The sequence below is a fragment of the Emydura macquarii genome, unplaced genomic scaffold (assembly GCF_026122565.2).
Source record: "Emydura macquarii macquarii isolate MOO-44397 ecotype Brisbane River unplaced genomic scaffold, CSIRO-AGI_Emac_v2 contig_2699, whole genome shotgun sequence".
Lineage (NCBI taxonomy): Eukaryota > Metazoa > Chordata > Testudines > Chelidae > Emydura > Emydura macquarii.
In genome coordinates, this window is record NW_027132836.1 from 1,444,108 (window position 1) to 1,852,356 (window position 408,249).

The following is a 408,249-nucleotide window of genomic DNA, read 5'->3' on the forward strand; positions in this document are numbered from 1 at the left end:
AGAGTTTTTCTTCAGTACATTTAGTGCTGGAGACCATTCTGTCACCAGAGAGGTTGAGTACAAGCTGCAATGGACGCTCCATCACACTGCCCCACCAACGTGGCTCACAGCCGCACCTCTTGGCCTGTGAAGCAAGGTTCAGTCCTTGATTTAAGCACTAGCCATCAGTGCAGAGTGTTTTTTGAATGCAGCTGGTCCCCCATTATACTGCAAGATACAACAAACTAAAGTTGTACCATGGAAACACTTCTGGTGTCAGTCTTTATTTTACCTGAATATACATTTATACAGGCCATAATAAAAAGGCTATTATGCAACAGTTCAGTGAGTTATTACCTAGTTTCAAGAATAATGCATGCAGTTACAAAGGAGAGGTAGAAACACTGTATTAAAGACCTAAAAATACAAACATTATATAAATAAACACTTTCAAATTAACTGTTGGAATTTCATACAGATAAATAAGGTTAAAAGTACATTACTTTGTCAAAGCAAAGAAAAAACACATGGTTATCAGTACACTAAAACAATATTGATGCATGAGAACTGTACAACTTTGTCAAATAGTTCAGACCACGGTATCTAAAAGAGGATTAAAATGGTTTTGTCCTGGAGAATGGTTTATTCAAGTATTCGAGCAGTTGAGTAACCCAAAAAAAAATAAAAAATCCAAAAGTAAAATATAGAAACCATTTCCAGAGAAGTTGATCTGCCTAAATACTTTGTGAATTGATGTTCTGATGATCTGAAGGGATGCTTGAAATGATAAATGCCTATGAGGCTATGTGACGCTTCCCACCTCTCCCTAAAAATGCACACACAAATACCCTGATTTTTCACGCATTGTATGTAGAAATTCCACATCACTAAATCAGCATCTCAATTCCCAACCGTATTTCTAGTTTCTCACAGCTCCTAACAGAGCCTCTCCATTTACAGTATTTCTTTTAATACTGTCCAAGAAACAGAATACAAAGAGCTGTTATTACACTCACAGAGATTGCAGGCAATAATGCACATACTTGCATGCACAACAAAAGATGCAACCAAACCTATATAGAAAGCAAACAACCAACAACTCAACATTTCCGTTACTGAGAAAGTCTGTAGCTGCAGTTACTCAAGTAGTAGACAAAGGTATAAAATGGAAAGATTCACATGAATACAAGTTTTTACAAGTTTGTCTGAAAGTTTTCTAGAAGCTACATTTGAAATTCTGAAAAGGATTTTATATACACTGAAATAAAACTTTTCCATTGTGCCTTTTCTCTTGTTTTTTTTTTTAAATTAATAGTTCTTCAAAAATGAATGTACAGTTGCTCTAGTAAATTAGTGCAATACAAAGTGTTTTGGAAGAAGAGCATCAAGTTGTATCCACATCAGCTGATAACATTGTTTGGGGGTTTTGAACAGACGAAGCAAAATTTTTTCCATTGACCTCTTCCTCCCCTTCTTTAAAAGGTGCCTATTTCCCACACTTCCTCTAATCATTGATGAGCTGTCTTTACAAGATGTGAGCTCAGATCCAAACGAGCTTAGCTACAAAAGCTTCAAACTGCATGTTTATGCATTTGGAATTTCACATCTTCATTCAACAGTCTGATACTGGCAATGAAAAAACAGTCTTCCACAAACCTTTGAGTGGAATCTCCCTACGGAAACACAGCTTTGTATACCTTGTGAAGAAGGAGCCATTCTGAATAGTCCTTAGTAAGGAAAATAAAACTGATCATTGTAGTTAAAAGTACATGTAAAAAGTTCAGTCAGATGCGTGAAGACAGATTTCTTTTAAATTCTGCCACTAGGAGGATAAAAGGAGGAGTGACTGTCTCAGTAAGGCAGATTTTCTGTAATTGTTGTACTTTTGGATTTTTTCCTCTTTGAATTTACTGCTGTTTCTTTGGTAGTCACCACAGAAATTTAAAAATTGTTTGCCACAGGGGAGTGGGACAATGACAACAATTAAGAAGCTGTAGGGAAAAAAAAAAAAAAAAAAGTACAACGTCACTGAAGTGGTCCCTCACACCGCCTGGTCCTTGGGATACCGCTACTGTTCATAGACAGCCACTGTGGTATAGCAAAGTGCAGACAGCCGTCGTTCAATACTAGATTTATCTGAAAAGAAGACAAATGTTAAAGTGCAGTGAAGGTCTGAATACGTCAAGTGCAAATTCATTTCAATGCAGAAAGAATAAAATCATTGCATCAAGACAGACATGGCTCTTCAGGTTATGAAGCAACATCATCAGCTTAAGGACAAGCACTTGAAAGCCATCCAAACTGGCTTCTCTCTAGCGCACGCTGTTTTTAGAGGCTATGCTTAATAATGAAAATACACATTTACATTAATTTAAAATCTTACACTCTAGGTGCCTACCCCATAAGTTAAATACATAAGGCAGGTAGTAAATCAGCCAAAAAAAGTTCATTTGCATTCAGAGGATTTTATTAAGAAAGTTAAACACAAATCTCAGCACAGTGATTTTTACCCACTGTTTGTGTTTAGGCTTGTTTCAGGAGTCCTGCATTTATCCTTTGGATTTACCTTTTTAATGGAACTGATTGATTACAAATCTCCTTTGCCCTTCGTTTTCCCAGTTTTCCACTTTTGAAACATAGATTTGTTCCTCTGACTTCTTTTGTTTTAAATTCTTGTTTTAGTCATCAGTAATAGCCTTCTCTACAAGTGCGACACTGCCCAGTGGCTTTGGGCCTCGACATGTAGCAGCACTGGTCTTGTGAAAAGGCTTTGTATGGATTGCCATGGATTGGCAAACACTAGGGTGGAAATCCTAGCTCTACTGAATTCTATGGCAAAGCTCCCTTTGACTTCAACTGGGCCAGGATTTCACCCGAGACATTAGACTCTTTATCCTGTTCTCCACAGCCAGATGTTGCTCTTTTTATAATAAAGAAAAACTCTGCATTTTGAAGAGAGGTAGAGGATAAAGTTTTTACCATCAGTAATGCTCTCCAAAATTTTCCAGTACTACCAAGATGTTCAAAATACACATTCTCCAAAACGACTTACACTTGTGGACGTTTTCTATATCTGCAGGGTCCTGCAATACCTTAGTCAGTCCTTCCAGCAGCATGGCTGCTTTGCGGTATCGATCTGTAATATCGTCCGTCTGCTGAAACATATCGTCTAGTGCTGCTGACTGAACCTGCAGGCATTCGTTAGCATCAGCTACATGGATTGTTCTAAGCAAATACTGTTCTAAACGTGTCTCAGAGAACTGACTGATAAATGAACGGCACTCTGTAGAGGTTAAATGAAAGTATTTCTGTACCTTAAATAAGCTGGTCTGGTTTTATCATTTTTAATATAATCTTATGGAGAAGTTATAGGAAAGTAAGCTTCTGTGTGGCATTAGGAGAACAGAGTCCTGCACACAAAGACTGTGAAATACTTTACAACCCTTTACTATTAAACATGGTACAGTATATACATACATGTAAAACTGCAACTGTTCACATATACACTCTTGTTATCAAGTTTACTTCATTTGTGAGAGACACAAGCAAATTCATATGTGGCTACCCAGTCATGAAAGTTAAGTACAGTGCTACTTGCCAAGATCTCATGTCTAACTCCACCACTTATCCAATTCCATTTAACTAGAACTTTTTCTTATCTGAAATGTAGATAAGTCTTCTAATGTGACACACTTGCTACACCTTGTTCCCTGGTTTTATACAAATATTTGTGTACTCAAAGCTTGTCAGATACACCAATACTATTCCCCCATGTTTCTTTATTAACATTTATATTTTGTATAGACATGCTGACACACTCCTCCAACATAGGAGTCCCCAACTCTAAACAACTCCCTAAACTAAAACCAGCTGATTGGGAAACTATTTGTTATGTTTCTATGCTTCAGTAAACTTTAGTGTGTGAAAGTCCCGCACACAGAGTCCCATCATCGAGTGCGTAGCTTAGTAGAATATTTCTTAATGTCTATATACAAAACCTGCTGTTTGGAAAAACCTCTGAGCAACTGTACCAGCAAGGAACTTTAGAAATCATCTGGGGGAAGATTACATCAGCCTTTACGCAAACAGAGTGAAGGATAAACATGCAGTGCTGTGTGCTAGATGAGAGGAATAGTGCACATCATCAAGTGTTGCTGCTTTTACTCACCTCAATACCCTAAGCTCAGGTGAAAGGAATGACTTACCATTTCCACAGCACAGCTGTAGATCAGCTTCTCTGCAGTTACACTGTTGATTTCATCTATAAATCTTTGCTTGTCAGAGAAGAAACGATTCAGCTTTTCTGTTAGCTTCTTGCACATGGCGATGCAGAATTTATATCGCTCATTCAGACTTTTGACAACTGGAAAAGGTCAATGTTAAGGGGTTAAGACATTTCAATTAAACTTTTCAGGGTTACTTTCTAAATGAAGTGAGTCTATTTATCTTTGTAGTTTTATTTTACCATCTACTGTGTCATTTTTGCTGTAGGAAGAGCATATCAAATCATTTTCACTTCATATCAATAATCACCCATTGCCTAACCACTAACAACATCTTTTGGTCATAGTAATTAAGCAATTCTGTGTCTGCAGTTCTCGCTCTCCAGAAGTATAAGCAAGCACGGTCACTTGCACTTCTGGAAAGAGCTAAGACACCTCTTTGCCCAGCTGATTAAGTCAGGGTTTCCTTAGTGACTAGTACAGCTTCAGGCAGAAAAGGAGTGTGGTGTCTGGTCATAGTGAGATCCTGAATGTTTCAACTTAAGTCTTTTCAATGATGGGCCAAATGAATGTCAATAATTCGCAAACAAAGGAAATGAAACTACCAGTGTCCTAAAGCAATGGCTGCATATACCTTGTTTAACAGCAGTGGATGGGTTCAGTTTCCCCGATTTGATCTGTGCTTTGGCCAGATGCAGAGAAGATGCTAGCAGCTGTGCTGCTTTCATATACAACACCAGCTGCTCTACTTGTCTGGGGAAAAAAGGAATTTTAGCATTTTTGATTTTTTTTTTTAAACAGATGTCTTCTTTTTCAAGTAAAGATATTCAACCCACAGCCAGACACTCAGATATTAACCAGACACTACTCCCAAGGCTCTGCTCCCCACACTATGTGCTGGCAGGAAATAACTGTCAGGGAGTGAGGAAACAGGTGTACAAAAATGAAAAACCACCCATCATCTTGTGCAGCACTGACTGTGAGCGAAGCCATCTCCCCGGCCAGAAGGAGAGACTGCATATATAAACATCGCTGTAATGTACAAAATAGAACAAATCCAATTTGTTGTTTGTAGATTAATTACATGAGGCCAATGTCCTTCCAGAAAGCCCCTGCTTGGACTTTTACCTTGAATGTCATTACATCCCCTGCCCAAGAGTTACTTTCAGAATTCCAAAATTTGTGACCATCACACACAGTAGTTCTTTTTCTGCAGGAAGGGAGAAATGACTGAGATTTCCATCTTCATCACCAGTATTTTCACTTTATTTCTCCTCACTTCTAAAGGTTTCACATCAGGACGGACCTGTTTCTCTGACAGAGGCTTAGCTGTGACTCCCTTTGGAACGCAGTGACGCTGCTCCTGGTGAGCCAGAGATGGTTACTGATGGAGTCATGCAAACAGCTGCCCTTCCTCCTGGAGGGAAAGGTGTGTGTGTGTTCGTTCAGTCCCAAGCATAATGCTGCTCCAAGCAGGCAGGTGCCAACCTCCACTCATCTGACAGCTCAGAGAAAAACCAAAACCCCAAAACACTTCCCCTCTTTCAGGATTCCTAGTTATTTCTCTGCCAGCTCATCTCTGTCTTTCCTCTGCCCTGTTTATTGGCCTTCTTACTCTTCAGTTGTTAAAAAATGTTCATACTGCCACCAACCATTCCATAAAGCAAAAAGGTCACTTCTGACAAAGTCAGAACAAGGAATGTCATATGCAGACCTTCAATTTATTATTTGACTGACCACATGAATTTATCTGAAATTTAGTAATTCTCTAGCAACTATTTAGTCAAATACCTACCCCCATTCTTTGCTTAGCTGGCTTATCTGATCAACAACTACACTCTCCTGAATCTGATACACTGACACTGCAGAGGCGCACAGTTCTGGGTTTCCTCCCCGTACTGCTGTCAGGTCCAGTACACATTCTGTAAATGTCAGCATCATATTCAGATGACGCAGTGTATCTGTGTGTTCTCTCTGTCAGAAGGAAAGGAGAAGACAATTTCATCGCAACAGGCCATGTGGCAAATACATGTCAGCTATCTGGGGAACAGACAGCATATCGCTAACACTATGCATGAACACACACAGTATTAATGCCAACAGCAGGAACTCAAGAACCACCAAGAATGAATTATCTCACTTTTAAAAAAATCTAAACATATTGCAGATGTACGCTAAAACCTTGTAACAAAGGCTGAAAGGAGTAAGAACGCTGAGCTGTACGTTTGTTGAAACCTATCTGTAGAGTGACTAAAGAACTCACAAGTGGCATATGTTATTTATTATTATTTTATCAGCAACCACAAGTTTGGTAGGCAGTTGTAGGAGAAGCCAAAAGGAGTGTTCAGCTTTTATTATATAACATATTTGGTATCTACAATAGAAGTGATCTAACGTTTCAATACTTAACACCTGCGTTACTCCAATTTAAATTCAGATCTAGAATCATTAGGTTCATTATGGTTAAAATGGCTGCCGGCACACGTTACAATTTAAATAAACTACTTCCATTTGGGCGCACAATCTTGTATACCAAGTCCTCTCCTACTGCTGATCCACATGGGTAAGATACAGGGACAGTGAGAGCTCACGGGATGCCACCGGAAAGGCAACGCTTTCCAAGACGAGGGCCCCTTTCTTGGAGTGAACCCATTCCAGGGGGCCTTGCCCTTCATAAAGAAAAGAGATCTCTCTCCAGGGCTCCCACCAGCTCCTCCAGGATTGGTTGTGTTTTGGAAATCAAAACTTTTAAGTTTTGATTTCCAAAATTTGCAAATCAAAACTTAGAAGTGATGCTGTAATCTCTGCAGTAACAATATAATTCTAATATTATACTTCTAACCTACATCTGTGGCAGGCATAATTAAGGTGCTATCAAAGTTCAAAACACAGAATTAAATAGTCTTGTAAGTGCACAAGCACTTTTGAACAGGATGTAAATGCTAATCATGACAGAACAGTATCCCTGCTCGGAGACGTTTACATTGCAAGGATGCTACCGTGATAAAAAATGGTTTTTAAATGTCACTCTATTATACAATTTTAAAAAGAGACGTTCTCCTGCAGCCCCACAAGCAGGGGTTTGTACTGACTGCTGGCTCTGGAGAAGCAGTAAGCCAAGCCAGGGGGTGCAGAGTCTCTATCAGTACCCATCTACATTCATTTGGCACTGAAATAGTGTCCTATCGGTTGAAAGCTTTGTTAAACCAAAGGAGACATGCTCATTTTGTCACCTATCAAAATACAGGAGATACCAGGAGTAACTCTCAGCTAGAAAAGGACAAAGACTGATAGGCAGAGTTTTTCAAGCTTTAAAAAGGGATATCATCCAGTTAAGAGGAGACTATTTAAGGCACTATTCAGGCAGATCCTCACCCTTATTTCTATCATTTCTAAGTAATCTTTTATTGGCATCAAACATGACAAAACGTTACATTAATTTTTCTGTACCTCCATTAAAGTTTCCTCAGGCAGGTCAGGAGCTTCAAAAGTGATAAAACCCTCTAAGCTAGGAGGTGAAGTACCATAAGGCATGTATTTTAGGCTTGGAGCTGCCTCTGCTCCAGGAGGAGAAGAACCCAAATAAATACCGGGAGGCGAGCCCATATATACACGGCCACTAGTCGAGCAGAGAGACCCTCCAGAACTGTTTGATCCAACTAGAGGAAAAATAAAACACATTCAGTCCACACTGGTCCATCTGGCAGCTCTGGGCTAACGTTGATAGTAAAAGATAAATCAGAAGTCACCACAAATTCACCTGGGGGAGTTTCTCACTATGCTTTACATTATCTGTCTGGCACCTACGCAGCATTCCATATTGGGCAGTGAACATTTGTAAAACGGGCATTGTGAAAAGAAAAAGCGATCGGCTGACCAGGATTCTGACTGCAGGTTCCTGGCCAAATTGAACAGAGTCAAGTCCACAAAAACACCCTTATGCAGATATGCTGGACGCCCACACTTCAAGTGTGGAAAGGCATTTAGCCTGTTGGCTTCTAGATTTCCCGGCATACACACTGAAATCCAGTGTGCCTGCAAACCGGGTGCATTCTTCCTTGCATACCGTAAATCACCAAAGGCTAAAAGCAGGTTTAAACATCTAATTTTTTTATATCTTGGAACAAACCACTGTGTGAGTGGCATCTGAAACAACATTGGAGCTCATCGCAGAGATGACTGTTGTGTAGATTGTCACAAACATACACTGCAGAGTGTTGAACTAGCAGCTCCCTCCCCTCTCAAGGAGAGAAAAGTCAGAAGGCTTAGATTACATTCATCTCTAGTCTTGATGATTGTTTAACACTTGCTACAGCATTGTCCTGAGGCCCAACTGTTCTATGCACCTTAAAAACACAGACCAAGAACCAGTTCCAAAGAGCCTACAGATGTAAGCATTCCACTTGCCAGCGCTACATTGTTTTCAGTGGTACATTACCTGAAGTTGTTCTAGTTCTGAGGACCATGTGGCTGCAAGTAGGAGGGGTGGCGCTATTTGGAGGGGAACCCACAGTAAACATTACTGCCCTAGAACTTGCTCCAGGTCCCATGGACGGAGGTGCCACTGCAATTCCACAGGCCCCTGCTGGAGCTGGAATAAAAGGTTTACATGGTACGTTAGTCCTTATCGAATAATATACAACTCTCTGAAACGGAGCCAGACTCGGGACTAGACCAGGGAAAAATGAGCACACCTGAGGAGTCTGACAGCAAATACCACCACGTCCCACAAGTAATGCCGGCCCACTCGGCTGAACACAAAGAGAACTCAGATGCACCCCTCGCTTTTCATATCCCCTCCCAAGTTCCATTTGAAACTAAAATTGCTCTGAGCTCTACCCTCTTTTCCTAGGGGAGGAGAACTGGAGACTACTTTTGAACACCTGGAGACAGTGTTTTGACCCTATGCCAGTAGATGCTATAGAAAATAAGACAGGCAGGGCAGGAGGCAAATCAAATCAGGCCTCCATGGATAGGCCCTTAGTTTAAAATAACCCTTGGGAACTCTAGCCATAATGTTGGTACAGCATCCTCTGTTGGCTGCTTCATGGAAAGGCACAATCACTGGCCTTAGAAGATAAGACAAGCCAGCATGATGGGAGCTAACCTCCATAGGAAAACAAGTTCGAATGAGAAGATAGAGTTGCAATAGAGGTAGTGAAAAAAAACCCGAATCAGCATACACAGTTCTGATATTTCTCATTAGGGCAGTTCTGTGATGCTACCATTTATAGACAGTGCCCCAGCTATACAGGTGCTTTATAGAGATAGTCAACATACACATGAAGAAATTTTCCAAACCATTTACATTTGTGCCAACGTATTATCGGAGCCAACATTAGTGTTGGTGACACAGCAACCTCTGTAGCTAGTAAGCACGCCCATAAAAACTAATGCTGATGGAATGGGAACTTGGCTGTAAAGATAAATCTTGATTGTTTTGGTATGATTTAAAGGACAGTAATATCTGAATTAATCTATTCTTTACCTGTATCCATTGGTCGCTCAGCATTGAGGCTGTCTGTGCTGCCCTGATATAACTGGCCACCGAGGGTCGTCTTCGCTTGCTGATCTGACAACTTTCCAGTACTGACAGATCTACACAGAAAAGCAAATGACAATGGAAAAAATTCAAATATATCCTCCTCTGCACCTCACCACTGAGGCTGGCTTTCTGGTAGATGATACTATAGAGAATTCTTGAAATCGGATGTGTAACAACACAATAGAAGTTTTACTGCATACTAGACTTACTGAAATAAAACTGATTACTACTGTGTAATGCCCCCAGAGGTTAAGAAGGTATTTCAAGTGTAGCCATATTAAGCTTATCAGAATTCTGATAAAGAAGTAAAAACTGGAAGAAAGCTAATGATGGGGACAAGAACTCCAAATTCAGATGACCAAAACAAATAAAAGGAAACTTAACAGCAATACAGTGAAGCAGTCCAGGAAGTCAACACTATTTTTATATATCGGACAGGAGGTTTCTGTGATACACACTAAACCTCAACGTCTCCATAGCAAAAGATATCACAAAACAAACCAGAGGCTATAAATTGCATGCTACGACACTCGGGTCTCAAAACAGCGTGGCAATTCCACAGACAAGTTACAGCTGCACAGTGTCTGCAGCTGGTAAACAGATATGATTTCTACCTGCCAAATGTAGCCTTGCTGTGTTGTTCTACTGCCTGGTTTTCACTTCCTTGTGTTGAGTGGAAGTGGGTGAAGTCCCTTGGGTCAGTCATGTCTTTAGACTGCAACGGGACATCCACCGACCCCTGACGACTAACCAAGGCCAGCAAGTTTGAGGATGCTTGAGTCTTAGGTATCTTGAAAGGAGCAGCTGCCTAAAAAGGCAATGAATCTGGTCAGCATGCAAGCGAGCACGCTCAGATACTGAAATAGCTGTAGGTAAGCATTATATTGCAACCATGTTTTTCAGACAGAATTAAGTGCAACAAACCTTAGTGGGAGAGCCAATAATTGTTGGTAATGGAGTTTTAAACAGCCAGTCTGAGCTCCTAGGTGACGATCCCATATGTTTTGTAGGGGATGTTCCCAGGCTGACTGGCCTACTTGGCTGTGGTGAGTGGCTATACCCGTACCCTGCATATGATGGGCATACAGGGTCTGAATGTTGCTTTCTAAGCTTCTGTTTGTTCTGGTAGATATCTGTCAGAGTAGGAGCACTCTGCAGTTTGGCTCCCATCAAGAGGGACTGTGGTGACTGAGACTGTGGTATTGGAGAACCTGGGGAGAGACAGCAAGAAGAAAGTGTGATTCTGCTAGCAGTGGCTTCAAAATATCCCTGCAAAAAATGGAGCATTAAGTGACTCTGAAATTAATCTGAAAGGACAGAGTTTTACATTGTTGTGAGATATGTTCATCAGCTGGCCGGAGCAGTGGATTTAGAATGCCAACTAACTGGACTAAAGGCTAGACATACATCGAGGGTGAAGCACAACATAGTCAATCGCCCAAAGGGACAGGATTTCAAGGTGACAGTTGTACTGGCTACTTCAGAAGCTCTGGGGAGATGAGCCATAATAAATGAAATGGTCAGTTCTGGCAGGTACAGCCCAACACGGGCTTAAGTCTCAATTAAAGCAGCCAAGAGCCCGGGTTAAAGAAAGAGTTATGGAATGACACTATTGCATGCAGTACCTGAAGGGAACATTTTTTAGGACAATAACACTGAGAAGTTATTTAAAGTAATGACAGTAAGCAAAGGAAAGCTTTTTAAACATAACTAAAAGTGGAAATGGGTAAGAAAAAAAAAAAAGCACAGGAAGTGAGGAAGGGAACCACCCTTCTGACTTTTTCCTATTCTGATAGCCTTTTGATCATAAGTCACAAGTGTCTTGAAAGGTTTTTTTTTGTTTTTAAGTTTTATGATTGGAGACTGTTAAAGGCAACTCATCTCATGACTTCTGCAATGAACGCAGATACTCACAGAACAGGGCAATGCAAAGACATTATTTGGATCATTTGTTTTCTAACCTCTACCAAAGGGAATATTTCTTAAAAGCCCTCCGTGTCCAAAACAAGTTCACTCCTTGGCATGAATGTCAGATTTTTCTGGTGCAAACCCAAAGGAACTTTAGGACCCAGTTAGTTAAATAATGAGCTTGGGATAAAGAGTATTCCATCAAAGTTCCACACAAACAGACATGTCCTGTCCCTTCCTAAGGGAGTTATTTTCTGTGTGCACAGCTAAGTTCCAGATGAATCATTAAAATGTGATGCTGTAAATTCTAAGTGTTCCTAATAGGAATGCAACTCGTTAAGAACATAAGAATGGCCATACTGGGTCAGACCAGTGGTTCATCTAGCCAAGCATCCTGTCTTCCAACAGTGGCCAATGCCAGGTGCTTCAGAGGGAATGAACAGAACAGGTAATCATCGAGTGACCCATCCCGTCGGCCACTCCCAGCTTCCGGCAAACAGTTTGTTAATATCAAGCTTCGAACTCAAAATGGCCAATTATCAATGCCATTGGTTACATAGCTTGAAATCTGAGGGCATCCTCTTCTCTTATGTTTGCAAGATCCTTCAGGTGAGGTATCCTATCAAGTGAGGATTGTATGTAATGCTGAAGTCACATGATCACACAGCCCTGCAGATAACATGCACTACTTCATAATCTTAAACAACTCTGACAGTCAAGTGCTGACAATTTCACTTATCTTTAAGTCAAGTTGGAGAACTTTGAAAATAGACCGCAGTGGTTAATTTCTTTGCTGATTTTTCATGCTACACTGTATAGTAACATGGCAATCTCTCTGTTTCTTAAGAGGCAGCCAAAACAACGTTTTTGAGCTCAGGTTCTGTTTCATAAACCAGAGGTTCCAAAACCACTCATCTTAAATGTCCTTCCAGTTCATTCAATGAAGTGCCTGTAACTATTTAGCCAAGTCTTTCAATTATCTCCTGAGACCTATATTTACTATTGTTAAAGTGAATGTGACCTACCTAACCTTGATTTGATTCCATTCCATTAAGCAATGACTGTTTTGGACATAACCTGCTTGCCCATAATTCCAGAGTACTCATGTCAGTTTCTCCCTCTGAAGTCTCAGCCAGCAGTTTTGATTATTTGAAATCCCTTCACTTTTCTGCTTGAGAGCTTAGAAACTCGTCTGTCATTTCAGAAATCCAAGTCTCAAAGAGCCATTGGCTGAGGTTTTGAAATCAAATGTTTAGATTCTTTTGTAAATTGCTTTCTCTCCTTTGTTTGCAGAAACAATTGTTTAATTACTACATGTTCTACATTAAGGAGAACATTTTTAATTCCTTGGAAATGGTGGCGGCAGCTATCATTTCACTTAATCTCTGGGCAGCCATGATGTCCATGGCTTTTGAATCTGAATACCCATTTAAATGCTTAAGATAGATAACCAAAGTTTACGGTATTTTACAATTAAAAACACCATAATCTTTTAATACTAGGAAATGTAAAAGTCAAATATGAAAAGGACATAAGAAGATTAATAAGAGATACAAGAATTTAAACAAATCAAGAGGCCATGAAAAGAGAAGAACTGAGTTGTGGCAGGCTATATGTTTAAGTGGATTTGTTGCTGGTGCTAAATTAGCAACCCTATAAACAGGTACATGTACAATGAGAGTGCAAGCTTCTTTATAAAAAGTGGCTTAATTATATTCTGGATGGATCATCTTTTGAGGCAAGAGGATATTTCAGTTTGCAGACTCAGGCATTCCTTGACCTCTCTGGAGACTGTGGAACCACAGTGGACATGGAACTTATTTCACACAGGCCAAACAGTTGCCAGATATTAAAAATGTTTGGCTACTCCCTATATTTGTCCTCCAAGTGAGCGGTTTTGGGACACAAGTTTCAAGTAAACAAAAAAGTTACTTAAATTTCAATAGCACATCTTAACATTTTAACTACAGCATGGTAGATTTAAATTAACTCTCAGGAAAAACTTCCTAACTGTAAGACCAATAGGACAAGGGAACAGACTGCCCAGGGAGGTTGTGAAAATGCCTTCATTGGATGTTTTAAAAAAAGAGGCTGGATAGCCATCTGTCTTGGATGGTTTAGACACAACAAATCCTGCACCTTGGCATAGGGTTAGACTAGATGACCTTTGCGGTCCCTATGGTTTTGTGATTTTATTTTAGATACTTCAGATGGTAAGTGTCCCTTGAGCAGGAGAGAAACGGAACTAACACTGGTTGCAAAGTCACTACTGAAACCTCAGTGAGAAACGGTGCAATGTATTCTTCTGAGCAATCCTTCAGTATCCCTTTTGATGCTACTGGAAGGACCCATCTTAAATGGTGTCAAATGAAGCAACATCAAGCCCTATCTCCTCCTTCCTGAGTTGCTGCCTGCATGCCCTAATGATCTCTGATGAACTGAGCTTACTGAATGGCTAGCAATGCTAATGTCAGACACACACGGTCTGTTCTCTGAGGCAGTGAGGATGGAAATGTTGAACACAGACACTTCTGGCTGCCATTTCTGAATATCAGCATGACATGCTAGTCTAGCACAACAACATTCTGAGAAGTACTTTACTGCTACTGATTTTATTCCAAGTTCATTTCTATCCTTGGTCAATAACCTACAGGGGACAGAATTAACAGCTCTTCTTTAGTATTGTGAACTACAGGGATGAGTCAATTTCTTATGGTCTCATGGACAGACCACAGTGACCTATGTACCTTTCTCAAATACTACGAACTTACCACATAAACTTCGGTAAAAGCCTCTTAGCCTTTCTGTGCCTCCACGACCCCATCCATAAATTGGGGATAATACCCAACTTGTCCAGTGCTTTGAGGTTTATGGTGAAATGGCACTTGGCCTTCTGCACTAATACCACTTACCTGAGGCATTTCTAGTCCTCGATTCATGCCCTTGAGGCTGACCACAGCAACAGTGCCCAAGCTGTTCAGGTATGGTTCCAACTACGCAAATTAAAAGCAAGAATATAAGTTTACATTTTCTACCTTATTTACGCAGGAAGGAAAACAGTATGAGAACAATCGATTGCAGGCTTCCTTTAAACATGCTTTCTTCAAACAACCACTTAACATGAGCCATTTCTGCAAATGAATCCTTACCAAATATTCTCATGTCAAAGTTACCATTCCTGATGTACCTCCTCTCATAATCGAATGATTTGTGAGCTTACCTAATGGCGAAGGGGAATACGGTCTCGAAGACCCTGTGGACAGCCTGCGTCCAACACCTTGCGCAGTGTCTGCTGGTAGGGGTGAGCAGGAGCCCATCTTCAGAAAGCCCATGGGGCTGGTATTTGACCGTCTCACTACCGCAGATCTAAAAATACCAAACCCAAAACAAGCATATGAAATTGAAGTTTATCCAAAAACGGTTTTAACGAGCCTTAAGCTGAGCCCTCCGCACCAAAAATAAGCAGCATTTTATATCCTTTGGTCATAAAGGGGAATCACAACTTTTGCTGCTGCTGTAATATAGTACAAATTCGAAGTCATTTAGCACAAATGTTCCCAACTTTTAGACAACTCGTTTTACCAGTTCAGACACTAGTTGTAATAGCCTGAGCAATTAAGCCCACAATGGAGCATGGACCCGTGTGAACTCCTATCGCTGCATGCACAATTGAGCGGGAAAGCAGGCAACAGAAACAGACGCCAACACAAATGCTGATCATTAAGGCAAGAAATAGGAGCTTAGAATATACCCATCAGAAGAGTTTGAAGTGCTGTACCTGGTGTGCGGATCAGCTGTTGGGAACAAGTCATTAAAAACAAAGTTTGGCCCTTGCCAAACAGCAGCAGTATAGCCTCAAAGTCAGAAATCATGGGAAGTCCAGATAACTCGGATTTTTTGTTTTTAAAAAGAAAATTAGGTTCCAAGTAATCTGTCTCTTGAACCTAAGGTTCCTGGCTGCAGTGGGTACAGAAATGGGCTGGGAGAGTGGAGATCTCGCTCCCATGTTGCAAATAATCCTTAAGCATGTGGTGGGGTTAAATCAATCAACAAGAAGCAGAGAACTCTGCTGTCAGAGGACCAGAAAGGAAGAAGCTGAGAAGGGAGGGGCCAGAGACCTGTCTTGCTGTAGGACTACGAGAGCAGCATTTACCTTATTCAAAGAAAAGTGGTGTAGTAAACCTTTTAAAAGGAGGCAGTTTCTGCCCCACTCCCAAGGCTCTATAGAATACAGGACAAAGAGTGAAGTCTGGGAGTGGGCCAGGAAGTAGCAAATCTAGGATGCAAGAAGAACTTTTTAATAATATGACGTGCCAATTAACAACTCACATACCATAATCTGTCCCTTGATGTTCTAATAAAACAATGCATGCATTCATCCTATCATTAGTGTGTGAAATATGAACAGAAGAACTTATTACTGACATTTCAGTGCATGACATAATGCTATAGAATATACAAAGAAGGACAAGAGAGCAAGAATTCATCCTTTTACTTCCTTGGGCAACATTTTAGAGTACAAAAACCAAGTATATTCTAGGGTTTCTCTACTTCTCTTTTACTGAAAAACTCACTATATACCCAGCCATCTAACAGCAGATTCTGAGGATCTAATATGCTGTGCTCATTCTAAAGTCTGTTTTGAATTATACATTTAAACTGTTCGTATAATCCATCTTACATGAAAGTAACTCTGGCAGTAATTTACTATGCAAGAAAGCAGGCCATCTTTCAGTGTATAAACACAAACGAAGGCCAAGAGAAAAAAGAAGGAATGACTCACCTCGGAGATCCATGGGGGTTTGACACAGGGCTGGCAGTAGATGTGAGATTCTGTTCTATACGCTGATAATTCCGTAACTGAGTGGGAACTGGAATAGGTGCTGTTTCGCTGCGTGGGGACACTGAAGGCTGACATTGTCTGAAGTTGGAAGGTATTGAGAGAGGAAATGACTGCTGGTAATTGGGTCTCTCACTAATTTGTACCATTGTCCATATTTTAAAGAAAATCCCAGAAATAGGCAAATAAACTCCGGTTTTACAGAGCGTGTAAGCAACACAGTCTGCAGTTTATCCAAGCCTGGCTCAAACACTTACAAAGCAAGATCGAGACCTGTTTGCCACTAATGAGCTTTTCTTATACTGGCCTTTAGACTGAGTGCAGAGAACTGCAACGCTAACTGGAAGAATCAATCATGCAACACAAAGTCTACAGACCGATCAGCAGAACTCCATTCCTCCCAGGCAGACTCCTCTGTTTGCTACCTTTCAAAACAAAGTCGTTCTAGGAAAACCCACTGTGTAAAGAACAGGAAGTTCAAGAGCAAAATTGACTGGAATGTTTACAAAAGCTTCTGAGGCACAATCGGAGATTTCCCAAGAGACACTGTGAATTCATACAAAGAAAACATGTTACGTAACCAACTCCTACTTGCACAAAATGACCAGAACACCACACCTGAACTCTAAACCATTTCATCAAGCTGCAGATGAGTTTTATGTTCTTCAGCTAACAAGTGTCAGTGACTTTACTTCTCTCTCAGAGTTAGTTTTGATAAGTGGATCAACTTCTCCAGGCTAAGAATTTAACCAGCTATCACCATTTTCAGATAAAAACATAACATAAGCACAGTTTCAAATTAAAGGATTTCTCCGAGGAAGACCAAGGTTTCCTCTCTGGTCCCTCATACACACTACCAATCTCAGAGAGAAACAAACATTATCAGGAGGACTGCAATCAAACCATTTTTAAAAGCATTTGTGTGATTGATATTTAATTTCAGTTGTTTTCTAATTTGTAATAGATTTGTTTTTATTAAAAATTGATTCATAGTTTTTCTTCTATCCAGTACAAGGGTAACTTCTGAATGCACGATATAATACCTGCTAAAGTTTGTTTCGTCTTTTTAAAATAAAACCCTGTGAGATGTGTCTGTTTGTCCTCTTTAAAGTCTTCTTTTCTGTCCAAGTTGCTGTCTGTCTTCTGCCCCCCATGTCTCTTTCATGTGTCCCCTCTTCCTCTAGCATAACTATTGTGGAAAACATGGCAGCCTGTATTAGGTATTCTGCTTCAGCAGACAAGCTACCTAAATGCACCAAATTCTGTGTAGCAGCCGTCTTGAAGATTGTCCTCCATTCCCAAAACAGCGAATGCTTTCATGCTGATGGAGCGAGCACAGGTGTTCTAAACTAATGAATCTCACAATTCACTGAATTTTACTACCAGCAAACCAAACCACAGTACAGGAGAGAAACATAGGGTTATTCAGCTGTTAGGGAAATTGATACATATATGCTGAAGGTAACAGTATTTTTCTAGAATGTATGTCCTTTAGCTAACCCTGTTGCCAAAGCAATACTCCCACTCTTTTCCAATCTTGGCTTCTCACCTTTTATAAACTGAAATTCCTTAGCTAGTTTTATATAATCCAGTAACTGAAAACCTGGCAGATTACCACACATACTGGTACTAGTTCTCTTCAGTAACGGCTCATAACATTTCTTTCCAGAAGCCAGCTACAGGTGACTGGATGACAAACTCCACACAGATACCACAGGAGAAAAGACCACCATGGTGTAATCCCCCCCAAAAGCAGAGTGAAAGTGAAAATTCTTCCAACCATGGCCTTATCCCAGGGGTACTTTTTTCATGATGATGTCAGCTTCAGGCTACCTCACCCCCAAGGGGGAAGAAGAGAACGCCTGCTGAAAATCTTGTTAGTGGGAGCAAGAGGGGCATATTCTGGGTAAGAATTTTAGAGAAAGTCGTGAGAAGTGAAAGAATGCAACAGCGAGAAGCAAAAGGAAGGGGGAAGTAGCAAGTAGAGGAACAGAATCAAAGGCAATCTGGAAGGAGGGAAGGACATCCATGCACGCCTGTGTGGAAGCTAACTCAGATCAGACAGCAAGGGTCCACCTGAACTAATCAAACTCAAAAGAACCTAGAACTATTTTCATGGTCCAGATGAACCTTCTGTTCCCTTCCTCCACAGTTTATTCCACCTCCCATGTTCTGGTCTCATGAGACGCTCCTCCCAGGAGCTGCAGAAAACTGCTGGAAGAAAGACTCAGTGATGGAGCTGAGGAGCAGCCAGTCTGGATGACAGAAAGCTGAGAGCCACGGGCAAGCAGAAGTGCCGAGTCATCAATTATTCAGAAAGAAATTCATCCTCTCTAGAGAAGGAAACAGCAGACAGAAATTGACAAAAAGCAACACGTTTTCCTACCCACCTTGCTAAAGCTGAAGGAAATGAATGAGCAGTCACCGCAGCCTTTGGCTGTCTTTGGTTCTATCGAAATCTGTTTTCTTGATTTTATTTTGGAACAGCTGCATTCCTTACATTGCCATTCTACTATATGAAATACTGCTTCCTTATAACAGCACTGATTTCCCATTCACCAAACCACTGAAAGATCTCATGACTTGCTTTACTCTAACTCAGTGAGGCAAAATGAATGAATCAAACTTGTGAAAATACCTCTGACATAGCATGGTCTACAACTCCCCTGGGGATGGTGCTTCCTTAATGATAGAGAACAGTGCATCTTCTTGCTGCTATCCAGTGACTAGCTACTGTTGTTAATTCAGGAGTCGTTCTGAGCAGATAATACTCTGTCAACAGTTTTCTGGCAGTCTCATCAGGCTGCAGAACTTATGCTCCCATTTATAAAAGTTTTGCAACAATAAAGATACTCTGAACCTCGCCTGATGCCACGGTGAAACTGCCAAAAGACAGCAATGAAATCACAGCTTTTAGAGCCACATGCTGAAAGGAAAAACCTAAAGCTTCTGTGCAAAGAAGGCAGACCTTACATCTACAATCTGTACAAAGGCATCTAGTGTGGGGGAAGGGGTAAATGCCGAGAAGTGGATGCTCCAAGTCTGAATTCCCAGTGCAGGAGGAGCAGTTATTACTGTATCTGTAGCAGTAGCAGAGGGTGGCTATGCAGACACTTCATGTCATGCTGCTGGGTTGGGAGAAGTTATTTCCCCACCCGACCGCACTCCCTCTTAGTTATACGCAAAGCTCATTTACTTGGCTTTGTACAGCAATCCTTCATTTGGCCCTAAAAGAAGTGAGTAGTCCCTTTTTCATCTCATGAGTGTTAGCGATGAAGCAGAAAAGTCATTTAAAGGCAACACTCTGATCTATTTCCCTGCTCATAATTTTATTGAAGAAACATACAGCTATTCTTGGACAGCAGTGGAAGCTCCACCCGAAGTCCAACCCCCTTGGTACGATGATTCATGCAGTTATGCAGTTTAGCAAAATTAATTTAACCAGTTAATCAGAAAAAATCCATTTCTCCACATGGCTTAATTATACTTGGTGAAAAATTGTAATTTACTTTGAAAGACTATTTCCCAGCTTGAAAAAATTGTCTCATAGGTTTAACTGTATAAAACCAAAATATCTTAACCATCAGTAATACATATACACTAATTTTACAACAAACTGCATCCAAAGCAACTCAATATTCTTAAACCAGTTTGGCTGTTAAGTCACCTGATACCAGGTCACCCACAGTAACCAGACCTAGTCATTCAAAATTTGATCAAGCAATAATTAAAAACCTGTAGTTGGAAAACCAAACACTGGTTCCTAGCCAGCACAAATAAGTGGCTCTCTGAAATTACCAATGTAAAAATGCAGCTAAATTGCTTTTCATAACATCAGCTAACATTACCTTTGACTTTAATTTACAGCATAAAGAGGCTTTTAAAATATATTTATAGTATTTTGCATACAAGGCAACTCAGACCCAGAAGGCCATCAACTATTTTGATTATCTGCTCTTAATAAGTATAAGCCTGCCTTTTATATTTAACAGCCCATGTCAGCAGATTTTGCAGACTGCTTTGTGATCAGCACAAAGTGATAAACTTCTCTTCTTATGACAAGCATTTCCAAACAAAAAATGCAGTATCATCTTCCTGTAACATTAGCATAAGCCAAGGAAACAGTCAAAATCTGCAGTCACTATCTGGATAATCATCCCCTTTTTCCCTTGATTCAAAAATAGGATTATGGAATGCATTATTTCATCAAATGACAAATTAAAAAATCTTCTGTTTAGGTACTATATGAACAATAGCAGCCTGGGTACGTACTGTTTTCCAAATTGCACCAAGTTAAAAAAAAAAATGAATTGCCATTTGTCATAATCATCTGACAAGTTCTATCTGGAACTTTGTCTTCAGTTACAGTCAGAGGAAAGTGTTTTGAACATTTAAGTCAGGTATACTGCAATGTACAGAAAAAGGTATTGTAAACCATTGTCTCTTTGCAGATAGCTAATCAGCACACTGATTTCCAAAGTACTGAAGGATGTTTTATTTTGGTGGATCATAACAATTAAACTCTAATGTGCTCTAATATTTTGAAAAGCCAATGTGCCATCAGTGCACCAGAGACGCAAGGTTGGTGAGGAAACATCTTTTACTGGACAAACTTCTCGGGTGAAAGAGACAAGCTTTCAAGCGAGAGACAACTCTTTCTCTCAGGTCTGTATAGCTCAAAAGCGTGTCCTTTTCACCAGCAAAACTTAGTCCAATAAAAGATACGACTTCACCCACCTTGTGTGACTCATATGCTGGGACCAACACTGGTATCATTTGGAAAACGTAGTACATACCTAGGCTGCTATTGTTCATTAGGTACCTAAACAGAAGAGAAGTTTATCAAGTGTACCAGTTTATCAACATTTAACTGCAACACCCTCCTTGCTTACTTCTCAACAGCTGCTTTTAATATCCTGAATCCCTAGCTTGAGATCAGTGTGGTATCCTACGTAACGCTAATCAGACGTGTAGACCCCATCTCTGGAGGGCTGTGCCTGGACACCTAATGATGTTGCTGAAGTTCAGAATTAATTAAAAAGCCAAACACACATTTTCTGTCTTTCTTTCTCCAAGGAACTTATTTGGGTGCATCAGAGCCAGAAGTTAAGTGAACAACCTTCTACCACTAAAACACAGTTAATGGCAAATACTAAAGAAAGGTCTGGGCCTAAATAAGTTTCCAGCAGGCAACAGCAGTAAAAATCACCCTATAGAGAAATGATTAACAAGATGAAAGAGCGACTCACATAACATACCTGTTAGCTGAACCAGAAGAACTACTGCGAGAGGCGCTAGAGGATGGTTTCTGTAAAGTTCCTGAGCTTCCAGAAGTGGTTAATGGTGACTGCCTGTTAAAACAAGAAGCGACACACACTGTCACAGGGTATGAAGAACTATCTGTAGAAAAAAAACCATTTCATTATCTGTGGAACTTGCTGATCTCAAGCAATTTAAATATTCATACTTTGTTCTACTTGGCATATTCATCTTCCAGTGGATAGTCCACGCTTAGCAATGTAAAATTAGAGCAGTCACTGTTGAAATCCAACAACTCTAAAGCTGTGTTACAGTATCAATTTTAGAACATGCAACTTCTTTCCATAAAACCCAGCACACATACCCTCCGCACATCAAGAAGTCGCTCGAAGCCCGTCTGCCAGCTGCTCCCAATGGCATATCATCTACAGAAAAAGGCAGAGAACACACTGAAACCTACATAATTTATTCAAGTCCTGAAGATGCATCTTCAATATTCTTGCTTATATGTAATCCTTTTAATGTCTGTTATAATACTTTACATATATGCAGGCTAAGAAACTTTATGGCCATATTAGCAGCAAGAATATGAACTGCTTCACAGATGATTTGCTAGAAGATATCCCAAATCTAAACCAAACTTAAGTTGTTGCAGAGAAAAATGATTTTGTAACAGACAGTTGTTTTTGAAAAGTAATATCAGAAAGATTTTATTCCCAAATTATCCTCACTTTTAAGGAAAAGTATAACTAGTTACAATTGATTTCAGATTTCAGAGCCATTGGCTATTATCTTTGAAAGCTCATGGCAACAGGGGGAGGTCCCTGAGGACTGGAAAAAAGCAAATATAGTGCCCATCTTCAAAAAAGGGAGGAAAGAGGATCCAGGGAACTACAGACCGGTCAGCCTCACCTCAATTCCTGGAAAAATCATGAAGCAGGTCCTTAAGGAATCCATTTTAAGGCACTTGGAAGAGAGGAAGGTGATCAGGAACAGTCAACACGGATTCACCAAGGGAAAGTCCTGCCTGACCAACCTGATTGCTTTCTATGATGAGGTGACTGGCTCTGTGGATGTAGGGAAGGCGGTGGACGTGATATACCTTGACTTTAGCAAAGCTTTTGATACTGTCTCTCACAGTATTCTTATCAGCAAGTTAAAGAAGTATGGGTTGGATGAATGGACTATAAAATTGATAGAGAACTGGCTAAAGCATAGGGCTCAACGAGTAGTGATCAATGGCTCCATGTCTAGCTGGCAACCGGTCACAAGCGGAGTTCCCCAGGGGTCGGTCCTGGGGCCGGTTTTGTTCAACATCTTTATTAATGATCTGGAGGATGGGGTAGATTGCACCCTCAGCAAGTTTGTGGACGACACTAAGCTGGGGGGAGTGGTAGATACCCTGCAAGGTAGGGATAGGATACAGAGTGACCTAAACAGAGTGACCTAAACAAACTGGAGGATTGGGCCAAAAGAAATCTAATGAGGTTCAACAAAGATAAGTGCAGAGTCCTCCACTTAGGAAGGAAGAATCCCATGCACAGCTATAGACTGGGGACCAACGAACTGGGCAGCAGCTCTGCAGAAAGGGACCTGGGGGGTAACGGTGGATAAAAAGCTGGATATGACTCAGCAGTGTGCCCTGATTGTCAAGAAGGCTAATGGCATATTGGGCTGCATTAGGAGGGGCATTGCTAGCAGGTCACAGGAAGTGATTATTCCCCTCTATTCGGCATTGGTGAGGCCGCATTTAGAATATTGTGTCCAGTTTGGGCCCCCCACTACAAAAAGGATGTGGACAAGTTGGAGAGAGTGCAGCGGAGGGCAACCAAAATGATTAGGGGGCTGGAGCACAGGACTTATGAGGAGAGGCTGAGGGAACTGGGCTTGTTTAGTCTGCAAAAGAGAAGAGTGAGGGGGGATTTGATAGCGGCCTTTAACTACCTGAAAGGGGGTTCCAGGGAGGATGGGGCTAGGCTGTTCTCGGTGGCGGCAGATGACAGAACAAGGAGCAACGGTCTCAAGTTGCAGGGCGGGAGGTCTAGGTTGGACATTAGGAAAAAGTTTTTTACTAGGAGGGTGGTGAAGCACTGGAATAGGTTACCTAGGGAGGTGGTGGAATCTCCATCCTTAGAGGTTTTTAAGCTGAGGCTTGACAAAGCCCTGGTTGGGATGATATAGCTGAGGTTAGTCCTGCTTTGAGCAGGGGGTTGGACTAGATGACCTCCTGAGGTCCCTTCCAACTCTAATATTCTATGATTCTATGATTCTATATTATATCAGCACTGCAAAACCCACACCACTGATCTGCAGAAACTCCCTGGAACACAAAACAACTTAACTAAGCCAAAGATGCTGCACAACATTTTTTTAAAAACAGAGACATTTGCAGTGGTATGGATAAAGCTGATGATAAAAACAAAACAAACACATCCATGGCTTATACTGCCATTATGAAAAGTTTAACAAAAATGAAAACCCTGAATACCACGAAACACAATGTAAAACATAAGCTTTGTGTGACACTAGGACTGTGAAACCTTGTCCCTCATTGTTTCCTAGCTTGAGACAGTAAGTTGATGTAGACAGCAGAAGGGCAAGAAACTGAACCCTACAAGATTGACTGGTCTACAGGTCACATATTACACAACACCCACCCTCAACTTCCAGGACACCTAATGATTCTATGTGTGTCCCTTATTCATGATGGGCTTGTTTTTCTAATGTCAATAAATCAGAATTCTCTATGAATTAAAGGACCCCGATTTCAACCACATGCCATTAGGACCATTAGGCACTCTGATAAGCGGCACAGAGTAAAAGCTAGGATGCTGGAGTATGTACACAGAAACTAACCCTTCTCTGGTGCCACCTCTAATCCTCACACTTTTATAATCGATGAAATACACTTTGCATTAAGCAGGAGGATATTCTTTGGGAAAAAAGCACTATATCACAAAACCGGTTCCCAATATAAATTAAGATAGGTTTGGAGAAAATAAGAGCAACCAACAATAGCATACAAAATATTTTCAAAGAGTCTGGGAAGTGATCTTAAGCATTAAAATAAAGAAGATTCTTACATGAGTGATCTGAAGAGATGTTGTGTGGAACCAGAACAAAATCATCTGTGTCACAAGAAGAGTTCTTGCTACTGGTGCTGGCAGAATCTTTGGACACCTGAAGATAGTTAGGAGGACCCAACGGTGGGGAAGACAAGTTGTCTTCTTGAATATGCTGCATGTCTGGCAGGGACTTAAGAAAAAGGGAAAATCATAAGCCCAAATGGTTCACGAGGTAGGATCTCCCTTTAGATAGCAAACCTCCAGTACAATAATGGTGAATGCTACTCTCCGCATAGCTGGCTGGCAAGAATGTAGGGAGCAAAAGAAAAGGTGAAAATATATGCATTTAAATTGTAAAAACTCTCCAATTTTAAAAATACTAATTTTCATTTCAACTGGGAGAGCCTTATCAGATGGTAAGGAACCTTATTACTAAATATGTATGTAAAGAAAACTTTTTTTGAAAGTGATACTGACGTGACTTAGGTGTCGTTTCAGTTGGACAATTTCCTATTCAGATAGGTAACAGGTACTGACTCTGAAGTTATTCATTCAGTCATGATTCCAGGAAGAGACAATGGCCTTTACTCCAAAAAGGGCTAGAGAACTGATGGTCATCAGTCTCTGCCGGCACAAGGAACCTAGTACCAGAACGAGGCAATGCAAGGATTACCAGGGAGCTCATTCACTGGAATTCACACCAGCAGAACTAATGACTTGGCTTGGTCTTATTAAAAAAGCATGGTGAGTGGGAGAGGATTGAAAACTTCACAAAATTGCTGCACTAAAAGACAGCAATACTGCTTGCTCTGCTTTCTTTAAAAGGAACTGTTTAGACTAGCAAAGAGCTGAAATTAAAAATAATTTGAGAGAAGATGTGACCATTTCTGCCCAGATACAACAGCAAACAGTTTTTGACAGAGGTTATTCTGCAAGCAAAATAGAGAACTTACGGGAGGAGAAGCAAAACGACAAGGAGAACTACCACAGGAGCTCCCAGAGACTGAGCCTGCATGTGTGGGCACGGGCACAGGACAGGCTAGAGGAGGAAGAGAGGATTGAGATTTGATTAGATGAATTTGCACACAAATGAACTGACCCAATGCAATGATTTCTTCACTGCTTGTTTTAATTTACACACACCTCCAGAGCCTGCAAATACTCTGCCTGTCCTTGAAAAATGCACTCATACGATCTATTTAGCACCAGATGAAATGCCTAAGCAATGGGTAAATGGCAACTACATTTCTATCAAGCATGACATTAAAAGATTTCACAGTTTTTTTAAACTAACAGTGGAGCATGACTGCTGATCTCTGGAAGATGTTTCAGAAAGAATACGATACTCAATAAAATCATTTTTCTAATATGCCTCACTTATGAGAATAAGTGGAAAAAGGCACCTACTTACACTTTTTAACTGTTGAAACCTGATCAAGGAAAGGGTGGTTGAAGAATGCTTCTGCAAAAACAAAAAGTGACCATAAATGTGCATCAACTTACAAACTATATTAGAATCTGCATTATAGCGTACAAGGCAATAAGTGGTTGCCTTCCGCAGAATCAATACTTCCCATTCAGAGGCTGAAGAGCTTATAAAAGATTAAAGCCATCCAGGTTATGTGTTGCTATTACACTTGGAAGGAAACACAGTCAATAGCTTTAAAGAAGTGGCTTGCACTGAGAATCAGAGTATGTTTAAGAGACATTTTATTAAGTGATTTTAGGGTCATAAATAACTGATTTGTACAAATGGGTTATGTTTGCACAGTTGCAAACAGATGAAGCTCTTTATATCCAGCATCCATACAGTAATTCAGTTTCGGGTTGCTCATCACAGGATGGGAGGCTCCCCATACCTTTTGTTCTCCCTCTCCTGCAAACCTTTGTTTGTGGCCAAGGACTGAACTACTTTTGAACCCATCTGTGCCACTCCACAGCTGCATAAGGCATTCGCCCTTTCACTCCCAAAGGGACAGAGCATGCTCCTCTGCAGCTGCTCTCACAGTTTAAAACAGAATTGACTTAATTTTTCTCATCAATTTGTTCAATGAACTGGAGCAATTCACAAGTTACTGCTTTAACAACAGAAATATTTGCCTTTGTCATTAGTAACTGGGTACACCGAGATACGTTTAATTGCTTTGGCACATCCCGTTGGGTAGCACTTTGCATGGTGTATTTTATACTTCCAAAAGAAACAGTCAGCTAATTAGACAGGGAAATAAATGAACTATACAAAACAGTCCTAGATCTTTGTGAGCTCACACTTTGCTTAGAATAACTGAGGAGGAAAAAACAACAATGCTGTTTACTAGACTTAAGCAAGTGACAAAACCACTGAGATCTCAGGGCTGCAGAGCCTCCCTTTCTGCAACAGTACTTTCTTCAAAAGCATGATATAAGGAAGTGAGCACAGTTGCAACACGCTGGCAATTTAACCATTAACTACTTTATCTGAGGATGAGGTGTTCTTGAGACTGGGTACAACACCTGCTGTTCCAATCGGCTCTGTTCTGATAGGATTTGTTCCAAATGCTAGTTACATTTTAGCAAAACACAAGCAATTCAAATGATCAACATTCATTTACTCATCTTTCCTGCCATAGTTAATGCAGCCCCTTTACAGGCCTTTCTTGCCTGTCAGTGAGCTGAGGAAGACCCCACCCCCACAGCAAAGGAAGACTGCTCCCACCATTTTTCGGCCCTCACAAAAATCCAAGTCAAAGGCAAGGAATTAGGTGACAGCTAAGTTATATGTTCACTTTGGCTAGTTCTGTCTGCATGTCATTAAGCAATTCAATAACTTATCTGTATCAGAATATCTGATTGGGAAAATTTATGACTGTGCTATAGGCGAGTTGTGCATTGTTACTTATTGGTATCATAAAAATCAGCATTCACGATGTGTTGACTTCTCTCTCAATCCATGTACATTTACAAATCAACTTCTTCTGAAACAGTCCATATAGTATGTGGTATATTATCCAAATTCATGTTTGCTAAGGACCTGATTTTGCAAAACCTCCTACTAGGTGTAGCACTTAATATGAATACCATCACTGATTTCAACAAGACTAGTCACAGTAGTAAAAGCTGCAGGATCAGGTACTTAGCTATTCTGTTACTGATTTTTTGGTCTGTATAAGGCAAAATGCTTTTTAGTTTGCGATGTCCTGCCAGAAGCCCAATAACAGAACACAGCAAGAATTACAAATATTCTTATATGAAGAAAGCCTTAAGAATCTAGTGAAGAATTCCAAAGTCTATTGTGAATATTCTCCTCCACCACCTCCTCCTCATTACACAAACACTGGAATGACACAGGCCAAATTGTGATTCAACTTGTATATTTGCATTAATGACACATAATACCAGGCTTGTGTGTGCAGTTAAGTTGTGATGATCCCAGTTTCACAAGCAGAATCCACAAAGCTATGTTTATCATTTAGGGAGCCAGCAGCACAGAAAGCATTCAGATTTCACAAGCTCACAGCTAGCTCTATTACATTTCTGACTGGATTATTTTCTGCTACTCCTATGCTTTCACAGTCACTGGTAATTCTCTACTAGCACTAATTCCTATCATTAGAAAAACACAGAAATCTGCGGACAAATCATCCAACGCATGACACTTGGAAACTCATTCTCTGCCAAATACGAAAAAAACTGGTGTTATATCAATCCTTCATGCCCCTTCTATGTATATATGCGGATAATATATGTTTGAGCTCAAACCAGACAGGATCTATACCATTGTTAAAACAGATGTGCAACATATACATGCTTTACAAGGTAAAGCAAAGGGAGGATCCAATTTTGTGGAAGCTGTATTTCTCTAATCAAAGTGGCACGGAAAATGTTGTCAGCAAATCTAAAGCAAAAAAAAAAAAAAAAGAATCACTGTAACATAAAATTTAAGGTATCTCACAATGAAGGCAGCTGCATCCATTCGAAAACAGTGTGCAAACCAAAGCAGACAGAAAAGCACAGCTCCTCTGCACACAGCTACCATGTGTCAGCTGGTCAGCGAGAGATATAAATCCGGCCTGGCAGAACAAGGGTTTAGTTGGAAACATTCCCCAACAATTATAGATGACAACTAGACATTAGAAAAGAAATGCTATAAATAGTACACCAGCTCGCTGTTTCAATGCTCCTTCCCTTTTTTAATCATTAACATTTAAATGCTTGCCAATTGTATAAGGTTTGTTCATGTGTTTAGAGAGATTATTTATGAAATTCCATTTCTTAGAACTAATCAAGGATTACGTAAGCAGAGCATCCGTGGTTGTTTACCACGTAATAAAATACGACTGGCTGCTCCACACCAACTGTGCTTGGGCACATACCCAACACTCAGGCAAGCAGCAACAAGCAGTTTAAAAACAGGAGTTGCCTACTCTCAGATGTTTGTTTTCTATCTACTGCCACTTTTCCCTGGACTGCTACAAATTAAAGAGAGAAAAAGACAACAATTGGCAGTGATCAAAGATGCCGATCTATATGTAATAACTGGCCTTAAAAAACAACCCTTACAAAGTCATCCTTATAGATTTGTTTTCATATAAGTATGAAGACATTCCTGCTGGATGACTGTGATGTTAACTATCTAATGATTTGTGGACAATTATCCTGTGTTCTCTGAGATGACTGAAGGGAAAAAAAAGTTTCACCTGTGTCTACACCCAATTGAATTAGATGATTTGAAAATTATTCTGAATCTGTACCTAAACAACAAGGTTAACAGAGAAAGTAAAGAGCGCATGGAAATTTTTACAAAAAAGTTACATACCAAAGTCCATTCTATCTTTTTGGTTTCTCTGTAGTAAACCCAACAGCAGATCAGCCAGATATGCTGATGTTTCCCTAGGAATACTGTATATAAAGAGAAATAAATATTCATCAATTTCTATTAATATTGCATTCCTACCCAGGAAACCAACACCAAGGCATAATCCTGCATCTTCACAACAAATGTTTGGTTACCGCTAGAGGACACACATTTGGACTCAGTGGGGGCAGTGAAAGGATGGTACAATATGCACGATAGGCATTATGTTACTTTCAAGTAACACAGCAATATTAAATGTCATTTCCTAATGGGGTCCAGGCATTACAAGGAAAGTAAAGTGGGGTGGCTAACCCAATATAATTGTCAAGAGGGAAACTGTGGCCCCAGAACCAAGGTTGTAAGAATACAGCTAGCCTGCAGTTAAAGCCAGGCACAAAGGGAATTCATACTCGATAAGCCTGGAGTAACCAACCAAGACTTCTAATCTCAATTTATCAAGGTAAACCCCTCATCCCGCCCAAAAGTATTTCTTCTGATTATTCACATTCTGAGTGGAGCTTTCAGCTCCACAACCAGACTTGTGAAGAGACTTCCTTTGCAAATATAGATTTGGGAGAGGATCTCCCTTTAGAGGTCTTTGGGTGAGAACTATACAATTGGGCCATGTTTTTCAGAAATGACTAGTGATTTTGGACACCTCAGCTTGAAAGCCCAATTTGAGACACTCCAAAGGGAGTGGTGCTCCAAACTTTCTGAAAAACAGGTCCCTTTAATGTGTCTTCAGGAGGCACTCAAGAACAGAGGCACCCAAAAATCACTCGTTGCTTCTGAAAATCTTTGCCTTGATCTCTGGAATGGTGTCAAATATACACCAGTTGCTAATAAGCACCTTACTGCAGGTTAGCAGAAGTGGTGAGACACCCTTTGATTTCACATTTTGTTGCCACAGTACAGACGATAAAATCAAATGAAAAACAAAATAAAGCCAAGATGAAGAACTTTATAATGTGGTAGGCTCTGAAACAGTTCCAAAACCAGCACATATTCTATGTTTGTCTCCATGATTTACACAGCAAACCTGTTTTAAAAACAAAACAAAACAAAAAACCCCCAAAATCCCACTTTCTAACTGTCAGCCCTACAAACTGAAGCTGGGACCTGGGAGTCCAGCTGCGTGCTCTTTCTGGTTTCTTCATCAGTAAAAGACTTTGCAAATGGAACTTAATTAACATTTCTGCTGACAGACTAGGCACAGAAGAATCTAATTCACTTGCCTACAGCTGTATTGGCTCTGCAGGACTAATAGAAGTAGTAAAAACATATTTGTCACTGAAGTCAGTAGATATGATTTGATAGGCACATACAGCAGATGTGTTGGGCGAGGTGGTTTCTTTTTTATATAATCACTATTGGAAATCATAACTGTACTTTAAAAGAGATGCAAGCATCCAAATCACTTGATTTCCATAGATATAAAATTACTATAACAAAATCTACATACCTAGGAATCAGATTCCGGTTTTTTTCATAAAACATTCTCAAGTCTTGAGGACTATTGGCCTGTCAAATAAAAATGTGGGATTTGTTTAAAACCTCAGTTCAGCAGTGAGAATAGCCTTCACCATTGATGCATATGCATGCGCACACAAAAAAGGAGACTTGCCAATTCAAGTGGACATGTGGAAAGAGGCTTACAATGTTATGTGGGAGATCGGAGCTCAGAACTGACTTTACTGAGCGTTCTCGGGCACGCTCATGCCAGACCACATATTCTAATCTCAGAAGGGCTGAGTGTGAGCCACCCTTCTCTTCTGAGTGTCCACAGCCACCTGGCTCTTGAAGCAATATCAACAGCAGATGAGAGAACATTATGCAGCTTCATCCCTCTGGCTGGCTGGCAATGCCATAGCTGATTCTATCAACTGAGAGGGAGTGGAAATAAGTCCTACCTGAAAAGGTGGCTTCCCAACAAGACACTGATAAATCAGAGTTCCTATACTCCACAGGTCTGCCTTAGCATCATAGTGTTGCGACATAATAACCTCAGGAGCCTGGAAAATACAGGGAAGTTACAGAAGGGATTATGAAAAACTGGCAGCCACAATGGTACAAATTAAATAGTTAATATTTATCTCACTGCCGCAGGATCAGCCCACACATCACACTGCAGTAAACTGGACATTCTATTACTGCAAGAAGGTCAATATTTTGAGAAGATAAAATTTAGCATTTTAGTCTGTACTGTTGTCTGACTTCAGACAGCGGATTGTTTACTTTTTACACTCTGAACATCTGCATTCTTGGAAAAAAAAAAAAAGTAAGTCTTGGTGGTATAAATATAGGAAAAGGAGGCAATTTGTATGCATGGATTGATTAATGATTAATACCTTGTTCTTATACAGTGCTTTTTATCAGCAAATTTCAAAATGCTTTACCAAGAAAGCAGTAAGTCTCATCACCCCCACTGTATAGATGGGGAAACTGAGGCACATACAGGTGAAATAACTTGTCCAAGGTTACCCCACAGGCTAGCGGGAGAGCCAAAAATTGAACTCAGGTCTCTTAAGTCCCAGTCTAATACTTTATCCACTAGGCCACACTGCCTCAGAAAGACAAAAGGCAATTAAAGTGAGACTGCTATGTGGAGTCATAAATGTGGAGAGAGAATAAATACATTTTCATTCCAACCATTGAAATAATTTTTTGTATAATCTCACTCTTCTTCTAACGTTTGCATTCTAGCCATTTTCCCTCTCTTTCACTCTATGACCCTTCGTACTTCACAGAAACTGGGAATCAGGCAGTGCTGTATGTAAGAAGACAGTGCCAGCAAGGACACAGGCAACCAGCATTCATGCTTACAGATTCAAGTTTCTAGTGCATCAAGAAGTATGCAAGAACCAACATGTCTCCTGAGCCATATCATCAACACAGACATCGTCTACCAGGATCTCTCTTCACCGCAGTGCTAAAGAAATGCTCAGTTTTTCCCTCTAATTTTAATTATCATGACCTCCAGGCCTCAATTCAGCATAAGCTGAAGAGATGGTGGAAAGGTAAACTGTGCTCCCCATAACATCCTCCTCATTAAACAGCATGCACTTGCCCGTCTCCTGATGACAAACCTTATTTCTTTGATAACAGAGTGTGTTTCAAATACAGGATGTAGCTTAAAATACTGTCACTCACCATATACATAGGGGATCCACACAAAGTGGCAGCCATCATGTTACTATGCAGGTAACGAGCAAAACCAAAATCAGCTGTTTAAAGAAACACATGTGTCACTGAAAAGAAAAATAATGCTTAAACCTATGCAGTTTATAATGCATTTATCTTTTGTTATCTGTCGTAATCATCAGTTAGAATGAAAAATAAGTGCAGTATTATCATAAAATGCCAGCTTAGTGGAGTAGCAGAAAGCTGTGTTATAAACTGGAAGAGAAGCAAACAAGAACAATGCACGGGCCTCCATAACAGAAAGCCAAGAAATAGCAACAGCATCATTTGTACAAATTGCTACTCAGCCAACTCTCCAGCTGCAGAGTCCGCTGTCTGGCGTCAGCAGGAAAGGATTAATGTCAGTAGCTAAATATAAATGGTTCATTAAGAGCAGTGAATACACAATCTGCTTCATTAAAATCACATCAGGTAAAAGTCTGGGAATTTAAATTTCAGATGCCTGAACCTTTCTGCACAAACAAGAGGATTGGGGAATTGTCAAATATAGCAGCAAGGGAAGGAATTTTGCCTTTTCTATACTGATTAGAAGACAAGAATGAGTTTGTTGGAATGGGTCATATTCTAAACAGATATCTCATTTTCAATAACAGAATGCATCAAAAAAGAAATGAATAAACAACAAAATATCTGATTCAATGGACACTCTCTGCCCTAATTTGTCAAGATACAACATTTTCAGAAATGTGATCAGGTCAGTAGTATACAGAACAGCTCATCCCCCATGTCAATTACAATGCCAAACCCCTTCCTGCCAAGAATGGGCTAAAATCTACACCTAGAACCTTTTCTTTAAAAGTCTTGGGAGTCCTCCCACCAAAAGCACACCCTGAATTATGATCAAACTGCTGATTCACACACATTCTGAAATGGGCTAAAAGTTAAGCAAGTTTTTAAAACTACAGCAAACCAAAGATTCATGTTTTCTCAATTAAAATAGTTTAACATCAGAACCATTAATCAGCATGATTTATAACTATTTCCTCATGATACCTGTTTGATCAAATGTAATCAAAAAGTTCATTATAATTCAAGTTTCTTAATACTGGGGACCCATCTGCCAGCACAGATTTCTATCTTCCAGTTTGTGCGCGATTTGCAGCAATTTAATAAACAAACTCCTAAGGCAGAAACTTTCATTATACTGCACTATAAAGTCACAACTGAGTGGATTTCAGTGTATTTGAAATTCATCTTTTAAAGAAAAAGGAATTTACCTATTTTGATACGTATGCCACTGACGCTTGACTTCCTACGACTTGTGTAAGACAACAAGATGTTCTGTGGTTTAAGATCCCTATGAATGATTCCCTTACTATGTAGGATACGCATAGCAGCTGCAATCTGCTGGAGGAAAACTCGGATGGTGTCTTCACTAAGTGTTCCTTTAGCTGAAAATACATATATTTATACATATGAGAAAGTAACCACCACCTGCATTTACCTGGAACAAAACGGAATAAATGTAACACCACTAAACGGTAGTGAAAGTCTGAAAGAAAGCCAAACAAGTCACATTCCTGCATTAAATGCATAACAATCCTATTTTAAAGCTTTTCTACAAGTGCATAATCCCCACTTACACATTCAATATGCATTTCCACAGCTCTAGTATTAGTGATATTTTTGAGTTATCTGTATTTACAGTCGTCTGCTCAGCTTTGGGGCATTTTGATTGTAAAGCTTGTCATCGTCACAGCGGAATGCTGTTCTGAGCCATCTAAAAGCTACAGAACTACAGGAGGCAAGCAACAGGGAAACAATTTACTAAACATTTACTTAGAATTGCACAAATTCAAAAGGTGTGCAAGACCGGGCTGTCAATATTAAACCCTAAATCTGGTGTCTCTCTTAATTAAGCTACATTCCATCCAGTAGCTAAATGATGATGGAAAGAACATTCATATATGCCAGCTATACTTCAAAGAAAATAAACTAAAACGTTTGTGTGTAGGTCTTAGGAAGATGCTAGATGACTTGTGCAGAGACATACCAAGCAGTATGAGGAAATATGTAGCTTTTAAAAAAATACCTAAAATGATGGTGTGATCCAACTCTCCTTGAAGTCAACCAGAGTCTTTACAGTGATTTCAATAGGAACTACATACACCCTTTGTATACATAGGTGCAGTAACAACAGCTGTTAGCAAACACCACCCATTCCACACAAAAAGATATAAAGAATATGGTAAGGACAAAAAAATGTAACCTTCATTTCTGCCCAAAGAGAAGGTTTTTAAAAAAATGAATTTATGTCATGATTCCGCAATTTGCGTCATCACTCTGGGCAGAGGAATGCTGGAGGGTGAAATCTCTCCCTATTGAGCCAAAGGCGCCTCTTTTCACAAAGCCTCATTATCCAAGTAATTCAGCAAATTTCTAGAGGCAAATCCTAGAAAACAGAGTGGGAAGAATCAAAATAAGGTCAGCAGCCCCACAGACTCAGATTTAGAACATAATCTGACAAAAATCTGCACCATGTTACCAGAGCGTTAGATTAGAACTTTTCTTCTTTCAACTCTACAAACAATGGAATGTTTTAAATTCAGTTGTTTCAGAGTAAGGACAAAGGCATGATTTTGACCAGCTGTGCATGGACAGAACTCTCAGATCAATCACTTATTTTGGTAGTTAGCATTAAAAGAAACATTTACAATGGCTAAAGGAGATAACTTTTATACAAATGCAAAACCTGAAGCTGCAGAGAGAAATAAGAATTTGGTTTCCAAATTCTTGGGATTGGTATGTTATAACAACAAATACAGTAGCTGGAATACTTCTTTCATTAGATTTAAGAACAGCTACTGAACATAAGAACAGCCAGCCAGAATGGGTCAAGAGGAATGTCCATCTAGCTCAGTATTCTGTCTTCCGACAGTGGCCAATGTCAGGTGCTTCAGAGGGGATGAAAAGAACAGACAGTCATTGAGTGATCCATCTGTTGTTGTCCACTCTGGCAATCAGAGACAAAAGACATCCAGAGCATGAGGTTGCATTCCTGACCATCATGGCTAATAGCCATTGATGGACCTATCCTCCATGAATTTATAGAATTCTTTTTTGAACCGTTATAGTTTTGGCCATCACAACATCCTCTGGCAACGAGTTTCACAGGTTGATTGTGTACTCTGTGAAGAAGTACTTCCTTTTTGTTTGTTTTAAACCTACTGACTATTCATTTCATTGGGAAATCTCACTGAAAAGACTGCACAGTAGAAGCAGGTGGTGGCAGTGTAGCTTTATAACACAAAGTGTAGCAACTGACAGGAATTCATAGGGTGCATACAAAGCGCTGCTAAGCAAAAAATCATGACCTCCTGGTCTAACATTCAATAGTAGATTTCACCATATTAAAGCACTTTGTCCTAATTCAGCCATATAGGAGCTCAAATCTCTGATTTCTGTGTGCTTGGGAATCACAAAACAAGCTTAAATATTCTGGAATGTAACCAGAAAAAGTAATTTGCATTGCCCGGATATACAGGATTGTAATGGTTTTCCCATTGTTTTCTGTTCTGGGGAGTCTTGGGTGCTAAGAAATAGACCAGAAAGGAAAGAAAGTCACCAAAACATAGCCTCATTAAATCCTTCTCTCCAGATGTGAGCTCCTCCTTACACTTGGAAACTGAATTAACTAACAAATGGGGTGCATCATACCTAGAGTTTATTTAAAACAGAAATCACATAAGATGTTCAACATTAGCTGTTTTACTGTAATAGTGAGATTTGGAGTGTGGGACATTTAATGACCACATTTAGCGTCTATCTATACTGTTATGAAATTACATTAGAGGTATTACAAAAATACGCATATAAAATATCTACATCACAAGCAAAAAATACTGATGGAGTTTACGACTGCAGAAGACAATGTTTAGCATGACAGTGTACTAACAGAGAAACATGGTAATCAATTACCTTGTAAGTAGTCTGCCAAGTCTCCGCCATTGCAATACTGTTGAAAAGAAAGGGAAGTCCTGTACTCAAAATGTATGTGTCTGAATGTTCACTCTATTCATTAGATGTTGATTTTCATTTGTTATAGATTTTTTCTTTTCCAGCTGTTTGACTTCAATATTATTTTTTAAATTATTCATCATTATTAATTCTGGTGTGTAACGGAAACATTCCATTAAGAACTATGGTACTGTGAACAGAAACACTGCATAATTTATATAACACATACAATTATTGGTGTCTTTAACAGTAGGCACAAAATTAACGATCCAGCTTTCAGATTTATAAAGTTCAGCTGGTGAAGGTTATATTGCAGCTATGTCTGCTTAGTCAATCCATTCTTATAGCACTTTTGTAAATGAAGACTAATTCAATTTCAAATCCATTTAAATAGAAACATTCACTGACACATACCTCCATTACCAAGAAGACAGAGTTGGGCATTTCCTGAAAGAAAAGCACAATAAATCTCATTTAGTGAGATGTCAAGATAGGACCTTCAAAAAAACAAACAAACAAACAAAAAAAAAAAACCCCAACCCTACTCCAACTAAATATAGTATTAGATTTTCAATTAACTGAATGACATTACTCAAAATCAATAAATTTTAGTGTAATAACTGATGTAAGTCTTCATAAAACAGTCATTAAAGATTTTACTTTTTAAAGCATGTTTTATTAGTTCTCATGAGGATTGCCAGACAAATCAATGACGAGTGACTCTCTACCCATACAAAAAGCACAGCAAAAGGAGCAACAGTATGTCATTCACATATTGTCCCTTAACCTTCATACCTATTCAGTCCTTGACTTTTCAGACAACACTACATTAACAAAGGGCCAATCAGATGTCCCGTCTCCCCACATATTCATGTACTTCTTCAACTAGACACCAGTCAAACTAATCAGTGATTAGATGACATCTGTTGATTTTTAACATCCTGAACTAGTGGCCAAGTCAAAAGGCTGCCTAAGATTTTCCAGAGCCAACCAATCCCCTGTAAGAGGGATTTCAAAGGAAGGTTCCCTGCTCCTTGGCCAGACAAGCTTTTGTCCTACCACTTGAAAATCTGAAGGTCAATCAAGAATCACACATCAGTTTGCCAAATGCCTCGAATAAACTGGATACCCAAATGTACTATCAGATTTGCAGGGTACTCAATTCAGGCTCCTTGTATACTTCTGGAAATTATCCCTCCATGATTCACTGGCTGAGGCATGCTCCGGAATTGGATTTAAGCATCTCACTGCAAGGCTGCAATTTGATATGGCAGCCCTAGTGAGATTTTTCCAAAGTTCTGACTTCTTCCAACTCATCTGGAACTGGGACACCCAGTCTGGTCACTGGGTAAGAGTTATTCAAAGGCTGATTAGCTAACCCTCAACTGTAAACTGCACATATACTTCATTAGGTTGACTGCAATCTTTCTCACTTTGAAGTGTGGACATATGAATAGGGTTCTATGCACCGAAGATTCTTTTTTAATGTAAGAGAAAGTCTGCCCATCTGCACCAACAGTCAACACAATTTGTATGTATTGCAAACAGTGTGCTGCAGCACTCAGATTTCTATACTGACTCATTTTAAATGTTCAACATGTGCCTGATAGTGCCACTGATGGCACTGATATACAGTAAAAACGCAGTCCTTGCTTCCGAGTTTGCACTCTACCTGGGTAACAGTAGACAGGATGTAGGGAGAGTCAGAGGGAGCTGGGAGGAGGTATCGAGTGAGAGGGAGAAAAATCACACACAAAATAAAGTTATGGTTCTTTTTAAGTGGCACAGTATTTATTCCCTATATAATGGAACTAAAGTTAACAAAAGAGTGGGTGTGGTTTGAAAGCTTGTTGGAACAGTTGGTTTTTGAGGGAGTGTTTGAAGGAGAGGAAAGTAGCACACCACACAGGATAAGTGTCATTCCACATTTGGAAGCAGAATTACGTGCAGTTTGCCTGTGCATATACTAGCGCCAAAAGAAGTCAGAAGGGGCACTATATAGCAAAACAGCAGCTGTGAAATTAGTCACTCTTTTCTGTGCTTCTATTAAAATCTTAACACATTTTGAATCTGACCATACTGTCAAGAACTTCTCTGAAACTACCAAGTGATTTTTCAGGGGTTTACTGACAACTGGTAAACATCTGATTGTGCACTGAACTTTCAGCAAAGAAAAATATTTAAAAATTGTACTTTGCTGTGCTATGCCGGAGCCTGATTCAGTGGGAGCCTTCCCAGTGACTTCAGTGAGCTCTGGATCAGACCAAGAGCCAGGGAGCTGCCTTGCCTAGAGTGAGATCATCAAAATGTACAGTACATAACCTCTTCTGGGTTAGAACATCTAAATTCTACAAGCATTAGACCAATGAGAAAAAAATAAGATCCTCAACTATGTATGGTTTTTAATTACTGTGATTTATAATTGCTGATTTGAAACTGCCAAGTACTAAACACACCACATTTTCACCACTGAAAGACAAGAAAGTTTGGGGTGAAGTGATCAATGCTGAAAATCTGTATTTCTGTGTCTGAGACCTAAATACAGCTTTTCCTCAAAGACCCCAGATGTTTCAGCTGGTATCAGGAACTACAGATCTGGAAAAGGAAAGCTTACATAAAAGCACTGACCATATCAAATGACTGTCAAGCAGTATTAGGGTATTAATTCCTGGAGTTCGTTTTTAAAGAGGTTCCTAATTTCCATTCACTTGCAAAAACAAGATACATTTAAGATGAACTAGGTTTTTTAACATTTGTTCGACACAGAGCTAGGCCAATTCATTTTTTGAAAGTGTTTCCTTTAGCCACCAACTTTAGCTGTGAATAAAGGCAGTCAAGGGGCTCTTTCTCCAGCTCAGAACATTTATAGTATTACAGATTTGTTTGCATCTTGAAGCAAGTTTCAATTAAAGCAAGTTTCTTGGAAAGTTAATCGAGTCTGCTGGAACTAAGGGCTAACTCCCACCAATAAACAAGCAATACTGAAGCAGGAGTAGATCAAATTACAGCAACACCCTTTTTGGTTTGTGTTCTTAGAGCATCTGGGTCCTCTACCAACCACAAATTTTTTAACCAGGAGGGCAATACCCTAAATCAAAGACATACGTACTTTCTCTTGGTCTAGTTAGATGACTGAAAATATTTCATGACAATACAAGCTGTCTTTTTCTTCGATAGCAGTTCTTGCTGTGTGTCGATTTAATAAAGTCCTCCAACTAAGCCATTCATATTTTCTTCTAGCAGTCTCCAGGAAACACCATATAATATTTAGAATTTTCAAAGCACAATGCTTAAATTGCAAGCTAGCTGCATGAATTGAAGTACTTATGCATTCCAGTTGATTTCTGTCATTCTGCTGGATGAAGAATGGGCAAGTACTCAAAGAAAGAAGAATGAAAGCCAGGAGACCTAGCTTCTATTTCTGGCTCTCACAGACTTGGTCTGCAACCTTTAACACATCTCTTTCCCCCCACCTTTCCCCAACCATAAAAGTGGATCAATGTTATCTCACAAAGGTGTGAGGAGAATTAATTCATGGTCTGTAAAGTGCTTTGTATTCTTTGGGTGGAAGACACTAAAGAAGGGAAAGTTCTAACAAACTGTGGCACTGGCAGTAATTACTTTTTTGTGTTTTAACAGGCATGTAATGTACCTGATTTTCCCTAAGACCTCAACAGATTTCAGTCATCAACTTGAGAGTTTAAGGCAACTGAGGAGCCTGCCATCACATCATACTGCACTTCAACTCCTGAAATGCTATTTCCCTTTTACATAGCGAGCTTGTCACGTTCCGATATCTGCTCTCCACTGGCAAGCAGAATGCTTGGTGCACGATATTCCTCCCACAGAGCAAAAACACGAAGAATCAGAAACAAAGATTTCCACAGCAGCTCAAACTATGCAGTTTATTTCGTACAAAAACAGCAACTCATGACAAAAGCCAACAATCAGCTACGTCAGTTATTTGTTCACCACAGAACTAAAGAGCAAATTTTCCAGAAACTGTATCCTTTCAACTGAAATTGCTCCCTTCAGAAATAAGGAAGCCCTTTAGTTGTCCCATGATAGTGACTGTTCCTACTTCAAATAAGCAACTGGAATCTAAAAAGTGGCTAGTTTAATATCACTTAAAAATCAAAGTAAACCCTGCAATGACATTTATGTGGACACTCCCCTCAGACAGTGCACAGCCCAGCTTGGTGGCGTAGTGACGGTGCCACACGCTAGTTCAATGCACAGCACGGAGCTGGTTTGGTATAAAACAAGAATAGTTTATTAACAAAGCACATAGGTTTCAGTGACTGCAAATACGAGCGAAAGAGAAGAATGGTTACAAACAAACAAAATACGTTTAGTCTAGTGACAAACTTAATTCTAGCATGTTACAGCTCTGCCTAAGCAATTTCCTTGCTTACATCAAGTTATCAGCATCCCTAGTCCTCCAGACTAGAGGATCCAAACTTTCATCGGTTCAAACGGTGCTGTCTCTATCTTCCTCTCAATGATGGATATTAAAATGGTTTTTTGCCTCTGCTTGTATCTTCCCAAAGTTCATGGACCCGTTTCAAGAGGCAGGAAAGTTTCCTGGGGGTGCAGTCTCCATTGAGATTGTTAAGTAGTCATATTCCCCACTTGTTTGCCTGATAGCTTTGTTTACCTTACTTGTAAATACGCTTTTCACTGTTTTTGGTGTCACCTTGCTGAATTTACTTTAGAGACACATTCAAACCCACAATACAACATTATTTTGTCTAGGGCAGACTGGGCTTAGGCACTAAATGCCAAACACATATGTTCTTCATATACAGCCCATACATACATCACACAGTAACCAGTTTGCATACGACACCTTACACAACACCTTTTAGATACAGATTATGACAACAGCAAGTTGGGACAAAGAGTGTGTCAGACCTGATGAAAGCTATGGTACGAGGTGCCCTCTGCCAGTTGGCACTGAAGGCTCTCCTAGATCACAGTATTATCTTTGTGTGACAATATTGTTTATTATTACCGCACAATCATGTGTTACCTTTAATGATGCTTTCCCCAGTGTATTTAACCTCTAACCATTCCACATAATCTAATACTTGCCCTACACACTGCTGTTTGTTTTACATCACACGAAGGCTCTAATCCTTCATGTGCAACATGTTGCTCACACTGGTGACATGTGATCTTCCAAGTTTATTCTTAACTTGTATCTCTACTGTAGATATAAGTTTGGATGAGGTGCTACAGCACAATAGTTGGATTTAAGATGGGAAAAATACACCAAAAATTGTCATTTACAGGTACACCTGTGTTTTTTCCTATTGTTGTTTAAACAAAGTAAAACTAGGTTAAACTAGAACTTTTTCCATAAACCAAGGCAGTTGTTAGCTTTTTCTTGACCAGTATTCCTAGAAAAGGTTTTTGATGTGTTTTGACAGCCAAATAAGATAGCTAGTAAGGATCATTACTTCGGACTAACTTTATTAATCCTAGGTGGGTAGCCTTAATCTAGGACAGATGAATCCTTTCCACTAATCAGATGAGTTGATTAAATGTTTCACAAGGAGATTTTTGCCATCTGGTCAAAAGTCATATCTAGTTCATGTCCTATAAGTAACACTTCGCACAGTGTTGGCATTATGTCGACAAATCATACAAAATACTGAGTTTACCTCGAACCCATATATCTTTCAACATTCCTCCAACACAAATTCCCTAATACAAAACAGCTGAATTGGTTCACATCACCACATAAATTCACTATACATTTCTTTAGTATACATCTTGTATCAACCATATTTTTGGACAGCATGAAGAATATAAACTCCATGTTGGGATACATGCAGAAACCTTTTGACTTATTTTGCTGAGGAGGAGAACTATTCACATCCTCCATCATTCCCTCAATTTGTGGTCTTTGGGTTGACTTGCTAAACAGAGCATAAGGCAAAGGATTCAAAAACAAAAAGTATAGCAACCCTAATGGGTTCCAGACCTAACATTCAAAAATAAAAGCGTCCTTTTAAAAACTGATAAAAGCTTTCAAAACTTTAAAAACAGATCACAAAATCATTACAACTGCAACTGTTCCAGCCTACACTTCTACTGGCTTTAAAAACAAATAACATGCACAACAAATTTATATTCTGCTCAAGTCACATGAAAATCCATTCAAGCATTTTTTTCTTTGCATGCTTGGCTTCACTGTCTCTAGTCCCTCTTTGCCTATGATGCTTCTGAATCAACTGATTCAGGGTTTTCTCAGCAAGGACAAGTGAAAGATAGAAAATGCTAACAAAACATTCCGGCTCTTCTGAAAGCTAAATACATACATTAAGGAAAGGAATATTAGGCATTAAATCCATCAAAACTCATTGCTTTTTAACCCTTGATATTCAGGAGGCATCTCAGGATGAGCAAGTGGATGAAATCCCAGCCCAAATAAAGGGTACGGCACAGAACAAAATATTTCTGTTTAGAACACATTCCTTTTTAAAAGCCAAGTGTAAGTCAGATGTCCAAGATCAACTGCTGTGGCCATCAAGAATCTATAGCTCTAGTTATACAGTCTATATTTCTTTTGGCTCATGAGATTGTTCTCTGTAATGAATTAACATCTGCAGAGAATAATCTTAAAGGGTTGCCAATTATTTGAACATCCTGGAAGAACAATTTCAGTAAGGGCCCTGTGAACACTCCCCCGCCTCCTAGAAATGGCAGCAAATCAAATGGATACTCTCTTGCTCTATGTCTATTAGTTCCATTTAAACACATGTTTATGACCTGAGTCCCAAGTGTACGTATGTCAGCATGACAACTCATGTACCTATCACCATCTGATTAACCAATCAGAAAATTAACTTGCAGTATATTAGCTATAATTTCTTGGCCAAGGATGCTCCTCATCTCTCTGTGTCACTGAGGTATTTGGCAAAAGTACTAATGATTTAGTTAATGGGAGTTCGCTCAACATAATATTTAGTTATTTCTCATTGTATTGCAGTCAGAGGTTAAATTTTTTCCTGAATGCACACCACAGCAACAATTCTCCATATAGGCCTGAACATTTGCTTAGTCCTGACTAAATGTTAAGTCTCAGACGAAATGTCAGTTGACATCTGACTGTAGGATCAAATAGCATGCATGCTGCCAATTATTCATATAAAAGAGCAATCAGCCATGGGAAATGTGCTACAATAGCAATGTCAGTCACTTTCTGGTATGTAAAATGCTGTATTTAACTAACAGTTATGGTAGGTATTAAACTGAATAGTCAATCTTAGAACGGCCTGCTACATAATAATACAAAATAAAGGCAAAATTATGTTACTGTCACACCAAATGTCTGCCTTACACAAATTGGTCTGTTGCACCTACGCACTTGTAAGTGTCTTGGAACAGGGCCATGACACACAAACTGTCATATCTAGGCACAGCAGGGTAAGTTAAGGACAACATATTAGCCTTGCTTCAACAGGATCAAATAAACTTTTTAAAGGTTGCCCCAATCCTTCAATTCCTTCTCATAACCCAACAATTTTTGGAACAAATTTTATCTCATTCTTCAAGGGCCAGCATTATGACAGCCAACCTTCCAGCTACTACTAAGTGCTATGTGATTTAGAAATTCAGATTCTTGAGTGCATTTTCTTTCGGTCATGATTTTTAAAAAACAAAACAAAAAAACCCCAAGACTTTTTAGACTTCTGCACCCTTCATCTCAGAGGCTGATTATATTTTCCACCACAGAGATGCATTCTCAACAATAGGGAAGTCAAGGAAATAGAATATTTGGGGCCTATCCGCCACGAATGTCTTACTAAAGAAGTAAGAATTTAATTATTTAAACAGTGCCAAAAAGTATGTGAGATGTCTCCCAGTATAGAAGAGAAAAGATCTTTACCTTAAGAAACTTACCAACTAGTACTGGACACAACATGCCATGTAACAAGAGAGTAAAGAGATGTAATGTAAGGCATGACAGATTATTCAGTCGTCCAGTGAGGTTAGTGCGTAACATGCTGGAGCAAAAATAACTGATTTGTTCAGAAATGAATACAAAGCATCAACTTCCTCGTGACACCAGAGAATAGTTGGACTTTGGGAGTGATTTCAACAAAGAGGAGAGATGGTGGTTTTGTGGACCAGCTCAGAAAGGGCTTTCAATGTTCAATGGCTGTGCTGGGACTACAGAGCAGGAACAGGTGTGGCTGAGTTTAGAGGCCTTAGACAAGAACCTGAGAAAAATAAGACCCCGGAGCATCTCAACTTCAGTAGATGCTCCAAGTAGAATGCTGAGCTCAAAATACCGAGACAAGCACTACAGCACATGCCAAAGTGCCAAATCAAAAACCAAGCGCACACACACGAGGTGGTGATACAGAAATGCAGTCTCAGACCAGGATCTCGTTCTCTAACCATGGTCTAGAAGGAATGATTGAAATGTTCAAATGTTTGTATTTATATTTAAGCAGGGGGTGATCCATGATGGCCAGAGGTTGTCTGGCTTGTGCTCTATCTTGCTACCACTGCCCTGAAGGATGAGGAGAAGAGGTAAAGGTATTCTGCCCATCTTGCACCAGTAAGCTAAACCCCAGAAAAGAAAATCCTGCATAGGTAGTATTTTAAAAGAAAGTTATTTCTCTAATAACGGATCAGAAATTGGGGATCTCTGATCTACCATTCAAGCAGCAAATTCCAGTCTCCATATGATGGAGACATTCATTCATCACACTATATCATTGCTTCCAAGATGTATGTCCTACTTTTATTCTGATGTCTGATATTTTAAGTAACTTTCTGTATTTGCCAAGACAGGAGCAGTCTGACACTATATAAAGGATCATTTCCATTCAACACATGCACTTGGGATCATCAACTTTAAAAAAGCATAAATTCACAGCCTAAATATAGCTCATTCTAAATTGCTATTTTCCTTTACTTTTTTGTGTACAGATAACTAATATTTTACACTTAAGTGGCATCTTTTATCCCAGGATCTTAAGGCACTTTACAAAAGGTGGATTTAAAGTGCTAGGGGAGGGGGTTGTTTGTTTTGTTTTTTTAAATTAACCTGGCAAGATCTGAGTTCAGGATTCTCTGTTTCTCCCTGTAAGAGTGAACAACATCCCAGACACCTAAAACAGAGAAAGAAGATGCATTTCTGACGCTGTTCAGGAGTTTGGGAGTCATCCGCTCTTCAGTGACAAAAAGAATGCGGACTCAAGCACTAGAAGGCAAATACCAGAAATTATTTTTAAATATTTTATTTTAATACACATCTTCACATGTTAAAAACTACCCATCTATCTCATGAGCGATTTTGGACACTACAGAGCTCTGTGTTTGTTTTTAAAGTTTTAAGTTCATCGTTAAATTAACCTTTCAGAGTCCTGGGATCTCAAACTCACTCTTCCAACTGGGTAACTCTAGCTTGCAGGTAAAGGCAAGTATTTTTTAAAAATGTCTTCAGTAATAAAAATAAGAAACACCAGCTTAAACTACTGCTTTGGGCATGTAACCTTCCCTGCTGGTCCTTAATGGACTGATACAGGGACAGGTATCTGTGGCCGTATCAGTTTTAGGTGTATTTATTATAGCATTCCAATACGATTCTGAGGAACTACTCACCCTACCCCTCTGCTCTAGATACTAGCTCCATGAAAAGCTATCCTACATTTTCTCTTACACTATGGCTTGCTATAGGTATCTTGGCTCCCAAGACAGCATAAATAGCAAGTATGTCTCTGCTTATATGAAATGCTTAACTACAGCTCAAACCTGTCAATGCTGCATGTAGCCACCTTATGGAAATCAATGGCAATTATTGGGCTGGCATCAGTACAACACAATATTATGGCCAAGCAATGCATACACATTAATGGCTTACCAATTCATTTGGGAACGTTTCCAGACGAATGGGCATTTTAGTACTGTAACCGAGTGAAGGCTACACGTGGTAAGTGATGGATCAAACCTCTGAATTCAGAGAGAGTTGAACAGAGCAATGTATGAAGCTTCCAAATGCCCATATGCTAACAGCAGGATTGTTCACAATCAAGGTCCCTTTAGATTTAATTAAAAGCTTTAATGGAGTACACTTCCCAATACTGGCTGTGGGACAGCAGACAGGCAATGCAATTCCAAATAAAGTGGATCTGGACAGAGATCAGGGGAGAGGTAATTTGTGATAGAAACTACCTTAACTGAAATGCATCAATCATGAGATTATTTCAAAGTAAAACAGGAGTTCAGTGATTCATTTTAAAGTATCTACTACCCCTGTAATTCACAGTCTTGATGATATATTCCAAAGTAGAATGTAAACAAATATATAGCTATAACTGCATTGTGCAGATACGTCACTTATCCCTAAGTGGTACCAAAATTATTTTGCATTAAAATACATTTATATTTTTCCTCACATGGTTTTTAGTTACTTCTAACCAGCTTTTCACTCTGAAGACTTAGTAAAACAAAGTCAGTTCTTGGATTATTTAGTAAACTGCTCTGTCAAACATCGCTGTTTAAAACATGAGCATTTTCTGGTTCAAACTGCCTAAGGTTAATGAAAGCTACAGACTGACAGATCTATAAAAATAAAACAGACTTCCAGTCACACTGGGAACCCCCCCTACTGTGATACAGACTTCATTGGCTTCACCATTCAGGGACAAAGACTGTCGTTTCTGTGGTTTGATGACTGCTTTATTTCAAAAGTCTAATCTACAGTATTAGATTCCCAAAATGTTTGATGTTATGGGAAACAAAAAGTGCAATACATGCTAGAACATGAAACGCTAACACAAATGGGTAGGTGCAACAATGTCTGAATGCCTAGCACAGTGCCCTTTCCAGCTGGGCTATAAATGAATGATGTATATCTCACAAACGTAGCACTTTACAGGAATTCAAAGTCCTATATGTCTGACTGTCATACTCTTTAGCACATATTTCACCAAGTGATTTCCTCAATAGAAGTAACATCAGCATGCCAAGTTTTACATTTTGCTATGCACGTGTCTGAAATATATCCAAGGTCTGACATGCAGTTTTCCCTTCTTACTTATAGCTGCGCCTTTTAATTACATGCAAGGTTGAATGACAAGCAGAAACACCCCCTTCTCAAATTGGGAATATACGCCTGATCGTATGAGAAGTCTCATGACTAACATTTATTATACTGGCATCTTTCCAACTCTGACAGACCAGGAAAGTATGAGAGTCATGTTTCCAAATAACCTTTAGGTAAAGAAATGGCCTCCATAAACAAATATAGGGTACTATTCTCCCCTCATTGAACACTGGTGGGAGTTTTGCGCATGAATCAGAAAAATTAGAGCTGCTGGAGTTTATAATGGGAAGATGCACAACGATGAGATCAGCGGAACATGTCAAACCCAGACAAACATGCCTTAAAGGTGAACTGCAAAGCTTTTATTTAAGAAAAGTAAAGGCGTGTGAGCCTAAACTAATATATTAGCAGAACATGAGTAGACTTCAAAGTTATAAATACGTTTTATGCAACAGGTTTAAAAGTCAGCTCCCCACTTACTTACTTCCCAAGAGCCAAACACTCAGGATTTAGAATTTCTCAGATGCTGAGAGCCTGCCATTCCCACTCAACACCCCTCAGCATTAGGCCTTAACCACCTCAAGAAGCAGGACAGAGAATGCAGAAAAATGATCAATCCTCTGTCTAAGGCGGTCTTGAGGTTATCGAGTACTGTAAGAGAAATCCACAATCCTGAATTTAGGAAATGGAGGGGAAAAAGTAAGTCCACACCTCGCAGTGTGTAGTTTGGAAGGGGACAGGAGGAGGAGTGTCCCTACACCACCACCTTGCACCAAAAATGTACAGAGTACGTTCTTCACAATAAAACCATTAGCTTCCCTAACATACATCCACAGACAGAAGGATCTAGTCTACCCTGGAGAGATACCGATTACTTTGCAGTTTGAAAATCTTCTAAGATGCTTGTCTGCACATGGGAAGTAGCCAATGTTGAGATATGCAGAAAGGTCTATTTTATGCTGATTTCATTCTATTTTGACTGTGCAGTGCCCTAAGGATTCTTTACAATAATTTTATTCATAAATATTTCACTGTATTTAAGATGAGTCTTGAGCCCAGGAGATTAATGTATAGCTCCTATTCAAGTAGAAAGAATAACTGCATAATTTCATACATAGCCATACCCAACACTTGCAAGCCTCAGGATACAGCATCTCTCTCTAAGCAGAATTCATATTGACAAGCACCCCTCACAATATGCTGGACTAAACCATTTCAACCTTTACAGGCAGATTCCTGTACAAACAAGAAAGGGGGGAAATAGGGTCATTGTGGTTTAGGGTTGAAGTGGTTTAATGCACTTTTTCCTATTCCAAGAGGCCCAGTCACACACCTGTGTTGTACACGTCATTGTACATCTGTGTTCCACTAGCTACACCAGGAACATGTAAATGTCACATCACTATGTCTTCAACTGCTTTCAGTCTTACCCCACTGACACAGGGCTAAAGAGCATATTTCCACACCACAGGATCTCAAAGCCACTGACCCACTTCTACAGTTAGGATTCTAAATGATGTTAACTCCTTCAGGTCACCTCCCTCAATAACTGAAAATCATTCTTTCGAGTCCACAACTGTTAGAAAAATACCCTAACTAGTGAACACATTCATTCTCTGCCAGCTGCCACTTCCCAGTTAATGTTTTCCTTAGCCCCATCTTCTAATTAGGAAAGAAGAATAGCTGTTGCCAATAATGTAACTTTGGCTAGTCACCTATAAGTGCCAGCTGATGCTCTCCCTCTAGAGACTGGACCAGACTATACAAACAGCCTCTGCGGAGAGTCACAAACTTCCACTTGCTCTTGGAACCCTGCAGTATTTACAAGCCTTTGTATTTTGAGTTCTACAGCCTTTCACATCTATTAAACTGTACCTACTTGTATTAAACTGTACCTATTTGCTAACAAACACCCTTTTAAAAAGTGATCAACTTTTTCACCAGCATGACCTGATGTATTCCAAAAAAAGCACAGAAATCAATGTCAACATATCCATACCGTATATTTTAATAGATTTTACAGCAGAAGAGATTGTTTACCTGGACATCATAGAGTGCCACAATATTATCATGCTGAAGTTCCTATAAAACAAAATAATTACATCGTGAAAATACAGTCTGGCATAATGAACAGCTAAAGAATGACTTACTCTGCTAGGAAGAATTCATGGGATAGGTAAATTTGTTTAAGAGTGTTTGTTTCCAGAATTTCCATGTCTTGTTATAAGTACTGCATCATAAAATACCTGAATTTATACCAAAACTTATCTGAATTTACTTTGTAGTCTCCCACAACATCTTGCTTAGGCAAAAATAAATTGATTAGAGTACTAGTCTCATCCCAACGACCTCCCTTTTTTAAAGTGATTGAAAGACAAGTTAAATGATACTAAGCAAAACTTCCATGACTGTTCAAAGTAGTTAAGCTTCATTGGTAGCTTGTTTTAAAGAGGACGCCACAGGAACTAAATAAACAGAGCAGCAACAATGCACCTGACACTGGAGTTTCCAGGTAGCAATGTCTCACATGTTAGAAAATCTCAGAATAAAACAGTACAGACAATGCCTATCAAACAGCAGGAGAGATGACAGGGAGGGAAGCTTGCATAATAGTGGGTCAGGATCACCAAGGGCATTTTCTAAAGAACATGGCCTTAAGGAGGGTTTTCACATAATACAGTACTGGCAAAATCAATGAGGTTTCTATTACATTTCCTCTACTGAACATATGCTATGCATTTTGAGTTGTTAACATTTACTTAGGACTGAGAAGACTGTTCTGAGAATCAAATCCCAGCACAAAAATTCTAATTTTCAAGTAACCACCCTGCCTTTGAGCAAAGAATGTGAAGAATTCAAGTAATCTTACCAAAGAAAAAAAACCAGATAACATGTTCTCTCCTCTTTTCTCCCCCATTATCCGCAATAAATGTAGTGTCAGGGAAAGGTGCCAAATTAACAGCCATGCTGTATGAAATCCTCTATCCGTACAGTAGGTACAGAACAGAAGCTCCCCCCATCAGCCCACTATATACTGAAAACCTGTTCTGGGAACTTTTTCTGGAGAGAAAAGAAAAATTCGGTCCCTTTTCTTGGCCCATTCATTTCTTGACCTCTGCTGCAACTAACAAGGCCATGAAAACTAGGACTAGATGACTGTTATATGGCCATAATCTAATAAGAACTGGACTGAAATTCCCATTTCTTTTAAAAAAAAGCACTGGGAGAAGGCTTTAAAAAAATCACCGCAAATTAACATACCTTTAAGATTTTTATTTCTTTCCCAAGCAGGATTTGTGATTTTGACAAATTCTTTTTATTAATGCTTTTTATGGCTACTTCCCAATCAGTTTTCTGCAAAGGAAAAGAGGGTTTTTTAAAAACAAAAAGATGTTTACTTTCCCCATTAGCAACTGGCTAAAGTTAGCCCAATTAAACAATAAAAGGATCCCTAATCAGTCCCTTTTGTGATTATTTTTGTGGTTTTCAAACAAAGCCATCAAAATCTCTAGTAGTTTTTCATTCAGGGACACTTTACACAGCTACCAAAACCATTATAAGCTGCAATGGTGAACTGTTTTGAGAGAGACAAAATTCCTGTTAAAAATAATTACATTAATACCTTAGATTGTTAAGGATTGTGTACATCCAATTTGGTTTTCACTATTTGTGCTGTTTGTTTGCTTCTTTCTTTTCATCTTAGCTTGAACAGTTAAGATCAACAGTGTCAGTTTCACTTTTATTTATTCACTTTGACCTTCAGGCTCTTACTGCTGCACTGTCTGCATTTCACACAACCTGGGGGAATGTTTGTTTAAAAACAAATTATGCATATGTGTTTATAATGTTGTGGAAGCATTTCTACTGGCCTTAGATTTTCTCAGAACTTGTTTTTAGAAAAAAATCTAAATCTTGGGCCTGTTTTGAGTTGAGAGTGTCCATGAAGAACAAAGCTGATGTGAAGTGTTGCTTGAGAGCACAGAGATTTCTTTGGAAACCAGAATTGTGCCAGGCTCTCCCTCTGCCCCCTCCCCAACACACACAGGATAAAATCTTGGGATGAAAAGTGTGAAGATGTAATGCAACTAAAACTATCTAGGGTAATGGGGAAACAACGCTGGGAAAGGAGACACCTTTGAATGTAAGAAATATTCAGCTAATCCAAAAGGAGCCGATTTTCCATTAGGGCTCCAGTTATCAAGGCAGATCAACACCGGCGACTCCAGCAACACCAATAACCAGTCTCCTGGACAGATAAACCCACGGCAGCCGCTGCATTGGGAGCCACCAAATGGCAGCAAAACAACACCACCAGGGGAAACCAGCTGGATTGGGAGCTTTATCAAAGCTGGCAATTTATTCCAAAGCTTCGTGCGAGGGCAGCGCTGCACTGGGGCGGGCGGCCCGATTCCCAGGCGGGCGGCCGGAGGCCGGAGCTGGTCCGGAACAGGTGGGAGCCCCGAGCACGGGCAGGGCGGGTGGAAAAGCAGCGCAGTCACCCACGTGAAACGCAGGCAGGCGGCCCGGCCCCGCCGGCAAGCAAAACACGCCGGTGCAAACCTTCCTGCCTCCGAGGCGCCCCCCATAGCGCCCCCCCCCCAGCCCTTGGCGCCCCCCATAGCAAAGCCCCCCCAGCCCTTGGCGCCTGGGAACGGGGATGCGCCGGCGGTCAGGTCCCCCCCGGCCGGGGCGCGCAGCCGCTCCCGGGGGAGGGACACCCCAGCTCGGGTTACCTTGCGGTGGCGGCCTTTGAAGACCACGGCGAAGGCCCCGTGCCCGATGAGGTCCTTCTTGCTGTACTCGAAGTCCCCCACCGCCTCCATCCTCCCGCCGGCCGGGGCCGGGGCCGGGCCGGGCCGGGCGGCGAAGGGCGAGGGCCGGGCTCGGCTCACTGCGGCCCCCGGCGGGGCGCCCGTCGCGCTCTGGCCTGGCTGCCCCCGGGGCAGGGGGCAGCGGCGCTCATGCTGCTAGGGGAGGCGCGGCCCCCCCCGGGCCTGGCGAGCGGGGGGCAGCGGGCGGGCGTCTCCCAGGCGACGGGCGCTGCCTGTCATGGGGAGGGGGCGGGTGGCGCCTGCGGGCGGAGGGAGCGGAAAGGTTCCTGGCGGGGGGGCGGGCGGGGGGGGGGGGTCACTGTTCCCTGCTGCGGCCGCGCCTCATGCCCGCTCAGACCGGAGCCCCCCCGGCCCGGGGAGCTGCCAAGGCCCCGATCCCGGCAGCGCTCGGCGAGGGGCTGGGGGAAGGGTGGGTCCGGCCCCCCGGGCCGTCGCACTGAAGCGGGGGGGCGGGAGGGTGAGGGGAAGGGGGGGGGGAGCTCGTCTCCGGCCGCCGCTGTCTCCCGCTGCCGGCCCCGCACGCTGTCAGCGCCGCCGCTCCCCGACTGTCGGGGCCGCCGCGCCACCTCCCGCCTTTTATAGGCCGCGTCGCGCAAATCCCGGCGCTCGGCTCCCTCCGCCACCGGCCAAGGAGTCCGCTCGGCCCCTCTCCCCCGCCGAACCGGCCCCCCACCTCCCCGCCCCATCCGGGTTACCCGACCCCGATTAGCCCAGGACCCCTATCTCCCCTTCCCCTGCCAGCGGCATTACCTGAACCCCCCCACTCACATTCCCTCCCGCAGGGGTACCTGACACCCCCCTTTCCCCACCTCGGATCATCCTGCCTAGCTCCACCCCCGTACCCCAACACCCCTCACTCCCCCGCCCCTGCAGGATCAGCAGCCAGCGGGGGGGGGGGGGGAGGTAGGGGGGGAGGGGGGGACCCCTTATCCCCAGCTCAGCTCCTCCTGTCCGCACTGGCTGTCCCCTTTCTGCGAACCCCCCTAAACTGACCAGTTGCCCCAGCCCACACACAGCCCTACCCTGCCCAGACGCAGGCTGACTGCTAGTGACACAGGACACCTGCCCCTCCCTTCAGCCAGGGAGAGACCCCCACGCCCAAGGGAGAAGAGAGACCCACTGCCATGATTGTCTAGACAGCCCCATCCCCGTGCAGGGCCCTTGTCCAAACCTCTTCAGCTCTAAGCACTTGTCTGCCAAGGTCACCTCCATATCTCACCACACCCCCCGTCAACCCCACGAACCAGCCAGGTCCCAGACTGTTCAACTGCCCTCCATACACTTGTACCCCACTTTAGTTCTAGCCCCACTCCCCTTGGTGTGAATCCCATATGAGGGTAGTGCCCAGCAGAGCCCCCCGTCAGGTCCCCACTGTGCACCTGTAACAAAAAACGGTCCCTGCCCCAGGGAATTTAATGTGTCCCCTCACTCCACACTTACTCAGCTCCCTTGGATCAAATGCATAGTTATGTCCCCCTCCCTGTGGAGTGATAAGATGATGTGAATGCTTTTTGTATTCCTCCTCTCGGATGGTGAATCACCTATGAAGTCAGTTGTTCATGCTCACTTTGCCCCAGTCCCCCGCACTCTCGGTGCTGGAAGGGTTGGGTCTCACACACTGCAAGAGAAATCTGACTTGTTTGAAGACAAAATGTAATGCGGTCATTAATTTTAACAACATTTCCACTGGGCTCAGGTTTATGGAAAAAAAGTTTACAAGATACCTACGGTTGGAGCCCGAAACGGAGGTGACACTGCCACTCCTCAGTGACCTGAAATGCTTTTCAAGACCTTGCTCCTGCAATCCAACCCCTGCCAGCAGATTCTTGTTACTTCATGAAGTATTCCTGAAGTCAGTGGGATTCCACCCAAACACAAGGATCCAATTACAGCTAAAGTGGCCCTACATTAATGTCAACCTCCCAACTCCCAGGTGACTTCCGTCTCTCCTGCCATGCTCTCCAACAATATTTTCTGTTACCACCCAACACATTGCAGATAAATGGGGCTGCACTGTACTATGAGTTTTTGCATTCCTGTTATTAACTCTAGGCTTTTCTGTGCTAGGTAATTTACCTGATGCTCCATTATTAACCACACCTCAGTTCACAGCTAGCAGAGGATTTAAGACATGGAGCAGTAATGGGGGAAACACACAAACACAGCTAATATTTATAAATATAATAAACCATGGACAAAGCTTTTAAATTACCTATGGCCAAACTCTACAAGCCTGTATCCTGAACATTTTTAGATCAGCTTTGGGACTGGTTACTTCAACAAAGCCAAACATCAAGAAACACATGCCAGTCACAAGAAGCCTTTACCCTTCACCTCCAGGGCCTTACATAATCTTGATCTCACTTCCACCTCCTCCCATTTCTCTTTGCCCCTTCATCTCTTTCTATCCGCCTCCTGTGCTCTTGGACCAGCATCTCTACACCCCTGTGCCAAGTACTTTCCCTTCACTTCAAATCCCTCCTTAAAGCCCACTTCTTCCACTGATCTCCTTGTCCTCTCTCTACACAGTCAGCAATTATGAATGATTAACCCCATCACTGCTGCACACCTTTGCAGTGCCAGCCTTCCAGCAGACAGCTGACATACCCAGAACGGGAGGCACCACCTGCGTTTTGCTTTTGGCAGCACACAAGTCGTTATAAACATCACGAGGTGCACACAGCAAACAGCTGTTGATGCTGCCAGTTAGGGTCAGTGCCCCAGGTCCCACACAGATCAGTGCACATCTCCCATGTGATGCGTGGCTCCATCACATCAGCATGTGCAAACAGTGACTGAGTAATCTGACATCTTGGCACATATATCCCACCAAGACATTCAGGGAAATATGACAACCTCCCTAGTTTGATCGGGGTGCGGTTTTTTGCTGCTCTCCATAACCTTAACTTAGTGCACAGCACTTATTACCTTTGTTTTCATCCCTGTCAAAACCACTGGAGTTAAATTTTTTTCCAAAGACCTGAGCAGACAAAAGATATGCAGAAATAAACATAATTTAAAGGGACACTGTCAGCCTTATGTAGGACAACTTTAGGCTTTCCAGATAAGTAATGTGGGTGGGTTATAGAACATCAATATGAATAGTTTTGTGTCCACCAGGACTAATGGATCCTTTTTTTAATTTAAAAACTTTTTTTTCCTGTAGTACCATGACACCTCAGCTGGATCAGAACGTGAAACTGATCAGACTAATTTCAGTGAGGCAGCAGAGTAAAGGTAAAAAGTAAACCAACAGATTAATGCTTAAAAAATAAATTAGATAGATAGAAAAGATTCAGTTTAATCATAACCTATGGGGTTGGCAGTAACCCAAAGGCTTTGAGGTTTAATATATATTGACAGAGCCCATTTAAAATCAAATCAGGAGAAAAACAAAATAAACGACAAATCTTAACAAGCCAGACATTCAGATTCAGGAAATCGTTTTCTTGAGAAGTGACTGTGTTCTCATGTGCAGGCATGAGTCTGTCTCTTCATGCCAGCATATGCCCTACACCCAAAACCTCTACTTCACACAGCCTGCTTTGAAGAAAGACAACACAAAGGGGCCGTAAGCAGTATTTGTTGAGACAGACACTTCACGAATTTCTAAGCCAGAAATTATCCCATATGGGTCAAAAATCATACATTCATTTCCCTTGAGAGCACCAAGTGATCACACTGCTTTAGTAGCAGTTTGTCTTGCTTTTGTTGTCTGCTTTGGTCTTTAATGTAAATGTACTGCAGTTGTGACTGAGAACTGGACAATATTCTATCTGTTCCTTATTAATCGTATCTGGACTTGCACTCTTCTTTAACTTCATTGCAAGTAAAAGTTAAATCCAGGTTTACCTGCCTCTCAGGCAGTGTTGGGCTGCATCAACTTAAACCCCCAAATGCTGGTTAGAAAAATTTGACAAATATTAACACCTCTTTTGAATTGGACAAGTGACACCGCCCCGGCGCCCCATCCAGCAGAGGAAATATATTAGATAAACTCAGTAAGGGGCCAATTCTGCACCACTGAAGCCAAGAGGAGTTTTGCCATCGACTTCGAAAGGCACAGGAGCAGCTTTTAGAAACAATCTCAGCCCTACAGACAACCCCCAACAAGTAAGGAAGGGACATGAGAGCAGCCCCAGACACCATCCTTCCCAGTGCACTTTGCTCCTGAGCCAGGCAATATGCACAGAGCAGGAAGGGGTCACGGAGTCAAGTGCGCCCACTTCTCTGCAATTCAGTGAACTGAGACCTGAAAACTCAACACAATGTCTGCCCCAGTTTTGATTTCACACCTTCTCCCTCCTGCCCCTGGTTCAGAACAAGCAGCCAAGCAGAAGTGGGCTCCTCAGACTACTGCGGGTTGGGGTATAGCCAATAGAGTGAACAATGTGTCAGGGGAAAGTTTACCAGCCCATGTGCAAAACCATCTTGGCACCCCTCACCCTAATAAAGAAGGCGGCCAAGGATCTCTTACTTACCCATTAAACAGTTCTTTGCCCCAAGGCAAAATGGGCGAGTTGAATTTTGCAAGATAACTGTGATGGATTTCCTCCTCCTCTCTCTCTGGAGGTCAGGAGAGGACATGCTTTTCTAGTCCCCAGTAAAAGCGTTAGCCCTTGCAGGCTCCACTTGCAAAAAGGATTAGCACACCCCCCGTCTTGCCCCTTCACTCTCCCCTCCAGAGAGAGCAGGCTGCTGTGGTTTCAAAAGAAACCAGGTGGAATCAGAGCTCGTGGGGGGTCCGGGTGTACTAATGGTTGCCGACAAAGTCATCTGGATCCAGAAGAGCAAGTTCTTTTCTTTGCATTAAATCTGAATTACAATCTCCCTTCTCAGACATGAATTAGGGAGAGCTAGTCAGGTGTGTAGGAGGCAGAACACCATCATCCACGCTGAGCGGGTTAGTTGCCAGCCCTGGGCATATTGACAGGACCAGCTGAGAACCGGCAGGTTCTCTTCACTGCTTTTATCTCCTCCATCTGCAAATGAAAGGGACAGCGGGTGTCATCAGCACAGCACCAGCCCCGGCTTTCACACAGTCAGCCGCAGACAGCAGAGCGGCACAGCAAGGCACTTTTCACTAGATTCATAAGGTAAGCAAGGTTAACTGGCCACTGGATCACAGGGGAATCCCTGTACGCACAGGTCTGTGGGGGGAGAACAAGGCTGGAAAGAGAGGCTCTGAGACTGATTACTCTGCTGCCCCTTCACCAACACCAGCCAACTGCTAGAGCAGCAATGACAGCTGGTACAGAGAACAGGGGCTACATTCTGCCGTCCCATTGACTTCAGTGCACGTCTATCCCTCCACCTTGGGGAGGGCAAAAGAGCTCCTCACTGGGGCATCTAGGCACAAGGTGCAATCAGTCTGGAATTTGGACCAGCAGCACAGTTTCTGCAAGGGAAAAGTCTCTTTCAAAGGGTAGGGAAAAAAACAAGAGGCCTTTCCTGATAGCAGGTTCTTGGTGTTCTGCCTAGGTCCACTTTCCCTTTGTGCCAGGAGAGGCTTGGTCTGGGGCGAGACCACGGCAAGCAAAGGTCCCCAGGCACAAGGGAGCCGGGTGTATCAGAGCTGAACGGAATGCAAGCGCTGCAAAGAGGCAGGAGGGAGCCAGGGCCAGCAGAGCAGGAGAAGGCTAGGCTAGGAAGGAGGTTCAGTCATTTAGAGGGTTTTAGGAAAACAGCAGCAGCCATAAATCTGGAGAAGCATTCACCTTTTCTGTGGAGGTGACTGGCTGGCCAAGATCAAGGTACGGGACTAGCAGATTAGACTCTCCGATTGTAAGGTCAGGAGGGACCATTACGATCACTTGGTCTAATTCCTTTTTTCTCAGACACTGGAGTCCAGGCTGGGTTCTACTGGTATCATTACACAAAGAGCCAAATGGCTTCCCTAAGCAGGATTACCTGGTAACCTGGAGACGTGACTGTATTTAGATTGTAACCTCTGTGGGGCCGGGGCTGTCCCTCACTACGTGTACGTGCAGCGCCTTGCATAATCGTGCCCCCCTCTCGGTTGGGGCTCCTGGGCGCTACTATCAGACTAATCTTCACAATAGCAGCCCAGCTTGTCGGGTGAGGCGAGGAGGTGACCGTGGGCCCAGTTGTTCCGTACACAGAACATGCCCCGTTAGTGCCTTTCTTTGCAGGTGAAAGTTAATCTGCACAGAGCACACGGAAGCCGCTCTCTGCCTCTTGGGGGACAGGCCCCAGGAGATACTTACATCCTTAAACACTTATCTTTCCCTCCGCTTGCTACTCTCTGTCCATCTGGGCTCCAATCCACTGCAAACACCTACCAACAAAGAGAGAGGAGTTAGTCACTGAAGTGGATCTCCTTTAGGGTCACGCAATCACAGAGGAAAGGAAGAACCTCAAGCCCCAGGGGAAGAGGAGACACTCCCCAATTTTTCAGAGACACCAGTGGTGGCCACAGCATTTGAGAGTCTTCTGCCCTCTCCAGGGCAAGTCAGCACGAGCCCCTTGATGCCCGGGCATCCTACCTCGTCCGCGTGGCCAGGGAGATCGATGGCCAATTTCCTCGTCTTGGCGTCCCAGACCTTCAGCGTGCTGTCGCTGCTCCCGCTCACCAGCAGGCGGCTGTCAGCTGACCAGGCGATCTGGTAAACAGCGGAGACGTGTCCTCTCAGGGAGGCGAGGTATCTGATAGAGAGGGGAAGGGGCAAAGATGCGCTGTTAGACACATGCGCATGCTCTGAAACAGCAAGTTCCTTTCAAACGGGTTCTCAGCTCGGGTCTTTTCTCACCGCTGAGCATCGCGGCATTCCCTCTCCACTCGGAGCACATTTATGAAGGGTTAATAAATGGCTAATCAGCTGTTACATGGAGTCCACCCAGATCCTTCTAACCATCTAGAACTCCTTGGCTTGACGGGCTTCCAACCCGCTAAAGTACGCACCGCAACGTACCGCTCTGTGACAGCGCTGATGGAAGTATCACCAGCCACGTACAGAGGTAACCTAACTGCAAGCTGTGCCCATGGTCTCAGGTCTGGGGACACCGTCTGCAGACATTCAGCACGCCCCTCTTTATCTGTCCTTTCAATGGCTGCGAAGATGTTATTTCAACCAAGAGGCGGCCAGCCTCAGCTCCATGCACCATGCCAATAACTGCCCCATCTTGCAAGTTTGAGAAAAAACAGCCTAAAGAAACCATTCCCCAGAGTGTGTCCCATTTAGTGAGGGCCACTTTGTCGCTTGCAACAAACGCAGGTCTTCAGAAGAGCCGCTGAGCCTGCTGGGTCTGCCCAGTAACATCCCACTGTCATGAATCGAGGCATCTGCAGTAGGCCCAATCCCTCGGTAATGGAACAGTAGGACAGCAGCTGTGGTGCAGAGCGTTCGCGCTAGCCAACCTGTTCAGGTCCAGGGGCATTGCTCTTGGGTAACAGCAGAGCCATGCACCAGCGTCAGAACAATCCCTAACACAGGGGTAAACTGAGCCCCAGAGAAATAAAGGGACTTGCCCAAGGTCACCGTTAGTCAGTGGCTGAGCAGGGAACCAGCAGTCCAGAGTCCAAGTGCCTTACTCTAACCACTAGGTACACTACCTCAGAAGCAAAGGGTGTGTGTGTGTGGCTGTGTAAGGCTGCAGAGGGAAAGGTCCTGGCTTAAACATGGCAGGGAGACAGGTGAATTTCCTTCCCTGCGTTACTGCGTGGACTGAACCGCAAACATCCCATCTGTAACAGAACGGAAGAACCTACTTTCCTGTCCTGCCATCCCAGAGTTTGATGGACTTGTCAAAGGATGCGCTGGCTATTATCCGGGTGTCTGGGGAGAAGAGCACTTGGTTGATCAACGCCTGGTGGCCTGTCATTCTCTCCAGGGCCTTCTTGTCCTCTGCTGGGACCCACAGAAACAGTGTGAAGTCATCTGATCCAGACACTAGCTTTTCCGGTCCCTGCCCCTGCGATAAACAAACAATCGACACATCTCAGCGTTGAGCCTCAGCTCTCACAGACCGCGCCTCTCAAAGCAAACCTGACCAAAACTGGAATAAATCTCTAGCCCGTCACATAGATTTATTTATTCATTTTTTGGTCAGCAACAATATTAGGAAGCATGGAGGTGGGGGGCAAGGGGAGATTTCCTGACGGAGACTTACCCTGACTTGGTCGTACCTGTGCTGCGCCTTCTGTTTAAGTTCTGCCACTGTGAGCAGGAGAGAAGAGAGATCAGCGATTGGGAGGAGAAAGGAAACATGTAACATCTCTAAGGTCTGGATCTAAGACATCTTCTCCCTCCAGATTTGTGACTTGAGAAGGATTTGGACAGGGAAAGTTTTAGTGACTTAAAACAATGTCCTCTTAAGAGAGTTACACTTTTAACAATAAAATGCAGCGACTGGGTAGCATTCACAACCTGGGGCGCTCAGGTTTTATTTTCTAGACAGAGAAGTGGATGAGCTGGGAATAGAACCCAGGACTTCAGACTCCTAGCACTGTGCTCTACCCACTGGGCTATGCTACCTCCTCCCCCTGCTCCTCTGCAGTCCACAATGTACTTAATGCTCTTACAGGTGCCGCTCACGTCCTGTGGGTTGACCGAGGCCTCGGCGGGTTCAAAGGCCCCTGTGCGAAGCACGTAGTCGGTGCTGAGCGCCATGGTGTTCACCCAGTGCGCGTGGCCCTGCAGGGTGCGGCAGAGAATTCCCTGAAAGCAAAAAAAACCCGCCTGCTTAGACAGGGACTCATGGGGAGACAGGGGCAGCGCAAGAATTAGACCACGGGACATCCCGGCTCCACCTTCAATCAGCTACGGGCAGTGTGAGGGTCAGACCATGGGATGTCACAGCCCCACCTTCAATCAGCTGTGGCTGGCACCAAACTGAGAACACAGGAACTCCTGCTCTCAACCCCACCTTCAAGCCATTAAGGCCACGCTGTCTCTCAGCGTCATTCCTGACAGACAGGACCCAAGACGCGAAGACCAGAGTGGCCAGATAAGTTACGTTACCAAGCCCCACAGCCCCTGTGGAAAACACACGCCCCCCTCTCCCCAGCAAGCAATGTCCAGAGTGCCAGACCCATTTCTGCTGGGCTGTCATTTATCCAGGGGCATTCCCGTTTCAAAGCAGCTCCAAGGATCCCCACCCTGCACAACCACCACATTCCTTTGGCCAAGGAGCAGACGAGATTCCAATTGGGAACTATCGCCGCAGTTCTCTAAATCAGCCAGAGGGTGGTGCTGCCTCTGCCCAGAAAGGAAGAGAGCACCTGTGTCTAAAGCCATGAAGCAATGCACGGCCAGGATGGGTGGCCACTTGGTTATTTCCAGCTTTTAGGAACAACAATTAAGGTTTGACGCATCATTTTATTTAAGCAAGCTCCCTGTGTTTAAGCAAGGCGTCAAACTGGCGTCAAAGCCCACACCACACACCAGGCTGGCGCACTTACATCCTGGCCTCTCCAGACCTTGATGGTTCTGTCCTGGGAGGACGAGTAGAGTAGGCCGTCTCCACCCCACTTCACGCACGTGACCGACTGCGTGTGCCCGGTGAGGATCTTATCGCACCGGCCCGTGACGGTGTCCCAGATGCGGATGCTGCAGTCCTTGGAGGCGCTTGCCAAGTAGCGGCACTCTGGGTTGCTGGTAGGAAGGAAAACGGAAGCCAGTGAAGGCGTGGGACAGCAGAGCTGGCGTCCTCTTCTTTCCCTGCATCGACCCTGCCTGCATCAGCTCTGCAGCTGGAGAGGAGCGAAGGGCATCCTGACAGGAAGCTCACACCAGAGAACTCCCTCCTTTGACCGCCGATCTCCAGCTAAGAAGGGAAATGACGCTGCCCATTTAAATCTCCCTGGCAGCTGGAGAGGGCACTGATTAGCAGGGTGCAGCATTCAGCCTGGGGGGAGGCATGGCCGGGCACGCAGGCAGCGGACAACTGCGCGGAGAGGGACGGACGTACTCCTAGCTCTCAAGGGAAGAGCTACCCCAAACAGCTTGGCCCACTCATGCCAACCCTGCCCGATGGCTGGTTAACAGCTGGCCCCGCAGCACGGCGACTGCCCGCACCCATCAAGGAGAGGCCTGGTCGAGCCTGGAACGCAGGGCCGGGAATGCTGCTCCGCCCTCTCTGCGGGACGGAGCAAGGAGCCCAGCTGGCTGGAGACACAGAACCAGAGTTCTCCAGAGCCCAGGCAGGATCGGTTACCTCCTCCCCATCCCCCCCGCCTCCTTTTGTAGCCAGTTTTCATTAATCCAGCTCATCGTTTCCAAATGGCCAGAATTTCCTACCGGGGGATTCAATGGGCCGGGCTCTGCTCCGCAGGGTCTATTTTTAATTTTCGGAATATCTTCGCTCACCCTCCACAGCCCCACGCCCTCACCTCTCTCGGAGCGAGGGGACGGAGGTCGTGCAGTTAATCAGCCGGCAGGAGGAATAAACCAGACGGCGGAGGCGGCCGGGGGCACTGGCAGGGCTGCATCAGGCACAGACACCACGCGGCCCGCCGCTTTCCCCTTCGAACTCCTGCCGAGGCAGAGCACGTCCGGCTGCTGGTTACGCTCCGGGGAACCGATACAGGAGACAGGCTCAGCCTGAGCCACCCTGAGCCGCCTTTCACTGGGGGACTCTGCTTAGCAGCAGCGGCGGGGGGCTAGTGACCGGCACACAAGACTGGGAGCCGGGGACAACCAGGTGCTGATCCCAGCTCAAACAACAACTGTCCGTGCGGCTCTGGGGAACGCCACTCCTAGGAAGGAAACTGAGGCACAAGATAGCCGCGCCAAGCCCACAGCGCAGGTTGGTGGCAGAGCTGGGACTAGAACCCCGGTCTCCTGGCTCCTAACCCGGTGCCCAATTCACTGACACCCACTGGCTGCTTTTCAGCCTCATTCGATACACCCCGACTCTGCCCATCGCAATGGGAGCCTGGTGCGGCAGGCAGGGCCGTCACTAGGGCAGGGCTCGGTCCTCTCCCCACAGGCAAAGCAAGGAGCCTGGCCACAAGGCCACTTACATGTGGAGGGGTTCCCAGCACAGCCACGTGATCCATTTGGAGTGTCCGGTGAGCACCCTGCCGATCGGACTCCCCGTGTCCGGGTCCCAGAGAAATATCTGTACAACAGAGGAAGCGAGGGGGGTCTGGAGCTGGGCTGCCAACCGCGCAGCACGGAGAGCTGCCTGCAGGAGGCAGCGCAGGACTCACGCACCAAGCAACCAGCCGGAGCTGCTCAAAGGATCTCTGAAAACCCGCGTCAACCAATCCCAGCAGCCTCCGAGCCCCTTGTGGGAACGCCTGGGCAAGCAGCTAAAGCACAGGCGCGTTCCACAGGCAGAGACGCAACGGCCATTCCCGCTAGGCCGCAGGGATTCCTGCTCTCCAGTTCAACGGCCGGGTCTGAACAAACCCCCCAGCCACGTTACTCCTTCCGTGGCTGTTAGAGAAGGAGAGCGCCATCAACCAGGAGGCTGGGCTGGCCCCGTCCCTACAGCCTGTCCCCTGGTGCTTTGCCCAATTTAGTTTCTGTCCATCAATGGGGCCTCGCGGGCTCCCCCAGAGAGGAAGGAAGATCTTCACGGGGGCAGATCCCCCCGGCCTGGCCCCACACAGAGGAACCCGGCCCCTAGATGAACCAAAGCCCACACGTACCTGACTGTTTTTGCACCCTGAGGCCAGCTTCCTGCCATCAGGAGACCAGGCGATGCTGAGGACCCAGTGCCTGTGACCTGCCGACGGGGAAGAGAGAGGGCAAGGGTGAGCTGAGCTCTCCGTGCTGCGAGTGTCCCTGTCCCTGAAGGGCAGCTGCGGCCGTGGGGAGGGCAGGACGACTCCTCTGCACTCATCCCTGCCAGCCTGACATCAGCCACTCTGTCGTGTCACCGTGAGCAGCTGCTCTTCCCCCCGAGCCGCGGCCCAGGCACTGAGAGCGCACTTCCGGGGAGGCGCTACCCAAGGGCAGGGCACAACCGGGCCCAGGAATCGCGGCCTCGAGACACCCAGGGCAGCACGGGCAGCACTTGGTCTGCGACATGCTCCTCACACCCAGCCAGCACCAGGCCCAAGGTCCCGACCCTGTACCCAGCGCGGTCTGGAAAGGGACTGGACTGCACGGACGGGGGGACAGAGACGGGGAGGCAAGTCGCTGCAATGAGCCCAGCCCAGCTGCCTCCCCCCAGAGGCCTGGGTAGGGGGGAGAAGCGGCTGGGGCGATCCAGTGAACTCATCAGCCCCGCATCAGAGCCCCGCTAGCCTCTGGAGTCCGAGCGACGCAGGGAACCAAAGGGCCACGCTCTGCTGCCAGGCAAGGCTAACGGAAGGGGTGGGCACAGACCCAGAACACGCCCCAGGAGCCCCCTCCCCCCGGCAGGAACACACCCGGCCTCTCCCCCGCTGCACCCACCTTTGGCCGTGAAGTGCGGGGTCTCCGTGCTGAGGTCCCAGAAGCGCACGGTGGCGTCGCCGGAGCCACTGGCCAGGTACCTGAGATGGTGAGGAACAGGCTCAGGGCGGCAAAAGATGCCAGACTCCTTCCCCCCTCCCCACGCCATACCATCTTCCCATCACCAGGGGGTTATAACGTTCCCCGGCCATTCGGTGCTGCCCCGCCTCCCCCGCTCGGCAGTCCCCGTCCCTTACTTCCCGGTGGGGCTGAAGGCTACGGAGATGACAGCCTCGGTGTGCCCCTCCAAAGAGCTGGTGCAGCGCGTCACCGCCCGCACTCTGAACACGGCCTGGGGCTGGTAGATGATGTCCAGGATTCTCTCCGTCTCCACCACCAGCCCGGCCAGGCTCTTCTCCAGCGACGTGACGATTTCCGCATCGTGGATGTAGAAGGCCAAGGGCAGAGGCTCCTCCTGTACGACAAGAGGCAATAGCCAAGGGCAGATGTAGGCAGGACGGGCTCGGACAGATTCTATTTCCCCCTGCACAGGGGGACGGTTTGGGGCCCCATGTGCTTTCTTACACCTTCCCCATGCAGCACCAGGCTGGGGAGATGCACTGGCTCAGAATCAAAGCAGTGGTTGACAAATCTGCCCCAGTCCTCCTCTGTGCTAATCCCTGGGCATTCAGGGAGCCATGGGAACACAGTCCCTGGCAGGACAGGCCCATGGAGGGCTACGAATGGCGTTTACTGTGGGGCATAGCCAGCAGGAGCAGAGCCCTGGGCGTGGCAGCAGAGATCCCATTGCTGATTTCTCACTTTCCTGCGCCAGGCTAAGTGGGGGGGCCCTTGCCCTGGTCTGGATTCTGCTGGGTGAAGATGCCTGGGGGCCGTGGTCCAGCAGGAGTGGTTCTAGCCCCCCATCACGCTCAGCACTGCTGAGAGAGGCTCCACGCCCCCGACAAGGCTGGGGGAGCAGGCCCCTGGATGCCGGCTGGCTGCTTCTCTCTCCGGTGGGTTTGCCGCCCGCCGCCCCATCCCGGGAACGCGGCAGGCAGCGGGGGGCGCAGAGGGGCCCGTGTGTAAGTACCTTCTGGAGGAGAGCATTGCAGACCAGCTGCAGCTTCTCGGGCGTGATGTCCACGGGCACGTCGAAGGGGGAGCCCAGGATCTCGCCAGCCTCGTCTTTGAACTGGATCAGCAGCCTCTGCACGTCCCCTTCGGTCACTGCGACCTGCAAGAGAGCGCCTGCGTCAGGGGGGGTCAGCCCCACAGCTAGGGGGCGCCTCAAAACTCAAACCCACCCTCTGGGGCGACTGTCCCCATTTTACAGGTGGGGAAACAGACACAAATGCCCTGGGTCACCTGGCACAGCGCCCCCTAAGCACAGCACAGCACCCAGCTGCACCGGGGAACCCGCCCGGTTCGGCCCCAGACCCGACCCAGAGACTCTCGGGGGGGCAGCAGAGAGGAGCCCCACGTGCTCCCAGCACAGCTGGCGGGGGGGGAGGGGGGGCTGGCTCCAGCCAAGCCCGCGCTCCTTCAGCCCAACCCCCCTGGCCGCAGAGTCTCTCCCCAGCACCACGGGGCCCGGCTCCGCAGGGGCAGGGGCAGGGAGCCCGGGAGCAGCTGCTGGTCCAGGCCGCCCCCGAGGCAGGAAGGAAGGAGGGGCAGGGCCCGCGGGGGCTGTTCTGGCTCCTTTTGCAGCCCCCGGAGGGTCAGCGAGCAGCTCTCGCTGGAAGGGTTTGGGGGTTTTTTAGGGACACCCCCAGGGCCCCAGCACTCCCCCCCCACTCACCTGCACCGCCCCAGCCATGCCTCTCCTGCGGCCGCAGCCCGGCCAGCCCCAGCCCCACGTGGAGCGAGGAAATGGGTTTGCTGAGCTCATCGCCCTGCGCCGCGCTGCCGGGAAGGCCTGCTGCCACCTGCTGGAGAAGGGCGGCGGTAGCAATAGAGCCTGGCGCCCAGGGACCGGCAGCGGGGGATGCAGCCCGCCTCCCCTGCCAGGACTCTGAGCCCCCGGCCCGACCCCCAAGTTTCACCGCCCTTAAAAAACTACTTGCTTACAAAATGAGTCAGGGACAGAGAGCTGTCACAGCACACCACTGCCTGCGGCTTAGTTTTACCATAGAACACAAGAAATCAACTGGAAGACAAACATGGTACATGCATTTCCCTGTACAGTACACAGAGCAGTCCGTGCAAACCAGTCATTGTCATGTGAAACGTGAGTTTGTACTGACTTCACCAGGGCTTTTTATGTAGTTAGCTGTAAAACCTGGCAAATATCCAGATGAGTGGATGTACCCTTGGGGTACACAGATGGCTGCCAGGGGGTACACGTACTCCTGCTTGAGAACCACTGACGTGGACACAGGTCTGGGTCAAGCTTACAGAAACTAAACAAAGTCCCTGGGCAGATTTCTGCCAGAGCAACCTGCAGGTGAGGGGGAGAGAAAATAACCAGCCTTTACCACCCAGAATCTGGTGAAAAGGTGTCAGGGAAAGAGGGAACGTTTTAGAAAAGAATTGGAGCATTTTAGTTATTTCACTCTAGACTGGAAAACAAGGGCACATAAATGAGGGCACAGGAGCCTATCTGGGTTCTGGCAGGGGGGAAGCATCTACTGTTATTCATCAAAAACAACGAGAGTCCTGTAGCACTTTAAAGACTAACAAATTTAATTTCTGCAGCCATAAGCTTTCGTGGGCTGTAACCCACTTCATCAGATGTAAGGAATAGAAATCAGAGAGGAGGTATATATATATATATACACATCTAAGGGTGAGGAACACCAATAGGGAAGTTAGGTATGAGCAAAGTCCATTCAGTTAGAGTAGTTGAGGCTTATTTACAACCATTGATTAGGAGGTGAGAATGTGTGAACAGTGCCAATTACTTCTTGTAATGAGAGAACCCTTCCAAGTCCCTGTTCAGACTCAGTTTGAATGTCTTGAATTTGCATGAGTTCCAGTTCTGCAGTTTCTCTTTTAAGTCTGTTTTTGAAGGTTTTTTTTGTAGAAGTATGGCAACTTTCAAGTCAGCTACAGAGTGTCCTGGGAGATAGAAGTGCTCTCCTACTGGTTTCTGGATGTTACCATTTTTTATGTCTGATTTGTGTCCATTTATTCTTTTGCGTAGTCACAATCCAGTTTGGCCAATGTACATGGCAGAGGGGCATTGCTGGCACATGATGCTTAAAAGGATCCGGTTAAGTTAACAGGCATTAAACCACTCCACAAGTGGCCTCATCTGTGTTGCCAAGATCACCTTAACTTCTTCAGACTAGTGGTTGTAAAAATGTAATGTACTTTTTTTCTTTTATTCTTTTTTTTGTTTTGTTTTGTTTTTTACAGTCACTCTGCTTGTTTGCTTCTTGCGTCTCTTAGCTAGACAGGGAAGAGAGGTGCCTCAGTTTCACTTTGTGCTCACTCTGTCATGATTTCGACCAATGCTGCAATGGTTGGGTTACGAACTTTGTCAAGGATGAGGTCATTGTAAACATACAGACAAAACCTATTTCTTTTTGTAATTGAAAGGAAACCTGTTTCTTTCTCTCTCAGACTCGGTCTCGTAGGATTTGTAGATCTGAGACGTGGTTTTTACGAAACCTATGTAGGGCCTAGCTCAACTTGACAGCAGCCCTCAAAAAGAGCCGGAGCTCTTCCTCAATCAGCGATTCACAGATATTAAGCCCAGAAGAGGCCATTGTGGTCATGCAGTCCGATCTCCTGCAGAACGGAGGCTAAAGAACGCACCCAGGAATTTCTGCATCAAGTCCATAATTTCTGAGAGAGCTAAAGCATTTCTTTTAGAAAGACATGCAGTCATGACCCCACAACGTCCCTCATCCTGCAACTAGCTGTGTGCAGGCAGAACCCTGAGTCCAGCTGGGCCCTCATGAGTCTGTTCCAATGGAACCTGTTACAGGATCAGGGCCTTACACTGGAGATTCCACCCTCTTCCATAAAGCACCATGCTGATTGCAATCACTGGTTGCACTCCCCAGCAGAGAGCTGCAAAAAATATTGGTACATTCTGATATTCTAGTTCCAGATCATTCTGACAGGTCTTAAAAAAAGAGGAACCATCCAAAACATCTGGGAAGAAGCAGAGGGTCAGCATTGAGAAAATAATAATACCTTATGCTTATATAGCATTTTTCATCTATTGATCTCAAAGCACTTCACAAAGGAGATCAGTATCTTTTCCCTCGCTGCTCACAACAAAATGCATCAGATCCTTTTTTCAAACTCATAACAATCAAATTATTGTCAGTCCTTTCCAAAGCTATTTCTGTCGTCATCCCTGCCTTTTCTTTTCATTGATTTTATAACTTAAGATACTGGGAACATTTTCAAAAGCACCAAAATGACTTTTTCAAAAGGGACTTAGCATTTAAGTCAATGGGATTTAGGCTCCTGAGTGCCTAAATCACATGCAATTTTGAAAATTTTTGCACTGTCAAGATTTCACACAAACCCCCCCATTGCAAACATGTAGGACTTCAGAAAGTGAAGGGAGTGAGCATAATGTGAGCAGGCATTGGTGGAGTTCCCCCTACCATCTCCACCAGTGCCCCTCAAACCGTGTTATTTCAGTCCCGGGCTCCCCGCTACATTCAGTCCTGCAGCCCCCACCTCGTCACTCCAGCCCTGGCTCCTTTCTGGCAGAAAAGACTACCATTTTGATGACTCAGTTCCGAGTTTTGCGAAGCAGAGCGTCTGAAGGGACAGAACTTAAAGTCTTCAGAGGCAGAAGCCAGTGCATGAACCCAATCTACCTAAGGGTGCTAATTATTATTATTTAGCCCTATAACCCTCTAGATCAGAGATTCTCAGCCTTTTTCATAGCACACTCTACAACTTACTCGAGAGATTATCTCATGGACACTTCCTCTCCCACTCATGATGCCAACAAGAGCTGGTGCTCCCATGGAAAAGCAAGGTTGTTTTTTCATGTAGTTTTCATTCCCTTCAATGTCACGGAGCAGGTGGAAATAAGGAGGAAACAACATTCTGTGGCCAGTCACCTCTCCGTCAATCCCCAGCAACTTCTCCAAAGATCACAGATTTAAAACACCTGGCCAAGACTTCTCATTCTTAGAGGCTCTGTACTGTACTCAAATGTCCAGCAGGTGGGACCCTTTACTCACATACTGCTCAGAAAAGTTACAAACCAGGGTAGAACTTGCTTGGATTTCCATCCCTCTGCCCCCACACCTTTGCACTAACCCGTGTTGCATGATACAGCTTTCTGGTCCCTTTTTGATTCTATGTGGGAAGGAGGTGGATTTCTCTGTTTCATATTGTGAGGACACCTACTTGCTAGAAGTTTCCAGGTGTATAAAACTATTCAGGGATAACTGTCCAGATACTTAAATGGCCCTAGCACCACAATATTGGAGCAGCTCACAGTTTTTACTGTACTTATTCTCACACCGCCCCGTGAGGTAGGGAAATGCTATTGTTCACATTAGACAGACAGGAACTGAGAGGCTAAGTGACTTTCCCAAGTTCCAACAAGGTGTGTGTGGCAGAACAGGAACTGAAGCCAGATCTCCCACAGTCCAGTCTAGTGTCCTAACCAGTAGGCCATCCTTCTCTTATGCATTTTCTTGAGAACATGGGTTCAATGCCATGAGCTTGATTTTGGGCTGGGTTTATCCCCACCAGTTAGGCTTGTCAGCAAAAGCAGCAGCATTTGTGGAAAAGGCAGCAGACATAGACTCCAGCCATGCACCACCCCGACTGCGGCTGTCTCAACCATCTTTGCAACTCTTTGCTTAATGACAGAAAGAAGGTCACTCCCTCATGGTGTCTCCCCACCCAGACACACTGGAGCAAGGTCCCTGACTGATGCAGCATTTTTCAGTGCAAGCTGCAAGTTCTGCAGCAGCTTCATTCAATTTTTTTTTAAATGGAGACTCTAAAAATAATTAAATACGAAAATGAACACTGCAATCAGAGCCAGAGCCCTGCCATTATTCATTCCCATCTAAAAATTCAATTCATTTTGCATCATGCCCATAGTATCAGCTTTCAATAGGCAGCAGATTTGTGCAGAGATAACTCAGTGGCGGAAGGGGAGCGTAGGGCTTCTAGCAGCCAGGGGGGCAATTTGAGATTGTGGGATAAGCACCTTAACTGCCGCTGCTGCTAACAGGATGAACAGAGAAATGGTTAACTCTGACAGCTAAGCTAGCTTGGTTCCGTTTCAGAACCAACCCCCCATTAACATGGAGTTCACACGCCTCAGAGCTGTTACTTCAGGCTGACTGCAGCACTTTAGAATTGCTTCACAGAGAAAAGGGACCGCGTTGTCACATCTGAAATTCAGGGGCAGAGGGAGGCAACATTTTCCGGAGCTGAGGACACGAGCCTGCATTCTGCATTTTGACTACTTTAGTTTTGATTTATGCCGCAAGAAGGCAGTAGCTGTCCTCCATGTCAAACCTGTGGTGGAGGAGTGCAGAGTTAAAAGGCTGGAGGGTGAGGAACCACACCTTGCTACCCTCCATGATGTAGCAGATAGGTGGCTGGAAAAAATTAAAAAAAAAATCTAGATATTGACTTTGTGATGCAAAGAGAAGCAGCTTTTGGGGAGCATTAATCAGACTAAGAGGCTACAGAAGCCAGCACCCAGCAAGAGGAATTACTCCTTAGCTTAATTTGGTTTCATCATAGTTTAGAGGTGGCATTTTCTAAAATTGTGTAACAAAGACAAAGTCCAATCCTATTTTCTAGAGCATCTCCTCGTAATACAGATACTGATACAATATGCAGCGAAACTGATCTGTAGGGAGATTTAATGGACCTGCAGTTCAGGGACTCTTACTATAAAGAACAAAATGGGTTGGATGCCGATAACTTTCCCTTCCAGCACAGCCTAACTGGAATACACCCACAGAAATGGAGGCTCATTCTGCAACCTTAAAAGTCAGCAGGTAACAAAAGTTAGGAATGCTTTATGGAGAAAAGGATTCATTTGCGCACACCCTGAATGAGACAACAGCCACCACTGCTTCCCTGCTCACTGAGCACAGCCTAATTCTTGAACAGTGCTTAGTGTTCACCGACTGCTGGAGCTAAGTAGTTTAGACAGAAATAGTCATATTACCTATAAGTATTAATTTGACTGGGACTAGACAAGAGCACTGGACTAAAGGATAACAGCCCTCAGAGCTTTAGCCTTGCTCCTGAAGGCAGGTAGAGAAGACTTGATGCCATGTGTACGTGTAGATCGGGGTCTTTATTTCCGTGCTATTCCTCCTTGATGTATTTAGCTGAACCTGCTCAGTTTACATTTCATCCTAAGCTGAATAAATGGCTAATGGTGGGAGGGAGCAGTTTGGATTCAGTGATAATTCCTGGCTTTCCCAGCTGGAAGAGATTAAATGCTGATGCAGCTATGTTAGCCAGATACAAAACTCAGTGTTATTGTCTGTCTTTCAGTCCCCAACCACGTCTTTGAAGAAGCTTTTTCTCCTTCCCTGCCATTTTCCGTGACTGTGCAGTGAAGTCAAAATCCTGTGCTTGTGACAAGTTGCATTTAACGCTATGATTTAAGTATGGAACCCTTCAAAAGCCAGGCTGGGAAGGAAAACTTGTTTAAACAAATCACTCCAATGATAAAACCACAAGGCTCTCATTGCTAGTTTTCTACCATCATAGAACTTCAGCAGAGTGAACTGTACCACTGGTCTTTATTCTGATGCACGGCAGCAGACAGCACAGATAGCTGAGTTTTCAGTGACTTACTGCTGTGTCCCCAGTAAACATTCTGTGGTATGTTCCATTGGCTTGCAGTAACAGTACACAGCTTCTGCACACACAGTGTAACTACAAATGTCACATGTCATCTGAAACTTCCACTGAAACTTATCAGTAGGATGTAACATGCATCAAAGACGCTTTACCACTATAATGGTAAAACTGTGTAACTGAGAACCTATGAAGACTTTCCCCAACAAAGTCATACGTATGTGAAATCACAACCGACACGGGCATGAGGTGGCCACAGACTTGCAGTCAAATCTCATATCACAATAGCAAAGGATCAATCATCTGAATTTTTTAAGTCGATGCATAGCCATGTAGTACAGATTTGTCAGCGTTTTGAGTGTAGCTGCATTTTTCTAGCAGTCATGCATGGTCAGAAGCATTGTATTACAGAAGGTAAGAGGAGAGAGAGACTTCAGAAAGCCTGATTTATTGGAGCTGTGCTCAATTTTCACACTGTATCCAGGACATTGCAGAAGTTATTGGCTCCCTACTCTGTGCCGTTGGATGGATGGAGGGATGTTGGGTACTATTCCAAGGCAGCCCCAGAACTCTCAGAGTTACAACTTAAGTCCTTCTCTACTCTTCTAAATCCTTGTTTTCCAAACCAATGATCCCCTAAGGAGCGTCAAAGGCACTTGTTCTACGCTTTTCTAGATTGATGCTTCATTTCTCTTAAAAGGCCGAGTTGATCATATTTAAAATCTTCATTTTGCTAAGCTGCTATGAATAATTTTCACCTGAAAAAAATGTAAAGTAGTCAATATATTTCCATTAAGGGCATTGTAAGTCTGGCCAACCATAACTAACCAGACAGAGACATTTCAGGATTTTTTTTTCATAAAAGCAAAGAGGAGACCCATGGATAAGAGATACGTAGGAAAAATCAAATGCCATCAAAACAGAAAATTGACACAAATTTTAATATTTATATATTTTAAATCAAAACACAATTAAATATAATATGTTTTAAGTACATGAATACTTGGGCATGAGAGAAATAAGAAGTGGTACATAGTACCAAAAACCTATACACAGCCTTTTTGCTTCTTCTTAGACAATACAGTGTGCCTCTATACAGTCATATATTGCAACAGAATAACATTTGCTAGTCAATCAAGACTTTCCGAACATTGGAGATGATTGAGAATTTTTATAAAGTGATTTTTTGCGCAATCTTGAGAAAACAAAGCAATCAGAATAAAATAAACCCAAACCAGAAATGTTTCACAATAAAAATACAGCAATAATATAATGGAGTGACAACTTGAGTGCTTCAGATGCTCTGGAGATCGAGAGAGTGGAAGTGTGGTTAGATGCTGTGGCTTTTGATTTAAAACAAAAGCTAGATAAGTTGCAAACATTGAAAATAATGGAGGGGAAATAAAGGCAAAATGCCATAGAACTGAATGATATTTTTCCTTAAAAACAAACATCTGGGAACAGACACTGTTTCGGTTTGAGGACAGTATACTGTGGAGAATGGCAACAACTCATAATGGCAGTTGTATGCAAGTGTAACAGCTTGACTAAGGACAGGAAGGGTTACACTGTCCAGTCTTCAATGCTGGCCATTTTATGCTTCTTTCAAAATTAATGCAGTTATGAAGGAAGTAAAATTTATTTATCTTACAGTTGAATACTCATCTAGTTCAAGTAAGGAAAAATGTTACGGTTATAGCTCTTTTGATCACCCTCTGCCAACGTATTCCTCATCTCAGATTCACCTCCTCAATAGGCAAGGTCAAGGTAGTTGCCCTGTGGCCTTTACAGTTGTGTGTTTAAAAATTAATAGTAGTAGTAGAAGTAGAAACTACAGCAAAACCTTTCCCTTCCCCGGTGTGGCCCATGTCCCATTCCAGATATTGTGATTAACAGTCCTTCCGAGTGGGGTAAAATATTTGTGAAGCTGATCACAGTCTCCCAGGGACATGTTCATGAATTGCTTCTTCATCTCTTTAAAACCTTCATTATTGTGAATACCACGTGCAATAGGAAAAAAACATTGATTTGCACTTTGTGGAGGAGATATATAGGATTGCTCCCTTTCCTCCTTCCTTATAGATGAGGGAATATTAGCTGTCTGAAGTAACAGTGCTTTGTTTTCATTGGCTGTGTTAAAGGAGAATCCACCAAAAGGGAAAAAGTTCACTTATCTTCAAAAGCAGAAAACCAGATTTCCTTGTTCTGGCAACTCTAAAATCATAGCTGGAAAAGGAAACATAGCATTAAAGTTCATTCTAGACAGCGTGGCTGAAAAATGTACTGATCAATCGTTTAGTACAAGGACAGACATTTGTGGCGTTTGCAAATGTTTGCACCACGTTGGCTGAAAAGAGTTTCTGATGAGGAAGAAACTTCCTATTACAACAACTATACTTGGTTAATTTGAGTCCCTACAGTCTGCAGCCACCAATTTCGAAAGGTTCTTGTTTTTAAAATGTAAAAGTGTATTCCAAATCACCTTTTCATCTACTCAGATTGAAATTAGATTGTTTACAGCCAAACTTAAGTAGAGGAACTGTTGTATAAGTCACTCATATAACTGCCTTCAGACACAGGAAGACTGTCACAAACTAGAGGTATAAACTTAGGGTTTGATTAGACATTTAAGTCCTTGGTGATGGTGGTATATAGGTGCAGGTATATTTCGTAGCTTATCCTTGACCTTCAGAAATTTTGATTTCCAATATCAAGAGATTAATTAAGAGGAACACAGCAGGTGACTAAATTATTTAATAAAAAACCTGTTGTACTAGAGGAATAACCTGGAACCTTGTGTGATAGCAGAAAACCAGAAATGTTTTTAAAAAAAAATTATTAAAAACACTTAAACAATGCTAAATCAAAGCCAAATCAACTGAGCTTCCCTATTTCTTCATACCAGAAATGTACCACAATGATAAATTTGGTACGACCAACAAGCAACAGCATTCAAGCTTTTAAATGTTTTATTGGTACATTAAGCAAGTATTTTAGCATTTATCAACTTGAAATAGCAAGTATGAACTTAACTAAAGCATTCCAATATTGATCCCCCATCATAACAAGACAGTCTCTTTAATTAAGATTGTTTACAAAGATCGCAAAGGAACAACCACCAATATGAGAAGACTTCTACAATTATGCAACTGTGGACAGTTGCTTTCTATCAAAGGCATCTATAAAGCATCTATTATCTTGGTATCTCAGTGAAGAAACTCTTCCATAAACAAGCAGTCACATAGTCTTAAAACCTTATCTTAACTTTCTGATTTTATGTTAATGAGAACGCTCAAGAAATCTCGAATAGTGCGCGCACACACATACACACACACACGTTATCAAACTCACTAGGAAAAGTGTGCAAAACCTCCGTTCTTCCCACAGTTTTGCCTAAGTCAGACTGGAAAAAAATAAGATAGTTAAGGCTTCAGTATTTACCTTTGTAACTTTTTCCAAAAGCTGGTCATGCTGTGCTTGCTGCATAACATCGTTGACTATCATCTTTGCTATCCTCCAAGCCATCTCTTCTTGGGCCTATAACAAAGCAAACTGTTTTCTGAGCGTAAGTAGTCTGAAATTGTTAATTCTTAGAGTTACACAAAAGCGCTCTTGCTACAATCACATTTTAAACCTTGAAGAACAGCAGTATTGACATATGCTTTCTAAACATGGCTAATCATCCCATCTCAGTGATGGGGAGTCTTAGATTTACAGTACTTTATAGGGAATTGATCAATCTCTAGGACCAGAAGCTAGCCCTCAGCCTAGACGCAGTGGTCATTATAGAGCATCACTACAGAACTACCACCACCACCTGTTTAAAAATGGAGGTTACTTATCTGCAACAGGAGGTTCTTTGAGATGTGTAGTCCCTATCTCTATTCCACACCTGGGTACGCATGTGCACCATGTGCCCAAGCCAGGATTATGTTTTGTTTTTATTTTATTTTATTTATTTTTTACAAGCAGTGTCCATTGGCCTAAACACGCGCCTCAGCTCCCTGTGCGCCAAACTAAGGGCATAAAGAGTGGTGTGGGTCGGTGCACCTCCAGTTCCTACTATTTCCGCAGTCCAGACAATCTGCTGCAGCGGGGATGGAAAGCGGTAGTGGAATACAGGTGGGAACCACACATCTTGAAGAACCTCTAGTTACAGGTCTTCAAGCAATGGTCCCTATGCACATCCCACACGTGGGGGATGATCGAGCAGTAATCAGACAGGAGGTGGATGCGAGAATGCAGAAGAGATAGCTGCCTGTAATACTGCAGTCCCCACAGCTGTATCCACAGTGGAAGACTGGACCAAAGTGTAATGTCTCGTTAAGGTATGCAAAGAGATCCCAGTAGCTGCCCTATATATCTCGAATAGAGTATGTCTCTCAGAGATGCTGCAGAGGCTGCTTGCCCTCTGATGGAAGAAGCTCTCAGCCCTCTCCAGAGGGGGAATGCAAGCTAGTTGGTAACAAAGGGTAATACAACCAGAGATCCATTTTTGAAAGTCTCTGCACCAATATAGCTTGACCCCTTGAACTCTCTGCTATGGAAACAAATAGGTTTCTTTCTAATGTCCTTTGTAGACAAAAGGCCAAAAGCCCCTTTGGATGTTTAGAGAATGCAACCACCTCTCTTCCTCCAAGGCTAAGTACATACCATATATTTACAGCAATGACAATAGAAAGGAGTTGAGGACACTGAAGCGTCCGACCTGGACCACGTAGCAGTAAGAAGGAACTGGAGAGGCATTGGCCTGGCCCTGAGTTTGGCACATCAGGAGAGCTATGGGCCATGTGTGGGTCAACAGACACCGCTTGTCAAAAAAAATTCCAGACTCAGGCGTGTGGTGCACTGTGTGCCCACGTGTAGCACACACATGGGGACCAGCATTTGAAAAATGAATGAATGCTGCTTGCTTATCTGGAAATCCTAACCCCCCTCTTTTGCAGCTTGTTCCCTTTCAGAAACAGCCACAATAGAAGATCTCTGACCAGAAACCTGTAGTTACCAATTACATTAATTAAGCCAACCAGCTGGCAATGCCAAAAATCAAACTGCTCTCTCTTTTAAGTTTTCTGAATATTTTGGCACAGGAAAGTTAATGAGCTGGACCACTGGAGGAATGTCAGACACAGAAAGTGGTCAGGACTGAGAACATTCTTCATCCATAACTGGAATTGTAAATCCAACGTTTTACACTCATAAAAAATGCTGCATGAGAACAGGACATACCTCGTCTGTGTTTCCTTGCACCCATTTCTTCATAGCTTGAGAAAACATGGACCCTTATTGTTGAGGGGAAAAAAGGAAAAAGTATTCAAGGTAAATATTAGTAAACTTGACCAAGTCGTCTCATTGCCTTTCTCTGAAAAGGCCTATCTGCATATCCAGACCTGGAGCCGGGAGAATCTGCTGCTAACGCTGGGGAGGGCAGTGCAGGTGTCCAGGGGCATGTGTGGAAGACGGGGATTTAGAGGGAGCCATGGCACTGAGTCAGGCCCATTCCTCTGCTTCATCTCCCTGGAAGCACACTGAGGAACAGGACTGGAGTGTGGACAGAGTGGGGTGGGAAGCTGGCTGAGAGCTGAGCTAGTGAAGTCTCTTTTTAAGTTCAAATGCGTAAGAGGCTTTATCAGCTCAGCGCTAAGCAGCTTCCCACCCTCTGCCATGCTTTGTCGATAGTTCAAACCCCCTAGGCTGCCCATAACACTCCTTCCCCTGCTGAGTCCAGCTGGATCAGGAAAGCAGACTACGGCTGGGGAATGAGCATGGGGTGAATGTACAGGACCATCCCTCAAGCACCTCCTTCTGGCTGACAAAAATACATGGAATGGCTTTGGAGACAGCAGAATCGGCTCACCTTGGCTGTGACAATCAAGGAAGAGGGCAAACATTGCAAACATTTACAGAGGCAAAGGGGGAAAAGAGAAAGCAAACCTTTTGATTTCTTTACATCTGGCTCTGGTTCAGACTCTCTGATAAACTGTCCCAGGTCACTGACTCTTCCGAACGTCATCTTCCTGCAGCAAGAGGCAGTAGACAAAGCTATGCAGTTTAACTGGGGGTGCAATATGAAAAACTGCCCACTAGAAGCAGAGCAAAGGCTCTCTACAATGACTGAGAAGTGCTTGGACCCAAAAGCGAGGGCTAGCATTTTACCATCCAAATATTTTCCCTATTTCATCTAAATCTCAAGTTTATTTTACAGAATGCATTTCTAGAAACTCAATAGACATACAAACCTCAAAATGATTAGATTATACCACATTACAGTTTGTGTTAATAAGTGCCCCAAATGCTGCTATCAAAATAAATTATTAGGGAACAACTGATTTAAGTTAAAGGTGACCTAAAAAGGAAAGAGAGTTGGCTTGTGCTTTTTATAATGAATTAAGTTGCCTCCCACCAAAAAAAAAAAATTGCTTCTTTAAATTAGAAATTCAGATCCTGTCTAGCCTATAAAACACTGGTGATACAAAAAGGAACCAAGACAGTGAAAGTTAAGTAAATGTGATTGGAAGGGATTTTTAGTCAGGTGTTTTAAAACTTTTTGCTGACACCTACATAATTTCAATGACTAGTTAACGTTCTGGAAAAAAGAAACCTTTGTAAAAGATTTGACATTTCTGTCCCTTCAGTTAATCCATGGTCTAATGACATGCATTCCCGAAGATCTCCTGCCACCAGGTAGTCCTCTGGCAACACCAGTGATGACCAGAGTTGACATTTCTGATATTTCTAAGTGGGGGAGGGAAAGGAGGGAAGAAGCAGAAAAAACTAAGTTTCCAGGACACCTACTTTCATGATATCCTTATACATCATAAAGTAACAAGAGAAGGGCAAACCCAATTTAAGAAATGCTGTTATTTTTGTTATTTCTGCAAAGGAATCCACTTTTTTTTATTATATAAGCCATGGAAAAAGCATCTCTGTTTGAGAGAGATGGCAAAAAGGCACAAAAACAAAAGCTTTCTGAGCTCTGACGACTATCACAATAGGAAGTGATTTAGGAGACAAGAAAATCAACAATCCATTGGGATTATGGAGAGCAACAGTATCTTCTCTATTTGGTGAGAGGAAGGAAGACAATCAAGGATGTACATAGCCACCATTGAGATCTTCTGAGCTTGCTTCCTTCTAATCCAACCTCTTATCAGTGAGAAATCAGGAAATACTAAATTTATTTCTGGGAATGGGGTGAGGGAAACACTTTGGAACCAACACAGAGCAGTTTAACAATCATTTTTAAAATAAGGGCTTTTACTATTAGTGTTCAAACTATCATCTAGTGGACTTTTTGATCATAGAGGCACAATCATGAAGATATTTCTATTTGCATCATACTGTTTAACTAACCATTACTTTCAAGTGATAAAACAGAAAACTCATTGAGTGAAACTATCCTTTAAGAACAAGATACCAAGACTGAACCTGGCTCTTGAGAGAGAGGGAGGGGAAGGTGGATTGATTCCATCAGCTTTGTGAGCTGGAGTGATTCAATATTCTAACCTGCTGAAGATGTCGAGGGGCTCCTCACAGAATTACTATTTGATGAGATTTACTTGAAAGCAAAAATGCAGGGCCTCTAATTCAGGAGGTCTCAAGTCCAGTGTACATGCCACTGCTGGTATTTCAGGCCCTGGGGCAGACACTTATATAGTCCCTGCCCTTTCCCTGTTTTAATAATGAACCTCTGAACTGGGTCCTGGTTGACCACTACTGTTCAACTCCTAATTCAATAGTGCTCCCATAGCTGAGAGACTAGGCATTTGAAGCAGAGAAATTACACTGCAGGTTACAGCTTGCTTTATTCAAAAGGGAGGCAGGCAGACACTGGCCAATGCAGTTGCCTGAAGAAGTAGAATACTTTTCATCTAACAAATGTACCACAACTGTAATATTCTACTGGAATGCAAAAACAATGCTACAGCTTGCATCTATCCGTACTGTTAATACAAAGACACAACAGGAATGAAACAAAGGAGAAGCACAGACATGAAAGAATGATAGACACTGAATAAACCTTACCCTGCATAAGTTCGTTGATACAGGGATTCTGGATCCAGACTTGCAGCATCTACAATTATTGCTTCATCAAAATTTTTCAGGATTTTAACATTAGCCTTTTTGACACTGGACTACAACAGAAATTCTAAATATTAGTGCCAAATGCAGAGAACTAATAGCCACTTAGCACACCAGGTCAAGTGATATTTTAGCTTTCTTGTACATTATAAAATAGTTCAAAGTTTCTAAGTAGGTCCAAAAATTATTCTGCAGCCTCCACCCCACAAAATATGAATTTCAAAATAAGTGACATTGTTTTTAAACAGACAGTGATAAAGTACAGTTACATGAACAGAGCATAAAAAGCAAAACATATAATGCACAAGTCAGAATATATCTATTTAAAGAGTGATTGACTGACTGGATTTGTGTGCATGCACATATTTGTTTTTTTTAAATTTAGAAGAGAGAGCTCTGTCAAAAGCTGCAGCTATTTAAAAAAACCCTAATTCCTGCTAATTTATTCCTATTTTATCTGCTTGCTAAATGTGTGGTTACTCCTCAATGGAAATACATGGTTCCTATAAAATGTAGTATGTTTCTCCATACACAGAACATTTCCCAGGCTAGAATGCTTATTACATCTTAAGGAAAACAAAGAAACATGTGAGTGAGAGTAGGCCAGTGCACATATACAGTAACTCACTAACATGCTATATTCAAAGGAAAACAACTAGTGAGGCAGATAGGGAGACCCTGTTGTATTTAAAGAGGAAGCACACAAAACAGAATACTCTCTCCTTTCATTTGCATAGCTACATACACCCTTAAACACAGAGTTCTATTTTTTAACATACCCTGCCATTTATATTGCTGAATTCCTAGCAGTTCATTCTACTTAGTTCATTCAGCAGCACGGCTTTTCAGGATCCGACAAGCTAGGCTGGTGACTTTATGCCCCAACCCCCTTGTTTATCAGACAGGGTGTTCAAATCATGTCAATATCTGCTTACAGTTGATGTTATTGCTATTACTTTGGTTAGGCTGATGGGAAATGCTTTTGCAGGATTTCTGGAACTGTTCTGCCCTAAAGCCAAGCTCAGTATCTGCTGCGAATTAAGTCTCTGCTAACTTGGAGCCCACTGCTACACACTGCCCCTGTTCCATATCTGAACATAATGTGAACAAAACAAACTTCATTTTCACTCTGGACAGACAACTCCAGGTTAAAAATGTGTTTGCCATTAGCCAAGAAAAGTTGCCAGATGTGCTTTGCTCTGTTGGCCACTTGTCAGGCTGGACCCACTTATAAATGCAGCACACATGACACAATCTTGACAAAGCTGCATTCTAAGGGAGAGAAATGGGTGGGGAACCAGAGAAGCCATTAATGAAGCACAGAAAAGCCTGGGACTGAGGTAAAACAAGACTGGACTTTCACCAAGTCACTGAACAAAAGTAAATGTAATCTAGTCTCTCATTTTTCAATGAAGTTAGAAGGCAATTGAGAGTCAAAGAAAGCCAGTTGCAGTCTCACTTCCATATAGTCCACAGAAGAAGAGTCACACTAGCCTTATTTAGTATTTTATTAAAGCTCTCTGCCATCTCCAATAATAGATCTTTTAAGTCTTTACTCGCAACGTAGTCATCTTCAACTGAACCATTTACAAACAGGAGCACAAATTCAGATATCACCACCATGTAGCTCAGCTAATTATAAGCACATTCCCACAGAGGAGCAGAATTAGTCACCAGAGTTCTTTTCCAAGAGACAGGAGAGATTCTCAATTTCTAACCAGTTAAACTGACTAGACATCTTGCTAGCCTGATGAATAAAGCACAACAGGATTTGCTGAGTCCTTTCTGCTATGATAGAAACCCAGGAACCTCTGCTTGCTAGATATTATCTGCTATTTATCTCTACATCAGTAGCTGGTTCTTTTATACTGAAAAAAATGCTCTGCTCCTAGGTTATGTGTCTGTCATTTACAGGAACTAAATTGTTGTACAGTAACATGCTATTGTAAATAACACCTAAGATCCATAACTTGCATTGTTTATACTTTAACTATACAGCAACTTATTCACAGTCGTCAACACTAAAAAGTCATAATTTTCCAGCAGATAAAAAAATACAGTATCATAGTTACTGCCATTTTTTTTTTAAAAGGGAAGATCTACTACATTTCAGATACCACTGCATAGTGTTGCTGTCACTTTTAATGACAACTTTTGTCTAACAATGCAAATTGTAGTAGGAAGTTTTCATTGCATGTTAATAGTTTCATTTCTTCAATAATTATTTTAAGCAAACCAAAGATTATGTACTTTCTGTATGCCTCCGAGCACCATGTGCAATAGTATAGTAAAAGGCGCAACTTTGGTTAGGGATCGGAGCTATAATAAATACTGCATTGTATTTTTCTATATACATTACTTTTATTGATTGATTGAAGACAGATGTTTAGGTGGAATAAAGATTTTCTACTATAATACAGAATTTAAAAGGGAAGCTAAATGTGAGACTTAAATTACATGAAAAACATTCCCTTAACCAAAACTTCTTCACATGTACAGGTTTGGTAATGTCACTATAGAATGACCGCACCTGTTATTAGGATGGAAATAAAACAAAGTTTTTACCTGGGAGGCAGAGCCATCGGGACCAGTTATATGAGGCTCATTGTCAGGAGAGCTACTGGGGCCTTGGACAGTCAGTGCAATATTCCCCCCTGCAAATTCATCTCCTCGTACTGAATGGATGAGATCATTCAAGTATTTGTAATAAAGGTTGCTGGACAAAAAGCCAGGTAAAAATACCTAGGAAACAGAGGAATTGCATTTGTTGATAAAATGGCAGAGGACACAGTCAGAATGACTATTACAGTGGCACACACAGGACAGAGAAGGGGTATCTGACCATACGTAGGAACTATTCCTGAAGAAGAATGTCCATACATCAAGTTACTCAGGAACATGTATTGTGCTTTAATTTCACACCCTACTTTAATTCAAATTAATTTTCTAGTGTAGACATGCCTTATGTATCAATATTTAAACTCTTGTTTCAGTCTCTGAAGGGTTTAAGCACTTGCACTGTGCTTTTGGCTCCTAATCTGTCTCTCCCTATCCTAATAGTCTGAAAATGTTTTTGCTACATTGTTCAAGAGTTTTTACCAGCTATAGAACCCAACCACTGCCTTCATGACTCAGACTACGTCTACACTTGCCACCAAATTCGGCAGCAGTCGATGGGAGATACTCAAGCTATGTACAGTAGCTTGCGTATCTCTGTTGCCTTCCTAATTTGTACTTACTGCGGTATCTTCAGTTTGCTGTGCCGACGGGAAATGCACTCCTGTCGACACAGTGTTACTCCATCTGGCCGAGATGGATTAACAGCGTCGATTTCCGGGTCAATTGAGCGGGTCCTCCACTTCCGCTCAATTGATCCGGATAAATTGATCTGACTAGACATAGCCTCAGTTAATGGCATATTGTTATATGGCAGCTACAGCACCCTCAAGAGAATTGCAAAGCAACTCCTAGTGATCAGCTATCAGTATTTTTAACAAGTCTTTTTCTCTGAGTATGTGGCTGGGCACAGAGACAATGAGAGAGGGAGTATGTTTCTGAAAGGAAACAAAATCACCTGAGGTTGGCAGATGACCTCAGAAGAAAGAATTTGAGAGATATTAGCCTGTGGAATAGCCTCCCAAAGAGACCATTTCCCAAAGAAAATTAACAGAAATGTCTTTGCTTGGAAGATTTAAAAACAGCCTGGACAAAGCACACTAGAAAATACATTGTAGGGAACAATTCTACATTGCCTAGGGAACAAGAGGGTAAAAGACTTAGAACTAAAAAAATTAGAAATGGGGGAAAAAATTGTATTATTGATCCTCTTTTCTCCCTACTAGTTTCCAAGAAGGTTTTCAAAAAGCTGTCTCCCACCTTCTCCATGGTGGTCCAGGCCTGCCGTAATGGAGTAGTAAAACAGTTAGGGAGTGGACCTCCTTCCCTGCAGATATTGGATTCGATTTCTAATCGCACAAAGTCATCAAATCCAAGAGGATGTGTGGCTTGAAGAGAGAAGTACCTGCAGCATAGGACAGTGGAAGAAAACTACACATAAGACAAGTTTCAAAATGTTCACAGGTGGGCAAAATATCTTTTCCCACCAAACAGTTAACTATGCTGTGGTCACTAGGTAGTGCTAGCCTCAAAACAAACGTACAACTGATATCCAAAGGTTAGGAAAAAATCCCTGAACTGAGTAAATAAACCTTTTTTAGAAATATCTCCTCAAATGAGAGAAGAGTAAATGGAATAAAGTATATTCTGTGACTGTTAATGGGCAGTGCTGCACATACGATACGACGTTATAAAGCAAGGAGGCAGCAAGCACTAAGAACCCAAAGCAGGTTCACTTTCTTTTAACTGCACTATTAAACAACGGATTTCAGGGAATCGAGGAGAGCTGGTCTGTTTGAAATAGGTCAGGGACAGTTCCCTCTCTCACAGACACCAGCTCCTAACAGAGCAACAAATGAATTCAACACAACTTGTGGCTATGGGTACACAAACTTCAGCTTTAGAACAAGCTTCTTGAGAAGCACTTTAGGAAATCATTGTTGTTTTAATATGGTCAAAAGCAACCTGAAAGGGCTGGGGTGGAAGTTACATTATTGGCACCCTTTCTTGCTTCTTTATGAGAGTTAAAGGGAAGTCTGAAAGTTTTTTTCCAGAAAAGAGGTAATTTAAAAAAAGAATAACTTCATAAGTCTCAGAAACAAGAAGTTTTTTTGTCTTACCTGTTTTTCCTGGAGGACTCCTAGGAAGAATAGAGAACTGAAGTGAGAAGCTTTCTCTGCCCTCTGTTGAAGGCAAGAGGGTGTCTGAATATTAAAGAATGAGCTTTCCTCTCAATTGTACAACAGGAGTTTGAATTAAAACCTATTTAACTCAAAATCCAGAGCTGTAAATAGTGACGAACAAATCCTTTCCCTCCCAACTGCTCAGGTCTTGTGATGTCATAAGGCCATTAGTTCTCCAGCCACACAGAGTCCTCCAGAATAAACAGGATAGACAAGATTCAATATTTCTCATGTAAGAGCCTGTAAGATGACTTTAGAAGCTTTTAGACTTTGTACACAAGGAACTTAAAAATTCCCCATTTGCCACACACCTGCACTGGAAGTCACCTTTAAGAAAATGCTCCTCAGCATGTGCCCCTCAGCTCCATATACCAAGAACACAGACATCAAAGAATGTAAGATGTTTACCAAAAGAGAATATCCCTGTGAGCAATGCCACATATGCAAGTCCTAGATTTTTCAAACTGGAGCTGCAGAGTTTAATAGTTGTTAGAACAACTCACCTATCATATAAAATCATGGCATCATTCTGTGCCTCCTGCCCATCATACTGGCCCTTTTTGGCAGCAAGTTGAGACTGGAAGTTATCTGCTGCCAACCAGAACTGTAATATATTCACTGCATCTTCCTTCTCCATGTACTGGAAGGAAAATTAAGAAATATGAAATATAACTTTTAAAAGAAAACAAACAAAACAGATTTTAGCTAAAAAGTGTAATGGGAACACAGGCAGACCAGGTCTCTTTTCAAATACCACTTTTATTCAAAAAACAAGATCCACACATCAATACACAAGTGTTATCAGGGCAGATACTATATAGGTCTTTTGGATGCTCAGATGTATCGTAACACAAAGCAGGGATTAAGAGTCTGTCTTCACTTACAAATACAATAAAAAAATCGCTAATAAAAAGGCCAATATTGCAGTCACAGATGATGCTTAGGTAATTATACATACCCGTACCAGATGAAAACACAGAGGAACACAGAAAAATCATTTTCACACTGTGTAGCCTTTATCTTAATGCAACACTAAACACAGTGTGGGTGTTTGGGCTTCTTAATCTGCTGTTTCAGAACATATGGGCCAGTGTCGTTTGCAACACTGTTAGGGTATTAAAACAGTTTTGCCCCACTGGGAAGCCCAATTCCTCAAACCTAGAGGGCATTGCTACTGTGAAGATGTTTCAGATTCAAACATTCACTATGCCATGTTCTGGTCTGAAGTCACACTGGTGCAAATCCAGAGCAACTCAATTGGCTTCATTCAGAATGACCCAGGTCAGACTCTTGCTCAGTGCTTCTTATCAATGCTTCTTTTAGCAAGATTATTAAATAGCTAAAAGCCAAATCAAGATGAAACAGTTCTACCTGTTAGCAGTTTACTTTGCAAGAGATTAAGTTGTTGCACCCATCACTTTGCTACAAAAATTCCTGGTACTTCTGTAGGACCTTTCAAGGTTCTCAAAAAGCTTTACAGATATTAAGCCTCTAGCACCCCTGTAGGGGTAGATAAATGTACTGTTACAGACAATGTTCTACTGCAAAGCAAAGAGATAGTGCTATGATGGATCTCGAAACAGGAGAAGAGATGTGTGAAAGCTCAGTCTAAAGTACAACACAAAAATTAGAACATTTGCAGTGGTTCTACACATGAACAGGAAAAAATAATTTAATGCATTTTTCCCTAGCACTATGTAGAGCTGATATTTTCTGGTTATATAGAGGGCTCCTAATAAAGCTTTCATGGGCATACATGGTTTTACTATGCTACACTGAGGGACAAAAAAAACCAAACCAAACCTTACCTCAGAGAAATAGAACAGTGCTGATTCACAGAAGAGTATATCAGCCAGGTAAACAGTCCCACTGGTCAGCACCTCAATCTGGTATTTACAGAAATGGTGACTTCGCAAAAATTCACTAAAGTGCCTGCACATGTACAAAGGTACTAAATATTATTAGCTATCAAGCAGCAAAAGCAAACATGGCATTTTACAAATAAAACCTAGTCCCTACCCCAAGATTCTTAAAAATCTAGTCAGATAAAGGCAAAACAGGGAAGAAACAATAGTGTGTGGTATGTCTGTATGAACTGGAAGTGGTGTAAGTATCTCGTAGTAGTATTTGTAAATGACTTCTGGGAAGCAATCATGATAACAGATTTGGAGGAGTAGGAGTAGGTCTGGAGCATGAAAACAGACTATTTCATCTATAAGGGGTGGCACAGAGTGACTTAGCACAGTTACTATTCACTTAACAATTGTATAAATATGCTTATCCTTAGATCTATGAATCTGTTTTAGCAAAAGAGCGTAAGAGAAAAGAACACAACATGATAAAGTCAAATCATGAAATCAACTTACTCTTGTTCCATTGCATTAAACACTATTGACTGTGCTGTAACGAAACAGTTAGGATCCACCTGTCCATCCTCCCCACAAATCTTTGCTGTAAAAGAGATCAGACCAATTTTAATTGGCAGTTGGGTTTATTTATCTAAAAGAAATCATTGGTGATAAGTCTAACGAAAAAAATCAACAGTTCAAGCCAACTGGGATCAATCAATTCTGACTGTTCAAAGAACTTTTCAAAAAGTTTATTATCTCTAATTTTTTCTATAAAATGAGAAGGACATTCTCAGGGTTCAGACACTTGACTGGGACTCAGGAGATCCAGCTTCTATTCCTGACTTTGCCAGACATTCCTGCATTAACTTTTAAGCAAGGTCATTTCTCCTCTGTACTTCAGTTTCCCATCTGCATAAGAGGGATTATAAAACTTCCATCCAATAGGGTTGAGAGATAGTAAATCCCTTAATTTATCTGAGGTGCTCAGATGCTACAGAAATAAGCACATAGAAAAGTCTAATAAATAGTTGGAGATTTCTGCAGTAATTAGGTGCAAAATTTACAGTCTACTTATTGCTGATGTTATAAACTCATAAAAAGTAAAAACAATTCTGCTGTCATGAGAAACATGACATACCATTCTGTTGCATACCAATGATATTGTTTTTGGGGATGCAATGGGATAAGTCAATTTTATCAAATACAGCATGTTCTTACCCACTATATCATTCCTCATTGCCTCTGTAATAGGTATTGGTTTAGCAGCATCTGGAGAAATATATTTGGTAAAAGTATTAACTGCATCCCGCTCTATACCTAAAAGAAGGAAATATATGTTGAACTTTGGATCCATTGATGTAGATCTGTAAGATGAGTAAATGATATGTTCATTTAGGAACAGTAAGTACCTTACTCAGAAATGGCTCTTTTTTCCTCCAACCTTTTAACTTTCTATCTATTCTCCCAACAGCAATTCCTACCATGACAGCCCTGTCTCTAGGCAGGTCACAGCACATCCCAGGCTACTGAAAGAACACCATGCATTAGCCAACAGGACAGAAAAAAGAGGGATGCAGCTCTCAACATCCCTCACCTCCACCACAAGGGCTAAGTAAATAATCTCCCAGGCCCACCCATACCTCAGTAAAGCTTTTGCAGCAAGAATCCTAAGAAAGCTCCCAAACGCCAGCCCTCTTCGTAGCCGTGCAGAAAGCTGCCGCATTACAGTGGGATTCTGGTATTTTTTTAAAATGGAGGTACCAGAAGTACTACAAGTTCCCATGCACCTATTTGCTGTTATTTATCCATGTTGTTGTCCTAACTCATACTGACAGACACTCTCCTTAAAATATAGAAAATATGTTATAAGCACAACCCCCTGAAAGAATTAGTCAATGAAAACATAAGCTGCACTATCAGGCAGTGCAACATCAGACATCTATCTTTACCTTGGCATTACTAACACATGAACTGCATTTGCTTTTAGCCTCAAACACAAAGCTTGCTTAAAGGGTTGTTTCTCTTACCTCCACTTTCAAGTAATCAAGTCCAGAAATGTAATAGATGGAAACTAGAAACTATTTACAGGATTTGAATAACACACAACCTAAATATTACTTCTGACTTAGTATATAGTTCCATTTTATTACATTATATTTCACTGAGATGCACTGTTGGAAAACTAATTTGTTTATGACATACCCTGAATGGGTAATACACTTCCACTTTACTTCTGGAAATTCAGTTAAGTTCAGTTTCTTCAGATACAATGAATTTGGTAAACATACAAAACTTAATGTATGCTCTTTTGACAAGCAGGTAACTGAAAATTGTTAATACAGATGAAGAGGGAAGAAAAGATCATTTTACATGTGTACTTACTGTTCTGAGTCAGATACCATACAGAGGGCTTACATCACAACTAGAAAAGGTTCCTCTCCTCTTATACACAAGAACATTCAATCAGCAACAACAGAATTAAACATCTTTTTGTTTCAGTTCGAATAAAAATAAAATTGCCATTAGCTAATTTTAGATTCCATTTAGCAAAATTTTGAGAACCCCAAAACATTTTAATAAATTCTGCAGCAAACTCAGTAACAATGTTTAGTATTTCAGGCATCTATGCCCCAAATCCTTCATACCACTAAAAAACAAAAGACCTGCTCTTGCAAACACCTTTTTTGGTATTAGAATAGTGACTAGAGGCCCCAATTAGAGGCCACAGTTTCATTGTGATATATGCTGTACAAATGTATAAGAAATGATCCCAGCTCTAAAGAGCTTACAATCTAACCAGACAAGATAGACAAAGGTCAGAGGAAAGGGATGCAACACACAAGCAGACCAATGTGTTGTGAAAGGCGTGTTTCATTTCTTGTTTAGACACACACACAATTGGGGAGGTGCAGGGTGAGGAGAAATGCAGAAGGGGATTACTGGACATACCCATAAATCAAATTAATTTTTGTGCTCCTGCTCATGATAACAAGCACTACTCCCAGTAGTGTCTGAAGGATTGAGCCCCAAATTAGAACAAATCCGTTATGAGAAGCTTGATCAAATAAATCTAAGCACAAAAACATTTTCCATACACATTCTCTACAGAATTCGTAACTGTCACTCTTTATGTTATTTTACAAGATACTGTGTATGTACAACTTCCAGACAGAGGCAACTCTCTCTCCCACCTCCATTCAAGTTTTGCTACAGTTTTTTAAAATAGAAAAGCCATTAACAGAAATTGCCTTGATTTCACAAGATTACTCATGTAGTAGGTACAGGTACAATTTAAGTTAATACCAGAGCATGTAATGGTTTTGAAGTCTATTTGACAGCATAATATTTAACACACAATCTTTCAAAAGAGATTTATTCCAATGATACAAAGGAGTTCAGCCTAAACATCGGCCTACACAGTATCTTGACAGTTCCTGCTTTCAGAATTCTTCCTCTTTTTTTAACCCATGTTGCTACTGAGAATTTTTCTCTCTCTCACAAACACACACACTTTAAAGCTGAGAACTTGCTAGATATACAGTAAAGAAACCAGCGTGTATTCATCATGATGAATTCAAAGCAAACCAACAAGGCCATCCAGTGGTGCTTTCTTGAAAAGGTTCCCAGCAGCAGCATGAGTCTGATTTTTATGTATTTATTTATTTTAAAGAAAGTTACATGAAATAAATCTAAAAGTTAGAACTCCATCATGGTTCTGTAGTCAAAGTAGGTTTGTTTGTCAGGATACTAATCCTGACAGTTTCCTTTAATGACTCAGTTAACAGAACACTGGCTGATTTTCATTGTTGCTTTGTTTGTCAAAGTGATCATTTAACTTCCTCCCCCAACACCTGCTCATCTACCTTTCCAACCCACAAACATTTTCCTTCTCAATGAAGCAGAGTATTTGTTCTGTTACACTAGTCTAATCTCACTGACTTCAGTGCACTCTGATGGCAGTACACAGTACACATCCCTGAAGTTCAGCAGTTTCCAAAGGAACCCATCAACCTTAGTTTACATTTTTTTAATGCTGCTGCAAATGCCATAATTTTTTTTTGGTACAGATACAATATTGTTAAAGAGGAGAAAGCATGCACCACTGCTAGCTCTCCGATAGTGCAAAATGTTTCAAAGCAATGGCCCTTTTTACCCAGGCCCAGGAACGGTTTTGCCCATAACCCTTTAGGGGTTCCACTTCACAGTTCCCTTTAGTATTAATGGGATAAATGTGAGAACACTCAGGGGAGACTTTCCTGAACTGGATGCCTCGGATGTGATCAGAATTAACATTTTAAACCTATCCCAACTGTGATAAGCCCACAACATTTGTTTCTCTTCAGGGAAGTGTGTCCATTAAACTATCAATAGTTAGCATGTAGTCTTTGAAATGGAAATGGATAAGACCTAGAGCAGAGATTTCCTAGGATTTCAGGATAAGGGAAGCTGCTTGAGGTAGCTCTTGTCAAAATCAGTCATGAATTAGTCCTCTTAACATTATAATTCTTCATCTCTCCATTTGTGCCTTCCCTAGGGAATAGGACTGCTTCTGTAGGAAAATTCAACTACGTTTTTAAAAATCTGATTTAAAGGGTTTTCGTTGAGACTTCTAAGCTTTGATTAAGGCGTATGTAGAACTATTACCTACTATTATGCTGAGCTAGCAATGAAGTAGCTGTTTTCTTTGAAAAAAGGTTACAGATGCAGACTGGCCAGGTGCACCCAAACATTAGAAGTAAAATTTTTTTAAAACGGCTTTTGTTTACCCTCCCACACCCCTCCACTTGCAGACATGTGGCAGAGGAACTGGGCATGTAAGAGAACAACTGATGTACTTACTTTTCATTAGTTTTCCTGACAAGTCCTTTAGTGCAGAAGTGGGGCTGTTTCTGTTTGATACTGTAAGCTTGGAAGATTCTTGCTGTTCAGCTAGAACAGAAAGGGTCCCTGCCTCAGACTTCCCAAGACAAAGTACACTGGCATTATTGCTATCGTGGCTTGACAGCAAGTGATTCTGAATGTTGCCAATTCTTTCATTCAAGTCTGTTGGTACAGTCTTGGTCATGAGCAGATGGACTGTGCTGGAATCTTCCAACCTCTCGTCAAGCAATCCAGTTGGAGACGATATTGCAGTTTCATGCTGTTTTACTGAGGGAGACACTGGCTCTGCCAATGAACTCTGTTTAACTGTGTTCAGGCTGTGTGCTCTTATGCGGGACCATGTCGTGGAATGAAAGCTTTCAGCCTCTAACCAGAATTTAACCAAATGTTCCATTCTACGCAGTTCCATAAACTGGATAAAATAAGGGAGCGCAACACTGTCCTGCAGGACTTGTTCAAGGGTCTTTGAAAGGCTTGATTTGGTCTCTTGAGCCTGATAATTCAGACATGATCGGCCTAAAGAAAAAAGCATCAAAGAGTTTACATAATATTCTACTATAGCCATTATAGCATCTGACATACAATTTACCAAAATGCAACTGGTAGAGAGAGAGGATTCTGAAGTATCCTTACAAGTTTGCTTGTTGGGTAGGAAATGCATTTTACACCAATTGGAAAGTGGAAATACCTACTATTAAAAAAAAATTATATTATTGAGATCTGATCAGTCTAGTAAAGTTCTCGTCCTATTGTCAAATAGACAGAAAAGTGATCATTCTACCAATGTATCAAATACTTTTGCACAGAGGCCTTGAGCAGCTAATCCTTACAGCCATTTGCTCCTGCATGCTTAGATCATGTGAAGTGGGTGAAGACCAACCTACTCTCGCAGACTGCTTGCTCCACTTTTTGCTACCTATGTTCTACATTTTCACATACTAAATCCACAACAGTCATTGTAACTGCTACCTTAACTTTCCGTGAACAAATTCTGAATGCATGTCTAAAACACTCTGAAGATAAGTCACTGCTAACACTTTAGCAACACTGAACACTGAAGCCTTCCTCTGCTCACCTGCAGCACCATCATGCATGAGTAAAATCAATCTAACAGTGGATGGTACAGTGAGCAGTGCCACAAGAGTTTTTTAACAGCATGCTTGTTGAACATTCCAATGTACAGTGAGGAAGTTAAACATAAAAACCAGTAGCTTTCACTTTCAGAAATGTCTAGCCCATGAAATATTGATAAATATTCTATTGACTTGTTGGGTCAATCTATATGGCATTTTGTCTGCTATGTATAAACAGCTTGTTTTGTTCAGAGAGATCAAGGATAAGAACTCTGCAAGAAGATTTATATTACTTAGTTTGGGAGTGTTTAGATTAAAATAAACAAAATAGATTTGTATAATGGATTCCTTGTACTCTTCAGCAAAAGCAGTTGTCCTTTCCGACCCAGAGAATGGGCAGCTAGAATGCACAAGACACAAACCAATCCTTCTGCATCCTCTGGCAGGAATAAAGCAGGAGGAACACAGCCTAGGTCTCCTGTTTGGACCTCTTTCTGCCATCCTTGCAGCCTGTTACCTGAGCAGTGAGTGGGGGCTGCTGTTGTAATTCCAGGCAGAAGACAAACCACCTCTTCAAGGTGGGTTTTTAGTGTTTTTCTTTTTAAAAATTCTCTCTTGCAGTAGGTGCTGAATTCTACTACCCTGCTAGCAGCTACGGGAGGCAGCACAAAAATAAGGGGGTCTTCAGAAGCTGGGAGCTAGTCCCTCATTAGCCTTCCAATCAGTTTTGATTCTGTCCCCTACACTTACAGACCAGCTACTACCCACACTGAGGATCTATGGCCCTAGCTCAGACAGAAAATGGCAAATCTAAGCCTCTACAGAAGAGACCACAATGAGTACCGTTTAAGAACCTAAGTATCGAAGCTTGTGGTTACTCTAGGGTTAGTCCAATAAAGTTTTCCAGTGCCTAAATCAAAAATAAACCGACACTTGTCAGAGTAGCCTTACAGATCTAGTTCAAAGGTACTGCCTGCAGCACAAATGACACAATGTTTAGTTTGAAGAAAAAGACTGCTTATGAACCTTTTTTTTTTTTTAAAGTATAATCTGCATTCGCCATAGCCAACCCAAAAATCCATTTATAGAGAGCCCATTGGTGATGAAAAGAGCTCTAAATGGAAAAGAAAATAAAGTGAGCAATTAGGAGTCTAATATTTACATATGTACTAAGCCTAGAGATAAATTAACACATACCCATGTAGGAAGCTGCAATGGAGCAACTAAGCAGGGGCCACAGAGAAACAGACCCATGGCCCATCTGGTGTGCTATTCCCTCTGACAATGCCATTAATGGTGTTTTATGGAAAGGTGCAAGACTTTCATAATATACTTTACTGTAAATAACTACAGGACAGGGCATATTTCTTTTTTATCCCAACTGGTGACCAGTATGCTTTATACTCAAAGCATGTAAATGGCTAGCCGGTATTATTTTGCCCTTTCTAGTGTAACATAGATGCTATTCCTGTGTCTAATTTTTTTTTAACCTTACTAAACTACTTGCCTCAACACTACCTTGTAGTAGTGGACAGCACATATAATATTCATAGGATATGAAAAGACATGGCTCAACTGTATTAGAGAATAGCAAAGGTCTTACCCAGGTCTCCAAAATGTGCAGCCTCCATGTGACTCGGCTGCTTCTTAAGAGCAGCTGTCCGACTGCTAGAAAAAGAGTCCATGTTGGCGGAGATGGCATTAATTGCCACATGGCTTGGTCCTGCAGCCTCCAGCAAGGCATGATTTTTAGTGCTTCTTTGAGGGGAATGAACTGGTATTGCAGCTGGAATCAAGACAACAATGATTAAAAGAAAAAGAACTTGCAAACTTGTCTACACGGTATCCCATGCTAAGTACCATGAAATGAAGTAAAGTGTTAGCTCAGCTGCATCCTTATTACAAAAACACCATTTGTAGAACTGCATGTCAGTCTCTGCTTAATAATCTGACCACAGCAGGGATACTTGAAGTAAGTAGGTTCTCTGCACCAATGATTAATCAGGCTTAAGTGATCTTTAGTGGTACCCATTCTCCTATATCACACTTGTTCAGCAGATAAACAAGGACGCTATGATTAATTTTACACAAGGAATATTAACCGCACAAGTCTGCCTGCCTCATTTATGAGATATATCAGAGCAGTCTTATGCTTTTTCAATAAACCACACAGCAACATCAGCTGCCTCATTTAGGTCAAACAGGTCTATATCCACTTCTTTTTTGGAAACCTTTTAACATGGTGAGATAAAGCATCAAAAACTATTAAACCACTTGTGAATTTTAACAGGAACATTTAATCTTTCCAAAATTCCTTTATCTTTGCTTGCCACCAGAGAAAATAAGGACAGCAGAGTAAGCACTGATGAGCAAAAATAATTAAAAGCTCATCTGAAACTGACAATGTAAGTGTTAATGTAAACATCTGTTGCAGTAGTATTAGGATAAGAATCATACTGGTTGCCTGAATTTGAAGAGAAATGAGACAGAGGCCAGTTTCCTCAGAAGAAAACATTTCTGTCAGAGACAACAGATAAGATTCTTATTGTAAAGTGGAAGCAGAGAAAACTGGAGGCAACAATATGCCAATATTTATCTTGGAGACTTCTGCAATATTACGTTTGACTGGGATGACAGGCAAAGAGATCTTTCGCCTCCTGACCCCAGAGTCATTTGATCCAACCCCCACCTTATTACACAACAATGGATTTTACTGATGTGTCAAGAAAACATGTTTCAATGGCTTTAATTCTTCACACCTCTTTCATATTTGCAATACCTAATGACACACACAGGCTGGGAATTAACACCATTTGGCACTTACCTGCCACAGCAACTGGCATCTTAGAATTAATAGTACAGTGAACTGATTTCCTAACCTAAATATGGCCTCCTTTGTTTTTAAGGCCTTTGCTGTTCATTAGATGCAATACTATAGGTTAGATTTTATCTGGTTCATGTCATCATCAATTACCTGTTGAGGATTTGTGGTCTATTTTATGTACTTTTAATCTATAGCTCTATGTTTTTGTTTGCAAAGTTCTTGTTTGTATGTAGAGAATACAATCTAATCTACAGCTTTGGGTAAGTATAGTCTCCCTCTCCACTTGCTTGAATGTGCGTGACTGAATAAAAATGAGAGTCCTGTTTCTGGCAAGTAGTCATTGAATATGATTTGTAAAATATGTGCAGGTATTCCTTGAATTGAAATATGAGATACTGAAATTCTGCTTGCTATCCTCCAAGAAGCCTTTGGTGTGTACTGCAGACAGGAATGGAAAAAACGCACGTTCTTCCAAGCCTGTGGGAAGCAGCCAGTTGCTTGGCTGACCACAGCAGCTGAGGATTACTTGCTGGAGATTCTGTGCAGAAAAAGAGCCATTTGATAATGGTTTAACCTTTCTGATTTAGATTTAAGGAGCCTAGCTTTATAATAAACATTTTGGGCAGAACTTACATTTAATAAACACGAAGGATGAAATTCCTATTCTAAAACTTCTAGATAGTGTTAAATCTCTAACCTCATGTGGTGCAGATCACTGAAGAGTGTCTGCCAAACAAGGAATCTGCTCCCATTTTGTTCAACATCAACAGTTCTTGTTCTGTAACAAACTAAATTGTATTTGAAGTTTTATTTTAATTTACACAGTGGCCATGTCATAGCCTTTTCTTAGCAATCTGCTTGAACTAATAAGTAGGCATGACTAATAATTGCAGGGTTATGGTTAACTTAGTTGGGTTGACTTTGCTTCTTGTATTGCTTCAAAGATAAATCAATGTGCTGAAAGATGCCTGCAAATTTTTCTTAAAGCCTATATAACAGTTTATAAAGTACTGAAATAAAGTTATATTTGAGGCACTTAAAAGCAGCTGAATTATTGTGGCAATACTAAAGGGAAACTGAACTAAAAAGTGAACATGTATTAATTGAAGACAACTGGTAAGTTAGATGTGTTGTTCTCCCATGATTTAACATGCTATAGAGTGTTACCAACAAATCAAGGAAATTTTTCCTACATTAAGTCATGTAATGACTACAAAATTTCTACACTATTTAGTGTAGTATTAGAGTAGCTGTTCTTTCTGAACAAGATTCAGATCTCCACTCCACTGGAGTAAGTCTGAAGTAACTCCAGATTCAAACTGAGTTACTCCATATTTACACTTGTAAAAGCAAGATCAGAACCTAGCCTCCTGTTCCATAAGTTAGGCAATGCAAAGTCACATTATCATATCAAAATTGCAAAATAAACTACATCCCAGAAAAAGCACCCAAGAAACCTCAGAAAGCAATCCGCAGCAGATAAGGAATAATCACTATTTGCAAGGTGATCGGATATACATTTAATGTTATGATTATTTTGAATTAAAACCCAAGGCTGGCAAAGAACTGAATAAACTTCCATGCTTCCAGATCTGGTGAGATGATTATAAGGAAAGATTAGTTTTCAAATTACGATAGGCCACCTGGAGACAAATTAGCTATATACTTTTGTTTAGTACAAGGTGTACGACTCTTCAGTCATAAGGAAATGAACAGCTGGTTAAAAAAATACGGCAGTCAGTATTATGGAACTTATTTTCTTTCCACAAAGTTTAGTAAATCTTGAGCTTACTTTTAATTGCTTTCACATCTGTGGTCTTCTCTTGTTCTTTGCCTTTCACTGTAAAATATAAAGGAAGGAGTTAAGAGCTATTTCAGTAGATTATGATGGCATGGACTGTTGAAGGAGAATATAAAATCTCAAACTCAGGATTTGGCAGGTAACAAAAGTAGCAAATTAGCACCTTTTTGTTTTAAAACATATTTGCAGTTTTCAAGTTTACACATACATCCAGTTGCTGGAAGGGGATGGCAAGCTTTTTATTCAAAATCTGGTAGTTCATTCTTAAGGATTACATTTCACAAAAATGAAAATATTTGTTCTACTACAAACACCCTGTAAGGCTTGTTTAATATGTAATTTGAACCAAGGCAATCTACAACACTGGTTATTTGATTTCTTATTTAAAATAAATTCAGGACCTAAACTGCTTTCAAAACAAAATTAAAGGATGAATTAGCTGCATTTTAAAACAAATACTGTCAGATGTTTTGAGTGAACCACACACAGCACCTGGTTTTGGAAAAAGTATAGCCCCATAGTATTATTTGAATACCAGTAGTGTGCCAAGTGTTATATAGACATAAATGGAGCCTGTCCCTGACCCTGACTTTATGCAGCAGTAAGTGCTATAGAAATTTACAATAAGTGTAATTCTGATAAACAATATTGCTCAAATAAATAATACAATAGTTGACTGAATTTGAAGCACAACAGATGTACTGGAAAAATGTGGAAGTTTTTAGGAAGGATCTGAAAGAGGAGAATGAAGAAATCCCAAATGTAAGGAGCAGCATAGAACAAAGCATAAAGACTGAAGCAGGACATAATAAGGGTGGCTGAAAAAAAACAATACATTTATCAGTGATAATCAAAAAGGTAGATTGTCACCTGTAAAAGGAAAGCCTAATCTCATAATAAGGTGCAGGGAAAAGTAGGTTACTATTTTAGGATAATACCAATATAACCAAATAAACTGTTTTATGTAGCATTATGATAGGCATTTTTGGCTGAAACTTGATTCTTTGTCAACGTAACAAAGATACGTCTACCTACTTAGCAACCCATTCACAGCAAAATTAAAAAATACCAGCAAATCTAAAACCAGCTAAAATTTACATTGGCTAAGAAGGCATGTAAAATTGCCATATGCTTCAACGATGAATAGTACAGATTTCTTCTGTCAATCTATACTTATATTAGTGACTACATTAGATCATATAAAATTGACGCATTTAATCTGAGATATTTATGATAATTCGAGTTTTAATTCATTACTGATTTTCAAGTTTGGCCAATACTGCATTAGGCTCCAGGACTTCTGCTGACCCTAAAGGACATTTATCAGATCAAGTTACTTAAATTGTGTGAGTGTGGAACCCACGTGTCTAAAATTTCAAGGTTTTGAGAACTATCCCAACTCCTGCCACCGGCACTCTCTCACCTAAAAAAATATAAATTTAGAAGGACATAACTTTCAATGACAAAAAGCAATTATGTACATGACTCAGCAAAACTCTATCATTACATATTCTGGAGAGCAAAACAGAACTTTTTATGGACAATTCATTTTCTGATTCAAACCACTGAAACATGAACAACAGAAGTCTTGATACTGGACGCTAGACCATAGAGTTGTTAAATATATATATTTTTAAAATGTCTAAGATCATTAGTAAATGTGACTAAATATATCACAATCTCACAAGTATACCTGCACTTTTCTTGCTGTATCATGTTATGTATCCTGCTGCACATTTGCAAATACAGAATCTTACAAGGGACCAGAGATAAAAAGGCAATTTAACAAGTCAGAAGTCTTACATATTAACAGTGTGTGTTTGAGCAATGGCTTACACCAGAGAAGACAGCAAAAAACAAAAAAACCCCACACACCAGCAATGTGTCCACAGTCTATTTGCTCCAAGAGGCATTTCTGCAGGTGTTCTTTCAACTAATAGCTTTAAAGATCTGTTAAGAGGTGACCACCTAAAAGTCAGTAGAGCAAAAAGATGCTCCCTTTAAGTAGAGAGACATGGATAGACTAGATAAAAGTCTTTAAGATCTTCTCAAATAGGGGCTTGAGAATTATCTGTCTCTGACCAACCCATCAGTGGTTTCTATGGTAGTATCTGATAAACATCCACAAGTGATTTAAGCAAAGAAAACCATATACCATGTTTACACTGGAAAAGGAATTTTAAAAAAATAAGGAGGAGTTGGGAGAGGTTAAACACAAGTCTGTACAAGATTAAGCAAGCAAACCTTACAAAAGTTACTTTCATACATCCTGCTTTAACTCTAAAAAAAACCACCCAGAAGTAGGGAAAGTGCCTGAAATTTTTAGAATCAAAAGTTTACTCACTAGATTTAAAATCTTCCAAATATTATGGCCCAACAGATATGGCAAATAAAACTAATAAGAGAATGTATTCCCTACTTAGTATCTTAGAATTCTCATTATAGCCCTCTAACACAAAAAATCCCTGCAAAGATTCCTTCATTTAACATTTGTGTTGTACTGTACTTCCTTCTATCAGCTAACTCAGGAACTATAAAATGTTCATTGCATGTCTACATGGGTGAGGCTTTTTAGTGAACCAACTTCTGCTGGTGAGAGAAAAGCTTTTGAGCTACATAGAGCTCTTCACTCAGGAAAGTTAAGGTGAATCAATTAAAGGTGTGAAGTTAATGCATGCATATTAAGGCATGTTAAACTCCCAAGTCAAAGCTCTCAACCAGGAATACAGTGGCCTTAGTTCACTGTAACTTAATCCTCCTGAAAGCATCCACATGGGGATTTAAACATGCTTTAATTTCACACCTTTACCTGATTCACCTTAACTTTCCTGAGTGTCCTCATGTAGACACAAGCCCTTAGTGAGCTGTCTTGTTGATCATCTCATCCCACCATGTAGCAGCTATACCAGTTGATTACAGGGCATTAAAACACATGAACTATTTTTCAGTGTAGCAGCTAGAAATGAGAAAAAGCCAGTACCATGTGACAAACCAGCTTTCCAGGAGCCACAAGCACTTGTGGACCATACTTTGGGAACCTTAGGCTAAATGCATTCACTGCGCAGAAGATTTTACGCCAGTCATCAAAACAGTCTCTGACCAATTTACTAGACAGAAGGTGCTATCTAGCTTTGGCATGGTAGTAGCAATTTCCAGTATTTACAAGATCAAGTATTTTGTGCCCATGTAAAAAACCAAGTACAAATTACTACAAATTACTTACGTTTTGTGCATGTATCCCATTCACAAACACTGCATGCTGCACATGTCATATTAGGAAAATTCACATGTTCTTACACAAAAATAATTTCAAAGTTAGTTGTGGGGTAAAACAGGTGCATGGAAGAATTCCATTCTTCAGGCCTTATGGCCCTATTCAGCAAGGAACACCATCATTTAAGAATGGCAAACTTGTGTCTCCCTCCCCATTGTTGAGGGACAACAAACATTCCACAGAGAAACAATATCACAAACATGATTGTTATTAGACTTCTGAACAGCAATCTTAATAACAGAACTATTTGGTGACTAAGGCCATACATACATGGGACAAGGGGATTGTGCTAGAAGGGGTGATCACTATCTATAGAATACAAAGACTCTAATAACAATTATTTGAAAATTAAAGATGCTAACACAACAGAAAATATTAAAAGATAGCCATTTAATGCTAGTGTCTACACCACTGTTTACAATTGAAGTTTCTCCTAGGCATTATTTTAAATCTTAGAACTTAATTTGTGAAATACTGAGTTTAAAGCAGATTCCTAAAAGGCTATGAAGCTAACTGCACTTAAGTATATGCTGTATCAACAACCTTAAAAAATTGATATTATGTTAACATAGTTATTTAGGGTTACAAAATCAAAGTTTGATGTAATTACTTAGCAAGGATACAATTTGCAGCACTTGTGTTTTAATTTCAATTTTAAAGCTCTTTAAAAACATTAGTTAATCCTCAGAACACACCTGGCAAAGTGGCTAAGTATTTATTATACCCATTTTATAGACTGGGGAACTCGTGCGGTTTTTTAGAAAACCTCTGAGCTTCTTCCAACAAAAAGCATAAAGCATTCTCCATTATTCAGACTGCATTACCTTGTTTCTATTTATTGTATGCAATCAATGAACCTCTCACATCACTGCTTCCAGACTATCTCCATATATGAGGTCCGGATGAAGAAAAGAAGCCTGTATGCTGCAAGCCTCACCCTACGGCACATGCAAGGTCAGCTTCCTCATCTGTTCAAGCAATTTCTTTCCTGCTGTTTGCATTACTGCCCAAAAGAGTACTGTACTTAGTTTCTACCATCATAGTTCTGTTATTTGAAGTGTATGGAAAATTTGCAGGAATTCAGAGACCTCACAGAGACCCTGATTTGAAGGCAAATCATGCCTCTTCCTCCCTAACCCCTGACAACTCACAGATTCTATTATCTAAATAACCCAACATTTGGATATTTGCACATCCACCACATGCAGCCTTATCACAACCCTGACTTATTAGCATAGTTAAAGAGATGTGGTAGATGACAGATTTGACAGCTGCTTTATATCAAGCTGTGAACTTTGTAAAGATGATTCCTTTGTAACTGGTGTGGTTAGCTAGAAAAAAAATAAAGAACAGTTTAAATCTAGGTGTTGTAATTTCTTGTATGTATTAGCATTCCACCATTGTATTTAAAACATGATTTGGTATTTATGGTGAATATTTTAAGATGTGTGCTCTTTGGGGCAGGAACTGTCTCTCTGTATTTGCAAACTGCCTACAACATTTTAGGTACAAGCACAATACAAATAAGTACTGTCAGGAGATATCTTAGTTGAAAATATATGCATCTTATGGCTGTAAAAAAATCATCCTTTTTGTCAATTACCGAAAAAACCCTGAAGACCAGTTTGGCAAAAAAAATTATGAAGTAACTAAAATATTTAAGACTCAGAGTTAAAATGGAAGTGATATTGAAAACATGCTTGTAACTTCCAGTTCCACCGAAACAAATATTTAAGTGCATAAACTAGCAGTGAAATCTTCTTTGGCCTCTACAGGCTGAAAAAAATTACTACAAACAGGTCATTCCTGGAACATTGGCCTTGGAAATCTTCCAAATACAAACTATACAAATTACAACTACTTAGAATCAAGTATTTACATTGCAAAGAATGAACACATTTTAAAAAAGCTCCTACCCAGATTTAATCATTTTAAATATATTACAGAGGCAGTCCAATCTCCAGTTATATAATTGTTCTGCACAATAATGACTGCAGCATAATAAGACTGACAGCCATTTCCATGGGAAGTATAAATGATGCAGACCCATGAATTGGCAACTCAGCATTTTACATTTATACTAGAGATTAGCACTTTCATTTTGGAATAGAGTAATTCAAACCTTGATTAAGCAACTTGGGATTCTTGTTTTCCACTTTTTTTTAATATAGACCCACAGCTTATACATGACTGCAGATATTAAAAATATTTAAGATTATTAGGTTTTATATAGGTGATTGAACATCATTGCCCAGATGAAAATCAGCACATGTCCCTCTAGCTCATTGTCTGGGAAAATCAGCACATATCCCTTCTAGCTCAATAATATTTAACATATGTAATTTGTTACATTACATCAAAGTAGCATCATTCCCATTCTCCCTAAAACATTCCCAATTCTTGATCCACCAAGTCCAGCCTCAGCTACCTCTAGTGACAAGAATTCCGCAGTTTCCCTTGTCTTACACTGTTTAATTGCTTTAGCTAAAGACTTCATTGTTTTACCATGCCAACTTCTCTGTAAAGGTAAGTTGTTACTCTTTACCTAATTATTACCTTACTATAAGTAATATGACATATAATTCAAATTGCCACCTTCTGCTAACTGGTGACATGGGCTGCTTAAATATTCTAGTACCACTATCAGCCCCATGCAGAACAAATTTACAAAGCAATAGTTATAGATATAGGAATGATAGTACATGTATATAGGCTACATTTTAAGGTGTAAAAAATCACTACAAGAATTCTACTGTCACCCTGCTACAGCCAATCTAGGTGTCATATTATGTGCTTGAAGCCAGTTCTGAACATTAACGATAGCCAAGTACATTAGGGGTTATAGGTCTGACAGAATATCCCTTGGCAGCCTCCATTTTCAGAGACTAAGAGTCAGGCTGAGGTGAAGCCTGCCATACAAGGTCTAAGAATTTTAATATATTTACTGAGAAAAATCAGCTTGCAGAGAAGGATGAGCAAATGTAAGCTGTCTTGTATCTATGGCTTTTTTGCAAAAAGAATAATTTGATACGTGCATCAGTTAACCCTTCTTCTTACATCATGGCAGGACTGTATATTATTTCTAAGATATCCCTAATAGATGGGTGTGTAATCTAGCCTTGAATATCCCCACTAAATGAGAATTTCCTAACCTTCTATAACCTTCTTTGACTGCTAGTTCAGATGCCTAACAAACCTTATGGTTACTTTTTCCCCCTTCTACCATTCACCCTAAATTTCCCTAGCCCTTGCCTCATGGCTCATCTTCATCAATTAAAGATGTAATTGATTACTGCCCTATTTATAAGATCTCTAGATATTTATAGACAGTTATGTCCCGCCTCAATTGTTTGCACCAAATACACCTAGTTCTCTTAATCTTTCCCAACACAGTCCCTTATAAAAATACAACAACAATTTGCTCCAACTATATTGACATTAGTGTAGCATTTTGGGCAACTACCGAGTACTTTTTTTTTTTTTAATGAGGATGTTGGGGGTTATTCAATACCTTTTATTTGCTGCTTTTCTTCAATACCTCCAATTCATGCCTTCCCTAAAATGCAGTATCCAAAACTGAAAGCAGCTCTCTCAAGCTTAACCAGTTCTCAGGGGAGCAGACCAACAACCTTCCTTGTGTTATATCATATGGTATTCCTATTAATGCAACCTAGAAGAGCTGGGTTTTGTTTGTTTGCAGTAATGTCACTATCACATTTAGTTTCAGCCACTTCTGTTACAACCAATAATCTCAGATCCTTCAGTCATAGTACTGTCAAAACCAGTATCCCTCTATTTTACATTTGACTATTCCTTCCTATAAGAATCACTTTGCATTTGTCTTTGCTGGATTTCACTTTGTTTCCATACCAATTTAACATGACAGAGTACCTGTTCCACAATTCCCTTCATTGTCTACTTTGGGGAAGATTATTTCATACAAGAGCCTACATGAAAATAAAAGCTTACAATGTACAGAGTTGAAGAGCATTTTGTACCTGACCATTAGCTCTTAGATGGATCTATATTAGGGTTTCATGCTGCTGTCCATTACTATGGTGTCTGAGCACCTTCCACATAATCGTTGATGATAAAAGCAAAGTCCATAGTGGACATCATGGCATCTCTGGAACTTCTCCCATGACAAGTGGGGGTTAAAACTATTTTTCTAGTACTATTGCACTAATTCCCACACATAAAGGAATTAGTGCTACTATTTTAGCCTTGTAATAAAGTGTAAAGTACTTCCAGTCTTAGGTGAAAAATATGAGTCCAACCAATGAACACTGCTATCTAAATTTATAAAATCAAAACAAAAAATGCAGTTTAGGTCCATTTTACAGTAACAAGACGACACTTTACAAGAGACTCATATCAGTCACTTAATTGTTGTATAAGCTCTTGAAGGTGTTATACAACATTCATTTTATAATGATTTAAAGACCACTAATACCAACAGGATTATCTTATTTTCAAAGAACAAGGACGTAGTAATACTATAAAATCTACTTGGAAAACGTAGAACATATTTGGTTTTAACCCCTTGTATTTTTAAGTCAGATGTTTTCTAATTGTCTCTGTTACCTTCTGACTATTAGCCATTTTCAGTCATCACCACAATATAATTATAACTTTTCTGAGTCAGGTATTGGACACATTTCCTGACTAAACAACCATAATGGTAAGAATAGTTAAACATGGACACTCTGCAGACTGAAAAATAGCCTGTCGTAGAAAGATGCTGAACACCAGCAACTCCAGGAAGTATCTGCTGAGCTCCCATAGAAGATAAGAATTCTTGTACCTTTCAGGATAAACTTTAGTCCCCAAACACTAATGGCATGCTGAAAATATTTTTTCCCAATTGAAATGTAAGCATCTTTGGTTGTACAGTTTGAACTAAAAATACAATAGACTTACTCCCGGTAAAAATGAGGCTCTACTCTTCGTCTTAAAATGATTAATCTTTTGTAAATGAAATTATATAGACTAGCTGAAAATGTAAAACCCAGAATACATGTCCTTTATTTCAAGTAGTGCAAATAATGGTTAATAACTTAATCAAAATTAGAACATAAGAACGGCCATACTGGGTCAGAGCAATGGTCCATCTAGCACAGTAGCCTATCTTCTGATAGTGGCCAATGCCAGGTGCTTCAGAGGGAATGAACAGAACAGGTAATCATTAATGATCCATCCCATCAGCCATTCCCTGAAGTTTCCTTACCTCATTTTTCTTAACAAAGTAAAGCTTAGTTACATTTCTTGGATGATGCAACTTCTCTAGAGAGAGATTATTAACTGAGGAATTTAATACCCATATGCAAAAAAACCCTCAAAAACCTCCATGTTTCAATTGACTGCTTTAGAACAACTCAGCAATAAAATCTAAACCATTAATTCAATTATTACCTCTACTAGAATTCTTAAATTATGAATATCTTGAATTATGCAATGTAACTTCTGTAAAATGAAGTAATAAGCTCTTTGGGGCAAGAACTGTATCCTCTGTGCTTTTGTCCAGCATTTAGCACAATGGGCACTGATTGTGCTTGGTGCTTTAGGGTATTGCCACAATACAAATAGCTAATATGCTATGTTTTACTATATCATGCAAGTGTTATTTCAACCTGGTAAAATTTAATAAGATGGAGTGGGTTAATCCAAATTTTATTTATATTAGTCTACTTAAAGAGGAAACAAGAAGTATGCAACATATAACAGTTATCTGTTTTATAGCATGCTTTCCTTAAGAAATACTGAATATGATAATGCAAACTCTGACCTTGCTAGTTACAACTACTCTGAGAACCACACCAGAGAATGAAATTGCTAGCTGCATCACCAAAGTTTAAAACCAGGATCTTATTACAAAGTACACTTGGACTTCCTGAAGTCACAGCAAGATCCCTGTTACAAGGCAAGGAGAAATTGCAGCAGACATTTCACTTTGAGGCATTATCCAAGATAAAACAAAGGACCTAAAACCCATCATGTAACACCCCAAGCCATAAATTTATTTATTTTTAGCAGGATTGAGGGTGGGGGGTTATTTACTGAAAGCAGAGCCGACAGGTCTCACTCATTTAGATTATTTTTAAACTCTCCAGTTTGAGGATTGTTAGCATGGCATGTTTCAATAAGATGCTTAATAAACACTTATAGTTTTGAAGTCTTCCTCAGAGACAACATCATATCTTGGACACCCCTAGAAGCACGGAAGGGGGGAGACATTCTGACAGCAGAGATGGGGAGAGAACATGGGTGTCCAGAGGGGAGAAGAATGTGCAGACCCCTGGCAGACTGGTTCTATTAGGTTATTGGGGGCGGGGGGCTCTCCTACAATCCCCTGTCCAAGGTCCTGCCTCCTCGGGGCAAAAAGGCCCGGGTCCCACACGCCAGCTCCTACGTGCCCCCCCCAGAAAGAGCAGCTCCCGCCCTGTCACCTACAGCCGCCCAGATCCTAGGCCTCCCGCCCCCACTTCCCTCCTCCTCAGGTCCTCTCCCCACCGCCATGCCAGGCCAGCCCCAAGCCCGCCTGCCCCCCACGTTATGTTCCCGCCCCCGCCTCAGGCCTCCCGCCCCCGCGCTCCCCACATATTCCCTCCCAGGCCTGCTGCCCCGGTCCCTGTCCCGTCCCCGGGGCGGCGGCCCCCTCACCTTTCCGCCTGAAGAAGGACATGGTGCCGTGGGAGGGCGGGGTGGGGACGACAGGCCGGGCTCCCTATGAATGAGACTCCTTCCTCCTCCTGCCGGCTCCTCTCCCTCCGCCTCTTCCTCCGGCGGAGCAGCCAGCCGCCGCCATATTGTCAACAACCGCTACTGCCGGGCTCCCTCTTCCGGGGGGAGCGGAACGGACGGGGCGCGAAGGAGGGGGAGCTCGTGAAGCATCACGGGAAACAGCGGGACGGTGACGTCAGAGACCTCCTGCCCTCTCCCAAGATGGCTTCCTGGGCGTCAGGCCGCGATGCTAAGTGTGGGAAGCCCTCTTAGATAAGGGCAAACGGACCTAGAGCCGGTCGTCATCTTGGATAATGGCAAAAGGCCCCAAGCTGGGCTAGGCCGGGCAGCCATCTTGGATAAGGGCAGAAGGCTCCCGAGAGAGTTGGGCTCAGTCAGCCATCTTGGATAAGGGCAAGAAGCCCCAGGCGTAGGAAAGTGGGGCATAGTCCCTCTTTTAAAGGGCCGGGGGTGCCAGTTTGGCCTGTGGGGCTAACTCAGCCTTTATGACGTGGCAGTTGCCTGGCTGCGGTGTGATGTCAGCAGCTGTGATGTAACAGCAGCCGGCTGCATCAGGGTGTCACCATGCCGTACCACGACAGCATCCCCGGGCCCCAAAACCCCACTAACCGGGCCGGGGTCCATGTCAACACTCGTCGCTGCCAGGGGCCATCGCAGCGGATCAGATCCTGGGTCTTGCAGCACGCTGCCGTAGCGCTGGACTCGCGGGGCTTTCATGCTGTGTCCAAGTGGCGGCATGGCTTGATCGTGTTGTCTCAAAACACCCACATATTGGAGTTGTGTAGCCAAAGTCAGGACTTAGGGGTACTCTGACCTGGGACATTAAGCCGTACGGACTGTGGCAGCTCGTCAGGGTTCAGCAAAAATCCTCACTAGAGAATCCTCTTTGTATTCCTGACAAGCAAATCTTGTTTCTTCCCTCCCACAAAGGACGCTAGAGTTATGGCACAACCAGGATTCTTTCTGAAGATCTGTATATGTACCAAGTCCTTGACAAACAGCTGAGAAAACCGAATGACATGCTCTGCCCTGAGAAGTATAGAATCTAATTCTGACAACATGGGAACATAAAAATGGCCATTCTGGATCAAATCAATTGCCTAGCTAGCCCAACAGACTGTTTCTGACAGTGGCTTGTGTTAAGGGTGATTTTAGTTCATCTATATGTATCCCTCCCCTCCTGTGTTAATAGCAGTGTATGTTATTTAGTTATACAGTTAGCTTTTAGGACGTTAAAAGTGTCCTGAACTGTAAACCATCATCATGTTGTAAAGATGCATCACAATGGGATGAAGCTATGATACTTTACGCTGTGATGTCACTGCATCATGATGTGCAAATGCAGCATCTACACTTTGCAATGTAACTGTCCTGGTATTGATGCTGAAGCTTGTCCCAGTAGAAAACTCCATAACAAGTAATAATAATAACCTACCCTGCTAGAGAATATTTCATTCAAGAATCTCAGCTTGCTTTACAAATAGTAATTCATTAAACCTCACAACCTCTGGGTTACATAAGAGATTCAAAAGCATCTCTTCATCTATTTTTGAAATGCAGCCATCTTTGGAGCAGGATGCAGCAGCTGATTAACACCCTATAGCAACTAATTATTTTCCTTAATGTTGTTATTTTTACCTTGTTTAGTGATGCGCTTTGATACATTTTTGTGCTCAGAGACTGATCCAAGAGGGGCATTTTATAAATAGCAAATGAAATTAATTATCAACACACAATATGAGAGGATGATAATAGACTAAATATGCAGATGGTGAGCAAATCTGGAAGAAAAAGATGGCCCTCGCCAAGAAACCCTAAATTCATAGCTCCTGGCAAACAAAGTTTTCATGCCCCGTCCATGAGCAAGTATTTGTCTTTTTTAACTGGCCATTATAAAGAGAAAACTAACACAAAAACCCCAATCCTCCAGTGTGCTCCATACAGTCAGAGTCCTATGCTTTTTAATTTCCAGTGGGCTTCATGTGGTTGAAAGGGTCTGATCCAAATGGACTGCTCTCATTTACTTTGATGGGCATTGGATGAGGTCCTCAATAACTAATGAAATCCTGAGTCATGAGTGTATTTGGCCTGAATTATATTTTTATGATTGAAATTCCCCCCTCCCCCCGTTTTTGAGAATTTGCAGCAAAGTAAGAGGCTGACTGCCTTCACGGGAAGTCAGTCAGCCTTGGGCCCGGGAGCTCTAAACTGGAAGCATAAAAGGCTTTAGGTTCTGGTGCTTTTAGCAGAACGTGACCAGCTTAATTAACTGAACAATTAGCTGAAACATGACTTCAGGACATACCCTGGCCAACGTCAGAAAGGCTGGGGCGGAGATGTCTCCCTGATATTTAAAGGAAAATAAAATCTCTTTAGCTCCTACTTGAGTGGTGAATTTATCTCCTCTCCATACTTAGATAAATAAATAAACTTGATTTTTTAATAGGCTCTAAATGGGAGGTCCTGTTTGACAGAATTACTCATGCGGAACTAGAAATTATTGATCTTGTGGCAGCTCATATGCTGATAGTTAACCAAAGTGAACTACTCTGTCTAATTACTGTGTTCAGAAAAACAAAACTGAATAAGTAACGTTTGGGGATTTTTCTAGCCTCACTTTTAATTTCCAACTTGTTGTCAGGTGTGAAACAGGAACAGGTAAATTCTAATATACTGAAACACTGCATGTTACTGGCTAGATCCTGTTGACCTTACTCATGCCAGTTAGTCTGCAATAGGGTTACCTGCATGAGTGAAGAGGAAGGACGCTTGGGCCTAAATCCGCTCAGACAGAAACCCAAGATTTTATATGAAAGATGTTGGTCTATGGGCCCCAGTCCTGCAATCTGATCACCTCTGAGCCGATGTGGAATCCCCTTAATTCAGTGGGCCTTCAGAAGGGTCTAATTGCATAAATCAGCTTGCAGGATCAGGGCTGTATTACCCAAAATATATAAGGATCCAGATGAAGGTATTGTTAAAGAGACACTACCAGTTTAAAAATCATATATTCCAAACATTTCCTTTACTTTTGTTAATAACAAATGTATAGATTATTAATTAAAATGGGAAGGATTTTTTAAAATCCTTCCATGGGCTTTGTCAGTCATGCTGCTTGGTTTATTTTTTGCTTTTCATTCAGCTTGGGACACTGAAACTGGACTGGGCAGTTCATTTTCTGTTATTAGTCCATTTCATTTTCAAGCACTAGCACAATGCCTTGTGTTTGGAAAGCTGAAGAGAAATGTTTTTAAAAACAAACTGTATTCAGTGAGTTGAGAAAAACAAGACATGAACAGGTCAACAGCTAAGAATCTAGGAATTAAATGCTGAAAGAGGATATGTCAGGAAAAATATAACATAGCTCATTATATACAACAGGATGCCTGGAACGCTGTATGATTAACAAGAAGTGACTGATACCATTAGAGTATGCAGTGTTTTCAGACTGAAATCAAAGTGGCTTCAATTAGAATTCTTATTTACAGGAAAACAGGTGGCTACACACACACAAAATTAATTTAAAATTTCATATGTGGATGATCTCAGTCCATTAGTATTAATGGGAGTGAGAGAGTTCATACTCCCTGCTCAGTTGCGCTGAGGTTTGCAAAGAAGGGCATCATTCCACATTCCAGCCAGGCAAAAATGAGTTGACTTGATAAAGAATGATGCTGAGATGCCGTTAAAACACTGGGACCTCTCGTTTTGTACGGGTCCAAGAAGCAAAGGCTTTGCTTCTGCCACCAGATGGTGAGTGATGCCAAAAGGAGGCCTGCTAGGTCTGGGGTGCTAGATTTCCCATTTAATTTGCAACATCTGGGTGGGTGAAAAACGATAACTGGGAAGTGACATATAGAGTGAAGTGGTGAAAAACACATACTGTTCACAGTGATAAAGAGGGACACAGGAATCCGTGCACCAAGGTCTATTGAGCAGCTGAATTCTTGGAAACCAGAGGCTATGGAAATAACAGAAGCATAGAAATCAGAGACAAAAAGGATCTATTAGGTCGTCTTATACATTTCCCCCAGCTCCTTCCCCCTCCAGTGCAGGATTGTTCCTCACTGTATTCTGAAGTGTTTTGTCCCACTTTAAAGACATCCCTTGGGCCAGCCTACTGATAACACCTGGGACTCTGCTTGCCCTTGAAATCTATGTTTACAAGATATTGTCCATGTTTTGAAGTATTCCCAGCTTCTGTGGACCCTACTGTCAGATCCACAGAGCTACTTCTAGGACGGCGCGTTTTGGTGCCTTAGCTACCCGATTAAAGTCCCAAACAGGCACATTCAGTTTAAAGTCAGTATCTTGGTGTCGGTGTTTGTTTCTTCCAGAGGCGTTTTTAATGCTGCAGGGAGAGTGTTAGAAATAATGCAAGACGTGGCCTTCCCAGGGTATTTCCACAATCCAGCATGCCAAGAGGAGAGAAGGTCTTGTGTTATTCTGGGCCCATCAACCAATCCTTCAGGCAGTAAAACAACAAAAGTGAAAAATATACTAACCCATGCAAGAATATCACAAATATTCGAAACTCAAACATGGGCCCCATAGATACTCCCAGCTTTTGAGTCAGACACTCTGTCAGTGAACTCAGCTCTGTGAAAGGGCCAACAATTTCTCCACGCCTTGGGAACTGAACGCCTTCCTGAATGCCTAAGGCAATGTTCTCAACCAGGGACAGACGTACTCCTGGCGGTTTGCAGAGGTCTTCCAGGGGATATGTCAACTCATCTAGATCAGTGTTTCTCAACCTGGGGGTTGTGACCCCCCCAGGGAGGTCATGGGATGGGTTTAGGGGGGTCATGAGTGCAGGGCTGGCATGGGGGGAGGAGAAGCAGGGCAACTGCCTGGGACCCCACACCATAGGAGGCTCTGCAAAGCGAAGTTACATGCTCCAGCCCTGGGTGGTGGGGCTCTGGCTTCAGGGTACAGTAGTTTGGAAAAGTTGCGAACCCCTGGCCCAAGAGGCCTATTGTCAGCTTGCCAGAAAACCTCACTAAAAACCACCAGAGGGTGCTAGTCTACCAAAACATCTTTGCACATCTCTGCCTTTTTACAGTCTGGGCCAGCCCTCTGTAGCAGTCACAATACGCTAGCGATTGGGCATGTGTTGAGGAAAAGCCTGCACAGAGAACCTCTGAGCGATCCTTGCTCATTTTCCAAGGGTTTAAATTAAGAAGACACTAACCAGTGAACCCATATGATTATGCTGAGGGGGAATTGGACAAGAAATCCCTGCAAATGGCAGCATCTGGGAAGTCTTTCTCCCTGGGTCAGTGATACGTGAAAGTAATTTCTTAAGGCAGCTCTGACGGGAAACCCACCCCAGAGATACTATTGCATAACAAGACATCAGTTCCTTGCCATGATCCAGTTGCTTTTTCCAGCCCTTCTAGCTGGTTGACACTGCCTCCTGTGCCCTGATCAGAGCAGTCTGAGATGGCTATTCAGACTCAAATAACGCATGCCTCTAGGCGTGGTGACAAGGGGCTTTTTCCTGGTATGATTCCAAAGGTGAAGGCTGAGTTTCTCTTGTCGTTCATGAAAAGGAATGCGAAGTGTAACTGAAAGTGAGGGACCGACCCCAGTACATAGGACGGAGCTTCCAAGTGGCCTGAAAGTTTGACAGTAAAAGCTTGATCTATCCATGGGATTTTGGAAGAATCATAAGGATTTTTAATATTCTCTACAAAATGGTATATTCAAAACAATTCTGCAGAAGAGACAGGGAGGTGTGTACAGCTTTTATTTTCGGAAAAAATCAACCCCCCCACCAACCACTTTGCGATTTCTACCCTGCTTGTATTTTCAACTTCACAGAAAAAAAATTATGTGACATTAAGGGGAAGGTTTTCACAGGCACAAAGCGAAGATAAGTGACCATCTCCCAGTGACATCCAATGGAAACTGGGACGGTGGGTGGCAATATTCACAAAGGCCTAAGTGATTTAGGTGCACAATGCCAATTGAAAGGCACTAGAACGTATGCCCCTAAATCACTAATTCCATTCCTTGTGGCTAATTGTCCTGTTGGAAAGCTCCCCTTAAATCTCGATGACCCCGATCCTATAATTGCATCTGTGCAGCTAAAGCCATGCACCCTTGATTTCAATGGGATGTGGTGTGGAAATAAGGGTTTGCCTGCTTGAATCTGACTGTGCTTAGGAGCCTAAATGAAGCTACAAATACACTGATGTGATATTTTCCATTGATGCTAATGCCAGGCTGCACAGCTTTTCTCTCAGGTAGAAAATGGGGAGAAAGATGAATGTTTATTTATCACTCTCTCTCCAGACACATATAAGTTTAGTCTTTCATGTAGTTAAAAATAATACTGGCAACTGAAGGCAGGTAAAGAAACATAAGCAATCCTTTATATTCAAGTCACAATTATCCAGAGTCAGAGATGGACAGAACTTTTTGCTTTAAAAAGGCAGTGTAAGATCCATTACCAAAAACTTGTTGGGGTATGCAAAAGACAAGCTGAGTGTAGAATTGACATCCCGATCTGTGAGTGCATCTGTTGTTATCACAGTTTTAATATTATTGTGGAAAAACTCTGCATGGCCTGAATACTACACCCAAGTGCATTTCTTAAGTGGGTGACATTAACAGTGTTCCATAGTTGCTAGGAAAACTCATTCTCCTGTGTTTTTTCCCCAGAAATTTCCCCCCGACTGTCAGTCACAAACAACTTCATCTACCAAAGTAGATGACAATCCGGTTTGGGCCTGAACCTGTCAGCCCATTGGGGCGTGATCCTGCCAGCACTTTACATGCATGTGTAACATTACTTACACGAGTAGTGCCATATAAGTCAATGGAACTACTCACACGAGGAAAATTACGTGTGTGGCTATAGGATCAGACACTTCAGATTGTCAAAATCATATTATTACCGTATCATTCTTAAGAAAGCCCAAAAGTGTTTAGAAAATCTATTATCAGCCAGATAGGAGGGCAGTATTTGGCTAAAGGAATCAGTTAAATACATAATAATCCTATCCAGATAACGCCAAAGGTGTGCAAAGAAAGGATGGAGGTTGCTGTCCCAAATGTAACGGCCCAGTCCTACAAAGCTTCACTTACAGCAGTAGCTCCCTTCACGCAGGGGTGTAGTCCCCCTGAAGTTAACCCAGCACCGAACCTTAGAGTCTCCAAGGCGCTGAATTAATTAAACCCTCTTTGCAATTGTCACTAACGAAGAACAGGACAAAGCAGCAGAAGCCAACAAGCCTTCTCCACACTGCAGGGGCTGCCGTTGGTCTGAGCATCGGGTATGAAATGCCGGGAATCACAAGGTCAAATCACAACTTGATTGACCCAGGCTTTATCCTTCTGCGGAAGGGACTGCAGTATGGCCCATGTGAGTGTTTTGGAGTTGTCAATGACTGAGATTCTGTGAAGACATTAAAGACACTTTTCCTAAGGGAAAGGCTTTGCCTTTCTGTCCTTGGCCAAAATTTCACCTGCCCTGCCCAGCATGCTGGTTGGTTGATATCCTCCACCCCAGAGGTGGGGGTGCCTATATACCTACAGGGTCTGATCCTACAAGTCAATGAGAGTCAGACCCCCATCAGAGGCAGCGGGAGTTGGGGGCACACAGCAGGATTGCTTGCAAAGTGCTTTGGGATGGCAGGAGCGACACACAGAGACATTTCTGCTCGAGGTGGTTTGGACCGTGGGTTCTGCATAGAAACTAGAACATGCATTGACCCATGCCCACCGCCACAGGATTGTCAGCAAGGCAAAGCTGTGCAGTCCTAGGGCACGGGCGTGGCACAGGGGTGGCAACCACTGGAACATTGTGTGCAAAACCATGCTCTGAAATGTCCCTAGCCTGTTTGCCAGAGGCTGGGAACGGGCGACAGGCCATAGACCACGTCATGATTGCCTGCTCTCTTCATTCCCACGGAAGTACCTGGCACTAGCCACTGTCCAAAGACAAGACGCTGGGCTAGATGGACCATTGCTCTGACCCAGCGTGGCCGTTCTTACCTGTCACGGTCTGGGGCAGAGCTGAGTCCAGTGCAAGTCAAAGGAGGAGAGGGAGGAGCTGCGGGGGCTGGCCGAGTCCACCCTGCCCCTGCCAGAGAGGCCCTGGCCTGCTCCCTCTTGTAGGCAGGGCAGCCCAGCACCCAGCGGGCGCACACACCTGGGGCTCCCCTGGGCGCTTGGATGGGGGGAAGGGGAGCCTCATGGTTCAGAGGTCAGTCCCCCCCTTCTGTGGCTCCCCCCCCCCGGGGAGGAGAGAGCTGTCCTGCGGGTCTGGGCAGGGCTGAGAGGTTTGCAGGCCCCCAGGGACAGCCTGGCCACCCCAGGGTTCTCCTGCTGCCGGGCCTGGCGCCTGGGCTGACCAGCTGTGCGGCTTTGACAGGGACCGGCCCAGGGCCGGGGCTGTGTCTCACAGAGGTGCCTGTGTCCCCCCCAGCCCTCCGGGTTTTCCACACCTGCTCTGGGGGCACCTGCTGGCGCCAGGCCTCGGGGGGGTGACCTGAAAACGCCCCGGCGGGCGGGCGGGCAGGAGAAGGGGGAAAGCCCCGGGCCCGGGCCAGCCTCCCCGGTGCCTGACCCCCGCCCTCCCCACCGCGGGGCCCGATCCGGGCTCGCCCTGGGCGCGGAGGCTTTGGCGCATGACCCCCTCCCCCCCCCCGGGCGGGCTGGGGAGGGGGGGGGGCGGCTGTGGGATGCGAGCCCCCCCTCCCCCGCCCCACGTGACGGGGCTGGGTCCGAGGACGGGGGGGAGGGGAGGGGAGGGGAGGGGCCGGGCCTGGGACACCTGCCGTGCTCCGGAGCCTGGGGTGTCACGAGCGGCTCCGGCCTCAGCCGGCGCTCCACGTGGGCGGCCCCGCAGCCGGGCTCCCCCCCCGCCCCCCGCATGGAGCTGTCCCGGTGCCAGCCCTCGCCGCGGCTGGGAGGCTGATGTGCGGCGGCCCGGGGGGGGGGGCTGTCCTGCGTCCCCCTCGCTGCCTCCCCCCCCGCTCCCTCCGCCCCAGCCCCAGCTGCAGTCGCGGCTGGCTCGCGCGGCGGAAGCAGGCGGCGGCGGCGCGGCTGCCGGGCGGGAGCTGCCGGCCGCAGGGCGCCTTCCCCAGCCGCGGAGGATGTTCAGCGGCGTGGGCTGCTTCTGGGTCCTCCTGTCCTCCTGCCTGGTGGCCGTCTGCAGCTTCGGCTTCCTCTCGCCGGCCTGGGTGGTGAAGGCGCCTCCCCGCCCGGCCCAGCCGGAGGTCAGCTTCGGCTTGCTCTGGCACTGCTCCGGGGCGCTGGAGCAGATCTACAGCTGCTACGCCTCCGGGGGGCTGGGCGCCTTCCACCGGATCCCCTCCGGCTCCTGGCAGGTGAGGGGCTGCGGGGATCCCGGGGGGGGCGGGGGGCGACACCGGCTGGTTCGCCGCGCCCCGAGGCAGCTGGTCCCCGCGTTTCTCTCCCTCCAAACTCCGGCTTTGCTGGGTTGAAATGCAGCCTCCCCCCTCCTCCCCTCCCGGGGCGGTCTGACCGGAGCAGCCCTGCAGAGGGGGTTTAGGAGCATCCCTGCACCCGGGGCTATAGCCGGGCTGGGCGGGGCAGTGTAACAGGGGGTTTAGGAGCATCCCTGCACCCGGGGCTATAGCCGGGCTGGGCTGGGCAGTGTAACAGGGGGTTTAGGCGCATCCCTGCACCCCGGGCTATAGCCGGGCTGGGCAGTGTAACAGGGGGTTTAGGCGCATCCCTGCACCCGGGGCTATAGCCGGGCTGGGCTGGGCAGTGTAACGGGGGGTTTAGGAGCATCCCTGCACCCGGGGCTATAGCCGGGCTGGGCAGTGTAACAGGGGGTTTAGGAGCATCCCTGCACCCGGGGCTATAGCCGGGCTGGGCAGTGTAACAGGGGGTTTAGGAGCATCCCTGCACCCCGGGGCTATAGCTGGGCTGGGCAGGACAGTGTAACAGGGGGTTTAGGCGCATCCCTGCATCCGGGGCTATAGCTGGGCTGGGCAGGGCAGTGTAACAGGGGTTTAGGCGCAGTTCACACCCGGCTGGTGCGCACAGGGGAGCGAGCTGCCGGTCTGCGAAGGGCGGGCCGGGCGGTGGAGGGATTCCCGACTCCAGCGGCGCTGCCCGGGATCCCCGCCCTGGACATCGGGACTGGCCCCGGGGAGGAGTCCGGGGCGCCGGTCAGCTCCGGCTCCCAGCCCCAGCAGCCCCAGGGGGAGCTTCCCCCGGGCAGGATTAGCCGGTGCTGCTGTTGGTTAGACGGCAGGATCCAGCGCCCTCCAATGCGGAGCCGGTCCGCCGGTGTGCACAAAACATCGCAATCCGGTGTAGGGCGCCGGAGCTTCCCGAATCCGGCGTGAGCAGCATCCGCTTCCCCAGCAGTGTCTATTTCGGGAGCGGCTGGGGGGGGCTCGGGGCACTGGCCCTACGTGCCAAGCCGGGGTGATCCGGCGGGGTCGGGTGGCTCTCACGTCTGAAGGCGGCTGCGATGGCCCCTGCGGGCAGCGGGGGGCGAGGCAGATGCTCTCCAGGAGGCTTTAATCTGGTTTCCTCCGACAAGCCGGGCAATGATCTGAATCGTGCTGCTGGGCCCGCTGCCCGGCGCCGGGGGCGAATGAATGGTGGGGCAGCGTCTCTGCAAGAGACCCCGGCCCTGCCCAGGGTAGCGGTGCCGAGAGAGGGCAGCTGGTGCCAGCCCCGCGTGTTTCCCACCTGACCCTCCAGCCGGGATTTTCAAACCATGCTTTTGTGTGGCTCCACTCCAGTGAGCGCTTGTCCATGGGCAGCATCAATGCGGAGTGACTGCCTCTTTGCCCGTTCTGCCCTGGCTGGTGCCACCCCCTTGCCGTGGCCAGGCGAAAGTTACCTGGCCTGGTTCTTCTTTGGCTGATTGGAGTTAGGATTCAGGACAGTCCCCCTGAGCGCTCTGACTGGCGGTGCTGGGATTATTCAGCTGTCTTTGTGTGACAGGAGCTTTCTGCTCCCCATGAACCCTCTGAAACGCACCCAAAATAAAGGAGCATTTGGTGGCTTATTTCCCTCCCCTTCATTCTGTTTCCTTTTCCTTTCCTGCTTGTAAGGGTGGAGGCTGCGACTATAATTGTGCTACAGGTTTCCAGCCATGTGAGCTTTGAACTGGCCGCATTGCTCTGTCGCTGGAATCTCACCCAAGGGATGAATCATGGGAGGTCATGCCTTGTGCCTGACACAATAGGGCATTTAGTGGTTGGATGTCTCAGTCTGTCATGGAATCAAACTGTTATCGCTCTGCGAAAGCCAGTTCCATGGACTGTTGTGTGTTTAAACAGCCAGTGGTCTCTAAGAGTGTCATGGATAACAAGTACACAGGCTGTGTGTTGCACAGAGTAGAGCAGGCTAACTAACTCTTTGTGCAGTAAAGGGATTTTTTTTTTTTTAAAAAAAGGTCATTCCGTTTTTAAAACTTGGCCTTTTATACAGATGTTTAGCAATGTAATCCGGATAAACATTTCCCAGTAATAACATCGCTACAGATAAGAATGAAGCACAATAGTGACTCATTCAAACAAGATTCCTCTACACAGAGCTTCAGGGCTACAACATCCTTTTAAAAACGACAGAAAAGAACTGAATACAAAGGCGCGGAGCTTCTTGGTCGAATCTGCGCTCTGAACACACAATATTCAGGTTGTGGGGGGCAGAGACAGTCTACACAAGATCTTGGTCACATTCGGGTCACCTCCATTATCTCCTCTGAAGTATTTAATTAAGAACAACACACAAACAATGCAGTTTGCTTCAGTGGAATGGGAACAAAACACCCTTCGAACTGCCTCCAGCTATGACACGGATGCCTTTTGTACTGATTGTAGAAGGGAATTAAAAGTCCCTGGGAAGCACTAAGCAGCAGGATTGCTTTGGCTCTCTTGCGCAGGCCATTTTAGGAGTGGCCCGGGCTTTATAAACCCAGAAGAACTGGGAGAAGTTACCAAGTCAAGGTCTAACAAACCGTGAGATTGGCTTAAAATCATGAGATTTCTTTTTTTTTTTTTTTTAATACCCCAAGTGGGGTTCTTTTTATTTGCCTTCTGCCTTCTGAGCCTTCAGAGTTCACCCAGGTCACATTTTCAAGCTTTGCTCTGAAACCTTAAGAGCTGGACATTTTTCTTTTTGAATGAAAGCCGAAATTCTCACATTCAATTGACTTCAGGAGCTGGAGCTTTAAAGGAAAACATAAAATATCTTGACACGCTCGATAAAATCCTGAGAGTGGGGCAGCCTGGCCAGTGGGGGAAGGATAGTTCAGTGGTTAGGGCACTGGCTTTAGGCGGCGAGAAACCTGTGCTCAATTTCCGGCTCTGCTACAGACTTCCTTCGTAACCCTGGGCAAGTCATAGCCTCTTTGTGCCTGATTTGCAGACTGGGGATAATAACGCTGCCCACCTCACAGGGGTGTTGTCCGTTTCCCCCTCCTCCCCGCTTGCTGAGATGTAGGCCCAAGCACAGCCGTCATCCCATTTCAAACGTGCTCCTTTTGCGAAGGTGGGGAGGGAGCGTTCAGCTCTGCAAATGAACATTAATGCGAGTTGTGTGTTTGCACTTGGGGGATTATGTTAATCATCCTGCTACAAATGATGCTCTGAATCATGTCTAGAGGTTAATTACCAGGCCTTTCTTCTCTTAAGAGGGCCTTTCTGTCTGCTGAGCATGGCTAGCGTTTTTGCCTTCTGTATAATTACTTGTGCAGCGCTGGTAGTTCCAGGGTACCTTTAATTTAACTCTACCAGCCCCTTAGGAAGTCTTGCCTTTTCAGCCTGCTCAGTGAACAGCTCTAAGGCACGGGATGATTTCCTGGGCATACACAGCGTAGAGACCTAAGAAGGGCAAAGGGGAAAAGTCCTGCAGGTGATAGAACTGCTTGCGGACGGCATGTTCCAGGCTTATTACAAAAACAGGACTTGGAATACTCACACACACACACACTGGTTTCCTCTAAAAGGTAGCTGTTGTCTCTCCCTCTCCATCCTGAACCATAGACAGTGGCTGCTGGCATGATGTCGGCTGTAGCGCTCGCAGTCCCCTTGTTCTGGCCTGGCACGAGTGCGTGATCTGCTGTGAAAGTCTGAGACCTCTGGGCGAATGATGCGCCGTAAAGAAATGGGACCTAACCCCCCTCATCAAAGCGCTGGTGTTTGTTAAGTAAGGAAAGACGAGAGCATGTTGTTGTCCAGATTTAAGGTTCCACAGTCAATGAACCGATTTACGAGCCGGTTCCTTATTAGAGCTAAATAAGGGTCATTCACGTCAGGGTCTTGGTCAGTAAATTCTGTACAGTACCTCGGTGACTGGGAGCTTTACATCTGGGCAGTACGTCATTGTCTCATCATTAAAAATAATTCCTCTGCTGCTCAGTGACACAAGAAGTCGGTCTGAGTCCATGCTACTAATTTCGGGCTCTGGGGAAGGCAAATATAGTTCTGTATCCTGAGCTAGTTTATTTATTTCTCTATTGCGATGGAAACATTAGGCTAGTCTGTCTCTTATGTCAAGTGCTGCCCTTGGGAAGCTAATGCTGTTTGATTACAAATGTCTATTCCCCCCTCCCAGATCGTCTCCAGTTAGTTTCAGGCTTTGCCAAGCATGCAATTTAAAACAGCAAAATCGTTGGTCGGCCTCTGATATTCAGTCTGGAAACACGCTGACCCTGTGCCACTGACGAATCTACAAGCTGATGAACAGCCCGTTAGGACAGAGCTCAAAACAGAGAATTTTGGTGAGGAACGGAGGATTGGCCAGACCCAGTGAGACCACTGGTCTGATCAAGGCTGGGATCTTGTCTCTAGCAGGATTCAATGCTCAGGCTTCAGAAGAAGTCAAAGCAAACCTTATAATGCACCTAGCCAGTTGATTATCAGATACCGTGATGATGGGCAGGGTATGAAAACCTGACAGACAGACAGGAAGGGGGAGGGCAGAATTCTTTCTTGGACCCTTTTAGGGTTGGCCTGGGGCTAATCAAACTCTTGTTGTTTAGCTTCTTCTAGTTGTACCTCTGCCACTTGTGACCTTAGCAGGTCACTATGGAGCAGGTTTTTAAAGGTGTTTAGGTGCTTACAGTTGCAGACAGGTGCCCAATGGTGTTTTCAAAGCACCCAACTGCCTAACTCCCATTGGAAATCCCAATAGGTGCCCATACTTAGATTGTAAATTATTTAGGACAGGGACTGTCTTCTTGTTCTCGCTGTGTACCGCACCTAGAACAACAGAGACCTGGTCCATGGGAGGTGTTAATGTAACACTCATAACAATAAGAACCTGACCCCTGCACCTGTGCAGAGTCCCTTGGACTTAGGGGGCGCCCGCACGGAGCAGGTTGCAGTATCGGGGCTTTTATTTGGCATTATCAACAAACGAATAGGTTGGGTCCTCAATACAACAAGGCAGGTCCTTCCTGGCTGCTGCTGTCCGTGCCTTTGATTCCGAATTCTGCTTGCGCAGCTTTCGCAGGAGGCTTGGAAGTTGGGTGGGTTAGAATTTCTGAAACCAGTCACTGCCTCTCCATGCATATTACTTAACTCTGGATTTTATGCTGTTCTACTAGTCATCCAGAGCTCTGTGACCTATGTTCATTGAGTGGAAGACAGCCCTGAGCGTGGGAACACAGAACACCTGTAGTGGATCTAGGTCCCAACTCAGTAAAGTATGTAACAAAGCCTGTGCTGAGTTTGAAGCACATGAGCAGTAAACAGGGGCTCACCTAGTCCTGTCTCCTGCCTCCAACAGCAGCCAGTCCCAGGGCACTGAAAGGATGGTGGAAAACCACCATCATGGACCATTCTGCAATAACTGGCCTATGGAGGAAGTTTTTCCTACAGCTAGTACTTAGTGGTTGGTTTGTCCTGAGGCATACCCTGTTTAAACGTCGATCATAGCTAATGCAACTGCTGATGATACTCTTATTTATTCATTATGCCTTTTGTGAATTGTATTAAACTCTGTCTCAGTAATATCTTGTGGCTGTGAGTTCCACAGATTACTTATTTCTGTCCATTCATGCTGTTAGAACTTAAGCAGCACTGTGGGTTCACATCAAGAACCTGGTGTTCACCTGGGTTACCCCTTCTGGTCATTTCATTCATCATCAAACAATAACTAGGGTCCAACTTATGTGAGCGGTTGTGAAGAAACAGTAATCTGCCATTTACTTCATCAGCCTGCTTGAGTTAGAGTAGCCCAGCCAGGAATTACACTGTACTCTTGTCAGGTTTCTGGACAACACCCGTCACTATGGTACTGCAGTGCCTCCCAATGGTACATCAAGCGATGTGACTCTCCTGCATCATGTGTGGTTCCTTCCCCATTTCTTTTCTCAGAGAGCAAAATTGTATAAGGACGTTGCTTTCGTTTTGCGCCGCGCTCTTTATTTTATCCGCAAAGGCAGGGTTGGAGAAGTGAGTCTTGCATTTGGCTTGGACACTGTGGCATGCTGTGGGAAATTTAACAAAGCTAAAACTAACTGCAGAGAGGCAGCATGGGCTTGTGGCTAAGTCAATGGACTGGCAGTTCAGACCACAGCTGCAATTCCCAGCTTTGCCACAGATGCCATATGTGACCTTGGACAAGTCACAAACTCTGTGCCTCAGTCCTCCGTCTGTAAAATGGGGCTAATAGCACTTCCTGGGGGCGTCGTGAGGATGCATTGTTTGTGATGTGGCTGGATACTCGGGAAATGAGCTGTAGAAATAGCTAAGTGGATAGAAGCTCCAGATTGGTCCACCTCAGGTTTATTTTTGATAACTTCAGTTTAATGAAGAATGGAAAACTTTGTTCCAACGTGAAGCTGAGAAGTTGAGCACTGTCTCCAGCCATTGGAGGGCAATGCTTTTACTTTGGAAAGGGTCCACCGCTAACGGAGAATGTTTGACTTTTATGGCAAAGGTGACTATTCCTCTTAATCATCAGGACAAGATAAACAAAGAGCGAGCCCTTAGAGGTGACACTTGAGAAACAGGTATCCTGAGTAGACCGGTCAAGATTTTGCTGGTTAAGTGTTGCATCACACATTCTGTGGAGGCTGAGAAGAGAGTGGGGTGTGAGATTTGCTGAACGTAATCGGTGACATTTCAGGGACATGCAGTTCCATTCTATATACCTCTAGGCCTGCAGACTGTATTGAGATGCTTACAAGAGGCAAAGAAGGCAATTGACTAAAATCATCTTCCATTCAGTCCCCTCTCTGATGAGCCTTTGTTCTAAGGCACAAGACGGGTGTGTTTCTGTGAGCTGTGGTGAATGCTCCACGCCTAGAATGCCACACTCATGCTGGAAAAGCGCTTGTCCCAAGCACAGATAATAACGGCGTGCTGGTGAAAAGGTCTGAGTTGGTACCCAATGACAGCGTACTGCGTGCTGTCTAATTAAAATTTCATTAAGTCAGTTTGCATCCCTTGATGGAGGTCACAGGCATACCACTGATGTGCTAATGTCTTCGTTTTCCCCTTCCTTTCTCTTTCGCCATCATCCATCATCCTCAGAGATAAAACGGCACCATTAGTAACTGCTGTCCTCTGTCCCCAGACACCATGGGCCTGGGAAAAAAGAAGCCCCTAACTGATCAGCTGTATTATCTGTCTCTTATTTATTCCCTAATTAAAAAATGCAGTTTTTGTTGTTGCTTGAATTGGTTTTGGCATTAACCTCTCTCTTATTTGCGTTGAATAACTTGATGAGCTGTAAAGCAGGAAAGTTCTTCCAATGCCGGGATTGTGCAAGGTGTAAGTATGTTTAAAGAGAAGTTTAACTTACTGCATAAGCAGCTAGTCGTCAAACCTGTTTCTCTGGAGTTACATGGGAAATGTCAGTTTGTGAGGGGAGTGTCAGGGGAACCCCTCTCTCTGTGCTGACTTTGCTGGGAGACAGGAAAATGTATGTGCTATTATTAACACGTGAAACACGCTGGGAAACAGCAGTGCATGAGGTACGGGCTTTGTAAGAACAGGCCCCGAGAGGATAGAACATGCTTTACTCTGAAGCTGCTCCTCACCCGGGAGCCACAGGTTCCCATGGCTCGACAGGGAGACAGAGCTGGGTTTATTTTGAAAGCAGACTTTCAAAAGCGACTAGCAATTTTGGATGTCTAGCGTGAGACCCTTTAAAGAGGCCTGATTTTCAGAGGGCCAGTGCATGGCACTTTTGGAGAAATCAGGACAGGAAGAGGTCTCAAGTTTGGGCATCCAAAAATCATTAGTCACTTTTGAAAGTCTTTGGCCCAAATCTATTGAAACTTGGACTAAGAGCTAACGGGAGTGAGGCTTTTGGAAAACTTGGAGCGTCTCTAAAAGATCCACCCGACCTGGAACTCACAACAGTATGTATCAACCATGTTCAGGATCTAATCCTGCAAACCCTCCCCGTCTCTGTTGCCTTGTTCTGGCATAGTTGCTGCATAGCAATGACTTGTGCTTCTCCAAAGACAGAGAGCAGAGGCAGGCCCGAGGCTCCCTCCGGGGGGGTGAGATGAGGGGGGATTTTTGATGAGGATGAAGCTGAACTCGGTCTTATCAAACTCCAACCCCCAACTCCTGTTGTTGCAGCATGTAGGCATGAACCCATGGTGCCACTGTCCGGGGCACGTCGTGATGGGGATGTGTAGAATTTTCCTGTATTAAAAGGGAATGATTTTATCAGTCTAGACCCGCTCTTGCCATGACGTTTGGATCATATCGGTCACTTCCTGAGCTCTGATTGAAGGGGAATCGCAGGCAGTTGCTTTTCAGTTCAGCTGTGCGGGGGCAGGGAGGGGGAGAGTAAACCAGGAAGAAGTAACCTCCCAGATGATTCCAAAGGGAAGGAAATTGCCTCCGGAGCGTCAGGATTTCAGAGGGGAGGAGGAGGAGACAAGAAAATCTGAGATTCTCTTCTTCCAGGTGACTCTAATGCGGACCAGATGGCGGATGTTTGGTGCTCTGACTGGGGGCGGGATGGGGATATAAATAAGCTGTTAGGTGTATCCGCCCGCCGCCATCCACACAGCATCTCCCTCTGCAAAAAAAACATCTGGCATGAAAAAGGAAGCATCTGGTTTGCAGTCATCCCAATCCAGATCCTAAACCTGACCACATCACACTGGCTGGAGAAGCCGAGCCTTTCTTCTAGAGGCTGCCCCTACCCTTTCCAGAGCGCCTTCTGCTGGATTAAGCTCCGTTTGCATGGGTAGGACCTGCCCACGCACTCTCTTTTTATAGACCATTTGTCACCCCAAATTCTCCCACCTGCATTTGTTGGAGCATTAACTGCGGGGTGAGGCCGAGCAAACTGTGCAGGCTACGGAGGCTTTGCCTGATCACCACGAGGACCTGCGGCAAAGGGTGAGAAGGAGCCGCCGCAGCCCTTTCTGCTCTCGGCCTCTGTGCCGAAGCTGCCAACCTGTGGGGGTGATTAGTACCAGCTGCAGCAATGGCTTGCGTGGTACACCGAGCAGCTGGGGGACGGCAGGGACTTTAGAATCCTCAGCTGGATCGCAAGCAGCAGGCTCGAGGTAAAGGGCTCTGCATCCTGTCTTACCTGGCTCGTGAGCCCCCTGGCCCCATTAAAATGCAGTGCACCCGTGTACCAGCATTCAGGGCAGAAGGAAATCCATCCACTGACTGGGATTTCCATATCCAGCACTGGCATGGGCGCTCTAGTTCGCACAAATATTTGATGAGGAGCAGATGACTGAGGTTTTGAAAAAGGATTTCCGCTCCCCTCTCTCCCTCCGCGGTGACGCAGTCGTGTGCACCGCCGACATGGCTGCCACATGCCTGAGTCGGGGTATATCCTCCTCCCGCACGTGAGGAGCCGCAGGAGGTGTTGAGGAGGAGAGAGGTTGGGGGGGGCGGATGTGGTGGCAGAGGTGGAGATGTGTGGGACATTGTTCCCTGCTTTTCAAAGCCAACCCACCTCATTATCAAACAAACCCCTCAGCCAGGAGAAATGCTCCAGGGGCCCATCAGCCGAGCAGACGTTGAATAATTAACCGGCGTTTTCCTCTTTGCCAGAAGGAACGTGTGCCGGGGCTGTTAACGAGGGCAGGCGGGGCGGCGGGCGGGGGGGGTTCGTCCAGCTTGGGACTGACGGCTCAGCCAGGGCACCTGAGGAAAATGAGTCCGACTGAGCTGAGCCTTGACAGGCAGGCCAGGTGTGGGGGGAGGGAGCGTGGGGCGACATGGGCACCTCAGAATTGTGCAGGTGGAAAGGGGGCATGAGCAATTCTGGTGGTGTTATTCTAGTCCGTTTTAGAGTCATGCACCGGGGTGGGGGCAGGAGGTCCTGCACTGCTGGGGAGCAGTAAAACCAAGGCCCTGCCTGTTCAAAGACCCCGTCGCACTTTATCGACCTGGCTAAAGTCCATCGCAGGGAATCACGTTCCAACTTTCAGTTTCTGTTTGTGGCGGAGCTTGCCTGGTCTGGCTTACGGCCCCCCTGCTGCCTCAGTTTCCCCTAGTTTATAGCCCTCCTTCCAAGGTCACAGTCCTTGTATCAGGGCCTCCCACCCAGGAGATTCCTGCTCCCTGCAGATCCCTCTCCCAAGTCTTCTCTCTGGGAGCGAAGGAGGACGAGTCTTTGCAGAGCAACTCGGAATAGCAGCACTGCTCCTCTTCCCAGAGCTGGACCCCTGCCGCCCTTTGTAACTCCCAGCAGGCCTGGCTCCAAGTCACCCGTTCCCAACATGCGATCCTTGGATAGGGCGTCCTTCGATTCTCGCCCAAGCTGCTGTTGCCAGACTCTGTTAAAAACTTTCCCCAGAAGTGGCTGCCTCTCGGAGCTGGGTGACGGGCGCTGTGTACATCCCAACCCTTAACCTCTAGGTCGAAAGGTGCAATCTCAGTGTAAGTTACGGGCAGGAGAGGTAGGAGACGGTTTGTGTACAGGTCGTGGACCCTCATCCTCGCTTGCTTGTGGACTATGCAGAGTCAGCATTTGGTTGGTTTTAAAGCCAGGAAGGACCATTATGATCACTTCCTGCACAGCACAGGCCAGAGAACCCCACCAGTAAATGCAAGCTGTTGCTTTAAAGCTGATGGTGGAAAGACAGTTTTGCTCCAGAGGCCAGTCGTTGTTGCATGCTGTGCAATGGATGACAGCGCTGGGGGAGCTTGTGAGCAGTGGGGGGGTCTTGCCTCTCGGCGTGCCCGCCCAGGCTTGTCTCAGAAGTAAACCTTTCCTCGGGACTTGGAAGGAAGGGGAGAGAATCACTCTCCAAAAACAAAAATCCCAACTCCAGGCCCCCATGGTTTTGAGTGACCAGGCGGGTATATATATATATATATATTTGAAATTAACCATTAATACGTTCACAGCAGCTTTGCACCAGAATGAAAGAGGAAAGGCCAAGTCATTCTGTGCGTACGACCCACACAGCTTTAGTGATGAAATACTTAGAAGCCACATTGTTTTATCCCACATTCATTCTTCAAGGTTTAACATTTTTAAAAATGAAGCTAGAGAAGCTGGCAGGCACATAGTAAAACACACTTTACCTACACACTCTGCTCTTTGTTTTACAAACAATAGCTGAAAATGTCAACCATCTTGCTTGCATATTCTACAGTTTGGGACTCTCTGGACTGTATCCAGGCAATAGGACCACACACACCTGAAAACATTTTGAGTTTCATCTTGTACTTGTGTTTAATTCCAGATGGGAAGTCATCTTGTCATGACCACAGAATTATCCACAGGTGGGCTCAGTGGATGCTGCTGAGGAGATACATGAGGGTGTCTCCTGGGGCGGGTCCCAATGCCTGTGATGAGTTTGCCAGTCTCTTGCCTTGAGTAGCCCAGCCCCAGGGTCCCGCACAGATTCACGCCCTTACTCAGTACCTGAGCTATTATAACGCTTGGCCTCAAACGTTAGATGTTTTTCCCCCTGATTCTTTCTTTATACAGAAAAGCAGCCTTGAACTCGGAGTTTTTGATAGAGGCTCATGGATTCGGCATATTTATTTACATGTTTTAAGAGATTATAATACATTTAGGCCTTTACATATTTGTGTTAAGTTCAGATTTCATTTTAGACAGGTTCAGTTAAACAGGTTATTTAAAAGGAAAAACGCCTTATCCTTTAAATAGCAAAATAAAAACATTTGAATATTTTGATTCTGTCCCAAAAAACCATCCATTTTTATCCACCCTGCCACAGTGCCTTTTAATTTCAACATTCAATTAGCCCCGTTCAGCCCCTGGCTCCTGGGGGTGATGATTCTTCTTTCTCTGGCGGGTGCCTGGCAGTGAGCCCAGCATCTGAAGCCACACTAACAAGATTGGCCTCAGCAGGACCCAGATGTTAACATCTGGACTCTCTCCCTGGGCTCAGTTCTTGGCCCGGCCGCTTTGGCTGGCTGTCCTGTCCTGCTAGGTGTGCAGCTTGCCGTGGGTGAGGGCTTCTCTTAGCTTCAGTTGTTCTGCACATTCAGTTTTGACAACGCAAGTGCTTGGTGAGGGATGGGAGACCTGAAAGAGGCTCAGATTCATTCCCCAAGCTGAACCTTCATTTTTAGGGCTCCAAAGGATCGGGGCAGTTTTCAGAATCGTTCTTTGCTGCCAGGCAGTTTCTGCACTTTCCCGCTGTGCATTCCAGAGGGGAATCCTGCTTCCTCAGCCTGCTGCTGCAGTTCAGACAATGTCTGGGTAATATATGGGTGCTGCACCACCAAAACCTTTGAGAGCCCCTCCTTTTCCCCCTCCCCATCACTAATCCTGTTAGGCAGCTTTGGGAGGCGAGGTCCTGAACCATCTTCAAACCTGGACCCCGCAGCGTGTGCTCCCGGCCAGCGGATGGATGGAGGCTGGAGACAGAAATGGCCTGTTGGGCAGCAGAGCCACTCACTTTCGTATTTACTGCCCCAGCCCCCCCGGTGGAGCAGGTGTATGAATTCACAGCCTTGGGATCTCAGAGCTTCCTTTGGCATGCCCAGGGTCTCCCCTTTTGGGCCGCCTCTCTCCCACCCCAACCCCAAACCTCCAGAGCCAATGGCTCAGCATTTACTTGGCTCCTGCCAACTCCTAACACGCTTGCTCCCGACGTAGAGATGAGGCTTTGCATGTTTCCTCTGCCACAAGCAGGGAATCTCTCTTCACCAGCCTGAGGACCGCTCAGGACAGTGCTGCACGGAGCTAAAGCGAAACCCTGGGGTCCCCCGTCAGCGCTTTCTCCGGTGGCTGATTTATTTTTTAATAAGGTTAGCAGTAGGCAAAGCCTGAGTAACACTGATTAAAAATCAACTCCAATTGATGGCACCCAAGTGTGGCAGGGAGATGATCAGAGGAATGTGGCTGGAAGTCTCCTGGGTTGTGTCCATTTCTACTGAGTCAAGTGAATTAAAGACTCAGGTATTAAGGTATTAAGGCTCTGGCAAACCCACATAGACGACTCCTCTCCCCCCGAGGTTTGGGAGGCAGGGGAATAGGGAAATGGTGCCGCAGAGCCATAATTCACAGGGTGTCCATGGCCTTTCAGCTGTGGTGGGCATGTCCTGGCCGGTGAGAACCTGGGGAAGGTTAGCTAATCTCACTGCTAAGCATCTGGTGAATGAGCTCCTTTCTGCAGGGGAGCAGAGCACAGAGGAGACGAAGCAGCCAGCTGCAGCAAGCACCTATAAATCCCAGAGCCGGTGATTACAGCCAGACTGGGGTATGGTCCTGAGAGTGTATTCCTCTTCCTGGCTGGGAAAGTTCTCAGAGCGTTCTTGGGATGTGAGCTGGGAAGGGTTTATGGGGAAAGGACAATCACATCAGAAGTGCGTCACCTCTGCAGTACCTTGGGGTGTCAAACCTGGGTCCACAGGTTTCTTCAGAGCCAGTCAGTTCCAACCCACCCCCTAGTGACCTGTTCACAGGTGTCAGAACTAGAAGCTCAACTCCGCTGCAGGCCGCCAGTCCTGGGATCTGATGGGTGGGGCTCTGGGCAGGGCCCCCGATTGGTTCCCTGCTCCTATTTAAACCAAGCAGAGGCACCGGAAGTCATCTGTGGAACTGGTTGTATCCCTTGCACAACTCTGACATCCTCTGGCCAGGGTGAGACAGGGGCTGCCATAATGAAGGGCGTGCCGGTCAATCCACAGCAGTGTGACCTTGCATACACGTGCCAGCGGGGGCACAGTGGCATGCTCTTCAAAAGGCCCCCCTCCCCCGTGCGGGGTGACCTTGCGTGCACCCCCTGTTCCTGAAGTACTGGAACGTCTGGCATTCCAGGAACGTGGGGGTGGCCACCCCGATCTCCTTACCCAGCCTGCCTCCAGCCCCCTGACTCTCAGTCCATCCTCTGGCACTACTGCAGACTCGGATCCCCTGGTATCCAGCCCAGCTTGGCTCCCGACTCCTGCTCTGACCATTAGGTCAGACTGCCCCCATGCCAGTCATGACACTTTAGGCAGCCGAGCCTGGCGTCTCTGACTGTGTCTTCTCTCCTTTGCCACCCGTTCTGCAGTGATCCTGTGTTTCTCAGCAGCCTGTCGCAGCTTGTTACCCAGAGGTCCTTCCATGCGAGTACCGACCCCCTGTGTCTGCCCCTTCCTGGCTCCCGGGCAGCCTGCGGACGTAATGTCACAGTGCGCATGGCTGCTCCTTGCTGGCCCAGAGGTCATGTTCCTGAGTTGGTGCCAAGGAATAGTGCGATACCCGCAGGGCCCCCTGTGCCTCCCTGGAATTGCTAAGTGGGGCAGCTCCATGGTTCAGAAGCAGATGCCCCACTTGGCCCTCCCCCCCCCCCCCTTTTAACTGGCATCCATTCAGATGTCTAATGTTCCAAGCAGCACATTTATTTTTGTTTGGAGGATGATCGCCAGTCTCCTGTGGGAGATTCCTCTGCACTCTCCAGCACTTAGGGTCCGATGCTAAGAGGTGCTTAGCACCTTCAATTCCCATTGATTTGACTGGGAATCTGTCTGAGTAAGGCCAAATTTGACCCATTAGCTCGTGTCTCTGGTTTTGATTATGCTCAGATCCTGAGTCACCGAGATCTGTGCTGACACTTGGCCAAGAGTCAGATGGCTGCACTTGCTTTATATTGTTCTTAGAGCTGGCTGAAAATTTCCCATCAGAACGTTTTTTTCCCATCAGAAAATGCTGTTTCATTGATGCTGAATATTCCCATGGGGATGCGTTGGTTTCGATGCCCTTTTGTTTTTGGGGGGAAACCAATGAAAAAAACATTTTGATAAGGTTGAAACTTTTCAGTTTTGACATTTTCAGAACAGAACATTTCAGGGTTTGGTGTTTTTTAGACATTTATTTTATTTTATATTATAAAAAAAATTCAAAGTGTCAAAATCAAAATTAAACATTTCGAATGAATTTTTTTTTGAAATTTTGTTCTGTTGGGAATCTAGAAATCTTTTGTTTTCTCTCTCATTCAGAATGAAACAAATTTTGAAATTGCGGAATTTTCCGCAAAATGGAAATTCCTGTACCTGCACAGCTCCAATTGTTATCATCAATGCACATACGCCGGATCGTAGAATCACAGAATATCAGAGTTGGACGGGCCCTCAGGAGGTATCTAGTCCAACCCCCTGCTCAAAGCAGGACTAACCTCAGCTAAATCATCCCAGCCAGGGCTTTGTCAAGCCTCAGCTTAAAAACCTCTAAAGACGGAGATTCCATCAATCTCTGTATCTTCTTTGGTAGCTGCATAGAAATAAAGTTCTGCTGCAATCAGTCAGCTCACCTGATGATTGCAAGGGCAGGACAGCTCCGGGACTGCATCCTAAAGCAGCTATCAGTCACATTTCAGAGACACTTGCATCAAAGTTAACTGTATCTCAAGGAGAAAGATGGGTCCTAGCTTGCGTACCTTTCAAGGGGGGAACAGTTGTTTGACTTGGAGGTGCCTGACAAAGGTAAAAGTGTAACTCTGTCCCACTGCTGGTCAAAAAATAGCAACGATTTTTTATGAAAAATTTAGCAAATTTTTAAATAATTTCATTCTGCTGGTTTTGAAAAACAATTTTCATGGACAAATTCAGTTTTAAAAATTGCTTGGGGTTTTTTTTTTGGAGTGGGGTTTCCCTTTCCTTTTTGACTTTTCCATTTTGATACTGGAAAGGGAGGGGAATAAAATAATGGGAAAAAGAAACCCTGAGCATTTTGTTCCCAAGTTGATTTACAAAAAAAAAAAAAGGGACAATTTTGCAAAAAGTGAGCAGTTTTTCACAAAAAGTTTTGGTTTGTGAAATATTGTTGACCATTTCTGCTTTGCAGTGTCCATGTAACCATCTATCCTCAGACTAGAGCAAGGCTCTGCAGACATCTTCTGGCTCAGGAGTTGGGCAGAGAAAACAGAGCTGCTCTGGAAATATTAATATCTCTGTGACCTTCACTCTTTTTTTTTCTTTATTACCCCATGGCTTTATTTTGTAATGAATTAAGTTTTGCATGCTCGGATTACCCCCTGGCTTGCTGGGATTCTAATTAGTTTACTAACAGTGACATGGTGTCAACTCCAACCTTTCTCAATAACAGTACCCTGTCAAGTGTGATCACATCTTAGGGCAGCGGCACATGTCTCTTACTAAAGAAAGAAAACCAAACCTGTAGTGAAGGGCTGGTGCAGCTGGTGCACAGAGAGGAAATGTACTTAATGTGGGGGAAGATTTGCACTGCGTGGAAATTATAAGGCTACATTTTTAAGGGCGCCTCTGAAATGTGTATCAACAAATTTTGCTTGTGGAAAACGCTGCATTTGAATGTGAAGACTGAATACGTACACACCCAGCTTCCTGATTTGCATGTGCAAAAGCGGGAAGGTTTTTTTGTACACGGAAAAGTTTCCATGCAAAAAAATTTCAGGCACAAATCTAGAGATTGAGTTGAAGCGTGTCTGAAAACTTGGCATTAAGGAACACATCATACAGCCCAAAGGAGGGATATTTTAATTTGAAAATTCAGGAAGAGACTATTTCACCCTTTGCTTTTCCGTGGCAAGGAAACAATTAGGAAGTTTTCCCAGTTCCCTCTGGAAAGTCATCGATTATCAGGTCCCAACCTGTGAGCTCCTAAGCAGGTGTTTAACTGTATGTCTTCATTGGGACTAAGTGTGAGTGGAAAGTTATGCATGTGTTTAATTGTTTGGACGATTGGGGTCACACTCTGTGATTTGCATTGCAGGAGGTACTGTGGCCTAGTGGGTAGAGCATGGGGGTTTGATTTTTCTGCTCTGCCACTGTTTTGCTGCGTGACCTTTGGCAAGTTGCTTCACTTCTCTTTGCCTCATTTTCCCGATGACAGTCCTAGCTTATGGGATGCATGAGGCTTAGTTAACGTTTGCAAAGCATTTGGAGATTTTTGTATGAAAGACGGTGTTGTCACTAAACTGTTCCCTACCTAAGACACTAGGCTGTGGCTTGTTTCCTATCCCACACAGCCATGTAATTATGCAATTGCAAAGTATGATTAATAAGAGTAAGTAGGACAGTGATACTACTAGCCGGGAGATTTGTGTGCCCTGATTCCAGTCTTCCAGAACAGCTTGAAATTGCAACCCTTTCTAGTGAAAATTCCAGTAGAGGCCATTATAGCGTGATTCCACTGATGCCTGGGTTCTACCGGAGGATCAGTAAGCAGACCACTAGACCTGTAGCTTTGCTCCAAAACCTACTTGCCCGTTTGAGTCTGAGGGACCCAATCAAACATTTACAGCCTCTACTCTCCAGCCAGCAGCATTGCCGCCCCCATGCTTTCAGAAGAGTTTAAATCAGAATAAAGTGCTGGGTTCTTTTTATCTATCTTCTGGAGCCTTTAGGGAGTCACATTTTTTAGCTTTTCTTTGCTACCATGAGGTTTGGAAATTAATTAAAAAAAAAAAGTTGAGAGCTGTATATAGTCACATGACTCCAGGAGCTGGAGATTTAAGGAAACACCAAATAGAGAGAAAGCGTGGGTGACCTTGGGCAAGTCATTTAATCTCCCTGTGTCTCTATCAGGCAGGTGGGGCTTGTCAGCCATGGCAGGTAGACCACCTTCGAGAAGAAAAACTCCAGTTCCAAACCAGGAGCCTCAGGCTTGGCCAGGCAGTTTGTAAACATTTTGCCGATCACAAGTGCTCTACGGGTCTGCACTGCTGATCCTGGCTAATGGGACAAGACAAAGACGAGGCAAGCAAGCAAGCCAGCTAGATATCATGATAAATTCATAGCACTCTGACCTGTTACAGTCCTCGTTTTCTCCAGTGTCTCTTCATTTCAGGCCATTTGAGAGAACTGAGTTTGTCACCAGACTTCAGTACGGGGGCTGGGGAATATCCTACCATGTCTGCTTCAGTCTGACCCCGAAAAAGCAACGAACAAAGCAAAAAGCCAAAGGTCTCTGGGAAGGGAAGGGCTGGGTTTCTGGCCTTCTATCATTTCCTCCAATTAACTATAGAACAGAGAGCTGGGAATCTGCCATTAGATAGAGGCTATAGGAAAGTCTCGGGTAGAATTCCCTCCCTGGTACTTATATTCTCTGGAGTTGATGGCAAAAAATAAAGGAGGCAGGTGCTGGAGTTGTGTATCGTGACTTAAATTCAGCATTTAAACTTCAAAGTTCCTTCACCATCTAGCCCCACCCTACCTGCTGGTTAGCCTACAGCCGTTGATTACTGCGTTCACTCTGCCAATGGTAGCCCAGAGCTTTCTCCCTCAAACACCCCCATATTCTCCCATGCTGTACCCCTAGACATGGGAAAACAATTCCCCATCAACCCTGGGAAAGCTGCCGCCTTTTGCCAGCCCTCTTTCAAACTCCCTCTGCCGTACAAATCACTCCCACTTGGCATTGGTTAGGCAAGTGGGGTCCTGTGACTTCTGCTAAATGCGGTTTATTTTATTGTCCCGTCATCCTCCCGCCCTGTTGTCCATTTTGTCCACCTGTTGTGCTCTGCTCGGCACTGACCTGGAGGACTGCGTCCTGATTTGGGCCCCCCACTTTAAGAAAAATCTGAACAACTGGAGAGGGCCCAGGAGACAGCAACAAAAATGATAAAAGGTTTAGAAAACCTGACCTTTGAGAAAAGGTGGAAAGAACTGGGCATGTTTAGACTTGAGAAAAGACGACTGAGGGGAGACCTGATCGGAGCTTTTCAATCTGGAAGGGCTGTTTTAAAGAGGGCAGTGATCAATTGTTCTCCAGAGGGAAGCGTTTCCCTGAGTAGCTTCACCGCTCTTTCAACGGGCAGTCTGTGTGCGGGGCTGGGATGTGAAAGACGAAGCGTCAGTTTATCTCCAAGTAGCCAGACATCTTTTCCATTGCTTGGGACTCATTTATCTGCCTTCTTTCCTTTCTCTCCCTCTCTCCCCCTCTTTGTGCTTCGATAACCCAGCCAGGGGTGCTGTATGTCAGAGGACAGGTTAATGGACTTTTTGTTTAAATTTAGGAATATTAAGTATTTTTCCCCTAGGGATGAATATTTTATAAATTATTTTTTAAATGTTGTGTGTCTGTGTGTGTGTGTGTGTGTGTGTGTGTAGTTTAGCTGAAGTGGAGTCTATAGCAGATTTATTGTTTAATGACTGGAGTGGCTGCAGCCTCTGCGTCAGGCCCGAAAGGTAATAAAATAATTGATCTAGGATTGTTGTTAATCAGAATTTATTATGCTACATCAAAGCATATTTACAGCTCCACAGAGGGACTATTAATTGGTTTGGGGATAAACAATTCATCTCCCCGGGAGTGGGCACATAAAATACGACACGTTTTTATGTTTTTTATCAGGGGCAGACAAATAACTCAAAGCTTCTGGCCGCAGGAGCTCAGAGATCAATAGTGACCAGGAGAAGGGAAATGCTGCTCTCTGGCGTGACTCTATAGCTGTGTAATAAACAAGCAGGAGATGAAGAAACTGGAACCGCTCTCTCCCTTAGCGTGGCGGAGAACGAGACTATTGATTCAGGACCTAGAGGGGCTGCATGGCATTGGCGAATTCGTGACTCTACTTTTGAAGGGAGTGGCTATATAAACATGGGGTCATGTTTGGCCTTAATCGAAGCCGTGTGCAGCTGCCCTGATATCACAGTGATGGGTCCATTTAAATCCTTGTAATGACCGAATGGTGCGGCTGGGGAAGGCATAGTTAAACTGCGGGAGAAAAGGCTAGTATGGTCCCGTGGCGAGAACACTGGGCTGGGAATCGGGGCGCCTGCATCCTATCCCCAGCTCTGCCACTGACCTGCCGGGTGATCTTGCTCTAGTCCCTTCTCTATGTGCACCTGTTTTCCTACCTATCCTTTGTCTGCCGTGTCCATTTAGGATGTACGTTGTGGGGGCAGGGATTCTCTCTCACTGCTGATACGAGCAGGGCGCTCCCATTCGTCTGCTTCGAGGGACTACCTTAATGCACATTTTTTTTAAAAAGGAAAAACTGATCGAGGCGGGTGTCGAAAGGGCACTCAGGATCCACGCAGGACCCACCAAAGTGAGCTGTGGTGCCCAGTAGTTTTTTTCTTTAGGTGCCTATCTTTCCGGCCCCTAACATTGAAGATTTTGGCCAGTATGCTCTCCAGGGCCCCTTCTAGTCAGAAAGGCGACGCGGCCCTGTGGGGTTCCCTGTTTGTTCTGTCCTGTTGAGCCCGTTTCAAATGGTCTCCACTGATAGAAGTCTAAAGACTATTTTCCAAGCTGCCTGTCTGCCTCCGATGTCCCCTGTCCTGCAGTCGGAGCCTCGCTGGCTCTGAATGATGCGGGAGGCAGAACAGAATTCAGCTCGGTCCCCCAAAGCTGCCTGCAGGGCTAGCAGAAGCAAAGAAATATGTTTGTGTCAGTAAAATGAGCAGATGTGACGGGAACACATGCTGGGAGCAGATCTGTCAGGTAGCAAGGTGTCATTTCTACATAGTCATTTTTCTGATGGGAGCTGCACTTTGTCATGTGATTAATGGCCTTTTTCCTGAAATTCACTGAGCTGGGTTTTCACAAACAGCTTTGATGGATCACGTTTGTTTTTCTCTTTGTCTATTTTTGGTACTAGCCCTTCGACCGTATCCTGTTTCCTGAATCCTTTCATTTTGTGCTGAGGATGATACAGCCACAAAGAGAGAAAGGCCCAATCTCCCCAGAACAAAGGCAGTGATTGCTAGTGATAGCACTGAGTAGCTTTCCTTTTTGATTTTTTCCCCTACGCTTTCTGATTTTTCTTGGAATGCAGTTTGTTGGTCTAGTGGTGACAGTCTGCCTTAGGGCATGAGAGGTCCTGGGTTTGAATCCTGGACTAGCCCTGGCAAAGGCCAGGGATATAATGTAACCTTTAGCTTTACAGCAAGAATGTCAATATTAGGACAATTAACATCAATACATTCTGGAAGGGATATGTGCTTCACGGCTCAAGCCAATCTAACGATCAGAGACCAGGATGAGATCTAGTGAGGGAGATGGATTATCCCACATCTACTAATACGGCATGGCCACGGTTAGATACAGGATACTGGACTAGATGGATCTGATCCAGTGTGGCAGATTCCTAAATGATCAAAAACTTCACATCAAAGCCACGGGTGAAACTATTCCATGAATTAATTTATTCTTCTGATCAGGTCTGTTGTACAATACACAAGGTAGTAATTCATTCGTTTGTTTTATGCAGGGGGCTGTTTCCCCTCCCCCCTGAAATCTAAGTCCTATCCACGCTGCTCAGTGAAAGTTTGAATGCATGGAAACAAAGCAGAAGAGTGGAAAATCCAGGGTACTGCATGGAGATTCTCGGACAGACGGCTGCCTTTTGAAGTCATTACCTGCCTTGCAGCACCGTTACAACTAGTTACATTCATATTGCTCTTTCCATCTGCAATGGGAAGAGAGATCTCCAGTTTGCAGAGGGCCGCGCTGACACACAGAGGGAGGAAGAGACTTGCCCAAACCTGGCGAGAGAGTCAGTGTCAGCACTGGAATTCGTTCCTGGGTCCCAGCCCAGCCCCTTAGTGCTACTTCTGTCTAGTGGCAGGATAAATGTTTTCACTTTTGTTTGCATAGGTGTAGAGATACATAAAAACTCTGAGCATTCGTGCAGGCTTGCACGGGTGTGTGCACAGGTGTGCGTGCAGTTTCATGCGTGCATCTCTTGCATAGGTATCAAGGGGTTGGATTTCTTTGCTTGGATGCTGAAGGACATTCTAGCATCTCTGCTGATGAACCGCCGACCAGAATGCCTTTAGATGAGTAACAAGTGCTTAAAGCAGCTCCAAACCGAGCCTCCTGAAAGAACCTTTGATCTCCTTCTCCTCCGGGTCAAGGTGCCCAGCCCAGCTCTTTCATTCCAGGTCAGGGCGGCTTACAGAAGGCGAGGGGGTAAAGGCTCCTGGCTCCCTCTTGCCTGGAGTGTTTGACACAGTGTCCCACAGTGTTTGACAAACAGCTTGTCCGTTCAGTCCCTCGCAGGTGTACCCCGGCAAGGGCAGTGCTTACTTTGTAATGAAAGAGGTGCCGAGGCTCAAGCAATTCTTTTACATTCATAACCAGTGCAGCAAGCCCAGAGGTGCCGGGGCTAGGAACTGCCAAGCCTAGAGGACTCAGCCATGGCACAAATTAAGCCCTGAGCAAGGGGACAGGTTACGGGTGCTGGGCCAGCGGGTGGTGGTTTTGTCATCATGTCCCAGGCTGCATTCTGAAGCTCCAAGCCAGAACTCTCCAGTTCTCTCACCAAGTCCCTAAACAGAGAGGAATGCAGACAGTGACATGACACTAAATAGCCTAAAGGACGCCAGTGCCTCCTGCATGAAGCCTTGGCTTTCTTGAATGCCCAGCTTGGCTCCGCTAGCATGCGGCTGCCGCTGCTTGGCTTGCTTCTGTCATGATCTCTGCAGTGAGCCATCGGCCGGCCAGGCTGGACTTCAGCCGGCAGAACTGGATTTCCAGGTAATGGGAACCTCCTACCCTGAGCGGTGTCGGGGCTCAGCTCTGGGGTGATGGCAAGTACAGGGGGAAAGCCCTCAAACCGCTTCTGCTTTGTCCTGCTGACACCGGTCCACAGTGTGCTGTGCTGGCTGCAGGCACCATGACTCTCCCCGGGTGCCGAGAAGGCTAAATTGTACGTTTATGCAGGTTCTAATATCCCTGGCTTCACTGGGCTGCAGCCTATTCATCTTTCTGTGATGAAGCAATATCCCCTCATTGTGGTACCGGAGCGATCTATCACTGGGCTAATACAACAGCTGTGTCTAAAACCAATACATCTTGCTGCCCCAACCTGTCATCTCCACTCAGCATTTAATAACTGCAGTGTGAGGAATATATCCCTTTCCAGGGCGCGCTGTTATTAAGAGCTGGTTGAGAACCTGGTGACAGACTGCAGCAGTTCAGGCTCTCTTCGGATGCCAAGCAGCTGCAAGAAACGGGATCTGTGCAAGCTGCCGGGGCTTGTTCTCAGAGTTCTTACACGTACACCAGGTGGGCGTTGGACAGAGCCATGCCCGTGGGAGGTCTGTTCTAGCAGCCCGCTGCATGTGGGTTGCCTGTTGATTTCAGTTCTAGCTTTGTTTGCAGGACCATGCTCTAGCAGATCAGGTTGGTGGCCTTGGAGAGGCCATGTAGGTAGCTGGCTCTTTTCCTCGTATCCGTCCAGGCTTTTGCATGTTCACAGATCAGCGTGGTTCAGATGTTCTGCTCTTCTTTCTTTCTCTGCACCTGAGGCCATAACGCTCCACCTGTGACATCGCAATTGGACATGAAGATGACGTCACAAGCAGGATTATGAGCCGTTCTGCATGCAAACATCCTTAGTCATGGTGAGGAATACAGCAAAGGTATCCAGGTCAGGCAGAGGTGTTTCTTCACGGAGGGGTAAACCTATCGGAAGTGTAACTGTTTTGGGGGTAGCTCCATTCATCCCCAGTGTATCTTCAGGGAAACAAAACAAACCTCCCTTCATCCCCAGCGTGACTGCATTGACTTTCCTGGAATTACACCACAGGAATGGCTTTGGCCCAACATGTTTGTCCAAGGTTTCTTGTTGTAAGGTGTTCTCTGGGTCTGATCCTACAGCCCTTCCTCAGGGGAGCCGTCTGTGGTCCTGGGGAGACATGTCAACAGACGCTGATCTCTAGGTGTGTCTCATTTGCTGCCGTCACAAGTGTTTTCCTGAAGCAGAAAGTGTGACCCTCTGGTTGATCTTTGGGTTAGCTGTCAGCCTAGGAATGATGGTAGGGTATCAAGATGGGCCTGTTGTTCTGTCATTGAGAACAGCTGAAGATTACAAGTGTCCAGTTTTTGAAATAACATCCCAGTTGAGAGATCCCCAAGTTCCACCCTTGGCTGCTCTAATTGGCAACAACGTGCATGGAAAAGGCGCGAATGTGCTTAAGGCGGAATATAAGCACTCCGAAGATTTTGCCATCCTATTGAAGTGCCCTTACTTCCCAGCTGGACTCCCCCCTCAGCACAGTGCTGAACTGTCAGATCACAGCTGGGGTCGTGCAGCGGTCGCGTGCGAGACCTGGGGTGCTGGAGTTGATGATGCTGTTTTGGCAGGAAGGAATCTGCGCACGTTAGGGAGAGCTGCTTATCTGTGAGTCAGAGCAGGGTAGCAGGAGGAGATTATGATAAGGCTTAGATCAGAAAGAAATGCAAATGGTTTTATGTGAAACTCCCGGCTTTAATACCGGGGAAGTGATTAGCCAATTGGTTAAAAATCTGAATGCATTTTATTGTTTCAAGGCATTTGTGTATTTAATCTCAGATGGGAAAGGAGTCAGGTCAGATGCAAATTCCATGGATGCCTTCAACACACCCAAGAGCTGCCTTTCAAACAGTTCCACCACATCCTCCCTCGAGGGCCATCCCTAGTTATCAACCTACTTCTCCTTGCTCCCAAACCCTGCTTCTGATCTGTGTGCGCACAGAGCCTGCCCAGAAGAGACTAATGTTTAAACAGGCAGATTCTGGCCCTCACCTGGCTCCTCCACCGCTTGCTCCCGGCCACTATGTCTTGGTAGATGGAGGCAACTCCCAGGTGAGACCATTTCAGCACGACTCCTACTGATTTGGCTACTTCCACCTCCGTACAGCATTCAACTAAGGGAGGCCTCTGCCCGTTCTGCACCGCTCAGCCGCTGGGCATGTTCTTTTCACACCATAGACAAGAGTCTTTATCTGACTCCTGGCTACTGCAACATACCAGATGCGCACGGCCCCACCAATGTGAACTTGCAGTCACGCTTATTGGTTACAGCCTTTTTATTCCCCATTCCCTTCAAGACACCTGGGAAGGTGCCTTTCCGTCTAATTATGCTTTTGCAATATTGTTTTCCACACAGATCAGAGTGAATCTCCTCTCCCAATTACACACTAATTTACACCAACTAAACCCCAGAGGGAGGCGGTTGCTCACCTTATCTGCTATACATAATTAATCACCTGGACAGAGGTCCCAGACAGATGACATGTTATTAATCACTGGCACACACGTGTCCCAGCATTTCCAATGATCATTTCATCTCTGATCTGCCATGCTGATGTATTATTTACTGGAAAGAAGTGAGAAAATTATTCTTTTTTCCCCTAAGCACCACTACTCCGCTTCAGCGCTCCCTGCGGGAGCCGTAGTTCCATTTAATCAGGGACCTGACTGGCTGACTTCACTCAAGCATACCGGTGGCTGCATGCTTGCAACCAGCTGTTGCTTAGTCTTTCATCTAAAAAGCTGTGGCTGAAATGAGCCAATTTCAATGTAATGCTGCTGATACCCACCTTCCCTCTGACTTAACAGTGTAATTGTTTGGCTGCAGAAGTGTTGGCTTGAGATTTCTTTATCCTGTATGTAATGAGCTTTCTTTAATAGCCTCCATAGAGAGCAGGGGAGGAGGGCAAAAGGAGTGGGCGGGCAGAAGTTCTGCAATTTTGCATGCTCCAGTCTATTGCATGGGTATTGCTTGCCATGTAGGCAATATTATGGATCTATGGTGTATTTTTGTCATGAGCAGACATGACCTTCTCAGGCAAGTATTAAAAATCTTATTCATAACCTATATTTGGTACCTGTTGAAAGACCCATTTTGGTTTGGTCATCCTTTTATCATCTGTGTATTTGTTTAATTCCAAAAATGGCAACTGTACATTATAAAATCTACTTGATATGAGAAAGATAATTTAGCTTCAGTATCACAGCAGAAACCTAGGAGGTTATCTGGCTTAATATGAAAGATACTCCAAGTTCTTTATCCTTGCGATTTTTCCAGAGCAAGATATTTTTTAAGTTTCTACTGAACTCCAGGGCTTTCATTTAAGGCTTGATTGGCAGCACACAGTGAATGTTGGCGATGCACGTCTTTCACATACACGCTATAGCAGTCAAAAAAGGCATGTGTTCTGGAACACCGTATTCAGTGGTCTCTGAAAAATTTTAAGTGTTGCTATCTTTCCTTCTCCAAACTTGTGTATTTTAGGCGTGCTGGATGAGTTGGTATTAACATTAAGAAATGGATTGCAGTAACTATTTTAGTGGCCAAAAGAGTTATTTTGAGCAAATGGAAATCTGCAATTCCTCCCTCATACACAGCTTAGTGAGCTAGCTCTCTGCTACTACAATAATGGAAAAAACGACTCTGCCTAATAGAAATGCTTGGAAAAAACATGATGATGTCTGGTTACCCATGAAACTATTGCATACTTTTTCAGGTTAGTATATATTAGTCCCCGATACTCAGAGGTTATGTTCTCACTGATTTATCTATCTAGTCACTTTAATTATTGATGCCCTGCATGACTTCTATGGGTTTAGGTTTGTTTGCTTTTGTTGTTTTTTTTCCCAGGAGTTACAAATAACGAACACTGAATTTTGTTATTTATATGGTATTTCCATCTTGCGCATGAATTTACTTATGATTTGTTTCATTCTGTATTTATATTTTCTATAAACTTAAAAATAAAGTTACATAAAATAAAATCTACTTGCTCCTGATTTAAGACTGTCACTTTTTTTTTTCCGTAGAAAAGGATTTCCCATCCTGTATTTTTCCATGCCGCTAATGGGGGACCATTCTTTTCTGAAAATGAGCGATCCCACATCTGGCTGCTAGTGGTAATTGTGTTTTCATTGGGTCCTTGCCCACACCAGAATTCTCCTTTGGATTGTGACCTAATAGAGTCACTGGGGGAACCTAGATTTAGTTGTCTTGAAAGTTCTAATTATTATTTCTCTCCAGAGAAGTATGATCTTAGGGCATTCCCACTATATATGCAGGAAGGTCCCTGTTCCTTCACGTCCTCTTCAGCATTTGACTCCCTTTCTCATATATTTTATTATGGGTCCAGTTTGCTTCTAATGCGCTCAGTGCTAGACCAGTTGCTGTTGCACTGTTTTTATTATTGCTTGATTCCCTGCACATCTTCCAACTGGTGGGAGGAAGATCTTTGTCCTTGATGGAGAACAATGGCACACAGACAGGTTGTGGCAGGGGTACCGCCCTTAGCAATAGTCCTAGCCAGGGAAGCAACTCATACAGGTGCAACAAGGATCAGCTCTGATAGACACACACCTTTGCTGATACTCTACTGTGCGCCTGTTGTTTGACAGGAATGAAGCTGTGGGGGGAGGGTGCCGCTTGTCTCTTTCCCCGTGGGATTTTTTAAGGCATTGGTTTGGCCTAATACAAATGACACTTCACCAGTGAGATGAGGAGGCTCCTTCCAGAAGCAAGCATGAAAGGCAGGCAGCATCAAACTGACCGCCAGGCCTGGATACTTCAATCCTGTCATGTTGTTGCAAGTGTATTAATAATTGAAGATCCCTGCCTCTACAACTCTCCAAGCAGATCACTCAGCGGCCTTCTGTCTTCTTTGTTGTTTCCTTTACTCCAAGGGCAGTAGCCACAGTGGAACAGACTCTTGTATACAAAGGAAAAGAAAATACTCCCTCCCTGGACCTAGTCACTCCGTGTCGCTGTCCTGTGTCGGTAGCAGTTGTGAGCACTGCCATGGAATACTGCAGCACTTTCAGATAAGGAGCTGCCCAGAGAGCTATGGGGCGAACACCTGGAAATCCTCGTCTAGAAGTACCCCGGCGTCCTGGGAATGGGTGAATTGTTCTTGTCCTAACGGTTCTGACTCCTGTCTTTCGGAAATAAGGAGCAGGAAATCGATGCAGCTCAAGTCACTTGCAATTGGAGCCCCGCTGACCCAGTGGCGGACGCTCTGCCACTGATAGGGCCCTGGGCTGGGACGCGGGGGAGTCGGGAGGGCCCACGTTCCCCTCCCCCCTTGGCACCTCACCTCGGGGGTGGTAGCCTTACCCCGGCCTGTGAAGCCTCGAAGGGCTATAGACTGCCTGTCTGGCCCGCCCGGCCTGAGGGCCCGGGGCTAGAGACTGCTACTGTGCCCCGCCCTGCTTGAGGCTACAGACTGTGGAGACCTAATCCCCTACCGAAAACTCGTGCACACGAGTGTGGCGGCGAGGGGGCGTGGCCTCCCAAGCCGGGACTGACGAGGAGGGACGGGCCACGTCCTCTGCTGCGTACGCCACCTAGCTCTGACGTTCGCACCACCTCCTCTGGAAACCTCTGGAAACCTCCTCTGGAAACGCACCTTCTCTGGAAACGTGGACAAACCAGCTGCCCTCAGCTGTTTCGCGGTGAGTGAGACCGGGCGTGGCCGAAGGACCGTTTCCAGAGAAGCAGTGAGGTTGTTGGGGGATTTGTGCTGACGTAATTAAGAGGAAGCCTAGATCATTAGAACTAAGATGCCTGATGTAAGTGAGGAGAGAGAAGGGCTTCGCGCTGAAATCTTCATCCTTCTCCGTGTTTCGTGTTTCATGGTAGCCAGGGCTAGGCCGGCTGCTGACAAATCCAGGCCTTCCTCCAATTCTCAGGCAGCCAGATGAATGTGGGGGATGGGTTTTTACATCACTGGATAAAAATTGCAACGCACAAAGCCCAGCAGAACATGCTTAAAATAAGACAATGAAAGCTGTTATTCCCCACACAATCTCTGGGGCTCCCTAGCTTCGCACTAACCTGCCTTGATCATTATTAGCTTGGCCGTAGTGGCTGGAGGTTGCAGCTGAGATCAGGTCTCCATTGTGCTAGGTGTGGTGCAAACTCATAGAGACCATCCCTGCTTCCGGCAGACAAAGCGTCGGAGGGGAAACAGAGGCATAGAGAAAGGAAGGGACTTGCCCAACCTCACAGTGGCAAAGTGGGGACAAGACCCTGGGTCTTGTGATTCCCCAGGTCCCTACTGTGGCCAGGGGACCATTCTGCAGCCCTTTGTATGACCTGCCTGCATCAAACTCTGCTGAGCTGTGGATTTTTTTTTCTGGTCACCAAATCAACCAGTTTTCTTCCTGCAGCACCGACCGGCAGATTGACTTGGTGAGAAACAGGATTAAGCCCTGCAGAAAAGTCCGGCTTTCCCTTATGCAGATCTGTGGGTGGGTGTCTGTGCAGTGGAGTTGCTGGGACATTTGGGGAGGGGGCAGTTGGCCTGAGAGGTTCGAGATCTGTGAAAAGCATCTCTTGAGCGGGGGGGAAAAAAGCTCCAGGCGGCCGCTGCAACAGCAGCTGTGGTACTGTTCCCGCTGGCTTGTGATGCATCCCGGTCCAGCACTTGGCTGGGTAGATGTGGGATGCACACATAAATCCAGATGTACGCTGTCTGCGTTCGCAGCCCCAGTCATTCCGAGTGGGGGAGCGGGAAATGCGCAGAAGCAGATAACGCCTTATCGGTCGTGGATGCTTCCTGACCTGGATTCTTCTCTGCCTGGAGCATGACTAGTCTCTTTGGATCTGAGCAGCTCAGAAGACATCAGAGCGAAGCAGCTATCCTCGCGCAAGTGACTCATATGTTTGTCTAGTGTATTTGGGTCGTGTCCTCCGTTCCCCATGACTCAGAAGGGACACCAGGCTCCCCAAGGCATTGTCTGAACTCCCAGTGACTGAACCAGCACGTCACTCACGGTAGTGAGTGTCATCGCATGGGTGTGGAGTGCTATGCAGAGGGCTGGTAACAAATCCGTCTCCCTCCCACCCGATGCAATGCAGGGGGCTGGTAACCTATACCCCCCCAACTTTTTTCCTTTGAACAAGACTATGGGTCTGGGGTAGGTGATGCCACCTCTGGTTAACAGCAGTGCTACACCCAGATTCACGCTGTGAGGTGATCACTGCCTCTATAGGGAAAGTCTGTGGAATTACCTGGGCTGGAATCTGGCTGGGACTTGGTGGCTAGCACCCTGATTCTGCCAACCAGCGCCATGCCATGGCTCGGGCGTGACTTGTTCTTTTAATGACAGCCCCCGCCTTGCATAGCTGAGTTCTGGTGGGATTCGCCACTTTCCTGCTGTCAAACGGGGCCTGAAGGCCCTTCTTCCATTGCATGGTATCTGTTACTCAGCCACTGCCAGGAACCTGCCCGGCAGGTTCTTGCACTGCTCTGGGTTTTACATGGCGTCTTAATAATGTTCTACCGTGGTAGCATTTGGATTGCTTGTGCAGTGCTCCTAGCTATAAATACCAGGAGGATTATTTATCACGGTGCAGCATCTGAGGGGGGATCCTTCCCACGCGTAAATCGAAGAAGCTGCTTTGCTGTTCTCTGCTCTCCCAGCTAGTCTCCTGTTAACATCAGCCAGGGCTGCCCAGCGTCAGGCTTCCTGGATCTCAAAGGCAGCTTCCCTGCTGGTTGGGACTAGCTATAAATGCCGCCAGCGGCAGGGAATGTTTATGCAGGGCAGCTCACACAGAGCCGTGCGCTTGGCACAGCTTGGCCGGAGACGGGCTTCGCAGCAGGTGGCTGCAGCGTAGTGTTGGCTCCGGCCTGAACCTCTAGGCTCACAGACAGATGAGCTCAGGCGCTCACCGGTTGTTCTCCTGAGCGGGTTCTGCAGCGGGAGAAAAGGGCAAGCCCCTGTCTCAAGAGATGTGCTGCCCTCACTGAAACAGCATCGGCGAGTCAGCGCCGCTCTGGGTCCATTGCTCACCCAGGAGCGGCCTCTGCACAGATCCCTCTCTTGCAATGCTGGGTAACTCTGCACAGGGGGGCTCGCCCCCCTGGGATAGAGGGATCGGCCTCTGTCACCCTAGAACTTGCTGCCTTAGACGTCACTTGACCCCTTCCGCACAATTTCCTCACCTGCCTGATGACCTTTCACACATCTACCCGGCGATGCACTGAGATATCCAGCGTGGCCCTGCTACATTTCAGGGGTGGGGCCCTAAGATATTAACAATGATGCCCCCCCAGTCCAGGGAGGGGTCCAAATCTGCAGGAAGAAAAGGCCTAGCAGAGACTTGCCCTTTGCAAATAGGGCTCCTCTCTGTTATTCTCACTGCAGCATTAGTAACGGAATATGGACATGCAGACCGCGTGCATGGCAGTGTGCGCTAGCTAATTCACGTGGCCAGGCAGGCTGACGCGCGAGAGGAATTCTCCTCGTATCACCCTAGATCCACCCCACTGTCCCCTTCGCTGAAAATCACAGCGTTGGGCCCACCTGCCAGCAGCAGAGTTAGAGCTGAGCCTGCTCCTTCCTTTCCTACGACCAAGTCCATTCACTGCTACGTACCCATCCTCTCTGCTGCCTGCCTGTCTGTCTGTCTGTCTGCCTGCCCCCATAGGCTCCATGTCTTCTGCTGACCCTCTGTGCTGCAGAACTAGGTCTCCCGGAGGCGGCTTGCATGGGGAATCAGCAATGGCTTTAGGTTGGCAGGGCAGGGCTGTGTGCGTGGTGCAAGACCCTCTGCGGCGGCTGGAGGGCGGCCAGCATCTCCTTCCTTGACTTCTTGCTACAGGCCAGGACTTAGTGACACAGGCAGAGCTGGCTGGGTTCAGTCAGTGAGGGAGCTAGAGAGATCCATGGTGTCTGTCTGGGCCTCCTAGATATTCGTTGCAACCCGGTCCTGTCTCTTTCCTGCCACGAAGGGCTCCAGTGCCACTGACTGGAAGGCGAATGGCAGCCTGCGGGGAGGAAATGCTGGGACTCCAACCAAGGGCCATAGGAAAACAGGAGTACTTCTGCTTGGGCCAAAGGAGGCTCTCTGAGCTCTGCGCCCTGCCCTCAGCGGACTGCAGTAACTGCCCTGGGCCCCACTGACTCCGGTGCTGATTGCCGCAGACAGGGCCTTCCTTCCCGAAAGCCGACAGACTTTCAGCGCTGCCTGCGTGGGGTGATTTCTACTTGGACTAGCCTTTGCCACTGGAGTGCTTTCAAAGGGGCTTCCATCCAAAGCCGCCAGCTATTGAGACGTCGTTGGTGCCTCTCCGCTTGTGCCCTCTGCCTGTGGGATTGTCCTGCCCTTTGTTATGCTGCGAAGGCCGGAGATGAAAGGTGCCCATGGCACCCGGGAGCTGAGTGACGCGATGGGAACGCGCACCTCGTCTTTGTCGGGTTCCATCAGCCTGCAGCGTCCCCCTCAGCCAGACGCGTGGTCGTATTTCCAGCTGTGCTGCAGCCTCTGCCTCAGACCCTGTCTGATTCAGGCGGCGTCTCCCGCAGCAAGTTCAGGAGACAGCGCTGCCTTCTTGGTGTCGTCCCGTGGCTTTAACTATAACACAGAGCGACAGCGCAGTCGGAGAACTCCACCTGGCCTGTGCTTCTGGTCATGATGCAAGGGAAGATGCACTCTCCTTTCCAGACACCTGTCTGTTCTTCTTTGCACTGGGAGGAAAAGCTTTCCCTGCCCTGTCTCAGGCTCTGCTGCAGTTTAGGGCTCTACCTTGATTCGCAAACCCGCCACGGGAGACTAGATGCAGGAGGGGAAGGAAGAGAAGGCCGGTAGGCATCAGTGGTGGGGAGTGGAAGTCTGGCCTCTCTGTATGTGGGGCTAGGTTCTCTCTTCTGTTTAGCTGCTGGTTCTCAACCAGTCCCTCCTCCCCAGACCACGCCCGTTGTTACACACGTTGTTTCCTTATTTGCTATATCTCAGCTTGATGTTTGCAGGGATGCTGGCAGCATCTGGAAGGAGCAGTCCCAGAACCCGTGTCCTAAGGAAAAACGGGAGCTGCATGATTCTTACCTCCTGCTCCGAAACTCTCCCCCAGTGTCATTTCTGAGACCTGGAGGAATTGCCTCCACTTGCCCAGGGTCCAGCTACCTGTGGGCTCCGTCAGTCTCCATTCTGCGCAGGCCAGAGAGGAGCATCTATGTGCAGAGCAAGATAACTAGCAGCAGTGGTCAGATTTAAGGGCTAATTCCGGCCGCTGTGGTTCTCCTGGAGGAAGCGGTCTGAGCAGTGTGCAGAGGCCGCAGTCAGCGTGTTTATTTTCCAAGGGGTGGCAGTTTCTGCCTGGAAAGGAGCAGAAAAGCCCACAGAATCCTGAAGGTGTGAAATCAGCCTGGAGTTCTGGGGACCCATAGTGAGATGGGGTCCTGAGCCCTTGCTCCTTCCAGTCTGGCAATACACAGGGTGAAATTGTACTCTGGGCCCAAACCCAAAGCAGATAGGGGGCAACGATACAGGCGAGAGTTCAGTTCAGAGAGTTTGCAGAGTCCATCCCATTGTTTGTTTGTGATCAACCCGATGATAACACACCAATGTTTAAAAGCAACCCTACAATAACAAACCAGTAAGTGCAGCTCACCGCCCAGGCATGAAATGATGAGAACAAGCCACCGGCTGCAGCTCAGCGTACGTGAGGAGCCCTACGCTAATAATGCAGCATTCACAGCCCAGGGCGTATAAGCAAACCTACCAGAACAAAACACTCACAAAGCGGTGTACATGCATGATCCAAGGACACGTACTCTGGGAGGGAAACATTCCCCTTTTGAGCTTCCAATGGCTTCTATTCTAAAAGAGCAGTGAGGCTAAAGAATCCTTTTGCGATTTCTGACAAATCCCTTGACAAATGTGTGTTTTACAGCTAGCCCTGGTAAAACGTCGGCAGCCTAGTGGCAATGTTTCAAGTGTCCATTTATGGGAGTTTATCTAGTGTTAAATTATCATGGAACGAACACCTATGGAAATATGGCTCACGTGACATGGGCATGAATAGCAAATGAATTCTTTATGGTCGGCTGGTGGTCTTGCTATGAATACTAAACGAATTCCATAGTAATGGAACACTTGAAATGTGCCGTCCCTGCCAACCCGCACCAGTACAGCAAATGCAGATGAGAGAATATACTCAGTCAAGGGGTTTGTGGGTAGAATTGCATGGAGCTGAGCAAACAGCTGGAGGAATCAGATGTAATAACATGGTGACGCCAGATATTTATATGTGAGCAATACATACAGGGAGATTATATTATTATTATTTATTTGTGTGCAAATAGAGCCTAGGAATCTGAGTCTCGTACCAAGCTCCCATTGTCCGAGGTGCTCCACAAACACAGAACAAGAAGACAGTCCCTGGCATAAGGATCTTATAATTTAATCTTTTCTTCCGCCTTTTGGCCACCTTGCCTATTGAAATCATAGGTTCTTTGGGACTGGCTGCCCACGTGTACGCAGAGCACCTCCTGCATTCTGAAGGGAAAGATCACAGGGTGAAACACTTATCTGGGGACTGTTTTTTAAAAGAAGCAGAGTGGAAGATTGGTGAAGCAACATTATTGTTCAGTCTAGCACAGGGTCTGCGAATAACAATTTCCTCTTGGAAGCAGATCCCCGAGTGAAATGAGCAAAACATCCATGCTAGCAGTACAGCGGATGTGTAACTGCAGCTGAGGAAAGCACGAGTCTGCTGTGCAAATCATCATAGGCCATTGCATGTTTGAACAAAGCAGAGGGTATATGATGTTTTATTAATCCTTCAGGACCTAGGCTTATCATCGAGGTGGAGCTATGCCACGAACAAAGGAACACAGACAGTGGGGAATGAAAGGCAGCCAGGTTCGGTAACTTTCAGAAGGTTGGGGGCAGGGGAGAAATGAATAGAAAGTGGATTGGAGAGAGGCAAACAGAAGTGATCTGTTGGAGGGAGATGTTAACTCATACGATTGAACTGCAAAGGGAAAATCCGATCACTCTCTTGCATGGATTGCCAAGGGATGGGGAGAGCTGTGGTTTCCTGCTGTAGCTTGTTTTGCTCATTTCCAAGAGCAGAAGAATTTTCCTCCTGAATTTTTAGAGCTTTGATGATAGCCTCCCCTCCCACCCCCGGGTTAGCTGAACCTGACCCTAACATGTCTGTTTGTAGAAGAGGAGAAGGTCCACTTCTGCTATCCTGCTTTTAGTTAATACCATGTTGCTGCAATTGGTTGCTATGCCAGCAGGGTGGAGGCGACCTGTTCTTGAAGATGGTACACTTGATTTAAAAAATAAGCAAACGTGCAATCCCAATTGCAAATATCACGGTAGCTGTAAGGCAGTGACAGACTTTTTAAGTCAAATTTGTACTGCCTGGGCGATTGTTCCTGGAGGGCAGAGAATTTTTATTAGGCTTTTTGGACAGCACCACAAGATTCATTGAATAAACACAATTGTCGCTTTCCCTGCAGCTACGTGATTGTGGGTCCTGTATCTTAACATGCACTTAACAGATTATTTAGTTCTGGATCCTTATTTATAACCTCTTGGGGAGGGCGGGGGGGAGGGGGATGAAAGGAAGAGTTTTATTGGTTTTGTTTCTATGGTAACCATGGTTGCCCAGAAGCTGGATCATAAAAAGAAAATGGGGCATTTTTAACCAGAAGTGTCATCAGGGCAAACGGCACGCGGAACGTTTCAGAGCAGATGTTATACACCGGCAGCCCCATCTGCCCTGCCAGGGTAATAATCTCTGCCCCCCAGCCCCGCCATCATTATTTCTGGATCAGCTCTTCTTACGAAGACCATCAATCATCACCGACCTGCTGTTACATCCCCGGTTGCACCGATGTCGGCAGATTTAGGAGGTGTAATTCACCGCCAGGATGGCCTCCTCATTGGTACTCATGGTGGGAGCACTAAAGGAGCCACGGCTTGGATGTGTTCAGCACAGCCCAGAGTAGGAGTAAAGGGACGTGGTGGATAAAAAGCCAAGTCCCGCGGGACACTGCTGCCTCCACTGTCTCAGCCAAAGGTAGAGTGGCGAGGCTAGTGGATTATTGGACGTATGTTTGCAGCCAATGTTCATTACAGGAAAAAAACAAGCCTCAGGAATGCTCCCACTTGGCTAGAGAGCTGTAGACCTATTTAAGTCAACACTTTCTCAAGCACTGGCCTGTGCTCACACCCTCTCTCTTTGTTATTGTGGGTCTTGGTTCTCCTTAGTGCAGGCCAGTGTCCCACACTGTGTGTGAGCTGTGACGACAGCTGCCATTTTCCAGGTGTGTCAGCGTTCCCATTGTAAGTCTGTTGTTCACCTGTGTCGCCACCGGCGGACACTTGGGGCCAGCAATCTCGGGATCTATGCAAAATCAGCATCCCCGTTTCCAGCACCCTGGGGGCATAAATGGCCATGTCACTTCTCTTGTCTGCCATGCGTGGGAACAGCTGCTTCTTGACTGGAGGGAGAGCATCACCTATTTGTTTTTTTGTTACATGATGCTTTCAAACCCCTGAGCTAAAAGCATTGCTCTGTTCTTATCTTGGGCTGCCTGGATTTCAGGAACTCATCTGGAACACACACACGTGCCTTGGCTTCTGATACTAAGTGGTGCTGAACTATCACAGGCAACAAATGTTCAAAGCCTTGCAATATGGCTCCTTGCCCGTATAGCTGTGATTTATTCCCTCCTATTTTCCCCTGATGGCCACGAGATGCACTGACATTTTCTTTTCTCAATTTGCCTGCCTGTGTTCTGCCAGGTGAGGTCTGCAGTAACCTGATTTCTGCCTGCCACCTGTACCGTCACCTATCCAGACTGCGCCAGTCTCCACCTTTATAACAACACTCAGCTCTTGCACAGTAGCTTTTCATCTGCGGATCTCAAAGTGCTTTACAGAGGAGAGAGAGAGTATCACTGGCTGGGATTGTCACTGGGAGCCTAAGAGAGTTAGACACCCTCCCCTAGGCTCCTGAAATCCCCAGCAACTATCCCTGTTGTACCGATGAGAAAACCAAGGCACCGAGTTGCAACTGGCTAAGAATTGTGCACGGTTTGTTCTGGTTGTTATGCCACGTCCCACCCTGCCCCTTTGTTTCTCATCCACCTGCCGTGTCTTGTCTTTTAGACTGTAAGCTCTTTAGGGTGTATTGGGTACAGTCTGAAAATGACAAGCTATCACTGTAAGTATGAGGGGTTTCTTGGTCTTGCTTGCCGGCTGCGGGGCGCTGGAAGGAAGCGGGCAATCTGGGTCTTTCAGCAGTCAGTCTGCAGAGCGCCAGCCTAGAGCAAGGTGGAGTGAGGTGTACCTCTCTGCCCTAGGGAAGAGCCTCTTTTGTCTTTCTGGTTTGAGTTCTCATCTGTTAAGGTTCTGGATTTTGGGAAATAAAGTAGCGTTACCTTGCAATCTTCCAGCAAAAGTATTTTATGTTTTTAATCTAACTTCTCTGTTTGTATACCATGTACATACAGGGACCATCATTTACTATATGTTTGTACAGCCCCTAGCGCCCTGGGTCCCTAGCCTGGCTGGCCTGTAGAAGCTGCTATAGTATAAATGTTCAATAAGAACTGCACAGCTTGAGCTCCGTTTTGCTAACAATAAATAATTAGATATCTTTTCAAAACAGAGTGTGAGAGAGAGAGACTTATGAAAGCTGATCCTGGATATTACAGACAAAAGATGTACAAGAAGCCATCAGCTTAATGGAAAAGTTCCAGAGTAATAACAGACTAGCGTTTTTTAGGTGAATGCTGCAATGGAATTATCTAGGAGCAGGTCCCACTTCACAACAGCAGAGCATCTTCTGAGAAGTGCGTATTAATGAGAGAACTTTCAGGCATGGATGCGGTAACTAGATACATTTTATCTATCAGTGGAGGCACTGAAATGCATCGGCGGCATCTAATGGCACTTTTATTCCTTACATATTCCCATCATGCATGTAATACATTTGCTATTATCACAACAGCCGGAATACTGATAACCCATGGGACTGAGTGACAGGTGAACCATGGGCTAAAGATTTAACTGTGAACTTAAGTACCATAACGTGAAAGGGAAGCCTCGTATGACAGAACTCTGTTTCTAATTTCAGGGCAGAATAAATGTTAGAAACTCTGGGGGGAGACCAGAGACAGGATGTCCGATGAAAAGGAAATTCATTTTATTAGTGATCACTCCAGCTACTAATTTGGTGAACAAATATTTGGAGGGCAGTTAAGATTCCAGAGGTACAGCTGGATGTTGTTAGTCTTGCCTGACGGACATGAGGAAAACTACCCCCCTGGCGTCAGACCCCACCCCCTTTCATGGGAAAGGCAGTGTTAAATAATGGCTTCTCCTTCAATTGTCTGGAACGTGCCTTACCCAGGACTGTTTATGCATGGGAAAAATTAGTAGGGCAGTTGGATGGGCAGTGGTACCCCCGCTACCCAAAAACAGCTTGATTCCTGCGCTGAGCAAGTGGAACGGCTGACGAGGTTCTGAGCAGTGCCTGTCACAGCAGCTGCCTGTTTTCATGCCCGCTATCCCGTTAACACCTCTGTGTGTGTGTCTGTGTCCTTTCAGACCAGCGCAGTCCTGTGCTCCGGAGGCTGTGCCCTCCTGGCCATCAGCTCCCTGCTGGCGATCATCGCTATATTCCTGCCAAGCGGGCTGTGCGAGAGACGAGTTTGCACCCTGGCCGGCTACATGCAGACAGCAGCGGGTGAGTGACCTGGGCCTCTCCCTCTGCGTTTTCTCTTCTGCACGCTGTGGTTAAAATGGTGTTTTTAATTTCCCGTACAACTCACTGCACAGGAACTCTGGCCAAAGCTTTCATTGAAGTCAGTGGGGGCCGTGAGTTCTCAGTGCCTCTGGAAACGAGTTCACTCATTTAGGGGCCTAAATACAGATTCTGATGTCTTGCTTTAGGCACCCAAGTCTGTAGATTTTGGCTATGGGTCTTGCGACACCAAATCAGACCGTCAGCTCTGGCGTCCTCCACCTAGTAGGGGGCCAGTGCTTCAAAGGAAGGCCAAGTGCCAATCACCTAGTCTACATGGAAAAGCTAATAAATGTGAAAATAATATTAAAGCCCAAGCTGTAATGCAGGAAGTTCACACCCACAGGCGAAGATCTTCAGGACAGCACGGTCTTGCTTACAAAAATGTTTGTCATGAGTCCTTTTGTAATGATGGTTTCTCAGTGGAAATGATTTATGTCACCAGGATCTCTGCTACTCTCTTCTGTTAATAGTTTCTATTCTGCCCAGCCAGTTAGGAATGTCTCAACTCACAGGTTTCCTTTTATTATTTATTCTGTGCTCAACTTCTGCTGTAGTTTTCCTTTGAGCGGCAGAGAGATCATGCTATAATTTGAACTGTCTGGTAAGCCCAGGTGATATCCCATTGTGTAAAGGTGGACCTAAGCAAAGCTCAGATAACACAAAAGGATGGAATAAGAGCCTGAGCACATGAGAAATGATGAGATCTGCCAGGCGTTCTGACCAGTAGAGCTTCATACTTTACTCTAATGAAGGGATGGAGTTACATTATTGTATCATCCCAGTGAACGCAGACATGCCTTTGTTTCTTAAGATATATTGGCATCTGAATTTGAAGCAGTTGTTGAGTTTATTGGCTTGGTTTAGTTTGTGTGTGAACACCAGTGGGCCAAATTCTGCCTGCTCTGCGGGTGCAGTCACTGTAACAGAGGGCAGAATGGCCACGTTGCTGGCAGAGATGAATCTGCATTAAGGATGAATTTGGCTCAGTGGGCTCAGTTGTATTTTCCCCTCCACACACACACACACTGCAGGAGCTATCCCTGGATTCTTGTTAGGGCATCTCTCTTGCTTCTCCCTCACTCTGCTATAATAATAAGTGAGGATAATTTGCACTTGCATAGCACCTTTCATCTGAGCATCTACCAGCACTTTGCAAACACTAATTAATTCCCACAGCAGCTCGGTGAGGGAAGTAAATATTACACAGAAGGCGATGCTTTTTAGATACTGTATCTTTTATGTGAATTACCATATTGATCCTTATAACACAAATTAAAATGTAATTAAAATAAGACATTGTCCATTGGGTGGAAGAGAGAGGGGGGAAATGTCTTTATTATTATTATTTGTATTGCAATAACAACTAGCAGCCCCGGTCATGGGCCAAGCCCCCATTGTGCTAGGTGCTGTACAAACACAGAACAAAAAGACCCATACCTGGTAAACTGGACAAAGCTTGATTTATCTCCCACAGATGGGAGACTCCTGGCTCCCATCCTGCGTGCCATCCGTTAAACAGCTTCTTCTCGTCTGTACAAATGACAACTCTCACTGTGGCTTTGTCTATTTTTACTAGATAAAATTCCATATACGGAACTTGAATGAAATAAAAAGAGTGTACATCTGCACGTACACTTTGTTATTGGGTGAAGCAGGATTCTGAGCCAATAGTTCAATGAAGAACTGCTGACTCATTAAGACCTGCACACAAAGCAGATGCAATCAAACCCATTGTTCTCTGTGCCTGACACCACCTTAGTATTAATCGCGAGGCACAAGCCACGGGAAAATAGGTTCCCTTTGCTAACAGTGTCAGAATTGAAAAATACTGCTAACAACTTTTAACATTTAGTAGGGCTTAAAAAATATTTCCTTTTGAGATCCAAACCCTATTTATAAGGATTTCCAGACTTCACTCAGGTTTTTGCCATCTTTGCTGTTGAGTGTTTTCATGTAACTGAATCTCTGGAGGCTTGTGATGTCTCCGTGCCGTGTACCCAAGCTGTCCTGAAATAGATTACCCTTACGCTCACGCTAGCTTGTGCCTCCCCCAGCGTGCCTACGCAGAACAGCTCTGCTTTATCTGGTGCTTATTTGTAATTCTTTGTACCCCATTAACGTCCTTTCAAAGGGTTTAATAACCTCTACAAGAAGGAATGAAAGATTTAGTCTTGTAGCTCCTAATTTGTTAGTCGGAATTAAAAAAAAATCCATTCACCAAGATACTGCTGACATCCCTGATGGTATCCATGCTCTGTTTTGGTGTTGAAGTGTTTTTGTTTCAGCTCCTGGGGGGGTCTTTGCCTAGAAGCTGCCCCTGGATGGGGTTAGGACTGTGCACAGATGCCTCCTAGGGAATGGCAGGTGATGAATTCAGAGATTTTGAGAAGGGCACTGAAATAAATGCTACATCCTGACAGCATCAGAGGAGAGACACCCACAGCCAAACTTTAGTCACCTGCCAGGAAAACTCCCGCTGTCGTACACCTGTTGGTGTGTGTAGACCCCCCCCGAGGCCGTGCAAGGGCTGGCATCGTGGCCTCCCTGTCAGGTCTGAAACACACAGTGGTTCCCTGCACCTACGGCTTCAAATCCCACTAAGGGTTACCTGTGCCCATCCCTAGGAGCTAAATTAAACTTTATCCAGTTGACTTGGTTAGGGTCTCTTCGGTGAAGCCAAGAGGGTGGGCGTGTTCTGATTCCTGTTGTGGGCAGAGAGTGGTGCCCTTGCTCAAAATCCCCACACTGTTGTTCGATGCATTACGTGCTGTCTTCTGCATCCTGGCCGTCAGCGGGAGCCGGGCATTCCCAGCACCTCAAGGACTGGGCCCGACATGCTCCTGGGCAGAGCCTGGGAACAGGAATCTCTAGTTATAAACCTCCACTGCCGTCTGTGCCACCGCTCCGGGGGAGGGACGACTGACAGGGAAACACACCAACACCCACTGTTCTCAGGGAGTGAGTGCCTGCCGGATGTTGCCCAGCAGTGTTTGTAGCTGAATGCAGAGGACCATGGCCAGTGCTTAATTGGTAATGAAAGAGGTGCCGGGGTTCAAGCAACTTTTTTTGTTTTGACTTTCATAACTGATTGTGGCAAGCTGTCAGGTGCTGGGGCTCGGCTCTGGCACAAAGTAAGCACTGCCGTGGCGTGGCGTTCACAAACCTTACAGGAGTACGGAGAATACCTATCGCATCTCCTCAGTCATGGACGTGTCAAGGTAATAGCAAGTCCTATGTGGGCAGGTAGAGATAGCAAACCCCAGGGTCTGAAAGATAGGTGGCCGGCAGAGGTGGAGCCGTGGGGGTGGAATTGCTCCCGGAAAGCTGAAGCGTCGGCACTAAAACCTCCTGAATCACTACCGTTGCTGTCGGGCCTATAGCAGAAACAAATGGTGTTGGTTCTGACGGTGATCCTGAGGACAAACCCACTGGTGTGTCTGTGCCACAGAATAAACACACTTCCATGCAAATATCCTCGGGACCTAGAAATCCAGAACAATGTCCAAGTAATATGACCTGCAGAATTCAATCAGCTTTCTCACATTGCCAGGGAAAATCCTGTTACGTGGAACCCTCCCTGCCGCGCTAAATATGAATTAATCCTGGGGGATCTGATTTGAAAGCAGATGGACAGACCCATTTCTCACATCTAACTGCACAGAGGCTGTTCTTAACAATGGCTGCTCGTGCTCAGCCGATGGGCTAATGAAAGCAAAGAAGGAGCTGCTCGACTGTCAGAATCTCTCTGGCTCCTGCCCCCAAATTGCTAGTTATCCTACATGTTTGTGCAGAGGTTAGCCTGCTCTCGCAGCCTGTCCCTTTCCTCTGATTCTGCTGAACCTCCTGTTTGTTGGGGACAGACTTTTCTCGTTGTGCAGCCTTTCCCCTGATCCTTCATCTGAGGGGTGGGACTCTGCTCCTCTTTTCCATGCAAACGCAGCAGAGACCATGAAGGAGGCAGGGGGAAGTGATCCAGGAAGAGGTGAAAAAGACAACAAGGGAAGCCTGCGTTGAGCATCGCTGCTCTGTCCCCCCAGCTCTAAAGCAGGGGTAACTGTCAGAGCATCAGACTTCAGGGAGCATACGTCCAGCCCTGTGGCCTGCTTGGCTGTTGCTTCCACCCAGCAGCTATGGCCCTGGAAGGGGTTGGGAGAAGCACATTATTCAGGTGGGAGATTTCCCTTGATGTGTACCCCCGTCTTGGTCAGCGTTCTCCTCTCTCCAGGCCTGCCAGCACTTACTTCAGGGGGGCTGAAGCAAAGGAAAGGAATCGAAGCACTGATGCATGCTCAAAGAGAACATGCAGCAGACCCGGCTGGTAGCGTCAGTAACCAACCCAGGTCTAAAATCACAAGGCCCTGGAGTCGTATTAGATGCCAGCCCAACTGCTGCTTCTCAGCTTCCCTTCATCCCTGGGGAAAAGTTGTGACTGCCTGGAGAGGGGTGGGGAGGTGAGAATCCCTCTCTGGTCCCAGCCAGCCGGCTCAGGCCAATCTCAGGTCAGGAGTCAGTTTGCTGCAATGGCACGGAAAGACCCTTTCAACCCCAGATGTGCAGCCCCAGCATGGTGAGCTGGCATGGAAGGAATCCTATACTTTAGGAAAGAGCCTTGATGCCTGTCCTATTACGGAGACCCCAGAGGGCGATGCAGCAGGGAAAGAGGCTAGTTTGTCTAGAACTGCAAAAAGGAGACACTGATCTTTCCCTTCCTGTGTAAAGCACTTGGAGATCTGTGGGTGAAAAGTGCGATATAAGATCTTAATATTATTATTAATTATTAATTGAGCAAAGAATGCACAGTGTTGCACAGTACCTAGGAATAGACACTCTCAGAGGAATGCTCTCCTCCTTTCATTCAGGACGAAGCCAGTGAAACTGCTTTATGGACTCATTTTCACACTGCAGGTAATGGATTTGCTAATAAAGCATGACTTTCTCATGCTAGGTTGCTAAGGCAGCCGAGGCAATTCACACCCTTCTGCGATGTTAAATCATTAATCCATAGAATGTCGTTAGTTACAGGTCAGGAGGAGATATCGGCTTGCTATCATCCTGGCTTTCTCTCTATTTAAAAAATGACAGCGTGCACTGAAATTCCCCCAGCACACAATGAGTAAGATAAAAAGAGCATTAGGCCTGTTAATGAAGGAATTCTACAAGTGTCCGCTCAGCAAAAGAGAAGCTGATATATGAATGCAGGAATGGCTCGGCCGGCCAATTCATTATTACCCAGCAGCATTAATGTGCTGGGGATTTTCCAGCCTTCTGTGTATTAACTTGTACAATATGTAAAATACTGGGTGACATTTTCTCTCTCCCACACACACACGTGGCCCATTCCCCTGTGCACAGGCTGCTTAACGGGATGTGTGTCTTGGGAAATGGATGTGTACAACCCAGTACAACCCCAAGCCATCAGTGCAATCAGTGCCTGGGCAGTTCTGGGTCTCCTCTGCAACTACTGTACTGCACTACCCCAGTGGGATCTGGATCATCACAGACCCAGTGACCATTTCTTCTCCTCCTCGCCCATCCCATCATGGCGGATTCTGTAGGACTGGTTGCAGAGCCCAGCTCCACCATGCACACAGGATGAATAATCTCACTGCCTGCCCGCTCAGCTTCACCCCCCATCCTGGGCAGCAGACCCAACTCTACTTCATAAAGACCTTTGCCTTGTGGGGGTTTCACCCACTGGCATTCAGAATCATAGAAATGTAGGGCTGAGGTCATCAAGTCCAGCCCCCCCAGACTGAGGCAGAAACAAGTAAGCCTAGAACATCCCTGACAGGTGTTTGCCCAACATGTTCTTAAAATCCACCAGTGACGGGGATTCCACAGCCTCCCTTGGAAGCCTGGACCAGAGCTTAACTCCCTTAAACTTAGAAAGTTTTTCCTAATATCTAACCTAAATCTCCCTCGCTACAGACTGAGCCTGTTACTTCTTGCCCTGTTTCAGTGGACATGGAGAACAATTGATCCTCCTCCACTTTACAGCAGCTCTTAACATATTTGAAGACTGTTATCACATTTTCCCCTCAATCTTCTTGTCCGTGGATTAAACATGCCCAGTTTTTTTAACCCTTCTTCATAGGTTGGGTTTTCTAAACTTTTTATCATTTTTGCTGCTCTCCTCTGGACTCTCTCCAGTTTCTTACAGAGTGGTGCCCAGAACTGGATACAATACTCCAGCTGAGGCCTCAGCCGTGCCGAGGAGAGCGGGACAGTTACCTCCCGTGTCTTATGTACTACACTCCTGTTAATATATCCCAGAATGATATTAGCCTTTTTCACAAGTGCATCACACTGTTCACTCATATTCAATGGGTGACCCACTATAACTCTCAGATCTTTTTCTGCCACTTTTTCCTAACACCATACCAATTATTCTCCATGCTGTATTTGTGCATTTGATTTTTCCTTGCTAAGTGTAGTACTTTGCACTTGTCTTTATTGATTACATCTTGTTGATTCAGACCAATTCTCCAATTTGTCAAGGTCATTCTGAATTCTCATCCTGTCCTCCAAAGCGCCTGCATTGTCCCAGCTGGGTGTCATCTGCAAATTTTATAAGCACACTCTTCACTCCATTATCTAAGTTGTTAATGAAAATACTGCACCCAGGACAGACCCCTGTGAGACCCCACTAGATACGGCCTCCCAGTTTGACAGCGAACGACCGATAACTTCTCATTGAGTACAGTCTTTCAACCATTTGTGCCCGCCCCTTTTAGTCATTTCAGCTAGCCCACATTTCTCTAGTTTGCTTCTCAGAATGTCCTGTGGACCTGTGTCAAAGCCAGCACCCCCTGTTCATACACTAGCCAAGCAGTCAGAGCTCTGGGGAGACAAGTTTGATGCAGACCTGGAGCCACACGCATTAGCCTTGTGAGTATTATTACGATACTGAGAGATTGGCAGCTGCTCTATGGCCGTGACTGACCAGTACCAGAACCAGCACTGTTCCGCTGCTCATGGGACAAATGCTGGCACAACTGAGCACCGCCGAGCTGTGTTCTGCAGAGACTCCCTGCACTGCTGTCTATGCAGAGGGAGATTTGGGGTAGTAATAGGGCTGGTGCAGCCACAGTTTCAGTAAGCCATTGGTTTCTACCCCCTTTGTTGCCTGATGTGGATTTTTAAAATTTATTATTTGTATTATAGTAGTGTCTGGTTCTGGACCCACTGCGCTAGGCACTGTACATATGCATAGTCAGAGACAGATCTTGCCCCGAAGAACAGTAAACAGACAAGACAGACAAAGCGTGTGTGTATGTGGGGGGGAAGGAGGGAAGCAGGGTCACCAAAAGGAGAAATGATTCTCTCAAGGTCAATGGCGAAGCTGGGAATACAACCCAGGCTGCCTGGCTCCTCAGTCCAGTGCCCTAGCCACCAGACCACACTGTTAACACCCCCTGGGCTCTGCGCTCTGGGCTTAGGATTTGGTGCTGAAGCAGTTTGTGTTGAGGTCAGCACAGACGCTAGAGACAGACAAACGAAGAAGTGTGGGAGTGAGACAAAGTCCCTAAAAAGGAAAGCAGCTGGGACAGGTAAATAAAAATGAGAACCTTTGAGGGTTTGAGTGATATTGAGCAGGCTGGAAATAAACTGTGGCCCCTAAGCAGTATTGACAAATGAACATTTCCTCCGTACATTTGGTCAAGATAATGGGCTGTGTAAGCATTTTCTATTGTGTCTTTTCATATCAGCACACTGTGGATTAAGTCTGATTCAAACTGAGGTGGCCCTGAGTCAACAGAATTAAGAAGTGCAGGTTATTTTGATTCAGACACGATGCGCCTCTCTGTTTTGTAATTTCTTTCCCCGTTCCTCTCCCCTCCCCTCAAGTGGGAATCTTTGTTAGAAATTAATCTTTCCCCAGCAGGAGGGCAAGCAACAATGAAAGAACGTCCCTCCAAAAATAATGACGTTTATTGCATGGCAATAGAGTGTGTTTTTTTAAGGTAGACGAATTATAGCTATACCGTATAGAGATAAATTGTAAGAAGGCCATGAAACCATTCTCTCTCTGCACAGGGAAGTTCTGCCCTTGCTATGGACAAGTAAAGCTATGGTAGAGCCAGGAGTATTTGCTATAAAACTTCATTAGAAATCCGAGGACATATAGCGCATACAGAGGAAGGATGGTTTTGTGGTTAATGCACGGGGCGGGAAGCCAGCAGCTACAGATTCAAATTTTGGCTCTGCCACAGACTCGCTGTGTGATTTGGGTCAAGTCACTTACTCCCTTTGTGTCTCAGTTCCACACCTGTAAAGTGGAGATACCAATACTTCCTTTCTCTGTTTCAATTGTAAGCTCTTTGGGGCAGGGATGATATTTTATTCTATGTATGTACAGGGCCTAGCACCACGGGGTCCTGATCTCGGTTGGGTCAACATAATACAAATAAATAATAATGCCACCACATTTGTCGCTGTTGTGCCAGCTAACTGTTCCCAAACTTTCAACGGGCAACGGACTTCCAGTGTATTAGCCAGTCACAAGTGGAAACGATGGGTGAAACCCTGGCCACATGGAAGTCAATAGTAAAACTCTCCCTGAGTTTAATGGGCCAAGATTTCACCCTCTGTGTGTGGTTTCCCCTTACAAATAAGTGACTTTTTAAAAAAACCTGTGTACCTCTAGAGTGTGTGTATGTATACTTGTATGTACACATGTATGCTATCTATATGTGTGTAGATATGTATTCTCTAATGCATCCCATACCAAATTCAGTTTAGTCCATCTGCCTACTCTTTATTTGGTATATGATGCATTAGTGAAAGCTCAGGCATTGTTAATCCAAATCTATTTAAACCACATTTGAACTTGCCTCTGAAGCACCAGTTTAAATTGATTCACTTCAGATACCTCACTCCAGCTTTTCCCAAGACAGAGGAGCAGCAGCACATGGGGAGTGGGGGGGAGGAGGGGCCAGTGAAGGGTGGGGCGGGGAATTAATAGATATTTCCTTCCCTTCTCTGTTGTTCTATGCTCTTGAATAGAGGTGTGTGTTCATTCCGTGCACGTCGAGGGGGCCACATTAATTGGCAATAGCTGAGGTGCTGTACACACCTGTGTTGCTGAATAATAAATACAATAATCATAGGTTAGAATTTCAAATTCATCTCCTGTGTGGTTGTGATTATTGCCTCTCTGGGGTTCCCTAGAGGAAGGAAGGGAATCAGCAAACACGTTATTTGTTCTTGTCAGAATAGAAACAAGCACAAATATTGAATCAGCCTTTGTCCCAGACCCACTGGCCCCCCGCTAAATGCAGATCTGACATGTCTCCTTGCTAGTTGGATGGCTTTCTGGGCTTTATTCTTTTCTCCTCCATTATCAGTAGCCATTCCTGATCCCCTGCAAAATCATTCTGGACTCAGTATTTTAAGGACAAAGGTGGCGTGTTCCCACTTCCACAGTTAGTGTCACTGCAAGGGGAATTGGAGAACCCTTAAGCTTCCAGGATTAGATCTCCTGACACCACGTTACGAAGGGACTGGGCTACTTTTACAGGCACTAATACTGGTCCCTCCCGCATGCAGCAACCTTGTCTGAACGGTGGAAGTGTGATAAACGTTACTGGTTCCTTCAATAAATTCACCTTTCCCCCCCTTGATTTGTGGGACCTTGATAGAGTCTCCCCTCCCTCTGCCTAACCTGACCTTGGTGTCTTGAAATTAAACCTTGGTTCCTATTTTTCCTCAGCCCCGTCCTCCCCGCCCCACTAGCAGAGCTGAGAGAACTTAGCAGATCTCTGCAGACACGAGCAGAACAAAGACAGTGTAATAAAAGCTGGGACCCAGCCCTCTAACTTCAAGATAAAGGGCCAGGTGTAGTGGATCAGGGGCAATAAAATATCCTATAATGCATCTGATCTGGGGAGCCAGCAAAACTAATGAGAAGATATCTGTGCCAAGAGCAATCATTTCAGCCCCAGCAGCTCTGTAAGCTGATCGAATGGGCACATGGGGCTTTGAATTTGATTCACATAAATTCAGGCCTGGAGCCCAAATTGAACCAGGTGATGCAGAATCGGGGCCTGTTTCTCAAGACAGCGCCATAGAGAGCTGGGGGGGAGGGGGGGGAGAGGATGCTCAGCGATTGGCACAGGATCTGGCGCTTGGCTGCTATTTTTAAACAGCTGAACACAGCAGCCCCTTCCCCCCAGATTGCACAGGGAAGGAATATGTAAACTTTGTGCAGATAAAGCAAAATGTGAATTGCAAGGCGAGTGGATCTGGCAAAGGTTATGCAGCTGTGGTGATTGCTTCGAAGAGAGACCACGTGATTTCTGACACCTGGCATCACAATATCAGCCCCTTTAAAACTATTTCCAAACAAATTAAGAAAACTTCTCTGCTATAAAAGAGTAAGTGGACTGTGGGGTGGCTGGGCGTGCGGGAGGGGGGAGGCAGGGAGCGAAGGAACGATTCGCTATTTGCATTCCAGATGCAGAGTGTTCACAACCACATCAGACACTTGAAAGAGGGAGAAGGGAGGAGGCGGAGGATTCCTGCCCAAACCAACCCAAACCTGACATGTTGGCAGAGGTCTCCCTTGAAGGTCGCCTGCAATGCAAAGGAAGCTGGGGCTTTTTGACACAGGGTCTCATGGGCTGATGAACATGGTGCGATGTGACATTTAATTTCACATGGCCCCAAGGAATGGAGAAGGGTAAAGGGATCAGCAAGACTGTTCAGCCAGGAAACTCACCCTAATGGAAATCACACTTGCCTTTGTAGCTGTTGATGCAGGAATAAAAGAGAGACGCTTCCCCGAGTCCCCTGGAATTTACTGGAGCCAGAACTAGCAGCATAGGTCTACCTTTTCCAAAAGTGATTCGGTGGCAGGCTGGAGATGCTCTGAAGGGAGGTTTTGTAGCCCTTACTGAAAACCAGCCCTTCAAAGCCGCTAGTCACTTTTGAAAAACTAAGCCATAATATCTGCATACTCCAAAGATGAAGGGGCAAATTCAGCTCTGGCATAAGCAGGTGCAACGGCCATGGAAGTCAATTCAAGTAGCATCAAAGTTGGCTCATAATATCTAACCCCTCCAGCCACAGCAAATCGCATCAGTGGCAACAAAACGTGCTCGCTCTCTCTGAGACAGGAAAAACCATTTTACCTGCCAGGAGGCACGATTCTGCCTCTTGCTTTGATCTCCTTTCCTCGGCCCCGTTTATGGAGGTAAGAGGCCTGTATAGTTAGAGCTCCCTTTATTTAAAATGTGTTTCTCCTTGTCCTTTTAAAAGTAATACTTAACACGGGAAATATATGAGGAAAAGAAGCCCTTTGCCAGATGGTGCTATGACATTCTAAAGGGGGAACGTTGGTTAAAGGCCATTAAGTCTGAACAGCCGTGCTCAGCTGTGTGTCACCTATGCCAGTCTCTCTCTAAGAGCAGCGGCAGCTCGGATTCCATCTCTCAGGGGCTGGGCTGGAGAACAAGGGCCTGGTGTTTAGAGACAGACATGAAAATTCATCTTTGAGAAGCTGTTGGGAAGCTTTTCAAGTGACTGCTGCAGAAAAGGAGCAAATTGGATATATCCGTCTTGATAACACACGACAGACCCACCGATCACCCTGTGATCCCTGAACACTCACCCGGTTACCCCACAAGAGACTTCCATGGCCTGTTCTGAACCCCACAACCTAAATAGCACCCAGCCCTGCCACAGCAATGAGCAAGACCAAAGGCATGTATAGTTAGTTACAAGCTAACCAATTTGTCTCTTGATATAAGTTCCCAGGTCCCCCCGGAAGGTAGCTATAGCGCTGGTCAGAGGCTAAAACTGACACTCTTTATCTCCAGGACAGGTACAGCCTGGGCCGTGGCGGTGCCAGGCCTGCCCTTGCATTGTTCCTCTCGCATGTGACTCGTCATGTGATTGCACTTGGTCTTCTTGCTGATTCATGGTAGCCCGTGAAAACCCAAAGCTGGGGAGAGATTGCTTCCTACCCTATGAACTCTCCTCCATCAAATGGGTGGAACTGAGGGGGTGTCCTCATGACAGGTCATCTTAACTCGTCTTCACCTAGTTTATGGTGAGGCCCCAGTGTCAGAATAGGACGGGGCATACCCCCTGTAGAGAACATACCTACAGTGTCGTAAGATATACAGACACTGCAACATGGTAATACTTTGCACTGCCCTTCATCCAGGGATCTCTGCAAACTTGACAGACTCTGGAAACCTGATGAAACCCCTCGTGGGAGGTAGGGCCTTTTTGTTGATGGAAAAAAATCATGCAGGAAGGATTGCCATGAGTCGTATCTCACAGTCTCTCTCGCCTTTCTGGTTGATAACTCTGTTTCAGCCAGCAAAGAATAATGACATCACTCAGTGTGATTCCAAAGAATGGCCTATTAGCATCACAAATGTTTTTGACCGGTCTGTGTGACACATTGTAACATTCTACTTGCCTTTGTAAATATGGACTATATGCCTAGCTGAAAAATGCCTGCGATTATTATTTTTTATAGGCATGATTGATGGTAGCAAAGCAAAACCGTGTTGTGTTTATCATGTTAACTGTGTCCAGACTTCTGAGCATCTGGGATGCTCAGGACTAAGGAAAAGATTACGGGTCTGGAATTGGATTAAATTGCTGGCAACTGCAATTCAGCACCAAAGTAGATTCCATATGTTGCTTAAGAAATTGCATGAAGACTTGAAGGTGGGCAAAGGGGCCTGGAATGTGCCTAACGTGCAGGGCAATGAGATGGAGCGAGCGTGGGAGGCTCTTATATATAGCCAGCAGCAGGTAAAACTGAGCCACATGGTGCCTGTGAAATTGTTGACGTGACAAGTCTAAAGGAAGAGGGACTCTGCTCCACTGGCACAATGCAGAGTTTTTAAAATACGTTCTAGTCCGTAGCCTGCAGATTGCTAGGAAATGGCTTCATGAAGCAGAGCAATACACTGTTTTGTTTCTCTTACAGTTTCTCTGGCTGTGAAAGCTCCTAAGGTGATTTCGCCCGTTTCATATCTGTGGCCGCCCAGAGCACTGGAACCAACTAAAATGTGTAAAGTTGAGATTTGATTTTTAGTTAAATCCAGGGAGAATCCTCCATACATTCTTCTTCTAGTCCCCCTGGGGCTGAGGGGGCATTTCTTGGCAAGGATCAAAGACCTGCACACAGCCTCTTTTTTTGTAAACACTCGTTTTATCTTCTTTTATTTCCCCCTCTGCTGTAGATTACTTGGCACACAAACCAGGCGTGGCTCTGCACAGGCTCTTTCGCAAGCCCCGTAACAAATGAGATGAGCATTGTGAGTTCTTCTGCTCACACAGCACAAAAAAAGGGCACGTCAGTGAAAACAGTTCTGCTCCCAAGCCTCAGCCGTTCCTCCCGGGGCTGAAAGGCGCTCGCTTTCCTAAACTGGGCTCACGCCTGTTCTGGTTGGACTCGAAGAAAGAAAAACAGCTTTGGCTTGGAAACTATAGGCCAGACTAAAGCAAAAAACTAGGCCAAGGATCTAAAAGAGCTAAATCCTCTTGAGATGGCTTGAGTGGGGGCTGTCCCGGAACCATCTTTGTTGAGATACACAGCTGATAAAACGTAGATCCTGCCATGTTGCCCCACATGGTCGGAGCCTCATTGGTGTAAACAAAGAGAGGGCTGTGAAGAAATTACTGGCCTGCTGTTGGTCTGAAATAACCCCTATCTGATGACATTCAGGGCATGTGGAAGGACTCATCTCTTTCCCGAGGCACTTGTAAGGGTGGAGAATTGTTTGAGAGGAAGGAGGGTTGTGGGGGGAGTTACCTCCAATTGCTGCACTTAGGATATGTTTTAAAGTTATGCTGGGGGCATCTAGCCATCCTGGAGAGGCGCCCTGCTTAGCACTTTTGTAAATTGAAAGAAATACATTTTAAGGGGTTTCTGCTATGGCAAGGATGCGCACTGAGGAGCTGCAGTAGATTCAAAGGTGCTAGCCGTGAGCTGCGCTGGCTGCAGCCCCCACAGATGCATGTCAGACTGATGTCACTTCTATGGAGGGTGGGATTAAGGTAGGTAGGAAGGGCGCAGGCATCCAGCATTGCCCTCTGGAGAGAGGCAGAGGTTTGCTGGCTATATTTTAGCTCCATTTTGGAGGGCAATGTCCTGAAGATTGTGTGTTTTATTTAAAAGAAGGTATTTGCTTGGGAGCTGGTCACGTGGGGAGGATGACACTTCCTTCTCTAAAATCCCAGAGAGATTGAGTGAATATTGAAATCACAGTAAGACAAAACAGAGATAGAACATAATGGAAATATGCCAAAGGGGACATCCCAAGATGCTTCAAAGGTGAAACATTTGTGGGGAGTTAATAGGAAAAAGCCATTTGGTTGTTTGGGGAAAACAATGCAAAACCGATGGAAGAACAAGATGCTAAACAATTGAAATAGCAGACTGCAGATCGGAAGTACCAATGTTGCTGCTAAAAGAGGAAAAGACAGAAATGATCAGACTTTGCTAGGAAGTGAGACAGCAGGAAATGGAAATGATGGGGGTCAGAGGAAGATAAAAGCAGCTAAGGGATAAGAGTGGAGGGAAAGGATATTGCAGGAATGTTTTTTTCTTTCATCTGGGGAGATGCTAGTACGGCAGTAACTTATGTGTGCGGGATGTACAGTTACGCTCAGCAGGGGTCCTGAAATCCTCACAAGGGGCAGCTGGGGAGGTCATGGAAATGCCTGTGATGTGGGACAAGCCACAGGTTGGAACCCGTCACAACGTGTAAAATCTGCTGTCAGTTCTTGAATGTTTTCTGCTAGGCATGAGTCTGCCAGTTCCCCGCACGCCTAGCAGCTGGTTATTTCCTGCCAAAGAGGCAGTAAATCCTGTGACTAAAAATACATGAATATTAATTGGTGCCATGGGAACCTGGATCTGGGCAAAAGGGAGGGCTGGAGAAGCCACTTGGTTACATGCAGTTGGGTCTGGGGAAGAATGAAGGTTGAATGGCTGCTGTTGCATGGGGACTCTGAGGTTTCAGTGGCGTTGCGTTCCGGAGCAGGTGTCTTGGCTTTGCCACCTGTCCCGAGATGAGGGGAAGAGTTACAGTTCATCATGACCTTTGCCTGCAGAGAACTGTCCCTTGCTGACGTTGTCCTGTTGCAAGGAGCTAAGAAGCTAAACTTTCGCCGCTGCTGTCTTGGGGTCCCAACGTTCTCTTGCAAGTTCACAACTGGGGAGACCCGGGTAAAAAGGATTTTTTTCTTCCAGGAGATTTTTACACAAATCAAGATGGCTGCACCTAGCACCTTCCTGGGTCATGAAGGGCGGGGTCGGAGACCTCCACTATCTTACAGAGACCCAGTGCAACATGTGGGCTATTAGTGTGCTTGGAGACCTAAAGCCATCAGTCATGATCCTGTAGGTCAGCGGTAAGGAGTTTGTGCACAGACTTCAACCTCTCTGTGCACTGCATGGCCAAATTCTGTTCTGGGATATTAGCGCCCGTCTAATTCGAAGGAGGGTCCGTGTGTTGGGCTGATGTCAGAACTGCTCCTGTTCCATTTTCTTTACTGACAGTTCTGGAAGAGGCCTCCATGCCTGAAACCTTTGTGTGTGATGCTTGGCATCCTCTACGTTTCTTATGGGTCTGTATTTCTCAGAATAATGGAATAAAAAGAAAGAAAGTCTCACAGACCTAACAACCAGGTATTGCTGTGTTCAAACCCAGAGGGCTGGAAACGAAGGCGGGTTTCTAGGGAGGACATTTGGGGGACGCTAGCTTTCACTCTCTGACATGTGATCTTTTCCATTCCCTCACAATCGTGCATTGGGGAGTGCTGAAAGCCTGGCCTGTTGTACCAGATGTGTCATGAGAGGATTGTTAAACTCAGCACACTTCAAGGACAGAAGACAGAGCTTTGCACGGGACAAGATTCAGCCCCTCCTTAGCATGCTGTTCCTGGACAAGCTGCCTCTCACTTACTCTGCTCTGGCAAAAGGGGGCTGCTTTGTTGGCTTTTCGTTATTGGATGTGAGACCCCAGTCATGGTGCTCCTGTTAATCCTTTCCCCTCTTACCTGGACATGCCTGCAAGATTGCTACACATAGGAGGTCAGGATGTGGCCAGGGCTTTCCCATACAAGCTGTGGCACAGATAAGGCCCAGCCTGCAGGATCATTGATCCAGGCCCAGTCCCTCCATAGGCCTGGCATTCAGGGAGTGGTTTCCTTTAATTTCACGTAACAGTCTTTCTAATCCTGCCTTAATCGGCTTCCTCTGCTGCAGAAGACATGCAGAGCTCTGAGGGCAAAGGGTCCCTGACCCTTCCTGCCTAGCTAAGAGCCTCTGTACTTCAAAAAGTCGCTTTCCAGCAGCTTTGGGAGAGAATCAGAATATTCATAAACGCTGCTGCGAAGAAGAAAAAAAGAATGATGAAATCTCCTTATTGAACCTCATTTAAATCCCAGGTTTGGAGATTTGATTCAGGCTTAGCACGCACTGTTTGGAACTCTTAGGAGCAGCTTTCTGTAAATCCTGATTGCATTTCAGAGCCAAGGTTCATGTGCACAGTAGACGCATCATGGTGGGCATTACAGGTGTGGACTCCGGCTGCGTTCTGTGTGGCTAGGACAGCCATTTAGAGAGAGGAAGGAGACAATTTATTCTCTAACGCAGCCTGCGTGTTTGTGATTATTTAACAACACAGGCAGGGATCTGAGAGGCATACAGAGAGAGAATCGCTCATTTCTTGATTAGAATTTTTCTCTGAAACCTGTCTGAGGCCTGAAGCCTTCAAAAGCCCAGATTAAAAATAGCCCATGTCATCTGAAAGTGAGCGCCTAGAGTATTGCAAGGCTGGAGTCGGGAGGGATTGTAAGGTGGGTATTGGGCTCTGTATACCACAGTCCACCTGTCTTGGAAGAAGCCAAGTGTATCTTGGGGGGTGAGCTGGGGTTCGGTCTGTGCCCGATCTTTGTGGAGGACACGGACTTTCACCTCCTCCCTTAGCTGGCTTTGTCCTTGACACGAAGGACTCATCTGTTCAGTGACTGAGCGCTGCAATGGGACTTTCTGAATGAGGCGTGCAGTGACAAAGGAAGCCCCTGGCATTTCACCCAGCTCATTCTAAACGTGAGCATTCCCCGCTGCCTCGAATGCTCCGCGCGGCTCATCATGCCCAGTGGGCGAGCAGTGCTTGCTAACGAGACCATCTTCCTTGAACACTGAATTCCAGCATGGCTCCTTAGGACGCTGAGGATTAGCCCGGAGAGCATTACCCAAAGGAATGGGTGCTCGTCTCAGTAAGTTCTGATTGCTTTCCATTTCACGTCTCTGCTTCTGATTCGTCTGGAGTGCACCTCACTGCTTCTGACATCATCGTGTGGGAGCTCTGTTGGTCCTTGGTGAAATGTTCTCTAATAGCTCTCACTGTTGGCTTGAGTTTCTCTCTGAGAACCAGGGGGCTGCAGGGCTGCTTTGCGGTGAAATTCAGCCATCTGCAAAGGGCCAGCGTGAGCTCTCTGCAGAGGGGAGAAGATATTGGTGAAAAGCATGTTCACTTCTCCCAGATCATTCGTTCACCCCCCCTTTTTTAAAGCCAGTCTTTCAGATCAGTTGAGTCCTGTTCTTTCCAGATAGCATAGCCCCTGAATGGCAAGCAGTAAATGCCTCAGTGTGACTATTGATTTCTCTCACTAATATTGATCAGCTCGGTGACATATAGGTAACGTGTAATTAGTAACTGGGGGAAAAAAGCAATGGGAGAGTCATACGGCTGGGATCCAAGATGCGCAGGGAGTCTAACCTCTTGTCAGCATCAGCAAATTAATGGTAAATAAAGGAGGGGCAGGTGACCTGTCCGTAGATGGACCGGCTTGGTAATCATCTAATGCACTCTTAGATGTACTAACTAACCCCTGGAAATGATCTTCTTGGGGCTCTGCTCTCATGAGCGGCAGCTTTTCTGGATTAATGGAGAAGGATTGTTGGAGCTGTCCTCATCGGAGATAGTACATAATATCCTGCAGGTCACCAGGTCAATGGTGGAGGGAAGCAATTGTTTCATGTTGACAGGAGTATGGGCAGTGATGCACACCGCCGTGAGAAACACCCGTGTGGTCAGATATAAATGGACCAGAGAGCTGTATAAAGTGGGGAAGGAAACAATTTGGGGCTTCGTCGTTGAAGCTGAGTTCTGCTGATTTGAGCCCATTCTTGAAAATGTTGAGTAAGAAGCCAGGTTTGCGTCAGAGAGGCCAGTTTGGACCCTGTGAACAGATACGCAGGAGCCCTGGGAGTGAAACTACCCCATCCCAGTATGATCACTGCTGTGGACTGGGTTTGTGTGCCCTAGATTTCTGGTTAGATCACGCCCTTCAGAATAAAATACAGAAAGTGTCCCCCAGGATTCTAGGTTATTGAAGTAAATTGAAAAGCTAGATAGAGGGACTTGCTTGGAGAATTAGTTACCGTGGTGTACATGAGAGCACGCACAACCACACACACAATTATAGCATATGGTGGATTGGAATGTGGAGTAGACCCTTGTCATGGGGTCACTCATTCTAACTATGAAGGGACCAGACTGTCCAGTTTCGTAATCTTATCGCAAGGGTGCTGTGAAATTGGGTCTCTAGGGTGTGATGTGGAATGTAGACGCCATCCTCAGAGATCCCGTCGTGTCTGAGCCGTCTGTTGCCTGCACTCGTTAAGTCGTGGCCTGACTTCTCGTGTGTTAAGGCTACACAGCAGCGGGGTTTGTAGGCCAGGTTATTGAGCTGCTTATGGCCTTGATCTTGCAGGTCTTGGCACAGCTGCTGCACTCCAGCGCGAGTGTGTGCTGAGGCTACGGGCGGGCTCGGGTAAGCTGGAGCAGCCAGCAGAGACCTCTACGTTGGACTCTCCTCACAAAGAAGTCGTAAAACTCAACCACCCCATGTCCTTGCTTGTTTCCCCCCCACTAGGGTTAATAAAAAGGGGGCGGATTGTGGGTCTGTCTGGGGCAACGTAGGCTTAGGCGTGATTCTCATCCTACAGGTGAAATGCTCAGCTGCACACTCCCTTTCCAGATCTCACTCCTGCTACCCGGCAGGAGTCACGTGGATGTCCTGCAGCAGCGTCTCCTCAATGCAGAACCAGCGCTCACACCTGTGCTGGCTCAGGTCCCACCTGCAGCCGGCTACCCAAACGGACATTTCTCCTCACCCCCCTCGGACAACGGGGAACAGGAGCCCTCAGCCTGTTGACACTGAGAGGCTGTTTGTCAGGAAGTGGCCCTGGGATTCAGAAAAGTGGTCTCTCCTGAGGGCCGGGTGGGGGGTGGCGCTGTGCATCCTTCCAGGAGTTTGTTTTGTAAAAACAAAAACAAAAAACCCACCAAAAATATTTTAAAAATAAAGCCTTGTTTTTATCACAGAGGCTCAGGCAGCGCCTCTCCTTCCTGAAGCAGCAGCTGCAGAGCGTCCAACATAAACAACGCCAGCCTCTCTCTGTGGTCTTCTGAGGCTTCTCTGGGATTTGGAGCATTGTCCTGCTCTCTCCCAGTTGTTTCCTGTCACAAGCTGGGAATGCTCTCCGGTCCCTTTCGGCCTGAGAGCTGGGGTGGGGGGGGTCGCAGTCGGTCTGGAAACAAAATCCTGCTTACTCCAATGGAGACGCCTCGGTTTCCTGTGTGATTGTGTCTGGGTGACAGACGTTCCGCTTGCTTAGCAGTGCTGGGGCTCTGGCATGCTTCATAAGAGCAGCTTTGCGTGCCTGTGGGTGAAATTCACCCCTGTGCAAAAGGCCAGCACACGTCTGCACTCTATTTCAGTCCCACTTAAGCCCTGAGGCTTGCATGCTGCCCAGGCTTTGAGTGAGTTTCACCCGCTTTTGGCATTGCGCTATTGGTACCAACAGGATTCTTTTGCAGTAGGTAGATTGCGCCACAAGGCATCCAAAGGAAAGAGGAGATTTAAAACAATGTCTTAAAATATTTACTTAGCCCAGATGACATGACATCACTGAATTAGTCACTGGGACTGTAGTTAATAATTACTGATAAATCTTCTCCCGAAACATCCACTTTTAGAACTGAAATGTGTTGGATAAACAAAATGAAAAGTGCCAGAAACTCAGTGAAGTCCATTAGGCATTTGGCTATTGCTATGGAAGATGCTCAGATCCTACAGTGATAGGCAGGGATATAAAACGCTAAGATACATTTAGAAAGATAAATAGACCCAACTCGATATATCCCAAGAGTGGCTGTTCTTTCTTTCTTTCTTTCGTTCTTTCTTTCTTCAGATTAAGTATCACAAATGATATCTTCACCATCCAAACTCTGATTTAAAAGGCAACCATGGCGAAAGCCAACCAGACAGATGGAGGATTTTATTATATTACCCATACTATGGACACTAATCTATAGGACAAGAGACCAAGTCATATTTATTTATTATTGATTTACACATGCTTTTACCTGCATAGTTGCCTTTTCCTTTTCCTTTTCTTTGAGCGGAACTCCATGTCCCTGAAATTTCCCCATTTTTGCTGCTTTAACTCCCCCTCCTCACTGGCCGAGCTGTCAAAAGGGCTTGTTAGTTGTTGAGTAGCCTTTAGTTTTATTGCATTAGAGGAAGCTTAAGCAGGGAAAACGAAAAGGGAGCTCATGGGATTAATGGGCATCAGAGCTGTCAGACTGATATGAGCAGGGTGCCAGGTTGGGTGATGCTACTATGTCTTGTATTGCTCTTAACATTAAGGCAGCCTGAAGGTTACTGTGCTGTTTAGACTGCTGGAAGTGACCAGGCCTCAAAATTGGGGATGAGGACAGAGTCCTTAGCATTGTGCCATAAAACGTTACTCTGCTTGGCTTTGAAATCCAGGGGTGCAATTCACCGTGAATAAAGTGCTCTGAGCGTTTTATCTGTTATCACGTCGAAGCTCAAGGGTGAAATTTAAATCTTCCAGCCTGTGCCCAGGCTTTAAATCAGGACATTTTATACAAATGGATCGAAATACCAGCCCCTCTAGCATCCGCTGAGAACGGTAGCCAGGGTTACTGCAGCTTAATAAGTAGTTCAGCATCTTAAAGTCTGCAAATGTTTATGTGCCCACAGCATGAGATCTGCTAATGGAAATGTCAAATACTGTTGCGTGGGGATTTTGGTTTTCAGCTATTTCAGGTCAGTGGCAGACTGGGGAAGTGGGAACAGATTAGATAACAATTCGACTCCCTTCCTCTGCCAGACCACCCAGAGGAGAGGAGCAACACATCCTGCTGTGACCATTCCCAGGCTCAGTCAGCGGGGCCAGCGATGTCATTCTGAGTGGTGATTTGCAAAGGGGGAGGAGCTGGGGACCAAGGGAAGAACAGTGAGGCCGGGTGGCAACAATTGCAGTTTTGTTACTGATTTCAGCCGGAGCAGGACTGTGTTGCAATCAGGCCCTGATCCAACGAAGCACTGAAGCACGTGCTTAACTTTAAGCACATGAATATCCAATGAAAACCACTGGCCATCACGGTTCTCACACACGTGAATTCCTCAGGCAGCTTAGCCTTCTTGGAAGTTGTCATTCTCTACATGGGCACACAGTGCCATGGTTTGCGTCCGTACGTGTGAATGAGGGCTCTGGAGGGCAGCCGTTGCGCTGTCCCACTGCTGCATCCTGTCTGGCATGCGTACTCTCTGTTGCAGCCAGCAGAGACATCTCACGATTTGATGGCTGGATCAGCCACCCTGGCTTTGTGGTCACAGCAGGAGGCTCAGAAGAAGAGCCGGCCCACCAGCCAGTCAAGTAATTGTGATAGCTAATACAGGAGGCCACCAAAAAGATGTGTGTGTGTGTGTGTGTGTCTGTGTGTGCGAGAGAGAGACACACACACACAAAGATCTGTCAGGCATGACAGTACAAGGACCAAAGTATGATTGATGCATATTTACTTGAATAAATATATTAATCAAAAAGGTAATTGAACTGGATTGTTGTTGACAAGTTATTTTCAGAGCTAACTGCAAGTTGATGTGAGACAGGGGCAGTGTGCGAACAGGTGATTTCTGAATGACTGTGCCACACATTTCTCCCCTGGTAGTTAACAGACTGGGGGAGAGTCCCAGTCTCTTCTCTTGCCCTGACTCAAGAGGGAAAGGGAGCACGTTGAAAGAGTCTGAGGTTTAAATAGCTGGGAACAATTGCTCATAGTGGGGTTTTCACCATTAAGATGTTGGTTCCTTTCCAACCCTTTCTTCTTGCATTTCATATTTCATTTTTACAATGGTGGGGAAAAAAAGCCATCAGATTCAGAGGCACCATTTCTTCTGGTATACAGCCTCCTCCCATGATGTCCTTAATTATATCAGCAACGTGGAAGAACCGCTTGTGGCGTGTTATTATTCAGCCAGTGAACTCTCACTAATTTCTGACAAAACTAATAAATATCAGCAGGTGGCAGCTGACTCACTCCAGATAACGTTAGTTTAAGGCACTCAGACCACAGCTTTGGGCTCCATGGGATTGGAATAATCAGCGGTGGCTCTGATTTATAAAAAGGAGAGGCTAAAGAGAGGTTTTATTCCCAGGGTGATATTGTTACTTGAGCATCAAAGGTTCTTTAGCCCTGTCACATCACTTCTCACACCTCCCTCATATTTAACGTTAACCGGGAAAGTGTAAACCCAACTGACAGGACAAACTAACTTGCACATGCTATGAAGTCTCCTTTCACTCCCACCAGTTTTAAACGGATTTAAATCCCTTGGCTTCAGTGGAGTTACTGCTGATTTACACCAGAGTAAAACCAGAGAGCAGAATCAAGCTCTGTAAACTCACGTCTAGATATGCCTTAGGCACAGGCCCCTTTTAGCTCAGGTTGAGTTCCCACTTCTACCCGAACATCCCTTTTCCCGGTGCACGTGCCTACCACAAACAAATCCCTTTGGGCAGTAAACTCTCCATTGCTCATGTGCCCAGCTGAGAATTTGTAGGGCACTCTTTTGACCCTACCTTACTATCTACTTGTATTCCAGTAGTGGCTGGAGGCCTCAGCGGGATGAAGGTCCTGTTGTGCTAGGCTCTGCACACACAACTAGTGAGACACAGCCCCTGCCTTGGAAAGCTAAGGATCTCAATAGCCAAGCCAAAGAAAGCGGGGGAGGAGAAAGAGAGGCACTGAGCGGGTGCTTTAACCAAGATCACGCAGCAGATCACAGGCTAATCCAGGAATAAAACCCAGCTCCCTTGAGCCCAGTTCAGTGCCCTATCCCTGGACACACTGCCATGATAGACTTGGTAGTACCTAAATAGACAGAGAAACCCCTTTACTCTTTTCGCATAGGCAGAATCCTCAGGCTTGTCACGTGGTCTGCACCATGCATGTCGCACTAGCATGTGGCGCTAACTGGCCCGCGTTGGCACAGCTGGTGTGCACTCGAAGGTCCACAGTGCCTGTCTGTGCAGAATTTACGCTCCTTGCACGCACACTAACGCGCCATGTAGACAAGTCATGAGCGACAGAAAAAAACCCATGAGGTACTCTGTCCATTCCTTGTAGCCCAGTGCAGAGTTATTTCTTACAGTATAGCCAGCCTGCTTTTAAACTAAGCAAATGTGGTGACTTCCAGGGCTTCCCTTCAGAGACTCCGTCTATAGCTTTTCCATGTATTATTGTTAGTTTAAACAGAGGGACGCCAGCGACCCACTGTGTAAATCTCCTTGCACGCTAGCACCCAGGATTGGTGCTTGCAGAAGCGCTGCCTCCTATGGGTGACTGCGAAGACCTCTTAAATCCCTGGTGTCTCCCAGCAATGATGCCTTTTCACCAACCTCTGCAGTGCAATGGCCTTAATGAACTTGCATGTTGAAAAGGAAAGGAGGCCTTTCTGTGATGTGCTTTCCAGCGGGAGGGCAAAGCTTCCAACTGAGAGGGTATTACAGAAGGACTAACGTGAGCGTGCAAGATCTGCAACTCGAAACACGGTGGAAGTGAAGCTGTAAACGTTTACTTGACTTTAGCCCTTCACGTGGGGAAGTTTTCCTTCTGCTGAAACAGTAATTCCTCTAAGTTCACTTTGGCGAATCCATTAGAGTGACAGATTGTATTTGTTAGAGAACCATTCTGCAGTTTTATTTGCAAAACCTAAAATCATCAGCAAGGAGACAGCCTATTAAACTCAACAGTAAAAGGAAGAGGGGTTGGCAGCCCTCCTAATAGCCAGGCTGCCTGCCACAGGTTAAGTGCAGATTAGCCTTCAGGAGCAGTTGAGCTCATTTCACACAAGGTGCACTCAAGAGTGTAAAATAGATACTAAATGATTAGGGGCCACATCCTCAGATGTTGTGAATTGGCCAAGCTCCATGGTCTTTTCTGGAGTTACACTGACTTATACCAGCTACGCATCTGGCCCCAGGTATCTCTCAGTGAGGGACACACTGGCATCAGAGAGCTGAATTTTTAAGGCAATGTGTGATCAAACTGCCCTTTGTGGAGCGCTCAGCACAATGAGTCTTGCTTTGATGGCATGCTACCGGAGGCTGCCTTCTTTTGGAGTCAGCATGGAAGGTTTATGTTTTACTCACAGCAAAGAAATGGTACAAGCTCTGGCTTGAAAAGAACAGATGGAGGGGTTAGAAAAAATTAGCTAAAGCAGCCTATAGGAGTACATTTGAGAAGTAGGATTAATTTTCGTTTGGCATTTTGTGGGTTTTGTTTCATAGGTTCAGTTTTCAAACCAAGATTTAATTATTTGTAAGGTTCTTGTTGTCATTCAGTGCTAAGATCTTCACCGAGTGATTTTGTCCCTCTCAGCATGATCAGACAGACACAGCCAATAACACACTGCCTGGGCCAATCTTCCTCAGTATTTCTCAGTAACCTCACATGAGCCAGCCAGGTTCTTTCATTGGTTTCTATGAAAGGGACAATACATTTTCTCTGCACCAGTGACAGAAATAATATCCTTTCACTGATATCGTTGAAAGAAAGAGATTTTATAGCATAGGGAAGAATTGTTTCACTTGTAAAAATATATATATTCTATTCCCTTAAACTCTTTTCTTATTATTACCATGCTTCTATTTCAACCACTCTCTTAGGGATTTGACTTGAATCTAGTTATTTCACTTGGATACAGTAACACTCCATAAAAAAAGTACATATAAACAGCAGCAGGGCGGTCATGATTAATGACATCTGCAAATCATCAGACCCAAGTGGACTCTAAGCCGGATGCTCACAGTGGAAATGTCAGGCAAGCCTAGACTATCCCCAGGCAGACCCCGCACACCAGCAATACCCTTTTTGTTCAGAATGGGCAGGTAAATCTGAGACGCTTCTGCTACGGACTGATCTGGAACATGATTCTGGGCTGGCGTGATGGCGGGGGAGTCCTTTCATGCCTGCTGCCTGGTGAGATTCCATGCCCCGGGCATTGTCTTCAACCACTTCAGACACCCTGAAACAAGAATCATGCGCTGCAGGAAGGCCGGTATGTTCCAGAGGACTTGTGCTCCCATGGCTTCGTCAGGAACACTGGGGGAAATGAAGCTCCGGTCTGGAAGGAACTTGGTTGTGTTTGCCTCAAGTTCTTTGGTTCCCACATGATTGCTTTCGGTAGGGGTTGTCATGCCCCATTTCCTTTCAAGTAGGCCACCTGCCATCTGGTTTTATGGGACAGAATGGTTTGGGTTACTGTTTTCTGGTCTTAACATTAGCCTGCGGTTCAGCTGGGGGAACCCCTTACATTGAAGGATTCCTCCTACTTGGCGTGTCATTGAGTGAGGGCCAAGTGACAGGACGGGGAGTTACCTGCTGCATTATTGGCTGCACAGAGCTTCCGAGTGCATACAGTGCCATGCTGCAGGCTGAGGTGAGTGGAGCGAGAAAAAGGCTGTTTCCACCCATTCTTGCCTTTTAGTGCCTGCTAGCCAGTCCGACAGAGCCCCGGGGAGCAACCTCTCATCCTGTGGCTCTGTGCTGTGAAGATAAATCTCACTGAAGGTGGGTGGATCAAACCACGGCCCTCCCCAAAGTACTGGTATTTGTTCTTAAGTCGCCCAGTGCTCTGCCCCACACCTTTGTAAAGATGTAGAGTGCGTGTCTCCCTTCATCCTCCTTCCTTTTTATTGCATGTTCATGTCTTGCCTGAGCAGTTTGCTTTGTTTTTCTCTTGTCACCCTGATGGCTTTGTTCAGATTTGTATCTGCTGTTGCCAGGAATCTGAACGCCCTCCTCTCCCCACTCCCTCCCATTGTAAACCTCTTGGGGCACCTGAATATCTTCCAAAGCTAAGCAGAATGTAGATCTTAACTGCATTTCATTCCTCCTGAAGCAATTGTCTCGAGCTGGCATTATAGTTATTGACTCATTCATCTGGGCCAAGTGCCTACTGTGAACAAGAGAAAAACCTCCAGCCCCATCTACCGCTAACAGAGTGCTCAATATTGTCAAGTGCAGTCTTTAGCTGTGTCTGCACAAGAGAGGGATGCATTCATTTTAGCTGGCGTGTCTTCCTGCACCTCCACTCTCTGTCTGTCTCTCTCTCCCCAGCATGGGTGGTTGGGAGGAGGTGGCGTGATTCTCAGGCCTGTCGTTAAGTCTGTCCACATCAGATATTAGCTGGAGATTATCTGACAGGGGATGGTGTCTCGCCTTCATGGCAGAGGTAAGTATTTACAGACCTGGCGTAATTTCTGATGGTCTTATAAAAGGTATCCGAATGCAGTATAATTAGGAAATGTCACTTTACAGAGCTGGGCATGATGTGGCACAAGCGCCGCACACTTCCAACCTGCCAACAACAGCAAACTGCCAACCGGACGCTAATGCAGATTTCAGATCAGGCAACACCGTAAGCCCAAAACATCTCTAAAGCTGTTATCCTGAGATAGGATGAAGCACAAACTCTGTGCGGATTCCCCTGGAAAGTCATTGCCAGGATCGGCTGCTGGTACTCTGTAGCAGAGGAAGCATGTTAGACTGGCCTTGGAGGAAGAGGTGATAAATCTGGGCCATAGCTGCTTGCTGACTTTTGTGTTACAAATTACCCAGCCAGTTAAGAATGCCAACATTAATCCACTGGCCATTCCAACTCTTAGAGAGGAGATGGCCAGATATGGGGCCTTTCCGGGAATGCAGCTGCTCTTCTATCTGGTGGCAAACCAGGAACTAACACAATAGGCTTCTCCAGCATCTACAGTTTGGGCTATGAACTGAGTGTGGAACAGCACGTAAGTGTGCTGCCTCTATAACAGGCCAGGGATCCATCGGGCACTCAGAGTCAGTTCAGTCCTTGCTTCCCCCTTGCTGCAGATGGAAAGTAAACTTGACCATCCTGATATCTGGAGTGGATTGCTCTGCGCTCTGTGCTGACTCAGCTGTGCTGGCTAGCATGTTTCATAGTTTCTAAGACCAGAAGGTACTGTTGTGATAATCTAGTCCGACCCCCTGTCTAACACAGGCCACAGAACTTCCTGAATTAATTAATTCCTATTTGAACTAGGGCCGATCTTTTTGGAAAACATCCAGTCTTAATTTAAAAATGTCCAGTGATGGAGAATCCACCACAATCCTTGGCAGATTTTTCCCGTGGTTAATTACTCTCACTGTTAAAAATGGGTGCCTTATCTCAAGTCTGAATTTGTTTAGCTTCAACTTCCAGCCATTGGATCTTTGTCTGCTAGATGACATTTTCAAATTTTGGTTCCCCAGGTAGGTGCTGATAGACTGTGATCAACCACCCTGTAGCCTTCTCTTTGTTCAACTAAACAGATTGTGCTCCATGAGGAGCTCAGTGCTGGGGGTGTGTGGAAGTCAAGGCTCCTGCCATTCCCCACCCGCCAGTGCGGAAACGGGAGTAGTGATCCTGTGCCAGCTCTGTTGTCTCCTTTGTGCACAGACTGGCCATACCGGTAGCCAATGCAGGGGAGTATGGGGGGGTGGGGTCCCTACACTCCCTTGCTCCCTCGCACAGGCATGGAACATGTCTCACGGTTGAGCTCTTTGGCTGTTCCCAGTGCTTGGGTCACATTTATAAATGCTTCGTTCCACCTTGTCATCTGAATCTGCACTGAGAGCTTCATGTGACTGTCAGAGAGGAAGAGAGCTGTTAAGAGAAGTCTACAGATGAAGACACAGTGAAAGCCTTTTCAAAAGTAAAGGAATAAATCTGTTCAAAAGAATGAACATCCAGCCCGGTGAGAGGCAAAGAACTGCTACTGAAGAACCGGTCTGGGAAAGGACAGACCTGATAAAAAATGTTTGTTCTCTGTACCAAATCACAGTTCACAGAAAAGCAGAGGCTTCGTCAGTGGATAAACCTTTCCAAAGGACAGCATTTTGCTCCAACAAGATTACCTGTTCAGCAAGTTTTAATCTTTAGTATCTGGTATATTTCATAGGCATTTGGAGCCTGTTTGCTGTGTCCCAGGCACTTGGGAGGAGGCATCTCCACAGGCTTTTTCTGGTGAACTGATCTATTCTGACCTTTTTGAGACAAATGCCTTGTATATCTTATAGCTGTTGGTGTAAATAGCATTTGGCTTCCTTTATGCTCTACTGTATCCGTTAATCGATATCAGGGGTATCACCCTGCTCCGTTCTCTTTGAACCGAATAAGCCAGAGGCTATTCTGTGAGCACCTCACTTGGAGAGGTGCAGGGGATTATTGAGAACACCTAACAAACCCACTATGGGCTGGATCCTCTGCCGGTGTCAATTAGCATCGCTCCATTGACTGCTATGATTTACATATTTATGTAACTAATTTCTGTGCTGATCTACACCAGGTTCTGACCCTATCTTTTCAATTTCCTCAACCCTTCCATCTTTGTACCTAGATTTACTGTATTTCACTAGTCTTTGCCGCCAAAGCGGAACGAAAAAATCTGAGGTTTGGATCTAGGTAGTTATTGTGCTGGGAAATGACTGATGCCTCTGATTTTGGCTTTTCTGGTTGTAGCCAGAGCCTTTTACTACAAGCCACATTACCAGTGTCTTGATTATTTTACACCAGTGCTGTACTTTGTCATCTCCATTGCTGTATTTCTGCAGCGGCATTGTATGGACAGAGGGTGGCAGACACGTCTGTGCAGAGATGCCAACACAAGGTTTATACACTTGTTAAGTCCCAATGAAGCCCCCTTGGCATGCATTTCACCTGGGGTGACATTTAGTTAGACACCCTGTGTTTGGTATTATAAATGTACACATGGGGAATTCTCAGGTTTCCTCATCCACATTCCCCTGTGCCCAGGCAGAGCACATACTCGGATCGTGACTTGTTAATTTTTGGAAAGTCTGTTGCACTGTGTACGGCTAAATAGGTATTTACATGCAGAGCATCTACAAACTGACAATTTCACATCTAAAATAAAATATCAAAAAGTATGTTCTTGTCTAAAATTTCACAGGCTGCACATTACACAATGTTGTATATTCAATAAATCTAATTATAGCAGCTCCTTACATCTTGGAAGGTAGCCAGAAAGGCTGGAGATATTTAAAAGAAAAAAGAGAAAGAAAGCTATAGAGTCTGCAGAAAATGTTTTGATGCCCAGAAAACATCTTTGTTAGGTGTTAGGGCTGTCAACCCTAGGCTAAGAATCTGGAGGATAAAGCATTTTAGCCTTTGTATTTACAGGATCCCGGGTCTTTAGGAATATGAGAAAAGGGCCTCCCATGCGCTCCATTTCAGTTTCCAATTTGCTGTTGTGCATGTGCTTAACTTTGCATACGTGGAATAAAGATAAGCACATTCCTAAGTCACAGCAAAATCGGTACCTCGGTGATTTCCAGTTGATCTGGGAGGTTGAGATGTGGCAATAGAGAGAAATTCACTACTATCTGTGGATCAGGAAATGTTAACTTGTGTTCTTCTCCTATGCTTGACCTTGGCAGAGCCGTTGTGCTGAATGTGGAAGCCAATAAAATGAACAACCCCGTTGCCTTCTGGTAGGGATATAAAAATATAATTACTTCAACAGTGACTTATGATTCAATGAAACAGGGACCTTCTCTTTTTTGATTGAATTATGCAACGGTATTCCTAGAAGACTGGAAGCAGATGGCTAGCTCTGGTCAGGCATTTAATAGTCTGAATTACGGCTGTGTGGAGGGGAAGGTGGATGAGTTTGAATTGAGCCTGACTGGAACATATTATTCCTGCCCTTCTGGTTGCCTTGTGCCATGACACAACGGCACATTCATGTGGAAGAAAGAGGCAGGGGGCTGGAGCGAGATGTTTTGCAGAAACAAATTCATGAGGCATGTCCGCTGTGGTAGAGATGGCGCTTGTTTTGAGAGCCAGGCCGCACGGCTGAGAGCTCAGCGAGGAGCAAAGCGCTGCGCAGGAGGGGATGTTACAAAACCCGTGCAGAAATCAAAGTGCTGCTTGTGAGATGGGGGACAGTTCACGGTAGGTTTCTTGCTGTTCTGCAGAAACTTTACTGAGGAAAAGAAAGAATACTGTTGCACAGAAAGAACGCTGCAAGCAATGGAACTCACCTGCTAAAAGAACAACTAAAAGCAAATCCGCGCCGATACGGGACACATCTGCACATTTGGTTTGCCCCTTTTGATTGATGGGTTTATGTGACTTTGTTCAAATTAGCATGGGTTGCATGTTTTCATGAAAGCACACATGAACTCCCACATACAAAAACACATCTGCAGCACTCGCCACTGGGTGATCTTCTTTGGAAGGGTATGTTTAATTCCTCCCATAAAAGCATTAGTTTTCAAGCAAGCGAGCCAAAAATCACCTGTTCTATAGTTCATTCTTTCAAGGGAACTTCAGTCCCAAAGCTGACATGCAAAGCAACCTCTGCTAAATAAAAATGCCTCTCTCATCGAACCAGCCCATGACCCATATTTCAAGCTAACACACGGGAATATCTGCTCTCTGCTCCTGGACTCATAGCACCATGGTAAGACACAGTGCTGCTGAGTTCAGAGTTTTCTTAGGCATTTTTACTCCTCTTTTCCACCATTAGGAATCTCTAGGAACAGGGTCAATAGGTCAATGAACAATTGCCATACTTTCTCAGGGCAAGGAGAGTGACAGTTCCTTATGAGAACATTATAAGGAGCAGCAGAAATAGCTCTTCAACCTAATTGAGGAATTCTATTTGGGAGACCCCAGATAGGGATTTTCTGATCATGACGTGTCAACTGAGTTTAGTAGCTTGAGAGGGAGGGCAGCAATCAATGACTGATCAGCGAAAGTGCTGTATCTCCTGGTAAACTCTCTGACCTGCATGAAAAGCTCTTGTCTTGTGTTTGGGATAGTTTTCCATCACTGTTATGCTCCACTCTCTCCTGGGCAAGGTCCCCATCACTGTTTGAAGCAGTAAGAAGTTTTCCCCAGTGCCCTACGATTTAAAAAAGAACATGTAGTGGCTTTGCTGCTGGTGAAAAGTCCTGAACTAAGAGCACATCAGACTGAAGTCATCTGTTCATTCACAGATGAGGCAGAGCAGCGATTGTGACAGTGCCAGATCCCTCTGCATTGCACCTCGTGCCTGAATCCAAAGTGGTAGATGGTAGCCCCGTCTTTATGCCCTTTCACTGCTTTGCCAATGCTGAGGTTGCTAGGAAGGCTGCCAATTGTATACATGGTTTTGTGTTGTGGACATTTAGCCTAGGGCAGGTCACGTTGTCTGTCTGTCTTTTTTTCTAAGCGGTATCTGAGTGCAACCAAAATGTTAATAGTGAACAATCAGCCTGACTGTATTCTCTCATCCCTCTGTGACATGCTGAGAGATCCGAGTGATAAGTCTTTTCTTCTGCTGCTGCTTCTTCCTTTACTTGCCAGCTTCAGAGAAGTCACAGTGGAAAAGTTCGGGCAACAAGATGGGTCTTGAATTTTGTTCTGAGGGTGGCAGGGTCTATGATTGTCATAACATCTGGCAGAGATGAGTTCCATAGGTAGAGTCAGCTGCTGCTGAGGCCAGAACCCCTACACTTGCAAGTTTCACCCCGGGCACGGTCCACACCAGATTCCCAGAGCAGCCCATTAATGGGATTAAATCCATATCCCATTCCTTGAGCAATCCAGTGCTTCGCCCTGAGAATGACTCATCTGCTGTCTGCTGTGCTTAATGTGCAACTTTCTCCCGTCTTGAGAGAGCTCAGATGGTAGGAACTGTCAAATACAAGAAGAGCAGGCGGGAAAGGCAGCACCTAGATTCCGGAGCTGTTTGACTCCAATTCCCCACCGGGATGCAGCATTGGATTCTCCAGACCCGACTGTCCCTTTAGCAATAACTTCATCCTCTTTCCTGTGGACCCAGTGCTCACGTGGTGTCTGGAAAGTGTTTGTGAGGGGATAGGGAAAGTCCCTGCACTCCCAACAATGACCTCAAATCACCTTCTTCTCCTCTGGCTTTGTCAGTGCGTTAAGTAGCCATGTGCTTGATCTAAAGGGGGTAGCAGTCTTTTGGTTTAAAACAGCACTGTGCAATTCAGCCTCCTGGTGGCAGCAAAAAGATGAAGAGAAAAGAGATCTTAGCAAGGATAAAGCACCAACACTTTGAAGCCAGGCTGAGGTGCTATTGAGAGGCAGCAGGAGCCCTGCATTCTAGATTGATAAATCCCCCCCCCCCCCGTATAGTGGGCTCATTAGAAAGTTAGATCCCTTTGCCTAGATCTGAGGTTGATGAGCAGCGATATCATGCACGCAGCCTAGACCAGTGTATATTTGAGGTGACGAATGTTTGCAGAAAAGAGGAGATGTGTGTTGAGGCTGAAGCATCAGGTAGAAAAGACTGACCTTGTGAAACTATGAAGTGTCCCCAGGCCCAGCAAGCTGGAGAACAGGGAATGGGACGGTGTGAAGAGAACAGACGAGGACAGATTTTTCCATGACCTTGTCTTGAATGAACAGCATCTGTGCCATTTCTCCCTGGCTGCCCACTCCGCCCTCCTGCCTCCCCAGTGGATCTATACATCTTGAGTGTGTCAATAAAATCAAGCAGAATAGTGGCATTGTGTCAAGGTATCCGCCTTCACTGTGGATGCCATCCATTAAACAGCCATGCAACCTGCATTTTATGAAGCCAGCTACTCACAGCATCACTGGGTTTATGGTGATTATGGAATCATCCACTCATAACAAGGGGATGGAGAAATTGTTACCAATGGCTTTTTTGATCTGCCCTAAATCAAGTGCTTTTTTTAATTTAAATTTTGTTTTTATTTTAATTGTGGGTGGGGGGATGTTGTTCCTTTTTTTTTTTTAACTGTGTAGTAACTGATCAGCGATCTTGACTGGTACATGAAATGCAACTCTTGTTGCTGCATTGTGCCGGTTACATTGATTTAAAAAACAAACAAGTGTTCTTCTGAAGCACTGAAGTCCTTAGGATGGAGATTCATTTTCTGCTGCTGTGGTTTCTTTGTCATAGGGGGATGATGTATGAACGGGAATAGCAAATAACTGTTTACAGCAGGCAAAGTCATGGAACAGCCTACTTTAATTTCTGCTCTCCGCTGGAGACCATCTTTGCTGACGGTCAACATTAATTAAGCAGGAAGTCGGAGAGACAAGAGGCAGTGCGAATCCAGTTTTGACACTGAAATATTAATAGTGAGATAATCAAGAAAGAGTATGTGTGAATATCTAATCAGCTTACAGTTTGCATTTTTACTGATGCAGTGAGCTCTTGGGCACAATCATTTATGGCAATCAGTTGGGAGTGGAGGTGGGTGTGACTGCCGGCTGATTTCTCAGCCTGGAATAAATAAATAGCGTAGTGGGGTGAGGCACATTTTCCCCTGGCATCTTGTTGTTTCTTATGTCATCTCTTTGAGAACGCACCGCTCTGGCTGGGAGAATCAGGCTTCAGCCTCAGGCAGGAATCCCTCCCTGCCCAAGATCACAGAACCCTACTGTTGCACAGCTTGGTTCTCATAGCAGGACAGCTCAGTGGCAGGTGTCAACTACATTCCTGGCCATGCAAGGTGCTGAGCATCCTCTGTTCCCATTGATGTCAGTAAGAATTCAGCACTCATTTTCTCATACGGTTTGGCCCTTAGAATCCTGTCTTCTGGAGTGAAGCAAATATTCAAAAGACTCAAACCCTTAAGATCATAACTCAAAACCTAGTATCTGTGGGTTCAGGAATGGCTCCGAATAGACAGAGGTGTGTTGGCATATCCTGCCAAACAGCCAGTGGCTCGACTATGGTATGTCTACATGTATGTCAGATCTCCATACCATTTTGCAGGGGAGCACAAGGCACGTAGTCATCCAGTTGCCCAGAACATGCTCCAGCCATGCTATCTCACCAGTCATTGCAGAACTGGTGGGATCTGGGCTATAAACAGCCTGACAGGTCCATTTGCAGAAGGGGAAAGAAAATGATGAGAAATGATTCCATGACAAAACTGAACTGAATTTAATGAAAACTACAAAAGTAAATGTCGCTATTGGCACCAGAAACAGTCAAATGCCATTTCTCACATGCATGTCAGTGTAATAAGGACTCAGACCTGGGAGATTTTTATTGCTGTATTTCTGGAAACAGTTTCCTCCTCTAACACAACGGAAATTGGATTTTGCAGCACGGAGAGGATTTGTGGGCAGCCGCAAGTGGCATGGAATGATAAAGTAAAAACCTGTTTACAGACCTGTTCGTAACTAATGGTAGCATTGGGCAGATTACCAAGGAGTATTCTGGCTTTTCAAACGTTTTCTCGGGCTCTGTAGCCTAATCCTTGTGGAAAAATGTGTTATTACTACTTCAGGGGGAGAATTCTGAACTCGCCAGCTTTAATGCATAACAAATGTACAAGGAACTTGGTGTAAAGCAAACATACAAGGGCAGTAACTTAGACATTAAACTACACATGGAGTTTGGTAATAGGCTCGTGTACATTCCCTTTCACATGTAAGCCAGTGGTTCAGACACAGTCCCAAGTTAAGTGGTCGCTAACTCAGAGAAGTCTGGTGGCATTTATGAAATTAGTTGGTGGCCTGAATCCACTTGCCATCAGAGCCAAAGGAAGTGTTGTGTTACAAAGAGCGCAGCTAGTGAGGTGGGAGGCCTTTCTAGCAGAGGTGGTGGAGCGCAGTAGCATACATGTATTTAATAAATAATTGGATGGCTGCATGGACTCTGATCTATTCATTCCTGTGAGGAGTAAGAGCATGACACCCATCTGGGGCAAAGGAGGATACGTTTGCTGATTGTGCTTTCCCCCGCCACCCCTAATATGGCGATGGGGAGTTCATGAGTCTTCTTTCCGGCACGAAAAGCTGAACAATATCAAAGGTTGAAGAGTTATTTTTCAAAAGTTGACAAGTTGTAAAGATAGAGATGGCAGAGCTGTAATCCAGCTCTGGGGCAGGTGGTGTGTTTTGGCATGAGGACACAACCATGTGATCTGCACTGGTTGCCTCTTGGCTTCCAGTTCTTGGCTTTGTCCTATCGATGGTCTACAGGGCTTGGGACCTGCCTACTTGAGAGACATCTCTTTCCATGTGCCATGTTGTTGCTATTGCAATCCGTGGAGGCGCCTGGGCTGGAGTCTTGCTATCAAAGAGGGAGCTGCCACCGGAGCGTTCTTCATGAAGAGCCCTCAACCTTGGAACCTACTCCCCTCCCTTGCTCTGATATAGCCCAAATCTTTTGACCTTTAGGGCGTGCTGCAAAGACCATCTATTTGCTAGGGTTTTCCGGGAGGACTGAGCGCTTGGCTTTGATGGGGCATGGCTTTGTGGCAGGGGAGGGCATATTTTGCTACTTTGAATTACTGGCTGGTTAATCTCATTTTTTGGGGTGGGGACAAGGGGGGACATTTTCATTGCATCCGCTGTGCCCTCCTTTTGTAAAATTAGCCCTCATAGTTGCTTTTTAGAAGGAAAATGAACTAGAGTCATTTTAGGTCTTGTTTAGTAAATGTACTGGTGAGAAGATACCCAGTTTCATATAATTCTTTTGTGGAAGGGGATTGCGTTAACTGGACAGTGAGAAAATATCTGCTGACATTTAGGGGTTGAGGGTAGGGTGAGGTGGGGTAGGAGGAAGTTTGTGATGAGAAGTCCCACAGCACTTTAAAAATCTCAGCTTAATTCTCTGAAAAAGACTGGAAATTGGGAGGAGAGTTTCTGAGCAGGCTTGCAACGATGCAAGGTGCTGAAGGATGTACTGGCAAGTCGTCTCCTTAGGCAAGGAGCACTGTCCTTTATCCCCAGCTGGTTATCTCCCTAAGCCTCTCCATTAGTCTACTGTAATCTTTCTGGCTGAAAAAGAGTGCCTCCATCTCATCTAAACACTCAGTAGTCTGAAAGGCATGGGTGAAGATATCCACACACATAACTAAGATGGCCATCCTATGCCCTGAGGTTGTATATTGACTGTAGACAGGAATATGAGCTTCCTTCTGAAATCCTATGGTGAACACTGATGCACGGGGCCGGAGCAGTCTGGGATTTGTGTGCGTGAGTCCCACTGTTATTGACAGGAAATACTAGGCACGTATACACTGCGGAAAGAACACACTCTTTACAGATGAGTCATTTAGCATGCACTGGAAAGGTTTTATTGGGTTTTTTGTGCATGCTGTTTAATATTCTTTAATATGCTCATGACATTTATTGGAAAGATGTATGTCTTGCAAATATCAAAGCAAAGGATTTCAAAACATCTCATGAAAAAAATTAAGGTCAACCCGAGGGAGAATACAGGAGCAAACACAAGATGAAATAATTAACTTTCTACAAGGAAGGTACATATAAAACAACAAGTCATGTTGACCTATGGTCTGAAGATAGATTGTTTATATTTGTGATGGGGAGCAGCCGCTAGGCACTGGTTTTGCAAATTAGGGTGATTTTTCTCCATTTAAGCAAGTTTTTTCTTAATGAAAATAATCTCAAAATTAAAGGATTCCTTGATAATCTGTCAATAGTTTCTCCATAATTGTGCCTGTGAACAACTTTACACCTTGTATTCGGCCCCCCCCCGTTAGCAGAACTTGCTTTTCACTTACAATGCGGTGTGTCTGGGAACTGCTTGTCTTGACTATTGGGCAGTGTTCATAATGCTATAATTAAAGCTGAGAACATAAGAACAGCCAGACTGGGTCAGACCCATGGTCCATCTAGCCCAGCATCCTGGCTTCTGACAGTGGCCAATGCCAGGTGCTTCAGAGGGAATGAACAGAACAGGCAATCATCGAGTGATCCATCCCTTGTCCAGTCCCAGCTTCTGGCAGTCAAAAGCTAGGGACACCCAGAGCACAGGGTTGCATCTCTGACCACCTTGGCTAATAGCCATTGATGGACCTATCCTCCATGAACTGATCTAGTTCTTTTTTTGTACCCCGTTATAGCTTTGGCCTTCACAACATCCCCTGGCAAGGAGTTCCACAGGTCGACTTTGCGTTGTGTGAAGAAATACTTCCTTTTGTTCATTTTAAACCTGCTGCCTATCAATTGCTTTGGGTGATGCCTGGTTTTCGTGTTACGTGAGGGAGTAAATAACACTTCTCCACACCATTCATGATTTTATAGACCTCTGTTGTCTCCCCCCTTCCCCCCACACTTAGCTGTCTTCTTTCCGAGCTGAACAATCCTAGTCTTTTTATTTGTAACTTATTTACGAATGATGCCTCGCCAGGAACTCATACCTCACAACCAGGCATATCACAGAGCCCATCGAGTCACGCTTGTCTGCTTATTCCTCCTCAACCACATTCATGAAACTGGAAGCTGCCAAGGTTGTTTTGTTTGTCTGTTCTTGCCTTGTGGCCCATCACACCTGTAAACAAACTTCCTTCAGACCACCGTTAGCGTGATGTGTCATTTGACATGTACCTTCCTTGTGGAGAGTAAGTAAACCTTAACATTTAATTTTCACAACTAGCTCACTGGGATGAAACCAGTTGACTAACTGGATGCATAGCTGAAGATGACATTGGCTTTAGGCCCAATCCTGTGGGGGGCTGCGGGCCTCTTGCGAAGTGCTAAGTGTCCTGAACTCTAAGGCTAAAGGTGAAGCCTGGCAGGGGGTCCAACTGGTGCAGAATGTGGCAGACCACCTCCTCAATGAGACAGGCCGGTGTAAGCACATCATCCCTGCACTGCAGTCCCTCCGCTGGCTCACAGTCCACTTCCATTACCACTTCAGTTCTTAATTTCAGAGCCATCCAAGGTACCAATTCAGTGCCAGTCCACACGTGGAACAGTTACAACACAACATATAAGGAACATCTGTCAATATGATAGGCAGAAGGTATAGAGGGTTATGAAAACCAGGTTTGGTAGCAAATGACTGAGCAGTGGGAACCAGGAGACTCATGGAATGTGACATACTAGTTTTATTGGCAAGTAGTTTAGGTCAAGAAATTTTTAGACTGGATTTTACGTGATGTAAGGAGTTTAATTAGATGTAGGGAGGCAGAGATTGTTCCAGATGGTGGGGCAAGAGTGGAAGAAATATTTACTTGCCCACTCTCTGGAGATAAGGACAAAGAGATTTCTGGTCCTTGAACAGTGTCAAAATACACTGGGAAAATGGCAAGCGATGAGGTGTTAAGAGGAGAGGCAAATGTAGAGAAGATATTGCAAATGAGTGACTCAACCCTGGTCCCATTTAAGTTAATGGCAAAATTCCCAGTGACTCGCGTGGGAAGAGGAATGGACTTCAGAGGAGACTCTTTACACAGGATCCTTCAATGAACAAGAAGTGAATGGAGATTTTGGAGGGTGGAGGGAAACAGGTTTTGTTTATGGATTCTGGCGAGAAGATGACTATGAGGTGCTGATACAATTAGTGGAAAGGCTGAATTTCCTGGAACTTTATTGCAAATTAGTGCGCTCATAAGATTAAACTACAGTGGAAAGGCAAACAAACAACAAACCAAAACACCACTGGCAGCTTCCATTTCCATGAATGTGGATGAGAAGGAAGAAGCAGACAAGAATGAATTGATAGCTCTGTGATATGCCTAAATGCAAAGTACAAATTCCTGGCCAGGCCTCATTAGTAAAATATTTTTCCAAACATTCTCTTGGTGTATAAAAGAATTTTTCCATTCCTGACATTTTTTTTACAGACTTTAAGAAGTTACAAATTACATGACTTTGAGGCATTTTTAATATTTAAAACAAGACTAAAATCTACAACCGCGACCTTTAACAAATGTGATAACAAGTTTGCTTCAGAACAGCTGCTATCTCGGTACAAACTGGCATGAAGATTAGGAAAGTAATTGGCTAGTTTTCAGATAATTACCATAATGATAGTGACACCGTTTGGATCACATCTAACTGTGTTTCTGCTGTACATTGGATAATGTAATAATTGGCAGCATTTAAATTGACTGTGAAGGTAAAGGCTTCCCTGGAGTGTAAATCCTGAGCAGGTCAGAGCTGGGAGGACGTGACAGAGTTTGAAGGGAGTAAGATTGGCTTTCATACACATGGCTGCATTCCAGGGCATTCAGACCCCATGTTCTAGGAAAGAGTGTAGCAGGCTGGACAAGTATCTGCTTACTGCACTGGCAGGCAAAGGACCAGTGCTTTGAGTTCCAAACTCTGTCCCTTGGCAATAAAGAACCACCACTTACCGGACAGATAAATGTTGTCTTCTGGGCCCATTGCTCTCAAGTTATACTCTCTGGCTGACCTAGGAGCAGTGCAGACAGGATGCAATGGGAGCAGCACTCTGGTCCTGGCCCTAAGTACAGGTCACAGAGACATGGGCCTATGGAGGAGGAGAAGAAAGAACGAAAGGAGAAAAATGGGGTAAACTCAAGATAATCTCACCTGCCCCCTGCTCTGATTCCTGTTAAATGTGCAGGCTATGCACATAGCCATTCTCTGTGTAGGTACTCATTTAGTGTTGAATGACAAAATGCAGCAGTTGATGGTTTAATGGTGTTTGTGGCCAGGACCATATTATTGTTCTTTTTGTACAGCACTTAGCAAAGTGGGGTCTTGGTCCATGACTGCGGCTCCTAGGTCCTCCAGTAATACAAGCCGTAATAATGTCCCAGTACACACCACTTCTAGCTGAGAACCATGTTTAGTTGGTATATTGTTTGAGTGGCCATTTGTCACCTCTGGGTTCACATTTGCCTTGACCTTATGTTTGTGGGTTTTTCCCCAGGAGCAAAGCTCTGTCTGTACCCTCATCCTCCAGCGTGTTGGATTTATCTAATTTCAGAAACATTTTCTTTCTAGAAATAATTTGTTTTTCAAACTTTGCATCTGAAGATTCAAGCCAAGAGCATTTTGTTACCAAGCTGAAGACACTGAAACATAAAGATGAATTTAAACCACAAATTATTCAGGAAACCAAACGGTCCTTAGAAGTAAATTGAGTCTGTAGCACCTAAAAATACAGAGGCATTGCTTACACCTTGATAGCTGATATCTCTTCTCCTGAATTGACCTTATTTTCACAGAGCTTTCATTGGATGTTGCCCTTCTTACACACTGAGTATGATTCTCATTTGCCGTGTACCCTATGTGACGTTTTACACTCCCTTAGCATGGATACAGGGTGCACAGGGATTAAATGATTCAGTCACTGATTTACACCTTGTGAATCAGGTCTTGCACATTAATGTCATTCAGGCTGGGTTCTACTTGATCTGGTTTTTATTTATTTATTTATTTATTTGCTTTTGATTTTGTTTTATGCAAAGTATTTTTAGCTGCCCTATTTCTGTTTGGCGCCCGTCAAAGCTCATCACTTAAAGTGGATTAAACTGCTTTCAGGTGCTGTTGGGCTGGTTGCCAAGAGCATTTCCTGGAGCTGGAACACTGATCCTCTGAGGCTGGCCTGACTCCTGATTGATGAAATCTGTCAGGTTGCTGGAGGGACATGGAACAACGTATGCCTAAGCACCGTACAAGAGATTTCATTACCTTTTGCATCTTGTCCAACTTGCATCATGTGGACAATGCTAAGTGGTGGATTCTCTTAAGATTTCAGTCCTGAAGGCAGTTCATCCAGGGTCCGTGAGAGCAGAAGGGGTAAGAGGTAAGTGTAGGGCATGGCTGAGGGATGTCTTCATTCAAAAAAAGATATTGCAGCTAGCAGAAGCAAACTGGGCATTTCTACTGGGAGACTCTGCATTGAACCAGAGCATTGGGTCAGTGCCTCTGAGACTTTATAGTGATTAGAACGAGAGTTTGGCAGTCTCTGGGCTCCTTGTGGCTGTGTCCCATTTGCTATGTGCCTTGCTTAGAACAAGTCACTCAAGGCATCTCTGTGCCTCAGTTTCTCTTTAGTAAAGTGGAGATAATAGTCCATCCCGGCTTATAGTCAGATTCCATTAGCAGATGTCTGAAAAGTGCTTTGACATCCTCAAGCACTTTATAACATTTTACTTAGTGCATTATGCTCCTCTTCGCCGTTTTCAGAAGATCCTTTCTCCCAGGACTGGCACAGACACCTGCTGTGCAGGGTTGCAGAAAAAGAAAATCCATTAAAGTAGTGTAAGAAATGCAACACAGAGCTGTATTCTGAAGGAGGCTGGAAGGAAGATGTCTAGGGTAACCATACATCCGGTTTTGGCCAGGAAAGTCCCCTTTTTAAGCCCTAACCCTAACCCACCCCACGTATCATTTGAGCACAGGGTATGCAACTGTGACAGGCCCCATTGCTCGCTGCCCAGAGAGCTGAGGCTCACACTCCTCTGCCCGCCTGCAGGAGAGCCCGTCTCTCTCTACCCCTGGGGGGTTTTCTCCATCCCGACAGTCCTAGAGAAATCAACACATACTCTTTAGACGTCGCACAGGCATGGCACGTTCCATGTCCAAAGCTGCATACAAACATTTACTAAGCAATGCTCTGCAGCAAATAATGAGAAGCCACTGGCAGATTCTTCCCAAGGCTATTCTGACCATAGCCAAAGTTCTCTCCATGTCGCTGGGCTGTATGTTCTCTCTGCCCTTGCAGTCTGCCTGCAATTGCGTTGGAAGAGCAGATGGCAAAATCTCTGCCTATCAGTTCTGATTTTAGTTTTCAGCGTAGCTGCTTTGGGATACACCAGGGAAGGACTGTTAGTTAGAATCGCTTTCTGCTGGCTGCTGTGCAGGGAATTGCAAGCTTAGCAACCAAAGCATTTGCGCAGCTTTGCTTTTTTTAGCACGTTAACTCCTTGGAAGGGCTGGAGCTTCCCCTGCCGACTGCCCAGCGATTTTTCACAGATGTCAGGCAATCCCTGCTGTGGGCCCCAGGGAGTTAACGAGAACAGTCCCATCTGCTAGGGGACTCCAGTTTGCTTTGTGGCAATTCCATGGAATGGGGCGAGCGCTGGATTTCCCCACTCCCACGATTTAAGAGGCGGTGGCTCAGAATACTTTGTTCCCCCGGGATCCTATGCAGCTGATATGCAGCTGTGATATGTTTATGGAGCTTGCACACACCACTGTCAGGCATAGGACAGAGGTGCACACAATTTGTCCCTTTGTGGGGAAGAGGAGAGGTTTGGGAAGCAAAGGGAGAAATGGCAGCTCAGATTAACACACAGCCTCCTTTTCAGGCCCTTTAACATATAATCCCATCCGGGTCTTGTCCTGGCAGGAGGGTAAACTCGCGTTCTGGTGCCTAGACCCACCTGGGGGATTTTTGTTCTTTGCACAGAAAAAGCATATGACAAGAGCAAAGATAACGGCTGCAACGGGTTTTGGTGCGGGCTGCTGCACATACTTAGTGGTGCTTTCCCATTGCCCTGTAAATACTGCATGAGCTGCTGCATTTACAGTTTCTACCAGATTGTGCAATGAGACCCGTGCTGCATTCCACTGCACTCCATCCTCGCAGTTCCTGCTTCACTTCACCTTTTACATGTGCCTGAAAGCTTCAGTGGCTGATTCCCTCTCCCCACCCCCAAACCTGAATGCTTCTTTCCGCATTTAGTGCCTCTTACGCCAGGCATGTCTCATAAATTATACCTCTTGGAGCGGTGACTAGGGGAGGGTTGTGGTGGGGTGGTCATGGAGGAGCGGGCACCTCATGCAATGCAGGATTTGCAGTGCAGTCAGCCTGACTATTATCCTCAAGCTTGTGCTTCATGTATTTTTGAGAAGCCCCACTGAGCCAAGGCACTGAATATTGTTGTGCTAATTCTCCCAGCAGCCCGGTCAGCTGTAACTGCATGGATCAGTGAAGGTTCTTTTCTCTGTAATAAACCCATCTGACCAGACAGCACTGTGCAAGGCTGTTTTATTTGAGGGTGCCTGAAAAATCCAAGGAGAAAGGGGCGGGGGAGGAAATTGGATCGAAAAATGGAGTTCTTGTTTAAAAAGAAACTCCTTAGTCTGCCACACAAGGATCTTGAATGTCTGTAGGGGATTCGGGGAGGGCGAGAACTGGGGGGTATTTCACAGGGTTAGGGTTGCCTTATGCAGTGGTTAATTGTCTGCTTTATTCCAGTGATAGGGCTGTGTTTGTCCTGTCTCCATGCCCCCCACCCGTAGAATTAATGCCTGTCACAGACAACGGATGGATGGGTACCAAGGAAACTTCATGATGGTGGGAGAGGAAGGAGGGAGCTGGGTTGCAGGATGCCTATTTCCTAGTTATCCCTCCCTCCCCCACGTTGATTTATGGCTGTAAAGCAGCCTGTGTATGGAGGTGATATAAACCTCATCCAAAACAGAGGGAAGGAGGAAATTTTCACTCACTCACTATGCAAAGTTCAGCCTCCGTTCCTGGCATATGGAATCCAGCCTTCCAATACGTTGCTGAAGCACTGAGTTGCCTCAGTAACGAGGCAGAGACCCTTTATTGTAATTTTAAAGAGTCCATGTGATGGGGGAGGAGGGGATCTCCTTTCCTGCGGGAAACTTTTCCTGCTCTTCAGCCTAAATTTTCATTTTATTAATTTTCTCATGTTCCTATTTATACCTCGTTGTACCACCATAAATAATTCCTCTCCCTGCTTGGTCATCACATCCTTCAAATACTCATCATGGTCCCTTTTAATACTCTCTTAGCAGCTACAAACTCTTTAAATCTTTCTTTTTCAATCAATCCTTTTCAGTCCCCTAATCATTTTTGTTCCTCCTCTCTGAACTCCCTCCAATTTGCCTACATCTTTCTGCTCTTGCCTCAGTATCCTAAGCATTTATTTGGCTCACAATCAATGTTCTGGTGGTAAACTCTTGAGAGCTCGTATGAAAGAGAGAGAGACTAGAGAGAGAGACCACAACAGTAGAATGCAATTGGGGAGATTACAGACACATAGCAGGTCATTGTTACTAGGTATGGAAATGGACATATTGTCACAAAGAGCTGGTTAGACTAAGAAGCTGTCAACTAACAGAGTGTGAGAAAAGACAAAATACTGCCTTATTGTTTTCTCCCTAGTTCAGTTTCAACTGAAAATCTGTCTGTTTTCGTTTGTTAATAGAATGGATTAAAAAACAAACAAACAAACAAAAAATACAGATCAAGAAGGAAGGAGAAACAAAGGTGGGTGCAAAGTATTAATCAAAGGCAGAAATCTTAATCAGCTTGAAAACCTCTGATCCTTCAAGGACTGAAGACTGTAAATAGCATTTTGAAGCAACGGAGGAAATAAAAAATTAATTACAATTCTGAGATCCAATCCCAGTTCTCCCACAAGCAGCATTTATTAAGATCTCACTGAGGCAGGAAAGATTGAACAAGGGACTTATGGGACCATGAGGTGGAAAAAAGAATTAATCAGTTTGTCCCAGGAGACTAGAGAAATCAAATTAAATGAAATTGAAAGTTAAAATGAAAGGAGGGGGAAAGCAAGGAGATCTGAGAACCTGGAACCACCTGAATGTTAAATTCAGGACACATTCAGATCAATAGTTGCTTAGTACTCACTCACCAAGAACTTGCATTGCTACCAAAGAAGTCCATAGTGTGAAAGTTTCTCCTGATTTCTTTAGGTTTGTAAACGTCACAGGTAGGCCCCTTGTCTCTTTCAGCCCTTCTTCATGTACACTGTGTGGTTTTCTACTATGTTTTGTGGATTGCTGAAGGAATACAGAGCATATTCACCGCTGAATCACTGCTCCAAATTTTATTTTGTGTCAATAGTGACCAAATGTCATTACTGTCTGATAGTTCTCCATTGCCTCCGTGAAATTAGTTTTTTGGGGGAAGGGGTGTTCAGCCCAGTTTTAGTGGATAGGTGTCCATATCACAACAAATCACTGTCACAGTTAGCCAGCCATAGCAGCAGAGAGGTCAGTGATTTTAAAAGAGAGCAAAGACTGAATATCCTCTCAGCCCTAGAATTGGTCCCTGTAGGTTGGGACTGAGACACAGTGTGGCAGGACTGTGTGCGGAAGCTTACCCATGCTGTTCCTACACTGTACATAAAGGGAAAACTCCTCTCACCAGTATTATCAATCCAACACTATTTCAGAAGCAATAAAATTCAATTATTTCTGTTTTGAAGTGTAAAATATTTTCTTCTCTCTTTTGTCTTCGTTCTTTTCTTCCTCACTACACCCTGACTCCGTGGGAAAGGTCACTAGGCTTCCTACAGCCTAATGAGCTGTGACAAATGCTGTTGATGGTGACCCAGGACTGAGTTTAATGGATATTAGTCATATGATCTGGGCCCATTCATTTCTGTACCATAACTGGGCCTTATTTGGCTCTTATTGAAGTCAATGGCAGAAATAACCACCATTGACTTGAAGAGGTACAGGATTAGGCTTTTTGTTTCTCCCTCTTAAAAACCACAAACCCTGATATAAATCACATAGGAAAATGCATCCTCATAAATAAGGTAAGCTGCTGAACAGCGGTGCATAATTTGTCATTCTTAACAATTTTAACTCCAGAAAACATGTTTAACCAGCAAATAATCATTATTTCGCAGTGTCTCTGGAAGATGCTGCTTTGAGCAAATCCTTAATGAAATACAAAATAAAGGTCCTACCCCCATCCAGCTCCATACAACGTGCATTCAGAAGACAGAAATGATATTTGGATGCTTTCTCAACAAAATCACTTTCAGGGTAAAGACGCTATTCAGGCCAAATCGTGGCCTTATTGAATTCATCTCCTTAATGGAAGACCATTTGTAATACAATTCTGTGCCCATTTGCTTAATAAACTCACAGCTGGCTGCAAAGCAAGGCAGATTTTTAGCAGGCAGCAAAAGGAGAGAGGAGGATGTATTAACAGGCCAGGTAAGGTGATAACACGATTCTGTAGGATTAGAAGAGCTTTGTAATAGGATGTGTTGTACCAAAAAGCAGTCAGAAAAGTGGGATAGTCTGCAGACCCCACAATACTATTTCATAACAAAAGTATAAAATACCATTGGGTATGGTGATAGAGCAGGACTATAGTATATCAAAATGATGTAAGGTCTGTGTATGTGTAGACCTGAAGCATTTGTTCCAAGTCTGATAGGAGAGCCAAGCCAAAATGCACCTCAGTGTGGAGTCAATTTGCTATTAGTATGCAAAAGGCATTGTCCTGTCTTGAATAAACCCAAATTAACTCTTTCTAATCCAGTTAGACATAAGGCAGGCTGCTAAATTGTCCTCTGCTTTTCCTTTATCTCTGTCTTTATACATATTTATGACAAAATCAATACATGTCCTGTAATTAAAAGTCCTTCATATTTTGTACACGTACACACACACAGAGGCACACAAACACACACACACAGAGGGGTATGGAACAGTGGCTAAAATGTTTGTTCTCTTCAGAACAGATGATTCTGTCTGGAAGTGTTTCAGGGAGTTTTAAACTGTTTTTTTACAATGCTCCCTACCCTGATTTACTTCCTTCCAGAAATTATTAACAGATTTGCAGATTAGTTCACACAACAGTACAAATATATCTAAAATCTGGCTGGTGCTATTACACTTGATTATCAAATGTATGAAGCACACATAACTCCAGTAGAAGTCAATCAGACTTCAGGTGCTCAGCATTGCTAAAATCAGGCCCAAAGACCTTAAGAAAAACTAGTAAATATGAGAGGCACAGTTTAGTGACTATTCAGTTCTCACCAGAGCTCTTAAAACAAAACCAGCCATTTTTTTAGACCCCAGAAACATTTAATGCACAGAATTCTATGGAAGTGTTAGAGTGATATTCCCTTTTCTAGCATTGATAATCTTATCAGGCTGATTTCCATGACAGTACTTGAGAATTTAGAGGATTGTCCAGTAGTTAGGGCACCAGTCTTGGACTTGAGAGCAAGACCCAGGTTTAATTCCCTGCTCTGCCACAAACATCCTGTGTGACCTTGGGCAAGTCACTTAATCTCTCTGTGCTGAACTTCCCTACTTCATAGAATTGTTATGAGGATAAAAGAGCGTGAAGCAGTCATATATATGCCTAAAAGGTATAGATAAATGGTGTCAGTAAATATGTCAGAAATTCATTAGGCACACAGCCGAACTGCAAAGAAAAGAAATATCCATCAGCTTTCAACGCCTTAAAAGCGTAGTTACCAAACCTGAGTTGAGGCAAGACTATCATTTACTGCAGGACTTGGGGTTAGGATTCATACAAGCCTGTATTGTAAGTCTCACACCTTTAACAGAATACTCAGGTTTTTTGGGGGCATCACAGACATACCTGAACTGGCCTCAGTCTGTCATTCCCAAACAGAAAAGTAGGAAAAGAAATGTCCCAGTTTAGCACCCTGCAAAATGGATCACTGCTATCTTGCTCTTTCACTATTTCATTATATATCTTTAAGTGAAATTGTGCATTTATTCAGCATCTGCACGGGATGGCCTATGCTATTATGATAGTGCCATCAATGGGTGGAAGTGGGAAGGGAAAGAATGCTTCAACATAGCAGTGAAATTCTTCTGGGAGACAATTTTACTTTCTTTTTCCAATGGAATCGACTGTTCACGGAGAGGAACTTTATGGCTAACAGCCTGGTTTCCCTCCTCTCCTCCTTTGGTGGTCATCTTTAAGAAGAGAAAAAAAGCAGCACACTCATCAGACTCTGTAGCTGACACCAGGAAAAGTGCTTCCAGGAGATTAGCTCTCTATTTATCTTACCTTGGTTCTTAAACTACCAGTGTGGTGGTATCTGAGTGTCTTACACATTTAGTAAAGTGTACATGTGAAGATTTCTGTTTCTCTTTTCTTTCTCTCTCTCCTTCCTCATTCTGTAGGCATTTTTAAAATGTGTCCCCAATGAAGGTTGAGTATAAGTTATCAAATCACAGAAGTTAAAGATGGAAAATAGCTGTTAAGCCATCTATTCCATCCCCAGCCAATGCAGCATTACATCCTTCATCATATTATTAGTAAAGTAATTTGTTCAGTCCTGTTTTAAATGTCTCAAGTGATAGGGACTCCCCTGCTTTCCTTGTACTGAGGATGCAGATTTGGGGAAGAAATACTAAGGCAGTAACATCACCTTTTGTTCCTGTGAAAAGCCTCATTTCAAGAGCATTCACCTGCACAGACTTTTAAAATTCATGAACAAGTAACATCCTGATTTGACCCTCTGAACTTTCTTTACCTGCCAGAAATACCACTATTTTCCACTGGTTGTGGCGAAAGGAGAAAAAAGTGTCTTTCAGTGTTGAGACCAGCCTGCTACAGATGCAACCTTCCTTAAATGTGAGGCGGTAAAGAACTTCCTTTAAGGAATGCCTCCCCTCCCCTCTGTGCTATGTTTTCCAAAATTAAAACTATTCCAGGTAAAACTCATCTTATGTTGATAATGCTTTGGGTATTTTAAGCAAGAAAGATAACTAGAAGGAGCAGTCAATTAAGAAAATGAGTCTGACTTTTTTGGAATATTGTGCAAGATGACTAACTTTTCTCATGGATGCAAAGTAGCAAAAGGAATCCGAACATAATTTTGTAAGATTTAAATAATTGTTTTCTAGATAATGATAAGTGAAAATTGCTGCTTGAGTCAAGGTGCTTGAGAGATGCCTTAATGGATCTAATGCACTTCTACAGTCCTCTTTGACATGCGGCTAATGCACTTCAGCAACTAAATATATTAAATTTCACCTTGACGCTACCCCTTGGGTATAGCATACCTCACTCCCTACTTTCTAATAATCTAAGTGAGACAGAACTTTAAGGTAAATGAATTGCCAATTTGGGTTTGCAAGCAAGGCTTCAAAAAACAAGCAGATTTTGCCCAGTTCACTTTTCATATTATATGCATGCATATATATGGGACCAGTTACAGAGTGGAAACTCTGGGCCCCAGGAGCACATTCACCTTCAGAAAATGTTGACGAAAATCATTGTAATGTGGGGGGGAGGTAGATGAAAGAGCAAGTTGTTTGTATTGTCTTTAATATTAGACTTGGAGGTAGAACCTGAAAATCCTCCATGGATTGCAAACAATATTGCACACCCATGCATGAAGGTATGATTTTGTAGCTCTGAGTTTCAATTCTGTGCAGTTTGTTTGTGGGTTGGGGGAGTGATTGCAAAGTTGCCATATTCCTTTTGCATTGAAAAAACCACAATGGAACATTATCACGATTTACATTTAGTACTGAGCCATTGTTGGGATAATCTAAGTTTTTAGTGATGCCGTTTGGCCACAAATGTGCCAGCTGAGTTAACCTCACCACCTCCCTCCACATGCATACACAGTAAGGAATATAACCAGAGTAAAACTCTTCCCATATGAGCTTATTATTTTCCTCTCAATGCTGCCAGCAGGCTCACACTGCTGAGAGTGCCAACAAGTGAGCCAGGTCGTTTTTCTGCTAGGGACACCTGTCCACGAAGAACTAGATTGAGATCCCTACATATTTTACATAGGCCACGAAATTACCATTAGATGGTAACAACTTTCTGTCACTCTCAAACTGGATATTTTCAAACCTAGATGTAAAAGGCTCTCTATCTTGTTTTTATATCCCTGGAATATGGCATCAAATCTAAAATTAAATCAGGAGACAGGCAACACTTCTGCAGTTTCATAAAACTTTTTGTTGAACGATTTTGATTAAAGCTACCTCAGCTTGTTTTTTAACAAGAGGCTATTAGCTGCTTTTGCATGTTGTGAAAGCAAGGCTGCTTTGGTCTGTAGCAAGTCCAAATAAATCGCTAAGAGAATTTTCTTGCAATTCCCCCTGGATGCTTTAACATTAATAAGGCCTATGAAGATAGAATAATTAAGTTAAGCCTGCCAATAAACACAGGATCCCCTTTTTTTAAAAAAGCAAGAGTAAAAGTACATGTAAACAAGTACTGTCCGTTAAAACTATCCCAGTGCTCTAAAATTTTTACAGGTATCATGTAAAAATGGTGTTTTAATGACAGACTGAGATATTTCATGTAAACAATCTTTAATGGAATGTATTTCTAGGTATAAGCAGTATACAGTAGCCAAATTTTGCTTTCACTGATATATGCGGAATCCAACTGAAGTCTGTGGGACTATACACATGTAACTAAAAATAACTTTCAGCCCTGGATGTTTCAACTGGTTCTAACACAAGTTTTCCTGTAATGTACTGTATACATGTGAGGTGTTCTGCAGATAAACTATAGTATACATGGGAGAGATTGGTTTATCTGTCAATTTTGGGTACTCTGCAAAGACAAGATTGCTGAGCCCAGCATAGAGTAAGAGTTGTCTTTTTCCTAACTAAATTATAATTTTAGGATTTCACTTTGGAGAAAAGATGCTAATAGAAACTTCTCTAATGACTTCATTAACATCCCTAAAATGCAAGCATAGGAAGCCAGAGGCCTGAAATTCTGACTCTATGTGGCTTTTACATCATAGGCAGCTAGCGAGAGGGAAATAAAAAGCACAGATTTTTTTTAATGGGAGACAGAACACTATAGCACTTCTGCACCTGTGAGTGTCTTATCTGACTTGTTGGCTCTTTGTTACAAAGCCAATAAAGCTTGTCTTGGTTCTTCAGGCAGGAAATATGGTCCAGTAATCAGAGAAAATTCTGAAGTTACATCTAAAACCACAAGTCAATATTCAGTCTATAGGGCCCTGCTCACATAATTATAACTGAACTTTGCATTAATTAATAAATAGCAACTTTAATCTGAGGATCTGGGGGGAAGGGAGGAATTGCACCTTGAAAACTTGTGCGGCCCCCTAGTAGTGAACAAATGAAAACACTAATCACTTTCACTAATCTAATCACTTTTCCATAGAAGAACACATAGCCAACAGAATAAAATATTCTCAACCTGGTTAAAAAAAAAACCCAAACAGATTGGTGTAATTGCTCATAAGTGGCTACATTTTGTCAAGCCTTTATGAAATCACACATTTGGGAATTGGGAACAGTATAAACACTGAATCAGGGTAGGCCAGGCTGCATCTTCCCATAAAATGGGCTCAGAGTGAATCTTCACCTAAATGCCAAAGGCTTGGAGAAAACAAATAGGAATGGCACCGAAGAGCCATTAAGAAGACGACTTGGGCTTTATCTTTGGCTACCGGCTTTGCTGTAGAGCTCCTCTTTGATTTTCATAGATGGATCATGTGTATGTGTCTGTAACATAGTTTATTAGAATGTGAAAGACTTTTCAGAATCTTGTCTAAGGAACATGAGGTAAAATAGATTTTATCTCAGATCCAATTAACTGCTGAGTTACACTACTCTCGTGAAATAAAGGGCAGTGAGTCTCCAAGACTCTATTTACATGATTTATTAGAATATGGCTCTCTACAAGAACGGGTGGCAGCAGTTATGTTTAATTATAAGGATGCAATGGGGAGAGGGCTCAGATATCAAGCTGTTGGAGATTTTGATTCCCCAGCACAGCACTAAAGCTGTTCTCATACAACAAAGACATTTAAAAGCCCCGAACCACTAACAGATCTAGCTGTTAGCAGGACTAAATGGCATGCCAGATGCAGCATGCCGACTGGACTTGGCAAAACAGAAAATGCCATTAATTTATACTGCATGGTCTCAGGTTTGTTCAGGGGGAAATGTTGATGCCTAGAGTTTCAGAGGGAAAATAAAATGAATTCCCCAGTCTTAATGAGTGTACTACAGCTGACAAGCAACATGTGTAGTTGGGTTTTGAAGCAAACATGAAGATGATACAAAGATTAGAGAATAATGTATTTGAAATGTCACATTTTAAGCATCTTGCAAGCCAGCAGAGGACATTTCAGATGACAGTTTTGGATAAAGTCCACCATTTGATGTTTCTTTGTTTATAAAGGAAGTATGGAAGGATTTTCAATGACAGACAAAATCTACACAATCCTTCTATCAGACTAGTTAAAAAGACTTGTCCCCTTAGAAGCCACACTGTATTGTTCCTAACAGAGAGATGTTTGATAGCAATGAAAATAGGAAAGGTGGGGAGTATATGGAACAGGTATAATTTGTCTTGCACTTTTTTCAGTGTTCATGCAAAATAGCTGCTGTACCAGTATTGCACAGTGATGTGTAATGGTCAGATCAAATGCCAGATGCCATTTGATATTTTTAGAAGAGGCTGTTGTAAAATGTCAAAAAAATACATCCACAAATAATAGGCTATTTACATGTAGTCAATATAAATACAAATATTTTTTCTTCTTGTTGAATCACACTAGTGATGTTTTGAACACCCAATCAGAGAAGAGGATCCAAACGCTCGATGATTTCATGATTGCTCAAACTGGCTTCAGGTGTATTCAGGAGGAGAGAGAGTTTGGAGAGCTAGCAACACTAGTTAAAAAAGGATGCATTGCTACTGGAGCGGCATTTGATTTAGAAAATACACTGCCCACGTTCCAGCCTAATTCCATTATTGGGAAATGGGAAAGTTTTGAGCCAGAACTTGAATCTAAGAGCTAAAAGTATTTTTTCTATTGGGTGGACTCTCTCCAAATCTCTGCTGGAGGTCTAAGGATCTCCCCATAGGTTGGCATTTTACTGGCCTGAATGAGATCTCACACTGGTGTAAGAGAGTTATACCAATATAAAAGTGTTGTATATAAGATGAGAAATGAGTCCTATATTCAAAACCTTACAACTCCATGCCTCATCCAGCTTCTTAGCTCCTCACAGCTGTTCCTTAGTTAACACAGTGGGATCTCTTGCAAAATGCAAGAGATTCCTTCCTTCCTGCTTTCCACAGGACTTAATTATATGTAGAAAACATTTTCTTTTAAAATATCATGTCTAAAACTCCATTATAAATACACAGTTTGTAGTGTTGGAGCCACAAGTAAAAAACTTACAAATCATGCATTTAGTTTTCAAGTGCCTGCTAGACAGTACAGAATGACGACAGGTTGTGCTTGTTCGGTAAGTTTTCAACCATTTCTAGATTTTAATAACTTCACTTGTGCCTCTTGTTATCTAAAACAGGAAAATGCAAAGTATTGCCAAATTCTGGTGTTCTCAAATGATAGTTAACATACTTAATTATCATTGGCATTTGAAGCATGAGATAACAAGAGAACTATATCTTATGGTGAGTTGTAGGCAGTTGTACTTTCTCTCAAAGTTACTGTGATTTTTCATGTCCCAATTTAAGATGCACAAGGGAAATGACAGAAAACACATTTTTAATGATGGGCATGAAAAATGGCTCATAAATGCATCAGTAGTTAAGCCTCTGTGATATAAATCTTCTGTAACGTATTATAAACACCTCCATTATAAACACCCCCTACGTCTGAGATACTAAAATTCCATGACTCAGAACTTACACACACTCTTTAACAAGGGTTTTGTGGCTCCTTTAATAGTGCCTTGGGAACCTTGTGTTTACAGCCTTGATTAACTGAATTAGCACATGATTTCCTTTTCTTTCTGTGAAGGCAGCTCAGCTATATAGATACATTAATCTGGATGGGTGAATCTGACATAGCGGACGGTGGTAGCCATTTATTACCTGAAAATCAAGCTTCAGTGACGCAGATCCACTAGTTTGCCTTACGCTCCTTCTTAACTAATATCTACACACCACTTACATTGGCACAACTCCCGTGACTCCAAAGCTGAGTGTAACTATGAGCAGAATTTGTCCCAAAGTCTCCACAGTTCTATACTGATTCGTGGCTGTAGGAGCCACTCCTGGAAACTCAGCCAGATAGAGAACCTAAGGTTCAAAGGTACTCAAAAAGCCAAAGTCTCTGACCCCTTCTTAATCTTCCTCATTCCCATTTTAGTAAAAAGCTTTTGAGATCCTTGAATGAAGGCCATGATATAGGTGCAAAGTGTATCAGAGTCAAATAAACTAATTTTCAGGTTAGGACTGGCCCCTATTCTATTGTATGTACAAAGCCATATTGTGCTTTGCCTGAATAGATTCCAGCCTTTCATTCAGTGGACAAGCATACACAGTAAACAAGACAAGATTAAATGGCATACAAGTAGCAGCCCATATTGGGTGTCCAGCTTCGTGAAATTACCTATCTGCATGCAGTTCCATTCTGAAAATAGAGCAGAGATGCTTATGGTTCCTTTTGTCCCCTAGTGATAATGATAGTAGTTCAAACACCGTCTTATTGGCATGGCTTTCACTAGAAAACACTTAAGTATGATTTCACCTCACACTTAATTTTAAATTAATGCTTTAAAAAAAAATAAAAACAAGTGTGTCTGGTTATTTGTTCCCCTAGGAAATGAAAGCAGGATTTGCATATATATAGATTCACTGAGGGAATGGGGAGGGGTTTCTGCCTCTCCTGTTGTGCTGAAAGTATAACTACTTAAACAGTTTGTTACAGACACTCTTAAACTGCACACTTTTTAGACTAAAAGCTGTAAATGTTTCACAGTTGTTAGCTCGGAAGGATTCTTTGTACAGAAAGATAATTTCCTGTCAGTTATAAATGCTGAAGTTCTAGGGATAGATCCCTGGCCATGTGTGTGTAAGTGTGACACAAGACTCCTCTTCACAGTACCCAGTCCTGGGGCTGTTGGATGCAGGCCTAGTCCACAGGTATAGATAGAACACTTTGAGAGAGGAAATCCTGGCTCCCGGCCTCAATTGATCTAGCTGGTTATATGGCTCTCATCACTTTAGTAACTGAGCACCTTATCGCCATTAATGGATTTTATCCTCACAACACCCTGTGTGGTAAATAAATATTATACTTCTTGTACAGATAGAGAACTGAGGCAAAGGGTAGATTGCATGACTCCTCAGACTCACCCAGGGAATCAGTAGTTGAGACAGGAATTGAACCAAGCTCTCGTGGGTTCCAATCAAGCCAGGTTGCTTCTCCTTGTTTGCAAGTCAGTGGACATTTTTCTTCCTCCTCTCTTCCAATGGTTTTAGACCTGAGCTGTACTTGCAAGGGGGATGGTGTTTGCAAATTTAATTAAGAGGTGTCACTATTAGCCCAGGTGTTAGGGCACTTTATAGATTCTGTGTGGATGGGAAAACCTGTTAGAACCATTAATTTTTTTTTTCTAAGTTCCAGGAGCATGGGATGGAAAGCAATTTTTAAAGTTGTTTTTATGCCATTTCCTACTCTTCATTGGCCCTTTCAACAGTGTTCATACCTGGTTTTGTGGGAGCTATGTTTGTAATTTTCAAACACATTCCCTCTGCATGGACTGGAGAAGAGGGCTTAGCTACAGGGTGAGAGGCGGCTCTTCTATCTCTTGCAAATCCAAAGCACGGAGAAATTTACATATCCTGCTAAGGCAAAGTAATCATTCAACAAGGAAACATTATCGGCAAAATGGTTCTCTTGGCTTCATTTCAAGAGCTTGTTTCAGATGCAGGAGCCCATTTTATCATATTAGTTCAAAAATAGCTCAGTAATCAGTTCAACCCCCGGTTCTAGGAAAGCCACTGCAGCATTTAATGTTTTAATTTTATACAATTATTCAAAGTCTGACAGCTGAGTGATGACTCTAACAAAAGGTTATTATTACCATTGTTATTATTTATTATTTCTAAGTGCCCAAAAAACGTGCTGGGTGCATCACAGAAAAAATGTTTAAAGATACAGTGCCTGTCTTACAGTCTAGATTTAGACATGACAAGAACAAAAGTTTCTTCCGTACGACTTCCTTCCCTTTTCAAATTCAGTGCAAGCTTGCCCAGAAAAATGGGATCTCTTCATTTTAGGAAGCATTTGGTATTTGGTAAAAGTAAAACTGGAACTAAAGTGGTATTAACATTGATCAAAAAACTTAATGAATTGATTTTCTCTGATACTGTTTTATAATTTACTAGTAATCTTTTATTCCATTTGTATTTGGATAAGGTTATTCCCACAGTTAAAACGTGCAATTGAGTAAAATTCTTGGTAAATGCAGACTAGCTTTCTGTCACCAGAAATTACAAGCAGAGTGTTTTTTCTTTTTTTCACCCTATTCCACACTGCACTCACCTCATTCTGCGGCATCTGTTTCCTTTACTGAGCCCATGTGTGTCTGAACTGGGTGCATCATAAATTCTATGGCCAGGAGGGACCATTGTGATCATCTAATCTGATCTCCTGTATAAGACAGGCCATAGAACATCCCCCAAAATAACTACTAGAGTAGATCTTTTAGAAAAACTTCCAGTCAGGAGCAAAGAGCTTGTGTTTATACCTGGAAAGAGCAAAGCATGTATATCTGGCGCTTTGAAATATTTCTAAGGTGTCTTCCCCTTTGGGGGAAATCTTTGCATCTTAGGCACTGGTTGGTGTCTAAGTATATCAGGTCAGAATAGTGTGTGTGTGTATATATATATTTCAGAGATAGGAGGAGGCAACAACATTTTAAAGAGGGAACAACTCAGCTCGTCCTTTTTTAAATGGAAGTTTTCACATAAAACTGTCCACCAAATCCTGGATCTGAGCGTGAGCGGTTGAGCAGTGTGTGCTGGTGATCTCTGTGTGTGTGGAAGAACAATCCTCCTCCCAGGGCTGGTGAATGACAGTAGAGCTGCTCAGGAGCCCCTGTGGCTGGCGTTCTCCCCTGGTGTGTGGGAGAATGACTGCTGAACCATGCCCACTCCTCTGCCAACCTGGGTCCTGGAGATCCCCCATAGAACAGACCTGGGCTGTGGAGCCCCTGTGTGGGTTCCCAATTCCTGACCTCCAGTTGCCTGGCTCAGAGCCCTCCCGGGCAGAATGGTAGAGTTTCGTGCCCCCCTTTACACTCACTGGGCATAAGAGTAAATGAGCAGGCAAGTTTCAAGGCAATGGAGAATCATTCCCAGAATTACTAACTGACTTTCCCTAGCTTTGACTGTTTCATTTCTCCAACCTATTGGTTTGGTGGATCATGCCTTTCCTTCCTAGTTTCTCAGCCAATCACGAGTTGCCTCTCAAAATGTTTCATGCTGTGGATAACTACTGCGCATCATCCAAGAGAGAACTGCACTGTCGCATGGTTCAATTGCCAAAGAAGTCTACTCTCCCCCTCCTTTTTCCAAAGGCTAGATTCCCAGTCACGTTTTGATACTAGAAACACTATTAAAGTGAAATTATTTCTGGATGAAATATTGCTATCCTATATATAGGAACCCTATATATATGTAATATGTATAATCTTGCCTTTCAGCAGTTTCTTAGGGTCCTGCAGTTGTTTTTTCAATCAAGCTAACCCTCTAACAAGCTCATTTTTAAAACCTGTATCAGCTGCTAGGATGCAGATGGTCACATTTGCATCAAACAACTTTTAAATTATCATTCAAATTAAATTAAATTGAAAATGCAATGAGCTGTTCCTGTAGAACTAGCACACAAAGGGAAGTTAATGAAGGTCACATTTTTAACCTGTGAAGAATATTTAAAATGTAGCATGCCTAGTATGTGAGCCATTAGAGTAACATCCCTTTATAAATTAGAATAAATTACACTTGACAGCCTTATACAGGATATATTCTGCCCCAGCCCTGCTGACTCCCAAGTAGTGTCCTAGCATCACATTTAGCCAAGAGACAAAATATAATATATATATATATATGAAAAATATATGCAGCAATGCATTGGACACTGTGTTCAAATGATCAGCGAGCCATCCAGTGGCCCACGGTGTAGCATGTGAGCAAATCAAATTGAAACAGAAATGTTTTTAATTAAGAATATCTGTGTCTCCCTTTTAGTCTCTCTTTTTTGACTGCTTGAATTCACTCCTCTACTGCTGCCTCAGGCCCTGGTTCTTCTGTCTTATAGATAAATATATTATTACAAACAATGAATTATGATTTCAAATGGGGGAACAAGACGTGAGAGCAGAGAAATACTGTATGCTTCTTAGCAACAAATATCTTGTTTTTACACATTCTTTGTACCATACAAAGCAGTGCAGGATCAAGGAAATCTATGGAATCCAGAAGTAGCTAGACAATAATTTACGAGGCTGTTGAAGGACTTAACCACTGCTTGTGTGGATAGCTGGTAGCTTGCCTTCCAACGCAAAGCATTAACATTCTTCATCAAGAGTGGGCCCAATGATAGTCCACTAGATTTAAGCAGCCATAAAGGACATAGGTCCATCTTAAAGATGGTTTGTTGCAAATGTCCACATGCATCCAAAAATCTCAAGAAGAACAATGGAGAAAAAACAAGCAGTACAAATGGCGTGCTTACTCCCAATCACTCTGACCCTCTTCCAACAGAAATGGTCAAATCAGCCTTAATCCAATTGATTTTTATCCGCAGATAAGTCAATAGTTCCTTGCAGAAAGTACCCGACTCAGTAACTGAGTTGAGGAAATCTGGGTTGACCAGGCTAACCACAGCTGTGAATTGTTGTAATGGATGATACACTGGGGACTTTGCAAATACTGTGGCTTAGAAAAGGAACTTTGGACTAGATTCTCAGTCAGACTGCTGTATATGTGGAGAAACTGCTTTTGACTTCAGCAGACTAAATTAAAATTTACAGTGGGTGTAACTGAAATCAGAATCTGATTCCTGTGTGCTTTACTCAAAGAAAGCATCTGTGTTGATGGCGTCTAAGAAACATAGTTCAACTCCAGTTATTGTAGGATGTTTTAAAAATCCATTCACAAAATCTATCTCATAAATAATATCAAAATAAAATGTCAAGCAAAACTTGATTAAAAACAAGCTTGAGGGCTGATATTGAAAGTGACATGTTTAGCAGTAGCTTATCAGGGAACAATAATATAGTGTAAGCTTTAATTTGTAAACCAGTAAATATCTCAATACATTAAAAGACGATACAAATGACAAAGCCAAAGCTAAATGAATATAGAATGAATATATCCCATTGCTGTTGCCTTTATGGGTTTAACAAAGAGAATTTTATATTTTGCCTTGACATCAATAACAGGCAAGTAATATTTGATATTCACTCCAGTTATATCACCGAGCAGAATCTGCCAAAATCCAGAGTGACATTCCCATTCCACGCCTGACAGTTAAGGAACAGAGATAGCCAATTGCATTTCAAGAGACTTCCAGCCTCAGTCTCTGCTCCTCTTCATCATCATTTCTGCGGTCATTGAGTTAAAGTGGCTTTGTTCAGAGACCTCACTGACAAAGTTAGAATCTACTCTCACGTATCTGCCTTTTTCTAATAAAGGCTGCTGCAGAGGTCTGAAGGAATGATGACAATAACATACCTACCTTATATGCAATATAGCACGCACTTCTTTGAAAGGGGAGAGAGAATAAAAGCCACAGTAAATATGCCTAGTTTACTAGGCCAATGTCTTTGAAATATGTCACACAAAAATGACAGAAATGAAAAAGAGTTGACAAGTGAAGGTCAAGTGTAATTTGTAATATGTAATTTGCCATTCTACATCAGAACCATTTCCCTTCTGAAACATCTGCTGTTTGTCTGCTTGGGAACTATAAATTCCTCTCAAATAAGTGAGTCCATCAACACTTTATGCATTATGACTGGACAGATTTAATAGTTTAGTAACTAAATTAACTTTTAATTGAAAAGCAAAAATCCAACTTTACAAAACTCCAATCTAATGGGTGGAAATTCAATATTTTAAAATAATTTAGATTGCTGTAAATCATGAATACCAGATTTGTTAGTCTGAATGAATTATTATGATCCCAACGCATTTTACATGTTTAAATTGAGATGTAAACTACATTATACTTATATAGTATGGGTCACTTTGCATACTGCTGAAAAGCAACTATTTCTATGGTGAAAATCAAGCAGCTACATTACAATGCACAACAATATCTCTCAATGCTTTATGACAATTTAGTTGAAACTGGAGGAAAATTTTTTAGCTAGGGGGAGTACAGTTACCCAGAATGGAATTTGGTCAGGACATCAAGACTAATCTTGCAAACTAGGACCATGATTCAATAAAAAAACCTTCTTAGGGATGTTTTCCTCATCCGGGGCCTAGATCTTATACATAGTCTTGCAAGAAGTGCTATGGGATCTTTAAACACCACACATTGCCAGACCTTGGCTTCACATCTCATTCCTCAGTAATAGTCACTGGGAAGACAGGCATCTAATATATACTCTGTATTTTAAGAACACTCTACACACGGACCCACTGCAAGAATATATCCTTCATTATTGAAGGTTACCCTTGAGTTCTTCCCTTGTAATCTTACTTCATTTCTCTTTTAATGTTGGTATTTTCCAGTTCTTCTATTGGCTACCATGTTTTCAGGCAGTTTGGAATAGCATATTAAATTCTTCCATGAAATTATAATGTCCTGTGGTCTGTCATAGTTCTGTCTCTAATTTCAGGACCACTGTGATATAAGAGATGTAGATCTATTCTTTCATTTTTACCTAGCAATTAAGTAAAATAGCATATATTTTGTGCATGAGGCAGAACTGATGGCTATAATTTTTATTTTTGACTGATATGCTGAATGAATAGCATTGTTTTTCAGTCAAAAAGTGAAAGTGATTTTCCTGTAAGTTTCATATTTCTCAGGGCCTCAAATTTATTGCAGCGCCAGAAATATGCTTAGTGTAATGGGCAATCATTTTCATAAGCCTGTCAAGATGAAGGTGAGAAAGTCCAAGCTAAGATCCTTCCCCAAAGCATAGTGGTAACATTGAATTTTGATGTCTTGACGTAGCATCATTACATCATGACATATGGTTATGACAGAATGATGATCCACTGACTTAAATTCTGGGTAACCTTATTAGTTAACTGATGGGTATGCCTATTATACTGTGGAGGTCTCACACACTGTGTGAGAGACTTGCATGAATTGTTCTTGGGCCATAATATAAAAACCATTTTGGTTTGGTTAACTTGACTTTTAAATGCAAGCATTCTGGGAAAGGAAACTTCATTACATGACAGCCCAGATGAATTTAAACACCATCTTTAAAAGGCATGCCTCCAAACCTGATTAAAATGCAGGTTTCACAGTATATATTTCATCACATCTGACAACTAGCAATTCTTTTTAAATGTTTCCTTTGATGGCTGGGTGTTGATTTGGATGCAGTGAATGTAGGCTTGGTGAATGAGAGTGTCAAACAGGTTAAGAGGCAAGACGGACACAGAGCACTGGAAATTCAAGCCTTTATTATCTGGTCTCCATGGAGTTTCCTTTCCCACATGGAAAAATGTGTGGTAATACCATAGCAACCACAAAGGAACAAACATAGTAGGACATGTCTTTGCTGTTTAAAGCTTAGTAGGCTGTTTTTTGTAAAAGGACACATTTCCAGAGCTGCTGTTATGCGTAGACTAAATTGAACAATGAAAATGTATAGATGCAGAAAAGGAATAGTGATCAGCAGCTTTCTGGCCTTTCCTCTTCAAGGATTTTTTCAGCTGGGCAGAGGGAATATTATAAAATGCAGGAACCAGCTCAAAACTCTCAATTTTAATTTTAAACCACTCCAATCACCAGCCTTGCAGCAAACCTTTATGGAAACATTAAGGAAACACACTGTAAAACTGCTCTTCTATATATGCAATCACAGCTGTCTAGAATTATTTATATTTCTCTGCTAGTTTATTCCCACTGAGAAAACCTAGTGCCTATTTTATCATGTGCAAGAGCTTTATTTAAGGATTCAGAGGCTAAGCAGCTGGAGAGGTGAGACATAAATAGAAATTCACACAACTGGAAGAGGCCATACAGTGAGTGCTGTAGTTTAAAGTTCACCGGCTCCCCTGCCAGAGTAGTTATATGCATGAGGATTTGAAATTCACTTACATCCATTGCTGGGTTAGACATTCATGCTATATATGCACCAGCAAAGGAAACTATAAATGGGTCACCTTTCTAGGAGTTTGATCTTTTACTTAATAATAATATCTAGCACTAACACACTGCTTTTAGTCTTTGAAGAATTATGCAAACATTAATCAACGTGATTTATAAAGTCAAGACACGTCAGTGTCTGCCAGTAGCCCCAGATTAGAGCTCTTTACTTATGGTCCCCATTTATTCTTTAGGATTCTTGATCTTAAATTCAGGGGGTTTTGAACAATCCTGATGTTACCTTGTTTTTAACCTTCCTGTCTTAAACTATTACTCTTTTCTCAGTCTCCACCTGCAGAATCGCTCCTTAGCAACCTTTCTAGTGCAGGCCTTGCCTTAAAAGCCACAATCTAGCACTGTATAGTTTAAAATTTAGTCTTTGCTAGAGTAAAGAAAAACACTCCCAGGTTAAATATCACCAGTGGGTGTGTGTGTGTGAAAAACAGAATCAGTGAAAATTCCCTGCTGAATCCCAGAAACAATGGCCAGCTACTTGAAAGCACAAGACTGACTTTAACTGATTACATTTCAGAAAATCACACAATCTTTGCTTAAGGATATCTATGATACCAGACTCCACCACTTCCATTTGGAAGTCCATTCCATATATTCATCACTGTCTCTGCAAAATAATACCTCTTTAAATTCTGATAAGGTCCTTTTTCACGTTAGCCTGTGTCCACTTGTTCTGATCTCTCCAATAATCTCAATTAATCACAAACTTTAAATTTTATAACAACCCCAGTGTAGTTTAATTATTTCACTCATATAATCTCTTAAGGGATGATGCTGAGCATCTGTGACTCCCATTGTTTTATGCTGAAGTCACAGGAGTCCAGCGGCTTCTCAGGATCAAGTCCTTTAATCATCTTCTTTGAAGCCTAAATCATCCCAGTTCAGCCAGCCTCTCATGGTGAGAAAGCCTCTCCATTCCTCTTTATCATCTTGCCTGACAATGAGTTGCCTCCAATTTCACTATATATTTCTTTGAAAAGAGCCACCAAAGTTGGATACTATCCAGGGGATATCAAATAAAGTAATGGCAGTCATCCCAATGGTAGGATGATTAATATGATCATGAGGCTGATGTGTTCACAGACGGAGTTGCCTCCAAAATTATCTTTTACAAGGGATAATGTGTGTGTTAATTATATGAATTATCAAATAGTTCATTACGTGCTGAAATTCTCTTACCAGGCAAGAAAGAGCAATATCATGACATTAATATGTACTGATTAAAAACATGTGGATTTAGAAAACAGACTAGTTAGACACATTTTACAGAGTTTTGCAGGATTTGCTCCTTTAGATTAGGCTGTGTGACTGTAAAGCAAGTATTTTCTTGACCTATCAACACAGACAATATTAATAGCTTCTAGTTTTTCAGTTAGCAAAATAAAAAGGTAAATGCATGATTAGGAGTGGACATTGGGAAGCACATTTTATGATCCACCAGCGTCCTCTTGAATTCCCCTAGTATCATTTGCAACAAAATGGGCACTTTTGGGTTTATAAAAAGCATGTTACACAAAAGAAAAGGAATAAATAAGTCTGCTGCCTTTTAAAAGCAAAAATAGACTTTATAGGTTATATCTCAGAAATAGAACAGTAGCTGAGATCTGTTTCTGGGTGACTGGGGAAAAATGAAATATATTTCCTGCTGTAATGCAATGATTAGTGCTTTAAAGGGATAATAAATGTACAGGTTTTTAATTAAAATGCTATTATCTAACGGAAAGGGTGGGAGGAGATGTTGACTTGATAATGGCAAATGACCTGATTTGCAGGTGAATAACAATGAGGATGCATTGTTAATAAGAAGCACCAGTGTGACAGATAGCTCTGGCTTGACCTGTAATATTTGGCATCAAACCTCATGTCTATACATCCAGCTCTGTGCTTTCTATCTTTATTACCCACTGCATTTTCTTTTCTAAGAGAAGTGTGATTTCTGCTAACACTCCCCACTGCAACCTAATGTTCTCTCTTTAAATGAGGGCCCCACGTTTTTTATAAACATTCATTGTGCACCCTTATCAGCCTCCTCTCCATAAATGATAGCATGCAATCCGACTTCTCAATTAAGCTGTGCTAAATTAGAATCTTTGTGATCGAATCGGTTGACGTGAGATGTTAGAATCTGGTGCTCCTTGGGGAGCAGGAGGGTTTGGAGAGTTTGTGACTCCCACAGGAATCTCTTTTCTGTGTGTCAATTCGTTACGGAATTCAAAACTAAAAACCTGTTCTTCCTGCTCCATGTAGATAATTTCAGAGGGAAACACTTATTCAGAGTTCAGTGTAGGTAACATCCTCTTGCAGTAAAAGGAAAACAGAAATAAGGAAATCATTTATGTATTCTGAAAAATAGTAGAGCTCCAAAGCTGTAGCAAGCAGGAAGGCACAAGTTACGTGGGTTCGTCTACACGACAGAAGCTAGACAATACAGAAGTTAATTAAAAAGATTATTTAAATATAGCTTGCTAGGATGCTCTGTTAAGAATTGCACTCAATTAAGAGTGAAAATGCATTAAAGGTATGTGTGTATCTTCTGCGTGTTTTCCAGAAAATGGCCAGAGAAAAGGTCCTTTTCCAATTAAAATAATCTCTTGTTTGAAAACCCCACCTTCCAAGTGGAACTCTCATCGAAGGACTAAAACAGAGCGAGGGAGTGGAGGTAGATAGCCAATAAAAACAGGAGTTTCCACCTCAACCAGGCAACTTGGTTTATTTATTGTAGAAAAATCTCTGCAAGTTTTCTTGACGTGTAATTGGAAAAAACCAGACTCTCCCCAGAGCTGTCTCTTCGTGGCGAGTTCCTCAGTTGTACCCTCCTCGTAATGCTGCCCAATGTGAGCATTTTGAGTGTTGTCAAGAGATACTGGAGTGGAACTACTGAGAATATAGTTTAATGGATTTTGTGGTTGAGTAATTAGGTGCTATTGATAAAGAGTTGGATGCTGACCTCACACTGGTTTTATGGTTACAGAATGCCATTGTCTTCCATTATTCCCAATTCATGCTAGTGTAAGGAAAATCAGAATCAGGCCCAAAAGTGTGCTAGCAATGAGAAAGATGTGAACTTTCCTGTACCTATTCAAACACATGCATGTCCAGTATGCTGTAGTGCACTCCTCTCTGATGCACATGAAATTCTTTGTAGGTGTTCTGATGCCATGGTGTCGACTGTGGTATAACAGCTTAAATCAATTAGAGTTAGACCCGAATTGTGGTAAAATCCTGCTTTGAGTTGTGGAGGTGTGGTTAGGGCAGACTAGAAAAAGGCAGAGGGAACATCTTTTTTCTTCCTTTCCCAGTGCATCCATGAAATGCTGAACAGAATTCCAGTCTAGTACTCTGAGGAGTGAAAGACTTGGCCAGCAATGCTCCATGGACCAAAGGGAATTTGGAATGTCTGTCTGGGGACTTGCTTAGGCACTCAGCTTTGACTCTGCCTTTAATAATGATAGCGATACATTGTTCCTTTTTGGAGCAGCTGTAAAGGGCTTTGTGAAGTATATGACTCAGGACCTGTCCTGCTCAGCTCTGGGAGAAAGTTTTCTCAACCCTGTATATATCAGGTTTTATGTTGGCCTCCCCTATGCCCTCTGTATATCTTTGGTGAGTTAGGGTAGAAATTTGACCAGAAAGTATAAAACTTGCAGTTTCCATGCACTTTAAGTAGGCAAATGCATGTTTTCTAATTAACATCCTCAGTTTAAGGTAATACAAAAATATATTTAAAAAAATAACATAGAAGGAGATTAGATACTGATACCTCAAGGAAAAGGTTTGGAAGACAGCTAGAATATGCCACTTTTTTTCTTTGCTGTGATTTGCACTTTGTTGGGAAGGTCAAAGACAGCAAATCCTATTTTGATTAATAAAATCCTGTTGAAGATTCCACCATATAATTATTCTTTGTATGAAAAGGCAGACATGGCCAGGTTCAAATTATGAATAGGGCTGGATTACTGTCCTTTAGTTCATCTTCTTGTCACCAGGGATTTATAATGCAAATATTTTTCTTGTTCAAACAGGGACTTCCAGTTATAGCTCTTTGTGAAGGGGCAGGCTTTGTATTTAATATTTATGGTATAGTGATGTACCATTGTAGGGCAGTGCCAAACAAGGTTAGAAATCCCTGCCCTAAATATCTTACAGTCTAAGGCCCAAGCAAAAACAAATGGCATAAGACGAAACAGAGTGGGATGTGGCCATTACAGCTTGATTATTTCACAAAAGAGGTGAGAATTTAATAGGTTCATGATGGAGAAGATGGAGGGAATTTGATATACCAGTAAGCTAGTATAAGAAGGCTGTTTCAGAGACAAGCAGTAGTGTACAAAAAGGCACTGAGCTGAGAGTGTAAAAAGGAGACATATGAGGCAGTAAAATGGGAAACCTGGGTGGGAGCAAGATGGGATAGAGACAAAAAATTATATCAGAGGGCAGAGCCAGAGTTATAGAGAGCTCTGAAAGTGACTGGATATTAATAAAGGCTTTTTGACATTCAGGTTGAACGTTGTTTAATAGATTTTCAGCATGGATGCTGCTTGGAAAAAAATCAGTTTTGTCCTCCAGATGGTTAGTGCTAAATAATTGTATTTCCGCATGGTGCACATTTTCAGTAGTGGGGTAAGATTCCTACCCACCCTGAAACTTGAAAAAATATATCCCCTTCTTTAATTGGTGGCTCCGTATATGCTGAAACTTTGTCGTCTGCTGCTAAACTATACATTGATAGCATGTACTTTTTATAAATATATTCCTCTTTTGCTGAAAATTTATTTGAAAAATGTCCTTCTAGTCTATCTAGCATTTGCACTCCCCTTATTAGATTCTGTTTAAATTCACATTATTTCAGCACTGTCTTGAATGTTTGCACAGTATTTCAAAGCAATTTACAGTAAAATGTTTTAAGATATGCTATGATATTATAAATAAGAGGCTCTTTAAAGAAAGTCCTTGATACATTTTCCTCTAATGATAGTAGGCCTCATTAAACAGCTGTATATACTGTGCAGATTTGTAAAGTACTGAAATGCTAACATGCCTGCATTTTATGACAGCTTTGAATGTAACCCGTGGGAGGATTCTGGTGACTTAAAGATGCAGGACTTACATTGGGGTAGCAAAAGAAGTGAAAATATGGTCCGAGTCTCTCTCTTCTGTTCTTTTTTCACTGCTCTTATGTGTAGTCTGGGAGCTGACCAGGGTGCTGTGTCAGTTCACTTCAGCTCAGTTCATTGTTATTCAGCTCACAAGGATCTGTTGTGTTCTGTGTGATGACATTGTCGTGTGCATGACAGTTACACACACAAAGCTCTTTCTCACCATTGACAAGGGCCTGGTGGCAGTTTGGGAAGTGCTTATTAATGCAAGGCTTTTTAAAAAATTATTATCTTGTCAATCAGGATGTGACAATACATGATTGGCTGAAAAAGTATTTAGCTTTAAGAATACTGAATGTTAGGTGAATGTTAAGGATTTGCTAATGACTGCAGCCCTGACTGCTTTGGTGTCATTAAAATCAGGTTTGTGCAGAAGGAACATAGATTCCCATGTTGTTCTTAAAGGGGAAAAACCAACAAAAAGACACTTTGGACAAAGTAACATTTAGTTAATGTTGATTTTTGTTTGAAGACAAAGGGCTTGCGGCAGCAAAAGCATTTTCAAGCACATATACACACACGCCCTCAAGGCAAATACAAACAAACAGAGGAACTATTAAGGAAGGAAGGAGGGAGTCAGCAAGGACACCAGGAGCATCCTTCTTCTGACTTAGCAGTTGCACCATAAATAATTTTTTACTTCCTAGTGCTTGTCTAGCTCCTTTCTGGAAATGATATACACCAGCTGCGCTTGCTGTTGCCTTTGAACACTCTCCCTTTTAACGACGTTCAGGATAAAGAGATTCGACTAAATTCCATTGTCACCTGCCCGTCCTTAGCTTAAGTTCATGTCCTCTTGTTGTGCCTAAAAGCAACTCAAGTAGCCTTCTTGCCTCCATTCCTTGTGTATCTCAGTGTTCTAGGGTACAGACCTGTATTTGGTGTTTACTAGTATCCTCTGCGAGTACTATCAGGTGTTTCCTTTGCCCATGTCATGACTTGGGCTTGTGCGATCAGGCCTAATGGTCAGAGCAGTTGCAGTTAGAAGCCAGGAACAGCACTTATGGTCAGAGCTGGAATCAGGAATAGGAGTCAGAGCCAAAAGTTAGGCAGAGAGGCAGGTCTCTCGCTACAACTGGCCAGGGAGTCCACCTTTTTGCATAGATATTTCTGGAACTTCTCAAGTGCTTAAACAGGGCGCCTGGATCGATCAGGGGCCATGAGAAAAGCAGTCATTCTGGCCTTCCAAGATGGTACTTACTGCCTGTGGTGTTTATCTCCACAGGATTTATATGACAAGGCACACAGGGCTATCACAGGTAGCAACATGGAGGAGTTGGCCATCCCACAGACTGAGGTTCTAGTCCCCACAGAACCTAACAGCCCAGAATTATCATGAGGAAACACGGTGTATTTTACTTCTTCATGTCTTTGTCTTTATGAATTGCATAATTCATTAAAAAAAAACAACGATAGTCCTATAGCACTTTAACCCACGAAAGCTTATGCCTGCAGAAATTAAATTTGTTAGTCTTTAAAGTGCTACAGGACTATCGTTGTTTTTGCGGTATACAGACTAACACGGCTACCCCTCTGGAATAATTCATTAGTTATCAATACTGTTAAGCAGCTCAAGTCATTCTGAATTATGTTTCCTTCCTCTGTTGTGTTTAATGCTTACCCAGAGTTCAGCGCTCTCAGCAAGTTTCACCACCTCACTGAATGTTCTTTGGCTTTGGGTCAATGACTTGTAAAGTAAATGGAATAGGTCCTGCTTACTATTCCACTAGACATCCCCCGCCACACAGAACTACTTTCATTCACAAATGTACTCAAATCCAAATTCTGCACTGACTGACAGACCACGCAAAGCTGTTGACTTCAGTGGAATCCTACAGGATGCAAATCAGCGATTAATTTGGACCCTGTCTTAATACCAAGCAGCTCTCCCAACACTATATTGAGTGACTTTGTAGAATGGTCACTTTCTGTTGTCTCTATATCCACATCTTTCCTAATGTCTGGGTAAATTATGTCTACTTTTCTGCTTGAGTGTTGTTAAGCCTTCAGAAAATCTCGGCTTTTGTTAGGCTCATGGTCTGGGATTTATATAATTATTTATATACAGTGCCCACCACAGTCACACCATCACATTATCTAAAGAGCACACAGGTTAAATCAACACACGCATCCATAAAGATTAGTCAAATTGGCACTGCTATAAAAACCCAGCCCTTTGTTGGTGAGACACAGCTCTCCTTACTGCATGTTAAAGGACTGAAAGCCCACAGATGCACATGTTCTAACGGCTATCAGACTCTGGCTCTGGTGAGTTCCCTAGATGAGGATCCTCTATGAAGAAGGCCATACTATTGGTTGCAAGTTCTGACAAAGGCCTCCCAGCTAATCACACCTGCAGTGAGAGGAAACAGCGAGAGAGGGACAGGGCGGGAGGGCAGCAGATGCGAAGATTCCTTTGCTCTTCTTGAGTCATATAGCTGTTAGATGCTTGAACCCTACTTAGCGATGGGGAATGTTTGTTTTTGATTCATGGCAGAAGGTGAGTTCTATTAACTATATCAGGATATAAGATAGGTTGGCTCACATACCTATAGGCTGGGACAGGGAAAACCCTAAGAACAGCCAAGCATGAGGAGAAAGTTTTGGCTATGGCTTGTTTTGTTGCTGTAAATTATCAGTAAAGGAAAATGCCAGGAAGGGGTGAATTTGGATTATGTACTTTGCTCAGAGCAGGATGGGAATTCAATCTACTTGCAGGCAGCTTTTAAGTATGCAGGTCCCATACTACACAAGATTTTATTGCTCAAAAACATCCTACACAGGTATCTTGTGTGAACTCATGCTGTTTGTGTTTAATTAATGTATAACTTTTTCGATGCCCCTCCTACTCTGTCCCTGAGCACAATCACAGTATCTGTTAGGAAGAAAGTTGTAGTTACCTAGGGACAAATAGACAATTTTGGAATACAGTTTGTTTGTATAAGTGATCAAGGAACGGAGGTTCTGAGGGTAGACAAGTGCCTATAATAGGTGTTTTAAATAAAACACGTATTGATATTAGTATAACTATGAAACTAAACCAAAAGTATTGGATCAAACAAGCTTGGCTCCAAATAATGCTGCTAAAAGTTCCAACTATTCGCTACATAGAAACAAAACGACAGATACAGGTAATTCCTTAAATCGCATTGCAGTCATACAGGATTTTAACCATGAGCTCGTAATTTGTCTCTAGAAAATCTGAGTTATGAATTTGTTGGTGAATCGTTCCACAATGGCTAAGATTTTGATCCTCAATGGGTCATTGGTTACAGATATGTCACTCTGTGAAATATTGTTCCTTTAGCTTTTCACTAAGTATGCAGAGAAATACCAGACTTCCAGTCTGCCGAATTAAAGCTGTAAATTTGAACTGTCAAAGCCAAAAGCTGTTGAACCAGGCAGCCATGTACCTTTATGACATTTTCTTATTAAAAGCCCTGAGATGCAGTTGCTCAAACAGGCCATTAAATCAAACAGTAGAGAGAAGCTGGAACAGAAATACCCACGCTTCCCATCTTGTCATGGGCACTGGCAAAATACTTGCAATTAACCTGTGTGGCCTCATACCTGAAGAAATTAAATGTATTTCTTTCAGCTAGGTTTTGTCCACACAATAACTTTTAGCCCTGATTTTGTAATTAATTTGAGGCACAGTCACCTTAACCAGTTACAAGTTATCAATTTAGAGCCACATAGCAACTTCTCTGCCATCATGACCATGTTTGTGTGACCATATCTATCATATTACCTAACCACATTTGTGTCAGCACGTTTTGGGAAAATTTGGGAAGCGATCCCATAGTGCTTCAGAAGAGGATAGAATGCCCTAAGGATATACACACAGTGGCACCAGTGAACCCTAGGATGTCCAGAGACCTAGAAGAAAAGATGACTGGCCAATCCAGCAACTCAAAAATAGTTACGGGTGCCCTGTTGACACTGAAAAAAATGGTATACTGAACTGGTTACAGGAAGAGAATCCATTTGTCATGCTAGGCCCCTGGCAAGGGCAAACACTGTTGGCCAACCTCAGTTGCTAATGGAGTTTTGACCATGTCATGTTTGGACATGAACCATGTTTAGAGCCAACCATGCATAAACTTGGTTAAAGCTGTAGTATGGACATGTCTCTAGTGCGCTGGCATATACTATGATATCAACGTCAGGGAGGGTTGGCCCCGAGTTTGCAGTAGGAACAATTTACTAGGTTTTTGTTGTTAATCACTCTCCTCATTCACTCTGCATAGTCAATTTTAATTCAGTCTGTGGGTTTGGTAATTACATATTCTTGTTTTTATGCAGAGCTAATAGACCACCTAAGGCTTTGTGTAAATTAGTTAATGTATTCTCCTGTGAAGCTGGCATTTTTCCTGTATAATGGTGGCAGGTGTAAAATGTTCCTTGTGAAAGCGTATGGCAAACCTTTGATATACAGCAAATACTTACGGGTTTTTGAAGGACAGGGTTAAAGAAACATGTTCCTTTATGGAATTATGTATGAGCACAATGTTAGTCATATATTTCATTGGTAGCTTGAAATGCCATCAAGTTACTGACAAGTAAGCAAATAGTTCAGAGGAAACAGAAGATGTTATGTAAAGTAGGGATAGTGTCAGATTTTTAAAGGTTACTTAGTTACTTAGGAGCAGCCAACATTACGTGGACATTTCTAAAGAATGAATATTCATACATTAAAAAGCCAACTTGTAAAACAAAGTTTCTGAGACCAATTAAACAAAAAATAAAGAATTATTCAGGAAAAAATGAAATATATCTACTTTGCCACTGTAGTTTCAAAGTACATGCTATTGTTGAAAATGTATCTGTTCATCTCATTTCAAGGGTATTCTTAAATGGTTCTATACTGATATCAGGGGTGAAATTCTGGCCCCAGTGAAGTCAATGGTAACACTCCAATAACTTAGATAGAGGCAAGATTTCATCATAATTTTGCATTTTTTTCTACAAGGGGTGTTTTCTAATGCGTGGAATTAAACATTTTTATGGGAAGCTCTCATTTCTGAGCATATTTTCTAGAATACATTAATTAGGTTGGTAACCAAAATAAATATACACTAAATATAATCTCCTGACTAACATTAAACCATTTGCTTATACTTTTCTTTTTCCCCTCTCTATTCCCCTGGGTCCATCTGGAAATTTTGGGGTTTCCATGAGAGAGGCACTGTGAGCACACACTCCTCTTCCTTCTCCAGTTGTTCCTGGGGTTCCTCCACGTCCAACCAGTACATGAATTAGAGAGGCATAATTAGTTAAGCCTTTTGCTTAACACCAATTGCCAGCTGATGCCATAAAGATGAAAAGGAAGTTGGAGGACATCATCACTTTCTCCCCACTTAAAGCACTATTCCCAGCCATCATGTTGTAAAGTTGGTTCTCTCACACAGTAGTTCCATTTAAAAGTCCTTGGACACACACGTTCATATTTTTAAAGTGCAGGTATTTTACTGAATTTACTTATTATCCCAGTGACCTGGAATTAATTTATTTTACAAAGATTTTCCCTGACTATGCTTTCAAACACAGGGGGAAAAAGCATGAAACATATTCTTTTAATTAGCAAAGGAAAGGGCAAACTTGAAAAGTAACACAACGAAATACACATATAGCATAAGGCATGAACAGTATCATTAGAAAGCGTGTGGCAAAACAAGGTGACTTCCAGAGAGCAAAAGCTGTTCCAGAACATTGAGTTAAAATAAAAAATATGGTGAGATCTGAGAGATTATATTCAGTACATACCCTCTTAAATAGAAGAGGAATCGATATTTCACTGATGCTACAAAATCTAGGCAAGAATTGAGAGCAGCTGACATAAACACCCTTTATACTTTGTAGTCTCCTCTTGGTTTCATCACACTATAATCAGAGATTCATAGATTCCAAGGGCAGAAGGGACAATTGTGATCAATTAGTCTGACCTCCTGTATAACACAGGCCATAGAACTTCCCCACAATGATTCCTGAAGTACAGCTTTTAGAAAAACATCCAATCTTGATTTAAAAATGGTCAGTGATGGAGAATCCACTATGACCTTGGTAAATTGTTACAATAGCTAATTACCCTCACTTTTAAAAATGTATTCATTTCCAGTCTGAATTTGTCTAGCTTCAACTTCCAGCTACTGTCATGGTATACCTTTCTCTGCTAGACTGAAGAGTCCATTATTAAATATTTGTTCTCCATGTAGATACTTATAGACTCTAATTAAGTCACCCTTTAACCTTCTCATTCTTAAGCTAAATACATTGAGCTCTTTGGGTATGTCTGCACTGCAATAACACACTTGCAGCTGGCCCATGTGAGCTGGCTTGGGCTGCAGGGCTATAAAATTGCAGTGTCAGGCTCTCTCCTGTCATGAGGTCCCAGAGCCCAGGCTCCAGCTTTAGCCTGAAAGTCTACACTGTAATATATAGCCCCACAGCCTGAGCCTGAGTCAGCTGACACAGGCCAGCTGCAGGTTTTTTATTGCAGTGTAGATATGTCCTTTGAGTCTATTACTATAAGGCAGGTTTTCTAATCCTTTAATCATTCTCATGGCTCTTCTCTGAATCGTCTCCAATTTAACAACATCCTTCTTAAACTGGATACAATATTCCAGCAGAATAGCACCGGTGCCAAATACAACTGTAAAATAACCTTTCCACTCCCACTTGAGAATTATGTGGCGCTTCCCCTACAAACTTTCAGACTCTTACTGCATCCTCTTTCGTCCAAGGCAGTTCCACTGGCACAGTATCCCTTCTGTTTTTCATTTTGCTATCAAATTGAATTTATTCTATATAGAACATAAAATAGTCATACTAGATCAGACCAATGGTCCACCTAGCCCAGTATTCTGTCTTCCTACAGTGGTCAGTGCCAGATGCTTCTTTCAGAGGGAGTGAACAGAACAGGGCAATATATTGAGTGATCTATGCCGTCATCCAGCCCCAGCCTCTAACAGTCAACGGTTTAGACACCAAGAGCATGGGGTTGCATCTCTGACCATCTTGACTAATAGACATTTATGAACTCATCCTCCATGTACTTATCTAATTCTTTTTTGAACCCAGTTATACTTTTGGCCTTCACGTCTCCCGGCAATGAGTTTTGCAGGTTGATTGTGCATTATGTGAAGAAGTGCTTGCTTTTGTTCGTTTTAAACCTGCTGCCTATTAATTTCATTGGGTGACCCCGGTTCGTGTGTTAAGTGCAGTGTTAGAAAAAGGGGTAAACAGTGAGGTGGCAAAATTTGCAGATGATACAAAACTACTCAAGATAGTTAAGTCCAAAGCAGACTGTGAAGCGTTACAAAGGGATTTCACAAAACTGGGTAACTGGGCAACAAAATGGCAGATGAAATTCAATGTTGATAAATGCAAAGTAATGCACATTGGAAAACATAATTCCATTGTGGATAGTTCTCTGAAAACATCCACTCAATGTGCAGCGGCAGTCAAAAAAGCTAACAGAATGTTGGGAATCATTAGAAAAGGGATAGATAATAAGACAGAAAATATCATATTGCCTCTTTATAAATCCATAGTACCCCCACATCTTGAACACCGCGTGCTGATCTGGTCGCCGCATCTAAAAAAAAATGTATTAGAATTGAAAAAGGTACAGAAAAGGGTAACTAAAATGATTAGGAGTATGGAAACACTTCCATATGTAGAGCGATTAATAAAACGGGGACTTTTTGGCTTGGAAAAGAGACGACTAAGGGAGGATATGTTAAGAGGTCTATGAAATCATGACTGGTGTGGAGAAATTGAATAAGGAAGTGTTATTTATTCCTTTTCATAACACAAGAACTAGGGGTCACCAAATGAAATGAATAGGCAGCAGGTTTAAAATGAGAAAAAGGAAGTATTTCTTCACACAACGCACAGTTAACCTATGGAACTCCTTACCAGAGGATGTTGTGAAGGCTAAGACTGTGAACGGACTTCAAAAAAGAACTAGATAAGTTCATGGAAGATGGGTCCATCAATGGCTATTAGCCAGGATGGGCAGCGGTTGCTGTTTGCCAGAGGCTGGGAATGGCTGACAGGATGGATCACTTGATGATTGCCTGTTCTGTTCATTCCCACTGAAGTACCTGGCATAGGCCACTATCAGAAAACAGGATTCTGGGATAGATGGACCATTAGTCTGACCCAGATGGCCATTCTTAGTTCTATTGTCTTTGGTGAGGGACTATGTCAAAGGCTTTCTGAAAGTCCTAGTACACTGTGTCCACTGGATTGCCCGTGTTCACACGTTTGTTGACACCCTCAAGGAATTCTAATAGATTGGTAAGGCATGAGTAACCTTTACAAAAGCCATGTTGACTCTTCCCCAACATATTGTGTTCATCTATATGTACGATAATTCTGTTCTTTACTATAGTTTCAACCAGTTTGCCTGGTACTTAAGTTAGACTTACCATACTATAATTGCCACAATCAGCTCTAGAATACAATTACATGATCATGAAATCAGAATTCTGATTTCATTTAACTGATATAGGACAGTCACATTCTACCACTCTTCTGAGACATAACTCTTCTCAGATAGGGCCTCGAGAGATGAATGCTATTAAAATCATTAAAGTAAGGAAAGAATTCATTAACATTAACCATTTTAGTTATTCACCTCCTCAAGTGGCAGATGTGAAATGTGCCATTTCTGGATTTTTCATTTAGGATACAAAAGAAAAGCAGGAGCCATATGTCCTGTCTTCTGTGTTGGGACTTTCTATTCTCTTCATAGATTTGATTATGTATTTAAAGAGGGGAATGGTCTAAACAGTTTGAAACTCTTGCCTCCAGTGGGACATTGAATGCAGACTGGGGTTCCTGATTAGTTCTGCCAGGAGGCACGTTGGTTCACAGTGATAGCAAATTAGTATTGCTTGATTAATCAGTTCTCACTAGGGAATTGCTCTTTCTGCAAACATTTTACTTTCATTAATAAGCCTACTACACTAAACCTGTTTCAGTGTACTGACAAATGGTAAGTAAATTATGCAAAATTTACTATATTTATCTGACAAATTTCTCTGTATCTCTTCCACTAACAGTGTAATTCAATATTTTCAGGTGATTAATGATGTAATTAAGTTAATTCTTCTGTGCTGCCCAATAAATCTGTTATTAACTCAGATGTCTTCTAAATGTTGAAGGATGTAGATGTTGTTTTTTTTACTTTTGACATCACTAAGGAGCATTAAACCATTGCACGTCTTGCTCATTAACAACTAAATATCATAAAAACACTATTTACTGGGCCATTATTTTTCGGTGTTATATCGAGAGACTTAGGAAATGTTTCTGTTGTTGCTTTGAGATAAAGAGCTAGATTCTGGCTTTTATTGATGCTGTTGTGCTGAATAATGGGAGGAGCTGCGCTGCATTAGCCAAACAGAGGCTCAGTGAGCCATTCTGCATACATAGGGCAGGCTCTGGGACAACAGATTTGTTATTGCTCCTTACATCTGGTCCAAAACAGAAGCAGTATATTATACCTGCAGCACTTGCTTCTAGGTAACAGCAAGCATGTGGGGTGGGGAACAGCACATTTGCAAGAGGCATGTTACTTAGTCCTCCCATTTAGCAATTAATTAATGAAGGACTGGGTCACCATTCTGCCAGCCATTTTCCATATAACTAAATATCTTGCTATTACATGGTACTTTCCATGTAATTAAATGGTCAGCAATAACTGATAGGATACTTCCTCATTCTGGTAACTTAATGATCTAATTCTGTGGCTATCTGGGTCTCTTGCTTCAAAGTGAGATACATTATTGTCTCTCAGTCAATAGTAAAAGGTCTCTTCCCTTTCCAGCCATGTACTGAACTGTGAGTTCTGAGTTCTGCTTTCTGAGGCCAGAGGGGATCAGCAGAGAGTCCAACAGCTTCATTCGTGAAAGCACCTTTTTGCTTTCCCTCCTTCAATAGTTGTTAACATGGATGAGTGTGTCACCAGTGCCCTAAGCCAAGAATCAGATGAGAAAGCAGGTGTTGCCCTTTGAGCACAACTCTTCCAGAGTCAAAATGTGTGAACTTTGCAATAGTCTTGAGCTCTGTTAGTGCAGGATGCAAGAATGGTGCAATCTAGGCCAATTTGAAAGGAAATGGGAAACAATTATCAATCATTTCAAAATAAATAACATAGACTTACCCCTCCCACTATTGCTAAGATTTATATATGTTATTGAAAACAAAAGGAAAGCATTAGGTATATGTATGTTCTTGTAGTTGAAGGATGTCAGCTTCTTGTAATAAATATTACAAGTAGACTACTTCCCAACTCTCCTTTGGTCATTGTTTAGACCATTTATATATATTCAACTATTCCAGTCTTTCTTTGTAATTCAATCCATGCAGCCTTGTAGCAACTTTTATTGCTCTTCTCTAAATGCCTTCAAATTTTGAATAGCTTTCTGACAAGGAGGGTCCCAGAACTGAACACAATGTTCCTGGTACAGTTGTACCAAAACTGTATAAACCAGGACTATTAACTCCCTGATCTCTTGTGGAATGCCTCTAGATATGCAGCCATACCACACTGCAAACTCATGTCTACTTTGCAGCTTCAAGAGAGCTTCACCCTAACTCTCTTCTGGCATTACTGCATTGAAACTTGGGGGGAGGAGAAAACCCAAGGAGCAGCTGCATTAAGGTGGGCTCTGTGACTGCATGCCCTTCATAGAGGGTTTCTCTTTGCAGGCATGTGGTGGGTTGGCTAATGGGAGGATGGCTGCTATAATAGCCATGATGCTGAGGGGCAGAGAAGGTTAGGAAGTTTGTGGAAAACCTGGGCCTTCCTAGGTGTCCTGAGTTCTATGTAGATCTAAGGCCATCTGCTGGTGTAGGGAGCTGAAACACCTGCCAACACACAGGAGGCAAATCTCCACACAAATTAGGAGGAAATGCCACTATGGAGTTTCTTGCTCCTTACACTTTTCTCACATAATGTAGAGTCTGGCCGTTTGATATTGTCTCATAATGGGCATATTTTATTTCTTTGTTTAAAGATGAATTGTAATGCAGGGCTTTAAAAAAATAAATACGTACAACAAATCTACTTGGATCTCAACATAAGGTTATAGACTTCAAAATGATAAATAAACACAGTTTAAAGGGGGACTGATTCTTTTTTTTTATTATTTTCACTATCCAAGACCTGTGCGTAAAAATCAGTCCGACTTCCCTGACCTTTAAATATTATAGGACTCTGCACTTCTTGCACTGCTTCATATGCTACCAGGAGAAACTCAAAACTCATAACTCAGGAATCAGCAGAAAAAAAAGAGGGACAGATTTTCAAATACTATATTTAAAAATGTGTTTATTAGAAATCTAAGTCTACACACGTTTTCTCCATGATTTGGAGTCTTAAGTGTTTTTTTAAAAATCCATTTATATTTTAAATAAGCATTTCAGTTCACCTTCAAGAAAGAAAGTCTATAAAAAACAAATAAATTTCAGTGTCAGAAGATCCATAGCGGCATTATTCCCTGTATTAATAAAACAAAGGAAATAATACAGATGTCCTTGAGAGCAACTGCTTCTTTCAGAGATAAGATGGTGATTAATTGAAAATTTGTTCTTGCCAGAGGTGGCTATCAAGTGAAAGTAAATAAATGGTATGGCTCCACTCTTGTAGTCTACCTGCAATAAATATTATTATTCTGGTAATAGGAAACAGTATAATGCCGGCCATTTGAAGGTTAAGATGCCAAAAACATCATTGCCCTTAAGGTTATTCTGTTGATGATTTGCTGTCATTTGCTATTATGCCATGAAAAATAAATGTCCTGGCAACTCATTTAATTTGATTCTAAAATAATTAGGAAAATATGACGTTCTTTTGTTATAAAGTTACTGCACCATGTCAGAATTAACAGGAAAGTCTAACCTCAGGAAACGGAATAGCTTTTCTGAAGCTGGATTTTAAAACTGATGTACTGTTGCATGTCTCAGAATGAAACAAGTAAATGATGTTAGATGCCACTCCAAGAGCAATGTGAAGATATCCATCTATCTATTTGTGTTTCAGCAGGAGACACACTTTTATATGAGTCAATAACCAGTGCTCCAGCATGATGCAGGAGGCCCCATGTCCTGCAGGAGAGTGCTATCCTTTGGATGAACATAAAACCAATGTCCAGGTTACTTGTGGCCATTACGGGTCTTATGGCAAAATTGTTAAATCTGATTTTCTGGTTAAATTCCAGCTTGGGAATTAACATTCTGTCTACCTAAAATTACCCCTATAATTTCAGCTAGAGACCATTTTTTTCTTCACATCATATTCTAAACTGTTGAGTGATATTACTGTGTGCTGTTAAACAACTGCAGTATTTCATGCCAGAGCTGCATACACCTTTAAGTGGTGGGTGAAATATTCCCAGTATTCTGGAAAGGTAATAGCCTATCCATAGGTAACTGTTACAAACACCTTTCATTGTAAAGACTTATATTAGCCCTCCAGCCATGCCCCACATATCTTTGGCTTGAAAGATGGCAGATCTCCTCTGGAGGCAAAGGAGAATATAAGTCAACAAACAATTTTTGAGTTACAAACTGTAAAAGAAGTATTCTGATTTAAAATTTTTACTTTTGCCTGTTTCCTTTTCTCCTGGTAGCTCCAGAATGGCTTGCTATTACTGCTATAAATTTTCCATGTATTTAAATCTCCTTGAAAACTCATTTGCCAATACTTAAGGAAAACAGATTATAAGAAAAGTTATTAATTATGAATGTTGTGGACTGTCTGGAGCCAAACTATGTACCCAGTAATTTCATCTGCAACCTTCTGTGTGATGGGGAAACTATGGGAGCCAGATCAGCTCCAAAAAAGTGAGCAGGCATTACTGTTTGATAGCTGTCTGGTGACCCTATAGTATGCAAATTGTATTGGTAAACCCAGTTTAATATGTAGCAGACATATGGCCATATCACTAAAACCTATCACAATTGGAACTAATTGACAGCCTGGTTATCTATTTCAACATTGCTGCTAAAGGCTGAATGCATGATGGAAACTAAATATCCCTCTACAGGTAGCCTCTTTTGGTCAGGTTTGAGGTACATTGGGGAGGCAATGTAGAGGCAAATTACACCATCGCTGCTTGTGCCTGAAGCTGTCCTGTGGATAGAGAAATAACGTTAGTCTCCGGAACAGTTACCCTTCATCAGCACTAAGTCTATTTTAAAGATGAGTTGAAGTGCAACCTTCTATGCGTAGCTTTTTTAATATTTGCAGTGAGTGCTTCATGGAAGCATATTTGCTTCATGGAAGAGGTGGTTTTCAAATCTGCCTGTACTGCACACACATACACATACATATATATAAAACACACCAAGATATTTATTTATGGGTTTTATATTGCACAGTAAAAATATATTAGCTAAGTTAGTCCATTAAGAAATATAAATGATGATCATTTGTAAGCTACATCATTTGAAGAACTGTGTCATAGTGTAATGAAAGTATTGGAGGGATATATTAACCTGATGAAGTAACTCATTAAATCCTTCAAAAGTATTAATGAAGAAAAAGGGATGACCCTTTTAGAATGACTGAAGAGAGGAACTTGTGCAATGGGGCAAACTTGATAAAAAGTGAACATATATCCAAAATCAGTTTTACTTAGTCAGTACATTTTGGCATTTCTGTTGCCATTATTTATTTCCAGTATGTAAATCTGAACAAGATACTTCTGCCTCAGAACCCACCTTTTTATTCTCTTTTACTGTGCATTGAAGTCATAAACCTGTGTTTATACCTTGGTGAGTTGTGACACGAATAACTGAAAAAAACATTGTGACTTTACTGCAGAACACAAGCAGGTACACCAGGAGACTGGGAAGAATAATATCTTTTTAAACAGAAATAATATAGCAAATTGCAACACTGACAAGGACAGTTATGAACAGTGAACTCTCTCTCTAGGTACTGATCTTACATTATCCCCATAGAAATCTGACCATATGTTTAAATAAGATACATTCCTGGTCTGAAAACCACTATACAAGATTAAGATGAGGAACGTAGAGAATGAGGGGTCACAATTTTCTGGGATACATGGATTCAAATTCTTGATTTAAGTCAAAAGTGTGTTTTGCAATTTCATCCTCATTTGTGCACTCAAGAAAATAACCATGGAAATCAGCAGAATTCAGTTGATTGGCAACTCCTGATCAAAAAAAGACTTATGTCTGGAATAGCAAGGAGTAGTGTAGGAATCACATCCCTTGACTGAGCTATGGTGAGGCCCTGACCTGGACTAGCAAGATATGGTGCAAGTCTGTATTCAAAGAGTCGTGAAAGCTCCAGGACTTGAGTATTAACCAGACAGGATTCTGGTGCATTGCCAGAAGCCTGCACGGTTCCTTTTTGAAATGTGCTTGGTTTAAGCCAATGCTGAGCACTAAATGAATTTACAAAAAAAAGGGAGCCAGGTTTTTTTAATTTGCAGAATAGCAATGTTAGAAGTCTTCCATATATTCAGGTAATGTTGCTAGAGTTTTAGAGGAACATACTCTCTACATCTGTAACTGACTTCAGTAGCATGCAGTCCACCATATGGGTAAGACTTGGTACCACCTGGGCCATAAAAAGAAAGGGGAGCTCTGGAACAGACAATTATTTCCAACGTTACTTGCAGAGTTGCTGATTTATGGTGTGTCAAAATCAGAAGCGTGAAATGAGGGCTGTTACAGAACTGTTTTTTATGATCAGAGGGCAGTATGCTTACTTCTCCTGAACGATGACATTTACAGAACTAGGACATTTGATAAATAGAAACCTCTGACTTTGACCCTTTCAAAGAGTTTTTATTACCAGATATGAAAACATGCAATTTGTTTCTCCCTAGTAATTCCTGAGCTCTGGGAAAAATGAACCTAGTCGTTTTGAGACTTAAGTCAATTAGGAGCAGGTTGTATGATACCTTTTTGTTTTAGGCATATATTTTTATGATAGCATTCCAAGTAAAATGTTATTCTGTCAAGGAGTCTAATCACTTTCAGCCATTTATGTAAAATACGTGCCTCAGAAAGACATAATGAATACAGTATCCCTGAGACTCGGGGATTCATAGAATCATAGAGTTGGAAGGGACTGTTGGGATGTGAAGCATTACTGTAACAAAGTGAGACATAGGCATCATTCTTGGGTACCAAGTCTCCCTTATACTTTTGACTAACCACCAGATAATATGCGTTTCAGGAATATAAGAGAAACAAAAATATGGAATGTGCAAAGTAAAAATATATTCACTATACTATTCTTTTACAATAAGGTCACTTCTGATGTAAGGGTGGTACTTAGTGGCTACCATCTTAATTATGAATCTATTTTCATGAATGTCTGCTCTGTATAATTTGTGAGTCTCAGAAGTCATTAAATATCTTGATGTAAACAGAGCAAATGTGTAGCATCAGAGCATAATTGAGTTTACACCCATGTTCAATGACCTTTGGACCCCAAGACATGTCCCAAATACCTAGTTAGGAATTTGTATTTGACAACTAGAGTAAGATCCAGATATCAGAATTTTGGGGCAAGATGTGAACTGCTGTAAGTTGAACAGAATTTGCATAAACTTTGTTAGTTGGCTCCTTTGGAGTAATACTGTACTATAATTTAAATAGTGCTGGAATATATACATCTAGACTCTCACCCACATTCTGAGTTGGAAAAACATGATGGATAATAGAAGCTCTTAACTAGCTGGAATTAAGTAAATTAAGATTGGGATAAATTTCAAAGGAGATGCATAAGAATTTAGCATCTTTATTTTCAGTTTTATCAAGGGGAACTAAGCAGCTAACCAATATGCAGTGCTGTAAAAGTGTTCCTTATTGTATGTAAGTAAAATAATACAAATACAATGTGTATTTCTTAATACCCCATTCTAATTTTTAATCAAAATGACAAAAAAAAAATCTGAGAACATGAACACCCACACATAGTCTGTACATAGTGTATTATATACCACTTAAAAGAAGCATAAATGAAAATGTCCCATTATTATAATAAAATATATTAATCTATCAATGTATTGTTTGGAAGATAATATGCTGTATATTATTTATATTATATGTTTTAAAGGTTCAAATAGAAAATGTATAATAATTTGAAGAAATAATACACAAGAGAAAATTGTAAAGGTTAAAATAAATTAGAGTGCCTCTAATTTACTAGACTTCTATAGCTCTCTGAATCTTCCATGGATTTAGTATGGTGATTCAGCTGGCTATTCTGAGACAAATTAGTTTTTGTATGTCCCTTTAGAGTCTGCTAAATAGGCTGTCTGTCTTTTAACCTTGTTGATGATAAAAAGCACTCACTCAAAGTAGTCCACACAATGCTAGATCATTTCACCCTTTTTGAATGTATGACATGAAACTCTATAACTGTATGATTAGATCCATAGATAACCAGATTATACTTATAAATCTTTTCTATTATTACCCACTCAGTTTGCTAAAACAGTGTAGTTTCATCATTTGTTTTCCTGTAGAAAACAAGTGAAATGTAATCTCAGAGATCACTGGGAATGCATTGGTTTTGTAGCCTTTCCTAAAGTTGTAGCTATCAGAGCAGCTGCTCAGCCCAATTAGTTTCATGTTACCTGCTTGAAGGGATTTTGTTCTAATACAATTATATTAAGACTCTGTCAATTTCCATTCACATTGTGGACCAGATTCTGCCACCCTTATTCATATTAAGTAATATCTTACTCCACAAAAATTGCCACTGAAAACTGTGGGACTATTCACAGAGTAAGCATTTGTCAACATGACAGAGTTGCACTGGTACAACTTTAATCAGCTTTTAAACAGATATAGTTAAATTGGTGCAAAAAGCTCCTATTTCATTATAAGAGTGGCTTGTTTTGATTTAGTTAAACTGTTCCTGATCCATTTCAGCTAAACCATGGTAAAATGAAACACTGAAATAAGATTGTCCACACAACTTTTGCACAAATTTAACATATATCAGTTTCAATTCACACCTTAAAGATACTGGTGCAACTTTCTCATGTCAGCAAGCTGTAACATACAACTCAATATGAGTAAGGCAGATTCTAGCTCTCAGGGTCTGAAAAGGTTTCAGTAAATAATAAATGTTTGCTTGATATTTAACTTTCAAGTAAAATCTTTATTGAAAAGTTTAGTTTGACAAATGCAGGGATTCCAGAAATATAATGATAGTACTTGTTATGCCTCCAGTCAGCATTTCCATTATAAAGTATCAGTTTTGCGTGGTTTATAACACATACATTTTAAAGGCCAAATGGTTCTCAAATTATTTACTGTTGTGGGCTGCATATTCATTCCCTCTGAAGCACCTGGCATTGGCCACTGTTGGAAGACAGGAGACTGGGGTCGATGGACCACTGGTCTTACCCAGTAGGGCCATTCTTATGTTCATATGTAGCTCTTTATGTATGGGCCACATCCATACAATATATATACTACCTGTATGGCCCTGAGGATCTCACATGGACCATAGCTGTCAGCTGATTGGGCTGTAAGCATCCCCTACGCCAATAGGGTGACCAGATGTCCCAATCTTTTAAGGACAGTCCTGATATTGGGGACTTTTTCTTATGTAGGCACCTATTACCCCCCCAACCCTTGTCCCAATTTTTCACACTTGCCATCTGGACACCCTGTGGGTCAGGAACCACTGAATTAAATTAACCCCAAGGTGTAACTTAATACAAGGTCTTAGCCTGCTTTTTTCTTTTCCAAAATGTGCTTTAAATTGTTTTGGTTATGTATAAATAATGAAAATGTAAAAGAAGAAAAAACCAAATGCAACTCACTAGTCAATGTGTTATATGTCCTCTTCTGTGCCCACTCCATACATCATGGGAGTCTGTTACAGCTCCCAGCTCATGCTTTTAGCTCTACAAGTCCCCAGTACCAGCAGATGTTTATTTAATTCCATATGGCTTGGTTTTACAGAATTAAATTTAACATTGGACCAAAACTTTCATATTCAAATTTAAGACATCAAAAATATTAAAGCATAAAGGGGAGAACGGACATCTTCAATATATTTTCTTATGTATTTGTTAAAATAGCAATGTGCACCTTTGTGTTTCTTGGATTTATAAATTAAAACAATCTGTTTCTAAATATTGTCTGGCCAGGAGTATGCTTGTTGATGGTTCCTCCTTCATGAACACCCATTTCCTGTGTATGCGGGGAGGGGCTAGAATTGGCTCTTGCCTCACAAGCACTGTCTCCCACTTGAATCTACCAAGCTCTAGAATGGGGGTGGGAAGAGGATAGCCCAAGGCCTTAAGAGAGTTTGTAAATTCATAGGTGTTGTGGCCAGAGGGGACCAATACGACTGTCTAGTTCGACTTCCTGCATAACACAGGCCAAAGAATCTCACCCAATAATTTTTGCATCAAGCCCATAACTTCTGTTTGAGCTACAGTGTATCTTTTAGCATGATACCCAGTCTTGATTTGAATACTTCAAGTGATGGAGGATCCAGAGCATCCCAATGCAGGGAGCTGCATTAATACTTCTGCAATCTCCTCCTTACTGGGGGCCTCCAGGGGTTAGGAGCTATCAGACCCAGGGTGAAGGGCTGATCATTCCATGGGAGTGCAAAGGTGCGACTGAGGGTGCAATGGGGGGGAGAGTGAGGGCACAAAATTCTTCACTCCAAATGAAAAGATCAAAGGAAAATTCTGCACCTTCCCAGGGGAGGTCTGCAGGAGCGGTGGATTTGGGCTTTGGTAATCAGTGGATAGCCCACACTTCCTTTAGAACTGTTATATTTTGTAGCCCATTGAACAACCTATATATTTTTAAAGAAGATCAATAAATATTTACTTATAGAATGATGATTAAATGATTTAGCAGATCAATGCTCCAACTTTTAAAAAAGACCCCTAAGTAGTAATAGAGTGTAATGTTTCTTAAGAAGATCAAAATAGGTATTTTTAAATGTATAGGTACATGTGAGTCAATGATGACATCACTGTTTAAACTTTATGAATACTCCTGCTTGGCATTCAATGCATGCAGCTGTTACTGAGAACTCTTGTATTACCTGATGCAGCTTCCACTTATGGGAGCTAAGTGAAATGGGGCAAAACCCAGTTGCAATTGCATATTTTCACAACTGAATATACCTCTTCTTCTCTAACCTCTGAGGACTACTGCTTGACTAGTTGTCATACTGTTCTACTGTCAGTCTTGAATCATTTCATGATCAATGCAGCAGTAAGATATTTTTATCTGATTTTGAATCATTCAAGCCAATCAGGCAAACGTACCATAAATACAGTTATATGTTATATATTTTTCTCTCCTTCTTTCTTTTAACTCTATTATAATAAAGCACAACATCTGTGATAAAGCAGCATTAAGGGATATTTCTGTAACACTGTTCATGCATTGATGCTTCGACCCAACAAAGTACTTAAGCACATGAGAAATTCCATTGAACTCAATGTGACTGTTCAGGTGCTTAAAGTTAAATGCATGCTCAAGTGATTTGCTGGAATAGGATGTTAGTTTCTCCATTGCAAGAGACTGCAAACAAGGAAATATTAAATACTTTGGGTTATATCCTGCACTCCTTATTGAGGCAAAACTCCCATTGAGATATAAAGTCAATCACTATACCTGCTACAGTAACTAAACTTGTGAGTTTTAGTCAGACCCTCAACATTTATTTTAACAAAGATTTTGGAGGTGTTATATAAAAAAGCTAACAAAGGAAATGTGCTAACAAAGAGTATTGACAAGCTACATAGCTTTTTTTATAACCACATTTGTATTATAACTGTTAAATGCTACCTTGTGAGTAACACCATGTAGTTGAGCTGGAAAAGAAATTGGCATAATCTTCAGTTAATTTGGCAACAACCCAGGACTGGTACAAATTCTCAGAATTACCACATGCTTGGCTGAAATTAAGCCAATGAAATAATTCTTTTCAAAAAGAGAGAATAGCTAAATTGTAATACAGTAAAAGTGGCTGTATCATTATTACTTGTTCCAGCTCTTTATTCAGCAACAAAAGAAGATAGCTACATTTTGATCCTACATATGTAGGCGTTATTGTCTCCATTCCCTGCTCTTCAGTTAACTTCCCTTTGATGAAATAATTGGTGGGGTGGTTTACAAGAGCTTGTATTATGGATACCTGACCTGCACCCACTTGTAGCTCCATGCAGAACAACTGCCTCCAATAATGGTCCTTGATTTTCACAGCCCTGAAAAGTTTATTTTCCATGATATCATGAGATTTTGTTTATTTTAGAAAAGGCAACCAGTTTCTTATAAAATAGTAATTTTTTAAAGTGTTTGAAAAAAGGTTTAGAGTTTACATTGAAAGTAGATATTGTCCATGTATTCTGTGAGAAAGGACTCCAAAGAAGGGACCACTTTTTAAATGGATATCTTCTGTATGTATCTAATCTATATCTCTATCTTGTGTACACTCTCATTTTATCAAAGCTTGCTATTTTATTCTACAAGACAATTCATCTTCAAGTGTCTACATTTGCATGTTTTTAATGGCAAATATATAATAAAGATGTTATAGCATGTTTTAGAAATCTCCCATATGCTTGTGAGGATAAAATTACACAGGGATTTTTTATTTTGCATATTAGTCTTTTTTTCAAATCAGACAGAGAAAAGTGCAAGTATAGAGGAAACACACCCTGGTCGAATCCATTGGTTTGATAATCACCTGAATGTTCACTGTCTTATGTCCTACATGTGAACATAGGCCTGTTCAGCAGTGCACAGAAGAAAGCCAGCCCCTGTGATAAGACTTCTAGTATTTAAATTCTTGCTGTACCGGCAACAAACACAAAACAGGCATGTTGCAACTCAACGGTGTCTGTTTCTTGTCTTTAATTTCTTTGCTGCAGTCACAAAAAGGGAGAAGAGAGGGAATACAGCAAGTGTCAGTTATTTACGTGGTAGCAAAGCATCAGATATGGTCCTTCATGGGATTTCTCTGGAAAAGTTTTAAAAGACCTGTTGCATTGAGAAGAAATATCAGGTAAACAAGAAAAACATAGATAATACAACAGAGGGTTGGAAGAATGGACATAAATGGTAAGCTGGATTCCCCTTGTTAATAAGGTAGGGGGATGTTGACAGGTGCAGGGCATTCTTTCTGCTGACTCTGGGACTGAGATTCAGGAATTTGTTTCTCTCCTCCCTGTAAGAAATACCCTAAATTTGGTGACCTTCCAGACATGTTACAAAAGACATCTGTTTGATAGAGTTTTTGGAGATTGCAGAGAATATACTTCCCAAACAATGAAGGGGCAAAGGAGTAAAAATAAGATTTTATTTTATTTTATTTTCAGTGAGGGAGAAGTTGGATGGCTGGCTATATTCCTGTTTGAATGATTATTTTAATGCTGCTGGGATTTTTGTTGTACTACTAATTATATGTTGGGGTGCCTAGCCTTGTATAGGTCTTTATTATTTACATCTAAATAAATAAAAATAAATAAATGTAAGGAAAAGTTTAAGAGAAGTTAATAGGGTGACTCAAGAGCTCTGTAGAAATTTCAGAGGAAGTAAGTTATCTGAAGTTGACTAAGAATGTATTATGAGAATTAACAGCCTTAAGAACAGCAAAAATAGGTTAGATACGAGGGAAAACTTCATAATGAGAGCAATTAAAAATACAACAGCCTGCTCAGTTAGATTAGACACTGTCATTGAAAATGTTCCAAAAAGAGATTAGATAAAACACTTGGAGAATAGTGTAGGTGGTAATCTGTAATAGCAATCGGAGAATGGATTTGCAGGCCTACTATAGGAATCCCTTCAAGCACCAGTTTGATGATTATATGAATCTCACTACAATCTTCCAACTAATCCAATTTAGTCAAAAGTATCAAGAGTATAATATACTCCTACAGTAGGCAAATTAAAATTCTAGGACAAACTAATCTCTTTACAGTAGGCACTTTCAGTGAAATGATTCCTGAATTCAGAATTTTATTCTTAGCTTTCAGTGTTTTGTCTGTAACAAGTAAATCGTTTTAATTTGAAATCAATAAAAGACTGATAACAGGGCTGTTTGCAACATACTGAAGTTGAGTTATTTTGTTTTATTTGCATATTCATATGTGAAACGGAGTGGAATGAAATGTGATTATTCAAGATTAGTCTTTTACCATAGTCCTTTTTGCTGTTACCTTTTACAAAAACCGTGGGCTAGATTGACTCCTTTGCTTTTGGAGCTCCAGCAGTCTGGAGTTGGAGTGACACAAGCTGTCCACAATCCTTTGTTCTTCAGTGCTGCCTTCTAAAAATGGGAGGCTTCACCCAACACAGTTTTGACCAGAGAGGCTCCAGCGGAGCCCTGAATTGATTTTAAGGCTGTCCTTCCCATGAACTATGGAGTTCAAATCCCCCTTGGGTGCAGCTTCTTCCATGTCCTGTTGGAGTGAATCTAGCTTCAAAAGTTAAAAACCAGAATGAGGCATTATTTTTTCAAGTACTTTTGTTTTTTTAAAACTCTCATGGAGAACAGAGCACAAATAACTGTGCTCCTTGGTAAATCTTTGTTTAATTTAGTAGATAACAGTATTCTGAAACTGATACATCCAAACCATAGCAGAGAATAAATAAACCCCTGCATTTTATAGGACACCTTGGTATTCCTGAGAAATGTTTGTATGTTGACTTTGTGCTGTGCTAAATTATTGGAACCATCAAAACGAATGTGTATATAGTCAGTGTACCAGTATGTTTGTCAGTTCATAAATTCCCCATGTAGTCTGTTGATCTCTGCTTCCATTGTCCAGAATTTAGAGATTAGATATTCAATATCCAAACTGACAGCGAGCATCTGATATGAAATAAAATCCTCCACCGATGCTTACAGATCTTGATAACAATGGTTTCCCACCTCTGAGTTCCCCTTTCTAATTCTTTTCAGAGTTTAAACTTAATTAAAGTGCCTTTTATAATTATTTTATTATAAAATATTTTGACGGGTTTAGGTGTAGTTTGTCTCAGACTGTTACTATTTTTATTGTTGAAGGAGTGCTCATTAGTGCACTTTATAAAACATGCACTCACACACACAGATATGCACACACACACACTAAATCATTCCAAGCAAATTACAGTTCAAATAATTTAAATCCAATGCACTGCACAACAACTCATAAGCAAGATGTGAATATATCACTGCCAGAGAGATAGCACAATAAAGTTTTATAGGTGAAAAAAGGTGGGCTAGGCCCAATCCATGAAGTTTGGTTCTAGAACTGAATTGGCATAACATTTGGGAGAAAATCCAGTTTGCCAATTTTTTGTCCTGCTTCTAATTTTAAGTAAAAATTCAAATGAGGGAAGTGAGCTCATAGAAAGTGGATGGCTGTTCCAAGCATAGAGTTGGCATAAAATGAAAGTCTGAAGCCAAGAGTGTGAGGAGACTAAAAAGACTATTATAGAGGACATAGAGAAAGGTAAAGAGTGGGAAGAGATGTAGGATGAATTGAGGACAAAAATGTAGGTATGGTCAGTGTTCTGTAGAGTCTTGAAGATGAGGAAAAGTTAGTGGAGGAGGGAGAAGATGATGTCAGAGCAGTACGTCAGTAAAATAATCCAAGAAGTAGCTTTTTAATAGCTTAAGAAGGAAGATAGAGAGGCCAGAGAAGAAAAAAGTGCAACAGTTTAGGAGCAAGATGCCTGAAGTATTGATAAGGGTTTAAAAAATGGTTATACCCTGAAAAATGACTTGTAAAAATAACATCCTGAGGTTTCACTGTTTATTGCCACTCAGTCACTGCATATCAAATGAGCCAACCTTACATGTAAAATCATTCTGAATATCAGCACTGCAAACTCAAGCTGGGATCTGAAGGGAAAGCTGTATTCTTTGCTGGCTTGTGCATTATAGTTTCTGCAATCAGAACTTAATTACAAATTCTGTTGATTATACATGAGCCAAATAAGGATGCAGCCTATTCTCTCCTAGCTCTATTGATTATCCAGAGAAAGTATTGAGAACTTAAATTTGATTCTGCTCCAGTTTTCATCAAGACCCCTATTAACTTCTCTAAGAGCAGGCCCTTATATTTTTCAAGAAAGCAAGCAGACATGGCCCTAAATGCATACAGGAAGCATATCAGTTGTCTAAAACAATGCTGTTTTTACTGTCAACATTTTCTGACAATACCTAACTTTAATCATAATCAAGACAATATTTAAATTTGAAGATTGGCCTTATTTTTGCTCAATTTGCACAATAAATCTCTGGAAAAGATGTATTTCCTCATTGGTGGTTTATAAACTAACAAGTTCCATTTAAAGGAAAAGGGAGGTCAAAGCAAGAGGCTAAACCCTGATGTGAAATACTTTTATTAACTGCGGCTATTTTCATTTATAGTTGCTATACTGCACTATACACAAATCTAAGCTTAACTAAAGGTTCTCTCACCTCTCATCCTGATAGATAAGGCTGTTCATTTACCCAGAAGCAGTGCTAGCCCTCTGGGGACCCTAAACAGGAATATTATTGAGCCCTCCTCCCCATTCTCAAAAAGTGAATGAGGGGCCCCTTGAGGTGCTCAGGGCCCTAAGCAATTGCTTAGTCTGCTTATGCCTAGCGCCAACACTGCATCTATCTCATCCTACACTTTAGGAGACTCAAAGAGCCCTGTAAAAAGAAGTGGAAAATAGGACTGGCTATCCACGGCTTTGCTGGCCATAGTGCCTTAGGAGAATTGTAGATGAGTGCCCTCTAGATACTGTATAGAGCATTGCAACTCAGTCAGCAGTTTTAAATCTGCTTTAAGTTAAATGAAAAATGTGAAAATATGTAATTAATTTTTAAAATAAAAAATAGTTGATTATTTTTTCTTTGGAATTTCCAGTATTATATAGTTCATTTCAGTTGTTCTGGATGATCGTAATCTAGGACGTCACATTCTATATAATATCTTCTGAAATAAACTTAGGCGACAGGATTTTCATCACTTCTTAACTAAGGAACTTAATGCAATGGAAGAACCAGTACATTGATAGAGCACTCTATTTTATTAGCTTTATTTAGAATATACCTTAAAATGAGAGAAAATTATGCTATTTTTCCTAAAACAGATTATGCTGATTGTAATCAGCAACACTAATTTAAAACTTTTTGTATAAAATGTACTGAATTTCATAAGTAGAAGTGCCTTCCTCTCTGATAGTATATATGTTTATTACAAAAAGAAATATATTGAAATTATATTAATATTTCAACTTGAAACCTCAAAACCCAGAAATTTGTTTTAAATTAAGAAAGAAACCCCTTCTGATTTCTTGTGTGCCAAGTGTCAGTCGAGAACCAATTTTTATGCCCAAATTATAAATCTTTTAAAAGAGAGGATTGCAGAGAGGAGACTATCAATATGGTTGAGGTATATGATACCAGTAAACTAAGGAGAAGATAGGGAAGAGAATGGGGAGAAACTGTTATTGTTTGGAAAAGTGGAAGGTTAGAAACCAGAAATAAACTGTGACCTTCTCCTGCTGAACGCGTGTATATAGACACAGCTATAAACAAACTTGCAGTCAGAACTGACTACTGAGAATTACTGGTAAGAACCCAACTGAGGAATTCTTAAAGGTAACAAAGATCATGTGTCAGCAGGATATTACAACAAAATAAATAATGTTTTTAATGAGGAATCTACATCTGATGAGAAATTAATGCAAATACTAATAAAAACCAAATCATCAGTCAAAACCATGTTAAGTAAAATCAAATTGTTTCTTTTCATACTGAGATTCTTAGAAATTCTGTGTGCTGCACGTATGGAATAGGGCCTAAAGTGTATTTTCGGTCTAATTTCATGATGGTTTATATGTGATAGACTTGAGGGGGGATACACTTGAGATAATAACAACACACTGACTGTTGATTTCTGACACATTTCAAATTGATGTTTGTTGTTTTAAAACCATGCAGAGGGATAAGTATTCTGTGAAGATGCTAACTGGAGCCCTACTGTTTCTTTGTGTATTCTCCCAGCTAACTGCATTGCTGATAGACAGCACTATTAAGCAGTCATTAGCACCACGTCTGAAAGCTTGGCTTCTGCAGATAATAACAGGCCATTCAGTATTCTAAGTCTTTTAGGGGCACAGTGTGGTTCATATAACTGAGTACAATGAGGTCGTTCTATGACAAGCCTGAGGATACAGAGCCACGAGCAACTTATTAGCCTATTTGATGTTAGAACAGATTCAAGTCTAACATTCCAGTGATTCCCCCCCCCCGCCTTCCCCCCCCCGAAAAAAGCTTCTATCATGAACTGAGACTACAAAACAACATCGAAATGTTGATATCACTGTATTGTAAAGTCTTCAAAATATTTCTTCTGAACTCTGTAGATAATGAAATGTATATGGACAGATATTTAAAAAGTAGCATTTGTCTGTTTTCTAAAAGTTAACAAAGTCACAGAAAAATAGTAAATATTAATGTAGCCAGTAATGTTCAAAGCAGTATTAAAATGATAAAAAGTAAAAATGGTCTGCAGAATTTTCCATGATAGTTTTTACTGTTTTGTTTCTGATTTCTGCAAAATTTGAGGCAGTGGCTATTTTTGCATTGACAATATGCATGAACTGAAATGTTAAACTCTAGAGCTACCTTTTGCTCAGAACTATTCCATTTTCACTCAGAAAATGGGCTTATTTTTCTTGGGAAAGGAGCCCTGTTTTTGAATGAAAATTTTGTGATATGTACTGAGTTTTTCAGCAATCAAATTTCTTCATGAATGTGAAAAAATTCACTTTTGATTATGAATATTTTGCATATCCAGTTATCATCATAAACTGGACAATTCTGATAAAATAAATTATGCTGCTTGTTAGTTGCAGTGCACAACAGTATTAATAAGTAGCTATCACAATACATGTGGATTATAGGTTGAAATAAATTAATATATTTTCTACTTTAATACCTTAACTCTTACAATACCTTTTAAAAATGCTAACTGTATGAAAACTGGCCATTCTGGTAATGATGGTTCTTCTTCAAGATGACTTCTGCAAATTATAATTTGTGGGATGTGTCCTCAAGGCACTGCAGCACTTTGGAAAACTTGAAAACAGTAGTCATCGGGTGTCGTATGAGTGTCATCTCATTACACTGAACTTTCAGAGCTGAGAATATTCAACTGACTTATGGGTCCCAGCTACCTCAGTTCCTTCTCTTCCATTGTTTGAACTCAGTGCCCTTAGCTAGATGTGTGTGTGAGGTGTATGAGGGCATGTACATTTAATTAGGTTATTTTAAATTTTAGTTTTCATATTAATTTTAATCATTTAATATGCTTGTAGTAGTTATTAAGACTTTGCATTTGATGCAGTCTAATTTCTTTGCAGTATGGCTTCAGCTTGGGAAAAGCTCCTATGGTGGATCTAGGCTCTCAGAGGTCTGGATTCAAGAAATGTGCATAGTCTCTCTTCATCTTCCTGGTGTCTGATGCACGCACTTGAAACAGTATCTGCATAGGAGTTGGGCCATATCCCTAACTGGAGCTCGGTGTGGCTCTTTCACACCCTGAGCTGGAAAGACCAGCAGCCAATGGTCCCAAATACACTAGGAGTAAACTGAGTTAGCTAAAACTGTTCAAATCAAGTGATCTTAGAGTATGAATGAATCAGACCTGTTGACTTCAAATAGCTTACAAGCTTTCTAAAGAATTCTTTGGTAGCAAAATAAACTAATAAGATAGGTATTTGCTTACATCTTTCTTAGAGTAAGCCTCTTATAATTTACAGCTGAAGTAACTTGTCCATTAGTATGGTGTATTAGTCTTAAATAGCACAGTACGATTACAAATGCTTGTAACAGTCATGGAACTGTTTAAAATGTTTATTTTACCATTTTAATGGTTCATTCAATATTTACACATTATGAATAATCTATCAGTTACACTTAACTGTAGTTAATTCTGATTTCCACTTATTATAGAAACTTAAACTGTTCCACCATGAATTCAAACCAAACACTGGGTAATACATTACAGACATCTTTTAAGCTTCTGGGTTTTTGGTATTTGCTTGCTTTGTTTTTGAGCGGGTGAGGGAAAAGGGAGGGGATCTGTTTCGCAATATCATTTGATTTACAAGATAATACAATTTTCAAATAGAATAACAGATTTTTTTAGATCCAGCTATTCATTATTTATTGTGATGCATAAAAGGTAGAAGAAAGAAGAAAAAAATATTGATTTATAAGTGGCAATTGTACTTTCCAACAAATGGTTATACACAATGGGTTGGACTTTCCAACGCAGCTAGATCTGACTTAACTTTGCTCCTTTTGACTTCAATGGGAGCAAAGTTAAGTCAGCCCTGGGTGCTTTTGAAAATTCCACCAATGTATTTTTAGAGTATTTTTCTGCCTATTAATACCCTGATTTACAATTTGGACAATCAAATTACACATACCCAAATATGGAAAAGCAGTTTTGTATATTAACAAATTACGTACCCATGACATTAAAATATGAAAAATTTTCATTATATATTGCGGAAGCTAGTTCTTGACTTCTACTAATAGCTAACTGGCAATGATTTTTTCTTTAAGTAGTATAGTTTCTATCTACACCATCTGCTGAATAATGCAGCATAGATAACAGTTCATCTGATATATTTGTTTATCTGTGTAATTGTACTCTTTGTCTTACACATTAATGTTAAAAGAACAATAACTGTTGATCACAGATGCCGTGATTTGCAACTACAAGGCACTTTTTACTTACAGTCCTATTAGTTTAACATGTAACTCAAGAAGAGTATGGCAGAATCTTTTTTATTTTTTGAAAAATGTGAAAGGACAAAGCATTAGGAAAAATACATCAAAAGGTGAAAACAACACTGAAGCCAAATACTATTCATCACGTGTCATACAAGTTTAGGGCTCAATTCACAACTTTCTGCTTAGTGCCAGTGAGGTGTTTGAAAATAGCTACATCTTTGCATACATTCACCATGTAATTATATATCATTCCTGGTCTTCTCACTATGATTTCTCCCTACAGCTACAAAGGTCTAGTAAGGCCTAAACTGGGGGTAAAAAAAGAACCAGCAGAATGAACAATTTCAGGTAGCAAGCCCAATGATGTCATTTCAAGAAAGGACTTGAACTTTGTGTTATTTGTACCATCTTTTCATTCTACTTTAGGCTCATCGGCTCACGTGCTACTGTATGTACAAAATTTCTATCCCAGAAAAGTTGATAATGAAAAAAGAAAAAAAATCTGAGACAAATCATAGTCTTTTTTAAGTCGGTGGAAAAGTTGCCATTGGCCTGAACTAAACCAAGATTTGCCCACTGAAAATAAAAAATATTTTTCAAATGAATTCAGTGTTTATTAAAACTTGATTTCTCTTTTTTTTCCTCTAGTGTTCATCATGGCATCTGGACTTTTGGTTTATCCTTTTGGTCTCAACTCTGCTACAGTGAAGAAATTCTGTGAGAATTCAGGCATCTACTATGCAGGAGACTGCCAGATTGGATGGGGGTACATGTTGGCAATTGTTGGAGTCATGTTATCTGTCTTTTTACCATTCTTTGCAAAATATGCACCAAAAGAGCACATATCTCCAACTCCAATACCTACTATTTTATAGTATTTTATTAGTATTTAACAACAAAACATTCCTGTCTACAATCAATGGCAGAAAGTATTATAGCACTTCCTTTTAGCTGTATGGCTTAAAAAAAAAAAAAAAAAGAGAGAGGGAGAGAAAGGGTCAGAATCACAAAGACCAAAAGTGCATTGATAGTCTTCCGTAAGCATGAGAAGCTAACACTCTGGAACTGAAATAAGATTAATTAGCAGCCTTTATACTGCTCTAAACTTATAATGGCTTAATGCCTTAGTCAAAAAATCTGTTTATCCTCAAAACATCTGTCTACCTCCCAAACAGTTTAGTTTATGTCTCAAAACAGTAAACCTGTTAAAAGCCTCAATTCTCTTTTATATGTTATTAAATGTCAAAACTTTTATGAACCCAATAATTTTAAATCTGATAATGATATTTTGTTATAATTATTATGAGTGGGGAAAAGCCTGCTAGTAACCATGGTCTAAAATGAAGCTTATCTATGGAAAAAGTTGTATGCAAGAACAAGTGTGTTTGTTTGTTTGTTTTTAATCAGTGCATATTAGGAGTGTGTCCAAATATTGTCATTTGTAGGCACACTTTTTAGTACTGGTCTAAAAATTGGGAAGTATAGCCTCCATAGAGATTGCTATACATTTTAGCTCACTTTTTGCTAAAAAGATCTAACCTTTTCAAAAAGCTCAATATTAAAATAGTTTAAAAAGGAGAAAAATATATTAAGAGGAGAAGTGCATTTGTTTTACCATAGTTCTTGGATTATAATTTTGCATAGAATTATATACAATTATTTATAGTTTAGGGTTTTTATAAGCCTGTAATGTAAAGACTTCATTTACAAAACATACGTGTCTGATGGCAAAGCTCCTTGTATACATTTCATCATGATGCAAAGCAGAAAGGACCAGAGTATAATAGCCTTACACATGCTGAATAGTATCTTGCTCTATGAGAATGTGATTTCTTATGGAGTAAAATACTACTCAATGTGAGTATGCATGGCAGACTCTGACTCAATATCATCCAATGTAATGTTGACTAGAAAAAAAGCCACATCTGATGGGTATTTTTTGTGTGAAATTTATGAAGTCTAGTTCTAGCAATGGCATTTTTAGTTTCATTACCACCAAGGATTCAAACAAATGCACCACTTGCCTTAAACAAAAGAATGATTGGGTTCTAATATTACTCCATTGCCATATTTCTCCTTTAAAATTACAATAAAATTTCTATCCGATACCTAGGTCATCAGGATGTTATTTATTTTTAATATTTACTAGTAAAGAACTGAACCTCTTAGATTATATTTTAATACTGAAACTTACTTTTCAGCTTTTTATTTTGTCCTGTGAACCAACAGATCATATCTGTCATCTTTGTTAGTTGTATGCAATGTTGTTGTATCCATGTTGGTCCCAGGATATTAGAGTGACAAGATGGGTGAGGTAATATCTTTTATTGGACCAACTTCTGTTGGTAAGAGAGATAAGCTTTCAAGATTACACAGAGCTCTGAAAGAAGAGCTGAAGAAGAGCTCTGTGTAAGCTCAAAAGCTTTTCTTCTCACTAACAGCAATTGGTGCAACAAAACGTACTACCTCACCTACCTTGTCTCTCTATCTTTCTTAGTTATTTACTGAAGCCTGAGTAATGGTTATTCCTGGATTTCTTCTTTTGTGAAAAATGTGTGTGAAGGGACAGATAAAGAAATGTTGAGGAAGTAGAAGAAAATGGAAACTGATAGAACAATCACTTTACTTTATTCCAATACATATCAAAGTATTATACAATCTTGTTTGCATTTTTAAGCCTTCCAAACTCACATTAATTAAGCATTAAATTATTTTCAAAAGTAGTTGACTGTTGTTACAGCATCATGAGCTCCAAAGGGCAAATTATGCATATAAACTTATTATATAATTCAGTTACATTAATCATGTTTGAAAATGCATATTTCAAACCTGAATAAAGTAAATAGAGAGAGCTGTATGGTTTTGGTCATAGAGTAACTAAATATTTAACAAAAATGAGGCTGAAGGAATTTCCTCTGCCCTCTTAAAGAAGACAGGATATATTTCAGTCTTCTCTGTATGTAGCATGTAGCATTTTTAGTAGTGTCTTATGCACTTCTTTTCATAAATTGCTGGAATAGATTGGAAAGCTTCATATAAAATTCAGAAGGTAAAAAGTGAGAAAATAAACAGGTAAAAAACCCATAATCACAAGTAAAGAGAGAGATGCAGGCTTTTCTTTCCTAACCAACCTGTGCCTTTACAATAGAACAATTATACAAGACATGATCAATATATAAAACATTCTCATCAACCACTGAAAATGTTATACAATGTGTAAAAATTGTATTCTGTGGGTTTTTCTCTGTTTTGTGTAATGTTTATGACTGTTCACTTAATGTTTCACTAGAAAAAGTGATTTGTTAGTGTAAATTAGAAAACATTTTTGCAAAGATTTTAATTGCTTACCAAAAGTAAAGTTATTTTAGATTTCTATTAATACCCATAATATATCTAGTAGACACAGAGAGTCCATCCTGTCACCACTTATAAACATAACTTCACTTGTGTGCAGAATTGTGCCCATCAGTAATCCCATTGAAATCAATAGGATTAAATATGTGAGTAAAGTTATTTACATGTGTAAATTTTTGCAGGATTGGACCCCTAGTTTGAAATTCCTTTATAACTTTCACTATTTTCTCAGTAGGGGTCTTAACATTTACAATATTACTGTACCAAACTACTTATTGAAAATTTATTTTCAGTGTTTTAAACAAAATAATCAAGTTAAAAACTCAAGTTTTTCCCACAGCATCTTCCACTTTCTAAGAAAGAGCAAAACTAATGCCTCCATATTGAACTTCCTTTCTATAATTTTAAACATTGAAAGGAAATAACGTAAACTTAATGGAGACTGGTGACATGTAAAATGGGGTACACAGAACTACCATGCAAAAGGTGCATGTTCAGAGCCAAATTATAACTGCTAGTAGAAATCATACTGTAAGTGACTCAGAACAGAGTAAGTGAAGCATATATTGCTGAATCTCCTTTGGAACTTAAATGTGGGGAATTACTACCAATACATTTGCTAACACTGATAGATCACTTTTCTAATGAGGATTGTCTGTGAGTTATATTGTGTATAATAGTTTTCTTGTTAAAAAACCAGAAAATTTACTGGATCAGGTTCAAGTTTTATTCTAAATATATAATTTTTTAAGTGTAACTAAAAGCTGTATTTTCCATTACTGTGTTTCTGCATTGACTAGCTGGCTCCTTTTTAGAATATTAACTGTTTTCTGTATTTGACTTGTTGAATAAAATATTTCAATTATTTTAAATGTGAAATTTACAATTGCCAACACTGTATAATAAAATAATTCACACTGTTCACTATTTCATGACTTTGCTTTTATTTTACAGTTGCAGTCAGATCTGATGCACACAATTACTTTAAGGAAAGAGACTGAGGGTTAAGGAAATGGCAACAATAGGAATAATCTATATAGGTGTCTGTGTACAGGAGCATAGGCATATAAATATATAGTCCGTGATCACTGGCCTGTACAAATAATAATCCAGTTGTTAGGCTGTTATCCTGGGACTTGGGAGAACCAGGTTCCGTTCCCTACTCTTTCCTCCACCTCCTGCCCAGCCTTGGGCAATTCATTTACTGTTGCTGTGTCTCAGTCGCTCATCTGTAAAATAAGGACAATAGTACTTCCCTACTTCCCATGGGTGTTGGGGATACATTAAAGCTTGAGGCAGTTGGGTACTACAATAATGGAGACCAGATAAATACCTAAAATAGGCTTCATCCCAGAACATCTCAGCAGTGCCTGTTACATTGTCCTGTAGAAAAGCTTCTACATGGGTTTTTGGAGAGCCAGAAAAAGGAAGGCAACTTCTGCAGCCTCATTTCAATGCTGGCCTCAACTTTTCTGACAGATACCTATTTTGCAGACTTAAGTGAGACTACAGGAGTGAATAGGCTTTGCGCTGATTTTCATCCAGTGTTCAGAGCCAGTTAGAATATAAGTGTACATATGATTTATGTTTACCACCAATGAAAATCAATTTAAAAAATATTTATTCTTTATATGAAATATAGGGTTAATATTTTGAAATAAAAGTAGTTATTTTATCAAAAATAATTTCTTGGAACAAATGTAACTAAAAAGAAACAAACTCGTTTAGAATTGATTTTCTGATTTTTCTAAGCCATTTAGGTTAATGATGAAATTAGTTCCTTATTTTACTCCTGTTACTTACACTTGCCCTGAATGACCATATATATAGCTTGGAATTCAGGAAAATGTATTTAATTCTCAGTAAATTTCTGACTTGAGGATCCATAGGATCCTCCTATGGATAAACCAACAGGCAACGCCCAAGGGGATGAAAATGGTCTGAGGATCCTGTCGATCATTTCTTTGGGTGAACAGGATTCCCCTCCAGGTGGACAAAGGATTCAGCCCTAAACCCTCAGCTATTTTGAGATCCTCTACAAGCCAAGACCATCTATGGAGAGTCCCCAGGCTTCTGCATTTGCTCCAGCCCATGATTCTCCCCTACTCCTTTCCCCTTAAAGGGCTAAGGCTAAATTATTAACTCTTCAATGGATTGCCTGTGGGCTTGGTGGAAGAGGGAATGCACATCTCCCAGTTCAGCCCTCTGTTGGTCATAGAGTTGTACCCACATGGTTAGATAAAAGGGGTGGGAAACTATGCTGTGAAAGGGGTGCTCCCTCCACTGTTGGAGGCCCAGTATAATTTGAGTTGCTTGACCACTGTCCTGCAGGCCTAGCATAGCCTCAGTTGCTTGCTTGGCTATTCTGACCCCTGTAGCATGACATCTTCCAGTTGGCAGAGATGAATAGGACTACTGAGTAACCTTGTAGATGTCTCAGTTTCTGCATACCACGGCACATAACAAGACAAAATACACAACATGTATTGCTTGCAGCTGCACATAGATAATGGCGATGGGAACAAGTTATCCTTGAATGTCTGGGGATACACTTTTTTTTCCCAAGGAGCATATTTTTACATCACCCCTCCTATCACCAGATGTTGTTTTGATGACCCCAATTATCATGGTGAAAATAGAATGTAGTTAAAGGTGAAAACCCAGTGTAGATAATTAGTATATATGATAATGAGTAGAGAGGTAATTAGGTGAAAGCTGTTTATGGAAGGGTATAAGAAGTTACTATTTAGACAAACGGGCGCACTCCATCAACACCTGACTCCGCCGGAGGTGCTGCCGGTCAGACTAGAGGTCACTGACTCCTTGGAGAGACCCCTGAACAAAGTCGTTCCTGTATTCAGCCTTCTGAGTAACTGCTTAGCTCTCCAGGCTTATTGAGTATGATATATTGTAGTTAATTTTAGGTTTTGTATTCAACTAGTATATCTATAGAAAACCTTGCACATTAAACCTTATTGATCTGCAAATCAGGCGTACCGTGTCTCACTGGTATTCACACTGATCACTAAGTGTCCAGTATCAACATTCACCTTCATTCATTGTTTACATTCAGGGCATATGATTTGGCCCACTTTAGCTAAAAGTTGAGAGTATGTATAAAGCCATGTACTTGTAACCAACAGTTTATAATTTGATCCATATTCCTTCAGTGAAATCTAACAAACCATACAACAAAAAAATCTAGCACAGTAAACAAAGAAATATAATGGTAGAAACAAACAGAAACAATTTTATTTTAATTTTTACATAAGTCATATTATAATTGTGTTTTCAAGTATTTAATAAAAGAATACTTTTAATATGAGCTTTTGTAAATGCTCAAGATGTGCAGCCTTTATGGTTATTGATCAAGAGGAGTGTGACCTCAACTTTAAACTACTGCTTAAATAAACATTACTTTAAATTTCATTCATTATTTTCACACATTCTCTCATCTCAAAATCTGAAGTTTTAACAAATTCTTGGAAAGTTCTTTGTTCTACAGCAGTGGCAGGTCTTACGGAGACACATTTGAAGATGTTCCTTTTTGTGTCATAGTTTCCCATGCACCTGTGGACTCGACCTCTAATTAGTCTTGGAAGCTCCCGATCCTATTTCAAAAGCATAATAATAAAAAGTTAACATTATTTCCCTTTTCTGACATTAACCTTAGTCTAAATGTCTGAAGAATAATAGTGTTATTAGGGGATTCCCTAGAGGCTAGGTAATGTTGATGGGCCATGTCAGTTCCACGGTCCCTTGCAGTTCTTCACCACACTCTGGCAGCATCGCTGCACAGGAGTTGCACCACAAGGAGTTCTTTTGTCAGTTGCTGTCCCCACAATTCTTACGAAAAGTGGGTTCTATTGCAAGGAAGGGAGCTACAGAAGAGAATATATTCTCAGGGAAGCTGCTAAGTACAAGGAAGCTACATGAAAAGATATCTTCACAGTGAATAGAAAGAAGAGATACTGGGTTCTCACTGACAAAAGACTCACAATAACTCTGGCCCAAGTTTAGCCTGAGGTATGCACAAATTACCTTTCCAAAAAAATTAAACAACAAACTGAAGTAACAGAATACTTCCTGCTATATGTCCTTTGTGAGAAGAATTGAACTTTGGCCAAATTATATATATAAAACTCCTCTGGGTACAAAGAGGATTTTCCTACAACTTCAGCTAGCCATAGATAGAAGGCAATTAAGGCAACCTAGAACCACATGGCCCTTTTACAGCCTCATTTCTGACTAGTCAGTGCTATTAAGGCATGCTCATGCAATCCAAACAGGTACACCTTTTCTAGAGGGCTCCCAAAACTCAGCAGCAGTAACCTGCAAATAAAAATATGCAGAGCACACCTTGAAAAAGAATGAACATTGCCCCTGAACTTCTCTGCTTTATAGTTGTTTCCCTTCAAAAATCCCAATCCATCTTTCCACGACCTAAACAAACTCTTCTCAAAATTAATTTGATCTGAGAAAGCCCCAGGACACTCATACAAACATATCTCAACAAGCTTTGGCAAAACAGGGGCTTGGGCTTGCACAAACTGCAACTGTATTTACTGCCACAGACCTAATAAGCAGTTTGTTCACTTTGTATGAGAAGTGAACAATGCAGCTTTTAATTTTCTTTTATACATTAGAAGTTAGTTTTTAAAAGAATACATATTATTAACCTCCTAACCACACCACAGATAGTATATTTGTATAAACACAGAAAATACTTACAATTTCATAAAATACACATGACAGACTCTCCTTTCCATCTCTCAAGACAAAACTTTTTGCTCCATATGCTCCAGGTGTGACTGCAGAATCAAGTGTGCCTAAACAATATGTCAAGAAGTAAACCAGGATGTAAACATTAGAGCACTATTAAAGCCTGTGCTCTACAAAGATTAAGTGGCATTAATATTCAATAGACAAAAATATTAAGGAACATATTGATGTGTCTTCTAGCTAGCATAGCTCCCACGGACATCAGTGGGAATTCTACTGCAAATTAAGTGCTATTTATGGCACACTAATAGTAAACACATATTTTGTCTCTGTGAAGTAGGTGAAAAACTGTGCTTTTCCATGAGCGTGATTATAAACTGATTAGCTCCCTAAGTACAGGTGCAAGAGAGATCCAGTTTTCTTAAAGCTGTACTTGCTCATATGCAAATCAATTCTAAATCATTAAAATTACTATTTGTAACCCACATTTCCAATGTAAAAGGTCCATGAGTTCATGTTACATTTGGTATCCCCAGCCACCCCCAACTTCTAAAACAATTAGTCATCCCTAGTTTCCTTTGTCAAATTCTATTTTAATGTATTGTCAGTAAAAATTAAAAGTGAAATAGGTTGCAAAAATAATTCAAATTTAGAAGAACTCCAGGTTTGGATTGGATTGATTCCCAGATTAATTATATTAAAAAGTTATTGCAGAATTCTGGTTCCTTTGCTAGCTGGATAATTCAATGCAAATTTTCTTTCTGTTTCTTAGCCTAAATAATGTCTCAAGATTTAATTATTTTAATTCTTTAAAAAATGTAATAATCCTGTATCTGTTCTGTTGGCTATATACTATTTAATAACAAGTATATATAATCCTTGCTAGAATTTTGGCAAACTGGGTTTTATGACTAAAACACTGCACCATAGTTCACTCAGGTGAGCAATTTTTATTTCAAATAATTGTATATGCAAAAATATGCATAAACATTATTATGAAAAATAGAAAGAAAATCTGCTAATACATTCTTAATTGATGTTGTAAAGTGTGGATTTGTCTCTTGGGTATATGAAGAATTTAGGTTGGGCTCATTGTTTTATCAAAGAGTTTAAATTTTATAGACAAAATTCCAAGATTCACCACTAAAATTCTGCCCTAGTTTTCTAAGTATAGACAAGTTTTAGATAGTAGTTTCAGAGAGATGTAAAGTGCACTTTCCTGAATCAGGGAAATTCTTGTCTTTGGAGTTCAGGTTGTGTTTTCACCTCTGCTCTGTATAAGGGTTCCTTCAAATGAAGGAGGCATTTTTAATTTGTATCACATTACATGAGAACTCTATTAAAAGGAAATTCTTCACAGAGCTACATCTGCACTCTCTAGCCGCCATCGCCATCCCCCTTTTCAGGCAGCTCGCTTTTGATGATGTGCTGTCCTCTACACCTCTACCTTTGTACCCACCTGTAAGTGGTGTTTGTGGTTGCAAGTGGAGTTATTGCTTTTGCTGCTACCAACTTCCCAGTAGAGTTCTCATATGCTGGAAACTCTACTTGTCTTTACATCAGCTTAAACCACTGATTAAATTACCTCAATTCATTTTATATTGCCCTTGAACCTTAGCTAGAAAATATTATAACAGAAATAAAGACAATAGTACAAATATTAAGATGGGGAGAGTTTAAATGATGTAGGCCAATAATACTTTTAGTTTTGTCATGGTCATATTTTGGTCACTTTTGATGTTGGATATAAAATTAATTAGAAGCTCATGCCAGTATTAAAATGGAAATGGGTCAAATATTAATCAAAATTTGAGAATTGGTTCTTTAAATATTTTGACTATTGTTGTTCTTTAATAAAAACTTCATTGTCTTTGTGGGATTGACCCACCAATATTTTTAACTATAAACTATACTACTTTATACTACTTTATACTACTAGTATAAACTACTATACATACCTAACACTTCAAATAATAGTGCAGTTTTATAAGTATACTGGCTCCAATGCTTCATACTTTCAATGACTGCACATATAATTCGCAGAGAATTGTCTTTTTCTTTAAGTTTTAATTGATATGCTGGAACTTTCTTTCAGGGGAAGATGAGAACTCAAGTTAAATAGAGATTTTTACTGTCTTTAAAGTCAGATAGACAGTTACATACTGTTCATATATTAATTATCCAGAATTTAAAATGAACATGTTATTTAATTTATTTAGATTTATAAAGCACCAATAAACAACTGTCCAATACAACTTGGTTTTATGATATCACAAAAATCATACAATAGACTACTCTTTCTGTTCAAATAAATAAGTACCCCTATTAAAAACAGTGTTCACTCAACCCTCCTTCACACCCACACCCATACAAAAGGCATTTCATAAAATGAAGATTTTATTTAGGAATTGGATTTTCTTAATGTGTTTAAATGACTTTAAAACACAAGTCCCAGAATCCACACTAGATGGAGAGAATAAGTAGGACTTGACAAGTTCCCATGCATATGCACCAGGCAACTGATTTGAGTCCAGTCAAGTGGACAAAAATTGCTGGCAAGACAAAGAAATAATATAAACATGCTTGAAACACACAAATTTGTGCAATCTATTTCATGCTGAGTATCAGATAGAAACAAAGTCATGACTAGCAGTTGGCTAAAACATACACAAATAAATCTAATAAATCATGAACAGCTATTTTTAAATTTATACTGTACTACTATAGGAGTCAACACTGACCAAAGAGATGACTATCATTCATTGGTGAGTGTAGAGCATGACATGGGAGTACAGAGAGAAAGTAAGTTATATCTTTAGAGAGAATGGGATTTTAATTGTTAAAAACATAAGTAATGGAAACATTGCTTACTCTAAATTTATGCTATTTTTGATAGAGAAGTTGTATTTAGCAAAATAAGAAAGAAAGAAAGAAAGAAAGAAAGAAAGAAAGAAAGAAAGAAAGTGAGGAATACAGCAAAAGTAAGAGTTTAAAGAACAGAAGGGTAGATTAAACTTCTAAAATCAGTCAGCATTTTTATTTCTATTAACAAGCTGCATTAACAAGAGTTGTGAAGTGTGCCAACAGATTTGGAAAAGGTTTTGTAAATGCATAAGAGTAAACTAAAGTACAATATTCACAAAGAGATATATTTGTTCTCCTTACAGAAAAGAATTTCAACTACAGAAATTAGGAGACAACGCCAGCTTTTCTACAAGCAGAGCAACTCTTTACCATTCAGCAAACAGCTGAAGAATAAGAACCACTATTATCACTCTATTGCATCCTTCACAACATGTGACTTGAAGAAGCATAATTTTATTTCAGTAGTAAAAATTATTTCAATAAATTACATTAAAGTGAGGATATGTCTTCCTTTAATACAAATCCAAAAATGTAGCTGCCAACATTTCAACAAAATTTCCTGGGACAAATTCTAAGAAGTCAGGACTCTGAGCAAGAGTCTGACCAGGGTGTGTATGTGATTATAGGGCATAGTGGTAATTGTTTGCAAACGCTTGGAAATTTTAGGTTATTTTAATATGAAAATCTTAATTCCAAGGCCTTCCAAAGTTGAGGGTTCAGCTAAGCATCTAGAATTCATGGAGGTTTCATCTTCCCTCAAACAACTTTCCCTCCCCCCACAGGTATGTCCTGAGGCCTGTAATTCTCCCCTTCCTACTCTCCAAAATTTTACCTGAATCATTTTGTCTTCTGGAACATGATCAAATTGTTTTTCATTAACTTTACTTTGTTGAATATTATGTTTAAATTTATATGCTGGACTACGATCCTGCAGACCTCTTGATGTGGTGCTGGATATAACTGGCCATTGCGCTTTGGATGAGCATATTTGTCCTGTTACAGTTGTTTCAATATGCTGAGATGTTTTATGATGGGCAGGCAGTTTAAGTTCCTGAACAGTTCTCAGACTATTTGAGGTATTCTCAAACTTTCGAATTATTCCACTATCAGATATTAAATTGGTTCTGCTACATGGCGACATATGCTCATTTCTGTTCCAAACGTTAGCATTGGTATTCTTTTCTTCTGCCCTGCAGTGCAACATTATATATGGTTCAATATCACAATGCCTATTGAAATTTTGACCTGCATAGTCAAAATGTAAATACATGCATTCCATAAATTATTCTGTGACCTATTTTTAAAAAAAAAACCGTATTTCTTTAAGCCCAGGTAAAGCACTTAGACATGTGCTTAATTTCATCCTTATTCAGGATAGCGATTAAGCACGTGGTTAATTTTACATGTGCTTAAGTCGCATTAACTTCAATGGGCTTTAAACATGTGCTTAACTGATGTCCTGAGTAGGGATCCTTTCCGGAATAAGGCCTTAATGATATTCTCAAATTTAATACGCTGTAAATGCAAGTTCTCCAAATGATAGAAAATAATACGTTCGTGAACCCCCACCTCACGGTCTCTACTCGAAAATCACTCCTACAATAGGCTCTAAGGCTGGCGTAATGATTTCAGGATTTTATACTTCATAAAGAAAGCCACTGAACTACTTCTACCTCCAGTCCTGCCACTGGAGGTAAAGTTATGCTGTTAGAGGAGTCTTGTCAGAAAGAAATTTACCCTCCTACTGGTCTTACAGCAGGAAATAGAAAGAGATAGAAACTATCCTGTGCGTGGGGTTGTTTCCATGGGAAGTGAGGCCTCCAAAAAAACACAGCCCCAAGCAGCCTTTGCCTGGATTATAATAAGGCTCAGTAATGACTTTCCAATTAAGATTAAAGTTTGCTTAAACATTTTTCTGTATAAATAATGGGCAACAATTGCCCTCATTTCATACCCAGGACTCCCAATTTAGTCAATAGGAATATGGCACATGAGGCTATATAAGACCACCAAATTTTAAGCAGAATTCAGCATGACTAAATAGTTCTGCTGGAAAATTCATGGCATTATATGGTCTATGGAGTGGAGGCAGGAACAGACCCTTCATGTGTGCAGTATATGTTTTGGAATTTTAACAACAGATTGTATTCATTCATACCAGTTATCAATTTACTCCTGATTCAACAAAGAGACAATGTTTTGCTGAATTGGAACTATTGAAATACAAATTCAAATTTGGTTTGAAAGTGTACAAAATACATTCTGCATGTACATACCTGGTAATCATGCCCAAAGAGGCTGATGTATCATTAGAAATAAATTATTAGTTAAAAGATAAATTAGATGAGCACATTGCTAAATCAGAGTTGTCTGATAGGCAAAATTTCATTGAGTATTACAGTGCTTCCTGGGTAAAGACTGCAGGATTAGGCTTCTAGGCCTGATCCAAAGTGCACTGAAGTCAAAGGAAAGATTTTTCATTAATTTCAACGTGTATTAGCTCAGAACCAGAATACAGGCTAGGGAGCATCGTGATGATCTGAGATTCAGAAAGTTTCTTTTGAATGTTACAAGAACATGGAATCATATAACAAATATCAGATGTAATTTCACATGAGAATAAGTATTATTCCTTTCTTGTGATATTCCAAATTTTACCAACCTCAAAATATTCAGGTTCTTTCCAGTATTAGACATATTGGGCTTTGATGTGTTTTGATGTTTCAACAAGGAAGGATCCATAGAATGTTCTATTTGGCTTTCAGAGAAACAGTTTAAATGTTAGAATGACAAAGTAGCAGTCTGATTATAGGTTAAACACGTGAACCGTGTTTTATGAAATAATGAAATGAGTAAGTCACTAAAAGAAAACTAGAAGACAAAAAACTTTGTTTTTACATACCCACTGTTTGTTTTTTTCTGTAGCTGAGACAGCTCTGGCTTTGCAACTTCCCACCCTAATTCTTAAAAGACAAAGGATGGCATATGGATAAAAATTAAAATACGTTTATGTGCTAAATATATTTAGGCTCTCTCCTGCAAAGACGTATGTATGTACTTTCTGCATAAGTATCCAAATGCCGCCCACCTGCTTCAACAGATGAGGGAACTTGATGGAGCTGGCAGGAAAAGGTGACAGTCCCAGTAGTGAGGGAGGGACACTCATGCTGAGGGACACCAGGTGCTTCCTCCCACATCTTATTGGAGTCTTCAGCACCCATTGGCCAGTTGGAGGGGAGGGGCACTGATTGACCCACATCACCCAGCTCCAGGGATATAACACAGAGGATGGGCAATATTTTAATATACCTTTTTTTCTAACTGATGCTTAAGCTACCAGTTTTAGAACTGTCCATAGTTAGCACAAAGAAATTTTTATTTTAAGTAGTACTAGTAGGGATAACAATGATGACAATAAATAATCCTGACAGAATTCTATGTCATAACCTTTTAAAAACACAATATTGCGGACAGATTATTTCTCTTTTACATGACTACAATAGCACACTATAAATGTTCCTTCCTGTAACATGGACCTTGAATTTCTATTGAAACCAACTGAAAACAAAAGGTCACAGTTTCAAGAGGCTCCATTTAAATGCCAGTATGCTACTTCATTCTCTAAAACAGAAAAAAGTCAACCTCCCTGCAGGCACATATTAAAAGGGCTTAGTTATACAGAGGAGAAAAACTTACTGTAGGACAGAAAAGAGTAGAACATATTTTTCTTTTACAAAATGTATTTTTCTATAAAAAACTTAAAGCATGCTTATGAGCTCTAGACAAAAATGACTTAAAACTTTTTAAAAATGTTATGATAAAGTTAAAATTAAAATTGTTTTAAATGCTGTTTTTAAAATATTTTATTTACCCATTGTTCTGGCAGAAAAGTCATAACTATGAATCTCAGCACTGGTACTTGGCTCATTTTTAAGTGGATTTGAAGTGAGTGGCTGTCTGGTTCTTTTTTTCTGATTGAATAGTGGTATAGGCAGACAACCTAAATATAAATTAAAATAAATGTATTGTTTAGTATTGGAAAGCCACCAAATTCTTCTGGCTAAGGGATACACAATCTACATTTTGCATTCGTAAAATGGGTAAATGATAATTTCTTAATTAACATTTATATCCATTTTTATTAATTTATTATTTATTTTACATCACCTGAAAGTGTGGGACTTCATAAGGAAGACAAGGCCCTTGCCCTGAAGTGTTTTCAATCTAATACCCCACTACTGCAAACATTTACGCATGTGCTAAACTTTCACTCTGTGAATGGTTCCACTGAGTCCACTGTAGCCTCAGCCTTCCAATAAGATACATGTTTAGTGGAGCTCTATTTGAGAACTGGGATCTGGCTCAGTAGTAGGCGTTTGCAGAATTGGGTAAATACATCAATAAAATGATTTTCAAATTGTACAGTAATAAAAAGTGATTGATACCTGCTGTGCTACGAGTTGAACTGTCACTTAAGTTTCTCTTCATTTCTTTCACAATATCCAAATATGCAATAATTTATTCACCATTCCAAATTTACCATGTGAAAGTTATACTTCAGTTAAATCTACCTGTAGGAAAAAACCTCTAATTCACATTATAAATATAACTAAACTAAATGCAGATTTTTAACAGCTTTACTTCATTATTTGTGTAACAGTTCATGTATACCAATTTAAGTACATTCTTAACTTTACTTATGTGAGTAGTCTCATTGATTTCGGTGGTACCATTAATGTGCATAAAATTAAGCCACATGAGTAAGTCTTTCCAGGATCAGGGCCACAGTTATTACATTTCTGAAGTAAAAGGAAATATTTTGCATAGTTAGATCTATTTTTGTCCTGGTGTATTTTTAATAAATTTAAATGTTCTAAAAAAAGCTTGAACTGAAAACATTATAAATTTCAGTTCAAAGGGTAATTTTGTATGTCTCTGAAAATAGAAAATTAAAAGGAAATTGATGACTTAACCATAACTTTAACATTACTATAAAGTGTGGTGCTATAATAAACCCTGAAAAGTTAATTATCAAAATGGTTATGAATAAGAATTGATGGTTTAACTATTTTCTGAAAAATAGTGTCACTGCACACAATGTGAAAATGAAAGAGAGAAATTTGCTCTTCTAAACAATACTGTATAAGCATAAAAGCTTTAAACTCTTCCCTTTTGCAAGACGTTTTTGATATGGCCAGAATCCATTATAAACTGGAGATTCTGTGGAGAGAAATAACACAAATTAACTTTTAAAATACATTCACATTTGACATATATGGATTTTTGTTTGACATGCTTCATTTTTGAGTAATCCACTACAGAACTGTAAGTAGAAACAATGAATTAGAATGCACATATGGTATTTTATACCTAGACAACAGGGTTTGAGCTGCTGTTCCATATACATCATTTCACTTTAAATGACTTTAATCCCATCTGAGGTGGTGTCACATAGTTGTGCACGTAAAATCACTATAACAAAATAATTACATTTTGTACATTTCTAGATGTAATATTCACATGAGTTTTGTAAAAGTTTTATAAAGTGATATGTAGTTGTGGTACTATGCAGTGTTGCATACTTTTTTAATTTTATAGTGAGTCTTGAGATATTTGGTATTTTTATTGAAGGCCCGCCTGCTGGAATCAAGAGATTTCATGAGAATCATAGCTTTCATTAAATAAATAATTTTTTAAAAGTAGTTTCTAGCCCTGGATGCAGAGAAAAGCTTGAACAGATTAAGCAAATACTGTATACCCTAAAGCCAGAGAAATCTAAATAAAAATAAAAAGAATCCCCCCCCCTTTTTTTTAGTCTTGTGTTTTTTAACCAATCTTGTCATTTTGGGGGTCCTGACTCATAATTTTTTAATTATTGAGTTTACGGTTGCCATCTCTGAGGTACCAAAAAAACAGGACTTCCATAAAATGGGACAGCCCATAAAACGGGAATCTGGCAGCGTTTAGTGTTTAGTTTAGTGTTTAGTGAGTACCCTTACAAATTTCTCAAGATAGCTACCTCAAAAAAGTGATGATCCTTGGAAAATTTGGACAGATAATAATGCTACTTGGAGCTGGCAATATTGTATCCTGTTCCTGCAAAAGTTATTTGTGTGTGTTTGCTGAACGGAGCCCTAAATGATTAGTAAAATTAATAATAAAAATAAAAAGTCACAAATATATAATTTAGTTGCCCCTATTCTGCAAATACTTATGTACATGCTTAACTATGCATCTACTTAACTTTAAACACTTCCATGTTTGTAGATGAGAACCCAAATACCTAATACATAAGATAGACAAACTATATATACAGAGAGAGAGAGGGGTCTAATTTAGGGCTAATTTATAGCCTAATTTATGTCATGGATATCAACCACATATGCATAAATTAGGGCAGAATTTGCCCTGAGGTCTGTAATTATTTGTATTTCAAACTCTTTTGGAGGTACCATAACCCAGCAATGAAAATAAATGTGTGAGATTTGTAAAATGGAACAAAAAAACCTCATATGACCCTGTATATTTAATTTTATGACCTCTGATATTGTTGTGCCGTGTGCGATTTTACAATGACTTTTATTTTCTTGGTGTTAAAGTACAAACTAATGACCTGAGGGACAAGTCGTGACAGGACAAAGGGTTGAGGAGAAACGGGGGTAAAACCCTTCCCAGGGTTTCGGAAAGTGGAGAAAAGCCAGCCCCAGGATCAGGGTCTAAGGAGAAGCTGAGTTGAAACCCTGCCTGCCCAGAGCTAACGGACGGCGGGGGGGGGAGGGGCGGGGCTGAGGGGAGGCTGATATAAAGCCCGCCAAAAATCAACGGCTGGAACAAGCAGTTACTCCAGCGCGAGGCAAAAAAAAAAAGGCGGGAAAGCGCATTGCAGGGTGCTCGCCCCTTCTCTCCACAGCGAGGGGCTGGGGGACTCCCTGAAGAGGGTGCATGTGTGGAGGGTGGGGGCTGTGGAAGGCACAGATGATCAGAGGCACCTAGGCTACAGCTTGTGCTCTCCCCTCACGGGGCTAAGTAGGGAGATTGGCTGCGCAAAAGGAATAAATGAATTCCCCTTTGGGTTCTATTGCATCTGTGCGCCGCTTGCACGTGCTAGTGCTAGGGGGCGCCAGAACTCCAACAGAAACACGCCATACAACGTTGTAGAAACTTCTCCCGCCCATGACTGGGTTTCCCCTCAACCATTAGCTCTGGCTGGGTCTCATCCTTGCTTCTTTTCGCCCCTTAGTCTTTGAGTGGTTTTTCCCTTGAACATGAGGTCTGGGCAGGCTTTTACCTCAGCCACAAAAAGTATTATGAAAATAAATCAAAGCACCTGGAAACCTCACAATTAAAACACACACAGCTAAAGTAATGTAGATGTGCCTAGTTTTAGACCTGCCCCAGCCTACGCTCTGGTAGTTGGAGAAATGCTATTTCATATACAACTTTAAAAGATGTATAGTTCAGTTAATAGTGCTGCCAATTAAGTACAAAGGAAGGGTTAATTTCTAAGTGGTGAAAAGGTCATGGGGCCCCAGTTGTTTGGATAGGGAAAATATCCTTACAGTTTCAGATATTGTTAGTCTCATCATCTTTGTAATGGATTTGTTTAAGTGAAGCAGATCCACTCAGCAGCCTAGTACAGTCGTTACTAGTACACACAGATCCTAGCTAAATTACCAGGGTTTGTCCTTTGCTTCTGGTCTGGCATGAATTGTGTGCATTGTATTTTTCTCCCCTAGGGCAGGAGCCCTTACTGTTTTAATGGAGCAACCTCTCTTCCTGTCTTTAAAATAGTGCTGATAGAGGCAGCTCTAAGCACTATGATGCCTTCAAGCAAACTGGGCAAATATCCACTCCTACCAGGCTGCACTGACCTATACAAATAGATACTGGCTATTTTCCTGCCCCTAGTATTTTGCTTTCAGAGGCAACTATCTCTGTTACCATGGTACAGGCAGCCCTATGTTAATACTCTTTGGAGGTAGTCAAGTTCAGCTTTGCTCAGTCTTTAGGACAGCCAGTCACTACAGAGCATTGTGGAGGAGGAGAATACACAGAGAGGAACCTCTATAAAATGATTTAGACTAAATAGCTTTTATTATCATTAGTAATAACTTTACAAAGGGCTCCCAACTCTGCTCTTTTGTACTGCTTTTGTCCTGCTGCACAAATAAAAAAGCAATAATTACAGAACCCAAAACCAAAACAACACTAAAATTGATACTAAGCAAATCAAAATATGTGTCTGAATAATTTTTCAGGGGTACAAAATATAGATGTTGGCACAACACAGTAATAAGGGATTACATTGTTGTCAGCATCTTAACTCAGAAGAATGAAAACTCTTTAAATGTTTCTTTTTAATGTATGACCACAAATCCATTAGAGATAGTACTGGGAAACCAGGAGTTAAATATTCTTTGGAAGTTAACTTGCTTTAACAGTATAAAAGAAGCTTCCATGGCTTTAGTCCTAAACTCATGTTTGGAAATGCACTGTATCTTTTCTATGAAAGCTCTTCTTAGGAGACAAACTTCTTGCTTGCTAAATGAGGTAAGTGTATAAACAATTGCTGTGTTTCACTCAGCCTCCTGCAGGGAATTATAAACATTATCATACATTCAAAAATAAAAGAGAAACTGTATTCACTAGCACTGTGTATTTGCATTTTACAGTTTACTTTCCAAAGTGCTGCACTGTTTAAATTCTATAAACAAGATTCAAAGTATGAGTCATTTGTTCAGTCACCCTGCAAGTAATAGCTTTGGCACCATGACCAAAAACAATGGGGTCAAAGGATGGTACATAACAGTCTTTTGGTATAAAATATAACTATTCTGGTTTGTTTAATAAATTATTTACTACAGTTATCTTTCTTTAAACTATGTGACAATTTAGCAAAGTGAAGAAATAATACCATTAAGTCAGGTTTTTGAATAAACTGTCTATCCAGATTACTTCACTACAAGACTCAGTAAATCAGTATGCGTAGGCTGGAATTTAAAGTGTACATTTTATTATGTGAGTACACTGCCAGTAGATTTAGTCAAGATGTATGAATCCTGTGTTCAGCTTTCTTTTCTTATATCTATAACATATCAGATCTTGCTTATAAATCCTTTTTCACATAGCAGTGAAATCTTTTCTGGATCATTGCAATATAAAACCTAATAAAAAGAAAAAATTATATTTTATACCTTTGAAATGTAGAGTTTATTTGTGTCTCTGTTGCGTGCAGTGAGTCACTACAGAGTTGTAAATACAATTAGTACAGATTACTGTTGCCTCTTAAAAAAGCTGTTTTTTCCTGCTGAAACCTTTTTATTCTCCAAGTTATAATACAGTATGATAAAAGTCTTTAGGCAAGGATGTGTGTAATGTTCACACATAGGGTGGGTTCAGGCTAGTCTAGGCTAGTAGAAGACCTCATATTAATGGCTTGGCATTGCAAGTATTATGCTGGCCATAAAACATTGCCAGGATGCCATGGAACACATGTGACTGCTGCATAGCCTAATTTTTCTTTGATAAAGTCCTTTGTGAATGGTAGCTGTGGTGTATGTATTGGGATTATGGAAAAAACTGAAATTGGAAAAAGACAAGGTTTTGACCTCAGAAGGTTTTGAGAAGCAAGTGCAACTATTAGATCTGATGTAGTCTACATCCATCTACTTTTTGTATAATTAGAATCATAGAAGTTAGAAATGTAAAACATCAGTTAGATAATCTGCACTGGCACAGAGGTCCATGCTAACAGATCCCATTGAAAGACTGGGGCCGAGAATATTACATTCAACTGTGAATATATTAAATTTTAATTTTAATTAGGCCCCCTGCAGTCATTGTTCGTTAGCTAAGTAGGATAAAACTGTCATATATAAAATTTAAAAATATATATACAAACAATAAACACACTTCTAGAAGATCAGCTGTATTTGGATACCTACACTTCTTCGATAGTTGACAGTAAGGAGTTTTCAAAATTATGTCTTTCACAATACCTAAGATGTGAAATCATAACTTCATATTTTGTTGTGTATTTTTACTCACTTTATATCATTTCTCTATTGCATATTGCACTGGCTATGTGATACAAAACACATACAAAGTGATGCACAAGTATGCCTTATACATCCAATTTGAAATGCTAGCATTCTGTGGATTTTCGATATAGAACGTGAACATTGTACTAAAGTATAAATTAAAAATCATACTGTTTTTCATTAGTATAGTATTTTATTACATGTTGTATAGATTGTATAACATTGCATAACATATACACTGGGTAATTAGGTACATATTACTATCCAAATATGGTAAAAAGAAGGGCGAGTCTTGGGAGGGAGGAGTGTCAGTTTAGCAACACATATTGCAACGAAAACTCTTAAGACTTGCTAGAGAAGTGTTAATACACTTAAGTTAACATCTGATCTAGACAGATAAAAAAATCAAACATTTTCTCTCCTTTCTTAGGAACAAATGTTTTACTTTGCTATTATTTTCTGTTTTTGTTGCAGCAATCATTAAAGCAGCTTTAATAGAATGACTTCCTGTTATGCTGTTCATGAGGCTCCTGTAAGGAGAGTTGCTATCTTTGGAGGGACTCATGGCAATGAATTATCAGGGATATTTTTGGTCAAGCATTGGCAAGAGAATGGAGCCGAGATTCAAAGAACAGGTCTGGAAGTGAGACCATTTATTACCAACCCGAGAGCTGTGAAGAAATGTACCAGATATATTGACTGTGACCTGAACCGAGTTTTTGACTCTGATAATCTTGGGTAAGAATAACTGTGTGCTTGTGTATGTTTAGTTTTCTACCTTAAATGTTATCAGGAGCTTCTTTTATTATTTTATTGGTAAAATTTGTACCTGAACACAACTATTTATTTTGACAGGGCAATCACGTGATAATGTGCACTGACCTTTAACCTAGAAAAACAAAATAGAATGTACTTAGTTGATTCATTTTTTAAATAGTGCTAGTGCAACAAGAGACAAATTGTCACAGGAAGTTAGACTATATTTAAAATCAATATTGGATTTGCTGTATTTGTGTAAAGTTAAAGTACTGCTATTACTCTGAGTGACAGTGTCATTTCTCACATGTCCTGAAATAAACCCCTGGTGCAATTTAACTTTGGGACTTTTAATGCCACTGTACTGGTAGCCACATAGCCAGTTGTTGAAACACAAAGCTATTTAAATATAGACAAATATGATATTGAGTATCTCTGGGAAAGAACACAAATGTTATATAAATGTTATATATATAAATATAAAGGTAAATGTAAATATAAATTTATATATAAATATATATATATATATAAATATATAAATATAAATGTCATATATAGTGTCGAATGAAATATGAAAACAGTTCAGTTTGAAATATGCATAATATGGCAAAATTACACAGACAAAATTGTCAATACATTAAGTGATCACACTGTATTTCTTGATTTAAAGAATCTAAAACAAAGAATTGAAATTATTTAAGAGGTTTATTTTACATTGCTAAACAACATTTTTAAAGGAACTTTGTGTTAGCTCTGTGTTTGAAATGTTAACTGTTGAAGTGGACTTTGGTAGGTGAACTAAGCATTTTTAAGTATGATATATCTGCATGCTCAACAGATAGTTATGCAACACAAAGCCCTGATGGAAAAGGTGGAAAAAAGCAAAGACCATTTATGTCATACATGTTGTATATAAGTATTTGTCTTTACAAAGCATCAATGCTTTTTCATTTGGCATTTTATCTAAAAGAGAATTGTTTTATTGATAGTATCACGTATAAAGTAAATACGACTTGGCAAGAGACAAAGGTCTACACCAACTTTTTAACTGTTTACTCATACATATACTTATACATTTAGAATAACTTCTTTGTCTTCCCGTTTATTATTTCGGTTGCTTTGAATTGGAATGCTTTAATAAATGTACTGTCAGGTTATCTAATTTAAAGTATTTCTTCTGACTTTTACTTTTACTAATATTTATCAGTAAATCCCAACAGATTACTCAAGCATTAATAACTACATTAGAATACTATTATACTTTTTTTTCTGAGGTGGAGACATACTAGTGTTACCAAAGACTTTACAAAAAGAATCCCAGCCTCATTGAAGGCAATGGCAAAGTTCTCACTGATGTCAATAGGGCATGATTTTACCCAGAGTACTTAGCTCTTTCCCTTATCCCAAGAAATTCTCCATTTCAATTACATTAAAGCACAAAGGTAGTCTATAATTTTATATGACATCATATCAGATGCCATTTTATAATTAAATTAATAAAGTACAGTACATTCAACTATAAAATCTGACAACCAAAAGCTAAATTAAAAAGAATGGCTTGGTTTAGTCTTAAAGACATTGAGATGGAATTTACTAAAATCTTGAGGGAAAGAATTCCAGATGGCAGTATTATGATAGAGAATTTGATCACCCATAAGTATATCTGCTTTATGGAACAAGAAGATCTTAAGAATCTGGTCAGAATATGAAAAGTAAGAAGTAGATCAAAAAAGAAACAAGCCATGAAAAGCATTATAGATGAGGTCTAAAGGTCTGAACTAACTCCTGAAATACTTCTATGTTCAATAGATGTTGGATTAGGCCCTAGAAATGACTTTACAAGGTGCATAAACCTTGTGCTGCCTTTCCATACAAAGGGAGAATTTCATCCATTGTGAACTGCAAAGAAGTAAAACTGAAGTAATGTAAAACATCATCTTTGATTAAGAGAGAAATCTTGCAAAATAGTGAAAGAAACAGACACCAGCAAGACATATTGCCTACTAGCAATAATACTTGTTAAGTTCAAGCACAACTTTTTACAGGCCAAACAGTTTGATAGAGAAGCTTTATATGATATATAATTTCTAGTCAGTTATGGAAAAATCAAATGAAAAGGATACACTAATTTTTGTTGGCTGCAAAGCTATAGAATTAGTTAATTAATTTCTTTGTACTAATATTAACAGAATGCAAGTGATGGAAGATATTCCATATGAAGTGAGAAGGGCTCAGGAAATTAATCGTGTATTTGGTCCAAAAGATAGTGATGATGCCTATGATCTTATTTTTGACCTTCACAACACAACTTCTAACATGGGTGGCACTCTTATTCTTGAAAACTCCAGGAATAACTTTACAATCCAGATGTTTCATTATATTAAGGTAAAACTAAGTTTCAATAAACTATGAGAATGAATTTAGATTTCTATTTGAAACATATTACTGTATATCAAGTTTGTGTCTTTATTTAAACACATTTACACTGTTTTGTTTTATTTTGCTAAAAAGCTGGGTAAAAAATATTAAAACTCAATGTAGAATGGGATATTTACTATCACAAAGAATTATTTAATTGGGTCTAATACTGGTTAGTACAAATTTCAACCTTTCATGAACTGTATTCAACCATGATTTCATTGATATAGACAGCACTATTAAATAAATTAACCTATTAATAAGACAAATGTGGGGCCAGTAGCAAAAAATAGCGCTCAGAATAAAATTAATAAAAATTTAAAGATTATTAGATCTGCTTTTAAACTGGTGTATCATAAAGCTGGAAAAAAATGAAGGCTGAATGCAAAATATTGTAAGACCTTAGTTATTTAAAGTGCAGATTTGAAAAATAAATGGATTAAGGCTATGACAAAAGATTCCCTGATATATAGTGGCTGCAATACTAATAAATGTTGAAAATGTTTAATCTTACTGGTATGCTAGCTGATACCCATTTAGGGTGGGATTTGCAAAAGTGTTCCATGCTGGCCTGTTATCTTATTGAAGTTAATGGTAAGCCTCCTATTGACTTCAATGGGAGCAAAGTTAGGTCAATATGGTGCATTTTTTAAAAATGGCCGCCTTAATTCATATACTTCAAGATAAGATATTTCATATACTTTGACATAAGTTATTTAAACTTCATTGTATCTGATCCGTTTATATACTAATCAGATACATGTGGTCAGTTTATGGATGAGGTTATATGAAGATTGGCAGATAGCTAATCAAAATGCAGAAATGATCAGCAGTAATCGAGAAAGGAATGGATAGGAAGGCTTTATGCCAAGAAATATAAAATAACTGGGCTAACTCACTGCATGTGTCTCATAAGAGAATCTAACCCTAGCTAGAAGAAAAATATTTGAAATCTGTCCTAAAGCAGCTTGATTCTGGCTAAATTAATATTGGAACTGTGTTCATTTATATTAGTGTGCAGCAAAGTTCAGTGGAGCATGCCTGACATGAGCTAGGGAAAAACAGACTAACAAATATAGCTTTGTATGTTTTCTAAAGATGTCCTACTTATTTTAGGGCCATGAAATAAAAGCAACATATTGAAGACATTGTGTAAATCACTTCAGCACCAGTAGTCTTTTGTAGCAAATTTTTTAAATATTTGCATAACAAAGACTTTTTTGACAAATCTTCACAGAATGCTTTGGCCCCAGACTGCTGTCCTGTTTTCCTGATTGAACATCCTAACTTGCAATATGCAACAACTCGATCTATAGCAAAACACCCTGTTGGTAAATATGAATGTTGAGACCACTTTCCAATTCTCAGAAATTATTAAAATAGAGGCCTGTCTCCAGACATTTTTGTTTCTAAGTTGTTTCTTTAAGATAAACAAATTGCTATGATCAGCTTCATCTATCTGCTTTGTAATCATATGGGCTTGATTTGGTAAATACATTATCCATTTGGCTTCCTAAAGTGCCCCCTCAATCAACCCACTTTATGTAAGAACAATATTTTATTGGATAGATTTTTAATATTTTAGGATACAAGAAGAGAATTCTGTTGTTTGATTATCAGCAGTACTGATGTTGGCCTCAGAAGAGTTGTATTTATTTCTCATAAATAAAGCTAGGATGCAATGTTGGTTGCCAGAAAAGGGATGGTGGGATAAAGGAAAGGAGAAATGGTGTCTGAACTAAAATGGCTAACCTATTCATTTATACTGCAATAGATGGTATAACATTAGAGAAATTTGCATTATTTTGTCTCCAATGTTAATTAAACAAGTAATTTTCTGAAAGAGAAGTAAAGAAGAGGTGGGGAAAAGAGTAAGATGGATGTATATAAGTTCTGATCCTCACTTTAGCCCAGTATCACAGTTCCAAATAAAGTATGCCAGGGAGATTTCTTTAAATCAGTTGATGTAATGCTGGCTGGTTGCCTTACATAAGTAGTCACACAAACTCACTCAGACTTTAAAGTTCATTCTAAAACAGTAAGCACAGCCACACACACACAGGCATGTGTATTTTTAGTATGCATTCTAACTGTGACATACAGTAGGTCTATCAATATCTCCTTTATTTGTACACAGGTGTGGAAGTTGGGCCTCAGCCCCAAGGAGTTCTTAGAGCTGATATTTTGGACAAAATGAGGAAGATTATTAAACATGGCCTTGATTTTGTGCACATTTTTAATGAAGGTATGGTAGTAAATCATGCTAGCATGAGCACGCCCGTACTCTACTAGTAACTCATTGCAAAAGAGTAGATTTTTTAAAAATAACTTAAGATACAGCATTCTTCAATGAAACAAATGGAACTCATATTTTGCATTATTATTAGAGCAGTAATAGTAAGTTAATTCATATGGTCTTTAATAAATTATTTACAATTTATTTTACTCATATTGAATTGCAGCATGATAAATAATTATAGAAGAATGTTGGAACAGTGAATTGCATTTAAGCCTTAAGAACTTCTGTTAGTGACTTTTACCCTTTTTTACCAAATTTTGAGAATCTAGAACTATTGTGAAGCTTGATCCTACAAGATATGTCATAGATTTAAAGTTTTAGTTCACAATTGCGTTCACAACTTATTGTATAATAGGTGTACACCGAGAGTGCTATATAAATAAGAAACATTTATAATAAGAAGTGTATTCATTTCCATTTCTTAAGTATACCTTTGCCACAAATTATTTTATGTGATTCAATAAACTTTTGTTATGCCCCTGTACGAAGTCAAATACACAATTAAAATATAAAATTAAAATATCATTGTATTGGAAAATGTTTTGCTTGACTGTTGCTTGTCAGTTTATTCTTGAAGCAGCGACATAAGCATGCATCAGGGCCACGTAAGAATTCTCCATTATCGTGTCAGAAAACAAAAATTGCATGCATTCCCATCAATATAGTTCCCTAACTCTTACGTAATGCTGTCATATGGAGAGATTTGATTAATTCCTTCATCTATAAAATGTACTGCATATAGTGTATGCAGTGATTGAAAGCCCTGATTTCAGCACTACTGTTCAAATTTAGATCTGGACTTTTTGCATCACTAAGCAACTGGGTCGTGTTTCAGCAACCTGACCTTCATGGGATAGGAAATCTGGAGCTAGACATATTCATGTTACTTGAGTTAATTACTAACTGATAATCTACGAACAGATACAAATTAATGACTTCAGCCATTCTAAATAAAATAGTAAATTAGGTGTTCTTTTTAACTGGGAATTTGCTGACATGACATTTAAAAATATATTAATCGTTTCTAGGAAAGGAATTTCCACCATGTACAATTGAAGTTTACAAAATAATGGAGAAAGTAGATTATCCCAGGAATAAAAACGATGAAATTACTGCTGTTATTCACCCTAGCCTGCAGGTAAAATCTATCATTCTTCTTAATTTGCAACATTTTTATAGGCATTCCATTTCATGTTGTTTGGTTTATGGTATAGTTATATGGTATAACATCAAATAAATGATTTAAAATTATTGTGTCAAACCCACTACGGAGAGATTGAATGTTTTAGGACCATTCAAATAAGTTTTATAACTAATGGTTTACAGTATTTCAGTAATTGATTTGGGAAGTTCTAAACTCAGTTTTGAACAAAAACTCAAGGAAAAGAAGATACGATATACTCTAATTCTCAACAGGTACTTCTGATTTTGGAAGCCAAACCTTTGAGAAACTTGGGCCTCACTTTCAGAGATGCTGAGCACTCACAGTTTCCATTTATTTTGACTGGAATAGTGAGTGCTCAGCCCTTCTGAAATCAGGCCCAAGATGCCTAAAGTCAGGCACCCCAAATCAGTGGTGCTTTGAAAATTTTGGCCATAAACTGTACAAAGTAGTATGAACACGCATCATAAACTTGAAAATCTTATATGAAAGTTATCAAAATATATGCAAGTAAAATATAATCTATTTTCTAATATAATCTATCATCTAATTTCCTATAAGGATCAAGACTGGCAGCCACTAAACAATGGGGATCCTATATTTTTAACTATTGATGGAGAGACCATTACTTATGAAGGGGATTCTACAGTATACCCAACATTTGTGAATGAGGCTGCATATTATGAAAAGAAACAAGCTTTTGTAAAAACAGTCAAAGTAAAACTTACTGCAAAAGGTATCAGATCTTCTTTGTCTTAGAACTAGAACATTTGTAAAAGATTATGTAGCATTTTTTAGATATAGGATCAAATTCATTGCTGATTTCTACTTCATGTAACACTAGTGAAGTCAGCGGGATTTATGGAGCATAAATCAATTAACAATTTAACTTTTAATTTTAAATTGTGTATTAATTAATTTTGCTAAGCACTTTGAAAATGAGGAGCACTTTTGTAATGCTAAGTATTATTACTTTTAGCTATGTTCAATAGTTTATTGCAGATACTAATAATAAATATTACTAATTTATATAGTCAATTATTTAATGCATACTGCAAAATTGTGTCTATATAATATACCAAATTATTGATCAGTATGTTACGAACTTTTATCTAAAGATTTTCTCACAATCAAATGTTAAATCTTTCCCAAATGTTATTCATAATTATGTAATCTGAGTCTATATTACTGAAATATACACACTGTGTTAGGAAATTTTTTCAATTTGAGTAAGAAAGTTATTCTGAATAAAATAAAATGGAAACCAGGTATACTTAAAGTATTATCTAATTAATGGTCAAGATAAATAAATCCAAAACTGATTTTGTTGAGTTAGTCTATATGTTTAAATTAAATGAGTTCTGTGTCCAGGAATTTTTTGGTATAATATTATACTTCATGGCCAACATTTGTGGAAAGTGTAAGAATTTTGAGGAAAATTTGATAATTTCTGCAGCAATGAAATTATAAAGTTTTCTGTAATTGCAATTTTTTTCAGTTGCATCTACATATTACTTGTAGAAATTCAAAATAAAATGTTTGGCATAGTGTATGATCTGGCAATTCTTGCACCCCAGAACTCCTATTATTTCAAAAGGAGTTTTATATATACACGAAGAATGCAAGATCAGGTTCATGTGTTATAGAATTGCCACATTCAATCTAGATACAAAATAAAACCTCACAAATGTACTAGAAACCATATACTAGAAATTAACTTCACTGGAGCCACTTGAAAAATTTGGATCATGTTTAGAGAGAGTTTTTCATTCCACTGCCAAAACTATTCCCAAACTCATTGAAATTAGTTTTTTGACGAAGGATGATTCATAAATTCTATCTCGGATACATGAGAAAGAAAATTAAAAGGACTCCATGTGTTCACCAGGATGCTGAAACTGTAATTTAGTGATTCTGTGTTTGTAGGAACCAAGCCTAATATCACAGACACAGAAAGAATAAGGGAAGTGAATTAACTCTGCAAATATTTGTTTTGTCATATTGGCATAAGTCAGGGCAGAGAAAGCATTAAAAACCATGTGCATTATTTTTTATAGTTGCAGTGATTGGCTGTATCACTAAAAAAAAAAAGCCCTGCGTAGTAACATGTTGAAGGTTGCATTAATTACAATGAAAAAGCAAAGAGTTCTGATATTAGCAACCTTCCCTCAAAAACCAACATAGGCAAAAAATTAATTATAACAATAAGATGCACATGCCATTGCATAGGAAAATCTGCAGAAGGAATAGCAACTTGATGTTCAGTATTCTCATATTTAAATTTTCCATCGATTTTTATGTTCATCTAGGCTTGATAACTTGCTAACCAAAAATATTTTCCTAAATCTTTACAACTCCAATCACTGTTTGAATTGAAAAAAATTATTATAACTGGGTGTTTTCACCTCCTCTTCCACATCTTACTGATGCTGAATTAAAAAAGGAAGGGGAATATTGAAAAAAAAGTGAGAATTAGTGAGTTTGACGGATGCATATATTATCATTTTTTTCTATTCTAAGTGCTGGCTATAATACAGTACATAAAATGATTGATTATTTAGAATGTTTTATTTTAAATTATATTGTATTTCTCACTAGATTTTATCCCACATTAATTAACACTAACTTGTGTGTTAAGGCCATTATACAATACTTAGATGCATCTGCAGCTACAACTCAGTTCATTATTTAGATATCCAAAAAAATTATTTAATGGACCAGCAAACTGTTGCACCTTCCTTTTCCTTTGCAAAGTGATGTATTCCTTCTCATCACTCCAACCAATATCTTTTATCCTTGTGTTGTGTTTCAATTGCAATGTCAATGCAATAATAAATACAGGAGAAAAATACACGTTTATTAAATTATTTGCTTTATTTCTTTAATTTTAAATAAATATTATATAAAAAGTACAGAATTTGGCCTTCTCTACCTATTATTCATTAAGGTCATGGTCCTTGCAATCTTACCACACAGAAACGATGTGGTGCTGCATGGTCTAGCTAGGCTCTTTGGCCACAATGGCATAAGTGTATCACTGGAAAACTACTAGAAGCAATCACACACGATAACCAGAGTAAGGTTCTGTGCATGTACTATGCCTTCTTAGTTATGTATATGAAGAGGAGCATTCTTCCAGGTAGCTGACAGGCATCGGTGAATTAACCAAAAGGCAACATGTGGCCTTACTGCAATATTCTTGGATGACAATTTCCAAACAAAGCTTATTAGTGCTGAAGAAATAGTCCCATAAAATGCTGCTCTTACTCACACATGCTATTGGTGACCAAACAGGATTCAGACATCACATTAATATCACCTATGAATCTCCTCCAATAAAAGTAAGCTTTGTTTTCTAAGATTTCAACTCTGTTGAGTCTGTTTCAGTTCTGCTTGATATCTCAACTGGGTCTGTGCATAGTAGAGGACAGAGGATACAAGATCTATAGAAAATCAATTAGTGAAAACCACATTTACTATCCCAAGTAGCTGTGCCCCCTGTTCCCTGCTGTGTAGTTTCTTCGTGTCCTTTTGCCCTGCGACAGTACTCTTGTAGATCAACTGGCTCGCTGTGAAGATAACTTATCCAATTGTGAGGACCCAATTAATCTCTTACTACCACACAAACACAGAATAAGATTTGGCTGTATCTTTTCTGAAGTCTCCTCAAAATAGAATTTAACAATTCAAATATTAAATCAGAATCCATGAAGATTAAGGCACATTCTACAGGAATATATTAATGAATATTGAACATACATATAAAAATATCTTTTTATATTTACACATGTAAATAAAATAGAAAACCAAACATAATTCAAAGTTATACGTCTTGATGACTGGTCAAATAAAAAGTGCTACAGAAAGTGCAATATACAGTACTTTGAATACAGAAAATGAAAATGCCAACTATATCCAGAACTTTCCAAATTACATACTTCATATATTGTGGTTCTACTTCAAAGCTGAAATGTCTTTTTTCATATTTTCAAAATTTAACTATTCTCAGTACACAAAATGATTTCTCATGGATTAGAGATATCAGTACAGAAGATACAGTACTGGACATCCAAAAGATCTGAATAATTTCTCCAAAAGGAAAATATGCTTTATCTTACATTTGTTTGATTTGTTTAACCAACAGAAAGTCAAGAACTCAGTTTAAACACCATCACAGAAACTTTGACACTAAGGGTTTTGTTGAGTAGGCTCAAAACACAGCCAAATGTAATAGTCCCTTTTCCTTTGGCTTCTGTCTCTTGACATATGGGTTGAAGTCATTGGATCACCAGTCAATGAAAATTTATGGCTTCTTGCAGCTGTCTCCAGTATATAAACATAGGATTTCAGTATCCACTGTTCATTCTCTTAACCTTCTTAAAACAAACAAATATCAAGTATTGTATAACTAAACAGTGGTTTCTTGCAAACAATCCATTTCATCAAATGTATTCAGGGTGTTTCTGCTGTTACTTCTTGACGTATCTTGAATTCTGTTGTAACCTACAAAATAAAATAAAATAATCACATTTGAAAAAACTTTCTATAGTATTATTTGCAATAATCTAATTTTGCATGTATTCTTTTTACTTTTTAAAATGGAATATTTTATTTGTTAAAAACACGTGTATTTATTTAATCAGTAAATTGTAAATTAGAAGCATAACTTGTGTGGAACTGTTTTATCCCTGTCCCTTTGGCTGTTATTGAGATTTTTTTCCCCCACCAAGTTATTATATACATTTTCTAACCTTCATGTACCCATATAGTGAAGTCTGGGGCCTACTCGTAATCTCCCCAAAATTTCCCCTAGCCAATAGTACTGCATTTAGGAATTTCCATATTGGAACAAACCACTGGTCCACCTAATCTGGTATACTTAATTTGCTGTTGGTCTTTACCTGTTGCAAAATGTTCTAACCTCCTATGAAAATGTATTTAAAGTGGCTGTAGTGTATATAGTGGACTTTTTAAAATAGCTTTTTTTTTTCTTTGAAGCATACACGTGAGTTGTCCTGTTTATAAAATCTTTGCAAGAGGCCTAGAGGCAGATTTTTAAAAGGTATTTTAGGCTTCTAAATTAATTTCAATGGGAGTTAGGCACCTAACTTGCTTAGGGTTTTTTTTCTAAATTCTACTAGATACCTATCTACCTTTTTAGGCACCTAAATACCTTTGAAAATCTGACCCCTAGATATTTATTACCTTAATCCTGCAATTTGGGCACAGGAAAATCCCTGAAGTCACATGGAGCCTACACAAAACAAACTGTAGGATCAGTGTTTAAGTTTGCATTTATGAAGCTGAACTGGGAGCATATTAAGTTTCATACTTATTAGCTTTTAAGCCAACTTAAATTTGAAAGGCAGGCAGGCATCCCATAAATCTGTAAGGAGCAGGGAACCAGGCTTGGTGGAACTTTTCATTCTCCTTTGAAATTCATCTGCCCAAAATATTGATGTGAATACATCTTGTTTACTAAATTTACGTTTATTTATATGGTATATATTTATCATCTCAGCAGTGTTAGAATTTAGATTATAGCAACATTCAAATTTAAAGATGTAAAAAATATATTTAAACCCTAAGAAGAACAAAAATAAAGCTTTTATACACTAATATAATAATCTAAATAAGATATTTCTAAGCTAACAGTACCTGTTGGCCCTGGATCTTCATTAATAAATGAAACATGTGTTTTCCATTCGGTCCATTTCACTTCATTAATCCTGTTTATATTACATATAAATTGCATTATTAGCATGCATTATCTCCAGTTTCATAGCTACACTTCATCTTTTGTTTCTTAATTATTTCTTGGAATTGTCATAGCTAAATACAATACATAATGCTGCAAAATACATACATACTTTCCATACTGGTAAAACACGTATAGATGGTGTACTAACAATATTGCTCATTGAGCTCCTTTATATTTTCATTCATTGGAAGCACACATTTGGAACCCACGTTTCAGATGTGACTATTTGTAATAAAATAGAATCATAGAAGTGTAGGACTAGAAGAAACCTCAAAAGGTCTTCCAGTCCAGTCCCCTGCACTCAAGGCAGGACTAAGGATTATCACCACCAGTGGTTCTCAACCTTTCCACACTACTGTCCCCCTTTCAGCAGTCTGATTTGTCTCGCATACCCCAAGTTCCACCTCACTTAAAAACTACTTGCTTACAAAATCAGACAAAAATACAAAAGTATCACAGCACACTATTATTGAAAAATGGCTTATTTTCTCATTTTTACCATATAATTATAAAATAAATTGATTGGAATATAAATATTTTACTTACATTTCAGTGTATAGTATATAGAGCAGTATGAACAAGTGTTTGTCTGTATGAAATTTTAGTTTATATTGACTTTGCTAGTGCTTTTTATGTAGCCTGTTGTAAAACTAGGTAAATATCTAGATGAGCTGATGTACCCCCTGGAAGACATCTGCATACCGCCAGGATATGCATTCCCCTGGTGGAGAACCACTGATCTAGACCATCCCTAACACGTGGTGGTCTAACCTTCTCTTAATCTCCAATGATGGAGATTCCACAAACTCCCTAGACGATTTAATTCAGTGCTTAACTATTTTAGTAATATTTTGCAGTATGTTAATAATGTTAAAGAGCAATTCATTGTAAATACAATTAGTTTTAAATTAAGATTTATAAGAGATTACAATAAATTAACATGCACTGCAAATAGAGATTTAGTGATCATGTATTAAAATCAAGTATGAATATGAAGAAATTCCCCTTTTTGCCTACAAAAAGATGAATAATTTATTTATAAAACTATATATTCCTGTCTCTTACTAGCAACTGTTCACTGCAGTATATCCCAAACTGGATTTGATTCTGCTTACAAAAATCAAAAATAAAGAAGCAGAAAAATGATTTTACAGATTTAAATTAAAAGGATTTTATAGTGTGTGTTATGAACAGACAACCCTGAAGGTGCATTCACAACAGACTCAACAAACAGATCTTTAGTACAATATTACCTTAAACATACTCTAGTGTCATTTTCAGCCACTTTACACAGTTCTCCCAACTGGAATTTTTTCTTCAGATATTTTGGTAAAATTTTTTCAAATTCCAAAATGGTCCTGGCTCGCTGGTAATAATAAATAGTAACAGCATTTCAGTGTTTTGAACCACATTCAAAATTAATCTTTTCTGCTTTGTATTACAGATTTCATGGCATTTTAAAATTATTTTAATTTTTGGAGTATGTTCCCTTATTACATATTGTGCATCCACCAACAAATTTTATTCTGAACATTCACACCAACAATAGTAAATATTATTTAATACTGAATACAAATGGAGTTCATGTACCATTAATAGGTACAAGCAGGAAGTCTAGACTTTCCCCCAGGGAGCTGCATTCAGATGGGAGTCAGGAACCCTTGTCTGGAACCCCAGTTGGAATTTAAAATCCTCATGCAACACTCTGGCACAGCAGGGTCTCCCTATCAGAGAATGATGTGGGTAGCATACAGACAGTCTACATAGGGCACTGAAGAACCTGTACACCTCCAACCTGTGGTGCAAATTCTGAAACGTTAGGCTGGTACTATCTCCCTTTCCAGTAGTAGGAGGACCAGAGAAAGAGAAGAAACAATTTACCACCAGACACTTTCTCCCTCCCAACAGTGGGATTGGGGGAGCAATTTACTACTAGACCCTTTGTCCCTCCCAACAGTGGGATTGGGGGAGAAACATCTCAAGGCCTGTCTTCCTCCCTTTCAGTAACTTGGGACTCTGCAAATTATATGGGTGGCTCTGAGTTAGAATTTAAGCTAATGCAGTATACATGGAATCAAAGGAAATCTATATATTCTGTAAGTCCTAAAAAGAGGTGAGAGGAGACATTATATAATAGTTATCTGGACAAAGCCTGAAACGGCTGGCACATCAAGAGTGAAAATCATGAGTTGCATGGCAGTGAATGGCATTAAAATCTGATCTATTACATTTTTGTTTATAGTTGCTTATGCCAAAATGACAAGACCAAATACTTCACACAGTTACACTACTATAAATGTTGAGTACTTCAATGGTTTTTGTCCAACTTGTCCATATAGCATCTATCACTGTGGTTTCTAAGTGATGTGACTTCAGTGGAGCTACTCCAAGCTTAGAGAAGAATTTGGCTTACTGCCTCTATAATTTGTAATTAAGAATGAGACTGTGTGGCTGTTGAGGTTGTTGTCAAATTAAACCTTATATATAATCATCATGATTTGATATTTTCTCATTTCAGACTGAAACTTTGTAAAATTGATAGGGTCTTAACCAAGCCAAAGAATATTAAGGTCTAGGGTTTAATACTGCAAACAAACCTGGAGTTTCCAAATGTGTTCACTCTCTTTAGAAATATTTTCCACTGTTTCTCCCATTAATGCAATCAGCATGTTCAGAAGGAGAACAAAAGTCAACATTACGTAAGTTATGAGAAGAAGAAGAAAGAGCACAGGATATTTTGAATTCTGTTGGATCTCCAGATCTCCCAGTCCTATGGTGAGTTTAAAAAGCTCCATCAGAACGGCGCTCAAATTGCTGTAGGAATGACAGTTACTGTCATTGGAACACCTTTCAATCAATGCAGCAAGAGCTAAGTAAGAAGCAAATGAAAAATCCATTTTAGTTATAATATTTTACATTTATATAGCATCTTTTATCCCAAAGCATAATAAAGTGCAATATAAACTACAAAGAGACACAAATGCAATAACTGTCCAGCAACACACAGCAACAGAAGATGACAGTTTTGCAAAGGAAGTTAAGAATACCATATCAAGTTTAAACTTATGGGCAGTTTAGCTAGATGGTATGCAATTAGATAAATTGGTATTTAGCCAAAACAATAGATTTAAACATTCTTACAAAAATCGCTATGGGTTTTTTAATATCCACAACTAGCACCTGACATCACCTTGGAAGAAGTAATGTTCTGACCATGATAATGTTCTTATTCATAATAGTGCAAAAAACTTTTACTCATACAAAATATCAGTGCTTTTTACCAATAATAATAAATTATACTTACCTACGCCAAATCCCAGCAAAAACACGATGTATACAACTAAAAATTTTATCACATCATGTAAGATCACCTAAAAGTTAAAATATTTATGATGAATACAATTTCAGAAAGCTCTTTTTACAGTTACATATTTTCCAGTGATGAAGATGAGCCATAGTCTATACCAGAGTTGTTAAATCTACTTACATTTAGAAAAGTGATCACATTAGCATAGCATTGCATAGCGTTAGCATTGTAATGGGACATTTAAAAAAGTTAGCTGGCCTGATTCTCCATGATTTGACCCATCTTATGCATTAATGTGTATTAAACACATTAATAAAGGCTTGAATGTAACTCTAAGAAAAGAGTATGTATTATACTGTTTGATTCAATTAAATATCAAAACTCCATTAGCTGAAAAATGCCATCTGATTTATAAATTTAAAAATAGATGTTGCGTAATTTGAACAAATTATCTAGTTATCACTATTATTTTTTAAAATAATATACTACATTCTATTGAAATAAATCACACCTTAAAAAAGAAGAAACTGGAAATTTCAGTGCGGATTACTTATAATACAATATAAGCAACATCTAAATTGCAGAATGTACATGACTGAGATAATTTAACTAGAGTAAACAGATAATATAACAAGAGTTAAAAATGATATACATGCCTTTTGGATCATGACACTGTAAATTCCCATGGATTGGAAACCCCTGGTAAAATACAACATATTTGCCCATCCTAGTGCCATCGCCAAGACAAGACATACCAGGTGTTCTTTGTAGGAAAACAAGTACAAGACGACAGAGAAGATCACAAGCACTGCTTGTATAAAACTGTTGAAAAAAACCACAAATATTGTAAATACTCTTTTACACAGCAAAAAAATGTACAAAATATAATGGAAAACATAATTCAGAGCTTTCCTTATTTCTTCACGTTTCACTTCCAGTTTCACTTTCCAGCCTCTGTCCAAACTGTGCTTGTTGTGGCTGAGGAAAGCTATAAAAGTAGCTATATGTCATCTTTCATTTTCCTCAGTCCCGAGGCCAGCCTGGGGCTAAGCTAGCCTTAGTGTAATTTAGAGCAACTTTAGGACTGTTCTAAATTATGCTTCATGTAGTATCCCCCAACAGGTCATTCCAGAGTCAGGGATTACAAAAACACAGCATCATTTTGACTACACCCTCTTTCCCCAGTCATATCTCCTATGCCAGGAACAGGAGGGGGTAGTGTAGGGCCAGCTTTGCTGGCTTTAAACCACTTGGGGATTCCTGTAAATTGAGGGAATTCCAATCAGCTGGTTAAGCCATGTTTTTGTTGACAGAGCAACATATAGAAGATGGAATGGGTAATCAAGATCTGGCTAACTGATTTGTTTCTTTATAAACAACATAAAATTCTCTATCTTGCAGTATTTACAAAGACAAAACTTGTGAAGAAATTAAAGATCACTACATATATGTTGAAGAAATAATTCTGGAAACAATAGATTGTATGTACCAATCCACAGTATTGTTACCGGTCAGTGAAACTATTACTGGGTAATGCCAGAGATACCTGGTGTCTTACAGTAAAACTACTTATAAAATTATGTTCTTGCCTCAAAGCGGACAGACTAAAGAAACGTGAATAACTGTTAAAATAATTCATTTTCTGTGGACCAAGGAAATGTAACTGACCGAGTGCATGTTATTTCAGAAACAACAATTATTTATGTGCCAAACTTACAATGCAAAGTGGAACCATGCGTCTGACAGAATTGATTGAAGATCTGAGGGTCTTAGCAGTAAGATGGCTACACTCTTTGTAGACAGATAGATATATATATATAAACAGATTAAAAATAATAAAAATTAAATTCAAAACCAATCAACCTACTAAAAACAGCTACAGTATCTAGAATTTCATTTTTACTACGTTGTTTGTGCCTCAAAAATGCTTTTCCAGTTTTTTTAAACATGTCTGCATTTTCTGTTGTACTTAAACTATTTTAACAGTTAACTTTTAAACAGACGTTACTAATAAATAACTTTAAATGTCTTACTGGAAAGTAAGTCAGATGTACTTGTCCTTTCTGGTATAGATCCTTATTCAATAATGTACTTAATACAGTACTTTAAGTACATGAATAATCCTATTTACCTTATGACCTTAAAGTGCGTTGCTTAAGTATGTTGCTGAATGAGAGTAAGAATTTAGTATGATCACCATATTTCAAAATCCATTTTGTCCCCAGTCTTTCAAACAGAAAGCCCTCATACCAATTTCAAATAGTATCTTACAGTTATATTATTATATATTTAGGACTATCAAGAATAATTAATACCTTTATGTACAATTAGTCATTAGCCTAGTAATTGCACAATATGAGACATTATAAAATTTATAAGTTATAAAGGGATTATCAAGGTTATCACAGAGTGTTTACAAATTCACAAAAGATCTTTATGCATACAATTATTTTATATTAATACTGAAAGCGTCTCACCTCTTTTATGGCTAAAAATATTGCAGCTATCATAATAAGCAATTGTGCCAGCAATTGCAGCCATCCCCAGTGATATGTCAAAGCTAATGGGTAGGGCGGAGTCTACAAAAGAGAGACAGACATGAACAGTAGGAGTTTAAAGCTAGTTATTTGAAGGCACAATAAAAGTGAAAGGTCCCAGACAAAGGACCCAGTCCTTATAGCCCTATGTGTGCAGAAATTCCATTAAATTCAGTTAAGTTATCTGCATGGAGGACTTGCAGGATCAGATTCAAAATAAAGTAAGGTTATTTAAAATATATGAAAAAACGAGAGTCCCGTAGCACCTTAAAGACTAACACATTTCTGCGGGCATAAGCTTTTGTGGGCTGCAACACACTTCGTCAGATGTGCATCTCTCAGGTGTGCAGATGCACATCTGACGAAGTGTGTTGCAGCTCACAAAATCTTATGCCCACAGAAATTTGTTAATCTTTAAGGTGCTACAGGACTCTCGTTGTTTTTGCTGTATACAGACTAACACGGCTACCCCTCTGGAACTTAAAAAATACGCTTATTCTTTCCCAGTTATTAAAAAATATAACTTTTAAAACCACAACCAGGTCCACACACTGTTATGCATAAACAGTATTCTGTTTGTTGCATAATTCAAATAAATTTCTCTTCTCTCCTTATTGTTCTTCTCCCCCTTCAAGTGATAATCCCATGGAGGGAAACTCTGGCCCCATTGAAGTCAATGGTAAAATTCCCATTCACTTCAATGGGGCAAGGATTTCATCCTAGAATCTCCATTTCTATGTTTGATTCACCAAACATGTTAAATCTGATTTAGGGAATGTAGCTGCATATTGAAAACACGAGATTTTTAGTTGCTGCACATACCTCATCTCTAAGGGGTCTGTAGTAGGAAACCAACGTTAACATTATGTTGTATAAGAAATAAAAGCAACATGACATAAAGAACATGTGCCTTGCAAACTTTTTCCATTTCATTCTCAGTAGTGAATGCAGGGGCTCTAAAGCCAACATTTCATGGCGGTTCTGTAGAAAAAAAAACAAAGAGAAAGCCAAATTTGTGATTTCTGAGAAAATTGGAGCTAGGAAAAAACAAAAAATATCAACTATATATTTTAAACATTTTATTTCAGGGTCTCTTCTTGACAGCCTAGAAATACCCATTTGTTCAAAGAGCCATGGGACAACTCCTCAGTTTTACATAGTTCTATTGACTTCAATGGAGCTACACAAGTTCACACCATGAAGATCTGCCTGAGGTGAATATCTGCCAAATTAATTTGATCTTGTTCTATTCAAAATGTGATTGTGTTAAAATCAAAGCATTAGCTTCTGTACCAGTCTCCTAACAAATGAATGTTTATTTTTCAGGAATTGTCACGTCAATAATTTGACTTATAGCAACATACCAAATTCTGCTTTTATATAGTGAAAATTCCTTGATAATGCACTGCTTCTATGCATAAAACATCTATGTGCATAGTAAATTTATAGTTTAGTGCTTATTGTAGTATCCTTGCCTCCTAATAATATTTTCTTTTAAATAAAGAATGTATAGGATATCCATTAGTTGTCTTAAAGACAAAATTAGGTATACTGAGCCATTAGTTTAAGTCTAAGACCATTTTAGATGTCCCAAGAAGAAAACGTAATTAGAGTACAACAAACTAATGCCCCAATCCTTCACTGGGATCTGGACCCAGGTGCAGTCCTACTTGGACTCTGCATAAGCACAAGGGTTCATGCTAGCAGGTCCTGCTGCAAGACTGAGACCTAAAAGTTGCATTTCTGCTAGTTTTTCAAGTTCTCCAGAAATGAAAGCATTGCTAGAAGATATATTGATTTTAATGACAGGCAACTTACACCAATGTTTATGTTATAAACAATAATCTCCAGTAATGAGTTGTCTGCAGTCGTGTCTATTTCTGTAAGGTCATAAAGTGAAGATTGAACAGGACCATAAGCCCAATCTGTGAATTTTCTGGAAAGGCTTCTGTGTGGCTTGTCTTTTATTTCTCTACTGAGAATGTATTTCAGAATCTAAAATATTAACAAAATCACATGTAAGATTGTGTGCACACTTGCCAAAAATGTGCTCTTTTACTGACACATTTGCCAAAATGGCACAATTAAATGTATTTTGTAATTCAATTAATCTTTCAGTAATTGAGAGGAGTCATTACAGATGACCTGTCATTGGGAAATAAATACAGTTTTCTTTAATTGCCATACATTTTCTATTAGATCTGCACTTTTTTCCAATGAAAGCATTCCACTGCATACTTTTGTTTAACTTTTCTTTAACTGGTGACTTTCTAATTTACCCATTGTTAATCATTTACCAGTTATTCCAAGCTGTTGCTTTCACAGGTCCAAATTCTACTCTTTAAACTGTCATAGATCAGACTAATTCCATTTATTTCCCTAGAGTTACACCTGTGTAAAGAACATCACGTAGTCCAGAAATATTAATCTGTGCTGTCAACAGCCCTTGATAGTATTAAAACCAAAAGAATTTTTAAAAAAAATCACTGTTCACCATTTATGCTGTTACTTGTTTAGTTTTTGTATTTCAGCTCAGATCATGCAAAGAGACTGATTAGTTTCAGTTTTTGATTATCATGTGGTAGTGCAGAACTCCAGTGCTTGATTTGCAAATATGGCAGGGAAAAATCAAAATTCAAACAAAACTGATTTTTATTTTAAATATTATTTAAGTTTTTCTATTAATACAAGTATTATGGCATTATAAGGTTTGCTACACTTCTGACTTTCACACTCTTTCTGGAAGTGTACCCTTTTTAGTGATAGTCCCTGAATCTCCATTCCACTTTGCTCAAGGGGGAACCCCACAATTCCACTACTCTGAGATTGGATCCATGGCTTCAACATCTGTTTCTCACCTTAGCTGCTTCAGCAGGTCCAAATGAACATGGACCCCTGTGGGATAATTATCCTCTTTGGAAGATATGCAACCAGCAAGGGTTTGTAAGATTGAGTTTAATAGCATTTGTATTTTGTAGTAATGGAGCATTGAGGAAAACCTGTGAGAATTTGAGTGGCTGAAGCAAAAACATGGCAGAAATAATGGAGCAGTGGTGGACAGTAAATCTTACCCAACCAATTACTACTAATTTGCAATACAAGATAGCCACCATGGTGGACTGCAAATTAGTGCACCAATTGTTTAAGTACATGTGGGCAATCTAGATTCTGTCTCTCTATTTCATTTCTTTTGTCAGATAGTAGGATAGAGACTTACCTCTAATTTTCCAGTTTTTGCAGCTAGTTGCAGTGGCGTTAAACCATCTTTATTTTTCATTGTCTCTAAAGTTCTGCTTTTACTTTTCAATAGAATCATGTCATACATTCTGATTACAAAGTCATTTTGTGTTTTAAAATCCTCTGCTACAGTGACTAATGCATGCAGTATATTGTTTCCTCGGGAATCTTGTGAAGTAATATCAGTCCTCCTATTGTCCATCAGCAGTTGAACTATATCTGGTTGATTAGTGCATGCAGCTAATGCCAGTGGAGTTTCACCTAAGAAAATACAATGCACAATAGCTATTGATTTTCAAATATTATGAGTATCAGAAAGGTATTAGAATGATTATTTTGATATTTCATGAGATTAAAACATATTTACAAATGAATGATATGATTACATTACATTACATTTTACAAAGAAACAATTTACAAGAAATTGTTATGTGAGGAAAAGCTACAGTTGCGCAATAATACACTTTTATATACATTTCAGTCTTTATAAACAATTGCCTTTCAACTATTTCTGAAAGTTTGTAATTTACTGTATTGTGGAAAATTGCATTCTATTTACTATGTTGCAATTTCTAGTACAATTGCTACTGCATATTGCATTTCCCAATATTTGATACGCAATTACACTAAATGCCCAAATTAAACAAGATAAATATACACACACTTTCATGTCTTTATGTCACTTGTATAGATTTATGGAGAAGAATATTTAGCCTGCACTTTGTTTACTCACTAGCTGTACTTTCTGTAAATAATTTATCAAATTCTCTCTTCTCTCATGCAAATATTCATTCTGGAAATATGAAGAGTAATTAGTCCTTCAGGATTCTGAATTGCAGTGTTGCTGGAGTTGAGGTTTCCCTGTGAATTTGGGTGTTTTTTTTCCAGATAGGTGGGTTTTTTTAGCTAGTGTGGTAGGTAATTCTTTTTATTAATTGTGTGCCTGCTCCAAAGCCCATTGAATGGACTCCCATTGACTTCAATGGGCTTTTGGTCTAGTTCTGTATGTACAATAGATGTACTTTGGATTATTATTGGCTTATGTGGTGTGCATCACTGTGAAATCTGAGCATTTTGTGAGTAATAATATCAATCTTGTTTTTTTCCTTTTTGGCCTGTAGAAGAAATAACTTGATTAATTTATAATTTGGGGGCAGAGGGGCTGTGTAGGATACTGGGTGCTTTGTGTACAAGAAACTTATTGAGGTAAAGCAAAGGTTATGGAATTTGTTTTGCATTTAGTTCTGAAACTTATGAGGCCCATGGCCATTTTTGTGTCTTGTGGGAGTTGGAAGGACCTATCTTCTGCACTTCTGAACCTCCCCTATTGCCTGATGGTTTCATTGTTCCAGCATCCCAATCCAGTCTTTCCATGGAGATCACATTTCACTTACCAAAATAAAATCCCTCATGCTTGTATTTGGGGTTAAAGAACACACCCTGCGCGTGGGCATTGACATCTGCTCCTTTTTCTATGAGGGTCTGAGCAATATTATATTGTCTTCTTTCAATAGCAATATTTAGAGCTGTCTGGCCTGCAACAACAGACACAAACCTTTAGAGTATAACGTCTAGTTTTCGTGTTTTGAAGAGTGCTGAGCACAATGATGATGCATAACAAATAACAATAATAATAGTAATAAACAATAATTTAAATTATCTTTTGAATGTTTCAAGAAAATATTAAAGATATGCTGAGATACATGCAAAAATATACTCTAAATGGCTACTGGATGGAAATACCTTTGTACGCTTCTTCTGTGTACTCTGCATTGATAAGTCTTTCCAAAAAATTATTTTCTTCTCCAAAGTAGAGTAGCATATTCACTATTTCATTTGTGTTCTGGTTGATGTTCAACAGAGCTTTCATCAGACAGGTTTTACCAGTATCTGAAGCTGTTAATTTTTTCATCAGATAATCTGCAAAAATGAATTTTAAAATTGAATTACAGTAGATTTTTTATTATGTCTTGAGAGGGATAGGAAGAATTCCAATCTCACATTATTGGGGAACAAAAACATATGCATATAAACTATTTACCAGACTACTCTATGTCTATTCACTCTATTAATTTAACTTTATATTCTACACATACTTAGTAAAGGGACATATGTATTCTAACTAGATGGGTATATACATTACTGACATTCTATAATTCTGCCAGTATATAACAAACCCTGAAGTCCTTAGTCTGTATTTAGCCGTAACTCTCATTGGCTGAGCTGGCTTTAGAATGCAGAAACTCCTAAAGCCCAGCTCTGTGTTCATTCCTCAGGATTATATGCATCTCAGTTCAGCAAGAAGGGAAAGAAGAAGCTGGCTATATTCAATTAGCTTCTTTTGCAGCATTCAGTCATATCCACCCTGAAAAGGTACATATATTCATGCTGGTGTGCTGTGCCCCCAGAAATTATCTTCAAGGTTACTTCAGTGGTTTTCCAGTCGGTGGCTCATTGGGTGCCTGACCTGATTACTATATTAATGCTAACCACGTGATATTCATCAACCACCACACAGCCAACTTGAGATGCTTAGCCTACTTGCTCAAGTATAAAGCCATTACTTAATCCTCTACCACATATATGGTATAAAATGAGGGAATATGGATACACTGTACAGCTTACCTTGCACCGTCATGTTTCTACATGCATTTGACCTTGCCTTCACTTCCATAAGACAACATTGTAATTCTTCTATATTCCCCTCAGATACTGCCCTAAACAAATACTTCTTCAGATTTTTCCGGGCATTGTTCTGGTGATCTCCTTGTAACAGGTTTGTACTGAATTAACAAAAACAAACAGAAATAATAATTCCTGATTACATTTGCCAATATCAAAGTGTTTAATTTGATTCCCATCATCTCTTGTTTATTTAGAAAAATAAATGTAATTACATACCACAGATGAACATGTCATCATTACAAAAAGAATGTTTGTATGTTCCTCCAAAAATATTGTTATAAATAATTTGTTTGGTGAGAAATGGCTATCAAAACAATTTTTATCTGAATGAAGGATACACAACCTTTTACAAGTGATTTTTTATTTTATTATAGTGTAATAAGAATTAAATTCACCCCTTCACACTCAACACTGAAGTAATCTGGCTTTCTTGGGAACACTCATAAGGGATAAAGAAAGGAATTCAAATCCTACAACAGAGGGGAGACTACAGGACAGCGGTGCAGCCCCTCCACAATTACTGTTCCAGCCTAGAGGGTAGAATATAATGTCTGTTGCCTCTTTAAAAACCCCTATGCAGGGATGTTGAGCTACTGGATCCATGTAAGTGCAGATCCAGTTGCCTCTTCCCTGGCCTTTGTCCAACAATCGCTACAATAATAAGTGAATTCAGAGTCCTCCCTATATTGCCACTCAACTTGCACCCATATTCACTGTACACAAAGTACTTGCTCTGCTATTGAGATGGTGGGAGGAAATGTAATCAGTTTTCAGAATATTTGCTGAATATTTTATTACAAAACTGATATGGCTTGATGACATTATATATCAATGAGAAAAGACTTTTCTGCTAGCATTGTTACTCTATTCATGCTAATTTCATCTCAGTGTTCAATTTTGCCATCCTGAATGAGAGTATCTCAGACCGTGGGCTGTTTCCACCAGTGTGCACTCCAATGTGGTGGAGATTTGCATGAATCACTAGGTGGGTCCTTCTATTTTTCAGATTATGACAAATTTCTGTCACAGAATATTGGATTTTTCTGGACTCTGTTCCAAGATTGGTTAGATAATCTCCAAGAATGTAATACCAAATTCAGTATATAAAATCCCTGAAGTCCTGCTTTTGATTAAGTGATTAATTTTCTACCTTGTAATTAAAGTGAGAGGAAACTCATAGGATTTCTTTCAGTATCTAATGTACTAAGTCTATTTTAAAATAATAATAATAACTTACATTTATATAGTCTTTCATCCCGAAGGATCCCAAAGCTCTTTACAAACTATATGTACAGGAATCACTTCACCCACCACTGAAATGCAGCTGCCTGTGGGGTGGAACGTGGCAGCTGTTTAACTGCGCACAACAACACTATACAACAGTTTAGGACAGGAAGTAGTAAGGAATGCCATATCCATTGGCAAGTACAGGGGGAATTTAGGTAAGCTGGATACATTAGTTAACCAAATTAGTATTTGGCCGACTCTATGACTAACATTTCTATTCTGCAAAAAGCAACATGGGATCTTTAGTGACCACAGTTAGGGTTTCCGGTTTAGACAACACATTCGACAGCACAGAGATCCCTACCACCACTCTGGAGGATCAGGGCTCCTACTGAATCACCAACATTGCTCTTCCTTCAGCACTGTGGGGTATCCTTGGAGGTTTCCTGTTCCAGTACTGACTAGGCCTATCGCTACCAACTGAAGGTTTCCCAAAATCAACTCAGCAACTATACATGGCTAGTCTTTAGAAGTTAAAAAATACCGTGTTTTGTTTGTTCCATCCTCTCATCTGCTTCTCTCTCCTTCCCTCCCTCCCTCCCTGTTTCCTAGAATGGTGCAATTGGAGGGCAAATGTTTCCCACCCGCATCAACGAATGGGGAAAATTGATGACCGACAGCGAAAGGGGGTCAGTCCCAGTAGCAAAGGAGGAAGGCACTTGCCAAGGGACAATAGGTAGCTCCTTGCATGGAAGTCTGGCACCCATGGTCAGCTGGGGAAGAGGGGTGCTGATTGGCCAGCGTTTCCTAGATCCCAGGATTTAGCTCAGCGCAGAGGCCATGTGGAACCTCTTTCAGCTCAGTTCCAGCACCCCACCCAATCTCAGAATGGGAACCCAGCCTGACAGATGCTGTGAGTCTATCTAGCCCATCACCTGTTTAGGGGATCTGGAAGGAATTTTCTCTCCGATGGGCCAACCAATGAAGGACCAGAGACTTTTTGCCTTCCTCACAGTACTTGCAAGCCACAGTGGGTTAAGTAGGAACACGCATGGTACCTAACTAAGATAATGGCATGGGGTTGCTTACTCATTGCACCTTATGGCTGGTTTCCAGTGCAGTTAAAAGAATGAAAGGAACGTTACCCAGAGGTAAAAGACCTGGGATTTTGGTGATGGGCCTTGGGCTCATGATAGGATGAGACCTTGTAACCTTTGCATGGTGAGGCCAGACCTTGTGACCCGCATGGGCCAAGGCCCCCACCCTGCTGCACCCTCTGTCTCCCTTGTGGGAAGGAGGCTGCTAGGACTCAGAGAGAGCTGAGTCCTGAGGGGTAGGCTGAGGAGAGGCTAGTCAACGTTATGGTTTATATGGTAAGGTGCCCTGTAACCCCTGCACTGGGACCAATTAAATGACTGATATAGGAGAATATGGGTGATGGGTGGATAATTCCCCTCCCTTGTGTTAAAAGTTTAATAAAAGGTGCAGCCTGCTGCTTAATTCCATGCATGCATCTGTCCTCATTTTGCTGCTGTGTTCACATCAATATCTTCCACCCAAATTAATAGTAATCTATGTCAATGACATCTTAAAGCAATCTGCTTTTAAGAATGGACTCTAAAATGAAAGGTGTTCGGTTATCAAAAAATAATAGTGGTATTTGAGCACTGAACTTGCTCACTCCTCAGTGTGTATGGCATTTAGGTCCAACATTTTCTTCAGTGAACTAAGAATCAGCAGCTTTATAGCCTCTGGCTTTCTTTGATCTCAGATATTTAATATGAAGACGCATGATATATACTTTCTGAAGAATTTATTTATTGGTGATAAGGGCTCAAATGTATAAATCAATATCCCCTGAAGTCTTATGGGCTCATTTTTAAACCATGACAGGGAAAAATCAGTAAATCCACTCTGTCATACACTTAATCCATAGAAAACGCACTACAAAAATACATTATGTCTCCACTTACCAATAACTGTCTACGTTTGTGGCATACTCAGTAATATCATCCTGAAGAGATTGTGGGGAATCCATATCTTCCCCATTTCCAGATGCACTGTAGAAAATACAGAAAAGGTTGAGCGTGTAAGTAGGAGGACATCTTGGCAAATTGCACTAAGACTCACGCAATAAGGGGAGGCAATATCAACAAAAGAGCTTAAATTAATTTAATTTGACAATGTGCTTTTTAACCCCATCCTTGAACTCACCCTGTGCGTTTAAAAACATATACCAAAAATGAAAAGACCTTCAAGATTTTATCATATTAACCATTTTCATATTTAAAACCCCACTTTTGTGTTTTTCCAGGTTATTTCACTCAGACTCCTAATATTATACTTTTTATTTTCACACTGTTTTTAATCACATCACTCTTTCACTCTTGATACTGTATTATAAAGCTTACACTTTTCCTTTTCTATGTGGTTCATTATGAATTTGACATCTTCCCCAAGACAAATATTAAAATGGCTACTGTGTGGGTGGGTTGTGCACATGCAAAACAGAACTGAAATACATAAAGATTTTCTATGCAGTGTTCTGTGGTGGTCGCTCATTCAGTCCTTACTGCTGACACTTGGTGGAAACTTTGCCTATAAGCAGTTCAAGACCAGGGACTAAATATGTGTTTGTACAATAAAACAATGGCTACAATGGCATTTGTATTTAGTAAATACTGTACATACTTTTCAGATTTTCTCAATGTTGGGTCTTACAAAGGACTACTGACAATTACTTTTTCATAGGTTGGATTTATTTTTAACCTGTTTTTGTAACAAATTGAATGCTGATGAAACATCCCAGATTAAAAACTCAGGAGACTGACATCTGCTATTTATCTACAAAATGGATATATATAGACAGTAGTACAAGGCTTCCCACACTACTACCTTATAAGTGTTCCTCTGCCCTAACCTGGAGCGACCACCGTTAAAATAAAGATGGCGGTTCAGATTTCATTACAGTCTGTGATCTCTCTGTTGAAAAAAACAAGCAATATAATTATGTTGACTTTTTATTTATTTTTTGTTGGTGATTTGGGCTCCAGTCCTCTGCGAATTAAAACGAGCTCGTCAACTAATTTCTCATAAACAACCAAACAGTCACTAGAAAAACAATTGGTCATTATTAACCTTGTTTTGATTTGATTTACATTTTGCCATCCAGTCTTCCTTTTCATAATTTAAAATTTGTCCCCTTGACACGTAGTTCAAATAACCACTAAAACCCTTGAAAATAGAATGCACTCATTTTTTCTTATATATTTGGCATACATGGCTTTTTTTTTTTTTTTTTTTTCCAATTTCCTGGCCACAAACAGTCACTTCTCTGTTTTGTTTGAAACATTTTTGGGCTATCACCAATACAGAGAATGGCAGCATAGATATAAGAATAGGGGGTTTTGTTTACTTGTGCTCCCTCTGCTGGCTCTGCAGCAGATCTTGTGTTACCATGGGTTCCAAAACAATAAGGTAAATAACGTTATTTTCCCCCCTTTTAATTAGAAAAGGGATATTAAAAAGAAAAACCACTCAAACTATAGGGGACTGTATCAACTTTAAGAATGGTCAAATTTTGGGCCTAAACTATTAAGCTGTGGCCCTTTTAAAATAATGACACAAATTCAGGGTTAAGGCAGTCACTGCGGGCAAAATGCTGGCCCACTGACGTGAATTGGAGTTTTGCCATTGAGGCAACTAAAATGAGAGAACACTTTTGATATTTTAGCCTTGTAGTCTATGCAGAGCTTTCATGCAGTTGTTCAAACATAACCATGCTGGCAATGTGATTAATGAATATACCATACATTATACATACCATGGGCGAATATTTGAATCCATGGGTTTTGAAAACACTGGAGGAGATGTCTGTCTTGGAGATGAATTGCTTTCATAGCCTTCAATTTCAAAGAAAAACTGTGAACTGTTGAATACATTGTGTTAAAGGTTAATTACTGGAAAAGCAAGTAAAAACATAACACAAACAAAACTGTGCACATATCCAGCAAGGACTGGCTTTAGGTACAGGTGATGTGCTGCATGGCATCGTATCTGATGAGGTGCTGAAATAGTGCTTACCCCTTTTTGGTACTGGGAGATCACTACCTCTACACATGAGGCCAACCAAAACATTTTAAATCCTTTGTGCTGGCAGACAAGGCAAAGGATTCTGAGGTGTCTTTGGGAGACATGGCTACAAATCCAGACATTAACAGGGGCACCACCACAACCTAAAGACAACTTTATAGCCAGCTTTTTGCGCTGTCCACAAAATGTTACTGTAACTCCAAAGAATATACTTATAGAATTAACATGCTAATCTGCTCACTGGAGCCTTTGCATTGTAGGCATCATCCTTCCATCCCAGAAGAACTGGGGAGGAATCCAGCCTCAACCCCATTGACACTGATGAACACTTAATAAACCAGAAAGGTTGAGAGATCATATATTAAACTACACATGGCCTTTCCACCCTTCAGGATTGAAATGTGCTACCTCAGAGTATGACATTTTACTATGTTTAACTAGTGCATTGCTGTTTGTAGACAGAGGAGGGGAAAAGATAAATGAGATGCTAAACAACATAGCATAAGAATTCATAAGGAACTATGATGACCTTTACAGCTTTTTAAAAGCACGTAGAGTTGGCAGGGAGAAGCAAATGGCTGGTGTTGCTAGGTGCTATTCAAACAGCTGTCACATTTCACCTACGATGGCTGAATTTTATTGGTGGATGAGATGACTTCTATATGGGCTTTAGTTTGTAAATTGGCTTTCTAAATTTCTAAAGAGCTTTGAGAGTCACCTTGAAAAATATTCTGGTTCACATAATATGTGACATACTCAGTAGGGTACTATTATTTCTCCTTTTTTCTAATTCCCTTCTCAAAATATTCAGATGCAGTTGAAGCAAGCACCCTAGTGTCAATTTACAGCATGCTGCTATACTGCTGCTTAGCAACCTGTTGATGTATGTAAAAAATAGTGTGATGTAATATCATCCCTGGTTAACATAGTTTTCCATCTTCGGATGAGGAAAGTGTTAATTCACTGCATGTGGTATTTAAACTTAATGACCTTTTAACATTTCATATGTGCATGTGAATGCATTCCATAAACAGATTAAAATACCCATTATATTTAACAGGAAGGTGTATCTGAAGTTATTCTGAGGGTGAGGTTCACAGCACAGGAAGTACCTAGACTGAAACAGGACACTATTTTGCTATTACTTACACATCATGAGCCAGATTCTCAGCTGGTGTAAATCACCATAACTCCATTGAAATCTGAGCTCAGCACAGAGGCTGAGAAGGGATGGAAGAAAGGTGGCTTTATGCCTCTCTTCTGTGTCCCCTATCCTGGGTGTCTGGGGCCTGCCCTGACGGGCAACCAACTACATATAGCCCCAGTAAACCCTCAGATCAGAAAGAAATGCCCAACTCACCAGGCACTGTGCTCCTGTCTTTGACACACCCCTGCACAGGGTAGGAGTGGGAGCTCCTTCAGGGGCTGACTATGTTAGCTCAACACCAGGAGAGAACTGTCCTATGTTGGGGGAATTCCCCAGGGCAGGATCTGCTGTCTTCACAGCTCCTTTACATCAATATACCAGGCATAAACAAGCCACAAGGCAGTGATGAGTTGGGTCCCATGTATCTTGGAGCTTGGCATAATGTGCATGCTTGAAGCCTTTCCTCTGTTTTAGGGTGGAAATTGCATCTCTGGTTCATGAGTAAAAATATGAGTAGCTGCCAACAAATACCTACATGCTTACATATTCAAACCACGTCACAGGAAATACTAGCCATGAAAGCAACCTAGTCATGCTCGAACATCATTGCAGCACTCCTCCCAGTCCACATATAGACCTTCCTGTATTTAATTATGTACCCTTAGTTAATCCATATCTCATTGAGTTAAAGAAGGTAGAAATAAATTGTACTTTTACAATAGATGTTGCCAAAATAGAGTATAAGAGAATGAGACACATTGCTTAGGTGAGAGTGAAATCACCTCTGAATTTGCTGGTGGTGATATACTCCATGAATGAAATGTTTAAAAACATTAGACGTACACCAGCACAGAAACATATAATTAAATAGAGTATGTAAATGTTTGTAATTAAAGCTCATGTAATCTCTGTTTCTTATATAGTAGGAATGTTCGGTGCCACACCCTGGCTCCTCATGTAAAACAGGAGAGCCCTCGTACCCCACGCTATTACTACTGATGCCAGAATCCTGAATCTAGTAAATTAACTTGAGTAATTTATGATTAATGGTCACACATATTTGCTGTGAGTTGCCAGTTTTCTGAAAATTTGCCTCTATTGGAAACCGTAGGTTTATTGTGACCAGTTCAGACATCCTGTTGCCCACACTACACTACAAACACTTTGATTCAAACTTAGATTTATGTAGGGTTACCCTTGTACTTTGGAGGGCCAAAGATGCCAGACAAAGGGGAGGTGGAAAAAGAAAATGAACAGATGTTATTTCCCCTTCTGGATTTAATGACAGAGGGAGAAGTCGGGCCAGCCCATGAGTTTTCAGATTGTGACAGCTGCTTGCATCACTTTTGCTTAAAGTGATCACTCAAATGATTAACAAAATTATCATGGGTGCCAAAGCAATATTAAATTCTCCTGGGGCTGAAGGCCTTTGTTTCAGATTGGGCGATGGTTTTGTGTTGTGCAGTGAACAAAATAAAATAAATCAATTGCAGATTCAAAGTTTGTAAGCCAAATTCATCCCTAGCATACAGTAACTTCAGTGATTTCAGTGATGTGACATCAGGAAAAAATACAGCCGCTTGTAGTGTATTTCTCTATTCATAGACACAAAATCTTTAATCAGAATATTAATGACTGGTATAAAATATGCTGTATGAAAAGTGTTCACAAATAGCACCAATCTGCCATTTCTAATAACTTGTCTAAGGCTGGTTTTGTGAAGCTATTGTGTCCTACCTTTTCTTTGTGGGAGTGCTTTCAGTTGGCTTTTTCTCTGGATGGTTTGTAGGGGGAGGACCTGATGGATTTGCTCTCTTGCCCATGAGTGGAATATTTTCTTTGTTATCTTTAATCATGTTTCTATAATAGATAGAATCATAGTTTTTAACTCCCTTTTCATTTGAACACATCAGATGATCAGATAGCCTGTTTCCACTCCTTACACACACACAAACACAAATCTTAATTGTAATTTTTTTCAAGACTCTTCCTTTGCAAAAGATTAAATACAGATATACTATTTAATATGTTGGGAATTGAAATTTATGTTTTGGGCTGTTCTTGATTCAATTAAGTTCCAACATGAGCAGGATCAAGGGTGACTTGACAAAACAAGTCCAGGAAAAGTTCAGATTCAGATATGTTCTCAGTACTTAATTCAAGGGAGCCCGTCCATTTATATGGCAATAGATATTATTTAAAGTCTCAGAAGGAACAGAGTAACTTTATAAGTAACACTGAGGGTTTTGCCACCCTGCTATTAATATAAAAGTCTATTTATACTTCAACCTAAATAACTTTAGAAAACCAATAACTTCCAGCGGTCAAGCAATATTAAATCTGTAGGGTTCAAATATATGACACTAAAGGTACTGAAGTTAGATGAAGGCAGAAATTTTGCAAAGTGTTGGAACAGCAGAAGCAAGATCTGAGTAGAGAATACTAACACCAGGGGCAGAGCTCAACTAAAAATTAAGCCTCTTACCTGGACTTCCAGGGACTCCTGAATTCTGGTGCCACTCCCATAAAACTAGTACAGAGAGAAAAGAAGAAAACTCATGACCCTGTCATACATAAAGAATGTAGCATAAGGACGTTAGTGCTTGCATTTGCCCATCACATTCAGAACATAAGAAATAACGACTATTTGTCATCATCGTAACATTCTAGGTTATCGTTTAAAATCACTAAGGATAGTTTCAAAGGAAGAAGTTAATTTTAGGATCTTTTAACATTTGCTTTTATTGTTTAGAAATAGAAAGTTCTATAATGTAACAGAATAGTTTTCAAGCAAAGTGGTGGAAGCACTGTTGGTACTCAAGAAGAATGTACTGTAGGGAAAACCGACTTAGCAGAGAATACCCAAGATGCGCTACAAGTAATAGTTATTTTTCATCTTAGAATTCTATGGTTCTCGGGAACGTAAAGAATCTCTCTCCCCAACTTTTTTTGGCCTCAACTTTCCCTGACTAGACAAGCGTACAGGTGGATTTTACGTTCCTGTGAGTGCATTCCTTCAGTGTTGTGATTCTTCTGTCATGGAAATAACAAAATGAGAAAATGAGATTGTAGAAAGTGCATAAAAACCAAAGATGGCTATAGTGATAAAGAAGGTGTACATTTGGCATGCACTAATAGATGGATGAAGAATTAATGTATGTGGTAAATATGCATTTATGTGTGGAAATATCATTCAGCATGTATATGGAATAGACAGGTTGCAAATGCTAACACCTGTGAATGAACTCTTTTTGCTATTTCTTTTGTCATTAGCTAGAGTGTAAAAGAACTCAGAAATACTCAGTCTCTGTGCCCCAGCAATGCTTGGTTTAAAACATGGAAACAGAAATAAAATATTATAATATATTCTGCTGTTGTTATGTATGTTTACAGGAGGAATGTGTAGTCAAACAAATACAACTCAAAAATTTTTTGAGTAAGTATCATAAATACAAATCACACCTGCATAGAAATCAATCATAAAGAGAAATGGCAGCATTACTCACTCACTATTTCTGTCATATAAACAACACACTATCCCACACTGTATTAAAGGTTCATAGAGTCGAATTTAGAGCTCAGAGAATTTAGAGATGTGGGGAAAAAATAGGCCATTGTCCATCACCTTGCAAATGCAGTACATACAGTAGCCCCTAGATACATGATTTATCAGTTATTAAACTGATACATTTGATCTTAACCCAACCAAGAACAAATGATTACTGTCTAGTCTTGTTCATAAATAAGATTGTTATTTATCTATTTTGAGGTGCCATAAGAATACAGAGTACTTTATGAATGCATAAAAGACATGATCCCTATCCAGAGGAGGAGACAAATATGATACGTGGAATAAATAAATCAAACACAAGTTAGTGAAAGGAGGAGAGCAATATGAAGATAAGCATTAGAAAGCTTCAAAAAAGAAATGGGTTTTAAGGAAGAACTTGAAGTAAAAAGAAGAGAACTGCTGGCAGACAAAGAAGCTGGATGGTGTACCAAGCGTAGAGGCCAGCATGAAAGGAGATGTTAAATTAAGAATGGGAGAAGGACACAAACAGCAGTTATGAGAGAGTTGGTAGGAGCATACAGAGCAAGAGTAAGAGTAGGAGGAAATAAAAATATAAGCAAAATTCTGTAGAAGCAAACTAGTTGAAACATTTTTGACAGACAGTTTTTTCATCAGATTATGCTGCTTTATCAAAGCCAAAATGTTTCACAGAGATGTATTAGTTCCGATGACGTTTTAGATGGGAAGTTTTCCAATGTCCAGGGAAGACCCTCAGATCATGTCAAGAGAGAGAGAGAGAGAGAAAAACCTAAATCAAAAAGCTTGGGTTTTCAATCCAAAAATAGAGGTTTCAACACAATTCTGTTTCATGAAATTGTTTGAAAGGTTTTGTTTTTGTTCCAGTGAGGAGTGAAACAGAGGGGGAACAGAGGGCAAATGATGTTGTCAGAATGTCAAAAGAGTAAAAGGACTTTGCCAGTGGAGTTCTGTATAGATTGGAGTGATGAGAGGCAAGATGCAAGGAGGCAGTTACAGTTGGTGAGGTGAAAGATGACCAAAGTATGGGACCTAGAGAGAAAAGGACAGATTTTAGCAATGGTTCACTGTGTAGACAAACCCTTAAAAGTGACAGGTTTTAGCAAGAGCCAGAATATTAGGGGGTGGAGAAGATGACAGGGGGGACTAAAAGATAATGTTGAGGTTGTACATCTGGGTGATGGGGAGGATGATGAAGTTGTCAATGATGCTAAAGAAAAGAGAAAGAAGAAAGTTTCATCTTTTCTCCCAGATTCTAAGTTTCTAGATATATCAGTGGAGATTTTTAAACCTATTTAGGAGATTTGGATGTCCAGTCTTATCCATAGGGCCATATTTTTAAATGAGAAATCTAATTTTGCCCCAATAATTGAATGCAGGCACAAATGGTAGAATGGAAATGTCTAACTACCGTGACTGAGAAATAGATACTTAAATATTTAAAGTTTATCATTAATGCCCATAATTAATTGCACCAATTGAAAACAAGCACAAAAATTAGAGGCCAGGTTGGGGCTTTTGAAAATATGCCCCATAGAACTCAATTCTCTTCCTAGATACACCCATTCAACTTTCACTGAAGACAGTGGAAGTTTAATGTGCATATAATTAATTTTGAGATGGCTGCCTGTTCTTAATTTCTCCCTCTCTGTGTTATTGGTCAAATGACTGAATGATAATCTGTTTGCCATTCAATATCTTTCTTTGCACTACTATTTTCTGTTATTTATACCATACTCTCTCCAGTACCTTACATAATTTTGATCTGTAAAATGATTTGAGATACAGTTTGTTTTATGCACACTATACAGATTAAAGTTGGATTGCTTTATTGTCATAATATTGTCATAATCTGACAAAATCTGGGGGGGTGCTCCAGATTCTCTGTGCATATCTATTTTTACTCCCACCATTTATTCTGTCATTATTTGTCAGCCACTTCTTTCATGACCTATTTGCAGGATTGCATGTGACAATAAAAATATTGTGCTGGTTCCTAGTGTTAAGAAAGAATTTGAGATGGACCATGAGTATACTTAAACCATAATAGATATCTTTAGTACTTCAGGTGTGAGGTAAGAGCATAATTTACTATACTGAGACCTGATTATACTATCCTTACAGGGAGCCTGCCCGCAGTCACATTGAATAATCTTATGTATCTATCAACTACAGTTTAACAATCCTCTTGTTTAAGAAAGAAATCGAGAAAAAACAAATAAAAAAACCAAAACAGTGAACTGGGCCAGAGTGAAATGGTAGACTCCTCTTCTCCTTTCTTAGATTCTTAAAAAGAATACCTTGCATGATTTCTATTCATTCTTGTAAAGATTATTTTTAAAATCTTTTCTGTGATAAAGGCGATAATATCCCTTTTTGTTCTTCAGCTACTGTTATTGTTTGTATTACCGCAGTACCTAGAAAACCCAAATCAGGGAGCAGGGCTCCATTCTGGTAGGTGTCGCACAGCAACATTTACATCCCTTTTCATAAGTTGGAGCTCTCTAATAAGTGGCTGACTGGCACACACTGTAAACATGTACAAAACAACGCCCACCGGAGAAAGAGCCTGGTCCTGTTTTCCTCTTTCCTTAACATTTTAACTTTTTCTTTTTTGGCTTGAGTATTTTGAGGTTTTGTGGTTGGGGGCTGAGAAGCTAACCTATCACCCAATTTTTCGCTATTGGAAAATGAGTTTTCCCATGAAAAGCTGTTTTTACAAAAATGGCAGAATCCTCTATGAAAAATAATTTCTTCTATAAGAAACATAGAATTTATCTATCATAGAGTTGTTTTTTTATAGAGTGTAGCATTAGAGAAGCACTAAGGATCTGATCTGACTACCATTCTGCTTCTGGAAGTGAGCATAACATCTGAGGCATTCAGAAAAAAGAAGAAAATAGTTTTGTCCAGTGTACATTTTTGTTGTTTTTTCCCCCCAAAGAATTGTGAAAAGCTGTGTTCACCAGATTACAAAACGTCACCGTTGAACATATAAGTATACATAAAAGCACTGTATCCATTTTAACCTCCACACTTAGGGAGTTAAGATTTGTCATCTCACACGGCTCTGGGTTAATAAATCCCCAAAAATATATTACTCAGTTTAAAAATAAGGAACCCTTTTACCCTTTGTCTTTTAAAGAATGGAAGAGTCACAAAGCCCTCTTTCTCCATATAAGCATCATACTTCAATATGCATCCAGACGAGCTCTAAGGTGACTTACCCTAGTTAGGAAGCTCCCATTCATGTATAGAAAAGTTGGCTTATAGTTGTGAAAAAGAACTCCAAAGCTGTTACCACCAATGCTGCTATTGTATCCAAAAAGATGAAATGTCACAACAAACAAAACCTCTCTTGAAGCTTAAAACCATCCTAAAAATGTGAAGCACTCTTCCTGTGTCATCTGGTTTATTTGGGTGCTGTCTCCACGTATAAGTATAGTACTTAAAACTGCAACACCCCAGTGTTACACCTGAAATTGGGCAGGAGACAGACAAACTTGCTAGACAACAATTTCTTTGCTATACAGCTGACAAAATGGGAAGATAAAACACTGCCAATAATTATATATTAAAAAGAGTTGCAAAAGATGAGTCACTTAATGAGGAGCTAATGATGCCTGCATAATATGTAAAAGGATACACATAGCTTTTTTAGTTTCCATATTCTGTATTAGTAAGAACTTGGTTAAAAACTCATCCACTGATACTGTAAATCATGTTTCTTTAGGCCATGATTCATTTGTTGTATATTATGTAACTATATTATTTATTCAAAAAGCACAAAACAAAAGTGAAAAGACACCCTGAGATCACTCCAAAAACAGACTAAGGCAGCGAAAGTATTTACCAATAAACTTTGAGAAAGTATACAGGGTTTAGAGTGCCCTTCACTTCCAACTAGCGATGTCAGTGCTGATACTCTAGATGTGTTTAAAGCATTTTGAAGGGATTCAATTACGCTGTATTTTTAGGTTTCATGAGGATACGAATTTGCATGCTTTGTATCGGCAATGCTGATTTCATTTCTATTGTGTAATGCGAATTTCAGGGAATTAAATTTTGCAACCTTGCTTGTTTTTCGCAATTGAGTGATAATTAACACAATGGACTTCTTTCCTTTTGGCATCTAAGACAGTGTGATCCTGAGTTTTCCTCTCCTTATCTTGGTTTTATCAAGGAACAGTATTTTTAAAAGTTTGTGGGTCTACGTAGCCATGCCTAGGAGATATACTTAAGAATGTTGTCAATTAACTTCACTGAAGTGACAACTCCACTGCAGTTTGGCAGTTGTGTACTTAACCAGGTGAGGCTAATGGACAAGCGACTCTTGTTATTAAAGGTTCTGGAAGGCATCAGAAGTTTGGAAAACAAATAAATAGTGAATATGGAGAGATTTGGAAATGGACATTTAAAATAGCTTAAAAAGGTGAGCCTGGGATTAGTCATTTGAGGTCTGAAGAATGACTTCACATCCCTCCATTGGCTTCCCCTTCTCTATCACGTCAAACATAAGATACTTGTCTTCACTTTCAAGGCCCTTTATCATGGCCTATGGCCACTCTACCTCTGAAGGGCTAATGGTACCAGCCTCTATCACACACTTGTTACATTTTCAAACCAGCACCTTTGTGCTTTCTCTCATGCTGCCTCTCACGCTTGGAAGGAGCTCTCCATAAACCAACTCATTATATTCCTTCAAATCGCTTCTTAATGCTCCTCTGCCGAGATGCCTATAACAAACTTGATAACGCTTAGGCTGCTAGTGTGCAAACACCACAGCTTGTCGTGCCGACCATATTGTCTCGTTGTTTCCTTCTACTTTCCCATCTGTCTGCCTATATCCCTTTGTTATCTTTTGTCTTATACTTGGATTTTAAGCTTCCTGGGGCAGGGACTGTCTTTTTGTTCTATGTTTGTACACGATGCGGTCCTGGGTCCAAGACCGGGGATAAAAAATGATCTAGAAAGGTGTTGTTACCAAAGCTTTAGATATCAGTGTAGACAAGGCCTTAGACAATAATTGGTATTACTGTGCATTACCACTTATCAGATGCCGTAAAGGATTTTTTTTACCTTAAAGTCTTTAAACCATGATTTGAGGACTTTAATAACTCAGTCACAGGTTAGAGGTTTATTACGGGAGTGGGTGAGTGAGGTTCTGTGGCCTGCGTTGTGCAGGAGGTCAGATGAGATGACCTTGTGACCTTAGAGTCTATGAGACAGAGCCAAATGAATAATTATTCATGCATCCCTTATGAAAAAAATTACTTTCAGATTGCAACTTTAAAAGTAGATATTCTGCAGTTTAAAGGTTGATACCATAGATCTTGTTTGGCATGGAACTTATATTTTCTTTTTCTGCCAAGTGCTCTATGGGCAGAGTAAAAGGGCTACATTTGGGAACTAGAATAAACGGTGCAAAAGAGGCCCGCCATGGGAGACGCAGAAAGTTTGGCTACTTGCCATTTTAGATCAAACAGTCAGTCTTGTCTTGTCAGTTCTGCTTTTCCATGACATGATCCTAGTCAAACTCATACAAAAAGAAGGGATTTGGTCAGACTTTATATTTAACTCTCTGCTTTTCCGTTCCCCAAGAGGGACTCGTTAAAAGGAAAGCCATTGTCTAAAAGATATTATAACATCAATAAAGTAACAAAGTGAAGATAACTCTCAATTACTTTTTGTCAGCATTCCATTCCCAAGAGTGCCTTCTGTAAGAGAAGCTGCTTAATTTAACCTTTGAATTCATTATTTTTACACAGCTTTTCTTTCCAAATAATATTGGCAAGTTCCTTTTAGTTCAATATTTAATTGATTTTCAAGAGCCTTTTGTGATTTTTCACTCAGGATGCAGGTGTTTATTTAACCTTATTCATGTGGAAATCAGTTGGATATTGTGTGTGTTATGGAGGGAGCTACAAATAGTAAAGAAAAACAAATAGAAAAAAATAGTTTAAACATAGCTTTTTAAAGGATTTTTAAATGATTTTGTAATCTTATTAATGTTATTTATATTGCAGTAGCACCCAACTGTGCTAGGTACTGTATAAACCAACATGAAGGTAATTTCCCCAGAGATCTTACAACTAATCGGAACAAGACACAGCAAGCAGATTCTATCTATTACAGTTAGAAAGTAGGAGATCACACTACTACCTAGGCTAGCTATGTGTACGGCTGGATGGTTCTATTGTTTATAATAGGCTTTTAGAAGGTATAAAAAGTTGCATGAATTCCATCCATAGAGCTATTAGCGTTAAAATAAGGCAATATTTTTATGGGTTTGTTTTCTAGTATCAAGTTCTCAATAACACATCCCATCCTAATGCTGAGAGGATTCATTGAATTGATTTCTCTTCAGTCATCTGTGGTATAAACAGCCAGCTGTCTCTCACAACAGAACTTTTTATTTTGTGACATCAGAAAATCTAGTAGAGGCAAAACATATGTCATCCCATCCTGCACTGTCAAACTGATCTTGTTCCAGAATACTTTCCTTCATATGGCATCTTACACCCCCATTTTAAGGGAAAAAATAATGAAAAGGTATTGTATAAATGAACATTGTTTAACATATCATATTCCCTTAAAACAATATAATGAACGACTACTCAAACCAATAGAAATATAGCTGGTTTGAAACAGGGTAGAGGATTTGTGCTGTGTGGAGTTTGGTCTCCTATTTTCATTGCAATTCTCCACGCATGCAATGTGTACATTCCTTTAGAGTCCTGCTCAGATTGATTCAGCTTTTCCCTGGCAAATAACATTTTTGATTTATCAAAAGACTTGATAGTCAGTTTCTCACATCAATAACAAACATCCTCTAATAAAAGAAAAAAGAAAAGTTCACTTCACACGTTTATATAGTACTTGACTCTTTTTCCTCAATTTCTGTCCTGTTTGCCCCTTTTGAAAGTCACACTAGTTATTTGGTTCTTTTCACTCAGAAGGATGGAACATAACAAGGGACTTTTAGGAATACTAAAAATCAGGACTGAACTTGTTTTGATGTGCTTCAGACTTTTTGGCATGTATGTTGCATGAAATCCCCAAGTAACTAGTACTTACTACATTCTCAGATGCAACTGCAACCAGAAGAATGAAAATAGCATAGACTTGACTAGGCATTAACTTTGTAACTTTAGTAACATTCTTCCTACTATAAAGCGCTCTTAGGTTCCACATTATTGATTTTATTCTCATAGGATCATCTCTTGGTACTGCCACACACACCTGAAGTGCTTTTCACCCCGACCAACTGAATAACACTGGGACATACTGAGGTGTCTGAATATGAGCTGTGAGAACAAGAGATTCCATTCTGAAAAGCGTCTAAGGGAAACAAGCTGCTCCCCTAAGGCCCAGTTTCTCCACTGTGAGAGGGTAGAGAAAGAGCAGCATTTTACTTTGCACAGCTAAGTTGTAAGGCAGCAGAAGTCAGCCTGCGTGTGTTTGAATTTTACAGAGTAGGAGACAGACTCTAGGGGAATGCTCCAGGAAAGTGCTGGGATAATGTCTACCACTTTGTGCATTCTAGTAGATTGCATAGGCAAATCAGTGCTAGCTAGAAATGTCATCAGCACAGCCTTACAGCACCTGGGTCTTTAGGGTTTGTTCCTCAAGGATTTTTGCCATGAGCACAACATGGGAGAAAACACAAAGCCCTGTTCACTAAGAAGTTGGGAATGTTCTCTAAGGCCTGTAGCACTTATTTGCTCTTTATGCTTCCCTCAGCGACTCCTTTTATGATTGAGTTGGAGTGAAAGCAGCAACAATCACCGAGTTACTCTTAAAACAAATCAAAAGTACAAGAACTAAACGTGAGCCTAGTGCATTTAGCTAGCGTTGTGATGCTATCATCTGTACTGTACAGGTCAGACTAGCGGATCAGAATGCTCCCTTCTGGCCTTGGAATCTATGACTGAGGAATAAACTTTGAACACAGCATTATTGGAAAGGCACATGGCCAGCTGATGACAGGAACTAGCTGTGGTCATGCATCCTAATTAGCTGCTACATTCTAACAACCAAGCTCCCTAAGGCCTAACACAAATGGTTTTACATAGCTAGAGTTGAAAAAAGAAGAGAACAAAGGGAAAGCTTAGCCCTATATCTGAGATAGTATCCATTCCCTGTATCAGCTATGTAGCTAAAAGAAAAAAAGGCTCCACCCTCTCTCTTCTTATACTGTTTCCTCTTTCTGATGGCGCAATTATCCCCACCTGTGCCCAGAGCCATTTCCCCACTGACTTCCACTGCAATCCCAGCAATGAGGGCAGACACCTGTTGCCAATCCCATGCTCAGCCAGATGGCCAAATCCTAAATCTTCTGAAATCAATCAATGGTAAAAATCCCATTGACATTTGTGGCACCAGGATTTGACCTGAAATTGTTTTTAACCATCTCTACATTGGCTGGGAATAGAATAAACTGAGGATAATAATAAATAAATAAATAATAAAGCATGGCAACAGTTATTCTGTTTATCCTGTTTTTCTTTTTTCCTAGCTTTTTGTTCTTAATTCCTCCCACATACACATACCATTCCCTCTGTCCCCACCCCATACAAAATAATTAACCAGACATGTACCAATCATCACCCTGACAAATCTGCTGTTTACAAACTATTTCCCTTTTTCCTGTGTATGTTTTTCTCTTTTTAGATTGAATGCTCTTTAGGGCAGGAACTACGTCTTCTTATGTGTCTGTACAGCACATAGCGCATTTGGGACATTATTGAATGAATGACTAAATAAATAATCTGTACTTCCTTAGCCTGATTTTTGGGAGAAAAGTCATACCATTCTGCAGACATCAAGGGCCAATGTTTAAAAGTGTGCAATCTGAATCACACACAAACCTGTACATGCACTCAGCTTGTGTGGATGGAAACTGCAATGTATGGTGGAACCCATATGCATATGTAAATCAAGGTCTGTGCATATGCAATTAAATTTGTGTGCATGCTTTCGAAAATTTGGCCTCAAGAATTTTGGATGCTTCTATTTCAGGGACAAATAAAAACAAGTCACTTAGGCAAGTACCTCCCATTGTTTTTATTATATTTTTAAAACATATTTAAATATCCCCCAAAATTGTTCTTCAGATGTGGTTATGACGGGCAATATTTTGATATCCCAAATCTCACATATAATGCACCAGATCCCAGATTTGGTTGGAAGAGATCCTGAGCTGTTACAACATGAGTCTGTACTCCTGGTAAAGCTTCACTGTAGGGTTCAGTTTTTTGTATGCTTAGCAATAGTCAAGAATTGAACAATATTCAGGGGAACGTGCCACACACAATCAGGATGTGCCCCACCTTGCTGTATGCTGCTTTTTCCCCAGAGTGAGTCTGCTACCAGTTGACTCAACCAGCCTTTTGCTGATGATTACCAAAACTAGGGGTGGTTATTTCAGAAATGATGATCATCTCAGTTTCAACTGATAATAATGCAGTTGTTTTGGAGATAATAAAATACCTTGTTTTTATGGCAACTCCCCTCTCCCTCCCATACCTTCCTCCTAAATCTTTGGAATGGTCCTTCCACTATGAAAAGTTGGTTAGAGATTTAAATATGAAAAGTTGGTTAAAGCTGTAAAAACTTTTTGGTTGAAATCTGAAGCCAAGAAAAACTTACCCGGTTTCATCTTTCAAGCTGAAAGCTAAAATGTGCCAAGAATTCACCATACCTGATCCACTCATTTCCCGTAACAATGGCTCCCAGTAAAGGCTCTGCTATCCCTCCCACTTACCAATAAAGATTTTCTGGGAGTAAATGCACCAAAGTTTTTCATTACGTTTTGGAGCTTACACAATTGTGCTTAATTTGGAGCTTACATAATTGTGGTGAATACTTCATCACTGACAATTGGATTTTTGTCTAAAAGATCTGACCTAGGAATTGTTTTGGAGACGTTCTCTGGCCTGTGTTGTACAGGAGGTCAGGGAGATGACCACAATGGTCCCTTCTGGTCTTGGACTCTATGAATAATTCCAGCTGAACATCAGCAGGTTCAAATCACACCCACTAATTTTTGATTCACCAAAATTGCAAGAACGGAACCCAGTGATCTGAGGCAATCATAGATGTGACAACAGTAAAAATATTTGCTTACCTGTACTGAAAAATGGAGTTTCCATTGTTTCCACAGGGAATTAATTCCACAGACTAATGGAGCATGCACGCTACGTATACACCTATCAGATTTACATGATATTCAGGCTAAATTTCCTTCTTTACATTTCATTCTTTTACTCCTCATTAAAGACCCTTTTATTATGTGAATTATTTTCTCCCTTTTTGGTGTAGACTATATTCTCCTTTATCAGTACTTAGCTACATTATAGTTAATTAACTCTTTTATTTTGTCCTTGCAAATCGGTCCCTCGAGCGTCCCCTCAATATTTCTGTTGCCCTTCTGTGAACTCACTTCAGTTTTTAGGATCTTTCTGGTAATGAGGGGAGACGTCGCTCTGCATGCAATATCTCAGGTGCAGTCACAACAGAGATGTATTGAGAAGAGACTACTATCTCACGGCTCTCCAATGTGACACCTCAGGGTATCTAGCCCAAAATTACATTCCCCTTTTTTGATGCCATAATATATTGCAAACGTATGTGTAATTTGCTGTCCACTCTCACCCTTTAGGATCTTTCAGGGTTACCAGTAACACTGTTCTAAAACATTAGTAACATTCCTGCCAAAGAGATTACAGTAACCTTTTCACAGAGAGCGAGCAAAGACTGTGTTACCAGAAGGCAATTTGCTCAACTTTCATAAACTTTATAGCAAGTTCCTTGATGATTTGGGGAAGTGGCTGCAAATTGTGTGGTATATGAAGTAAGTCGTTTATTTGTAAACCTGTCCATTCACTCTGTAAATTCTTTGGGATCCTCCTGAATGAAGGTTCAATATTCCATAAATAAAAAGAACTATAAAAATAAATTGCTCTTTTGATTGGCTGGACAGAGTTTCTCAAGAACTTGTTGCTGAGTAGCTCTAAGGCCAAAATATCCACCCTAAACCTGATACCAACAATCTACTCCCTAAAAAAAATACAAGCAGGATGTTCAGTATCCAAATATATGACACATGGAATGACTGGCTGTAGCTTATACCAGATATTGCCTTTGCATTCAGCTGGCATACTAGAGAAATTCATTTTCACTCATGGGGAGTGAAAATAAAGAAAATCAGTGAACAAAAAATAAAAGATTTCTAAATTGCCCTTGACTTTCTCACAAATGTTGTTTTTCAGCTCTGTCAGCCTCCTATTTGTGGCTCTGTTAAACATCCACATCCATGTGGCATTTTTTACATGGAAAAGGGTGGCGGGGAAAACTTTGACAAATGCTAAAAATCTGGATTTAACTTATTTTGGTATGTTTCATCTGATTTCACATGTAAAGCATGAGATCCCTGCATAACTAGTATTTTTGAGATTCTTAAATGCAGTGACTGTAACCAGAAGAACAACAACAACATACTATATGCAGCGCAGTTATAGCTGTGTCCACCCCAGGCTATTGCAGAGACAAGGAAGGTGACGTAATATCTTTTATTGGACCAACTTCTATTGGTGAGAGAGACAAGTGTGCCTCAAAAGTTTGTCTCTCTGGCTAACAGAAGTTGATCCAGTAAAAGATATTACCTCACCCACCTTGTTTCTCAAATAACAAATTGCATACTTGACTCTGCTTGAATGACCAGATTCTAACAACACATTCTCTAAAAATATAATGCACCTATGCCTTTGGTCCCACACAGCTCAAAATTACTTTATCATTAGATGTGATCTCTGAACCACCCTACATCCCATTTATAAATGACTGGTTTGTCACCTCTGACTAACTGCATGCTAATGGCAGGCAGTTGTGTAATCTCTTTGCTTTCTGTAATTCCCTATATGCATTCCGCTTTGGAATAAAAGGAAATGCCTGGGCTAAACGTATTGCATCAGATTTGAAAAGAATTGCTTCCTTCTAGCTGAGACAGACTGAATGCTGCTTTTACTGGGTGAGCCACTGGAAGGCGTTCTTTTGAGTCCCCTAACTGGGTAGGTTTGTTAAGAATTTTGGTAATTCTAAAAATGCCCGTGATGTTGAATTTGTAGTGAGGGTGGAGTGTATCTTCATTCTGAAAATTATGATGATTGTGTAACCGTGGAATTTTCAGCAGATCTTCTTGGATATTAATTGGATGATGTTTTTACTGTGCTTTGTAGGTATAAAGGGATATTTAAATGTTAGGCATTATTAAGAATGATGTGTTTTTTTCAGCATCATGGACACATTAGAGAGAGAAAATTTCCACTGGCTCATTTAGTCCATCTCTTAGCCAATGTAGGATTGTTCCCTACCAACTACAGTCTGGTGCTTTTTCCAGCCTAATTTCAAATGTCTCAAGGTATGGGGTTTCTACCATTTCCCTTGGGAGACTATATTACAGCCTACTGGAGCACACCATAATATTCAGCCTTCATTTTCCATATCTTAATTTAATGTAATGACTCCTAGTAGTTACACCCCTCAGAACAATTCTTCTCCCCTGTTGATGTTTCCACCCTTCGAATACTTGTAGACATTTATCACCAGCAAAAGAAAATGCAACACCCGCCAATTCAACCTGTCCCACCAAATACTTGAAAATGTGCAAGCTGATGTTAAATACCCAAAGTCACAACAGTAGAACAACAACAGTTGGATATTGTACTGAGAATTATCTTCTCTCACACACACCAGCCTGATACAGAGTTAGAAATGTTGGTAACAGAGCAGGGAGGGGATGAAACTGGCACATTTGCTGATGGGAAATCTAATTTTGAATAAAATTGAGGTAAGTTTTTTTGTGGTTGTAGTGTATAAGAAATGGTTAGTGTCCCTTAAAATAGTTTGGGAGCCTTCTACTGAAAATCCGTCTTCTGTGGTGTCAGACCACACGAACCTTATAGAGCAGCAGTGTACGTATAGCTAGTCCTTGTATGTTTGTATCTAGCTGGTGAGCATGGTTATTTGGAACCCAGCTGTGTCCATGCAGTTTCCTCGTATTCCTAATGCTGTTTAGAGAGCAAAGACACTACAAGCGTTTCAGAATCCTGTTCTCGGTGGTATGTACTTTTTCTGAACTAGTTGAGAAATTACTGGATTTTGAAGCCCCACCCTAGTGTTCTGCCCTCTTGCCTATCTAGAGACACGTTCTCCTCTCTTGAGTCTTGTAGAATTAGGTGAGGTGCACTGGGGTTGGTTACTCAGTATGCTTCTGTTTCGGTCTCTGTGGAAGACAATGGCAGAGGTCATCACAAACATACACAATGAGTTGGTGGCCGTGCCTACAAGGTCTTTAAACACTACACAAAGAACCATAGTGTGCTCGTATTGAGGATTCTATTTTACAGTGATTTCCTCCACATTATCTGCTTCATTCAGATTGCCATCTAAACCTGGGAAAAAAGCACTAAGCTGAAATTGGTGGCAAAAATAAAGAGCAAATTACATGTCTCTGTCTCTCAGAGAACAATAAACATTTATTGACAGTGGACCTACAATATTTGCAAAGTAGTGTTACCTGCAGCCACTTTCAAATAAGGGATGATTTTAGCTGATATTTATTTAACTGGGCACAAATAACCCAGTATTTAAGGTGTAATTAAATACAACTCCACTGAGGTAAAGATACTACATAACACAGGTATTATCAGGTGTTACATGGATGTTAGATTTAATAATTGCACTTCCAACAAGAACAAGATAGGGTCCTAGTCCTAGTCAATGACAATAACATGCAAACTTTACATTAAAGAAGCTCCCTCAACACCAAGGAATTGAGCTCGATTCTGCATGTGATTATCCTGTTATCAGAAAACAGGGATGGGTACCTCCCAAGGACAACCAAAGGGGGAAAAGAGAATCGGTTCCAAACTACTCTCCCCTTTCTGTGCCCATGCTGGCTAGAGGTCTGCTTAGCTACTTGGGAATATCAGGATGCAGAGCCTGGGAATGCCTATCCTTAGAATAGACATGTACTAACGTGCTATGTATTTGCCTTTATGGTGTCCTCAGGCGTAGTAGGTCAGCCCTTCCCCATATAAGTATGTCATTGTGCTCTGTCCATTCAGGGATCAACACATCCTTCAGAGGCATTACCTTCCCTAGTCTAAAACAGGAGGGACATACCTTCATTTTCTGAAACAATTTATGGGATGTGGCTAAAGAAAGATGAAGTAAGGTTTTGCCCACTGAATCAGAATTAGTGTGCAAGGGTGTCAAGTTGAGGCCAGTGGAGTTTTCATGGCCAGCAGTTGTGGAAAATTAATTTCTGCTGAATAAGGGCCATGGCAGAAAAGGAGCGATCACAAAGTATGGTTAGTAGTAGTTTATTTTTTAAAAGTGAGACCTTTACATCTGTTTCCCCAGATGATGTTGGCAACTGTAATATTAAAGAGCTTGGATAAGGCAAAAAATCCTTCTTACACAACTTTAAGGCATTTAAATTTTTAACCATGGCATTATATTAACGTATGTGTTTTCCTGTGAGTATTAGTACAATTCACATTCTTATTAAAAAATGCACTAACAAATCAGTATAGATTTTTAAATAGCACTTAGAAGCAGAAAGTAGCATGTTCACATGAGAGTTAAAGACTCAAGGTTAAATTCTAGTCTGATGTACCAATGCAAGTGCAATAACTTCTGTGGAAGCGCCAGTGGATATAAATCACGGCAGAATTTGCCTGATATTATCAATAAGATTAGAGATCTGTATAGTACGGTAAATATCAGAAATGCGTTATGCCTTCTTGCATCTCTATATGTGACACGGGATCTTCATGAATGCTTCCTACTTGGATATTCCATCCAGTTCAGTTCACTTCATTCACCCTACATATATTAAAGAGTGAGTTCACACTGGAGCCTAACGCGGGGAAAAAGAACATTTAACAGTCCGTGTCTTTGGCCAATCATTTTCTTAATTCCCTTTCTTACTAATATTTGTGCTGTAATAAGAGCTTTTATTCTCCTAGCCCAGTTTTTTCTTCTGCCTCATCCATAGCCACAGGGCCCCTCCTATCAGGAATTCCATATGTCAAGTGTTTGCCAGATCAAGCCCATGATCCTGTGTTTGTGACATCACGGTCTATCACTAGTACTATGATTATATGATTGCTAGTGCAGTTACTAGTTCTAATAGTCATTTTGTAGCACAGACACTGTGGGGTCAGTTCCACACCCATCTTCAGCTTGTCTTATATGTTACATGGCCTTTATAAGCATATGCATGGTAGGAAGGAGAGTGTTATCGTCAGGTCATTGGCCTGTTACACAGGAGACCAGGATTCAATTCCTGGCTCTGCCACAGACTTCCTGCGTGCCCCGGGGTAAGTCACTTAATCTTTCCGTGGCTCAGCTCCTCCATCTGTAAAATGGGAGTCGTACTTTGTTCATCTCACATTTTGTCTGTCTTGTCTACGTAGATTGTAAGCTCTTCAATGCAAATACTGTCTCTTATTACATATGTACTACATAGTGTGCCTAGCACAATGGGCCCCTGATTTTGGTTGGAACCGCAAGCTAGTAATAAATCTTTTTAATATTATGAAATTCAAAATGCCCCCCTCAAACATCTTCTTCAGTCTTCCTGCCCATCAGGTTAAAAGCAACTAGTTTGTTGGCTTCAGTCTTTCCTTTATGAAACCATTCTTATAAGGACTTGGGCAGATTTCTTTCCAGATCCAATATAGTCAAAGCTCTCTAGGAATCAAAGAACTAGTCTCATATATTCATATAACTGCAACAATGCAAAGTGGACAGAAGAATGAGCCAATACACGATAAAATATAACACAGAGGCAAGGAAAGGCAGATGAAGATTCTCTCAAACCCTGGCATAGGCAAGCAGTCCTATAAAAGTGCATTGGGCTAACTTTCTGCAGTGAGGAAGCATCACCCAGTGGCCACTTACCAGAGGTGCATTATTTACTGAGTACTTCATTTTATGAATCTCAAGCCTTCCTTCAAATTTCAAACATAAAAAATTAGCCAGAACCAATGGATCTGCTGAGAACTGTGTTAATAACAGATTTTTGTTGGTTTGTTGACAATTCCAGGGGAACCAGAATCACAGGGGGGAATCCAAAAATGATTTTTGCCCCCAAATTTTTGTGAATTCAAAAGCACATGCTTCAATCCATCTCAACTCAGCAAAGCACTTCATGTGCTTAAGAGTTTTGTGAATTGGGAACTATATCCACTGGATTACCCTTGTCCACATGCTTGTTGACCCCCTTAAAGAATTCTAGAAGATTGATGAGGCATGATTTCTCTTTACAAAAACCATGTTGACCCTTCCCCAACAAATCGTATTCATCTATGTGACTGGTAATTCTGTTCTTTACTACAGTTTCAACCAATTTTCCTGGTACTGTAGTTAGGCTTACCGGCCTGTAATTGCTGGGATCGCCTCTGTAGCCTTTTTAAATAAATTGACGTCACATTAGCTATCCTCCAATCATCTGCTACAGAAGCTGATTTAAATGATAACTTACATACCACAGTTAGTAGTTCTGCAGTTTAACATTTGAGTTCCTTCAGAACTCTTGGGTGGTTACCATTTGGTCCTGATGACTTCTTACGGTTTAATTTATCAGTTTGTTCCAAAACCTCCTCTAATGACACCTCAGTCTGGGACAGTTTCTCAGATTTGTCACCTAAAAAGAATGGCTAAGGTATGGGAATCTTCCTCACATCCACAGACAATAAATTTAAAGACAATTATAATTAATCTTCTTAAGAATAAAAAAATTCAACAAAAAACTACATAGACTTCGGAAGTGACTCCTTCCTTGTCCCAGCGTCTTCCGGCTCATGATCACGTTCCAAAATGGGTTTTAACTTGACTTCTTCCGGCTGTTTCTGTGCCTCCTCTCGCCTGCTCCCATCTCTCAAAAGAGGAACCAAGGTCTTCCAGTTTTTCCCTGAAACTTATAAGCAAAGTGGCTGTTAATGTTTTTTTCCCTATAGAAACAGACCAGAGCATTCCTGGTTTCCAACAGTAGGAAGCTGATTGGTATAAAGCACAACTGGAGATTTTATTCTTTTAAGCGTTTTATTCTTCCGTCAGTTTTCCATTCTTTTAAGCCGATAAGTACACCAACTGATCTTTGAGCTGGGGTTCTTCTGTGCTGCCTGGTGAGCTATTGCACTGTGAGTTTTGGGGCCTGAGTGGGTAGTTCCTATGGTATTCTGCAGCCATCAGCACCCTGCTCACCAAGGTGTGCCGCTCATTACACACCATCCAAACTTTCCATCCAGAGTGAGGAATTTGAGAGGGCTAGAGAATTCCAAAGAATTAAACTGCAAAATGAATAAAGGGTTAGTTTGTTTTAATCCTTTTGCCCACTGTATTCATTTAATAGTAATTCGAGTAGCTATTAGAAGTCTCACTGAGAGGTATATAAATTGCATTGCAATAGGCTGCCTCTATAACCAAATATATAGTCTAATACTGTCAGAATACGGAAAGATCAGCGTGTTTTACATTCCTGTATTCCTCACCTCTGTTAGACTTAAAAGAAAAACTTGAGTTTCGCTTCAAGCCTGCACTGTATCCAGGCTCCTCATTGATTATTCCCAGATTAGTGTTCCATGTGGACCAGTTCACCTCATCGACTCTGGAGAGAGAACAAGAGTGATTTCACTTTGAGGGGTGTAGCAAGGGGGCGTGGTCTCCCTCAGAGAAGGACAAGGAGTGACCACCGTCCGCCCCCTGGTGGGCAGAGCCAGGACGGCCACGCCCACCCCACCTGAAACAGTGGGGCGGGAAAGGAACCGGAAGTATAAAAGGCAGGCCCTCTAGCTCAGTTGAGTCAGAGCTGCCAGAGGAGGAGGAGCTCTCTTGCCTGCTGCTGGAGCGGGAACCCAAAGAGGCCTCACCCAATCTACCAGAACTACCAGACAATCCAGATGCCGAGGAGCTACTGAGACTATCCTGGTGGTGTACCCTGGGGAGATGGTCGATGACTCCTAGACCCAGGTACATCCTGAAGAGAGGGGAGGAAGTGGCCCATGGACAGCTGACTATAGTCCACCTGCATTGTTGCCTGAATACAGGTCAGCATAGTGCAGCTGGATCCCTGCTGACCCAGTGGCGGAACCATCTACCACAGCCAGGGCCCTGCGCTGGGACCCGGTGGAGTAGGGTGGGCCTGGGTCCTCTACCCCCTGCCACCAACTCCACTCAGGGTTGACAGCCTCCCCACCTTAGGTCAAGAGGCCTGCGTTTGTCTGCCTTCTGTCTGAGCCAGGGTGACAGACTACTTGGTGCTGCGCTCTGCTTGAGGGCCTGATCCCCTAGACTATTTACAGCTCTGCTCTGCCATACCTGAGAGCCAGAGCCCCTAGCTTCTGAACAAGCTACTCATAGATAATTCTTGTAGAATAGTCATTACTGCTTTTGAAGGACTGTGTAACAGTTCTGCCAATGCTTCATGGTTTGGCACGGAGATGTCATAGACATCTCTGTTGCACAGGTCAGATATTTAGTCTCTACACTTTGGCCAGGATTCTCCCCAACTGAGACGTTTGTGTCACGGCAGCCCAAGAAGTAAAGCAACACAGAATCAGATATGGAAAGGAAAAGGCTCAGCTGCGATATCTGTTCATTATCAGTTGAGCTATGATGCTGCCTTGAGTCGGACAGCGATGAGAGATGCTGCAGGAGAGCACACAATGCTTCTGTTTTAATGTAGAAGGTCTGCATGGCAAACTGGACTAAGAACCCATTTCACACAGGCCACTGAACAGCCATCACTTGAACGTAATCTTTGGTCACCCTAAGTTTAAGAGCTCCACATCCCCTTACTAGTTACTGAGCAATCCCAGGCCTCTGGATATGTATCTGTAAAAGATTATCTATTTAAGATAAAACCAGGTTACCTGAAACACCATCTGTAATCATCCTTGTTGTCAGGTGTGGTTCCCACTAAAACTCGCTTCCCAGATCGGAACGAGCTTATCATGCAGTTCAGGTAGCTGTTTTCGATATTCAAGATGGTGATGGCTCTCTACCAATTGAAACAAGGGGAATGGGGAACAGCTGGCATTTAACTGTTTTTTATACAAGTGTCAAGGCCTGTCTTTATAAAACAAGAATCCCCAAACTTTCACCTGCATTATCAGGTTAGGGCAATGATCACACCAACCACAAACACGTACAATTTCTTTAGAAGTGGGTCTTTTAAAACGATGGATGATTACTGTCATGTAGTTAGAACTATGGGTTTATCTTCTTACACAAAAGCTGACATGGCATTGACTGCAAACCTGGCAGAAGGCACTTGCTTTCCTCCAGTGCATAATCTCCCACTGTCTTTTCATATTCTGATCATGGTTTTCCAATGTCAAGAGCTTAAATGCCTCCTGGCCTATCGGGAACATCTGCTTAAACAGTGCATCATACACCGGATGGGGAAAGGGGCCAAGGACAGTCAGATAGGCTTGTGCTCATGGGTCAGGAATCAGGAGATAGAAAGCCATGAAAATCTGCATGTTTAGGAACATACCCATCTCTCCAGATTCCCCTTGAAAGCGCTTATCCCCCAACTTCTCCTTCTAGTTCCAACACGAAGACCAAAACCCTGGGGGACTGACAAACCTGGAGTTTCCAGATGCTCTTGCTTTCTTGTGCGATCTTGTTCACAGTTTCCCCCATCAGCGCAATCAGCATGTTGAGCAGGAGAATGTAGGTGAGGATGACGTAGAGGACCAAGAGGATGACAAAGACAGATTTGAACCTGTAGTTCTCGGTGAACTCTAGATCCCCCATGCCAATGGTGAACTTGAAGAGCTCCAGGCAGGTGTAATACAGGTTATTGTATGACATGCGACCACGCTTCAGCTGTCCCGACCGGCAGCAGAGAGAGGTGTTATTGTCTTGTCCCTCATTGTCATCTTCAATCAGAGTCACCACAGCTGTTGCAAATGGGAGAAGCAATGCATACAAGAAAAAAAGATACTCAGAGACCCCGCCCATTTTGCAAACATCGACAACTTGCAAAGCTGTACCTGATTAGACACAATATATTGATTGATGGCCACTGACTATGGGTGGAGCCAGAAGCTTTGAAAAAAATCAATCCCCAGGATTCTAAAGTTGGGAACCCAACATGGAGGCATCCAAAATTAGAAATTACTTGAAAATGTGACATCTCAGTTTCTCCAACTATAAAATGGGAATAATGCTGTTTGGCCAGCCAGTTTGAGACCGATGGATTAAAAAGCCCCATATAAGTGCTAAGCAGTAGTAGTCGTCATTTTTTTAATATGGTAGATATTCTTTATTGGGGCATGATGTAGATTTCTTAGTTTTTAGTTGGTAAAAAGAATTCTAAATTAACTGAAAAGGTAATTTTTCTTAAATCTCCTTGATTCTCTAAGAAAGAAACAGGAAAAAAATAACTCCCAGGATGATATTACCTGTGGAAAATCCCAAGAGAAATACTAGGTAGACAAACATGAAGCGACATAAATCCCTCAGGATCATCTGCAACAGGGAAACAGAACATAGATTCATAGGAATCTAACGCAAACTGCAACCAAGCGTGGTGGAAAGTCCTGATTTGGCTCAAAGAAGGCACTATACATTGTGAACTCACTGCCCTTGCCTTACACCAATGCTGAGTTTCCTAGTATTGGATTTCAATATAGACAACATTTCCTTTGTGTTATTCACAAGACCTATTAGCTGCATATGCAATACACATCATGCCAAATACATTTTCAACTTTGTCCGCGTGAACCAAGCTAAGATGGAGTGGCTCTTTGTCCCCCTCTACAGGCTACTTGGCTAGACCCACATGCAGAAGTTTGACTTGGTAGAGAAGGTCTGAAAATAATGGAGAGGAAAGTTACTGACATGAACCTTTTCCCACTTGCTGGCAACAGTGAAATAGATTCTTTCTCCCCCATCAGGTGTAAATAAAGCTGCTCTCCCTGGTTTAAACTCTAAGGTTGGGCCACAGTTGGCACTTCCCAGGCCTGTGAAAATTCAGCAGTGCTTGCCAGCTGATCCCTAGACTGACCTTCTCAATCATGACAGAGTAAATCCCCATCTGCTGGAAGCCTCGGGTGTAGTAAAGCATGTTAGCCCAGCCCAGGGCCAAGGAGAACACCATTGATGCCACATAGAGTTCCTGACCGCAGAAGTACAGCACCACTGAACTCAGCAGGAACAGCGAGTGGACAAAACTGAAAGACAAACATGGTCCAAGCATAGGGTGCAGATTCCCCCAAGCAGGCAAGAAAGGAGGGACGGAGGCATATGCAGAGGGGTCAGGGAGTCCCCAAAAGCACATTCTAATCCCTGTCTGGACAGACAGGTCCTCGTAGGCCAGCCTCTATCCCTTGATTCTTTCTTTTCACCCCTCGCTTGTCTTCTGCACCTCCCACAATTCCTGTCTCCCTTGATAACTCCCGAGTTTCCCACATATGCATTTGTCCAATCCCGCTGCTGTTCTTCTACCTTGCAGGATGTGAGCAAGACAAGCCACAACTCTCTCTGCTGTCCTACGGCGCTGCTGTCTCTGGCACCCCCTTTCTCTTACCGCAGAACTGGCAGCAGGTCAGGGGGCTGCACTGTGTAGCAGCCTTCCAACTGGAGAAAACAGAGGGCTCAAATAGCATAAAGTGGAAGGTACCCATGGGGACCGGAGAGGTTTCAGCACGACCCAGTGCGCAGGGCACCAGACTGCAAGTCAGAAGTCCTGGGATGTATTCCTAGCTCTGATGGGAGACCCAGTGAGTTAACTTCTCTGCATGTTCCCCACCTGTAAATGAGGGTAATGACCCAGACCCATCCATGTAAAGTGCCAGGAGAACTGTGGATGAAAACACTGTGCTCTGGGTGCTTATTCCAAAGCCTGTCCATGTGATGACTGGCTGGGTCCCCTGAGGCTCCTAAATGCCACATTCAAAGACAAATGAAGAAGTTGCTGAGAAGCTTACAAAAGAACCTCACTGTAACTGTCAGCCAGCAGAGTCTTCAACGATGGCCGCCTCTGCAGGAAATATTGTATCTGCAAAAAAAAAAAGGGAGACGAAAATTTCCACTGTGAACCTGCCCAGTGGACCCATCACTTTGTATCTAAGGGCTGACTTTTAGCTGCGTCACACGTGGAAATGCTGCGGCTGCAACCACTGCCCCGGTACGTGCTGGGGAGGTCTGCTGAGCAGGCTCCAAGCTGGGAAGAGGGAAACAGCTCATCCTAATTTAGCCCACAGGGATCAATCCACAGCAACACACATTCCAGTAAGCACAGGCCTCAATTATCCCCTCAGTGCAGGGCTACGCTGGAGCTTGCAGCTTGCGTGGGAGGCAGCAGTCCGTTTGCTCACTGTGCTCGCACTGCACTCGCTGTGCATGCTTGACATTGGCTGCCATACAGCAGCAGTTCATCATTAAGCTGGCACTGATGATCTCTAAAGTCCGTAGCGGGGGCAGGCCCTGACTATAGTCAATGCCTCCGGAAGCCTGGTCTCTGTGCCCAGACACTCCTAAACCTTTTAGGGCCTTCCCTCTCATGCAGTAGGATGACAGGCAACTGCAGCTTAGCTTTGTGGCTCAGTAGCAACCTGACAGCTGCTAGCCAGGCCATGGAAAACTATCTGTAGCTTTCAAATGAGGGATGGACTCTCCTAGCCACCAGCCCAAACCAAGGGGGGGTGGTCTATTTTTGGCTCCCACCTATCCACATGGCTCTAAGGAGAAATGTCAAAGCTCTTACCCCTCTGAAAAAGAAATAGAGACCTCCTAGCACACTCAGGATCTCGCCGATGACTCGAAAATACTGCACGGTGGTGTGTTCAAATCTGAAGGGAGGCTGCGTAACATAGGAGCATAGGGTCAGCACAGCAGGAGATGGGAAAGCACCTGAGCACTTCAGGGTGCTTGGCTTCCCCTAGGATTGGGCCGCCCTACATGCACTGCTTCCTCTGTTTTCCAAGGAGGGAGCTGGAGGAGGAATCCCTCCTCTGACCTTTTTCTCTTCCTCACTCAGGAAAGAAGGAGGAACCTTTCTTAAGCTCTGGCACCATGAACGTGGCAGGCAGCCCTGGGGATTTACAGCTGGGCTGGTCACACTGAGTCTGACCAGTGAAGTACCTTTTCATCTTTTTCCACAGGTCTGTGGTAGGCAGCCATGGTGAGTATGACGATGTGCATGGCGTAAACGAAGAAGTTAAAGTAAAACAGGCGTTTGACGAATCGGTCCCACTTGTCCTGCAGCAGCCTGTTCAGGGGCTCTACCAGCAGCATCTCATGGCGATTCTGCGAGCGGGATGAGAGAGCGAAGGAATGTGAATCCCAAAGAAGCCAATACACATGTAAGCTGAGGAAGCACCTGCCAAAGGGCTTTGCAAACAGTAAATAAATATCTCATTGGTGCCAGCAAACACATTCTCCAATCACCGGGAGGCAGGGAAGTGTCATTATCCCAGTGATTTCATCCAGGGTTGCACAAGGAGTCAGGAGCAGAGCTGAGAACAGAAGCCAGGCAACCAGTCTCCCAATCCCCTGCTCTAACTACAAAATGTTTCTCTCAGGAGCCCAAAGGAGTGTCAGGGAATGACACACAACACAGAGGCCTGGTGTATGTCATGACTGTGGAACCCTTACTTGTCCGAGCAAGCACTCCTGTGAATGGTACTGCTAGCTTCAAGCCAACGGGAATATTTGCAATGAAGTCCCAGGATCAGCTTCCACAGTCAGGTGGGCAAAAGGAACATCAGTGCATAGACTCATGCCAAGAACAAAATCACTTCCCTGTACTGCTCCTGATCACCATTTGCTTGTAACAAAGCTCTGCAAAAAAGCTGTTCAGAGAGAGGCACTGTACGGCACACAGCCAAGCACTGCACCCGTAGAAAGCGTAGAGGGGGTTTCATACTTACTGGTGTTTTGCTGCTATACGCAATAATCTCAAGCACTGAGTTTTTCTCACACGTGTCTATGGAGGACAGGTCATAAAGAGATGAATGGACGGGTCCATAGGCCCATTCGGTGAACTTCCTAGACAGATGCCTACATTCAGGCTCTTTGATCTCTCGTCTAAGGATATAGGCGAAAATCTAATCACAAAAGAATAATATGTGACCAACATTTCAGCTGGAGTGGATTTTTTGTTCCTCAGTTTTTCAGTAACACAGGAGGCCAGATTCTTCCCTTGTTTAACTGTGCTGAAGTCAAGCCACTGGGACACTGCACGGCTCAAAGCTGGGAATACCCAATAGCTAGTGATCTCATTGGGTTCTGGGGAATGGGGTGATATGAATGTGGCAATGAGCTAATGCAGTAAACATGATGTGCCTCTCTGGTCTCTACCAGTTAAGATTTGTGACTATCTTTGGCCTTTCAAAACTAAAACAGACATCCAGAAGTACCTGTTTCATATCCCTTTGAGGTCACTGTCCTGGTGAATGGGAAATGTTTTGGAAATGGCCATGTCAGCAAGTCAAAGACGTGCTACCTACGCCACCTGAGATAGCAGCCAGGGCACTTTTTCTGTTTCCCTCTAGGCTGACATATGTTTACTGGTACTACATGACTCCCTCTGGACACGTTCCCTCCAAAGCTTTTCTTTTTAAACTCCAGCGTTAAGTCCCGCCTCTTGGTCTGCTAGGCCCAGGCAGCAAGTAAGGACAACATTTCCCGTGTAAATATTTTGACTACACTGTGTGTTATTTGAAATAGTAACAGGTGCGTCTCCACCTACCCCTATCTTCCCTTTCTTTGCAGCAAGGGTTAAAGGAGTCAGTCCTCTCTTGTTAGTGATCTCTTCCAGCTTCAGCATCGGGTTAATTCTGGCACCAAAGATCAAAATGTTGTTGTACATCTTGGTTACAAACTTGGTGTTATCTTTGGTGTTATCTGCGATCTCCACCAGAGCGTGCAGAACTATGTTGCCCATAGAGTCCTGGGCAGCTATATTGGCTGGATGATACGGGTTCTCCAGGAGGAACTTCACAATGCTAAGCTGGTTGGTGCAGGCAGCCAGGGAAAGAGGTAGTTCACCTAAGGGCAAGCAACATGAACCACTGGTCAGAAAACTCACCATATGTACAAAAGTCACCACCTCCCACCATGATCAGACAGGGGTCAGCAGTTCTCCATCAACGACTGAACCAAATCACAGTCTCGTTGTTCAAATTTTCCTATGGTTTAACTGGGACTTAAGCACTGCATAAATCTTGTGCAGGGCCTCTAAACAGGGGTGAATTTCACCCCCTAGTTAACATGTTCAGACATTGCTGATCAATACACTGAGGTTATCTGGACCCAGCATACGGAGAATTGAAAAAAAAAAAAAACCACCAAAATTCAGAATTCTCCTCAAACTAAAAATCCACACTGAATGGTCCCTATGCATTTTGGTTAAAAGGACTGAATATGTTAGGGGAGTTTTCTCCAAAAAGAGACTTTTTGTGCTAGGACCTCACACACCATGTTGTAGGCAAGAACAATTTTTTATGCTTGGATTATAACATCCCCTGCTGACTGAAAATAGATGGCTATAGAAATATTGAGTGAAGTGCTAGCAGGTTCCTCTAATAATGATACAACCCATCAAAAGATTCAGAGGTAGTTCAGAAGACAAAGGGGGTTAGGTACCCATTTTGCATTGAATATCAATGGGAAATGGATGCCCAGTTGCCTTAGCTCCTTTGTCATCTCAGCCCCCATTAGGAAATATGAGGGGCATCTTGAATTAGCCCCTCTGTGGGACATCTGGTCCCCCATAATCAGGAGTATTTTAACATAGGAGTATTTGGGACAACTCTCTTGGTAATTTGATCAGTAAATGAAATCATGTATCATGCTCCTTGTTTTCCCTACCAAAATAAAAGCCAGGTTTCCCTTTGATTTTTCTGAAGAACTCCCCGTGGGCTCTCGCATGAACATCTGCTCTGTTTTGGATCAAGAGCTTCACCAAATACATATTCCTCCTCTCGATGGCAATGTGGAGAGCGGTCTGACCTAGGGAAACACTCATCAAACCATGGAAATCTCAGTTCACACAACACAGAGAAACAGCTGTCAGACACTGCAGACTCCTTCGTCTGAGGTCAATGCAATGCTGGTGAAAAGGGACAAACTGATCAGCCCTGGAGATTGACGTGCTCGATTTATCAACAGAATGGAGCCAACGGAGGCAGCAAATGCAGGCTCCCTCATTCCCCTGCCAATGTGATCTTGAAGGGGAAGAAAATTAGACTACATTAACCAAACATGTCACTGGCATAAATGGCGGGCGTGATCCAGGTATTTCAGGAACACACGTGATGACTAATAGTCAGGCCCTCAGGCAGTTTGTGGTTCTGCTTTCCTAGAACTAGAGCCTCATTCTTGGCCACGTACAGAGGAGCGTCTGAGGGCTCAGACAGTCCCATGTAGCCTGTCTCAAGTCTTTCTCCAGGACTTAGGCAAGCCCAGACATTCTCCCAACTGCCTCTCTTACCCTTGTAGTAGTTGTCAGTATATTCTGCATTAACTAACTCTTTCAGATTGCCTGTTTTCTCCGCAATTTCCAGCAGCAGGGGAATGGTGTCATTCTTCCCGTCATGCAGATTCAGCATGGCTTTCAATAAGCAGGTTTTCCCAGTTTCCGGCTCTGTAACACAAAAGGTTACAGCTATAAAAAGGGGCATTACAAACCTGCCCTCTAACTCATAGGCGTGCAGTAGTCACAAGGTTCCAGAGGGGTAGCCGTGTTAGTCTGTATACAGCAAAAACAACGAGAGTCCTGTAACACTTTAAAGTAGTCACAAGGGATCTGGGATCTTCTGAAGGGGTGGAAGAATCCAGGGACATTTAGAGTTTCACAAATAACCTCTCAAATTTTTCTGAAATTTCCAGTAGCTTCACAGAGAACTGCCCCATCTTTGGGAAACTACTGCATGATACAGAACCCCCTGTGATGTCTTACCACGTATTTAAGTTAACACTATGCTGATCTTTTAATCCCAGCAGCACTGCTGGAAGAGGGGAATGGCATTTGGATGCCTTTGACACTACTGGGTACCTTTGAACTCATCGTCAGTGAGATGCTTCAAGGTCTCATGGAGATAGATCAGCAGGTCGTCCAGATCACTTGTGTCACCTTCAGCTACAGCATCGAAAATCCTTCTGCGATCATAGAATTTGAAAGCTTTTTCTGAGCAGCTCTCAATGGAATTGGCAGATAGGAGCCTGACAAGGATACATTTAGTTACTGAAACATCAAGGATTAAGCAACCTCTTAAAAGCCACCAGACAATTATACTTCCATTACTGGCTTTCAGGGGCACACACATTAGTGAATATTACATATATGGAATTGTACAGTCTGTAAAACCATAAAGGTCTGGACAAACAGATGTACTGGGGTGTTTTTGTTTTTATTGGTGAAAAGTTAAGAACAAGAACTCAAATCACATGAAGCAATGAAGTCTAACGGTGTGATCACAGCCCTGGGAGCCGAGAACTCTTGAGTTCTAATCCCAGCTCTGCCACTGACTCACTGGACAGCTTTGGGAAGTGATTTAGGCCAACCTTTTCAAAAGAACCCACTAATTTTGGGTAAGACACCAAAGGGTTTGAGTCCTAGAGGCACTGATCTGCTCCCATTGATATCATTTGGTGAGTAGATTGTATTCAGAGATACGACTCCAGGACAATAGTCATGACAATAGTCATTACATGGCCCATAGTATCTGGAGCCCTTCGCATTCTTTAAGCATAGGACATACTGAAATGTCTGCCGTAAAAACAAATACTGTGGTGCCGTGAGGAAATGCTGAGCTGAGATATGCAGCCCAACCCCAGTGATAATGTATATCCAATATATCAGAAACTTACTTGGCAAACTGATTGTGTAATTTTGCCCTTTCCACATTGATATTAAATTTGATGACAGGAGCAGACACCAGGTGGTCCATCTGGTACAAGGAGTCCATGGGTGCCATGTTCTTGTCGCTGTCCCCCATCCCAAACCGGCCTCGTCTAGCAAAGATGTTGCTTTTGGGCAGCTGCTGGGCCTTCGTATTCTGGGTGCCCTGAAGGCTGTCAGGGGTTCCCAGAATGGAATCCTCCCCATCGGTGTGCTCGTCCGTGACTTCAGAGTCCTCCACATCAGAACTGCCGAATTTTCTCATCTTTCCAAGGATGGATGACATGGCAGCAAGCTACAAGGAAACCAGTGCCATTAATACTGCCTCCTGATAAACTATGTGGGGGCTTAGTCTGGCTTCCCTTACGACTCTTCGCCAGTAACAGTTAGGGAAGAGAGGGTTACTCACTCTCTGCAGTAACTGAAGTTCTTCAAGATATGTCCCCCTATGGGTGCTCCATTGGTCTTAGGCGCGGGGACACTACCACACCAATAGTAGGAGCACTCATAGGGATGCTACTAAGAGAAGAATTGATCGCTTGCCTTTCTTTTTTTTTTTTTCTTTTTCAGTGAAGGTGCTGGCTGACATCCTGTATTATCAGGGCATGTACAGCAGCAACGTACACTTTCTATTCACTGCTCCTCACAGCCAGTGGACCTCTTCCCTGATCTGGAGAGACCACCCACTGCTTTGGGTTGAGAGAGGAATTCAGCTCTCTGCTGAGACTGGCAGTAAGGGGGCCAGTTGATGCCCGTTGTGGTACTGATTCCTGTGATGTGGGTCCTTGTTCACTGAGGCTGGGGTTATGTCTTTTCCATGCTATTCATCGACCTCATCACCTCCAACTCATTTCATACGAGCCCATCAAACAGCTTTCAGCTGACACACTGCTCAGCCACCACCACACTGTTCTAAGGATAAACACTGACTTTGTATTCTGCTTTACAGATAAACCAAGCCCCTTCTGGCTCGGAAAGCTTACAGTCAAAGCATCTGATCTGCATCATCATGGATAAGGTCTTAAATGAAATTCAACAACAGAGATTATCTCCTCCCTTTCATTAGCCAATACCTGGCTGACACTGGGGAAAAATATGGCAGACTTACAGAGTGCTACAAAGCCGCGATCAAATAAAAAATATACATGCCAGGAAGGAAAGAGAGCAGGGCCAGATGTCAGGTCTTTGTGCATGCTGGGGAGGAAGAGGAAACAAAGGTGCATGGAGCTCTTGTAAGGCTTATGGAAGGCACAGATTGCTACACAGGCACACTAATCTGGTGAGGTTCTGGTATCTTCTCTTGGGAAGTGGCCAATATCTAAAGGAAGGAAAATGAAAACCTCACTAAAAAGGCAGCGTCTGGTAGTCTGAAGGGAAATTTTCCTCTTCACTCCTGTGGCAATCCACTGATGCCCTAAAGCACAAGGTTTTATTGTCCCTGTCTTCATATGTATAATTTTTTTTTACTTCGTTCATGGAAGATTTTTTTAAAATATCTTACTATAAACAGAAAGAGAAGAAAGATAACACGAAGGATCTTGTCTTCACCAGCCATGAAGCCATCCTCAGCATAAAGGCTATTCCCCACCAGGTGAAGCACTGAACTGTTTAGAGAGTGATCTTTAGTTCACACTATTCCTGTCCTTTAGCATTTTGTTAGGCAGGCAGCCTGGGTTTTCCCCATGCTTCATAACTATTCATTCCAACAACTCTTAACCTTAGGGAAATAGTCTCAGTATGTGAAATCAGTACACAGCAACATTTCATATACTAAAATTAAGTGCTGTTGTAACCCTGTTGGGCCCAGGATGTTAGAAAGATAAGGAGGGTGAGGTAATATCTTTTATCGGACAGAAGTTGGTCCAGTAAAAGATATTACCTCATCCACCTAGTCATGCTAAAATTAAGCCTATTTCTAAATTGTTTTCTTATTAAAGTGTTTTAAACAGCCAAGTGTACATGCAGTGTGATCAATGAGACAAACACTGCTACATGAAGGCAAACTGATACATCAAGGCAGGTAGGAACTGCTGCTCATATCATTATTAGGTGTAAAATACTCTGGAGGATCAGAATTAGAGAAAGCAATTCACTGTACATCTTTTGACCTTTGACACAGCAAGATTTGAGAGAGTAGGGAATGTCCTCCTAGGAAACGTTTTCTGAAATCCCAGATTGTCTGGAAAATCTAATGCTTTGAAAATAGGGGTTTTATGAAATCCTGCAAAACAAAGGAAGCGCCTCAGCTTTAAACAGACCCCCATGCTAAGTATTATTATGTTTACATGCAATATCTGACCAATGACCTCAAATGTGCTTCAACCGTATTTTACTCCTCACAAATATATTATGGTGGAGAGTTAACAAGACTATAGTTAAAGTTGTATCAGGATTTTCAGTTCAATAGGATTCATTAACCTCTAAATCTACTGCACCTATGCAATTCTCTATAGAACTAAACATGGAATAAGAATGTTGTTGTCTGTTTGAATTTTCACAATAGCTATACATAATATGTATCTAACTCATTCTTAAAATATTCATAAATGTACATTTACAACATCAAAAATAAAACAAAAATAGACATTGTTAAAATGTCATCTATCATAATTTAGCTTCAGGGTACATTTTTGCTTAAATTTCCATTACCGTGGATCCCTCACAAAAATATATTGAAATAAATAGAAAAGAAATTTTCTTAATATCTTAATTATTCTGCAAATAATGAGGAAATAATGCAAAAAAATCAACTCCTTTTCATTTACAGTTCGGTATTAAAAAATTTAAGAACAATTATTTCAGGGAAAATTTCATAAACATTGGCAAACAAAATAATCATGGGTTTCTGGTTTGGTTGGGGTTTTTTTTGGTCTCCTTCAAGAGAATGTACATCTAGTCAAAAATGCCAGACTGGAACGTGGAGTTCTTTATTCCTCCACAGAACAAGTACAGTGTAAGGCAGCAGCAAAATGACCTTTCTTTCATCTCCTTGCCAATATGCTACAATCCTTTTTTAGTGATTCCAAATGCTTTAGTTTTAAAAAAGTTGGCAGAAACTTAAGTAATGACAGGAAAGCTATCCCAGCCACATGCAGTCTGAATTTGCAAGATGTAAACATCTTCCAGAAGAGACTTCAAAATTCACTGGAAAGATTTTTTTTTCTTTAAATTTCTTATGTGCTATCCAGATAAAATGTACCTAATTTGGGCTCTTCTAATCCAGGATATATCAAGAGTCAATCCTATATAACAACAATATAAGAGCCTCCAGTTGAACCACAGCTAGTGAATAAACACCAAGGGGTAATTTACAAACAATGAACAAGCATGCTATTCAAATATACATGCAGGACTTACGAAAGCTCCAAAAAATGCCACCTTCTGCAAAATAATCCAGTCTCAATAAATGCTCTCTGATCTACAGGAGATTTCCCCCCCCCCTAGAGTTTCAGTGGTTCATGCAAAGGTCCTCTCTTCTTAGGTGATTTGTTTGGCGCAACATCACAGTTCTCCCCTCCACTTCATTTGTCTGCAGGATTGTTCTATACTCTGACTTACAAAACCATTAGAGGGTGTGCACTAGAAGAACATGGACTTGACTAATATAATAATTAAGAACTATCCTAGAAGCAGAAGCAACAGCAGCAGCTATTCCCGAGAGTGTATCAAAGCTCTTTACAAGAATCCCAGGGTTTTTTTTCAAATTACATTTAGCAATGGACACTCCTTTCTAGATTTCCTCTTCACAATCCATTCAGCCTGGGAAAGTCAGTTGTTTTGGTGGTTCAGCTGTATTTATCACTTAACAGAAAAGTTTGCAGAATATGCTGTAACTGTTTTCTGAGCTCTTTCAGCTTTGCAGTGGCTGTTAGTGATGTTATAATAAAGATCTACATACTATCCAAGGAAGAGTTTGATTCCAAACAGAGTTGATGAACTTCGAGAACCAATAAAAAAAAATCCTAACACCATTTTATTAATCCATTTTGACACCACGTTTTATTGAAATAATATATGCTTACCTTAGTCAGCTGTGAAAAATTAATGTAATTATTAAGAGTGCAGCTTGAACACTTGAAGTGTTTCCTCATCTAAGGCAGGCTGGTTTTATTAATCAGTCCTTCTGTCTAGGATATCTACATCAAGGAATGGGTTAGAAAGAAAAGGCATTTCTAAAAGATATGCTCTAGTTCAGCCAGAAGCTTTTGGACTTTATGCAGGAATCACTGGGTGAAATCTCTGGCCTGTGTTCTGTAGGAGATCATGATAGATGATCACGATGGCCCTTTCCGGCCTTAATATGTATGAAAAGGGATGCAGCAATATTCATACCAAATTGTAATTACATTCATCCAAACAGCCTATGACATTTTATTCAGAGCAAATAAAATGCCTGTTTATTAATGCTTAAGTAGAGGTTAACAATGGGTCAGAACCTGGATCTGCTGGAAGGAACTATACCAAGCATCTGACTCAATAATGCTCTGATTAATTTCTTCACTGATCCCCAGAGCTGGACTTGGTAAGTGAATTAGGTATTTTGAAATTCGGTTGTAGGAATGAGTGCATTTCTTGAAAGGTGAGCACTTAGCACCTGATCTACCACTGACCATCAGAGTCTGAGCTTATATTCAATTAGCAAGGTTTGATTCTGTTCTGGCTTACCCAACAGTACATCCGGAGCAATGCCTTTTGAAGTCAATGGAATTAAAGAAGTGTAAAAAAGAAGAGTCGGGCACCCCAGTGTCCACATTCGGACAGAGAAACATCTCCGAATTTCAGACATCCTGGAAAGAGAAAGTCTCAGTTTATCCATAAAGAAAAATTAAAGTGGCCAGAGAAGAGTGAAAGAAACCAGAGACAGACTGGAAATAAGCCAGTGACAGTTTGCTACAGCTGAGGGGACGGGGTGCTAAAGGGTTGAGGGGAGAACACACACACACACACACACACACACACAAAAGAGGATAAACATGACAAGAGGAAGACGGCAGAATCTGAGCTTGCCTGCAGGAACATGTGACCAACAGCTTGCCCTATTTATGTCTTGCTCAGGGGAGTCACTGGAGGCAAGTTTGCAGCAAAATTTCTTTAGAATCAATCCTGGTTTTGAAAAAAACAAGAACAAGAACTTGAGCACTTGTCCCCAGAATACAGTCTGCTATGGGAAAGACTCACACATTGAAGGACATAAGGCAGCATGGTCCATAATTTATCTTGCAGCCAGGCCTCTACCTTGCAAATTGCTATGAAAGATACCACATTTCCACAGATAACCCAAAGGAACAGTCATTTAAAATAAAACCTTCTGGAGCTGTAATGGCTGTTTCTCAGCTTTGTGTGATGAGCTCACAATTGCTGAATCAATTAATGTAAGAAGGACTAATATTTACTGATTCCAAACTGGCCACCGGAGCTCGGGGGTGGGGGAGGAATGAAATGTATCCAGCACTTGTAAACAAGGAAAAAGGACAACATAAAGGTTTCAGCGTGACCGTTTCTCTTCAGCTGTTTTGTCATTATTAGCAAACTGTGCCCTGAGTAAAATGTTTGACGCGCTTATCGCCTCCTTGATAGCTCTGGCAGCATTTGACAGATCGTACATCCGTACAAAAGTCAAACAGAATTCTAGGCAATTCCTGAGGACAGATCAAACACTGCCGTTTTATACCAAAATGCACTGTGTACCAAAAGCTTTTCAACAGCGTCAGCTGCGGAATAAGCCAGTTTCACAATGGAGGACTTTTTGAAGAGCCTACACTAAAAAAATAATGGCAGGTTAGGGCCCAATTCTGATCTTTCTTTCACCAGCGTCAACGGGATAGATTCTCCAGCTCAGACGAGGTGCATCGGGGATGGCCAAAGTGGCTTAAATTCTGATCCCACTTATACTCATGTAACTCCAGCTCAAAATAGTCACTCCACATTTTTCACCAGCATGGGAAAGTTCATAATCAGGCCTACGATATCTGAACAAGAGAGAGGTCCAAGCCTATTGGTATCTACCCACAGTGCAGAGAATAACTAGAGTCTTCAGAGAGAGTACAACAGGCTCTATATTGAGCCAAGCAACCTCTATGGGCCCCATTACTGTAGTAACATAGAGCGATCAAGTGACTTGCCTGAGATATGACAGGAAACTTGCAGTAAAGCAGGGAAGTGAACAGGGGTCTCCCTGTGTGCTAGGCTAGGGCCCTCACCACAGGGCCACATTTCCTCTTTTCTCAGGGCTGAGAGTCATGATAGCAACCAGTCTCAGCGACACGCCAGAATTACACTACACAGGGAAACATCCAGTAAACTACATTATGCTGGACTATTCACTAAAATGATCACATCCAGCATTTCAGAACTATGAGGAAGGAGAGTTAAGTGCTTCAGCTGCAGTAGCTAGATTTTCAGAGTCATAATTCAATTATCTCTATTACTGCCTTTTACTTCCAAAAAAAATGACACCCAGGAGGCTCTGTGGCCATGTCTCTCACACCCCATCTTGCTTCCTAGGCTTTTCTCCATCTCTTTTTGCTAAGTGCAGCTTTTGTCTCCACCTCCCATTCCTGGCTTCAGAGCTTCTCTCACCCTTTCCAATCCACAGATGCACCCTTTTGGAACCCTCCTATTTCCTGTGAATAAAGTGCCTCCCTACCCTCCTGACCTCATGAACATGCTATTGCCCTGCTCTTGCCTCGCCTACTGAAGTCTCTTTGGGGCCAGGGCCAGGGCCTGGGTTAGGTGTATCATAGAGTGATCATAGAGTACACTTATGGCACCATATAAATAATAAAATGTACCCCTGTGCAGTGGGTCCTATACACAATCTAGGCACCACACTGGCTTAAGTGGTGCCTATGCCTCGTGGGAATTCTGCACATGGGCATGAATTTCATTTAGAGAAGATCCTGCCTCATCAGGTGGCGAAAGAAGAAAAAGAAGTGACAACAGATATGCTAGGGGCTTTAACAAACACAGCTGGTGACAGGACACCAGAGAAGTTGCTACAAAGAATTCTTTCTCGGGTGTCTGGCTGGTGGGCCTTGCCCACATGCTCAGGGTCTAACTTGTCGCCATATTTGGGGTAGGGAAGGAATTTTCCCCCAGACCAGGTTGGTAGAGACCCTAGTGGTTTCTTCGCCTTCCTCTGCAGCATGGGGCACGGCTCATTAGTTTAAACCTGCAACTGTAAATGGTGAATGCTCTGTAACTTGAAGTCTTTAAATCATGATTTGAGGATTTCACTAACTCAGCCAGAGGTGAGGGGTCTATTACAGGCATGGGTGGGTGAGATTCTGTGGCCTGCAATGTGCAGGGGGTCAGACTAGATGATCATGATGGTCCCTTCTGACCTTAAAGTCTATGAGTCTGTTGGTCAGGAAAATTCTTGTGCTGATGAAGCATAGTAGGGAACCACATTCCAGAGCCGGGCCAACATTCTACCAGCTCCCTGAAACTGGCTCAGCTGGAAGTAAGATTAATAAACAGCAGCTGCAAAGACCTAGTTTCAGATGGGGAAGTATTACTGGCTCTTGGCAATATCATTCAAAAAAGGAAGATCTGACCACATACAAATACTATGTAACCAGCAAAGAGAAAACAAAGCGTTACAAAACAGGGTGTTTTACTATAACCTTCAACTATTCTACACTCTCTTCTGTGTTTCCTGACTACACCAGTGATTCTTTAACCACCCTGTGGAACAGATTGGTTGTGAGGAGGCAGGGAATTAATCCATCACTGTAATTAAAGTCTGTGGATTTAGAGCTCTGGGATAAGGAAGCAGATTTCTCATTAAGACGATATGAGTCAGTCCCGATGCTGCTAATGAGCAAGATGGAAATGCAGATCCATATTTCAGTTAAAACAGATGCTTCTAGTTAATAAAATTGTACCCAGATGATATGAAACCACTTTATTTACTTCCCCTGCTCTCTCTCAAGTAAGGAAGTCCAACTTCTCCTGAATGATGAAACAAAATACAAACGCTTTTACTTTAAAATAAAGGAGAGGGTAGAATGATCAGCAAGGTGCTTTAGGATCATGGCACATGTGCCAGAAACCCAAAGACTTATGGCAAGTTCACAGGAGTAATGCTCAAAACTGAAAAAAAGATTTTAATCCAGCCTGCAAGTTGTTATGCCAAGGCTTGGTTCCTTTGCAATATATAAAAGGCAGCGTTATAAACGCCTTAAAATAGAACGTATCAAGGAAACCAGAAAGAATGTTCTTGGACTTATGCACATATGTGGGCGCATTTCACCTCTCTCTGGCTGTAATTGTTATTTTACTTCTGGTCACGTTGCAGTAACAAGTGAGGGGAATGGTTCTATCAGGAGAGTTTCTAAAACCTTTTTAGAACAAAAGAAAAGCCCAAAGAACTGTCTAGTCAAATATCCTGCTGATGCTGGATGTTTCAGAGGAAGCTCTACTCCACATGCACAGTTATTTACACTAGTGTATTAAAACATAGCGAGAGAAATATCTTCCTGACCCCCAGCTGATAACCAGCCTATGCTCTGAAGCATGAGCACTGATGTATGTAAAAGTCATTATATGACCTAGTCATGACTTTAACTTGGATCAGAAGCAATGTACTTCACTGATCCATACCAAAAATTACCTTCCCTCCTATATGCTTCCTTTTAAACATTTTATTGTTACTTCAGAGCCAGAAAGGTGCTCAGCCCTTTTTAGAGACTCTGCAATGCATAAGAAATGCACATATTTATGGTAAGAGATAGTTTAATCACAAAACATCTTTAACAAAGGCTATACAGACACAATTACCAACAGACAATGGTTCCTTTTAGCCATCCCAGGCCTTTATCATAACAGGAAAATGAACCAATGAAGTATTAGCTTCAACCCAAACTTAATGGCTCTTTTCCCTTCAAGCAGCAAAATTTCATGTGATAACAATTAGTTCTCGATGCACAATTGGGAATGACAGCATAAGGGCATGCAGAGCCCTGAGTACATTTGCAATCGGAAAGAGACATTAATGCAAGCTCTTCTTCTCCATATACAGTGGGATGGTAGATTACAAGCAACATCAGGAAGGATGAGGAAACAAAAAGAAAGGGTTGACATGTCCAGAAAAAAGAGTTTACGTCAGACAATCCTGAATTATGGATTTTATTTTCTGTGCAGCATCACTATAGCAGCACCCACCGCTGCATCCACATCCTTTCCATAGATCACAGGAAATGGAAACATTTTCTCCACTTCTTGCCTCAGCACCTCGTTCTTGGAAAGGGCACTTCCACTTCCCAGAATTCTCTTCACTCCTGCCTCTTTCAGGTGCTGAAATGGCATCATGGAATGCAGATTTTGAATGATCCCCTGGCACAAAGCTCTGGTTACATGACCCAGAGAGAGATCAGAAGCGGTGATCCTAGTCACTGAAGCCAGTCGCTCAGGCATGTGCCTTTCTCCAAATATAGTTGGGCAGATTGAGAGTCTAGTATCATTTTGGGCCAAGGCTGCGTTGATCATTTGTGTATAGACACTGGACTCTAGAACATCATGCCCTGCAAAAAGAAAACGGTGTCACTAATTTTGTCAGCCAGGTGTCCCTTTCACCCGTCAGAGATGAACGCTGGAGACATACAGTATGCTAAGGATGCCCGATGCTGTTTCAGTGGTCAGAACACTGTGTATGTGGCTTCACCTGTCCCTAGGGAGATCACTTTTGCAGGAATATGAACCTCCTCATCCAAAGTATTTTGATCCAGGAAGTCTTTTTTGATTATGGCAGTTCTGGTAATGGATCAGTTTTCTCTGAAACATTACCTATTGGCTCAATTTAAACGAAACAGCAACAGCAGTGTTGCATATTTGGAAACTAACCAGCTAGTGACCTTTTCTTAATAGGGGCAATCAGCACAATCTCCACCTCCTACACTGACAGTGTAAAGGTCACTCAAGCATTGGTTGGAAGGATTTTAGAATTTACTGTTGCATCAAGACAACCCAAAGGAAGGATATCAAAGAAGTTGTGACCATACATTTTAAAGCACTTTGGTGAAATGACATGATTGTCTTGTATGATACTGCATTAAACCTGGCTCTTTAAGTCAATTAAGTATTTAAAGTTCTGTGAGAACTGCATCTCAAGGCAATTAATATAATTAAGTCACTCTTTTTAGACTTCTATGAACATGCAAATTAATGATTGACTTCTGATTTATTGACCAATAATTTTTCCTTTGAAAGTTCTTTCTGAAATGGAACCCACAAAGATATTCTCACTCACTTAAGTGCTTGAAACAAAGAAACAAAAACAAAACCCAGATGCAATCCAAATGCAGGGCCCATTAGTTTGTTCCCAGCATCTCCCTTAAGTGTTGTAGAAAATTCTAGCACTACAATGGGAATGAGTTGCATGTTACGTTATTGCTGCTCGAAGCACATACACTGTACAAAACTTGCTGCTTTGACTCAGTCCCTCAGATCTTGCTGACCAACTCCATTTTAAGCTCTGTCTATTCCCGAAATACTTTACCCAACTCTGCCATCCAGCATGCCAACATATCCACAAACGTTGCCAGCACGTTTCCTCCATTGAGTGATGCTGCCACGGCCAGATAGTTACCATCAAAATAGGGAAAATAGGCAACAGCTGACAAAGAATCTGGAGTCTCTGGAGGCTGGAATCCCAAGGGCATGGGGATTGTCAGCTGAGCAGAAGTGCTGATATTGAGAACTGGGACACAAGAAAGAAAAGATTTAATCTTTTAGCAAGCTATATGAAAGAGGAAAATAAGTTATCCACATACCGTGGAATTGAGCACAATATAAATATCTAGTTAGAAACAACAGCCCGGCAAAAGAGGGCTACATTATTAATGGCAAAACTTTATTAGTCCTTTCACAGACTAGAAAATGGTACTCAGCTCTATTGCAAGGTCTTAGTTGTTGTGTCCCAGCTGCATAAATACCTGCATCAGTCCTCTCAGTCATACAAGAATAAACAGAGCACTGGAAATCTCCCAGAGCAATTCCCACTTCTGTTCCTGTTGGTATTCCATGCCAGTCATGGGACATCCTCCCTGCAATGCCACCAGGGTCACCCACTTCAGGAAGCAAATGAATGGGAAAGCCAGACTCTCTCAAACTGCAACCAAAAATATATATATATAATATACACACACACACAGATGGATTAGTCAATATCAGAGCATGCAGCTGGTTATGTGAACATCCCGGAGAGCACAGGCTAACCTGACCATGTGTTTGTGGCTGCTGGGTTTACAGAATCTTTTGCCCACTCAACTAGCTCTGCCTTAGACAGGGTCAGACTTCCACTTCCATTGGCTGCGTTGGCCAAAAACTAAAACAGCTTTGTGCAAAATAGCCCAGAAGAGTAAATTAATCCACCTACATTTATACTTGATTTAATCTAGCGAGGATCATACAGCAGCACATACATGTTCAAACCACCAAAGTCACATGGCCAAGCAGTACAGCAGGGGACAAGCACAATAACAGACATATAACCATTTTTCAAGTGCCAAAGAACTCGGACTCCCAAAGAACTCTTGTGCAGAGGATTTGCAGGTCAAAAACAAACCAGAAAATGTTAGCTACAACAAGCTCCTAAAGCAAACAAACTGCAAGATGTGTATAGGCTACTTCACTTCAACCACTAAGTCAAGTCAGAGAAAGCTTCGTGAGACAAATTCAAGCTTCTGTTACCTTTCAATGGGCTAGAAAGTATTTTACCTTCACTGTTAGAAGATCTTTCCACCCAGGAGTCATGGCCCAAGCTGATCTCTGAAATGTATAGGGCCCTGGACTCCACCCCTTGAAAGAACAAGTCATTTAAAAAAAAAAAAAAAAAAAAAAGAGAATAAAACTTATGTCTCATCAGATGCCCGGAAGCCTGACACCTTTTAAATGACACTGTCAGTGAATTTTAATGCTTATGAAAGAGCTCAGTTGAAGGCACTAAAGACTGAAATTCTCTTTAGCGACCATATAGAATAGATAAAGCATTGACAGCACCACTGTTCTTCATCCAGGGAGGACGTGAATAATTCAGTATCCATGGCCTCTTTGCTGAGCTTACCAGCAATATCTTCTCTTAGGGTTTCTAAAAATGACAATGCCAGTGAGTGCCAACAATGATGAGGTTTTATGTGATGTGGGCAGCTGCCCACCACAAACTGGAGTGAGATGGACAGACTCGTTCAGCATAGGGTTCAACTTTCAATCACCCCCTATCTGGGCTATAGGCAGGGCTCTAGACTGACTCCCCGCTGTGTCGGGCTCCATGGATCGACACAGCAGGATCGATTGAGCGGCCAACAGAGACCTGTTCAATCAATCCCAGAAGTGCTCTCCGTTCGACGCAGTAACTCCACCCCCAGAAAAGAGTAATGCTGCGTCGACCAGAGGGCATTTCCCATCAGCACAGCGTATTGAAGATGCTGTGGTAAGAGAGTGTAAGTAAGTCAACAGGAGATACACAATCGACAATACGTAGCTTGTGTATCTCCCATTGACCTGGCACGGCAGCGTAGACCAGGCCTCAGACTTATGCCCTACAGGAGTATTCACATCATCTGGTACATAGAATAAATAAAATTAATTGGCTGACTATCACTTACATCTCAGTATTCCAGCTTTTACTTCTGGAATTAAAATATCCCCAGCTGGCAGCATTCTGGACAGACATCAATGGACTTTCCAGGTCACACAGCATGGCAACCACATAGTCTTGGATGGTACCAGCTGCATCATATGATTTCAGAAAATCTGGGCTAGTTAACAACAACAAAACAAAAACATGGCTGCATCTTTTTGCTAAACATCCACTTGCCAATAGTTTCCATTTGTAGCTGATATTCCAGACCAAACCGGAAACACATGAAAAAAACCCCATTTTGGAAACATATGTTAATTAACCGAATGAGAGATAAATCCTTAGAAAACAAGTGTCCATTAGAGCTGGGTAGGAAACATTTTTTTCTCCCCACAAAAAAATTCTACAACAAAAACAGTTCTTGTCAAAATTTTCCTTCAAAACTTTTTGTTTTTTTATAGAAAAACCAAACACCCAAATTAAGGGGGAAAAATCATTTTTGGCAACTCACAAATTTCATAGACATCACACATTTCCCTGCAAAAATGCGTTTCAATTAAAAAAGCCTTTTTTGTTGATAAAAAAACCTTTCAAGCACAAAATTTCAACCAACACAGCATCCATATCCAACACTGCAGTTACTCCATTAGCACCTGGTTTGGAGGCCAATAAGACCATTAGATCTTTTCCAAACATTCAGAATAGGCTATTTGAGCTTTACTGTAGAAATAATTCAACAGTGAGTGTCTGAAGGAAAACAAAAAAAGCTGCTTATTGAAGAAAAATAGAAAAAAATTGAAAAGTGTGTCTAATGTTCTTCAGTGAATTGTTAGTTTGCAGTAAAACTTCATTCCACTGTTGCAGATGAGTATTACTGAATTCCTAGCTAGATGTAAAAGGAAATAAACAGTGTAGGTATTATACTTTCTCTTATCTTTTCCATGAACGTCAAATGATGCAGAGCAGTATTAAGTAAAGACAATGAGTAGTAACTCCTAAGGCTCCTTAATATTAGTAAAATATTACACTGACTCTGTCCCATCAGTAAGTGCATCCATTATAAAAGACAAGTTTGCTTCTATTGCTCCAGAGAACTTTAGAAACACGCAGATTCCCACAATCAAAATGGCACAGAACCGACTGTAAAAATTGCTTCAGTGATCAAGTCCTAGTTTTCCATGGAATTGACTTTATGGTGTGTTACCATGTACAATACTCACTCCTACAGGGAGAGGAGGGAAACAATTTTAATACATGAATTCTCTGTAGCAAAGTACACAGCTGCAAAGCCTGTTATAAAAAGAGCAACAGCAGCATACTTGCACAGAGATGTCCTGCTCTCAGATTTGGAGCATCTGAAAAAATCTTAATTCCATCCCGTTGAATTACGTTGCTCAGTATACACATTAAAATGAAAGTACCAAGGATGAAAACAATATAAAAATGAGTGTGGAGAGATCAAGCATCTTCCAGATATCATCTAAACAAACTTCAGGAAGAATGCAAAATCAAAAGTGTCTTTTATTCCTTTTATCAAATCTGAACTCCTACTTGATATGGCAGATGGTGACACTTTGGGAAATATAATAATTTATGGAAGCGGAAAGTTTCCAAAATCTATGCACAGATTTTGTGGATTCCGCAACTGGCTGTAGCTGAAGGCAAGCTGCAAGTGAAAACTCTGTCCCATGCAAAACATGTGACAACCCACCAGCAGATTATGTATAAAACCTCATCAGAGGCTTGGTAGGAAGGGGGAAGGGAACAGGGGGAAGGGAACAGCAGCTAATTTAAAGCCCAATTCTCTTAGCACCTTGTAGGAACCAGCCCAAAGCAACTCCTCCAATATATTTTAGACTTTCATAAGTATACATAGGAACTATGCTTAAGGCCCAACTATAGGGTTCAAATTGTATTAACTGAATATGTTTCCATTCTGATGTATCACCAGGGGTGTTTCTTTTCTTGTTAAGTGTTCTGTGGTATTTTTTATTTGAAGGATGAGAGAATATGACAAACTCAGTTGTATACGGTTTATGTTTAATACTTTAATTTGAAAGGATCTTTGGCCATTTAATAAAAAATTAGGATTAAAAAAAAGTGCTGCTTCATCTCACAAGTCTCCTCCTGACAGACAGGCAGAAATACAGCTGCTGACCCTCTACTAGTATTAGCCTTCTAGAAGAACACTGACTGTGACTTAAGTTCCAGTCAAGAAACTGCTAATGCAGTGGCATGATACAGAAAATCTAATGAATATAGCTGAAGTTACAGAGCTTCTACCTGTTCTTCAAATACCAGTAGATTGTGGCACATCCAAATCCTGTAGCCAAGCTGAGATGTGACTGTGGCTGAGGTAGAGAAGAGAGGAAACTGCTGCTGCAGCGGCCATCTTGCCACGTAATCAGATGACTGACTTCTTCAGGCTGAAAAGTGTGACCAGTTCCACTCTCTGTCCATTTGCAACCTGAATTAGGCAGTATTTGAGAAACACAGCATAATTAACTGCAGTTAGTCTGGCACCTTTCAATTCCTATGACTCAAATAATTCTATAAAGAAACACATTTAAAAAATATGCCAGTACTGACTATAGTCCAACTAACCATATTTTCATATTTTCCAACCCTGAATAATCTGCCATAAAGCCAATTACCCTGAGATAAAGAAAAAAGAATGCTGTCCAAAGTCTTTAGCTCTGTCCTGCTACCCATAACATCCATACAAACAAGCACAGGTCATGATCGAGATAAGACCGAATATCACATCTCAGGACTGAGCATGACCCACCAAAAAACTGCAGCTTCCTGATAAGTGGAGCAATAGGCTGTTGGAACTGCATCCAAACTCTACATGTTTTAATGTGGCTAAATGTAAACGTACACATCTAGGAACAAAGAAGTCGGCCATATCTACAGGCCAGGTGGACTCTATCCTGGGAAGCAGATACTCTAAAAAAAGATTTGGGGAGTCATAGTGGATATGAGCTTCCAGTGCAATGTGGTGGCCAAAAGGGCTAATGCAATCCTTCAATGAATAAACCGGGAATCTTGAGTAAGAATAAAGAGGTTATTTTTTCTCTGTGTTTGGCACTGTGTGACAGCTGCTGGAATATTGTGTCCAGTTCTGGTGTCCACAATTCAAGAAGGATGTTGATAAATTGGAGAGGGTTCAGAAAAGAGCCACAAAAACAAAGGATTAGAAAAAAATACTTCATAGTGATAGACTCAAGGACCTCAATCTACATATTTTAACAAAGAGATGGTTCAGGGGAGATTTGATTACAGTCTATAGGTATGGGGAACAAATATTTGATAATGGGGTCTTCAGTCTAGGAGAGAAAGATATGATATGATAATCCAATGGGTGGAAGTTGCAGCTAGAGAAATTCAGATTGGAAATAAGGTGTACATTTTTTAACAGTGAGTAATTAACCATTAGAATACTTTAACAAGGGTCATGGTGGAGTCTCCATCGCTGACAATTTTATCAATATTGGAAGTTTTTCTAAAAGATATGCTCTAGGAATTATTTTGCATAAATTGTGTGACCTGTGTTACACAGGAGGCCAGACTAGATGATCACAATGATCCCTTCTGGCCCTGGAATCCATCAATCACTTGAGCCCAAATGTTAAGAGTGTGACTTCGATTTGTCATTCTCTAGCCTAGAAATAGACATACTAGCTCTAATGTGGTACTCAATTCCATAAGACAGATAGCCATGCTTATGTCTATTTTTTAATCCAAAGTACCTTTATGATTGCTTGATAAATCCAGATGTTGCTATCTACAGGAACTTGTAACTGCCAAGTAGTAAAGAGTATGTGGCATCCTGGCTCTGTAACATGGCCTCATTGAAAGGTGGAATCCCTTTACTAGGATTTATGTCGATTCAAAATTCTTTTTAGCTTCACTGCCAGGGTAATCCCTATCTTGCTCCTGTTAAATACAAAATATAGGATTCTGTGCTGTGCCTCTAAGCCACCTTTGCACCCTCACAATCCCAGGCTACCTGGAGGGGCCAGTGTAAATTACAGCAGCCACCCAGGGCTGCCTGGAATCTCCACAGCACTGCACACTGATGCTCCATGTCTGTGCCCTCCAACCCCACCCCAGTATGTTCCCTACACTGGGCCTCGTGAAGGAATCCTAGGAAGGCAGCCTTCCACAGTGCCTGTGCTGGAGCAGTCTTCCCCTGGCCAGATATCGGGTTTTTAAGGACCCTTTACATTGCTCCAGCCCTTTACGCAGTTTAAAGGAGCCACAGTGGGAGTGAGGCTTCCTCCGATAGAAGTTAAACCACACTGGCAGAGGGGGAGCTTATGACAAGGGTGGCAGGTGACATCATTCCACGATGACCATCGTCTTCGCGAGCCTGAACTGAAACTTCGATACAGCTCCTGCAGTCTACTCCCACACGAAGCAACTTTAAACAAAATGTCGAAGTTTATAAGAGTATGTGAAGAGTGCAAAGTCACTTTCTGTTTCATTTCCTCTCCTTTGATCCCTGTTCCTTTAAGTCTATTTCAGCTATATTTCCACTTCATCTATTCTTCTGGTTTTAAAATGGATTCTAAGAACTATTATGAACCACAAAGCTAACCCTAAAGCATGCCATTAAAAATGTAATTTGTAACACAGAGTATGTGGTTTCATTTAATCTACTCAAAGGAGTGAGAGCAAACACTCTCTTTCATTCTGTTGAATACAGAAATGTAAAACAAAAAGTGACGTGTGGCTTCTGAAATAAAATATTAAGCACCTCCACATAAGAATTTATGTGGCTGATGGACTCAGGAGGTTTTGTTATGCAGGCCTCATGGCACAGCTGGAAAGCAAGCAACAGACCCATGAATCCATCATCCCTTAGATATACTCCTTGGTGATGGTTTTAGTTTTAAAATAAAATCACAGCCAGTAATGAATAGTTCAGGATCTCTTAAAGCATTTGAGATCATGCCAATATCTGACAGACAACAGCCAGTACTTTCGGGAAATCAGTTCTGTGGCCTACAACAAATCTCTGCTTCATCTAGGGAGTTCAACATTAACTATTATTATTTAATATTGTATTATTGCCTATAGGCGTGTATTGTGAATTCTAGGGAGAATAAAGACTTGGAACCAGATTCTGACATTTGAAGTAATGCCACTGACCTCAATTAGATTTACACCCATGTATCTGAGAAAAATCTATATTGTAATCTCTGCCCTAAAGGGTTTACAATCTAAGGCCCCAATCCTGCAAACAGATGCATGCAGCTACACATTTACTTGAGTATTTGAAGAATCAGGGCCTATGTGGATAAGTCACAGAAGTCGATTTGGTGGCTAGTGATTTGGGTGCTACAACCACTTACAATTGCAGGATTGCATTTCCATTCCCACACACTTGTGGAGTCAACAGCAATAAGGGCATTGTGCATCAGTCATCTATGTTTTATCAGAAAATAATTTCATTTCATGTCTTGGGTTTGTTTATTTTTTTAAACATCTGACGTCAATTCAAATATTACATTTCATTAAATTTCACTCCTTTTGTATTCCAATTTGAAACTGGAATCTCTAAAATTCCAGAGCAGAATAGTATGGGTGATGCTATGTACATTTCCATAAGTCCAGCTAACGTTTCAAGGCAAGATAGACTCAGTAACCTCTCTACAGAAGAAGAATTACTGGAAGGTATTCAGACAACTCACTGAGCAACAACTAGGAAAAAGGCTCATGTGAGGAATGGGATAAAAAGAGTACTGCATGTTCCATTAGCACATATCATTTGGTAACAAACACAGGATGAAGGATAGATAATTGTTCAGGCCCAATCCAACCCAATCCTGCATAGCCTTCTTCACGTGAATAGCCCTGTTGACTTACCCGGGACTTCTCACATAAGGATTCACAAGATTGGATCCTTAATTAGTATGTCAACAAAGAACACTGTCTATTAAAATTAAGGAGTCATGCATTTTTAACAGGAACTTTTTCTGATTATTCTATTTCAAAAAATATCAAAATGAATATATGGCAATTTTCTACAAATTATTCAGAGCTAAAAATTATCTTCCATGGCTTCTACCATTTAGCTTCTATATTACAATATTTATAGCAAGCACGTCAAAAGATGGACATTACCTTGGTTTGTTTTCCAAAACACAACCCCATGCATTTGTCCTGAAATACCAATGTGACTAACCCTTTGAAGCTGCTCCTGGGGAAGAGCCACAAGGCATTCATTCAAAGCTTCTATTATTATCTGGACATCTTGCTCCATTCCCTGTAACCATAAAATCAGTCATGAGGGGGTTGAGACAATCTATGAGAATTCATAGATTCAAGTATTGTATTTACTTAAACAGTGCTACTGTAGCTGGAAGTGAACAGCATCTATTATTTAGCTTAAAACTATACTATTGCTATATCTGAATTACCAAGTTACCACAGAGTTCAAAGTTTCAACACACACTAATTTAGATCAGTGGCTCTCAACCTTTCCAGACTACTGTTCCCCTTTCAGGAGTCTGATTTGTCTTGTGTACCCCCAAGTTTCACCTCACTTAAAAACTAGTTGCTTACAAAATCAGACATACAAATATAAAAGCATCACACTATTAGTGAAAAATTGCTTACTTTCTCATTTTTACCATATCATTATAAATAAGTCAGTTGGAATATAAATATTGTACTTACATTTCAGTGTATAGTATATAGAGCAGTATAAACAAGTCTGTATGAAATTTTAGTTTGTACTGACTTCTATAGTGCTTCTTATGTAGCCTGTTGTAGAACTAGGCAAATATCTAAATGAGTTGATGTACCTCCTGGAAGACCTCTGTGTACTCCCAGGTACGTGTACCCCTGGTTGAGAACCACTGACTTAGATGATTTGTGGCTAAATAGTATCATATAACTTTGATTGTATAAACAAAGACCTGATGTTCTTATTACTTATTTGTATTACTGTAGTGCCTGCCTTTACTGCTACAAAAGCTACTGGATTTGTTATGATTCTAGGCCTTAAGAGCAGAGAGATGTACCTTCTATGTTTCTGCCCTGGTTTTTGCCAGGTTGTATCAACAAACACAATGAACCGGAAGCCCCTTAAAATGAAAGGATTTCATTGTTTATTTCTAAAACACCATGCCCTACTTAAGCAGAGCTCTGATGAAGTTAACAATTGTATCCCAAACTAAAGTGCAAAATGAGCTAGGGCAGTTTGCCTTTGTTCCCTGAGAAGCAGCATCATATACAGGATCACAGTGTGGTGCAGGGAAAGATCTATTTTAGGTTTTTCTAAGGTTCCAATCAGTATGCGATCTAAGTATCTGGGCTTTCCGCTGTTTTATAGCCCCTTAAGAGAACATAACTTGAGTCTGGGCTGTCAGTTTGACTCCACCATGCTGGTGCCAAGTCCAGTAAATTATGGTGCCATTTCAGAACGTGCTCAGGGTCTGTCTGTTTTGAAACTCCACAAATTATTCGGAAAAAAAATTCCAAAGTATTCACTGCCTATATTAGAGAAACAATAAAATATCTTTTATTAGACCAACTTAATAAAAGATACTAACTCACCCACCTTGTCTTACAAATATCCTGGGATCAACACAGCTACACCACCATTGCACACTGATTACAGGGCAGCCAGATACTGGTCAGGACTAATTCTGTCTTAATTTGATTTAACCATGTAGATAGATAACCACTGATTTTTTAAAACTTGATACTTCTAGATTCTTTTCCTTGGCTTGGCTTTTTCATACAGCACATGAGAAGTATTTTAAATCAGATTTCAGATATACAGACAGATGCACATGCCACCATTGCAGCCTGGTTTGCCTCCTTTCTCTTTTTTCCTAACAGGCCAACCTTCAGCCTGGTAGGCATTAATACGATGCTGATGATAAGTCATTGCAGCCGACAGAACATGGTGGCACAAAGCAGTGTGGGTGAAACACAATGCCTCTGCCTCGAGGAGCTACGTCACAGTGCTACTTCTTATCTCTCACCTGTGCTCCAGCAGCCGGGCTATCAGCCTGTGCCTGTGTCTCCCTTGAACAGCTCTGGGTCACAAGTTGCCCTTGCTCGGTTCCTACTACCAGGGCAGCCTTAACCGAGGTGGTGCCCAGATCTATGCCCAACGTGCACACAGTGCCAGGTGTGGTGCATGGACTCAGCGCTACGGCTTGGTTATCAGCCATCATTTGCGTTGGCCTGTGGCGGCAGCTGCTACTTCCCCCACCACTGGGTCCCGTTCAGTCCACCTGGTGCACAAGTACACACCCAACGCACAGACAGCACTGGGGGTGGGTCCGGTGCAGAGACTCAGCCCTGCCGCCTGGCTCCCGCTCTCCAGCTCTGCCTCCCCTGGGGTGGCTCTCGGTTACTCGTCTCTCCGCCGGCCGACAAGTGTCATCCAAGGGGTGCCCAGGTCTCTGTCCTATGCCCAGGGGGGCACAGGTGCTACCAGCTTCGGGCTCCCACAGCGGGCAGAGGCAGCAACCACCTGAGGGTTAAACCCAGCTCCACACAGGGCTTAGGCTAGGCCCTGGGATCCGCTGACCCTTGAACTACGAATCTCGGAGCCGCAGGAGGAGGGAGCAGGTAGGTCTTGGGGGCGGGGGGGGAGAGCTGGAGCCTCCATCTTGTGTGTGGCAATCCGGCCGGCCGCGGCCCACCTCTGCCGTTCCCCAGAGCTCAGACCCCCCCAGATACTTCACATAAAGAGTTTTAAACGAAAATTCAATTAAACCTAAAGACAAAGACGCCCCCCCCCCGGCCTCCACCAGCGCCCCCAAGCACCTACTGCCACACCCAAAATGGCGACCAGGGGAGGCCATTGCGGCGCTACGGCACGTGAGAGGGAGCCGGGGGATCGCTGATATAGGCGGCCGCCGGCTGTTCGGGCGCCTCACGAGGGGAAGAGCGGCGGTTGGACAGAGCCGGTCGGCGGCAGGGGCAGCGCAGTGAGGTGTCGTATCCCGCTCCCCCCCGCGGGGTTCGTTCTAACGGCTCTCCTCGGGGCAGGGACCCTCCCCCCGGAGGGACGGCCCGTGAGGAGGACTACAAGTCCCGGCATGCAAGGCGCCGCGGCCATGGGGTCTGAGGAAGCTCGTTGTTGGGGGGCCACTGGGGGTCTGAGGGCCAGGCCCGACCTGCGGCCCGGGGGTTCGAGCGGCGGGAGCACGGCGCTGCCCTCCAGCGACCCTCCACGGGCCGGTACGGCGAGGGACCGCTGCTGCCTTCGCGTGCCTTGGCCGGCGGGGAGCGGGGCGCTGGGCATGGCATGCGGGGGGGCGTGTGGGGCTGGGCAGCGCTCTAGGCTGAGGGACCCTGGCCCTGCCCTGGAGTGGGTGGGGGCTAGGCCTGGTGGTGACCCTGGCTCCTGGGGCCAGACGTGGTGATGCAGGGCGCTTGGCAGAGACTGTAGGCTGAGCCCTGAGGGGGGTGAGTGGGGACCTGGGGGTGAGTGGGGGCTCTAGGCCGAGGACCCCTGGGTGGGGGGCTAGATGTGGAGGCGATGGGGCAATGTTGGACTGGTCCTGGCGTGTGGGGAAGTGGGTTAATGACGGGTTGGGCAAGGTGATGGGGGGGGGGGGATGAAGTGATGCAGGGCACAGTGAGAACAGGGGGTAGACCAGACTGGTCTGCTGCTGAAATTATGCAGGAGCCTAAACAAAACTTCCTTTCATTGACTTTGTAGCTGGCTGAAGACCAGCACGATGGTGAAAAGATGGCTACTTCTCTCTACGTTGTCATTGCTACACCTCTGTAGTAAGTGTCTTCCAAACTGGGAAGTTTACCTCACTGTGCACGAGATCAGCAGACAGTTGTCTATTAGCTAAAATGGCTGTAAATTAGAAGGGTGTCTGACTAAAACTGACTATTCTCCTGTTAAATAGTGTTAAATAGTTAATAGTGGTGTGTTTATAAGGGTATTGGTTTGGTTTGTAACAGCTTCTAGGGAAGAATTGCTCAAGCTGTCATGATACTGGAAACTTTCTTCCCTTATACAGTATTTCAGAGGGTTATGTGGTGACAAGTCAGTACCGTGTGTCTTGTTTCATTACTGATGTAAGTGACTAGTGTAGGTCAGTGGGCTAGTGCAGGAGACTCTGTGTTCTGCAAACACACGTTCAGTCTTTCTTTTATTAAAATCAGTGATGAATTTGGTGATCCCATCTTTGCTAGCTGTGTGAGTTATAGTTGCCAGAAGTGTCTACAAGATATCAGGATAAGACAACCAAACTCAGGCCCTTGCCATAGAATTTTAATAAAAGAATTGTAAAAATTGCCTTTAAAATACTACTTTCCCCTTGTCTCCTTTTTAAGATAAAAGTGAAGAATAAAGACAATTTTATAAGCCTGAGATATTAGCAGATGTGTGTGGTGAGTTCCAGGTCAGGATTTAGGCATATTTGGTAGAATTTGGGCAGGGGAGTGAAACACTTATTGTCTGTGGGAGACTTAACTACTGGCATTTGCTGGTGCATGAAATGTAACCACACCCTATTAAGTTAAATAAAGTGACTGACATGCAAGAAAAGAATAATCTTATTTCTAGCTGCCTTGTATTAATATACCCTAAAAATCAATATATTGTTGTGTGGTACTCATTTCCATGGCAACCATTTCAAGCACAATAGCAAGATCTAACCTGAGTATTGTGATGGCAGGATAATGAGCTGAAGTTCTTGAATTTCTTGGTATTCTGCTGGGCTTCATGGATCATGCAGCAATTTTAAGACAGTCTTTAAAGAGTTCTGATTCTTACAGATAATTAGGATCCACTGCTAATCATAGCAAGAAACAGGAACACTTAAATGAGCATTTCATAATTAGCTTATTGAGTTTAAAGTATTCTATAAATAATTGCATGAGTATAATTTACTTGTTCAAGGAGACAATTGTTTGGCCCCAATTTATTGTTTTCAGTCTGAATAATTTGAGACATGAATGAGGAAAGTGCAGTCACTTGAAAAAGTGCTGATACTTCCTTCCACACTGTTGGTCAGCTGTCTGCCACGCTAACCCGTCCTGCTAACAAACCCTATCAACTGGTCCAACTGGTTTGTACTCTCAAATTGCTTTCTTCCACCACACAGGAAAATTATTAATCTTTTCAGGAAGGATACAGATTTCTACAACAGGAATTAAGTTTAACTGTTTTTCTTTTTCCAGATGGAGCCATCATGCTCTCTGTCCCTGAAGTGGTTTCATTAGAAAATGGTAGCTTGAAAAATGTCACCATAAACCTAAGGTAAGGTTAGAACAGCAGTTTCAATTTCTCTTCCTTTAATTCTCTGCTTTTGATACAAACCATTACACCCAGAGACATCAGCCAGAACAGAGAAGAGACAAGACTTGTTCAGATAGTTAATTAGATTTGCAAGAAAGATGAGGTGGCTTTGTTCATTTATGACAGTGGTTTTCAACCTTTTCTCTATTTGCAGACTCCTAAAAATTTTCAAATGGAAATGCAGACCCCTTTGGAAATCTTAGGCACTCTACAGACCTCCCCAGGGGTCTTTTTTGCATCAATAAGTTTGGCTAGATATAATACCCAATACCATATGTCCTCTGCTGGGGTATTGAATTCTGCACTTGCCGGGAGATGGAGTCAGTCTCTTCCAGTCCTAACAATAATGTGCTTCGTGTACAAAACTTAGCTAGAAGGATCCCTAAATGTTTTATAAATTGAATATAGAGGTCAGTTTCCATCCTAGAAGTGGAGGTACATCAGAGCTGAAACACATATCTGTGGAGTACATATTTACTGTAGTGCAATGTTCATTTTCCCAGTCTCTTACTAATTGTGACACTTTTCCTAGGAAGGGAAAGTGTAGTACTCTACTTCCTTAGAGATGCAGTCTTCTCTGAAGTGGTGGGGATTGATGGGATGCTTACAAAGTGGGAGGAGGAATAGGGAAATATCAGACTTTTAAAAGGTGTTTATCCATCTTTCAGACCCCTATTAGAATTGACTAGTGGCTGCACAAAGGGAGACCTGTAAGTTCTGGCCAGTTCAGATTGGTTTATCAGGCATTAAAAGGAAAGTATCTGTTTCTATAGTATCCTATAATGTTGGTGCTACAAATTATTATTAAATTTTACAGTATGTGGGCCATCCAAAACAATATTGCCTGAGTTGCATAGAATCAGAATTCTCTTTGAAAGGCCTGAAACCTCCTTTAAACACATGGACTTATAGACTTCCTTTGACTTGTCTATCTTCACAGTGCCCCATTAAATGAGACATTGGTGATAACGTTTAATGTTACATATTCATCAAAAAATGGAACCATTGTTGAACTACCTGATCAAGTGAGTAACAGAACTGTCTTCAGACTTTATGCTAAAGCTTACAATTGGTCATCTGACCTCATTAAAAATGTGAATAGTTATTACATGTAACTTTTTTTTCCTTGTCTGACAGGTAATATTGCCTATAGGTCTAAATAATTCAAACTTTCAAGTGAAAGCTAAAGATGTTGGACAAGTTACAGTTTATCTTCATGCCAATAATTCCAACCAGACTGGGTGAGTTAAACTACAATTCAGCCTCGATCATGTGTAACTCCTTGTTATCCAAAGTGGTATAATCATTTCTCCACTCCTCCCACATCGTCTCGCAGTATTCTACTAATTACATTGCAAGTTCCCTTGGTTAACGTAAACATAGTCTATCGTCTCCCATGATGTTGAATAACAAAAGTAATACTGGTCCCTTCTGTATCTTGGAATCACAGAACCTAAAATCCTAGGCATTCTTATGTCATATTTAGCAGTATCCTCTAAACCACGCACAAGAAAGGTCTGAGTGCATGACAGCACTACTTAGGCTGGATACCATTTGGCCCAAAACTTCATGGGCTACTGCTTTGTTGCTATATCTGTCTTGCTAACACACTTCTGAGTCTGAGATATCCTTGAATGTTAACAGCCTGACTCTCCTCTGCACACCCACAGCTTTTACTGACATCAATGCAAGCCACAAGTACTTAGCACATCCACAAACTTTCCTGCTTAAAGAGTCATGTGTTCACAGGTGGAACTCTTCCTTGGTATCAGAACAAACTGGTGAGATGGGGAATGCTGAGTTGCATTTGCTTGGTGCCTTTAATGCCACAGCTCTGCATAGTCTTGTCACTTCCTCATTTCACTTCTGCTTTTAACTGTGTCTCGATCATGGCTATTGTTACTCACATCACAACAGATACAGGACAAACCATATCACAAAGCTTTGCTTGCAGAGCATGAAGGGTGAAATCCTGCTGTCGCACAACAGTAACATACTAAGAGGAGTGGAAGCAATAGAGGAAGATGTGAGGCTTCAGAAGGCCTGTATAAGGGAGGGGGGAAATACGAAGGAATGGAGGAGGTTTGAGGGTAGGCGAGATCACCAGGATTTCTAGAAATCTTGGAAAGACCACAAGAGGGTGTGGAAAGGGGGAAGTTTTACTAAAACCAACACTAGATCTTGAGTAACTGACTTGAGTTTTCTGACCCACAAATTAGAATGAAGGTGTATGATCTGTGTAAAAGTGCAGAGAATATATTGAGTGTTTAAAAAACTGATTGATTGATTAGTACAAACTCTTTTGCAGCCCAAGGCTTCGATTCCAAGTGATTCATAGTAACATAGTGAGGATTATAGACCAAGTGATTGGCTGGATCTATTTCTTTGCCTGGTCGATCTCATTCTACCCTCAGGTTTTTGAGAACTGGCGACGAAAAAGGTAAGGAGACTAGCTATGAAATGTACTTGAATCTTTACCATTTGTACCATTGCTGTGTTGGCTGGTTTCTGAGTGGGATGGAGAATTATCAAAGATCTCCTTAATGTAGTTATTTCCCATTAAAGAAGAAAACCAAACCCCATTACTACAAGAGTGAATTAATGTCCCTAATATAGCCGGCAAATTGACTAGAAATATAAAGTGTCTTGTTGCAGGCTCAGGTAGCTTACCTAGAAGGCTACTTTCCCGATGTATCAGTGAGTCAGAACTCTAAGGTGCTGATCCTGCATTTGGTTTTGCCCAGATGGACCCCTGCAAAGTACCATTGAATTCAATGGGCAGCAGTTCACATGTGTAGCTCTGATTGCAAGATCAAGACCTAAGTCACCAAAGATAAAACAAAAAATAAACAAAACTCCCTGCTGTCACAATGTATTTTTTTCCCTTGAGCACAATAGTGGACTCTTCAGATCTTAAATTCACCACCAGAGGGAGCCCATGTAGCCTCATGAGCATAATGGCAACTTTGGAAAATTTGAGTAATAAGAGTTCGAAGAAAAATGCACTCACTGGTTCATCTGCCGCCCTGAGCAGACTAATCTCTATGGAAATTAGATCATGTTTATTGTGTGTGTATGAGGATCATTTCCCCTAATCACAATTCTGTTTAACGCCACAATTTGTCACCTGTTCGAATGAGGGATTATTCATGATGTATACTGTGGCTGCTTGAGACTGCAGCCCCATTCTGCTAGGCACTGCACAAATATATAAACATACAGCCTACTGCAGGGCAGGGAGTGGGAGGCAGGGTTGTTTTGTTTTTTTGCATGTTAGACAGCTAAAGTAACATTTTCCTAAATGCCTAATAAGGATGTAAATATTTTAATAAATAATCCATTTAAACGTTCTAAAAACAGAATGTTTAAAGGTGTGGGGGGGGAGCCGTGCTGGCCTTGACACCTCACTGCCAAGCCAGAGCTGCCTAGCTGCAGCTCCCCCCCACTCCCCGGCCACACGTGCAGCGCCATAGCTGGGCAGCTCACTCGCGGGGAGCTGAGCCCAGCTGCGGCTACCCCTGTGCTGGGCTCCATGCCTCCCTGCAAGCAAGAGCTGCCCAGTTCCCCTACCCCCCAATTTAAATGGTAGTCCGCTGTTTTAAAATATTTAAATAGTTGACTACAGTTTAAATGTTTAGGCTTTAACATCCCTAATGCCTAATTGACTTAGGAACTAAAGGCCTATTTTCAAGTCAGTCACTCCTGTGCTTTTGTAAAGTTTACCCCAAATCTCAATCACCTCTGTTTCAATTGCCATGTGAATAAGTTATTGGAAAGATGGGAGAATATTTAAAATAAACACACACACGATGTAGTCCAAATGACTACATGTGAATGTCAGCCCGGATGAACTTTCAATAGCACATGAATTGGCGGGAGAATAGAACTTTAAGAGTACCCCTCAGTGACCTAACCCTATAGCATGATGTAATATGGATAGTAGACCAGATTTTTTCCATTGTTAGACGTGCAAAGTGGCTTCTACAACCAATCTATTAGAATGCATGCCTTTAACAATGATCAGTTATCTTGCCTCTGACTTGAGGTTCTTTGTCTTAGTGAGTAAACAAATGATTATCTATAAAAGTTTTACCTGGAATGTGAAGGCAGAACAGCGCTTGTGTTGGATGTACTCCTTCTGATGGATATGATGCTTCTGGTTTTGAATCTAATTTAAAATGCTGTTTTCCAGTTCATTGCAGTTGTATGGGGTTGAGTAAGACCGCATAGGAATATGAATTTTGAAAGTAAACTTTGTTGTAAACACTATTGAAATGTATAGTGTGTGAGAGGAGCAACCCTCTCATCCTGTACAAATTACTTCTTTTATAAAGCAGTATGGGCACAGTTTCTGCTTGGGACAGTAACTGTGTAGAAAGCCCTTAACTCAGAACCTTCTAGTGCCAGAAAGTCAGTCCCTCTATGGCACTCACCATACTGTTCTGCAGATCAATTTTTACATGTAAAGTGGGTTTTTTCTTTTTCTTTCTTAGTGTTGTTGGGCTAAGCTTTGACTTCCTTGCATTAAACATCACTGGCTTCATAGCATACAGTGTATTTAATGTAGGACTTTTCTGGATAGCCTACATCAAGGTAAGTGCACTTGTCATTCTTTCAATAAAATATTTCATTACTTGTAAAACTGAGTTACAGTAGCTGACTTGCTTGGATTTTTGATACGCAGGAGCAGTTCCTACGCCAGTATCCCAATGGAGTGAATCCTGTGGATAGCAATGATGTTTTCTTCAGTCTCCATGCAGTAGCTGTAACGCTCTTTATAATATTTCAGTGCTGTATATATGAGGTGGGTTTACCTATGATGCCCTCATATTCCAAAACGAAGCCAAAACAGTTGATTATGTTTAAGGTTGGAGGCTAAATATAATACCTAGCAATTATAGGGCTCTTCATTTTCACAGTATTCTATAAACATTAGTCCACAACATCCTTTTCAGATAAGAGAGTAGTATTGCCATTACAGTGGGAATGGAGGCACAATTTCTGTGACTCTTCCAAAGCCATATGGAGTGGCAGAATCCAGTTTAGAATCTGGGAGTTGTTCTGGGGTTCCACTGCTGTGCTCAGTTCAATGTCTTTCCCAAGCCCAAAAGCTGGGTGGTGGTTGCAGACAGGCAGTAAACTGGATTACTGAGTTGAGTCTGTTCTTCCTTTGGTTTGGAACTTCCTTTCATCTGTCAAGCAGTGTAAGAAAGGTAGTGCATCCTGCTGCTGAAAGAACAGACTTTCCTCATCTAATGTGGGTATCCTTTGCCTCTTCTGCCAGAATGGGAGTGACTTTGGAAGCTTCTCTGTGCCCTAGTCATTGAACATCTCACAAACACTATTACAAGCGTAATAATTTAGAGCTAAGTAATAGAACAAGTGCCACAAATCTCCCACATAAACACTGCGGAAAGATTGTGACCCCTTCCTCCTGAATGCTAACATTCTGAACAACATTCCCATGGGAATTGGACTCTGGAATTGCGCTGTTTGAGTTTCATAAACCTATAGCCAGCTATTAGGATATTAGAACAGTGTGGGGATACTTGAGGGGGAGGGGGGCGTCAATCTAGCCAGTTTCACAGAGGGTTTTGGTTGTAGGTTATGCTCAGCATTGTGCATCCTACTGTAATAGGGAGGGGAGTTGGGTATAATGAATTGTAAATGTATGAAATGTCTTGTTTTTCAGAGAGCTAGTCAAAGAGTGTCCAGAATTGCTATTGGGTTGCTTGTGATTGCATGGATCTTCACGTTTACCACACTGTCTGTGGCTGCAGCTGGAGAAATCACATGGCTACAGTTCTTATTTTTCTTTTCTTACATTAAACTGGGAGTCACACTGATAAAATATTTTCCACAGGTAAAAATGAACACTGTCTCCTAACTCATGTGGATAGCAAGATGCCACTTAAGTGGCTTACTAATATAGGAGGACATCCGGAAGAGCACTGTAGGTTCTTTAATATGTGATGCAGATGATCCTAGAATGCTAACTAAACTATCTTCGAGCTGTGATCAAAACAAATCACTTGATTGATGTCTTTTGTGCTGACTAAGCATGCAAGTACCTTTTGCAATGTCTGGAAACTTTAGTCTGTTAAACCAGTGAGGCTCTCTTTTATAGCTGAGGTTGACTGAGGCATTGAAGGGTCAGTCTGCTTATCTGAGGTCAAAATGAGGGGAGAATTCTCTATTGCTGGGGTAGAATAAAAAGGTTTGTCTTTTTCTGCAGATCAAGTAGTCAAATGTTTATCTTTTACAGGGAAAGCTCAAAGTATGCAGCATATTTAAATTCACTCTGATCTGACTCCCTTTTATGTCTCTCTTGTAGGCATACATGAATTTTCGGCGGCAGAGTACTGAAGGGTGGAGCATTGGAAACGTGTTGCTAGATTTTACTGGTGGAAGCTTCAGCCTCCTTCAGATGTTTTTGCAGTCTTACAACAATGGTAAGTATAGAATTGAAGTGTCTTAGGGCATTTTACATTCAAGAAAAACCTGCCACAAAGCACTTTCTACCAGTCCAGACCCACTTAAGGTTGTTCCCAAACCTAGGTGTCCTATATGGCACCATGTGCAGCCATTGGTGCTTGTGACAGTGTGAAGGCGAGTACACCCCACCCTCTGTTACTTGGAGGCCGTGAGGTCCCTAGTCTAAAGTCAGCAGGGCTGTCCTGTGTCACAGGGTAGTAAGACCTAGTGGCTGGAGTCAATAGGACGGCCCTGGTGCACAGGGCAGTCAGGCTCAGGGGCCATAGTCAATAGGGTGACAAGGCAACCCTTAGGGGTAGTGGGGTGGGCCTGGTTGGGGGACTCAAGCCTTCCCTGCTCCACCAGATCCCAGCCCATGGCCCTGTTAGTAGTGAATATATTCGTTGCTGGGTCAGCGGGGACCTGCCTGAAACACGCTATCTCTAGGACCATGGCTAGTCCTTCACCTGGGCTACTTTACCATGATTCTTGTGGATATGGTCTGCATCTCACTGGAGCATCCCAGTTCCCTCAGCCTGTGCGATTCCCGATGGTTCCACTCTTCCTAGGCTGTCTGCTTGTCTGCCAGGGTTTTGATGCCTTTGACTGTTAGGACCTGGGGTTTCTGCTGCTCCTGGGCTGGCGGCAGCAACATGCAGCCTCCCTCTCTAGTGGTCAGACTGAGCTGGGCTGCTCCCTCTTATACTGGCACTGCATTTGGGACATGCTCAGTAAGGCCTTATGGGCGTGGCTTCCTCAGCCCACAGTGAGGAGTTAACCATTTTCTGTCCAGGGTGAGGTGAGTACACCCTATCAGAGTGCTATAAAAACATGGTAAAGGATAAGTGTTTGTCTGTTATAAGCTATTTACACAGTTGCTCTAGAGTAATTATACAGCAGCAAAGACAACCTTATTGCATTACTTGTTTTTAAGTTGTACAATGCAGTTAAATCAAACTAAAATTGATGAATGCCTGTTCTGTTAAAAATAAACCATTTTAGTAACCACCTACGGTAATGACAAACTTTAATACTTTATCCTATACCCAGGACTATGGAATAACCATTATCCTTAAAAATCAAAGGATGGACAAGATTAACTGTTTTAATAGCCTTAAGCTAATGTGTGTGATGCAGCTTTTCAGACTACCTGATTTATTTTTGACAGATGAATGGAAATTAATCTTTGGAGATCCAACTAAATTTGGACTGGGCCTCTTCTCCATCATCTTTGACATAGTCTTTATCATCCAGCATTACTGTCTATATAGAACACGGGGATATGAGTCTTTGGACTAGGGCCTCACTTCAAATGGACACAGCAATACTGGATGCATTGGCCTTACCTCTATACCGACGGAGGGATTTCCAGACTACTCACCAGGTACCTGCATGACTAATTCTAGAGTCATGCTTTTGTTTATAATTCCTCTTCAGGAGGGGACTATAGTGAATTTATGCTTCACTTAATGCCAAATGCCTTAATGGGTATCACATTATCCTACCACTTGCAGCTGGAAATGATTTGCAGCCCTGAAGTTAATTCTAAGCCAGCCTGTCTTGAACTGTCCTAGTAATATGTGGCTGTCTTCCACCAATACAGCACTCGGGGGGGGGCAAGGAAAGAGCTGGGCTTCCTTCATCTGGAGAGACTTGTTTCTAGAGATGAGAGCCAGAACACAATTGGGTAGTGGAAAACCCACCCAGGTACCTTTTTAAAAGTAGTGACCAAGGAACAGGTTTTTGTGGACCAGACAGTAGAATCTAACTCTGCTGCTGACTACTTCTCCCAAACCAAGTTGTAAGTAGAAGGCAGCAGCTCAAGAAGAGGCTACTTGGTAACCACCGCTACTTAATGTTACATGTAGGTACAATGGGTTAATGAAGTCACTAACTGAAAAGTATGAAGACCAGCAGTATTCAGCCTTAATACCACAACACGTTCCTATGAGAATGTCAACAACTATGCTTAAACATTTAAAAAAAAATTGTTTGAATGTGATCTCTGCTACTCTATATACCACCAAGCACTTTCAGGAAAGGAACTAGAGCTAGTGCCTGAGACCAAATTTTTGAGTATTTAACTAAGTTGACAAGTTAGTCAGATCTGGTTTTACTGAAGTGTCTAGCCTTTGCTGTTGCTACAAGGGAACAATTTGTATTATGTCTAAGTTTGATCATGTTGTTCAATAGCCTAATGATTAAAACTTGTATTAGTCTTCAAGTGTTTCCTCCCTTTTCCTAAATAATCTGGGCAGTAGCTGATAAGGTGCTTACATAGCATCTTCCAGGTAAAGATCTCAAAGCCTCAACATTCCCTTTGCAAAGTAGGCATTCTACCCATTATAGAGGTGGCTTGGAGAAGATGAGGTCTTTCAAGTAACAAGGTCTTAACATAACAATGCGGGAAGGTGGCAAGTTAAGAATAAAACCTCAGTATTGGCTCTTGCTCTAGTGCTCTGAATTGCTTTCTCTGCAATATCAGTGCAAAAGATGTAAGATATTTAATCTCCAAATATGGTTGAACATTCTTGCACTTTAAACTGCAGAGCTTGGCCCCATGCCTTCTGTTATCTTTGACAGGAGTAAGGAATAGAATGTACTCAGATGAACTTCTAAACACAATATTTAGAATCATTAAGGTTCAAGGTCTGAGTACTTAGTCCTGCAACCCTCCCACCAGACAGGGAGATCAATTTGTTCATTGAATGATTTAGGATGGTAAAAGTCAGAAGAAAGTAGTCTCCTCCCTCAAAGATACTCCAAGTTGTAAATGTGTGCAGAACTTGCTGTTACTTCACTGTTAGTTGTTTATGCTGAATATAAAGGCATGCTAATATGGTGGTCTAAAAGTTGTCTAGAACCCCCTAGCTGATACTAAACCAGAAGAATTGGAAGGGTAGGCAGCTTGCACTAAGGATGTGAAAATAACCATGTAACCTCCTCAATCTTAAAGTGAATCCAAACTGAGTTTATTAAATCCATTTTTTATTGTGTAAAATCAAGAGACCACAGTACAAACAGCAGTGTACTTCTCCAAAGTAAAAAAAAAAAAAGTCCTATCTGTAAAGCTATTAAGATATTTATCACCACAGGTCTTGTAATTTAAATGTCAAATTTTGATTTTTTTGTATTAGTGAATAAGGTAAAAAACTGTATAAAAAGAGGCATCTGCTGGTATGTAAGGATATGGAGTGGAATATTCTCTGAGATGCATTATGAAGCTTATAAAATTCATTGAAGGCAGAACCTAAATAGCACTTCAGTAATAAGTTAGTCTACAGCCTCTTCAGTGTTCTATTTACAATGTTTTTAACTAATCTGAGGATAGTTGAAGTGAAGAGGTCAGCTACTGTGTCATTAAAACTAGTTCAGGACAATGAAATACAAACAATGTTTGGATAGTTGTAATTAAAGCTAGGCTATATAATACTTTAAAGTGTTTAAGGTGGTTCATTGAAGGCTGTGAAACCCACTTAAAGTAGCTTTTACCGCAAGATTTCTGCAAATCCTTTTTTGGGCATTTGCAAAGAATTTTTGTAGTGTAAGTTTGCCTACCCCAGGTGCATGGATAGGAATTTTGGTACAATAGATGTTTGCAAGCTCATTTGCACATTTCTACTTAATACAAGATTTAAATAAGTCTCCCCCCTACAAAACAGACCAGCTGCCCTTTCTATTTGAGGATTCTCTCTGCTAGATGTGGAGTGTGAGGAAGTGGGATTTGATGATAAATGCATGTTCAGCAATTATAGGTTCCACTCTTTCCCAATTAAGTATTTTATGAAGCAGTTGTCACTTCAAGTCTTGTATAGAGGCACTTTACAACTTTATCTTGGAATTTGTTACTAAATTGCACAGGGCTTATTATAATCTGTTTATGCACCACACTGCTAGTTCAAATGTGTCCTATTGATAAGCTGGTTGGTGTAGGGGACTAAGCTCTTGCAGTGAACTCTTCAGTACAGCAGACTATCTTCAAGCACTGCAAGATATTCTGCTTAACTCTTGCTAGCACGAGGCAAGAGTAGGGTAGTGATGTCCTTACTCGGCAATGGACTTTTACTTAATGGAGGCATCTCAAACCTGAGCCTGAACTAGAGGGACACTAACCACTAACCTTTAACATTTAGTTTTTGAAAGCTTAGTCACAGTAAAAAATACTGCCGCCCCCCCGCGTTAATCATTCACTCCTTTGCAGGAGCTAACAGGGAGCTTTTCATGCTAAACAATGGAACTGTAGGAGAATCATCTCCTCCTAAGAGAACTGCATTTTTCTAGAGTGTCTTCCCTACGAAAAGTAGCTAATGTTTTGCCTCTTGTTAATTGATAACTACTACTACTCCTCTCACCACTGCGCCCCATGTTACAGCTTTGAGTACAGAGTAGATTCAGTTGCTGTTTTATGCTGTGTATGCTACTGGAAGACTTTTTGAAAGAGAACCTTGCGGCTGAAGTGACTAGTTTGGTATTCTAAGTTTAGAGGAAAGTGGTGCACGTTTATCATGGGTGGCACTAGTGTTTTCAAACAACTCAGCTCTAGTATTTGCTGCCTTAGAACAAGGGGATTGTCGTTCTATAGATCCCATCTCCCCTTCCCCCCAGCCTATTGCATAATTAGGACATCATGGACTGCTGCACAGCCTTCTGCAGGGAGTGTCTGGTCACCAGGAGCCGTACCACTTCTTCATTCCTCTTGGTTAGTCTCTTCCTCGCTTGGTCGTGAGTTACCATTGTCATGTCCCACCCATTCACCTACAACAGAAATTTATCAGGAAACAATATTTGTCACTAGAGCTAGCCTTGGTAGGGTGACTAGCAGTCTAGGGCCTGTCTAGCCCACTTTGTAGTGGCACCCCTGGGTTAAGTCAAGACAGGGTGAACTTTAAGAATAGGATCCCCAAAAGCCAGCCCCGAGGCAGGGAGCTGCCTGAGCTAGCCGGGGGTGGGTGTGTGTGCGCGCGTGCTGCTAAGTTCTGCCTTTTATGAAGTTCAGTGCTGCTTTGTGATCCATAGTAGGAACCCCTTGCCTGGAGTGCCTTAACTGTTTCTTGTGACAGTACCTGCTTCATGCCCCACAAACCAGTTGAGGGGAGAGGGGGAAGGAGACAGAGGCCTTGTACGTAACCTGCACCCCAGTACTTTGGATAATCAACCACTATGGGGACAAGTCTGGTTTAATTCCCCAGTCTGCCTGATGAGAAGGGAATTGAATAGGTTTCTACAGACTCAAGTGAGTTCCCTCATCGTGGATCTAAGGGGATGTTCTGGTGTAGTTTTTCTTGCTGAAGCTATTCCACTTTAAATAATTACATAGTAATTGGGCCACAGCTAGTAGCAGGATCACTTTATAGCCCAGTGATTTAGGCTCTCATGCAGGATGTGGGAGAGTTGGGTTTGATTCCCATTCTGCCTGTAAACTGATGTATGAGCAGTACTGATGGGGAGCCTCGTTCTTGCTTGTTGAAGCTGTTTTGCTTTACGTAAGTATTGTTTGGGCCAGCCAGCGAGTTAGAATCACTCCCTCGTCCAGTGACTGGGTACTTAAGTGTGGAAACTTTTCCAGACGCGATTCCCAAGACCATTATAGGGGAAGGCAGTGAGTTTTTATAAACTTCCTTGGGTAGCACATACAGCAGTGAGACAAGAAGCACGTGGATGGGATTCCCCATCACTCCCCTATCTTTGTAGTAGCCTGAAAAGCAGTGCTTCCTGGGGAGCTTCTGGGCTGGGCTTGTTCTAGATTGTCTGCATCCAGGCATTCCAGTTTATTCATCTTCCTACCTTGGAATTTACCTGCATTATCTTGTCTCCAACCTGGAGTCCTGCAACTTCTGCTGGGCCTCCTTCTGTCACCCTTGTTACATAGATGCCCTGTAAGAGTCTTGTTTTAGTTACTCTTGTTGGAACTGCTACAAATGCACACAAAGCAATCACCTTTATTTAGCAGTATCTTACAAGGGGTTTCCTAGTTAAAAGCAAGTGATATTAGAAAACAGATGAGTTACTCAAGAGCCCAAAGGCGGCAGCAGTGCAAGTTAGCTACATGGACTAAGTGGGAGGGGAATATAATTTGGACCAACAGACTGAGGGAGGACCAGGTATAATCTTAGAAAAAGGGGGTGCAATTCACTGAATTCAAGGGGAGTTGAGGGCACGCCACCTCTTGCTGGTGGGTCTTAATTATTTAGATTCAAAGAGAATCTAACCTTGTCACTTTTATCTTCAGAGAAAGGGTTCTGAGCCGGGTCCTGATCAATTCCACCTCCAATACTAAATCCAAGAATCAGATTTTCACCTTGGCGGAGTTTATGGATTTCAACTCTTTGCTGAAAGAGATGGGAGGGGAAAAAAGTGAAGCCACAGTAGGTTAAGTTTAGCTTTGTTACATGAAACTATCTGTGCACAGGACAGCAGGTGCCACACGCACCAACTCTGAGCAGCACGTGGCGTCCTGGCCAGAGCTGCAACACTCCTGTCCTAAGCAGCGCCACGTGCCTCACCCCCCGCCGATATGGCCCCATCCCTTCTCCACATGGGCTGAGCAGTGGCCCCTGGCTGGGAGCAGGGTATGGCCCCTGCAGGAACGTGTCCACAGATCCTCTGCCACCGGGAATGGGCCTGCAGACCCCTATCTCTCCCCCTGCTGTCACTGCAGCTGGGAACAGGGCTGCAGCTACACTCCCCCACCCCCTGCCGTTGCAGCAGTGAGAGGGGTGGGTAGGGGCACACCCCTTGCAGAAGGGTGCCGACCCCTGTTCTAGGCAAAGGGAGCACATCCAATAGTTTACAAAAGAAGGCCTATCACGAGTATGGATTTTATATTTACTTAGAGAAAGAGCAGGGATCTCTGGATCTGAAATCCACTGGGGGATGGGAGCATTTGCTGTCTATCCCCGAGGGACAAGCAAACTTCAGTTGGGCAACAGCAGTTTGTTTTAATTGATTCTGCTTAAAAGTTGCGATGAATCATTTCTGCCCTTCAGCAGTAACCAAGGAGCATCTCTTCCACTTAGCGGCAAGCCACAACCGAAATACGCATCTCCAATCATATCCCTTAATGAACTGCCACTTAAGCAGCTAAAGAAGTTTAACCTCTCCCTATACCACCACCATGGAAAGGGGGAAGAGGTGCAGGGTCCATGACAGTAGAATTAAACTAGAGCTCAATTTAGTTCAAGCCAATAAAACACAAGTGTCAATAACTAGCAGTCATTCTAACTCTCATCTGATTTTGTTTTGTCCATGGAGAAACTACAAGGTCCTGCTTAATGCTCTGCCCCTGAGACAATGTATCCTACTTTTGTAACTCTTCCCCAATAGATAATGGGGGCAAAGACTTCTGTTGTCTGCAACAAACTTACACTCAGAATATTGTAAGTCACTATCTCAGCTGAAGAGAGTGCAAGTGTCAAAGGGCTCTCACACCAGCTGTAAGGTCCCTCCTGGCTGCAAAAGTACTAAAGTCTTGGTGAGAGCATTCAGACACCAAGAGATTTTAAAGCTTTGTATGAGTAACAGCAGAGGTACTTCTAGTAACAGAGTCTGACAGGGATATGAAGGAGTAATGGCCTCACTCAGAATCCCATATAGCAGAGGTCTCTTTGCAAAAGAAGTTTCTCAGATCCAGCTAGGCTCCAAACTGCTCCACCAAACAAACGATGTGTGCAGCCTTTGCTGCATGATCTACTTTCACCGAAAACATGAGATTTATCATACACATCAACCAGGAAGTCTGGGTTGAGTGTGACTGAGTTTTGCTTTGCAATCTTCTTTCATCAAAAAGTAGTTCACATTACCAGCTTAGAACAGTAAATTTGATGAACTCAAGTGTAACTAACTACCATTTCTATGTCTTATAATGCTTCTATAGTCTAAAACCAGAGCTCTTAACTATTGCAAATCCACACATTACAGATAAGACCAAAAAACAAGGATTTAATTCTCAAAAGCTTGCTTGGCATCTCATTTTTCCAATGGAGATATCTAGTTAAGTAGAAAGCCACTTTAAATTTTTTTTAGTCTACTTCATAAGGCTAGAACAGCTGAAGCAGATGCCACTCCAACCTTTTAAAGAGAACCATGCAGCACTGTATAATGGAGGACATAGTAAGTCTTGTCATGCTATCACAGTGACACTTTGTAGTGAGAGATTACAAACTGTTTTCCCTGTTCAGGGAATGCACTTTCCTCGGAGATAGGCTGGTTACAGTCTGGAGTATCTCCTCTAGGTACAGCCTGGGTATGGTAACTAGCCTTCCCTCCTGACAGTGACTCCTGGAAAGAAAGCGTGGGTGAGGGGAAAATTAGAGGCTGCATGTAAGATTTTTTTCAGATCTTGGAAGTAAGTTTTTCTTCCCTCACATTTGTATGGCTGTCTTTCTATTCATCAGAATGCTTCCCTGGGTCAAGTGATCACATCTGGAATACAAAGGGGAGGTGTTTGTAATTTAGCCAAGCAAACAAATAAGTCTTTCATATTTGAATTGACGAGTGACACTCTCTATGAGCTCATTGGAAATACTGACAACTTCCAAGGCAAACTAAAAATTGCAGCAAAGCTTAATCAAAAACAGACAAGGAACAGACCACAGCCTGGCAGCCAAACAAGCGGATGGCAGCAGCTCTGATATCTTTTTATGTTGTCTTCAACACTGCAGTTGGCTAGGAGGCAGGTTGTTGAGAACAAGGCTCAAGGCAACAGTATGCAGTCGCAGCATTTTTATCAAGTGTGAGGGGTTTTACGGCACCACAGCTTTAGCTGAACAAGGACAGGCTTGGTTTTGTTTGTTAAACGATGCTGCTGAGATTCCAGCTCAAAAAAACATAAGCTCCATGAACAGCTCAGCATGCAGGGTTTTTACACGTGGGAGAAGTGGCCCATTGTAATTTGTGCATCATTATCTTCTGTTTGAGGAGGTACCTTAACAGAATGCAATATCTACCAAGCTAACGAGTGAGCATTTTCCATCGATATCACACTGGTTTTCAAAGAGAAAAATACTGTTAGAGATCTGACATCTGAGATGAAATCCTCAGATGAGTAGCAAACTGACTATGCTATGCTTCTTAAATCACAGCACAACACCTCACAATTCCAATGTGTACCCACTGAGGCTGGAGGGCATGGCATGGAGATGTCAGAACTCTGAACACTTGTTTTGACAGTCATGTGGTTCGACACATACCATGCACCACACTGATGTGGCAAATTTTCACCTCTGCACTTTCATTTCCCTTTTTCCTCCCCTCCACTATGGCTACTGACAAGTGACATGCATGCCTGCAGTCCCGTGCACCTCAGAAAAATAGCCATAAGCAACTAAAAGAGACAGCATGATCCAGTGGACCTGGGAGACAGGACAGCTGGCTTCTATTCCCTACCCTACCATTGACTCACTATATGGTCTTGGGCAAATCAGATCACATCTGTGCTTCAGTTTTCCTGGGTACAGAAAGGATGGGGAGAGGGGTGTGTGTGTGTAAGAGTCCTTGCATGAATAGTCAGTGAACTGGAAAAGTCTCAGAGGTGTCTCTAGGAACTAACTCTATCCATGTTTATATTGCCCAGTAATAGAATACCTAACTCTTATGTAGTGCTTTACGAAGGAGGTCACTATCAGCCTCCTTTTAGAGATGTGGAAACAGAGGTACAGAGCAGTGAATTGACTTGCTCAGCGTCACACAGCAGGCAAGTGGCAGAGTCAGAATGGAGCCAAGCTCTCCTGAGGCCCAGACCAGTGCTCTGTCCCCTAGACCTCCATGTTCTACAATTCCAGGAAGCAGAGATTTGTGCATTGTTAAACTGCTAACTCTTATCTGTTTAAGCTAAACTGCAATAAGGCCAGTGTGGAGAGAAAGTGTGTCCACCTAGCCTTTTAAACCAGTTTAACCAACTTGTTCGCAGACAAGTTGTACTACTTGTTTAAACCTCCCGCCCCCGCCATCAGTGGGGGCACATTTACCGGTAACAGAGCACTTGTACAGAAATAGTTTATTCCCCTTCTCCTAGAAGGGGCAGACATAAGCCATACCACTATTACTCACCTTTCTGCTGTATAACTATTTCAGCAGAACTCCCCATACTGAGACACATCAAGAGAGGAGTTTTGTACAGGGTAAAGAGTTAACAGCCTCAGGCTGTGTCTCCATTAGCACTTTTGTCTGTAAAAAACTTGTTGGTCGGGGTGGAAACACACCCCTGACAGACATACATTTCACTGACAGAAGCACTGGTGTGGACAGGGCTATGCTGGCAGGCGTCGCTCTCCTGCCAACACAGCTACTGCTGCTCACTGGGAGTGGTTTAATTATCATTATGCTAACAGCAGCAGCTATGTGGAAGACCTTACAGTGGCACAGCAGCAGCACAGCTGCGCTGCTCGAAGGTGTGTCTTGTAAATGTAGCCCGAGGCCTTGTCTACACGACAGAGAAGTCATAGAACGTTAGAGTTGGAAGGGGCAGCCAGAGGTCATCTAGCCCAGCCCCAGAGGTCATCTAGCCCAGCCCCCTGCGTAAGGCAGGACTAACCTCAGCTAAATCACCATGAAGTCAACAGATTAAGCTGACTTACAGCCCCCACGTTAATGACTGGAGTGGCTGAGGTTCACACTCCTCTTCGTGGGTCAGTGGTGCGCATCCTCACCCGGAGCGCTTCCACCGCCCTAAGAGGAGCAGTGGGGGGACCGAGAAGCTCCCTGCCAGGAGACCAGCTGCCCTATAAGCTCTGGGGTGGGCCGCCCGGGCTTCTCGCTCCCTGGCTTTCTCGACATTGCCAGGAATATCGGCCACCAGCAGCTGTAAGGAACGCAGGGTCTACGCGGACACTGTGTCACCCTGACTACACAGACATGCCGCTCAGGGAACTGGTTTTATGGCGGGAGGAGAAGTGCAGTGTGGCCACCTCCACCGGCTTTTCCAGTACTAGCCCCAGACGGCATTAAGCCCGGCCCGGCCAGGCCGTGGGGCAGGGGCCGGGGCAGGGTGCGGATCCCGGCCGTGCTGTTTGCACAGGGCGGGCCGAGCCCGGCAGACTCGGAGCTGCCCCGGGGCGTTTCCTGCTCTCGGCAGCCCGCACGAAGCGCAGCCCGGCGGCAGGGGGAACGGCCCAGCCTCCTTCCCCGCTGCGCCGCCCGAGCAGCCTGCGGACCGCACCCCCGGGCCCGGCTGGCGGGGGAAAGGGGAGGCAGGGTTAGCGCAGCGCCCCGCGGTCAGAGCCGGGCCGGGGGCGCTGCTCCGGGGTGAGGCCCGGCCTGACCTGACCTGACCTGACCTCGGACGGCCCGGGGCGGGTCCCTGAGCGGCACCGGGTGGCCCCGGGCGCTACCGAGACACGGTCCCGGCGCATCCCGCCGCGGGCAGCTCCGGCTCCCCCGCACTCACCACCACGGCGGTGACCGGCTGCCCCGGGATGTACGACATGGCCCCGCCCGGCTCCCGTCCCGTCCCGTCCCGTCCCGTCCCGGCTGCCGGCGCTGCGGTCCCGCCGCCTCGCCCCAGTCGCCAACAAAAGGTCTCGCCGGCCCCGCCCCGCCGCCGCCGCGCAGGGACCAATCGGGCGCCGCCTCAGGGAGAAGGAGCGCTGGGCGCATGCGCATCGAGGGAGGGAGGGGGCGGAGCGGAAAGCGCGCGGCGCGCGACGCTTTCCCGGCAGCCTTTGTTCCAAGATGGCGGACCGCCGCCTGCCGCTGGGGCGGGTGAGTCGCGGGGGTTACCTCAGCCGGCTGGGCCGGGCAGCGCCGGGGTCGGGGTCCGTCATGACGTCGCTCCGCCCTTGCCGTTCCCTAGGCCCGTCTCCGGCCTCGTCCCCGTCCCAAACCGAGCCCGGCGCCGCCGCCTCCGGCCTGCCCTGCGCGCCGTCATTGGGCGGCCCCCGGCCCGGGCTGGGCCCGGCGGGCTGCGGGCGGGGGCCGGGCTCTGGGCGTCCTCCTGTGGCGGCCCCACGAGGCTGCTGCTCTTCCGGGGCACGAACCGGGCCGCACCGGGTGGGGGGCGGGGAGCGGTTTCGAGGCTGAGCTTCTGCCCCAGGGAGGCGCGGGGCGAGCCGGACGCGGCGGGGCCGGGCGGCCTGGCGTTTCCTCAGCCGGGCGGAGGGGGGCGGTGGGGCTGGACGCTGCTCGCACTGCGGAGCGCTCTGTTAGTGTTAACGGCGGGAAATCTTCTTTTACAGAAAGCTGCAGCTGGGCCCTAAACTGCTCGACAGACCCGTTCACCTCCGCGGTCTGCGCGCCCGGGCAGCGTCCCACCGCAGGTAACGCCAGCAGGTTCCCGGCAGCGTCGGTTCAGCCCAGTGCGCTCCGCGCTCAGCTCGGTTGTGAGCTCTCGTACAGTGTTGCTGTTGAACGACTGTCATGCTCCACCCTAGAGGTGGCTGCACTACAGTAGTGAGGGTGTAGAGTTATCCTTGTATCGAATTGTTGTGGGTCTAAGCCAGGTGGAGGAGGGGTTCTTTAGTGTTAGCACAGCGTGCTGTAATCATTGGATGAAAGGTGCTATAGACATGCCAGGTAGGGGCTTTAATGCAGTGTACAGCTGCGTGAGGCAAACTGGGTCCTGCGGTGTCTAGGTACCACTTCCTTGGACTTAATTACAATCTCAGAATGTAGAGAGTTCGCTGAAGAGGCGGCACTGTTGAACAACAGACCAAAATGGAAGTATAAATAGGGAATAATCTTACCCAGACTCTATTTGTGATACAAAAATCAGGATGTGAATTTAAAAGTTGGGTTGCTGTTAGAACTACCTGTATGTACACTACACTACATCGCAGGAACAGGCCTTAGAGATGAGCAACCTCAATTGTAAATTGGGCTTGCAAGTCTTATACTTGGAAGGATAAATTCAATTTTTTCAACTATTACTAAAGCTGGCCTAAATTTTTCTTAAGGTAACAAAAGTAAATGTACATGCTGTAGGTATGCAGTAGGGAGGCTGGTTCGGTTTTGTTAATGACTTTGTATTAATGACATCTGAGGCTGAGATGTAAATTTACCTGATGAAATCAAGTTAATTTTTTATTTACATTTAGAGTCCACGTGTGGAGTACCTGATTTGCTTGAATGTTTGTGCAACTTTTTGAATACCATCCACTTTAAACAGTTCTAATAGCTAGCAGAGGTATGAATAGCTCCTTGATTTCTTGCAGCTATACAAAGACCACCGCTTATTTTTAGTACAGATAAGTGGGAATAGTTTGTCCAAGACACTCTTCATCAAATCAATTTTTTTCAAAGGGCATGAAAAATGTTCTGGTGACTAATGCATTCCAGGCATTGGCAGGCCTGATTTTACCAAAATGTGCAACAGATTATAGGAATTTTTCGATTTACTGATGGTGATTTGTGCTAGAGATCAATTTACAAGTAGCAGTGTATTTTTCACTCTTTCGGTTCCTGCTATTGGTTGTTGACACGAAGGAGAAGAATTGTTCTGTCCTATCGTCCCAAATAAAATGAAATAAAACTGACTTAGTACAATAGTTTCTTTTCTCTCCTTTGACCCAGTCTCGTTTGGATAAGAGAAATCCTTGACTTCAAACCAGAGCAATGGCTACCATGGTGGCTAAGCGAGAAGGTCCTCAGTTCATCAGCCAAGCAGCAGTCCGAGGGAATGCAGCCATTCTGGATTATTGCAGGACATCTGTTTCTGCCCTGTCAGGAGCAACAGCAGGAATTCTTGGCCTGACTGGCTTACATGGCTTTATCTTCTACTTCTTGGCTTCTGTTCTTCTCTCTGTGCTTTTGGTATTAAAAGCTGGACGGCGGTGGAATAAGTATTTTAAATCCCGAAGGCCACTTTTCACTGGGGGGCTTATTGGAGGCCTCTTCACATATGTCCTCTTCTGGACTTTCCTCTATGGCATGGTGCATGTCTACTAAAAGAGTAGTAACCACTTTAGCTGCAATGGTTTTAATGAAATAGGACTGTTGCCAAAAACTCATCTAAACAACTAGACCAGCTTTTTAAATTGTTCACTGCTTGTATTGTTAAGGCTATCAGTAATTTATGTCTGAGTACAAAATTCTGTAGTATTTGTCTAATTAAATTGAATGTAAAATGTCTTATGGAAAAGTCCCTTAAATTGTTCCCTATGCATTAATAAGTATCCTATTTAGTGGCTAGGTGGCCTTTTTTCCACCTTTATCACAACTGTCCACCGTTCTTGGTTGACTTTATTCCGTTTACATTCTGCATCTGTAAGATCAGAAATAGCAGCTGTGTTTTATTTTATTATGTTCCTACTATGTCACTGTTTGCATCCGCATACAAGCATTGGTAAAAAGAGTATCTTTAGCCATGAGCTTAATGCAACAAAATGAGAGGAAACATTGACACAGTTTGTTTCACAGTAATATGTAATTAAATGTACATGAAACTCTGGACAGAAGTATCGTATTTGTCTGGATCATTAGTATAAGTGCTGGGATCCTTCATACTGGGTACAGTCACTTCACAAATAGGAAATTAAAGTGACTAAAACATTTCAGTCTCTTCCATGCATTGACTTTGTAGAACATACATTTTTTAATGGCAGATATAAAGGCAATAAGTAATACTGTCAGTGTTTTGGGTTTTTAAGCTGTGTTTGCACAATGCTTTTCAGTGAAATAATACTACACAATGCCGAAGGCAATCACAGTATTCTATGAATCAGTATCCATTATATCCAGTATGAACAACCCCACAGCCAGAGACCATGAATAGACACAGTTAATATTTCTCCAAACATACAATGCATTATTGTGGTAATATGCTTCATTTTTGGCAAGAAAATCAAGGACAGACTGAGCTGTAAACTGCAGCTTTAAGATACCGGACGCACCCTGCAATCCTCCTTTGTCAGTTTCCTTAGTGAGTGGGTGGATATAGTCTCTGCAGTTGTGTGGTGACGGAGCGCTAAAGTGTGCACATATATACTTAGCAGTTTTTCCATATGAGTTAGGAGAAGAAAGTCAAATAATCAATAGCATTTTTGCAGTTCACCCTATTCTGAAGCAAAAATTACTAACCAGTGACACAGAACATTCAGTGCAAAACATTTTCCCACTTATACTTTGAAATGCTTTTTTTTAAAGTAGTCTACCCTCTCTTTTAAACTTTACAGACAGACATAGGTTAATATTGACACATGCTAGTGGTATAAAAGAGGGAAATTAACAATTTTATACTATAACTTGTTTGCCATACTATATATTTACAATCAGTTTACCTTTGGTCTCCTGCAAAATAACATGGTCTAGTTAATTAATTCTGTCAGAACTGTTTTTCTATATTGAGTCATGCATCTTTTAAAAATATGGGCACTTCAGTTATGCTTGGATGGGCATCTTTATTAATATTTGTACTGTTCAAATGCTGAGTATGCTTTTCAAAACAAAATGCATCACCTAACAAAAAGACAAGCATTACTAAGAGAAACCAGCATGTATATCACAATTATCTAAAATAATACAACTCACAGAAACAACACAACATTGTCCTAAAATAGACAAATTCTATTGCTATATATTAACTCCAAGAAAAATATCAAACTCTGTAAAAAGAAAAGCACCTGAGAATCTGGTAGTTACTGTTTATAAACATTCTCTGTACGGAGTTAAATATAGGGTGGGGATCAAGTTTTGTGCTGAGTGACCTAAAGCTTTCAACTCAGGAAGTGGGTTAGGTCCTTTCTAACAAGGCAGCATTGTTTTGGCAGGTTAATAAAACATGAGAATACAGTACAAGCCTAGCCTTGTTTTAATTTGTGATGAGATATTTGCTCTGAGTGAATCATACCTTAGTAGGCGGTGATCTAACATTGTATTATGACATTTATTTCAGCTTCAAAAACTAAGCATAGTTTTAAATAGAAACTTGCCTATAGACAACCAGCTATTTATATTAGATCCATGCTACAGTCGTAAGATATTTCTAACTTCCTCTGTGCTATGTTGGAAGTCAGGCCTGTCAGTAAAAGAGGATTTCTTTTATGTAGCTGGACACAGATTCTTTGCCTAGAGAAGAGACTTTAGCATTAAGGATGAATGAGGCTGTGTGTGTGTTATAATATGAGCGCACACAGCCAGTCCTTAAATGGAACAAAAGTGACTAGACTAAGCCAAGTGATTAATTTTATTTGCCAGTTAAATATGTAGGGCCATAAAATGCTGAATTAGCTGCTAGTCCCTTGAATCTGAATGAACTGAAGCAGAGTGGTTCCTGGCAGTGGTTTGGATTAACTAGCTTTTATCACTAGCAATATCAATTAAAGCCTGCCACAAGTCACAAGTACAAATACATTTTTGTAGATTGTATTTTAGGGACAAATCCATCCTTGGTGTAATGGTGTTAATTTCAGGGGGATTACAAGGGATGAATCTGGCTCCTAGTTTCCATTTTGCCTGTCATTGAACCACTGCATGCTTTAGCACAATGTATCATGTCTGCCAGTCTCTGTTCAGGAGAATCCCAGTACCAGAAGCATATAGGGATGTCATACCTCAGGATTGAGGCCTATTTGTGCATTCTGGAGGTGGGAATAGGACTGAAATAGCTAGGGTACTGCTGGTTAAAATCAAATTATGGTGGTTTAATGAAGTTTGCTTGGTCCTGTTTGCATCAAGCCAATGCTGTCAGGTTTCACTTTAACAAGTCACTCACCAGCTGGTTTTTTTTTGTTTTGTTTTGTTTTTAATTGAATGAAAAGACTAGCCTAGGACGATTAATATCATATTTCAAAGCAAGACAGATTAATTTTCACTACCTGCCATCTTCATCCAAGGCTAGTGAGTCGAATTCATCTTGAAGCACAGAGCCACATAGACTAGACTTTCATGTTTTTAGTATTTTTTCTTACCACTTTTAGGAAGTTATGTCACCATTGTTTAAGTATTAGATTTCTAACTTTGAAATAAACCCTGTAACTTCTAGTGGGTTGGAAGTTCCAGAATGACTTGGGAAACTTCAACGTGCTATTCCCATCCCACATTTCATAGTGTGGATAAAAAAAGAGCAGACAAAGTAGCTGTCTTCACTACAGCCTGCCTGACTCAGTAACAGTGAATATTCATTCCTACTGGCAGAAGCATCAAGTTCCTCCTCTGTGCCAGGAATCTGCAAGTAAGGCAGAAAGGATAATCATCCTCGACCCAAAAGAAAAGTACAGTGACAATAAAAGACTTGCCAAGGAAAGCAGATGAAACCAACTGGTAAACAAAGGCAGGCTTGGTCATTCAATTCCTTAAATGTGCTGACATCGACAGGTGCCCCGATGCATTTTCACACACTGAATATTTGATACTTTTTTTCCCCGTTCATCTTCCAAAGGCTGTTTGTCCAAAAGAAAATGCAAACAAAAGTGTTACCAAGCCCGTCAAACAAGCATTTGTCAACTTCCTTAGAAAGAAACCACTCAGCTTGTTTCAAAATATTCCTCTAAGGAGTTACTTGCTGTGCCACAATATGCTTTCTTGTACCCCAAAATGGCAAGTTAGTTGGACCAAGTACTAGGGGACAAACCTCATCCATTCACTATAGGTTATTGTGGTATTTTTAAACACAGGACACAACAAAAGTTCTGTATTAATTTGCTCGTGAGAGCTGTGCCAGGCCAACTGCAAATGTCATGGAGTCCAATTGGTTTTGGGGTGGGTTGGTGAAGTGCTTCTCTGGAGACAGGAGGATACTGTGTTCTATATAGTAAGGGCTTTTCCTGTTAGAACATCTTGCAAGTCACTTTTCCCATGGTCTGATGTTACTTGAACTACAGACAAATTGTGTGGAAGGCTGGCTCTCATTTATCTTACGACAACAACAGCCCACATGATTTCAATCTACTCTTGCAGGTAGATCAAGCAGGATTTGGGAGCAATTGCAGTGCAGCTGAACAGAAGGTGAGTCTGCTTTTCCAGCCTCAACCCTCCTGAAAAAGGTCAAAGGCTGTTTGTGTTTGATGTCACTGATCTTTCACTAACAAAAGCAATGCAGTGCCAGGGGATAATGCTGGTTATCTACGTATGTACATATAAAAATGTCTGGTTCTTCTACATTTTTCTTTATAAGACAAAAGTTCTGAAGCACTGACAGAGGCATCACGAGCACAGGATAGGGAAGAATGCCTCAGGTCAGAAGATGTGATATTTTCAGCAAACTGCTCTCTTGTACAGAATAGCCATAACTGATCTTGGGGCATCCATGTATCGCCCCCTCCAAGTTTGGTTGCTGTGTTTTACCACTATAGTCTTTATGGAACGTGTTTTCCAGTTGACAGACCCTTACTTAGGTCTCAACTGTCTGTAGTTGTCTCAGCTGGTCTAATGTAGCCAGCGATTCCGAGTTCTGGTTCCCATTCACTGTTCCACCTGGTAAAGACTTCCTTGAACTGAACCTGTGGGAACAAAACACAAGAATGGCAGTGAAAGGTCAGCAGAACCTTGAGTTTATTCACCTTGCTTTGAGGTCTTGGTGGGACCGTCAGCATTTCCAGGGGGCAGACACAAAAAATATTTAAATCCTTGCTACTGGAGGATGGGTAAATTTCCCCCTGGCTTGGCTTGGCTAATGAACAGAACTGGGCCATTTTTGTAAGTAGTCTGTTTTGACGACGCTATAAGTGTTCATACAAAAGTTTGTTGTTTCAATGGATTTCTTTTTAAGGTCCATTTGTACATCACAGCAGCTACACTACGTCAGAGATTTTTGCATAATGCCAGCAAATGGCCTCCTGGCACTTTGCCATAGCTCCACTAAGCTCCACACGTATCCACAGGCACAAGTAACCTTACATAGTCCATGACGCTAACACTGAATTTGTGATGTACAGGTTTTTTTTGGTTTTTTTTAAAAGCAAAAATCTATTTCCCACAGTTTGCTGGCAACTTCATGACTGAAACTGTGGGGTCAGCTGTTCCACTGATGTAGATGTGTAAACTCCCTGTTAATTCAAGTAGATCGTACACCCATGTATCAAAAGGAGATTGGATGCATCTGAGCCATTTATGAAAAATAAACGTCAGCGTGAAGCGCAGACTTGAGTGTTCAAAGCAATGGAGCTCTGACCCGGTGATGATGTTCTGTTACAGGAACTCTGGGCTCCATGTATTATCAGCTGGATGCCAGTGCAGCAGAATGACTCACTCTGCCATTCTCAATTGACTGAACTAGAGTGGCGTAGAAGTCTGCCGTAACCGAGAGCAGGACATGGCCCTTTTGCATCCCTACCATGCCTACATCAGCTTAGGCCTGAAGCTCCCCTTTCACATAGTAGCTGGTGGGCTGGAGTTCTGTCTTTCATCTTTATCCTTGAAAGGATGAGCCATCCAGTGCTTTAGTAGTTGCACTGATTCCAATCAGCATCATTATTGGAGAGAGAGCCAGCAGACCACTGACAACCTGAACAATGACACAGCAGCTTTCCTAATTCCCTGACTCCAGCAATCACTTATGCAGGGAGCAGCTTGCTGCATTCATCTGTACACATGTAATTTCCTGGAATCAAATGGCCTCCCTCTGCCATTAAAACTTCTTGTTTTTCTATATTTCCATGTAATGATTGTACAGTATAATGTTACACAGCTCACTGCACAAAAGTCCCACTTACTTCACTTCCTCATATTTTTTGTCTCGATAGAAGCTGCTCTTTTTCATCAGATACAGTAGCACCAGGTCACAGAAGAACGCTCCCTGCAAAATATTGTAGGCAGTATCTTACGGTCTGTAATAAGCAACTGAATGCAAAAGCATAATCTCCCTGTGAAAATCGAATACCACGTTATCCTCCTGCCAATCTCCCCTTAAACTCACCTGTGCTGTGCAGCCTATAAAATATTGACAATGGCTAGTCTCGGCTGGCATGCTGTGACCGCTGTTTATTACGGTAATCATGACCTTCTCACCGTCACCTTGTCCTCTCGTTTGGGTATTGCACATGCGAGGGCTAAACAGACACTGCTACCAAAGTTCTCTGATCAGCAGCGCAGGGGCGCAGACACATACAGTGGAGCACCCATAGGGACACTACTCGAAGAAGTATTCAGAAGTATAATAAGAAGAATTCAGTGATAATAGGATTAACCTTGTGTCTAGGCTTTCATACCACACTCATCACCATGGTATCTGAGCAAAGAAATGTCATATATCATAGCTTCCTCCTTGGGCCATGTGTTGCATCTCTCCAGTGCAATAGTAGGTGAGTAGGTCTAATTTGCAGTGAGCACTGATTAAAGGAGGAAAACTGAAAGGCTATGGCAGAGTTTATAATCTAAGCATTTACACTGTGCTCATGACTGCAGTATCTGTATTCTTCCTAATGTCTTATGCCATGCTGAGGTGCACACAGCACAAAGTGTGTTAGCTGATGCCTCCCTTTTAAAGACACAAACCCAACCAATCAGCCCTCCTAACACTTGGCTATTTTTTCAGGCAAACTGTTATCCTGGTAACATCTCAACCACAGGCTTCGAACATGGCTCAAGTTCTGATGCTTTTCTTTCATCCATAAACATGATGATACATTTACTTACTGCACCCATAAGCGCGAGTCCTGAGCCCACGTTGATTATCGTTGGGATGATGTTAAATTTACCTGCCTGAAAGAAATATAAAATACTTAGTGCGAGCTGAGCAGTTACCACAAGCTGAACCAATGACAAGAGTTATACTTGGGATAAAATATGTTTCATTAGCAGTACGTGATGGAAGCGAGCAGGCAGAGTCACTGAGCGTGCTTTGAGAATAATGCTACATTCAAAGAGGCATGGGTTGTCTGGTAGTAGCCTGGCCCTGCTTCCATTCCTGACCCCTTGGTGTCACACCAGACCAGGTCTCTCCTGAACACTGAGGCTCCTTCTCCAGTTCTACTCCTCATACTACAGTGGGTATTGACAGGAAACCACATAATATCGTCCATAGTCCTCGCACTGCCGGACATCACATGAACCAGTTTCCTCAATGAGCTTCAATGAGAGGTGTAGAGTGGATCCTGCAGGCTGATTGACTAGTCTATTAATCTTACTTTAAGCAACCCAGTGCTTCCCTTCAGCCTGAGCTGCACTCCTGGCTGTTTTCTTCCCTTTGTGTATTAAGTCTGCTTGCTATGAAACATTGCCTCCCAGAGTCCTTCCCCATCCCAAACAAGGGGATGGTTTTGCCCTAGTGATGCCCTTCCGCACTCCAGTGGAACCCAACAACAAAAGTCTCCCCCTTTGTTTCTTCCAGGACCAGAAATACCCTGGTATAGGCTCCTCACCTTGCCATTCACCATCACAGCAAAGCGTATTCCATATGCTTTTATCAGTGTCCTGTACTCGACTCCTTCAGCATCCCTGTAATATTTGGCAAATCTAGAAAGTAGAGAATGCAAGAACATTGATTTTTAACCCACTCATCTGCCTCCCTCAGCTAAGAACATGTCTGAATTCACCCTCTCTGTTAAAACCCAGGTGTATTTCCCTTTACAAATTAGGGACACATTTGATTAACAAGCATGATCTTGTCCTAAATTTGAGCTCTCAGAAAAGCATATGGATGGGTTCTGCATCAGCCAGTTCTTGGCATCATGTTTCATTTCTAGCCTGAGCCAGACTGTTTGGAAAGCCCTTCTTTTTGAGTAGCCTTAATACCTCTGAAATCACTGTAATGGCCTCACCATACATTTCCTTATTATGTCATTGGGAGAATGGAAGGTAAAAGCCCTACACCTGTTCAGGGTGTGTCTACACTGACGATGGTGGCAAAGTTGCCACCGTCAGATTGATCTTTCTGGATCGATTGAGCAGTCAGTGAAGACCTGTTCAATCCATCAGGAAGGCGATGTAGTAAAACCACCTCCTCAAGTGGCGCAGTGCGGTGAAGACACCGTGCAGAACGGAAGTACAGCAGTCGACAGGAGTTACGCAAGCTACTCTGAGTAGCTTGCATAACTGCCATTGACTACCACCGAATTTCCAGGTAAGTGTAGACCAGGCCTCAGTTTCATGACTTGAACCCCTGGATCTCTCTCGGTGGCTGGCTGACCCTGGTGGGGGTGATGACGCAGGACCAGCAGCTTAATGCAGAATATGAAAGACTTCACAGAACCCATAGAAAAATCTCTGTAAATCTAGATTAGGAATCACTGCCGATACATCAAGACTTCTGTGTCTGCGGTGTAGGGAGAGTACTAGCTTTGCAGAATGATTGTGTGTGTGGGTGAACAGTGATGAAAATTTTAAAAGGCCATATACCATGGAACTGGCATCGATTCATCTGAAATAGTTAGCCAGGCCCAGGAACAGAATCTGATTTAACCTATGAGCTGATTCTGCTACAGCGGTATTTTCAAGGGCTCCGGTGCCTGAGAGCTACACAGTCATAGCCAGTCCTATCACTGCCTTTGATTACCTGAAGTTGTATCCAGAGGAGATGGATTTTGCTGCAAACTTGTTATCCAGACGGCTAAAAGAATAGTGAGGGTTGCATTCAGAAGGAGGTTTATCAAGATCACAGTCCCATTCAATCTGAATTCCTATCACACCACCCTTAATGAAAGAAAGACATGTTTTCAGTGTGCTTTTTTGGTTTGCTTTGTTCATTTTTAAATAATGTCTGCTCCTCTGCCGAGTGACCCTCGAGGGAGATAAAAGAGGAGAATCAGGCTCCCCTGGTCCTGAACACATACTCAGATCAGGATGAGTAAAACTTAGGCAATTGAGGTTAATCATATTTTTCGACAGTCATTCTGGCTTTTCCCATGCTGGGCATCTGGAGACAGTTTCACTGAGAGCTTCCTCACAGTGCCCTGACACGGATGACATCCCCATCTAGAAGGGCCCATCTGTTGTAAGAAGGGTTTTCATGCCCGGGGTGTTCATTAAGTTCGTACTAGTTGACCTGTTCACTTCAGCGAAGAGGACGTTTGTCCAGTAAGGTCAACATTCAGCCCTGTGCAGAGGACTAGCATGAGGTCTTTGTCTGTGCACCACATAACCCTAATTGTGTGGGATGTGAGAGGGGCTTAGGCTCCTCTGTACAGGGGTGAATTTCACTCTAAGCATTAACAGCAAAATAGTCTATTTCTTTTGCCTTGAAAGGGTTCCATAGAAGGAAGCACCAGTCAATGGTGTATTCATGAAACCTACATTTCCTTTAGGGAGTACAGTTAAATGTAGCTCTTCAAGGGATCTGAGGAAGAGCTCTTTGTAGCTCAAAGACTCGTCTCTCTCACCAACAGATGTTGGTCCAATAAAAGATATTACTTCACCCATCTTGTCCTTCAAGGGACGCTGTTAAAGCTGGTTGTGGCTGGGAGGGTGACATTTTCACGTGCAAGGTCCCCGAGTTCTTTACATATGTCCAAAACAGACATTTCAAGGAAACATCCAGCGAGCAACTCATCACCAGCTTTTCCAGAGAGAAGCAATCGTCAAGCTGGCGCGGTGCATAACAGAATGACGGATGTTTATACCTCAGAGGCCATTTCCTGAAAGTCATTCCCAGCCCAGCTCACGAGTTTGCCCAGGTGGAATATGGGGCAGTAGAGGTGCTGTGCACTGTAGTGGCAGGTTTTCAGGTAGAAGTCATCATCAGTGTTTAGCACATTAGTCCTGCATATGGGAAACAACAGAACCAGTCTGACCCTTCTCTTTGCCTGCCCTACAGAGCAGCCTTAGGAAGAGTCTCTTCCACAGCCACAGAGATGAGTCTCCTCTTGGATATCACACCCATCATAATAATCCAATAGGGCAGAGAAGGCATCCTTGTCACTAACCCTATTATCCTGTGCGTGTCACTGCAGCCGTGCCCAGTGCATGCGTCCTGCTGTGCTGGGATGCAAACAAACCCTGACTGAGCCCGCAGATAGATCCAAATGGGCAGATTTACACCCATGCAGACGTGACAGCAAGAGCTGGGTCTAAAGAAGGATCCAGCTCTCATTTAAACAGTGACTACTGGAACCATGCCTGGATCATGCCATCAGTTTTTAAGCAGAGCTCCGCATAGCAATTCTGCATCATGTTCTCTCTCACAACAATGCGCTAGAAATGTACAACTGAAGCTGTACAGAGCGATGGAGTGAAAATGCTCATTTCTATATCGATTTCTGTAAACAGAGCCACAGCCAACATTTCCTATTTGCACCTTCACCCCCAGCCTTACACGTGGAAAATTTACAAACAGCATTTTCCACAGAAACTTGCCCAGGTTAATTCATTTTTACAGCGCAATAATAATTGTGTTGGAGATGAAACAGCAAAATGTTCTTATTTTTTACCTACCCGGTAAAAACACAATCCCCCATCAGCTTCCCCCATCTTAGGGAGTTGGTTTCTCTCTAAAATGAAGGCCCAAGTAGTCCACTCCTCTTTTCCCCATATACTGCTGTGTGATGGACATGCTGGGTTTAGATCATGTCAGTGCCTGTTAGATAGGCTGCTGGCCCAGTGGTACTCTGGGGTGGGATGGGAATACCCCCGTATTCATATACATGGGCTTGTTATTCAGTTAGATTAATAAAAATCCTGTGATGGAAACAATGGATCTTATTCATCCCATTGGTCAGTGCAGTGACAGCTTGGATGCATGTAGCCAGACAGCTGTCAGAGATTACATTCCACGAGTGGCAGTCTAAATCCAGCCACTGTTTGGCTGGGGGGCTCTCACCAGACTGGCAATCTTCCCCTAAACTCAAACCCTTCATTACCTTCCCTGGTCCTACATAGCCAGAAGCCAAACACTGTCTTCCAGTTACCAATGGCAAACATTCAGCATCCTAGACAGGAGTGTTCAGATCACCTGCCCCCATGCATTGAGGAGAAAAAACAGAGAAGCCATTTGCATTATTGACAAAAGAAAGGTGCTGAGAGAGGAAATAAAACAGAGACAGGCACACACTTACTTGGAGAAATTAAACTTAGGGAAGCGGATTGAGTTTTTGATGTAGACAGTGAAGTTTTCTGCGTTTGCTAAAAGTGCTTTCCTGAAAGAGAAGGGGCAAAGTTCACTTGAGTTCATGCTCATCGTTCCTTTGCCCATTGGTCAGTCATTTCACAGACGTTTCCATTTAACAAGCAGAACTGGAGTCCAATCGTGCAGAATGCCCCCTGAAAACTGAGATAAGGGCTGCTGCACCCAGGTCCTGGGCTCCTATTCAGGATCAGTTTTGTTCCCATTCTTCCCCTTTGTTCAGCCTCCCTCAACTGTCCTGTTTTGTCAGTGAGTTGTTTGAGAGAAGGGCAGTGCTAGAGGGAGTTGGGGAGCAGCGAGAGTTGGAGGATGCCCTGGAAGAAGCATGTGTACCATGTTTAGGAGCAAGATGCAAGCCCCAAGGCACCCTCATGCAGATTTTCCTGCTGCCCTGACACATTTTAAACATAGCAGATGTTTTCTAACCTGGTGCATTCAAGCCAACAGGAATCTCTGTAAATACAGCCCAGCGACTTAGCTTCAGTTGCTTCTTAGGACACAGAGGTCATGCTTCAGAATAAGACAAAAGTAAGGCAACTCATGCTCAGTAACAGTGCAAGAAGGGGAACGTACTTGGGTTTGGATTTTTTCTCCACCGGACACCACGCTAGTATTTCACATGTCCCATTGACGTTGTCCCTGGCTTTCAAACAGCGGCCAGTCTTGACCCCTGTGGTGCAGACAAAGTCATAGAAAGGGTCACTCAAGGCTGCCACCTCCCTTTTCCCTGGCCCAGTAGGGCTGATTAAACATTTGTTTTTTCTTCATGTAACCCTAAATCCTCCCAGCTGTGAAATGTTCTCTCCCTGCTTGAACAACTGCTCTGTTGTTCTGAGCTGCCTCAGAGTACCTGGCCCGGGTGACTGTAATCCGCTCTGTTTACATGGGCTGTAAACAAGTCAATGATTTCAAATAAAGATGGTTGAAAGGGAAGTCGAGGCTGCTTCCTCTCAGTTCCTGACTGGAGACATCTGAGACCATGACAGTCCCAGCAGCTCAGCATAGTTAAGTATTTGCTTTCATCTCCTTAGGGAACAGGAGTCCAACATGGCACATCCAGGGGTTCCCTTTCTTTGGATCCTTTGTCAATTGCTGACCTCGGTTTCAGCAGACCACGCTATAGTGCCTGGCTCAGGCTGGGCCTCCTGGAACAGTTGATTCAGTTCAGAAAGGCCAGGTCACTTTGGAATGCAAGAGCCGGGCTGCTGCTAATCACCACCACCCTTCGCAGCACACAGGGAGGCAGGAGGAACTGTCACAGTGACTTCTATGGCCCAGGGCCAACCAAATGTGCAAGGGTATGTGCAGTGAATACCCATCCCCCAACTCCCGGGGATACTGCCCGACCCAAGGCCACAGTCCCAACTGCCCTGGAGATCCCAGCGCTTTTGCCCTCTGAGAGCAATGGACATATCCCATATCTTGCCATCTCCTGTTAAAGAGGGAGTGTTCCTGATATCACGGGCTGTGCTGCAGATGCATTTTCCTCTTCTGTTCCTCCTTTGTCCCTCCCTGGCCATGCACAGACAAAGTGCAGGAAAGCGCAAGGACAATGGCTTTATTGAATTACTTAAGATCTTTCATGTCCTCATAAACTGGCCTCCAAAGGGTTTTGCTGACTGGCCAGCTCCATCTCCTGAAGCCCAGACCATGCCACTACTCCAGCACACTTATCCTCCACAGCTCTTTGCCCAGTTATTCATGCCAAATTTCTTGGGCAACTCCCCTGGAGCCAGACTCCCAACCTGCTGCATTCAGAACCAGGAACATGTTGTGAAATCTCTGCCCCAGGGAGATCCTTGGGGATTCTGCAATATATTTAATGCCATGCACCAGAAATCCTGTTAGGCCCAGGCTAGGTGCTGGAGCCAGCTGACCCTGCCTGGCTGCTGCTAAGAATGAGTCAGCCAGCATAGGATACAAGTCAACCAATGGTAAAATACAGTATTACTGTCATTTATGTCGGCTTTGTGCTCATGAGAGGAGAAGATTAAGAACACTGGTTAGGGCCACGTGCACTGTTTTTCCCACAGCTCTGCTGATGCATCTTCATCCTGCCCTGCAGGATCCCCAACTATTCCAGTCCTGGGTCCACCCCCATAGCCACTTTCTCAAGCTCTGCCAAGGCACCTGAATCCTGACCTGCAGCACCCCTGCTATTCTGGGTCAGGGACTCCCATATGGCTCCACCTCCCCCTCCAGTAGTCTTTTCAAGCGAAGTTCTTAAGTGGAGACTTGTCTTCACCAGAAGGAAAGCTCACTACACAAGGAGGAGTGGAGGGGGATGATCTCATCTCTTACCATTGCCAGCTATGACAGCTTCCCCTGCAGGGCAGTCGCTGTTTTTGGAGCACAGTGCGTCTGGAATGCCAGTGCTCTGCAAAGCAGATGATTGCAGCAAGTAAGGCATGTGACAGAAAGCAATGTGTGCTTTCACTGGAATTCTCCTCCACATAACACTGCATGGACCCTCCACCCCAAAAAGACTTAGGTTTGCATTTTGGGGGTGAAGAACTAAGTGAAAAGGGACACCTCTGAACTCATGTCAACCTTGCCAAATTCTGCTCTTCCACTCAGGCTGGATGAGCAAGTTTTCTGATAGGGGAGTAAAATATTATGTTTTCCTTCCTCCTCATCACGGTAATTACGGGAGACTTCCAAAAGCACCTAAGTGATTTAGAAACTGGATTCCCTTGTGCTCCTAAGTCACTTAGGTCCTTTCTCTCTGGTTGGCATACTTCCATGAGATTTACAAGGATGATGTCTGTAGGGTAATTAGGTCACCTTTACAAAGAGCCACCGAGTGTTTCTCTTATGCAATGGGGATTACATGAAAATATCATTGTCCTGGAGGAAAGGGTTAGTTTAACAGACAGGTGTGCATGCTAACACTCAAGCGCAGCCCTGCAGAAAAAAAACGAGTAATGAACCCTGGGACTGGGTCTATCTATCAAGCTTATTTTTATGCCATGCCCATCACTAGCTTCTGAACAATTGTGAGCAAGAAAAATAAGGGGAAACTAGATTGCACTCCCCAGCACCCACAGGTCTCTAAAAACAAACAAACTATTATTAAGATTATGGGCTAACGCTACCTTTGTTTTAATCTAAAAACCTTCTCACCCTGAAATAAAGCAGGGCCGTCCTGTTTGATTGAACACATTCTTACTCCTCTTCCATTGCTGCGTGTTGTGCTAACCTGGCCTCTGGAGTGCAGTGTTGTTTTACCCAGCTAAGCTCTGTAGTCTGACTGGCCTCCAGAGTGCTTTATTTCACATGACCTCTGCAGACAGCTACGGAGCCCAGCTAGAGGAAATGACTGAGAGGCTGGCGTTTGCTACAAAAACTGGCCCAGGACAGGGCAAAGTTAGGAAGGAAGCTGATGAGAAGGTAAATAACGGAGCAAAACATTTCTACATGTTTATGACTGACAGCAGCCCAGCCCGCTCAGGTTCCTGGCACTAACGAACTGGGACTCCACGGAGTCTTTTACAATAGGGCTGGAAAGACCTCCTGTTCCTTGCCTAATTTAGGACCCAATCCTGAAAAGTGCTGAGCAGGAGTTAGCGAGAACTGAGGGTGTTCAGCACCTCTCAGGATGGGGCCTGTAGCAGAGGAACTGTCCCCTTTAAAGCTAGCAGGGACTAGAGGCAAATAAGTGTTGGGAGAGAGGAAGAGGTCCTGGGGAATAGTTAGTGTTTGCAGGAAACCCAGGCTACTGTTGTTTGTAGTGTAAGATGGAGGCAGGCTCCCCTCCCTGCCAGCCAGTCAGGGCAAGCTCTGGGGAACAGGGCAGTAGACACTGTGCCTCTTCCCTGCTAACAAGGGACACACGGCAGAAAAACTGCCAGCCCGGGGAGGGAAGGACTGAACCACAAAGTTGGGAGAAAAAGCTGGTTTAAAGCTGCTGCGGATCTGAAAATTACACACAGGCCCCAGGAGAGCATCTGAGGGACTCCTGAAGAAAAGAGAGGAAACTTGCCTGAAGGCCCCAGGGGGAGGGACGGGGACTCCAGAATGAAGGAGAAGGGTTGGCCCAAGGGGCTAAAAGACTTCGTATTTGGGAGAAGATTAAATAAATAGGATCACACAAAGGGCGATCCTATTTTAAGTAGTCCAGCCTGACTGTAAATTACTGTAAAGAACTAATAGGGATCTAAGGATGGGTGCCTGCAGGGCTACCTCACACCATGAGACGGCGCTCTGAGACCATCCCTGTCCACAGAGCTCTCAGGCTTTGTCTTCTGGCACTCCTAGAAGGTTCTTCTCTACACTAAACCCAGGATTGTTTCATCTGGATTCTCTGATCCCCTCAAATGACCACTCTCCCTTACCTTTCTCTAACTGACCGTATGCTGTAATGGCCTCACCTTCAGTGGTGCTGAGGTCCTGCACTTCTCATTGATGTCAATGGGAGATATAAGCACTCAGCACCTCTGAAAATTAAGCCAGCTGATTCCGCCCTCCCCAATGGCTAATCCGCTTCTTCCCATGTTGAGTTACTCTCACACAGGCCTGAGCAAAACCCCTGCCCCCCAGCTATGTTCATATCCTCTCAAGTATTCATGCTTCTCAACTTCCCTCGTTGTCATCCATATTTGGGGACGGGGGAGGAAGTGGGGGCAGTTCTTCCTACCTCAGGGCATGTGTCCTGCCTTTGTTTTTGGGTCACAATCAGATTTGTCATAATGAAGAAAACATTTTCACCCTAAAAAAAAAAAAAGAAGAAGAGGCAAAGATGATTTATAAACCCTTTTAACCCCTAGGACTGCTTTAAAACATTAGTGCTAATAAGAACCCATCACTCCAGATGTGTTACTTTATAAAAACAAAATAATTCTTACTAGCACTTCTCAGCCATAGATCTTAAAGCGCTTTAGCAAGGGAGTCAATACAATTATCTGCATTTTACAGATGGAGAGACTGAGACACAGGGAGATGAAGTGACTTGCCCAGCGTCACCCAGGAATCCTGTGTCCGAGCTGGAAATAAAACCCAGGTCTCTTAAAGCCTAGACTAGCGTCCTATCCACTAAGCCACTCTGCCTCAGGCAGGTATGATATTGTATCCTGTCATATACAATGCATGAGAAACCTGATCATGTAAACTGTAGGCATGAAACCACATGCTGCAGCCATGATAACATACAATTGCAACTATACTCTTTGGAGGCAGCTTTTCAGCTGATGAGCAACATAAAATACCAGCAGGAATAGTGAGCCAGCTCTTGCTGATGGTTCGGAACCCTTCCCAGAGCACAGCTGTGCTCTCATTTCCCATAAGCGAGAAATGGTTGAGAGAGAATCAGAAGCCTGGTCCCTCTGCAGCACCACAAGACACATTTGTTCTCCACATGGCTCGTGCTGGTCTGTGCTGACGGCTATAATTGTACACAAGGCTGCGGGGCTGGAGTCTGCCTCTCCTGGTTACAAATGCATGAGTGAATGTTACCTTTAGAGAGGGCCTGAAATACGGGCAGTAGGTGCTGTTGATGGTGGGGGCAGAGAGAGATCCAGACTAGGGAACCCAGCTCCATTCAGTCCACAATGATTTCATCAGGATGACTCAGGACAATCCTGAACTGCCTGGACAAAGAGTCCTCTTAACACTAACCCAGGTAGAGACGCTCACTATAGCGTGTGACAGGGTCAGACCGGATGGCTACCGGAGGATGCTACTATTTGGGTTCCGGGACGTGCACCTGCCCACGGCTAAAAGCCCCTCTCTCAGCCTAAGGGGAGGAGCTACTGAGCTCGGGACTCAACTGATCACAGGGGACAATGAATGAAAAAAAAAAAAAGGAACAGGCGTGAAGGTCAAAGGGCTAAACGAAGGGAACTGGAATGGGACACCGAGCACAGAACCCCAGACAGCGCCCACTGCGCCTCAAAAGTGGGTAAGGAGTCAACAGACGCGGCCCAAAGGAACTCTGCCCAGATACGTGACCCCAGCACCTCCTCAGCCAACATCCTCTCCCTGGTGTTGTAGATGGCCACCTTGGCCAAGGCAAGGGGGAGGTTGACTAGGAGGTCCCGTGACTTTGTGGGGCCGTGGATGGGGTGTGCATACATGAGAAGGTGTGGGGAGATGCGCAGCCAGAACCTCAGGAGGAGGTTCTGCAGGAGCCGGAATAGGGGCTGCAACCTTGCACACTCCAGATATACGTGCGCCAGGGTCTCCCTCACACTGCAAAAGGGACCGGCATGAGGGGTGAACTGCGCCAGGTGCATGCCCGTGCTCAAGGCTCCATGACAGAGCCGCCAGCTAATATCCCTGGTGGGCCGTGGAACCAAGGTGGAATACAGACTGGCCCACCGGGGTTCCTCTGCAGGTACAAAGACTGGGGGAGGGAAAAACCTTGACCGAAGAGGGCAAAGGACCTTTCCCAGGCCTGGAGGCCTAAGGGAAGAGACCCTGCCAGAAGGGGAAGATTGAACTGGACATTTGGTTTGGGCATTGCCACGCCCGTGGGGCTAGCAGAGGTCAAGAACCTTCCCTGGCAAGGAGGCCAGGAAGGACCCCCATCCAACCCGGGTCTAGCCATTAAGTCAGGGAGCACAGGGAAGTAACCCAGGGAAGATAGCAGCTTTCCTGAAGCCACAGCACGAGGCTGCTGCGTGTAGGGTCCCTGGGTTGGGGCCCAGAGTTGAGGCTGGGACCAGGCCCCCCCCACCGACCATTCACTGGAGGGGCAAGGGCCTGTGAGAACCAGAGACAGGACAGGGAGCCAGCAGGGTGCGGCCATCTTACAGCGGCCGTATTATCCTCCCCCACCACTAGAGGGTGGAAGAACACTAAGGGGTGAAGCAGTTCCCTGACCTGCCGCTAGAAGGAAGCACTGGACCCTCTGAGGTAGAGGAAGAGTTTTGTCACACGTGTTAAAAGCCTATGAGCCACTTAATATCATTTAGCAACCAAGCTACACAAGCTGCTTGCAGACATCAGCATGGCCTGAAATATACTGAGCAGGAGCAGGCAAACCACGGAACATCACCAGGCTGCTCAGAGTCAGAACGGGAAACAAGTGACTCCTGCTGATTGCCAGGGAGTTACCCGTGAAACCCAAGGGAACGGCTCACTGGATTCCGCATCAGGTTTGAAATATCTAGGGCCAACTTAATCCCAGGTGTGACACCCCTGAAGTCGGCACAGTAACAGCCAGGATGAATTTGGTCCCTAATGCCACTTGTTCAAATCCCTGCAGGGTATGTTCAGCCCTTCGGGGTGAATTTCAATAAACTGCAGCAAGTTCCATAGGCTGATAAACTGAGCTCCCTGCAGTTTACTCTGTAGGAGTCTGTCAGACGAGAGCTTCAAGAACAGAGCTCCTGCCTGCTCCATTTGAAGATTAAAGATCCCAGGGCTTTGACTGTAAGAGCACGAATTGTGATGTGCACCAGATGGCCGCTACTTTTCACCCAGAGGTGGCTGCATTTCAGGGATGTGGTAGGTACACAGGGCTTGATCCTGAAGTCAGTGGGAAGTCAGGGTGCTCAGCACCTTGCAGGATTGGGCCTAGGGTCAATAAAGAATGTTGGGAACCTTTGGGATTAAAGGCTGGACACACAGCATAAAGTATTGCCAGACCCAATGTCCAGGCAATTAATTGCAGAGGCACCAGCTGAAATGAAGGTGGGAGAGAATTCCAGAGTCAGCCGCTCTAAAGCGTCGTGGGCTGATCAGCCTTTCCCACTGATCTGATTGAGTCCATACTTTAGGAGGCTCCTGGAGTCCTCACTGGTGCTACACTCTCACATAGCAGCATCTGCAAGTAATGCCTTCTACATCTCCAATTCATGAGGAGACTCCGCCCATCCTGGCAGGCAATGACCTGGCCTGTTATACGACCTTGGTCACATCTCATCTGGACTATAGTGATGTGATAGACCTCGGCATGAAACCTTCTGTGCTTAAGAAATGCTAACTCTCCACTCTCTACACCGGGGTCCTGTAGAACAGCAAATCATGGTCAAGGTCTTGGTCCTTATCTTCAAGGTGCTCCATGGCCTGGGCTCAGCATGTCTAAAGAAACCTAAAGCTCCAGAATAAGGACTATGGTGAACAACTGCTCCCCTCAGGCCCAATGATACTGTCCACCACACAGGTAAAGCTCACCAGTGCAGGAGACAGTGCTTCTTTGGGGTCTGGCCCCAGACTTTGCAATATACTCCCCCAGAACTAAGGATCCTCCCAGATCCTCATCACCTCCTGCTCCAAGTGCCCTCTGCACTTCTCCAACCTGTCTTCTCCAGAGCAACAGGCATATAAAATAAAAACAAACGGTACCAAAACAAAATGCTCCACTGCACATACAGTAGGGAAAGGATGAGAAAAAGGCCATACCGAGTGCCTCAGATGTTGGTCACATTGCTTAATGCACTACCAGAAGGCGATCAGATACTAAGTGATGAAGGCAGGACAAGAACCTGTCCTAGGGTAAGAACCTATATAGAATAGATCTTCATTGCTGCACTGACATACAGACACAAGCATACTGGTTCTGTATTATTAATGGCAGTGGCTACACATGCTAGAAATGCTTTACCTTCTGTGGCTGATGTTCTAATTCCACACCAGGGAGGGGTTCTGTGACGCACTGTGTTTGCATGGTTAGCCAATGGAAAACACTTTATTTAGTGGACCATTACTTGGCTTTTAAAAATACATTTGGCTCTAACATCACATCCTGTTTTGCTCCATCAATTAGTACTGGGGCCAGCAACCAGCGGCATCTGGGGCATTTGGGAGTGGGTTTGAGTGAAATGCATTAACCTTGAAGCATAATCAAGAGGATAAACCAAAGGCCCTGGAGACCATGGGAAGCAGCATTTGCCAGGCGCTGTTCACTCCCCTTCAAAGTACAGTCCCTTATTGTGTAAGTTCTATGAGCGGTTGCCATCTGATGACTGAACAAGTTGGGACAGAAGAAGATGTGTGTTCATCTAAAGGTTCAGCACTACAAACATTGCTACTATGACCGTGAGAGTCTCCCAGTATTCTCCAGTAACAAACCGGTAACTGGTGCTGCAGCTGCCTGGTGTCAGCAGCTACAGGAAACTAAAGTATTTGGAATAAGGGAAGCAATCACAACACAGTTTGCTTTATGATTTTCTGCAGCGCAGATCACTTACTTCCTCACCTGAACTGCGTGAGGGAGCTGAGTGTCAGAGTGAAACACAAGCAACCATAGGAATGAGCCATAACAGTAACCTACAGCCTTTTTTCCCTATTCATCCCACTCAGATTCACTGAAATACTGGAGAGGAAATAATGCCCGGGCCAAAATTTCTATATTGTTAAATGCCATCCCTAGAGTACACAGTACACTAGGAGGCACCACAACAGAGTGAAACATAGTAACAGCGCCAGCAGCAAATTCTGGCACAAGTCATGTTGAAAATAATTATCAGGGTCCCTGTTTTATTTATGCAGATGGCCGTATATCCTGACACCTAAGCTGATGGGTATGAAAGTCCTGGACACCTACTAGGGTGGATAGAGTTTCAGGCACTGTGACCATTTACCACGAAGAGTCTTAATAAAACACTGACTGGGGGCCACACTTTTCACACTAGCAATGAGATTTGGTTTTAAAGTCCAGGTGGGCTAGTGAGCAGTGCAGAGCAGTGGTACCAAATCGGAGTGAGTGCAGACTGGGGCACGAGATGGAAGTTCTATTGGCATGCACAACTTCAGTGGATAGAAAGGGTAGCAAAAGGAGGATGGTGACAGGCTGCCGCGTACATTGCTCTTGTTTTACTGCCCTCTGCACTACCTCACTGCCTCAGTGTTTGCAGTCTTGTAAAAGTCTTTTCAAGACTGGAAAGGATCAGACTTTCAGCCCTGTGGGGCCCCCCCCTTTTTTTCCTGCACATACTTTTGTGCACGTTCAACTGACTGCGCAAGCGAAAGTGGACATGCAAATAGCCATTGGTGAGTGCGAGTCGGGCAGCTCCCAATCCTGTCCTCAATTATCCACGATGTGCACAACACCAGGGGTGCCTCCAAGCAGGGCTCAGCTCACATTGGCAGGTACAGCTGCATGTGGATAATGGGCACATATGACATTTGGATTGAATCAAGTGAGCCGCCAGACCTTTTAAGCAACTCACATATTCAGTGCCACCAACTTATTCTTCTCTCTCCTCCAGACCTCTGGGTTTCCCTAGAGTTTTCAGATACGCATTGCATTTATTCATGTTGGCTCTGTTCAGTTAGAGCCTAATCTAGCACACCACTTAAGCATGTGCTTAACTTTAAGCAGGTGAGCAGTCTCCATTAAGTCAGTGGGACCACTCACCTGCTTAAATTCTGGTAACTTCACCCAGCCTTTCCAATAGCGACCAAGCTGGAATTAGCCACCAGTCTTTCTAGCAGAAGAAAGTGAGGAACAAAGCAAAGGTGACTCAGCAACGGAGCCACTGTGCAAACCTGTGGGGGGATGACATAATCGGCGACATCCCACAGCCTGTCCCCCAGCTCCGAGGTGCTGGTGAAAGCCACGCCCTTCAGCTTGGTGATGACGGAGCTCTGGATGGAGGAGTCCGAGTCCTGGTAGCCTTTCTTGACAACAAATACCCACCTGTGAACAACACAGCAGGCAGCAGCATTAGCCAGGATGGCCAGCTGAATGGGCCAGTGTGAGATGTTAGCTAGAGAAGGGTTGTGCTGGGGTGAAGCACAGTTCAAGGATAAATCAGAATATGCAAATGATGCAAGTCACTTGTCCAGCAAATCCACTAATGACCTCAACTCCTGAATGTTTCCAATGCACCCAAAACACTGTGGCTAACAGAACATTCAGCACTTTCCGTCCGTCAATCTTGCAGCATTTTACAAGGGGTCAGAGTATTGTTATTCTTATTCTACACATGGGGAAAAGTGAAGGGAAGTGACTTGCCCAGCATCACACTAACTCAATGGCAGAGCTGGGAATACAACCCAGGTCTCCAGACTCCCACTCCCCTGCTCAGCTCACCATCGGCAGCTGGGTGGAACGGATGATATTGTGTATCGGATAGCATATATGGCCCAAGCCCAGGTAATTCTTACCCAGGCAAAGCTCCCATTGACTTCAATGGGGAAGAGTGGAAGCTCCAGCCCTGTCTGTTAGTCTCATCCTGCTCTGCTATTTACCTGGGATTTACTGACTCCTATTACCGATAACGTGTGTTTTGTGGGAGTCGTTTTTTGGCATCTGGTGGATGTATTTACCTGAGAGACCCAAGCAGCCCCCAGGATTCTGCCTGATCACTCAGACAAATACATACGCATTTTATAACCTGCCACAAAATTGCCAGCCCCACAGCAGGTCACTGCTAGGGAGATGCAGCCCAGCAAGCTGGGCAGGAATTTGCTTGCAGAAATCCACAGGGAGTATTTCCATCTGGGTGTAGGCTTTTCCATGTGTCAGTGTAATGGAACCAGCATGCCCGAGCCAAAGCCACTCCCCTGGGCAGGTTTTGTTGCCGAGACTCCAGCCACCCTGTCACATGTAGAGCAGGGGCTGCCACCCTCCTGCATTAGGAGCAGCTCTCAGGGTGGCACAGACCTCCCTCTGCTGACTGGGAATGTGAGTCCCACCCAGCAAGATACTATCTAATGAACAAAGGGACTGGAAGCTGAACCTGCACAGCTGAGGAAGGATCACCCCATCATCTGACACCTGCAGCACGTGAGGGAGCTGTGGCAGTTAGCGGAGACCATACGGGAGGGGACACTGAATGGGGCTGTGTGCCAGGCAATGCATGGAAAGCGTTGCCAGTATAATGGCAGAAGCTAACCCCACTGCAGGTTGAAGTGGGGGTTCTGGGCGTGGGTCCTTGGTGGGGTTTAGCAGATCAAACTGGGAGCATGAAGTCCACACTCCACTCCCTCCCTTTCATCCCCAGAGGTCAGATCTGTGTGTTCTTTCATGAACTGCACCCTAGGCCAACTGTGGCAGGAGCACAGCAACCATAGGAGCAGCACAGCGGCCAGGAGCCCTTCTGGCTGCAGGAGGAGTGTAACCTCTCCATAAAGGCGTGGATTGGGAGTGGGGAAAATCCAAAAGCTGCTGGTCACAGACAAAGATGAAGGGAGCTTCACAGAAATGCAGCATTCACCACTCCAGGTGAGACCACTGATCTGGCAAAGCCGGTCTTCTTCCTATGGTAGTGGAAAATACCAGAGAGAAGCAACACCCTGCCTCCACCACAACACACCTGGTGAGCTGTGCCATGCGCCACAAGATTCCTTCTTGCCCTGCTCAGCTGACACTCCGAAGCCTGAGGTCCAGTTGCCGCTATCCTAGCCTACATCATTGTTCACAGAATTATCTAGCTCTGGTATGTTGGCCAACTACAACCCTGGTGCCTAGGTGCCCGTTAACTTAAATGGGCTCTGCACCTACTTTATGCCTGGGCTCAGCTTGGACCTTAGAATTCATGGTTTCCATGATCTCCTCTGGCCAACCGCACACTGCAGGAGGAAATGTCCTTTTATCCGTTCAAAATTAATCTGCCCTTGTTCCCAACCTGTGATTCCATGTTCTCAAATTGTGGCAAAGAGTATAAAAGGCCCAATCAGATTGCACTATGCCTATCGCAGTCTTAAATTTCTGTTATGTCCCCTTTGATCTCTCTTTCCCGAGCTAATTAACCTGCGGTTTTGCAATCTCTCATTACATACAAGAGCTCTGATAGCCTCCTTTCCTCACCTTTCTTGGCCCCTTCACCATTTGGGAAGAAGGTTCTGTGACTGATTCCACAGAGTTTGGGCTGTCAGTCGCCAAGGCAATGAATCAATGAAGAGCCTCAGACAAGCTAAATGATCAGGTTACAGGCTGCACGTTTCGCTGGGAGGAGAGCGGGCAATGTGTGTAGGACCCCTTGGAATGCACTGAGGACTGGGCATGCCACTGTACGCACCAAGTGCAAGCAGCTGCCATGAGGGCTGGGTATGGCAGCGTCATATGCCTAACCCATGCCTGCGTTTAGAGGCAGATTAAGAATAAACCCACAAAATCTCCCCTCCCCTGCAAATTCTCAGACGTTTTTGTTTTCTCAAGAAAACCACTTTTTTTTCCCAGCAAGAACTTGAAAGTGACTCTGTTTGAGGCAGGTCTCTAGCTTCCCCCGTTTGAATGTAACAGGGCATCCAGTGTGGGCAGATGTGCACATCATGCACAGAGCTGCCCACCTGAATGGCCGCTGGTGAATAATAAATCATCATGCTAATTCCATTTATCACTGTGGCTGAGGGGCAAAGGGGTTAACACAACAACAATCACACTTAGTTGTATGGTCCTCTAGGTACACACCAAGGAAAAGGAACAGTCCATTTACCCAGTGTTTTCAGTGTCTCCCAGGCAGAAGTCACTTTAGTATCCTCTTTTCTCAGGAGAGGGGGGATCATATCTACAGGATTCCTTCTTTAACAGGTAACATATGCCAGGCTTCTGAGACTCCATCCCTATTCGCTAATTAATGTACACTCAGCAGCTATGCACCTTTCTATAAATAAACCCAACAGGCAGAGTGACTCTGCTATATTGATTCAGTTTCGGTGCAGGGAAGGGGCACGCAAAGGACAAACAGCTGCTAAGCTAGTGTTTTTGGTTGGAGACTCTTATGAATAGCATCCTGGACATTCTGGGAAGCCCCTGATATTCAGGGAAGAACAGCACATGTTTTACACATAATTCATCAGCCTGTTGGGACATGGAGCTTGATAATTCAGAGTCTGATCCCGTGAGGTGTGAGGCATTGAGTTCAACGAGACATGAAGGTGCTCAGTATGTTGCAGGACTGGAACCTCTCTGAGCAGTGCTGGAGCTGTCACCATGCCAAGGCCAACCAGCCTTGCTCTGAAACATATGTGAGACGGCCAACATGCATTCCCACCCCTGCCGCCTATTCCGGCTCGCTCAGCAAAGGAATTTGCTGCTCAGGACTGTCTCATTTTGCTTTCCGTTCCATCATACAGCCATTATCACACCCAGAATGCTGCATTTAATAGAGCCACACAGAGTCAAACCTTACCTGGCATATCCCAAGTGCAAGCAATAATGACCACAAACATCCAGCTTCTAAGAGAGGTTAACTCCAGTGGTTTGGGACCATTATTATAGATCATGGAAATAAGGATATAAATAATACATCATAAAGCAATAGTAACATTTGCTCTATTTTTAAACCTCATGATAATCTTAAATGGTAAAAGGGGAGGGGGAAGCTAAATATTTCTACTGGGGGAATCTAGATATTAGTGTCTTACATTTCACAAAATCCCTATTTTGATTAGGAAATTCAAGCATTCATATTAAACCTGTTAGGCAGGTAACACATTATAGAGCCCCACCCCCATGCCCTCCTCCCCACACACACACACTCCATACAATCTCCCATAACAACCACGACACTCAGGTCCATCGGAATGTAACTGAGATAGTATCATATGCACAGAGTGACCCTTACTGCACTTACCCCACCAGGTAAGCCAGGATGGACAGCTGCAACACTCGATAGAGAATCCCTACTTTCCTGTTCTTCGCAATGACATATTTTTCGGTTTTATAATCAAAAAGCGACAGACACAGACCCTTCCAACCGACCTGCCCCATTCTCCTTGCTCCCTCTGCATCTGTGACAAACTGAAAAAGCAGTGCTCACAGATTGGATTATTCACACGTGCTCTGCATTGAAATCTGACCACAGCAACCCTTGTGAAAAACTGCTGATCCTCCACCCTCCTTGTCAGCCGCTGTCTAGCAAGCAGAAGCACAGTTCTCACAGCAGGTACTGCAGTAACAACAAAGAGATCCTCATTAGCCTCCTACGCAAAGAATTCACCTGCCCACAAGTCCCTGATAAATTCTCTCAGTCCAAGAAAGTGCTGGATTCTCTCGTTCCTTTCCCCACAATCCAAAAACACTGATAATTAAAACAGACTTATGGCTGAGTCTTCAAAACCAGAGAGGTGTATTCTCTCTCTCTCACCTTGAGGAACCAAATCCTAAAATATTTGCTTACTTTTATTCAATCTTCATTCTGGTGAAACTCACGGACTTTCTTGGGAGTGTGTCTCAGCAAGGAGAATTTGGCCCATCTGGAAAAATCCAAAATACCACAACGATAGAAACACCCTCCTACAGCACAAATAGCAATTCAGGAGACTAGCCCACAGATTCTACAATCAGAGCTGAAAACCAGAAAAATAAACATGGCCAGGTTACAAAACATATTTTTAGAAAAGCAAATTCTTTTAACCTATATTGCAATCATCACTTTGGGTTACCAAATCAAAGTATTTTAACCAACACAGCCCTGGTCTACACTGACCTGGCGATTCGGTGGCAGTCAACGAGAGTTACGCAAGCTACGCAGAGTTACGCAAGCTACGCAGAGTCTTCACTGCACTGCGCTGACGGGAACCGCAGCGCTACACCAATCTAGCGTCGACTTCTGGATTGATTGAGGAGGTCTTCACTGACCGCTCAATTGATCCAGAAAGATCGATCTGACGGAGGCGAGTTTGCCGCCGTCAGTATAGACATACCCTGATAGATTTTACTATACATTTGGTAAGTCAATTGTTTGCATTTTTCTCATCTTAGTTGGTGAAAATAGACCAGCCAGTTTCACCTGTCTCTGGTCAATACCACTTTCTAACTCTAGCTAGAAGAATGTTGCGATACAAGGCCTGAGGACAAATAGTTATTTGTTTTAAAAATTACTGTTTCCATAGAATAATTTTAAAACAGTAATGGAAATGTTTCTATAGGTCTTAGGTTTTATAAAAGCGTATTTTCACAATACTTAAATTTTGGTTCAAATGTAACCTGAAAGTCCCTTTAATAAATGCATTGGATCAAATTCTGCTCTCATTTACTAATGCAGTTCCAATCAAAGCTGGGCCACCCAGAGAAGGGGGGGGTCAAAAAGGGCTAGTTTGTCCCAGGCACCCCGTTTGAGAGGGCCCCCAAACCGAGTGGGTCCTGACCCTGCACACCAGGCCACAACGCCAGGAGAGGTGAACTGGGCCCAACCCCACAACAAGAGATTTACCCAAGGCAGCACAGTGCACAGTTTGTCACAATGTGATCTGCAACATCAGCCAGGTATTATTGTTGGAAGAGTCTCATCTAAAACTAGTAATCAAAAGAGCATCTAAAACAGAGTCAAGGCCAATTTCTGTGGCGCAACAGTTCAATGCATTGCAGAGCCTGTAGGCTTTAGAAAAAAAAAATCAATCAATAAAATTGCATCCATGCCGTTAATTTCTATATACCAGGTTTCACTTGAAATCATGGGAAACAACTCAAAAAGTTCAACCCTAAAACACCGGGGGGGGTACACATTCTTGGGATACACATTCTTCTTACTGCTCTTGCTCTGCCACTGCACTCACCATTCTCAGCTCCAGATTCCTGTTTTCACTCCATTCATTTTTTCTCCTCTCAGGGATGTTAGTGGAGTGTTTTTTCAGACAGGTCTGTTAGCCTGAGTCACAGTGTATCTCATCTGCAGGGGCTCATGTTGCAAAGTTGCAAATCTCCTGCTGTAGATGGACAAGACCTATCAGAGATCATCCAATCTATCCCCAGGGGCTTGGGCAGGATGATTCTATACTAGATATTCTCTGGTGCTTTGTATAACCCAATTTTAAATTTCTCTAGGAAAGGGTTTTTTTTTACCCCTTCCCTTGGGAGATTATTTCAGTCTAATGATTCTCACTGGGGAATATTCCCTGCCCTGCCAATATTCATTTTACATTTTTCTCTTTTTAATTTCACCCTTGTTACACCTAATTATAAACCTCTCCTACCACCCACAACAATTCCTCTCTTTCTTTTGTGTTTACACCCTTCGTGCATTTAGTAACTGTTACCATTGTTCATCCTCAGTCATCATTTAACCAAGTGACTGCAGAATTCCTAGTCTGTTCCCAAATCAAGCCCTCCAATTCTCTGATCATTTTTGTTGCTCTTCTACAATTCTCTTTGATCTGGCAACATCCTTCTGGTATTGAGGTGTCCCAGAACTGAACTCAGTACACCAGCTGTGGTCTCATCAAGCTTAGCTAACCCCAACATTCAAAGTGCAGCCAGAACAAAGCCATCTAGAGAGGAATTATTACCCCCTTGGTTTATGAGATGACATTTCTTCATATGCAGCCCAGTAGCACTCTGGCATTTTATCTTAACGCATTGTAAATTTTTAAAATGATTACTTTTATTGCTGTAATACCCAAGACGTGCTAAGCACTTTCCAAACACATAGAAAGACAATCCCTGCCATGAAGACATTATGATCTCAAAAGACAAGATTTACAAACAAATGTTCAAGTTGGTATTAGATACACATTTTGTTCACTGACAGCTATAGGTCATTTTGACTCCCTCCATGGAATATCTGCGCATCAGATTACTTTCCCCAGGTGGTGGTAGTTTGCAAAAAAAAAGAAAAGTTCCCCTTACAATACTCTTCAGATACAAACATACCATGAAAATGCAATAAAAACTCCCTCAGCAATTCTCTCTCATTCCGTTTTCTCTGGCTGCTGCTATCACCATTATCCTGCCTCAAAACAAGACACAAATATGACAATGTGGGTAGGTTTCATTTTCCATTTTGGACTCTTAAGACCCAAGTATTATTCTTATACTCTTCCAATTATTTTTCCCCATTCACATGATGCTCTTTTCTATTGCAATGGCTTGAGATGAACCAAACTCTGGTTATGGTCCAACAAGCAGCCACAGTAGAACACCACTCCAACTCTTGCCTTGTTTATAAGCTGGAAGAACTTGAAGCTGGGACAGGGTTATAGATTCAGCAGAATGCCTCCTATGGCACTATCATGAATACTGGGAACTCAGACCAGTCCCAAACCACTCTCTACCAAATGTTAACTTTCTGCCTGGTTCCCACTTCGCCCTTTTCTGATCAGTCGTGTTTAGCATCCAACTTCGGGCCTCAGATGCATGGCAGCTGGGATAAGAGAGTCTGAGGCTTTCTAGGAGCAAGAAAGCCTCCCACAACAAAACAGGCACATTCTTTTGAAGGAGAGAGATGTGGGGCAGGTGAGTTATTGAGACGATGGGAGAGAGAGAACATGAACCCATGTACATGGAGGTTGCGACATATTTTCTCTATCTAGGACACTGGTTGTGCGTCTTGGCAAGGGGGGTGACCAACACCCATGGCTAA

The 408,249-nt window shown here is 42.2% G+C and overlaps 13 protein-coding genes and 1 long non-coding RNA gene across 32 annotated transcripts; 4 read left to right on the forward strand and 10 right to left on the reverse strand.

Annotated features, from left to right (window-relative positions):
• Positions 1 to 230: 230 nt before the first annotated feature.
• Positions 231 to 53,161, reverse strand: ULK2 (unc-51 like autophagy activating kinase 2). Of its 7 annotated transcripts, none has more exons than XM_067565819.1 (28): positions 52,613 to 53,161; positions 51,141 to 51,233; positions 49,920 to 49,961; positions 37,226 to 37,258; positions 36,773 to 36,809; positions 34,072 to 34,245; positions 32,804 to 32,877; positions 31,564 to 31,665; positions 31,116 to 31,174; positions 29,615 to 29,697; positions 26,231 to 26,281; positions 25,773 to 25,858; positions 24,838 to 25,009; positions 22,119 to 22,179; positions 21,754 to 21,846; positions 16,439 to 16,576; positions 14,876 to 15,021; positions 14,568 to 14,648; positions 10,672 to 10,958; positions 10,362 to 10,555; positions 9,691 to 9,800; positions 8,641 to 8,793; positions 7,653 to 7,861; positions 5,998 to 6,176; positions 4,837 to 4,955; positions 4,185 to 4,342; positions 3,032 to 3,167; positions 231 to 2,115 (listed from the first exon to the last, which is right to left on the reverse strand). In XM_067565819.1, exons 1-28 carry the CDS (start codon positions 52,700 to 52,702, stop codon positions 2,048 to 2,050), a joined length of 3,228 nt encoding a protein of 1,075 aa, XP_067421920.1. In that variant the 5' UTR covers positions 52,703 to 53,161; the 3' UTR covers positions 231 to 2,047. The 7 variants fall into 7 exon arrangements, with proteins under 7 accessions (XP_067421920.1, XP_067421919.1, XP_067421923.1 ...); XM_067565818.1 differs by having other exon boundaries at positions 21,745 to 21,846; XM_067565822.1 differs by lacking the exon at positions 52,613 to 53,161 and adding an exon at positions 51,502 to 51,945 and having other exon boundaries at positions 21,745 to 21,846.
• A 2,831-nt stretch (positions 53,162 to 55,992) lies between these two features.
• NLE1 (notchless homolog 1) lies at positions 55,993 to 66,946 on the reverse strand. Its single transcript, XM_067565825.1, has 13 exons — positions 66,860 to 66,946; positions 66,152 to 66,295; positions 65,316 to 65,533; positions 65,080 to 65,159; positions 64,329 to 64,405; positions 63,696 to 63,793; positions 62,133 to 62,325; positions 61,254 to 61,389; positions 60,842 to 60,888; positions 60,441 to 60,643; positions 59,218 to 59,377; positions 58,939 to 59,009; positions 55,993 to 57,693 (listed from the first exon to the last, which is right to left on the reverse strand). The coding sequence occupies exons 1-13, from the start codon at positions 66,875 to 66,877 to the stop codon at positions 57,681 to 57,683; spliced, it is 1,458 nt and encodes a 485-aa protein (XP_067421926.1). The 5' UTR covers positions 66,878 to 66,946; the 3' UTR covers positions 55,993 to 57,680.
• Positions 66,947 to 73,747: 6,801 nt separating this feature from the next.
• AKAP10 (A-kinase anchoring protein 10) lies at positions 73,748 to 108,241 on the reverse strand. 5 transcript variants are annotated; one of them, XM_067565827.1, is made up of 15 exons: positions 108,070 to 108,241; positions 98,127 to 98,174; positions 95,114 to 95,296; positions 92,396 to 92,953; positions 88,775 to 88,825; positions 88,073 to 88,157; positions 87,515 to 87,638; positions 86,210 to 86,346; positions 84,784 to 84,928; positions 83,473 to 83,649; positions 80,851 to 80,960; positions 78,760 to 78,842; positions 78,055 to 78,107; positions 76,267 to 76,362; positions 73,748 to 75,051 (listed from the first exon to the last, which is right to left on the reverse strand). In XM_067565827.1, the coding sequence occupies exons 1-15, from the start codon at positions 108,089 to 108,091 to the stop codon at positions 75,046 to 75,048; spliced, it is 1,878 nt and encodes a 625-aa protein (XP_067421928.1). In that variant the 5' UTR covers positions 108,092 to 108,241; the 3' UTR covers positions 73,748 to 75,045. The 5 variants fall into 5 exon arrangements, 2 of the variants coding, with proteins under 2 accessions (XP_067421928.1, XP_067421927.1); XM_067565826.1 differs by having other exon boundaries at positions 88,775 to 88,873; XR_010923215.1 differs by lacking the exons at positions 73,748 to 75,051; positions 76,267 to 76,362 and having other exon boundaries at positions 78,054 to 78,107; positions 78,760 to 79,560; positions 88,775 to 88,873.
• An 8,895-nt stretch (positions 108,242 to 117,136) lies between these two features.
• Positions 117,137 to 255,981, forward strand: LHFPL7 (LHFPL tetraspan subfamily member 7). Its single transcript, XM_067566035.1, has 3 exons — positions 117,137 to 117,488; positions 155,577 to 155,715; positions 252,354 to 255,981. Exons 1-3 carry the CDS (start codon positions 117,255 to 117,257, stop codon positions 252,578 to 252,580), a joined length of 600 nt encoding a protein of 199 aa, XP_067422136.1. The 5' UTR covers positions 117,137 to 117,254; the 3' UTR covers positions 252,581 to 255,981.
• A 2,497-nt stretch (positions 255,982 to 258,478) lies between these two features.
• Positions 258,479 to 267,134, reverse strand: SPATA22 (spermatogenesis associated 22). Its single transcript, XM_067566037.1, has 8 exons — positions 267,092 to 267,134; positions 266,518 to 266,646; positions 265,549 to 265,609; positions 265,309 to 265,404; positions 263,479 to 263,836; positions 261,740 to 261,869; positions 259,791 to 259,888; positions 258,479 to 258,670 (listed from the first exon to the last, which is right to left on the reverse strand). The coding sequence occupies exons 1-8, from the start codon at positions 267,132 to 267,134 to the stop codon at positions 258,479 to 258,481; spliced, it is 1,107 nt and encodes a 368-aa protein (XP_067422138.1).
• A 3,999-nt stretch (positions 267,135 to 271,133) lies between these two features.
• ASPA (aspartoacylase) lies at positions 271,134 to 283,820 on the forward strand. Of its 2 annotated transcripts, XM_067565828.1 has the most exons (7): positions 271,134 to 271,196; positions 273,161 to 273,424; positions 275,632 to 275,827; positions 277,098 to 277,191; positions 277,998 to 278,105; positions 279,188 to 279,297; positions 279,883 to 283,820. In XM_067565828.1, the coding sequence occupies exons 2-7, from the start codon at positions 273,186 to 273,188 to the stop codon at positions 280,078 to 280,080; spliced, it is 945 nt and encodes a 314-aa protein (XP_067421929.1). In that variant the 5' UTR covers positions 271,134 to 271,196; positions 273,161 to 273,185; the 3' UTR covers positions 280,081 to 283,820. The 2 variants fall into 2 exon arrangements, with proteins under 2 accessions (XP_067421929.1, XP_067421930.1); XM_067565829.1 differs by lacking the exon at positions 277,998 to 278,105.
• Positions 283,634 to 305,971, reverse strand: TRPV3 (transient receptor potential cation channel subfamily V member 3). The gene is given in 19 exon segments (XM_067566028.1): positions 283,634 to 283,824; positions 284,980 to 285,050; positions 286,336 to 286,448; positions 287,680 to 287,951; positions 288,387 to 288,453; positions 289,046 to 289,211; positions 290,107 to 290,180; positions 290,867 to 290,968; positions 291,749 to 291,907; positions 292,745 to 292,921; positions 294,144 to 294,424; positions 295,558 to 295,698; positions 295,907 to 296,083; positions 296,789 to 296,946; positions 300,049 to 300,135; positions 301,899 to 302,003; positions 305,052 to 305,174; positions 305,800 to 305,860; positions 305,863 to 305,971. Coding segments are annotated over 19 exon segments (2,538 nt in total). The 3' UTR covers positions 283,634 to 283,729.
• Positions 305,972 to 323,684: 17,713 nt separating this feature from the next.
• TRPV1 (transient receptor potential cation channel subfamily V member 1) lies at positions 323,685 to 335,075 on the reverse strand. Its single transcript, XM_067566038.1, has 15 exons — positions 334,759 to 335,075; positions 333,944 to 334,110; positions 333,380 to 333,532; positions 332,758 to 332,898; positions 331,637 to 331,935; positions 330,816 to 330,992; positions 330,028 to 330,192; positions 329,651 to 329,746; positions 328,872 to 328,942; positions 327,950 to 328,115; positions 327,345 to 327,411; positions 326,524 to 326,840; positions 325,806 to 325,933; positions 324,426 to 324,541; positions 323,685 to 323,851 (listed from the first exon to the last, which is right to left on the reverse strand). The coding sequence occupies exons 1-15, from the start codon at positions 335,073 to 335,075 to the stop codon at positions 323,685 to 323,687; spliced, it is 2,547 nt and encodes an 848-aa protein (XP_067422139.1).
• Positions 335,076 to 343,034: 7,959 nt separating this feature from the next.
• On the reverse strand, positions 343,035 to 355,935 carry SHPK (sedoheptulokinase). 3 transcript variants are annotated; one of them, XM_067566040.1, is made up of 7 exons: positions 355,373 to 355,935; positions 353,502 to 353,643; positions 349,653 to 349,836; positions 347,395 to 347,547; positions 345,724 to 345,899; positions 345,378 to 345,488; positions 343,035 to 344,313 (listed from the first exon to the last, which is right to left on the reverse strand). In XM_067566040.1, the coding sequence occupies exons 1-7, from the start codon at positions 355,565 to 355,567 to the stop codon at positions 343,919 to 343,921; spliced, it is 1,356 nt and encodes a 451-aa protein (XP_067422141.1). In that variant the 5' UTR covers positions 355,568 to 355,935; the 3' UTR covers positions 343,035 to 343,918. The 3 variants fall into 3 exon arrangements, with proteins under 3 accessions (XP_067422141.1, XP_067422140.1, XP_067422142.1); XM_067566039.1 differs by having other exon boundaries at positions 345,288 to 345,488; XM_067566041.1 differs by lacking the exon at positions 347,395 to 347,547 and having other exon boundaries at positions 345,288 to 345,488.
• A 349-nt stretch (positions 355,936 to 356,284) lies between these two features.
• CTNS (cystinosin, lysosomal cystine transporter) lies at positions 356,285 to 367,360 on the forward strand. 4 transcript variants are annotated; one of them, XM_067565831.1, is made up of 11 exons: positions 356,285 to 356,334; positions 357,067 to 357,137; positions 358,545 to 358,623; positions 359,603 to 359,687; positions 359,800 to 359,903; positions 360,971 to 361,102; positions 363,156 to 363,255; positions 363,347 to 363,466; positions 364,355 to 364,525; positions 364,997 to 365,114; positions 366,305 to 367,360. In XM_067565831.1, exons 2-11 carry the CDS (start codon positions 357,086 to 357,088, stop codon positions 366,433 to 366,435), a joined length of 1,092 nt encoding a protein of 363 aa, XP_067421932.1. In that variant the 5' UTR covers positions 356,285 to 356,334; positions 357,067 to 357,085; the 3' UTR covers positions 366,436 to 367,360. The 4 variants fall into 4 exon arrangements, with proteins under 4 accessions (XP_067421932.1, XP_067421935.1, XP_067421934.1 ...); XM_067565834.1 differs by having other exon boundaries at positions 356,306 to 356,361; XM_067565833.1 differs by lacking the exon at positions 356,285 to 356,334 and adding an exon at positions 356,422 to 356,623.
• Positions 367,361 to 368,547: 1,187 nt separating this feature from the next.
• Positions 368,548 to 376,640, reverse strand: TAX1BP3 (Tax1 binding protein 3). 2 transcript variants are annotated; one of them, XM_067565835.1, is made up of 4 exons: positions 376,520 to 376,640; positions 371,346 to 371,465; positions 370,921 to 371,010; positions 368,548 to 369,891 (listed from the first exon to the last, which is right to left on the reverse strand). In XM_067565835.1, the coding sequence occupies exons 1-4, from the start codon at positions 376,556 to 376,558 to the stop codon at positions 369,754 to 369,756; spliced, it is 387 nt and encodes a 128-aa protein (XP_067421936.1). In that variant the 5' UTR covers positions 376,559 to 376,640; the 3' UTR covers positions 368,548 to 369,753. The 2 variants fall into 2 exon arrangements, with proteins under 2 accessions (XP_067421936.1, XP_067421937.1); XM_067565836.1 differs by having other exon boundaries at positions 370,933 to 371,010; positions 376,520 to 376,633.
• LOC137164947 (uncharacterized) lies at positions 373,287 to 373,558 on the reverse strand. Its single transcript, XR_010923246.1, has 2 exons — positions 373,501 to 373,558; positions 373,287 to 373,413 (listed from the first exon to the last, which is right to left on the reverse strand). It is a non-coding gene; the product is annotated as an uncharacterized lncRNA (long non-coding RNA).
• Positions 376,641 to 376,729: 89 nt separating the features above from the next.
• On the forward strand, positions 376,730 to 379,870 carry EMC6 (ER membrane protein complex subunit 6). 2 transcript variants are annotated; one of them, XM_067565837.1, is made up of 3 exons: positions 376,730 to 376,833; positions 377,307 to 377,387; positions 378,640 to 379,870. In XM_067565837.1, exon 3 carries the CDS (start codon positions 378,682 to 378,684, stop codon positions 379,012 to 379,014), a length of 333 nt encoding a protein of 110 aa, XP_067421938.1. In that variant the 5' UTR covers positions 376,730 to 376,833; positions 377,307 to 377,387; positions 378,640 to 378,681; the 3' UTR covers positions 379,015 to 379,870. The 2 variants fall into 2 exon arrangements, with proteins under 2 accessions (XP_067421938.1, XP_067421939.1); XM_067565838.1 differs by lacking the exon at positions 376,730 to 376,833 and adding an exon at positions 376,912 to 377,100.
• Positions 379,871 to 383,373: 3,503 nt separating this feature from the next.
• P2RX5 (purinergic receptor P2X 5) lies at positions 383,374 to 404,660 on the reverse strand. The gene is made up of 12 exons (XM_067565839.1): positions 404,524 to 404,660; positions 400,490 to 400,640; positions 394,695 to 394,766; positions 392,360 to 392,435; positions 390,632 to 390,728; positions 389,991 to 390,071; positions 388,560 to 388,698; positions 387,497 to 387,633; positions 386,364 to 386,457; positions 385,639 to 385,704; positions 384,717 to 384,799; positions 383,374 to 383,504 (listed from the first exon to the last, which is right to left on the reverse strand). The coding sequence occupies exons 1-12, from the start codon at positions 404,658 to 404,660 to the stop codon at positions 383,396 to 383,398; spliced, it is 1,242 nt and encodes a 413-aa protein (XP_067421940.1). The 3' UTR covers positions 383,374 to 383,395.
• Positions 404,661 to 408,249: the final 3,589 nt, after the last annotated feature.

What these genes read in the sequence shown, in the direction of transcription:
- LHFPL7 (XM_067566035.1), top strand. Translation starts at nt 117,255, where the DNA reads ATGTTCAGCGGCGTGGGCTGCTTCTGGGTCCTCCTGTCCTCCTGCCTG. An exon ending in TCCCCTCCGGCTCCTGGCAG is followed by an intron (nt 117,489 to 155,576) that starts GTGAGGGGCTGC and finishes GTGTCCTTTCAG; the next exon opens with ACCAGCGCAGTCCTGTGCTC. An exon ending in CTACATGCAGACAGCAGCGG is followed by an intron (nt 155,716 to 252,353) that starts GTGAGTGACCTG and finishes TTTTTCCTCTAG; the next exon opens with TGTTCATCATGGCATCTGGA.
- EMC6 (XM_067565837.1), top strand. Translation starts at nt 378,682, where the DNA reads ATGGCTACCATGGTGGCTAAGCGAGAAGGTCCTCAGTTCATCAGCCAA.
- AKAP10 (XM_067565826.1), bottom strand. Translation starts at nt 108,091, where the DNA reads ATGTCCTTCTTCAGGCGGAAAG. An exon ending in AATGAGGAATGATATAGTGG is followed by an intron (nt 88,158 to 88,774) that starts GTAAGAACATGC and finishes TCTCTTTTACAG; the next exon opens with CAAAGATTTGTGGGGAGGAT. An exon ending in TGCAAGGAAACACAGACGAG is followed by an intron (nt 76,363 to 78,054) that starts GTATGTCCTGTT and finishes GCTTTGTTATAG; the next exon opens with GCCCAAGAAGAGATGGCTTG.
- CTNS (XM_067565831.1), top strand. Translation starts at nt 357,086, where the DNA reads ATGGTGAAAAGATGGCTACTTCTCTCTACGTTGTCATTGCTACACCTC. An exon ending in TCTGGATAGCCTACATCAAG is followed by an intron (nt 363,256 to 363,346) that starts GTAAGTGCACTT and finishes TTTGATACGCAG; the next exon opens with GAGCAGTTCCTACGCCAGTA. An exon ending in TTTGCAGTCTTACAACAATG is followed by an intron (nt 365,115 to 366,304) that starts GTAAGTATAGAA and finishes TATTTTTGACAG; the next exon opens with ATGAATGGAAATTAATCTTT.
- TAX1BP3 (XM_067565835.1), bottom strand. Translation starts at nt 376,558, where the DNA reads ATGTCGTACATCCCGGGGCAGCCGGTCACCGCCGTGGTG. An exon ending in AGCCGGTCACCGCCGTGGTG is followed by an intron (nt 371,466 to 376,519) that starts GTGAGTGCGGGG and finishes CATCTCTTTCAG; the next exon opens with CAAAGAGTTGAAATCCATAA. An exon ending in CTGAAGATAAAAGTGACAAG is followed by an intron (nt 371,011 to 371,345) that starts GTTAGATTCTCT and finishes AGACTCTTACAG; the next exon opens with GGCATCTATGTAACAAGGGT.
- ULK2 (XM_067565818.1), bottom strand. Translation starts at nt 52,702, where the DNA reads ATGGAGGCGGTGGGGGACTTCGAGTACAGCAAGAAGGACCTCATCGGG. An exon ending in CTTGGCAGACTACTTACAAG is followed by an intron (nt 34,246 to 36,772) that starts GTAATTGATTAC and finishes ATGTATTTTCAG; the next exon opens with CTAAAGGAACACTTAGTGAA. An exon ending in AAAAGATAGAATGGACTTTG is followed by an intron (nt 26,282 to 29,614) that starts GTATGTAACTTT and finishes TTGTTTTTGCAG; the next exon opens with AAGCATTCTTCAACCACCCT.
- SHPK (XM_067566039.1), bottom strand. Translation starts at nt 355,567, where the DNA reads ATGATGGCTGATAACCAAGCCGTAGCGCTGAGTCCATGCACCACACCT. An exon ending in GCCCGGCTGCTGGAGCACAG is followed by an intron (nt 353,644 to 355,372) that starts GTGAGAGATAAG and finishes TTATGGTTACAG; the next exon opens with GGAATGGAGCAAGATGTCCA. An exon ending in GACTGAGAGGACTGATGCAG is followed by an intron (nt 345,489 to 345,723) that starts GTATTTATGCAG and finishes CTTGTGTCCCAG; the next exon opens with TTCTCAATATCAGCACTTCT.
- NLE1 (XM_067565825.1), bottom strand. An exon ending in CCCGCACTTCACGGCCAAAG is followed by an intron (nt 64,406 to 65,079) that starts GTGGGTGCAGCG and finishes CCCCGTCGGCAG; the next exon opens with GTCACAGGCACTGGGTCCTC. An exon ending in TCCCTGGCCACGCGGACGAG is followed by an intron (nt 59,010 to 59,217) that starts GTAGGATGCCCG and finishes CTTTGTTGGTAG; the next exon opens with GTGTTTGCAGTGGATTGGAG.
- ASPA (XM_067565828.1), top strand. Translation starts at nt 273,186, where the DNA reads ATGACTTCCTGTTATGCTGTTCATGAGGCTCCTGTAAGGAGAGTTGCT. An exon ending in TTTGACTCTGATAATCTTGG is followed by an intron (nt 273,425 to 275,631) that starts GTAAGAATAACT and finishes TAATATTAACAG; the next exon opens with AATGCAAGTGATGGAAGATA. An exon ending in AGATGTTTCATTATATTAAG is followed by an intron (nt 275,828 to 277,097) that starts GTAAAACTAAGT and finishes AAATCTTCACAG; the next exon opens with AATGCTTTGGCCCCAGACTG.
- TRPV1 (XM_067566038.1), bottom strand. Translation starts at nt 335,075, where the DNA reads ATGTCATCCATCCTTGGAAAGATGAGAAAATTCGGCAGTTCTGATGTG. An exon ending in TCTATTTCTTTTTCAGAGGG is followed by an intron (nt 328,943 to 329,650) that starts GTAAGAGCTTTG and finishes TTTTTTTTGCAG; the next exon opens with ATACAATATTTCCTGCAGAG. An exon ending in TCTCTTGGGATTTTCCACAG is followed by an intron (nt 326,841 to 327,344) that starts GTAATATCATCC and finishes CATTTGCAACAG; the next exon opens with CTGTGGTGACTCTGATTGAA.
- SPATA22 (XM_067566037.1), bottom strand. Translation starts at nt 267,134, where the DNA reads ATGAAGAGAAACTTAAGTGACAGTTCAACTCGTAGCACAGCAG. An exon ending in AAGAACCTGAATATTTTGAG is followed by an intron (nt 263,837 to 265,308) that starts GTTGGTAAAATT and finishes GTTGCACTGCAG; the next exon opens with GGCAGAAGAAAAGAATACCA. An exon ending in ACTATTATTTGAAGTGTTAG is followed by an intron (nt 259,889 to 261,739) that starts GTATGTATAGTA and finishes CATATTGTTTAG; the next exon opens with GCACACTTGATTCTGCAGTC.
- P2RX5 (XM_067565839.1), bottom strand. Translation starts at nt 404,660, where the DNA reads ATGGGGCAGGTCGGTTGGAAGGGTCTGTGTCTGTCGCTTTTTGATTAT. An exon ending in ATTATGTCATCCCCCCACAG is followed by an intron (nt 394,767 to 400,489) that starts GTTTGCACAGTG and finishes TTTTTTTTTTAG; the next exon opens with GGTGAAAATGTTTTCTTCAT. An exon ending in AGCTGTCATAGCTGGCAATG is followed by an intron (nt 390,729 to 392,359) that starts GTAAGAGATGAG and finishes TCTGCACCACAG; the next exon opens with GGGTCAAGACTGGCCGCTGT.